Source organism: Heterodontus francisci, chromosome 14 (genome assembly GCF_036365525.1).
Source record: "Heterodontus francisci isolate sHetFra1 chromosome 14, sHetFra1.hap1, whole genome shotgun sequence".
In the NCBI taxonomy this organism is placed as follows: domain Eukaryota; kingdom Metazoa; phylum Chordata; class Chondrichthyes; order Heterodontiformes; family Heterodontidae; genus Heterodontus; species Heterodontus francisci.
The window spans coordinates 101308803-101885518 of NC_090384.1; the positions used below are offsets into that span (position 1 = coordinate 101308803).

At 44.7% G+C, this 576716-nt stretch overlaps 2 protein-coding genes across 2 annotated transcripts; one reads left to right on the plus strand and one right to left on the minus strand.

Moving 5' to 3' along the window:
* The first annotated feature begins 46897 nt into the window (after nt 1-46897).
* Nucleotides 46898-395748, plus strand: kiaa1549la (KIAA1549-like a). Its single transcript, XM_068046635.1, has 21 exons — nt 46898-47543; nt 150245-150658; nt 159755-160360; nt 169186-169301; nt 176633-176852; nt 197070-197203; nt 203031-203199; nt 226223-226282; nt 229861-230012; nt 232969-233140; nt 243865-244028; nt 278669-278856; nt 312606-312733; nt 324198-324376; nt 332766-332986; nt 338198-338330; nt 362128-362478; nt 365194-365288; nt 371982-372115; nt 382261-382406; nt 394337-395748. The coding sequence occupies exons 1-21, from the start codon at nt 47306-47308 to the stop codon at nt 394613-394615; spliced, it is 4299 nt and encodes a 1432-aa protein (XP_067902736.1). The 5' UTR covers nt 46898-47305; the 3' UTR covers nt 394616-395748.
* A 57459-nt stretch (nt 395749-453207) lies between these two features.
* Nucleotides 453208-461600, minus strand: LOC137376919 (uncharacterized protein C11orf91 homolog). Its single transcript, XM_068045874.1, has 3 exons — nt 461291-461600; nt 453451-453547; nt 453208-453283 (listed from the first exon to the last, which is right to left on the minus strand). The coding sequence occupies exons 1-3, from the start codon at nt 461598-461600 to the stop codon at nt 453208-453210; spliced, it is 483 nt and encodes a 160-aa protein (XP_067901975.1).
* Nucleotides 461601-576716: the final 115116 nt, after the last annotated feature.

Here is a 576716-nt window from a genome sequence, read left to right on the forward strand (position 1 = left end):
GTAGAAAATTCCAAAGTTTCACAACCCTTTGACTGAAGAAATTTCTCATCTCAGTCCTATATGGCTAATCCCCTATTCTAACACTGTGACTGTGACCCATAGCTCTGGACACCTCAGCCAGGAGAAATATCCTCCCAGAATCTACCCTGTAAAGTGCCTTAAGAATTTTATATGTAATCGTGTACATATATGTTACATATGCATTACATCATGACAAGGGAGGTGGTGGTGAAGTGGTAATGTCACTGAACTTGTAATCTAGAGGCCCGGGCTAATACCTGAACACTGGGTTCAAATTCCACCATGACAGCTGGTGGAATTTAAATTCAATCAATTAATAAATTCAGTTAAAGCTGATCTCAGTAATGGTACCATGACGCTATTATCAATTATCGTAAAAACCTATCTGGTTCACTACTGTCCTTTAGGAAAGGAAATCTGCTGCCCTTCCGTCTGGCCGACATGTGAATCCAGACCCACAGCAATGTGGTTGACTCTTAACTGCCCTTTCAAATGGCCTAGCGAACCATTCAGTTGTCAAGAGCAATTAGGGATGGGCAACAAATGCTAACCTTGCCAGCAACACCCACATCCCATGAAAGAAGAAGAATAATAAAACACTCCCTCTCTCTCTGCTCTATACCCCCTGCCCCATCCCAGGGTTAATAAAGGAAACAGTACTCTGGGAAATTCCTCTCTGACCCCCTCAGGTGATTGAAACCCAATCCAGGAAATCACACAGACCAACTGTTTTCAAGACACTTAGCTTCTATATGATGCAATCTCTGTTTATTATGTTTCAGTTTTCTTTTAGGCTAGTTGTCATGGAACAGAGCTGTCCTGTGTCCAAGATTTTTCATTTCCTACACTGAGGTATGTAATTGTGACTCTGCTCCTGCCTATAAGGGTAAAAGAAGGACACTTGTATTGCATATATGTAGTGCCTTATCACATCCCAAAGCGTTTTGCGTGCAATGGATTACTTTGAAGTGCAGGCACTGCTGTTGAAAAAAAAACATTTTGTGTTGCATTCATATCCGGTCCACTGTTAATTTGATGTAATTTTTCTGCTCAAAAATTTGAATTATCCAGTAGATCACATTAAACATGTTAAATAACAGCACAAGAATATGTGTTTTGTGCAGACAAAATGGAAATAACTCAATAAATATTAAGTAACTTCAGATGAAGGGTGTACACCCAAAATGCCTTAACCTTTTCCCTTTACAGATGCTGCCTGACCTGCTGTTTATTTGCAGATTTTCCTTTTTTAAATTTTCAAACTGCAGAGTAATGGACTGTACCTAGGAACATCAGAAACGAGTAGGCCATTCAGTTCCTTGAGCCTATAATGTCTTATGTTAACATAAGAAATCGGAACAGGAGTGGGGCATACGACCCCTCAAGCCTGCTGCATCATTCAGTAAGGTCAGGACTTACCTTCTACATCAACTCCACTTCCTCGCCCTATCCCTATATCCCTTGATTCTCATTGTGCCCAAAAATCTATTGATCTCAGTCTTGAATATACTCAACATCTGAGCATCCACACATCTCTAGGATAGAGAATTCCAAAGATTCACAATCCATAATTTCCAGAAGGCATTTAATAAGGTGCCACATCAAAGATTATTGCAGAAAATAAAAGCTCATGGAGTAGGGGGTAACATGTTGGCACAGGTAGAAGATTGGCGAGCTAATAGGAAACAGAGAGTAGGCATAGATGGGTCATTTTCTGGTTGGCAAGATGTAACGAGTGGTGTGCCACAGAGATCAGTGCTGAGGCCTCAAATATTTACAATTTATAAAAATGACTTAAATGAAGGGACCACAGGTATGGTTGCTAAATTTGCTGGTGACACAAAGATAGGTAGGAAAGTAAGCTGTGAAGAGGACATAAGGAGGCTACAAAGGGCTATAGGTAGGTTAAGTGAGTGGGCAAAGATCTGGCAAATAGAGTATAATGTGGGAAAATGTGAAATTGTCCATTTTGGCAGGAAGAATAGAAAAAAAGCATATTATCTAAATGGTAAGAGATTGCAGAGCTCTGAGATGCAGAGGGATCTAGGTATCCTCGTGCATGAATCGCAAAAGGTTGGTATGCAGGTACAGCACGTAATTAGGAAAGCTAATAGAATGTTATTGTTTATTGTGAGGGGAATTGAATACAAAAGTAGGGAGGTTATGCTTCAGCTATACAGGGCATTGGTGAGACTACATCTGGAGTACTGTGTACAGTACTGGTCTCCTTATTTAGGGAAGGATGTAAATGCATTGGAGGCAGTACAGAGACGGTTTACTAATATCTGGAATGGACGAGGAAAGATTGGACAGGCTAGGCTTATATCCGCTGGAATTTAGAAGAGTAAGAGGCGGCTTGATTGAAACATATAAGATCCTGAGGGCTCTTGACAGGGTGGATGTGGAAAGGATGTTTCCCCTTGTGGGAGAATCTAGAACTAGGGGTCGCCCATTTAAGACAGATGAGGAAAAACATTTTCTCTGAGGGTCGTGAGTCTTTGGAATTTTCTTCCTCAAAAGGCGGTGGAAGCAGAGTCTTTGAATATTTTTAAGGCAGAGATAGATAGATTCTTGATAAGTAAGGGGGTGGAAGATTATCGGGGTTAGGTGGAAATGTGGAGTAATTAGTTCAGCCATGAACTTACTGAATGGCGGAGCAAGCTCGGGGGCCGAGTGGCCTACTTCTCCTAATTCATATGTTCGTATGTATGTATGTTCACTTAGTGAAGAAATTTCTCCTTATCTAAGTCCTAAATGGCTGATCCCTTATCCTGAGACTATGCCACCTAATTCTAGACTCCCAGCCACGGGAAACAGCCCCTCAGCATCTGTTTTATAGGTTTCAATGAGATTTCCTCTCAGCCTTCTAAACTCCAGAGAATATAGGCCCATTCTACTCAATCTCTCCTCATAGGACAGTTCTCTGATCACAGGAATCAATATTGTGAACCTTTGTTGCACCCCCTCTAAGGTAAGTATAACCTTCCTTACGTATGCAGTATTCCAGGTGTGGTCTCACCAAAGCCCTATATAATTGTCACAAGACTTCCTTACTCTTGTACTCCAACCCCTTTGGAATAAAGGCTGATATATTATTTGTTTTCCTAATTGAATGCTGTACCTGCATTCTGTTGCTGTGATTTGCGTACAAGGACAGACAAATTCCTCTGAATATTCTGCTTTGCATACAGTGAATTGATTCAAAGTGCAGTCGCTGCTGTTATAATAGAGAGAACATGTTTGTAAACTTGATCCTTGAAGGGGAAAATCTTCATCTGTTTTGGATTGCCCAGTATCTCCCTCCATCTCTCAGTCAGTGTTCTCAGACTGGCTTCTGGTGGGGAATGAGTAATTGTTACTTGGCCTTTTTGAAAATAAGTTATTCCCTTCCCCTCCCCTCTTCCTGTCTGTGTGGGGCAAGTGTCTTTCTTGTCTCCATTCAGCAGTTCCCCTGTTATGACCAGGTGACAAAGAGGTCTAGGGTTCCCTTTCAGCCTTCGCCTGGTCTTACTGTAACAGGGTTTAATTTTAAACACACTGCTTTTCAGCTCCCCCTTGGTGAATCCTTAGAACATAGAACAGCACAGTACAGGCCCTTCGGCCCACGATGTTGTGCCGAACCTTTAACCTACTCTAAGATCAAACTAACTACCTACCCTTCATTCTACTATCATCCATGTACCGATCCAAGAGTTGCTTAAATGTCCCTAATGTATCTGCTTCTACTACCACCGCTGGCAGCGCATTCCATGCACCCACCACTCTCTGTGTAAAGAACCTACCTCTGACATCTCCCCAAAACCTTCCTCCAATCACCTTAAAATTATGCCCCCTGGTGATAGCCCTTTCCGCCCTGGGAAAAAGTCTTTGGCTATCCACTCTATCTATGCCTCTCATCATCTTGTATACCTCTATCAAGTCACCTCTCATCCTTCTTTGCTCCAATGAGAAAAGCCCTAGCTCCCTCAACCTTTCTTCATAAAACATGCCCTCCAGTCCAGGCAGATTCCTGGTAAATCTCCTATGCACCCTCTCTAAAGCTTCCACATCCTTCCTATAATGAGGCGACCAGAACTGAACACAATATTCCAAGTGTGGTCTAACCAGGGCTTTATAGAGCTGCAGCATAACCTCGCGGCTCTTAAACTCAATCCCCCTGTTAATGAAAGCCAACACCCCATACGCCTTCTTAACAACCCTATCAACTTGGGTGGCAACTTTGAGGGATCTATGGACGTGGACCCCAAGATCCCTCTGTTCCTCCACACTGCCTTGTTCACCGCTTTCCAATTACAAGGCAAAAAAAAGCACAACAGGCTTTCTCAGGTTTAAAAAAGAAAAGTTGAAATTTATTAAACTTAAACTCTAATTTGGTTTACGCCGACGGATGCACAACGCTCCCACGCTAGCACGCTTATGCAATACACACATTCAAGTAGAGACAGAAAAGAGCAGAAGAAAAATAAAGTGGAAAAGTTTGAGGCAGTATCTGGAGAGTTGTTACAGTTCTTCAAGCTCACTGTAGTGTCCTTGATTGTAGGTGGATCTTGCTTTTCGTTTGGGGCCTAGTATTCCTCTTAAACCTTGATCGCTGTAGGACACTTTTGTCTCTTGGGGTTCATGTGTCTTCAGTGGATTCAGAGGCTGGTGAGAAAGAGATGGGAGCAGACAGGAGAGATCTTCTCAGTCCAGGAGCAAACAGCTTTCACCCCAAACTGTTTGTACAAATTCAAAAAACTCAGGTTGTCCAGCAGGTTAGCCATGTGACTAGCTGGTTTGACCATGTCCGTTTGTGTATTCGGCCATCTTAGCAGTCAACCTGGAATGCGAGCTCCCCCACCTTCAATGTCTGGTGATCAAAAGTCCATTGTGGATCGAATGTCAGGGAATGGCTGCTTTATCCTTCCAAACACCATCTGTTAATATGCAAATGTCTTTTCCAGCCACAACTGATCTGTTCAACAAACCCTCCCTTCACTCCAGCAACAGTTTAAAATCAATGTTCATGACAAAATTAATGTGCCTCATTCTTGGCATGTGGGGGCCTAGCATGACACCCCACAGCAGCACAGTTGGGATCAGTAACTCAGGAGGCCAAGTGTCCATAGATTATCCTGCTGAATCTCTGCATCCAACATTCTCAGTTGCTTTTATGTATTATCTTTAACATAGTAAAATGTCCCAAAGCCCTTCACAGAAGCATTAGCAGACAAAATTTGACATCGAGCCACATGCAATATTAGGAGTGGTGGTCAAAAGCTTGATCAAAGAGGTAGGTTTTAAGGAGCTTCTTAAAGAAAGGAATAGAGAGACGGAGAGGTTTAGGGAGGGAATTCCAGAGCTAAGAGCCCAGGCAGCTGAAGACACCCCTTTCCATAAACAGTGACTGTTTACCTGGAAATTGTCCAGCTCACACCTTCAATTCTTCTCCCCATTCTTTGACAGAGCTGCTAACATAGTTAAACAAACTGGCAGCTCGAGAGGGATTTGATATCATTGTGCTAATCATTCGCACAATGATGTCACTGGCAGTCATTTCCAGGCTATTTTCTTTCATTCTCCCTGTTCTCCAAACACCACAAAACAGATGTGCACTTCATTGTTATCTGACCAAACCTTCTATGCACACAAATGGCGGGCAGGAAAAGCCCAGCTGGTCCATCAAATCTGCCCACAGTCATGATATTTGGAGCATTGTGACTAGACACTTCCCACCCAGCAGCCCCCCACCCCCAAGCAGAGTCAGTTAATCAGAGAAATAAACACCAGGGCAATAAGGTGGAGGGGGGAACCTGTGGAAAGCTCCTCTTGCGACCTGATCAGGCAATCAAAACCTAGTCCAGGAGATCACACGAACCAAAGTGTTACCTAGAAAGACACCTCTAAGATATGATCTCTGCTCCAGTCAGGAACTGGTCCATCTCCCTTTTGAAGGCAGAGTCAGCATCCATCAAAGCAGCCAGCAACACGTTTCATAGGCTCACTATTCCCTCGGAAATGAGCTGCCCAAAATCTATTCTATTCCTACTTTTATGTAATTTTCCTCCTTATTTGGAAGTCTGACTGGCAGCATTCTGCTATTGTGTATAGCAAAGGATCATTTTAATAGTATTCTTATGTTGAATAGATCCTCCAAACTTTTATCTTTAATTTGGAATTACATTAAACATCCAGCACAGAAACCAACCATTATCCCCATTATTCCGAAGAAGGGTTACTGACCCGAAACGTTAACTCTGCTTCTCTTTCCACAGATGCTGCCAGACCTGCTGAGTGAATCCAGCATTTCTTGTTTTTGTTTCATTATCCCCAACTAGTCTGTGCTGGTGTCATTATTCCACACTGCTCTCCTCCAATCTGTCCATCTCATCTCAGCCTTTCAGTATATCTTTCTATTCCCTTTTCCCTAGTTTCATTTCGAAAGTATTTTATCTATTTGCCTTAATGATTTCCTGTGATAGCGAGTTCCATGTTTTAACCCAGGGGTCTGCAACCTTTTTTACCTGAAGAGCGTTTTAAAAAATATTTGCCTAAATTAAAAACTATTGGGAGCTGCAAGATGAAAATTTGGTATTTCTAAACCATGTAGTGGTTTTGGTAGAATGTATAATTTGCATATATAATTTATGTTGTAATAATTGTGTTGAATTTATGTATCAATAGAAAAAAAATCTGAGACATAACTGAATTATCGTGTTTTTGACCTTTTACTATAATTTTGTCAGTAAAGTCATTAAAACCAACTTTAACTTAAGATGTGTAGAATTAAGACAATTTTTTCAGATATTGATTCTTGTGATTAAAAAAAGCTAATAGAACATTCAGCATAGTTTATCATCTAAGCAATATTAGAAACAATAATGATCACAGCCATAAACCCTGTTCCTCGAATCAAAGGAATTATCTATAACCATGGTGTAGCTATATGACTTGAACAGGTTTATTTAGAGCACAATGATGTTTTTCATTAAAATAATTATTTAAAACCGTAAAGTGCAGCATAATGATTATTCTTTTATCCCCACAATAAAAACACAGCTCTTACTTATCTTGACTTAATTTTTTTTTAGGCTTTTTTCATGTTAATGCAATCCAACTGGAAAAGTTTGGGAGCCACAAATGAGATGTTAAAGGTTGCAGACCCTTGTTCTAACTACTCTCTGGGCTGGATTTTACAAGCTCGTTGCCAACATCAGCTTCTAAGATGATGGTCCACACACACGGACCGCCCATCGCGGAGCCGCCATGATATTTTGTGCGGCGGTTCGCATGCATGGAGGGGGCGGACCGCCTACCACCAATGACTTAGAGGAGGTGCGGCCACCTGCCAAGTGAAAAAATTCTCCTTATTTCCCTATCGGATTTGTAAGTAAGTATCGTCTTTATGCCCGTGGTTTTGCATTCCCCACAAGTGGAAACACTGGGCTGAATTTTTCCAGCTCGCCACCGATCTTCAAAAAAGGCGGGGTGAACGTGTGAGATTTACTCTGCAGAGCCACCGCAATATTGAGCGCAGCAGCTCATTTCCATGGCCGCTGTGGACCGCCTACCCCCGATGACATCATCGGGGGCGGGCACTCCATCCCTGGCAATGGTGACACTGCAGACGCAGGTGTCATTTTTAAAGGGCTTTGAGCCCTTCAGTTTATTTTAAATTTTTTAAGTTACAGGAGAGATAAAATTAAAGTGAAAAATTTAATAAAAGTTTCAATCCCCTGTCCCATGCCCCCTTGACTAAACAATTTATTAATTGCCCTCTCCCCCAAAAAGAATTACCTTCTCCCCGCAAAGTTTAACCTTTCAGCCTCAACCCCTTCCCACTGTCCCCTCCACCAATCGCAATGGTTTTTCAATGCAATTATTACAACATAAATTATATATATTAGAACATAAATTATATATGCAAATTATACAATCTACCTAAACCACTTGGTTTGGAAATGTCAAATTTTCATCTTGCGACTCCCAATAGTTTTTAATTAAGGCACATCTTGTTAAAAACACTCTTCAGGTAAAAAAAGGTTGCAGACCCCTGGGTTAAAACATGGAACTCGCTATCACAGGAAATCATTGAGGCAAATAGATAAAATGCTTACCTGCCTTCCCCTCCCCAACCAGTGTTCCGCCTCGGCGTGGGAATTCTGGCAACCGGCTAGAATATCGCGGTGGGATGGCCGACGCAAGTATTTATACATTAATTTAAATGCATTAACACATTTTAATGATGTTCCCGTCACCCAGTGGCCGGGGTGGGGGCGGAGCCTCGCTGATAATATAGGGCAGGGCCTTTCCGGCATCGAGGCCCGTGGCGGGCCTCTCCTGGAGGTATTTTTCAGACCCACCTGGGGGTCAGTAAAATTCAGCCCATTCTCTCTATATCTGCCCTGTCCAACCCATTTTAAAGACCTTTATCAGGTTACCTCTAAGTCTTTTTCCTCAAGAAAATGTCCCAACCTGTTCGATCTTTCCTGTACCATCCTGGTAAATCTTCCTTGCATTTTCTCCGGCGTTTCTATGTTCTTTTATAGTATGGAGCGTGGAACTGTGCACCCTACTCTTTAAGTGCAGCCTGACCAGGGTCCCATACATATTAAACATAACTTCACTGCTTTTGAATTCTGTATCTCGAGCATTGAATCGCCTGTAGCAACATTCCGCAAAAATCCCTATTTGCATTTCCATCCGTTTAATTCTAGGGAAACAGGATAGTTGACCCTTTATTCGCAAAAAATTAACAGAGAATGTAAAATGAAAGACTTGCATTTATAAACGCCTTTCACGTCCTCAGGATAACCCAGAGCTCAATCTCAAACCTCTCCAAGTGTCTGTTAATATTTTCTCTGATTGTTGTTTCTAAAACCTGACTCACCACTGATATTAAACTGACCAGCCTGTTGTTACCAGAAATGTCCTTGTACCCTTTCTTGAATAATGGCAACCACATTTGCCAATGTTGAATTCTCTGGCACCTCCCCCGTATCTATGGTAGTTTATGGCAAGCCCTGCTGTTATTTCCACTGCCACTTCCTCTAGCAACCTGGAATGTAAGTCATCCAGACCAGGCAACTTATCCACTCTACGTGAAGAGGTTTGAGTTAATTAAGGAGAGCCAGCATAGATTTGTAAAAGGCAGATAATGCTTGACTGATCTAATTGAATTTTTTGATAAAGTAACAGAGAACGTTGATCAAGGGAATGCAGTGGATGTTGTCTATATGGATTTTAAGAAAGCGTTTGACAAAGTACCACATAACAGGCTGGTTAACAAATTTGAGGCTCAATGAATAGGAGGGTTAATGTTCAATTGGATAAAAAAATTGGCTCAAGGGCAGAAATCAGTGGCTTGTGGTAAATAGTTGTTTTTCAGACTGGAGGATGGTAGACAACGGTGCTCCCCAAGGGTCAGAGCTAGGATCACTGCTTTTTTTGCTGTATGTAAATGATTTGGATCTTGGAATATAGAATAGAATTTCAAAATTAGCCGATAATACCAAACCTGGAGAAGTTGCAAACAGGATGATACGGACTGCCTGCAACAGGACATAGATAGGCTAGCAGACTGGGCAAAGTGGCAAGTATGAGGTGATGCATTTTGGCAGAAGGAATAAGGTGAGGCAATATAGACATACTGACGCAGTTCCTCGGAGTGTGCTGGAACAGAGGGACCTGGGGGTGCATGTGCATCAATCTTTGAAAATGGCAGGATATATTGAAAGAGTGGTTAGCAAAACATCAGAGTTCTTGGGCTTCATAATTAGAGGCAGAGTACGAAAACAGGGAAGTTATGCTGAACCTTTATAAAGCTCTAGTTAGGCCACGACTGTTGTATTGTGTCCAGTCTGGTCACCACACTTTAGGAAGGATATGAGGGTCCTTGAGAAGATGCAGAGGAGATTTACCAGAATGGTTCCAGAATGGGCGGCGCAGTGGTTAGCTCCAGCGACCTGGGTTCAGTTCTGGGTACTGCCTGTGCGGAGTTTGCAAGTTCTACTTGTGACCGTGTGGGTTTCCGCCGGGTGCTCTGGTTTCCTATCACAGCCAAAGACCTGCAGGTTGATGGGTAAATCGGCCATTGTAAATTGCCCCTAGTGTAGGTAGGTGGTAGGAGAATAGTGGGGATGTAGTAGGGAATATGGGATTAATGTAGGATTAGTATAAATGGGTGGTTGTTGGTCGGCACAGACTTGGTGGGCCGAAGGGCCTGTTTCAGTGCTGTATCAATAAATAAATAAATAAGATGGGGGAACTTAGTTATAGGATGAGGTTGGAAAAGCTGGGGTTGTTCTCTCTGGAGCAAAAGATATTGAGGGAAGATTTGATAGAGGTGTACAAGATTAGGACAGGCTTAGATAAGTTAGACAATGAAAAACCGTTCCCATTAACGGATGGTACCAGGACTAGGGCACACAGATTTAAGATATTGGGCAAGAGATGCAGGGGAGATGTGAGGAAGAACATTTTTATGCAGCAAGTGGTAATGACTTGGAACTTGCTGCCCACGAGGGTGGTGGAAATGGAGACATTGATTTCAAAAACAAATTGGATAGGCACTTGAAGGGAGTAAACTTGCATGGTTACAGGGATTGAACGGGGCAGTGGGACTAACTGTATTGCTCCACGGAGAGCTGACATGGACTTGATGGGCTTAATGGCCTCCTTCGGTACCTTAAATGGCTCTTTGACACTAAGCGTAGCCGGCCTTTCCAGTACATTCTGCCAATCAATTTTCACCTTATCCATGACCTCTACCTTACTCACTTCTACCTATATTTTGTCACATCCTCTTCCTTGGTAAACACTGATACAAAGTACTCATTAAGTATTGTAGCCTTGCCCTGCACCTCTAAGCATATATCATCCTCTTTGTCCCCAATAGACCCCACCCCACCTCTTATGATCCACTTACTATTTACATGCCGGCAGAAGTTTTTTGGGTTCCTTTTTTGTTAACTGCTGTTCTATTCTCATATTCTCTCTTTGTCAGTCATATTTTCCTCTTCACTTCTCCTCTCAACTTGTATTTGGCTTGGTTCTCACTTGAAGAATTCACCTGACAAGCGTCATACCCTTTATTTTGTTTCATCATATTCTCTATCTCCATCATCATTCAAGGAGCCCTGGCTTTGGTTCCTTACCTTTTGCCCTTGTTAGAATCTACCTAGACTCTACCTGAAACATCTCCTCCTTAAAGATCACCCATTGCTCCCTTAACAGTTTTTCCTCTCAATTCACCTGAGAGGGCAGACAGGGCCTTGGTTCAATATAATATTCTAAAGATGGCACCTCCATTACTCCCTCAATGGGAGTGTCAAACCTAGATTTTTGTGCTCAAATCTCTGGAGTGGAACATGAACCCACAATCTTCATATTCAGGCAATGTCCCAGGCTTTGCACAAGTGCCTCATGAAACATTTCCATCTCATTTTCGTTAAGGTGCTAATTAATCAACTGTGCACTTCCACTGCTTCCAAACACATACAGACCTACTCGGCAAGGACGTTCGATACTTACTTCAAAGCCTGATTTAGCAATAGTTTGGGAATGACTCCACATTCCTTCATGTTATGTTACCAGGGCTGAGAGGTTATAACAATCAGAAAACACTAAACAAGCTGAGGGTTTTTTTCTTCAGAAAAGCGAAGGCTGAGGGGTTCCCACTGACTCTCACAGCTATCTTGACTACACTTGCTCACACCCTGCTTCCTATTCCATTCTCCTCATTTCTCTGTCTGCTTCGTATCTCTTTGGGTGTTGCAACCTTCCATCCTTGCGCTCCTGAAATGTCTTTATCCTCAACTGAGGATTCCCCCCAGCCCCCGCCCCTCCATCGTGGTTGACGGGGCCCTTGACTGTGTCTGTTTTATTTCATGCACTATTATTTAACAGAGCGGTTAATAAAGCATACAGTATCCTGGGTTTCATTAATAGGGGCTTGGAGTACAAGAGCAAGGAAGTTATGTTGAACTTGTATAAGACACTAGTTCAGACTCAGCTGGAGTATTGCGTCCAGTTCTGGGCGCCGCACTTGAGGAAAAACGTGAGGGCATTGGAAAGAGTAAAAAAAATTTCACGAGAATGGTTCCAGGGATGAGGAACTTCAGTTATGAAGATAGATTGGAGAAGTTAGGACTGTGTTCCTTGAAGAAGAGAAGGCTGAGAGGTGAGTTGATAGAGGTATTGAAAATCATGAGGGGTCTGGGCGGAGTAGATAGAAACTGTTCCCACTCGTGAAAGGATTGAGAAAGGGAGGCCACAGATTTAAAGTATTTGTTAGAAGCAAATGTGACATGAGGAAAAACTTTTTCACACAGCGAGTGGTTAAGGTCTGGAATGCACTGCCTGTGGTGGAGACAGGTTCAACTGAAGCATTCAAAAGGGAATTAGACAGTTATATGAAAAGGAAGAATGTGTAGGGTTATGGGGAATGGAACTGAGGGAGTAGCTCTTTCAGAGAGCCAGTGTGGACATGATGGGCCAAATGGCCTCCTTCTGCACTGTAACAATTCTGTGATTCTGTGACTTCTGCTCTCACCCCTTCCCCTCCCACCACGATAAGGTTCTGCTTGTCCTCACCTTCCACCCCACCAGCCTCCATATTCAACAGATCATCCTCTGCCATTTCTGCCACCTCCAGCGTGATGCCACCAGCAAACACATCGTCCCCTCCCAGCATTCCAAAGGGACCCGTTCCCTTCACGACACCCTAGTCCACCCTCAGTCATCCCCAACATACCCTCCCTCCCTTTCTTAGTGTCTTTCCATGCAAGCGCAAGAGATACAACACCTGCCCTTTTACCTTCTCAGTGTCCAAGGCCTTAAGTGAAACAGTGATTTGCTTGTATTTCTTTCAATTTAGTATACTCTATTTGCTGCTCATTATGTGGTCTCCTCAACATTAAGGCGATCAAATGTAAACGGCGTGACTGCTTTGTGGAATACCTCTGTTCAGTCCGGCAGTGTTGCCCCGAGCTTGCAGTCGCCTATCATTTTAATTCTCCAACTTGCTCCCACTCCGATCTTTCTGCCTTTGGCCTCCTACAGTGTACCAGTGAAGCTGAATGCAAGCTCGAGAAACAGCACATCATCTTTTGACTGGGCACTTTACAGCCTTCTGGACTCAATATTGAGTTCAACAATTTTAGATTGTAACCTCTGCCCCCATTTTGTTTTGTTTTCCTTTTCTGGTTTGGTTTTTGTTCTCTTGTTTCTCTCTTACCTTATTTTCTTTACTTTCAGATGGCAGCTGATCTTCATTCTGCCATTTTCGAAATACATCTTTTGTCTCTTTCTTGTCCCATTACCACTCCCTATGGCTCTGCAGCATGAAACTTTTTGTCGTTTAATCTCTCCTGCCCTCCACCCTATCATAGACCTTTCCTTTTGTTCTTCTTCCCGCCCTCCCCCATTTCACTTGCTTAAAACCTATTACAAACCTATCAGTCTGCACTGAGAGTGAAGAAGGGAGTTTGATAAATGAGTGGTTTTTAAGGGTTACTCTCACAAGACTAGATTTTGTTTTGTTTTCTAGCAATTAATTGAAGTTCCTGTTTCAGTTAAGAGGTAAGTTAGGTTTCTTGAAGTTTTAAACAGGGGTATACAAACACTCAGAGTAACTGTAGCTAGTTAATTAGGTAGCTCGTTTAAACTGGTTTCTGCACTCTAGCAGAGCTGACACAGAGGAAGAAGCTGATTGGTGAGTAACTGGTAAGTTATTTTACTTCTTATTGTAATGAAAAGTTTTTAAAGTTACGTTATGGCAGGTCAGCTCGGCCAAGTGGAATGTACGTACTGCGGTATGTGGGAAGTCATGGATACACCACATCTCCTGGACGAACACATCTGCAGGAAGTGTCACCGACTGCAGAAACTTGAGCTCAGGCTTTGGAACTCGAGCGGTGGCTGTTTTGCATCCGCGAGGCAGAGAATTACGTGGATAGCACGTTTAGGGAGATGGCCACGCCGCAGGTTAGGAGCACGCAGGCAGAGAGGGAATGAGTGACCACCAGGCAGTCTAAGAGAACCAGGCAGCCAGTGCAAGAGTCCCTTGAGTCTATCTTGCTTGCTAATTGGTTTTCCATTTTGGATACTGGTGAGAGAGATGGTTCCTCGGGGGTGTGCAGCCAGAGTCCATGGCACCACGGATGGCTTAGCTGCACAGGAGGGGAGGAAGAAGAGTGAAAGATCAATTGTGATGGGAGATTTGATAGGGGATCAGATAGACATTCCTGCAGCAGTAAACGTGACTCCAGAATGGTGTGTTGCCTCCCTGGTGCCAGGGTCAAGGATATCACGGAGCGGCTGCGGGACATCCTTCTGGAGGAGGGTGAACAGACAGAGGTCATCGTCCACATTGGTACCAATGACATAGGTAGGAAGAGGGATGATGTCCTGAAAGCAGATTTTAGGAAGTTAGGAAGGAAATTAAAAAGCAAGACCTCAAGAGCAGTAATCTCAGGATTACTCCCAGTCCCACGTGCTAGTGAGCATAGGAATAGGAGGATTGATCAATTGAACACGTGGCTGGAGAATTGGTGTAAGAGGGAGGGCATCAGATTTCTGAGGCATTGGGACCGGTTCTGGGGAAGGTGGGACCTGTACAAGATGGATGGACTACACTTTAACGGGTCCGAACTAACAACCTCACAGGAGATTTGTGAGTGCTGTTGGGGAGGGTTTAAACTAGCTTGTTGGGGGGATGGGAACCTGAGGGGTAGCTCAAATTGGAAGGAAGTAAAGCTGCTAACAGGAGGTAGAAAAGTAGCAAGTGACATTACAAGGCAGGTGAAACAAGGGCGAGCATCAACTAGGCTTAGAATGCAGAATGTCAAGAAGACCAGGTTAAGTGCATTCTACCTGAATGCACGCAGCAGTCGCAACAAGGTAGATGATTTAAAAGCCCAAATAGAGATAAATGGGTATGATCTAATTGCCATAACGGAAATGTGGCTATAGGGTGACCAAGACTGGGAACTGAATATTCAAGGGTATTTGACATTTAAGAAAGACAGGCAGAAAGGAAAAGGAGGTGGTGCAGCACTGATAATAAGAGATGGGATCAGTACATTAGTAAGGGACGATCTCAGATCGTAAGAACAAAATCTGGAATCTGGGTGGAGCTAAGAAACAAGAAGGGGCAGAAAACATTCGTAGGAGTTGTTTATAGGCCACCAAGCAGTCGTGGTAGTGTGGGGCAAGGTATTAATCAGGAGATTAGAGAAGCATGTGACATGGGTAATACAGTAATCATGGGTGACTTCAATCTGCAAATAGACTGGGTAAACCTAATGAGCACCAATGCTGTGGAGGATGAGTTTCTGGAGTGTGTTAGGGATGGTTTTCTAGAGCAATATGTTGAGGAACCAACTAGAGAACAGGCTATTTTAGATCTAGTATTATGTAGTGAGAAAGGGCTAATTAATAATCTTGTTGCAAAAGAACCTTTAGGGATGAGTGACCATAATATGATAATGTAAAATTCTATGTTTGAAAGTGAGGTTGTACAATCTGAAGCCAGGGTGTTAAATTTGAACAAAGGAAATTATGAAGGTATGAGGGGCAAATTGACTGAGGTGGATTGGGAAAATACATTAAAAGGTATGACAGTACATAAGCAATGGATAGTCTTTAAAGAAATATTGCATAGTTTACAGCAACTATACATTGCTTCAAGGCACAAAAACCCCAAAAGTAAAGGCTGTCAACCGTGGATAACAAAGGAAGTTAAGGATTGTATAAGATTAAAAGAAAAGGCCTATAAAGTTGACAGAAATAGTAATAGACCTGAGGATTGGGAGGATTTTAGAAGATAGCAAAGGAGGACCAAGAAACTGATAAAGAAAGGGAGAATAGAATATGAATGTAAGCTAGCAAAAAATATAAAAACAGACTGCAAAAGCTTCTATAGGTATGTAAAAAGGAAACGTTTGGCTAAGACAAATGTGGGTGCATTACAGGCAGAATCAGGAGAATTTATAATGGAGAATAGAGAAATGACAGAGAAGCTAAATGATTACTTTGTGTCTGTCTTCACTGAGGAAGATACAAGAAATCTCCCAGAATTAGAGATCCAAGGGATTAGGGGGAATGAGGAATTGAAGGAAATTAGTATTAGTAAGAAGGTTGTATTGGAGAAATTAATGGGGCTAAAGGTTGATAAGTCCCCAGGACCTGATATTCTGCATCCTAGATTGTTGAAAGAGGTAGCTATGGAGATACTGGATGCATTGGTGATCACCTTCCAAAATTCTATAAATTCTGGAGTGGTTCCTGCCGATTGGAAGGTCGCAAATGTCACCCCACTATTTAAGATGGGAGGGAGAGAGAAAACAGGGAATTACAAACCTGTTTGTCTTACATCAAAAAATGCTAGAATCTATTCTAAAGGATATGATAAATGGACACTTGGATAATAATGATCTGATTGGGTCTGGTCAACATGGATTTATGAATGGGACAACTTGTTGGAGTTTTTTGACGATGTTACTAACAGAATTGATAAAGGGGAGTTGGTGTATTTTCAGAAGGCTTTTGAATACTCCCCCACAGGATGTTGGTTAGCAAAATTAAAGCACATGGGATAGGAGGTGATATTCTGGCATGGATTAAGCATTGGTTAACAGGCAGAAAGCAGAGAGTAGGAATAAACGGATCATTCTCGTGTTGGCAGGCTGCGACTAGTGGGGTACCGCACGGATCAGTGCTTGGGCCCCAGCTGTTCACAATATATATCAATGATTTGGATGTGAGGACCAAATGTAGTATTTCCAAGTTCGCGGATGACACAAAACTAAGTGGGAATGTGTGTTGTGAGGAAGATGCAAAGTGGCTTCAAGGGGATTTGGACAGAGTTAATGAGTGGGCAGATGGAATCTAATGTGGAAAAATGTGAGGTTATCCACTTTGGTAGGAAGAATAGATGTGCAGAGTATTTCTTAAATGGTAAGAGATTAGAAAGTGTAAATATACAAAGGGACCTGGGTGTCCTTGTCAATAAGTCACTGAAAGCTATCTTGCAGGTACAGCAAGCAATTAAGGCGGCTAATGGTATGTTTGCCTTTATCGCAAGAGGATTTGAGTACAGGAGTAGTGAAGTCTTGCTTCAATTGTATGGAATCTTGGTTCGACCACACCTGGAGTACTGTGTACTGTTTTGGTCCCCTTACCTGAGGAAGGATATTATTGCCATAGAGGGAGTGCAGTGAAGGTTCACGAGACTTGTTCCCAGGATGGCGGGACTGTCCTATGAACAAAGATTGAGGAAACTGGGCCTGTATTCTCTAGCGTTTCGAAGAATGAGAGGTGATCTCATTGAAACCTACAAAATAGTTAGAGGGATAGAGAGGGTAGATGCAGCTAAAATGTTTCCCCTGGTTGGGGAGCCTAGAAGCAGGGGACACAATTTCAAAATACAGGGGAAGCCACTTCGGACTGAGATGAGAAGAAATGTCTTTACTCAGAGGGTTGTGAATCTTTGTAATTCTCTACCCCAGAGGGCTGTGGAAGCTCAGTCATTGAGTATGTTTAAAGCAGAGATTGACAGATTTCTAAGTACCAATGACAAAAGAGGATATGGGGATAGTGTGGGAAAAATGCATTGAAGTGGATGATCAGCCATGATCATATTGAATGGTATGGCAGGCTCAATGGGCTGAATGGCCTGCTCCTGCTCCTCTGTTCCTATGTTCCTACATTTCTAACTTTTTCCAGTTCTGATATAAGGTCACATACCTAAAATGTAAACTGTGTTTCTCTCTCCAGACCTGCTGCAGCATTTTCAGATTATATTCCTAACATATCATTTGCCTTCGATATGGGGAGGAAACCTTATGCATTTTGTGAAGATTACTTGGAATGCAGAGAAACATTACAGAAAAATATTACCGATTATGTTATATATAGACTGCAGGCAAAACAGATTACCAATAGCAGAATAAGCTGGACTATTTATATTATTTCTGTGATTACAGGTTTAAGCCATGGTCACAGCAGCAGATTGCATTTATTTCGTAAGTTTAATGTGCAAGATGTCTGAAGGAGTTTTAGATGGAAATGCTGGAAGAAATTGAAACCAGAACAGAGATCTCTGAAGAGCAAGTCAAAAAGGTTGATTTTAAACAAGTTTTTAAAGCAGATCAAAGAAGCAGAGGTGAGGAGATTTAGGGAGGGAGTTCCAAAGAGTACAGGTGACTGAAGGCTCTGCACCAGCAAAGATATTTTTCTTGGGATATGGGTATTGCTGGCATTTATTACCCATTCCTAGTTGCCCTTGAGAGGCTGGACTGAGACACCTTCTTCCACCACTGCAGTCCGTGTGATAAAGGTGCTCCCACAGTGCTGTTAAATGGGGAGATCCAGGATTATGACCCAGTGACAGTGAAGGGATGGTGATGTATTTCCAAGTCATCGTGGTGTTCCCATGCGCCTGCTGCCCTTCTCCTTCTAGGTGGTGGAGATCCCAGGTTTGGGGGGTGCTGTCGAAGGAGCCTTAGCAAGTTGCTGCAGTGCATCTTTTTAGACAGTGCACACTGCAGCCACGGTGGTAGACGGAATAAATGTTTAAGGTGGTGGATGTGGTTCTGATCAAGTGGTCTGCTTTGTCCTGGATGGTGTCAGCAACTTGAGTGTTGTTGGAGCTGCACTGATCAAGGCAAGTGGCGAGTGTTCCATTTCAGCAATCAAGATAACCTGTTTTTAGCAATGTTGGTTGAGGGAAAAGTATTGGCCAGGACACCAGGGAGAAACCTTGGAATCTTTTACATCCACCTGAGAGGACAGACGGGGCTTTAGTTTAACGTCTCAGCTGAAACAAGGCACCACTGACAATGCAGCGCTCCCTTAGTACTGCACTGGGACTGCCAGCCTAGATTATGTAATCGAGTCTCTGGAGTTACAGCAGAGATGAGATTGCTTCCAACTGAGCCAAGACTGACCTCATTTCAACTATGTACAACTTACATTTATCTTTCAGAAGGAATTCAACTAATCAAGCATACATCTTGTTGCTTGCATCTTCGGATTGTGAAGGTCACCTTCCGATATCCAGTTAGCTAGTGGCTGAAATCCTCTTCCTTTTTTCAGACACGTCCCTCTGGATTCCATTTGTCAGGCTCAAAACAGCTGAAGTATGGATTCACGCTCCAATCCAACTCATACTTGTCTTCAAACCAGGTGTTTCTGACATATCGGTTGTACAATGCCTGCAAGTGAAGAGCACAGGTTCTGGGGGCTTAACTTCAAATTCTGGATGCAGAAAATGCTTCTATTATCAGGACCAACCTGGAGTCACATGGCTCAGTGGGTAGCACTCTAGTTTCCGAATAAGAGATGAAATTGTGGGTTCACGTCTCACTTCAATTCACTTTTGCATAAAAATCTAAACTGACACTTGTTACAACCGAGGCAGGAGTAACGCATTGTAAATTCAGTCCCATTTCTCCACAGGTCACAGCATATTAGTGAAGTTTCCCACATACTGGAAATTAGCCAAATTAAACACCAAACCGGGTTTCTTTAAACAACAACAAATTAACTTTATTAATAAACCAATTTTAAATAATAATGCAATAAATCTATTTTTGAACAGATTTTAGAACTTATTCTTCCTAATCCTCATGCACACACATACAATCAAAGCCCAACGGTAAACTGGTTTTCAAATGTTGTTTTAAATTAGAACTGTTTCTTAGGAATAATAAAATAACTGAGTTGTAACTTTTGGTAGTCTTTTCCAGTTCAGTGAGGTGTTCCAGAGTCGAATAGTCAGATGCCACTCAATGTCTTTCCAGGTGAAATTAATGAACAGTCTGTGGTGGGTAGGCAATTCGTCTGCAACAAGCATCACAGAGATCTCCCAGCAAAAGGTGTAGCAATAGGTCTACTTGCATTTCTAAGTAGCAGTCCAACAGCAGAAACTTTCCTGAGGTTTCAGGATCTTCAAAACACACAAAAGGGCAACCAGACTCACTTTTGAGGCAGAGAGTCTCCAGAGACTGGAGACAACAGGAATCCTTCCACCCTTAACAATGCAAGGATTCCTATCAGCAAAGGAGCCTTTCTCCAAAGCAGTGATTCTCGACAGAGTGTTGCAACTCCTCTTACTGGGTCTCCCCTCTGTCTTCAGACATAAACAGCAACAAGGGTTTTAGCTCCCATGCTTTAGATTTTCAATTCCTTCAAAGTTTCTTTAACCTCATGAAGCAATTTGAATTTCACTTAATACAGGGATTAGTTCTCAAGAGAAAAAGTTTCTGGGCTGTATTCTTATCCAGTTTATAGCAGCAAACTGGTCTTTTACCTTCTTTCAGAGAGAGGTCTCTTTCTCTGGTTTCCAACAGGTTCCAGCCAAAACTGGTCTCTTCTTGCAAAGAGAAATTTAAAAATCCCCAGTAGCCAGTTATGTGACAGTCATTTCTCTCTGTTGAGTGACTTGGAAAAACAGATTGCCTTGCAATTACCCCACCCAGTTCAGCATTCACTGTTCTGCGAGAAATCCTTTTTCTCAGTCTTAAAGGCACACAGCCAACTTTTGTGACACACTCCAGTGAAGTACTGAGGGAGTACTGCACAGCTGGAGGTGCCATCTTTTGGCTGAGGCATTAAACTGAGACTCTGTCTGCCCACTCAGGGCTTAAAAATCCCATGGCGCTACTTTGAAGAAGAGCAGGAGAGTTCTCCCTGGTGCCCTGACCAATAATTATCTCTCAAGCAACATCACTTAAAAAAAAGATTATATATGGTCATTAACACATTGCTGTTTGTGGGAGCTTGCTGTACGCAAATTGCCTGCCACGTTTCCTACATTACAACAGTGACTACACATCAGAAGTGTGGGAGGTGATGAAAGTCGCTATATAAATGCAAATCCTTTTTTTCTTTCTTGTACTGAGTGCTGCTATTGGGCTTTGGATGGGCAATTCAATGGCGTAGTCTTCATCAGTGGAAAGTTAGGATTCCCTGTTAATTGAAGGTGCAGTTTTGGGATGATTAAAAGAAGCAGCTGAAACCCCATCACTGCTGAAGAAGAAAGCTGGGTTAAATATCAGCGCAGATTTTGCAGTATTAATGAAAGCAATCCAGTCAGCATTTGCCGTCATTACTCTATGAAACTAGCAGCAACTTCTGAAGTCCTTACACACACAGTTACACACAGAAATCGAGAAGTTTCTATCAGTGATTCTCTGTTCCTCCTCAGGGTGCTGTTGCAGTCCTTGCAGATGGAAATCCTAGAAATCACTGAATTGATGTGAACTTCCACTTTTTGCACTCTATTCACACTGTAAAAACACTTGAAGTTTAATCTTGTTGAATGAGATGTAACCGGATTTTTAACAGTGTACTAAATCTTAATTACTGCTGAACAACCCACCTGTTGCTGAAAAAATTATTTTGTTTGTGGAATGTCAAATTTCTCCATTTCATGTTAAAAATTCCGTAGATTTATTTTTTTAACATTTGCTTACAATGTTTCAGCTTCTGCCTTAATCCCATGTGTATCTCCCAATCTTTATTTCACATTCCTTAAAATTATAAAAAGTGTCTGATAAAACCAGCTTGTTAGTTCCTTATTTGCTGTCTGTGAGAATTCTTCAATGTGATTAGCTGCTTAGCTTGATTGATGACATCACTTGCTGGATGCCAGAGATCCCCTATTGCTGGCACCAGAACGAAATTAACTTTTGGCAGAGGTGAAATCTACGCCCCAGAGATAGCTAGATTTTTGTGGGCAACCTTCGGTGAGGTCAGCAATGAACACCATCACTTCAGCACTGACCGCAAAATCCAGGCGATTGTAATTTGAATCATTTGTGGTTGACAATTACACTCTAGAAACTTCCAAGAAAATTCAGATAGTTGTGACATCTTGTGAATAAATAATAAAGATCCAATACAGTAATTCCCAAACAGAACTCTGTTATCTTGTCCTCTTCTTCTGTTTGTTCTTTTATATTTTTTCTTACTTTTCCTTACAGTCTCTTTTACTCTCTCTCATTTTATATCCCCTCTTTATTCCTCTTTGTGTCTCTTTTGTTTGGCAAGGGCATCAAGGGGTAGGGATCTAAGGTGCCTAAGTGAAGTTGAGGGTACACTTATGTCATGATCCAGTTGAATGCGGAGATGGATAGAGGGGCTGAATGGCCTCTTCCTCTTTCTATGGAATTGTTGCACAGCTCATTGATGCATGCCACTTATTTGATACCTGGGCACAGCACATCTGCTGATACTGCTGTCCATCACAATGCTGGCCTGGAACTGGGAGGAGTGATGTGACTGCCACAGTCACTGGCAATGCCATGTTTATGATAAGAGTGGCCTGCAGTAGCTGGCTCTCTGTCATGAAATATTCAATCAGATACTTGGGGCTGGATTTTGTTCTCCTCCAGGCGTCGGGGTCTGTGGCGGGGGGTGGACTGAAGACGCCTCTGGGAGGGAGTTGCCACGCACCCCGACGCCAGGAGGGCCTGGACTGATACTGTCGGTGGCGGCAAGGCCTTGTGGCAGCCCCCCCACCCCACCACTCGGCGACAGGACCCCAATTTGAATATTGAAATAAATTAAAATTAATTAATTAATGGTGCGTCACTGCCCGATCTCCTGCTGCGATCTTCAGCCCGGTGGCTGGCACTGCCACGCCTTCGGATCCCCGTCCGGCGAAACGAGGCGCCACACTGGTGGGAAGTGGGGGAGGGAGGTGCAGGTAAGTTTATCAGTGCAGGAGAGGGGGGGAAATGGGGTCAAAGTAACATCGTGGGTGTAGGGGATGGTGGGAAAGGTTGCAGTTTGGGGGGGTGGGGGGAAGGTCAGATGGATGAGGCAGGTGTTTTGGGGGAAGAGAGGGAAAATAATTTAATTGTTATTGGGGGGGGGTGGGAGAGGGGCAGAAGAAATGTATTTTTATTTACTTTATCTTTAAATATTTAAATTTCCTAGTAGGGCTGACGGCCCTTTCAAAATGGTGTCAGTGCCTGTGCACAGGCAGCTGACACCATTGCTGGGGACGGACATCCTGCCCTCTCCATGTGATTGTGGGGGGGGGGGGGCAGCTCTCCCCCGCTATTTAAATGAGCTGCCGCACGGAATGTTGCGTCGGCTTCGCAACATGTGGGCTGCACGGGCGGGCCGCAGTTCTCTTCACCTGCCGCCATTGGCGGTGGGCACAAGGATTCAGCCCTAGAGGGGGGAACGTGGAGCTTTCTGGGGGTGACACAAAGGATTTTGAGACTGGTGGCAATGAATGACTTTCCGTGCTAATCTCAGCAATCCAACATTTATAAACACAAAGGTAACAGCTGCTGGTTCATCTAGCTCCATCCTCCACAATAAACATAGCATTGAGTCCATCATGTTAATTAGAATAACACGACAGACGAACTCCAGAATTTATTCATTTTAAAATCAGCCCCCGGTGAATAAAACGGATTAATTTGCAATTTGTACACAATTTAAGTCAACTCTAAAATCGATTATCACTGTGATGTCACAATGTAGGACAATGCAGAACGAAGTATACAAGAAGAAATATTGGATGCTTGTGATAAAGGGATGGCAATAATCATGGGTGATTTTAATCTATATGTAAACGAAAAAAAATCAAATTGGCAGTAGTAGCCTTTAACATCTCACACTGAAGAATGCCTGCAGAGTTTCATCGACAGGTTTGCGTCTGCCTGCAATGAATTTGGCCTAACCATCAGCCTCAAGAAAACGAACATCATGGGGCAGGATGTCAGAAATGCTCCATCCATCAATATTGGCGACCACGCTCTGGAAGTGGTTCAAGAGTTCACCTACCTAGGCTCAACTATCACCAGTAACCTGTCTCTAGATGCAGAAATCAACAAGCGCATGGGTAAGGCTTCCACTGCTATGTCCAGACTGGCCAAGAGAGTGTGGGAAAATGGCGCACTGACACGGAACACAAAAGTCCGAGTGTATCAGGCCTGTGTCCTCAGTACCTTGCTCTACGGCAGCGAGGCCTGGACAACGTATGCCAGCCAAGAGCGACGTCTCAATTCATTCCATCTTCGCTGCCTTCGGAGAATACTTGGCATCAGGTGGCAGGACTATATCTCCAACACAGAAGTCCTTGAAGCGGCCAACACCCCCAGCTTATACACACTACTGAGTCAGCGGCGCTTGAGATGGCTTGGCCATGTGAGCCGCATGGAAGATGGCAGGATCCCCAAAGACACATTGTACAGCGAGCTCGCCACTGGTATCAGACCCACCGGCCGTCCATGTCTCCGTTATAAAGACGTCTGCAAACGCGACATGAAATCGTGTGACATTGATCACAAGTCGTGGGAGTCAGTTGCCAGCATTCGCCAGAGCTGGCGGGCAGCCATAAAGACAGGGCTAAATTGTGGCGAGTCGAAGAGACTTAGTAGTTGGCAGGAAAAAAGACAGAGGCGCAAGGGGAGAGCCAACTGTGCAACAGCCCCAACAAACAAATTTCTCTGCAGCACCTGTGGAAGAGCCTGTCACTCCAGAATTGGCCTTTATAGCCACTCCAGGCGCTGCTTCACAAACCACTGACCACCTCCAGGCGCGTATCCATTGTCTCTCGAGATAAGGAGGCCCAAAAGAAAGAAGCCTGGATGAGGAGTTCATAGAATGCTTTCGAGATAGCTTCTTAGAGCAGCACATTCTGGAACCAACCAGAGAGCAGGTTATATTAGACTTGGTATTGTGTAATGTGACAGGATTAATTAATGACTTCAGAGTAAAGGCACCTCTGGGTAGCAGTGACCACAATACGATTGAATATTACATCCAGTTTGAAAGAGCAAAGAGTGGCTCTATCACTAGTATTTTAAACTTAAATAAGGGCAACTATGTGGGCATGAAAGCTGAGCTAGCTGAAGTGAACTGGGTTACTAGACTAGGTGATAGATCAATAGAGAAGCAGTGGCAGACATTTAAGGGGATATTTCAAAATAAGTATATTCCTATTATAAAGAAACATTCTAAGGGGAGGACCCACCATCCATCTTTAACTAAAGAAGTTTCGGAAAGCATCAAACTTAAGGAAAAAGCATATAACTGCGCAAAGATGAGTGGCAGGTCAGGTGATTGGTCAGAATATAAAGAACGACAGAGAATGACTAAAAGGTTAATCAGGAGAAAGAAATTAAAGTATAAGAGGACCAGGTGAGAAAGATGTCCAGGGTTCCCTTTCAGTCTTCACCGGGTCTTACTGTAACAAGGTTTTATTTTAAACACACCATATGTTTAGCTCCCCCTTGGTGAATCCTTGTTCACCGCTTTCCAATTATAAGGCAAAGAAACCAGCACAGCAGGTTTTCTTGGGGCTAAAGAAGAAAAGTGAAATTTTAATAAACTTAAACTCTAATTCAGTTAACGCCTACAGATATAGGACGCGCCCACGCTATCATGTATACGTGATATACACGTGCAGAAAGGGTCAGAAAAGAGCAGAAGAAATAAAGTGGAAAAGTTTGAGGCAATGTCTGAAGAGTTTTTGTTACGGGTCTTTGAGCTCACTGCAGAGTCCTTGCTTGATGGTAGATCTTGCTTTTCATTGGAGCCCAGTATTCTTCTTAAACCTTGTTCGCTGTAGGAGACTTTTCTCTCTTGGGGTTCGTGTATCTTCAATGGATTCAGAAGTAGGTGAGAAAGAGATGGGAGCAGGCAAACAGACAGGAGGTCTTCTTCAGTCCAGGAGCATTCTGCTTTCTCTGCAGGCTCTCAGTTCAAAATTGTACAATTCAGAAAAATAAACCCAGACTGCCAAGTAGGTTAGTCATGTGACTAACTGGTTTGACCACGTCTGTTTGTGAATTGTATTGGAGCAGGGGATACCTCCTTTGTTCCAACACTGTCTGTTAATATGCAAAAATGTCTTTCCAGCCAGGGGCCTGGCAACCCCTTGTCACAGGCCTTCTCTTCTTCCCAGCAACAATTTGAAATTTAATGTCCATGTGGCGAAATTAATGTGCCTCATTCTTGGCAGATGATGGGCCTGCATGACACTAGCTAGAAATGTGAAAATGGAAAGCAAGAGTTTCTACAGGTATTTAAAAAGGAAAAGAGTAAGTAAAGTGAGTGTCAGTCCTCTCGAGAGTGAGAATGGGGAGTTAATAGTAGATTATAAGGAAATGGCGGATGAAATGAACAAATATTTTGTTTCTGTCTTCACTATAGAGGATTAAAAAAAAAATCCAGTAATAGCTGTAAATCAGGAGGTGGAAGGAAGAGAGGAATTTGGTGAAATTACAATCACCAGGGAAGTGGTACTGAGCAAACTGATGGAGCTGCGGGCTGACAAGTCCCCGGGTCTGATGGGCTTCATCCTCGGGTCTTAAAAGAGGTGGCTAATGAGGTAGTAGATGCATTGGTGTTAATTTTTCAAAATTAGCTAGATTCTGGAAAGGTTCCATCAGACTGGAAAGTAGCAAATATAACCCCTCTATTCAAGTACTGGGGCAGGCGGAGGGGGGGAGGGGTGGGTGTGGGGGACGGGAGGCAGAAAACAGGTAACGATAGGCTAGTTAGCTCGATGTCTGTCATGGGGAAGGTGTTAGAATTGATAATTAAGGAGGCTATAGCTGGGCACTTAGAAAAGCTCAAGGTAATCAGGAATAGTCAGCATGGTTTTGTTAAAGGGAAATTATGTTTAACAAATTTATTGGAGTTCTTTGAAGGAATAACGTGCTTTGGATAAAGGGGAACCCGTTGACGTACTGTACTTGGATTTCCAGAAGGCATTTAACAAGGTGTCACATAAAAAGTTATTGTGCAAAGTAGGAGCTCATGGTGTAGTGGGTAATATATTTGCATGGGTAGAAGATTGGCTGGCTGGCAGAGAACAGAGAGTATGCATAAATGGGTCCTTTTCGGAGTGGGAGGATGTGACGAATGGAGTCCCAAAAGATTTGGGCCTCAACCTTTTACAATTTATATCAATGACTTAGATGAGGGGAGTGATGGCATGGTAGCTAAATTTGCAAATGACACAAAGATATTTAGGAAAGTATGTTGTGAAGAGGAAATAAGGTTGCAGACTGATATAGATAGGTTGAGTGAGTGGGCAAAAATCTGGCAAATGGAGTATACTGTGGGAAAATGTGAAGTTGTTCACTTTGGTGGGAAGAATAAAAAAGCGGAGTGTTACTTAAACAGAGAACGACTGCAGAATTCTGAGGTGCAGAGGGATCTCGGTGTTCTCGTGCATGAGTCACAAAAATTAGCATGCAGGTACAGCAAGTAATAAAGAAGGCTAATGGAATGTTATCCTTTATTACGAAAGGAATTGAAAATAAAAGTAAGGATGTTATGCTTCAATTGTACATTGGTGAGACCACATCTCAAATACTGTGTGCAGTGTTTGTCTCCAGTAAAGGAGAAGAAAGATTGTGGAGGATTCTTTCAGCACATAGTTCTCCCAAATCTATATTGTTATGACCAAGGTGGGAGTAATGCACTGTTAATTCAGTCCCACTACTCCACAGGTCATAGCATATCAAATAAAGTTTCCCACCTACCGGAAATTAGCGAAATTAAACGCTATATTTATTCCCTAGAATAAAGCACGCCAACCTTGGTTTCTTTAAACAACAACAAATTAACTATTTATTAATAAACCAATTTTAAACAATAATGAGATAAATCTATATGTATGACCAGATTTTATAACTTGTTTTTCTTCCTAACCCTCATGCACACACATACATTCAAAAACCAATGGTTAACTGGTTTTAAAAGATTGGTTTAAGTTAGAACTGTTTCTTAGGAATAATAAAATATCTGGATTGTAACTTCTGGTAGAATATTTCTGGAAAGGTGAGGTGTCCCAGTGTTGAATAGTCAGATGCCACTCAAAGTTTCCAGGTGAAATTAATGAACAATCTATGGTGGGTAGGTGTTCAAGGCAATTCATCTGCGGCAGGTCATCACACAGATCTCCTATCAGGGGTATAGCAACAGGTCTACTTGGATTTCTAAGTAGCAGTCCAACAGTAGAAACTTTCTTGAGATTTCAGGAGCTTCTAAAAAATACAACAATGCAACAGAACTCACACTTGAGGTGGAGATTTTTCAGAGACTGGAGACTACCTTCAGCAATGTAGGCTTCCTATCAGCGAAGGAGCCTTTCTCCAAAGCAGTGATTCTCCACAGAGTGTTGCAACTCCTCTCCCTAGGTATTTTCTCTTTCTTCAGGCTTAAACAGCAACAAGGGTTTTCACTCCCATATCTTTGATCTGCAATTCCTTCAAAGTTCTTTAAACTTCATGAAGAGATTAGAATTTCCCTTGATACAGGAATTATTTTTCAAGACAAAGAGTTTCTGGGCTGTCTTCCTACCCCTTCTAGCAGCAAACTGGTCTTTTGATTTCTTTCAGAGAGAGGTCTCTTTCTCTGGTCTCCAGTACAGTTTCCAGCCAAAACTGCTCTTTTCTTGCAAAAGAGAAACTAAAAACTCCCCAGCAGCCAGTCATGCGACAGTCATCGCTCTCTGCTGAATGGCTTGGAAAAACAGATTGCCTTGCAATTGCCCCACCCAGTTCAGCATTCACTGCCTTACCTAAGGAAAGATATACTTGCCATAGAGGAAGTGCAACAAAGGTTCACCAAACTAATTCCTGGGATGGAGGGAGTGTCCTGTGAGGAAAGATTAAGTATACTGGGTGTTTATTCTCTGGAGTTTAGATGAATGAGCTGATCTCATTCACACATACCGAATTCTTACAGGGCTTGACAGGGTAGATGCAGGAAGGATGTTTCCCCTGGCTGGGGAGTCTAGAACCAGGTGACACTCTCTCAGAATAAGGGGCAGGCCATTTAGGATTGAGATGAGGAGGAATTTCTTACCCAGAGGGTGGTGAATATTTGGAATTCTCTGCCCCAGAAGGGCGTCAAGGCTCAGTTGTTGAGTATGTTCAAGCCTGAGATCAATGGATTTCTATATATTAAAAACATAAAGGAATACAGAGATTGTGCAGAAAAATGGTGTTGAAGTAGAGATCAGCCATGATCTTATTGAATGGCGGAGAAGGCTCAAAGGGCTGAATGGCCTACTCCTGCTCTTATTTCTTATGTTCTTATGTTCCCAGAGAAATCCTTTTCTCAGTCTTAAAGGCACACACCTCTTTTTTTAAAAACAAAGCACGCAACAATATATGGACCAACTAGGAGCAATTGAGGGATGGGGGTGGGAGATTCCATCAATCCCAGTTATTACAATCTCATATTGATGTCTTGGGTGGTTTCAAGTCCTGAGTTTGGGATTTCTCTTTAGGACTGTTTCTTGAAGCCCCTAGCTTCAGCACTGTCTGTGGTGTACCTGCTTGTCCAAGCTTGTCTGGTTCTCATGTCCTAGCACCCTCCTGTTACCTGTGCCCTATCCTGTCTGATACCCATGTCCTATCCCATGTCTGGTGTCCTGGGATCATCTTCCTGGTATAAAGATACATCAGAAATAGCAACTCCTGAGACTGTTAGAAGATGACTAATGAAGAGCATCTTCTGCAGAGAAGGTTTAAACCATTATTTGGTATATGTTTGGGAAAACACTTTATATGGAAAGTCCTCTCTTCAAGTTACCTTGTAATAAATAATACCAACAGCAGGCATCTCTCGAGAAACTCCACTGGTCACATCTGTCAATTTAGATCTGTGACTGTTAACAGTCACACTCTGAATCCTATTATCTTGCCAATTAATAATTCAATCTCAAACATCATCTTGGGTCCCATGAGCTTTCTGCAACTTTATTACACCGCTGTCACTATTGTATTTTTAAAGAGCTTCAATGATTTGTTAGGTTACAACCTGCTTTTAGTAAACTTAATTGGTTTGGGTTTATTCCCCTTAGTCTTGACAGATGTTTTTGAGTTGTCCTGTGAAATAACTTTCCTGTAATGCCTCACACTATCAGTGAGAATTGAACAAGCTTTTCATTTCTAGCACTATCCTTCAGGCCTTTTCAAAGGTTTGAGTCAACCCATTTTCTCAAACAATCTGCTGTTGTCTTGGAGGATGGGAGTTTTTACATAATTTACTTCTCAAAGCAATAAGGTTTCCAAAATTAAGTGTCAGATGTCATAGATTTATTGCATAGAATTTACAGGACAAAAACAGGCCATTTGGCTCAACTGGCGTTTATGCTGCACATAAGCCTCCTCCCACCCCTCTTCATTCTAACCTTGTCAGTATATCCTTCTATTTCTTTCTCTCGCACATACTTAACTAGCTTCCCCTTAAATGCATCTATACATTTACCCTCAGTTACTCCATGTGGTAGTGAGTTCCACATTTTAGCATACAATAATTAAATGCACACTTAACAGCAGCACTTACAAGAAAACCTTATGAGTCTTGGCTGGAAAATCTAAGACGTCACAGTTCCAGACTTGGATTTTTCAGATTGAGCAGACCTTAACTGAATTCTAAAGAATCTGTTCCAACATCTGCTTTTTATAATATAATGAAAGCAAAATACTGTGGATGTTGAAAATCTGAAATAGAAACAGGAAGTGCTGGGAATACTCAGCTGCGTCTGTGGAGGGAGAAACAGACTTAACGTTTCAGGTCTGTGACATTTCATCAGATTTGAAAGGCTTACAGCCAGTGAAGGGGGTGGTGGGAGATGCGGGGAGGGGGGGGGGGGGGGGAAGAAGAACAAAAGGGAAGGTGTGTGATAGGGCAGAGGGCAGGAGAGATTGAATGACAATGGCATGGAACAAAAGGCAAAGGGAGTGGTAATAGCCGTAGGAAAAGACAAAGCATTCGTCCAGGGAGAATGTCAATGGCAGAATAATGAACAGCTCTGTCCGAAAGCAAAAACATGAAAAACAAGTTTAAGACTGGTACGTAGTTTTAAAAAAACCCCATCAAAATGGCAGTGATGCTCTAAAATTGTTGAACTCAATGTTGAGTTCAAAAGGCTGTCGAGTGCCAAATCAGAAGATGAAGTGCTGTTCCTTGAGCTTGTGTTGAACTTCATTGGAACACTGCAGCAGGCCAAGGACAGAAATGTGGGCATGAGAGCAGGGTGGTGAGTTAAAATGGCAAGCAACCGGAAGCTCGGGGTCACGCTTGTGGACTGAGTGGAGGTGTTCCACAAAACGGTCACCCAATCTGTGTTTGGTCTTCGCAGTGTACAGGAAACTTACCTGGGAGGTGGCAGACGATGGAGGAATTGCACAGGAGAGGGAACTGTAAATCAAGACTGGGGCTCGAGGCACATACTTACCTGGGAGAGCGGAGAGGCAGTGGAAATGAAAGGCTGTGGCTGCAGATCGGCGTGCGCTGGGCTTGAAGAAAGAGTGAAAAAAAACTAACACTGACATCACAGGAAAGCTGTAAGCTGATTGGTTGGTGAGTAACTGCTGTAGAGAGTGCCTGTAAAAAGCTGGAAAATCAGAAAAAATTTTTTTGTGACCCTCAAATAGCTACTGTTATGACCAAGGCAGGAGCAATGCACTGTCAATTCAGTCCCATTACTCCACAGGTTACAGCATATTATTAAAGTTTCCCACCGAATGAAAATTAGCAAAATTAAACACTTTATTAACCCCTAGAATAAAACACAGCAAACCTGGTATCTTTAAACAACAACAAATTACTATCTATTAATAAAATAAATCTTAAACAATATTGAGATAAATCTATGCCTTAAAAGACTTTATAATTTCTTATTCTTCCTAACCCTCACGCATACACCTATGCATTCAAAAACCAATGGTTAACCAGTTTTAAAAATGATGTTTTAAATTAGAGCTGTTTCTTAGGAATAAATAAATAACTGGGTTGTTAATCTTGGTGGATTATGTTCCCAGTTCGGTGAGGTGTCCCAGAGCTGAATAGTCAGATGCCACTTGAAGTCTCCAGGCGGGTTTGATGACTAGTCTGTAATAGATAGGCGTTCATGGCACTTTGGCTGCAGTAGGCATCACACAGATCTTTCAACAAGCAGTATAGCAACAGGTCTATTTAGATTTTGAATTACCAATCTATCAGTAGAAACTTGACTGAGTTTTCAGATCTTTCAGAAACATGAAAGGCAACAGAAAGTCACTCCTGAGGCAGAGACTTCTTAGAGACTGGAAGTAAAAAGGAATTTGCTCCAACAATGCAAAGATTCCTTTCCAGGGGTCTTTTTCTCTTTAGGTGAAACACAGCCTGTAGGCCAATGTAGATTTTCTGCTGAGAGAGACAAAATCCTTTCTTCAAGGACAGCACGCTTTGCTGGTCTGCTAGATCAAACCAGTTCTAGCCAGTTCTTGCACACAGTCAACCTGATACAATGCAACATATGACCTCATCTCTCTTGCTGTTGCTTAGGAACATGCTTGTAGCTCACACACACTGTTTTCAGAGAATATAAAAACTGCTTTCAGTCTTAAAGGCACACACCTCCCCTTAATTTTTAAACAGAGAGAAAAAAACACTTCCATGATACAACCTTATAAGAGGTAAGGTTAGTGTTGCCCAACTGTTTCTTTCGAATGGGGAGAGCTGCCTATGGTCCTTTGGGACTATGGCTAGAAGAACAAGTTGGTGTAATTTATTACTAATTACTAATTAGAAAGTGCTACTTGGACAGAGTGTGAAGCCATGAGTTTGGTGTGTAAGGGAGTTCAGTGACAAGGGGAAGGGGGTGTTGCTCCTTTGTCTCTTTTTCTTTTTCTGTCTTTTCAGCCTCCACTATTTGGTTCTTACTTTGGTACGGGGAAGAAGCTGATTGGCGAGTACTGGTAAGTTATTCTACTTATTACACTTAGTACACTAACAATAATTAGTTTGTAAAGTTAAGGTATGGCAGGGCAGCTTGGCCGAGTGGAATGTGGCTCCTGTGATATGTGGGAAGTCGTGGACGCACTATGTGTCCTTGACAAACACATTTGCTGGAATTGTCACCAGCTGCAGAAGCTTGAGCTCCGGATTTCAGAACTCGAGCGGCGGCTGGAGGCACCGTGGTGCATCCAAGAGGCAGCAAACTACATGGATAGCACGTTTAAGGAGGTGGTCACATTGCAGGTTAGGAGCATGCAGGCAGATAGGGAATGCATGACTTCCTGGCAGTCTAAGAGAGCCAGGCAGGGAGTGCAGGAGTCCCCTGAGTCGATCTCACTTGCTAACCGGTTTTCCATTTTGGATACTGGTGAAGGCGATGGTTCCTTAGAGGAGTGCAGCAAGAGGCAAGTCTGTGGCACCACGGGAGGTTCAGCTGCACAGGAGGGGAGGAAGAAGAGTGAAAGGGCAACAGTTAAGTTTGAAAGAGATATAGTTCATTCTGAAACTAGGGTCTTAAATCTGAACAAAGGAAACCATGAAGGTATGAGGGGCAAGTTGGCGATGGTGAATTGGAAAAATACATTAAAAGATTTGACGATAGACAGGCTATGGCTAGTATTTAAAGACATATTACACGCTTTACAACAAATATACATTCCTCGAAGACACACAAAGCTACCAGGAAAGGTGAATCAAGCATGGCTAACAAAAGAAGTTAAAGATTTCATTAGGTCAAAGGAAGTGGCTTATAAGGTTGTCAGAAAAAGTGAGAAGCTGGAGGACTGGGAGCAATTTAGAGTCCAACAAAGGAGGAGCAAGAAACTAATAAAGAAAGGGAAAAGAGATTATCGAAGTAAGCTAGCTCGAAACATAAAGATGGATTGTAAAAGCTTCTTTAGGTATGTGAAAAAGAAATGATTAGCAAGGATGAATGTGGGTCCATTGCAGGCAGAGACAGGAGAGTTTGTGATGGAGAATGAGGAAATGGCAGAGAGACTAAACAATTACTTTGTGTCTGTCTTCACGGAGGAAGACACAGAAAATCTCCCAGAAATTCTAGAGAACCAAGGGACTTGTAAAAATGAGGAACTGAAAGTACTGAAGAAATAAAGAACTGAAAACTTCCCATTATACATCTGTACTGTTTCCTGGCAAACTCCTCTTTCTAAAAAGGATGAAGTCCCTTCTGTCGAACTTGTTATCAACTAATTAAAGTCCATTGCATTGGAATGTCTATTAATTAGGTTTATTGTCTAAACTTACCATTGCTTTAAGGCCAGTCTTAATTCAACAGTTCAGTGGTCACTGCATCTGAATTGATTTGTGCTTCCTCATTGAACAGGCAAAAACTAAAGATTACTATAAAAACAATGTAAAGAGGAATCAATCGCAATGCAACATTAGCAGACTTCAAGACTGTCTAACTAACCCTTCCCTTACAGTTGTCCTTCTGTTTCACTCATTGCATATCCTATGGTGTATTCACACTACAATTTCACCAAACTTGTGGAGTGCAAATCAGGTCTGAGTGCCTGAACTGGCTCTGAAGCAAGGTGTAGTGAATCTCCCTCCTCCAGGGAGTCTCACTCCACTTTATCCCAGTAACAGGCACTGACACTAGCTTCAGTCTGCATTTACACTATGACTGTAGCATCGGTGTGGTGAAATCACCCTGCTTGAACTCTATTGTTGCAGTGTGAATTATTATTCTCTATTGCAGATTCCATCCTGCTCTGGTTCTATTTTGACGAGTTTGATGACATGCCAACTCTATCTAAGATGATAGTCACCTGTTCTCAGCTGCTGCTTCCCAGGGGGAAATGTGTCCTCGCGTGTCCCACAGAGATTCAGTGAGAGTAGGACCTAAATATTATGTGCAGAAGCAAGGATCTTAAATTGTGGTAAGTGTCAGCTTTGGCTTGGGCAATACCCTCATGCCTGAGTCAGAAAGTCTAGGGTTCAAGTCCCACTCCAGAGACCTGCGCATATAGCCTCGGCAAACACTCCAGTGCAGTACTGAGGGAGTGCTGCACTGTTGGAGGTGGGGTCTTTCAGATGAGACATGCAATGGATTGCTCTATGGAGAGCTGGCATAGACGGGCCAAATGGCCTCCTTCTGTGCCGTAAATGACTCTATAACATTGAACGGAAGACTCATCTGCCTTTTCAGGTGAATGTAAAAGATCCCTCAGCACTATGTGAAAAAGAGTAGTGAAATTTTCCCTGGTGGCCTGGACCAAAATTTGTCCAGCAGCTGATTAGGTCATTATCACATTGCTATTTGTGGGAGCTGGTTGTGTACAAATTGGCTGCTGTGTTTCCTCCATTACAACTGTGACTACACTTCACAGGTATTTAATTGGCCATTCAGTCCTTTGGGATGTCCTAAGGTGGTGAAAGGTGCTGTATAAATGCAAATTCTATGCTTATCCCAATCTAATTAATTCTCAATTTCCTTGATTCATCCTGAACATTTTTTTTTTCCTTTTTCTTTGGCTACACTGATCTGGTTTTCTCTTTATATAATTTGCTCCAGGTTTTGATTTTGCCTTCTATACTTCAGCAGAAGTTAACTTTTCTATTCATCCAATCTAGTACCTTCTTAAAACGTCACCATTTCACTTTGTATTTTAACACGGGTTTATTTTCCAATATTGTTGAAAATTATTCATCCTCAAACCTAATACAATAATTTAATGTAAACCTGACCTCTCCCCTCTGCTTCTGTGGGATCAACTCAAATGACACCAACACTCAAAGAGTCTTTCAGTTAACTTAAATGAAAATGGAAGGCAGATATTTCAAGGTTTAGCCTTTCATTGTTACAATATTAATAAAGGTTCAATTTCTCAAGATTAACTCAGTAATTAAAGTTGAGGTTGAGGGTTTTAACATAAACTGCGAGACTTGATTATTAAAATAAAGGAACCATTGACTTAAAGCTGAATTGACTGAAAAATATCACCTCAAAGTGCACTTACACCTGAAGTTAATGTTTGCGTGAAATGGTTTCTACTTTAGACAGCTAAACTTTTGGGGGGCACAGATCTTCCTGTTGTCGCATTTGGCATCGGGTGAGGGCACAGCTGAGTGCAGACCAGGGCCATCTGTGCTGAATGGATCCTGGCTCCAACTCTGCCCACTTACATCAACAGATAGTAAAAATCAAGCTGGCTCTATTGCCAGTGTGCCCTTCCTGGTGCCAGATCTGCCACTGTGCACCAAAGCTGGTGCCTGCCTGTTAAAAGATAGCACCTCCAACAGTGCAGCTGTCCCTCAGTACTGGATCACGGGCTCAAATTGCTTGAGTGAGGCTTGAACCTGTGACCTTCTGAGCCAGAGGTGAGAGTGTTACTCACTGAGTTATGGCTGGCACCTTTTGTTTCTGTTTTTCCATTCCACACACTTTTCCAACCTCTCCTGAATGAAACCACAGCTTCTGCTTTTTATGGGCTGTTTTACTCTGGCTCCACATTTACAAGGAACTGGGGGCAATTAATCTTAAATTATCTTCTCTTTTTTTTAAAGTGAGCGTTTTGAGTAAACAAATTGGTCTTTGAGTTAAGACGTCAGTGATGAAACCAGAAAAAAGGATTATTTTCACTCATTTTCTCGGTGGACGATTTCAACAAATTCTAATTTGTAAATATATCCCGACAAATGCTGAAACCACCAGAATTTCATTACAATGCTCAGACTTTCAATTGCCATAGAATTGCACCATTGAAGTACATTAGTGAATGCTGTCAGAATGAATGGGGAACACACATAGGGTTGCCAGCCCCCCAGAATTCTCCTAAAACCCTCATCCATGCCTTTGCTATCTCTAGACTTAACTATTCCAATGCACTCCTGGCCTCCCGCCTTGCATTCTTTGTAAACTTGAACTCATCCAAATCTCTGCTAACCATATTCTAGCTTGTGCCATATCCTGTTTACCCATCACCCCTCTGCTTACTGACCAAAATTGGCTCCCAGTCTGGCAACATCTCGATCTTAAAATTCTTGTCCATGTGTTAAAATCTCTCCATGGCCTTGCCCCTCCCTGTCTCTGTAACCTCCTCCAGTCCTACAACCCTCCAAGACCTCTGCATTCCTCCAATTCTGGTCCTTGGAGCCTCCCCAATTTTAATCGCTCCACTTTTGGCAGCCATGCCATCATCTGTCTAGACCCTGGAATTCTCTCTCTAAAGCTCTCCGCCTCTTTCTCCTCCTTTAAGAGGCTGCTCGAAAGCTCCCTCCTTTTTCCAAGCTTTTGGTCACCTGCTCCAATATCTCCTTATGTGCATGGTGTTAAATCTCATTTGATAACGCTCCTGTGAATCACCTTAGGATGTTTTACTACGTTAAAGGTGCTATATAAATGTAAATTATTGTTGCAGTCTCCAATTGAAAATTAATCTCCAGGACACAGCTGCAGGAAAAACTGAGAAAAATCATAGGAGGCATTGGGAAAAAAAAGTGTTTTTTCCATTTTTTTTGAGCACATTCATTTATCAGTGATAAAAATATTGGCAGTTGGAAGAGAGGCTGTTTGACTGGTCAGAGTTGAGGAAAGTCATGTGATGAAGCCTCCTGGAATACATCCAAATAGAGCTGACGACCCAAAGCACTGGCTCTTTGTTCATTATTAGATGCTGTATTACGGCCTAGTTTCCACCCTGCGCTTTGATTTTCGATTCAGCAACTGACCTAGTTAGCCACATCTCTTAAATAAGACTGCGGCATGTTTTCACTGATAATCTTATTATGACCCACGTATGAATCAAATACTACAAAGCCTGCTGGAGGGTTTCATTGCTCATTTCCGATGCTGACAAAATATCAGTAGAAGCAGAGATGATAGAGACAATGGATGGAGTGATAATTGATAGGCAGGATGTGCTGGAAAGGCTGGTTATGCTTAGAATGGATAAGTAGCCTGGTCCGGATGGCTTGCATCCCAGCTTGCTGAGGAAAGTGGGTGAGGAGATAGCAAAAGGGCTTACCATAATCTTCCAATCTTCCCGAGATGCAGGGGTAGTGCCAGAGGATTGGAGAGTGGCAAATGTGACACCCTTGTTCAAGAAAGGGTGTAAGGACAGTCCTAGTAACTACAGTTTAACATCAATGGTGGGTAAGGTTTTAAAAACAATAATCAGGGAAAAGAATTAACAGGCACTTGGAGAGATTTGAGTTAATTAAGGAGAGCCAGGACGGATTTGTAAAAGGCAAATCAAGTTTGACAAATCGAATTGAATTTTTTGATGAAGTAACAGAGAAGGTTGATGAAGGGAATGCAGTGGGTGTTGTCTATATGGATTTTCAGGAAACATTTGATACGGGACTGCAAAAATCGCTGGCTACCAAAATTGAGGCTCATGGAATAGGAGAATCAGTGTCAGCTTGGATAAAAAAATTGGCTCCAGGACAAAAAACAGAGAGTTGTGGAAAATGGTTGTTTTTCAGACTAGGGGAAGGTAGACAATGGTGTTCCCCAATGGTCAGTGCTGGGACTACTGCTGTTTTGATATCTATAAATGACTTGGATATTGGAATACAGAGTAAAATTTCAAAATTTGCCAATGATACCAAACATGGAGGTGTGGCAGACAGTGAGGATGATACCAACAGGAAGTAGATAGGCTAGCAAAATGGGCAGTCAAGTTGTAGATGGAATTTAATAGAGTTAAGTGTAAGATACATTTTGGCAGAACAGTTAGGGAGAGGCAATATATATCTAATAGTACCATTCTAAAGTGTGTGCAGGGACAGAGGGACTTGGGGGTTAATTTGTATAGATCTTTGAACTTGGCAGGGCATATTGAGAGAGTAGTTAGCAAAGCAAATGCAATCTTAGGCTTCATACATAGAGACATAGAGTACAAAAGCAGGGAAGTTATACTGAAGCTTTATAAAGTTCTGGTTAGGCCACAACTAGAGTATTGTGTCCAGTTCTGGTCATCACACTTTAGGAAAGATATACAGGTCTTTGAGAGAGCGCAGAGGAGATTTTCCAGAATGGTTTCAGGGATGAGGGAATTTGGCTACAAGGATAGGTTGGAGAAGCTGGAGTTGTTCTCCTTGGAGCAAAGGAGATTGAGGGGAGATTTGATAGAGGTGTACAAGATTATGACTGGTTTGGATGAGATAGACAATGAAAAGCTGTTTCCATTAGCTGATGGTACAAGGATTAGGGGGCACCGATTTAGGTTTTTGGGCAAGAGATATGGGGGGATATGAAGAAGCACTTTTTTATGCAGCGAGTGTTAATGACCTGGAACTCGCTGCCTACGAGGGTGGTGGAAGCCGAGATCAATGATTTCAAAAGGAAGTTGAAAAGGTTCTTTAGGGAACTAAACTTGCAGGACTATGGGGATAGATCAGGGGAATGAGACTGACTGGATCGCTCTACAGAGAGTGGGCATGGACTCGATGGGCCAAATGGCCTCCTTCGGTGCCATTATGACTCTATGAGAAGAAATAATTGAGGTGAATAGTTGCATTTAAGGGGAAGCTGGATAAACATTTGAGGGAGAAAGAAATAGAAGGATATGTTGATGAGGGGGAATGAAATAGGGCAGGAGGAGGCTTATGTGGAACATAAACGCCAGCATGGACTATTTGGGCCGAACGACCTGTTTCAGTGCTGTAGATAACTTCCTGTTTCAGGCTTAGGCCTCTACTCAAGATTTAGCATGCACTTTGGTACAATGCTTGGTTGCAGTGTAAATTGTGCAAAAAATTGAATGGCTTTGCAGTAACAAAGTGATTTGCAATATTCATGAAGCACTGTTCAGTCACATTATTTTGGTCACGTATATTTATAAATCTAATCACTGCAGAAAAGAAATTTCATTGTGACACCACAACTGTACAGAGAGTTGCACTGTTCATACTGCATCTTATTAGCATAAATGAATTGTTTAACAGTCAGTAGTTTGCTCAGCTTTTGGAAAAAGAACACAGAACTTATTATAATTGAACTTTTCATTGTGTGTTGAGTTTATTTACACAGCAGTGAATTACTCTGATTATTGAAGTTAATACTCTTCTTGGATTTAATTTCTTGTGCAGGACAGAGGCCTGTGATTTCCCCATTGGGTGAGGTGGATGTGTGGAGTGAAATTTTGATCCCTTGATGATAAACCAACACATATTATAGCTTTATGCCATCACTGTAGTTGCAGTTAATTGTAATTCACAACCCGTGCCCTCTAAATGCAGTAGATGAATTGCTTCTGTGCTGGTGACTTGACCTTATTCTCTCTTTGACCTCCTTCTAGAAGGTTTCAAAAGAGCACAGTGAACTACTGAAGATAACTTCTTTGGATTTTCCATATGGTTCTCCTATGGTATGCCACTGAAAGAAAGAACTTGCATTTGTATAGCGCCTTTCACAATCTCAGTATGTCCCAAAGCGCTTTACAGCCAAGGAGGTACTTTTGAAGCGGAGTCACTGTTGTAATGCAGACAACACAGCAGCTCATTTGCACACAAGAAGATCCCAGCAATATGATAATCAACTGTTTTAGTCATGTTTATGAGGGATAAATATTGGACGGGACACCAGGGAGAACTCCCCTGCCCTTCTTGAAATAGTGGAATCTTTTACATCCACCTGAGGGGGCAGGCAGGGCCTCAATTTAATACCTCATCTGATCAACAGTGCGGCACTCCCTCAGTACTGCACTGGGAGTATCAGCCGTGATGACATGCTCAAATCGCTGGAGTAGAACGTGAACCCACAACCTCCTGACAGAGAGACAGAAGCATTTCCCACTGAGGCACAACTGAGACCTAGTTTGAGTGCACTCAGCCTGCCTGTCCACTGCTTAAAAAAAGGCTTGGCTGCGTTGTGATCTGCTACTGTTTTCTTTCCATGGCTAAAATCATATGCAGTTCATAGATAATCCTGGAACAGATGGAAAAATACATTCTCTTCTTTTTTACTGCAGGCTAACTCCTCCAAATTCCCCCCTCGGACCCACCCAGTCCATTGCATCGTCCACTGAAAACTAGAATATCATGATCTCTTGGTGCCCGAAATCAAGATCTTCTGTTCTGCTGCTCATGATCCCCTACTCTTCTACCTGTCCTGCTCTGGACCTGCATCCCCTTACTCATTATTCTCTAGTTTTACCTGTGTTTCTCCTCCAGCCCTCGCATATCTTATCCATGAGGATCACCACCTGCTGCCTCAATTCCTGTCAGTTTGACCCTACCTTCCCTCCTTAACCCCTCATAATTTTGAACACCTCTGTTAACTCTCCCCTTAACCTTCTGTCCTGGGTCAATATTTGTCCCTCTATCAGCTTATCTGCTCATTATCCCATTGCTGTTTGTCGGAGCTTGTTGATGTTTCCTACATCACAACAGTGACTACAAGGCAAAAATACTTGACTGGTTGTAAAGCACTTTGGGACATTCTGAGGTTGTGAAAGGCCCTATATAAACGCAGGCTCTTTTTAAGTCTTTCTCTTTCTCTGCTCGAAGGAGAACAATCCCAGCTTCTGCAGTCTCTCCACATAACTGAAGTCCCTCAGCCATGGTACTATTCTGGTAAATCCCCTCCACAAGGTCTTGACATCCTTGATGGGAACCAGTTGAGTACTTGTTGAAACTCAATTGGGTTGCTTGTTCCCCTGGCTGGCTCCTATTTTCTTGTCCTTCATTTGTATGTATGACCTCTTTGTGTTAAATTCTGCTCTCAGCAGAAATTCTTACTTGGATCCAATTTGTCCAAACTTTTTAAATCCTTCCATCATATTCCTGCTTGGTGTTTAATCAGGAGAGAAAGACCCAGGGAAGGCCACCTTCCACCAGATATTGTCTAAAGTTCTGGGATCAAACTTGTAGCCTTTCTCTATAATAAAATAAGAACATAAAATGCTGGAACCACTCAGCAGGTCTGGCAGCATCTGTGAAAAGAGAAGCAGAGTTAACGTTTCGGGTCAGTGACCCTTCTTCGGAACTGACAAATTATAAGCCCACCGACTCCCACAGCTACCTCGACTACACTTCTTCACACCCTACCTCCTGTAAGAACTCCATTCCATTCTCCCAGTTTCTCCGTCTCCGACGCATCTGCTCTGATGATGCTACCTTCCATGACGGTGCTTCTGATATGACCTCCTTTTTCCTCAACCGAGGATTTCCCCCCACTGTGGTTGACAGACCCCTCAACCGTGTCCGGCCCATTCCCCGCACCTCTACCCTCACCCCTTCCCCTCCCTCCCAGAACCATGACAGGGTTCCCCTTGTCCTCACTTTCCACCCCATCAGCCTCCATATCCAAACGATCATCCTCCGCCATTTCCGCCACCTCCAGCGTGATGCCGCTACCAGTCGCATCTTCCCCTCCCTTCCCCTGTCAGCATTCCGAAGGGATCGTTCCCTCCGCAACACCCTGGTCCACTCCTCCATTACCCCCACCAACTCGCCCCCGTCCCAGGGCACCTTCCCCTGCAATCGCAGGAGGTGTAATACCTGCTCATTTACCTCCTCTCTCCTCACTATCCCAGGCCCCAAACACTCCTTTCAGGAGAAGCAGCAATTTACTTGTACTTCTTTCAATGTAGTATACTGTATTCGCTGCTCACAATATGGTCTCCTCTACATTGGGGAAACCAAGTGCAGACTGGGTGACCGCTTTGCGAAACACCTCCCCTCAGTCCGCAAGCAGGACCCCGAGCTTCCGGTTGCTTGCCATTTCAACACTCCCCCCTGCTCTCATGCTCACATCTCTGTCCTGGGATTGCTGCACTGTTCCAGTGAACATCAACGCAAGCTCAAGGAACAGCATCTCATCTACCGATTAGGCACACTACAGCCTGCCGGACTGAACATTGAGTTCAATAATTTCAGAGCATGACAGCCCCCCATTTTACTTTCATTTTTAGTTATTTTTTCTTTTTTCTTTTTTACATTTTTTACAACCTTTTTTTGCATTTATTTCATTTCATCTTAGTTTGTTCAGTTTGCTTACCCACTGTTTTCTTTCAGGTTTGCACTTGCTGCTGTTCAATATTCAGTCCGTTAACACCTTTTCTGTACTAATGCTTTGTCTTTCAACACACCATTAAGATATTGTTTGCCTTTGCTCCATGACCTTTTGGTCAGCTATGTGGCCTGGTCCAATCTCGACCTCCTTTGTTATCTCTTGCCCCACCCCCACCTCACTTGCTTATAACCTGTGACTTTTCTAATATTTGTCAGTTCTGAAGAAGGGTCACTGACCCGAAACGTTAACTCTGCTTCTCTTTTCACAGATGCTGCCAGACCTGCTGAGTGGTTCCAGCATTTCTTGTTTTTATTTCAGATTTCCAGCATCCGCAGTATTTTGCTTTTATTTTAGCCTTTCTCTATACTTCCTTCAATAAGTGGAAATCCTTTCTTGAAATAAGGAGACCAAAACTGCACAAAATACGCCAGATGTGATTTCACCAGTTTTAAAATGATCTTGCTGGATTTACGTGTTATACATCTTGCTATGCACCCCATCATTCTGCTGGTTTGTTTAAAAAAAAAACAGCCTGGGAATATTGGGCTGTTGGTTTTTGTAAACTAAAGTCGCAATATCTCTCTCCTGCTCCGATACTTCCAAGTACCTTCCTGCATTATCACTGATTCATTGAGGACATCAGTCGTCAACATGAACAGGGGCCTTGGTTAATGATCTCATCATGCCCCTCTCCCCTCTGTGAAAAAATATCACATTAACAGACTGCATATGGTGATGACATCAAAATCATTATACTGCTCTATGTATTTAATAGAGAACAGCCAGAATTGATTACTATATAACTCTTAGACAAAATTAACTGTGCTCTTGTGTGTGGTACTGTGGCTTACTTTCTCATGTTCACTCTGTTCCTGTTGGCACAACAACTTCATTTATCTAGCACCTTTAACATAGTAAAACATCCTGAGGTGTTTCACAGGAGCGATTATCAGACAAAAATTTGACACTGAGCCACATAAGGAGATATTAGGACAGGTGATCAAAAGCTTGCTAAAGAGGTAAGGCTGAAAGGGTACTTGAGGCAGAAACCCTCAACTCATTTGAAAAGAGTCTGGATATGCACCTCAAGTGCTGTAATCTGCAGGGCTACGGACCAAGTGCTGGAAGGTGCGATTAGACAGGGTGGATCATTTTTCAGCTGGCATGGACATGATGGGTAAAGTGGCCTCTTTCTGTGCCGTAAACTTTCTATGATTCTAAGGAGCATCTTAAAGTAGGAAAGAGAGTTGGAGAGGTTTAGGGAGGGAATTCCAGAGCCAAGGGCCCAGGCAGCTGAAGGCACGGCCACTAGAGGTGGAGTGATTAAAATTGGGGATGCTCAAGAGGTCAGGATCAGAAGCATGCAGAGATTTTGAAGGTTTGGAGGGCTGGAGGAGGTTACAGAGATAGATTAGATTAGATTTTTTTTTTTAGATTAGAGATACAGCACTGAAACAGGCCCTTCGGCCCACCGAGTCTGTGCCGAACATCAACCACCCATTTATACTAATCCTACACTAATCCCATATTCCTACCAAACATCCCCACCTGTCCCTATATTTCCCTACCACCGACCTATACTAGTGACAATTTATAATGGCCAATTTACCTATCAACCTGCAAGTCTTTTGGCTTGTGGGAGGAAACCGGCGCACCCGGAGAAAACCCACGCAGACACAGGGAGAACTTGCAAACTCCACACAGGCAGTACCCGGAATCGAACCCGGGTCCCTGGAGCTATGAGGCTGCGGTGCTAACCACTGCGCCACTGTGCCGCCCCTGCTGGAGGAGGTTACAGAGATAGGGAGAGGTGTAGGGGCTGGAGGAGGTTACAGAGATAGGGAGGGGTGTAGGGGCTGGAGGAGGTTACAGAGATAGGGAGGGGTGTAGGGGCTGGAGGAGGTTACAGAGATAGGGAGGGGTGTAGGGGCTGGAGGAGGTTACAGAGATAGGGAGGGGTGTAGGGGCTGGAGCAGGTTACAGAGACAGGGAGGGGTGTAGGGGCTGGAGGAGGTTACAGAGATAGGGAGGGGTGTAGGGGCTGGAGGAGGTTACAGAGATAGGAAGGGGATTAGGGTTTGGAGGAGGTTACAGCGATAGGGACGGGTGTAGGGGCTGGAGGAGGTTAGAGATAGGGGCCGGTGTAGGGGCTGGAGGAGGTTAGAGATAGGGACCGGTGTAGGGGCTGGAGGAGGTTAGAGATAGGGACCGGTGTAGGGGCTGAAGGAGGTTACAGAGATAGGGACTGGTGTAGGGGCTGAAGGGGGTTAGAGATAGGGACCGGTGTAGGGGCTGAAGGAGGTTACAGAGATAGGGACTGGTGTAGGGGCTGGAGGAGGTTAGAGATAGGGACCGGTGTAGGGGCTGAAGGGGGTTAGAGATAGGGACCGGTGTAGGGGCTGAAGGAGGTTAGAGATAGGGACGGGTGTAGGGGCTGGAGGAGGTTAGAGATAGGGACCGGTGTAGGGGCTGAAGGAGGTTAGAGATAGGGACCGGTGTAGGGGCTGAAGGAGGTTAGAGATAGGGACCGGTGTAGGGGCTGAAGGGGGTTAGAGATAGGGACTGGTGTAGGGGCTGGAGGAGGTTAGAGATAGGGACTGGTGTAGGGGCTGAAGGGGGTTAGAGATAGGGACTGGTGTAGGGGCTGGAGGAGGTTAGAGATAGGGACCGGTGTAGGGGCTGAAGGGGGTTAGAGATAGGGACCGGTGTAGGGGCTGGAGGAGGTTAGAGATAGGGACCGGTGTAGGGGCTGAAGGAGGTTAGAGATAGGGACCGGTGTAGGGGCTGGAGGAGGTTAGAGATAGGGACCGGTGTAGGGGCTGAAGGGGGTTAGAGATAGGGACGGGTGTAGGGGCTGGAGGAGGTTAGAGATAGGGACCGGTGTCGGGGTTGGAGGAGGTTACAGAGATAGGAACGGGTGTAGGGGCTGGAGGAGGTTACAGCGATAGGGACGGGTGTAGGGGCTGGAGGAGGTTAGAGATAGGGACCGGTGTAGGGGCTGGAGGAGGTTAGAGATAGGGACCGGTGTAGGGGCTGAAGGGGGTTAGAGATAGGGACTGGTGTAGGGGCTGAAGGAGGTTAGAGATAGGGACCGGTGTAGGGGCTGAAGGAGGTTAGAGATAGGGACCGGTGTAGGGGCTGGAGGAGGTTACAGAGATAGGGACCGGTGTAGGGGCTGGAGGAGGTTACAGAGATAGGGACTGGTGTAGGGGCTGGAGGAGGTTACAGAGATAGGGACCGGTGTAGGGGCTGGAGGAGGTTACAGAGATAGGGACCGGTGTAGGGGCTGGAGGAGGTTAGAGATAGGGACCGGTGTAGGGGCTGAAGGAGGTTACAGAGATAGGGACCGGTGTAGGGGCTGGAGGAGGTTACAGAGATAGGAAGGGATGAGGCTATAGAGGGATTTAAAAACAAGGATGAGAATTTTAAAATTGGTGTAATTTCAGACTGGGAGCCAATGTAGATCATTTGCAGGACACCTTTTCTACCGACTCTTTTAATATTTACAATAAACGGGTTAACTAACCCATTAACATAACAGAGGGATGAATATGTAAAGGAAGCTAACCACTCATACTGCAGTTGTTTCTGGGCTGATCTTCGCCTTTCCACAATGAAGCTGTCAACATGCTGTAAATTCCCTACTGGTTCACCTAATACCCTTTAGTGAAGAAAGCCTGCCCTCTTCAACCCAGTCTGGGTCTATATGTGACTCCAGTCCCATACCAACATGGTTGACACAACTGTCCTCTGAAGAGGCTGAGCGAGACACTCAGTTTGGGCAACTAAGGATGGTTAATATATGCCAGCCTTGCCAATGACACCTACGTCCTGAGAACGAATAAGGAGTCAAAAAAAATATTCTGTACCATATTTTCAACAGAGGTATAGGCGGATGTGTAGATTACAGTGGGGTCAGTAACAGTGTTTGCTTTCAAAGTGACTGAGATTGATTTAATATAATTCGGCAGTTAAAAAAAATTGGTACATTTTGCTGGTAACTTGACAGAATAGTATGAATTATTCATGAATACTAAATGCAATGCACACTTTGGATTGCAGTGTGGAGTTGAACAGCCCTGGGCATGCTGTGTGTTCCACCAGAGGTCGTCGTTATCACATTGTACGGTGCGTCGCTCTCCTCCTACTGCTTTTTGCATTTGGTCGGTGGAAATATACGTGAATTTTCTTCCCCCCCGAAAATAAAGCGACGTGCAGTCGCTGTAACAGTATTTGCAAGCCGGATCAATTGGGAGACGCCATCAGCCGCACCTTTTTAGCATCAAGGAGACAGGAGCCAAGACTATGGCATGGACAGAGTGCCAACCAGGGAAGGGAGCTTGAGAGAGGCATTAGATGGAATGCAAAGCCACAGCGCTGAGCTGCGATCTCAAGTGCAGAGAGGAGGTCCCAAAGGAGCATTGAGATCAGGATGCACATCTGAATGCTTTTTGTTAAGAGAAAAAGACCCTATTTCATTCACTATTCTTGAATTACTGCAAGCATGAATGTCGGGCTCATCCAGTGTGAATCCTGACACTCGAATGGATGCTGATGGCTGCAGGTATTCTGGACAGAGGCTCTGCTCCTGGTCTTTACTTGTCATTGCTGGCGATGTTCCTGGGGAATATTGGAGGCTTTCGGTCACAAGCTGGGACCTGGGTCGAGGAGACAGGAGGAGCTTTTCACCTTCATCTCTGCACTTCGCTGCTTAACGTGGGGATGGCTGCAAGGTGCGTTGGAGTGTACATGATACTGCTACTCCAACCCACTTCAGCATCAAACGGTAAGGTGATGGGGAGGGTCAGGACAGAGGGAGGGGAAGGAAAGTCAATTTAAGGACAACAGTGATCCTGTTTTGGAACGTGCAGTTAGAAGTGCCTGAAACTGACGCAGAGCCCTGGTTTCAGTGTGCAAGCAGATCGAGGAGAAATTCCTGCTTTAATTTATTTGCCTTCCTTGTTTCAGATCTGCATTGATTCTAAGTAAATGTGTGTATTTAGTGTCAGTATGTCTGCTGCTTGGAGCGAGCAGAATCGTCCAAAGCCCCGAATCTGACACTCACTTTGGTAAAAATGCCTGATTGTTGTAAAGACATCAGAACACCCTTGCGTGAGAAAAACAAAATCAGAGAGCTTGCATTCATATAGCTCCTTTTACATCCTCAGGATGCTCCAACATGCTTTACAGCCAATGAATTACTTTTCTGAGGTGTGCTCGCTGTTGTTAAGCCCATAGGAGCAGGAGGAGGCCATTCAGCCCCTCCAGCCTGTACTGCCATTCAGTTAGGTCATGGCTGATCTGTACCTGAACTCCAACTACCCAGCTTGGTTTCAAACCCTTTAATTCCCTTACCCAACAAAAATCTATCAATCTCAGTTCTGAAATTTTCAAACCTCAACAGCTTTCTGGGGGCGAGAGTTCCGAGGTTTCGCTCCCCTTTGTGTGAAAGTGCTTCCGAACATCAACCCTGAATGGCCTGGCTCTCATTTTAATGTGGTACCCCCTTATTCTGGACTCCCGTACCAGAGGAAATAGTTTTTATCTACCCGATCAACTTGTTTAGTCATCTTAATTGGATCACCGCATAATCTTCTAAATTCAAGGGAATGCAAGCTGAATCTCTGCAACCGGTTCTCATAATTTGAACCTTTTAGCCCCAGTGTCATTCTGGTGAATCTGCACAGCATGCCATTTCGGCAATGCAGCAGCTAACTAGTGCACAGCAAGGTCCCACAAATAGCAGTGAGATGAATGACCAGTTTATCCGCTCTTACTGATATTGACAGTGTGACAAATATTGGTAAGGACACTGGGGAGATCTCCTCTGCTCAGGGGGTCCTTTATAGCCACCTGAACAGACTGAAATACTTGAAGATATTTGAAAGGCAGTGCCTCGGACCATGCGGTCCTTCCTCTGTAGTTCAATGGAGTGACATCCAAGATTACACTAACCTCTGGGGAGAGGTTTAAAGTTCCATCTTAACCATTGAACGTGCATACAGTGCCGAAGACTTTTCCAATTTTCAGTGCAGTACTGAGGGAGTGCTGCAGTGTCAGAAGTGCCATCTTTCAGATGAGACGTAAATCCGAGGCCTCATCGGCTCTCTCAGGTGAACGAAAACGATCCCATGACAGTATTTGAAGAGAAGGGGAATTCTCACTGATGCAGTGGCTAATATTTATCCTTCAGCCAACAGCTCAAACAGATTATCTGGCCATTATTGCTGTTTGGATCTAACTGTGTAGAAATTTGCTGCTGCTTTTCCGATAATACAAGAGTGCCTTGACTTCAAAAGTACTTCTTTGGCTACAGAGTGTCCTGAGGTCATGAAATCTTCTTCTTCTTTGGCCTCCTTGTCTTGGGAGACAATGGGTAAGCGCCTGGAGGTGGTCAGTGGTTTGTGAAGCAGCGCCTGGAGTGGCGAAAAAGGCCAATTCTAGAGTGACAGACTCTTCCACAGGTGCTGCAGATAAAATTGGTTGTCAGGGCTGTTCACAGTTGGCTCTCCCCTTGCGCTTCAGTCTTTTTTCCAGCCAACTGCTAAGTCTCTTCGACTCGCCACACTTTAGCCCCGCCTTTATGGCTGCCCGCCAGCTCTGGCGATTGCTGGCAACTGACTCCCACGACTTGTGATCAATGTCAGGACTTCATGTCGCATTTGCAGACGTATTTAAAGCGGAGACATGGACAGCCGGTGGGTCTGATACCAGTGGCGAGCTCGCTGTACAATGTGTCCTTGGGGATCCTGCCATCTTCCATGCGGCTCACATGGCCAAGCCATCTCAAGCGCCGCTGACTCAGTAGTGTGTATAAGCTGGGGATGTTGGCCGCCTCGAGGACTTCTGTGTTGGAGATACGGTCCTGCCACCTGATGCCAAGGATTCTCTGGAGGCAGGGAAGATGGAATGAATTGAGACGTCGCTCTTGGCTGACATACGTTGTCCAGGCCTCGCTGCTGTAGAGCAAGGTACTGAGGACACAGGCCTGATACACTCGGACTTTTGTGTTCCGTGTCAGTGCGCCATTTTCCCACACTCTCTTGGCCAGTCTGGACACAGCAGTGGAAGCCTTTCCCATGCGATTATTGATTTCTGCAATGAGAGACAGGTTACTGGTGATAGTTGAGCCTAGGTAGGTGAACTCTTGAACCACTATCAGAGCGTGGTGGCCGATATTGATGGATGGAGCGTTTCTGACGTCCTGTCCCATGATCGTTTTCTTGAGGCTGATGGTGAGGCCAAATTCGTTGCAGGCAGCCGCAAACCTGTCGATGAGATTCTGCAGACACTCTTCAGTGTGAGATGTTAATTCAGCATCGTCAGCAAAGAGAAGTTCCCTGATGAGGACTTTCTGTACTTTGGTCTTCGCTCTAAGACGGGCAAGGTTGAACAACCTGCCACCTGATCTTGCGTGGAGGAAAATTCCTTCTTCTGAAGAAATGAACGCATGTGAGAGCAGCAGGGAGAACAAAATCCCAAACAGTGTAGATGCGAGAACACAGCCCTGTTTCACGCCACTCAGGATAGGAAAGGGGTCTGATGAGGCGCCACTATGCTGAATTGTGCCTTTCATATTGTCATGGAATGAGGTGATGATACTTAGTAGCTTTGGTGGACATCCGATCTTTTCTAGTAGTGTGAAGCGACCACGTTTGCTGACGAGGTCAAAGGCTTTGGTGAGATCAATGAAAGCAACGTAGAGGGGCATCTGTTGTTCACAGCATTTCTCCTGTAGCTGACGAAGGGAGAACAGCATGTCAGTCAGTGGTCGATCTCTCTGCTCGAAAGCCACACTGTGCCTCAGGGTAGACATGCTCAGCCAGCTTCTAGAGCCTGTTTAAAGCGACTCGAGCGAAGACTTTCCCCACTATGCTGAGCAAGGAGATTCCATGGTAGTTGTTGCAGTCACTGCGGTCACCTTTGTTTTTATAGAGGGTGATGATATTGGCATCGCGCATGTCCTGTGGTACTGCTCCCTCATCCCAGCACAGGCAAAGCAGTTCGTAGAGTGCTGAGAGTATAGCAGGCTTGGTAACTCTTAATTATTTCAGGGGTAATGCCGTCCTTTCCAGGGGCTTTTCTGCTGGCTAGAGAATCAATGGCATCACTGAGTTCCGATTTTGTTGGCTGTATGTCCAGCTCATCCATGACTGGTAGAGACTGGGCTGCATTGAGGGCAGTCTCAGTGACAACATTCTCCCTGGAGTACAGTTCTAGGTAGTGCTCAACCCAGCGGTCCATTTGCTTGCGTTGGTCAGTGATTGTGTCCCCTGATTTAGATTTGAGGGGGGCGATCTTCTTGATGGTTGACCCAAAAGCTCTCTTAATGCCATCATACATTCGTCTGATGTTTCCGGTGTCTGAAGCCAGCTGAATATGACTGCATAGGTGTTGCCAGTAATCATTTGCGCAGCGCCTGGCTGTTCTTTGTGCAGTGCTTCTGGCTGTTTTAAGTGCTACGGATGTTAACTCGCTGGGGGCTTTCTTGTAGTTCAGCAGTGCAATGCGCTTAGCGGCTATGACAGGTTCCAGCTCTTCAAAGTGAGATTGAAACCAGTCTGCATTCTGCTTCACACGTTTGCCATAGGTGGTCATTGCTGAGTCATAGATGGCGTCTCTGATGTGGGCCCACTTGGTCTCTGCATCTCCTATGGGAGTGTTTTGAAGGGCTTTTTTAAGTGAATTTAGAAATTTTTGTTACAGCTGTGGATAAGAAAATCTGCTCGTGTTGATGCGCGGGTGGCCCTTCTGCTTGGAGTGATGCAGCTTCTTTGGTTTGAGTCTAACCTTGCTGCACACCAGGGAGTGGTCGGTGTCACAGTCCGCACTGTGGAAGCTGAGATGATTTGAACGCTGTTTAAAGAGGCTCGCCTTGTGACGATGAGGTCAAGCTGGTGTCAACGACGTGATCTTGGGTGCCTCCAAGAAACCTGGTGACAGGGTTTAGTGTGAAAGAACGAGTTGGTGATGCAGAGGTTATGATAGGTACACAACCCAAGCTGTCTCCGTTCATTCTCATTCATCCTTCCAATGCCATAGCGCCCAAGGCAGGAGGGCCATGAGTCATGGCCGGCCCCAACCCTGGCATTAAAGTCCCCCAGCAGGAACAGATGTTCGGTATTGGGGATGCTACTAATGATATAATGGAGTTCCTCGTAGAACTGGTCTTTAGCTTCATGTGGGGAGCAGAGTGTTGGAGCATAGATGCTGAGTAGGTGTGCTGGACCAGAGGCGGTGAGCAGTCGGATGGACAGTATGCATTCCGAGCCATTTGAAGGTGACTCTATCATGCTGAGCAAAGAGTTTCTGATGGCGAAGCCCACTCCATGCTGTCTTGGTTCTTCAGGATCCCTACCCTGCCAGAAGAAGGTGCAGTCTTGCTCTCTTAGAGATCCGCTCGCAGGGAGGAGTGTCTCCTGAAGTGCTGCAATGTCGACATTGAGTCTACTGAGCTCATTGTTAATGATGGCGGTCTTCCGAGGATCGTTGATTTGTGTAAGGTCTTCCGACAGGCCAGGACACATAGTTCTGACGTTCCAGCTTGCAAAACGAAGGGCTGGTACCTTCTTTCCTTTTTTTGTTGTGCTGTTTGGTGCGCTGTTGCAGTCCGCTTTTCGGGCAATGACCCTGAGCTCCAAGCACCCATTGAAGCAGGTGGACTGTGGCAGGACAGAGCCTTATTGACCGGGGGGCTGCCCGGTTTGAGGTGGGCGGTAGCTATCCAGTGAGGTGCGATGACCTCTCCCACTGACAAAGGCAACCCGTGGCGCCCAATCTCTACGCCAATTGAGCTGGACTTATAACTCGTAACTGCTGCCTTCCGTGCTGTTTCGGTCGCTGTGAGGCGACTATGGAGTGACCTCTCCATGGTGCATGCCTGGGCGGATGTATGGAGGTTGACAATTGCCCAAGTGTCAAAGCCCCCCTCTCTGCCTTTCTGGTGGGGTCCAAAGGAGTGCAGAGCACGATGTTTGGCACCGGTATGGCTGCAGGAACTCCCAGAAACATGCCAACGGTGACACATGACCGCCTATTGGGTTCCGCTCCGGATTTTCTGTTGGGGTTTACTCCCTTAGCCTTGGACTCTCCCGAGGCGCCCACAAGGCAGTGGGGTTGTTAGGGCAGTATTCAAAGATGGCTGCTGGGCTGCAAGCTCCCTAGGATGCTCCCTTGCTGTGCAACTCTATCCATGGCTATCTGCTCCCATTCTTAGTGATTTCTCCCCCAGTCTACCCTCTTAAACTGTTTAAATTCCCCTGGCTCTTTAATCAGTACATTTTAGCCCTAACTACAAGTTAACAGCTAGTTTAATGTTACTTGGGCCCACTGCCCTCTCCCAGCCATACCTGCTCTTTGCATTCTTCATTGAGTCATGAAATATGCTATGGAAATGCTAGTGTTTCATATTATTGCCAGCTCTTTCTGCTCCTAAACTTTAATGAATTACCGACATCATGCTGCTGCAATAGCTTCTTCACTGAGTGTAAAAGATGCAGATTGCATACTTTATGAATACTTCAAAGTAAGGTCAAGTGCAGCACTCCCTCAGTACTGCACTGAAAATTGGAAAAGTCTTTGGCACTGTATGCACGTTCAATAGTTAAGATGGAACTTTAAGCCTCTCCCCAGAGGTTAGTGTAATCTTGGGTGTCACTCCATTGAACTACAGAGGAAGGACCGCATGGTCCGAGGCACTGCCTTTCAAATATCTTCAAGTATTTCAGTCTGTTCAGGTGGCTATAAAGGACCCCCTGAGCAGAGGAGATCTCCCCAGTGTCCTTACCAATATTTGTCACACTGTCAATATCAATAAGAGCAGATAAACTGTTTTTTTTGTTCACCTGCCGTGTTTGTCCATAAATATCAGTGACTGCAATTCACAAATAATTCATTGGTTACAAAGATCTGATCGAGGTGTTTAAGATGATTAAAGGAGTTGATAGGGTTGATCGAGAGAAACTATTTCAGATGAGGGGAGTCCAGAATAAGGGCATATCATCTTAAAATTAGAGCCAGGCTGTTCAGGGGTGATGTCAGGAAACACTTTTTCACCTAAAGGGAGTGTAAATCTGGAACTCTCTTCCCCAGAAAGCTTTTGAGGCTGGGGGTCAATTGAAAATTTCAAAATGGTGGTTGATGGATTTTTGTTGGGTAAGGGTATTAACGGTTAGGGAACCAAGGTGGGTAGATGGGGTTAAGATACAGATCAATCATGATCTGATTGAATGGCGGATCAGGTTGAGGGGCTGAATGGCCTTCTCCTATTACTGTGTTGTTGGTTGAGGAATGAGAGTTTCTCCATCTGCACTTACAAGACGATGAAGCAAGTTCACCCCGACACGGGCATCTCCTCCAAGGCCATGAGAATCATGAGCTGCTTTTTGATTAGTGGATTGTTGGAAAAGCCCGGGTTGAGTCTGAGAATAAGACCAGGAAACACCGAGTGCTGCTTATTCAGTGAGAGTTCTGAGGGGAATAGATATGAAACACCTGGCTCTCAAAAAGGGAACCATGGTTGGAGGATTTGTGATAGCCTCTGCATCTGATCATGTCTGTATAGCTGAGCTATAGAGGTGAGGCTGTGCAATAATACCGAAAAGCCCAAGAGAGTGTGGGCATTACCACAGGTTCAGGCTCACATCCTGATCTGTGCTAATATTGTACTGGTGTAACCTTCCAAATGCAGCCAAGATTTGCTGAAGTGCTCCTTGCTGTCATGAATCCAATTGGAATGCAGGAATTTTCTCCTACATCTTGGTGTGAACTCAGGCAAGACATATAGTCTTGTTTTTTTTCTGTGCATTCAAACTGCTGATAAATGACTGTGGCCCATGGAAGCTATTCGAGGATATTGGAAATTATACCCTGGAACAAATCCTACAAGTGATTTGACTCAAGATGTTACCAAGCACACAAAAAAACTTCTGCAATTGCTCTTCTGTTTTTTTTTCTATTGGGGCCTCCAGCTGTCATATTTCAGCCTGAGTCAGAAGGTTGTGGGTTCCAGTCCCACCCTGGAGACTTGACTATATAATCCAGGCTGACACTCCCAGTGCAGTACTGAGGGAGTGCTGCACTGTCGGAGGTTCCGTCTTTCGGATGAAATGTTAAAACCAAGGCCCCGTCTGCTCTCTCAGTTGGGCTTAAAATTTTGATGTGTCCTGGCCAACATTTTTCCCTCATCCCAACACAGATTATGTGCGGTTTTGGCCTACTTAACTATGGAAAAATATATTTGTCTTTGAGAGATTACAACAAAAGATGACAAGATTGATTCCTGAGATGAGAGGGCTCTCATAAGGAGAGATTGAGTAGAATGGGCTTAAATTCTCTGACATTTGAAAGAATGAGAGGTGATCTCATTTAAACATAAAATTCTTGGAGAGCTTGAAAGGATAGATGCTAAGAGGCTGTTTCCCTGGCTGGAGAGTCTAGAACTATGGGACATAGTCTCAGGCTATGGGCTCAGCCGTGATTGAGATGAGGAGAAGTTTCTTCACTCAGAGTTTTTTGAATCTTTGGAATTTTTTAACCCAGAGAGCTGTGGATGCTCAGTCATTGCGTATATACAAGACAGAGATTGATAGATTTTTAGGCTGTAAGGGAATCAAGGGATATGGGGATAGGCCAGATAAGTGGAGTTGAGGTAGGAGATCGGACTTGACCTCATTGAACAGCAGAGCAGGCTTGAAGGGCCAAATAGCCTACTCCAACTCCATTTCTTATGTTCTTGTGTTGTCACATCACTGTGGGACCTTGCTGTGCGAAAAATGATGAAATCTGCTGGAATATCTAAGAAGACTAGTGGTTCGCTTCATTCCTCATTCCTACTCATTCCTGGTCTGGCCTACATGTGACTCCAGTCCAAGACTGTGTGATTGATCCTGGATGCGTTGCCTCTGGGGTAGCCGAGCATGTCCTCATTTGTTCAAACTAGGTGTAGGCAATTCATATGGCCTTGTCAGTGTTGTCACCCGTTCCAGGAACAAATAAGAAAATTTAAAAGGGACATTGTTGTCCCTGGCCTCACAGAAGAATAGTTGAGGCAGGGATCACTGCATCTTTTAAGGGAAGAATAGATGAACATTTGAAGCAGGTCTATGCAGAGTCTATGGGCAGTGCAATTTTTAAAATGTATTTGTTCATGAGTTGTGTACATCGTTGGCAAGGCCAGCATTTGTTGCCCATCCCTAATTGCCCTTCAGAAGGTGCTGATTAGCTGCCTTCTTGAACCGCTGCAGTCCATGTGGTGTAGGTACACCCACAGTGCCGTTAGGAAGGGAGATCTAGGATTCTGACCCAGCGACAGTGAAGGAACAGCAATGCAGTTCCAAGTCAGGATGATGTGTGGCTTGGAGGGGAACTTGCAGGTGGTGGTATTCCCATGTGTCTGATGCCATTGTCCTTCTAGGTGGCAGAGGTCGTGGGTTTGGAAGGTGCTGTGGAAGGAGACTTGGTGAGTTGCTGCAGTATATCTTGTAGATGGTACACACTGCTACCACTGTGCATTGGTGATGGAGGGAGTGAATGTTTAAGGTGGTGGACGGGGTGCCAATCAAGCGGGCTGCTTTGTCCTGGATGGTGTTGAGCTTCTTGAGTGTTGTTGCAGCTGCACCCATCCAGAAAATTGGAGAGTATTCCATCACACTCTGGACTTGTGCCTTGTAGATGAACTTTGGGGAGTTTGGAGGTGGGTTACTCGCCACAGAATCGCTGGCCTCTGACCTGCTCTTGTAGCCACGGTATTTATATGGCTACTCCAGTTAAGTTTCTGTTCACTGGTAATCCCCTAGGATATTGATAGTGGGAGATTCAGCGATGGTAATGCCGTTGAGTGTCAAGGGGAGATGGTTAGATTCTCTCTTGTTGGAGCTGGTCATTGCCTGGCACTTGTGTGGCGCGAATGTTACTTGTCACTTATCAGCTTAAGTCTGAATGTTGTCCAGGTCTTGCTGCATGGACTGCTTCAGTATCTGAGGAGTTGTGAATGGAACTGAACACTGTGCAGTCATCAGCTAACATCCCCACTTCTGACCTTATGTTGGATGGAAGGTCATTGATGAAGCAGCTGAATGTGGTTGGGTCTAGGCACTACCTTGAGGAATCCTGCAATGATATCCTGGGGCTGAGATTTTGAATTGCTCTGACAAAGAGCCATGGGGTGAATGGTCTCCTTCTGTGGATAAAAAGATGCGAATTGCAAAAAAATTGGACTAAAAATTAATCAAAGTCCACAGTCGAAATTGACCCCAATTTGGTATGAGGTAAAATCTTGCCTGGTGGGTTGTCCTCCGTCTGTAAAATATACCACAGCTATTTCTATAACCTTCGAGTCATAGGACATCATTAATGCCCTCAACAACAGTCTGTATTTATAGCCAGTTTCCTTGTGGGAGCAATTTTCAGTCAATCTTATATGCTTTTATCCATTATATAACTGATAATGATGTATGTTATTAACATCTGACCTTCGCATGCACACATGTAAAAGGAAGGAGCAGAAAGGCCATGACATGATTACTAACATTTGCGAACTAGAAACTCAAAGCATTACATAACCATGGATTACAAATGGACTGGTTCGCTTGAAATCATGGGATGGATACTGAATAAGTATTTCAGATTCTCACAGATGTGCAGGAGATTGTTGCGCTAATGTCATGTACAAGAGATGATTTGACTGTTGGTGTGTGAGATATGCAACATATTCATAGATAACATGCATGCTGATAAACTAATGGATCTCCCGTGGCAGTGCTCATGGTAAATCAGAGATTGTGCTGCTTTATGAGCAGAGGAGACCAATACTGTGCAACTCTGAATGCGTTATTCTACTGCTAAAGTGTTCATGTAATTGCTTTACAACCTTGAAACTGAAGCTCAGGTCAAATACAGGCCATTCCCCCATGTTTAGGGCTTAAAGACGGATGGGGATGTGAATTCCCATGAGAAGTCACCTGCTCGCCTGTCGTAATTTTGGCGGAGGAGCTGCGGAAAACCTGAAAAATTGGAGGAAACGCTCCTGATGCCAATTTTCATTCAGGAATTGTACAGGAGGATAGATATTAAATGATTGAGTTTCTCCTTTCTTTTGTATCTGTATCTTATATATGATGTGTGTGTGTATTGGTAACTTCTCTGGCATCGTTCACACTGAGTTGTAGGATATGCTAAAGTTTGTTAGGTGGAGTGTAACTGGAAATAATGTTTGCAGGAAATGTATGTTATGCACTGCAGAACATGTCTGTGCTTGGTTCTTTTGTCAGCAATCCGTTCCTGATTCCTAAAACCCGTTGTAAGGAACCACGTGAGCAGGCTACACATCCCATTGTTTCCATTGGCAATGAAGGTGCCAAGTGTCATCCCATCAACTCCCCACTGTGTTTTACAGTCAAACTCTGAATAGGGAGCAGGTGGGGATTTTTTTTCTTCTATGAACATCAGTGGGGATTGGGTGGGGGGGGGGGGAGGGAGGTGGAAGTGGAGCACGGGCTTGGATTCTAATAGCACGTGGGCTGAGCGTCAATGAAACAGATAGTTGTTCCTTTGTTTCACCTGCCACATTTGCCCAGCATCCCTCTCTTTACGGTGCTGCCCGACCTACTGTGTATTTCCAGCATTTTCTATTTTGATTTTAGATTTCAAGCATTTGCAGCTTTCATTTGAACTTTGCAGTCAACATTATTTTATTTATGAATCACCAATTAAGGTCGCAGCTGGAGCATTGTTGCCAGTTCTGGGCATTGGACTTTAGGAAGGATATTAAGGCCTTGGAGAGGGTCCAGAGGTGATTTATGAGATTGGCACCAGGAATGAATGATTACAGTTAAGGGGAGAGGTTGGAGAAGCTGGGGTCATTCTCCTCAGAGCACAGGAGGTTAACTAAGAGAGGATTTAATAGAGGTGTTGAAAATTGCGAGGGGTTTTGATAAATTAGATAGGGAGAAACTAGTTTCTACTGGCAGGAGTGTTGGTAACCAGAGGACAGAGACTTAAGATAATTGGCAAAAAAACAAGAGAAGGAAGAGAATTTTTTTTGATGCAGCACATGGTTTTAATCTCAAATCTGCAGTCTGAAAGGGTGGTGAAAGCAGATTCAATAGTAACTTTCACCAAGGAAATGGACAATAAACTTTAAAAGTAGAAATTTGCAGGACTGTGGGGTAAGAGCAGGGGGAGTGGGATTAATTGGGAGATGGTGGTGTCGTGGCAATGTCACTGAATTAGTAATGCAGAGGCCCAGGCTAATGCCTCAGAGTCACAGGTTCAAATCCCACCATGGCAGCTAATGGAAGTTAAAGCCAATTAATTAAATAAAAAAATCCAGAATTGAAAGCTAGTATCAGTAATGGTGCCAAGAAACTATCATTGCTGTAAAAACCCATCAGGTTCACTAATGTTCTTCAGGGAAGGAAATCTGCCATCCTTACCTGGTCTGACCTACATGTGACTGCAATGATATTGCCTTTTACCTGCCCTCTGAAATGGCCTGGCAAGCCGCTCAGTTGTCAAGGGCAATTAGGGATGGGTGGCAAATGCTGGCCTTGCCATTGATGCCCACATCCCATGAAAGAATAAATAAAAAAATAGGATAGCTCTTTCAAAGAGCTGGCACAGGCACGATGGGCCAAATGGTCATCTCTTGTGCTGTAATATTCTATGTTATAATGTTTATCTCAAAATAAATAGCGGAGATTGCACTGCAGTGCTTTTGCTGCTTGGTGTTCAGCCTTAGGATCTAATACTATGAAACTTCCTTCTTAAACCCCTCTTGTTTCCTCTCTCCACACCCATTAATACCTCCTCAGAACCTATCCCTGAGCTGTTCTCCCTTGACTCTCTGCTTGGCATTAATATTGCTCTTCTGCCAAGCACCTTGGGGCCTTTCCAACATCAAATTCGTAATATAAATGCAAATTATTCCTTCTGATTTTGAAACTAGAAGCTGCCTTCATCCCAAACTTGACATATCACAATAACGAGCAATGGAGGACAGAATGTGAGGGCAATGACATTCTTCCGTGTCTCTTTTTTGAAAGAGTTGAAGGCAGACCAAAGTTTTTGGACCATATACATGTAGGAAGAATAACTTGCATATATATAGCACCATTCACAAAGTCAGGATATCCCAAAGCACTTTGCAGGCAACTGAACCTCTTTGAAATGTTAGATTTGTAATGTGGGAAATGTGGCAGCCAATTTGCATACAACAAGCTCTCACCAATAGCAATGTGAGGATCATCATCCATTTTAGTGAGCTAGGTATTGTTTTGGCAAAGGAGTTATACGTCAGCGGATATTGTAAGAAACTCAAGTGGTCAGTAACATACTGCATGAAGTGGCTACAGCCTTGAAATTGTGCTGTCGAAAATCTACTAATATATGACAAGGATGACCAAAGACCACTTGGTCCATCAAACCTACTCTGTCTAGACATAGTGCAACCACATACACTGTCGACCCCACCGGCCCCCAGTAATACAATCTCCTGTGAGAGGCAATGGTGGGTAAATTTAACCGAAAACACTTGGGGCGGAACTGACAAGATTGGATTTTCTGCTCATTCTGAGCCCGCGTGATTTTACTTTCCCTTGTGGAAAAGAAAAATTACGTAGTATTTACAGCTCAAAAACAGGCCATTCAGCTCAAATGGTCCATGCCAGTGTTTTTTCTCCAAACAAGTACCTTCCCACACTCAGGCCGAAATTTAACGTTGGGCGGGAGGCCCGGGCGCGATCCTGCCTCTGCCGGGCCTGGGGAACCATGCCGGGATTTTTTACTCCTCAGGTCCTTAGTATGCCTTGGGTGGGACTTCCAGCTTCTTGAGCCAGGAGGTCCCGCCTAATGGAGCTACAGGCCAATCAGCGGGCCAGCAGCTCTTAGTCCCAGCAGCGCCAGTGGGAGCGGTGGCCACTGCTGGGACTACACACAGCTTCAGCAGGAAGGACGGCCCAGGAAAGATGGTAAGTTTTTAGGGCCTCACTGGGGACAATCGGCCGGGCCGCAGCGAGGCAAGGGGGGTTGGTTAGGGGGGGATAGAGTGTTGTGCGTTGGGGACGGTTGGGGCTTCTGGGGCGGTCCTCCGTGGGGCACAGGGAGGGAACCCCCCCCCCCCCCCCCCAGCTCGCAAGTAGGCTGCCTGGTTTTAGCTGGCAGGGTTCTTGGGGCTTTTGCATCTGGCTGCCGTGGGTAAAATACCAGCGGTGGCTGGAGGAGGCCCTTAAGTGGCAGTTAATTGGCCAATTAAGGGCCTTGATTGGCCTGAGGTGGGCGGGCCGTTTTTCGTCGCCGCCGCCCCACATAAAATTGCTGCAGAGGCGGGAAGGCTTCAGGAATGCACCCTCCCCGCCTCCCATTCTATTTGTCGGCCCTCCCTCCCCCCCCCCCCCCCCCCCCGCCCCCCCCACCACCAGCCTGCTCCTTGGGAGGCTGTAAAATTCCGGCCTAAGTATCTAACCCTATCAGCATCACCTGCTGTTCTTTTCTCCCTCGTGCACTCAACCACTTCCTCTTAAATATATCTATGCTATTTGTATCAACTACTCCTTGTGCTGGCCAGTTCCACATTTTCATCACTCTCTGGGTAAAGAGTATTTCTCCTGAATTCCGTGTTGGATTTATTAGTGACTATCTCAAGTTCTCCTCCCAGTCACACACCATCCTGCCTTGGAACTATATTGCCGTTCCTTCACTGTCGCTGGGTCAAAAACCTGGAACTCCTTTCCTAACAGCACTGTGGGTGTACCTACACCCCAAGGACTGCAGTGGTTCAAGAAGGCAGCTCACCACCTCCTTCTCAAGGGCAATTAGGGATGGGCAGTAAATGCTGGATTTGATAGTGATGTCCTCATTCCATGAACGGAAAACAATTGTGGCCCCTAATTTTGGATGCGCACACAATTGGAAACATCTCCTATATGTTTACCCCGTCAAAATTTTGAAGATGTCTATCTGAGGTCACTCCTCAGCCTTCTCTTTTCTAGTGAAAAGAGACCCAGCCTGTTCAATCTTTCCTGATAGTTATAAGCTCAATAAGTCAAGGATAGGCAGTAAATACCAGCCTTGACAGCAGAGCCTACATCCTGAGAATGAATTTTTGGAATAAATACGCTGATGTTAAAGAGCTGCACTGAAATAAAATGCAGTCAGTTCTTTATGTTCATATAGTGAGCATGTCATTGATCATCATAGGCTTTCAGACTCCATTAACATCCTTATTTACCTATGCTTCCCACTGAAGCTTGTCCAGTTACAGTTGGGTGCTTAATGCAGATTTCCACATTGCTGCCTAACAGGTACCAAGGGAAAAATTACAGGGCAGTATTTCTGCTTGAGATGATGATAGCTAAATGCTGGAGTGGTTTCAAGGATATCTCAGCAACAACTTGTATTTATCTTCTTTGGCCTCCTTATCTCGAGAGACAATGGGTAAGCGCCTGGAGGTGGTCAGTGGTTTGTGAAGCAGCGCCCGGAGTGGCTATAAAGGCCAATTCTAGAGTGACAGGCTCTTCCACAGGTGCTGCAGAGAAATTTGTTTGTCGGGGCTGTTACACAGTTGGCTCTCCCCTTGCGCCTCTGTCTTTTTTCCTGCCAACTACTAAGTCTCTTCGACTCGCCACACTTTAGCCCCGTCTTTATGGCTGCCCGCCAGTGTCTTTAACATAGTTAAACATACCTAGCAGCCTCAGAGGAGTGTTATCAGATGAAGTTTGACACTGAGTTACATAAGGAGATATTAGGACAGGTGAATAAATGCCTGCTCAAAGAAGTAGGTTTTACAGAGCGTCTTAAAGCTGGAGAGAGAGAGAGAAGCGGAGAGGTTCAGGGAGGGAATTCCAGAGCGTAGAATATAAGAAAATAAGAAATAGGAATGGGAAGAAGGCCATCAAGCTTGCTCGGCCATTCAGTAAGATCATGGCTGAACTTTTACATCAACTTCACTTCTCCCCATCCCCCCCATCCTCATATCCCTCGATTCCATCAATGCCCCAAAATCTATAGATTGACAGCCTTTTGAGTGAAGTAATTTCTCCTCATCTGAGTCCTAAATGGTGGATTCCTTATCCTGAGAATATGCTCCCTAGTTCTAGACTCCCTAGGTAGGGAAAACATTTTCTCAGGATCTACCCGATCAAGCCCTCTAAGAATTTTTTACTTTTCAATGAGATCACCTCTCATTCTTCTAATTTTCAGCCCCATCCTACTCAGTTACCCCTCATAGGAAAATCCATTCCAGAAATCAATCTAGTGAACCTTCCTTGCACCTCCTCTAAGGTAAGTATATCCTTCCTTAGGTAGAGAAACCAAAGCTGCACACAGTACTCCAGCTGTGGTCTCACCAATGCCCTGTGCAATTGCAAGAAGACTTCCTTACTTTTATACTCCAACTGCCTTGCAATGAAGGCCAACATACCGTTTGCCTTCCTAATTACTTGCTGTACCTGTATGTTAACTATGAGTATTTCTGAAAATAGAGACATGTTGTCAAAGCTGTTCGTCTTTCTCTCATCTGGACAATCCACAAGAATACCAATGTAGGGGAAAACAATGACTTTATACGATATGAGAAGGGAGTGCTGATTGATTGGCAAGTGAACTCCCTTCCACTGTTCGCAACAGGCAAGGTGCAGGCCGTACCCAACCAGCCCGTGCTTACCAAACTAAAACACAGTGTCCAACATTAGATGTTATTCCCTGATTGGACAACATTTGCTAAATAATCCTCAGTGTGCTAAGAATTATGCTGACAACCAGTTTAAGATTGTCAGTAGGGATTGAAGTGTGGTGCATTTGTGTGTACTGGAAGCTACATATATTAATACACAGGGCCCTGTTCTTTGCAGACAGAAGAAACATGTACAAACATTGTGCCTGTTTCAGCTGAACAAAATAACTGACAGAAAGTCACTGTTTCATTCCTCAGGGAAATGCCTTGATCAATCAAAGTCGAGCTGCCTGGTTTAAATTTCAAACAAAGTTTGGCAGTTAACTGTCAGTCACCGTAGACTGGTGCATTCTCCATGGCAACGCCTCTACCAATCAGAGTTCACTTGCTAACCAATCAGCACTCTCTTGTCAAACAGTATAAAGCCATTGTTTTCCCAGACATTGGTTATTCTTGCGGATTGTCCTGATGAGTGCAAGACAAAAAGCTTCAACAGCATGTCTCTATTTTCAGCAATACACAAGTTCTGTATTACCTAATGACTTTATGTTAACTCCCCCTCGCACCCCCTTCCCTCCACCCCTTCCCACCGCACCCATCCCCTTCGCACCCCATCCCCTCCTGCACCCCCTTCCGCCCCCGCACCCCTTTTCCCCCCCACCTCCTCCCACCGGTATCCACCTATCCCTGAGAAGGGGCCCCAACAACCCCACTGCCTTGTGGGCATCTTGGGAGAGACCAAGGCGAAGGGAATAAACCCTAACAGAAAACCCGGAGCAGAACCCCGAAGGCGGTCATGTGTCACCTTTGGCATGTTTCCGGCAGTTCCTGCAGCCATACCGGTGCCAAATGTTGTGCTCTGCACTCCTTTGGACCCCACCAGGAAGGCCGAGAGGGGGGTTTTGATGCTTGGGCAACTCACAACCTCCATACATCCGCCCAGGCATGCACAATGGAGAGGTCACTCCATAGTCGCCTCACAGCGACCAAATCTACACGGAAGGCAGCAGTTACGGGTTATAAGTCCAGCTTAGTTGGCGTAGAGACTGGGCACCACGGGTTGCCTTTGTCGGTGGGAGAGGTCATCGCATCTCACTGGACAGCTACCGCTGGTTCTGTCCACCTGCTTCAATGGGTGCTTGGAGCTCAGAGTCATTGCCCAACAAGTGGACTGCAACACCGCACCAAACAGCACGACAAAAAAGGGAAAGAAGGTACCAGCCCTTCGTTTTGCAACCTGGAACGTCAGAACTATGTGTCCTGGCCTGTCGGAAGACCTTACACAAATCAACGATTCTCGGAAGACCGCCATCATTAACAAGGAGCTCAGTAGACTCAATGTGGACATTGCAGCACTTCAGGAGACACGCCTCCCTGCGAGCGGATCTCTAACAGAGCAAGACTACACCTTCTTCTGGCAGGGTAGGGTGCCTGAAGAACCAAGACAGCATGGAGTGGGCTTTGCCATCAGAAACTCTTTGCTCAGCCACCTTCAAATGGCTCAGAACGCATACTGTCCATCCGACTGCTCACCGCCTCTGGTCCAGCACACCTACTCAGCATCTATGCTCCAACAATCCGCTCCCCACCTGAAGCTAAAGACCAGTTCTACGAGGAACTCCATTATATCATTAGTAGCACCTCCAATACCGAACATTTGTTCCTGCTGGGGGACTTTAATGCCAGGGTTGGGGCCGACCATGACTCATGCCCTCCTGCCTTGGGCGCTATGGCATTGGAAGGATGAATGAGAATGAACGGAGACAGCTTGGGTTGTGTACCTATCACAACCTCTGTATCACAAACTCGTTCTTTCACACTAAACCCTGTCACCAGGTTTCTTGGAGGCACCCAAGATCACGTCGTTGGCACCAGCTGGACCTCATCATCACAAGGCGAGCCTCCTTAAACAGCGTTCAAATCACACGCAGCTTCCACAGTGCGGACTGCAACACCGACCACTCCCTGGTGTGCAGCAAAGTTAGACTCAAACCAAAGAAGCTACATCACTCCAAGCAGAAGGGCCACCCGCGCATCAACACTAGCAGAATTTCTTATCCACAGCTGTTACATAAGTTTCTAAATTCACTTGAAAAAGCCCTTCAAAGTTTCAATCTCACTTTGAAGAGCTGGAACCTGTCATAGCCGCTAAGTGCACTGCACTGCTGAACTACAAGAAAGCCCCCAGCGAGTTAGCATCCGTAGCACATAAAGCAGCCAGAAACGCTGCACAAAGAACAGCCAGGCGCTGCACAAATGACTACTGGCAACACCTATGCAGTCATATTCAGCTGGCCTCCGACACTGGAAACATCAGAGGAATTTTTGATGGCATTAAGAGAACTTTTGGGCCAACCATCAAGAAGATCGCCGCCCTCAAATCTAAATCAGGGGACACAATCACTGACCAATGCAAGCAAATGGACCGCTGGGTGGAGCACTACCTAGAACTGTACTCCATGGAGAATGTTGTCACTGAGACCGCCCTCAATGCAGCCCAGTCTCTGCCAGTCATGGATGAGCTGGGCACACAGCCAACAAATTCGGAACTCAGTGATGCCATTGATTCTCTAGCCAGTGGAAAAGCCCCTGGGAAGGACGGCATTACCCCTGAAATAATCAAGAGTTACCAAGCCTGCTATACTTTCAACACTCAACGAACTGCTTTGCCTGTGCTGGGATGAGGGAGCAGTACCACAGGACATGCGAGATGCCAATATCATCACCCTCTACAAGAACAAGGGAGAACGTGGTGACTGCAACAACCACCATGGAATCTCCCTGCTCAGCATAGTGGGGAAAGTCTTCGCTCGAGTCGCTTTAAACAGGCTCCAGAAGCTGGCCGAGCATGTCTACCCTGAGGCGCGGTGTGGCTTTCGAGCAGAGAGATCCACCATTGACATGCTGTTCTCCCTTCGCCAGCTACAAGAGAAATGCCGCGATCAACAGATGCCCCTCTACGTTGCTTTCATTGATCTCACCAAAGCCTTTGACCTCGTCAGCAGACGTGGTCGCTTCAGACTACTAGCAAAGATCAGATGTCCACCAAAGCTACTAAGTATCATCACCTCATTCCATGACAATATGAAAGGCACAATTCAGCATAGCGGTGCCTCATCAGACCCCTTTCCTATCCTGAGTGGCGTGAAACAGGGCTGTGTTCTCGCACCTACACTGTTTGGGATCTTCTTCTCCCTGCTGCTCTCACATGCATTCAAGTCTTCAGAAGAAGGAATTTTCCTCCACGCATGATCAGACGGCAGGTTGTTCAACCTTGCCCGTCTAAGAGCGAAGACCAAAGTACGGAAAGTCCTCATCAGGGAATTCCTCTTTGTTGACGATGCTGAATTAACATCTCACACTGAAGAGTGTCTGCAGAGACTCATCGACAGGTTTGCGTCTGCCTGCAATGAATTTGGCCTAACCATCAGCCTCAAGAAAACGAACATTCTGGGACAGGATGTCAGAAATGCTCCATCCATCAATATCGGCGACCACGCTCTGGAATTGGTTCAAGAGTTCATCTACCTCGACTCAACTATCACCAGTAACCTGTCTCTAGATGCAGAAATCAACAAGCGCATGGGAACTGCTTCCACTGCTATGTCCAGACTGGCCAAGAGAGTGTGGGAAAATGGCGCACTGACACGGAACACAAAAGTCCGAGTGTATCAAGCCTGTGTCCTCAGTACCTTGCTCTACGGCAGCGAGGCCTGGACAATGTATGTCAGCCAAGAGCGACGTCGCAATTCATTCCATCTTCGATGCCTCCAGAGAATCCTTGGCATCAGGTGGCAGGACCGTATCTCCAACACAGAAGTCCTCGAGGTGGCCAACATCCCCAGCATATACACCCTACTGAGCCAGCGGCGCTTGAGATGGCTTGGTCATGTGAGTCGCATGGAAGATGACAGGATCTCCAAGGCCACATTGTACAGCGAGCTCGCCACTGGTATCAGACCCACCAGCCGTCCATGTCTCTGCTTTAAAGACATCTGCAAACGTGACATGAAGTTCTGTGACATTGATCACAAGTCTTGGGAGTCAGTTGCCAGTGATCGCCAGAGCTGGCGGGCAGCCATAAAGGCGGTGCTAAAGTGTGGCGAGTCGAAGAGACTTAGCTGTTGGCAGGAAAAAAGACAGAAGCGCAAGGGGAGAGCCAACTGCGTAACAGCCCTGACAACCAATTTTATCTGCAGCACCTGTGGAAGAGTCTGTCACTAGAATTGACCTTTATAGTCACTCCAGGTACTGCTTCACAAACCACTGTCCACCTCCAGGCGCTTACCCATTGTCTCTCGAGACAAGGAGGCCAAAGAGGAAGAAGAAGAAGATATGTTAACAATATTTCATGTACAAGGACACTCAAAATCCTCAGAAAACCCAACATTTACCAGTCTTCTTAAAACCTTTCACATTTCTAATATCTGCTAGTTCTGAAGAAAGGTCACTGACCTGAAACGTTAACTCTGTTTCTCGCTCCACAGATGCTGCCAGACCTGCTGAGTATTTCCAGCATTTCTTGTTTTTATTTACTAGTCTTCTATCATTATTTTAAAAAGTTCTTAACTGAATGCAAGGTAAGTGTGCTGTTCCAGCCTCAGAGTGTTCAACCAGCAACCAGCGATGTTCCATGGGGTTAGGCCCTAGGCAGCTGAACGCAGGGCCGCTGATGGTGGAGCAAAGGAAATGGGGCGTACTGATGAGTTTAGTTTGTTTCAATTTACCCTCCAGTACTTTGCTCTGTTCAGTCCTTTGCTATCATTTGCTTCTTGCCTGCTAAATAGGCATGGTTCTGTTGGTTCTCTGGAATTTATTTCCTGGAGTTTCGAAGAATGAAAGTTGATCTAAGTGAAACTTCTGAAATTCTTAAGGGGCTTGACAGGGTAGAGGTTGGGAGGATCTTTCCCCCTGACTCAGACTCAGTCTCAGAATAAGGGGTCAGCCATTTAAGCTTGAGATGAGGAGAAATTTTTTCACTCAAAGGGTTCTGAATCTTTGGAACTCTCTACCCCAGAGGGCTGTGGGTGCTCTGTTGTTGTGTGCATTCAAGACTGAGATCGATAGGTTTCTGGGTAATAAGGGAATTAAGTGACGTGGGGATAGTATGGGAAGGTGGAGTTGAGGTGGAGGATTAACCAAGATCTTGTTGAATGGTGGAGCAGGCTCGAAGGGCTGAATGGCCTACTCCAGCTCCTCTTTCTTATTTTCTTATGTTCTCTGTGAGGGAGTTTAGCAGCAATATGTCTTTTGTGGTTAAGAGTGGAGATACCTATCCATTCACAATTGACTTCATACTATTTCAAGGTAATTGATATTAATGATGATGCCTGTTGGGCACTATAACCTGCTGTGGTACCTTAACGAGCTTCGAGTCACCTACACACAGCAGTAACCAAATGTTTAAAGCTTTGCATTATTATTTGAGGATGACCCAAACAAATGCCACAGGCTCCAAATGAATCTCTGGCTCGCATGATCTAGAAAAGGCCATTCCTAAAACTGTTGCCTGGTTGGTGGACTAACTGACATCAAATTGCTTGGGGTCATTTTAACCTTTGCTGATAGTTTAAGAAAAAAATGAAAAACTTGCATTTATATAGCGCCTTTCTCGACCTCAGGATGTTCTGCAGCACTTTAGAATCAATTGAGTACTTTTGAAGTGTAGTCACCATTGTATTGTTGAAAATGTGGTAGCTAGTTGCGCACAGCAAGCTCCCACAAACAGTAACGTGATAATTGACCAGATAATCTGTTTTCGGTTGTTGGGTGAGGGATAAAGTGCTGTGTAAGGACAATTCCCCTGCTCTTCTTTGAAATAGTAACCTGGATTCTTTTATATCCACCTGAGAGGGCAGACAGAGCCTTGGTTTAAAGTCACATCCACAAGACAGCACTTTTGACAGTGCAGAGCACCCTCAGTACTGCACTGGAGCCTTAGCTTGGAATTTGTGCTTAAGTCTCTGGTGTGGGATTTGAACCCACAATCTTCTGCTTCTAAGGCAAGAATGCTACCCACTGATTCACAGCTGATACTGGTGAAAGTTGGGTGTTATTGATTGCTGACCATTATAATACCCTCCCGATTTACTCTATTGTCAAGGTTAGAATTATCCCGAAGATGTGTTATTATCAGCAATTTGGAATATATGCAAAATAATAGGAGCGTGGATTTAAACTTTCTACATGGCCCCCAAGACTTCATGGACTCACTATGTAGGCCACAAAAATGGAGAGCTCGCACGCTCCTGTCCTGTGCTGTTCCCAACTTCAGTCATCTGTTGAAATGCATCCAGCACAGTGCAGACAGTCATCTTGGCATTCAACTAAACAGTTGGCCTCCAATCGATACTTAATATCCTCTGACTGCACATTACCCTTGTTTAATGAGCAGTTAGCTTCTTACACATAATTTTGTCTTTTGACTTGCTTGTTTAAGTGTTGTCAGTTCCGTTTCATGCATTAATTAATGAAAACCCTGAGACAAAATGTGCAGAAAACACATTCAATCCTTTTGAATTCAAAAGCATTTGGAACAGTTTCCCGGCTCAGGTGGGGTGAATCCTAGGTTACTGAAGGAAGTGGGGTTGGGGGAGAATTACAGAGGCTCTGGCCACAATCTCTACGATCCTCCTCAGGCACGGGAGTGGTGCCACAGAGCTGGAGGATTGCAAGTGTTACACTCCTGTTCAAAAACAGGGGGGAGAAATAAACCCGGCCATTATCGGCCCGTAAACCTGACATCGATGGTGGGGAAACTCTTAGTGGCAATAATCCAGGATACAATTAATTGACAGTTGGAAAAATTTGGGTTAATATGTGAAAGTTAGCATGGCTTTGTTAAAGCAAAACTTATTTGACGAATGTCAACAACAACAACTTGCATTTATAGAGCGCTTTTGTCGGAATAAAACATCCCAAGGCACTTCACTGGAGCCAATAGGAAGCACTCCAGCAATGACACATTGGCAGCCCTACCATCTGAGGTGGGAGCTACCACTGCATGTGAGAGAGAGAGAGAGAGGGCACTTCACGATGGAGGCACCTTCTCAAGACCAGGTAAAAAAATTTACATTTAAAAAGGCCACAGCTGCCAGGCCGTGTTCATGGACGGCCAGCAGTCGCAGCTGTGCCCCGATGGCCATGAGGGGTCCACGTAGCTCTGTTTCCAACCCCCCCCCTGCCCACGTCTCCTGCCTGGAGGCCGTCTCCTCTGTCTGTATTTTGGCTGCAGTGGCTGGGGTCCACCTGCTGACTGGAAAATTCGAATCAGTGCAGGAGAGGGGCCTTAATAAGCCCATTAATTACCTCAGTTGGCTGCCCACTGCTTGTGGGTAGGTGGCCGCTCCACCCCAAGCCGGGCTCCTCAAAAATACTTCAGGGGCGGGATGGTGCCCGCAAATTGGCACGCTGGGGGCACAAAATTCTGGGCATGCCCACCTCCATTGGCCTCTGAAAATCCTGCCCTGAGTCTCATAAGGAGATATTAGGGCCGATGCCCAAGATCTTGGTTAGAGGTATGTTTTAAGGGGACCCTTAAAGGAGGAAAAAAAGTAGAGAGGCGCTGAAGTTTAGGAGGGAAATCCAGAGCTTAGGGTCTAGGCAGTTGAAGGCACGACCGCCAGTGGTGCAGTGATTAAAATTAGGGATGCTCAAGAGGTCAAATTAAAGGAACGCAGATATTTCAGAGGGTTGTGTGGCTGGAGGAGGTTACAGAGGTAGGGAGGAACAACACCATGGAGGGATTGGATAGCAGGGTTGAGAATTTTAAACAAAGGCCAATGACCTGAAACATTAATAGTATCATACATAATCTTCTGATGAAGGGTCACTGACCTGAAACGTTAACTCTGCTTCTCTCTCCGCAGATGCTGCCAGACCTGCTGAGTATTTCCAGCACTTTCTGTGTTTATTTCAGATTTCCAGCATCCGCAGTATTTTGTTTTTCTTTATGAAAATTTTAAAATCGAGGTATTGCTTAACTGGGAGCTTGTGTAGGTCAGCGAGCGCAGTTGTTGGTTAACTTGATTGAGTTCTTTGAGCAATGAAAAGGGTTGGTGAAGGCCGTGCAGTTGATGTGTATATGGACTTTCAAATGGCATTTGATGAAGTTCTACTTGTTAGCAAAATTGAAGCCCATTGGATTAAATGGGCAATGGCTGCCTGGATACAAAATTAGCTAAGAGACAGAAAGCAGAGAGTAATGATAAATGGTTATTTTCAGACTGGAGGGAAGTATACAGTGCTGTTCCCCAGGGGTCAGTAATAGGATCACTGCTTTTTTCGATATATAATAATGACGGTTGGCAGGATTTTAAGGAGCCCTCGACGTCGGGATCCGTGGCAGGGAGGTTGGGGAGGTGGGGGGGTGCCTGAAGAAGGCCCTGGATGAGGCCCGGTGACGCAGGTAGGACCCGGCCCGATATTGCCATCAGTGGCAAGGCATCGTGGCAGCCGCCACCCCCACCCCCCCACTTCCTCCCCCCCCTGCCGCTGCTCGGCGATGGGACTGCAATTTAAATATTTAAATAAATTAAAATAATTGCATTAATGAATCTCACGTCTGCTCGATGTCCTGCCACGATCCTCAACCCGGTGGCCGGCACTCCCGCGCCTTTGGATCCCAACGAGGCGCCACACTAGTGGGGAGGGGGAACAGAGTCAAATTAGCGCCATGGGTGTAGGGGATGTTGGGAAGGGTTGAAGTTGAAAGTTTGTGCAGTTTGGGGAGGGGAAGGCCAGGTGGTAACAGTAAGTGTTTAGCAGGGGGAAAGGACAAATAATTTTTATTTGGCGGGGGGAGGGGTTTGGGAGAGGGGCAAAAGGGATGTTTTTATTTACTTACATTCAATTTCCCTTTAAATATTTAAATTTCCCGGTCGGGCTGACAGCCCTATAAGAATGGCGTCAGTGCCTACGTATAGGCAGCTGACGCCATTACCGGGGACGGACAGCCTGTCACGTGATCGTGGGGTGGGGGGGGCCCGGCCCAGCATGGCATTTAAATGAGCTGTCGCGATTCCAAGCACAGCAGTTTTTTGGCATGCAGCTTGCGTGGGCGGACCACCATTTGTTTTCCATCGGCAGCGGGCTTTATAAAATTCAGGCCCTTGACTTGGGTGTAAAGGGCATCATTTTGAAGTTTGCAGATGAAATTCAGAAACGTAGTAGCCAATGAGGAGGACAATAACAACTTTCAGGAGGACGTAGAGGGGCTGGTGAAATGGGCAGACACGTGACTGATGAAATTTAACGCGGGAAAGAGTGAAGTGATTCACTTTGATAGGAAGAATGAGGAGAGGCAATATCAGCTAAATAGTACAGTTTTAAAGGGGGTGGGGAACTGAGCGATCTGGGCGTGTTTGCACACGTGTTTGAAGGGGGCAGGACAAGTTGAGAAAGCTGTGAAAAAGGTATATGGAATCCTTGGCTTAACAAAAAAAAGGCAGAGAGTGCAAAAGCAAGGAAGTTATGCTAAACCTTTATAAAACACTGGTTAGACTGCAGCTGGATTATTGTGGCCAGATCTGGACACCACACTTTAGGAAGAATGTCAATTGCAGAGAAGAGTTGGTGATTCTCTCTTGTGCTGAGACTTGGATTTGCATTGGGGGCATCTCCTTGTTCCATTGGGATTGAGGGGTGGGTGGGAGATAGGGGAGGTTGAACTCCTCGTATTGTTAGGTGGCTTGTTATGAAGGCCTGCTACCCGACCCAAACCCGACGGGACCCGACGACATGTGTTGGGTTCGGCTCGGGTCGGGCCCCTCTTCCGGGTCTGGCTTTTGGGCTTGGATCGGGTCGGACACGGATTGGGCTAGGCTGGGTCGGGTCAGGCCAGACACACACGGTAAGTGCTCTGCTGGTAAGTATTAAAATTAAAAAACTTACCTGAGCTGGGAGTCCGGGACGAAACTGAGTCTGCGCAGCGAGCGAGTGACGTCACTATGATGTCATGACGCATGTGCTGCAGCTTCCTACAGGTCTGGTGTCAGGAAGGTAAGTAAAGGGATTGTTGGGTTGGGCTCGGATCAGGTCGAGTCGGGGTCGGGCTCAGGTCGGGTCGGGCTTGGGGCAAAATCGGAGGGACTCGGGCCGGTTCGGGCTCAGGTCCACTGTGGTTCGGTCGGGTTCTTTTTCCCAACTTGAGCAGGCCTTTAGCTTGTTACCCTTGGCAGGAGTCTTCGACTTGCCTGCACCCCCTGGGCATGGGTCTTGTGTAGGCTGCTTTGTTAATACACCCCTGATGTTAATAAAATTATTGTTAATTAACAAGGCTGATGGAAGATACATTACAGTTATATACAGCTCTGGTTCAACACATTTAGGCGTCAGCTCAGTGGCTCACTGGGTACCATTCTTCCCTGTTAGAAGGTGCTGGGTTCAAGTTCCACTCCAAACACTTGAGGTCAGATATTTAGCTAGGCTGACACTCCAGTGCAGTATTGAGGGAATGCTGCACTGTTGGAGATGCCGTCTTTGAGATGAAACATTAAATTAAAGCCCTGTCTGCCCTCCAAAGCGGACATGAAAGATCTCATGACACTATTATGAAGAAGAGCAGGGGAGTTCTCCCCAGTGTCCCGACCAATATTTATCCCCTCAATCAACATCACCAATCATAAAAAAGATAGATTATCTGGTTATTATTACATTACAGTTTTTGGGAGCTTCCTGTGCACAAATCAGCTGCTGTTTCCTACATTATGACAATGACTAGACTTCAAAAAAGTATTCGTTCACTGTAAAGCTCCTTGGGATGCCCTAAGGTCATGAAAGGTGCTATACAAATGCAAGTCATTGTTTTTGCATACTTGTCACCGCACCGCAGGAAGGATGTATTGGCCTTGGAAGGGGTGCAGCACAGATTCAGTAGAATGAGACTGGCTTAAATGATAAAGGCAGGCTGCATAGACTAGGCTTGTATTTTCTTGAGCATAGAAGATTAAGGGGTGATAATTGAGGTGTTTGGAATGGCCAAAGGAGTTTTAGGGTAGATAGAGAAAAACTATTTCCTCTGGGGAGAATCCAGAACAAATTAAAATTAGAGGCAGACCTTTCAGAGGTGATGGCAGGAACCACTTCTTGCCACAAAGGTTACTGGAAATCTGGAACTTTCTTCCCAAAAAGTTGTTAAAGCTGTGGAGGGGGTGGGGTCAATTGAAAATCTCAAATCTGAGATTGATAGATTTTGTCCGGCAAGGTCATTAACGGATCTGGAACTGACGCAGGTAAATAAAGATACAGATCAGCCACGATCTAATTGAATGGCGGAAGGGGTTTGAGGGACAGAATGACCTCCTCTTATTACCATGTTCTGAGTATTTGCTTCCTCACCTCCATTGAATCTTACCCTCAAATTCACTGCCAGCTGATCATTCTGTGTGCGTCTATATATATATATTTTAAAATTAAATAGCATTTTCATTTTCCCTTTTCACCTGTTGTCAGGCAGACATGGTAACTGAAGAGACTGCAGTGTGTGGGTGAAAGGTCGATGACACTGTGATAACAAAATGTAATATTAGATTATTTCAAAACTGCTTGATCGATTAATTACTCATTATATATAACAAACCCACCTTGCAGTAAATGTCAGTGGCTCACTGTCACTGCATTATTCTTAATTTAATTATGTATTTTGAAATGGAACAGCTTGTGAGATCGCACGAGTGGTTGAATGTTGATTTATTTGGCAGTTATTTGTTTTTAATGTAGAAATTATACATTCATAAGCAATTAAGCTACAGTGTGCCAGCCTTTGACGACCGTTCCTTCACACACACAAAGAAAGAATGAATTTGCATTTATATAGCACCTTGCACAACCCCAGGACGTCCCAAAGCACTTTACAGCCAATGAAGTACGTTTTGGAGTGTAATCACTGTTGTAATGTAGGAAATGAAGCAGCCAATTTGTGCACAGCAAGATCCCACAAACAGCAATGTGATAATGACCAGATCATCTGTTTTGGTGACATTGATTGAGGGATCAATATTGGCCTGGACACCGGGGAGAACTCCCCTGCTCTTCTTTGAAATAGTGCCATAGGACCTTTTGCATCCACCTGAGAGGGCAGACAGAAACTCGGTTTAACATCTCATATGAAAGATGAGGGTTAGTAGGCAGTGGGATGCTTAGCCACAGTTGGGGCAGAGACAATAATGTCTCATGATCAGGTCCCACATCTACAAATATTAGGAAGGATGAAGTACACTGTATTTGCATATGTTTGTGATGGTGTCTGAACTTGATGATGTTTGGTGGATCAGTGAGTGGCACTCTTGCCTCCAAGTCAGAAAGGTTGGGTTCAAGTCCAGCACCAGAGTCTGGAGTACATAGTCCAGGCTGACACTCCCAGTACAGTCCTGAGGGAACATTGCACTGTCGGAGGTACTGTCTTTCCAATGAGATGTCTGCCCTCTCAGGTGGATGTAAAAGTTCCTACGGCACTATTTCGAAGAAGAGGGGAGTTCTCCCCATTGTTCTGGCCAATATTTATCACGGCCAACATACCTAAAACAGATGATCGGGCTATTGATCTAATTGCTTGCTGTGGGACCTTGCTGTGTGTAACTTGGCAGCTGGTTTTCCTGCATTGTAACAGTGACTAAAATTGAAAAATAATTAATTAGCTGTAAAGCGCTTTGGGGTGCCCTGATGTTGTGAGTGGCGCTAAGTTCTTTCTTATTAGCCTCTCCTTTGTCCTCTGGGTATGGGAGACGTACTTCCATGGAAGACAGAAGCTTTGTTTCAATGAAATTGCATAAATCAGGGGTATCCAAATACTTCATCCCCATGTGCCATCTTGATGTGTATTATAGAGCCTAGTGTTCATCTGAAAATAAGTCTGGTTTGAAAGGATTGGGAGGGACTATTATGGGTCTTCTGGTTGATCCTGGTTATCTAGCCTGGACCACCAGACTTCTGAAATCCCACTCTCAGGTACTACCCTCTCTTGAATTTATTGATGCAATAAACCCGCATTGCATACTTTCCACTCCATACTTTCACCTGTCTCTGTGTAACGTAGTTACATTTCTTACCAACATCTGGGAGCTTGTGCCAAAGTTGGGAGAACTTTCCCACAGACTAGTCAAGCAACAGCCTGACATAGTCATACTCATGGAATCATAACTTACAATGTCCCAGACACTGCAATCACTATCCCTGGGTATGTCTTGTCCCACCGGCAGGACAGACCCAGAAGAGGTGGTGGCACAGTGGTATACAGTAGGGAGGGAGTTGCTCTGGGAGTCCTCAACATTGACTCCAGACCCCATGAAGTCTCATGGCATCAGGTCAAACGTGGGCAAGGTAACCTCCTACTGATTACCACCTACCGCCCTCCCTCAGCTGATGACTCAGCACTCCTCCATGTTGAACAGCACTTGGAGGAAGCACTGAGGGTGGCAAGGGCACAAAATGTACTCTGGGTGGGGGACTTCAATGTCCATCACCAAGAGTGGCTCAGTAGCACCACTGACCCAGCTGGCCGAGTCCTAAAGGACATAGCTGCTAGACTGGGTCTGCGGTAGGTGATGGGGGAACCAACACGAGGGAAAAACATACTTGACCTCGTCCTCACCAATCTGCCTGCTGCAGGTAAATCTGTCCATGACTGTATTCATCGGAGTGACCACCACACAGTCCTTGTGGAGACGAAGTCATGCCTTCACTTTGAGGATACCGTCCATCGTGTTGTGTGGCACTATCACCGTGCTAAATGGGATAGATTTCGAACAGATCTAGCAATGCAAAACTGGGCATCCATGAGGCGCTGTGGACCATCAGCAGCAGCAGAATTGTACTCAACCACAATCTGTAATCTCATGGCCCGGCAGATCCCCCACTCTACCATTACCATCAAGCCAGGAGACCAACCCTGGTTCAATGAAGAGTGCAGGAGGGCATGCCAGGAACAGCACCAGGCATACCTCAAAATGAGGTGTCAACCTGGTGAGGCTACAACACAGGACTATCTGCGTGCCAAACTGCGTAAGCAGCATGCGATAGACAGAGCTAAGTGATCCCATAACCAACGGATCAGTTCGAAGCTTTGCAGTCCTGCCACATCCAGCTGTAAATGGTGGTGGACAATTAAACAACTAACTGGAGGAGGTGGCTCCACAAATAACCCCATCCTCAATGATGGGGGAGCCCAGCACATCAGTGCGAAAGATAAGGCTGAAGCATTTGCAACAATCTACAGCCAGAAGTGCTGAGTTGATGATCCATCTCGGCCTCCTCCTGAAGTCCCGAGCATCACAGATGCCAGACTTCAGCCAATTCGATTCACTCCGCTGATATCAAGAAATGACTGAAGGCACTGGATACTGCAAAAGCTATGGGCCCTGACAATATTCCGGCAATAGTACTGAAGACCTGTGCTCCAGAACTTGCCGCGCCCCAAGCTATTCCAGTACAGCTAAAACACTGGCATCTACCTTGCAATGTGGAAAATTGCCCAGGTATGTCCTGTACACAAAAAGCAGGACAAATCCAACCCGGCCAATTACCGCCCCATCAGTTTACTCTTAATCATCAGTAAAGTGATGGAAGGTGTCATCAACACTGCCATCAAGCGGCACTTGCTTAGCAAGAACCTGCTCAGTGACGCTCAGTTTGGGTTCCGCCATGGCCACTCAGCTACTGACCTCATTAAAGCCTTGGTTCAAACATGGACAAAAGAGCTGAACTCCAGAGGTGAGGTGACAGTGACTGCCCTTGACATCAAGGCAGCATTTGGCCGAGTATGGCATCAAGGAGCCCTAGCAAAACTGAGGTCAATGGGAATCAGGGGGAAAACCCTCCGCTGGCTGGAGTCATACCGAGCGCAAAGGAAGATGGTTGTGGTTGTTGGAGCTCAATCATCTCAGCTCCAGGACATCACTGCAGGAGTTCCTCAGGGTAGTGTCCTAAGCCCAACCATCTTCAGCTGCTTCATCGATGACCTTCCTTCAATCATAAGGTCAGATGTGGGGATGTTCGTGGATGATTGCACAATGTTCAGCACCATTCGTGACTCCTCAGATACTGAAGCAGTCCGTGTAGAAATGCAGCAAGACCTGGACAATATCCAGGCTTGGGCTGATAAGTGGCAAATAACGTTCACGCCACACAAGTGCCAGGCAATGACCATCTCCAACAAGAGAGAATCTAACCATCTCTCCATGACATTAAACAGCATTACCATCGCTGAATCCCCCACTATCAACATCCGAGGGGCTACCATTGACCAAAAACTGAACTGGAGTAGCCATATAAATAATGTGGCTACAAGAGCAGGTCAGAGGCTAGGAATCCTGAGGCGTGTAACTCACGTCCTGACTCCCCAAAGCCTGTCCACCATCTACAAGGCACAAGTCAGGAGTGTGATGGAATACTCTCCACTTGCCTGGATCGGTGCAGCTCCAACAACACTCAAGAAGCTCGACACCATCCAGGACAAAGTAGCCCGCTTGATTGGCACCCCATCGACAAACATTCACTACCATCACCACCGACGCACAGTGGCAGCAGTGTGTGCCATCTACAAGATGCACTGCAGCAATGCACCAAGGCTCCTTCGACAGCACCTTCCAAACCTGCGACCTCGACCACCTAGAAGGACAAGGGCAGCAAATACATGGGAACACCACCAGCTGCAAGTTCCCCTCCAAGGCACACACCATCCTGACTTGGAACTATATCACCGTTCCTTCACTGTCGCTGGGTCAAAATCCTGGAACTCCCTTCCTAACAGCACTGTGGATGTACCAACCCCAAATGGACTGCAGCGGTTCAAGAAGGCAGCTCACCACCACCTTCTCAAGGGCAATTAGGGATGGGCAATAAATGCTGGCCTGGCCAGTAACGCCCACATCCCATGAATGAATAAAAAAAAAAATTGTAGTCTTTCCACCCTCTCTCTTGTTGGTTTGAGTTTCTTCTCTTTTCTGTAGTATCTGGGATTACACTAAATGCATTGACTTAGGGTATCTGCCAGTCTGTGCTGGTATTATCAGTGCAATCCAGCTGAAATTCTTATCCATGTTTTCAAATTCGTCCATGGCCTGGCCATTCCCTATCTCTGTAATCTCATTTGCTGCCCTTGTCCTTCTAGTTGGTAGAGGTTGCGGGTTTGGAAGGTGCTGTCTAAGGAGCCTTGGTGGGTTGCTGCAGTGCATCTTGTAGATGGTACTCACTGCTGCCACTCTGCGTTGGTGGTGGAGGGAGTGAATGTTTGTAGATGGGGTGCCAATCAAGCGGGCTGCTTTGTCCTGGATGGTGTTGAACTTCTTGAGTGTTGTTGGAGCTGCACCCATCCAGGCAAGTGGAGAGTATTCCATCACACTCCTGACTTGTGCTTTGTAGATGGTGGACAGGCTTTGGGGAGTCATGAGGTAAGTTACTCGCTGCAGGATTCTTCGCCTCTGACCTGCTCTTGTAGCCACGATGTTTATATGGCTACTCCAGTTCATTTTCTGGTCAATGGTAGCCCATAGGATGTTGATAGTGGGGGATTCAGCGATGGTAATGCCATTGAATGTCAAGGGGAGATGGTTAGATTCTCTCTTGTTGGAGATGTGTGGCATGAATGTTACTTGCCACTTATCAGCCCAAGCCTGGATATTGTCCAAGTCTTGCTGAATTTCTGCACGGACTGCTTCAGTATCTGAGGAGTCACGAAAGGTGCTGAACATCGTGCAATCAGCCGCGAACATCCCCACTTCTGACCTTATGATTGAAGGAAGGTCATTGATGAAGCAGCTGAAGATGGTTGGGCTTAGGACACTACCCTGAGGAACTCCTGCAGTGATGTCCTGGAGCTGAGATGATTGACCTCCTACAACCACAACCATCTTCCTTTGCGCTAAGTATGACTCCAACCAGCGGAGGGTTTTCCCCCTGATTCCCATTGACCTCAGTTTTGCTCGGGCTCCTTGATGCCATACTCGGCCAAATGCTGCCTTGATGTCAAGGGCAGTCACTGTCACCTCACCTCTGGAGTTCAGCTCTTTTGTCCATGTTTGAACCAAGGCTGTAATGAGGTCAGGAGCTGAGTGGCCCTGGCAGAACCCAAACTGAGCATCACTGAGCAGGTTCTTGCTAAGCAAGTGCCGCTTGATGGCAGTGTTGATGACACCTTCCATCACTTTACTGATTATTGAGAGTAGGCTGATGGGGCGGTAATTGGCCGGGTTGGACTTGTCCTGCTTTTTGCATACAGGACATACCTGGGCAATTTTCCACATTGCAAGGTAGATGCCAGTGTTGTAGCTGTACTGGAACAGCTTGGCTAGGGGCGCGGTACGTTCTGGAACACAGATCTTCAGTACTATTGCCGGAATATTGTCAGGGCCCATAGCCTTTGCAGTATCCAGTGCCTTCAGTCGTTTCTTGATTTCATGCAGAGTGAATCGAATTGGCTGAAGTCCGGCATCTGTGATACTGTGGATTTCAGGAGGAGGCCGAGATGGATCATCAACCTGACACTTCTGGCTGGAGATTGTTGCAAATGCTTCAGCCTTTTCTTTTGTTGGTCTCCTGGCTGGATGTAAATTTTTTTTTTATTCATTCCTAGGATGTGGGCGTCGCTGGCCATGTCAGCATTTATTGCCCATCCCTAATTGCCCTTGAGAAGGTGGTGGTGAGCTGCCTTCTTGAACCGCTGCAGTCCATGTGAGGTAGGTACACCAACAGTATTGTTAGGAAGGGAGTTCCAGGATTTTGACCCAGTGACAGTGAAGGAACGGTGATATAGTTCCAAGTCAGGATGGTGTGTGACTTGGAGGGGAACTTGCAGGTGGTGGTGTTCCCATTCATTTGCTGCCCTTGTCCTTCTAGTTGGTAGAGGTTCGCGGGAATGGTAGAGTGCGGGATATGCTGGGCCTTGAGGTTACAGATTGTGGTTGAGTACAGTTCTGCTGCTGCTGATGGCCCACAGCGCCTCATGAATGCCCAGTTTTGCATTGCTGGATCTGTTCGAATTCTATCCCATTTAGCACGGCGGTAGTGCCACACAACATGAAGGAGGGTATCCTCAATGTGAAGGCGGGACTTCAACTCCACAAGGACTGTGCGGTGGGACAGGACATACCCAGGGATGGTGATGGCAGTGTCTGGGACATTTTCTGTCAGGTATGATTCTGTGAGTATGACTATGTCAGGTGTTGTTTGACTAGTCTGTGGGACAGCTCTCCCAATGTTGGCACAAGCCCCCAGATGTTAGTAAGGAGGACTTTGCAGGGTCGAAAGGGCTGGGTTTGCTGTTGTCGTTTCCAGTGCCTAGGTCGATGCTGGGTGGTCCGTCTGGTTTCATTCCTTTTTAGTGACTTTGTAGCAGTTAGATACAACTGAGTGGCTTGCTAGGCCATTTCAGAGGGCATGTAAGAGTTAACCACATTGCTGTGGGTCTGGAGTCACATGTAGGCCAGAGCAGGTAAGGACAGCAGATTTCCTTCCCTAAAGGACATTAGTGAACCAGATGGGTTTTTACAACAATCGGCAATGGTTTCATGGCCATCATTAGACTAGCTTTTTAATTCCAGATTTATTAATTGAATTAAAATTCCACCTTCTGCTGTGGTGGGATTTGAACCCATGTCCCCAGAGCAATACCCTGGGTCAAAAACAAGAAATGCTGGAACCACTCAGCAGTTCTGGCAGCATCTGTGGAAAGAGAAGCAGAGTTAACGTTACGGGTCAGTGACCCTTCTTCGGAACTGACAAATATTAAAAATGTCACAGGTTAGAAGCAAGTGAGGTGGGGGTGGGGCAAGAGATAACAAAGGAGGAGGTGTAGATTGGACAAGGCCACATAGCTGACCAAAAGGTCATGGAGCAAAGGCAAACAATATGTTAATGGTGTGTTGAAAGACAAAGCGTTAGTACAGAAAAGGTGTTAACGGACTGAATATTGAACAGCAGCAAGTGCAAACCTGAAAAAAAACAGTGGGTAAGCAAACTGAACAAACTAAGATGAAATGAAATAAATGCAAAAAAAGGTTGTAAAAATGTAAAAAAGAAAAAAAGAAAAAAGAAAAAAAAAGAAAAAGCAACTAAAAATGAAAGTAAAATGGGGGGCTGTCATGCTCTGAAATTATTGAACTCAATGTTCAGTCTGGCAGGCTGTAATGTGCCTAATCGGTAGATGAGATGCTGTTCCTCGAGCTTGCGTTGATATTCACTGGAACACTGCAGCAATCCCAGGACAGAGATGTGAGCAGGGGGGAGTGTTGAAATGGCAAGCAACCGAAAGCTCAGGGTCCTGCTTGCGGACTGAGCAGAGATGTTCCGCAAAGCGGTCACCCAGTCTGCACTTGGTCTCCCCAATGTAGAGGAGACCACATTGTGAGCAGCGAATACAGTATACTACATTGAAAGAAGTACAAGTAAATCGCTGCTTCACCTGAAAGGAGTGTTTGGGGCCTGGGATAGTGAGGAGAGAGGAGGTAAATGGGCAGGTATTACACCTCCTGCGATTGCAAGGGAAGGTGCCATGGGGTGGGGACGAGGTGGTGGGGGTAATGGAGGAGTGGACCAGGGTGTCGCGGAGGGAACGATCCCTTCGGAATGCTGACAGGGGAAGGGAGGGGAAGATGCGACTGGTAGCGGCATCACGCTGGAGGTGGCGGAAATGGCGGAGGATGATCCTTTGGATATGGAGGCTGATGGGGTGGAAAGTGAGGACAAGGGGAACCCTGTCACGGTTCTGGGAGGGAGGGGAAGGGGTGAGGGTAGAGGTGCGGGAAATGGGCCGGACACGGTTGAGGGCCCTGTCAACAACAGTGGGGGGGAATCCTCGGTTGAGGAAAAAGGAGGTCATACCGTCATGGAAGGTAGCATCATCAGAGCAGATGCGTCGAAGACGGAGAAACTGGGAGAATGGAATGTAGTCCTTACAGGAGGTAGGGTGTGAAGAAGTGTACCCTGGGTCTCTGGGTTACTAGTCCAGTGACAATACCACGACACCACCGCCTCCCGTTGGTGGACTTGCCTTCAGCTGTCCAGTCCCTGAGCTCTGGTATTCTGTTCATAAACCTCTTTGTCTGTCTACTTCTCTCTATTCTTTAAGATGTTCTTTAAGACCAAGCTTATGACCATCTTCCCCAGTACCCCCTCATGTGGCTCAATGTGTAATTGTGCTTGATAACACTCCTGTAAAGCGTCTTGGGACGATTTACTATGTTAAAGGCGCTATATAAATTTAAGTTGTTGTTGAAATTGATGTAACCAGTGCAAAAGGTCTCAAAACTTTTAAGTGTAAATTGTGTCCAGTGTAAGTCAAGGTTACGTGATCTTTTGCACTGGTTTTAAAAGAAAAGGCATGCTGGAATTCGGCACTGGCCATGCCTCCAGATCTGATTAATCGCCACGGTGAGTTTCTGTTGATTGCACTCGTTTTCGGATGTTCCTGAGGCTCTTCAAATTGAGCTTATTTTATTAGTCATTAGTAGAAATTGCCTAATGTACGCCAATGAAAGCAGAAAAGGTTCTGAATAGTGTTTTTAAGTCAGTTTCGGTGGTTTAAAATCAGGTTACTCGCAGGTGGTAGACTCAACATTGATTGAAAATGTGTATTTTTCATGTTCAATCCATGTTCAGCTGCATTTATAAAGTTGCACCACACTACTGCTCTTAAATGCCAGGAAAATGAAATAAATAATTACATTCGATTATGCTGCCCAATTGCACTGATTCATGGAAGATTTTCCACTTGTGATTTTGCAAATGAGTTTCGGCAAAACTCGAACCATTAATTCACCTCGGAAAAGCCATGTAATTTACACTCAGATTTCTCATTGTGCGTAAAACAGAAACTCATTGACATTGATCATGTGTGTGCTGAGCTAAGTTGCTTTTTCAGAGGGGCAGTAAGGGGCTTGATAGGCTGAATGGCCATCTTCAGTGCTGATACCATTCTGTGATTCTATGCTACCCTTTAGGAGCGTTGAATACCTCGCCCCGAGCCTCCTTTTTAAAAATTCATTTACAGGATGTGAGCATCATTGGCAAGGTCAGAATCTATTGTCCTTGAGAAGGTGGCAGTGAACTGACTTCTTCAATGCGATGGACTGAATTCTGGAAGCCAGCTGCCGAAATTGGCAGCAGGCGTACAAATGGTGGCCCGCCCCTGAGCGCTGCATGTCAAAGAGCCACCGCGATTCCAAGCACGGTGGTTCATATAAATAGGTGGGCTGTCCGTCCTCGGCAATGGCGTCAGCTGCCTGTGCGCAGGTGCTGACACCCTTTTTAAAGGACTGTCAGGCCTGCCGGGACATTTAAATATTTAATTGAAGTAAAATAAATAAATACATTTCTTTTGCCCCTCTCCCATCCACACCCTCCCACACCCACCCATACCCCACCGCCCTGAGAAACTTCATTCCTTCCCCCTCCCCACCAATGTTGCACTTCGTATCCCCAGACAGGGATCTGAAGGCACGACAGTGCCGGCCGCCAGGGTGAAGATTGCGGTGGGCCTTCAAGAGGCAACGGGAGACTCATTAATTCAGATGATTTAATTTATTTGAATGGTGGTCCGGTCGACAAGCGGCGGGGGGGAGGGGGTGTGCCGCCGGCAATATTGGGCCGGGCCCTGCTGGCATCGAGGTCTGCAGTGGGCCTCACCCGGGGCTATCTTCATGCCCGCCGCCCGCCACGGATTCCGACGTCGAGGGCTCTATAGAATCCAGCCCAATGGGTATCTTACTAGGTCATATCAGAGGGTAGTTAATAGTCCACCACATTGCTGTGGGTCTGGAGGCACATCTTGGCCAGAGCAGGTGAGGACAGCAGATTTCCTTCCCTAAAGGGCATTAGTGAACCAGGTGGGTTCTTCTGACAAATCCAGTAGGCTTATGAACAAAGAACAAAGAACAGTACAGCACAGGAACAGGCCATTCGGCCATCCAAGCCTGCGCTGATCCTGATGCCTGCCTAAACTTAAACCTTCTGCACTTCCGGGGACCGTATCCCTCTATTCCCATCCTATTCATGTATTTATCAAGATGCCTCTTAAACGTCGCTATCATATCTGCTTCCACCACCTCCCCCGGCAGCAAGTTCCAGGCACTCATCACCCTCTGTGCAAAGAACTTGCCTCGCACATCCCCTCTAAACTTTGCCCCTCGCACCTTAAACCTATGTCCCCTAGTAACTGACTCTTCCACTCTGGAAAAAAGCTTCTGACTATCCACTCTGTCCATGCCGCTCATAACTTTGTAAACCTCTATCATGTCGCCCCTTCACCTCCGTCGTTCCAGTGAAAACAATCCGAGTTTATCCAACCTCTCCTCATAGCTAATGCTCTCCAGTCCAGGCAACATCCTGGTAAACCTCTTCTGTACCCTCTCCAAAGCCTCCACGTCCTTCTGGCAGTGTGGCGACCAGAATTGCATGCAATATTCTAAGTGTGGCCTAACCAAAGTTCTGTACAGCTGCAGCATGACTTGCCAATTTTTATACTCTATGCCCCGACCGATGAAGGCAAGCATGCCATATGCCTTCTTGACTACCTTATCCACCTGCGTTGCCACTTTCAGTGACCTGTGGACCTGTACGCCCAGATCTCTCTGCCTGTCAATACTCCTAAGGGTTCTGCCATTTACTGTATACTTCCCACCTGCATTAGATCTTTCAAAATGCATTACCTCACATTTGTCCGGATTAAACTCCATCTGCCATTTCTCCGCCCAAGTCTCGAACCAATCTATATCCTGCTGTATCCTCTGACAATCCTCATCACTATCCGCAACTCCACCAACCTTTGTGTCGTCCGCAAACTTACTAATCAGACCAGCTACATTTTCCTCCAAATTATTTATATATACTACAAACAGCAAAGGTCCCAGCACTGATCCCTGCGGAACACCACTAGTCACAGCCCTCCATTCAGAAAAGCACCCATACACTGATACCCTCTGTCTTCTATGACTGAGCCAGTTCTGTATTCATCTTGCCAGCTCACCTCTGATCCCGTGTGACTTCACCGTTTGTACCAGTCTGCCATGAGGGACCTTGTCAAAGGCTTTACTGAAGTCCATATAGACAACATCCACTGCCTTTCCTTCATCAATCATCTTTGTCATTCCTCAAAAAACTCAATCAAATTAATGAGACACGACCTCCCCTTCACAAAACCATGCTGCCTCTCGCTAATAAGTTCGTTTGTTTCCAAATAGGAGTAAATCCTGTCCCGAAGAATCCTCTCTAATAATTTCCCTACCACTGACGTAAGGCTCACCAGCCTATAATTTCCTGGAATCTCCTTGCTACCCTTCTTAAACAAAGGAACAACATTGGCTATTCTCCAGTCCTCTGGGACTGCATTTTAATTCTAGATTGAAATTCCCCAGTTGTTGTGGTGGAATTTGAACTCATGTCTCCAGATCATCAGCAGAGGCCTCAGAATTACTAGTCGAGTAACATAACCACCAGACCACTGGCCCCCTTCACATTGCCAGCTTCAGCAGCCCCTTCTCATCAGTCAGTTGTCTCAATTGAATCAGGGTGTCCCAAAGCACTTTACAACCCAATGAAGTACCTATGAAGCGTAGCTACTGTTGTAATGTGGGAAACACGGCAACAAATTTGGACACAGCATGCTCCCAATGTGATACATTACTTTACATATATGTCTAGTTGCTTATCAGAACAGATCAAGGTGCTTTGATTTAGGATTCATCCACCAACCAGCTAACAATGCCCTCTCCAAACCCTCCAGGCTCCCTGGGCTCATGAAATTTAAACGGGGCAAACGAGCAAATAAGAAACGTTGGGATAGATTTTCAACTCACCTGACTATCATGGAAAGTGCCCGTTGTTTCATTTGCATTGACCGGTAACACGTGGACGGCAATTAGAAAATCCACCCCATTGGTTGAGTTGTTCGGACTGACCGGGTCTGGGGAGTTTTAAGTTAGACAGTCTAATGCAGCTTATAAAGCAGGAAGATGGGTTAACTTAACCTTTTGTAATGAAAATGTAACTGTCCCTCACTGGAAGCAAAATAGAGGCCTTGAAAGGGGAATAATAGTCTTAAATGAGAGCAGTTAAACCATATACATTTGTGAAGATTTATGTACTTTCTGACTTCCAGCTAAGACAGTTAGATTTTCCTTTATCTATTAGAACACTGACATTGTCACGACAATTTAAGTACAGATCTGAACACTCTCTACAGGAGCTGTTCTTGATACCAATTTGACAGATGTTTGGAAATCAGAAATAGGCCCAAAAAAAACAAATGAAAAGGACTGTGAGTGAAGGTTGATCTGTGACTGCACGTCATGATATATTGGGACGTGCAAGATTAGGAACTTTGAAGTTCTTGTTCTGTTAATGAGCTGCCCCGGGTTTGAGATTTTCTGTAATAATATTATTCATAACTCATTTTCCACATTGAATCAATGTATAATGTATTATCATCGCCTTTCTCGGGTTTAGATAAGTGTTTCGCATCTTTTTTAACCAGTCCTTTGGACCCTGCTATCTGGCATTTTTGTCATAGAAACGTACAGCACAGAAAGAGGCCATTCAGCCCATCGTGTCTGTGCTGTCTCTTTGACAGTGCTATCCAACTAGTCCCACTCCCCTGTGCTCTTTCCCCATGGCCCTGATTTTTTTTTTTCCCATTTCAAGTATTTATCCAATTCTTCTTTTGAAAGTTATTATTGAATCTGCTTCCACTGCCTTTACAGACTGTGCGTTCCAGATCAGAACAACTCACTGCATAAGAACATTTCTCCTTGTCTCACATCCTGCCCGTTTGCCAATAATGTTAAATTTGTGTCCTCGGGTTACCGACCCTGATGACACGTACCAGAAATGAACCAGCGAATCGCCGTACCCAACCAGCCCATGCTTGCAAAACTCAAAACACAGTGTCCAACATTAGATGGGATTCCGCGATTGGACAACATTTGCTAAATAATCCACAGTGTGCTCAGAATTACGCTGACAACCAATTTAAGATTGTCAGTAGGGCTCACAGTGTGGTGCATTTGTGCGTACTGGAAGCTACATATATTAATACACAGGGCCCTGTTCTTTGCAGACAGAAAGAACATGTACAAACATAGCGCCTGTATCAGCGGAACAAAATAAGTGACAGCCATTCACTGGTTCATTCCTCAGGGCAATGCCTTGACCAATCAGAGTCAAGCTGCCTGGTTTAAATTTCAAACAAAGCTTGGCAGTTAACTGTCAGTCACTGTAAACTGGTGCATTCTCCATGGCAACACTTCCACCAATTAGAGTTCACATGCCAACCAATCAGCACTCTCTTCTCATGCAGGAGAAGTTGTTGTTTTCCCTTACATTGGTTATTCTTGTGCATTGTCCTGATGAGTGCAAGACGAAAAGCTTCAACAACATGTCTCTATTTTCAGCAATACTCAAGTTCTGTACTACCAAACGGCTGTTAATAAGTTATAAGTTAGGTTTACTGTGCATGTATGTGAACGCACGGTGTGCAGTAAATAAGGTTGGTGAGCTGCAGGCGCTGATAGCCACATGGGAAAATGATGACATGGCAATAATGGAGACCTGCCTGACTCAAAAAAGGCAGGAGTGGGTACTAAATATTCTTGGATACAAGGTGTTCAAGAAAGATAAGAAAGGGAAGAAAAGAGGACAGGTAGCAGTATTGATTAAGGATAATACTACATTATGGAGAGAGAGGATGTCCTAGAGGGGTCAAGGGCAGAATCTGTTTGGTTAGAGTTAAGAAACAGTAGAGATACCATTACACTACTGGGTGTGTTCTTTAGGGTACCAACTAGTGGGAAAATATAGAGGAACAAATTTATAAAGAAATTATGGGGAGGTGCAAAACTATAGAGTAGTTACAATGGGGGACTTCAATTATCCTAATATAGACTGGGATAGTAATAGTGTAAAGGGCAGAGAAGGGGAAGAGTTTCTGAAGCGTGTTGAGGAGAATTATCTAGATCAGTTTGTTTCCAGCCGAATGAGGAAAGAGTCATTGTTGGATCTGGTTCTGGGAAATGAGGTGGGTCAAGTGGATCAAGTGTGAGTAGGGGAACATTTAGGGACAGCGAGCATAGTATCATAAGGTTTTGTTCACTATGGAAAAGGACAAGGAGCAATCCAGATTAAAAATAATTAATTGAGGAGAGCCAATTTCAGTGGGATAAGAAGGTACCTGGCTCGGGTCAATTGGAAGTCAAGATTGGCAGGCAAAACTTAACAAAACAATGGGTGCCTTTACAAAGGAAATAGTTTGGGTACAATCGAGGTTCATCTCATGAGTGGGTAAAGTAGGACAAACAAAGCCAGAGCTCCCTGGATGATGAAAGAGATGGCGCGTAAGATGAATAAAAAAAAGGGTGTGTATGACAGATGTCAAGTCAATTCCACAAGTGAGACAGCAGACTGAATATAGAAAGTTCAGAGCGGAAGTGAAAAAGGAATGAGAAGCAAGGAGACAGTATGAGAAGAGACTGGCAGCTAACATAAAAGGGAATACAAAAGTCTTCTATAGGCGTATAAACAGTAAAAGAGTGGTAAAAGGAGGGTGGGGCTGATTAGGGACTAAAAAGGGGATTTAAACATGGAGGCAGAGGGCACAGCTGAGGTACTAAATGAATATTTTGCATCTGTCTTTACCAAAAAAGATGATGTTGCCAAAGTCATAGTGAAAGAGAAGGTAGTTGAGACACTGAATGGGCTAAAAATGGATAAAGTAAAGTGGCTACACTCCAAAAGTAATTTGTTAGCTGTGATGAGCTTCAGACCATCGTCAAGATGTAAAAGGGCCGATATAAATGCAAGTTCTTCTCAGGCCACTTGTAAGAAAGCCCAACCATAGCGCTTTAAAAGCTGCTGTGTGTGCCACATAGCCAATTGTGTCATTGATGAGAAAATAAAGAACAAGAAGGAAAGTCTCTTTCCCCGCTTATCTGCAGTTCTTCTTCTTCTTTGGCCTCCTTATCTCGAGAGACAATGGGTAAGCACCTGGAGGTAGTCAGTGATGTGTGGAGCAGCGTCTGGAGTGGCTGTAAAGGCCAATTCTGGAGTGACAGGCTCTTCCACAGGTGCTGCAGAAAAATTTGTTTGTCGGGGCTGTTACACAGTTGGCTCTCCCCTTGCGCTTTTGTCTGCTATCTGCAGTAAGACTTTATTTTTCATCAACAAAATCTACAGTTGCTGAAAGAATCAATAGCTTCCTCGCACTGGTGTTACTAAACATAGATTATCATAAACACAGATTGGTATTTTGATGAGCTTTTAACCTGAGATACACAGGAAATGATTTAGGATAATTTTTTGGGGGCATTGGGCATCGCTGGCAAGACCAGCATTTATTGCCCATCCCCACAGTGGCACAGTGGTTAGCACCGCAGCTTCACAGCCCCAGCGACCCGGGTTCAATTCTGGGTACTGCCTGCGTGGAATTTGCAAGTTCTCCCTGTGTCTGTGTGGGTTTCCTCCGGGTGCTCCGGTTTCCTCCCACATGCCAAAGACTTGCAGGTTGATAGGTAAATTGGCCATTATAAATTGCCCCTAGTATAGGTAGGTGGTAGGGAAAATATAGGGACAGGTGGGGATGTGGTAGGAATATGAAATTAGTGTAGGATTAGTATAAATGGGTGGTTGATGGTCGGCACAGACTTGGTGGGCCGAAGGGCCTGTTCAGTGCTGTATCTCTAAACTAAACTAAACCCAGTTCCTCATGTGGAGGTAGTAGTGAGCCACCTTGATGAGTACAACTGAGTGACTTGCTTGGCCATTTCAGAGAGCAGTTAAGAGTCACATAAAGGCAAGTCTGGGTAAAGATGGAAGATTTCCTTCCCTAGTGAATAAAGTGGGTTTTTACAACAATCTGGTAGTTTTATGACACTATTTAATTAATTATATTTAATTTCCCCAGCTGCCGTGGTGGGATTTTAACTCGTGTCTCTGGAGCATTAGTCCAGATCTTTGGATTACTAGTCCAGTGATATAATCACTATGCTACCATACCCACCTATCAATCTAACATCAATTTTTCCTCAGTCTCTATAAGACACTACTGGGTTAAATGTGGCTCCCTGAGATGATGGTAACTCATTTCACTCGTGTATTTTATTACTGGTGCCTCAATCTGTTCAGCTAACCTTAAGCATCATTCTTGTCATGTCAAGGTCCATAAGTAGTGTGCTGGATGACATGGGATAGAAATGGGTGTGTCTTGTACCTGTTTTTTGGACATAAAACAGGTGAAACGGTGAGAAAAATGGAGCAGCTGATGGCCTACACCCATTCGGAAAGCGTATTCAAGCTCCTGCTAAATTTGTCAGTCATTTTTTGGACAACCTCCCAAAGCAGGCTTTAGGCCCTTACCTAAGTTAATAAGGGGCCTAAATAGGGGTTGCCAACCCTCCAGGAAATTCCTGGAGTCACCAGGAATTAAAGATTAAGGACACAGCTCTGAACAGATTCTAAGAGAAAGAAAATCATAAGGTTGTTTAAAAAAAAGTGTTTATCTTACATTTTCTTCACATATTTTTGCTTGCTAGTTGTAAAAAATATTGGAGATGAGGAACAATGACTGTTTGGCTGATAGTCAAGATTAATCCAATCAGGTAATGACACAGCAGAAAGTCTGGTTCTGGTTTGTGCTTAGGAATGTAAGAAATGTGGCAGCCAATTTCTGCACAGCAAGGTCCCAGCCTAGTTATAGTGGTAAGTTTTAGGAGTATCTTAGAGGAGGAGAGAGAGATTGGGAGAAGTTTAGGCAGGGTATTCCAGAGCTTAAGGCCTCAACAGCTGAAGGCACGGCCACCATGGTGTGCTGAAGGGAATTGTCCAACACACTATGCTATGGCTAAAATATTCCGAACAGCCCCTTGGGCAGGGTATCAGGGGCCAGTTCCTTCAGGAAGAAAGTGGAGAGGACTGCAAACCGAGACAGGTTGTACATATTCTTTGAGGAGGTCTGCAGTATGGACTGCTGCCTCTCCTTTGTGCCTTTCATTGTCACAATTGCAGTTAGCCCACGTCATTCCATGTTAGTGAACTCTAATGGAAAGGTGCCGTTGAGTATGTGTCTTCCGCCAGTGTTCCCTTCTGACAGGGTCCAGTTATTTTTTTTGGCCCTGACAACATTTGCTGTCACCTTCCGGCGAGAGTTTCTGTGAAAGAGAAATTTGGGTTGTAAACAGTCAAAACTAACACTTGCTTCTTGATGACTGCTCCAAGCCTCAGAAATCTGATAGCATGCCAACAAAAATAGTCAGATCGCACAGAGTGTGGACAGATAATTTCAAGTGGTGCACTCATAATGTGGTCACCGTACTGGTAAGAGGAGAAACCTGGAAAGCGAAATTGCCTTCCCTATCCCCTCTCTGATGCCCATGCCCCCTTCCCCTCCTGTCTTCCCTCTCCCCCTCCTGTCCTTCCTCCCCATTCCCCTCCTCCTACAATGATGAATTACTGTAAACTTTAATATCCCCAATGTAATTGGACTCTTCAATATATTTTCCAAAGAGCAGTGACCCAGATTACCGCTGGTGCAGGAGCAGTAAATGGCTGTTCAGTGCTGTGCCAATATCAGGACTGATAACAGTTGAGTGATGCTGATGTTAAAGTAAATAATGGGCCACACTTTTGCTGTCAAGGTAATGGTGAGACAAATGGCCCTTGTGTTTATTTATGCGTAAATGTTACAGCAACTTCAAGCAAGGAGCAGATGCGTGGTTAAACACAGAAATCCAAAAGTTGCTTTCCAAGTTGCGCCGCTCTGACTAATTTTAGCTATTCATGGGATGTGAGTGTCGCTGGCAAAGCTGGACTCTCATCCTCCATTGCTCGTTCCCGTGGTAATATGGCATCACCCCCTGCCCTCACAGATCTACATTGGCTCCTGGTCTGGCAAGTCTTGATTTTTAAAATTTCCACCCTTGTTTTCAAATCTCTACACTCCTCCAATTCTTAAGCAGCCCCGATTTTAATCACTCCACCATTGGCGGCTGTGCCTTCAGCTGCCTAAGCCCTAAGCTCTGGAATTCCCTCCCTAAACCTCTTTGCCTCTCCATCTTCCTTTAAGGTGCTCATTAAAAGCCAGTTCTTTGACCGAGCTTCCAGTGACCTGTCTTTACAGCTCCTCGTGTGGCTCGGTGTCAAACTTTGTTTGGTAATGCTTCTAGGACTGTTTTAATATGTTAAAGGTGCTATATAAATGCATAAATAGTTGCTGTATGTCTCACATGCCAGATTAAACCAATCCCTTCAGACTGCATAATCTGTCTATCCATGAGAGTTTTCCCGATGTTACATGTTTAAACCTCTTCAGGTTTGCTTCCGTTTCAGCACACTTTCGAAAAGCTTCAAATTGAAATTACTCGTCCTTGTGACAAAATTGCATTGCGGCGTCCTAAAAAAGGGCCGATGAATGGATCACTGGGAATCTAACCTATTGTTCATCGCAACTACTGAAAGCTGTGGCAAAATGCAATCTGAATTTCAGAGGTTTAAGAAGCACTAGGGGGAAGCCAGATAAACACAGGAGGGGGGAGAATGGACCAGAAGGTTATGCTGATAGGGTGAGATGAAAAGGGGTGGGAGGAGGCTTGTGTGGAATATGGAGCAGTAGGACCAAATGGTCTGTTTCTACACTGTAATCTCGATGTATAAAGATCGCCTAAGAACTTAAACACTTGAGAAAGATATCTCGAGAGTAGCATATTCCAGTTACTGTTGCAGTTTGATAACAGCGCATTAATTTATCTTTGCTCTATTACATGATCACAAGGTGGTTACTGATAGGAAGGCTAATTGCACTTTGTTTCATCCATTTAGAAACACCGCATTCACCTATTGAAACATCCAATTATGTCTTAAATGAATCTCGGTGCATTTGCCTTCAGTACACTATCTGGAAGTCCATTTTAGGGATTGATTATTCTTTGTGCAAAGAAGTTCTAAATTTACATATTAATTTGTACTTGTGTGCCTTCTCTTGCCCTCGCAACTTAACATAAAGTAAACCTTTATTTTGTCCATTCCCTTAATTATTTTTATGACCCTTATATGATCATTTCTCGGACACCTTGGGCAGGATTTTAAGGAGCCCTCGTCATTGGGATCCGTGGCGGGTGTGAAGATGGCCCCGCAAGAGACTCACCACGGATCTCGATGCTGGCAGGGCCCGGATCCATCCTCCCAGTGGTGGCCCAGCCGCTGGGCTTCGGGACCACAATTTGAATATTTGAATCAATTAAATTAATTAATTTAAATATACTTACGCCCCCTCTTGATGGCCCACTGCGATCCTCTGTCCAGCAGCCAGCACTACCTGCCTTTGGATCCCCGTCCGGGGAAACGAGGCACAATGCTGGTGGGGAAGAGGGAGGAGGTAAGTTTCTCAGTGGTGGGGGAGTGGGGGGGGGGGTGGGGTTCAAATTAACATCATGGGTTTTGGGGATGGGGGGAAGGGTTGGAGTTTAAACTTTGTGTAGTTTGAGTGGAGGAAGGTCAGATGGACAAGGGAAGTGTTTTGGGGGGGGAAAGGGCAAATAATTAATTTTATTGTTATTAGGGGGTGGGAGAGGGGCAAAAGAAATGCATTTATTTAATTTAATTCAATCTTTCTCTAAATATTTAAATAAACCGATAGGACTAACAGCCCTTTTAAAATGACGTCAGCGTCTGTGCACAGGCAGCTGACGTCATTGCTGGGGACAGACAGCCCACCCCCTCCAAATGATTGGGGGGGAGCTGGCCCAACCTGGCTATTTACATGAGCCACTGCGCTTGAGATCATGGCGGCTCTTTGGGGAGTGGCCCACGTGGGCAGGCTGTGAGCTTATAAAATCCAGCCCCTATTTCCAAGTTGAAAAGACAAACTTTCCCCATCGAGTCCTCATTACTCAGATCCTTGGGATGAGTGCATTTATATAGTGCCTATAATGCAGTGAAATGTTCCATGGCGTAATCAGACAAAACTTGACACCAAGCCACATAAGGAGATATTAGCCAGGTGATGAAAAGCTTGGTCAAGGAGGTTGGTTTTAACCAGCATCTTAAAGGAGGGGAGAGGGAGGTAGACAGGTGGAGAGGTTTAGGGAGAGAATTTCTGGGCTTGGGACCCAGCCAGCTGAAGTCACAGCTGCCAATGGTAGAGCGATTAAAATCGGGAATGAGCAAGAGGCCAGAATTGCAGGCGTGCAGAGATCTTGGAGGGTTGTAGGACTAGAGTTTACAAAGATAGGGAGGGACGAGGCCATGGAGGGATTTGAAAACATGCCTCGCGGCTCTTCTGTGCATCAGCTCCAGTGCTTGAATGTCTCCCTTGTGTTTCAGTCACCAGAAAAGGATAAGTTATGGCCTAACCAGGGCACTGTACATGACTTACTCTGACATAACTTCCAGCTCTGAGGTTCACTGATCTGTTACCACTGTTAGTTGTTGCTCTGCAGTGGTTGCACACATGAGCTGTTGAGTCGACTAAATCTTCTAGGTTTCCTACAGATGACAAAGCTTTCCTCAGTGAAAGGGAGATAGAAGAACAAATATGGCAAATTTCTGAGTTCAAAAACTGTAGGGCAATAATAGTTGGGGATTTCAACTACCCTAATATCAACGGGGTTACAAACAGTGTGAAGGACACAGAGGGCACAAAATTCTTGAACTGCATTCAAGAGAAGTTTTTTTAGCCAGCACGTAACAAGCCCAATGAGAGGAGGCGCAATTCTAGATTTAGTCTTCGGTAATGAAGCTGGGCAAAAGTGGATGAAATAACAGTGGATGACCATTTTGAAGCGAGTGACCATAATACAGTTAGTTTTATCATAATCATGGAAAAGGAATAAGATAAAACAGGAGTAAAAGTTCTAAATTTGGGTAAGGCAAATTTTATGAAACTGAGAGGTGATCTGGCAAAATTGGACTGGATACAGCTACTTGAAGGAAAATTAGTGGCAAACCAGAGGGAGGCATTCAAAAGCGATATTCTACAGGCACAGTGTAAATATGTCTCCACAAAGATAAAGGGTGGTACGGCCAAATCTAGAGCCCCCTGTTTATCTAGAAGCATACAGGGTAAAATAATGCAGAAAAAGAAAGTTTATGAGGATCACAAAAAATTTAATGTTTTAGAAAGCCGAGAGGAGTATAGAAAGTGCAGGGGTGAAGTAATAAAGGAAATTAGGAAAGCAAAGAGAGGGCATGAAAAATTATTGGCAGGTAAAATCAAGGAAAACCCAAAGATGTTTTATCAGTACATTAAGAGCAAGAGGATAACTAAGGAACATAGGAGCAGGAGTAGGCCATTCAGCCCATCGAGCCCATTCAATACGATCATGGATGATCATCTACTTCAATTCCTTTTTCCCACACTATCCTTATATCCCTTTATGTCATTTGTATTTAGAAATCTGTCAATCTCTGCTTTAAACATACTCGATGACTGAGCTTCCACAGCCCTCTGGGTTAGAGAATTCCAAAGATTCACAACCCTCTGAGTAAAGAAATTTCTCCTCATCTCTGTCCCTAGTGGCTTCTCCGTTATTTTGAAATTATGTCCCCTGGTTCTAGACTCCCCAACCAGGGGAAACATCTTAGCTGCAACTACCCTGTCTATCCCTTTAAGTATTTTGTCGGTTTCAATGAGATCACCTCTCATTCTTCGAAACTCGAGAGAATACAGGCCCAGTTTCCCCAATCTCTCTTCATAGGACAGTCCTGCAATCTCGGAACAAGTCTGGTGAATCTTTGTTGCACTCCCTCTATGGCAGTAATATCCTTCCTAAGGTAAGGGGACCAAAACTGCACACAGTACTCCAGGTGTGGTCTAACCAAGGTTCTATATAATTGAAGCAAGACTTCACTACTCCTGTACTCAAATCCCCTTGCAATGAAGGCCAACATACCATTAGCCTTCTTAATTGCTTGCTGCACCTGCATGTTAGCTTTCAGTGACTTATTGACGAGGACACCCAGGTCCCTTTGTACATCTACACTTCCTAATCTCTTACCATTTAAGAAATACTCTGTACATCTATTCCTCCTACCAAAGTGGATAACCTCACAATTTTCCACATTATATTCCATATGCCACGTTCTCGTCCACTCACTAAATCTTTCCTAATCCCCTTGAAGCCGCTTTGCATCTTCCTCACAACCTAGTTTTGTGTCATCCGCGAACTTGGAAATACTACATTTGGTCCCCACATCCAAATCATTGATATATATTGTGAACAGCTGGGGCCCAAGCACTGATCCCTGTGGTACTCCACTAGTCACAGCCTGCCAACGCGAGAATAACCCATTTATTCCTACTGTCTGTTTTCTGCCTGTTAACGAATCCTTAATCCATGCCAGTCTTCTTCTTCTTTGGCCTCCTTGTCTCGAGAGACAATGGGTAAGTGCCTGGAGGTGGTCAGTGGTTTGTGGAGCAGCGCCTGGAGTGGCTATAAAGGCCAATTCTAAAGTGACAGACTCTTCCACAGGTGCTGCAGATAAAATTAGTTGTCGGGGCTGTTACACAGTTGGCTCTCTGCTTGCACTTCTGTCTTTTTTCCTGCCAACTGCTAAATCTCTTCGACTCGCCACTCTTTAGCCCCGTCTTTATGGCTGTCCGCCAGCTCTGGCCATCACTGGCAACTGACTCCTACATCTTGTGGCCAGTGTCACTGGACTTCATGTCACGTTTGCAGACATTTAAAGCAGAGACATGGATGGCCGGTGGGTCTGATACCAGTGACGAGCTCGCTGTACAATGTGTCCTTGGGGATCCTGCCATCTTCCATGTGGCTCACATGGCCAAGCCATCTCAAGCGCCGCTGGCTCAGTAGGGTGTATATGCTGGGGATGTTGTCTGCCTCAAGGACTTCTGCGTTGGAGATACGGTCCTGCCACCTGATGCCAAGGATTCTCCGGAGGCAGCGAAGATGGAATGAGTTGAGACGTCGCTCTTGGCTGACATATGTTGTCCAGGCCTCGCTGCCATAGAGCAAGGTACTGAGGACACAGGCTTGATACACTTGGACTTTTGTGTTCCGTGTCAGTGCGCCATTTTCCCACACTCTCTTGGCCAGTCTGGACATAGCAGCGGACGCCTTTCCCATGCGCTTATTGATTTCTGCATCGAGGGACAGGTTACTGGTGATAGTTGAGCCTAGGTAGGTGAACTCTTGAACCACTTCCAGAGTGTGTTCGCTGATATTGATGCTAATGCAGCATCGTCAGCAGAGAGGAGTTCCCTGATGAGGACCTTCCGTACTTTGGTCTTTGCTCTAAGACGGGCAAGGTTGAACAACCTGCCATCTGATCTTGTGTGGAGGAAAATTCCTTCTTCTGTAGACTTGAACACATGTGAGAGCAGCAGTGAGAAGATCCCAAACAGTGTGGGTGCGAGAACACAGCCCTGTTTCACGCCACTCAGAATAGGAAAGGGGTCTGATGAGGTACCGCTATGCTGAATTGTGCCTTTCATATTGTCATGGAATGAGGTGATGATACTTAGTAGCTTTGGTGGACATCCGATCTTTGCTAGTAGTCTGGAGAGACCACATCTGCTGACGAGTTCGAAGGCTTTGACGAGATCTATGAAAGCAACGTAGAGGGGCATCTGTTGTTCATGGCATTTCTCCTGTAGCTGGCGAAGGGAGAACAGCATGTCAATGGTGGATCTCTCTGCTCGAAGGCCGCACTGTGCCTCAGGGTAGACACGCTCAGCCAGCTTCTGGAGTCTGTTTAAAACAACATGAGCGAAGACGTTCCCCACTATGCTGAGCTGGGAGATTCCACGGTAGTTGTTGCAATCACCGCGGTCACCCTTGTTCTTATAGAGGGTGATGATATTGACATCACACATGTTCTGTGGAACTGCTCCCTCATCCCAGCACAGGCAAAGCAGTTCATGGGAGTGCTGAGAGTATAGCAGGCTTCACACTCTTGATTATTTCAGGGGTAATGCCGTCCTTTCCGGGGGCTTTTCCACTGTCTAGAGAATCAATAACATCACTGAGTTCAGATTTTGTTGGCTGTTCGTCCAGCTCATCCATGACTGGCAGAGACTGGGCTGCATTGAGGGTGGTATCAGTGACAACATTTTCCCTGGAATGCAATTCTAGGTAGTGCTGCACCCGGTGGTCCATTTGCATGCTTTGGTCAGTGATTGTTTCCCCTGATTTAGACTTGGGGGGGGGGAGGGGGGGTGCGGGCGATCTTCTTGATGGTTGGCCATCCATGCCAGTATATTACTTCCTATCCCATGTGCTTTAATTTTGATAACCAACCTCCTGTGGGGAACTTCATCAAAAGCCTTCTGAAAATCCAAGTGTACCACGTCCACTGACTCCCCTTTATCAATTCTGTTGGTAACATCCTCAAAAAACTTCAACAGGTTTGTCAAACATGATTTCCCATTCATAAATCCATGTTGACTATGCCCAATCAGATCATTATTATCCAAGTGTCCATTTATCACATCCTTTAGAATAGATTCTAGCATTTTCCCAATGGCTGATGTAAGACAAGCAGGTCTGTAATTCCCTGTTTTCTCTCTCCCTCCCTTCTTAAATAGTGGGGTGACATTTGCGATCTTCCAATCTGCAGGAACCGCTCCAGAATCTATAGAACTTTGGAAGGTGATCGCCAATGCATCCACTATCTCCATAGCTACCTCTTTCAACATTCTCGGATGTAGAAAATCAGGTCCTGGGGACTTATCAACCTTCAGCCCCATTAATTTCTCCAATATAACCTTCTTACTAATACTAATTTCCTTCAATTCTTCATTCCCCCTAACCCCATAGATCTCTCATTTTGGGAGATTTCTTGTATCTTCCTCATTGAAGACAGACACAAAGTAATAATTTAGCTTCTCTGCCATTTCTCTATTCCCCATTATAAATTCTCCTGACTCTGCTTGTAATGGGTGAAAGGGTAGGGTCTATCAGAGATGTACAAGGGAACTTATGCGTGGATGCAGAAGATGTGGGCAGGGTTCTCAATGAGTTTTTTTGTCTCTGTCTTCACAAAGGAGAGGGTTGATGCAGACATTGTAGTAAAAGAGAAGGAGTGTGAAATATTAGATACAATAAGCATAATAAGGGAATAGGTACTAGAGGGTCTGACATTCTTGAAAATGAATAAATCGCCAGGGTCATTGGATTGTATCCTAGGTTGTTAAAGGAAGCCAGGGAGGAAATAGCGGATGAGGATCATCTTCAAATCTTCACTAGATATGGGCGAGGTACCAGAGGATTGGAGGTCTGCGAACGTTGTACCATTGTTTAAAAAGGGTGCGAGGGATAGGCCAAATATTTATAGGTTGGTCAGTCTGATGTCGTTGTTGGGTAAATTATTAGAGACAGAATAAACTGCCACTTAGAAAGGCACGGATTAATCAGGGATAGTCAAGGGATTTGTTAAGGGAAGGTCATGTCTTATTAACTTGACTGAATTTTTTGAGGAAGTAACTAGGAGGATTGATGAGGGTAGTTTAGTGGATGTGGTCAACATGGATTTTAGTAAGGCATTTGAGAAGGTCCCTCGTAGCAGACTGGTCAGAAAAATGAAAGCTCATGGGATACAGGGGAATGTGGCAAGTTGGATCCAAAATTGGCTCAGTGACAGGAAACAAAGGGTAGTAGTCAATGGATGTTTTTGCGAGTGGAAAGCAGTTTCCAGTGTGTTCCACAGGGCTCAGTATTTGGCCCCTTGCAGTTTATGGTATATATTAATGATTTGGACTTAAATGTGGGAGGCATGATTGGGAAATTTGCAGATGACACAAAAATTGTCCATGTAGTCGATAGTGAAGAGGATAGCTGTAGACTCCAGAATGATATCAATGGTTTGGTTGAGTGGGCGGAAAAGTGGCAAATGGAATTCAATCCGGAGAAGTGTAAGGTAATGCATTTAGGGAGGGTAAACAAAGCAAGGGAATACACATTAAACAGGAGGATATTGTGAGGGGTAGAAGAAGTGAGAGACCTTGGAGTGCATGTCCACAGGTCCCTGATGGTGGCAGGACAGGTAGATAAAGTGGTGAAGAAGGCATAAGGAATGCATTCCTTTATTGGCCGAGGTATAGAATACAAAAGCAGGGATGTAATGCTGGAACTGTATAAAACACTGGTTAGGCCACAGCTGAAGTATTGCACAGTTCTGGTCAGCACATTACAGGAAGGACATAATTGCTCTGAAGAGAGTACAGAGGAGATTCACAAGAATATTGCCAGGACTTGAAAGTTGCAACTATGAAGAAAGATTGAATAGGCTAGGGTTGTTTTCCTTAGAACAGAGAAGGCTGAGGGGTGACTTAATTGAAGTGTACAAAATTATGAGGGGCCTAGATAGTGTTTCCCGTAGTAGAGAGGTCAATTATCAGGGGGCACAGATTTAAGGTGATTGGTAGAAGGATTAGAGGAGATTAGAGGGGGCATGAGGAAAACCTTTTTCACCCAGAGGGTGGTGGAGTCTGGAATTCAGTCCCAGAATCGGTGTTGGAGGCAGAAACCCTCAACTCATTTGAAAGGTGCCTGGACATGCACCTGAAGTGCTGTAACCTGCAAGGCTACGGACCAGGTGCTGGAAGGTGGAATTAGATTGGGAGGCTAGTTTCTTCAGCTGGCACGGACACGATGGGCTGAATGGCCTCCTTCTGTGCCGTAACTTTTCTGTGGTTCAAGTCACACACATATGCATAGGAGAAGGAATTATTTTCATATTTCTGCTTTCAGTATTAATATGTAAATATCCTGTTGTAGTTAATTATTTTTCAATTGATGCAGTGTGGTTTGAAAATTCCCAGTTGCATTGGAGATGAGAATCCAGATGTTCTCCTTTTCAACATTGTCCTTGCTGCCTCCCAGTTTGTGTTAGCTTTGGCTCAGTGGGTAGCTCTCTTGCTGCTGAGTCAGAAGATCACAGGTTCAATACCCACTCCAGAGGCCTGAGCACACAATCTAGGTTGACACTCAGAGTTCCTGTGCTGAGGGAGTGCTGCACTGTTGGAGGTGCCATCTTTCAAATTACACTTTAAACTGATGCCCCATTTGCCCCCTCAGATGGAGGTAAAAGAGCCTATGGTGCTATTCTGAAGAAGGGATAGGGAATTATCCTCAGTGTCCTGACCAAAATTTATCCCTCAATCAACATCACAAAAACAAATTATCTTCTCGTTATCACATTGCTGTTTGCGGGATCTTGCTGTGCACAAATTGGCTGCTTCATTTCCCACATTACAACAGTGTCTCCACTTCAAAAGTACTCCATTGGCTGTAGAGTGCTTTGGGGTATTCTGAGGTTGTGAAGGGTGCTATATAAATGCAATTCCTTTTTTTCCCTCCAGTGTCTATCTATTTTGCATGCTATTGATTTATAATCTTGGGCAACAGCATGACTTTTTGGTTTGAATTCTTAAATATGTTGCATATGAGATTTTGTAAATTAGATCAGTCATGTCTTAGTCTGTTGTGTCACTTCTAATTAGCACTAATGGTATGTGAGATGTCAAATTAAGGACTTGAAATTAATTCATCTCCGGTGTCTTGTGACAATGTGCTGCTGTCCGATTTTATCTACGAATATGTGAGGTTGATGGGAGGTTTGGGAGGTTTCGTTTCCCTCTCCTATTGTATTTGAGAAATTAAATTCCCCATATCAGTAATTGGTACAGACATGTGGTTGGTTTTACAGTCTCCTGCGACATAATACTGGAGGGGGGATGAAGTGCCAGAAATTGCCTGTCCACCTGTGTATATTTTTTAATTTATTAATTCATGGGATTTTGGCAGTATTGATAAGGACAGCATTCATTGCCCATCCCTAATTGCCCTTGAGAAGGTGGTGGTGAGCTGCCTTCTTGAACTGCTGCAGTTTGTGTGGTGAAGGTACACCCACAGTGCCTTGAGAGAGGGGGAGTTCCAGGATTTTGACCTAGCAACGCTGAAGGAGCAGTGATATATATTTTTATATATCATATATATATATTTCCAAGTCAGGCATAGAATATAAGAGCAGGGAGTTTACGCTAGAACTGCATAAAACACTAGTTAGGCCACAACTAGAGTACTGTGTGCAGTTCTGGTCACCACATTACAGGAAAGCTGTGATCACACTAGAGAGGGTACAGAGGAGAATTATGAGGATGTTGCCAAGAATGGAGAATTTTAGCTATGAGGAAAGATTGGAATGGCTGGGATTGGTTTCTTTGGAACAGAGGAGGCTGAGGGGAGATTTAATTGAGGTGGAATAAATAGGGACGAGCTATTTACCTTCGGAGAGGGGTAAAAAACAGGGGGCATAGATTTAAAGTAATTGATAGAAAGATTAGAGTGGAGAGGAGGAAACCCATTTTCACCCAGAGGGTGGTGAGGAACTGGAACTCACTGACTGAAAGGGTGGTAGAGGTGGAAACTGTCACCACATTTCGGAAGTATCTGGATGTTTACTTGCAGAGCCATGATCTGCAGGGCTGTGGACCTAGTGCAGGAAGGTGGGAGAAGGCTGGGTAGCTCTTCGTTGACCAGCATGGACACGGCGGGCCGAAAGGCCTCCTTCTCTGTCATAAATTTTCTATGATTTCTATCATTTTCTCTGAAAATCTCAACTATTTCAGTAATGTTCCTTCAGGGGAGATACTCTGCTGTCCTTAACCTGTCTGGGCCTATATGTAGCATCAGTCCCATACCAATGAGATTGGCTCTTAATTGCCCTCTGAAGTGGCCGAGCAAGCCACTCAGTTTGCATCAAACCACACATGACATACAAAGGTGCCACACACTGTGTGCTGTCCTACATGTTCTTTAAACTACAAAATCCAGTCTAATGCAGTTGTTACCATTTCGATTCTCTCCCAAAAGTCTTACTTTGTGCTTGTGGCAAATTATCAGCCTGCCTAGGGAGGCAAAGTCCTTACGAAGAGGGACCTGAGTCTTTCCCTGTATGATGAATGGGATAGGGTGCCCAGGAGTGAAAAGTTTCCCCTGATTGCAGTGCAGCAAGCAATTAGGAAGGTAAGTGTTATGTTAGCCTTTATTGCAAGGGGTTTGGAGTATAGGTGTAAGGAGGTCTTGCTGCAGTTGGTGAGACCACACCTGATGTACTGTGTACAGTTTTGGCCTCCTTGCCTAAGGAAGGATATAGTTGAATTGGAAGGAGTGTAATGAGGCATCACCAGATTGAGGGGACTGTCCTCTGAGGGGAAATAGAGTAGAATGGGCCCACATTCTCGAGTTTAGAATGAGAGGTGATCTCACTGAGATGTATGAAATTCTTAGAGGGCTTCACAGGTAGATGCTGAGAGGCTGTTTCCTCTGACTGGAGAGTCTAGAACTAGGGGTCATTGTCTCAGGATCAGGGTTCGGCCATTTCGGACTGAGATGAGAAATTTCATCACTCAGAGGGTGAATCTTTGTAATTCTTGTCCCCAGAAACCGTGGATGCTCCATCATGGAGTTTATGCAAATCAGAATATTTTAGGCACTGAAGGAATCAAGGGATATGGGGCTATGCCGCTGGTTCGCTGAACACTCAACAAGGGGCCCAGCGGCATGCGTGACTACTAAATGTTCCAATTAGCCTGCCCCTCTTAAAGGCAGCCTGTCTCTCTTATAGGCAGTCTGCCCTTCGCAAAGGCAGCCTGCCTCTCTTAAAGGCAGCCTGTCCCTTCTTAAAAGCAGCCTGTCCCTCTTAAAGGCAGTTTGCCCTTCTTAAAGGCAGTCTGCCCTTCTTAAAAGCAGCCTGTCCCTCTTAAAGCCAGCCTGCCCTTCTTAAAGGCAGCCTGTCCCTCTTAAAGGCAGCCTGCCCTTCTGCTCTTAAAGTGAGCTGCACTGACTGAAAGCCAGCTGCTATTGATGGTCAGTGCTGCAATTGCCTGCAAGAAGAAACAAAATAAATGGAGCATCAGAGAAGAGTGAAAGCTCCCAGGTTTGTGGATGTGGTACTGGGGGCCTTAGTGATGGAGCTCAACAGGAGGAGAGACGCCATATTTCCATGGGTGGCCAGAAGGCCCTCAAGGAATGCCCTCTGAAGGGAATGTGAACAGGTGACCAGGGAGGTCAATGCATGGTGTCTGGTCCCGAGCGTCTGGCAGCAGTGCCACAAAAGGCCTAATGACCTCCTGCAGATGGTCAGTGTCACCTGGCATTTCCTACCCACCACTCCATCAGCTTCTCACGCTGCTCAATGCATCATACCCCCATCACACCCAGCACCAGCCACTAGCACGTAGGATTCACACCTAATATCCAGATACTCCATCTCACCCTCACATACTTACCAATGGTGCCAGCCTCAAACCCCAGTAACACCAGCCCAAGGAGGAAGGGCAAGTACAACACCTCAACACTGGTGAAGAAGCAGCATCACTTGATCTAAGTTCAGATACCGGCACTGCGTGTACCTTACAGGGTAGCGTCGAGTCGGGATCTGGACATAGGCGCCACTGAGTGTGAGTGGGAGTGGGCTGCAACCAGGCCGGGGGGGAAAGGATAGTTCATGTGCCAGCTCACCAGAGGGTGAGGTCGTACAAGACTTCTGCTTAGATGAGGTCTTTGATGGGGTGGTCTACAGGAGAACATGCACATTGAGATGTTTGGTGCATGTCAGGCATGTTGTCACTATTAAGGAGTATGGAGGAGTCCGACAATGGACAGAGCTTGGAACCCATCCTTCCCAGCATGGAAATGGTGACCAACTCCAAGATGGCACTTGCAGACCCAGTTGTGGTGCAGCCTCTGGTGGCTGCTGTTTCAGCTTCCACTGCAGCAAAGGCAGAAGTTAACCAGCATCTCAGTGCTGCAGTGGAAGCTCAGATGGAGGTCCTGAGATCCATGCTAGCTGCCATGACAGTCCAGCTGGCTGTCATACCAATCCAGCCTGCCATGCCAGTCCAGCTTGCCATGCCGGCTCAGACTGCTTCCACCATGGCTGCGGATCTCAGTGCACAAAGGGCTTGCAGGCTCTCACAGCAGTTCACCAACAGATTACGATGATTGCTGAGGTACTGCCTCATGGGGTATGGCAGTGGCTCCATGGAGCATAAACCTTCCGCCCTTTCTCAGGATGACAGCATTTGTGCTCCCACCATTGCCACTCTGCCAATGCCCTTGCTGTTGCCTCTCAGCCAGCCAACCCAGTCTGCTACTGTCCATGCCAAGATGGTGCAGTCCAAAAGCTGGGCCCTCAAGGCCCTGAACTGCTCCAGAGCATCTTGCAAGGCCATCTGCAGTCTCCCCCAGTGAAGGTCAGCAGCATTCCACCAGTCATGCTGCAGCCACTGGGGTAGCACAGTGTAGGAGCACTAGGACAGACACTAAAGGAATGCCAATGTCGAATAGTTCATTCTTGTTTGTCTAAGTGTTGTTGGATAAAGATGCTATAGAAAGATTATTGCTGGTGGCTTTCATTGCAGGATCTTGACCAAGGGGATGCTGTAATGGGGAGTCCCAGATGGATGGGAAGGTGGGGAATAATGGAACCATGATGGTGAAGAGATGTGCCCCGAAGGGAAGAAGAGTCTGGACGGGTGCTCTTTGAGCAAAGGGTTTCTGGCTGCATCCTCCCTGCCTCCTCCTTCCCCTCCCATGAGGTAGTCTCTGGATTACTGGTGGCGATGGCTGTACCCTCATAATATTGAGGGTATGGAAGATACAGGAGACTATTACAATCTTGGGGACATGCTCCAGCGGGCATTGCAGGGCTCCCCCCGAGCAGTCAAAGCAGTGGAACCATTGTTTGAGATTGCCGATGGTCTGCTGCATGATGTTCCTATGGCTCTCTTTGTAGATATGTCATCCTCAAGTGGTTGGGTAGTGAAGGAGGGTCATCAGCCACCTGTAGAGGGGGGCAGACCTCGTCTCTGAGCAGCCACCTGCTGGTTCTTTCTGGAGTCCTGAAGGTGGCGGGAACGGCTAATTGACTCAGAATGAAGGCATTGTGCCTGCTGCCAGGACAGTGGGCATCCATTGACATGGTTGTTTGTACATGTTTGCACACCCAACTGCACGTTGATAGAACAGTCGCCCTTGCGGCCTCTGTACCTTTCCCAGTTGGCATGGTGGGCTCATAGGCACGTGTGTGAAGTTGATAGCTTCCTGCACCATCGGGAATCCGCCTATTCACATGCTTGCTCATCCTGCTTCTCACTGCTTAGAGAGACATAATGAAATCGTCTCTCTACATATAGGGCCTCTGTCACCTCTCGGATGCAGCAATGTACTGGTGTTCCCTGGGCTCTGTTCGGGCTAAAACTGGGCAGATGCATTTGTTGGTTGAACTAATATATAAATACAGTCAAATGCAAAAAGCTGCTGAGAGCATAATATTTTTTAAAAAAACAAAACCCGATAACAATGGATCAGTCCACGAGGGATTAAAATACCTCTTCATGAACACCCATGGAGTTCAGGCCTCCAGCTGGGAAAAAGTGCAATACTTCATCCATATTTCTGCGATAAAGTGGCCTGAGGGGCCAGTCATCCATGAACAATGTCACAATGTATTTGTTAAATACAGAGATGCATGGAGTTTCTCCAAGAACAGAAGGAGTAGTGAAAGAGGATAATTGTGTAATTGTCACAATACAGGAAGAGGAGGTGGCCATTCAGCCCCTCTGGCCTGTTCCATTCAATTAGATCATGGCAATCTCTACCTCAATTCCATGTACCCGCCTTTACTCCATGTCCCTTGATATCATTCCCGAACAAAAATCTATCTCAGTTTTGAAAGCTTCCATCGATCCATAGATTTTTGGCGGAGAAAGTTCCAAATTTCTACAACCCTTTGTGTGAAGAAAATATTTCCTGATTTCGCTTCTGAACAGCCTGGCTTTAATTTTAAGTTTGTGTTCGTTGTTCTTGACTCCTTCACCGGAGGAAATAGTTTCTCCGTATCTACCCAAATGGATACTTGAAATATTTTAAACACTTCAATTAAATCTCAACCTTCTATATTGCACACAGTACAAGCCGAGTGTCTGCAACCCCAGCATCATTTCGGTGAATCTGTTCTGGACTGCGTCCATAGCCAATAGGTGTGATACAATAATAAATAGCATTGGAAAGCCAAATATTAGAGAAGTAAAGTAAAATATATTGAGATGGATTGCAAACAGAATGGAAATAATGAGGAGATAATGCAGTGGATTATTTTAAATATTCTACTTTATATTTTAATATATATTTTGGATTTCATTGCCAACTGTTTCATTGCAAGATTTTGCATTGTGAGTGACAGCAGGAGTACAATATCTCAGCTCAGTTCGGGTCTGATATGTTGCTCAGTGGGTAGCATCCTCACTTCTAACTCAGATGATTAGGAGTTCAAGTCCCACTCCTGGACTTGAGCGCAGTGATCGAGACTGACACTCCAATGTAGTAGCTGCACTGTCAGAGGTGCAGTTGTTTGTTTGAGATGTTAAACAGAGGACCTGTCTGCACTTTAAGCTGACATAAAAGATCCCATGGCACTACTTTGGAGAAAAGGAGCAGAGTTACCCCTGAACAATATTAAAACCACAATCAACATTATCACAGTGCTGTTTGTGGGTGCTTGCTATATGCAAATTGGCTGATGTGTTTCCAACATTACAGCAATCACTACACTTCAAAAAAAAAAGTTCTTAATTGGCTGTAAGGAGCTTTGTGCCAGCCAATGGTCATTAAAGATGCTGTAGAAGTGCAAGTTCTTTTTCAAAAGGTGAGCCCCCTTCTTGAACCACTGCAGTCCATGAGTGCTGTTAGGGAGGGAGTTCCAGGATTTTGACCCAGCAACAGTGAAGGAACGGCGATATAGTTCCAAGTCAGGATGATGTGTGGCTTGGAGGGGAACTTGCAGGTGATGGTATTCCCGTGCATTTGCTGCCCTTGTCCTTCTAGGTGGTAAAGGTTGTGGGTTTGGAAGGTGCTGTTTAAGGAGGCTAGGCGAGTTGCTGCAGTGCGTCATGTAGATGGTACACACTGCTGTCACTGTGCGCGGTGGTGGAGGAAGTGAATGTTTAAGTTGATGGATGGGTTGCTAATCAAGCGGGCTGCTTTGTCCTGGATGGTGTTGAGCTTCTTGAGTGTAATTGAAGCTGCACCCATCCAGGCAAGTGGAGAGTATTCCATCACACTCCTGATTGTGCCTTATAGATGATGGACAGGCTTTGGGGATTCAGGAGGTGAGTTACTTGGTGCAGAATTCCCAGCCTTTGATCTGCTCTTGTAGCCACAGTATTTGTATGGATGGTCCAATTAAGTTTCTGGTCAATGGTAACCCCAGGATGTTGATACTGATAGGCTGTGATGAAGTAGGGTGGGCGGAGGCTTGTGTGGAGCATAGACCAGCATGCACCTGTTGGGCCAAATGGCCTGTTTCTGTGGTGTAGCCTCGATGTAATTCTATGTAGCTATGTCATTACCTCACCGTGAAGTTTTAAATTCAAGTGGGTTGAATGGAATTTGCTATAAGGAGCTGATTTAAAATGGACACAACCATGAAGCACATCAAAGTAGTATTTCTCAGGTCACCTGCAATTATAGATTGCGTGTAGCTGTTCTTGAGTTTGTACTTGAAGGACAAATGTGCACTTGAGTAAAAAGCCACCAATTGAACATGGTGTAATGATCCTCCCATAAATCTAATGCATGAGGATCTATATCCCATTTCTTCAGCAAACAATTATTTTGTTACCAGTTTGGACTGACAAAGACTAAGCCTCAAATTTCCAATCGGCACTAATGCCAGCGGTTACCCATGAGCTACCATCGGTGCTAAAATATCACCAGTCGCCGCATCCTATTGTAGAAAGTGATCTGCATTACCTTGCTTTCTCAGGTGTAAAATTGCTACAACACCGACCGATTTCTACCTCAAGCTGTTCGAACAAGCTTCAATCCAAGTTAAAATATATAGGCTACCAATAGGTTAAATGGTTTCATCTTGGCACATATCCAAGAACCCTGAAGTTAGAGCCAGGCCATTCAGGTGTGATGTCAGGAAGCAGAGGGGAGTGGAAATCTGGAACTCCCTCCCCAAAAAGCTTTTGAGGCTGGGGGTTTACTGAAAATTTCAAAACTGAGATCGATAGATTTTTGTTGAGTAACAGTTTTAAAGGTTATGGAACCAAGGCGATGGAGTTAAGATACAGATCAGCCATGATCTAAATGAGAGGCGGAGGGTTAAATGGTCAACTCTTGTTCCTATTATCCTAATAAAAGGCAATCGATTCCTCGGACTAGTATGAGAGAAAGACTGGCCTCAATTTTAACTTGGGGCGTGAGCTGGGAGGATGCGGGGGCAAGACGGAGTGTGTGATGAACCTTTTGCGCTCCTGGAGCATAATTCCTGGGAGATTTTAACAGCCGAGCCTCGTTTACGTGCTCCCATTACTGACCACTGCTCAAAGCCAGCAGGAATGGTGTCATTCCTGTTTTACTTTGCCTTCTTTGACAGCACCTTCCAAACCTGCAGCCACTACCACTAGAACAAGAGCAGCAGTTGCATGGGAACACCATCACCTGCAAGTTCCCCTCCAAGTCGCACAACATCCTGACTTGGAACTATATCGCCATTCCTTCACTGTCGCTGGATCAAAATCCTGGAATTCCCTTCCTAACAGCACTGTGGGTGTACCTACCCCACATGGACTGCAGCAGTTCAAGAAAGCAGCTCACCATCACCTTCTCAGAGGCAATTAGGGGTGGCTAATAAATGCTGGCCTAACCAGCGATGCCCACATCCCATGAACAAATTGAAAAAAATCTCAGGGTGTGCACTTCCTGTTAACCTTCAATCCCATTCCTGACAAAGTGTTCACGGGATCTTTTATATCTACCCGAGGGTCATACAGGGCTTTGGTTTAACAATTTTTTTTATTCATTGAGTGGCTTGCTAGGCCATTTCAGAGGGCAGTTCAGAGTCAACCACATTGCTGTGGGTCTGGAGTCACATGTAGGCCAGACCAGGTAAGGACAGCAGATTTCCTTCCCTAAAGAACATTCGTGAACCAGATGGGTTTTTACTACAATTGACAATGGTTTCATGACCATCGTTAGTCTAGCTTTTTAATTCCAGATTTATTAATTGAATTCAAATTCCACCTTCTGCTGTGGTGGGATTTGAACCCATGTCCCCAAAGCAATACCCTGGGTCTCTGGGTTACTGGTCCAGTGACAATATCACTTATGTTCATAAGGTGTTGGTCTAGATTTTATGGTTATGTCTCTGGAGTGGGACTTGAACCCATGGTCTTCTGACTCAGAGGCAGGAAAGGCTATCTCTGCACCAACTTGACATGGGAAAGATATGAAAGGATATGAGAAAAATGCAGGGAAATGGACTGAGAGTGACCTGTTCCTGTAGAAGTGCCCAGGCCTCTACAGGTGTGAGCATGAGAATGGCCTTCTTGTGCTGTAATTTCAGTGATTCCTATTGTAAAGATGGTATAAGCAAATTATTCACGTGTTGGAGAGTGACAGAGGGAGTAATGCATGTACAAGAAATGGGACACTCAGCAAATTGGGACCCATGTGTCTTAAACTGGCAGAAACTATTATTAGATTTACTGCTAATGATGAGAATGGCTCCATATGGCATCTTTGAATGCTAAATTCTCCGAATTGACTTGAAAAGATTGGGAGCTCTGTTTAGTCTTCAGGTTTTTTTTCCCGCTAAGTTGTATCTCTACTAATATATAGGTTTTGAGAGCGTCTGTCACACTCGTTATGTCACACTTGGAAAATGCTAATCACAACTTAACAATCTTTAAATCACTACAATGACCATTTGATGATCTGGCAAAGTTGTTGAAATAGCCTTGGGAGATTCAAACAGATCCCAATCTAGAGAAATTTTCTACACCAATAATTAATCTCCAGTTGATCTCTGGAACTATCTAGGCAGATCTTTTTAATTCTCCATCCCACACCCACTGTGACCTCTTTGTCGTCAGCCTCCAACACTGTTCATTGAAGCTTGAGGAACAGCACCTCATCTTTCGATTAGGCACTTTACAGCCTTCTGGACTCAATATCAAATTCATCCATTTCAGATCATAATCACTTCGCTCATATTTTTGGTAATGATTCTGCTGTTGCCATTTACACCTCCTCTGGGCCCATTTTTTGTTTCTCTACTTGTCCTATTCCCAACTCCTTTAGCCTTGCAGCATCATCCCTTTGCCATTTAATCATTCCTGCCTTTCCTCTAGACCCTCTCTTTTGTTCTTTCCTCCACTCCCCCCTTTTCCCTGCCTCTGTACTTGCTTAAAAATGGTTATATCTCCAATTTCTTCTGGTCCTGCTAAAAGGTCATTGACCTGAAACGTTAACTGTTTCTGTAGCTGTAACTGTTGCTGCAGCTGTACAAAACTCTGGTGCGGCCGCACCTGGAGTATTGCGTGCAGTTCTGGTCACCGCATTATAGGAAGGATGTGGAAGCTTTGGAAAGGGTGCAGAGGAGATTTACTAGGATGTTGCCTGGTATGGAGGGAAGGTCTTATGAGGAAAGGCTGAGGGACTTGAGGTTGTTTTCGTTAGAGAGAAGGAGGAGGAGAGGTGACTTAATAGAGACATATAAGATAATCAGAGGGTTAGATAGGGTGGATAGTGAGAGTCTTTTTCCTCGGATGGTGATGGCAAACACGAGGGGACATAGCTTTAAGTTGAGGGGTGATAGATATAGGACAGATGTCAGAGGTAGTTTCTTTACACAGAGAGTAGTAGGGGCGTGGAACGCCCTGCCTGCAACAGTAGTAGACTCGCCAACTTTAAGGGCATTTAAGTGGTCATTGGATAGACATATGGATGAAAATGGAATATTGTAGGTCAGATGGTTTCACAGGTCGGCGCAACATCGAGGGCCGAAGGGCCTGTACTGCACTGTAATGTTCTATGTTCTCTTTCTATGTGTGCTGCCTGATCTGAGTATTTCCAGAATTTTCTCTTCATAAAGTGGTTCCTTGTTTGCTCTCACTGGTAACAAGAACTTGCTGTAACCATGGCAACCCATATTCTCCCTATATTTATTCTGAAGCATTCTGGGGTCTAAAACAAAATAATTATTGAAGTAAAATTTTGCTGTTACTTCACAGTGGATCCTGCAAAAAAAAAAAATCTGTTTCAACAAAATTCATGCCATTCTCAGGCCATAATAAACCCGGTCTCAGATTGAAGTAGGGTTGCCAACTCTGCTTGAATAAGAACACAAGAACATAAGAAACAGGAGCAGGAATGGGCCTACTGTTCCCTCGAGCCTGCTCCGCCATTCAATAAGATCATGGCTGATCTGCTACATCAACTCCACTTTTCTGCTCCGTCCACATATTCCTTGATTCCCTCAGTGCCCAAGCATTTATCAATCTCAGTCTTTTAAAATACTCAATGACTGAGTATCCACAGCTCTCTGGTGTAGAGAGTTTCAAAGATTCACAACCCACTGCGTGCAGAAATTTCTCCTCAACTCAGTTCTAAATGGCCAACACCTTATCCTGAGCCTAGTTCTAGATTCCCCAGCCAGGGAAAACAGCCTCTCTGCATCTACCCTGTCAACTGTTCTAAGAATTTTATTTGTTCCAATGAGATAACCTCTCATTCTTTTAAATTCTAGACAGTATAGGCCCATTCTGCTCAATCTCTCCTCATAGAACAGCCCTGTCATCCCAGGAATCAATTCAGTGAGTCTGGTTGTATTCCCTCTAAGGCAAGTAGACTCTACAGCGGAGAAACAGGCTCTTTAACTATCTTTGTGCTGTATCTTAAAGGGGACCTGTGTTGCTGCTCAGCCATGCGTCATTTATTAGGAAAATTGCCCCCAGCTTTGTAACTCAGTGGAAATGTACTACCAAGTGAGCCAAGGCTGAAACCTAAGAAACAGGAAATGCGGAAATGAAGATAAACCAACAGGGATGCACAAAATAGGATCTGGAAGCAAGTGGAGGAGGGAGGGGTGCACCAGAACCTGTGCCGCATGAGGTGGGTTTGAGAAGGGTTGCCCTGTTTAGCACTCCAGGGAATGGTACTATGTCATGCCCAATAGCAAGGCACACATGATTCAGATACATTGAGCATCACTTCTGGTGACGTAATCTGCATTCCCATTGAGCGAAAATGGGCTCAATAGAATATTGCAAAAAAACCAGGGCGGAGATGGGAATTTTTTACGCAGCGAATTGTGATAATCTGGAATATGCTACCCAAAAGGATGGTGGAAGCAGTAGTAACTTTCAAAAGGGAATTGGATAAATACTTGAAGGGAAAGAAATTGCAGAGTTATGGGAAAATAATCGTGCGGTGGAACTACTGGGATAGATCTTTCAAAGAGCCAGCACATGCATGATGGGCCGAATGGCTACCTTCTATGCTGTATGATTCTAACATATCTTTCATTGCATTCGTAAAAGAATCTCAGTTGCGACTTTTGCCATTTGTGAAGCACGCAACTGCTTTAGTTCTTGGAGTCAGGTTTGAACACTTTAATGGGCAGTATTCTAAATTAACGTTCCTACTTATATGCATATTTCAACAGTTCTGAACTCCTCTGACCTACTGTTCCTTTGCAATGTTTGGCTAATACTGCTTTCTCATGGGCAAGTACCCTCCGTATGTTTGACAATTGGGACAAAATTATATTGCATTTTCTCCAGGAACAGTCAAACTTTTGGGGTTGAATGGTTGGTGACTTAGGCTTTGCATCCAATTAAACGTCAACTGCAGCATTTAGGATAATACATCTCTGCACATTGTCTGTTTTCATTTTGCTTCACGTCTCAGTTTTGTGGGTAGCTCAAAGTGTCAATTTTTTCCGTCCCACCTGGATCTGATTTGCATAATAGCAATTCAGCTAATTAGCATGGACAATATGGGCCTGCTGACTTTATTTAATTAAATGCATTTTATAATTGCAGACTTTCTACGAAAGTAAAGATGTAGGCATTTTTAAAGCTGAAGAAAATTCCTTTCAGTACCCAAAGGATTAAGCTTGATTTTTACAGAGTGTGTTTTGTCTGGAAACCCCAAAGCATATCACATCTTCACGCATAATCCACGATCATACGACAGGAGACATCAGATACAACCCAGTCCTGCCTTTCTGTTGTTTGTGTCCTAACTGAACCACGTCCCGGTCACCCCTGTGATTGCTGACCTACGTTAGTTCCCGGTCCATTTTAAAATTCTCATCCTTGTTTTCAATCCCTCCATACACTTACTCCTCCCTAACTCTGTAATCTGCTGCAGCCCTCCAACCCTCTAAGATCTCTGCGTTCCTCCATTTCTGGCCTCTTGTGCATCCCCGATTTTAATCGCTGCACAATTGGCAGCCATGCCTTCAGTTACCTGGGACCTAAGCTCTGGAAATCCCTCCCTAAATCTCTCTGCCTCTCTCTCCTGTTTTAAGGCGCTCCTTAAAACCTACCTCTTTGACCATGTTTTGAATCACCTATTCCAATAACGCCTTATCTGGTTGGGTGTCAAATTTTGTCTTGATTACGTTCCTGTGAAGTGCCTTTACCAGGTTAAAGGTGCTCTATAAATGCAAGTTGGTGTTGTTGTTTCTGGGATGTACATTAGAATTGTCTGATAATATCAGAAAAAGAGCCAATTTTATATATCAGGTTGAATGCCCAGCACTTAATGGTGGTGTCAGACATTCCTTGATGAGATACAGCACATGTTATATTTTTGTATAGCATTCCTTGCGGTCTCCAAAACATTTGATTCAGTTTTAAAAGGGCACAGAGCCACAAGAGAACTATATTTCTGTTCTCTCAATAAAGGAGCCCACAATGCTTTTTTCTCAAAGGTAAAGAGATTCTCCCTCATTCCCCAACAAATGTCACGAAAAACATATGTCATCAATAAATTCAAGAATGCAGCAGGAATCTCTTTACCCAGAGTGTGGTGAGAATGTGGAACTTGCAACCACAAGGAGCAGTTTAGTCAAATCGTATAGATGCATTTGAGGGGAAGTTAGATAACGACACAAGGGAGAAAGGAATAGAAAGATATGGTGATAGGGTGAATGGAGACTAATGTGAGCATAAATACTGGCATGGACCAGCTGGGCCTGTTTTGGTGCTGTGTATTCTATGTAATATGATCTGGTCATCCATCTCACTGCTGTTTGTGGGATCTTGCTGTGCCCAAGTTGGCAGCCATAAACAAGCAGCTTTCCTACAAAACACGTTGGTTGTTGAGCACTGTTTGGATATCCCGAGGACAAGAAAGATATTGGGCTAGATTTTGCTGGAATGGGGCATCTCCCTGCTGTGCCCTGTTCCTTCAAGTTGTCTGTGCATGTTTAGATTTTGAAAACTTTCGCTGACAAACATACTTGAAGTGTGACCTGATAATGACGCAGCAAGGACACTGGGACCTCAGTGAGCAACAGGACCAACAGTGTGTCTCCTCAACTAATGAGAGTAAAGGGTTGAGAAAGGATAAGGAAAAAGGGTGAATTAGAGTCAAATTAGTGCAGAACGAAAAATAAAGAGAGGGAAAGAAAGATTGGATTAAGAGAAAAGAGGCAGAATGGAAAAGTAAGAAAAAGATTGGCATTTAAAATTTGATATTTTTAAAATCTCTTAAAACAATTCATAACCTGAAGGAATGAGTCTCCACATTTTTATTTATTCACTTTCTGAGCCAGTGAGGTTGATTGTCAGTCATTAACAATAATCTTGTTGTTAAAAAGGTACTTACCCCTGTCAATTATTTGTCTTAACTTTATCTTGTGTGTTTAATGGGCAATTAATGTGCAAGTCCAGCGACTTCATGAAACACGTGGTGAGATTGAGGGAAAAATGTAGCATTAGCTGTTCCACTCCAGCGACAACACTGGCATCTACCCAGCAATGTGGCAAACTGCCTAGGTATGACCTGTACACACAAAAAAAAGGCAGGACAAATCCAGCCTGGCCAATTACTGCCCTATCAGTCTACTCTTGATGATCAGTAAAGTGATGGAAGTTGTCGTCGACAGTGCTATCAAGTGGTACTTGCTTAACCATAACTTGCTTAGTGACGCTCAGTTTGGGTTCAGCCAGGACCACTCAGCTCCTGACCTCATTACAGCCTTGTTCCAAACATGGATAAAAGATCTGAACTCAAGAGGTGAGGTGAGAGTGACTGCCCTTGGTACCAAGGCAGCATTTGACCAAGTATGGCATCAAGGAGCTCTAGCAAAACTGGAGTCAATGGGAATCAGGGGGAAAACTCTCCACTGGTTGGAGTCATACCAAGCACAAAGGAAGATGGTTGTGGTTGTTGGAGACCAATCATCTCAGACCCAGGACATCACTGCAGACGTTCCTCAGGATACGGGGGTTGCTGTTTACCAGAATCTGAACTGGACCAGCCACATAAATACTGTAGCTGCAAGAGCAGGTCAGAGGCTAGGAATTCTGCAGCGAGTAATTCACCTCCTGTCTCCCCAAATCCTGTCCACCATCTACAAAGCACAAGTCAGGAGTGTGTTGGAATACGGAATACTCTCCACTTGCCTGGATGGGTGCAGGTCCAACAACACTCAAGAAGCTCGACACCATCCAAGACAAGCGGGATTGGCACCCCATCCATCACCTTCAACATTCATTTGCCTCCACCACCGACGCACAGTTGCAACAGTGTGTACCATCTACAAGATGCACTGCAGCAACCCACCAAGGCTCCTTTGACAGCACCTTCCAAACCCGCGGCCTCCACCACCTAGAAGGACAAGGACAGCAGATGCAAGGGAACACCACCACCTGCAAGTTCCCCTCCAAGCCACACACCATCCTGACTTGGAACTATATCGCCGTTCCTTCACTGTTGCTGGGTCAAAATCCTGGAACTCCCTTCCTAATAACACTGTTGGCGTACCTACACCAAGGACTGCAGCAGTTCAAGAAGATAGCTCACCAGCACCTTCTCAAGGGCAATTAGGGATGGGCAATATATGCTGGCATAGCCAGCGACACCCACATACCCTGAACAAATAAAAAAAAATTTGCAAGGCTAATGGTGAAGCAGCTCAAATCATGCAGCAACTTGAAGTGGTTTACAATTCACAGCTTGTCTCTTCCTCGCTGCACATTGCTGACTGATATTTCATTAAATCATCGTTCAGACACTATTATTGTTTTAGCAGAGACTGGCTCATTGTAGCAATGCAAATTTTCCTACAGTTTTGAAATGAGGTTGGTATTTTTTTGTGGCCATGTCAGCTGTGGCTTAGTTGGTTGCACTCTTGCCTCAGAGTCACGAGGTTCTGGGTTTAAGTCCCACCTAGGACTTGAATACAAAAATCAAGGCTGATACTCCAGTGCAGTACTGAGGGAGTGCTGCACTGTCAAAGGTGCTGTCTTTTGGATGAGATGTTAAACCAAGATCTGCCTGCTTGGGTAGATGTAAATGATCCCGTAGCATTATTTTGAAGAAGAGCAGGGGAGTTCTTCCCGGTGTTCTGGCCAATATTTATCCCTCAATCAACATCACAGAATCAGATTATTTGGTCATTATCACTCTTAGTGGGAGTTTGCTGTGTGCAAATTGGCTGCCATGTTTCCTACATTACAACAGTGACTACACTTCAAAAGTACTTGGTTGGTTGTAAAGCACTTTGAGACGTCCAGTGATTGTGAAAAGTGCTCTATAAATTGTTTTTTAATTTGTTGGTGGGATGTGGGTGTCGCTGGCTAGGCCAGCATTTATTGCCCTTGAGAAGGTGGCGGTGAGCTGCCTTCCTGAACCGCTGCAGTCCATGTGGGATAGGTACACCCAAGTGCATCTTAGAAATGATACACAATGTTGCCACTTTGCGTCGGTGGTGGAGGGAGTGAATGTTGAAGGCGGTGGATGGGGTGCTTTGTCCTGGATGGTGTCGAGCCTCTTGAGTGTTGTTGGAGCTGCACCTATCCAGGCAAGTGGTGAGTATTCCATCACACTCCTGACTTGTGCCTTGTAGATGGTGGCCAGACTTTTGGGGATACAGGAGATGAGCTGCTTCAGTATCTGAGGAGTCGCAAATGGTGCTGAAAATTGTACAGTCATCAGCGAACATCCCCATTTCTGACCTTATGATGGAGGGAAGGTCATTGATGAAGCAGCTGAAGATGGTTTGGCCTGAGACACTCCCCTGAGGAAATCCTGCAGTGATGTCCTGGGACGGAGATGATTGACTTCCAACAACCACAACCTTTGTGCGAGGTATGATCCCACCAGCAGAGAGTTTTCCCCCTGATTTCCATTGACTCCAGTTTTGCTGGAGCTCCTTGATGCCATATTAGATCAAATGCTGCCTTGATGTCAAGGCCAGTCGCTCTCACCTCACCTTTGGAGTTCAGCTCTTTGTCCTTGTTTGGACCAAGGCTGTATAAATGCGTTTCTTTCTTTTCCTTGTGCCCGATTGGACAGCTTTGGTCCTGTTCAAACTCGTGGGGCCGTCAAAAACTGCGTCACGTAAACGTATCTAACACGCAGTTGATTTGTGCCTTACACAATGTACCACCTTTTTGCTATTTCTTGTGAAAGCATAGCAATATGTTATTTCTCGGATGTGGACAACACTTAGCTAGCCAGTATTTATTGCCCATCCTTAGTTGCCGTTAGCGTATTGAGGGTCGACCACACAGTATGTGATTGGTCTCACGTGTAGGTCAGACCACATTATTGCAACTGTTTTGCTTTGCTGGAGGACATTAGTTAACCAGTTGGGTTTTGATAACATATGGAGTTGTTTTCATTGTCAATTTGTGAGATAGCACCAGAAAATATCAGATTTAATAAATTCAGTTTCATACCTTGCCATGGCAGGACTTGAACTTGCGACATTTAGATTGCTTGTTCAACCAAGTAAAACAGGCTAATAGCCATACTGAAAACCCCCAGTTAAGGCAGCGAGTGATTCTGATTACTGTAGCATAAGATAACGAATGCTGTGTGGTTGACTTGAAGTTTTGTGGCCTACAAATCTACTAATTTCTGAATATAAAACGTCTTGCTTTTGAAAAATAAGTTTGTATAAATGTGTTTCTTTTGTTGGTGTGGGAAGTATTCCGCTGAAAAATACATTGTGGTTTGCCCCCTCAGGTGGCCATAGCAAGTCTCATGACACTGTCCAAATGGGACCAATTTATCAGCGTTAATGAGCAGTAAATTGTTCTCAAGCAGGAAGTATGAAGAATGTAAAATGGCCAAGAGGAAATAAAGGAGCTGTTGGTTGAGATTTTAATATCTTGTTGGTTTACTTTATTCAAAGGTGAATGCTCACTCAAGCATGCTCAATGTAGGTGGAATGTCATTGTAACATCCAATTATTATGTTTCAAAAGTAAAATTCTATTCTGAGGATGACTGAGTGTTTTCTGGAGCAGGCGCTACTACAGTAACCGATTGACGTTCAGCTTTTATTTGTTCATGGTATGTGAGCATTTCTGGCTAGGCCAGTATTTATTGTCCATCCCTAATTGCCCTTGAGAAGATTGTGGTGAGCTGCCTTCTTGAACCTCTGCAGTCTTTGGGTTGTAGGTACACAAACAGTGCTGTTAGGAAGGGAGTTCCAGGATTTTGACCCAACGACAGTGAAGGTGATATAGTTCCAAGTCAGGATGTTGTGTGGCTTGGAGGGGACCTTGCAGGTGGTGGTGTTCCTATACATCTGCTGCCCTTGTCCTTCTAGGTGGTAGAGGTCATGGGTTTGGAAGGTGCTATCGAAGGAGCTTTGGTGAGTTGCTGCAGTGCATCTTGTATATGCCACTGTGTGTCGCTGGTGGAAGGAGTGAATGTTGAAGGTGGTGGATGGGGTGCCAATCAAGTGGGCTGTTTTGTCCTGGTTGGTGTCGAGCCTCTTGGGTGTTTTTGGAGCTGCACTCATCCAGGCAAGTGGAGAGTATTCCATCACACTCCTGACTTGTGCCTTGTAGATGGTGGACAAGCATTGGGGAGACAAGAGGTGAGTTACTCGCTGCAGAATTTCCAGCCTCTGACCTGCTCTTGTAGCCACAGTATATATGTGGCTGGTTCAGTCCAGTTTCTGGTCAATGGTGACCCCGCCCCAGGATGTTGATTGTGGCAGATTCAGCAATGGTAATGCCATTGAACCTCAAGGGGAGATGGTTAGATTCTCTCTTGTTCGAGATGGTCATTGCCTGGCACTTGTGTGGTGCGAATGTTACTTACCACTTTTCAGCCCAAGCCTGGATGTTGTCCAGGTCTTGCTGCATATGGACATGGGCTGCTTCAGTATCTGAGGAGTCGCGAATGGTGCTGAATAATGTGCAATCATTAGCGAACATCCCCACTTCTGACCTTATGATGGAGGGAAGGTCATTGTTGAAGCAGCTGAAAATGGTTGGGCCTGAGACACTACCCTGAGGAACTCCTGCAGTGATGTCCTGGGACTGAGATGATTGACCTCCAACAGCCCACAACCATCTTGCTTTGCGCCCAGTATAACTCCAACCAGTAGAGAGTTTTCCCCCTGATTCCCATTGACCCCAGTTTTGCTAGAGCTCCTTGATGCCATACTCGGTCAAATGCTGCCTTGATGTCAAGGGCAGTCACTCTCACCTCACCTCTTGAGTTCAGCTCTTTTGTCCATGTTTGGACCAAGACTGTAATGAGGTCAGGAGCTGAGTGGCCCTGGCGGAACCCAAACTGAGCGTCAGTGAGCAGGTTATTGCTAAGCAAGTGCCACTTGATGGCACTGTCGATGACACCTTCCGTCACTTTACTGGCCGGGTTGGATTTGCCCTGCTTTATGTGGACAAATCTGAGTTTCAAACCACACATCCAGTCTATCATCAACACCGCTTCCTTCCACACCTGCTCTTAGCTGCCCATCCCCATCACCGCTGAAACCCTTCTCCACACTTTCTTTAGCCTCTGACTTGACTTAACCATTTTCTCCCAAGCTCCATCCTATACGAAACTCTCCTCATCTGCAAACTCCGTCCTGCTCATCCTGTTGCAAACTCCCAACTTTCTGCTTGCCTATCACTCCATGTCTTGTCATGCTCCACTGCTTCTATTAAGTTTGATGGACTCGTCCTCCTGGGTTTTGGCCCACCTGACCTCTGGTACCTGATCCTGCACCCACAGGCAGGATTTTCCCAGCTCCAGGGTGGGGCAGGTTTGGAGATGGGGAGGGTTGTGGGGGAGTGGTGGCTGGGAAAATCACGGGGGCCAAGCCGGGACAGCTCCCCGACACTGTCCAACCTCCATGAAATTTTCCCAGCAGCAGGACCAGATGTGGAGTGGCTGCTGGCCGATCAGCGGCCGTCAGCCAATTTAAATAATTAAAGGCCCTATTGAGGGTGATTTTCCTGGCCTGGCGGCATTTAGCCAGTGGCAAAATGGCCCCCTCTCCCGCAACTTGTGGGGAGGCCACCAGCCGCATGGAGGTGGCCTCCCTACTGCCGTCCGGGGGAGGGCTCTTGGAATTGGTGGCTCCATACCCCAAAGAGTGGGCCATGAGTAGGGAAGGCTTCCCCCATAACTCCAATGGGCCACCTGGCAGGGCATTGCTTGCTTGGCCCCTCTGATTTTAAATTTTTCACGCACTGTCCGAGGTTGCCTCCATTTTGAGCTGCCCTCTCGATCCCCGACCTGCCTCAGCAGTGCTCCCCTCTCTCAATGGGGCTGCCGAGGCTACCGAACTGCTGGTCCTCTGATTGGGCAAGAAGCATCTATATCCCGCCCGCCATCCTTAATTGGACGGTGAGTTCAGACTCGGCCAATTAGAAGGCTGTCTCTGGGAAAATTGCTTAGCCGCTCCCACTGACAGCAAGTACGGACTCGGGAACCCCCCCCCCATTTGGTCCTGATGTCCGGGTCCCAAAGTCCATGGGAAATTGCTGCCCCACACCCCAGCTTGTTCTCTTCGATCCTGAGTCCAGCTTCCATCCTGTCCCTCTGCCCCAGAGTTAGTGGAGGAGCCTTCAGCAATCTTGGTCCTATTTTCCTCAACTCCCTTCCTGAAGCTCTCCCTCTTGCCACCTCTCTTCCCAGCTTTGAAAGCCTCTCATATCTTTGATCATTATCTATTAACTGCACCTTAGAATCTGTATCCAATTGGTAAAGTGCCTTGAAACACTTAAAATATTAAGCATCCTATTTAAGTGGAAGTTGTTGTGCACTCCCAGTGTCCTAGCCAACATTCATCCCTCAATCTGCACCACTAAAAGCAGATTAGCTAGCCTTTCACCTAATTGCTGTTTGGGGATCTTGCTGTGTGGAAATTGGCTGCTGCATTTGCCAATTGTCAACATTTCAAAATAATTAATTGGCTGTGAGGTGCTTTGGGATATCGTGAGGATCTTAAAGATGAGCTCTTTCTTTCTTACCTTGTTAGTTACTAAACATAATTCCCTGTGGATAGAACATAGGAACCGACACAAGCCTGTCTCTTCTCCGTATATTATGGGTAAGTGGAAGAGCTAGGAAATGAGGAGTGCAAATATGCTTTTTTTATTCAAGCTACATGTCCATAACTGCTTGCTTAGGGAGTGAGCCATTGGCATTCCTGGTCTGAAGGTTTGAGGTTCGAAACCCATTCCAGACAGTCCTCGTGAGTGCAGACCAGAGCTCTGGTTGGATATCCAGTGGGATACTTGCATCTGGTGGGTGGGGTGGGATGGGGTGGAGTTGGCCCCCTTCTTCATTGAATGGGCAGGATACTTACTAACCCTTCTACCAGCTGATAAAAAGATGGTTACGGCCATGGGAGGAGTGTTTATGTTGTGTGCCTCAAGACTGTTAATCAGCCTGTGAATTGTTCCACTGCTCCACACCATTCTCCAAGGGAAGAGGTGGGAAGATGTGAATATTCGAGTGCTTGTCTATTTTTCATGTTTAACCTTAGTTTAATGATGCGATGCCCTTGCTTTAGTTCAGGACATGATTCACTGGAATTGTTGCTGCATCTCCATTTCTACAAGCTGACTGTGAAATGTGTTGCTGACAGCATTTTTACAGTTTGCTGGTATTACTTAAAGTTATTAAACAGATCTGTGCAGATAACAGTAATAGAATTTATGAAGACAATATTTCAACATAACGTGATCATTGGGGACTCCTAAGAATGGTTTGATCAAACTGGTGGATGGATTTAGTGCTTGTACTTAACGCACTGAAGGAAACGCAAGCTGGCATTTAAAATGGGTGCAAGTGGACAAGCTCTCTATGATGCCACATTAAGATCCATCACTAACCTGTCTGGCCAGTCAGGTGGGCATTCATGAATCCATGACGTTATTTGGAGAAGGGGCATGTGTCCGGACCAACATTTCCCCCACTGCATGCAACAGCAGCAAGTGAGAGATTAGCTGGAGATTCATCTAAATCTATTGATTGTGGGATCTTGCTCTGTATGCCTTGAACAAAGAACAGTACAGCACAGGAACAGGCCATTCGGCCCTCCAAGCCTGCGCCGATCCTGATGCCTGCCTAAACTAAAACCTTCTGCACTTCCGGGGACCGTATCCCTCTATTCCCATCCTATTCATGTATTTATCAAGATGCCTCTTAAACGTCGCTATCGTACCTGCTTCCACCACCTCCCCCGGCAGCAAGTTCCAGGCACTCACCACCCTCTGTGTAAAGAACTTGCCTCGCACATTCCCTCTAAACTTTGCCCCTCTCACCTTAAACCTATGGCCCCTAGTAACTGAGTCTTCCACCCTGGGAAAAAGCTTCTGACTATCCACTCTGTCCATGCCGCTCATAACTTTGTAAACCTCTATCATGTCACCCCTCCACCTCCGTCGTTCCAGTGAAAACAATCCGAGTTTATCCAACCTCTCCTCATAGCTAATGCCCTCCAGACCAGGCAACATCCTGGTAAACCTCCTCTGTACCCTCTCCAAAGCCTCCACGTCCTCTGGTAGTGTGGCGACCAGAATTGCACGCAATATTCTAAGTGTGGCCTAACTAAAGTTCTGTACAGCTGCAGCATGACTTGCCAATTTTTATACTCTATGCCCCGACCGATGAAGGCAAGCATGCCGTATGCCTTCTTGACTACCTTATCCACCTGCGTTGCCACTTTCAGTGACCTGTGGACCTGTACACCCATATCTCTCTGCCTGTCAATACTCCTAAGGGTATACTCCTTGGCTGCCATGTTTGTTCACATAACAACAGTGATAACACTTCGGAAATAATTTATTGGTTATGAAGAACTACTTGCGGTGTCTAAGATGATTAAAGGATTTGATAAGGTAGGGAATGAGAAACTATTACTTCTGGTGAGAAAGTCCAAAGCAAAGGGGCACAATCTTAAAAGATTCAAGCCAGGCCAATCCAGAGTGATATCAAGAAGCACTTCTTCACATAAAGGGCAATGGAAATCTAGAACTCTCTCCCTGCCAAAAGCTGTTTAGGCTGGGGGTTGGGGTGGGGGTATTCAATTGAAAAGTTCAGAATTTTTTCTTGTTGGGTAAGAGTATTAAGGATTATGAAATCAGGGCCAATAAATAGAGTTAATGGAGATCAGCCACGATCTAATTGAATGGTGGCACAGACTAGAGGGGCTGAACAGCCTACTGCTATTCCTGTGTTTCCATGCAAAAAGCAAAATTATGCAGCAATAAAAACAGAAGATGCTGGGATTACTCAGCAGGTCAGGCAGTATCTGTGGAGAGGGAAACAGAGTTAACATTTCAGGTCAGTGACCTTTTATCAGAGCTGGAAGATGTTAAAGATTAACAGATTTTAAACAGCGACAGAGACAAATTTGGGCTCCACCTAGATCAAACTTCATAGAATCATGGAATGATTCAGCACAGAGGAATTCGCCATTCACCCCATTGTACCTGTGCCATCTCTTTGAAAGAGCTGTCCAATTTGTCCCACTCCCCTACCCTTTTCCCAAAGCCCTAAAGATTTACCCCTTCAAGTATTTATTCAATTCCCTTTTGAAAGTTACTATTTTTAAAAAAAATTTTTAATTTAGAGATACAGCACTGAAACAGGCCCTTCGGCCCACCGAGTCTGTGCCGACCAACAACCACCCATTTATACTAATCCTACATTGACCCCATATTCTCTACTGAATCTGCTCCCGCCGACCTGTCAGGCAGTGCAGTCCAGATCACAACAATTCACTGTGTAAAAACAATTCTCCTTCATGTCACCTCTAGTTCTTTTGTCAATTGCCTTGAATCTGTGCCCGCTGATTGGCAACCTTTCTGCCACTGGAAACAGTTTCTCCTTATTTACTCTATTAAAACTCTTCATGATTTTGAACACCTCTGTTAAATCTCCCCTTCACCTTTTCTGCTCTAAGGAGAACAATCCCAGCTTCTCCAGTCTCTTCACATAACTCAAGTCGTTCATCCCTGGTACCAATCTGGTAAATCTCCTTTGCACCGTCTCCCAAGCCTGAAGCCTATTGCTATCCTCCTCACTGTTTACTACATTTCCAAGTTTTGAGGTGTCTGCAACCTTTGATAGTATGCCTCCTACACCTAATTAGGGGTTATTAAGAGCTGTGACCCCCCCCCCCCCCCCTCCAACCCTCTCCCCCTCTGGGGGTACAACTAAACACTTCCCTCCAGTCTGAAAAATAACCGTTCGCCACTACTCTCTCCTTCCTGTTCCTTAGCTAATTTTGCATCCATGCTGTCCCAGCCCCTTTAATCCATGGGCTTCCTTTTTCATTATTGATACAATAAAACTCCAAGCAATATCGGCAAATTATTGGGCCCTGGCGCACTTTATTCTGTTCATAACATCATGAGACACAAAGGTGAAATAATACTTTAATGATAACTTTTTATGACACTCGTTTCTTGTAATAAGTGTTATCTTCAACCTTCGAATGATTCATGTCTTCTGATTAACTTTCAACAAGTATGTTTTTCTCTGATGCCCGTGTTCTAACTCATACCAACTCTCGTTCACCCATCACCCATGTGCTCGCTGACCTACATTAGGTCCCGATCTGGCAACCCCTCGATTTTAAAATACCCATCCTTGTTTTCAAACCCCTCCATGCTCTCAGCCCTCCCTGTTAACGTAATCTCCTCCAGCCCAAAAACCCTCAGAGATCTTTGTGCTCCTCCAGTTCTGGCCTTTTATGCACCCCTGATTTTAATCACTCCATTATTGGCGGCTGTACCTTCAGCTGCCTTGGCCCTAAGCTCTGAAATTCTCCCCCGACACCTCTCTTATCTCTCTTTCCTCCTTTAAAGCACTCCTTAAAATGTACCTCTTTCACCAAGCTTTTGGTTATCTGACTTCCTTATGTGGCTTAGGTCAAATTCTGTCTGACAGCCGCTCCTGTGAGATGCCTTGGGACATTTTACTGTCTTAAAGGTGCTACATAAATGCACGTAGTTTTCCTTGTGATCATTTGTGTTGTTCGAGAATCAATCCTGACTCGGAACTGCAAAAATTTGAAACCTTGCAACCTTATAATTTCATCTCTCCAGAGGAGCACGCATTCTGAAATTATCCAACGATTCTTTCTATCTCACTGAGCAAAGCCGATTTGTTAAGTACAACAATGAGCGGGATGGCATGCTGCTCATGTTTCTGGTTGTTTGGCATCTCATATCACCCTCGAGAGTGGCAGATAGATGGACAGCTGCTTCACATCAACGGTGCCAACTGGCGAGGCTCCAGTAAAGGCTAGCCCTAGGTCATGCCCCATTGTTCAAATACATTCTGCGCCCGTTAAATCTGCCTGTTGCCAGCAACATTGGTTATGCCTGTCTATAAGAACAGACATTTTCTGGTGGACAGAAATAAATGTTTATACCCCATGGAAAAATAAAATAAACAACCCCTTCATATGTTATACTTAATTAATAAAAAGCAACTTTTTTATTGTCAGAATGTTGCCTATCTAATAAAGTTCTCCTTTATCACAAAATATCCAGGACTGCCTACCTTAAATGTGCCATTAGTACCAGTACTGAGGGATTGCTGCGCTGGCGGAGGTGCCGCCTTTCGGATGAGATGTCAAACCGAGGTCCTGTCTGCCCTCTCAGATGGATGTAAAAGATCTCACAGCTGCTATTCAAAGATGAGAAGGGGAGTTCTCCCCTGCAGCCTGGCCAATATTTTTCCCTCAACAGCCAACATCACTAACGCAGATTATCTGATCGTTATCACATTGCTGCTTGTGGGAGCTTGATGCACAAATTAGCTGCCGCTTTTCTATCATTAAAACAGAAACGACACTTCAGAAAAATACTTCATTGGCTGTAAAGTGATTTGGGAAATCCTGAGGACGTGATAGGCCCTGCTTATCTCTTTGCATACTTTTGCTTTCTTAGTTGCTCCACAGACAGTGACAGACACAATGTGTAAGTAAGCCTCATCTCTTGAGGTGCTAGAAGCTTTCAAGGCGTAAGGGAGCTTGAGGTAGCCCTGTCTCTCCACTGTGCTCTTTGGATCTTCTCTCTCTCTCTCTCTCTCTCTCTCTCTCTTTAGAAGGCAATGAAGCAGCTGGAGAGCAGTTGCTATTTTACACTGACAAATGGAATGAACAGGAAGATGCAGAAAAGCAGGAACAGGGGGAGAAGAACAGCATGTCTACTGTCCAAACATTCCAAGAGCCCTGTGCGTCTGCCAACACCATCTGGATGCCTGGAACACGAGGGCACCCGCTCATGTTGGGGCCTGTTACATTGAAGCAAGAATTTTATTTTTGCTTTTTTATCCGATAATTTAGAAGCTATCTTTCCCAGAACTTTTCAAGAGGATTGAAGATTAAATTTTTGTTTGTTCCTCTTGCTTGAGAAATGCTGCGTTGTGTGTTTGTATTTAGTTTGAGCCGAAGACCCTGAAGTGTTTCCAAAGAGGCAATTCACCCAATGCTGCCCTTTCTTTTTGTTGCTTTAAATTCATGCCTGGGATGTGGATAAGATCAGCATTTGTTGCCCATCTCTAATTGTCATTAACTGAGTAGCTTGTTAGGCCATTTCAGAGGGCAGTTAAGAGTCAACCACATTGCTGTGGATCTGGAGGCCAGACCAAATAAGGACAGTAGATTTCATTCCCTCAAGAACATTAGTCAACCAGATGGGGTTTTTTTTATAACAATCTATTAGTTTCATGGTCACCATTACTGAGACTAGCATTTTACTCCATATTTATTTAATTAACTGCATTTAAATTTCCCAGATACTGAGGTGGGATTTGAACTCATGGCTCTAGATCATTAACCCAGACTACTGGGTCATTAGTCCCGTAACATAACCACTATGCTACTGCTCCCCAAAGTAGGCCATTCCACTCCTCAAGCCAGTTCCACCTTTCAATTTGATTATGGCTGACCAGCATCTTAACCCCATCTGTCCCTGGTTCTGTAACCATTAATACCATTACGCAACAAAAATCCAACAATCTCAGTTCTGGCATTTTCAATTGACCCAACCCCCGCCACCATCCCCACCATCTTTTTGGAGGAGAAAGTTCCAAATTTCCATTACTCTTTGTGTGAAGAATTATTTCCACTATTTCTGTTTCCACCACCTTCTGAGGCAAAGTGTTCCCAAGTCGCACAACCCTCTGAGAGAAAATTTCTCCTCATCTCTGTCTTAAAAGGGTGAACTCCTAATTTTAAAACAGTGCCCCCTAGTTCTGGACTCAGCCACAAGAGGAAACATCCTTTCCACATCCACCTTGTCAATTCCATTCAGGATCTTATAAACTTCAATCAAGTCTCCCCTCACTCTTCTAAACTCCAGAGAAAATAAGCCCAGTCTGACCAACCTTTCCTCATAAGACAACCTGCTCATTCCATGTATCAATCTAGTAAACCTCTTCTGAGCCGCCTCCAACACACTTACATCCTTAAATAAGGAGACCAAAACTGCACACAGTATTCGAGATGTGGTCTCACCAATGCCCTGTATAACTGAAGCATAACATTCTTACTTTTATTTTCAATTCCTCTTGTAACAAAGGATAGCATTCCATTAGCCTTCTTTATGACTTGCTGTACCTGCATGCTAACTTTTTGTGACTCATGCGCTAGAACACATAGATCCCTCTGCACCTCGGAATTCTCCAGTCGTTCTCCATTTAAGTAATACTCTGCTTTTTTATTCTTCCGGCCAAAATGAACAACTTCACATTTTCCCACCATCTGCCAAATTTTTGCCCACTCACTCAACCTATGTATATTGGTCTGCAACCTCCTTATGTCCTCTTCACAACATACTTTCCTCCCTATCTTTGTGTCTTAATGAGGAGGTGGGCAGTATGGGACATGGAGGGCTGTGCGAATGATCATATGGGGATGGGGAAAGTTCAAGCCATGATTGGATGGGCAGGGGATTTGGAGGAGAGGTAGCCTGGTGCAAGGGAGGCCTGCAGGAACCTGAAATTAACTTTCAAACTTGCTTCAGCTTGAAATTGCAGATTGGTTCCTGATGACATCACTGGACCTGATGTATATATTTAAAGTAGGACCTTATTTCCTTCCTGTGTGTTGTGCTACTCGCCAGTTCGAAAGGGTAAGTTACTGCTGAAGACATGGAAGGCAGGAAGTGGGCTTGGAGATGGTAAGGGACTCCCATTATTTTAACTACCATCCCCCTCACTACTCCTGAGCTGGTTTCTGACAGGTAAGGGCAGTTAAAATCAGGGCCATAGACTTAGAAGAGATATGATTGTTTAAAATGATGAAGGGACATAGATTCTACCTGGATTAGATTGATTATTTCAGCCGGACAGGATTGAACAATCCAGGTGGTATGAGTATTAAGATGAAAACAAAGAATTAAGTTAGATGCCGGGATGTGTTGGTTTTCATAGAGGCATCAAACTCTGAAACAGAGCACAAAAGTGTGTGATCAGTAAAGGTTCACTGCTTAGGAACAGGAATAGGCTATTCATCCCCGTGAGCCTGTTCTGCCTTTCAAATAGCTTGCGAATAATCTGTACTTCAACCCCACTTTTCTTCTTTTTGTCCATCTGACCAGATTCTAACCATCTTACTTTTCCAATTCCTAGTAAGTCAATACAATATTTGTCCATTACCTGTATGCAGTTATCAAGCTTTCTCACCTGATATAAAGTTCTTATATTCCAAGTTCCAATTCTCAAGAGCTACTTCTTTCATTGAATATAACAGGCTCAGAAGCTGACCTCTCTTGTGAGTTCAGGTCAACTTTGGCATAAATTTGTTGGTTACGTCGTTGGGCAAGTGCTTCTCCTACCTTGTCAATATTTACAACAGAATAGGTTGCAAGGGGCCCAACCTCTTCTGCATCTCCTATTCTTCAACTATGTTGTGCCTAATACGCACTTACTCTTAAAGAATCCGCGGAATCTGATTGGTGAAAGGTATATTGATATTTTATTCACACTAAATCATCAAATACAAGCTCTCACTGCTTGTACAGTATACTACCCACCAAGACACGAGGTGATCAGTCTCAGACTTGCGGCTGCTCTTCTGTTCTTTGAGCCGCTGGCTCAGGGTATCTTCTCGCGTTTTCTTCCCCGGGGTTCTCGTACCTTCCTCAGTTTCAGTCAGGGGTTTATTTTGTTTCCAAGACCCTCCCCTCTTATTTACTCATAGGGGTCCGGTATAATGACATAATGATAATTCCTTGTTTGGCTCAGTGAGAACCTGTTCAAAACTTCACAGTTTCCCATTATCTACTATGAATCAAATCTTATCTGGTATCCATGATGACTCCCTTTATCTGCTACGTGCAAAGAAAGGGTCTGGTATCATCAATATGTCTTATCTATACTGTTTACAATTCCATGGCCATCTGTGTGCTGTGGCCCCTTTCTACTCCTCCTCCCTCTGCTTTAACACATTATTTATTGTTGTGTGACTAGCCCATTTGTTTCAACTAAGTTTTTATGTGTTTTTACTGGGTCTACACTATGACTTTCCATGACCAACTAAGGGACTTACATGTGTGAGGCCCCAGACTATTCTCAGGTGACTAGCCACATTGCCTTACTAAGTGTCATGACTGTGCCCATAGGTGTGTCACATTTATCCAGAGCCTATATTCGGACCAAATAGTGACTATCAGACTAGAAGATGGACAATCAAATATGTTTCAAGTGAAGAGAGGAGTACGATGAGGCTGTGTACTGTCACAAAAATTATTCAATCTGTACGCAGAACAAATATTTCGAGAATTAGATGTACTTCCAGGTGTAAAAATTGGACGTAAGAGCATCATAAACTTGCAGTACGCTGACGACACAGCACTACTTACAGAATCAGAAGAGGCCGACAAAATATCGTAGATCAAGTAAAATCTAGAAGTTTAGAATATGGATTGAGTATGAATACCAAAAAAACAAAAACAATGGTAGTTAGAAGGAATACATTAGAAGAAACCAGAGTGAAGATTGAAGTGGATTGTGCCATACTGGAACAAGTAGATAAGTTTGTCTATTTAGGACAAATGATAACAGAAGATGGTAGATGCGATGAAGTCACAAGAAGGATAGAGATAGCCAGAAGTAAGTTCGTGAAGATGAAGCATGTGTTAATAACAAGAATGCTCAAGCTTTTAACAAGGAAAAAAACTCATAAGATGCTACATTCTATCCACTTTCCTGTATGCCTCAGAAACCTGGATAATAAGTAAAGATCTCTGGAAGAAAATAGAGGCTTTTGAAATGTGGATGCTAAGATGTATGCTTAAAATTCCTTTACAGATCAGAAGACAAATGAAGAAATGCTTGAAATTGCAAGAGCAAAAAGAACTCTTAAAAAGTGACGTCCAGAAAAGAAAATGTCAGTATTTTGGCCATTTGATCAGAATTGAAAAGCTACAGAGATCTCATCCAGAGGGCAAAGTGGAGGGCAGTAGAAAGAGGGGTCGACCTAGGCATTGTTGGATGGTGGACTTCAAAGAGTGGTTGCAGATGAGCTACAGTGGATGTATGAGGATGGCGCAAGTTAGACGAGCGTGAGATACCATGGCAACAAATTTCCTGGTAGGAGAAGCTACAAGCAGTAGCAGCAGCAACACCATTTAGACATCTTTGTTTAAAGAACTGGCATTTCATAGAATCATAGAATGGTTACAGCATAGAAGGAGGCTGCTCAGCATGTTGAGCCCGTGCTGGCTCTCTGCAAGAGCTATTTAGCTAGTCCCACTCGCCTGCTCTCTCCCCATGGCTCTGCAAATGTTTCTTTTCAGGTACTAATCCAGTCCCCTTTCAAAAGCTTCAATTGAATCAGCCTCCACCACTCTTCCAGCCATTGCATTCCAGATCCTAACCACTCGCTGCGTAAAAAAGCTTTTCCTCATGTTGCCTCTGGTTCTTCCACCAATCACCTTAAATTGGTGTCCTCTGGCTCTTGACTCTTGTGCCAATGGTTACAGTTTTTCCCTATCTACTCTGTCCCTCATGAGTTTGAACACCTCTATTAATTCTCCTAACAGTCTTCTCTAAGGAGAACAATCCTGGCTTCTCCAGTCTATCCTCGTAACTGACGTCCCTATTCCCTGGAGCCATTCTCGTAAATGCTTTCCGCATCCTCTCCAAAGCCTTCCCATCCTTCCTAAAGTGTGGTGCCCAGAATTGGACACAATACTCAAGTCTTAAAAGAAAAAATCATGAATCATTCATTCTGGTGTGTGTTGTATTACAACGAGTAAATATGTGCCCTGCTTTCTGATCAGTGTTTCCATCTTTGCCCATGTCTGAGTTGAGATTCCTTAGCTGCAAGTTAACAGGCCAGAATTTCACAGACCAGAAACCTGGGGGAAAAATTACTCGAGTGTATTTTTGAAGTTCATTTTGATAAACTATACAGGACTTCTATACTGCGGTACTGGTTTGTCAGTTAAAGTATTGATTTGCTGATTTTGAGCGATCAATTATCGACAGCATGAGATATTGTTAAAAGTATAAATTGGTTTGGTGTTAATCATAAATTGATTTGTTATAACAGACTCGCTCGTAGAAAGCTGGATGTGGGAGTATGCTATGTGTTGATGGCTCTCACTAGATTTGTAGATTAAACAACAGCATTAACAACTTACATTTATATGGTACCTTTAATATAGCAAAACGTCCCGAGCCACTTTGCAGGAGGAGATAATACGACAGATGACAGAAATCTTGGTCGAAGAAGTAGGTTTTAAGGAGCATCATAAAGGTGGAGAGGTTTAGGGAGGAAATTCCGGAACTTAGGGCCCAGGCAGTTGAAGGCACTGCCGTCAATGGTTGAGTGATAAGAATTACGGTTGAGCAAAAGGCCAGAATTGCGGAGATCTATGAGGGTTGTAGGGCTGGAGGAGGTTACAGAGATAGGGAGGGCAAGGCCATGGAGGGATTTGAAATCAAGGATGAAAATTTGAAAATCGCAGCATTACTGGAGGTTAGCATTGTGGTATGTTACTGGATTTGTCGTCCAGAGGCTTGGACTAATAATCCAGTAGACCTGAGTTCAAATTCCACAAGAGCCATTGGGGAATTTCAATTCAATTTAAATAACATTCTAGAATAAAAAGCTAGCATCAGTAATGGTGACCATGAAACTACCGGGTTGTTGTAAAAACCCTTCTGGTTGACTAATGCCCTTTAGGGAAGGAAATATGCTTTGCTTAGTCAGCCTGCCCTATAGGTGACTCCAGATCCACAGCAATGTGGTTGACTCTTAACTGTGCTCTGAAATGGCCTAACAAACCACTCAGTTGGATCAGACTGCTGCAGAAAAGTTGAATAAGAATAAAAACTCCCTTCCTAACAGCACTGTGGGTGTACCTACCCCACATGGACTGCAACAGTTCAAGAAGGCGGCTCACCACCACCTTCTCAAGGGCAATTAGGGATGGGCAATAAATGCTGGCCTTGCCAGTCATGCCTACTTCCATTTAACACATTAAAAAAAAGGAGCTCGATGGTGTATAATGTGAGTGTATTAGAATTTAGTGATTGTGAAATTGTCTACTTTGCATAGAGTGTTCTTCATAACTGCTGTGGGAACATAGGAATGGGAATAGGCCATTCAGTCCTTCCAGCCTTTACTATGGTTCAGTTGCTATAACTGATCTATATCTCAACACCATTTACAATAGATACAGGAAGGATATTGATACAAACAGCTGTGTACAATGATGTGGTGCAACACAGTTGCCAATAGTCTATTAATAATCACTGGATGGAATGAGTTACAATCACCTTTGTGCTCATGTTCTATTGTGTGGTAATGGCTTTGACAGGGGCTCTATTGACATCTTACAGCAAACAGTTGCACATAACCATTCTTGCTCTGTGTATTAGCAGGGACGTGTTGTAGAATTACCTGCGCCCTAGCTTTGCTTGCAGTTTTTAGGGGCTGATTTTCCTCTTTGCTACCTCTCCTTGGTGTCAGGTGGGTGCAATTGCCTGTGCCTTACAACAGCGAGCATGCTTGAAAACTGACGGCTATGAAGTGTTTTGGGACATGCTGAGGATGTGAAAGGCACTATATAAATGCATGTTGCACTCCCACAATGGCATGTCCCCACCTCTCATACCGTCCGCACCTTTCCTGCACAGCCGCCTTCAACATATTAAACACATCGGCTATTTTGGGCAGCTCAATAAGTTCTTACCCTGCACTGGCCCATTTAAAAGGCTCTGCTGAGTTTTAGGCAATGGCAGCTATAGCTCAGTGGGTGGGACTTTGTCTCTGAGTCAGAAGTTTGTGGCTTCATGTTCTACCTCAGGGACTCGAGTGTAAAAATCACGGCTGATAATCCTGGTTTATTGCCGAGGGAGTGCTGCACTGTCTGAGGTACAATCTCTCAAATGAGATGTTAAACTGAGGTCTTATCTGCCCTCTCAGGTGAATGTAAACAATCTCTTGAAGAAGAACAGGGGGTGTCATTCCTGGTGTCCTGGCCAATATTTATCCCTCAATCAACATCACAAAAAACAGGTTGGTCATTATCACACTGCTGTTTGTGGGAGCTTGCTGTGTGGCTGCTGCATTTCCGACAACAGTGACTACACTTCAAGAAAGTACTTAATTGGCTGTAAAATGTTTTGGAATGTCCTGTGGTCATAAAAGGTGCTATAAAAATGCAAGTCTTTTTTGCCTTTGAGGAATTCCAATCTGCTGTTCAGACCATGTTAAAATGACGAGATTCTGGATGCAACTGCAATTAGCGGAGGCAGTGGCTAAGTGAGAGTTCCTGTTTTTGTTAAATATGTTGGTTGCTGAGTTTTACGGTTTCAATATTGTCCGCGTATCGAGGGTAAGATGTGTTCACACCAACGTTTCTGCTATAAGCTCCATGGGCTGTAATATCATATTGCTTTTCTGAATGTCATTGGAATGGATATCATTGTCAGAAATATTTGTGCACTACATCCTCTCAGAATGATTCACTTGATTGGAAGAGCAAAAGACTTGCACTTATAGAGCGCCTTTCATAACCTCAGGATGTCGCAAAGCACTTTGTAGCACTTTATTGAAGCATAATCACTATTGTCACACACGAAACACAGCAGCTGATTGGTGCACAGTAACTCCCTCATACAGCAAAGTGATGATGAACAGATGTTTCTAGTGATGTTGGTTGAGGATAAATATTGGTCAGAACACCAGGAAGAATTGCCCCTGCTCTTGCAATAGTGCCTTGGAATCTTTTATGTCCACTTGCGAGGGCAGGCGGGGGGCCTCAGTTTAACATCTCATCCGAAAGACGGCCCCTCTGACAGTGCAGCACTCCCTCAGTACTGCACTGGAGGGTCAGCCTGGATTGTGGACTCATGTCTCTGGAGTGGGACTCGAGCCCACGATCTAATTCAGAGGCTGATGCTTACGTTTATGAAAAAAGCTGCTGATCCCAGTGATGTCTGGTCATAGGCTGCAGTATCTCCTGCTTCATTCCGAGATAACGAGATAGCGATCAGAGAAAAATTCTCTGCAGCTTTTCTGGAACTCTTGGTGGAAAGTTGCATCCTTTAAAATCCATTCCTTCTGTTCTCATTCAGCCAGCAGTCGGTCTCCTGTCAAAAAAAAAAACAGCAGGTCCCCACCGAGCTGCCGTCAACTCAAATCTCTGTCACTGGCACGTATGCCATCTGGTGCTGTGTCACACGTTGCGAAATGGGAACAGGAGACCATTGTGCCGTGTCCTTCAGGCTGCACAAGTCCTTCGATTCAACAAGTGCTTACTGTAGGGCATTCACTGCTTCAACCTGTGCTTTGTATGTAACTTTATCTTCTTTAAGCCAAGATCAAAAGATCCCCTCCATACATTGCTCGTGGCCAGTCAGATCTTAGAATCGTACAGTGCAGAAGGAGACCATTTTCTAAAGAACTATCCAATTAGTTCCACTTCTTGCCGCCCTGCATAATTTTTTCCTTTTTAAGTATATATCCAACTTCCCATTGAAAGGTTATATAGAGAGACTAGTGAAACTCAGGTTGTTTCTTATTTTTTATTTGTTCATGGGATGTGGGTGTCGCTGGCTAGGCCGGCATTTATTGCCCATCCCTAATTGCCCTTGAGAAGGTGGGGGTGAGCTGCCTCTTTGAACCCCTGCAGGCTATGTGGTGTAGATACATCCACAGTGCTGTTAGGAATTGAGTTCCAGGATTTTGACCCAGCGACGGTGAAGGAACGGCGATATAGTTCCAAGTCAGGATGGGTGTGTGGCCTGGAGGGGAACTTGCAGGTGGTGGTGTTCCCATTGCATCTGCTGCCCTTGTCATTCTTGGTGGTAGAGGTCGTGGGTTTGGAAGGTGCTGTCTAAGGAGCCTCGGTGCATTGCTGCAGTGCATCTTGTAGATGGTACACACTGCTGCCACTGTGCATCGGTGGTGGAGGGAGTGAAAGTTGAAGGCAGTGGATGGGGTGCCGATTAAGCGGACTTCTTTGTCCTGGATGGTGTCGGGCATCTTGAGTGTTGTTGGAGCTGCATTTTGTTTGCTAATGTTCCAGTGAAGCCCCTTGGGGCATTTTTACTGTGTTAAAGATGCTACAGAAATGCAAGTTGTTGCTGTTGTGGTCCATTCAATGTAAATTTCAGTTTGCTGAGCAGCTTCACATTTAAACTGTATTTGGAAAACATTAATATTTCATCTACACAGAAAACAAACCTTTTGGGATCAATCATTTGATGTCAGTGGTCAGTTCTGCCTGTTTATATTAGATAAAAACATAGGTTTCTATTATTTATTAAATTGAGACCCTTCTTTCATCTGTATTTGTTGCCCAGCAAAATTACATTAAAACATTTAATCATCTTTGACAGGGCATCAAATCAAAACTGCAGCCCTGAAAATATTGGTTACAGAGCGATCTGGAGGCCATGAGGTGAATCAGCAGTGAAACCTGTGACAGGTGGAGGCGTGGAAATGGATTTGGTAACTGAGTACGTGTGCATCTGCAACAAATACAGACACAGGACAAGCTGTGTCGGGCCCAGTGATACCAGTATGTGCCTGTAGGTTAAACAGACACCAGCCCAAGCTTCTGATCCTGAAGATACATCCAAATTTAGTTAACAAAAATTTCCACTTTTTCTCACCTGCTATTTTTTTGAATCCCATTGCTTGATTCGATCAGAATAGAATCTCTATCAGATGCTCCTTGTTATTGTAATGTGTAGTCTGTAATATTCATGGGTGGGGGATTTTGCCTGAATTAAAGAATTTCCTGTGATAAATCGAGCAGGGTTACTATAGTGTCAGCTGTGTTTTAGTGGGTAGCTCTCTTGTCTCTGAGTCAGAAGGTTGTGGGTTGAAGCCTCATTCCAGACTTGAGCACAAAAATCAAAGCAGCCGCTTGAGTAATGTACTATCCAAGGTGTGTTTTGTTTCTGAATGAGACATTAAACCGAGACCTCAGGTACACATGAGAGATTCCATGAACATAGGAACAGGAGGAGGCTATTTAGCCCCACAAGCCTGTTCTGCTACTCAATGAGGTCATGGCTGATCTGTGACCTAACTCCACCTTTGGCTAACAAAACATTTCTGCAATAAAAGAAGTTAGCTAATAGCTAACTATTTTGATGAAGAGCAGGGGAGTTTTCCCTGGTGTCCTGGCCAATATTTATCCTTCAATCAACATCAGTAAAACAGATGATCTGGTTTGCTGTTTGTAGGGGTTTTCTGAATGAAAATTGGCTGCCGCATTTCCTACATTAAAACAGTGATCACACTTCAAAGGTACGTCTTTGACTATAAAGCACTTAGGGATGTCCTGAGGTTGTGAGAGGTGCTATATAAATGAAAGTCTGTCATCTTGATCACACAATGACTGAGCTGTGACTGCATTATATAATGCCTCAGAGACTTAGGCGTCAAGTTACACAGAGAAATCCCACTCACTTGATTACACAGAAGCTACGATGTAGAAACAGGCCATTTGGCCCAACAGCTTTATACTGGTGTTTATACTCTACTTGAGCCTCCTCACACTCCAATTAGCTCCCACCCAAAACTGCTTCCCCCATCCGCTTTCATGCTGAGTGTTTGTCTTTTAAACCCCTTGCTAATTGGCATCATAATCCTTGAGATCTAAAATATATTTATTCATTTGCGGGGTGTGGCATCAGTGACAAGGCTGGCATATATTGCCCACTCCTAGTTGCCCTTGAGAAGGTGGTGGTGGTGGTCTTCTTAGATTAATTGAGAAGCAAGACTTCTGAACATCCAATCCTTTCTTTGTGTTGAATGGGAATGCTAATGTACAGGCTTTCGCAGCACATGGAGATGGGAAGGGTTGGCAGAACATCCAATGGAAAGGTTGGCTGGTCTGAAGGTCTTTTTTCCCTGTCTTTTCATATGGGGCTGTCAGGAGCAAGACCAGAAAGCAATGCAGCATGTTCCCTTTCGTTTGTTTTCTCTCCTTTGGGTAATGGACCATCAGCACGCTCAGACGGTGGCAGAGCACAATTATTTGCCGCTAATATTCAAAAAGCTCAAAACGTCCTGTGGCAGTCTATGCGGTGAAAGTGCTCCCACAACAATGTTCCCGCTAAGCTGTGTGAGTGTGCCCAATCAGGAATGCACCGCACAGTGCAACAAGTGGGCCGTGAACAACCAGCACTCCCTTTATGATGAGCATGTGTCCAGCATGCAGCAATCCGGAATGTGTTTTTATGCATTCATGGGATGTGGACGTCGCTGGCTAGGCCAGCATTTATTGCCCATCCCTAATTTCCCTTGAGAAGGTGGTGGTGAGTTGCCTTCTTGATCTGCTGCAGTCCTTGGGGTGTAGGTACACTCACAATTTTGTTAGGAAAGGTGTTCCAGGATTTTGACCCAGCAACAGTGAAGGAATGGCGAAATAGTTCCAAGTCAGGATGGTGTGGGACTTGGAGGGGAACTTGCAGGTGGTGGTGTTCCCATGCATCTGCTTCCCTTGTCCTTCTTGGTGGTAGAGTTCGCGGGTTTGGAAGGTGCTGTCGAAGGAGCCTTGGTGAGTTGCTGCAGTGCATCTTGTAGATGGTATACACTGCTGCCAATGTGCGTCAGTGGTGGAGGGGGTAAATGTTTAAGGTGGTGTGTGGTGTGCCAGCCAAGTGGGCTGCTTTGTGCTGGATGGTGTGGAGCTTCCTGAGTGTAGTTGGAGCTGCACTCATCCAGGTAAGTGGGGGGTATTCCATCAGACACCTGACTTTGCCTTGTAGATTGTGGACAGGCTTTGGGGAGTCAGGAGGTGAGTTAGGGTTAGACAGAATTCCCAGCATCCGACCTGCTCTTATAGTTACAATATTTACATGGCTGCTTTAGTTAAGTTTCTGGTCAGTGGTAACCCCCATTGATGCAGGTTGGGCATGGGGATGGTTGAGGTTTGGGGGTGCGGGGTGATCACAATTTGCCTCCTCAGGGTGAGTTGCTGACTTCTGTTATGGGGGCGTTGCAGAGTGTAGCTCCGTAGATATCATGCAGCGCCAAGGAAGAATCAGATGGCTTGTTACCCTGTCCTTACCTCATACATCACCCAGCCAGTCACTCCAAAACGGCACCGAGGCCTTGCATCAGGATTTCTGCCATCTCTTTATAGCTGGGTGTCGGGGTGCAGGAGGGGAAAGAGGCAAAATCAAACCATTAGAAGAAATCAAAGGAAGGAAGAACTGAAAAGATTAACTGTAAAAAGGTTATTTTAATAATATGTCACAACAACAACTTTCATTTATTTAGTGCCTTTAACATAGTAAAACGTCTCAAGGTGCATCACAATCAAACACGGCACAGTGGCGCAGTGGTTAGCACTGCAGCCTCACAGCTCCAGCGACCCGGGTTCAATTCTGGGTACTGCCTGTGTGGAGTTTGCAAGTTCTCCCTGTCTCTGCGTGGGTTTCCTCCGGGTGCTCCGGTTTCCTCCCACATGCCAAAGACTTGCAGGTTGATAGGTTAATTGGCCATTATAAATTGCCCCTAGGATAGGTAGGTGGTAGGGAAATATAGGGACAGGTGGGGATGTGGTAGGAATATGGGATTAGTGTAGGATTAGTATAAATGGGTGGTTGATGGTCAGCACAGACTTGGTGGGTCGAAGGGCCTGTTTCAGTGCTGTATCTCTGGAAAAAAAACATGACATGGAGGCCCAGGAGCAGACATTAGGTCAGATGACCAAAAGCTTGGTCAAAGAGGTAGGTTTTAAGGGGTGTCTGAAAGGAGGAGAGAGAGAGAGACGGGGAGATTAGGGAGAGAATTCCAGAGCTTCAGCCCCAGGCAGCTGAAGGCACGGCTGCCAATGGTGGAGTGGTTGCAATCGGGGATGCTGAAGAGGCCAGAATTAGAAGGGCGCAGAGATCTCAGATGGCTGTGGGGCTGCAAGAGGTTGCAGAGATAGGGAGCTGCGAGACCGTGGAAGGATTTGAAAACAAAGATGAGAATTTTAAGGTCGAGGCATTGCTTAACTGGGAGCCAGTGTAGGTCAGTGAGCACAGGGATGATGGTTGGAAGGAACTTGGTGCGAGTAAGGGCATGGGTGGCAGAGTTTTGGACGACTTTAAATTTATGAAGGGTAGAATGCGAGAGGCCAGCCAGGAGTGCATTGGAATAGACAAGTCTAGGGGTAACAAAGGCATGGACGAGGGTTTTAGCAGCAGATGAGCTGAGGCAGATATGTGGTTGGAATCTCATCCCAGGATCAAATAGGACACCAAGTTTGCAAACAGTCAATAGAATGGCCTACAAACAAATATCCATCCATCCAACTCTCCAAATTACTGCCACATGGAATCAGGAGGACTCAGAAGTTTGCGAATGGTTCTCCACAGTGTGTTTCTGTCCTCTGTCGGAGGATTCACTTGGGAGCGAGAATCAGTTCGTGTGTTACCCAGTTCAGTGAAGAATCAGAGTGGCAGACAGTGAGCAAGAGAGTCACCTCTCCCAAACTCTCCAGCTTGGCTCAGTGTTCACCTTTCCTGTATAAAGTGCTGTGAGACTTTTGGAACGTTAATGGCAGGTTGTTGCAATTCACCACCATCTGAGCAAACTGATAGCCTACAGTGTCAGCTGTGGCTTTGTTGGTTGCACTCTTGTTTCTGTTTCAGAAGGTTGTAGGTTCAAGTCTCATTCCAGAGAGTTGAGTATAACTATCAGACTGTCTAGTGGAGTACAGTACTGTCACTGGTGATGTCTCTTGAAAGAGATGTTAATCTGATGCCCCTCCTGCTCTCTCAGATGGATGTAAAAGGTCCTATGGCACTATTTTGCAGAAGAGTAGGGGAGCTTTCACTGGTGTCCTGGTCAATATTTATCTTTCAATCAACATCACAAAAAGAGATAATCTGGTAATTATCACATTGCTGTTTGTGGGATCTTGCTGTGTGCAAATTGGCTGCTGCGTTTCCTACAGTTCATCAGTGACCGCACTTCAACAGTACTTCATTGGCTGCAAAGCACTTTGAGACATCTGGTGGTCATGAAAGGCGCTATAGAAGTGCAAGTTCTTCTTCTTTATCCCAAGCAATGAAAACAAATGAAAGGATAGATGTTGCATAGTTTTTTCTAGTCTCTCTCCTAACAGCCACATATAAAACGATGAGTGAGGGAAGACCACCAGCCCAGCCACCCTCTCACCTGATCCACTGGATGTTTTGCTAACCTTACCCAACCACAAGTGTTCCTAACCTCGTACAATTGGACTCCATCAATTCAGCACAAAGAAAGGATTGAATGCTCAGAGGTCCTGCTTCTCAACGAACATTACTTGTGGCTACTGTGAACATCGTTTTACTAGTAGTACTTCAATGTTACCCCAGTAACCTAACTAAAGAACATCTGCTTCTACTTTTTAATTCCATTTTGTCTTCCCCAGTTGTCTTGTATGGGACACCATCTATCAACTTCAATGTAACGGCGGGGCCTCCTCTATCCGGCATCATTGCAACTTCACCCACCCCCAGGGCTGCTCGCCGTCCGTTGGGCCTCAAAGCCTGGAGCTTGAGTTAGGAGTCAGCCAGGTCAACCCTTGAAAAAGGCCGGGGATGGGCCTGCAGCCTGGGCTCCCTCATGGGCCTCACCCGCCTGACATCCTTCATTTTCATTTGGGCGGCGCAGTGGTTAGCACCGCAGCCTCACAGCTCCAATGACCTGGGTTTGGTTCTGGGTACTGCCTGTGTGGAGTTTGCAAGTTCTCCCTGTGACTTTGTGGGTTTCCGCCGGGTGCTCTGGTTTCCTCCCACAGCCAAAGACTTTCAGGTTGATAGGAAAATTGACCGTTGTAAATTGCCCCTAGTGTAGGTAGGTGGTAGGGAATATGGGATTAATGTAGGATTAGTATAAATAGGTGGTTGTTGGTCAGCACAGACTCGGTGGGCCGAAGGGCCTGTTTCAGTGCTGTATCTCTCTATGAATTAAAAACACATGATGTATAAAGGGTTTTCTTTTTAAGCTTCTGCATCGTATAGTCTTTAAAAGATACTGCCTCTTTTTGAAAACTAGTGTTTACTTTTGCAAATGTGGTTAAATATTTGAAGACTAATTTGGAACAAAGTTTGCAATGACCATCAATTATCCAAATCTGTGTAATGGGAGATAAAGCATTAAGAGAGAATCATAAGTTAATTAACAGTTTAAATGGCTGCCAACACACTTCAGACACGTTACAAAAGATATGGGCTGTGCTATGAAAACCTTTTAATGAATGCGGTAGGGGATATAAAATTCACCATAATAATAGAATTGGGATCTCACAGTTATCACAAATGGCCAAACCATGGTCCGTAGGCCAGATACGGACCAAAGCTTCTCACCCTGGTCCTTGAAGCCTAGGATTTTCATTCCTCCATGCCTTTATGTTTCTAACTTTCCACTCGGTCATGTTTGAGTCTGTTTGGGCCTGTAGGAATGGAAAGGGCTGTCTTCAGTGTCAACCTTAGCTCAGTGGGTAGCGTCTCCACCTCTGGGTCAGGGGGTCCTGGGTTCAAATGCCATTCCAGAGACTTGAGCACATAGACATTGAGTCTGACACTCCAGTGTGATACTGATGGAAGGCTGCACTGTTTCACAATGCTGTCTTTCAGATGAGATATTAAAACAAGGCCCTGTCTGCCCTCGCAGGTGGATGGAAAAGAACCTGCAGTACTACTGGAAGGAGAGGGGGGCAGTTCTCCCCAGTATCCTGGGCCAATACTTATCCCTCAGTCAACATCACAGAAACAGTTTATCTGGTCATTATCAGATTGCTGTTTGTGGGAGCTTGCTGTGCACAAAATGGCTGCTGTTTTTCCTACCTTACAACAGTGACGACATTTCAAAAGAACTTAATTGTCTGGAAAACTCATTGGGATGACCTGTAGTTGTGAAAGGTGCAAAAATTTCAGGACGTCCCAAAGTGCTCTACAACCCGATGAAGTACTTTTCGAAGTGTAGTCACTGTTGAGGTGTAGGAAACCTGGCGGCGAATTTGTGCACAGCAAGCTCCCACAAACAGCAAGGAGATTAATGAGCGCTGTTTGGGAGATGTTAGGCGAGAGATTATTGTTGACCAAAACTCCGCCATTCTCCCTTGAAATATTGCCATGGGATCTTTTAGGCCCACCTGAGAGGGTAGATAGGGTTCCTTGATTTAGGGCTGGATTTTACCGACACCACGATGTTGGGTTTCGTGGCGGGGGAGGTCCAGAAAATGTCTCCAGGAGAGGGCTGCCATGCAGCCTGATGCTGGGAGGGCCCAGCTTGATATTGTCGGTGGCAGTGAGGCCTCATGGTGGCCCCCACCTACCGCCGCTCGGTGACGGGGCCCCAATTTGAATATTTAAATAAATTAAAATGATTGAATTAATGAAGCTCATGTCTCCGCCTCATGCCGTACTGTGATCATCTCCCCGGTGGCCGGCACTCCAGCGCCTTTGGATCCCTGTCCGGGCAGCACAGTGGCGCAGTGGTTAGCACCGCAGCCTCACAGCTCCAGGGACCCGGGTTCGATTCCGGGTACTGCCTGTGTGGAGTTTGCAAGTTCTCCCTGTGTCTGCGTGGGTTTTCTCCGGGTGCTCCGGTTTCCTCCCACAAGCCAAAAAGACTTGCAGGTTGATAGGTAAATTGGCCATGATAAATTGTCACTAGTATAGGTAGGTGGTAGGGAAATATAGGGACAGGTGGGGATGTTTGGTAGGAATATGGGATTAGTGTAGGAATAGTATAAATGGGTGGTTGATGTTCGGCACAGACTCGGTGGGCCGAAGGGCCTGTTTCAGTGCTGTATCTCTAATCTAATCTAATCTAATCTAAACGAGGTGCAACACTGGAGAGGAGTGGGGGGAGTTAAGTTTATCAATGTGGGGAGGGGAGAGAATGGGGTCAAATTAGCATCATGGGTGTAGGGGTTGGTGGAAAAGGTTGTAGTTGAAGGTTTGTGCAGTTTGTGGGGGGGGAGGGCCAAATGGTAAAGGTAAGTATTTTGGGTGGGAGAAGAGCAAATAATTGATTTAATTGTTATTGGGGAGGGGTGAGAGAGGGGCAAAAGACAGGTATTTATTTTAATTCAGTTTACCTTTAAATATTTAAATTAGCTTGTCGGGCGATAGCCCTTTAAAAATGGCATCAGCGCCTGCACACAGGCAGCTGACCCCATTGCTGGGGATGGACAGCCCCGACCACCTCCACGTGATCGGGGGGGGGACGGGACGGTGCGGGTGGTGCGGCATCCCTCCCTGGCTATTTAAATGAGCCGCCGCACAGAGTATTGCGGAAGCTCTATGGCGTGCGGCCTGCACTGGAGGGCTGCCATTGTTTCATTATAAAATCCAGGCCTTAATGTCTCGTGTAAAAGACAGGACCTCTGGCAATGCTGTACTCCCTCAGTATTGTGCTGGAGTGCTACCCGAGATGAATGCAGTCCCGCCGCCGGGAGTGGCGGTGGGCACGGAACACAGCGGCCGCCCCAACGGGACCCACGCCGCCACAATTGCGCAGCGGGCAGCCACTTTACATATTGATGGCGGCCGCCCTATCATGCGGCGGGGGCGGCCTCAGCGATGCCGTGATTGGCATCACCTGACTCGTGAGCAGGTGCTGCCACTATTTTTAAAAATCTGCCAGCCCCGCAAACAAATGCAGAGTTGCCTCCGCCATCACCCACCCCCCCACTCCCCACGCCGCCCACGTATGCACTGAATGCAGAGTTGATCCCTTCCCCCCCCCCCTCCCATCATCTATACTCAAATTGCAGCAGTAACCCATCCCCTTCCTCCGTGGCGCCGGCTTCTCCTGGGCGGGAAAGCGAAGGTGCGCGAGTGCCGCATGTCGTTCTGAAGATCGGGATCGGATGGGAAGATCGCGGCGGATGACGTGGTAATTTATGCAGAGAGGTATTTTAAATATTCTAACTAGGGTCCCGTCTCAGAGCAGCGGAGGGGTTGCCACGGAGCTTCCCCGCCACCGGGAAGATCAGGCCCAGCAATCCTGGGGTTGGTTTCCATGGCGGCCGCTGCAACTCTGATTCTCGGGCCCTCCCCACTACAAAACCCGACGTCAGGCTGAGAACAAAATCCAGCCCACACTCTACCCTCCGTAAACTTGAGGTCATCCAAAACTCTGCTGCATCTGTTTAAATTCACACCAAGTCCCGCTCACCTATTACCTCCCATGTTCGCTGACCTATTTTGGCTTCCGGTCAAGCAACATATTGATTTTAAAATTCTCATCCTTGTTTTCAAATCCCTCCATGATCTCACCCTCGCTATCTCTGTAATCTCCTCCAGCCTCACAGCCCTCCGAGATTTCTAATTCTGGCCTCTTGTGCATCCCTGATTTCAATCGCTCCACAACTGGTGACCATGCGTTCAGTTCCCCTTAGAGCCCCTAAACTCTGGAATCCCCTCCCCACACCTCTCTGCCGCTCCACCTCGCTTTCCTCCTTTAAGACATTCCTTAAAACCTACCTCTTTGACCAAGATTTTGGTCATCTGACCTAATGTCTCCTTATGTGGCTCGATGTTTGTTTTATAACACTCCTGTAAAGCGCCTTGGAACGTTTTATTATGCTAAAGGCACTATATAAATATAAGTTGTTGTTTTTGAATGGAGGTGTTCTGCAAAGTGATCTGTGTTTGGTCTCCACAATGTAGAAGAGACTGCATTGTGAACAGCAAATACATGATACTAAGTTGAAAGGAGTACAAATAAATCGGAGTGTATGGGGTGGATAATTTAATGGGGAAATGGGGAGGTAGAAAAGGGGCAACTCGGCTAAATTCAGGTTTCTGATGGCACTTGCATGAATTAGCGGCAGAAGGATGCTTACTCCTGGGCGGGTTTGTTTAACACTACTTCATCTCCCAGTCTTCCATATAAGGATTGGATTGGGTATCGGAACTAACCTTTACTTCAGCACCCAACTTCAGACAATCACCTCCAATATATAAATTGATGTTTAATTCAGCAGCAACTGCAAACATAGATCTGTCTTCTGAAGCCGGACTGCCAGCATGTCAATAAAAAAAAGATTGTGGATGTAGCGTTTGGGCTGATTTGAAGGTTTTAAGGCCTCCGGCAGAGAAGCTTCCTCAAAGTGACAATTATTTTGAAATCACAGCCATCTCATACTGCCGCTACCTGCATCAGAATGAAACGTATTGTAGAAGCAGTCCAGCAACTTCCTTTAGTGTTTTCGTGCCAAATATATATGTGTCCTTAGTTGCAGTTGTCTCTTGGGTATTTAAAAAAATTAATTCACAGGCTATGGGCATCACTGGCAAGGCCATTGTTTATTGCAGATCCCTGATTGCCCTTGAGAAGGTGGTGGTGAGCTGAATTCTTGAACATAAGAACGTAAGAAATAGGAGCAGGAGTAGGCCATTTGGCCCTTTGAGCTGGCTCTGCCATTCAATAAGATCATAACTGATCTTCTACCTCAGCTGCACTTTCCCGCCTTATTTTTATATCCCCAAAAATCTATTGATCCTGTCTTGAATATACTCAACAACTGAGCATCCGCAGCTGTCAGGTGGAGAATTCCAAAGATTCGCAACACTTTGAGTGAAGAAATTTCTCCTCATCTCAGCCCTAAATTGTCGACCCCAATTCTGAAATTGACCCCGAGTTCTGGATTCCACAACCAGAGGAAACATTTTGAACCACTGTGGTCCATGTGGTGTAGGTACACCCACCGTGCTGTTAGGGATGGAGTTCCAGGATTTTGACCCAGCAACAGTGAAGAAATGGTGGTTTGGTTCCAAGTCAGGATGGTATGTGGCTTGGAGGGGAACTTGCAGGTGGTGGTCTTCCCATGTGACTGCTACCCTTGTCCTTCTAGGTGGTAGAGGTCGCGGGTTTTGGGAGGTGCTGTCGAAGGACCCTTGGCATGTGCTATAGTGCATCCAGTGAGAACCTGGGAGGCGATGGTGTTCCCATGGGAATGCTGTCCTTCAGACTGTATGAGCTGGGTATTTTTAGCTCAGAGGTGGGGAGGGAGCGGCAGTGCCGTTTCAAGGTCAGAAACCCGGAAGTACAAGTTTCCGAAATGTCCTGCTGGGGGTGGGGGTGAGGTTCAACTTGTTTCTGTATGTTTCCCGCCCACAGCCAGCCTGATTAGCGGGCGGGATCTCCTGCAGTAGAAGGCCTGAGCCCAGCTGGACTGAGAGCAGGTAGGTATAGCCAGGGAGGGCAGTGTGGAGAAGATCGGGGGGGCATAGGGGTGAGATCTTGGTGTGGGGGTCCAATCATGGGGTACAAGGCAGATGGTGGTTGGGAGGATATTATTGCAGGGTGAGGAAGGGGGAAATGGTGGTTGGGAGGGGCAGATGTTGGCCGGGGGTGCACCTCCTGACCCACAAGCAGTGCTATAAAGGCACTTACCTCATGCATTCAGCCTTTCTTGCCTCCTTTCACCTGCTGGGTTTCCCAAGGTCTGGGGAAACCCAGCTAACTGTGGCTACAAATAAACTAGTGTTAAAATGAAGACACAACCTCATTAAATATTTAAATGACCAACCCGCCTCCTGCAAGTAGATTGGTCGTTTTCCCCTTGCCCTGTCTCCATTAAAATGCTAAGTGGATGGGTTCAAGGTGGGTTGGGCTCCTATTTCAGATTTTTAGCTTTTTTGACCTCCCACCTGAACCAAACCCATCTGTTTTTGGTTCCTCCCAATGTGTTACTGTCTATTTTGAATATTTAAAAATGATTGAATTATTGGAACCTTTATTACTAATCGGATTCAAGTAGATCAAATAGTAACTTTCAGAAAGGGAATTGGATAAATAGTTGAAGGGGAAAAATTTGCAGGGCTATTGGAAAAGAGTAGTGGGGAAGTGGAACTAATTGGATGGCTCTTTCAAAGTGCCAGCGTTGGCATGGTGGGTTGAATAGTCTCCTTTTGTGCCACATGATACTATGGTTATACACGTTTGCCAGTTCTGCCTGTGAAGCTGTGTTTGCCTGTTCAGTCGCATGTAAAAGAGCCAATGACAGAACTTGAGCAAGAGCAGTGAGTTCTGCTGAAGTCCTGGTCAACACAGTGGAAACAAAAGCAATTGTGGCACATGTTTAATCCAATGCTGCTTATTTTGCAGGACCTGGTATGATTTACCAGCTTTTAGATCTTCCTACATCACTGCCTCCTCCAGTACAGCGGTCATTAGAAACGTCTCATTTACCTCCACTATGGCCTTGGACCTCTCGACCTCTTCGCCAGCAAGCGTTGTCCTCTTACCTGCCATCTCCTTCAGACGCCGACGCACTGATAACTGAGTCAGTTGAGGAAGTTGTCACCATCAAAAGCACTCGTATTGCATTCCAGGTGGCACCAACCCATGAGACGAATAAAAATACTGTCCCAGGCACCAGAACATCGTCGAGAGTGACAGCTTCTCCCCAGCTTTCCCTTGACACTGAAGCATACAAAACTTGGCGTACCTCTGAATTTTTAACATCCACACCAGCAGATGGAGAGGTGGTGGTAATCCATCTGGCGGAATCGTCTTCAGGTTTGACTCCAAATCCCATCTTTCCCACTCCATACAGACCTCTACTAATTCCAGTAGATGGCCAGTGCAGCAGCACCTTCTGAAACATCTCCCATTGCTGCTTCAGGCTTTCCGTATTCATTCCCTTCATTGAGAATGGTAGCACCTTACAGTCTGACAATAGGTTACAAGGGTTCCCACTCCACTGTATGACTCCCAGAGTGGCTATATTGCCCACAGCCAAAAGAGAAAGTGCCTTGTTGTCAAACTTCTCTAACTTGCCTTCATCACAGACTGCAGGATTCACTTCGAGCATGACCTTAGCTTCACTCCAAAGTGGTTCAGTGTTGATCACTGTTACCTGATACTCGACAAGGGCCTTCACATCTCCTTTTCACTTCTCCTTCTATAATATTTCCAGCAGAGAGGTCAACAACCAGGGGGCAGTAAATTTAAGTAATAGGCAGAAGGATTAGCGGGGAGTTGAGGAGAAATGTTTTCACCCAGAGGGTGGTGGGGTCTGGAGTTGACTGCCTGAAAGGGTGCTAGAGGCGGAAACCCACAAGACATTTAAAAATTACTTGCATATGTACCTGAAGTGATGGAACTTCCAGGGCTATGGAGGAAAAGCTGGAAGGTGGGATTAGGCTGGATAGCTCTTCTTCAGATAGCACAAACATGATGGGTGAAATGGCCCCTTCTGTGCTGTAAATTTCTATGATTCTATGATCCCCTAAAGATCTCTATCAGGTTACCCCTCAGTCTTCCCTTTCTACTTTTCAAATTCTTCTTTAGCGTCCTTCACACAAATTCTCGGAGTAGCCTTTCTGGTTCACAGTAGAAAACATCCCATCTTCAGTCACATTTTTTCCCCCTTATTGTCGAACCCTACCTCCCCAGCAATCCCTGCGAAAAAATTGAATGCCATACAAATCACCGCCACTCTTCATCAGAGTCTGATGTTCCACACAATACAAGCTCTGCTGCTTCCTAGAGTGCACAGAAAGAGTTCATTCATCTCATCATTCCTGTGCCAGCTCTTATATAACGAACTTTCCAATGTGTCCCATTACCCACCTTTTCCCACCCTGCTCTTTCCCCATAGCCCTGTAACTTATCTTTTCCAAGTGTAGATCCCAATTTGCATATTCAAGGCATCTATTGCCTGGTTTCCTGTTTGGCAGCTGACACAAGTATGGAGGGCTGCAGGTGCGAAAGCTCACCACCTGATATCATCGTTCCCAACCATAATTTCTCAACCCAAAAACGGGGCTCAACGATGTCTGATTTCTCCCTCACAATCTTAGCGTGACTAGTACGATAATTCCCGACTCAGTATGGTTGATTTTTACTCCTTTCCCTGAGCGTACATGGCCTCAAAATGGGCTGGGTGTCCTTTGCTCCCTGTTCACACTTGAAAAATGTCGGGTGTCCAAAGCGTTTGCCTGTTTCAGACAATAACCCCCTTTGAATGTGGAAATTGGGATCCTTTGACAGAAATAGTACACCGACTGTCATTGTAGGTCGGAATCGGTCAGAGCCTACATCGTGGAAGCTGGGAGGCCTTGCCAAAGGCAAGTGTTGAGTTATTTTCATGAGCCGCTGTTGTCCCGGGACTCCTGCTCTCTGTGATTGTGACAGCCCTCCCGCGCCCACAACTTCCCCCACAGCGTACCATGCTGGTAGACACCCTGGCCCAATCTGGAGATCTACAGTGGAATGCTTGTTTGGCTCCCTGCAACTCGCTTGCCAGATTTAATGAGGCCCAAGGCCTCAAAGTCATGTGGGGTGAGTAGGATGTGGGTTGGTGGGGGTGGTTGGGTTGTGGGAGCTTGTGGTTTCGGGAGGGGTGTGGTGATGAGGGACGGGCCTCGTCGTCGCTGGAACGGGTGGCCACCCAAATGTCAAACTAGACCTCTGAGTTAACACGCAGTTATCATTCCAGTTTATCACAGAATGGGCTGAATTTTATACCACCCTGACAAGTGGGATGATGGCGGGGGGTGGGTGGTGTAAAATATAGCGGGAGGCTCTGGGAGCCTTTCCCGACTCGCTCCCGCCTCCGCCTCTACTTTACGTGGGGCGGCGGGGGCAAAAAACGGCTTGCCCACCCCAGAGCACTTCAAGGCCCTTAAGTGGCCATTTAACGGCCACTTAAGGGCCTTCACCAATTTTTACATTCAAAGAGGATTATTGTTTGAAACTTTGGACACCCGACATTTTCTAGTGTTAACGGGGAGCGAAGGACACCCACCCCATTTTGAGGCCATGTACGCTAGGGGAAATGAGTAAATATCGACCATACTGAGTCGGTAATTATTGTACCAGTCACGCTAAGGTTATGGGGGAGAAATCAGACCTCAGTGAGCATGCTTTTGGGTTGCAAAATTATGGTTGGGAACACTGATTGCAGGTGGTGAGCTTTCGCACCAGGTGGCTTCCGAGTGTCCTGGGCTGGCCCTCATGATTGAGCACCCTGTGCCAGATGGAGGGCTGCCCCCACCAACCCAGCCACCCCCAAGACCCAACACGACCCCCTTCCGCCGCCCAATCGACCACCCTTGCCTGTCCGGGGCCCGATTTGATTATCCCCGGCGAGGCAATCAAAACCTACCTGTCTTCCCGGCTCCGAGGCATCTTTCCTTCATGCTGCTGGGACTAAAAGCTGCCAGCCAATCAACGGGCCGGCAGTTCTGTTAGGTGGTACCTCCTACTTCAAGCGGGTGGAAGTCCTGTCTCACACCAATTGAAGCCCAGGAACCTGCAAAATATGGGTCGGATCTCCGGGTGAGGCAGATGCGGGTTCGCCGCCGACTTTTCAGTTGGTGGCCGGCTCCCATCCACCTATCGTAAAATTCTGGCCATTGTTACATTGGAGGCCATTCAGCCCACCGTGTCTGTGCTGGCTCTTTGAAAGAGCTATCCAATCAATCCCACCCCTGCTGCTCTTTCCCCATAGCCCTGAAAATTTTTCCATTTCAAGTATTTATCCAATTCTCTTTTGAAAGTTACCACTAAATCTGCTTCCACCGCCCTTTCAGGCAGCACATTCTAGCATTCCAGACCATAACAGCGGCTGCAAAAAAAAAAATTCTCCTGGTGTCTGCCTCAGCCACTCCCTTAACCTTCTGTATCTTCAACTACTTTAATAGACACTGACACAGGAAACTAAATGACTGGAATTAGTGATTTAGTCTGGAGTGCTGTTCCTTCATTGTCGATACCACACACAATACTGGCTATTTTATCTAGTGTATCGACAATCATTGCATCTACTAATGTTCACACTGTATCACAGTAGTAAGCCCTGCATATACAGACTCTAAACTGAATCATTCAGAAGGGAGTAACTAAGGAGCTTAATCTAAGGCTAAGTCATGGCAGGAGAGCTCAGCCCCATAGCATGCTCCTCCTGTGCTATGTGGGAAATCACGTACACTTCCAGTGTTCCTGGCGACCATGAGTGCAGGAAATGTGTCCAGCTGCAGCTACTGGCTGACCGCATTGTGCAGCTGGAGCTGCGGATGGATTCACTGTGGAGCATTCACGATGCTGAGGATGTGATGGATAGCACGTTTACTGAGGTGGTCACACCGCAGGTAACAGCTGCAGAAAAGGGATGGGTGACCACCAGGAGCAATAGTAGATGCAGGCAGGTAGTGCAGGGGTCCCCTGTGGCCATCCCTCTCTCAAACAGATATACTGCTTTAGATACTGTTGGGGGGGGATGGCCTCCCAGAGGAAAGCAGCAACAGCCAAGTTTGTGACACCACGGATGGCTCTGCTGCACAGGAGGGGGTGAAAAAGAGTGGGAGAGCCATACTGATAGAGGATTCAATCGTAAGGGGAACAGACAGGCATTTCTGTGGCTGCAAACGAGACTCCAGGATGGTATGTTGCCTCCCTGGTGCTAGGGTCAAGGATGTCTCGGAGCGGCTGCAGGACATTCTGAAGGGAGAGGGTGAACAGTCAGAGGTCGTGGGACACATTGGTACCAATGACATAGATCGAAAGAGGGATGAGGTCCAGCAAGATGAATTTAGGGAGCGAGGTAGCAGATTAAAAAGCAGGACCTCAAAGCTCTGGATTACTCCCGGTGCCACGTGCTGGTGAGTATAGGAATAGGGGGATAGAGCCGAAGAATGCGTGGCTGAGGAAGTGGTGATGGAGGGAGGGCTTTAGTTTCCTGGATCACTGGCTCTATTTCTGGCAAAGGTGGGACCTGTACAAGTTGGATGGGTTGCACCTGAACCGGAATGGGACCAACATCCTTGCTGGGAGGTTTGCTAGTGGGGGTGGTTAAACTAATTTGGCAGGGGAATGGGATACAGAGTGGAGGTACATTAGGGGGTGATGTACAGTCAAATATAGAAGAGAAGCTGAGTCAGTCTGGAAGACAGAGTAAATATAGACCTGTTAAGGCACAAGTAAAAAGTGCAAGGCTGGATTGCATCTATTTTAATGCAAGGGGTCTTACTAGTCAGGCAGATGAATTGAGGGCGTTGATTAGCACATGGCATTATGATATTATTGCTATCACAGAGACATGGTTGAGGGAGGGGCAGGACTGGCAGTTCAATATTCCAGGGTATAGAATCTTCAGGAGTGACAGGGGAGGGGGTAAAAGAGGAGGTGGCATTGCACTGTTGATCAAGGAGTCAATTACTGCTGTAGGGAGGGATGATATCTTAGAAGGCTCCTCAAATGAGGCTGTATGAGTCGAACGTAAAAACAAAAAGGGGGCAATCACTTGGCTGGGAGTGTACTACAGGCCTCCAAACAGTCAGGGAGAGATAGAGGAGTAGATATGTAGGCAAATCTCAGAGAGGTGTAAAAATAATAGGGTAATAATAGTAGGGGATTTCAACTTCCCAAATATCAACTGGGATAGTCTTAGTGTAAAAGGCTTAAAAGGGGTGGAATTCTTAAAGTGCATACAGGAGAGCTTTTTGAGCCAGTACGTAGAAAGTCCTACAAGAGAAGGGGCAGTACTGGAACTAATCCTAGGGAATGAAGTCAGACAAGTGAAAGAAGTGTCAGTGGGGGAACATTTCGGGGATAGTGACCATAACTATGAAAGATTTAAGGTAGTTATGGAAAAGGACAAAGATGGAGCGGAAATAAAGATACTGAATTGGGGGAAGGCCGATTTTAAGATAAAACAGAATCTGGCTAAAGTGGACTAGGAGCAGCTACTTGTAGGAAAGTTTAAATCAGATCAGTGGGAGTCATTCAAAGAGGAAATAGTGAGAGTTCAGAGCCAACATGTACCCGTTAAGGTGAAGGGTAGGACCAACAAGTCCAGGGAACCCTGGATGTCAAGAGATATAAAGGATTGGATCAGGAAAAAAAAGGAGGCTTATGGCAGATTCAGAGCGCTGAAAACAGCTGAGGCACTAGAGGAATATAAAAAATGTAGGGGGGTACTTAAAAAAAGTAATTAAGAGAGCGAAGAGGGGACATGAAAAAACACTGGCAGGCAAGATAAAGGAAAATCCTAAGGCGTTTGATAGTATATTAAGGGCAAGAGGATAACCAGGGAAAGAGTAGGGCCCATTAGGGACCAAAGTGGCAGTCTGTGTATGGAGCCGGAGGACATAGGTGAGGTTTTAAATGATTACTTTTCATCTGTGTTCACTATGGAGAAGGATGATGTCAGTGTAGAGATCAGATACTTGAACATATTAGTATTGAAAGGGAGGAAGTATACCCTGTTTTAGCAGGCTTAAAAGTGGATAAATCCCCAGGTCCAGATGAGATGTATCCCAGGCTGTTATGTGAGGCAAGGGAGGAGATTGCAGGGGCTCTGACACAAATTTTCAAATCCTCTCTGGCCACAGGAGACGTACCAGAGGACTGGAGGATAGCGAACGTGGTACCATTGTTTAAGAAGGGTAGCAGGGATAAACCAGGTAATTACAGGCTGGTGAGTCTAACATCAGTGGTTGGGAAACTTTTGGAAAAAAATCTGAGGAACAGGATTAATCTCTACTTGGAGAGGCAGGGATTGATCAGGGATAGTCAGCGTGGCTTCGTCAGAGGGAGATCGTGTCTAACTTGATTGAATTTTTTGAGGAGGTGACGAGATGTGTAGATGAGGGTAAAGCAGTTGATGTAGTGTGCATGGACATCAGTAAGGCTTTTGATAAGGTCCCGCATGGGAGATTGGTTAAGAAGGGGATCCAGGACAATTTGGCAAATTGGATCCAAAATTGGCTTAGTGACAGGAAAGAGGGTAATGATCGAGGGTTGTTTTTGTGAGTGGAAACCTGTTACCAGTGGTGTACCGCAGGGATTGGTGCTGGGACCCTTGCTGTTTGTAGTGTACATTAATGATTTAGACATGAATATAGGAGGTGTGATCAGTAAGTTCACAGATGACACGAAAATTGGTGGTTTCGTAAATAGTGAGGAGGAAAGCCTTAGATTACAGGACGATATAGATGGGCTGGTAAGATGGGCAGAGCAGTGACAAATGGAATTTAATCCTGAGAAGTGTGAGGTGATGCATTTTGGGAGGACTACCAAGGCAAGGGAATATACAATGGATGGTAGGACCCTAGGAGGTACAGAAGGTCAGAGGGACCTTGGTGTACTTGTCCACAGATCACTGAAGGCAGCAGCACAGGTAGATAAGGTGGTTAGGAAGGCATATGGGATACTTGCCTTTATTAGCCAAAGCATAGAATATAAGAGCAGGGAGGTTATGATGGAGCTGTATAAAACGCTAGTTAGGCCACAGCTGGAGTACTGTGTACAGTTCTGGGCACCACACTATAGGAAGGATGTGATTGCACTGGAGAGGGTGCAGAGGAGATTCACCAGGATGTTACCTGGGCTGGAGCATTTCAGCTTTGAAGAGAGACTGAAAAGGCTAGGGTTGTTTTCCTTCGAGCAGAGAAGGCTGAGGGGAGGTATGATTGAGGTATACAAAATTATGAGGGGCATTGATAGGTTAGATAGGAAGAAACTTTTTCCTTTAGCGGAGGGGTCAATAACCAGGGAGCATAGATTTAAAGTAAGGTGCAGGAGGTTTAGAGGGGATTTGAGGAAAACATTTTTCACCCAGTGGGTGGTTGGAATCTGGAACGCACTGCCTGAAAGGGTGGTAGAGACAGGAACCCTCACAACATTTAAGAAGTATTTCGATGAGCACTTGAAACGCCATAGCATACAAGGCTACGGGCCAAGTGCTGGAAAATGGGATTAGAATAGTTAGGTGCTTGATGGCCGGCACGGACATGATGGGCGGAAGGGCCTGTTTCTGCACCTTGTAACTCTATGACTGAACATGTACTGACTGTATTTTTCCAGGTGCATATAACATTTCATTGGTAACTATTGGAGCTTAAAGATTATCACCACCAGTAGTGTCAGTTGTGGTTAATTGGTCCCACTCTCAGCTCTGAGTCAAAAGCTTGTGTGTTCAAGTTCCACTGCAGAAAGTCAAGCACAAAATTTAGGCTGACACTCCAGTGCCATCCTTCAGCTGAGATGTTGAACTGAGGTCCCCGTCTGCCCTTTCAGATCCTGCGACAATATTTTGAATAAGAGCAGGGGAGTTATAGAGAGATACAGCACCGAAACAGGCCCTTCGGTCCACCGAGTCTGTGCTGACCATCAACCACCCATTTATACTAATCCTATATTAATCCCATTTTTCTCTCTCACATCCCCACCTTCCCTCAATTCTCCTACCACCTACCTACCCTAGGGGCAATTTTTTTTTACAATAGCCAATTTACCTATCAACCCGCAAGTCTTTGGCATGTGGGAGGAAACCGGAGCACCTGGAGGAAACCCACGAGCTCACAGGGAGAACTTGCAAACTCCGCAAAGGCAGTATCCAGAACCGAACCTGGGTCGCTGGAGCTGTGATGCTCTACTGTGCATCTGTGCACTGCACTACTGTGCCGCCCTCGCTGTCCTGGCCAATATTTATCCCTTGATCAGCATCACTAAAATAGATTATCTGGTCATTGTCACATTGCTGTTTGTAGGATCTTGCTGTGTGCAAATTGGCTGCTGCATTTCCTACATTACAATATTGACTACACTTCAATTGCTGCAAAGCGCTTTGGGATGTCTGGAGGTCATGAAATACACTATACACAAGTCTATTTTTCTTCATCACCTAGTTTAATGGCCACTTTAACCAACCACGACTCCTACTTAAATCCACAAATCTGACAGTGCAAACCCTTTGCAGCACAGACAAACATGCAAACCATTTAGATATCTCAAATAGCCATCCAGTTCAGCCATAGTTAGTTTTGCAGTCGTTACACAGACAACCAAAGGAGTTCAGGTGCCCACAGAAACCGTTACTGATTCTTCCATAGTTTCTGACCTCATTTACTCAGCATGGTCATAGCATTCATCAGTAACCTCAAGTTTATTCTTCCATACAGGTAATAAGATCAGCCCTCTTTCTGGTGTTCAAACCCCTTTCGCCATGATTATGGACACATTCAGATTTTTTATTCATTCTTGGGATGTGGGCATCGCTGGCAAGGCTGAATTTATTGCCCATCTCTAATTGTCCTTGAGAAGGTGGTGGTGAGGCTGAAACTTGAATTACTACAGTCTCTGTGCTGAAGGTACTCTACAGTGCTGTTGGGGAGGGAGTTTGATTTTGACCCAGCAACAATGAAGGAGCAGTAATATATTTCCAATTCGGGATGGTTTGAAACTTGGAGGGAGCTTGGAGATGGTGGTGTTCCCATGAACCTGCTGCCCTTGTTCTTGTAGGTAGCGGAGGTCCTGGGTTTGGGAGATTTATTCAAGTTCTATTTCTCAAATGCCATGTGTAACGACTAATTAATCTTCAAAATCTACAAAACGAACCACTGGGGATCCCGTCACTCAAACTGTTTGCTAAAGAGTCTGCTACAGTAGGAGCTTGGGGATCCATATTGACAGATTCATTGCAGTAAAATGCAGATGTGTCATCTTCCCAGCCTGTGAATGTTTCAGTAGTTTTCATGTCACGTCCCCACCTCCCCAACCACCAATGCTTTGCTGTCACCCCTCATGACATCTGTCAACGTCTTATCAACCACACAAATGTATGTTCATTTTGTCTCCAACAAGTCTTAACAAATTCTGTCATTACAGCTTCACCCGTGGCCAACTCAGATGGTACAAAGGCAACTCCACCTCCAGCCACAGTGAGTGCGGCTGTCAGGACTACGACTGACCCTGAAGCAGCCGAGAGCATGGCAGCAACAGTCCACTCTTGGCCGACTCCATTATCAAGCACTCTCGATGAGACAGCTACTGCAGACATCAAGACTGCAACGGCAAATGCCACCCCTCGCTCTCCACTGGTGAGCGGGCACCTCGGCACTGTGACCTTAACACCATCCCCTCAAATGCCAGCAGCGTCCAGGGTGGCAGCCCGCATACCCAACGTAACCACGGACCCACACTCAATCCGGACAACACCCGCAACGTACTCTGCGCCGCCGCTGGCGACAGTCACCACGGACATGGGTGGCTGGACAAACCCTCACGTGGAGGCAGGCAAAACACTGATAGCACCTTCACTGACGCTAACAGCAGCCTTAACTTCGATCACCACAGCAGCCCTGGCACCCAGGGGTACGCAGGCATCGGCACACGTTACAGCCTCTGCCAACGGAACAGCTGGAACTTCTGTCAATTCTGCAACGCTGCCAAGTCTGACCTGCAGGTTGTCAGACCAACTCTGGGTCAGGACAGGTACTGATATGTCTCTAAAGCATAATCATCTGTGGTTATATGAAAGTCAATTCTCTTTTCTTTTGAAAACAGTATGTCCTTCTAACTTGAGTTCCAAAAGATTGCTGCCATTTTCTAAATCTCAGGATGATCTGACTTGCGGCAAAACAAATTCTCGGCCAGTTGTTAGCAACCACCTGTTTTGTGGAGGAATGCAGCTTGTAAATTTCAATGATTAAGGATAGGGATTGTTACCCCTTCCTGCAATGTGTTCTGGGAAAGATCGCACTCTTGCCTGTTGACGTTCTCTAACTTTATCGTAACATTTTCCACAAGATAATTCCAACTCAGTTTGCTATTTCAAAATAAAATCTGTCAATGAGCCAAAATTCTCTGGAAAGCTTCATACACATTTGCAGAGGACAAGTTGTCTCCCCATTATGTCATCCTCCCAGGAATTTATTGGAAAGATAAAGCAATTGTGTCCCACAATGGAGCATTCCACACTTGGCAGGAGACTTCGAAATTGTTGAAACTTTAAATTAAAAAAAGTGTAGAATATTAAAAAAGTGTAGAATAACAGGCTGGAGCTCTTTTCCCTAGAAAAGAGAAGCCCAAGATGTAACCTGATGGAGGCCTTTCAAATTATAAAAGCATCAAATTGAAAGAAAAAGCGCACAATACTGTGAAGATTAGTGGTAGGTCAGAAGATTGGACAGATTTTAGAAAGCAGCAAAGAATGACTAAAAAAATAATGAGGGAAAAATTTGAGTATGAGAGAAAGCTAGCTAGAAATATAAAAAACAGATAGTAAGAGTTTTTACAAGTATTTGAAAAGGAGAAGAGTAACTAAATTGAGTGTTGGTCCCTTAGAGTGTGAGACTGGGGAATTAATAATGGGAAACAAGGAAATGGCAGAAGCGTTGAACAGGTATTTTGTGTCTGTTTTCACTGTAAAAGACCCCAAAAAATCCCAAGAATACTTGAAAATCAAGAGGTAAAAGGGAGGGAGGAACTTAAAACAATCACAACCACTTGGGAAAAGCTACTGGAAAAACTATTAGAACTAAAGGAAGACAAGTCCCCTGGACCTGATGGTCTGCATCCGAGGGTCTTAAAAGAAGTGGCTGCAGAGATAGTGGATGCATTGGTTGTAATCTTCCAAAATTCCCTAGATTCTGGAAAGGTCCCAGCAGGTAGGAAAATCACAAATGCAACACCTCTATTCAAGAAAGCAGGGAGACAGACAGCAGGAAACTGTAGACCAGTTAGATTTCCAAAAGCCATTCGATAAGGTGCCGCATCAAAGGTTGCTACACAAAATAAGAGCTCAAGGTGTAGAGGGTAACATATTAGCATGGATAGAGGACTAGTTAGCTAACAGGATGCAGAGAGTCAGGATAAATGGGCCATTTTAGGGTTGGCAAGCTGTTACTAGTGGATCCACAGGTCGGTGCTGGGGCTGCAACTATTTACAATCTATATCAATGACTTGGACAAAGATGAAACAAAGATAGCTAGGAAAGTAAGCTGTCAAGAGGATATAAATAGTCTACAAAGGGACTTAGGTTAGGTGAGTGGGCAACAATTTGGCAAATGGAGTATAATGTGGGAAAATGTGAACTTGTCCACAATTAGCAGGAAGAATAGAAAAGCAGTATATTATTTGAATGGAGAGTGACTGCAGAACTCGATTGTACAGAAGGATCCGGGTGTCCTGGTATATGAATCACAAAAAGTTAGTATGCAAGTACAGCAAGTGATTAGGAAGGCAAATGGAATGTTGGCATTTATTGAAAGGGGAATCGAGTATAAAAGTAGGGAAGTCTTGCTACAGCTGTACAGGACCTTAGTTAGGCTATATCCAGAGTATTGTGTACAGTTTTGGTCTCTTTACTTAAGAAGGATATAATTACATTAGAAGCAGTTCAGAGAAGGAAAGGTATGAAGAAATGTTGAGTAGGTTGGGCCTGTACTGATTGGAGTTTTGAAGAATGAGAGGTGATCTTATTGAAAGATATAAGATCCTGAGGGGGCTTGACAGGGTGGATGCTGAGAGGATGTTTCCCCTTGTGGGGGAGCCTAGAACTAGCGGACACAGTTTAAAAATGAAGGGTCTCCCATTTAAGACTGAGATGAGGAGAAATTTTTTCTCTCAGAGGGTCGTTAGTGTGTGGAATTCTTTTCCCCAGAGAGCAGTGGAGGCTGGGTCATTGAATATATTCAAGGCTGTTAGATTTTTGATCGACAAGGAAGTCAAGGATTATGGGGGGCAGACAGAAAAGTGGAGATGAAACCCCAAACAGATCAGTGTGAATAGCCTACGCCTGCTCCTAATTTTTGTATTCTTGTGCTCTTGTGTTTGAAAGGGTAGATATAGAAAAGACTTGTGATGGAATCCAAAACTCGGGCCCATAAATATAAGATGAATTTAATAGGGAATTCAGGGGAAACATCTTTACCCAGAGAGTGGTGAAAATGTGGAACTCGCTACCACAAAGAGTGGTTGAGGTGAATATTAGAGATGCATTTAAGGGGAAGCTGAAAGAGGAATAGAGGGTATGCTGATAGGGTAAGATGAAGAGGGGTCGGAGGAGGCTCATGTGGAGCATAACAGGTACTTTTCTGTAGTGTTAGTGATTATCAGCTTTGGCTTATTTTCTCTCAAGTATAGAAGATTAAAGGGGATCTGTATGAGGTGTTTAAGATGATTAAAGGAGTTGTTAGGGTAGATAGGGAGAAACCATTTCCGATAGTGGGAGTGGAGGAGAACAGAGCAAAGGGGCATTGTTTTAAAGTTAGAGCTAGGCCATTCAGGGGGAATGTCAGGAAGCACTTCTTCACAGAAAGGGTAATGGAAATCTGGAATTCTCTCACAAAAAGCATATGAGGCTGGGAGTCAACTGAAAATGTCAAAACTGAGATTGATAGATGTTTGTTATGTAAGAGTATTGAGGGTTACAGAACCATGGTGGGTAGATGAAGTTATGATACAGATCAGCCATGATCTGATTGAATGGCAGAACAGGCTCAAGGGGCTGAATGGCCTCCTTCTGTCCCTATGTTCTTCCGTACTGGTGTCTGTATGTGGATCCCACATTAAATCACTATAATTGGCCTCAGCATCCAGGTTGGGGGTATGGAGGTGTAAGCTACTGATCATTATGCTGCGACATCTGACAGAAAGCCATGGGACAGATCTGGACTTAGTGACATAGCGTAAAACAGGCAATAGAGAGTTGGCAGTGAATCAGGGAGAGATGTAGAATGGGCTTCCGACTTGCTATCACCAGTTTTACGCTACTGCACAAAGCCGAAATCTACCTCTATTCATGTTGTCTGAGCACAAAGACAGGATTGAGATACCCACAGCAAAATAGCCTGCTGACACTTGTTTCCAAGGGCTCGTGTGAATAATAGACACATGGCACTAAGGGGTACGCAATGCCCGTTTAATCGTGGCAGAGTATAGAACAGGGTTGTCCAACCTTTTCGCTTGTGGGGGGGATCACATTGCAATTTTTGTCTTGCATAGGGGCTGGTGAGACAATTTCGGAAAGATAAAGGCATTAAAATTTATCTTACTATTATTCAAAACAACAACAAATGTAAATTTTTGTGAAGAAGCTTTCAATGAGAAGATTAAATTATTGACTTATTTTCTCATCACGATGTTGGACACTGATTTAGTGAGATACCTGGCATTTTTTTGCTTGCACAAGTAGTCAATGTTTGCCCACACACTTGTCATGACGCAGTGTATTCCGGATTGATGTCCATCTGTCAGGAGTGATGTTGATCACTCTCTCTCCCTCTCTCTCTCTGTCCCTTTTCCCCCATCGCTGTGTGTTCCCCCCTCCTTTATCGTCCTCGCTGTTTGTGTCCCCGCCTCCCTCTGTCCCTCCCTTTCTCTCTCTGTCCCCCCTCTTTCTGTCCCCCTCTGTGTGTGTGTGTCCCACTATCTCTCTCCCTCTCTCTCTGTCCCCCCCCACCCCCCACTCTCTCTCTCTCTCTGACAATTGCAGAGAATGAACATACGAACATACATACGAATATACGAATTAGGAGCAGGAGTAGGCCACTTGGCCCTTCGAGCCTGCTCCGCCATTCGATAAGTTCATGGCTGAACTGATTACTCCACATTTCCACCTTCCCCAATAACCTTCCACCCCCTTGCTTATCAAGAATCTATCTACCTCTGCCTTAAAAATATTCAAAGACTCTGCTTCCACTGCCTTTTGAGGAAGAGAGTTCCAAAGACTCAGGACCCTGTGAGGGAAAAATATTCTCCTCATCTCTGTCTTAAATGGGCTAGCCCTCATTTTTAAACAGTGTCCCCTAGTTCTAGATTCTCCCACAAGGGGAAACAGCCTTTCCACGTCCACCCTGTCAAGACCCCTCAGGATCTATATGTTTCAATCAAGTCGCCTCTTACTCTTCTAAATTCCAGCAGATACAAGCCTAGCCTGTCCAATCTTTCCTTGTAAGACAGCCCACCCATTCCAGGTATTAGTCTAGTAAACCTTCTCTGTACTGCCTCCAACGCATTTACATCCTTTGTTAAGTAAGGAGACCAGTACTGTACACAGTACTCCAGATGTGGTCTCACCAATGCCCTGTATAGCTGAAGCATAACCTCCCTACTTTTGTATTCAGATCCCCTCGTGATAAGTGGTAACATTCTATTAGCTTTCCTAATTATGTGCTGTACCTGCATACTAACCTTTTGCAATTCATGCACGAGGACACCCAGATCCCTCTGCATCTCAGAGCTCTGCAATCTCTCACCATTTAGATAATATGCTTCTTTTTTATTCTTCCTGCCAAAGTGGACAATTTGACACTTTTTCACATTATACTCCATTTGCCAGGTGTTTGCCCACTCACTTAACCTATCTATATCCCTTTGTAGCCCCCCCTATGTTCTGTTCACAAATTACTTTCCTCCCTATCTTTATAATATAGGCTAAATTCATCAGCAAACTTAGCAACCATACCTTTGGTCCCTTCATCCAAGTCATTTATATAAATTGTAAAAAGTTGAGGCCCCAGCACAGATCCCTGTGGCACACAACTCGTTACATCTTGCCAACCAGAAAATGACCCATTTATTCTTACTCTATAGGACCAATGTTCACTTTGTTAACTCTTATCTTTTTAAAATATCGATAGAAACTCTTACTATCTGTCTTTATATTTCTAGCTAGCTTTCTCTCGTACTCTAATTTTACCTTCCTTATCAATCTTTTAGTCATTCTTTGCTGTTTTTTATATTCTGTCCAATCTTCTGACCTGCCTTCCCACTTTGCGCAATTATAGGCTTTTTCTTTAAATTTGGTACTATCTTAACTGTTTTAGTTAACCACGGATGGCAGGTCCCACCCTTGGAATTTTTCTCTCTCGTTGAAATGCATCTATTCTGTGTATTCTGAAATATCCCCTTAAATGTCTGCCACTGCATCTGTATTGACCTATCCCTTAATCTGATTTGCCAGTTCACTTTAGCTAGCTCTGCTTTCATGCCCTCATAATTACCCTTATTTAAGTTTAAAATACCAGTCTTGGACCCACTCTTCTCTCCCTCAAACTGAATGTAAAAGTCAATCATATTATGATCGCTGCTACCTCGGCGCACTTTAACGATGAGGTCATTAATTAATCCTATCTCGTTGCACAATACCAGGTCTAGTAAAGCCTGCTCCCTGGTTGGCTCCAGAACATATTGTTCCAAGAAACTATCCCGAAAACGTTCTCTGTACTCCTCATCTAGGCTACCTCTGTCCATCTGCTTTTTCCAGTCTATATGTAGGTTAAAATCCCCCATAAATAATTAATGACAGAAGCTGACATTGGGAAAGATTTGGGGTTTCTGCCGGGTTCTGACTTTCTTTTTGAAGCTCACCAGATGTTCCCGATGTCAGCACCTGTCAGCTGTGAAACTGACAGCGCGCGATGTTTTAAAAAAAAAGTCGGTCTGAGAGAAGACAGTGAGAAATTTCTCACCTCTGAAATACATCCCTGGGCTGGATGGAAACCTTTGACGGGCTGGATCATGGCTCGTATGTTGGACAACTCTGGTACACAGTTAATGCTTTCAGGGAAGGAGTTGGAGGGGGTGGGGGGCGGAATTAGTGAGTGAAAAACTACCTATTTGAGAAAGTCATCCAGGCAAAATAAAATTAATTAAAAATTGAAGAGGCAGATAATTAAGGAGGCTTTTAAGGAAGGGGAGAGATGTAGCAGTAAGGTTTATGGAGAGTACCTGGGAGGTCGAGGCCATAGTGATTGAAGGATGTGCAAACATTGTGGGAATGGCAATGGGGGAGAGCTATAAAGGAGCCAGAGTCAGAAGAGCACGACCTGGTGTACTGAGGCCAGCGACCGAGCAAAGCAAGAGCCGACCAAGATGGGTATAACTTGTAGATATCTTGACTAAACAATCACTGGCATGGAATTTTTGAAAGTGCATGCATTCTGATACAATTTGGAGATGGAGTGTTCCCTGCCAAAGTTGAAATTAACTTTACTGTTTCATAACTATTAACCATAAAAAATAATGTTTACATGAAGACACGCAACTCATTTTACAATTCTCATCCTTGCTTTCAAATCCCTCTATGGCCTCGCCCCTCTCTATCTCTGTAACCTCCTCCAGTCCTACAACCCTCCGAGTTATTTGTGCTCCTCCAATTCTAGCCTGTTGCCCATCCTGGATTTCATTCACTCCGTCATTAGTGGCTGTGCCTTTAGCTGCCTAGGCCCTAAGCTCTGCAATTCCCTCCCTAAGCCTCTCTGTCTCTCCATCCCTCTCTCCTTTAAGATGCTCTTTAAAACCTACCTCTTTGACTAAACTTTAGGTCACCTGTCCTAATGTCTCCTTATGTGGCTTGGTGTCATATTTGGTTGGATAACTGCTCCTGAAAAGCATTGGGACATTTTACTATGTTAAATGTGCAATTTAAAAGCAAGTTTTTGTTGATGCATTTAAAGATAACAGTTCAACACTGGTTGTGAATACATCCTGGCATTGACAATGCATTGATATTCAGGCAGAGTGCTGGCATGGACTCAAAACAATCTAATGGATACATGTTAATATGTAGTTGGGTGATATCAAGCATTCTGCTTAACTGACTGGTAATTATTAACTTCTAATCAGTTTCATTGGGAAAAAGAGTTTTAATTTCTTAAACTTAGCACATCTAGGTTAGCAAAGTAATTATCAATTAAAAATTCTTAAACAGCATGATGAAGACTGATCAATTGAATCAATATCACAGTCCCAAAATTAACAGTGTTTTGGCACCTCTGTGAATGCTAGAGGAGATTTTGTGCTGGCAGAGATAACCTCAGGCAAACTCAGTTGTTGTTGCCTCTTCCAGTGTGAAACATTGCATTTCTGTAGTGCCTTTCACAACCTCAGGACATCACAAAACGCTTTACAGCCAATTAAGTACTTTTTGAAGTGGAGTCACTGTTGTAATGTAGGAAACACAGCAGCCAATCTGCACACAGCAAGATCCCACAAACAGCAAAATGATAGTGACCTTTTTTTGGTGATGTTGATTGAGGAATAGATATTGTCCAGTGCACCAGGGATAACTGCCCTGCTCTACTCCAAATAGTGCCATGGGATCATTTACCTCCACCTGAGAGAGCAGTCAGGGCTGCAGTTTAATCTCATCTGAAAGATGGCACCTCTGGCAGTGCAGCACTCCCACAGTACTGCACTGGAGTGTCAACCTTGATTTTGTGCTCTAGTCTCTGGGGTGGGACTTTAATCCACCACCTCTGAGCCAGAAGCAAATGTGCTACTCACTGAGCCATGGTTGACACATGACCTCAACTATAATCACAATTATTTCCTTTCTACCAAACTGTATATTGTGGTTCTTCACCCCCTCCCCCCCCCCTCTTTTTCTCTGGCCTCCCTGCGGTTGTCTTTTATCTCCTCCCCAAGATAGCATGCAAATGGCCAATAGATCCCGGCCTCTGCGGGACGCAGACCTGTGACTTCCTGTGCGGAGCTTCCCAAGAACACCCAGGGTGAATTGTCACTCTGATTCCATTTCCCTTACTCTCTACAAAGACCTGGGGCAGGTTTTGGGTTGGGGCCCCGATGTCAGGGTCAATTGCGGGGGTTGGGGGAGGGCGGTGGTCAAAACCCCACACTGTGTGGGGAACAGTCACCTGGCAGTGATTTTCCCCGAATTGGCCTTTTAGTAGGGAGACTGCGGGTTTGTTGTCCTTTGCAGGCTCTCAAAGCTGAAGGGCCATTAACATGCCCCCAAGCTTGGAAGGAGATGATGCCTGCAGTTCAGGTAAGAGAGAGAAGGGGTGCCTCCATTTAAAATTCGAATCCGCAGTCAGGTCACCTCCTACTCAGGGCCACCTGTGGTTGCAGCTCTGGCCAGGCAGGTGGGGAGGGCCTCAAAGCCTACCTGGAGTGCTGGACCCCTGGTTTGTCACTGTAGGCCACCTCCAGGCAGCTGGCCTGGTTCCTACGTCTTGGGGAACCTGCAGGCCGACTGGAAAATTCCAGTAGGCCTCTGCAATAGGCCTCAGTAGGCCATTTAATTTTGCCAACTCCCATCTTGTCTCGGGGAAAATGGCCCAGGGGCAAGTTAGTGCTGGCAAACTGGCATGCCGTCTGGTGTCGTGAATTTTTGCACTCCCCCCCCAAAACCACCCCCCCCAACCTTCCTACTCGCCTCCTTTAGCAGTTGAAATCCTGCTCCTGAGGTCTCCGAGAAGTGATGAGTTTAAGACATTGTGCTGAAGCTATCTTTTCCTTGTACTGTCTTCTGTTTGGATTTAAGCTTATCCGGGTTTTCTTTAATCTGCAGTTGTGACATTGTCGTCAAGAAAAATTCGAGCAGACATGATGCTTAAACAGAACGTGACAAGAGGACTCACAGAGGCATTGAAGCGAGCTTTCTTAACTAATGGTATTCGGGCTCAGGTCAGTGCCCTGCTCGACTGTTACAAATCCCAATTGTAAGATACCGAATGCTTACGATTCGTTGGATGTTAGTTTTGTATAAGGTCGCCATTACGTTGCACAGCATTTTAAACAACTGAATATATCTGTCTTAAGAAAAGCCCTGTGATGTCTTTCTGGGAGACATTTTCCTTTGGTTTGCAATGTAACGGAGGAATAACGGTGGAGCCAATGACACTGGGATGTCTTCTCCACCCTCCCAAATGCGTTTCCCTGGGATGTCTTGGGGTTCCCTCTAGGGGGGGGGGAAGGGTAGGGGGGAGGTACGGAATGCTTGTGCATTCAGCAGGTGCAGGCATGATAATCCAATGCAAATGAGGTGTGAAGGACCTAATTTATCAGGGGTCCTTTTGCAAGTGTCCCATTTACTTCCTGTGTCACTGTTCCTTCACGTTTAGTTGATATTTTAATTGTCATAAAACAGAATATACTCCAACTCAGCATGGGCAAAATCACGGCACATCTTGTAAAAACTCATCTGGTTCATTAATATCCTTTTCGGAAGGAAGTCTGCCATTCTTACTCAGTCTGACCTGTATGTGATTCCAGACCCAGAGCAATTGTGGTTGACTCTTAACTGCCCTCTGATTTGGCCGAGCAAGCCGTTCAGTTGTATTCAAGACGGGGGCTCACCATCTCAAAAGCAATTAGGGATGAATGAGTTGCATTAAGACAAAGTCTTAAAGGTAGACATCAAGTGACATTCCTTAATTGTCACTGGGTCAAAACCATGGAATTCCCTACCTAACGGCACAGTTAAAACATCTTCGCCACATGATAGCAGTAGTTCAAGAAGGTTGGCTCACCATTACCTTCTCTGTATGCAACTTGTGATGATCAATAAATGCTGGCCTTCTCAGCGATGCTCACAACCTGAGAATTAACATTTTTTAAAATCAGTTCATTAAGAGAAGAGTATTGGGTTTTACAGAATAATACTGCTGTCCTTCTATAACAGTATATTTTCTGATTTACTAGCATCGGAACAGGACTAGGCCATTCAGCCCCTTGAGCCTGTTAAGCAACAATATAGCAGATTCTCCAATATATTCACGGATTAAACTCTTATGAGATTCCATTCAATTGAAGTTGTTGACATTGATTACTTTTGTCACGGGTGGTGGGTTGAGAAGATTTCATTTGGGAGAATGAGATTTCCTGTTGAATGATGAATAGGATGATGCCTGCTTCTCTCTGCAATTAACGACTCACTAATGAAATCGCATTCTCCAAAAAGGCACAATTTCTCTCTGTGGGGAAGAAGTTGCAGAGCTTTGTGGGAAAGAGCTTTAAACATACTCAGTGACTGAGCTTCCACAGCCCTCTCAGGTAGAGCATTTCAAAGATTCACAACCCTCTGAGTAAAGAAGTTTATCCTCATCTCTGTCCTAAGTGGCTTCCCCCTTATCTTGAAATTGTGTCCCCTGGTTCTAGACTCCCCAACCAGGGGAAACATTTTAGCTGCATCTACCCTGTCGATCCCTTTAAATATTTTGTAGGTTTCAATGAGATCACCTCTCATTCTTCGAAACTCTGGAGAATTCAGGCCCAGTTTCCCCAATCTCTCTTCATAGGACAGTCCCACCATCCCGGGAACCTTCATTGCGCTCCCTCTATGGCAATAATATCCTTCCTAAGGTAAGGGGACCAAAACTGCACACAGTACTCCAGGTGGGGTCTAACCAAGGTTCTATACAATTGAAGCAAGACTTCACTACTCCTGTACTCAAATCCTCTTGCGATAAAGGTTAACATACCATTAGCCTTCCTAATTGCTTGCTGCACCTGCATGCTAGCTTTCAATGACTTATTGACAAGGACATCCAGGTACATCTACACTTGCTAATTTCTTACTATTTAAGAAATACTCTGCACATCTGTTCCTCCCACCAAAGTGGATAACCTCACATTTTTCCATATTATATTCCATCTGCCACGTTTTTGCCCTCTCACTAAATCTGTCCAAATCCCCTTGAAGCCGCTTTGCATTTTCCTCACAACACACATTTCCACATAGTTTTGTGTCATCCGTGGACTTGGAAATACTACATTTGGTCCTCACATCCAAATCATTGGTATATATTGTGAACAGCTGGGGCCCAAGCACTGATCCGTGCGGTACCCCACTAGTCACAGCCTGCCAACACGAGAATAACCCATTTATTCCTACTCTCTGCTTTCTGCCTGTTAACCAATTCTTAATCCATGCCAGATTATTACCTCCTATTCCATGTGCTTTAATTTTGCTAATAAATCTCCTGTGGGGGACTTTATCAAAGGCCTTCTGAAAATCCAAGTATACCACGTCCACCAACTCCCCTTTATCAATTCTGTTAGTAACATCCTCAAAAAACTCCAACAGGTTCGTCAAACATGATTTCCCATTCATAAATCCATGTTGACTATGCCCAATCGGATCATTATTATCCAAGTGTTCATTTATCATATCCTTTAGAATAGATTCTAGCATTTTCCCAAAGACTGATGTAAGGCTAACAGGTCTGTAATTCTCTGTTTTCTCTCTTCCTCCCTTCTTAAATAGTGGGGTGACATTTGCTACCTTCCAATCTGCAGGAATGGCTCCAGAATCTGTAGAATTTTGGAAGGTGATCACCAATGCATCCACTATCTCCAGAGCTACCTCCTTCAAAACTCTGGGATGTAGAATATCAGGTCCTGGGGACTTTTCAACCTTCAGCCCCATTAATTTCTCCAATACAACCTTCTTACTAATACTAATTTCCTTCAATTCCTCATTTCCCCCTAATCCCTTGGATCTCTAATTCTGGGAGATTTCTTCTATCTTCTTCAGTGAAGACAGACACAAAGTAATTATGTAGCTTCTCTGCAATTTCTCCATTCCCCATTATAAATCTTCCTGACTCTGCCTGTAATGCACCCACATTTGTCTGACCCAAACGTTGCCTTTTTACGTACCCATAGAAGCTTTTACAGTCTGTTTTTATATTTTTTGCTAGCTTACATTCATATTCGATTCTCCCTTTCTTTGTCAGCTTATTGGTCCTCCTTTGCTGTATTGTAAAATCCTCCCAATCCTCAGGTTTACTACTATTTCTGGCAACTTTATTGGCCTTTTTTAATCTTATACATCTTTGTTATCCACAGTTGACTGCCTTTACTTTTGGGGTTTTTGTGCCTTGAAGGAATGTTTAGTTGCTCTAAACTATGTCATATTTCTTTAAAGACTATCCATTGCCTTTGTACTGTTATACCTTTTAATGTATTTTCCCAATCCACCCAGCCAATTTTCCCCTTATACCTTCATAATTTCCTTTGTTCAAATTTAACACCCTGGCTTCAGATTGAACGACCTCACTTTCAAACATAATGTAAAATTCTATCATATTATGGTCACTCATCCCTAAAGGATTTTTTACAAGATTATTAATTAGCCCTTTCTCATACAGAATACTAGATCTAAAATAGCCTGTTCTGTAGTCGGCTCCTCAACATACTGCTCTAGAAAACCATCCCTAACACACTCCAGAAACTTATCCTCCACAGCATTGGTGCTTATTTCATTTACCCAGTCTATATGTAGATTGAATTCACTCATGATTACTGTATTACCCATGCCACATGCTTCTCTAACCTCCTGATTAATACCATGCCCTATACGACCACTACTGTTTGGTGGCCTCTAAACAACTCCTACCAATGTTTGCTGCGCCTTGCTGTTTCTTAGCTCCACCCAAACAGATTCCAGATTTTGTTCTTCCGATCTGTGATCCTCCCTTACTAATGGTATTGATCCCATCCCTTATAACCAATGCAACACCACCTCTTTTTCCTTTTTGCCTGTCCTTCCTAAATGTCGAATATCCTTGACTATTCAGTTCCCAGTGTTGGTCACCCTGTAGCCACGCTTCCATTATAGCAATTAGATCAAACCCATTTACCTCTATTTGAGCCTTTAAATCATCGACCTTGTTGCGAATGCTGCGTGCATTCAAGTAGAGTGCCCTTAACCTTGTCTTCGTGTCATTCTGCATTCTAAGCATAGTTGATGCTCACCTTTGTTTCACCTGCCTTCTAATGTCACTTGCTACTTTTCTACCTTCTGTTAGCAGCTTTACTTCTTTCCAGTTTGAGCTACCCCTCAGGTTCCCATCCCCCTGACAAACTAGTTTAAACCCTCCCCAACAGCACTAGCAAATCTTCCATTTTGTTACAGTCCCTTTTATTCTATGGCTTCTATCTTTGTTGAGAAACCTGTTATGTGACACTTTATCAAATGCCTTTTGAAAGTCCATGTACACCACATCAATTGCATTACTCTCATCAACCCTCTCTGTTACTTTATCAAAAAACTCAAGCACGTTAGTTAAACATGATTTGCCCTTAACAAGTCCATGCTGGCTTGCCTTAATTAACCCACATTTATCCAAGGGACTATTAATTTTGTCCTGAATTATTGTTTTTATAAGCTTCCCCACTACCAAGGTTAAACTGACTGGCCTGTAGTTGCTGGGCTTATCTTTATAACCTTTTTGAACAAGGGTATTACATTTGCAATTCTGCAGGCCTCTGGCATCACCCCTGAGTCCAAGGAAGATTGGAAAATTATGGCCAGTGCCTCTGCAATTTTCACTCTCACTTCCCTCAGTATCTTTGGATGCATCTCATCTGGTCCTGGTGCCTTATCAACTTTAAGTACAGACGGCCTATCTAATACTTCCTCCTTATCAATTTTAAATCCTTCAAGTGTCTGAACTACCTCCTCTTTCACCATGACCTGTGCAGAATCTTCTTCCTAGGTAAAGATAGGTATAAAGTATTCATTTAATACCTCAGTCATGCCTCGCCTCCATGTGTCAATCCCCTTTTTGCTAAGTAATGGGTCCCACTCCTTTTACCATCCTTTTACAATTTATATGCCTATGGAAGACTTTTGGATTCCCTTTTTTGCTAGCTGCCAGTCACTTTTCATACTCTCTCTTTGCTTCTCTTACATGATTTTTCAATTCCTTTCTGTATCTTCTATATTCAGCCTGGTTCTCAGTTGTATTATCCACTTGACATCTGTCATAAGCACACTTTTTATTCACCTTAATATCTTATCTCTTTTGTCATCCAGGGAGCTCTGGATTTGTTTACCCTAACTTTCCCCTTCGTGGGAATATACCGTGACTGTACCCGAACTGTCTCTTCTTTAAAAGCAATCAGTTACCGTTTTACCTGCCAACCTTTGATTCCAAAGGTCAGATCCATTCATACACTATTGAAGTTGACTTTCCCCCAGTTAGTCATTCTTACTTTGGATTGTTCCTTGTCCTTTTCCATAGCCAACCTAAACCTTACGATACAATGATCACTGTCCCCTAAATGTTCCCCGACTGACACTTGATCCACTTGGCTCACCTCATTCCCAAGAACCAGGTCTAGCAGTCCCTCCTTTCTCGTTGGACTGGAAACATACTGCTGTAGAAGATTCTCCTGAACACACTCTAGTAACTCTTGCCCCTCTCTGCCCTTTATACTACTGCTATTCTAGTCTATATTTGAATAATTAAAGTCCTCCATTATAACTACTTTATAATTCTTGCACCTTTCTGTAATTTTCTTTAAAATTTGTTCCTCTGCATCTTTCCCAAGAGTTGGTGGCCTATCGACTACACCGAGCAATGTAATTGCACCTTTTTTGCTCAAGTCTAATAGATTGTCCTTGACCCCTCTGGGGCATCATCTCTCTCTCCAGCACTACAATGAGTGATGAGTGAACGAGCGAGTTAGGCTACAAATAGTAGAGTTTTGGATGAGCACAAGTTTACACAGAGTCCAAGGTGGGAGGCCAGCCAGGAGAGCATTGAAATAGTCAAGTCTAGAGATAACAAAGGCATGAATGCGGGTTTCAGCGGCAGATGTATCCTGTATCCTTTAATATTGTTTCTTTTTCAAACACTTCTTGAACACTTATCCAATTCCCTATGCAGTCTTGTCATAGACAATCCACTGTTCTAAATTTTCACTGCCTCTCCATTTCCGTAGTGATGATACGGGTCTCTGATCTGTTGTTACTGCTTTCCCAACGAGTGCCAACAGTGTTTCACCATTTACCGTTTCAAAACCTTCCAACATTTTGCAAGCCTCTATAAGATCCCATTTTAACTTCTGTTCCAGTGAAAAAGCCCCAATTTTTCAAGCCTTGCTTCTTAACTTTCCCGTGGTTCTGTCATCCTTCGAATAAATGCAAACAATATTTGGACTGTGGCATAATCAGTGTCTCCTACATAAGCCTTGGAGGGGGTGCAGCGCAGATTCACCAAAATGATACCAGGGCTAAAACGGTTACATGTTGAGGACAGATTGGATAACTTGGCTGTGTTTCCTTGAGCATAGAAAATTAAGGGGTAATCTGATCATTTAAAATGTGAATAAGGTTCAGTCGGATAGATTCAGAGGAACTATTTCCTCTGGTGGGGAAATCCACACGAGGGGAGATAATCTTAAAATTACAGCCGGTCTGTTTAGGCATCAGGAAGCACTCTTTCCACACAGAGTATTAACTCTCTCCTCCATAAGATTGTGGAAGCAGTTGGAGATTTCAAGACATAGATTGATAGATTTTTTATTGGGTAAAGGTATCAGTAAATTTGTAACTAAGGCAAGTGAATGGAATTAAGGTGGATAGATTTGATTGTCAGAGCAGGTTTGAGGGGCCAAATGGCCGACTCCTGTTCCTATGTTCCCATAAGCTGGCCGTTCCTTGAAAAAACACGGGTTTAATCATTCCGTGTGAAAAGGATTAAAAGATTCTTTATCTATATACATGTAAAATTGGACAAGGTTTTTTTTAAAAATTGCATTTACATAGTGCCTTTCATGATCTCAGGACCTCCCAAAGCACTTTGCAGCCAATGAAGTACTTTTGAAGTGCATTCACTGTTGTGCTGTAGGAAACATTAAAATAATGTTTTAGGGCGGCACAGTGGCGCAGTGGTTAGCACCGCAGCCTCACAGCTCCAGGGACCCGGGTTCGATTCCGGGTACTGCCTGTGTGGAGTTTGCAAGTTCTCCCTGTGTCTGCGTGGGTTTTCTCCGGGTGCTCCGGTTTCTTGCAGGTTGATAGGTAAATTGTCCATTATAAATTGTCACTAGTATAGGTAGGTGGTCGGGAAATATAGGGACAGGTGGGGATGTTTGGTAGGAATATGGGATTAGTGTAGGATTAGTATAAATGGGTGGTTGATGTTCGGCACAGACTCGGTGGGCCGAAGGGCCTGTTTCAGTGCTGTATCTCTAATCTAATCTAATCTAATGTTTTGTTCCAGATTGAAAGTCTCGAAAGACGAAATAAGGTGTTTATTGGGTTCTACGCTGTGAGTGGGAGTGAGGTGTACATTCCATCCGCTGTGACTGAAGCAATTACAACATACGGTGTTGGAAACCTCAGCCGAGATATGCAACAACATGTACCTGAACTCCAGTCTATCCTGATTGCTGCCTCTCCGTGGGCCCCACCACCAGCCCGATGGTTCCAATTAAAGACAGGTAAACATTAAGGAAGAAGCATGCACCCAATAAAAGATTGTTAAGAGTTCAGCATGTACAAACACTGACATCTACCCAGAAATGTGGAAAATTGTCCGGGTATGTCCTGTCCACAAAAAGCAGCACAAATCCAGTCGGACTATTTACCACCTTATTAGTCCACTGTCGATCATCAGCAAAGTGATGGAAGGGGTCGCGACAGTGCTATCATGTGGCACTTACTCAGCGATACCCTGCTCACTGACACTCAGTTTGTGTTCTGCCAGGGCCACTCAGCTCCTGCCCTGATTACAGCCTTGGTCCAAGCATGGACAAAAGAGCTGAACTTCAAAAGTGAGATGAGATTGAATGCTCTTGAGATTTGGACACTTGACCGAGTAGGGCATCAAGGAGCCCCAGCAAAACTGGAATCAATGGGAATCGGAGGAAAACTCTCTGTTGGTTGGAGTCATACCTAGCACAAAGGAAGATTGTTGTGGTCGCAACTTTTCACATTAGGAAGTAGCCCATGTCCATATGTAGCAAGACCTGGATGACAGGTCTTTGGGATGGCGCAGTGGTTAGCACCGCAGCCTCACAGCTCCAGCGACCCAGGTTCAGTTCTGGGTATTGCCTGTGTGGAGTTTTCAAGCTCTCCCTGTGACTGCGTGGGTTTCAGCTGGGTGCTCCGGTTTCCTCCCACAGCCAAAGACTTGCAGGTTGTCAGGTAAATTGGCCATTGTAAATTGCCCCTAGTGTAGGTAGGTTGTAGGAGAATGGTGGGGATGTGGTAGGGATTATGGGATTAGTATAAATGGGTGGTTGTTGGTCGGCACAGACTCAGTGGGCCGAAGGGCCTGTTTCAGTGCTGTATCTCTAATAAAATAAAAATAAACATCCAGGCTTGGGCTGATAAGTGACAAGTAACATTTTCACCACACAAGTGCCAGGCAATGACCATCTCAAACAGGAGAGAACTACCTAACCACCTCCCCTTGATGTTTAATGGCATTACCCTCAATGAATCCCCCACTATTTACATCCTGGGAGCTTACTGTTGACCAGAAACTGAACTGGACGAGCCACATAAATACTGTGGCTGCAAGAGCAGGTCAGTGGCTAGGAATTCTGCAGTGAATAACTCACCTTCTGACTCCCCAAAGCCTGTCCACCATCTACAAGACACAAGTCAGGAGTGTGATGGAATACTCTCCACTTGCCTGGATGGGTGCAGCTCCAGCAACACTCAAGAAGCTCGATACCATCCAAGACAAAGCAGCTCGCTTGATTGGCATCCCATCCACCACCTTCTAGAACCATAGAACAGTTACAGCACAGAAAGAGGACATTCAGCCTATCATGCTTGCGCTAGCTGAAAAATTAGCCACCTATTCTAATCCCACCTTCCAGCACCTGGTCCGTAGCCTTGCAGGTTACAGCAATTCAAGTGCAGGTCCAGGTACCTTTTGAGTGAGTTGAGGGTTTCTTCCTCCACCACTGAACCTGGCAGTGAATTCCAGATACCCACCACCCTCTGGGTGAAAATATTTTTCCTCATGTCCCCTCTAATCCTTCTACCAATCACCTTAAATCTGTGCCCCCTGGTAATTGACCTCTTCACTAGGGGAAACAGGTCCTTCCTGTCTACTCTATCTAGGCCCCTGATAATTTTGTACACCTCAATTAAGTCACCCCTCAGCCTCCTCTGTTATAAGGAAAACAACCCTAGCCAATCCAATCTTTCCTCATAGCTGCAATTTTCAAGCCCTGAAAGCATTCTTGTAAATCTTCTCCTGTTCCGACCGAGGTGGGAGGAGTGCGCTGTTTATTCTAGTTCCACTTCTCCACGGGTCACAACATATATTTACATTTTTCCCACTTACTGATACGGTCAGTCATAGGCTCTGTTTTTATCCCAGAATAAAACACACCAACCAGCTTTCTTTAATAAACAACAAAATTATCAGTTTATTATAAAACAAATCTTTACCAGTAATGAAGCAAAGCATCAACACACAGATTGAAATATCAAAGTTCCCTTTTTGCCTTCGCCCCTCACACACATACACACACACACAAAATGCTTAAGAGCCAATAATAAACCTAGGGTTTCTTTATCCGCTGTTGAATATCTTTTTTGGTGTCAATTTAGCTTTTTGGAAATGTATCCCACTGTCCTTTCTATGTCCGATTCATCGTCTTGTAACAGGACTGCACCGATCCCCAGGTCATTAGCATCAATTACTACCTTGAAGGGTTTAGTGAAATTTGGAGCAGCCAACACTGGTTCATCAATCAAAATGGCTTTCAGTCTCTCAATAAATGCTTGGCACTTCCCTGACTGCACTACCTTGGTTTTATTTTTCTGTAGCAAATCTGTCAGTGGAGCAGCTTTAGTACTAAAATGTGATACAAACCTGCCATAGAAACAACACATCTCCAAAAACCTCATGATTTCTCACTTAGTCTTAGGGGTAGGGAACTCCACCAATGTTTTTGCTGTTCTTGGCAACACCTGTCCTCACCCTACTATATGCCTGAGGTAGGTTACTCTTGCTTTCGCAAATTCACTTTTGGCAAGGTTTAGTACCAAATCAGCCAATTGTAATTTTCTAAACAGAGCTTCGAGTTGTTCCAAATGATCCTTCCAATTGTCACTGTATACCAGCACATCATCAAGGTAAACTACACAGTTAGGAACCCTGGCTACCACTTGGCTCATTAGTCTCTGAGAAGTGGCTGGGGCATTTTATAACCCGAATGGCATCACTCGATATTGGAAAAGACCATCTGGTGTGACAAAGGCCGTGATTTCTTCAGCTCGGGGGTGCTAAAGCAACCTGCCAGTACCCCTGTAACAAATCTGTTTTTGTAAGAAACCTATCACCGCCCACTCCATAAATTCAATCTTCCAAGTGAGGATTGGGTAGGGGTGTACCTTTGTTACTGCATTAACCTTTCTGTTGTCTATGCAGAGTCTAGGTTTAAGCACCTAATACCACTGAGGAACTGCAGCTGCTTTGACTGGGTTCAATTAGGTGGCTGTCCAGCATGTATTGGATTTCTGCTTTTACTTGGGCCTGTTTCTTTGCATTTAAGCAATAAGGATGCTGTTTTATAGGAAAGGATTCCCCTACATCCACATCATGGGAAGATTTTACAGACCACCCCGATGTTGGGGGTCGTGGCGGAGGGATGGGGTTTGGGGTGGTGCGGAAAATGCCTCTGGCAGAGGCCCGCCACAGGCCTGGCCCAATACTGTCGGCGGTGCGGAGTCTCGTGGTGGCCCCCACCCCCCCGCCCCCTGCTTCTCGGCAACGGAAGCCAAAGGTAAAATAATTTAAACGAACAAATAGATTACCTACCAGCTCCCGCCATCCGTTCCAGAGCGATATTGGTAACGGTGGCCAGCACTCACGCACCTTCGGAGCTCTGTCCGAGGATCCGAAGCAGAACACTAGCGGGGAGTGAGGAGCAGGTAAGTTTTTCAGTGTGGAGTGGGGGGAGCGGCGTCAGAGACATTTCATTGGTGTAGGCGATGGTGGGAAGGGGTAAAGATTAAAGTTTATGACCTTTGCAGGGGGGGGAAGGTCAGGTGCACAAAGGAACTATTGTTGTGGGGGGGGGTGGGCTAGAGTGCAAGGAATTAAATCTATGCTTATTGGGGGGTTGGGAGAGGGGCAAGATCAATTAATTAAATTTTTTACAATCCATTCTCCTTTAACTATTGAAATGTAATGATAGGGCTCGAAGCCCTTTAAAATGGCGTCTGCCTGCACAAAGGCAGCTGACGCCATTGGCGGGAATGGACTACCCATCCCCTCCACATCATTGGGTGGGGAGGGGGGGGTGGTGTCCACCCTGGATATTTAAATGAGCTGCCATGTTTAATATCGCAGTAGCTCCGTGACGTGTGGTCCACATGGGTGGACCGCCATAGTGTATGTCTGCCGCCGATTTCGGCAGCAGGAATGTAAAATGCAGCCCCATGCCTGGCTAAGGTTGTACATCCTGGCTTATCCCTACAGACTCTTTTAAATGCTGTGAGTAGCTTTGTTGGGTCTTCTCGTTCTGCATCTAAATATGAAAGCATAATGTCCAAATTCCTTAGCAATTCAGTATTAGCTAACCGGATAGTAGGAGGTTCAATTTGAGAATTGTCTAGCCCTCTTTCTGCCTCATCTTCACGAACCCTTTCATCCTTCACTGTCCCCACTATCTGATATACCTGTGCTTGCTTATCCTCCTCCCGTTGATGATATTGATCAACACATTGATATGACACAGCCGATTCTTTTCCGGCAATCTGGGGTGTTAATCAAATAATTTTCTTTACCCATTCTCTTGACCATTTTATATGGACCACTGAACTGTGCTTTCAGCTGTTCACTCTGTAAAGGCAGTAATACTAACACCTGTTTGAAATGTTTGGGTCTTGGCATGCATGTCTGCCCATTTCTTCATAGTTGTTTGGGAAGCTTTAAGGTGTTCTTGAGCCACTTTGCAGGCTCTCGTGAGCCGTTCCCGGAACACGGATACATAATCTAGCACAGAGGATTCATCCCTCTGTTTCAAAAACTTTTCTTTGATGATTAGTTTTAGAGGACCTCTTATCTCATGTCCATAAACTAATTCAAAAGGACTAATCTGGTAAACTCATTTGGTGAATCCCTAGTGGCAAACAAAGTAAATTCCTCCCCTTTATCCCAATCATGGGGATTTTCATCATAGTATGCCCTGATCATTGTTTTGAGGGTCTGATGGTACCTTTCTAGAGCTCTTTGTGTCTGTGGGTGATATACTAAGACTGTGTTATACCCAAATTACCCATAACTTCCTGAAAAGTTTTAAACATAAAATTGGAACCTTGATCCGACTGAATCTCAATCGGTAATCCATATCTAGTGAAGAACTGGGTTAACTTCTCTACCCCTACCTTAGCAGAAATTATTCTCAAGGGAATGGCCTCTAGGAACTGAGTAGCCATATCCATGATAGTGAGTATATATTGGTGTCTCGCTTTTTTCAGTAAAGGTCCTACACAGTCTACCAAAACCCTACTAAATGATTCCCCAAAAACTAGTATGGGAATGAGAGGTGCCGGCTTTATGGCAGGTTGCAGTTTTCCCACAATCTGACATGTATGGCACGTTTTACAAAACTGCACCACGTCCTTCGAAAGACCTGGTCAGTAAAAATGTCAACCTAAATGTGATTGGGTCTTCTGGATCCCCACATGTACCTCTATAGGAATTTCATGCACTATCTTTAATATTTCCCAGAAATAGTTTGGCAGTACACTAGCTGGTGAACTACTGTCCATTCTTTGTCTGTAGGTCTCAACTTCCCCATCAGAATCCCATTTTTAATATCGTAGCCTCAGCTTCATTAGCGCTGATTGTGCCACGATATTTAACTCTGGATCAGCTTGCTGAGTCTTGATCAGAGAAGACTTATTGAATATTTCCTTCAGATTATCCAAATCCCCAAAGAAAGTTTCAGAAAAATCGGTTGTCTGTGGTGCCAATTTTACCTCCGGCAATGGTACTTGTTTAGCCATTGCTCGGGTTACTACACATGAAGGAAAAATTCCTGGAACCTTTTCCTGCAACGGTTCTGTCTCTTTAACGTCACTTGGTTTTTCTGTGTCTATTGGAGAAGCTACTACCTTTGCTGCAGCTAAATCATTCCCCAGGAGTAGGTCAACTCCGTCTCCTGGAAAACTATGGACAATTCCTACTGTAACCTTTCCATATATTAGGTCACACTCTAGGTTCAGCCGATACAAAAGTACGGGTATATACTCCTCACCAATACCATTCACTAAAACCTTGGCATTCAGTTATGCCTTTCCCCAGAAAAGAGTTTGGGTGGCTCTTGTATCCCTGAGTATAACTATAGGTTTACCTACCTCACTTGAGGGATAAGCAGTTACTTTTCCTTTTGACAAGACTTCCCTGTAACTGTCAGATATCTTATTCATAACCCCTGCAGTCACAGTGATTTTTGTATTTAGCCTTACAGCTGCAGTTAGAGCGACAGCCTGATCTGCTGTACTCTCAATCAGGACCCCTTTCTCTGCATTGGCTTTGTGCACCCCAATAAGTCCCATGGGTTTACCCTGCAACATCCAGCATTCTGCACGAAGATGTCCCACCTTGTGACAATGGTAACATTTAGGCTTGCGGACCTCACTTCCACCCTCAGCATCTTCCTTTCTGGCCTGAGGAGGAGATTCCAGGGCATTCCCAGCTGTCCGTTCTTGTCCCAGGCTACTTGCCTTCCTTTCACCCTCCCACCTTCTATCCTCCTTGAGTTTGTGGGGGTGATGGACAAAAGCTTATAAACCAGCTCATAATCGTCAGCAATTTCTGCAGCCTATTGGGCAATTGTAACCGTCTGGTTCTCTACATGAGTTCTTACTGATGGATGGAGTGAATTTTTAAATTCTTCCAGGAGTATTAATTCCTTAAGGTTCTCTTACATGGCCTCTACCTTTAGTCCCGGCATCCAACAATCAAAATTAATTTGCTTTACCCTCTCAAATTCTATATAAGTCTGTTCAGACAATCTCCGGAGGTTCCGAAATTTCTGCCTGTACGCTTCAGGGATTAACGCATATGCAGCGAAAATAGCCTTTTTTGCTATCTCATAATCTGCACAAGCCTCCTCAAGAAGTATGACATAAACTTCATGAGCTCTGTCCATCAACCTGCTTTGCATAAGCAGTGCCCAGCTTTCCTTCGGCCACTTCACCTGTCTGGCCATCTTTTCAAAAGAACTGAAAAATGCCTCTATGTCCCTTTCCTCAAACTTAGGGAGGGCTTGCACAAATAGAAACAGCTCTTCCCTGGGGTCCTGAGCTGGAGTCAGCTCTTTCCTCACCAGAATTTTCTTGAGTCAAGCCCATTCCTCTGTCTTAGTTCCATCTTTTTCAATTCGAATTCCCTTCCTTCTCTTTCATTTTATCTTTAACATCTTGTTCAACTTTTTTCATTGTCAGTTCTTTTTCCTGCTCAAGATTTCTCATTTCTGTTTCTTTTCCTTTGTCAAGCTTAAGTTTTTCCATTTCCTGTTCCTGCTCAAGCTGCTTCATCTGTAACTGAATTTTAGCTAATTCAACTGCACAATCCACTTCTTCCATTTTCAGATGTGTGCTATAACTTCAATTATGTCTGCATAATTGTCTCCTGGTTTTAACTCAACATCAACAGTTCTGCCAAATCCTTTAGTCTAACCTTGGTTAAGTTTCTCAAATCATTCAGGGATACATCCTCTTTCCCCAGAAAGGCTGCAGCAACTGATAGAGACATTCTGGCAGAGTAAACTTTCATCTACTGCACAAGATACCTGTTTTTTTCTTTGTTTCCTCTTTTCAATTATTATAACCCCACTTACAATTGCATGTCATTGGCATTGGGTTATCCCGCAAACAGCCCCTGATTATATGTTACGACTGAGGTGAGGGTAGTGCACTGTTTATTCTAGTTCCACTTCTCCACAGGTCACAACGGGTGGCACAGTGGCGCAGTGATTAGCACTGCAGCCTCACAGCTCCAGCGACCCAGGTTCAGTTCTGGGTACTGCCTGTGCGGACTTTGTAAGTTCTCCCTGTGACCGCGTGGGTTTCCGCCGGGTGCTCCAGTTTCCTCCCACAGCCAAAGACTTGCAGGTTGATAGGTAAATTGGACATTGTAGATTGCCCCTAGTGTAGGTAGGTGGTAGGAGAATGGTGGGGATGTGGTAGGGAATATGGGATTAATGTAGGATTAGTATCATGGGGCAGGATGTCAGAAATGCTCCATCCATCAATATTGGCGACCACGCACTGGAAGTGGTTCAAGAGTTCACCTACCTAGGCTCAACTATCACCAGTAACCTGTCTCTAGATGCAGAAATCAACAAGCGCATGGGTAAGGCTTCCACTGCTATGTCCAGACTGGCCAAGAGAGTGTGGGAAAATGGCGCACTGACACGGAACACAAAAGTCCGAGTGTAGCAGGCCTGTGTCCTCAGTACCTTGCTCTACGGCAGCGAGGCCTGGACAACGTATGCCAGCCAAGAGCGACGTCTCAATTCATTCCATCTTCGCTGCCTTCGGAGAATACTTGGCATCAGGTGGCAGGACTATATCTCCAACACAGAAGTCCTTGAAGCGGCCAACATCCCCAGCTTATACACACTACTGAGTCAGCGGCGCTTGAGATGGCTTGGCCATGTGAGCCGCATGGAAGATGGCAGGATCCCCAAAGACACATTGTACAGTGAGCTCGCCACTGGTATCAGACCCACCGGCCGTCCATGTCTCCGTTATAAAGACGTCTGCAAACGCGACATGAAATCGTGTGACATTGATCACAAGTCGTGGGAGTCAGTTGCCAGCATTCGCCAGAGCTGGCGGGCAGCCATAAAGACAGGGCTAAATTGTGGCGAGTCGAAGAGACTTAGTAGTTGGCAGGAAAAAAGACAGAGGCGCAAGGGGAGAGCCAACTGTGCAACAGCCCCAACAAACAAATTTCTCTGCAGCACCTGTGGAAGAGCCTGTCACTCCAGAATTGGCCTTTATAGCCACTCCAGGCGCTGCTTCACAAACCACTGACCACCTCCAGGCGCGTATCCATTGTCTCTCGAGATAAGGAGGCCCAAAAGAGAAGAAGTATAAATGGGTGGTTGTTGGTTGGCACAGACTCAGTGGGCTGAAGGGTCTGTTTCAGTGCTGTATCTATAAAATATATTGAATTGTTTTCCCACTTACCCATATGGTCAATCATAGATTCTATTTTTATCCCAGAATAAAACACACCAACCAGGTTTCTTTAATAAACAACAACATTATCAGTTTATTAGAAAACAAGTCTTATCCAGTAAGGAAGCAAAGCATAAACACACAGATCGAAATATAAAACCCTTTTTACCTTAGCCCCTCACATACACACGTGCACATACCAGTTAACCGAAAAAATAGATATTTACTCTTTAGAGTTCTAGTACAAACAAACCTCAAAAAAGAATACGTTGGCCAAAATTCTTGCTAATTCTTGAAAAAATAAATTTGGCATCCCAAATACTTATAGGTGGCTGTCACTGGGATCTACCTGGAACAGTTCTTGACAGCTGACATTGAAGGTCAGTTTGGCCAGGCTTTCCCAGGAAAATGCCATAACAGGGGTTTCAGGCAGTTTCTTACACTTGCTTCTCAGCTTCTCAAGAGATGTAAAACTGGCAGGCTTTTTCAAAGAGCTGGAACAGACTGAGCTGGGTATTGCTCCCTTCGCAAGTTTTCTCGAACTGTCTTTTCAAACCATTGTCCATATGTCAACTCACTGTCCAAAGTGAAACCAAAAACAATATCCCAAGGGTCAAGCCTCCAGACCCCTATAAATTTGACTTCTCACTTCTTTGTAAACATCTTTCCACAAGTCAGAAACAACCCCTGCTGGGTAATTATTTGAAGACAGCTGCTTTCCAGTAACTGTTTACAATCCAGACTTCTCAGTGACCTTTGTTAAAAAAAAAATCTATGGACTCCTTTTCAGTTATAAACACAAATCCTCAAAATTTATCCAAAAAAATGCACTTGTAAGTCTCCTCTGTACTCAGTCCAGAGCAATTATGTCCTTCCAGTAATGTGGTGACCAGAATTGTACGCATTACTCCAGCTGTGGCCTAACCAGCATTATATACAGTTCTAGCATTACATACCTGCATTTGTATTCTATACCTCAGCCAATAAAGGAAAACATTCCATATGCCTTCTTCACCACTTTATCTACCTGTCCTGCCACCTTCAGGGACCTGTGGTCATGCACTCCAAGGTCTTCCACTTCCTCAACCCCTCTCAATATCCTCCCGTTTATTGTGTATTCCCTTGTTCTGTTTGCCTTCCATAAATGCATGACCTCACACTTCTCTGGATTGAATTCCATTTGCTATTTTTCTGTCCACTCAACCAAACCATTGATATCATTCTGTAGTCTACAGCTATTCTCTTCACTATCTACTACATGGCCAATTTTTGTGTCATCTGCAAAATTTCCCAATCATGCCTCCCACATTTAAGTCTAAGTCATTAATATATACCACAAATAGCAAGGGACCAACTTGCCAAGTAGCCCTGTGGAACGCCACTGGAAACCACTTTCCATTCACAAAAACATCCATTGACCATTGCCCTTTGTTTCCTGTCACTGAGCCAATTTTGGATCCAACTCGCCACATTTTCCTGTATCCCATGGGCTTTTACTTTTCTGACTAGTCTGCCATGTGGGACCTTGTCAAATGTCTTACTAACATCCATGTAGACAACATCAATTGCAGTACCCTCATCAATGCTCCTTTTTGCTTCCTCAAAAAATGCAATTAAGTTAGTAAGACATGAACTTCCCTTAAGAAATCCACGCTGACTATCCTTGATTAATCCGTGCCTTTCTAAGTGACAGTTTATCCTATCACTCAGAACTGATTCTAATAATTTGCCCACCACCGAGGTCAGACTGACCGGCCTATAATTTTTTTGGTCTGTCCCCCGCACCCTTTTTAAACAATAGTACAACGTTTGCAGACCTCCAATCCTCTGGTACCTCGCCTGTATCTAGGTGATCCTCAGAGCATCTGCTATTTTCTTCCTGGCTTCCTTTAACAGCCTGAGATACAATCCATCCGGCCCTGGTGATTTATCCACGTTCAAGGATGTCAGACCCTCCAGTAATTCCTCTCTCATTATGGTTATCCTATCTAATATTTCACACTCCTCTTTAACTACAATCATCCCTCTCCTTTGTGAAGACAGAGACAATGTACTCATTCAGAACCCTACCCACATCTTCTGCATCCACGTACAAGTTACCTTGTACATCTCTGATAGGCCCTACCCTTTCCTTAGTTATGACCAGACGCATGGGACCCTCCCTCCCAACAACCCCTCATGCCCCCACAGCCATGTAATCTCATGGGAGAAGCAAAACTCAAGAGGGAAAAGAAACAGGGTCAATAAGGGGGGGAAAATATTCCAGAAAATTCCTCTCTGACCTCCCTCAGGTGATCAAATCCAGTCCAAGAGATCACATTCCTGACAGGCACAGCTTTGTTGAACTTTATGAAATCAGCGGCACTTTGTCATTTTCCTGTTCAGCAATTCCAAAAAGCTTCTGTGCCTCATTGTAAACTGGTCTTGTTCCAGTCAACTATTGCATTGAAAGATTAATTTTCTAATGCAGGTCTGAGCCAGCTGAGACAGATGCATTTGACAACAGCTGCTATTAACTCTTAACTACTTCCGTCGAGACTGGACATTTAAAAACAAAGGAAGTCTACTTCTAAAGCAAAATACTAAGCCTGGCTTGGAATAATAAAAAATAAGTTACGTTTATTATGCTGCTCATTGAAGAAATGTCCCAATGTGTTGGGACTGCCCAGACGGCTGTCATAGTATTTCCTAGTCCTATACTTTGCTATGAACGTGGCACCCAAGATGAATTGGCTACTTCTTGCTGATTTTGGTTGAGGAAAAAAATTGGCGGCGATAACTCCCTGCACTCCTTTAAATATTTGAGGTTAAATGTTTAGCTGAACAGGGCAAGTGGGGCCTTTGTTTCACAACCTGACCTGAAGGACAGTATCTCTGACAGTGTAGGACACTCTCGGTATGGTACAAAATGTCAGATGACACAAAACCTGGAAAAACTGTGAGGAGGATAGTGATAGACTTCAAGAGGGTATCGACGGGCTGGTGGAATGGATGAACATATGGCAGATGACATTTAACACAGAGAAGTGTAAATCGATACACTTTGGGAGGAAGAACGAGGAAAGGCAATATAAAATAAAGGATACAACTCTAAAGGGGGTGCAGGAGCAGAGGGACCTGGGGATATATGTGCACAAATTGCTGAAGGTGCCAGGGCAGGTTGAGAAAGTGTTTAATAATGTACATGGGATCCTGGGCTTTATAAATAGCAGCATTGAGCACAAAAGCAAGGAAGTTATGGTGAACCTTTATAAAGCACTGGTTTGGTTGTAACTGAAGTATTGCATCCATAGCGGGAACAGGTTACTGAGTTGGATGATCAGCCATGATCATAATGAATGGTGGAGCAGGCTCAAAGGGCCGAATGGCCTACTCCTGCTCCTATTTTCTATGTTCCTATATTTCTAATTCTGGCATCACACTTTAGGAAGGATGTGAAGGCATTGGAGAGGGTGCAGAAAATGTTTATAAGAATAGTCCCATGGATGAGGGACTTCAGTTCCGAGAATACAATGTTTGCTTGATTGGCACCCCATCCACAAACATTCACTCCCTCCATCACCGATGCACCGTGGCAGCAGTGTGCACCATCTACAAGATGCACTGCAGCAACACACCAAGGCTCCTTAGACAGCACCTTCCAAACTCGCGACCTCTACCACCTCGAAGGACAAGGGTGGCAAATGCATGGGAACACCACCACCTGCAAGTTCCCCTCCAAGTCACACACCATCCTGACTTGGAACTATATCACCGTTCCTTCACTGTCGCTGGATCAAAATCCTGGAACTCCCTTCCTAACAGCACTGTGGGTGTGCCAGCTCACATGGACTGCAGCGGTTCAAGAAGGCAGCTCACCACCACCTTCTCAAGGGCAATTAGGGATGGGCAATAAATGCTGGCCTAGCCAGCAACACCCATACTCCATGAATGAATTAAAAAAAAATACAGTGGAAATGCTGGAGATCTCTCCTTAGAGAAGAGATGGTTGAGCGGAGATTTAATAGAAGACTTCAAAACCATGAGGGGTCTGGACAGAGGAGATAGGGAAAAATTGTTCCCATTGGTGGAAGGGTCGAAAACCATAGGACACAGATTTAAAGTGATTGACAAAAGAACCAAAGGCGACATGAGGAAAAACATTTTTTAAACAGTGAGTGGTTAGGATCTGGAATACACTGCCTGAGAGTGTGCTGGAGGCAGATTCAATCGCAGCTTTCGAAAGGGAATTGGATAATTACCTGAAGAGAAAAAATTTGCAGGGCTACGGGACAAAGGCAGAGGAGTGAGACTAGCTGAGTTGCTCTTGCAGCGAGCCGGCATAGACACGATGGGCCGAATGGCCTCCTTCTGTGCCGTAACCATTCTATGATTCTATGCCAGCCGAGGTTGCTTGCTGGTGTGGGAATTGAACACCCAAGCTTCTGATTCAAAGGTGCTCTCACTGAGAAAAGCTGACCTTTATTATAAACTAAAGCAAAATACTGCACATGCTGGAAATCTGAAATAAAAATAAAAAGTGCTGGAAAACATTCAGCAGGTCTGGCAGCACCTATGGAGAGAGAGAGAGAGGTACAAAACAAAGTTAATGGCCAGAATTTTATGCCCCCCGCAGGAACAGGCTGGTAATGGGGTTGGGGACGGGAATCGTAAAATTGAGTGAGAGGCGGGGGGCTGTTACCATTGCCTTCCCGCCCCCGCTGCAGTTTTATGAGGGGCAGTGGTGGCCAGAAACGGCCCACCTGCTCCAGGCCAATCAAGTTCCTTAATTGGCCAATTAACTGCCACTTATGGGCCTCCTGCCGTCACCTCTGGTATTTTACCAGCGGCTGGTGGGAGGCTGAGGTCCTCCAGGAGGCTGCCAAGTAAAACCCGGCAGCCTCCATGCGGGCTGGGGAGGGCCCTCCTGATCAGGCACCCTGTGTCCCACTGCCCACCTGCCCCCACTACACCACACTTCCCCCCCCCCCCACAACTGACTCCCCTTGCCTTGCCGGGGCCCGGCTGATTGTCCCCGGCGAGACCCCAGAAACTTACCTTGTTTCCGGGCCGGGGTCCCTCTTGTTGCCGAAGCTGGGTGCAATTCCAGCAGCGACCACTGCTCCCAGTGGCGCTGCTGAGACTGAGAGCTGCTGGCCCGCCATAATATCCTGGCATTGCTCCCCAGACCCGACGGAGGCGAGCTCGCCCCTGATTTTTTTGGAGCCGGTGGGTGGGGCCTCACACCCAACGTAAAATTCAGCCCAACGTTTCAGGTCGATAACCTTTCATCAGAACTGACTTCCAAGCACTTTACAGCCAAGGAGATGCTTGTGAAATGTAATCACTGATGAAGTGAAGGAAATGTGACAGTGTTTGATTGGAAGACCCCTCTACCCCCCACTCCTCACTCCCCGTGGAAATTTATCTCCTTCCTGGCCATTGTGATTCAGTTAGGCACTGAGCTGCCAACCTGGGACTTAACAGGTGACATTCAATGGCTAAATATAAAATGAGTCCATGAATGTTACCGAGGAACCAAGATGAAGGGCCAAAGCTCACAGTTTGAGGACACCAGTAAGGTTGGAAGGCAGAGAAAGGGCAAGAGTGCGGCCAAGCTTGGATTATTGAAGCCTGACAAGTGTAGGTGGAAAAGGAAAAGCGAAGGGGACTGTTTTGAGATCTGGGAAATAATAAGTTTACCCTGCGCGATAGTGCTAACTCCAATTAATTACATTAGCATTGTAAAAAGAGCAAGCATCACATCACTGCTTGACTTTGTGTTGTAAGCCCTGGGGCAAAGAGAGCGGTTGACTAATTACTGAGCTTCTCAAGATAAACCAATAAATTTATGGAAATGACATGAACAGTGATCAGTATCCACCTCCAAGTATCAGCCTTCAACTGGAAAAGTGAATGAATCAGTTGCAAGCTCTTCTGCTAATGCTGTCTCCTTGTTCAGTTGACAGGAGATGCGTCTGTCTGGTAAGATTGGAGTAATGTACTGTTACACTCCCCTAGTTCCCCCCAATGACTCCTTCAACCTTCTTGAGGTGCAGACACTGATTCAGTTGTGGGGCTAGATTTTTGTTACAGAGGCAGGAAACAGGATCCCGATCTGGTTTTGGGTCAGAAACCTGCCTCCGGTGGGAAACTCACTCAAGTTCAAATTTTTACGTGAGGAAACCCTTAATTGGTATGGAGACAGGTTTCCTGTCCACTTCGAGCCAGTGGGGCCGGGAATGGTGGTAGTTCAGATGAAAAGTGGAGCTAATATAGACACCCCACAGCAGCCTTCGTTGAAGCTGAAGGAGAGAACTGCGATTTGTGCCAAAATCTTCCACTGCACCAGAGGGAAGCGAGATGTCACAGGGGAGCCGGAGGCCAGGCACCCAGGGCTGGGCAGATTTTCGCTTCATCGATGCCCACCTGGATCTAATGCTGGAGGCCATGAGGGAGAGGAGGAAGGTCCTGTTCCTGGAGGCTGGCAGGAGGAGGCCACTTGGTTGTGCAGAAGGGGCATCTCTTCTGTTTAGTGTTATCCCCGTTAACCTCCTCTTACTCTTCCTCTCTTAACTCTTGCTCCTACTCCTCTCCCGATGTACTGTCTCCTTCTAAGTCCTCACTGTCCTCAAGGTCTACACTGCTGTGGTGGGCAATGTTGTGGAGAGTGCAGCAGACCACCACAATCAGCGAGACCCTTGCAGGAGAGTACTGGAGGATACAACCGAACCGATCCAGGCTCCTATAATCTCTACTTCGGAGGCCTGATGGCATGCTCAATGGTTGGCCTGCTGAGCAGGTGCCATTGGTTATATCGCCTCTGTCTGGGGCTACTGTAGAGGGGTGAGTGGCCATCTCTTCAAGGGATTCCCTTGCCCCTTGGATCCATCCACACGCTTTGGGGGATGGAGTGAAGATCTGAAGCAACCTGGACTGTCGGAGGATGAAGGAAAACGAGCGCACACATGAAGGACGCTCTTGTGGTCATCGACCAGTTGGACATTGAGAAGGTGGAAGCCCTTCCTGTTGATGGATCTCAGTGGCTGGTCACTAGGTGCCTTGATGGCCACACGGGCACAAACGATGCTGCCCTGCCTGGAAGAATCCAGCGATGGAAGTGAAACCCAATGCCCTCTGTGCCTGTTCAAGCCCATCTGTGCCAAAGTGGATGTAGTCTCCCTGCCTTCTGAATATGGCATCCATGACTTGCCCGATGGTGTGACGAGCGGCCGACTGTGAGATGAAACCTAGATCCACAGCTGATCCCTGAAACGACCCGGTTGTATCGAAAGTCAGGGTGATGGAGACCTTAAGAGCTGCAGATAAGGGACTGTCATGGGGGCAGTGAGGCCTCAGGCCATTGCGGATTAGAGCACAAATGTCTGAGATCGTCAGTCTGAATAGGTGCAGCCTCCTAAGGCACTGGCACTCTGTTATTTGCAAGTTGCTGATTCGTGGGCGGTAGACCTGATGTGTTGGGTAGTGCCTTCCTCCCCTTGCATCTCCTGTTGTGCTCCTCTGACCTCCTGCTGTCCAGGAGGTTGCATCTGTTGCAGCTCATCCTGGCTGTTCTGTCCAATGTCAGAGTAGCCTGTTCCCATCTGAACTCGCTCAGCTGGGCCTTGTGCATTCACCAGGCTTTCCCCTGTTAAACTCGGGTGCCCCAGTGATGCCACTGGGCTCACGTACTTCTCCAGATTCCTGCCACTCACTACTGAGAAAAGCAAGTCTTACAGCTCCAGCAGTGATGACTCTGTGGAACTTTTGGAGCAGCTGAGGTTTATTTTGGACTTCTACATTATGTAAATCAGCCCTTCCTATAGGCCTCATGGCCCTCCGCATGGTGCGCGACTTGTTTACCCTGTCGTGTTCCCCCCATGGTGTTCTCCCCGTTCCCTTCCTTTGAAAATCCCAAACAGCTGTTGACAGGCCTGTTAATGAACTCCACCATGAGCTCAACAGGCATTTAATTGGAGACATGCAGGATTGCTGTTCCCTCCCTCCTGGCATCTCTTTAAAAATGACTTTGTGTTCCGGAGGCGTTAGGATCTGGTGACGACCTCTGAGAGCGCGGTCTTCAAATCACGCATGCACCCACCCTCTCCGCCAGTGGGCTTTAAAAATTCGGCCTGTGGTCTCCAAGTTCTGATGTGTATGAGATTTATTTATTTATTTAGAGATACAGCACTGAAACAGGCCCTTCGGCCCACCGAGGCTGTGCCGACCAACAACCACCCATTTATGCTAATCCTATGTTAACCCCATATTCCCTACCACATCCCCCACTATTCTCCTACCTACACTAGGGGCAATTTATAATGGCCAATTTACCTATCAACCTGCAAGCCTTTGGCTGTGGGAGGAAACCGGAGCACCCGGCGGAAACCCACGCGGTCACAGGGAGAACTTATAAACTCCGCACAGGCAGTACCCAGAACTGAAGCCGGGTCGCTGGAGCTGTGAGGCTGCGGTGCTAACCACTTCGCCACTGTGCCACCCTAATTTGATTCTTGTCTACCATAAGAGCATGGCATAATTCATAGAAAGGCCTCAATTTCAAAGTTTTCATCTTTGTTCTCAAATCCCCCCAAGACCCGGTCCCTCCCTATCTCTTTAACCTCCTCCAGCCCCACAACATTCCGATATATATGCGCTCCTCCAATTCTTGCTTCTTGTGCATGCCCAGTTTTAATCACTCCACCATTGGTGGCTGTGCCTTCAGCTGCCTCGGCCCTAAGTGTTCTACTTCAGAAAGCCAGTTGGTGAAGGATAGAATTGGAGCCAATCTTTACACACTTTTACATTTATTTAGAGTTACACATTACAAGCATATACCTCCTCACCCAACAACAACCACAGTTTTAGTCTGTGTCTGTTTTTATAGGGACTCAAGTGAATCCCCAGTTAATGCCCCGCACCTGCATACAATTAAACACAATTAATAACCAATTAGATTAGATTAGATTAGATTTAGATTAGAGATACAGCACTGAAACAGGCCCTTCGGCCCACCGAGTCAGTGCCGACCATCAACCACCCATTTATACTAATCCTACACTAATCCCATATTCCTACCAAACATCCCCACCTGTCCCTATATTTCCCTACCACCTACCTATACTAGTGACAATTTATAATGGCCAATTTACCTACCAACCTTACCTACCAACAATTAATGCTAAGCTCTGGAATTCCCTCCCTAAAATGCTCTACCTCTCCCTCCTGCTTTAAGATGCTCCTTAAAAACTACCTCTTTGACCAACCTTTTGGCCACCTGTCCTAATATCTCCTTGTAGTGTCAAAAATGTTTTTATTGATAACACTTTTGTGAAGCCCTTTGGGGCATTTTGCTATGTTAAAGACGCTATGCAAATACAAGTTGTTGGTGTAGTGCCTCACCAAACTGACCAACTTAACACCCATCGTGCGAATGTTGTCTATGAGTGTATTATGACAAGAGGCTCTAGGACACACCTCCTGAGGTGATTTCCCAGAGGCTGTTAATGAAAATTACATTGCATCAGTTCCCGCAGTGTCAGTTATCACAAGGCATCGGGCCTGCTCTCCAGGTCTGCCTGACCTCTCCCAGATGGAACCGCATGCTTACCGCTAGAAACTTTAGGGTACATTTCCACAGAGCCGGTGTGAGTGAACCTGTTTTGAATCTAAACGCTTTGAAAGTTTAGGAGAAAGATTTGCATTGATGTAGTACCTTTCATGACCTCAGAACCTCAAAGCGCTTTACGGCCAGTGAAGTACTTTTGGGGGGTCGCTACTATTGCACTGCAGGGAACGTGGCAGCCAGTTTGCACACCATAAGATCCCACAGACAACAAGGTGATAATGGCTTGATAATCTGATTTTAGTGAATTGTTCACCGCTGCTGAAACCTGTTCCATAGGACAGAGTGGATCAGTGACCTGACAATTAAGTCTTAACTGGGTGCGACCACATTTCTATGGGGTCTGCAACTAATGATTTCTGTACAACTTAAACCGAGGTCCTGTCTAACAGCACTACTCGAACAGGCCAATATTTATTGCTCTACCATCAAGGGAATATCTTGTTGATCTCAATGCAGTTTGTGGAATCTTGCTGTGCTTCAGTTGGCTGCCGCATTTCCTACATTACAACACTGACTGCACTTTCACTAGCTGTAAAGCACTTTGGGATGTCCTGAGTTTGTGAAAAGCCCTATACAAATACAAGGCATTCTTTTTTCTTTAAAACCTCTTTCTTCCTTCATTACACTTGTGGGTGTTTGGATTTGAGAAATGCAGATAGGCTGTGCTTGGGGAAAACCATGGTGTCAAGCTGTGCCTATTTGACATGTTCCAGAATGTTGGAAAACTTTGAAGCATTTCATTCTTCCCTGTGAAATCGGGAGAGAATTATGTGAAATATCAGCAATGGAAACACATCTGGATTTGTCATTCTGTGCCTGCCGGAATGTGTAGAAGATAAATGCGCATTACTTTGGCATTGAAACTGACGCTGAAATAATTTAGGTTAGGATTGAATTTGGAACAGCTGAAGTGTACTGGTGCCAGTAAGAGAAAAAAAAAAGAATTTGCATTTCTATAGCACCTTTCATGACCTCAAGAGTGTCCCAAAGTGCTTTACAGCCAGTGAAGCATTTTTGAAATGTGGTCACTGTTGTAATGTCGGAAAAGCAGAAGCCAGTTTGTGCACAGCAAGCTCCCACAAACAGCAATGTGATCATGACCGAGTGCTGGAAATACTCAGCAGGTCTGGCAGCATCTGTGGAGAGAGAAGCAGAGTTAACATTTCAGGTCAGTATTTCCAGCATTTTCTGTTTTTGTTGCATGTTTTTAATGATGTTGGTTAAGGGATAAATGTTAGCTAGGGACACCGGCAACAAATCCCCTGTTCTTCAGAATAGTGCACTGGGATCTTTTACATTCGCCTGAGAGGGCAGATGTGAGCGTCTTGGTTTAATATCTCATCCGAAAGATGACACTCTGACAGCACAGCGCTGCCTCAGTACTGCACTGGAAGTGTCAGCCTGGACTATAAGCTCAAGTCACTGGAGTGAGTCTTGACCATATGATCTTCCGATTCAGAATATATGCACTTTTGGCCCTTTATTGGCTGTTTTTGACAGGTCCAGCAGTGTCAGATTTCTACGTGAGAGTATCTGGGTGCAGTAATGTGCCAGGTGCATTTTCATGCAGTGCTTTTTAATGAGAGCCCACCATTCCGCAATTGTTAATGTAACCATTAAAGTAAAATCTCAGTTTTCCCGAAGGCTTTGTTTGATCAGTCAAGTTTCTGTTTTGATTATATATATTGAGAAAAAAAAAGGTCAACATTGAACACGCCACTGCAGTCTAAGAAGATTGGACTAGTCACACGTCTGTTTGTTTTATCTCCCCTAGCCAGGCTGTGTGGGCAATGCAAGTGGTACAGGATTTAGCAGGGCTTGTCATCCAAAGGAGATTGCTGTGTTAGTTAATAACTCTTTCTCTGTGTTGTTGTTTCTGACCCAGTGCTCCAGTTTGTGAGTACAACGGACATCATCAAATTCTGCAGCTTTGTTCAGACCATGGAGGCGAGACTGCGGAGAGCATTCGAGGAGGCCGCTTCTCGGGCTTTCAATTTAAAAAGTGATTTAAGCGTTCAGGTAAAACCTTTTTGTTTTGAGGGGCGGGGTTTTCCTTCCCTTCCTTTGTGAGGGAGCACAGCAAAACAAATATGACTTGTGAAGTGAAGTGGTGTAGACTCTAATACTTGTGGCATTTTGTTTCAGAAGTGTGATTTGTGTTGTGTACTACATTGTGTTTAAATTACATTGCACCAGGATTGTAAAGATCAATTGTGATTCCATTATTTATTTTGCAGTACTACTTGCAGAATCAGTTTAAACTTTGCAGCATTATACACACATACTCTCAGTTTCTCTTGGACTTGCTTCTCTTCCTTTTTGTTTCTGTTTTTCTCTTGTTCTCTATCTCTCTTCAATCTTTATGATTTTCTCCACTCTATCTCTCTGTTTCTCTCCTTTCTTATTTATCTGCTTAGCTCTTTCTGTCTGTCTCCATTTATCTTTGTGTATCTCTCTGTCTTTCTCTCTTTGTCTCTGTTCTCTCTCTCTGTCTCTGCCTGTCTCTCTAACTCTCTCTCACTCTATCTTTTTTTTATTCATTTCATGGGATGTGGGCGTCTCTGACAAGGCCAGCATTTATTGCCCATCCCTAATTACCCTTGAGAAGGTGGTGGTGAGCTGCCTTCTTGAACCACTGCAGTCCTTGGAGTGTAGGTACACCCATAGTGCTGTTAGGAAAGGAGTTCCAGGATTTTGACCCAGCGACAGTGAAGGAACGGCGATATAGTTCCAAGTCAGGATGGTGTGTGGCTTGTAGGGGAACTTGTAGGCGGTGGTGTTCCCATGCATCTGCTGCCCTTGTCCTTCTAGGTGATAGAAGTTATGGGTTTGGAAGGTGCTGCCTAAGGAGCCTTGGTGCGTTGCTGTATGTGTGTTTATCACTCTTCTCCCTCTCAGTCATTCTCTCCATGTCTCTCTGTTTTCTCTGTATGTCTGTTTCTCTCCATGTCTCTCTGTTCTCTCTCTTTCTCTATCTCTCTATCTGTTTCTCTATTGCTGTCTGTCCCTCTCACTCTCTCTTTGTCCCCTCTCTCTTTTTCTCTGCGTCACTTTCTGTTTTCTTTCTCTGTTCTCTTGCTCTCTTGGTCTTTCTCTCTTGTGTGTCTCTGTTCCCTTTCTGTTTCTCTGTCTCTGTCCATCTCCCTCTCTCCGCAGTGGTTTATGCTCCGCAGCTATTACAGATTGGTCTAGCCGATAAGCAAACATTCCATCATTATTTGCTGATAGCATCTCAATAAAGTTCCTTAAGTTTCTGCTGCCTTAGCTCATCCTCCATATTTTGACCTTTATCCTTGCTGCTTTCTCTTTTGCTTTTTTTCTCTCTCTCCCTCAGTACCAGCTGTACTTTCCTGAATCCCAAATTGCTGCTCCCATTATTTTGTACCTGGGCATTACCATGAATAGCTGTACCTTCCCACAACACACACTGCGCCAACAATGGGGGAGCTTAATCATTTTCAAAATTGAAGGCGTTTAGTCAGATTTATTAATAGAGGCTTGTAGAATGAATTAGATGCGTGACTGGGAGCTGGTTTAATCGCAGCTCTTGCTTTTCTTAAATTTAATACATACACATGTTATAAAGACATGAAGATTGCTGAGAGAAATCCACTGGTGAGTCAGTCTGGAGAGTACAATTGGGCCTTTTGTGCTGCGTGACCTGTGTAATTCAAAGAATCTCTGCAGCGGACTAAGAGGTGTCTGCACAGTAAGCTAGATCCTGACACTGTATTGAAATCTGGCAGTCAGCCTGTGGGTTTACTAATCACGACAGCAACCTGTGGAGTGAAACACTTCAGTCAGCTCCCTGCAGCTGAATTTCAATAAAAGCATGAACCAAAGTACTTTTGGCTAAAATCGATTGCCTGTAGGAGCTTAGGAAATTGATGCAAAAATGGCCTTGTTGTTTAGTAAACTATCTTCAGTGGATTTCAAAATAGGAATGCACAGTGCTATGATCAGTGAGGAAATTGTTAGCACCAGTAATGCAATAGGGGCTGCGTGTTGCATTAAAACACTTTGGGCTTTAGCTTCTAGTATTACTTAGTGTTGAGGTCTGAGGTCTACTCCATACCCTGGTCCATTCTTTATCTTTCAATGGGATTATCTGCTCATTTATCGCATTGCTGTTTGTGGGGAGCTTGCTGTGTGCAAATTGGCTGCTGCGTTTCCTCCATTACAGCAGTGACTGCATTTGCAAAGTACCTCATTAGCTGCAAAGCATCTTGGGATGTCCTGAGACCGTGAAAGGCGCTATAGAAATGCAAGTCTTTCTTTCACGCAAGGTGACCCCGGCTTCCCAGTGTGGTTGGTTAGCTGTTGGAATGCACAAGGTTGGCACAAGTCTCATTAACAACTCAGTAAATATCCCCATAGCTGGAGCACCTGGAGTGGGTGCAGCAAGAGAGGATGTCGAAGGGAGGAGGGCAGTTTTGATCCAGGATGGCCCTCTTATTTATACACTCATACCTCGCCCCTGCTGTTCTTCCATTGTAACTTGGTACACACACTACCTTAAAAATAAATGATCCCGTCCACTAGCCACTGATGTCTCACATTCTACTGCCTAGAAGAACAAGGACAGCAGCTGCATGGGAACACCACCAGCTCCAAGTTTCCTTCCAAGTCACACACTACCCTGACTTGGAAATATATCGCCATTCCTTCATCTTTGCTGGGTCAGAATCCTGGAACTCATTCTCTATCAACATTGTGGGAGCACCTTCAGCACAGGGACCGCAGAATGCATGGCAAAGGTTCGGATAGATATCCCCTGGTTGCAAACAGAGAATAGGGAGGAGGCGATGCGAGAGAGTCCAAAGTTGAAGTCTCTGGTGAGATGAAGTGGTATGGTGGAGCCAGCTTGGAATACTGACAAACTAACATCCAGGTTCGGAGAGAGGTGTAAATATTTTAGTGGTGTTCTCAGAGTGCATCACACAACATGCCTGGAAACACAAAAGGGCAACAAGGGATGAGCAACAAATGCTGGTCTTGCTCACACCCATGAACGAATAAAAAAAAACCTGCCCCTTTTTGTGTTTGCAGATTGCCAGTACTCCAAGCTGGCTCCATCCTACCGACAATCCAACCACAGACTTCAACTTTTGACTCTCTTCTATTGTCTCCTCCCTACTCTCTGTTTACAACTAGGGAATATCTATCCGAACCTTTGCCACACCTCCTGAATTTCCTCTGTGCCCATTTTGGTTGCCATTCTGGAACTGCCTTCACTCTTTGTCTTTGGGTACTCCCTCTCCCACACTGCTACAACAACCCTTCACTATTTTTTCTACTCTCCTGCCACCATCCCAGATTAGATACCCTCTTGGATTAGCTCACAGCTTTTTCTGTGCCTCTCCAGCATTCCCCAAAGCTTCCATTCATTGCGTTTTGATGTAACTGAATGACATTGCCCAGCCACTTCAGTTGAGTGTTAGTTGTGTTGATGTGGAACAGGAGTCACATGTAGGCCAGACCAGACTGGATATAGAAGGCAGGATTCCTTCCCTCAAGGGCATTAGTGAACCACATTCCTGGTCACTTTTACTGATGCTAGTTTCTATTCTAAAATTTTTTTCAAGCCGAATTGAAATTCTCATACTGCTGCTGCTGGGATTTGAACTACTAGCTCTTTAGGTTATGAGCCAAGGCTGCTTTATTACTGGTCCAATATCATAACCAGTACACCATTGTACTCGATAGGAGGGAAGCTCCAGTCTGTAATTAACTTCGGAAAATGTACCCTGCAACATTCAGCACTTGGGACATTAGCACTCTCCGTGACCATGATGTCAATCAGTAAAGCCAAAAATGGTTGGTTACCACTTGGCTGCTTACCATGGCTTCATTGTGAAAGTCCTATTCCTAACGAAATGTTAGGTTTGATGCTCTGATTCATATTTTGTGACATAAAGCAGTCTGTGATTACCACAGTAAATTTATTGTTATTCTCTTTCCCCCTCAAGATAGGCTTTTCTCTGTCCATTTAATTTTCTGAGTAATTGAAATCGCCTTGACGACAGCACAGAGAGTGGCCTCCTTGACACATCTAATCATTTCCCCGTCACTCCATTCACTTTGTCTGGCAATCTGTAATTTGCCTATTACTAATTTACTACTTTTTCCCCCTCAGACCTGCACTATAATTTTATGGCATTTAATCTTCCAGCTATATATCAAAGCTCCCATTGACTAACCTTGTGTACTTCTCATTCCCAGGCCTGACCATTCTTGGATGTTCTTCCAATGATGTCTTTTGTTGATTCATCCAGTGAATCCTTTCAGTGAATTCTGTTACATTTGGTGCTTCATTGGTTGTAAATTGCACTCATTTCATTACTTCAGTATTAACACCCCATGTGTTTGCTGTGAAAACATGTTTTGTGGTTTATCATTTTTTTTTTGTCCTAATTGAGAAGGTTAAGAGGAGATTTAATAGAGGTGTTTGAAATCATGAGGGGTTTTGATAGAGGAATTAAGGAGCAATTGTTTTCTGTGGGCAGGAGGGTCAGTAACGAGAGGTCACAGATTTAAGATGATTGGCAAAAGTAGCGGAGGGGGAGATGAGGGTAATATTTTTTACACAGTGAGTTGTTGTGATCTGGGATCCACTGCCTGAAAGGGTAATGGAAGCCGATTCAATAATAACTTTCAAATTGGATAAATACTTGAAGGGGGTAAATTTGCAGGGCTATGGGGAAATGACAGGGGAGTGGGACTAATTGGATAGTTCTTTCAAAACGCTGGTACAGGCATGATGGGCCGAATGGCCCCCTTCTATGCTGTAAGATCCTATAAATATGAATTCAGTTTTAGTACGCTAAAACCTGGGTGTGCAAGCCAGAATAAATGTTCTTACTCATGTTTTCTAATTTGCACAAAAATTTAATTTAAATCCTATTAATTTAACAACCCTAACAACATTATGACTGTGGATCCTCCGGTTTTGTAAAGATAGAACTTATTTTTTTGAGTAGTGATGACTTTTTGTTTTACCTTAGTTTACTTATAGAAATTGTACCTAATCTCCTAGCTCATCCAGGGCTAAGGGTGACCTGTTCACCCATGAGAGATGAACAATGCATTGCAAAGACCTTCCCAGATCCTGAAAGATTTTTAATGAGCTCCTACTTGTATTTTAGGCACCCGTTACTCTGGATTGTCGCAGCGCCTGAGGTCGTTTTCTTTCCTTGTCACGTTCATGCTCAATTTAACTGTTTTTCCGCTGCCTCTTTCATGCGCATTTTTCTGGAAAATGCATATTGCAAATTGGTGATGCACATCATACTATTTAAACAGATTTTTACTTGTAAAGGTTGCACCTTCTTCAAAGGGAACATGGTATTAAGGGGTACATATCTTTTAAGGACATGTTTTGCTTATAGGGTTTGTGTTGTTTAAAGGGCACGCATTATTTAAAGTGTGCCATTTTAAAACGTCTGTATTGTTCAAAGGCCACATACTGTTTAAAGGGCACTTATTGTTTAAAGGACTCCTGTTATTTAAGGGGTTTCCTTTGTTTAAGGGTTTCGTGTTGTTTCAGGGCATTGATCGTGTAAAGGGTTTGTATCATTTAAAGGGTTCATATTTTTTAACGCATGCAAATTGTTTAAAGGGGTTATGTCATTTAACGGGTTTGTGTTTTTAAATGAGTTCCTGCTGTTTAAAGGGATTATGAAATTGTGTTGTTTAAAAGGTTTGTGTGGCTTAAAGGGTGCATATTGCTTCAAAGCTGCACATTGATTTAAGCTTAAATTCGTTTAAGTGTAAGTGTAAGCAAACACTTTATATACTGGAGGAGATGAAGCATTTAAATGCCTTGTGTACATTGTTTTCCTTCCAGATTTTGAACACGTCTGTGACTGATGGCTCCACAGCTGTCACAATGGTGTACATGGTGAGGAATCAGAGCACACTTCTCAATGGTACAACATCCAGCAGCCTTTTACATCAGCTGACAGCTGCTGAGCTCGGATACTACCTGGCCTACCCACCTCTGATCCTCGCTGAACGTAAGTACCCTCAATCAAGTTTCATTTTGTTCCGTAATGAAAACAAGCAAGCTGATGAGTAATTGGAGGAGGCGAATGATGGATCCTTTGGGGGTGGGGGTGAAGGTGGGGGTGGTGCAGGTTTAGGAGGAGAAGCCAATTAAAAAGGAGAAAGTACTTGCATTTATATAGCGCCTTTCAGGACCTCAGGATGTCCTAAGTGCTTTACAGCCAATGAAGTACTTTTGAAGTGGTCACTGTTGTAATGTAGGAAACATGACAGTATAGCAAGATCCCACAGATAGCAACGTGATAATGACCTGATAAACTACTTTTAGAAATGCTGGTTGAGGGATAAATATTGGCTGGGATGTCGGGAAGAATTGCCCTGCTCTTCTTCAAAATAGTGGCCACTCAAGAGGGCAGATGGGCCTCGGTTTAACATCTCATCCAAAAGACGGCACCACCAACAGTGCAGCACTCCCTCAGTACTGCGCTGGGAGTGTCAGCCTGGAACATGGGCTCAAGTCTTTGGAGTGGGACTTGAACCTTCAACCTTCTAACTTAATTGCGATTTCTACCCACTGAATCAAAGTTGATACCTTAGAGATATCTTGTCTACAATTGGACAGGTAAGAGTGGAACCACGCAAGAGCAGTCCTGCTGAGCTGGGCAGTGAAGAAGAGGTATTGGAAGAGAATGGTGTGGTTGACCACATCAAAGGTTGAAGACAGGATGAGAAGCGATGATTCCCCAAGGGTTTAGTCACAAGGAAAATGTTTTCATGACTTCAGTTAGAGTTGGTTTGGCGATGGCTGGAGTTCTGTTTGGAGGGATTCCAGGACATTTGTGAAAGAGAAAGGCAGAGATAGGGAAGATGAGAACGTGTTCATGAATTTCTTAGTTTCCCAGGGTTCATTAAATTTCCTGACCTTTTGCAAAGCTGGTTCACAGTGGGTTTTTCATCCCATTTTGGGGACTGGGATACAAAGGGGTGTTAATTATTTTACAGCTATATAAAACTCTGGTTAGACCCCATTTAGAGCACTACATTCACTTCTAGCCCCACACCTCAGGATGTCCTTGGAGGGGTTGCAGTGCACATCCACCAGAATTATATCAGGACTAAAAATGTTGACTTATGAGGACAGATGACATAGACTGGGCTTGTATTCCCATGAGTATAGAAGACTAATTGAGATGTTTAAAATGATCAAAGGATTTGATGGGGTAGATAGAGAGAAACCATTTCCTCTGGTGGGAGAGTCCAGAACAAAGGGGGAATAACCTTAAAATTGGAGCTGGGCCATTTAGGGGTGATGTCAGGAAGCACTTCTTCACACAAAAGGTAGTGAAAATCTGGAACTCTCTCCCCAAAATAGCTGTTGAGGCTGGGGGTCAATTGAGAATTTCAAAACTGAGATTGATATATTTTTGTTGGACAAGGGTATTAAGGGATTATGGAACTGAGGTGGGTTGATGGAGTTAAAATACAGATCAGTCATGATCTAATTGAATAACACAACAGGCTCGAGGGGCTGAATGGCCTCCTGTTGTTTTGGTGTCGTAGTATCGTACTGTTGGATCTCAGGCAAAGCAAGATATGCTGTCCTTTGCATGATTATGCAACAGAATTTTACAAGAACTCTTGAATTGCCACATAATTGTTTTTCAGTAGAGGTATTCAGAGTAACATAATGATTGACAATGTTACATGCAAAAAATGACACAAATAGATGATTCAAGATTGGAATTGGATGAGATTCACAGAAACAAATGCAACTTTGACTCTGTAGATCCAAAGCACTTATATAGAGCTACGTAGAAGATATAACAGAAACAAGCCATTCGGCCCAACCAGTCCCTGTTGGCGTTTTCCCTCCACACGAGGAAATAGTCCCAATTATGTTTACCTGCTCTGTTCCCATATCCCTTCAATCCCTTTTCCCTAATCCACCTATCTAATCTGATCTTGGATGCGGTCGCAGTTTCTGCCTTAACGATTAACCTTGGCAGTGAATTTCACGGTCTTACACCTCTCAGTGTAAAGTCATTCCTGCTGACCTCTGTTTGAAATCTCTTAGATTTAATCGTGTATCCACGGCTCTTCATTTTACATCCCCTCAACTACTGGCAAACATCAAGCGCTGTCCTTTTGACAAGGCTCAGACATAAACTCATGCGTTGCCCAGCACAATGGATGAGTAACTCTCAGCCTCGACCTTCAGGATTTCCTGTTGATCAATCAATGGAACTTTGATCTTTGAATCAGAAAGTATTGTCTGTTCTCTGATTGCCTGAGTAACAAGTTCTGGACTTCTGATGCCATGCTGTGCAAGTGTCTGTACAGTGATACACAAGGGGGGCTGGAGATATCTCTATGACTCTCCTGCCTCTCCTTCGAGCTTAGCTCACTGACTACCTTTGATGGTGCATCCTACATTAAGAAAGAACAAACTTGCATTTATTTGGAACCTTATCATGTCCTGAGGACATCCTAAAGAATGACATGTGTCAGAGCCTGGTGATGAAGCAATTCACCAGGATTTTGATAAACAGAAGTCTACAGCACAGAAGGAGGCCATTCAGCCCATTGTGCCTGTGCTGGCTCTTTGAAGGAGCTATCCAATTAGCACCTCCCCACCTTGCTTGTCCCCCATAGCCCTTCAAGTATTTATCCAATTCTCTTTTGGAAGATAAATAATAAATATACTTTTACCAACCTTTCAAGCAGCGCATTCCAGATCACAATGACTCGCCGAGTTAATTAAAGTCTCCTCATTTCCACTCTGATTCTTTTGCCGATTCTTTCAAATCTGCATCCTCTGTTTACCAACTCTGCTGCCAGTGGAAACCGTTTCTCTTTATTTCCTCTATCCAAATCCCTTGCAATTTTGAACACTTTTGCTAGAAAACGTTTCTTTTTATTTGCCTCTGTTGCACAGTCTCTTTTGATGGATGTGGCACTCTGTCTTCTGAATTTTGAATTTCTAAACCCCCTCTTTTGTCAGCGTTAATGAGGAAATTAGAGCAGTGGGTCCAATTGTAGAGAGAGCTGTTTTCTTAACTGTTGCAGAGATACTGAAGTGAAAGTGAGGGAATAGTAACAGCCCTTTATACCAATTTCTATAATTACTATAAGTCATTCCCTTCTACCATTACCTACTGTTTGCATAATGGGTTTTGTCAACCAGGCCCCATAATACAATGTCAAACTCTGGGATGTACTGGGTGGCAGTTCCGAGTAACATGTTATATTGATCAATTGGTTTCCTGAAGCAAGAGTGTGCTTGAAATTTGGGGAAAGAAGATTGAGTATAGTCGTTGGAGTATAGTAGGTAGAGGGGTGATCTACTCGAGGCATTTGAAATGTTAAAAGGATTCGATTTGGCAGCTACAGAGAGATTTTTTCCTCTAGAAGGCGAGTCAAAGAGAAAGAAGCACAACATTAAAATTAGAGCCAGGCCATTTAGTTGGGAAATCTAGAAGCACTTTTTCACACAAAGGGTAGTAGAAATGTGGAATACTTGTCTCCCACACAAGGCTGTGGATGCTGGGAGACAATTGAAGATTTCAAAATGGATTTCGATGGAGTTTTTTTCCATGTCCCATTACCACTCCCTTTGGCCTTGCACCACCAACCCTTTTTGTTTAATCCCTCCTGTCCTCCACCCTATCACAGACCTTCCCTTTTGTTCTTTATCCCACCCTCCCCCGCTTTCACTTGCTTTAAATCTGTTACATTTCGAACTTTTCCCAGTTCTGATGAAAGGTCATCGATCTGAAACGTTAGCTCTGTTTCTCTCTGCAGATGCTGCCTGACCTGCTGAGTATTTCTAGCACTTTCCGTTTCTATTTCAGATTTCCAGCATCCGTGGTATTTTGCTTTAGTATCGATAGATTCTTGTTGGGTAAAGGTATTAAGAGATATGGAGTTAAGTCGAATTAATAGAGTTGAGATTTAAATCAGCCCTGATCTAATTGAATAGCAGAGCAGGCTCGGGGGGCTGAATGATCTACTCCTGTTCCTACATTCCGAAGATTGTCTCTCTCTACCATTACACCCAAAGCATAAAGTCACTTTATCAGCAACAAATATATTACGAGTAAATTACATTTTCCAAACCATTTACATTATTACATTTCTTTGAATGTAATTAACAATACATTAAGTACAAATTAAAACTAAGAAAATCTGATAGTGTTGGGTTGTCGGAACCCATGTGGATTGTCAGATACTACATTGAAAATCCTGAAAGAGGCTGATTAGATTACAGTGCTAGTTTATCAACTGAATCATTAAGTCGGTGTTTCTCATGGGTGTTTCAAACTCTGATTAAACAACATGCATAAGGACGAAAATACTTCGAAATACAAATGCTTAAAGAGACAAAGGCACCTGATTTTACGAAGGAAAGTTATCTGCTCCTTGTGAAACTTTTACTTGTAGAGATAGGAAATTTACAGTGAAAAAGGAGGCCATTCGGCCCCTCGTGTCTGTGCTGGCCCAGAAAGAGCGATCCAGTCCGATCCCACTTTCCAGCTGTTGGTCTGTAGCCCTGCAGGTTACGGCACTTCAAGTGAATCTCCAACTATTTTTTAAATGCGATGAGGGTTTCCGCCTCCCTGACACAGTCAGGAAGGGAGTTCCAGTCCCCCACCACTGTCTGGATGAAAAAGAGTCACAACCTTAGGACATTCCAAAGTTCTTCACATCCAAATGTGTTATTGTTTTTATCAAGGCCAATACCACAGCTAATTTTCACACAGTATGGTCACCCAAAAACTAGAGTCGATGAATGGCCAATTGATCTGTTTTTGGTGGTAGGGAATTGCATGAAGATGGTTGGCTGCACACATTGGTATTCATCTGCCCCTTCCCATGTACCATTGATAGATGAGATGTTTATCAATGCTGTTTTTCTCTGAATATTTTCTCTCAGCTAAGATGGCAGATGACCATCATGGCTAATTATCTTTGTTCTAACTCTCTTGCTGGAAGGTCAGATGTGTATCATTGCTCCTTCCCTCTGTGCAGCATTGTTTGGATAGATAGGCTACGGAACTTTACTGCACAGCACCTGTCTTGAGCAGGAAGGGCAATAATTCATAATGGTTGCTCTTTGACACTTCCCTTGCTTTGTAGAGTCCCTGATCTTTAACGACAGAGTTGTAGACGATTCACAGACATGGAGAAAGCACCAGTAGCTTCTTGATTTGGAGCTGTTGTGGGCCTTGAAGAGAGAGGCTAAATCTAGAGCAGTGCAGAATGGCTGGCTAAACTTCCCACTCCCACACAACTTCAACAGTGACAGGACATTCAAGGTGAATTACCTGAGAAGGATGATGTGAGTCAACTGTTAAGACACGGTGAGAAAGGTCTCTAGGGGTCCCTCTCAGCTTTCACCTCGTCTTACCGTAACAGGGTTTAATTTTAAACACACCGTGTTTTTAGCTCCCCCTTGGTGAATCTTTATTCACTGCTTTCCAATTATAAGGCAAATAAATCAGCACAAACAGACTTTCTTAGGTTTAAAGAAGAAAAGTTGAAATCTCTTAAACTTGAACTCTAACGCCTAAGGATACATGACGCGCCCACGCTGGCATGCATATGCGATACATACATGCAAATAGAGACAGAACAGAACAAAAGAAAAATCAAGTGGAAAAGTTTGAGGAAATATCTGAAGAGTTTTTGTTACAGTTCTCCTTCAACTCCACTCACTTCCTTCAAGTAAAAGGTGTTGCTGTGGGTACCCACATGAGTCCTAGTTATGCCTGTCTTTTTGTGGGATATGTCAAACATTCGTTGTTCTAGTCATACCCAGGCCCCCTCCCCCAACTCTTTTTCCGGTACATTGATGACTGTATCGGTGCCATTTCCTACTCTCGCCTGAACTGGAAAACTTTATCAACTTTGCTTCTAATTTCCACCCTTCTCTCACCTTTACATGGTCCATCTCCGACAGTTCCCTTCCCTTCCTCGACTTCTCTGTCTCCATCTCTGGGGATAGGTTGTCTACTAATATCCATTATAAGCCCACCGACTCCCACAGCTACCTCGACTACACTTCTTCGCACCCTGCCTCCTGTAAGGAATCCATTCCATTCTCCCAGTTTCTCCATCTCCAACGCATCTGCTCTGATGATGCTACCTTCCATGACAGCGCTTCTGATATGTCTTCCTTTTACCTCAACCGTGCAGTCCCCCCCACTGTGGTTGACAGGGCCCTCAACTGTGTCCGGCCCATTTCCCGCACGTCTACCCTCACCCCTTCCCCTCCCTCCCAGAATCGCGACAGGGTTCCCCTTGTCCTCGCTTTCCACCCCATCAGCCTCCATATCCAAAGGATCATCCTCCGCCATTTCCGCCACTTCCAGCGTGATGCCACTACCAAACGCATCTTCCTCTCCCTTCCCTGTCAGCATTCCGAAGGGATCGTTCCCTCCGCGACACCCTGGTCCACTCCTCCATTACCCCCACCACCTCGTGCCCTTCCCATGGCACCTTCCCCTGCAATCGCAGGAGGTGTAATACCTGCCCATTTACCTCCTCTCTCCTCACTCTTAGCAAAAGTGGAGTCAATGGGAATCAGGGGGAAAACACTCTGCTGGTTGGAGTCATACCTAGTGCAAAGGAAGATGGCTGTGGTTGTCGGAGGTCAATCATCTGAGCTCCAGGACATCGCTGCAGGAGTTCCTCAGGGTAGTGTCCTAGGCCCAACCATCTTCAGCTGCTTCATCAATGACCTTCCTTCAATCGTAAGGTCAGAAGTGGGGATGTTCGCTGATGATTGCACAATGTTCAGCAGCATTCGTGACGCCTCTGATACTGAAGCAGTCCGTGTAGAAATGCAGCAAGACCTGCACAATATCCAAGCTTGGGCTGATAAATGGCAAGTAACATTTGAGCCACACAAGTGCCAGACAATGACCATCTCCAACAAGAGAGAATCTAACCATCTCCCCTTGACATTCAACGGCATGACCATCATTGAATCCCCCACTATCAACATCCTAGGGGCTACCATTGACCAGAAACTGAACTGGAGTAGCCATATAAATACCGTGGCTACAAGAGCAGGTCAGAGGCTAGGAATCCTGCAGCAAGTAACTCGCCTCCTGACTCCCCAAAGCCTGTTCGCCATCTACAAGGCACAAGTCAGGGGTGTGATGGAATACTCTCCACTTGCCTGGATGGGTACAGCTTCAACAACACTCAAGAAGCTCGACACCATCCAGGACAAAGCAGCCGTTTGATTGGCACACCATCCACTAACATTCACTCCCTCCATCACCGACGCACAGTGGCAGCAGTGTGTACCATCTACAAGATGCACTGCAGCAACGCACTAATGCTCCTTGGACAGCACCTTCCAAACCCGCCACCTCTACCACCTCGAAGGACAAGAGCAGCAGATGGATGGGAACATCACCACCTGCAAGTTCCCCTCCAAGTCACACACCATCCTGACTTGGAACTATATCGTCGTTCCTTCACTGTCGCTGAGTCAAAAGCCTGGAACTCCCTTCCTAACCGCGCTGTGGGTATACCTACCCCACATGGACTGCAGCAGTTCAAAAAGGCAGCTCACCACCACTTTCTCAAGGGCAATTAGGGATGGGCAATAAATGCTCGCCTGGCTAGTGATGCCCATATCCTATGAATGAATTTAAAAAACAAGTATCTCAGGCCCCAAATGCTCCTTTCAGGTGAAGCAGCGATTTACTTGTATTTCTTTCAATGTAGTATACTGTATTCACTGCTCACAATGTGGTCTCCTCTACATTGGGGAGACCAAACGCAGACTGGGTGACTGCTTTGTGGAACACCTCCGCTCAGACCGCAAGCAGGACCCCGAGCTTCTGGTTGCTTGCCATTTCAACACTCCCCCCTACTCTCATGCTCACATCTCTGTCCTGGGCTTGCTGCAGTGTTCCAGTGAACATCAACGCAAGCTCTAAGAACAACATCTCATTTACCAATTAGGCACACTAACAGCCTGCCGGACTGAACATTGAGTTCAATAATTTCAGAGCATGACGGGCCCCCCATTTTACTTTTATTTTTAGTTATTTTTTTTTCTTTTTTATATATTTTTTTGTGTGTTTATTTTATTTCATCTTAGTTTGTTCAGTTTGCTTACCCACAGTTTTTTTTCATGTTTGTACTTGCTGCTGTTCAATTTTCAGTCCATAAACACCCTATCTGTACCAATGCTTTGTCTTTCAACACACCATTAACATATTGTTTGCCTTTGCTCCATGACCTTCTGGTCAGCTATTCTGTGACCTTGTCTTATCTACACCTTCTCAATTGTTATCTCTTGCCCCACCCCGGCTTTACTTGCTTATAACCTTTGACATTTCTAATATTTGCCAGTTCCGAAGAAGGGTCACTGACCTGAAACGTTAACTCTGTTTCTCTCTCCACAGATGCTGCCAGACCTGCTGAGTATTTCCAGCATTTCTTGTTTTTATTTTAATATCCCCTCCCTTGGCTTGATGTCAAATTTTAATATTTTTGATGTAGGCTCCTGTGAAACGCCTGTGGATGTTCTACTATATTAAAGGTGCTATAAAAATGCAAGTTGCTGTATTAATTTATGGGACCAGCCATATTGTCTTTCCTACATTCCTGGAATCAGTGCCGTTTGTGAACAATCTTTCATAGTGTATGTCCCTGGAGAGGGTTGTGGAAAGCTCTTGATCTTAATTTCATGAGAACTCTCCGTTCTTCGGAGCTGCCTGCTAAATTATTGATGGAAAGTTGTGTGTGTGCCATTCAGAGACCCCATGGACTTGCCCATTGGATTAATTTCACATCTGGAAGCAATGTGTACACAAGGCTCTGTGGGTCACTAGTTTTTAAAAGTACATCTTACTTCATGCCTTCTTTTTAGTTCAACACCTCGTTAATCTTGCAGCAAGCACAGGAAAAAAAAACGCCTTTGCTAGCAAAACTAAAGCGACGGAGGGCATAAAACAAAGAAAGAACTTTATTATATAGAAAAGCAAAGTACTGCAGATGCTGGAAATCTGAAATAAAAATAGAAACTGCTGAAAATGCTCAGCAGGTGAGGCAGCATCTGTGGAGAGCAAAACAGAGTTAACGTTTCAGGTCAATAGCCTTTTGCCATCCAGGCTGTGGCTCAGTTCGTACAACTCTCACCACTAAGTTGCACGATTTTGGATTAATTTGCCGCTCCAGGGCTTGAGCACAAAAAATAACACTGACGCTCCATTGCAGTACTGAGTGCTGCACTGTCCAAAATGCTGGCTTTAGAGGGGAGATTATGATGTAGTGGTAATGTCACTGGATTAGTAATGCAGAGGCCCAGGCTAATGCTGTGGGGGCTTGGGTTCAAATCCTACCAAATTTTAAATTCAATTAATTAATTAATTAAAAGAAATCTGGAATTGAAAGCTCGGGTCAGTAATGGTGCCATGAAACTATTATCGATTGTTGTAAAAACCCATCTGGTTCACTAATGTCCTTTAGGGAAGGAAATCTGCTGTCCTTACCTGGTCTGGCCGATATGTGACTCCAGACCCACAGCAATGTGGTTAACTCTTAACTGTCCTCTGAAATGGCCCAGTAAGCCACTCAGTTGTCAAGGACAATTAGGGATGGACAACAAATGCTGGCCTAGCCAGTGATGCCCACATCCCATTGAAGAATAAAAAAGATGCATTTCACAGTGTAATCATTGTTGTAAAGTAGGAAACATGGCAGCTAAATTGGACTCAGCAAGATCCCACAAACAGCAATGTAATAATGACTAGATAATTTGTTTTATTGTTGTTGGTTGAGGGATAAATATTGGCTAGGACACTGGGGAGAACCCGCCTGTTCTTCTTCAGACTAATGCCATTGGATCATTTACACCCACTTGAGAGGGCAGACAGGGGATCAGTTTAACATCTCATCAGAAAGACAGGAGCTCTAACAGTGCAGTGCTTCCTCACTATGGCAGCGAGAGTGTTAGCCTAGATTTTGTCCTTCGGTTTCTGGAGTGAGACTTGAACCCACAATCCTAACTCAGAGATGTGAGAGTGTTACCCACTAAGCTGTAGCTGAAACACAAGGCAATGCGAGTGCACTAACTGGATTTTATTTTTCCCAACTTATTTCATTTGATCTGTATATTTGAGAAAATAGCCAATAAGGGCTGCCACACAAGAATGTTCTCATCTGTCCCTTGAAAGATGAGATAGATTCCACAGTGATGGGCAGAATGGCCTCTCGCAGGGAGCACAGATTGGGAGTTTGCGGACCTGAGATGCCTGGTTTCCCTCCCTGCTTAAGAGAATGGGTGAACAATCGGGTACCATGGGACTGCAATTTTCCGAGCAGTGCTACTTGTGAGAGTCATTCTGTGCTGGGAGAAGCTGACTGAAACCAATCTCAAAAGTGTAAGAGGAGTAAGTTCTGAAAACCTGCAATGAAAGCTCAGCACTGAAAATTCCAAGCAGATTTGCCAGCATCTACGCGAGAAAATAAACAAGCAAGTAGACGATTCTGGTAAGAACATGCCCTCTGACTTGACCTGGACAGATTAGTCTCTGCCGATATCCTAACCTGGATACTCTCATCCGTTGCAGGTGGTCTGTCTGCATCTAGGAACATTAGGAACAGGAGGAGGCCATTCAGCCCCTCTAGCCTGTTTCGTTATTCAGTTGCACCATGTCTGATCTGTTCCTCAACCTCATGAGCCTTAGTTCCATATCCCTTGATACCCTTACTTAACAAAAATCTAGCTCAGTCTTAAAAGCTCAAATTCACGCCCAGCATCGATAGTCTTTTGGGGGAAGAGAGTTCCATATTTCCACGACCCTTTTTTGCATGATGAAGTGCTTCCTGATTTCACTCCTGGATGATTTAGCTCTAATGTGAAGATTGTGTCCCTTTGTTCTTGATTCCACCACCAGAAGAAATACTTTCTCCATGTATACACGACTGAATTCTTTTAACCATAGAACCATAGAAAGATTATGGCACAGAAGGAGGCCATTCAGCCCATTGTGTCTGCGCCAGCACATTTTAAACACCTTCATCAGATCTACTTTTACGCTCAAGGGCGTATATTTATACCATTTTGTGTTTCCATTTTTGGAATTACACAATGTTTTTGTTTAATCCCTATCTCTGTGATTTCCTCCAGCCCCACAACCCATCGAGATATCTGCGCTTCTCTAATTCTGGCCTGTTGTGCATCCCTGATTTTAATCGCTCCACCATTGGTGGCTGCAGCTTCGGCTGCCTAGGCCCCAAGCTTTAGAATACCCCCCTTACACCTCTCCGCCTCTCCACCTCACTTTCCTCCTTGAAGACACGAATTAAAACCTAGCTCTTTGACCAAGCGTTTGGTCATCTGACCTAATATCTTCTTTTACGCCTTAATGTCATACTTTGTTTTATAATACTCCTTTGGGATGTTGTATTACGTTAAAGGCGCTATATAAATGTAAGTTGATGTTGTAATCCCTGTAGCCGGAGTAAATGTAGCTTTCCATTTTCAGAACGTTCGTGTCACTCCACGCACAGGTTCCCTTCCAGCAGCTGCCATCAGGGGTCACAGTGGCAAATAGAAGGGAAATAAAATGCTAAATAAATCTTTTACATTCGAAAAGATCATAATCACTCCAATTTCGAATTAATTTCAGTTCTTTCAGTGGTCACACATTAATAAAACAGATGAGGACATTTCAAGAAAGAGTAGACAAGAAGGACCTGTTTCCCCTAATGGAGAAGTCAATTACCAGGGGGCACAGATTTAAGGCGATTAGTAGAAGGATTAGAGGGGAGATGAGGAAAATCCTTTTCACCCAGAGGATGGTGGGTGTCTGGAATTCACTGCCAGGAACGGTGGTGGAGGCAGAAACCCTCAGTTCTTTTCAAAGGTACCTGGACATGCACCTGAAGTGCTGTAACCTGCAAGGCTACGGACCAGGTGCTGGAAGATGGGATTAGATTGGACGGCTAATTTTTTTTCCAGCTGGCATGGACACAACATGCTGAATGACCTCCTTCTGTGCCATAATTTTTCTATGGTTCTACGGTTCTAAAGGACTTACATTGATATAGAACCTTTCACAACCTCAGGACAGCCAATGGAGTTAAAGAGAATGGCACAATGATAGCCAGGGATATCCAGGCTTTTGGTCCATAGCGTGGAGCCCCCTGAGCTACAAATGAAGTTTTAATGCTGTTCCCATTCATTAACACATATCTCATATATAGTTGATTCAAATAAATCTTCAGATGATTTATGAGTTGATTTCACATATCTTTCATGTGACATTTTACCCCTGTAACTTCACACCAAAGTAGAAGCCAACCCCATCATCCAATATTTAAAGGAATAACATTTTGGGGCCCAGTATATGAGTTTTTTGAGAGTTGACGTGTGGTGAGTGTAACGTGCTTGGGAGGAGCAGGTGAGTTTGCAGCTATGGTTCCCAAAGCTCTCCATCACTGCGGGTTTTCCTCATCTCATGTCTGGGTCTGTTGTAGACTCATTGATAAAGAAAGATTGATCGCTGTGATAGGTCAACAACTCCATTATTTTTGATTCATTCATGGGATGTGGGCATCGCTGGCCAGGCCAGCATTTATTGCTCATCCCTAATTGCCCTTGAGAAGGTGGTGGTGAGCTGCCTTATTGAACCGCTGCAATCCATGTGGGGTAGGTACACCCACAGAGCTGTTAGGAAGGGAGTTCCAGGATTTTGACCCAGTGACAGTGAAGGAACAGCGAGTCAAGTCAGGATGACATGTGGCTTGGAGGGGAACTTGCAGGTGGTGGTGTTCCCATGCATTTGCTGCCCTTGTCCTTTGAGGTGGTAGAGGTCACGGGTTTGGAAGGTTCTGTCTAAGGAGCCATGATGAGTTGCTGCAGTGCATCTTGTAGATGGTACACACTGCTGCTACTATGCGTTGGTGGTGGAGGGAGTGAATGTTTGTAGATGGTGCGAATCAAGTGGGCTGCTTTGTCCTGGATGGTGTCGAGCTTCTTGAGTGTTGTTGGAGCTGCACCCATCCAGGCAAGTAGAGAGTATTCTAACACACTCCTGACTTGTGCCTTGTAGATGGTGGACAGGCTTTGGGGAGTCAGGAGGTGAGTTACTCAACGCAGGATTCCTAGCCTCTGACCTGCTCTTGCAGCCACGGTATTTATTTGGCTACTCCAGTTCAGTTTCTGGTCAATGGTAGCCCCCAGAATGTTGATAGTAGGGGATTCAGCAATGGTAATGCCATTGAATGTCAAGGGGAGATGGTTAGATTCTCTCTTGCTTGAGATGGTCATTGCCTGGCACTTGTGTGGCGCGAATGTTACTTGCCACTTATTAGCCCAAGCCTGGATATTGTCCAGGTCTTGCTGCATTTCTACACGGACTGCTTCAGTATCTGAGGAGACGTGAATGGTGTTGAACATTGTGCAATCATCAGCGAACATCCCCACTTCTGACCTTATGATTGAAGGAAGGTCATTGATGAAGTAGCTGAAGATGGTTGGGCCGAGGACACTACCCTGAGGTACTCCTGCAGTGATGTCCTGGAGCTGAGATGATTGACCTCCGACAACCACAACCATCTTCATGACTCCAACCAGCGGAGAGTTTTATCGTTGGATCGTGTGACTATCTGGAAAGGAGACGGTGAACTAGATGGACCTTGGACTTTTATCATCAAGCAATTCCTGTAACAATTATTCCCATCGCCCTTAAAACAGATGTCTAAGTTAAAGTTAGTAACCAAAGATTTGTATGGATACAGACAAGAGCTGATTTACCCAACAGATGTTCAGTTTTGCAAAGCATTGAGCTTCAGGCACTGGTATCCCAAGGTTTTGAAAGCACAGCTGAAAAATTACTGTTGGCAATATGAATGGGTGAACATTCAGCATGTCTCTGTGGCATTTCCCTGCCTGTTACATTAATGCAGGCATCGTTCTGTTTCTTTGAAATGGGTAAATGTTCCCACTGAAATAATAAACTGAAGAATGTCAACCAAATGCTTTTAGTCTCCTCTTAAAGTCAGTAATTTCCTGTCTTAATTGTGCAATGCTTACTAGCAATGTGTGGAAACTTAGCTCTGAGTTTTTCCAAGCCCTTGCTGCAAATACATTGTGGGGTGCACAACATAACAGTCAATCTTAACCTTCACTGCCTGGCGGGAATTCTGCGTGTGAGAGGTTAAGCTCATTCGAGATTACAACATCCCACGACCACACTGTGTCTTGATGTCATTAGCGCCACAATCCCATTTTAACTCATGTATTCAGGAGGCCTTCACAAGGCCGACCCTGACGACCCCTAACCTTGGTGGGAGTCCACAGAAGAGACCGAGGTAAATTTGAAAGCGTTACTGTATGTGGAATCGTTCTGGGCCCAGAGGAGCAGCAGTGTTTCCCTTCCCCCACTACACCTCCCTTCCCGTGCTCTCCGAGGGATTCCTTGGGATTTTCCAGTCCCAGCCTTTCCTCTGCCTCTCCCTGACCAGCATTGGCTCTGCAATCCCACCCCCCCCCCCCCACCACCCAAGCACTTGCCTCATACTGAGAACCGTTCCTCTGTGTTACCAGTGGCAGCCTTCTCCTGCACCAGTTCCTTCTTCAGCTCGCAAGCCCAGATGTCATTACCACTAAAATCACTTCTGCTAAAATGGGCCAGGCCCTGCTTCCCTTTTGACTTCTAGATTCAGCACCACTTCCGTTCCCCTGGAACGCCTGCCCCTCATACCACCCCCCCACCCCCGCACCCCCCACACACTGACATAGAATGTACAGTACAAAAACAGGCCATTCGGCCCAGCTGGCCCATGCCAGTTTGACATACTGTTCATAATAACAGAAAGTGCTGGAAATACTCAGCAGATCTGGCAGCACCTGTGGAGAGAGAAACAGAGTTAACGTTTCAGGTCAGTGACCTTTCATCAGAACTCTGTTCTGCAAAGCATTCTGCTTTTTCCTGATTTTGCGCTGCAGAGACTGAAGTATAACTCTGTTCTGGCACTTTTCATGGACTTAAAGCAGGTACCATAATAAGATATATAATGGTCATTTACATCTGCTGGTGATATAACATTAATGTTCCTTGAATAATTATCTTATCCTTCAAGGAGGAAAAGCTTCAGTATCGTCATGTTTCAGGGCCTTTTGACCATTTTCACTGAATGGATTTGAATAAACAATTGAGTTATATTGAATGTTTGCTAAAGCATTGTGGATGCACACTAATTAAAAATCAGGGCTCTGGGGCAGTGGGTAGTTAAGATGCCAGTGAGCTGGCTGTGATGTTGCCTCCTAATTGTCGAATACAATCAGTTTGTTGGGTTATCTCAGCAATCGATTAACAGCTCACACCCGTTATGGCGGACTGTCTCTGATTCTGCATGCTCAGCAGGAGATTGAACAAACCTTCCCTTTCTGGCTGTGAACAGTGTGAGATGAAATACACAGGCATTCGAGCTGAGACCTTTGAACAGAAAGCAGTGAGGCAGGCGGACCCAGCAAAGGCGAGACGAGGGACAAAGAATGATGTGGTTGGGGGTAATGTTTATGTCAAGCATGATGACATGCTTATGTGAAGCCATTGTACAGCAGGGAGTGTGAGTCAACTCCCATAAAAGTCAGACACTCTGATCAGAAATTGTTATATGTTTGGTTCTGTATGCTACCACGTTATAGAGTCTAGCCAGAGAGGTTAGTAGACTGTAGCTTTTAAACATTAATATTTATTTCATAATAACAATATGCACTCCACACTAGCCTGTGTGTCTCCTTCAAAAGCCACACTGTAACTGTTCTTGAGTCTCTCCCACATGATCTCTTCCATCATCATGGTAGGCGGTAATCTTTATATTCTCTCAAGATTAACCCTTTGATACCCTTATACTACAGGAATGCAGATTTATCCTTACTAGAATGATACCAGGACTGAGCAGTGATACACATCAGGAAATATTGAACAGGCTGAGGCTGTTTTCTTCGGAAGATGGAAGGCTGAGGGGTGACTTGCTAGAGGTCATTAAGATTATGAAAGGATTTTATAGGGCAGATGTAGAGAACATGTTTCCAGTTGCAGGCAAGACAGAACAGGAGGACCATAAATATAGGATAGATACTAAAAGATCCAACAGGGAATTCAGGAGAAATTTCCTTATCCAGAGAGGGTCGAGAATGTGGAACTCACGACCACAAGGAGCAGTTGAGGATGCATTTAAGGGCAATCTAGATAAACACATGAAGGAGAAAGGAACAGAAGGATATTCTGATAAGGTACAAGGAGGCTTGTGCGGAACATGAACACCGACATGGCTCAGTTGGGCCAAATGTGCTGTTTCTGTGCTCTAAATACTTTCTAATCCGACTAAAAGAATAACTCTTTCACCATGACATGATCCTCAAACACCACCCCACCCACTCTGACTAGCTGTGCTGGATTTTACCAGCCCTCTGGGGACAGGCTGGGAGGTTGGGGTCTTGTAAATGGTGAGGGGAGGTGGGTTGAAGGGGAGGGGGGGTAGAGTGCCCGTCACCTTCCCACCACTGTGGTATTTTACCAGCGGCAGGGTAGGTACAGGACAGCCCTCCTGCCAAGAGGCCAATTGAGGCATTTTACCAGTGGTGGGTGGGCCCTCTGCCGCATGGGGAGATCACCCTGGAGGTCTCCCTGCCGGCTCAGTGGGGGCGGGGACCTCCTAATCGGGTACTCTATGGCCCACGGAGGGGACCCCGGCAGCAGTGGCCGCCCCGTGGCAACACCACCCCACCACCTCACCACCCTGCTCCACACTGCCAGGGCCTAACTGACCCCGGCACCCCCAGACCATCCTAATTGGTTGGGAGGGCGGCGTCCTTCCATGGCGTCCTCTTCTTCGAGGCGCAGTCCCAGTTGTGGCCATCGCTCCCAATGGCACTGCTGAGACAGCTGAGCTGCCAGCCCTCTGATTGACCGGCAGCTCCTGGAGGCGGACTCTCATCCTTTAAAGGGATGGGAGCCCCAACAGCAACTAATTAGTTGCTGGAGGGTAGAAAATACAGACGGGGGTCCCATGAGCATCTGAGGCGGGCTTTCGGGCCCATCGTTGGTGTAACGTATGCAGATATATTGAACAAATAGGCAATTGAAAACACCTTGAATTGCTCAATTATTATATCACAAATTCACGTCCATATTTTAGCATCTGCAATGGCAGATCATAATGATATTGGCTTTGCATGCATTTTCCAAGATGTTAGATTCCTTTAGTCATTTAGATTTAATGGCAGTGAAACTATTCAATGCAAGTAGTGCAATGCAACAAAAACTTGTATTTGCATAGCACCTTTAATTTTTTTTAATTCGTTCGTGGGATGTGGGTGTCGCTAGCCAGGCCAGCATTTATTGCCCATCTCTAATTGCCCTTGAGAAGGTGGTGGTGAGCTGCCTTCCTGAACTGCTACAGTTACACCCACAGTGTTATTAGGTTATTAGGAAGGGATTTCCAGGATTTTGACCCAGTGACAGTGAAGGAAAGGTGATATAGTTCCAAGACAGGATGGTGTGTGGTTTGGAGGGGAACTTGCAGGTGGTGGTGTTCTCATGGGACTGCTGCTCTTGTCCTTCTAGGTGGTAGAGGTCGTGGGTTTGGAAGCTGCTGTCTAAGGAGCCTTGGTGAGTTGCTGCAATGCATCTTGTAGATGGTACACACTGCTGCCACTGTGCGTTGGTGGTGGAGGGAGTGATTGTTTAAGGTGGTGGATGGGGTGCCAATCAAGCAGGCTGCTTTGTCCTGGATGATGTCAAGCTTATTGAGTGTTGTTGGAGCTGCACCCATCCAGGCAAGTGGAGAGTATTCCATCACACTCCTGACTTGTGCCTTGCAGATGGTGGACAGGCTTTGGGGAGTCAAGAGGTGAGTTAAATCACCATAGGATTCTTAGCCTCTGACCTGCTCTTGTAGCCATGGTATTTATATGGCTACTCCAGTTCAGTTTCTGGTCAATGGCAACCACCAGGATGTTGATAGAGGGGGATGCAATGATTGTAATGCCATTGAATGTCAAGGGTAGATGGCTAGATTCTCTCTTGTTGGAGATAGTCATTGCCTAGCATTTGTGTTACTTGTGTTACGACACGGTGCGAAAGGGGTCTAGGGGTCCCTCTAAGCCTTCGCCTGGTCTTACTGTAACAGGGTTTAATTTTTAAAACACTATTTTTAGCTCCCCCTTTGTGAATCCTTGTTCACCATTTTCCAATTATAAGGCAAAGAAACCAGCACAAACAGGTTTTCTTAGGTTTAAAGAAGTAAAGTTGAAATTTATGAAACTTAAACTTAAACTGTAATTTGGTTGATGCCTACGGATACAAGACGCGCCCCCACTACCCTGCACAGTGGGCGGCACAGTGGCGCAGTGGTTAGCACCGCAGCCTCACAGCTCCAGCGACCCGGGTTCAATTCTGGGTACTGCCTGTGTGGAGTTTGCAAGTTCTCCCTGTGTCTGCGTGGGTTTCCTCCGGGTGCTCCGGTTTCCTCCCACAAGCCAAAAGACTTGCAGGTTGGTAGGTAAATTGGCCATTATAAATTGCCCCTAGTATAGGTAGGTGGTAGGAAAATATAGGGACAGGTGAGGATGTGGTAGGAATATGGGATTAGTGTAGGATTAGTATAAATAGGTGGTTGATGGTCGGCACAGACTCGGTGGGCCGAAGGGCCTGTTTCAGTGCTGTATCTCTAAACTAAACTACACACATGCAAATAGAGAGAATAGAGCAGAAGAAAAGTAAAGTGGAAAAGTTTAAGGCAATATCTGAAGAGTTGTTGTTACGGTTCTTCGAGCTCACTGTCGAGTCCTTGATTGTCGGTCGATCTTGTCTTTCGTTGGGGCCCAGTATTCTTCTTAAACCTTGTTCGCTGTAGGAGACTTTTCTGTCTTGGGGTTTATGTGTCTTCAGTGGATTCAGAGGCTTGTGAGAAAGAGATGGGGGCAGACAGGAGAGATCTTTTCAGTCCAGGAGCAAACAGTCTTTCTGAGTTCAAACTCTCTATGGCTAGTTCAAAAAATCCTGGAACAGCTAGTTAGCCATGTGACCAGCTGGTCCAACCAATCCTGGCCCCTGTGGATTGCATCACCCCAGCAGGCCCTGGAATGCGCTTCCCCACGCCCTCACTGTCCGGTGATCAACATCCATTGTAGGTTGAATGTATCAGGGAATGGTCCTTTGGCTACACAAGCACCATCTGTTAATATGCAAATGTTTTTTCCAGCCATGGCTGATCTGTTCAACAAATCATTTCCTTGCTCCAGTAACAGTTCAAAATCAATGTTCATATGACAAACCAATGTGCCTCATTCTTGGCAGGTGAGGGCCTGCATGAAACTTGCCACTTATCGGCCCAAGTCTGGATATTGTCCAGGTCTTGCTGCATTTCTACACGGACTGCTTCAGTATCTGAGGAGTCACGAATGGTGCTGAACATTGTGCAGTCATCAGCGAACATCCCCACCTCTGACCTTATGATTGAAGGAAGGTCATTGATGAAGCAGCTGAAGATGGTTGGGCCTAGGACACTACCCTGAGGAACTCCTGCAGTGATGTCCTGGAGCTCAGATGATTGACCTCCAACAACCACAACCATCTTCCTTTGCGCTAGGTATGACTCCAGCCAGCGAAGAGTTTTCCTCCTGCTTTCCACTGACTCTAGTTTTGCTAGGGCTCCTTGATGCCATACTCGGTCAAATGCTGCCTTGATGTCAAGGGCAGTCACTCTCACCTCACCTCTTGAGTTTAGCTCCTTTGTCCATGTTTGAACCAAGGCTGTAATGAGGTCAGGAGCTGAGAGGCCCTGGCGGAACCCAAACTGAGCATCACTGAGCATGTTATTGCTAAGCAAGTGCCACTTGATAGCACTGTTGATGAGAGACTTGGGTGTTCAGGTCCGTTGTTCCCTGAAGGTGGCAACGCAGGTCAATAGAGTGGTCAAGAAGGCATACGGCATGCTTTCCTTCATCAGACGGGGTATTGAGTACAAGGGTTGGCAGGTCATGTTACAGTTGTATAAGACTTTGGTTCGGCCACATTTGGAATACTGCGTGCAGTTCTGGTCATTACCAAAAGGATGTAGATGCTTTGGAGAGGGTGCAGAGGAGGTTCACCAGGATGTTGCCTGGTATGGAGGGCACTAGCTATGAAGAGAAGTTGAGCAGATTAGGATTATTTTCATTAGAAAGACGGAGGTTGAGGGGGGACCTGATTGAGGTGTACAAAATCATGAGAGGTATAGACAGGTTGGATAGCAAGAAGCTTTTTCCCAGAGTGGGGGATTCAATTACTAGGGGTCACGAGTTCAAAGTGAGAGGGGAAAAGTTTAGGGGGGATATGCGTGGAAAGTTCTTTACGCAGAGGGTGGTGGGTGCCTGGAACGTGTTGCCAGCGGAGGTGGTAGACGCGGGCACGATAGCGTCTTTTAAGATGTATCTAGACAGATACATGAATGGGCAGGAAGCAAAGAGATACAGACCCTTAGAAAATAGGCGACATGTTTAGATAGAGGACCTGGATCGGCGCAGGCTTGGAGGGCCGAAGGGCCTGTTCCTGTGCTGTAATTTTCTTTGTTCTTTGTTCTATGACACCTTCCATCACTTTACTGATGATTGAGAGTAGACTGATGGGGTGTTAATTGGCCGGGTTGGACTTGTCCTGATTTTTGTGTGCAGAACATACCTGGGCAATTTGCCACATTGCAGGGTAGATGCCAGTGTTTTAACTCTACTGGAACAGCTTGGCTCAAGGCGCAGCAAGCTCTGGAGCACAGGTCTTCAGTGCTATTGCCGGAATGTTGTCAGGACCCATAGCCTTTGCAGTATCCAGTGCCTTCAGTTGTTTCTTGATATCACGTGGAGTGAATCGAATTGGCTGAAGACTAGCATTTGTGATGCTGGGGACTTCAGGAGGAGCCCAAGATGATTCATCAACTCGGCACTTCTGGCTGAAGATTGTTGCAAATTGCTCCAGCCTTATCTTTTGCACTGATGTGCTGGGCTCCCCCATCATTGAGGATGGGGATATTTGTGGAACTACCTCCTCCAGTTAGTTGTTTAACTGTCCACCACCATTCATGACTGGATGTAGCAGAACTGCAGAGCATTGATCTGATCCGTTGGTTATGGGATTGCTTAGCTCTATCGCATGCTGCTTACGCTGTTTGGCACACAGATAGTCCTGGGTTGTAGCTTCACCAGGTTGACACCTCATTTTGATGTCTGCCTGGTGCTGCTCCTGACATGCCCTCCTGCACCCTTCATTGAACCAGGATTGATTCCCCGGCTTGATGGTAATAGTAGAGTGGGGGATATGTCGGGCCATGAGGTTACTGATTGTGGTTGAATACAATTCTGCTGCTGCTGCTAATGGCCCACAGCGCCTCATGGATGCCCAATTTTGCATTGCTAGATCTGTTCGAAGTCTATCCCATTTAGCATGGTGGTAGTGCCACACAACACGATCGAGGGTATCCTCAATGCAAAGATTGGACTTTGTCTCCACAAGGACTACGTGGTGGTCACTCCTACCAGTACTGTCATGGACAGAAGCATCTGCGGCAGGCAGATTGGTGAGGATGAGGTCAAGTATATTTTTCCCTCTTGTAGGTTCCCTCACCACCTGCTACAGACCCAGCCTAGCAAATATGTCCTTTTGGACTCGGCCAGCCTGGTCAGTGGTGGTGCTACCGAGCCACTCCTGGTGATGGACATTGAAGTCCCCCACCCAGAGTACATTCTGCGCCCTTGCCACACTCAGTGCTTTCTCTAAGTGCTGCTCAACATGGAGGAGTACTGATTCATCAGCTGAGGGAGGGCAGTCGGTGGTCATCCACAGGAGGTTTCCTTGCCCATGTTTGACCTGATGCCATGAGACTTCATGGGGTCTGGAGTCGATGTTGAGGACTCCCAGGGCAACTCCCTCCCGACTGTATACCACTGTACTGTCACCTATGCTGGGTCTATCCTGCCAGTGGGACAGGACATACCCAGGGATGGTGATGGCAGTATTTGGGACATTGTCTATAAGGTAAGATTCAGTAACTATGTCTATATCAGGCTGCTGCTTGACTAGTCTGCGGGACAATTCTCCCGCCTTTGGCACAAGCTCCCAGACGTTAGTGAGGAGGACTTTGCAGGGTCGACAGGGCTGGGTTTGACGTTGTCATTTCCAGTGCCTAGGTCGATGCTCGGTGGTCCATCCAGTTTCATTTCTTATTGACTCATAGTGGTTAGATACCAATGAGTGGTTTGCTCGGCCATTTCAGAGGGCATTTAAGCATCAACCACATTGCTGTGGGTCTGGAGTCGCATGTAGGCCAGACCAGGTAAGGACGGCAGATTTCCTTCCCTGAAGGACATTAGTGAACCTTTAATGTAGTAAAACGTCCAAACGTGTTTCATAGGAGAGTTATCAAACAAAATTTGCCACTGAGTCATGTCAGGAGGTATTCGGGCAGGTCACCAAAAGCTTGGTCAAAGAGTGTCTTAAAGAAGAAGAGAGAGGCAGTGAGGTGGAGTGGTTTAGGGAGGGAATTCCAGAGTTCAGGTAACTGAAGGCCCAGCTGCCAATGGTGGAGTGAAGGAAATTGGGGATGCACAAGAGGCCAGAATTGGAAGAGCGCAGATATCTCAAAGGCTTATAAAGAGAGGAGATGACAGAGTTAAGGAGGGGTGAGGCCATGGATGGCTTTGAAAAGAAAAGCATGAATTTTAAAATTGAGGCATTGCTGGAACGGGAACCAATGTAAGTCAGCAAGCAGAGAGATGGAGGATACTCATCCCCAATCCCCTTATCAAGAAGTCTGACTAGCTGTGTTCTCTCTGCCTTTTGTATTCAATTGGATGTTCTTTATTTTTGTTTAGTTTTACACTTTGGATTGAAAGATTTTCTGCACATTAGCACTTCAAAAAAAAAACTGAGCTTATTTAAAAGTAGTTCTTTGGTAAAGACTTCAAATGCACAGTTTTCACTCACGAAACAAATTTTCATTTTGCATTCATTCCTTTTCTAGCGTTGGAATATGAAAATCTTGATACCTCATTAGCGACTGAGAAATCCTGGGTTGTTACAGGTTTGTTAATCACATCACATGAAACACTTTGGTAAAAACATCTATTGTGAATGTCTAATTTACTGTTGTTACTCCATTATTGATGCCTTAATCTTAACAGAGTGAACTGCACTTTCACTAATTCTGTTCTCCGCTCAAATTGTATGCTACCTTCGTAATAATAAACAGACTGGAGGGGTTTTTGTTGCCCTGAAAACTAATGATCAATGGTTTGTGGTCAGATACAAATAATCCAGAGCTAAATTTAGAATTCCAGCAGCTGGTGTCAAAGGAGACTGCTTTTCTGTGGCATTATTTTACTTTTGTTAACAAAGAGTTCTTTTTTCACAACAAATTAGAAGGAATGTTTAGACCCAGTGTCCCTCAGGACAGCCTCTGTTGTAAAATCTGCTGAATGGGCTAATTTAGGACATGATTAGATTTTTAGATTTAGATTAGAGATACAGCACTGAAACAGGCCCTTCGGCCCACCGAGTCTGTGCCGACCATCAACCACCCATTTTATACTAATCCTACACTAATCCCATATTCCTACCAAACATCCCCACCTGTCCCTATATTTCCCTACCACCTACCTATACTAGTGACAATTTATAACGGCCAATTTACCTATCAACCTGCAAGTCTTTTGGCTTGTGGGAGGAAACCGGAGCACCCGGAGAAAACCCACGCAGACACAGGGAGAACTTGCAAACTCCACACAGGCAGTACCCAGAATCGAACCCGGGTCCCTGGAGCTGTGAGGCTGCAGTGCTAACCACTGCGCCACTGTGCCGCCCTTTTTACATATTTTAGAGCTGCTGGAAATTTATAGAGAATGATGAAAAAGATCTTTTCAATTTTTGTTTGTTTATTCATGTGGTGTGGGCGTCGCTGGTGAGGCCAGTATTTATTGCCCAACCCTAATTGTCCTTGAGAAGATAGTGGTGAGCCAACTTGTTAAATGTGGTTGAATGGCTTGCTGGGCCGTTTCAGAGGGCAGTTAAGAGTCAACCACATTGACTGTGTCTGGAGTCACATATAGACCAGACTGGGTAAGGATGGCAGATTCCCTTCCCTAAAGGGCATTTGTGAACCAGATGAATTTTTACAACAATGCCATAGTTTCGTGGCCACCATGATTAATACTAGCTTTTTATTCCAGATTTATTTAAATTCCCCAGCTGCCATTGTGGGATTTGAACTCATATCTGTAAAATCATTAATCCAGCTCTCTGGATTACAGGTCCAGTTGCATAACTATTATACTACTGTATACGTATAGGATACGAGTGATGTTGGCAAGGGCAACATTTATTACCCTTCCCTCGTTGCCATGAGAAGGTTCACCATCTTAAACATATCAATTGTTTTTAAGTGGTTTTCTGGGGCTTTTGCAAAGGGCATTCAAAGTCGAATCCACAGGGCATGACTAGAGTCAGCTGTAGGCCAGACCAGGCAGGGGGAGCAGCTTTCCTTCTGTGAACTGATTGGGTGTTTACAATAATCCAAGAGTTTTCATGGGGCCAGCCCACAAAGTACCAGGTTTAGTAAATTCAGTTTCACAATTTGCCATGGTGGGATTTGAACTCACAAACTTTGGGCAGCATCTCCAGTATCATAATCACCATGTGTTTAGCTAGGCATATTTACCGAGCACTGTCGTTTTGGTACAAATGCTTAGTGTCCTTCATAGACTCATGTGGCAGAAATTTGTTCTGCCCTTGGAGATGGTCACGGAGGCGGGGTGTGGGGGGGGGGCAACAAAATGCCATGGGGTGCCTTTCCCGATGTTGCCAGGGCTCCTGGCCATTTTGTCCAAGAAGGGAATGGCTGAGGATGGTCTTCTTGCCCCAGGCCTAATTGAGGCCCTTAAGTGGCCAATTAATGGTCACTTAAGGGTCACTTACCGCCTCCACCTCAATTTTGAGGAAGGCGAGGGGTCCGCCGCTGCAGGGAGACACCGCCAGGTAAAGCCTGGCAGCATTCTAGTGGGGTTGGGGAGGTTCCTTCCTTTGGCGGCTGTCCAGGATCCCAAGTGGGTCCCCCCACCCTGGCAACGATTGCCACTCCACCGCTAGAGAGGACACCACCCCCCCCCCCCCCCAAATCCTCACTAATTCCACTCCTCATCCCATTACCGAATCCTGCCTGAATGGCCCCAGCAACCCCAACCCGACTCACCTTTTCTGGGGTCTTCTCTATCTTCGTACTGCAGGACCTCCTGCAACAAGCCCCACTGCTCCCAGTAATGCAGAGCAGTCAGCCTTCTGATTAGCCAGCGTCTCTGGTGGCGGGTGCTCGTCCCTTAAAGGGATGGCGCCCCGACAGCGGGCAGTTAATTGCCTGCCCACCATCAAATGGCTTCGGGCATCCGACAGAGGGCTGAGGTTGGGTCTCCCTATGTCTGCCAGCCTGTTGCTGGGACCCCCGTCGCCATAATAAAATGCAGCCCGTAGAATCTCACAGCACAGAAGGAGGCCATTTAGCCCATCCATGCTGGCTCTTTGAAAGAGCTATCCAATTTAATCCCATATCCCAGCCTTCTCCCCATTATCCTACAAATTAGTCCTCTTCAACTACATTCCCAGTTGTCTTTTGAAAGTTCCTGTGGAATCCAGTTTCACCACCCTTTCAGGTATTGCTTTCCAGATCTTAACAACCCTCTGTGTGAAAATGTTTCTCCTCATTTTCTCTCTCATTCTTTTGCCAATTATTTTCAATCTATGATCTCTGGTTATTGACCCACTCACCAGAGGAAACAGCTTCTCTCTACTTGCTCTGTCAAAACCCCTGATAATTTTCAATATCTCTATTAGCTCTGCCCTTAACCTCTGCTGTAAAGAGAACAGTACCACCTTCTCCAATATATTCACATGACTGAAGTCCCTCATAGTCTTATAGCCCTGAGTTCCTGAGTTTGCGAGCAGCAATTTATACCAAAGGATCTGTTAAGCTACAGTTAGAATATTGTGTTCAGTCTTGGACAAATGACTTTATGTACAGTGTCCAGATAGGCCATAAAGAGAGTCACTAAGTTGGTAGCAAGATAAGAATCTTTTAGTTATGAGAAGAGACTAGAGCAACTGGAGTTTCTGGAGAGTAACTCGAGGTAGAGGTCAGGAGGATGTTCGTTTTTGAGTGTTGAAATGGCCTTCCAGAAACACTGCCAGATGCAGAATCCACAATAGCTTTTGAAAGGGAACTAGATGATTATATAAATGTATATGGGGAAAGCATGTGAAAATGGGACTAAGAGGATAGCTCTTTCAGAGAGCTGGTACAGACTGAATGGCATGGATGTCTCCTCCTGTCCCATAACGTTTATGGGACCAGCTTGCTTAGTGTACCAGAACTGTACTGATCAGAAAATATTCTCTCGCACACATTACAACCTGTGATTAATACACTTAAAAGGAGGTTGGGGCATTGTGTTGTGCCGGCAAAATAAATGGAGAAACTCAGCATTCCGACTGTGCGGTCCATTCGGAATCCCTTCAGCCTTTGCCACATGTGCTCGGAGAAGGAAAATAATGGTGACTGTTGGATAATAACATAATTGCTGCTTCGTAATATGCTCTGCCTCCTGTTTTGAACAGTTATCCTCGGCGTTGCCAACACGTCACTGGGTGAGCAGTATCAACGTTTTGCGAGCCTGATGGAACAGCGGTTAGCGAACCTGTTCATGGCAGCTCAGCAACAAGGACGAAGGTTTAAACGTGCATCTACAATCGGCACCTACACCGTACAGGTCAGGTGAAATCAATAAAATATATCCCATTCTCTCAGATCAATTCCTTTTGGTGATATTTATTGGTGACTGATTCCCCAGAATTGAAAGATAGCAAAAGGACCTTTCTTGACCCAAAAAAGTCTCTCAACCAATGAATTGCTTTGAAAGTGCTGTCACTGTTGTTCTGTGCACAGGTGTAGTAGCCAGTTTGCACATAACAAGGCCACATAAAGAGAAAGAAAAACTTGTATTTATATAGTGCCTTTCACAACCTCCGAACATCCCAAAGTGTTTTACAGCTAATGAAGTACCTTTGCAGGATAGTCACTGTTTGAATGTAGGAAACATGGCTGCCAATTGGTGCACAGCAAGATCCCACAGACAGCGATGTGATAATGACGAGCTAATCTGTTTCAGTGATGTTGGTTGAGGGATAAATGTTGATCAGAACACTGCAGAGAACTTTGAAATAGCGGAGTGAGATCTTGCACTTCCACCTCAGAGGGCAAACCCTGTCTTGGTTTAATGTCGAATCCGAAAGCCGACACCTCCAACAGTACAGCTCTCCCTCGGTACTGCACTAGAGTGTCAGCCTAGACTTTGTGCTCAAGTCTCTGGAGTGGAACTTGAACCCACAAACCTTCAGACTCAGAGGTGAGAATGCGACTCGCTGAGACATGGCTGAGACCTTGCTTAGGCAGACACAGCAGCCAGTTTGCACACAGCCAAGCCTCATCAAGATCAATGAGATAAATGATTAGTTAACCTGTTGTGGTGGTGCTGGCCGAGGAATATGTGCTGGGACACAGAAAGAACGCTTCCAAATAGTGCCAGGGGATCTTTTGCATCCACCAGAACAATCAGACGGGGCCTTGGTTTCACAGCACCTTAGACAATGCAACAATGTGTTCTGTATTATAAAAGAGTGTTAGCTAAGTGCATGGGCTCAAAATCCTGGACTGGGGCTTGAACACATGATCTTCAGATTCAGAGGTGAGAGTGATACCAACTGAACTGGACTGACTCTTGTAGTGCCTGAGAAGTTAATATGGCACAGTTGCTATTTGACAATTGAGGAACTGAAACAAGAGTCTGATACATGCAGTTTATGGACACAATTTTAACTCTGCCTTGCCACCCCAGCTTGGTGGAGACTGGGCTCGGGGACATTTAACAAAAAGACAGTAACTTGCCCCCCTGTGATCTCACTTCCTTCCCACTTGGTCCTGATGTTGATCACTGAAAGTATTTAAAGAGGAGGTAGATAGATTTTTGAAATATCAGAGAGTTGAGGGCTGTGAGGAGCTGGCACGGAAGAGGAGTTGAGGTCTGGGGCAGATTAGCCATGATCTTATTGAATGGTGGGGCAGGCTTGAGGGGCCAAATGGCCTACTCCTGCTCCTATTTCTTATGTTCTTATGTTCAGTTGAGCAGGTGGGTAGGCCACCGACAGGATGGCAGTGTGGTCCTTCTTAAGGTAGCATTCTCACCTCTGAACCAGACGACCATGGGTTATCAGTCCAGGACTTGAGTACATACCTGAGGCTGATACTCTCTTCTAGTCTACAAAAACAATGTGTGCCACTCACCATTTAACTAACTGCTGAGGTGACTGACCACACAGGTACCAGACTGCGACCTTCCGCTGCTCAAATTCTCACTCACGCATACTGGGGCCAGGCAGTGGATCTGGCTTGGTTCAGACGCAAGCCACTTCCCCCGGCCTGTCAATGATTTATTTTTATTGGGGAAAATTTCTGTTGCTTTACCTCCACGTACTAGTGTGAAGAGGGCAATCAAATTTATGGTTTAGTTTAAGACTGGAAACGTATTTCACTTCTTCTGTTCTCACTCCTTACAGAATCGTCAATCACCAACATTGAGAGCTTTCAGCATCCATTATAACAATAAACAAGCCCATTCTTGTCAATCTTCCATCCTGCTGAGAGAAACTTGGCCACTCCTTCTGGCGGAATGCCAAAGCTTAGGATTTTCTTTTGTATCTGTTTTCCAAGCTTAGTCCTCTTCAAGCATGTGTCCAATTGCCTCCTGATATTTCCGATGGAAACCGCTTCCACCATCCTTTCAAGCAGCTCTGAGTGTTGCAGAACTGTGTGAAAAACATTTCTCCTCATCTCCCCTCTCCTTTTGACTGTTATTTTAAGTCTATGACCTCTGGTTACCCAGTTGACAGAGGAAACAGTTCCTCCCGACTTGCTCTATAAAAACACATCATGATATTGAACATCTCTATTAAATCTCCCCTTAACTTTCTCTGCTCCAAGGAAAACAATCCCAGCTTCTCCAGTCTGTCCGCATTACTGAAGTCCCTGATCCCTGGGACTATTCTAGTAAGTACACCCTTTCCAAGGCCTTGACATCCTTCCTAAAATGTGGTTCCCAGAATCAGGAACAATAGTGCAGCTGAGGCTGAAACAGTGTTTTGTGAAGGTTTAGCATAACGTCCTTGCTTTTGTACTCCACGCCTCTATGCATAAAGTCCAGGATCCCGTATGCCTTTTTAACAAACTTATTGATTTGTTCTGCCATCTTCAAAGTTATGTGTGTAGAGAAATTAGTAATTGTTATAATGAGGAAAAACACACATAATATAGAGCATCATTAATTGTTTTCTCCCTACATGATCAGTATAGTTTGCAAAATATTATACAGTATTTGCAGCACAGAAACAGGCCCCGCAGCCCAGCCGCTCTCTGCTGGTGTTTATGCTCCACTCGAAACTCCTCCCCACCCCTTCATCTCAACCTTTCAACATATTCTTCTATTTCATTCTCCGTCATGTGTTTATCTAGCTTTCCCTTGAGTACATCTGTGCTGTTCACCTCAACTACTCCCTGTGGTAGCAAGTCCCATATTCTCACCACTCACAGGGTGAAGGAATACCTCCTGTATTCCTTATTGCATTTATCTGTGATCATCTTATATTGATGGCTTCTTTTTAATTTTTCTGCAGCTGGTCAGCATTAAACGTCTTCCTGGCCCTAAGAATCCAGCTGAGTTGACATACTATGCCTTGGAGAATGGTGGGGCCTTGCTAGGGACAACCGCAGCCAAGATACTGAATACAGTTGACTCACAGACAATGGCCTTGGAGTTAGGCTATCGCGTGCAACTCCAAGCAGAACGTAAGTGGGCCTGTTATTTCCTGTTTCTATGAGGGGAGTGCGGAAGAGAGGTTTTGTCTAGGTCTAGGGAATGTAGACTAATAGTTTGAGCCATGCTTTTCAGGAATAAAGTTAAGAAACACTTCTACATGCAAAAGATGACAGAAATTTGGTCCTCTCTTCCACAAACAACAGCTGATATTCGATCAATTGTTAATTTTAAATCTGAGATTGATAGGTTTTTGTTAACCAAGGATATTAATGGATATGGGGCAAAGGTGCATATATGGAGTTAGGTTGCTAATCAGCCAAGATCTAATTGAATGGTGGAACAGGCTTGAGGGGCTAAATGGCCTCCTCCTATGTTCATAAACCATGCAAAGAGTTAACAGAAGCTGCAAACCCCTGTGAAGGCTGACTGAATTTTTCTTCCAGTCGCTGTACAGAGGCTCCCCAGCCATTGGGAGAAGGTCAGTGCCAACCTGCAAGGTTCAGCCTTTGTGCCACTTCCTGATTTGAATGTTTGGAGAGCATGAGACCTTTTGGCGAGCTAATTTCTCTCGACCAGCAATGTACCTGGGATTGAAGGAGGATATCCTCCAAGGGCAAGAAGTGAAATTGATTTGTCTGAATGTTGCGAAGTTATTTGGCGTGCTGATAGTGGGTGTAGAATTGAGAGAGATTCGACTCTATATTGCTGAGATAAAAGAAAGGGTGTCACATTTCTTTTGGTCTGGTAAGAATCACTTATTGTTCAATTGTTGTAAAGCCTTTGTGTACTTCTATGATTGTGGATAATAAAGTTTGATCTTTGACGATCTCTGTATTCAAAGAGGTAGAGCCATCATTATATCAATGGAGATAACTCTAGGGAGGCAAAAAATTTTACATTATCTCCACATTTATTTGTCATTTAAATATATCACCATAATTTAAATAGGCCATAATAAAATTTAAGTAGACCCTATTGTTAATAAAATACACTGTATTATCGAAGGGGTGATGGTGGTGTAGTGGTAACATTGCTGAAGTATTAAGCTAGGGCTAATGCCCTGGGGGCAGGGGTTTAAATCTCATCATGGTGGCTGGTGAAATTTAAATTCAATTAATTAATGAGAAACATCTGGAATTGAAAGCTAGCCTTAGTAATGATGCCATGAAATGATCATCAATTGTTGTAAAAATCTATCTGTTTCATGGATGTTCTTTGGGGAAGGAAATCTGCCATCCTTACCTGGTCTGGCCTACATGTGACTCCAGACCCACAGCAATGTGGTTGGTTCTGAAATGCCCTCAGTTGTCGAGGGCAATTAGGAATGGGCAACAAATGCTGGCCTTACCAATGATTCCCACATCCCATGAAAGAGTATAAAATGTATGTTATTGCCTGCTGAGTGTCCCAGATTCTATCAGCAATTTCTCCATCTTTCGGCAGTGTGAAATAAGGAATACCATGCCTCCAGAAGATACATGTGAACATACAAAGTCATGATAGGAGAAAACCCACTGGCTCATCCAGCCTGTCCCACACAGTGACGATGCCTCATACATCACAATACGTACACTCCCTCCCCACACAACTGCAGCCAGGTAATCTCCCGGGAGAGGATAAAAAGTCAGGCCACTTGGACAAAAAAAAGACCACAACGTCCCTGTCTTACTACCATAGGCGATCACAACTCATCCAGGAGATCATATTCACTCTGAGTTATGTTAGCTGACTCTATTTGGAGCTATTTGTGTAGAGGCTGATGTTCTGTTCGTTGCTGGTCTTCTCAGAACTTGCTCACTCATCGGCTAAAATTGTAGTGGCCAGAAACACTCACAAATTGGTGACAGATGAGGATAAATATTGGCCAGGACACCAGGGAGAACTCCACTGCTCTTCTTCGAAATAGTGCCATGGGATCTTTTATATCTATTTGAGAGGACAGAGAGGGCCTTGATTTAATATCTCATCTGAGAAGCAATACCTGTGACAGTACTGGAGTGTCAGTCCAGATTTTTGTGCTCAAGCCTGGAGTGGGATTTGAATGCACATTGTTCAAAGTCAGAAGTAAGAGTGTTACCAAGAGCCACAGCTGACACCGACTGAAGAAGTCAGATGAGGTTGTTGAGAGAAGGCAGTGCCTGTAATGGCACCGTCAATCTCTCATCCTATTCTGTGGCACTGATGTGTCAATCAATCAGCCAGACACAGTTGTGGCTGATATGGTTTATGATCTCAGTGAAACTGGATGCAGCTTAGTTGTACAGTGATCCATCAACAAGTTCATCGAAGCAGCAAAAAAACCTTGAAACAAGGGCAAAGATATTACCAAGGAGGAAAGAATAAGAACATAGGAAATAGGAGCAGGAATAGGCTATACGACCCTTGAGCATTCTCTGACATTTAATTAGAATATAAGAGCAGAGAGGTTATGTTGGAACTGTATAAATCATTGATTAGGCCACAACTTGAGTACTGTAGAAACATAGAAAATAGGAGCAGGAGTAGGCCATTCATTATGATCATGGCTGATCATCCAACTCAGTAACCTGTTCCCGCTTTTGCCCCATATCCTTTGATCCCTTTAAACCCAAGAGCTATATCTAACTCCTTCTTGAAAACATACAATGTTTTGGCCTCAAGTGCTTTCTGTGGTAGCGAATTCCACAGGCCCACCACTCTCTGGCTGAAGTAATTTCTCCTCATCTCAGTCCTGAATGGTTTACCCTGTATCCTTAGAATATGACCCCTGGTTCTGGACTCTCACACCATCGGGAACATCCTTCCTGCATCTACCCTGTCAAGCCCTGTTAGAATTTTATAGGTTTCTATGAGATCTCCCCCTCACTCTTCTGAACTCCAACGAATATAATCCTAACCGACTCATTCTCTCCTCATACGAATCGGTCTGGTAAACCTTCGCTGCACTCCCTCTATAGCAAGAACATCCTTCCTCAGAAAAGGAGACCAAAACTGCACACAATATTTCAGGTGTGGCCTCACCAAGGCCCTGTATAATTGCAGCAAGACATCCCTGCTCCTGTACTAAAATCTCTCACTATGAAGGCCAACATACCATTTGCCTTTTTTACCGCCTGTTGCACCTGCATGCTTACCTTCAACGACTGCTGTACGAGAACACCCAGGTCTCATTGCATAGTCCCCTCTCTCAGTTTATAACTGTTCAGATAATAATCTGCTTTCCTGTTTTTGCGACCTAATTGGATAACCTCACATTTATCCACATTATACTGCATCCGCCATGCATTAGCCCACTCACTCAACTTGTCCAAATCACCCTGAAGCGCCTCTGCATCCTCCTCACAACTCACCTTCCCACCCAGTTTTGTGTCATCTACAAATTTAGAGATATTACATTTATTTCCCTCATCTAAATCATTAATGTATATTGTGAATAGTTGGGGTCCTAGCACCAATCCCTGCGGTACCCCACTAGTCACTGCCTGCCATTCGGAAAAGACACATTTATCTCTACTCTTTGTTTCCTGTCTGCCAGCCAATTTTCTATCCATCACAATACACTGCCCCCAATCCCATGCACTTTACTTTTACCTGCTAATCTCTTCTGTGGGACTTTGTCGAAAGCCTTCTGAAAGTCCAAATACACCACATCCACTGGCTACCCCTCATCAACTGTACTAGTTACATCATCGAAGAATTCTAGTAGATTTGTCAAGCATGATTTCCCTTTTGAAAATCCATGCTGACTCTGTCTGATTCTACCACAGTTCTCCAAGTGCTCTGCTATAAAATCTAGCATTTTACCCACTACCGACATCAAGCTGACTGGTTTATAATTCTCTGCTTTCTCTCTACCTCCCTTTTTAAGTAGTGGGGTTACATTCGCTACCCTTCAATCTGTAAGAACTGTTCCAGGGTCTATAGAATCTCGGAAGATGACCACCAATGCATCCACTATTTCTAGGGCCACTTCTTTAAGTACTCTGGGATGCATACCATCAGGCCCTGGGGATTTATCGGCCTTCAATCCCATCAATTTCCCCAACACCATTTCTCTACTAATACTGATTTCTTTTAGTTCCTCTCTCTCACTAAACCCTGTGTTCCTCAACATTTCTGGTATGATATTTGTGTCCTCCTTTGTGAAGACAGAACCAAAATATGCATTTAGTTGGTCAGCCATTTCTTTGTTCCCCATAATAAATTCCCCTGTTTCTGACTGTAAGGGACCTACATTTGTCTTCACTAATCTTTTTCTCTTCACTTACCTATAGAAGCTTTTACAGTCAGTTTTTATGTTCCCTGCAAGCTTGCTCTCGTACTCTATTTTCTCCTTCTTAATCAATCCCTTGGTCCTCCTTTGCTGAATTCTAAACTGCTCCCAATCCTCAGGTCTGTTATTTTTTCTGGTGAATTTGTATGCCTCTTCCTTGGATCTATTGCTATCTCTAATTTCCCTTGTAAGCCATGGTTTGGCTACCTTTCCCGTTTTACTTTTGCACCAGACAGGAATAAACAACAGTTGCAATTCAGCCATGTGCTGTTTGAATGTTTGCCATTGCCTTTCCACCGTTGTCCCTTTAAGTAACGTTTCCCCAACTATGTCACTCTCCATCTTGATGAAGAATTCTATCATATTATGGTCGCTCATCCCCAAGGGGTCTCGCACAGCTAGATTGTCAATTATTCTTCTCTCATTACACAATACCCAGTCTAGGATGGCCTGTTCTCTAGTTGGTTCCTCAACGAATTGGTCTGGAAAACCATCCCATATACACTCCAAGAATTCCTCCTCTACGGTATTGTAACTAATTTGATTTGCCCAATCTATGTACAGGTTAAAGTCACCCATAATTACAGATGTTTCTTTATCACATGCGTCTTTAATTTCCTCTTTAATGCCATTCCCAACATCACCAGTACATTTTGGGGGTCGATATACAACCCCCATTAGCAATTTTGCCCCTAGTGTTTCTCTGCTCTACCCATACAGATTCCACATCGTCAGAGCTCATATCTTTCCTCACTATTGCGTTAATTTCCTCTTTAACCAGCAATGCAACTCCACCATCTTTTGCTTTTTGTCTGGTCACCTCATTACAGAAAGGATGTAATTGCGCTTGAGAGGGTACAGAGGAGATTTCCGAGGATGTTGTTGGGACTGGAAAAATGCAGCAATGAGGAAAGATTGGCTAGTCTGAGGTTGTTCTCCTTGGGACAGAGAAGGCTGAGGGGAGATCTTATTGAAATGTGCAAAATTTTGAGGGGGCTGGATGAGTGGAGGTGAAGGGTCTATTCACCTTAGTAGAGAGGTCAGTGACTAGGGGCATAGATTTAAAGTGATTGGTAGAAAGATTAGAGGGGAGATGAGGAAAAGCTTTTTTTACCCAGAGGATGATGGGGGTTTGGAACACACCGCCTGAAAGGGTAGTAGAAGCAGAGACCCTCAACTCATTTAAAAGGTGTCTGGATATGCACCTCAAGTGCCCTAACCTGCAGGGCTACGGACCAAATGCTGGAAAGTGGGATTAGGCTGCGTGGCTCGTTTATTAGTCGGCGCAGACATGATGGGCCAAGTACCCTCTTTTTGTGTCGTAAACTTTCTATGATTCTATGATCATGGCTGATCTTCTACTTCAACTCCTCTTTCCCACCCTGTCTCCACTGCATGCTGCTTGAGTGCACAGAGTGTGAAGAAGGGAGTTTGGTAAGTGATAGGATTTTAAGGGTTAATCTCACTCTAAGGTCTAGTTTTTGTTTACATTTAGCAATTAACTAAAATTGCTGTTTAAGTTAAGAGGCAAGATAAGTTTCTTCCAGTTTTAAACAGGGATATGCAAGCTCTCTAAGAGTAGCTATAGCTAGTTAATTAGACAGGTAGCTTAAACTGGTTTCTGAGCTCTAGCAAAGCTGACACATCATTGTTTTATAGGGAGTATAAATTCAGGGGCCTCTGAGTGCTACTTGAGTGCACAGTGCGTGAAGTAAGGAGTTTGGTGAAGAGGGAACTATAAATTAATTCAGAAAAATAAATTCAGTTTTATTAACACAATAAAGGTGGCCGGACAGGTGATGTGTTGTGGCTGCAGTATGTGGGAGCTCCTGGATGCCACAGCTATACATGTCAACCACATTTATAGTAAGTGTCTATGGCTTGAGGATCATCGGCTCCGTTTAGATAAGCTGGAGGCCGAGCTGCAGATATTGCAATACATCAGGACGGGGGAAAGTTACTTGGACACTTTGTTCTAGAAGGCAGTCACACCTCTTAGGATAGGGTCTCTGATTTGGTCAATGGTCAGAGACAGGAGGGTGCGACTGCAAGTCAGGCAGGTAAGGGGATTGCACAGGTGGGACTGGAGCAGCCTCGATGTACAGGTTCAAGGTTCTTGCAACTTGTGTGGACAAGAGTGAGGGCTCTAGTCTGGATGAGCAGACAGATCATGGCACCATGGTACAGGAAGCTATTCAAGTGCGGGGAGTTAAAAGAAATGTAGTGGTAGTAGGGGACAGTGTAGTTAGGAGGATAGACACTGTTCTCTGCAGCAAAGCGCGACAGCCCAGAAGGCTGTGTTGCCTGCTCAGTGCCAGGGTTTGGAACATCTGTTCAGGGCTGGAGTGGAACTTGCATTGGGAGTGGTTGTGGTCCACGAAGGTACCAAAGACATAGATAGGATGAGGAACGAGGTTCTGCATATGGAGTATGAGGAGCTAAGCGCTAAATTGTAAAGCAAAGCCTCAAAGGTAATAATCTCTGAATTATTGCCTGAGCCACGTGCAAATTGTCATAGGGTAAATAAAATTAGAGAGATGAATGCATAGCTCAAAGACTGGTGTGGGAGAAGTGGGTTCCGGTTTGTGGGGCACCAGCACCAGTACTGGGGAAAGTGGGGGCTGTACCATTGGGACAGACTTCACCCAAACTGTGCTGGGACCAGTGTTCTAGCAAGTCGTCTAACTAGGGAAGTAGAGAGGGCTTTCAACTAAATAGAGGGGGGAAGGGATCATGTAGGGGAAGATTGACTTAATTAAAGGGAAATGACAAGGCAATTGATCAAGGTAGCTATAAAGGGTAATGATGATCAGAGTGTGGCAGGAAGAGACAGTGATTGCAAACTTGAGTGTGCCAGGAGATAGGGCCAGAATTTACAAAAAACAGTAAAAAACTGAATTAAGGGCTCTGTATCTGAATGCTGGCAGCATTTGCAATAAAACAGATGAATTGTCAGCTCAAGTGCAAATTCATATGACCTGATAGCGATTACACAGACGTGGCTACAAGGAAACCAAAGCTGGGACCTGAATATCCAAGGGTACGTGACATTCAGGAAGGACTGGAAGCTGGGAAAAGATGGTAGGGTAGCTCTGTTAATTAAAGAGGGCATTAGTACTGTTGTGAGACTTGACATTAGTTCTAAAGATCTAGACGTAGAATCAGTTTGGGTGGAACTAAGAAACAGCAAGGGGCAGAAAACATTGGTCGGAGTTGTTATAGGTCAAACAGCAGTGGTAATGTAAATTACAGTATAAGTCAGGAAATTAGAGGTACTAACAAGATTAGTACAGTAATCATGGGGGATTTCAATCTACATATAGACTGGGCAAACTTTATTAGTACTAATGTTGTGGAGGACGAATTCTTGGAATGCATGCGAGATAGTTTTCTAGAGCAGTTCATTGAGGAACTACCTAGGGAACAGGCTATTTTAGATCTAGTATTGTGCAATGAAAAAGGACTAATTAATAATCTTGTTGTAAAGAAGCCTTTAGGCAAGAGTGACCATAATATGATAGAATTTTACATTAGGTTTGAAAGTGATATAGTAATCAGAAACTGGGCTCTTAAATCTAATCCCTAGATATATGACTCACTAGAACACTGGTTCCAGCACAGTTCAGATGAGGTCTATCCCAATGGTACAGCTTCCACTTTCCCCATCCGGTGCCGGTGCCCCATGAACCGGAATCCACTTCTCGTACACCAGTCTTTGAGCCATGCATTTATCTGTCTAATCTTATTTACCCTATGCCAATTTGCATGCAGTTTAGGTAATAACCTGTAGACTATTTTTCTGTTTTTTATGAAGGAATGACGAGAAAATTGGCTATGGTGGATTGCCCTTGACAACTTGGGTGTCTTGCTTGGCCATTTCAAAGGTCAGTTAAGAGTTAACCACATTGCTGTGAGTCTGGAGTCACATGTAGGCCAGACCAGGTAAGGACAGCAGATTTCCTTCCCTGAAGAGCATTAGTGAACCAGGTGGATTTTTACAACAATCGATTATAGTTTTATGGCACCATTACTGAGACTAGCTTTCAATTCCAGATTTTCTTTTACTTATTAATAGAATTTAAGTCCCACAAACTGCCACAGTGGGGTTTGAAGCCATGTCCACAAGGCATTAACCTCAGCCTTTGGATTAGTGCTGCAGTGACATTAGCACACTGCCACCATCCCCACTATATATGGCTGTCTCCCCTTTATGCTCAGTGAGAGTCAATATGTGTGGAAATGTACTCCAGTGAGAGTCAGTGTCTGGGGAACTGTATCTCACTGAGAGTCAGTGTCTGTGGAACTGTACCCAGTGAGAGTCAGTGTGTGTGGGACCTATGCCCCGGTGAGCGTTAGTGTTTGTGGAACCCGTCCCCCAATGAGAATCAGTGTCTGTGGACCTGTACCCCAGTGAGAGTCAGTGTCTGTGGACCAATACCCCAGTGAGAATCAGTATCTGTGGAACCCGTACTCCAGTGAGAGTCAATGTCTGTGGAACAATATGCCATTGAGAGTCAGTGTGCGTGGGACCCATACCCCTGTGTGCACAGTGTCTGTGGAACCTATACCCCAGTGAGAGTCAGTGTGTGTGGGACCCATACCCCTGTGTGCACAGTGTCTGTGGAACCTATACCCCAGTGATCGTCAATGAGTGTGGGACCCATACCCCTGTGTGCACAGTCTCTTTGGAACCTATACCCCAGTGAGAGTCAGTGTGTGTAGATCTCTACCCCACTGAGAGTCAGTGTCTGTGGACCTCTACCCCAGTGAGTGTCAGTGTCTGGGCAACTGTACCCCAGTGAGAATCAGTATCTGTGGAACCCATACTCCAGTGAGAGTCAATGTCTGTGGAACCCCTACCCCAGTGAGCGTCAATGTCTGTGGAACAATATGCCAGTGAGAGTCTGTGTGTGGGACCCGTACCCCAGTGAGCGTCAGTGGGTGTGGGACCCATACCCCTGTGTGCACAGTCTCTTTGGAACCTATACCCCAGTGAGAGTCAGTGTGTGTAGATCTCTACCCCACTGAGAGTCAGTGTCTGTGGACCTCTACCCCAGTGAGCGTCAGTGGCTGGGCAACTGTACCCCAGTGAGAATCAGTATCTGTGGAACCCATACTCCAGTGAGAGTCAATGTCTGTGGAACCCCTACCCCAGTGAGCGTCAATGTCTGTGGAACAATATGCCAGTGAGAGTCAGTGTGTGTGGGACCCATACCCCTGTGTGCACAGTGTCTGTGGAACCTACACCCCGTTGAGAGTCAATGTGTGTGGAACCCGTAATCCATGAGAATCAGTGTCTGTGGAACTTTATCGCGGCAATGCAACAATTTCTATAGCGAGGGAGGGTAAACCATAGCTGGGGTAATTAGATAAAAAATTGTGAACGTTTATTCATGACAGCATTATTGCTTTTGGGATATTGTCAGTCAGTGATAATTGACTGGTTTTGATGAATTGTCTAATTTTCTAGTTTTTTTATGAAGTGACTAGAAAGCAAGAAATTGCTCTTATGTGCCATAGTGTTCAAGATGTAAATGCTGTGAGAATTGAAATTATTGAATTTTCTTGTTGGTAATATATTAAGTCTTCAGCTTTTATAACTTGGTTGACAACTTCACTACAGTTGTAAACTTTGAATTTATAGAGAGTGCTAAATGTTTTACTGAGCTGTTGCTCTAAAAGCAAGTCCAGTCCTTGAAAACAGTTTGGAGCGTCATAGAGATTTGACCTCTCAACCTCTTAAAGCATAGTATGCTCTTGCAGAGAGCCAGCACGGACATGGTGGGCTGAATGGCCTCCATCTATTGGAGGTAGACCCTGCTCTGTGGTGAGTTAGGTGATCTTTGGGAACAATAAATTAGCCAGGGTATCTCGCCCATAAAATAATGACAACATGGATCAGGTATCGGGAAGTAAAGGGTACTTATGGAACTGTCTCCAAGCAAGGAGGTTGGTGAGAGTATTAGAAAGATCCCATGGCACTATTTGAAGAAAAGCAGGGGAGCTGTCCCCAGCAATCTGGCCAATATTCAACCCTCAACCAACATCACTAAAACTGATCTAAAACCTTAACACTAGTCATTTATCACCATGCTATTTGTGGGAGCTTGCTGTGCACAAATTGGCTGCCAATTTTCTCACTTTAAATAGTGACTGCTCTTTATTGGCTGTAAAGCGCTTTGGGATGCCCCGAGGTTGTGAAAAGCAACATACAAATGCACAATCTATCTTGTTTTCTTTCCTGCGGATCAGTCAGTGTCACGGTGCAATTGAGGACAAAACGGAGAAGTTCATCCCGGAATGTACAGAGAATTAACCGAGCACAATATTGTGTGGGTGTAAAATTGGTTTTCCGCCTGATTTCCTCAGCTTTCCTACCCAGCGAGTTCAGTAAAGATTACACCGATCGCCTCAAAAGGAGCGGCGAATGTTGTTAGAAATATTGGTGAAGGTTTGTGTTGTTGGAGGTGTTAGTCTCTAATTCTTTTGTTCTTCTTGCAGCTGTTGTGAAAAGCCCACCAAACAACTTGTGGATCATTGCCGCTGTGCTGGCTCCCGTCGGTGTGGTAACCATTATCATCATCATCATTTCTGCTGTGCTGTGTCGGAAAAACAAGGGCGAGTTTAAATCTGAGACCATGTCCAACCTTCACCAGAGAGCAAAGGTGAGCAGCAGTGAGGGCCCTCATCCCCTTGGACTGACGTCAACTAACACGTTCCACTTAAACTCATTAACTGGCATCACCTGTTGGAGTGAGTTTGCCACTGTTCGGTAATTTGAATATAAAAGCAGAAAGAAATGCTGAAAAATGCTCAGCAGGTTTGGCAGCATCTGCGGAGAGAAAAACAGAGTTAACGTTTCAGGTTGACCATTTATCAGAACTGGGAAAGAGTCAGAGATTTAAGAGTTTTAATCAAGTACAGGGGTGAGGATGGAAGAACAAAAGGGAAGGTCTGTGATAGGGTGAGGAGAGATTAAATGACAAAAGGGATGAAGGTGCGAGATGAAAGGAGATGGTAACGGGACAAGTAAAGAAACAAAAGATGGATCCAGAGGTGGTGTAAATAGCAGCAGAAGAATAGCAGAACGGGAGAGAAGCATGGCAAAGAGGAGACGGCTCCTGTAACCTGGGAATGTGTTGTAGAAAGATGGGGAAACTCTGGGGTGTGAACCACCCTGGCCATGCACCTACAGGAGACTCCCCAACATGGGCACTGGCCCACATCTCCCCACTCCAAGTGTCTCTGGTGCAGCCATCCTCCATCACCAGCACCTGCTGTACAAGAAAATGAGAGCAGTGGTTAAGGTGCAAAGTAAAACACGATGGTAAGGCCGGAAGGCTGTAAAGTAAAAAGATGAGATGATATTCCTCGAGCTTGCATTGATCTTCATTGGCAGTGTAGGCGGCTGAGGACAGAGGACAACAGCAAAGTCTTGCATTATACGGCACATTTAATATAGTAGAATGCCCCAGGCCCTTCACAACAGCATTATCAAACAAAATATGACACCAGGCCATAGAAAGAGATATTAGGACAGATAACCAAAAGCTTGGTCAAAGAGGTCGGTTTTAAGGAGCATCTTCCTGGAGGGGAGAGAGCTAGAGAGGCAGAGAGGTTAATGGAGGGAATTCCAGGGTTTAGGGCCTCAGGAGCTGAAGGCACAGCCACCAAAGGTGGAGCGATTAAATTCAAGGATGTGCAAGTGTTCGGAATTGGAAGAGTGCAGAGATCTCAGAGAGTTGTGGGGGTTGGAGGAGGTTGCAGAGGTAAGAAAGGGACGAGGCCATGAAGGGATTTGAAAACAATGGTGAGAATTTTAAAATTGAGGCGTGCTGCACCGGGAGCCAATGTAGGTCAGTGAGCACAGCGACGATGAGTGACCGAGATTTGGTGTGAGTTAGGATGCGGCCAGCAGAGATTTGGATGAGCTCAGGTTTACTGAGGGTGGAAGATGGGAGGCTGGCTAGGAGAGTATTGGAATGGTGAAGTCTGGAGCTAACAAAGGCATTTGTGAGGATTGAAACAGCAGATGAGCTGAGGCAGAGGCAGACTTGAGCAATGTTACGGAAGTGAAAATAAGCAATCATAGTGATGGCGCAGATAGATGCTCAGAAGGTCATCGTGGGGTCAAGGTTGCGAACAGCTTGGTTCCCCGTCAGACCTTTGCCATGGATAGAGAAATTCAACCCTAGTCATACATTATTGTTAGATTACAGCATCATAATTAGTTGACCTTGCATTATGTTGCAAGTTTGGCCTCTTACCCCTGCTGTGCCTATTACCACATTGTGACTGTATTATTGGCGTTTGAACTCGGATAGATTACAGCATTGTAATTTACTGCCAGTCACCCTTATTGTCCCTGTTTAAGGGCTGTATTTTAAACAATTAACTACCAAGTATCAGTTGAATTCCTGGAGTAAACAACTTATGGGATTATTAAAACTTTGAGGGAAAACAGTACATTGTACTGATTTTAATATTGATTTTTATTTTGGTATTACAACACTGGCATCTACCCAACAAAATTGCCCAGGTATGTCCTGTCCGCAAAAAGCAGGAAAAAACCATCCCACCAATTACCGCCCCATTGGTCTACTCTCAATCATCAGTGATGGAAGGTGTCATTTACAGTGCTATCAAGTGGCACTTACTCAGCAATAACCTGCTTATGGATGTTCAGTTTGGGTTAGGCCAGGGGCACATGGCTCCAGACCTCATTACAGCCTTGATCCAAACATGGACAAAAGAGCTGAATTCCAGAGGTGAGGTGAGAGTGACTGCCCTTGACATCAAGGCAGCATTTGGCTGACTATGGCATCAAGGAGTCCTAGAAAAATTGGAGTCAATGGGAATCAGAAAGAAACCTCTCCACTGGTTGGAGTCATACTTAGCACAAAAGAAGATGGTTGTGACTGTTGGAGGGCAATAATCTCAGCCCCAGGACAACACTGCGGGAGTTCCTCAGGATAGTGTCCTAGGTCCAACCATCTTCAACTGCTTCATCAATGACCTTCCCTCCATCATAAGGTCAGAAGTGGGGATGCTCGCTGATGATTGCGCAGTGTTCAGTCCCATCTCCTCAGATACTGAAGCAGTCTGTGCCCACATGCATCAAGACCTGGACAACATTCAGGCTTGGGCTGATAAGTGGCAAGTAACATTTGCGCTACAAAAGTGCCAGGCAATGACGATCTCCAGCAAGAGAGAATCCAGACATCTCCCCATGACATTCCATGGCATTACCATTGCTGAATCCCCCACCACCAACATCCAGGGGTTACCCTTGACCAGGAACTTAACTGTACTAGCCACATAAATGCTGTGGCTACAAGAGTAGGTCAGAGGCTGGGAAGTGTGGAGTATGGCATTGTGTAACTCACCTCCTGACTTCCTAAAGCCTGTCCACCATCTACAAGGCACAGATAGGGAGTGTGATGAAATACTCTCCACTTGCCTGGGTGAGTGCAGCTCCAACACTCAAGAAGCTTGACACTATCCAGGACAAAGCAGCCTGCTTGATTGGCACCCCATCTACCACCTCAAACATTCAATCCCTCCACCAGCGGCGCACAGTGGCAGCAGTGTGTACCAGCTACAAGATGCACTGCAGCACTTTCCCAACCCACAATCTCTACCACCTAGAAGGACAAGGGAACACCACCACCTGCTATTTCCCCTGCAAGCCACACAGCATCCTGACTTGGACCTATATCAACATTCCTTCACTGTCGCTGGGTCAAAATCCTGGAACTCCCTTCCTAACGGCACTGTGGATGTATCTTTACTACCCGGATAGTGCTTCAAGAAGGCGGCTCACCACCACCTTCTCAAGGACAATAAGGATGGGTAATAAATGCTAGCTTTGCCAGCGATGCTCACATCTGTGAAAGAATTTTAAAAAAACTATCTGGTGATATCTTTCCTTTTTTGGGAAGGTGTTATTTTTCTATGTAACAATAGAAAATAAAGAAAAGCTTGCATTTATATTGAACCTTTCACATCCTCAGGCTGCCCTAAAGCATTTCACAGTCCATGAATTACTTTTTGAAGTGTAATCATTATTATAACATAGGGAAACGCAGCAGCCACATAAACTTCAATGTGATAATGATCAGATAATTTGTTTTTAGTAATGTGCATTGAGGGATAAACATTGGACCAGGACACAGGTGGCTGTCGGGGAGGAGGATCTCTCTGCTTTCCTTTGAAAATGTGCCATGGGATCTTTTATTGATGTTGGTTGAGCGAAGTGTAGTTACTGCTATAATGTAGGGCATGTGGTGCCCACACAATAATACACTAATAGGGCGAGAATTTTCCATGGGAATTTCCTGATCTCCTGCCTTCTCTTTGTAACAGCGTAAATGGCTGATTCTCTGAAAATTATGCACAAATCACGGCGAGTCATTCCTGAAATTCTTGGTCATAATTTTAGCTGCGGCCACTATCAGAATTAATAAAAATGTGAAATAGCTGTCGTTTGGTCAGGTAGCTTTGCATAGCCGAATAAAAGAATAAACAGCATCCACGTATAAGACTTTCGAATGCACTGCATGTTTAGTCTCCATGAAAATGGAAGTTAGATGTTTTTAGACTATGGCAAGTGCCCTCAGGGTCAACTATTGTGGGAGTTGCAGTCTATTAATTTTGCCGAGACAGCGAGCGATTAATGGAGGTCAGTGACTAAGGTAGCAATTTTGATATTTCTTCGTTTGAACAAATGAAAATTTAATGTAACCATGGCAATCTACCCCTTCATGAATGTTTTTTTGAAATAAAAATCACCAAGAATAAAAACTCATTCATTAGAGAAAGAAATCCATAGACTTTTAATGTAGCGAAACCTCCCCAGTCACTTCAGATCAGTGTTAATAACAAAATTTGGCAACGAGTCACATATGGAGATATTTGAACAGGTGACCAAGGGATTGGTCAAAGAGGTAGATTGTAAGGAGCATCTCAAAAAAGGAGGAGGTAGAGCGGTTTAGGGAGGGTTTTCCAGCACTTAGGGCTTAACATAGCTAAGACACAACCGCCAGTGGTGAAGCGATGAAAAGCTGGGATGCCCAAGAGGCCAGAATTGGAGGAACGCAGAGATCTCAGAGGGTCGTAGTGCTGGAAAAGATTACAGAGATAGGCTGAGGTGAAGCAATGAAGGAATTTGAAAACAAGGATGAGAATCCTAAATTCGAGGCATTGCTAGAGTGGGAGCCAATGTAGGCGAGCATGCACACTAAGGGGAATTGGTGTGAGTTAGGAAAGGTGTTTTGGCCAATGGTTTATAGAGGGTGCAACTTGTTTGGTAAACATATGACAGCACATATCTCTTTCTGCTCTAAAGTTTCGAGGGCAGAAATCATGAGGTTCCTCTGCCGGTGTGAAACAAGGATTGCAGAACTAGGTATCATGTTCTAACTCTATTTCCAGCACCCATTGCTGTCTGCTGAGGCTTTGTGTTCATCCGTGGTGAAGGACATTTGTGAAGTCTAGGAACAGGAGAAGGCCATTCAGCCTCTCAAGTCTGTTCCTCTATTCAATGAGATCATAGCTGATCTGTAACATAACACCATCTACCTTCCTTGGTTCCATATCCATTAATACCATGACCTAACAAAAATCTACCAAACTCAGTTTTGAAATTTTCAATTGACCACCAGCCTCAACAGCTTTTTTGGGGAGGGAGTTCCAGATTTCCACTACCCTTTGTATGAAGAAGTGCTTCCTAACATTACCCTTGAATGGCCTAACCTAATTTTGTACTGGACTCCCTCACCAGAGAAAATGGTTTCTCTCTATTTACCCTTCCAAATCCTTGAAATATCTTAAAACATCTTAGTTATCTCACCCTTTAATCTTCTACACTGGAGGAATACGAGCCTAGTCAATGCAACCTGAAAGAGAGATCATGTATGCATATTTTCTTGTTAAGGGTAGGTCATGACTGACGAATCAGATTGGATTTTTTTCAAGAGCTGACTAAAGTAGTGAACAGAGATATGTCAGCAGAGACTCATAGCTTAATGCAAAGATTCATCAGAGACCTGAGGCAACAGTAATCTGCCACACCTGAAACACAATGCTTCCTCTCTCCAGGCAGACACAGCAACCAGGATTTAGCTTCCATACTTGTACTTGTACTTCTTTCAATGTAGTATACTGTATTCGCTGCTCACAGTGTGGTTTCCTCTACATTGGGGAGACCAAGCGCAGACTGGGTGACCGCTTTGCGGAACATCTCCGCTCAGTCCGCAAGCAGGACCCTGAGCTTCCGGTTGCTTGCCATTTCAACACTCCCCCCTGCTCTCATGCTCACATCTCTGTCCTGGGATTGCTGCAGTGTTCCAGTGAACATCAACGCAAGCTCGAGGAACAGCATCTCATTTACCGATTAGGCACACTACAGCCTGCCGGACTGAACATTGAGTTCAATAATTTCAGAGCATGACAGCCCCCCATTTTACTTTCAATTTTAGTTATTTTTTCTTCCTTTTTTTTTACACTCTTTTTTGCATTTTTTGCCATCTTTTTTTTGCATTTATTTCATTTCATCTTAGTTTGTTCAGTTTGCTTACCCACTGTTTTTTTTCAGGTTTGCACTTGCTGCTGTTCAATATTCAGTGTATTAACACCTAATCTGTACTAATGCTTTGTCTTTCAACACACCATTAACATATTGTTTGCCTTTGCTCCGTGACCTTTTGGTCAGCTATGTGGCCTGGTCCAATCTAGACCTCCTTTGTTATCTCTTGCCCCACCCCCACCTCACTTGCTTATAACCTGTGACTTTTCTAATATTTGTCAGTTCCGAAGAAGGGTCACTGACCCGAAACGTTAACTCTGCTTCTCTTTTCACAGATGCTGCCAGAACTGCTGAGTGGTTCCAGCATTTCTTGTTTTTATTTTAGCTTCCATACACTTGATTTGTAACTCCTTCAAAGTTCTTCTAACTTCATGAGAAAATTAGAATTTCACTCGACACAGGAATTGTTTTCAAGAGAAAGTTTCTGGGCTGTCATCCTGCCAAGTTTCTAGCAGCAACTGAACTCAACCCAAAAGTGAAACCACCTTTTTCAACAGTGAAGTCATAAGACAGTCATAAATTTTCCTGGTTCCTTGGAAACAGGTCTTGCAGTCTGCACTCTTCAAACACCAAGTATCCGCATTCAGTGTTCACAGAAAATCCCTTTTCCCAGCTTTCAAAAACAAACAGAATTCCCAGCTTTCAACAAAAAAACTACACTTTTGTGACGATATGGACTTCTGGAAGGCATTACAGTCTCTCATAAGAGACTGTTAGCTAAAGTTGAAGCTCATGGAATTGAAGGCATATTATTGACCTGATTAGGAGGTTGGCTGAGCGGAAGGAGACAGAGAATTAGGATAATGAGCAGGTACTCTAATTGGCAAGATGTGACTATTGGTGTCCCGCAAAGATCTGTGTTAGGACCTCAACTATTCCCTGCACCTGTCAATGAGATAGAAAGCCACATATCCAAATTTGACGATGACACAAAGCTAGGCAGTAACAGAAGCATAAAATTACAGAGATAGATTCAGTGAATGGGCAAAACTTGGAGAAATGAATTCAACATAGGTCATCCACTTCAGACCTAAAAAGGGTAGAACAGGGTACTTTCTAAAAGGTGAAAAGCTAGAAACAGTGGCGGTCCAAAGACACTTGAGCGTCCAGGTACAGAGATCGTTAAAATGTCATGAACAGGCACAGAGAATAATCCAAAAGGTAATGGAATGCTGGCCTTTATATCCAGAAAACAGGAGTACAAGGGGTTAGAAGTCATGCTTCAGCTATACAAAGCCCTCATTCGACCACACCTAGAGTACTGTGAGCAATTCTGGGTACCACACCTTAGGAAGGTGTGGCCTTGGAGTGAGTGCAGCATAGATTTACCAGAATGATACCTGGACTCCAAGGATTACATTATGGGGAGAAATTACACAAATCAGGGTAGTATTCCCTGGAATTTAGAACGTTAGGGGGCGATTTTCAGAAGAGGCCAGAATTGGAGGAGTGCAGATTTTCCAGAGGGTAGAAGGGATGGAGGAGGCTCCAGAGATAGGGAGGGGCAAGGCCATGGAGGACCTTGAAAACAAGGATGAGAAATTTAAAATTGAGGCATTGCTTAACTGGGTGCCAATGTCGGTCAGTAAGCACAGGGTGATGGATGAATGGGACTTGATGCGAGTTAGGACACGACTGCAGAGTTTTGGATGAGCTTGTTCATGGAAGGCTAGCCAGGAGAGCATTGGAATTGTCAAGTCTAGAGGTAACGAAGGTGTGGAAAGGGTTTCAGCTGCAGATGGATTGAGGCAAGGGTGAATTAAGTGATGTGGCGAAGATGGACACGGAGATGGCAGTCTTGGTTATCATGGATATGTAGTTGGCAGCTCAACTAGGGGTCAAACACAACACCAAGGTTGCAAATAGTCTGCTTATCCTCTGATAGGTGTCAGGAAGAAGGTGGGAGTCTGTGGCTAGGGAACAGAGTTTGTGGCGGGAACCAAAGACAATGGCTTCAGTCTTCCCAATATTTAGTTAGAGGAAATTTCTGCTCATCCAGTACAGGATGTCAGACAAGCAATGTGACAATTTAGAGATCGTGGAGGGGTCGAGAGAGGTGGTGGTGAAGTAGAGCCAGGTGGCGTCAGTGTACATGTGGAATGCAGTGTTGCAGTTTCAGAAGATGTCACTGAGGGGCAGCATGTAGATGACAAATAGAAGGGGGTAAAGGATAGATCCTTGGGGGACTCTAGGGTAATAGTGCAGGAGTGACAAGAGAAGCTATTGTAGGTGATTCTCTGGCTACATCTTTGAAAATGACAGGTGTTGATGAGGCTGTTAAATAGGTATATAGGGGCTTTAAAAACAAAAACATTGAGTACAGAAGCAAGGAACTTATGTTAAACCTTTATAAACCACTGGTTAAATACTCAATTGGAATATTCTGTTCAATTTTGGGCACTATACTTTAAGAAAGATGTCAAGGCCTTGGAGAGGGTGAAGAGGAGATTTATTAGATTGGTAGCAGGAATGAGGGTCTTCCGTTATGTAGTGAGATTGCAGATGCTGGGACTGTTCTCCTTAGAATAGAGAATGTTAAGAGGAGATAGAGATATGGAGATGCTCAAAGCTTGGAAGGATTTTGATAGAGTAAATAAGGAAAAACTGTTCCCACTGGCAGGAGGGTCAGGAGAGACATTGCTGCAGGAGTTCCTCAAGATAATGTCCTAAATCCAACCATCTTCAGCTGCTTCATCAATGACCTTCCCTCCATCATAAGGTCAGATGTTGGGATGTTCACTGATGATTGCACAGTGTTCAGTTCCATTATCAACTCCTCAGATAATGAAGCAGTCTGTGCCTGCATGCAGTAAGACCTAGACAAAATTCCAGCTTGGACTAATAAGTGGCAAGTAACATTAGCATTACACAATTGCCAGGCATTGACCATCTCCAACAAGAGGCAATCTAAACATCTCCCTTTGACATTCAATGGCATTACCATTGCTGAAGCCTCCACTATCAACATCCTGGGGGTGACCATTGCCCAAAAACTGAACTGGACCAGCCATATAAATACTGTGGCTGCAAGAGCAGGTCAGAGGCTGGGAATTCTGCAGTGAGTAACTCACCTCCTGTCTCCCCAAAGCTTGTCCACCATCTACAAAGCACAAGTCCGGAGTGTGATGAAATACTCTCCACTTGCCTGGATGGGTGCAGCTCCAATTCAAGAAGCTTGACACCATCCAGGACAAAGTAATCATCTTGATCGGCACCCCATCCACCACCTTCAACATTCACTCCCTCCACCGTTGACGCAGTGTGTACCATCTACAAGATGCACTGGAGATACTCACCAAATCTTCTCGACAACACCATCCAAACTCACAAACTCTACCACTGCGAAGGACAAGGACAGCAGACACATGGGAACATCACCTGCAAGTTCCCTTCCAACCATCCTGACTTGGAACTATATCGCCATTCCTTCACTGTAGCTGGGTCAAAATCCTGGAACTCCCTTCCTAACAGCATACACTCACGCACACATGCACTCATACACTCACTCACACACACAAACTCACACTCATTCACATGCACTCACTCACACATACGCACGCATGCACACTTAGTCACACACAACTTAAGTAGGTTGCCAACCCTGCAGGATTGTCCTCGAGTGAGCAGTAATCGAAGCTTAATCTCCTGGATATTGCAGCAAGAAATCAAGGAGAAAAATTATAGGGCCATTTGAAAAATAAGTGTTTTCTTTTCATTTTCTTTGAAAATTTTCATTATTAATTATTAAAAAATACAGGGGAAGGAGTAAAGAGGCCGTTCGACAAGGCGGGTTCATTGGCGATGGGAAGTCATGTTATGAAACCTCTCTCATTAGGTCCAACCATAGTCTTTAATTGTCTGGCCCATTGTTTTGTGCAAAATGAGGTTCATTGACACTAAGATCACAGGAGACGCCCATAACACATTTATTGAGGGTTGGAAAGCTTCAGTTGAAATGTGATTCCTACTCAGTTCCAGACTTGGCTTACATTTCTTAAAGATGAGGAATGCGGGGGAATGCTGAATAGATGGCACTGATCCTGGGAATAGAGAGAAATATCACTGAAAGAGATGGTGAGCATGATCAGAAAGGAAGAAGAGCCATGCCAAAAGTAGCAAGGATAATATTTACACTCAAGCAAAATGTTGCAGATGTTGGTAATCTGAAATAAAAACAGAAAAATGCTGGAAGGCACTCAGCGGGCCTGGCAGCATCGCTGGAGAGCGAGAAACAGAATTAATAGCTTTGATATTAATGCAACCCTTCTCCTCACCACATGCCATGATAGGTGGGAAAGGTTCAAGTTCTTCGGCCATTTTCTGTATTCCACTCCCCCTCCCCACCTCCCCTCGCTATTGTTCCTGCCTCCCTATAAATAGTGAGGTCAGCATTTCAATCTCTCTCTCTCTCTCCCTCTCCCTCTCCCTCTCTCCCTCTCCCCCTCTCCCTCTCCCTCTCTCCAGAGCTGCTACCGCATCTGTAGATAGGAAAATCAAAATGTGCCTAAGAACATAACAAGTAGGAGCAGGAATAGCCCATTCGGCCTATCGGGCCTGCTCTGTCATTCAATAAGATCATGGCTGATTTCTGCCTCAATTCCACCTTCTCACCTGCCCCCCATATCCCTTGATTCGCTGAGAGACCAAGGGGCAGAATTTTCCCCCGGGCTTCGGGACCCTAATGTTGGGACAAGATGAGGGTCCAAAGCCTACACTTGCTGGCAGCAAGTCCAGCGTTGCTGTCTTCCAGGAGGCGGCCTCCTAATTGCCTGCCTCTGCGCCCGCCGTCCTATTAAGGACAGTGCGCAAGTTCTGGATGTTGCTGGCCCAGATACAGGGTGGCAGCTCCAGAGCTTTGGCCACGCCACCAGGAGAGGTGGAGCAGATCGGAGATTGCAAGGGTGCTTCAACATGGAGGTGCCTTCACTGGCCTGTACATCAAAACTTAAATAGTTGGGATATAGACTAGTTGGTAATACAGAGAGGAGGGGAAACTCCTCTGCTGGATCGGTCTTGGCCGTGATCGCTGCCTTTCGTTAATTCAGCCCCCTTTTTTGCAGCATGGAGTCTTCAGTTCTGATGGCCACAGGCTGATTCCATTGAGCTGGCAGCCTCCACATGAGGTTGGGTGAGAGGCGTGCACCACTGCAGGCAAAATGGCGGCGAGGCCGTAAATTCGCCCCTAATAGGGGCGTTGACTATGCAAATTAGCTTCCCATTCCGCTACTGGGAAAGTTCCCCGGTGGCAGGAATGCGTTTTGAAGCTGTCTCAACACGGCTTCCCGCTGTTTTCCCAGCCCCCACTCCCCTTTCCCCACCTCCAGGCCCACCGTCACAGGACTGGGAAAATTCAGAACTGATGAAAGCTCACTGACCTGAAACGCTAACTTTGCTTCTCTCGTCACAGATACTGCCAGACCTGCTGAGTATTTCCAGCACTTTTTGGTTTTATTTCAGATTTCCAGCATCTACATTATTTTGCTTTTATTTATTATAACTATCTATCTCACCCTTGAGTGTGCTCAACAATGAAACACCCACAACCCTCTGGCTGCAAAGATTCACAACCCTATGAGTAAATACATTTCTTCTCATCTCTGTCCTAAATGGCCAACCCTTTATCCTGAGGCTGTGTCCTGTGTTCTAGATTCTGCATCCAGGGAAACAGCCTCTCAGTGTCTACCATGTAAAGTTCTTTCAGAATCTTGTATGTTTCAATGAGATCACCTCTCATTCTTCTAAACTCCAGACAGTAGAGCTTTCAATGGTCATCTGAAATGTGTGTTTGGTTGTCACTCAAACGTGGCTGAATTGACTGTCAAAAATGAGTGAATTTTGATATTTCCAAGCCAGCCTTTTAGATGGAGAACCTCATATTTGTGTTGCATTAAATATCGGGTATAAGGCAAACAATTCTTAATCAATAGAATTAAATCTCTCTCGAGTCTTCAGCAGCTAAGTGACTAACTTTAGAACCTCTATCAATGTAATGTATCTTGCAATCACTGAGATACTACTGAATAATGCATTTTTAATATAAAAATTCAAAAGAAAAACACATTCCGTGCAATTACAAAGGAAAATATTTCTCATGCCATGGCAGTGATTTGTTACACTTCTGTTTAATGGTTTTCATATTTCATGTGAACCTATGTTTTCTCTTAATTCATTGCATAGATACTTGCAAGTTGCTGTGCCTCTTATAGTGCTGAGTCAAATAGTCTTTTAAGCAGCATACAAGCATTTTTTCACCACATAATCAGTAATGTTTAGATTAGAGATACAGCACTGAAACAGGCCCTTCGGCCCATCGAGTCTGTGCCGAACATCAACCACCCATTTATACTAATCCTACACTAATCCCATATTCCTACCAAACATCCCCACCTGTCCCTATATTTCCCTACCAGCTACCTATACTAGTGACAATTTATAATGGCCAATTTACCTATCAACCTGCAAGTCTTTTGGCTTGTGGGAGGAAACCGGAGCACCCGGAGAAAACCCACGCAGACACAGGGAGAACTTGCAAACTCCACACAGGCTGTACCCGGAATCGAACCCGGGTCCCTGGAGCTGTGAGGCTGCGGTGCTAACCACTGCGCCACTGTGCCGTAGTTTAAAGGAAGAAGGAACGTACATTCCTCCGGGTGCTCCGGTTTCCTCCCACATGCCAAAGACTTGCAGGTTGATAGGTAAATTGGCCATTAGCAATTGCCCCTAGTATAGGTAGGTGGTAGGGAAATATAGGGTGGGGGATGTGGTAGGAATATGGAATTAGTGTAGGATTAGTATAAATGGGTGGTTGATGGTCGGCACAGACTCGGTGGGCCGAAGGGCCTGTTTCAGTGCTGTATCTCTAAACAAACTAAACCTCAAGATGTCCCAAAGTGCTTTCCAGCCAATGAAGTACTTTATTTTGAAGTGTAATGATAAATATGCTTTCCTCCCAATTGTTGTAATATAGGGAGATGCGACGGCCAATTTGTGCACCAGAAGGTCCCAAAAACAGCAATGATCTGATAACTTGTTTTTCCACTGAAGTCGGTTGAGGGATAAATATTGGCTGGAAGACCAGGAAGAACGTCCCTTCTGTCTGCCAATGGTGCAAGGAGACCTTTTTATGTCTATCTGAGAGAGCCTAGGTTGACGTAAGATGGCATCTCCAAGAGTGCAGCAGTTCCTCAGGATTACACTAGAGTTTCAGCCTAGAAAGTTAACATGCAAGCATTTAAGGAGGGAAGTGGTATGTTATCCTTTATTGGAAGTATAAAAGTAAGGGAGTCAGTACTGCAGTTGAACAGGGCTTTGGTGAGACCACAACTGGAGTAGTGTGTAAAGTTTTGGTCACCTTATCTAAGAAGGATATACTTGTCATGGGGGCTTTGGGGGGGGGTGTGGGTAAATGAAGGTTCACTAGGCTGAACCCTGGGATGAGGGGACTGTCCAATGAGGAGGTATTGCATAGAATGGGCCTATATGCTCTGGAGTTTAGAAGAATAAGAGGCGATCTTATTGAAATATGGTAGCACCACTACTGACCGAGCTGGCCGAATCCTAAAGGACATATCTGCTAGACTGGGTATGCGGCAGGTGGTGAGGGAACCAACAAGAGGGAAAAACATACTTGACCTCATCCTCACCAATCAGCCTGCCATAGATGCATCTGTCCATGATAGTATTGGTCGGAGTGACCACCACACAGTCCTTGTGGAGACAAAGTCACGCCTTCACATTGAGGATACCCTTCATCGTGTTGTGTGGTACTACCACCGCGCTAAATGGAATAGATTTCGAACAGATCCAACTGGGCATCCATGAGGCGCTGTGGGCCATCAGCAGCAGCAGAATTGTACTCAACCACAATCTGTAACCTCATGGCCTGGCATACCCCCCACTCGACCATTACCATCAAACCAGGAGACCAACCCTGGTTCAATGAAGAGTGCATAGGGGCATGCCAGGAGCATAACCAGGCATACCTCAAAATGAGGTGTCAACCTGGTGAAGCTACAACCCAGGACTATCTGCGTGCCAAACTGCGTAAGCAGCATACGATAGACAGAGCTAAGCAATCCCATAACCAATGGATCAGATCTAAGCTCTGCAGTCCTGCCACATCCAGCCGTGAATGGTGGTGGACAATTAAACAATGAACTGGAGGAGGTAGCTCCACAAATATCCCTATCCTTAATGATGGGGGAGCCCAGCACATCAGTGCGAAAGATAAGGCTGAAGCATTTGCAACAATCTTCAGCCAGAAGTGCCGAGTTGATGATCCATCTCGGCCTCCTCCTGAAGTCCCCAGCATCAAAGATGCCAGACTTCAGCCAATTCGATTCACTCCGCATGATATCAAGAAACGACTGAAGGCACTGGATACTGCAAAAGCTATGGGCCCTGACAATATTCCGGCAATAGTACTGAAGACCTGTGCTGCAGAACATGCCGCGCCCCTAGCCAAGCTGTTCCAAACAGCTACAATATTGGCATCTACTCTGCAATGTGGAAAATTGCCCAGGTATGTCCTGTGCACAAAAAGCAGGACAAATCCAACCCGGCCAATTACCGCCCCATCAGTCTACTCTCAATCATCAGTAAAGTGATGGAAGGTGTCATCAACAGTGCCATCAAGCGGCACTTGCTTAGCAATAACCTGCTCAGTGATGCTCAGTTTGGGTTCCACCAGGGCCACTCAGCTCCTGACCTCATTACAGCCTTGGTTCAAACATGGACAAAAGAACTAAACTCAAGAAGTGAGGTGAGAGTGACTGCCCTTGATATGAAGGCAGCACTTGACCGAGTATGGCATCAAGGAGCCCTAGCAAAACTGAGGTCAATGGGAATCGGGGGAAAACCCTCCGCTGGCTGGAGTTATACCTAGCACTAAGGAAGATGGTTGTGGTTGTTTGAGGTCAGTCATCTGAGCTCCAGGATATCACTGCAGGAGTTCCTCAGGGTAGTGTCCTAGGCCCAACCATCTTCAGCTGCTTCTTCAATGACCTTCCTTCAGTCATTATGTCAGAAGTGGGGATGTTTGCTGATGATTGCACAATGTTCAGCACCATTCGCAACTCCTCAGATACTGAAGCAGTCTGTGTAGTAATGCAGCAAGACCTGGACAACATCCAGGCTTGGGCTGATAAGTGGCAAGTAACATACGCGCCACACAAGTGCTAGGCAATGACCGTCTCCAACAAGAGAGAATCTAACCATCTCCCCTTGAGGTTCAATGGCATTACCATTGCTGAATCTGCCACTATCAACATCCTAGGGGCTACCATTGACCAGAAATTGAATTGGAGTAGCCATATAAATACCATGGCTACAAGAGCAGGTCAGAGGCTCGGAATCCTGAGGCGAGTAACTCACCTGACTCCCCAAAGCCAGTCCACCATCTACAAGACACGTCAGGAGTGTGATGGAATACTCTCCACTTGCCTGGATCGGTGCAGCTCCAACAGCACTCAACACCATCCAGGACAAAGCAGCCCGCTTGATTGGCACCCCATCTACAAACATTCACTCCCTCCACCACCGACGCACAGTGGCAGCAGTGTGTACCATCTACAAGATGCACTGCAGCAATGCACCAAGGCTCCTTAGACAGCACCTTCCAAACCCGCAACCTCTACCAACTAGAAGGACAAGGGCAGCAAATGCATGGGAACATCACCACCTGCAAGTTCCCCTCCAAGTCACACACCATCCTGACTTGGAATTATATCGCCGTTACTTCACTGTCGCTGGGTCAAAATCCTGGAACTCCCTTCCTAACAGCACTGTGGGTGTACCTACCCCAAATGGACTGCAGCGGTTCAAGAAGGCAGCTCACCACCACCTTCTCAAGGGCAGTTAGGGATGGGCAATAAATGCTGGCCTGGCCAGCGACGCCCACATCCCATGAATGAATTAAAAAAAAAATACATAAAATTCTCAGAGGGCTTGACAGGGTAGATGCAGAGGGACTGTTTCCCCTGGCTGGAGAGTGCAGGACTTTGGTCAACCATTTAGGACTAGGATGAGGAGAAATTTCTGGAATTCTGTACTGATGCTCATTTATTGTGTATATTCAAGTCAGAGATTGATAGATTTTTGGACACTAAGGGAATCGGGGAAAGTGTGGGGGAGTGGAGGTAGAATTCAAGCATTTTATTCAATGGTTTAGCAGGATCGAGGGACCATATGGTCTACTCCTGCTCCTATTTCTTATTATGTGCTGAAGTCTCTGGAGTGGGATTGAACCCATGACCTCCTGACCCAGAGGTGTGAGTGTTACCCACTGAGTCAAGACTGACACTTTAAAAAAAATTTTCTTCGTTTCATGGGATGTGGGCGTCACCCTAATTGCCCTTGAGAGGGTGAGCTGCCTTCTTGAACCGTTGCAGTCCATGTCGGGTATGTACACCTATTACGAAGGGAGTTGCAGGATTTTGACCCAGCGATAGTGAAGGAACGGCGATATAGTTCCAAGTGAGGATGGTGTGTGACTATGGCATAAAGTTACTATTTTCCCTTTAATCTGATTACTTTCCTATCTTCAAGTTTCTTGAATGTTGGGGGTGTTGAAATCACACATGTGGGAGTAAAGCATATCTTTACTCACACAGTGATATTAAAAGATTGATGAGAGAGAAAAGAGGAACCATTCCTAGACATGAACATAGTTGTAAACACAAAACATGACAGAAAAATATAACTTCAATGTTAAGGGAACAGGCAGAATAAAGGTGAGATACTAAAGAGTGAAGCTGAAAATAAACATCTGTAGTTAACTTTTTAAATGATTATTTCCTGCAGCTTACAACAACAATCCCTTACGTTTATAAAGCACATTTAGCATAGTAAAACATCCCAAGGCGATTCACAAGAGCGATATCAAATGAAGTTTGACACTAAACCACAAAAAAAGACATTAGGGCAGGTGACCAAAAGCTTGTTCAAAGAGGTAGCTTTCAAGAAGCGTCTTACAGGAGGTAAGTGAGGTGGCGAGGCAGAGAGGTTTAGGAAGGGAACTCCAGAGCTTAGGATCAAGGCAGCTGAAGGCACGGCCACCAATGGTGAGTGAAGGAAATAGAGGATGTACAACAGGCCAGAATTGGAATCGAGCAGTGATCTTGGAGGGCCATCGGGCTGTCGAAGGTTACAGAGATAGGGAATGGCAAGGCCATAACTACAACATGATCAGAATTAAAATAATAGGAATGAAATTTTGCTGGAATCAGTGATTGCAGGAAAACACAACATTAATTGGGCAGAGACGTAAAGAATATCAGGGTGCAGTGAGGCAAATTTAAGACCATTATGGTGGCGGTACTGTGGGCAAAATGACTATCACAGCATATGTCGCTTTATTTAAGATGATCACCAAGAAAAGTTTCTCTAGATTCTTATGTGTTGCTTATTCGGATGTTCAGTTAGAATTTCGCCAGGACTACTCAGCTCCGGAACTCATTACAACCTTGATCCAAACATGGACAAAAGAGTAGAATTCCAGAAGTGACTGAGAGTGACTGCCCTTGGCATCAGGGCAGCATTTGACCGAGTACAGCATCAAGGAGCCCTAACAAAACTGAAGTCAGTGGGAAATGGGACAAAACTCTCCACAGGTTGGAGTCATACCTAGCACAAAGGTTGTGGTTGTTGGAGGTCAAACATCTCAGCCCCAGGACATCACTGCAGGTGTTCCTGAGGGTAGTGTCCTGGACCCAACCACCTTCAGCTGTTTCATCAATAACCTTCCCTCCATCATAAGGTCAGAAGTGGGGATGTTCGCTGATGATTGCACAGTGTTCAGTTCCATCTGCAACTCCTCAGATATTGAAGCAGTCCTTGTCTGCATGCAGCAAGACCTGGACAACATTCAGGCTTGGAATGATAAGTGGCAAATAACATTCGCTCCACACAAGTGCCAGGCAATGACCAGAAAGAATCTAACCATCTCCCCTTGAGGTTCAACGGCATTACCATTGCTGAATCCCCCACCATCAGCATCCTGGGGGTTATCATTGAGCAGAAATTTAACTGAACCAGCCACATAAATACTGTGACTACAAGAGCAGGTCAGAGTCTGGGAATTCTGCATTGTGTAACTCACCTCCTGACTCCCCAAAGCCTGTCCACCATCTACAAGGCACAAGTCAGGAGTGTGATGGAATACTCTCCATTTCCCTGGATGAGTGCAGCTCATTCACGGAGCTCGACACTATCCAGGACAAAGCAGCCCGCTTGATCGACACCCCATCCATCACCTTAAACATTCACTCCCTCCACCACTGGCGCACAGTGGTAGCAGTGTGTACCATCTACAAGATGCACTGCAGCAACCCGCAAAGGCTCCATCGACAGCACCTTCCAAATCCATGACCTCTATCACCAAGAAGGACAATGGCAGCAAACTCATGGGAACACCACCACCTGCGAGTTTCCTCCAGGAAATATATCGTCGTTGGATTAAAATCCTGGAAGTCGCTACCTAACAGCACTGTGGGAGTACCTTTCCCACATGAACTGCAGCGGTTCAAGAAGATGGCACACCCCCATCTTCTCAAGGGCAGTTAGGGATGGGCAATAAAATACTGGCCTGGCCAGTGACGCCCACATCCCATGAATGAAAAATCAGGTTCTGACTCGAACTTATAGCTCACTAACAGACTTTAAAATCAAATATTGCCTGCTCAAGTGTTATTAATCATTGTAACCCACATATGTCTCCTCAGTGCCCTACTTAAGGACTCTAAAACACCATCAGATACGCATTCATGCAGCAACCAATATATGCCCAGAGGGGCTTTCGTAATTAGTGAGTTGTGGCATTGATCAAAAGCAAATAATTTAGATTCAATAATCCTTTCTGCATTTGTCTGATATCGATCCCTGTGCAGTAACACGGTGGGTCAATATTAACTAATAGTGTCTTAAACCACATTACCCAATTATAGCAGCCTATGCTGCAATGTATTTCAACCAAAAACAGCCTCGACATTACTTCTAGCAATATTAGGGAGCAAATGATTCACATGTGCATCAACATTCCTTTGTTTGCCCCAGCCCCCACAATTTTAACAAATGCATTAATGCATTTAAAATAAGTTAGTTAACAGCAGCGTTAAAATGGTGGAGAGTGGGATGTCATGTGAACATGTTTACACATTCTTTCACTGTATCAATTAGCCCCCCCAGGCTGCACTCTGTTGAATTGAAGAGTACTTCCACTGTAATGCTGTTAATCTCACTGTAAAAACCATTGAAAAAGTTACATGTTGTTGAATGAGATGTAACTGGATTTTTAGCAGCATGCTAACTTCATAAATACCGCTAAACACCCTCATCTGTCATGTGCCTCCCCATTCCACCAGCCTATCTATGTCCTCCTGAGGTCTCTCACTAGCCTCCTCATTGTTGGCTACAGTTCTGAGTTGTGTATCATCTGCAGATTTTTAAATTTTGGTCTATACACCCAAGTTCAGGTCATTGATATATATCAAAAAGGGCATTGGTCCTAATACTGACCGGGGTGGGAACAGCACTGTATACCTCCCTCCAGTCTGAAAAACAACCATTCAACACTACTCTCTGATTTCTGTCCCTTGACCGTTATTGTATCTACCCTACTATTGTCCCATTAATGCTATGGATTTTCATTCTGTTAACAAGTTACCATCTGGTACATTATCAAAGGCCTTTCGAAAGTCGATGCACACAACATCAACCACATTACTTTCATCGATCCTCTCCCTTACTTCATCAAAGAACTCGATCAGGCTTTGCCTTTGACAAATCCATGCTGACATTCATTTATTAACCCATACTTTTCCAAATGCCAATTCATTTTGTCCTGTATTATTGTCTGTAAAAGTTCATCAACCCCAATGTTAGGCTGACTGTTCTGGAGTTGCCAGATTTATCCCACTCCTTTTTTTGAAATTGGGGTTTAACATTTGCAATCATCCAGTCCTCTGGCACCATCTCCATGTCCAGGGGGGATTGGGAAGATTGTGGCCAGAGTGTCTGCAATTTCCACCATTACTTCCCTCAGTAACATAGGGTGCGTTCCATCTGGGCCGGATGACTTTTTGTCATCAGGAGTCAATCTGTGAGGATTTAACCCCTTACTTACAATGGGATCAGACTTGACAAAAGTTCAGTTGTGAAGCTACTTATCGAGACAAAGTCAGAACAAATTTATTAAGTTTCATGCAAACCATGGCAATAAACTCAGGCAGCGATTTACAGTCTCGCCCGGGCTATATACTTTCCATATTAGACCTGGATGGGGAGCGCACATCTTCTCTTGAAGCTTTTGGTCTCCGAACTTCTCTTCTTTTGTCTTTGTTTCTCTCTTTCTCTTGTCCTTTCTCTTTGTTTTCTTGTTTCTGGCTCTCTCCACCATACGGAACTGATTGGTAGGCTCACTTTTATACTGGCTGTCATCCAATTAACCCCTCCCCATCCCCAATCATGTTCATTCCCTTGGCTATCATGTCCTGTGGGTGCCTTTCTTGACCAATCAGGTGGCTGTGACTAACCTTACATAATTACAATATGCCTTTCATTGCAACACTGTCATTCTCTCCTTATCTCAAGGTCTTTACATCCTGTGCCTACACATCAACTTGAGAAAGGCCTGCTAGAAATTTCTCAGCCAGCTCTTTAAGGATTTTTAGCTACAGCTGCATTGGGCTTCTTTCAGTTTGACACGATTTCCCACAGTTCCTCTAACTTGGCATCTTGTATATTATGCCCCATTTTTCTATATTATATTACAAGAGTCCTTTGTTAGGGTTAAATATTTAATAATATTACAAAATTCACCCCTTTGAGGGGAAGACCCTGACCACGCAGAGCATGTGCAAAACGGTCATCGATGTCATCAGTGCGTCCGTACATTTGCCAGCTTGCCAGTATGAATCTGCACATGCGCGCACCAACATTAACACGCAATGACATAATGATGTCTGAGTGATGCCCCACGCCTCAATGACTGCAATCACTGCCTCCATTCCCCCACCAACATTACCCTGCTTCGGCCGCTCACTTTTCACCCCACTGCTTCCCCCCCTCGGCCACTTGCTCCCCGCCTCGCCACTTCCCCACATTGCCACTTCCCCACATTGCCACTTCCCCACATTGCCGCGTCCCCACCTCGGCTGATCGCTCCCCGCTGTGCCACCTGGAGAAGCGGTGGGGGTGGGCTGACGGGGAATGAGCTGCCGAGGGTGGAGCGAGCGGACGAGGGGTGATGGGGCGACACGGGAAGCGAACGGCCGAGAGAGGGGGAAGCAGCGAGGCCGGGAGCGAGTGGCTGGGGGGTGGGGGATGCAGGGAGCAAGCGGCCGAACAGGCGAGGTGGCAAGCGAGTGGCTGAGGGAGGGAAATGGCGAGGCGGGCAGCGAGTGGCCGAGGGGGGAAGTGGCGAGGCAGGGAGCAAGCGGCGAGCAGATGGGCATGGGAGTGGGTGAAGGGAAGCGCAATGGCAGGAGGGAGGGGGGACTGTTGGGGGTGGGATGGAGAAGACGATCGCAGCCATTGAGGGGAATTGGGTTTAATTTGTTTTTGTGTCAAATTGAGCAGCGCCACCTTTACTACTGGCAGCTGCCTGAGATGTCGCTGACTGTGATGTTTCAGTAGATGAGGCTGCATTTGCACATGTACCAGTACTGCGCCACCTAGTGGTTGCATTGTCAGCAAACACAGCCTTAATTCTAAGCAAAGCTGCGAACTCTAAACTATATGTTTTGTGACTCACTTTTCACACTAGTCAACTCAAATAGCAAAGCATGATTATATCCATAAAGACAATAGAGGATTAGGCTAGTAGCAAAAGTGTAGAAAGCATTTGAAGTCTTAGGTGCTGACTAACATTATACGCAGCCTCCCACCAAGAATGTTCCCCTAACTTCTGTATTGTCATCTGGGTCCTCTTATTTTGTTTCATTCTCATGGTGTTCCTGTGAAGTTGTAGTTTTTGCTATTATAGATTGGATACTCAGAGACAATGGGGGTTTAAGATGCCTGAACTGTGCCATGCCTTTGTGGGCCTCGTTCTGCATGGACAGATTGACCCTCAGTTCCGTAATGTTGTGTACTCCTATGGGGAGTAGGGCATAATTGCCTATTGTTGTTGTCTGTATGGGCTTAAAACAGAAGGTTGACCATGGACTGGACCACAGTTTACCCCCATGCGACATGACTCAGGCATTCGTTGTTACCCAATAGGTCCACATCTGGAGATACACATAGTTTCTTCAACACTGTTTTCAGGGTTCTATTGCCCCTTTTCCACAACTCGCGAAGATGAGTAAAAACCTTCCCTGTAAAGGGTGACTGTTACGACTAGGTGAAAAAGGGGTCTAGGGGTTCCCTCTCAGCCTTTGCCTGGTTTAACCCTAACAGGGTTTAATTTTAAAAACCCCTTGTTTTTATCTCCCCCTCAGTGAATCCTTATTCACTGCTTTCCAATTGTAAGGCAAAGAAATCAATCAGACAGATTTTCTTAGATTTAAACAAGAAAGATGGAAGCTTATTAATCTTAAACTCTAATTCGGTTAACGACTACGAATACGCAACCTGACCATGCTAGCATGCGTACGCGATAAATACAAATGCAGATAGAGACAGAAAAAGTAGACAGAATAAAGAGGAAGAGTTTGAGGCAATAGCTGGCGGGGTGGGGGGGTGGTGGTGTAGTGCTGTCTCTTACCCCGACAAGATGTGGATCACCATTGCCCAGCTCTCTCTTGATTGAATCAGTGAGCATTTCTTTTGTCTCTCCAAGCACTGTCTCTTAGTATGCAAATGTTTTTCCAGCCACTGCTGATCTCTTTAAACAAGTCATCTCTCCACTACAGCAACAGTTTAAAATTAATGTTCATGTGACGAAATTAATATGCCTCATTCTTGGCAGGTGGGGGTCTTCATGACAGTAATGCCTATTGACCTGCACTGGTACTCCCCACCTCTTTTGATCACCTCATTCAATAGTGTTCTAAACTATTAGCACATAAATACTTATAATTCAAGCAACCAGTCATCCATGGACTTAAATGATTCTCTAGTTCTCTTTTCACATGTATCCACCTTTGGATATGTCTTATTAAATACTCAACCCAGCCCTCAATTGTCTTAATCCTGATTCCATATCCCTCTTTATGTTAAGTGCTCAACAATTTTGCTGCCTCTGACAGGTCCCATTCTATCCCGATTATTTTAAAGTCAGTTTCTCTATGGATAGGTGTCAATGGCTTGATGATTTAAAATATTGCCTCACTCTACTGACCATATTAACCATTTCACGTTATCCTATTGCCCAGTAGCTGAGCATGTCTGAGACCCATTCTTCAGTGCAGGGTCGCCATACATTCCTGCAAGTTAGTTACTTCACAGGTGACAAATCACATCTGCACAATCAAACCAGTATCCCAACATCATGCCACAGTGAGTGTATCTGTCTGAAGACATTTGCTTATCTCCCCCTTTCATGGTCCCAATGAATCGGGTAGTGGACAGACTATCAAATATTGTTTTCTTTAAAAATTCATCTCCAGACATCTCCAAGAGAAAGCTATCAATTACACAATTCTTAACTACACTTCCCTAACTCTTACTAAAATATTTTCCATTTAGCAGTGTAATTTTTTCTGTCTCTGTCTCTTACCCTCAATCACTTACTCTCATCCAGTTTTACACATCCCATTACCTACCATTTTATCTCATTCATGAGTCCTGGAGGAACTTTACAGTCCAATACAATATTCTCATAATATCTTTAAAACTGAAATCAAACATTCCCATTGGATTCCAGGCATGAACGTGCTCTGATGGTCTTGCATCTGATGTTTTATCATTTTACAATTATCCCAAATTCAAATAGTGTTTTTGGGGTGACAGGTTTTGTCATTGTTCAATTAATTTCTCCCCAAAAGAAACTTTATTTCTTGATACTCAGGGACCACCTGGACTGCTTTTCCATCAGTTTTTTTTTTGTTAATTGAAAATTTGATTTTTCCCTTAAATTTTGGGTATATTTTCCTTTTGAGTGCTTGAAATAACTGCACATATCAATTTATTTTATCTTTTTTTTATTCATACATGGGATGTGGGCGTCGATGGCTCGGCCAGCATTTATTGCCCATCCTTAATTGCCCTTGAGAAGGTGGTGGTGAGCTGCCTTCTTGAACCGCTGCAGTTCATTTGGGGTAGGTATACCCACAGTGCTGTTAAGGAGGGAGTTCCAGGATTTTGACCCAGCGACAATGAAGGAACGGCGATATTGTTCCAAGTCAGGATGGTGTGTGACTTGGATGGGAACTTGCAAGTGGTGGTGTTCCCATGTACTTGCTGCCCTTGTCCTTCTAGTTGGTGGAGGTCGCAGGTTTGGAAGGTGCTGTCGAAGGAGCCTTGGTGCATTGCTGCAGTGCATCTATTCAAATCTCAGAAATAATGATGCCCAGGCTTGGTGGTTTTGCATGGTGTTTCACATAAATGACAGAAGTGCTTGCAAATAGTTTAGAGGTAACTTCTATATCTCTCCTTCTCAAGCGCTTTGTTTCAGAACATAACAAACGTCCTGAATGTGTTAAGGCCTAGTCTTTGAAAGGCAAAGCCTTTTCTCTAAATCATCACCATGCTGTGACATTTCAGGTCTGCAGATAAGTTCTTAAAATCTTTAAAAAGTCTGCTAGATCTCTTGCTGTGGCTTTGTGTGCCCCTGGAAATCATCGGCACCTGTTTAAAAAAAAAAGCACAAAGAATCCACTCTGGGCACTCTGCCCAAGTGCCCAATTGGTTAATTGTCCAAACATACTCGTCAATTTAGAAACTTAAAATTTAATAATGTCCAATATATAAATTTACACTGAGCAATACAAAAGTTGTGGTGGGAATTAAAAATACACTGCTGTCAGCAGAAGGGTTAACTTCTCTGTTTGTTTTCAAGGGGGCGGAGCAAAAAATTCTCAGATGCACGCAATTGTGTCACTTTATGTAACTTTTTTCCAATCAAAGGTGAACGAAACACCATTTTAAAATGTTTTCCCAAGTCTTGGAGGCCTTTTTAAACTTGCTCAAATTTTTTTATCCTTCGGAATTACATCATCTTTTTTTGTGTCCTTTCCAAATGACTGTAATCAAACTGAAGAAAAATAAAACTAAAGAAAAAGTCAGTTCTTTACAGTTAAATAAAACCTTCAATATTCTTACAGCAAAGAGTTAAAGACAACACCTGCAACCTTGCAGCCCTTTAACAGTAGAAAATGGGACATTTTCAATTCCTGATGTTTGCTACTTTACCTCATTTGGACAAACAATCAGTAAGACAGGCCTTTAATAGCAGTTTTTTAAAAAAAAAATCCCTCGTCCAATTAAAGCAAAGTGTTTTAAAAACTTCAAATTGGGTTTCTGCCAGATATCTTCAAGCCTTCAAGGCTGAAGCTTATCTCTTGCAAAACAAATTGTTCTGTACCTTTTAGTTGCAAAACTAAATTTTAAACTAAAAATAGAATCCTACACCAGCATCTTTAGTTTAAGATGTAGGGCATTGGTGGCGAGCTTCAAAAACGGCGCGGCGCATGCGCGAGATGTGTGCCGCGGGGCTGCCGCCATATTTAGCGCGGTGGCTCATTTACATGACGTGGATGACATGGAGGGGGCGGGTGCTCCGTCCCTGGCAATGGCGTCCAGTATCACTGCGCGAGTGCCGGTGCCATTTTTAAAGGTTTTACAGTTAATTTACATGTTTAAGGGAACAGTCACTGTAAATTTAATTTTCTAAATGTAATAAATGATTACAGCCCCTCTCCTACCCCCCCCAATGACTAAAGACTTTATTGACTGCCCTCTTCCCCCCAAAAAAACCTATCCTTCGATCTCGACCGTCCCCCCTGAACTTTATTCACTTTCACCTTCGACCCCTTCCCACCATCCCCTCCACCAATCGCAAGAGTTTTCCCACTCCCTCCCCTGCCCTGAAAACTTAACCTCCCCCCCCCCCCACTCCCCCCTCACCAGTGTTCCGCCTCGGATCCCCAGATCCGAAGGCGTAGGAGTTCCGGCAACCGGCCAGAATCTCAGAGTGGGACGGCCGCAATGACAAAAGTAAGTATTAATTCATTCATTAACATTTATTTCCATATTGAAATGAGGTTTTCGTCACCGTGCGGCGGGGGGGGGGGGGGGGAGGGTGGGGCCGCCACGAGGCCTTGCCGCCACCGGTAATATGGGGCGGGGCCTTACCAGCGTCGACGCCCGTAGTGAGCCTCTCCCGCCATGACCCTCAACATCAGGGGGCTGGTATAATCCAGCCCATAGTTCAGATTTTGTATCCCATCACATTCTTAAATTGAAATGAACACACTCAACAATCACTCTTTCATACTTGTCATGCAACTTAGAATCCTTTTAAAACAAACCTTAAAACAAAAGAAATACTGTCATTCGCAAAGCAAGTTCAACTTTTGCTCTGGGCCCTTTTATCATAAGTTCACATTTCTGAACATCCCCAGAGAGCCTGCCGAGAATACACTCGTAATCCCCATCTCACACTTCTAAAACTCTCAGGATATTTTTTGTCCCAGGCAGGCCTGCCTTCTCTGTCAGACTATCCATCAACTGTTCCCTGTGAAATGCCAATGCCATTGCACTTCTGTCTTTACCTAATCAAACTCTCTCCGAGTTTTTCTACCTGTCCCTGCAGTACTCATATACATTTAACTAAGCTGTTGCTTCTCACAACTCAAGCCTATGATTCTGAACACCCTGAATCCCACTTCTGACACCACTGTAAGATTTAGTTTTGGGAGTCACAGATACCTGAAGAAGGGGGATCGAAGTAGTAGATGGTTTTTAAAGTAGTTTATTAAGAAGCAGCAGTTTAAGTATGATGCTGCGTAAACTGAATCGACAGAAAAGACATATGGCCCACGACAGATTGAACAGATTACCGATCCCAGATCATACAGTGGGGCAGAACGGTTTTGGAGTCTCCACAATGGATGAGGCAGGCGAGGTGTTGGCGGTCTCTTCCGCCCTCGGGGTCCTCAGTCTTCTTGAGCTAACCAAAGTGTTCAGCCGAAGCCCAAGCCTCGGCCGAAGCTCAGTTTTGGGAAACTCCTTCTGTCTGAAGAAGACTATTTGTCTCCCAAGCCCTGTCTGTATACTTTATTTCTCGGGGCTGGTTTACCCTATGCCAATCACTTGTTCGATTCCAATTGCCCAACCATCAAGGAACAGGTGCTCAATGTAAACCCCTCCCCTACCCATCACACTGCCCCCCCCACCCCTCCCCCCTGCCCGAAGTCACCTTTCACCATATCTCATGCTTGGTATTGTTCGCAAATTTCTGCCAGCCACTTGTCTAGAGAGGGTACAAGGCTCCATCTTATCAGCTTTAGGAATGTCTTGTTTCAGAGCCTGCGCTAAAGTCATGTCCTTGGCAAAGATAACAGGCATATTCTTTCCTAGCTGTCTGCTATGGAGTCTTCCTTAATAAGAGAGAGAGAGAGAGAGCTATTTCTATAAGATGTAATTAATTTCTTAAGGTTTTATAAGACTATTAGACAGCCATTTCTTACATTTTCTACTTTGAAGACTGTCAACATTTAAGTACCTCCTCTATTTGTTTTTATCTTATCCAATATTCTCCTTTACTGCTACATCGACAGCATTCCCTTCTCTAGTAAAGGCAGATGAAAAGTACTCAGTTTATACCTCAGCGGTGGTCTCTGTTTCCAAAGAAGATCTCCTTTTTGGTCCTAATCCCACAGTTCCTTTGATTACCCTTTGACTATATGTTTATAGAAGAACTTTTGGGTCCCTTTTATATTAACCACTAATCTATTCTCTCTTTGCCCCTGTTATTTCCTCTTTTAGATCTCTCTACTTTCTGGGGGAATAATTCAGGTGGCGCCACTGAAACAAATTTCCCCCCTCTATATTCAGCTTGGTTCTCTCCTCTATTATGAACCTCATTCTTCTGTCTTATTTTAATCTCTATTTCTTTAGACATCCAGGGAGCTCTAGCTTTGAATGCCCTTCCTTTCCCCTCATGGAATGTCTGTATTCTGTAAGTGAACCATCTCCTCTTTGAAGGCCTCCTGTTGTTCAATAACTGTTTTGTCGACCAATGCTTGATTCCATTCCACCTGGGCCAGACCCCTTTCCAACTCATTGAAGTTAGCACTTGTCCAGGTAAGTATATTTATGCTTGATTGTCCCTTGCTTGAGACTAGCAATGAATGGTTGTTTTTCAGATTGGAGGGTGGGTGACAGTGCTATTCCCTAGAGGGCATGTACTTACCTTACTTCCCCTTAAATGCATCCATACTATTTGTTTCAGCTACTCCATGTAGTAGCGAGTTCCACATTCCCATCACTCTCTAAACTTCTAAAGAAGTTTCACCTGAATACCCTATTGGATTTATTAGTGACTATCTTATATTTATGACCCCTAGTTTCAGAGTGGTTAAGTATCTTTATATGAATTTTCTGTTCATCCATTAACACTGGGTTGAATTTTATTCGGGTCCCGCGCTCTGCGGAGGCACCCTTTCAACTTGGCGGGGTGTCCGCATTCAGCGTTGGTCGCTGGGCCCCCGTGATATTACATGCGGGGACTCATTAACATCACTGCACTGAGCCGCCACCCCCCCACCCCCCACCTCCAAAATTACGTGGGGAGAGGCGGGACATCCGGTGCAGTGAGGAACCTTTTGGCAGCTGCCCAATTTAAAGTGACCCACCACCTGCTTCCTGACAGCTGTCAAAGAAATACTTACCTGGCTGTTGAAGATTGGGGCTCCTGTCAATCTGGCAGCAAAGCAGAGAACGTGCTGGAAAAACTCAGCAGGTCAGGCAGCATCTGTGGAGAGAGAAGCAGAGTTAACTTGACCAAGTTCAAAGACCTGAAAGTTAACTCTGCTTCTCTCTCCACAGATGCTGCCTGACCTGCTGAGTTTCCCCAGCACTTTCTGCTTTGCTGTCACATATTTACCCTGCTGTGTCCCAGTGTCCTGTGAAGTTGCGATCCTCTTCTTCCACTCGAGTGCAACATTGCTTCTTGTAGGTGTGCCGCACCTGGGTGAATAATCTTAATTTTGCACATTCCAGGACGTGAGACTTAAATGTACCATAAAAGGCAAATACGCAGCAGAAATAAAACCATAATTGAAGAATATTTACATACTATAGGCTTCTAATCATCTGACTGTGAAAAGTCGCAGACTAATATGCATTTGAAATCTGTATTCGTTTCTCTGCTAACTGTTATGTGAAAATCCATGTAACTTCAATTGAACGATCTTTGCAACAAAACAGGAAAACATGATCTTATTCTAGCTGCATTGCCAACTAGAAATATTACATCAATAACTATGATCAGCTGCTGCAGAAGCAAAATGTTAGTGAACATGTGTCGCTGTGTAATAGTTGAAAAACCATGACAACAGCACAGATTTCCTCATTAGTCCTGCATTGGTTTTCAAACATGGTGTTGACGGGTACATCAGCTGCTTTCATGGATCAACTATGTGGTGTGCCATGGCATTTCCCATCTTGGCCAACACTCAGAGTGGCACAGCATGACCACATCAAGATCCTACCAGCTGAATCGATTGCCCCCACCATCCGTATAACCTTAATGCTCCTGCCCTTTCTGGCACCCTCCCCACACAGGGTGACTAGAGTGCCATTGCTCCTTCACAAACACAAACAAATGCAGAGTGTACACTGTTTACAGAGGAAGGGTACACAGTACCTCTCTTCATGCCTACAGAACTTTCCCTTCAGTAATCCCAGACCCGCTCCCTCCTTCCTTCCTGTATGCAGAGTGAGACCCCTGACTTACCTTCCGGAGCGGAACCTTCTGCTTCTGAGGACCCGCCGGCTTTTCTGATTGTGAGCGGGACGTCACGTGACGGCTGCCCGTTCCACATAAAGTCCGGAAGTGTGCGGGACCGCAGAGGTAATCTGCAGAGGTAAGTACTGTTTTACGTATTCTAATTGGGGTGCTGCTGTTGAGTGACCGGGGGGTGGGGGCTGCACCGAGGTCCCCCCTCCGCCAGTAATTTGCGGCGGGCCCTTCTCGACATCACGGGTCGAGGTGGGCCTCCCCCCACAGAATTTTACCGGCCCCCACGCTGTGACTCACGGCATCGAGGGGCCAGTAAAATTCAGCTCCATGTTTCTAAATCTCCTTCATCTTGGTTTCTGACAGATGACGCCAGGCTACATGTGGGGAGCTAATATATCTGTTATCTGACATTGATTGTTATCAGGGGATTCATTCTGACTCACGGGAAGATCAAAAAATAAATCACTGACTTCAAGCAAGGCAACAAGATAAGAGAATAGGATAATTGGACATGAGGAATCATTTCTATAATCTGGCAGGTCCCTGGCAACTATTTTGAAAGGGAGATAATGTTGAGCTTTGCTGACTGAATTAACAAATGTTATTAGAAGCTCTCAATATCAGAATCTTACAGCACAAATGGAGGCCATTCAGCCCATCGTGCCTATGCTGGCTCTTTGAAAGAGCTGTTCAATTTAGTCCCATACCCCAGTTTTTTCCTCATAACCCTTAAAGGCTCTTCAATTACCTGTCTAATTCCCTTTTGAGAGTTTCTATTGAATCTGCTTCCACTATCCTTTTCAGGCAGTGTGTTCCAGATCACAACAACCCTCTGTGTGAAAAAAACCTCTCTTCATTTCCCCTCTAGTTTTTTTTGCCAGCTATTTTAATTCCGTGACTCCTGGTCACTGACCCACTTGTCAAAGGGAGACGTCTTTCCCCACTTGTTCTATTAAAGCCCCTCATCTTGTTTAAAGGTCTCTCCTTACCCTTCTGTGTTCTAAGCGAGCAATCCCAGCTTCTCCTTCCTCTGCACATAACTAAAGTCCTTCATCCCTGGTATCATCCTGGTCATCCTCCTCCATACCCTCTCCAAGATGTTGACATCATTCCTAAAGTGTGATGACCTAACTTATACATTCTACACGTCTAGAAATCTATACTAAATCTCTAATGGAGGAATTGAGAAGTGTATTATCACCAAGATGTCTCAGAACTCGGGGGGGGGGGGGGTGGGGGGGGAAAGAGAGTAACTTGTTTCTTAAACCCTCCTTTGTCTCACCATATTAGCACGTATTAATGATTGGCTATTGTAGTGGGTTAAAATAATCTCCTTGGTAGCTTTGGGACTGGGATTCAAATCTATTCTGGGCTAATAGAATGGAAAATGTCTTCTCTCCAATATAAAATGATTTGAGCAGTAAACTTTCCACATCTCTATTAACACACTGGGCTGAATTTTCCGGACGTAGGATATTCTCGGCTGTCGGGACCATTTAGGGGTCCATAACCGGGTCAACAGAGCAGCCCGCCTTCCGGATGGTGATCAATTAGCAGGGTGTCTGTGAATCTGTCATCCAATTAGGGACGGTGGGCAGGTTGAGGAGGAAGGAGGGCCAGTCAGCATGCCAGCAGCGTTCACAGGGGCTGGAGTGTTCGTGTGCTGCTGAAGCGAAAGCCTTGAAGGAGGGTGGAGTCAAATGGCTGTGAGAAAAGGATGCGGGAACAGGTAGCCATATCTGCACCCCGAGCACTGTCTGTGAGAGCAGTCTGCAGGAGCTGCTCTTGCAGTGGTGGGCCTCTGACTGGGGATGCCCTTAGGATTGCCGTTTGTACCTTAAAATGGACAGATTGCATCGTTTTCTCAGGCCACTCCGACCTCCTGCTGTGCAGCCGCCTCCACTGAGTAGGTGAGGTTCTGACGCAGTGTGGGACCCGTGCGATGATATCAAAGTGGCATTGCCCTCGGAAAATTGCCGCTAATTTCCCATTTAACAAGCTTAATTGGCTTCCTGCTGTTGCTGGGCGGGTTGCCTTCACCACACAGAAGCCGCCTCGGGGAAAAGCGGAAGGATGTGGGGACATGTCAGGGAACTGGCACGATACATTTTCTCTGATTTTTGCCACCTCCAAACCCACCTCCAAGTGCCTGTAAAATTTCCTTCATTGAGTCTACGGGCTGGATTTTACCAGGCCTTCGACACCAGGCTCCTTGGCGGTGGTGGGGGGGGGTGGTGGTGGGGGTGCCGGAAGATTGTTCCGGCAGAGGCCCACCATGGAGCCCGGCGCCGGGAGGGCCTGGCCCAATCTTCCCGGTGCTGGCAAGGCTCTGGGGCAGACCCCTGTATTTAAATATGTTAATGAATAAAATGCATGCATTAAAATACACTTACCTGCCATCTTACAGGTCCGCCACGATCTTCAGAGTGGCATCCAGCATTCCAGTGCCTTCACTTCCCCGTCTGGGGAAAGCAGGCATGACACTGGTGGGGAAGTGGGAGGGGGGGGGGGAACCGTAAGATTTTTAGTATGGGGGCTGGGGGGGAACGGGGTCAAATTATCGTCATCAGTGTAGGGGATGGTGGGAAGGGGTGAACGTCGTACAGTTGGGGGTGGGGGAAGGTCATATTTGTAAGGGAAGTATTTTTGGGGGAAGGGTAGATACTTTATTGTTATTGTGGGGTGGGAAAGGGGTTTTAGAATTTTATTCTGTATATTTTAATGAACTGGCATGGCTGGCTGCCCTTTAAAAATGGCACCAGTGCCTGTGCACAGGCAGCTGATGCCATTGCTGGTGTCAGAGAGCCCGCAGCCTCCACATGATTGGGGGTATGGGTTGACCGGGGTATTTAAATGAGCTACCACGCGGTAGATCTTGGCAGCGTGAGGCTCGCACATGTGCGGGCCGCCATTTTAACAGTGGCCACTTAAAATCCAGCCTACACGTACAGTCCAGAAACTTCCACACAAAAATTTGGGTTGACACTTCAGTGCAGTACTGAGGGAATGTTGCTCCATCTGAGGGGCTATCTTTTGGATAAAACATTAAATCGAGGACCTGCCTGTCCTCTCGGGTGAATGTAAAAGATCCCAGGGCACTATTTCGAAGAACAGCAGAGGTATTCTCCCCGGTGTCATTGGCTAATATTTATCCCTCAATCAACATCACTAAAAAACAGATCACCTGGTCATTTATGGGAGCTTGCTGTGTGTTTCCCATATTACAACAGTGACTACACTCCAAAAGTACTTCATTGGTTGTAAAGTGTTTTGGGACATCCTGAAGTTGTGAAAGATGCTATAGAAATGCAAGTTTTTTCTTTCTTTCCATCTTCAAGTATATGGTCACGGTTTTTCACTGTGAACTCTTCTGAGATTTGTAATAAAGAATCTTGTTGGGATAGTATCGATGGAGCTTTACACTACTCTGTTCTAGTTACCTTGAAATGCTTTTTTTTTTAGTTTTATTCTGTATCTAACCCCGTGCTGTACCTGTCCTGGGTGTGTTTGATGGGGACAGTGTAGAGGGAGCTTTACTCTGTATCTAACCCCGTGCTGTACCTGTCCTGGGTGTGTTTGATGGGGACAGTGTAGTGGGAGCTTTACTCTGTATCTAACCCCGTGCTGTACCTGTCCTGGGTGTGTTTGATGGGGACAGTGTAGAGGGAGCTTTACTCTGTATCTAACCCCGTGCTGTACCTGTCCTGGGTGTGTTTGATGGGGACAGTGTAGTGGGAGCTATACTCTGTATCTAACCCCGTGCTGTACCTGTCCTGGGTGTGTTTGATGGGGACAGTGTAGTGGGAGCTATACTCTGTATCTAACCCCGTGCTGTACCTGTCCTGGGTGTGTTTGATGGGGACAGTGTAGTGGGAGCTATACTCTGTATCTAACCCCGTGCTGTACCTGTCCTGGGTGTGTTTGATGGGGACAGTGTAGCGGGAGCTTTACTCTGTATCTAACCCTGTTTTTTTTTATGTTGCTGGCTTTGAGTGCAAAATGCAATAAAAGGTTTAATTCCCCAGCAGTGAGCTCCCTCCTCTGCATGACCATAAAAATAATTCCCCTCAGAAATATATATGTATTCTTAAAAAGCTGAAAGGTTAGTATAACCCTGGTCCCATTGGACTGCTGGTCATCCTTTCAAGAGATCTGTAATGGTTTAGATGTGCGAGAGTCAGTCGGAAGGCCTCAAGTTTCCACAACCAACCAAATATTTTGCTGTCAGGCCAGGAACCATGTCCACATTCCTCAGATGTTTACGTTCTTGTTTAGAAGCTGAGTAAATTCCTTATTCGGGAGCCAAAGGCTCCTAGAGGCTGTGAGCTGCCCAGAACAACATGAAGCTATGATTCTGGGAAACTTGGAATTGCCAGGCTGGAATTAAGGAAGGTGGGATAGATTATTTTCTTTTACTATGTTCTTCTCACTTAGTAATTATGTGAGGGTGAGAAAAGAAGTATTTTTTTCTTGTGAAGGTTTTAGCACTATCTAAAACCTGTCCTTCATGCAAAGAGGTAAGACTGCCATATCTACATGATTGCAATCTGGATGAGAAGAAAGAGGGGTTGAGTTTCTACTCTTGAGAGGAGATGAAAATGTCTGAGGAATGCATAGTCCAACTGGCGAAAGATGCCTGGTGCTCTTGAACATTTTAACTTGCCCTTATAGAAACATAACAGGAGTAGACCATATGACTATCAAGTCAGCTCCACCCGACCTTTGACCTCAACTCTACTTTCCCACCTGATCCCCATATCCCTTGATTCCCTTAGAGTCCCTCATAACAAAAAGCAAATGCTTTAAAAGGTTATTCTTCTGGTTTTAGTATTAACCCTGTTTTTTTGTTGTTTTGAATGGATTTTGTTGTCTAGCCAGTTCAAGGGTTTGATTACGCAAAGCAACACATTGGTCAACAGGGCGGAGAAGATGAAGTCACCATTACTCAGGAGACTGTGGTCTTGCCACTGCCCGGCCGAGATGCACTCGTACCTCAAGAAAGAGAAAGCTCACAGGACGGAGTTAACACCAAACCATCAAAAACCATCGACATTCGAAGAAGGTAAGCATATTAATTAGTACCAGACTGTGCATCACAGCTTGTAGACAGTAAGAATGTGTGGCACGTATTATGCCAATGTAAGGCTATGGTTAGTATTTGCTTTTGTGATCAGATAAGCTTTTATCTTATTAGTCAGGAACTTGGCAATAGCAACTTTGAACGCAGTTAATTCTTTGCGTCTTTACGGAACATGTGCAGATTCTACTGTTACACAATCAAAATTCAGGGGATAGTCTTTCATTTTCTATTGAGTTTGTGTGCAAATGTATTGAGTGTGGCATTGGAAATTTCAGACAGAAAGGGTGATTCTTATGAGACCTGCAGAGACAGGACCAGGAGGGAAATCTGAAAGGTCGCCATTGGGTCAGCAGGCCTAGACGTTCCGCCTCTGAGTGATCTTGCTGGAGCTGGGTGAGCAACAGAAGTGGCGACCCACGAGGCAGTGGCAGGTAGTCAATTAGTGCCAATTCACTGGCCACTTGGATCCCATTGTGGACACCGCTGGGATCTTACACTGCGGGCGAAAACTGGTAGGTCCCTGGAGGTGGCCTCCCGGCGGTAGGCAGGGGAAGCAAATCCTCCTTTATTTATCCCTCCTTCCCCCCCCCCCACAAGAGGCGCTTCTGCCACAGGGCTATATCTGTGGCTGCAGACTGTCCTGTGGAGAGGTTCCGCTGCACAATGATGGCCTGGCAGCTGTGACCATAAGTATTTTTAAAAAATTTCTACACCTTTAGAGGACGCCAAGGCACCCTGCGTTCTCCTGCCTGTCACAGCAGTGCCCCCCCCCCCCCCCACCCCATCCCGTCCCAGTGGGGCTGCCAGCAGGACAACTCTGCGGCCTCTCCCATTGGCTCAGACGGGTGCATTTCCCGCACGCCGTCCTTAATTGGATGGTGCTCCTGGAGGCAACCTCTTAACTGGCCGCCTCCAGTAAGATCGTGCAGGCAGTCGGCTCGGCCTGACCCACTTTTGGTCCCAACCTCAGAAAATCTTCTAAGGTGGTCAGATTCCACCCCAAAGTCTCTCAATGGTAAGAGTCGAAGTATATTTGTTTTATCACAAACTTTGTTGACGAGCAATTGGGGTAACATTCATCATTGGAGGGTATGGTGGCATGGTGGTTATGTTAGTAGACTAGTAAAGCAGAATCCAAACTAATGACCTGGCAATATATTCAAATCCCAGCATAGCAGCTGGGAAATTTAAATTGAGTTAATTAAATAAATCTGAAAAAAAATTGCTGGTCTCAGTAATGATGACCACAAAACTATCAGGTTGTCATAAAAACCAGGTCCAAGGAAAGAAATCTGCTGTCCTTACCCAGTCTGACCTACATATGACTCCAGACCCACAGCAATGTGATTCACCCTTCACTGCCCTCAGAAATAGCCCTCAAGGCACTCAATTGTATTTAAGATCAAGACTTCAAGCTCACTACCACCTTCTGAAAGGTAATTAGGAATGGGTAATAAATGCTGTGTGCAATGCTTGCATCCCATGAATGAATGAAAATAACCCAACTTTTTGGGTGGGAAAGCCACAGGATTGGGTGACCACTGGTTTTAACACCCTGCCCAATATTACACTCTGACCTGAACAGAGAGTAAGATGATTACGAGTGTACATCGCACCTGATCCCGTCAGTTTCCAACAGGAGGGTTAGTTTAAAATTGCGGCAGTGCCGTCTGTTGACACACTCGGTTCCCTCTTTGGCCGCAAGTCATGTATTGGCCGTTGGGAGATTAACAGTTTAGTACAACTCTGCTGAGGAGAGAGGCTAGAAGATGTCAGCAATTTTTGTATTTTCAGTCCTTGTTGGGTGCACCCTGAGGAATGCATTGTTTGATAAGGTGGTGGAAACAGATTCAGTTATGACTTTCAAAAAAGGAAAAAAAATTGCTGGGATATAGGAAAGAACAGTGGTGGGGTGTGCGGGGGTCGGGGGGGAGGGTATGGGGTGCTAACTGGATTACATTTCAAAAAAGTGCAGACTCAATGGGCCAAATGGCCTCCTATGCTGTACTATTCTATGATTCTAAAAATATGGTTCCTGCAGCTACATGTGGGAGCTTGCAATGCCTGCTCCTGAAATAATGATGTCTCTTGTGAGGCCCTTTCAGTTCGCAGATACATGTTTCAGTACAAGCCTGCGCATTTTACAATGCTGGCTTCAGTTCTTTGATCCTAAGTTTTATCGCATTGCAGATCCAGAGCTGGGAGAGGGAATGGGGGAAGGGTGGGGGGTGGGGGGTGAAGAAAAGAAACTGGACGTCATCGTGTGTGAGTGAAGTGATGAGGGTAATAAGATGGGGTTTTCCCTAAAATCTTTAAATCATTTAAACATTGACACTGAGGAAGCTTGTTTTTTCACGTGTTCCTTTGTCAGGCAGTGGTTGGCTATTTTTCCGGCCGTAATTGTTGCAACAAAGTCTATGTAAACATTTCTGGTCAGTTAATCCACTGAACTTCCTCTCTGTCCAATCAGTCGATGTTTCTGTGTGTCTGTTGGGTAAACACTCTTCATTACATTACAGTCAAACATGGGTGTTCCATACTAAGTAATTTCATGGTCTTCCCTAAAGTTTGCTTGTGAACATATATGCAAAACTGGAGAGGTATTGTCCCGGTGGACTATCAAGCTGGTCCTATACTAGCGTGGTGTAACTTCTGCAAACTGTCACCTCTTCTCACACACCCCCATCTCCCCTATTGTACCCTGTAAGCAGCTGTACAATCTCTTGGGGAGAGGTAGCATCAAATTTTGAGGGTAATTTGGGAAGGAAATCAGGGAACTTCCTCTTGAGGTGATCAAATAAGTTTGAGAAGACTGCGGTGATCAGGGGACACATCCTGAGTGTCTGCCAAAAATGTCAGCATTTTTTTGGTTTGTTCTTGTTAGAGAGCCTCACAGAATGTTACCAGCTAGGAATGAGATAAAGCACTAAGACGACCCAAATTATACACCTGAGGCTAGGCTAGGCCAACATGTTCCAGGTTAGCTGTAGCTCAGTGGGTAGTAATCTCACCTCTGAGTTGGAAGATTGTGAGTTTAAGTTCCTCTCCAGGACTAAAGCACAAAATTAAGCCTGGCAGACCTGAGGGAGTACTGCACTGCCAGAGGTGCTGCCTTTTAGCTGAGATGCTAAACCAAGGCCTCATCTGCCCTGTCAGGTGGGTTTAAAAGACATTATTTCAAAGAAGAGCAGAGGAGTTCTCCCTGGTGTCATGGCCAATATTTATCTCTCACTCAAGATCAACAAAGCAGATTATCCGGTCATTATCGCATTGCTGTGTGTGAGAACTTGCTGTCTGCAAATTGGTTGCTGCTTTTCTTATCTTACAACGGTGATTACACCTGATTGGCTGTAAAACACTTTGGGATGTCCTGTGCTCATGAAAGACACGATAAAAATGCAAGTCTTTCTTCTTGTGCAGGTTTTTGATTTTCTGGACTCTCAGTCCTTTGATGCGAATGGACTTTGAGCATCGATGTGGGAATATGTTGGTCACTCTCGGGAACTCATCCAGCTTCCTTATGAATATTTGCATGCTTCTGCATTCACTGCACGCGATGGGAACTTGTTCCAGAGAACATCACTGCTTTGTGAAGTGAAGCACCTCCTTGCATCTCACCTGGGCCTATGTTTCCACAACTTGTATTTATGAGCTCAGAGCCTCCTTAACCTAGTTAGCTCAATTAAATCATCCACTTGGTCTGAGTCAATAAAAACCGAAAATGCCGGAAATACAAAGCAGGTCAGGCAGCATCTGTGGAGAGAGAAACAGAGTTAACGTTTCGGGTCGATATCCTTTTAGCAGAGCAGGTGATGAAGCTGAGGCCTTTGCTAAGGTCAGAGAGGAGAAGGTCAGAGGGTATTGTGAAGAAACGGCAAGGGGTGAGATTAGAAGATGGGATGAGGTCAGGGGAAGTGAAGGGGAAGAAAGATCCAAGGGCCATTGGTACCCATGAGTTGTTGAAGCTTGCGATCCTGAAAGAAAGAAAATAAGTTTTTTGTGAAAGGGCAGGATGAGGCAGATGATGAAATGAAACTGCAGAGCAGGACGGCTTTGAGATAGAGTGAGTCGGCGCTGCTGAAGAGAGAGGGCGAGAGTGTGAACGTGGCGGTGAATGACACTGAATGTGGATTTCAGGATGTGATGAGAGCAGTGGTTTGAGGAATGATAAATGTCTGGGAGATATCTGTGGTCGTGGGTGGTTCCAAAACATGAAGGGTGTAATTTCAGTTGGAATCCATGTGGAATAAGTTGAAACCGGAGACAGTTGCTGAGGAAGGAGATGTGGCTGTTGAAAGTGAGTTCTGGGGGATACCTGTTCAAACATGAGAAGGGAAATAGGAAGCAATGAAGGTGAACAAGGTTAAAAAAAACAAACAGAAATCCTGTCAGAGGGAACAGAACTTCTTCAAGGGGGAAATTCCTGGAAGAAGAGACAGTGAATTAAGCATTAATACTAAAGCAAAATACTGCAGATGCTGGAAGTCTGAAATTAAAACAGAAAATGCTGGAAACACTCAAGCAGGCGAGACAGGATCTGTGGAGAGGGAAATAGAGCTAACATTTCAGGTCAACGACCTTTCATCAGAACTGAGTCTTGCCCTTCCATTGCTCATAGTTTCCTTGAGTGACATAACAGGAGAGCGGTGAGTTACATCAAAATGTAAATTACGCTGTAAATTCTGCTGGTCTTGCCGCAGCTTCTCCCTCCTGAGAATCTCATTAGCCTACGCAAGAACGCGAAAACAGGCATACAGAAATCAGGGTAAATAATTGAGGCCGTCAAGCTAAAACATGAAGTGTTGGTCTCAATGAGGAGAATATTTTTCATAAAATGCCTGATAAGCACAGCATAAAACACCACGGCTGGAGTTTCTGCTCTTTCAATGGTGCAATTCGCCCGAAATTGGTCAAACCTGCGTGAAATATCACAGAAATTTAAGCGCAAATTATATTTGGAGCGAATCGAGGCTCTGCATTACACTAGAATATGGCCCCTCCCATAAAACTGGCCACACCCCGGACTGAATTAATCTCCATTGGGCATTTCTGTTAATTGTGCTTATTTGCAGGACTTTGAGGCTATAAAAATTAGGGTGCTGTATTTTAAGCATTAAGGGCACTAATAGACACCTTCTAAAAGCTTTTCGATATACATATAAAAATAGAGATTTTAATTGACTAAGAAACAGAATGCTGTACCCCACTGTAACTAGTAGCTGGTTTGGAACAGCTTTTTAAAGTCATTTTCAGTGATTTAAAATCAGGATAGTCACGGGTGCTGAATTGACACTAATTAAAAATGCTTATTCTTTTGTGATAAACCCATTTTCAGCTGTATTGCTCAACTGCACCAAGTTATCATTTTTAAATGTATCGAGCAATACTTTTTAAAGCAAACTTTTAAACAAAATTATGTTTTAAGATGCTGCCCGATTGTGCTGGGTCACAGCAGATTTGCACTTAGCGCTATGCAAATGAGTGTGAGCGGAAATTCGAGAAATAAACACCTTTCAAAATGGGCACAGTTTTGGGCGCAATTTATGTCAGAATCGCTAATTGCGGCCAAAAATGGAGCTGTGCCCATCAGATATGTGATGTCAATGAGCAATTCATCATTTTAAGTTTGAGATCGATAGACTCCTGCTAGCCAAGGGTATAAAAGGATATGGAACCAAGGTGGGTGAATGTAGTTAGGATGCAGATCAGCCATGATCTCATGGAATGGCAGAACAGGCCCGAGGGGCTGAATGGCTGACTCCTGCTCCTGTGTTACTCCTAAATTTTATGTGTGAACTTACAGCCTTTCAGAACAGTCATGAGGGCTGGAAAGCCATGTTTCCTGGTCTTTTACCTGGGATGCGGTGAATGTTGCAATGAATTGGCTTGTTGAATACAAGCGTAAGTTGATCTCTCTCATGTGAAAATCGACATTACACCATTGAAGACTTGGATTAAATTTCCTCAAATTCTGCGCTTTGCTAGAGTAGGACCTCCCTGCCCATCAGCCCTGTCAACTTCTGTTAGATAGTTTCTTGGTAACTGTAAAGCAGGTTCCTTTAAAAAGCTTTCATACTTGTGATTGAAACATCAGTCAAAATTTACTGCTTCAGCACTTAGCTTTTCCTTCTCGTTGATAATGAGCTTTGTGGTAGAACAATTAATCATCAGTTTAAAAGGCATCATCTCATGGACATTAAACCCATTGTAATTTAAAGAACGTTACTTTTTTGAGTAACAACAACTTGCATTTATATAGCTTCTTTAATGTAGTAAAATTTCCCGCCCCACTTCAATACTGAACAAAAATCTACACGTCGCATTTTCATGTTTGGATCTGAGTCAATGCGAGAAGCCACAATTCATTCACGGAATGTCAGTAGTGCTGGCAAGGCCTTGACAGCCATCCTTGACTGACTTTGAGAAGGTGGTGTTGAATCACCCTCTTAACAACTGAGTAGCTTGCTAGGTCATTTCAGAGGGCAGTTAGAATCAACCACATTACTGTGGGTCTGGAGTCAGATATAAGCCAGACTGGGTAAGGACGGCAGATTTCCTCCCCTGAAGGACGTTAGTGAACTGGATGGGTTTTTACAACAATCCAGATGTTTCATGGTCATCATTACTGAGACCAGCCTTTTATTCCAAATTTATTTAATGAACTGAATTTAGATACCCCAGCTGCCATGGTGGGATTGGAATTGATGGGCTGGATTTTACCTTAGGCGGACGGGAATTCGCCACTGATGTAAAGGTCGGTGGCGAACCTGCTTCCACCTAGCCCGGGATCTGTCCCATATTTTAAGGGTCCCCGGGCTTTAATTGTCCCGAGGCGGGACCTCCACCCATTTGAGGGTCACCCACTTCAGGCCGGCAGCTCTTAGTCCCAATAGCGCCACCAGGAGCGGTGGCCACTGCTGGGACTGCAGCCCAGCCAACGCAATGGAGCCTGGAGATGAGTTAAGTTGGGCTTGCCTCACCGGGGGATCAGTCCTTCCCTGGTGAGGCTGGAATGGTCGTTTGGGGGGAGGGGGCCGTATTGGGTCCCGGGGATGGGTTGGGAGGAGGGGGCGGCCCTCAATCGGGCACCCTGTGCCTGACTGCTATGCCCCCTCCCCCACCCCCCGGGGCGCAAAAAGGCCGGCAGCTATTGCTGGGTGGCTTTTCACGTCCCCAGCATGCCCGCTTGCCATGGGTAAAATACCCATCGAGACGGGCGAAGGCCCTTAAGTGGCCACTTAAGGGCCTTGATTGGCCTCGGGCGGACAGGCCGTTTCCCCCCCCACCCCCGCCCGACTGCCGTAAAGCTCACCGGAGGCAGGAGTGGGGCGGGTAGACTTCCTGAGCCTCCCGCTCAATTTTACACCGCCACCATCCGACCCACTGGGGCGGCGTAAAATTTAGCCCGATGTATCTGGATCATTAGTCCAGGTCTCTGGATTACCAGTAACATAATCACTATGCGACCATTCTGGTTTTGTACCCACCTCTTGTCTAACCGTTGTTTCTCCAATACAGAGTTAAAGAAAAAGGAAATAACTTGCATTTGTATAGCGCCTTTCACAACCACTAGAAGACGTCCCAAAGCACTTTACAGCCAATGAAGTATTTTTGGAGTACAGTCACTGTTATAATGTAGGGAACGCAGCAGACAATTTGCACACAGCAAGATCCCATAAAAAGCAATGACTTGATAAACTGGTTTTGGCAAAAGTTGAAGGATAAATTTGGCCAGAACACTGCTGGGCTCTGCTGTAAGTTTTGCCATGGAATCTCTAACGTCCACCTGAGAGGGCAGAGGGGGCTGCGGTTTTACGTCTCATCCAAAAGTCAGCACTTCTTCTCAGTCCTAGCACTAACCAAGATTTTGTTCTTAACTCCCTAGAGTGGCCCTTGAACTCACAGCCCTCTAATTTACAGGAAAAGGGTCTACCAATAGCCAAAGGTGAGTTACATTAGGGGGAATACAACAGGCCTCAATAGCACCATTGGTCCTATTAACGAAACCCAAAGGAACTTAGGATGAATATTTTGCCCTGTCTAATAAACTTTCATCTTTTAAGACAATATTTTAGCTATTGAGAACATTAGTGGAATTTATAATCTTATTTCTAAGGCCTTATTTTGGGTTAATATGATAAAGAACATTTTTCCTTTAAGACACAAGTTAGTCTCTGCTGAATCTTAAGATATTTTAGTCATACTGAAATAATCAAGAGTGCCAAGCCTGCTATACTCTCAGCACTACATGAACTGCTTTGCCTGTGCTGGGACGAGGGAGCAGTACCCCAGGACATGCGCGATGCCAACATCATCACCCTCTATAAAAACAAAGGTGACCGCGGTGACTGCAACAACTACCGTGGAATCTCCCTGCTCAGCATAGTGGGGAAAGTCTTTGCTCGAGTCGCTCTGAACAGGCTCCAGAAGCTGGCCGAGCGCGTCTACCCTGAGGCACAGTGTGGCTTTCGTGCAGAGAGATCGACTATTGACATGCTGTTCTCCCTTCGTCAGGTACAGGAGAAATGCCGTGAACAACAGATGCCCCTCTACATTGCTTTCATTGATCTCACCAAAGCCTTTGACCTCGTCAGCAGACGTGGTCTCTTCAGACTACTAGAAAAGATCGGATGTCCACCAAAGCTACTAAGTATCATCACCTCATTCCATGACAATATGAAAGGCACAATTCAACATGGTGGCTCCTCATCAGAGCCCTTTCCTATCCTGAGTGGTGTGAAACAGGGCTGTGTTCTCGCACCCACACTTTTTGGGATTTTCTTCTCCCTGCTGCTTTCACATGCGTTCAAATCCTCTGAAGAAGGAATTTTCCTCCACACAAGATCAGGGGGCAGGTTGTTCAACCTTGCCCGTCTAAGAGCGAAGTCCAAAGTACGGAAAGTCCTCATCAGAGAACTCCTCTTTGCTGACGATGCTGCTTTAACATCTCACACTGAAGAATGCCTGCAGAGTCTCATCGACAGGTTTGCGTCTGCCTGCAATGAATTTGGCCTAACCATCAGCCTCAAGAAAACGAACATCATGGGGCAGGATGTCAGAAATGCTCCATCCATCAATATTGGCGACCACGCTCTGGAAGTGGTTCAAGAGTTCACCTACCTAGGCTCAACTATCACCAGTAACCTGTCTCTAGATGCAGAAATCAACAAGCGCATGGGTAAGGCTTCCACTGCTATGTTCAGACTGGCCAAGAGAGTGTGGGAAAATGGCGCACTGACACGGAACACAAAAGTCCGAGTGTATCAGGCCTGTGTCCTCAGTACCTTGCTCTACGGCAGCGAGGCCTGGACAACGTATGCCAGCCAAGAGCGACGTCTCAATTCATTCCATCTTCGCTGCCTTCGGAGAATACTTGGCATCAGGTGGCAGGACTATATCTCCAATACAGAAGTCCTTGAAGCGGCCAACATCCCCAGCTTATACACACTACTGAGTCAGCGGCGCTTGAGATGGCTTGGCCATGTGAGCCGCATGGAAGATGGCAGGATCCCCAAAGACACATTGCACAGCGAGCTCGCCACTGGTATCAGACCCACCGGCCGTCCATGTCTCCGTTATAAAGACGTCTGCAAACGCGACATGAAATCGTGTGACATTGATCACAAGTCGTGGGAGTCAGTTGCCAGCATTCGCCAGAGCTGGCGGGCAGCCATAAAGACAGGGCTAAATTGTGGCGAGTCGAAGAGACTTAGTAGTTGGCAGGAAAAAAGACAGAGGCGCAAGGGGAGAGCCAACTGTGCAACAGCCCCAACAAACAAATTTCTCTGCAGCACCTGTGGAAGAGCCTGTCACTCCAGAATTGGCCTTTATAGCCACTCCAGGCGCTGCTTCACAAACCACTGACCACCTCCAGGCGCGTATCCATTGTCTCTCGAGATAAGGAGGCCCAAAAGAAAGACTATACTAATCAATTCTTCCTTTAAAGACTTCGTTTAGATACTGTGAGAAAGTGGAGTTGAGGAAGATCAGCCATGATCTGATTGAATGGCGGAGGAGACTCAAGGGGCCGAATGGCCTCTTCCTGCTCCTATTTCTTATTACGTCTTATATCAAGACATAGGAACATAGTAATGTTTGTTAAATTGTTCAGCAAAGCTCAACAGCGTTTCTCTTTAAAAATGGTTGCCAGAGATTTGCCAGCTCCTAGAAATGGTGGGCTGGATTGATCGGCGGTGAGCTCAAAAAATGAACACCAAAGAGCCGCCAGGCCTCATTTAAATAGCGGGGATGGCCCGCCCACCCCTAATCACGTAGAGAGGGCGGGCAGTCCGTCCCTGGCAATGGAATGCAGGCGCTGTCGCCATTTCTAAAGGGCAGCCATCCCTGCCAGTCAGTTTGAATTTTTAAAGATTACACCCCCACCAAAATTTATTCAATAAATGTCTAACATCCCTTTCCCACCCCCGGTAACAATTACATGAACTATTTGCCCTTCCTTGCCCAAAACACTAACCTTTCACATCTGACCTTCACCCTCCTCAGAGTGCACAAAGCTTGAAGTTCACCCCTTCCCACGATCTCCTACATCCATTACGTTTATTAGACCCCGTCGCCACCCCTCCTGCACTGAAAATCTTAACCCCTCCCCACCAGTGTCATGCCGGCTTTCCCCAGACGGGGAATTGAAGGCGCGGGATTGTCAGCCGCCGCGCCGAAGGTCGCGGCGCGCCCAGGCAATTGAAGGTAGGTCCGTTTAAATTTATGCATGTAATTAATTTAAATATTAAAATCCAGATCCTGTTGTCCACTGGCAGGGGGGCCGCCACAGAGCCTCGTCGCCGCTGGGAGAATCGGGCCGGGCCCTCTCGACGTCGGCCTCCGTGGCGGACCGCTGCCAGCCCTATCTTTTGGCCCCCCCCCCCACCATGGAGCCTGATGTTGAGGGCTTGGTAAAATCCAGCCCAGTACCTCATGTCCTCTAATCCTGCTACCTTACCTCGTTGCCTTGCTCAAAGTCAGTGATTTATGGTCTAATCTTCTCATAGATCTGTTTCTGATCTTCCCCTGAGTCAGAATGAATACCCTGATAACAAACAATGAGGCTACAACAGGAAATCGTTGATGCAGTCAAATAACAGACCTATTAGTTCCCCACATGCATCCCAGCATCATGTCAGAAAGCAAGATGAAGATTTAGAAACATTGTTAATGGATGCTTAATTAAATCTTACAGCACAGAGGAGGCCACTCAGCCCACTGTGCCTGTACTGGCTCTTTGAAAGAAATGTCCAATTTAGTCCCACACTCTAGCTTTGTCCCAATCACCCTACAAATTAGCCTCTTCAATTTCACTTATCTTTTGAATTATGGAATCTGCTTCCACACTTTCAGTTAGTGCATTCCAGATCTTAGCAACCTGTCGAACACAAAATTCACAAAAATTGCATAAGTAGTCCAAAACTACGGGTAAGATGAATCCAATAAAGAATTCAGAAGGAACTTCTTTACTCAGAGAGTGTTGAACTTATTTTTAAATTATTTGTTCATGGGATGTGGGCATTGCCCATCCCTAAATGCCCTTGGTGTTAGGAAGGGAATTCCAGGATTTTGATCCAGCGACAGTGAAGAAACAGTGATATAGTTCCAAGTCGGGATGGTGTGTGGCTTGGAGGGGAACTTGCAGGTGGTGATGTTCCCATGCATCTGCTGCCGTCGTCCTTCTAGTTGGTAGAGGTTGGGTGTTTGGAAACTGCTGTTTTGGGAGTCTTGGTGAGTTGCTGCAGTGCATCTTGTAGGTGGTACACACTGCTGCCAAGGTGCATCAGTGGTAGAGGAAGTGGATATTTAAGATAGTGGATGAGGTGATGATCAAGTGAGCTGTTTTGTCCTGGATGATGTTGAGCTTCTGGAATGTTGTTGGATCTGCACCCATCCAGGCAATTCCCAGCCTCTGACCTGCTCTTGTAGCTACAGTATTTATACAGTTGGTCCAGTTAAGTTTCTGGTCAATAGTGACCCCCTGGATGTTGATGGTGGGGGATTCAGTGATGGTAATGCCATTGAACAGAGAGAAGATGGTTAGATTCTCACTTGTAGCTGGTTATTGCCTGGTACTTGTGAGGCATGAATGTTACTTGCCACTTATCAGCCCAAGTCTGAATGTTGTCCAGATCTTGCTGCATGCGTGCATGGATTGATTCAGTATCTGAGGAATCATCAGCGAACATCCCCACTTCTGACCTTATGTTGGAGGGAAGGTCATTGATGAAGCAGCTGAAGGTGGTTGGGCCTAGGACACTGCCCTGAGGAACTCCTGCAGTGATGTCCTGGGTCTGAGATGATTGACTTGCAACAACCACAACGATCTTCCTTTGTCCACATCCCTCGAACAAATAAAAACAAATCTGTAGGCTTGGATGGTCCACAATTGCAGACTGTTTTCAAACTTGCAATGGTATCTGGGGGGAGAGAGAGGGAGAGACAGCCCCACTGGTTTTCTGCTTAGTTAGCACATGAAGCCTGTCTGCTCAAAGTCTCAGGAACTTGTCTCCTGTGTGTAACAAAACTCCCAGTTTTACACAGCCTGGGGAGACTGTCACATGGTCCTCTCAGACCCCTTTGTTTTGAATGAGGTCCGAAGTCTAAAACCCAAACCTCTCTCATGTGGTATTGCCAGTGTTCATCCCCTGGAGGGACATCTCCACTCATGAATGCCTCAAGTTGGCTTTTGAATGTCCCACTGACGAGCGTGATATGGATAATCTACTCAGTTAGCCAGAGCATTGTCCTGGATGGGATTCTTGTTAGACATGTGCCTCCATTTTGATGTCCTGTAATGTGAGGTATTTCAGATGCAAATTGTGCTGGCCATCTTGGCTGCCAATTTTAAAAAAAGTTATCTGGAGGATCCCAGCTACTTTTTTTCATCAAAAGTTGAATGTAGATTTCCAACTGATGAATTAAAAATCCTCAATTGGTATAGCATGTTTTCTTGACAGCTGTAAGATACCATGATATGAAATATAAATTGCATAAAGTTGTTCTTGTATCATATCCCTTTTGTAGAGCCTTCTGGTTTCACTGTCATTTTGTCATGAAAGCCTTGATTGAGTTGACACTGGCTAATTAATTTTTTTTAAGTCCTCCGCATATCTGTAAATTGCTTTCTGATAATAACCATAAACGAAAAGTTTATTGTCAGCAGTGTGAGGGAAACTGATCGCAGCCAAGTGGAGATCAACACAAATGACTGACTGGCTTTATTTGGCTCCAGCAAACTGTGACTGCTCCCGCTCCTATTTCTTATGTTCTTAGATTCTCATAATGGCTCAGCGAAGAGACACTGGGCATCTGACACCTGAGTGAACAGGGCATCAACAGGGTATCTCCTGAACCAATCAGGGTGAAGGACTGAGAAGGAAATGTAAATTAGATTAAGTGAATTCAACTTCAAATCAGGTGCAGAAAGAGAAAGAAAGGGAGGGAAAGAAAGATCGAATTAAGAAGAGAAATAAAAAGATACAGAAAGGAAAAGTAAGATTTAAAATTTTTTTTGTTGTCATATTTTAAGTTTGCCCCAAAAGATTCAAAACCTGAAGGAATGAGACTCCTGGCTTATAATAGTTAATTTTCAGTGCTAAAGAGGTTGCCTGGCAGTAATAAGCACTTATCACCCTCTTAGATGGGTACTTAGATTTGTCATTACCAGCCCTAAATATCTGCAGTGAGTTTGATTTGCATCCATCACACAAATACAGCAACTTCAACTTCATGCCATTTAATGGATTTCAGTAGTGAGACCAGCAGTGAGGTGGCTATTTCGGCGACGAATGGCAGAGTGATGAAACTTGGATAGTAACTTGTGGATTTCCATATCTGACCGTGACTCAGTCCCTTGCCTGCAGTTGTTGTACCATCTACACATCAATAACAGCGAGCGCCATTCGCCTGACTGTTATTTTGACTGCAAAATCTGGCCCAATAATCCTGTATCTGGTTATCTTTACTAGAGAGGCCAGTGTCTATCTTGGATTATTTCCCCCCCAGTGGATAAAAGGCATTTCTTAAATACATTTCTTGAAACACCAAAAATTCATTACCATAAATCAGGAGCAGCTGCGGCTTTCTCCACTGCCGGTCAATTTTCTCCCATTTCTCAGAGTTTCTGCCAAGAGCCTTGGAATGAGGGCTGCTGCATAACAGATGATCATCAGGAATGCTGTGACAGCTTAAATCATTGAAGTGATCTGGGAAGTATAAGAGAAAGAGCTGTTATGATCTGGAATGCGCTGCCTAAAAGGGCGATGGAAGCAGATTCAATTGTAACTTTCAAAAGGAAATTGGATAAATAATTGAAGGGGAAACATTGCAGGGCTATGGGGAAAGAGCAGGGGGGAGTGGGACTAATTGGATAGCTTTTCAAAGAGCTGGCACAGGCACAATGGGCCGAATGGACTCCTTCTGTGCTGTTATATGCTGTGGCTGCACCATCTCAGCATGAGTGGCAGCAGTCTGAGTTGGCAGGCTAACAGGCCACAGCAAGGGCACCGGTGGAGTGGCAGGGCGAATGCTGTCAGCTTGACAGAGGGCAATAGGTTCATGCTCCATGGGGCTGCTGTCACTCCCTCAGAGTGGCACCTCAGCAAACTTAACAAGTGTTGAAGGGCAGCTTGCTGGAGTGCTGTGAGAGCCTGCAAGCCCCTTTGAACACAGATCCGCAGCCATGGTGACAGCACACTGCACCTACACGGCAACTAGCAGAGATTTCATGACCTCAGTCTGAGCTTAAACAGGTGGCTTCTGCTTGTGCTGCAACGGGAATTGAGACATCAACCATTGGACACTGCATCACGGATAGGTCCGCAAGTACAGTCATAGGCTTAACCCCCACTTTCACGCTGGAACGAATGAGCTGTGAGCTCTGCATGAAGCCCTGTGCCAAGTTGCTGCTGGACTCCTCTATGCTCCGTGACAGTGACAGCAGACTGTCTGGCAGGCCTGCCAATGCACCTTTTTCTGTACGTGTTTGAGTCCTCTGCAGCAGAACTCATCTGCGACCTCGCCCTCTGGGGAGCTGGCACATGAGCTGTCCTTTCCCCCTGCCCTGACTGCAGGCCAGTGGTGCCCATCATGTCCAGATCTTGCCTCTTTGTTATCCTGTAAGGTAAACGCAATGCCATTATCAGCTGGTGGCTGTGAGCGTGAGATTGAGTTAGGATGTTTCTTCATCATCAATGTCCTGTTCCTCTAGAACAGCACAAGGGTAGTGTTGCAGGGTGTTATGTTTTTGCCAATTTTGCTGAATATTTTCTATATATGATTTATCTCAGAACAATGCAGATATGACACTACTTCTAAATCAACAACAGATTTATTTACAGTATTTTAAAATATCTCAGCACTTACAAGATTTCAGTGCAATGTTTTTCAGAAAACTTTTGTATTTACGAGAACTTTCCAGCCACCCTTTTAGTTTTAGTTTCAAACTAGGCTTAAGCAATCAAGCACAGCGAACTCTGATCAGTGAACGTACTCATTGAGTCAAACCCAGATCAATCAAACCATTGAACACTACAGAGGGAGGGTAGCAGGGGACAATATGAGGCACATGCTTACACGACAGCTTGTAAATCAGAAGAGATTGTGGGATGAGGAGGAAATGGGATGCAAGAAGGTAGAGTAGGTCGGAATATACCATCATTATCAGTGGCTTCAGCCCTGCTGGAGGCCATGGCCTCAGTCGTGGCCACTCCAGTGATGCTGAGCATTGTTTCCTCCAAGTGTGTGAGGGTGTACAGACATGCCTGACTCCTGTCAGTTAGGTGTTGCTGCCTTCAGTTATAGACCACCCAGTCCTACCAGAGAGAGGGAAGTGTGTCACTGTGTGGTACAGTGTGTTCGAGGATGTGGCTGTCATGGTTGAATAGCTGGCAGTGTGTGAGAGTGGGTTTGAGGCTTGCAGTAGTGCTAGTGTGTAAGGGTGAGATTAGGCTCATTAACAACGAGCTCAGTAGACTCAATGTGGACATTGCAGCACTTCAGGAGACTCGCCTCCCCGCGAGTGGCTCTCTAGCAGAGCAAGACTACACCTTCTTCTGGCAGGGCAGGGATCCTGAAGAACCAAGACAGCATGGAGTGGGCTTCGCCATCAGAAACTCCTTGCTCAGCATGATAGAGCCTCCCTCAAATGGCTCGGAACGCATACTGTCCATCCGACTGCTCACCACCTCTGGTCCAGTACACCTACTCAGCATCTATGCTCCAACACTCTGCTCCCCACCTGAAGCTAACGACCAGTTCTATGAACAACTCCATAACATCATTAGCAGCATCCCCAACACCGAACACCTATTTCTGCTGGGGGACTTTAATGCCAGGGTTGGGGCCGACCATGACTCATGGCCCTCCTGCCTTGGGCGCTATGGCGTTGGAAGGATGAATGAGAACGGGCAGAGACTGCTTGAGTTGTGTACCTATCATAACCTCTGTATCACCAACTCGTTCTTTCACACTAAACCCTGTCACCAGGTTTCATGGAGGCACCCAAGATCACGTCGTTGGCACCAGCTAGACCTCATTGTCACAAGGCGAGCCGCCTTAAACAGTGTTCAAATCACACGCAGCTTCCACAGTGCGGACTGCGACACCGACCACTCCCTGGTGTGCAGCAAGGTTAGACTCAGACCAAAGAAGTTGCATCATTCCAAGCAGAAGGGCCACCCGCGCATCAACACGAGCAGAATTTCTCACCCACAGCTGCTACAAAAATTTCTAAATTCACTTGTAACAGCCCTTCAAAACACTCCCACAGGGGATGCTGAGACCAAGTGGGCCCACATCAGAGACGCCATCTATGAGTCAGCTTTGACCACCTACGGCAAAAGTGCGAAGAGAAATGCAGACTGGTTTCAATCTCATAATGAAGAGCTGGAACCTGTCATAGCCGCTAAGCGCATTGCACTTTTGAACTACAAGAAAGCCCCCAGCGATTTAACATCCGCAGCACTTAAAGCAGCCAGAAGTACTGCACAAAGAACAGCTAGGCGTTGCGCAAACGACTACTGGCAACACCTATGCAGTCATATTCAGCTGGCCTCAGACACTGGAAACATCAGAGGAATGTATGATGGCATGAAGAGAGCTCTTGGGCCAACCATCAAGAAGATCACCCCCCTCAAATCTAAATCGGGGGACATAATCACTGACCAACGCAAACAGATGGACCGCTGGGTTGAGCACTACCTAGAACTGTACTCCAGGGAGAATGCTGTCACTGAGACTGCCCTCAATGCAGCCCAGCCTCTACCAGTCATGGATGAGCTGGACATACAGCCAACCAAATCGGAACTCAGTGATGCCATTGATTCCCTAGCCAGCGGAAAAGCCCCTGGGAAGGACAGCATTACCCCTGAAATAATCAAGAGTGCCAAGCCTGCTATACTCTCAGCACTACATGAACTGCTATGCCTATGCTGGGACGAGGGAGCAGTACCCCAGGACATGCGCGATGCCAACATCATCACCCTCTATAAAAACAAAGGTGACCGCGGTGACTGCAACAACTACCGTGGAATCTCCCTGCTCAGCATAGTGGGGAAAGTCTTTGCTCGAGTCGCTCTGAACAGGCTCCAGAAGCTGGCCGAGCGCGTCTACCCTGAGGCACAGTGTGGCTTTCGTGCAGAGAGATCGACTATTGACATGCTGTTCTCCCTTCGTCAGATACAGGAGAAATGCCGTGAACAACAGATGCCCCTCTACATTGCTTTCATTGATCTCACCAAAGCCTTTGACCTCGTCAGCAGACGTGGTCTCTTCAGACTACTAGAAAAGATCGGATGTCCACCAAAGCTACTAAGTATCATCACCTCATTCCATGACAATATGAAAGGCACAATTCAACATGGTGGCTCCTCATCAGAGCCCTTTCCTATCCTGAGTGGTGTGAAACAGGGCTGTGTTCTCGCACCCACACTTTTTGGGATTTTCTTCTCCCTGCTGCTTTCACATGCGTTCAAATCCTCTGAAGAAGGAATTTTCCTCCACACAAGATCAGGGGGCAGGTTGTTCAACCTTGCCCGTCTAAGAGCGAAGTCCAAAGTACGGAAAGTCCTCATCAGAGAACTCCTCTTTGCTGACGATGCTGCTTTAACATCTCACACTGAAGAATGCCTGCAGAGTCTCATCGACAGGTTTGCGTCTGCCTGCAATGAATTTGGCCTAACCATCAGCCTCAAGAAAACGAACATCATGGGGCAGGATGTCAGAAATGCTCCATCCATCAATATTGGCGACCACGCTCTGGAAGTGGTTCAAGAGTTCACCTACCTAGGCTCAACTATCACCAGTAACCTGTCTCTAGATGCAGAAATCAACAAGCGCATGGGTAAGGCTTCCACTGCTATGTCCAGACTGGCCAAGAGAGTGTGGGAAAATGGCGCACTGACACGGAACACAAAAGTCCGAGTGTATCAGGCCTGTGTCCTCAGTACCTTGCTCTACGGCAGCGAGGCCTGGACAACGTATGCCAGCCAAGAGCGACGCCTCAATTCATTCCATCTTCGCTGCCTTCGGAGAATACTTGGCATCAGGTGGCAGGACTATATCTCCAACACAGAAGTCCTTGAAGCGGCCAACACCCCCAGCTTATACACACTACTGAGTCAGCGGCGCTTGAGATGGCTTGGCCATGTGAGCCGCATGGAAGATGGCAGGATCCCCAAAGACACATTGTACAGCGAGCTCGCCACTGGTATCAGACCCACCGGCCGTCCATGTCTCCGTTATAAAGACGTCTGCAAACGTGACATGAAATCGTGTGACATTGATCACAAGTCGTGGGAGTCAGTTGCCAGCATTCGCCAGAGCTGGCGGGCAGCCATAAAGACAGGGCTAAATTGTGGCGAGTCGAAGAGACTTAGTAGTTGGCAGGAAAAAAGACAGAGGCGCAAGGGGAGAGCCAACTGTGCAACAGCCCCAACAAACAAATTTCTCTGCAGCACCTGTGGAAGAGCCTGTCACTCCAGAATTGGCCTTTATAGCCACTCCAGTCGCTGCTTCACAAACCACTGACCACCTCCAGGCGCGTATCCATTGTCTCTCGAGATAAGGAGGCCCAAAAGAAAGAAAGAAAGAAAGAAGGCTCTGAATGTTAGGTATGTCATGGTTGATAGAGAGTGTTGGTAGCTGAGTGAAGGGTGTGAGGTGTGTGAGGCTAGTGGTCCATATGTAAGGATACGGCATGCCAAGATGTATTCACTGACCATGATCACTCGAGCAAGTAATTAAACTTCTTCCTGCATTGCATCGAGTTCCTTGGGGCTAGACTGCGTGCATTGATAGTAATGGCTGCCTTCTCCTACTGCCTTCTCGGTGTTTGTCTGGAGGGCCTCCTGGTCCCCTGTGGATAGAGGACTTGGTTAACACCATGACTCTTGTCCACCTCCAGCACCAAGGCCTCCAGTGCTGAGTCTGAGAACCTCAAGCACACTCTCTGCCCTGTCTTGCCCATTTCACTCTTCTTCCTACTCAGCGACTCTTCCCCAGCCACAGTAGCATAGTGGCAATGTTATTGAACAAGTAATCCAGAGGCCTAGATGAATGCTTAGAAGACAAGAGATCAAATCCCACCACAGCAGCTGGGGAATTCAAATTTAATTAATTAAATAAATCTGGTATAAAAAGCTAGTATCAGTGACCATGAAACTCCCGGATTGTTGTAAAAACTCATCTGGTTCACTAATGCCCTTTAGGGATGGAAATTTGCCATCCTTACTGGTCTGGTCTCCAAATCCATAGTAATGTGGTTGACTCTTAAATGCCCCGTGAAATGGTCTAGCAAGCCACACAGCTGTCGGTGGCTCACCACCACCTGCTCAAAGGCAGTTAGGGATGGGCAATAAATGCTGGCCTTACCAGTGATGCTCACATCTCAAGGATGTATAAAAAATTCTTCCAGAACCTGCTGCAGCCAAAATGCACCTCACCTTTAAGCGGTGCAGACTGGCTTTAAGTGATGGAGGCTGGCTTTAAGTGGTGCAGCCTGGCTTTAAGTGAATAAAAGCAAAATACTGTGGATGCTGGAAATCTGAAACAAAAACAAGAAATGCTGGAATCACTCAGCAGGTCTGGCAGCATCTGTGGAAAGAGAAGCAGAGTTAACGTTTCGGGTCAGTGACCCTTCTTCGGCACTGAAGAAGGGTCACTGACCCGAAACGTTAACTCTGCTTCTCTTTCCACAGATGCTGCCAGACCTGCTGAGTAATTCCAGCATTTCTTGTTTTTGTTTCTGGCTTTAAGTGATGCAGGCTGGATTTAAGTGATGCAGGCTGGCTTTAGGTGGTGCAGGCTGGCTTTAAGTGGTGCAGGCTGGCTTTAAGTGATGCAGGTTGGCTTTAGGTGATGCAGACTGGCTTTAAGTGATGCAGGCTGGCTTCAAGTGATGCAGGCTGGCTTCAAGTGATGCAGGCTGGCTTCAAGTGGTGCAGGCTGGCTTCAAGTGATGCAGGCTGGCTTCAAGTGATGCAGGCTGGCTTTAAGTGGTGCAGGCTGGCTTTAAGTGGTGCAGGTTGGCTTTAAGTGGTGCAGGCTGGCTTTAAGTGATGCAGGTTGGCTTTAAGTGATGCAGGCTGGCTTCAAGTGGTGCAGGCTGGCTTTAAGTGGTGCTCGCCTCCCACAAACTTGGCCCTCCTGCTGAGGCATACAGCCACTCAGCAGCCTGTTTAGCATTGGACTACATGCTACTATTCTTTAAATTAGCAGGCAGCACAAAGTTTAAAAATGTCTAACATTGCCTGCAAACTGAGGAAGGTATTAGTTACTGTTGGTCAGGAAACCATGTACAGGCTGCCACATTGAATGAATTGATAAAGACTAAATCATACAGTAACTTTCCTTCTCCCTCTCAGGTACATGACTGGGTGTTATTTACACTTATCTGTGGAAACCATATAAATCTAAATTTGCAGATAGATGCAGTATTATGGACAGAGAACCTTATTCCTCAGCAGCAGAAACCTGATTAAATTTGTGCAGGGGTTTTTCCTGGTTTTATTTCCTCTTCTCAGCTTTGGTTTTAAAAGCACAGTCTCCAACTGGAGTACTTTTCTCAGTAAGCCTTATTGTTGGGACACAAAGCAAAGGCAGAAAAAATAGAATTGAGGTACAAATCAGCCATGATCTATTTGAATAGTGGAGCAGGCTTGAGGGGCTGAATGGTCTCCTCCTGTTCCTGTGCAACCAAATGGCCATCACCATGTGACAGGTTTGGCAAGCTATTCCACTGTGGAGGGAGGAAGCTGAACTTGAAATTGCCGTCCACTGTCCAATTTATATCTCACTCTTCCTTTTCACATGAACACACATAAATGCATGAACACACAAACACAAGCACACACACAAACATGCAGTCTCACACACACAAACACGGACACACAGACACGCGCAAACACACACAAATTCAGACACTCACACGCAGTCACACATAAACATAAACTCAAGTGCAGACACAAACACAGTCACACGCAAACACAAACACAAATGCAACACACACAATTGCAGCCACACACAAACTGAGGCACAGACACAAATGCAGGCACATAAATGCAGGCACACACACATACAAATTCAGGCACACAGACACAAATGCAGACACACACACAACCAAATACACAAATGCAGACACATGCACATGCAGACTCTAACACACGCATGTACACACAAATGTAGAAACAAACGCAAACAGACACTCACATGTGATGAAGATCAATAGCATAATTTCTAGGTGTCCTTTTTTCCTGCACCTTCCTTAACTTGGAACACAGAGACCAATTGAATCCCATCTGTCTGCTCTGTGTGCCACAATCCCAGTCAAGGTTCACCAACTCAGCACAGGGCACTCTTGGGATCTCCCCGTTCTGCATGCTCGTACTGAAAAAAAAAATCGCAATAGCCACGAACTGCAGCAGAACTACAACGGTGAAAGCATTGTTTACTCTGAATCACCGGCCTTGAACTGGGTGTGATGGTTGAGTGTGCAGAATAAAAGGGGTTCCAAATATCAGGAAAGTTTGAACTGTCTGGGTCTCGTATCTAGAAAAGAGAAGGCTGAGGTGGTGACCTGATGGAGTCTTTAAGATTATGAAGGTGCTCGATAGAATAAATGTGGAGAAGCTGTTTCCACTTGTGGGGGAGCCCAAAACTACAGGCCATAAATATAAAATAGTCTCTAATAAATCCAATCGAGAATTCAGGAGAAACTTAAAAGCAATATACTGTGGGTGCTGGAAATCTGAAATAAAAACAAATAGGATTACCTAGGATATATGGTACAGAAACAGGCCATTCGGCCTAACTAGTCCATGCTAGCATTTATGCACCACTTGAGCCTCCTCCGATCTTTCCTCATCTAAATCTATCAGTATAACCCTCTATTCCCTACTCCCTCATATACATAGTAACCTCCCCTTAAATGCATCTATACTATTCGCTTCAGCCACTCCCTGTGATCGCGAGTTCCACATTCTCACCACTCTTTGGGTAAAGAAGTTTCTTCTGAATTCCCTACTGGATTTCTCGGTGACTATCGGTATATTGATGGCCTCTAGGTATGATCTTCCCCACAAGAGGATACATTCTGTCTCCACTCTATTAAAACCTTTCATAATTTTAAAGACCTCTATTAGGTCACCCCTCAGCCTTCTTTTTTCAAGAGTAAAGAGACCCAGCCTGTCAATCCTTTCCTGAAATGAATACCCATGCATTTCTGGTATCATCCTTGTAAATTTTCTCTGCCCCCTCTCTAGTGTCTCTATATCCTTTTTATAAATATGGCGACCAGAACTACTTGCAGTTACTCTCATTGCGGTCTAACCAAGGTTCAACATGGGTTTAGCTTAACTTCCCAACTTTTCAATTCTATCCCTCTATAAATAAAGCCGAGTGCTTGGTTTGCTTTTTTTTTATGGCCATGCTAACCTGTGGCACAACTTTTAGTAACTCGTGTATTTTGTATTCCGAGGTCCCTTTGTTCCTCTACCCCACTTAGACTTGCACCTTTCAAGTAATAAGTGACCTCCCTATTCTTCCTACCAAAATTTATCCGTGTTGAACTTCATTTGCCAATTATTTGCCTATTTTGAAAGTTTATTAGTGTTCTCCTGTAATTTGTTGCAGTCCTGCTTGGTATTGCCTATCCTTCCCAATTTGATGTCGTTCACAAATTTAGAAATAGTGTTTTTGATTCCAAAGTCCAAATTGTTAATGTAAATTGTGAACAGCAGTGGTCTCAGCACTGATCCTTGTGGAACATCACTTCCCACCTTCTGCCACTCTGAATAACTACCCTTTACTCCCACTCTCTGCTTTCTGTCTTGAAACCAGCCAACAAGCAATCCATTCTGCCAGTTTTCCCCTGACTCCACATTCTCTGACCTTATTCATTAGTCTATAATGGGGCACCTTATCAGAGACCTTTTGAAAATCCGCATCTACAGCATTACCATTATCTACTCTTTCTGTTATCTCCTCAAAAAATTCAATCTGGTTGGTTAAGCAAGATATTTCGTTTTGAAATCCATGCTGACAATTCATTGCTGTTTTCATTTCTTGATGTTCTTTTGTTCTCTCCTTTAGTAGGGATTCCATTATGTTTCCTGCCATTGATTTAAACTGACAGGTCTGTAATTCTCTGAGCATGTTTTTTTTTATTTATTCGTTCAAGGGATGTTGGGGCCGCTGGCCAGGCCAACATTTATTTCCCATCCCTAATTGCCCTTGAGAAGGTGATGGTGAGCTGCCTTCTGAAACATCTACCTGTTAGGAAGGGAGTTCCAGGATTTTGACCCAGGAACAGTGAAGGAACGGCGATATAGATCCAAGTCAGGATGGTGTGTGGCTTGGAGGGAAACTTGCAGGTAGTGGTATTCCCATGCGTCTGCTGCCCTTGTCCTTCTAAGTGGTAGAGGTCGCAGGTTTGGAAGGTGCTGTCGAAGGAACATTGGTGAGTTGCTGCAGTGCATCTTGCAGATGGTACACACTGCTGCCGCTGTGCGTCGGTGGTGGAGGGAGTGAATGTTTGTAGATCTGGTGCCAACCAAGTGGGCTGCTTTGTCCTGGATGGTTTCGAGCTTCTTGAGTGTTGTTGGAGCTGCACCCATTCAGGCAAGTGGATTGTATTCCATCACACTCCTGCCTTGTAGATGGCGGACAGGCATTGGGGAATAAGGAGGTGAGTTACTCGCCACAGAATTCCCAGCCTCTGACCTACTCTTGTAGCCACAGCATTTATGTGGCTGGTCCAGTTCAGTTTCTGGTCAATGGTAACTCCCAGGATGTTGATAGTGGAGGATTCAGCGATCATAATGCCATTGAATGTCAAGAGGAGATGGTTAGATTCTCTCTTGTTTGAGATGGTCATTGCCTGGCACTTGTGTCGGGCGACTGTTACTTGCCACTTATCAGCGTAAGCCTGGATGTTGTCCAGATCTTGCTGCATATGGACATGGGCTGCTTCAGTATCTGAGGAGTCGCGAATGGTGCATCATGAAATCATCAGCAAACATCCCCACTTCTGACCTTATGATGGAGGGAAGATCTTTGATGAAGCAGCTGAAGATGGTTGGGCCTAGGAAACTACCCTGACGAACTCCTGCAGTGATGTCCTGGGACTGAGATGATTGACTTCCAACAACCACAGTCATCTTCCTTTGTGCTAGGTATGACTCCAACCAGCAGAGATCTTTCCCACTGATTCCAGTTTTGCGAGGGATCCTTGATGCCATACTCAGTTAAATGCTGCCTTGATGTCAAGGGCAGTCACTCTCACCTCACCTCTTGAGTTCAGTTCTTTTGTCCATGTTTGGACCAAGGCTGTAATGACGTCAGGAGCTGACTGGCCCTCGCGGAACCCAAACTGAGCGTCACTGAGCAGGTTATTGCTAAGCAAGTGCTGCTTGATAGCACTATCGACGACCCCTTCCATCACTTTGCTGATGATTGGAAGTAGACTGATGGGGCGGTAATTGGCTGGGTCGGATTTGCCCTGCTTTTTATGCACAGGACATACTTGGGCAATTTTCCATATTGCCAGGTAGATACCAGTCTGGTAGCTATACTGGAACAGCTTGGCTAGGGGTATGGTTGGTTGTGGAGCACAAGTCTTCAGTGCTGTTGCTCGTACTACTCTTCTGTCTCCCCTTCTTAAATATAGGAATTATCTTATCTATCCACCAGTCCTCTGGCACTACATCTTTTCCTTAGTAAATTTGCAGAGTAATGCCTCTGCTAACTCTTCCCTAGATTCTTTTAAAATACATGGATGCAATCCAGCCAGACCAGGGGTTATATCCTCTTTGAGTTTGATTAGTTTATTCAATACATCCCCTTTTCAATGCACTCATTCCTCATCTCATCTCAATGTCATGTTTACCAGTTCTATCTCCCTGGTAACAACAAAACAAAATAATTATTTAATATTTTTGCCATCTCTCTGCTATTACTTGTGGTATTATCTTGTCTATCCCTTAATGGTCCTATTCCCATCCCAGCCTTCCATTTTTATTGATGTGCCTATAAAATATATTACTGTTTTGTTTTACGTTCCTTGATAATTTAGTTTCATAGTTCCTCTTTGCCTTCTGAGTTGTGTTTTTGACTTCTCTCCTAATCTCATTGTATTCTGTCTAAACATGCATTCCTTTGTTGTCTGTGTTTTTAATGTACGCCTGGTTCCTAACCATTGATTGCTCCCTTATGTCTTTATTCATCCATAGAGTCTCACTAGTGTTTAGTTTGTTCTTTCCTTTTAGCGGATGAGTTGATGGGAGTGGGAGGATGTTCATGTGAAGCATAAACCAGTTGGGCCGAATGGCCTGTTTCTGTGATGTAAATACTTTGTAAGCAGCTGATAGGTTCAGCAAGGTGAATTTTCAGGTCTGCATAGTTCGGAGGAGAAGAAGATCATCCATTGTTAAAATCAAAATTGTCATTTGGATGCAATTCCAGTGTTTTATGGGAGGAAATCTAATGCCATTACAACTTGAAACTAGATGGGAAATCATGGCTGGTTAAACATTTTTAAATGTACTTTCATTACAGCAGGATGCCTTGTTTTTTATTACCATGGCTATTTAACTTGTTGGTTATAAAAGATAAAATATCGAGATTTCACAGCTTGCATTCCTCCTAATTAATCAATGTGGAAAAAGCAGATGAGATTCCACAGCTTCAGAAGCAAAATATTAAAGATTAAATTCAACCCCATATTTTCCCCATCATCAAGACTGCCTGTTTCCCCATCTGTAGCATCATCTGTCTCTGCCCCGCTTCAACCCATCTGCTGCTGAAACCCACATGTCTTTGTTACCTCTGGACTCAATTATTTCAATGCTCTCCTGGTCGGCCTCCCCTCTTCCGCCCTCCATAAACTTGTGCTTATCTAAAATTCTGCTGCCCGTATTTTAATTCACACCAAGTCCCGTTCGCCCATTGCCCCCTGTTCTCTCTGACCGACACTGACTCCTGGTCTGGCAACACCTCGAATTAAAAATTCTCATCCTCATTTTCAAATCCCTCCATGGCCTCGTCCCTCCCTATTTCTGTAACCTCCTCCAGCCCTTCAACCTTCTGAAATGTCTATGCTCCTCCAATTCTGATCCCTTTCAAATCTCCAATTTTCATTGCCCTACCATTGGCGACCGTACCTTCAGCTACCTAAGCTCTGGAGTTCCCTCCCTAAATCTCTCCGCCTCTCTACCTCTCTCTCCTTCTTTAACACACTCCTTAAAACATACTTCTTTGACCATGCTTTTATTCACTTGACCTAATATCTCATAATGTGTCTTGGTGTCAAATCTTGTTTGATAATTACTCCTGTGAAGTGCATTGGGATGTTTTACTGTATTAAAAGCACTATATAAATGCAAGTCATTGCTGTTGTGATAAAAGATAAGATAACTGGATTTCACAGCTTGTATTCCTTCTAATTAATCAAAGTAGAAATAGCAGATGAGGTTCCACAGAGATTGATTAGGAATAGTAAAGGTCTTGCCTCTTGTTAAAGTCGCTGTCATATCTTCTCATTTGCCTCAGTTGTGTTTGCAGTGAATATTTTTAGATGTTACTGTGATAAAGTGGGCAGTGGAAGTTGCTGTTTCTCCAGGAAGTCAGCTGTGTTTTCTTGGTTCTGTTGGCTATTTCACCAAGTCGCCAAGCCACACGGAAAATCAGAGAGAAAAGACTTGCATTTATACCATAGAATAACCCAGCACAGAAGGAGCCCATTCAGCACGTTGAGTCTGCACTGGCTCTTTTGAAGAGCAATCCGATCAGTCCCACTCCCCCACTCTTTCCCCATATCCCTGCCATTATTTTTCTCCTTCAAGTATTTATCCAATTCCCTTTTGAAGGCTACTATTGAATCTGAACCCACCGCCCAATCAGGCAGTGCATTCCAAATCCTAATCACTCGTGCATACAAAGGTTTTTTCCTTCTGTAGCCTCTAGTTCTTCTTCCAGTCATTTGTGCCCTCTAATTATCGACATTTCACCCTTTAAAAAATATTGTGTTTTTCCAGTGCCTTTCACAACCTCATGATATCCCAAAGTGCTTTACAGCCAATGAGGTATTTTTGTATGTAGTCACTGTTGTAATGTGGGAAACGCAGCAGCCATTTTACACACAGCAAGCTCCCACAAACAGCAATGGATAATGACTGGATAATGACCAGATAATGTGTTTTAGTGATGCTGATTAAAGGATAAATGCTGTCCAGGACACCAGGGAAAACTTCTCTGCTCATCTTCGGATCGTACTGTTTACTGTCTCAACTGAAAGACAGCACCTAAAACAGTGCATCACCCCCTCAGTACTGCACTGAAGTGTCAGCCTGGATTATGTGGGGTAAGTGGGGAGCGGGCGGGGGGAGGGGGGAAGCAGGGAGTGGGCGGTGGGGAGGAAGCAGGGAGCAGGCGGGGGGAAGCAGGGAGCGTGGGGGGTGGTAAGTGGGCATGGAGGACGCAGGGAGCAGTTGGGGAGAAGCGGGGAGTAGGTGGGGGGAGAAGTGGGGAGCGGGCTGGTGGGGAAGCGGGGAGCAGGCGGGGGAGGAGTGGGTGGGGAAGCGGGGAGTGAGCAGACGGGGTGGGGGGGAAGCAGGGAGTGAGCGGGCGGGGTGGGGGGAGCGGGCGGCCTGCATTCAGTGGGGGGGGGGAGGGGTAGGGAGGAACCCATCGCTTACTCCCCCCTTCACCACCCCCCCCCCCCCGCTCTCTCCCCCTTTCCCCTCCCCGCTCTCTCCCCTCTTCTCCGCATTACGCAATGATGTCATCTGCACATGCCCTGACCAGTCCTGACAATGCGGAACACTGCGCGCATGCAGAGAGCAGGAGCCTGTTTGCGCATGTGCGCAGCTTGGCACAGTCTGATGACGTCAGCGGCCGGCTACATTGTCAGGACTGGTGTATATATATATATATATATATATATATAGATATATAGTTACTGCATGAGCCACATCTAAACATTCTCATTGTGTTGGGATACACCCACAACTCTTGGTCATGTGTGACGTGACATCACTTCCTCCAGTGACTTTCACTTACAGTTCTTGAAGGCAATCTGCTTTTAAAATCGTCCCACAACAGGTTGTAATATCAGGTGTTACAGTACTGTGTCCCTACCTCTAAGTTCAGAATGCCTGCTAGGTATATATTGGGAGCATTGACTTACCCAAGAGAATCCTAGCACTCACAACACAGAAGATGACCAATCAGCCCGTTACACCTAGCATTTCTACAGCAGCTATCAGTTCCCTCCCATTTCCCTGTGAACACATATCGTATATCTCTGTACTAACGCTAAAGGTCTAATGGCCTATTTTCATATTTATGGTTCTGCCACACATCAGATAGTATACGCAAGATAATAGAAAGGTTTTTGACGTCAGCATCAAATATCTCTTTCATCAGAGAGCAATATATAATTCCAATTGGCTTGATTCATATTTCTAGCATTTTTTAAACTTTCTGTTGCCGAATATGTGTTCAGGCCAGAGTATGATATTAGAAAGGCTTTTCATTTGATTTGTTCCCTTGAGTCAATATCTTTAACATGACTTTTTTGCCCACTCTGTAAACAATTTGTTTTAGAACTACATACAGATGTTGCTTGTAGCTAGTGAAGTATAAGTAATGTGCCTTCATCCAATGTTGGGTTGTCCTCAAATAAGGAAAGCAAGTATATAACCCATAATGAAAAGTGAGTGCTTTGTTTTATCAATTTAAAAGAAAATCCTGCTCCATGATTGGTCGACTCTGAATCATTCCTCTCTAAATTATATAGTGCCTTTAACGTCATAACACACCCCAAAGAACCTCGCAGGAGAGCTTATCAGACAACATTTGACACTGAGCTCCAAAAGAAAACATTAGGACAGGTGACCAAAGGTTTGGTCAAAGATGTAGGTTTTAAGGAGCAGCTTGAAGGAGGAGAGAGACAGATAGAGCAGCGGAGAGGTTTTGGGAGGGAATTCCAGAGCTTGGGGTCCAGGCAACTGAAGGCACGGCCGCCAATGGTGGAGTGATTAAACAATGGAGATGTGCAAGAGGCCAGAACTGGAGAAATGCAAGGATCTTGGAGGGTTGAACAGCTGCAGGAGATTACAGAGGTAGGGAGGGAGGATGTCATGAAACAAGGATGAAAATTTTAAAATTAAACGTTGTCGGATTGGGAGTCAATGTATGTCAGCAAGCACAGGGGTGATGGTTGTATGGGAAACAGTGATTTACATATACTTTCAATTTAGTATACTGTATTCACTGCTCACAATTTGGTCTCCTTTACACTGGAGAGACTAAATGCAGATTGGGTGACCACTTTGCGGCGCACCTCCATTCTGTCTGCAAGTATGACCCTGAGTTCCGATCACCTGTCATTTTAATTCTGCACCTTGCTCTCACGCTGACCTCGGCCTCCTGAAGTGCTCCAGTGAGGCTCAGCGTAAGCTCGGGGAACAGCACCTCATCTTTCGATTAGGCAGTTTACAGCCTTCCAGACTCAACATTGAGTTCAACAATTTCAGACGGTAATCTCTGCCGCCATTATGTTTTCTTTTCTTTGTCTGTTTCAGTCTTGGTCTTGTTTTTCTCTTGTTTTTGCTTTCCAATAGCAGCTGTTTATCATTCTGCCATTCACACCTCCTCTAGACGCATCTTTCGTTTCTTTATGTCCCATTACCACTCCCTTTGTCCCTGCACCACCAACTCCTTTGTCATTTAATCTCCCCTGCCTTCCACCCTATCACAGACCTTCCCTTTTGATCTTCTTCCCACCCTCCCCTCTTTCACTTGCTTAAAACCTATTACATCTCTAATTTTTCCCAGTTATGATGAAAGGTCACAGACCTGAAATGTTAACCCTGTTTCTCTCTCCACAGATGCTACCGTATCTGCTGTGTATTTCCAGCATTCTCTGTTCTTATTTCAGATTTCCAGCATCCGCAGTGTTTCGCTTTTGTGTTGAGATGTTTGTGTGTGACTTGGAGCATATTAGGATACAAGCAGCAGAGCCAGGATGATTTTGTATAAACCATCAATTAGGCTGCAGCTGGGATACTGTGTGCAGTTTTTTGACCTCCTCACTATAAGAGGGATATATAACAGTGATGAATGTGAGACAAGCATTGGCGTGTTGAACAGAACAAAGGATGAGCATGGATTTCAATCACACAGCAGGCTAATGCGAATCTCGCCATTTGTACCAGCTTTGAAGGCTGTGCTGAATCTGAACCATCGATTCATAGAATGCAGAAATCTTTAAAAGTGGAAGGACAGGTTGATAAAGCTGTGCAAAGGAAGGTTACATAAATAGAGCATGTGATGATTCTGGATTTTGCCCAGGTTGCACGTGCTGGATTTTTTTTTTAACTCACAATATTTCTGTAATGCTGATAACATTTTTTCAGAGTGATAAGCCAGTGATCTGAAACCTGTTTGGTCGCTATGGTGATTTGAAGAGTTAATTCATAGCCTGTTTAAAGCAGCAGGAATTACTCTTTGTGGCATTTGTGAAACCAGATTTTATTTATTCATTCACACAATGTGAGCAGTGCTGGTAAGGCCAGTATTTATCACCCATCCCTAATTGTCCATGAGAAAGTGGTAGTGAGCTGCCTACCTGAACTCCTTCAGTCCATCGTAGCAGTTTTGATACAACTCAGTGGCTTGTTAAGCCATTTCAGAGGACAAATGAGAGTCAACCACATTGCTGTGGGTCTAGACTCACATGTAGGCCAGACCAGCAGATTTCTTTCCCTAAAGGACATTTGTGAACGAGGTGGGTTTTTACAACAATGTGGTAGGTTCTATTCCAGATTATTTCCCAGTTGTTATGGGGGAGGGTGTGGTGGATTTGAGCTCACCTCTCTAGACTATGGCCTCTGCATTACTAGTCCATTAATATAACCACTATGATACCATACACAACAGCTACTGAAAGAGGAAGGTAATGATAATAGCCCAGTGGAGGAGAATGGTACGTACAAGGCCGATTGTACTTTCGTCCCCATTTGCACAGCTCAACTACAACTTGCAACTCAGGAAGATGCTGAGAAATCCCATAAGCATACATCAAAGGGTGGTAACTTTGATTGACAGCTTGGTGGGCTGAAACCCTTCCCCCACACCCCCATCGTACCTTTATTGTCTTCTGTAACTGTGGATCATAGAGAATTGATCATACTGCATACTGCTCAGAAATCCACTTCATGCAAAATGAACCAGGTACTGCTTTGATGATGGGTTTAGAGTCATAGAGTTATACAGCACAGAAACAGGCCCTTCGGCCCATCATGTTCGTGCCGGCCAGTTTCTTCTCAAAAGCTTACTTTGTGTTCCACCATCTCCAAAGACATGATAGCACATTGCGTGCACGTGCAAGATTTCAGTAGCCGGTACATGGAGTAAGGGCTCCCTGTTCAAATCCCTGGGCCGTGCTATTATTTACTTGGATATTGAGCAGAAAAGAAGGTGTACTCCAGATCGTAAGGGATACAAGATCCACTTAACAGAAGAGATCGGTGAGATTACACTGGATGGAATAGCTGTCACTGAACTCGAAGAAGAATATCAAGAAGTAAATCTGTAAATCGCGCACAGCAAGGTCCCACGAACAGCAATGAGATAATGAGCAGATTACCTGTTTTTGTAATATTGGTTGAAATATACATACTGGCCAGGACAGCAGGAAAAACTCCCCTGCTTTTCTTAGAATAGTGGCCATGACATATTTTACATCCACCTGAGAGGGCAAACGGATCTCATCCAAAAGACATCACCTCCATCAGTCCCATACTCCCTAGGTACCAATTATAAGACTAGCTTATGTGCTCAAGTCTCTGGAATGCAGCTTGAACCCACAACCTTCAGACTCAGAGACAAGAGTGTTACCCATTGAGCCACGGCTAACTGAAGGCTGTAGTGTTGGTGTCTTTCCAGTCCTCTGAATGCATCACAACCACTTCAAGTTTATCTAAAAGCACCCTAGCACTATCTAATTGGGGTTAAGAGAATATAACAAATGGTTTGATGTGTTAAATTATCAATGGAAAACAGCACACCAAGAACAACCACTTGAATTTATATAGCGCCATTAGTATAGTGAAATGTCACAAGGCACTTCACAAGAACATTTCCAGCCAAAAGCATTAACAGCAAGCCAACGAGCGAGACATTAGGACAGGTGACCAAAAGCTTGATCAAAAAGGTCAACTGTTTTTAATTCTTTCATGGGATGTGAGCGTCACTGGCAAGGCCAGCATTTGTTGCCCATCCTTAATTGCCCTTGACAACTGAATGGCTTGCAAGGCCACTTCAGAGGGCAGTTCAGAGTCAACCACATTGCTGTGGGTCTGGAGTCACATGTAGGCCAGACCAGGTAAGGACAGCAGATTTCCTTCCCTAAAGGACATTAGTGAACCTGATGGGTTTTTACAATAATCTCTGATAGTTTCCTGGTACCATGACTGAGAGTAGCTTTCAATTCCAGATTTTTATTAATTAATTGAAAACATTCATTCATTGAAATTAAATGCCGCTAACTGCTGTGGTGCAATATGAACCCTTGTTCCCAGGATATTAGCCTGAGGTAAAGGAAGAGAGAGAGGGAGAGAGGTTTAAGGAGGTAATTCCAGGGGTTGGACTCCAGCCAAAGCTGTGGTAAAGGAAGCAGGGGGCTGCATAAGAGTCCAGAATTGGAGGAACTCATAAATATTGGAGGATGGCAGGAGGTTACAGAGATAGGGAGGGGCTATCAAGAGGTGCTTTGAAATTCCAGCCAGAGTGATAATACAATTATTAAGTTAACTATTATTATAGAGAAGTGAGCATGAAATATTGAACAGTTTGAGTGGAGGAAGCTACGGGTGTGGAAGAGACTTGACTATGATACAGCAAAGATGATGAAATAGTTAATCTCTCAGAATTCGGTAAAAGAAATTAGGCTGAAGCCAAGGTTAGGAAAACACTTAACATTTTGAGGGATGGAAGTTTTACAGTCTAAAGTGCATAAAGTAAAAGCTACATCCACAATCATATTAATACCAAGTTAGAATGTGTTATTTAATGTTTCTTTTCACGCACTGCTTTTATGTTGTAAGAAATTTACTGACGGGATCAGGAAAAATAAAAAGCAAAGGGTATCAGTCAAACTAACCTTGAAAACATATAAGGGTGAGAGAGAGATGAAAATATGACAGTTCTCTTGTTGCCATGGTGATTTGTAGCAGGTTACACAGCGAACAGGATTCTGTCATCAGTGAGCAATCAGGAAATCTGGACTTGGATACAGACACTCCAGAGAAGGCAACAGCACAGCAGAAAACTACCAAAGAGGGAACGAGGAAGAAAAATGGTGAGATGAGTTTTTTTTTTACTTTTCTGCTCCTGTGGCAGAAACTTTGCAATAAATCACAAACACGCAGAAAATAAAACTCCTGCAGCATGAGATATGATTTTGACCTGAACATAAATTTCCATGCCTCACAAGCTGACGCGTAAGCAGATAAGGTGATGTGATCTATTCAGAGGCTGTCTCGCTAAGACATAAAACTTATGTATTATTTTTTGATAAAGCTCTTGTCTTTCATTCAATCACCACCCCACCCCTAAGCACTTAATACCCAGCGCAGAATTACAACGCCAACTAAGGAAGTTCTGTTCGGGTCAGACTGATCTGGTTTGGACTGAAATTTGGAACAAGTTAAAGCTATATTTTAACTGTCCACCCCTACACCCTTTCATTTCTTTCACCTGAGTTCTGATCTCCATATGGAAGCGATAGATATAGAAGCACTAGAGAAAATGCAACAAAGATTTACAAGAATGATCTCAGAACTGAGAAGTTAAAGTTATCAGGAATGACTGAATAGGCTGGGGCTCTTTCCTCTAGAAAAGAGAAGGCTGAAGGATAACCAGATAGTGGGTCATTAAGATTATGAAAGGGCTTGATCGGGTAGACAAAAACAATTTATATTTATGTAGCACCTTTACTGTAATAAAATGTCTGACACGCTTTACAGGAGCATTATAAAACAAAATTTGACACCGAGCCACATGAGGAGATATTAGATCAGATGACCAAAAGCTTGGTCAAATAGGTAGGCTTTAAGAAGTGTCTTAAAGGAAGAATGCGAGGCACAGAGGTGGAGGGAGGGAATTCCACAGCTTAGGGCCTAGGCAACTGAAGCACGGCCACCAATGGTGGAGCAATTACAATTGGAGATGCTCCAGAGGCCAGAATTAGATGAGTGCAGATATCTCGGAGGGTTGTGAGGCTGGAGGAAATTATAGAGATGGGGAGGGGTGAGACCATGGATGGATTTGAAAACAAAGGTGAGAATTTTAAAATCAAGATGTTGCTCGACGAATGCAGGTTGTCTCACCTTTGCAAGCACCTCAAGCTTTTTTTATAACTGGGTTTCCTGTACCGACAGCACACTGACTCACAGTGTATAATTTGCGGCCTGTCGTTCAGCTCTGTCTTCTACAGCTGGAGGTGAGTTTTATTTTTCTTTACACTGTTTGGCCCAGTGTTTCTTTTAACTTTCTCTCTACAAGTGGTAGGTAGTTTTTCAAGCTGTTTTCCTGCAGTCTTCAATCTTGGATTCTGTCTTCTCACCACTGCTGCCACCATGTAATGAGAAGCTTTTGATGTTGTCTGATGCAATGTAGATGAGATGCGTGGAGTTCAGTTGACTGAAGATCTCAAACAGGTTTATTAAACATCTAAACTAATATACAGTGCAGAGCTAACTATTTACAGGACTTGCCTCTTGGTGTTACAGTTACAGAGTGAATCTGGCAAGTAGTCACATCTTGGTGCTTAGCTCATTAGAATACTAAAATCTTAAAGGGACATCACTCTAAAAGGCAATTAGGGAAAGGGCAATAAATGCTGGCCTGGCCAACGATGCCCACATCCCATGAATGAATTTAAAATAATTATATAATCTCTTCAACGTAATAAGACGTCCCAAGACATTTCACAAGAGGGCAATCAGACAAGAGTTGACAACAAGGCACAGAAGGAGATATTAGGGTAGGCAACCAAAAGTTTGGTCGAAGAAGTAGGTTTTAAGGAGAGTTACAAAGGAGGAGAGGCAGAGAGGTTTAGGGAGGGAATTCCAGAGCTTAGGGCCTTGACAGCTGAAGACATGGCCAGTAATGATGGAGCGAATGAAGTGGGCGATGCACAAAAGTCAGAACTGGAGAAATGCTAAGTTCTTGCAGGGTTGTTGGGCTGGAGGAGATTACCCTGTTAATTCAGTTTATATTTTGGTTCCTGTAAATATTTTTCAGTAACAGATTAGGTGAATGAATCGGATAAGTTTACCAAAGGCTGCCACAACAGAAAGTACCAACAACTTCTCCATATTGTATGCTGAGAGTTGATTTGACAGCCATTGCCCTGCTGAGTCCGAGTATCGCTTACATGCTGAGCCGAGTCCTTTTCATGAATCCTGAAGGACGTAGCTTATATCTTTAAATAAAGGACAAGGGAGAAATCTTAAAGTTACATGTAGAATCATACAGAAAATAGGCCATTCACCCCATCATGCTTGTGCCAGCTCTTTGAAAGAGCTGTTTAATTTTTTTTTATTCATTTGTGGGATGTGGGCATCTCTGGCTAGGCCAGCATTTATTGCCCATCCCTAATTGCCCTTGAATTAAGTAGCTTGGTAGACCATTTCAGACAACATTTTAAGAGTCAACCACGTTGCTGTGAGTCACAGGTAGGCCAGACCAGGGAGATTTCCTAAAGGGCATTAGCAAACCCGATGGGTTTTTACAACAATCATTTCATAGTCATCATGAGACTAGCTGTTGAATTCTAGATTTATTAATTGAAATTAAACTTCACCATCTGCCATGGTGGGATTCAAACCCCATATCCCCAGAGCACTAGCCTGGTCTGTGGATTACTATTCCAGTGACATTACCACTACACCACTACCTTCCCCGTTGGCAATGTCTTGCTTTCCCAATAGTCTTGATTTTTTTTTCAAGTGCTTATCCAGTTCCTCTTTTGAGACTTGCTATTGAATCTGCTTCCACTACTTTTCGAATGCATCTGTGACAATATGTGAGCAAAGTCTTTGAGACTTTGATGCGGGATGAAGTAAAAGATCACCAAGAGAAACAGGAGGAGAGTTTTATGCAGACGGTAGGGCTACCAACACAGGGCTAGAGAGGCGAGGGAACCCCGTTTTGGCTGTTCTGGGGACCCCCGGCTGGAATTAACGGCACTCAGGCAGTTAAAGATGGGGACCCAGTCTCCAAGAGCTACCGGCCAATCAGAGGGCTGGCAGCTCAGCAGTTCCAGCAGCGTCGCCAAGAGTGGTGGCCACTGCTGGAACTGCAGGAGGCCTGGGACCAGGAGCAGCCATGGAGCCCCGGAGAGGAGGTAAGTGGGGGCAGACTCACTGGGGCCAGTCAGGCAGGCCGCAGTGAGCGGTGGGAGTCTGGGGGGTGGTAGTGGTTGTTGAGGGCACGGATGGGGCCTTTGCCATAGTGGGCTCTCCGTGGGCCTTAGATTGCCCAAGCAGGAGGGCTCCCCCACCCCAGCAGCCCAAATGGAAGCCACCTGGTGTTACTAGGTGACATCCCCACATGGCGGAGGCCCCTGCAGTCGCTGCTGGTAAAATGCCAGTGGAGGTGGGATGAGGCCCTTAAGTGGCCATTAATTGGGCCTCTGTGTTGGGAATGCCATCCTCGGCCTTCCTGGCCCCTGAGTAAATTGAATAGCATCGGGATGGTGATGAGCATTCCACCTGTCAGCTTCCCTCGCAGTTTTATGGCCGCCCATGCCACAAGGCCACTCCCTGGAGGGCTGATAAAAGTCAGCCCAGGTTGATTGATAAGCGAAAGTTCAGAAGGGGCGGGTTGCGTTTGATCAGTTGACTGAAGAATTACATATCTAGTGAACAAGTCTGAGGCAGTAAATGTTATCTACTTGGACTTCAGGAAGTTTATACCCATCAGAAAAGGATGAACAGGCTGGGTCTCTTTTCTGTTAAAAAATGAAGGCTGAGGGGTGACATAATACAAAATTTCAAAACCATGAAAGGTTTTGATGGAGTGGAAAAGGTGTTTTCATTTGTGGGGAAGAGCAAAATTTGAGGCCATCAATATAAGATGGATACCAAGAAATGCAATAGGGAATTCAGAAGAAACTTTTTCAGGTAGAAAGTGGTGAGAATGTGGAACTCATTACCACAGGGAGCAGTTGAGGCATTATTTAGATGCAATTAAGGGGAAGCTAGCAAAGCACATGAGGGAGAAAGGTTATGATACTGATAGATGACTGGTTCGGCTGAATGGCCTATTTCTGTGCTATATATTCTATGTAATTTGATATTGTCCCACAATACAGATAGATTCACAAGATGGATGTCCATGAGATAGGCAGCCAAGTGTTACTCTGGGTTAATGCATGGCTGAAAGGTAAGCAGCAGTACAGGTAAATGGCGTGTGGGAAGGTTTCATCAGAACTTCAATGGCCCTGGAGTCCTGAGGGGGTCATCGTTCATACTGCTGTTGTCCTAAATGATTTGGACAAAGTAATGTCATCCAAGTTGTCTCATTTTATGTGTGACACTAAATTAGATGTAGTGAAAGAAAGATTGCATTTATATAGTGCCTTTCACGTCCTCTGGTTGTCACAAATCACTTTACAGCCAAATAAATACTTTTGAAGTGTAGTCACTAGGAAATTTATGCACAGCAAGATACCACAAACATCAATAAAATAAATGACCAGATCATCTGTTTTAGTGAGAGCAAAATACTGCGGATGCTGGAATTCTGAAATGAGAAAAGAAAGTGCTGGAAATACTTAGCAGGTCTGGCAGCATCTGTGGAGCGAGAAACAGAGTTAATGAATTCAGGTCTATGACCCTTCATCAGAACTGGCAAAATTTAGAAATGTAATAGTCTTTGAGCAAGTGAAAGTGGGGAGGGAGCGGGAAGAAGAACATGAAGGAAGGACTGTGATTGGACGGAGGGGGGGAAGAGATTAAATGGCAGATTGGAGTGCTAAGTAGTTGTAGCGAAAAACAAGGCATGAGTCCAGAGAGAGTGCTAATGGCAGAATAATGAACAGCTCTGTCCGAAAGCAAAAACATGAAAAATAAGTTTAAGACTAGCATATGGTTAAAAAATAAATAATTAATAAATTAAGAACATATATTTAAAAAAAATTTTAAAAAAAGTAATGGGGCTCATGGTCTGAAATTGTTGAACTCAATATTGAGTCCAGAAAGCTGTAGAGTGCCCAATCGGAAGATGAGGTGCTGTTCCTCAAGCATGGGATGATGTTCACGGGAACACTGCAGCAGGCCGAGGACAGAAATGTGGGCATGAGAACAAGGTGGTGACAAGGTGGCAACCGGAAGCTCGGGACCTTGCTTGCGGACCGAGCAGAGGTGTTCTGCAAAGTGGTCACCCAATCTGTGTTTGGTCTCCCCAGTGTAGGAGAGACTGCGTTGTGAGCAGTGAATACAGTATACTAAATTGAATGAAGTACAAGTAAATCACTGCTTCACCTGGAAGGAGTGTTTGGAGCCTTGGATGGTGAGGAGAGAGGAGGTAAAAGGGCAGGTATTACATCTCCTGCAATTGCATGGGAAGATGCTGTGGGAAAGAGACGAGGTGTTGGGGTTGATGGAGGAGGGAACGGTCCCTTCGGAATGCTGATAGGGGAGGCGAGGGGAAGATGTGTTTGGTGGTGGCATCATGCTGGAGATGACGGAAATGGTGGAGGATGATCCTTTGCATGTGGAGGCTGGTGGCATGGAAAGTGAGGACAAGGGGAACCCTGTCGCAGTTCTGGGAGGGAGGGGAAGGGGGTGAGGGCAGAAGTACAGGAACTGGGTGAGACACGGTCAAGGGCCCTTTCAACCACAGTGCAGGGGAATCCTGGGTTGAGGAATCAATCAATTAATCATTCCATTCCATTCTCCCAGTTTCTCCGTCTCCAACGCATCTGTTCTGATGATGCAACCTTCCATAACAGCACCTCTGATATGTCTTCCTTTTCCTCAACTGAGTATTTCTGGCACTTTCTGTTCTCATTTCATCTGTTTTAGTGACGTTGGTTGAGGGATAAATATTCACCAGAACACTGGGAGAGCTCCCCTGCACTTCTTTGAATACTGCTGTGGGATCTTTTACAGCCATCTGAGTGGGGTAGATGGGCTTTGGTTTAATGTCTCATCTGAAAGACAGCACCTCTGGCAGTGCAGCACTCATTCAGTACTGCACTGGGAACTGTTAACCTGGATAATGCATTCAGGTCTCAAGAATAGGGCTTGAACCCACAACCTTCTCAGGCGGTGTGCCACTCACTGAGCCACAGCTGACATCAAAACAGGAAGTTCTGGAAAACAGGACAGGCAGCATCTGTGGGGAGAAAAACAGAGTTAACGTTTCAGGTCCATGACCTTTCATCAGAATCACCTGTAATGGTTCCTCTTCCTACTCCCACAGAGTTTCCTCTGGTGTTCCCAAGGATCTATCCCTCCTATTTCCCATTTACATGTTCCCCTTGGCAACATTATCCAAAAGCACCTTAGTTTCCACATGTACTCTGACGACACCCAGCTCTACCTCACCACCACCTCTCCTGACCCCTTTATTGTCTCTAACTTATCAGACTGTTTCTTCAACATTCAGTACTGGATGAGCAGAAATTTCCTCCAACTAAATATTGGGAAGACCAATCTGCGGTCCCCGGCACAAACTCTGTTCCCAAGCTACTGACTCCAGCCCTCTCCCTGACCACTGTCTGAGACTGAACCAGACTGTTCGAAACCTTTGCCCCCAAGATGCGCATCCAACCACATATCCATTCCATTACCAAGGCCGCCTATAGACCTGCTTCCCTTTGTTCTTCTAGATCAGGGTTGTCTAACCTTTCTGCGTATGGGGCCACATTACAATTTTTGTCTCACATAGGGGGCTGTTGAGACAATTTTGGAAAGATAAAGGCATTAAAATTAAACAACAAATGTGTAGTTTTGTGAAGAAGCTTTAAATGCGAAGACTACTTTAATGACTTACTTTCTCATCACTATTTTGGAAACTGATTTAATGAGATGCCTGGCATTTTTTTGCTTGCGCAAGTAGTCAGTGTCTGCCCACACACTTCATGTAGCGATGCGGAGTATTCCAGATAGATGTCCATCTGTCAAGAGTGAGCTTGATCCCTGTTTATCTCTGTCTCAGTCTCTTTCTCTCACTGTGTTCCCCCTTCTCTGTGTTCCCCCCTCTCTGTGTTTCTGCCTCTCTGTGTTGCTCCCCCCTCTCTCTGTCCCCTTCTCTCTGCTCCCTCTCTCTCTGTCTTCCCCTCTCTCTGTCCCTCCTTTCTGTCACCCCTCTCTGTCACCCCTCTCTGTCTTACCCTCTCTCTGTCCCTCCCACTTTCTGTCCCTCCCTCTCCTTCTGTCCCTCCTCTCTGTCTTCCCCCTCTCTTCCCCCTCTCTCTCTGTGTCTTCCCTCTCCCTGTCACCCTCTCTCTGTCACCCCTTTTTCTGTCGCCCCTTTTTCTCTCTCGCTCTCTGCCCTCCCCTCTCTCTGCCCTCCCCTCTCTCTTTCTCTCTCTGTCCCACCCCCTTCTCTCACTGACAGTTGCAGAGAGCAGGAATTCTCAGTAGAGCAACTTCATGGTTGGATAGCTTTTTTAAAAAAAAAATCGCACTGTCAGTTTCACAGCTGACAGGTGCTGGGAGCGGGAACAGCAGTTTCTGAATTTCAGGCAGCTTCAGGGTGTTCTGGTCTGCTTTTAAAAAAAAGTTGGAACCCACCGGAAAACTCTGAATCTGTCTGAAGTTCGGAAACCGCTGTTCCTGCTCCAGCACCTGTCAGCTGTGAAACTGATATTGCGAGTTTTTAAAAAGCCAGTCTGGAAGAAGAAGCCAATGGGAAATCTCTCATATCTGAAATTACCAATCATAGACCTCAAAACTTTTTACCACGGATACTAGTGTCTGTGTACGGATACGTTACCAACCCCTGGCAAGGATGAGGAATGACTCGGTACAGTTTACATCCGTGTGCTGGATGGAAACCTTTAGCGGGCCGGATCTTGGCTCAGGGGCCGTATGTTGGAGAACCCTAATCTAGATGGTAGAGGTTGCAGGTTTGGGAGATGCTTTCAGAGAAGCCTTGGCAAATTGCTGTAGTGCATCTTGTAGATGGTACACACTGCAGCCACAGTGCGTTGGTGGTGGAGGGAGTGAATGTTTAAGGTGGTGGTTGGGGTGCCAATCAAGTGGACTGCTTTGCCCTGGATTGTGTCGGGCTTCCTGAGTGTTGTTGGAGCTGCACCCATCCAGGAAAGTGGAGAGTATTCCATCACACTCCTGAATTTTGCCTTGTGGATGGGGGACAGCATTTATATGGCTGATCCAGTTGTGTTTCTGGCCAATTGTGATGTTGATGGTGGGAGGATTTGGCAATGGTAATAGCAAGGGGTGGTTAGACACTTTCGCATTGGAGAGGCCTAGCAAGCTGCTCAGTTGCATCAAAATGCTACAAAGAATAGTGATTTAAGATGAAGGCCCACCACCTACACATTCTCGATGGGCAGTAAATTCCAGCCTTGCCAGAAACGCTCACATCCCAAAAATGAAAATGCACAAGTCACCAAATTGAGCTGGCTAAGGCAAAATAAAGGGTTAATGGAATATACCAAAATATAATCTACTGGAATCCCATTTAGTAACAGCAGTGACCTATTTCATTATAATCTCCATTCTTTTCTTTCCAATTTCCTGTTAACCTAAATTGGAATCTCATACCCCTCGTGGTTATGTGGCCTCTCAATATCTTTTCTGACTTATGTTCCTAGGACTGAACTCTTTATTAAAATTTTATTACCAATCCTTGTGCTAGTGCTCCTACCACCTTCAAAGCTTCAGAGGAGCAGAAAAGCTCCAAAGATATATTGGAGAGATACCTTACATTACTGAGTCCTAACAGAATGGAGCAGCCTTTGGAGAATGAAAGAAAAATCTCCCAACAGTATTTTATTTTAATCACTATGTAACCCAAATCTGTTTGGATGAATTTTGCCACTTGATTTTTTGCTGTTAATGTCATTCTGGCTGTGAATAAATTGCGTAGTGGGGGATTTAATCTAATATTGAATTGCCAAGTACGATCAGGAAAATTAAGGTAAGCTGCAATTGTCATTCTTTACAATATTGCTTAATACTTGGGACTGAGATAGAGAAATTGAGACACACTACCTCCCCGAGGTTACATTGTCGTGGATTTGTGTAGCAAAAAAGAAGGTAAGATCTTGTAATTCATGAGCTCAGAACTTGCCACATTGTTTTACAGTCAATTAAGTTTTGTTTTTGAAGTCGAGTCACTGTTGTAACTTAGGAAATGTGACACCAATTGGCTAACAGCAAAGTCCCACAAACAGCAATGAGATGATCTGTTTTTTAGTGAAGCTGGTTGAGGGATAAATATTGGCTTGAAAAACTGGGGGACATCCCTTCCTCTTCTTTGAATAGTGCTATGGGATCTTTTTTTATTCGTTCATGGGATGTGGGCATCGCTGGCCAGGCCAGCATTTATTGCCCATCCCTAGTTGCCCTTGAGAAGGTGGTGGTGCAGTCCATGTGGTGTAGGTACACCCACAGTGCTATTAGGGAGGGAGTTCCAGGATTTTGACCTAGCGACAGTGAAGGTACAGTAATATATTTCCAAGTCAGGATGGTATGGGATATTTGCAGGTGTTCCCAGACATCTGCTGCTCTTTTTCTTCTAGGTGGTAGAGGACGCGGGTTTGGAAGGTGCTGTCTAAGGAGCCTTGGTGAGTTGCTGCAGTGCATCTTGTAGATGGTACATACTGCTGCCACAGTGCTTCGGTGGTGCAGGGAATGAATGTTTAAGGTGGTGAATGGGGTGCCCATCAAGTCCCCATGCACCTGACAGGGCAGAGGGGGCCTTGGCTTAATGTCTCATCTGAAAACAGCACCTTCGACAGTGCAGCGTTCCCTCAGTACTGCATTGGGAGGTGCCAGCCTAGATTTTGGGTGCAAGTCCCTGAGCAGGACTTGAACCCAAAATCTTCTGCCGCAGAGAGTGCTATGCACTGAGCTATGCCTAACACTTGATAAGATGCTGAATTAATGCATGTTTCTGCTAACGGCACAAGCATGAACAGCAGTATAGGCTTGAATCCACAACGTCCTGCCTCAGAGGGGAAAGTGCTAACACTGAGCCATGATTGCCACTTGGTAGATGATAGATAGCAGTAAATGGGACATCTAGGACATGCATGGCAGGGCTTTTGTTGAGCTCCATTATACAAGTAGCAATGAAAATATTTCACTGCATTGTTATAAGATGCCCCAAATGGTCTCTGGGCTTTGTGGTGTTAGATTACTGATGAGTGTGGGATATGGAACTCCCTCCCCAAGTGTGGGTGTACTTACATCACAAGGACTGCAGCGGTTCAAGAAAGCAGCTCACTACCACCTTCTCAAGGGCAATTAGGGATGGGCAATAAATGCTGACCTTGCCAGTGACACCCAGTTCCCATGAAAGAATTAAAACAAAAATAAAGGCAGTACAAGTGGGGACCTAGCTCAAATCATCTTTGCAAATCTTCTTAATGGTTGATAATGTTTTATGGTGCACTCTCTGTGATATTTGTTAATTCTTGTTTAAAATTGGAAGCGTGTCGGGTTTTTCATTCGAAGCAGAAATGTTTCTTATAGTTAAGAAGTTTGATCGGGTGGCATTGATTGTAAGTCTGACAGTCAGTCAATATGGATGCGGAGTTATTGATTACTTTTTGGCTTGCAGTGCTGTTGATGAGACAGGTAGCTCAGGAATGTGTCAAATGGGAGATCCTTACAGAATGCAGCAATTCAAGCTGTCAGTCAACTGCCTTACCATTAACGCAGTCATCACTGAGTCCCTGTGCATTCTTCAGTGTTTAAACACGCAGTCTCTGGTTTTCCACCCTCCCCCGCACAGATAATCACTTGTCCCAGGAAATGTCCAGGGTAGACGTTAGCCTCAGTGATGTTACTCAATGAATGCTTAATGCAGTCAGATCAGATTCCTCCCGCCATTATTAAACTCGCTTGAAGCAAAATATTTGTACAATAACTTCACTGACATAAATTTCTGCCATGCAGTACACTTCCATCATAGTAGGACAGTGACAACAGACCATGTAGTCATCGCATATGTACAGCAATTGATTTGCATTAAAAAAAAAAGTCGTTTCCTTTTCCTGTCATAAATGAACAGGCATGTTACACAGAATTTACAGCACAGAAACTGGCCATTCGGCCCATCAAGTTCATGCTGGTGTTCATGTTCCACATGAGCCTCCTCCCATGTGACTTTATCTCACCTTATCAACATATGTTGAATTATTTTCTTGAATGAGTAAATGAAACACAATTTCTCTAATGTTAACAGTGGATTTTTTTTCATTCGTGGGTTGTGGGTGTCATTGGCTAGGCCAGCATTTATTGCACATCCCTAATTACTCCTGAAGAAGGTGGTGGTGAGCTGCCTTCTTGAACTGCTACAGTCTATGTGGTGTTCGTACACCCACAGTGCTGTTAGGAAGGGAGTTTCAGGATTTTGACCCAGCAACAGTGATGGAGTGGTGATATAGTTCCAAGTCACAAGAACATTTGGATGTGTTTCCTTTGCTTATTCTTTTTTAGAAGGGGAGAAATCCTGAGTGAGTGACTTATTGGGGAGTCTCGTCTCCTGCCCTCATAAATATTTTTGTATTTCGCTGTGCTATGACCTGACATTCATTATGCAATGTGCTTCAGCACCCGTCAGCGATGAGGAGGAGAGTGTCACGCTGTTCGAGCATGTCTCCAAGACGTCAGATGATCCATTCGACACGTCCTCGGGGTCCGTTCAACTTCTCTCGATCAAGCCTCTGACGGCACATCCTGGTTACCCTGGCTCCCAAAGGAGTCCAGAGACAATGGCGGTCAATGGAGAGGTAAGCACGATGGTCTTTTTTGCCTTTGAGAAAGGTGCTTGACAAGAATTCACTCTGCAAGAGACATTTCAAATATCCTTTCCCCTAATAAGATAACCAAGGAACAAAGCGTCAGTGTAACAGAAGAATCTAGAACATGCAGGTGTATTCTGAGAATTTGAGTTAGGCCAGTTGAAAGTCTTTCCAGAAAATCTCTACACGCAAAGGAATTGTGAGAATAGGGAATGCCCTATCCCAGCAGGCCATGGATACAGGAGGTGTTTGAAAAGGAGATGGATAGTTACTTGAGAAGGTCATCAAAGATATGGGGAAAGGACAGGAATTGAAATAAAGAGACAGAGCTACCACAGCTAACAAAATGGTGGAGCAGCCCTCAGTTTAATGTCTCATCCAGAAGACCATTACTTCAGATAGTGTGGCACTCCTTCAGTAGCACAATGGAAGTGTCAGCCTAGATTTTGTGCTGAAGTTTCTAGGATAGGACTTCAAGCCATGTCCTTCAGACTCTGAGGTGAGAGTGCTATCCAATGAGCCAAGGCTAACACACGATAGGGTGCTATATAAATGCACATTCTTGCTGACACAGCAAGTACGAAGAACAGGATGGGCACTTGAACCCATAACCTGCCTACCTTGTTGCGCCCCTAGCCAAGCTATTCCAGTATAGCTACAACACTGGCATCTACCCGACAATGTGGAAAATTGCCCAGGTGTGTCATGTACACAAAAAGCAGGACAAGTCCAACCTGGCCAATCACCGCCCCATCAGTCTACACTCAATCATCAGTGAAGTGATGAAAGGTGTCATCAACAGTGCTATCAAGTGGCACTTACTTAGCAACAACCTGCTTAATGACGCTTAGCTTGGGTTCCGCCAGGGCCATTCAGCTCCTGACCTCATTACAGCCTTGGTTCAAACATGGACAAAAGAGCTAAACTCAAGAGGTGAGGTGAGTGTAACTGTCCTTGACATCAAGGCAGCATTTGACCAAGTATGGCATCAAGGAGCCCTGGCAAAACTGGTGTCAATGGGAATCGGGGAAAACTCTCCACTGGTTGGAGTCATACCTAGCACAAAGGAAGATGGTTGTGGTTGTTGGAGGTCAATCATCTGAGCTCCAGGACATCGCTGCAGGAGTTCCTCAGGGTAGTGTCCTAGGCCCAAACATCTTCAGCTGCTTCATCAATGACCTTCCTTCAATCATAAGGTCAGAAATGGAGATGTTTGCTGATGATTGCACAATGTTCAGCACCATTCGCGACTCCTCAGAGACTGAAGCAGTCTGTGTAGAAATGCAGCAAGTCCTGGACAATATCCAGGCTTGGGCTGATAAGTGGTAAGAAACATTCATGCCACACAAGGGCCAAGCAATGACCATCTCCACCAAGAGAGAATCTAACCATCTCCCCTTGCCATTCAACGGCATTACCATCGCTGAATCTCCCAATATCAACATCCTGGGAGTTACCATTGACTAGAAGTTGAACTGGAGTAGCCATATAAACACTGTGGCTACAAGAGCAGGTCAGAGGCTAGGAATCTTGCGGTGAGTAACTCACCTCCTGTCTCCCCAAAGCCTGTCCAGCATCTACAAGGCACAAGTCAGGAGTGTGATGGAACTCACTTGCCTGGATGGGTGCAGCTCTACCAACACACAAGATGCTCAACACTATCCAGGACAAAGCAGCCCGTTTGATAGGCACCCCATCTACAAACATTCACTCCCTCCACCACCGATGCACAGTGGCAGCTGTGTGTACCATCTACAAGATGCGCTGCAGCAATGCACCAAGGCTCCTTCGACAGCACCTTCCAAACCTGTAACCTCTACCACCTCAAAGGACAAGGGCAGCAAATGCATGGGAACACCACCATCTGCAAGTTCCCCTCCAAGCCACACACCATCCTGACTTGGAACTATATCAACGTTCCTTCACTGTCGGTGGGTCAAAATTCTGGAACTCCCTCCCTAACAGCACTCTGGGTGTACCTACCCCACATGGACTGCAGCAGTTCAAGAAGGCAGCTCACCACCACCTTCTCAAGGGCAATTAGGGATGGGCAATAAATGCTGGCCTGGCCAGTGACACCCATATCTCATGAATGAATAAAAAAAACTCCTAACTTTGATCAAACGTGCTACCCAATAAGCCATGGCTGACATCAAATGGATGTGTAAGGGGATAGAGAAAGTGATAGAAGTAGACAGAGTCAGTGCAAGATGCTCACATCCCATGAACAATTTAAAAAGACTAAGAATTTATGTCAATGAATGAATTACCAGGTGTTTCCAGAAATATTATTTTGACTATGCGCTCACTTGATAGGCTGTTCCAGCATGCATGAGTCACGATTGCTTCAAGCGTAGTTACTGAGAGATGTGAATTTCTTTTGTTGTCCTTAGGTGCTGGCAAACTGTGCATTGGAGCAATGAGTCACTGGCTTTTTATCTGCTGTGAAATGCTATTTTGGACTGCTAGTTAAATATTAAGTAGAAATATTGGCTCTTTCTGACTGCCATTTTCTGTCCGTCTGTTTTTTTCGTCTGTCTCTGTCTCTCTCTCTCTCTGTCACGGTCTCTCTCCTCTTTCTAAATGTGTGTGTGTCTCTAGTGTCTTTCCCTCACTTTTTATCTATTGCTATCTCTTTCTTGGTTTGTTTGTGTTCTCCTGCTGTTTCTTTGCCTCACTCTATCTCTCTCCATTGCTGTCTCCTTTTTCTAAGTTTGTGTGCATCTCTCTGCTCTTTCTCGCTCCCCTAGGTTTTCTCTGTTTCTATCTCTGTATGGCTCTTCTCTCTGTCTGTCTGTCTGCTTTCATTTCTCTATCTGTCTCTCAGGAGTGGTCCCTCTGGATTGAAAAGTTGCACATGTCACTCTGCTTTTTAAGAAGGGGGAACCAAGGGAATTACAGACCAGTTAGCCTGACATCTGTGGTGGGCAAGTTGCTGGAGTCTGTAATCAAGGATAGGGTGACTGAATACCTAGAAACATTTCAGTTAATCAGGGACAGCCAGCATGGATTCATGATGGGAAGGTCATGCCTGACAAATCTCATTGAATTTTTTGAAGAGATGACTAAGGTAGTGGACAGGGGAATGTCTATGGATGTTATTTATATGGACTTCCAGAAGGCATTTGATAAAGTCCCACATAAGAGACTGTTAACTAAGGTAGAAGCCCATGGAGTTGAGGGCAAATTATTGACATGGTTAGGAAGTTGGTTGAGTGGTAGGTGACAGAGAGTGGGGATAATGGGTAAGTACTCTGATTGGCAGGATGTGACTAGTGGTGTCCCGCAGGGATCTGTGTTGGGGCCTCAATTATTCACATTATTCATTAACGACTTGGATGATGGCATAGTAAGTCATATATCCAAATTTGCTGATGATACAAAGTTAGGCGGCATTGCAGACAGTCTAGATGATAGAATAAAATTGCAAAGAGATATTGACAGACTAGGTGAGTGGGAAAAACTGTGGCAGATGGATTTCAATGTGGGCAAGTGTGAGGTTATCCATTTTGGACCAAAAAAGGATCGAGCAGGGTACTTTCTAAATGGGAAGAGGTTAAGTACAGTGGATGTCCAAAGAGACTTGGGGGTTCAGGTGCATAGATCTTTAAAATGCCACGAGCAAGTGCAGAAAATAATCAAAAAGGCTAATGGAATGCTAGCCTTTATATCTAGAAGATTGGAGTACAAAGACACAGAGGTTATGCTGCAGCTGTACAAAACCCTGGTTAGACCCCACTTGGAGTACTGTGAGCAGTTCTGGGCACCACACCTTAGGAAGGATATATTGACCTTGGAGGGAGTGCAATGTAGGTTTATAAGAATGATACCTGGACTACAGGGGTTAAGTTACGAGGAGAGATTACACAAATTAGGCCTGTTTTCGCTGGAATTTAGAAGGTTAAGGGGTGATCTTATTGAAATCTTCAAGATATTAACAGGAAAAGACAGGCTAGATAAAGATAAACTATTTCTACTGGTTGGAGATTCTAAAACTAGGGGGCATAGTGTAAACATTAGGACCAGACCGTTCAGGAGAGATGTTAGGAAGCACTTCTTCATGCAAAGGGTGGTAGAGGTTTGCAACTCTCTCCCACAAACAGCAGTTGAAGCTAGAACAGTTGTTAATTTTAAATCTGAGATCGATAGATTTTTGTTAAGCAAAGATATTAAGGGATATGGGCCAAAGGCAGGTATATGGAGTTAGGCCGCGGATCTGCCATGATCTCATTGAATGGCGGGACAGGCTTGAGGGGCTGAATGGCCTACTCCTGTTCCTATCTTCCTATGTTCCTCTGTCTCTCCGGCCCTGGCTGTCTTTCTTTCCTGAAGTGAATTGTGTTTGAATGGCAGATTTCTTTGGCCATCAGCCAGGTCTTTCACTCCTTTACCGCCCTGTCTCAATAGGTTTGGAAGAGTTGGAACTTTACTGAATTTAAAATAACACCCTGTTGCTCTGGAGCACACTCTTCTCATTGTGGCTAAAATATATATTAGCAAGGACAAGCTAAATTCTGCATTAATACTTTGTCTCCATCCCTCTGCTTTAACAGGGCACCAGAGTTAACAGGTGCTGCAGCAAATGGGGAAGGGCAAGGGTGTTGGAATTTAACAATGGATGTTGGTGTTAAATATGTTTTTATTGTCCTTTTGACTCTTTAAGGGTCTTTTTAAATCATGGAAGTAATGGAAAATGGGCAGTATCAAATCGACTGACCGTTGCACACCAATGGGAAGGAAGACGGGACAATAGGCAGTTGATCCATTACTGCTCATTTTTCACTTTCACTGTGTGTTATATTGACTACTTTATTGTCACGGAACTGGATTGAGAAAGAAAGAAAAAGCTTGCTGTGCTCGAATATTTTGTATCCACCCGAGAGGGTAGACAGGCCCTCAGTGTCATCCGAAGGACAGCACCTGTGACAGTGTAGCGCTCCCTCATCACTGCACTGGGAGTGTCAGACTGCAAATCTTCAACGTGGGGCTTGAACCCACAACGTTTTGACTCAGAATAAAGACTACAGCAGCTGAGCCATGGCTGACACATCTATGTGAGGTGAAAGATGTCTCCTATGACGGTGCAGCATAGGATAACCCCCTCAACCCAGGGACCAATTTAGTGAACCTTTGCTGTACCACCTCCAATGCAAGTACTGCACCAGTGCAGGCACAGCTTTGGACATTTGCAGCACCCGACTGGGTGAAAAATGTCTGCCACACTTGCCAGCATGAAACAGTGACTGCATTGGAGGAACTTTGTAAAATCTTGAGGATGAAGAAAGAACTTACGTTCCTACACACAACCTTAGGACAACCCAAAATTCTTCACAGCCAATGAAGTACTTTTGAAGTGTAGTCATTGTCGTAATGTAGGAACCGTGGCAGCCAATTTGTGCACAGCAAGCTCCCACAAGCAGCAATGAGATAATGGTCAGATAATCGTCTATTAGTGGTGTTGCTGGAATGATAAGTATTGATCAGGACATTTGGGAGAATTCCCCAGCTCTTCTTCAAAATAGCACTGTAGCATCTTTTATATCCGCCTGAGAGGGCAGCTAGGGCCTCAATTTGATGTCTCAACAAAAAGATGGCACCTTTGCCACTGCTGCACTCCCCTGGAAATGCCAGTTTAAACTGAACCCACAGACTTCTGACTCAGGTGAGAGTGCTATCCACTGAGCCACAGCTGCCACATGATAAAGTGCTGTATAAATACAAGTTCTTGCTGACAGTGCAAGCATGAACAGCCATGTGTTCTGGCAGTAAATTTGCAGGATTTCTCATTGGAGTGAAAATTAGTCAGCAAGTACCTTCTTTAAAAGAGAATTACGGTGCAGCTGTGCTAATGTGACTGGTGCTTACAGCAAAACGCTTTATAAATTTTAAAGCCTTCAGTTATCAGGCAGAATAACAGCAACATTGATTTGAATTATTGCTGGCAGCTTTCTTCCCCCAGTTCAGGCAGAGCTGATCGTAAAGTGAAGGGGACGAAATATATTCAATACCACTCGCAATCTCTTCTGCAGAATTTTCCACCTGAGCCTTTTGGAATTGTTGTAGATTCATTATTTATTATGTGGGGAAGAAGCATCAATCCACTGTGTGAAGAAACTAAGAATGTTTCGGTTGGAGCTTAATCAGCAGCTTTCTCTTTTTTTAATAAAAAGCAGAATCTTATTTGGGCAGTTGCTTTCATTTAAGTCCTCGCTGGGTGCTGGCGAAATACAGATGTTGTTTGGACGAGTCTCGGTTGATTGTCATTGGAGTCACTTTGTGTATTACTGGTTGCCAGATGTTTTTCATTTCTTTTAGCATTGTTATTCCTAAAACCTAACAGGCTTTTGTTACAGTCTGTGAGCAGTGGGGCAGTCTTCTAATTGTGCCATCGTAAATCTGTGTTACATGATGCACAGGATTTATAAAAGGCAAACTGACCCCTCTGTGATAGTTAATCAAACCCAGTCATTTAAGAGTCTGCACTCCATTCCATGTATGAACTATTGCTGGTTGTCCTTCCGTGGTATTGCTGCCAGGTAGCCTGATGTTGACAGCATAGTTGCAGTGTTTTAACTACTTACCTGACCTGTCCTTTCAAGGTTAATTCTTAAGTACATGCTGTGTGAATCCAAGCCATTTCAATTTCCAGAGATCAGTCAATTGCTTGTAAGCTTCAGGCTCCAAATTGAAAGAAGCTAGATTTTTATGAAGTTGTTTTGTATTTATAACAACACATGATACGCTGTGTGTAACAGCTGTATGTTGTTGGATACAGTAGCATTGTGGCTATGTTAGTGAGCTAGTAATCCCGAAGTCTGGCCTAATAACCCGACAACATGTGTTTCTGTGCAGCTGTGAAATTTAAATTCAGTTTGTTCAATAAGTCTTTCAGTTTTGTGAAAACTGCTATGATGGACTGCAGCAGTTCAAGATGGCAACTCACAAGGGCAATTAGGGATGGTTAATAATTGCCAGCAAGGTCCTCATCTCATCAATGAATTAAAAAAAAATGCAAGCCAATTTTTTGTTATGTGAACACTCACACATTACAGTGCCAACTTGGGCTCAGTTGGGAGCACTCTTCTCTGGGATTGAAGTCCTACTCTTCTGATGTCAGGTCATAATCTAGCCCTGACAATTCCAGAGCAGTACTGAGGAAGTGCTTTTTAAAAATTCTTTCTTGGGATGTGAGCATCATTGGCAAGGACGGCATTTATTGAGAAGGTAATAAAAGGTGATGAAAGGTCAGTGACCTGAAACGTTAACTCTGCTTCTCTCTCCACAGAAGCTACCTGACCTGCTGAGCATTTCCAGAACTTTCTGTTTTTATTTATTGAGAAGGTAGTGAGCCACCTTCTTGAACTGCTTCATGTGGTGTAAGTGCACCCACGGTGTTTTTTTTCTGCAGTGGTTTGATACAACTGAGTGACTTGCTGGGCCATTTCAGAGAGCAGCTGAGAGTCAACTACATTGCTGTGGGTCTGGAGTCAGTTGGTCATGAATAGTGGTCAACATTGAGGCTTGGCATCTGGTCTACTGCTAATGTATGTAGGATGGTGATATAATGGGCTAAATCTTGCATGATCAGGCATCTTGGAGGGTACAACATTAGTTAGAAATTTTCCTGCACCCTTCAGCTGGAATATAATTTGCCCTGTAAGGACAATGGGGCATCTGGGACCTCAGTGAACGACAGCACCAACAGTCTATCTCCGTAACCAATGAGAATTAAGGATGGAGAAAGACGGAGAGGAAAGACAAAGAAGAAAATTGGATGAATTAGAGTCAAATCAAGTCTAGAAAGAGAAATAAAGTGAGAAGAAAGATTGAATAAGGAGAAAGAGGAAAAAGAGACAGTAAGGAAAAGTAAGAATATTTTTAGATTTAAAAATCTCTAACAATAATTTGCTATCTGTATGAATGAGATTCGAAAGTTTAAATCGTTCCCTTTCTGGGCTGAGAGGTTGATTGACATTGCATTAACAATGATCACACCATTAAAAGGCTACTTCATTAATTATGAACCTTAACTTTTTGCAGTGAGTTTAATGGACGATTAATGTGCAAAACAGAAGTTGTACAGTCACAGGGAGACTAAGGGCGAGATGCTGATTCTGCAAAACAAACAGTGGAACAATGTAAATAAGCCAGCAGGTTTTGCATCTCATGCCATATCTCTTCAACCCCTGAAATGACAGGTCGATTCACCCGTTAATAATGGTGCAGATCATTAACACACCGTTATTTTCCCAGCACGATTGGGTCCAGTAGATTTTATACCACACACACAGGTTGTGTTTTACTGCAGCAACTAAGCACAGGGAACCTGGGAAAAAGCTGATTGCTTTGAACGAATGCGTGTCTCTCTCTCCAACAGGTAAACAAGGCCCTGAAACAGAAATCCGATATTGAGCATTATCGGAACAAACTACGCCTGAAAGCAAAGAGGAAAGGTTATTACGATTTCCCTGAAGTGGAAAATAATCAGTCTATGATGGAGAAGCAGAGGAAAATGTATGAGAAAGGACAAATGGAAATCAGTCGTGTTTTGGAAGCTGAAACCCAGGTGCCCTCCACATTCACTGAATCTAGAAACAGGTAAGAACAATGTAGTACTCGATAAGAGCTTGGGAGGGTGGCAAATCTAATGAGTTGTCCAATCATTTGAACCATTAACATTAACCCTTTTAAATCTGGAAGTGCGGTGGAAGCAGATGCAGGAATAACATTTGAAAGAGAAGTGGATAAAAGCTTGAAGGGAAAACGATTCACAGCTATGGAGATAAAGCAAGGGAGTGGACTAACTTGATAGCTCTTTCAAAGGGCTGGCACAGGCATAGTGGGCTAAATGGCCTCCTCTGCACTGTATCATTATATGATTCTATATATTGCTTGACACACTGACAAGAAATTCCTTTGTATTCAATTTTAAAGAAGTTATCAACCTACTTAAAACAAGTTTACCATTGTATTAAAATAGTCAACAGCACAATGTTAGACCAGCAAAATAAGTAGTTGCTCAAATCACTGATAGTAATTTCTAGCCTTTAGTCCAATGAACTTCAGGATGTTCTTGAAATCACACACAGCGATCCTTCAGCGGAAGAACTGATGAAGAAAGAAAGAAAGAGCCTGCATTTATATAGCACTTTTCATGATCTCAGCATGCCCAAAAGTGCTTTTTGACCAATAAAGTATTTCTGAAGTGTAGTCACCGTTGCAATGTTGGAAACGTACCCTCCCATTTGTGCACAGAAAGCTCCCACGAACAGCAGTGCGATAATGATCAGATCGTCTGTTTTTCGGTGATGTTGATTGAGAGATAATTATGGGACAGGACACCGGGGATAACTATCCTTCTTCAGAATAGTGCCCTGGTATCTTTTATGTTCTCCTGAGGGGGTAAACAGGGCCTCAATTTAATATCTCATCTGAAAGATGGCATAGACGACAGTGCAGCACTGAAAATGTTGCCTAGATTTTGTGCTCAAGTCTCTGGAATGGAACTTGACCTTGTTGACTCAGAGGCAAGAGTACCACCCACTGAACCACAGCTTACATCTGACATAATGGGTCCTAGTTATCTTGTCCATAAAATACTCCTCTTTTTTCCTAAATGAAAGTTATTTGAAATCAGTTTTTTTTGGGCAATCGGGTGGTTTGGGAAGACTAGTGAACAGCTTGCATTACCTAACATATAGACATAGTGTTCACGATATTCCAACTCTGTGAGATAAGATGTTGACAGAAGTATCTCTGCCTCCAACTGTAATAGCAGAAATTCATGACATTAGCTAGACTGACATCTTATAAATCGCTTTGACAGGAGTGGAGAATTAAAAGCTGCCTCGAGTCAAAGTAGAACATCTGTAAATCAGTGAACTGAGATGAGGTTTAGCTGAAATGACACAATCTAAGGATGAGAAGATTGGAAAAACTTTCGAGACTCATCTTTGAGATATTGAAAGTACTTTTAATCGCATACAGCCAACAGACTTCAATTTCAAAAGTATTTCAAGTTTCTTCCTCTTTACATGGATAACACAAGTTTCATCCCAGTATCTTGATGCAATCTGTTCTGCCTTGACCTGAGATAGCCCAAGTATTTCATTGCTTTTTTTTTTACTAGAATGGTGTCAGGGATGAAGGACTTCAGTTACATGGAGAATGGAGAAGCTGGGGCTGTTCTCAGAGCAGACAGGGTTAAGAGGTGAATGGTTTAAATAGAGTAAATAAAGGGAAACTGTCTCCAGTCTCAATGTTAAGGGGTGCCAGCTGTGGCTCAGTGGGTAGAACTCTCGTTTCGGAGTCAGCAGGTTGTGGGTAAAAGTTCCACTCCAGTGACTTGATCACATGGCTGATGCTGCAGTGCAATTCTGTGGGAGTGCCACACCGTCAGCGGTGCCACCTTTACATCCAGTTACATCGAGTCGACAGCACAGAAACAGACCATTTGGCCCAAGTGCTCCGTGCCAGTATTTATGCTCCAAATATATGTATCAGTAAAATTAGCATTGCAGGTTAGTAAGGCCATAAAATAACAGATCAAACAGCAGGGGAATAGAATTCAAAAGAAGGAATAAAGAGGTCACATACTGCTCCTCTGAGCCTCCTTCCACCTTATCAGAAAATTCGCCTATGTCTTTCTCCCGAATGTGTTTATTGAGCTTCTTCTCAAATGCATCTATAGTATTCTCCTTAACTACTCCTTGTGGTAGTGAGTTCGACATTCTAACCACTCTCTGGGTAAAGAAGTTTTCCCTAAATTACCTATTGGATTTATTATTGACTATGTCAATTTTATAACCTCCAGTTCTGTCCTCTCCCACAAGTGGAACCTTTTCTCTACATCTATCCTTTCAAACCCTTTCATTATCTTAAGGATCTTTATCAGGACACCCCTCAGCCTTTTCTAGAGCAAAGAGTCCCAGCCTGTTCAGCCTTACTTGATAACCAGATCCTCTCAGTTCTGATAACATTCTTGTGAATCTTTTTTGCAACCTCTCCAGTGCCTCCATATCCTTTTCATTTAAGATCACAGATTTAAGGTGATTGGTAGAAGGATTAGAGGGGAAATGGGGAAAACCTTTTCACCCAAAGGGTGGTGGGTGTCTGGAATTCACTGCCAGGAATGGTGGTGGAGGCAGAAACCTTCAGTTCTTTTAAAAGGTACCTGGACATGCACCTGAAGTGCTGTAACCTGCAAAGCTATGGTCCAGGTTCTGGAAGGTGGGCTTAGATTGGGAGGCTAGTTATTTCGGCTGGCACAGACACGATGGGCTGAATGGCCTCCTTCTGTGCCGTAATCTTTTTATGGTTCTATGGAGACTAGAATTGTGCACAACACTCTAACTGTGGTCTAACCAAGGTTCAATACAACTTTAACCTAACTTCTCTGTTTTTGAATTTGATTTTCCGACTGTTTGATCTGCTATTTTATAGCATTATTAACCTGTGTCATTAATTATAGTGATATGTATATTTGTTCTCCGAAATCTCTTTGCTCCTCTGCCCATTCAGACTCTTAGGGTCCAATTTTAACTCTACCGAGGTGAATGGGTTTTGAGTGAGTTAAAATCTCCCCCCTAGTATCCAAGCAGTATGTGGCCTCCTTATTCCTCTTATCAAAATACACCACTTCACACTCATCTATATTGAAATTATTTGCCAATTAAACATTAAAATTTAATAATGCATTTCTGAATTTTGTTGCATTCTTCCTTTGTATTAACTGCAGCAAATTTGATTTCATCTGCAAATTAAAAAATTGTACTCCCAATTCCCAAGTCCAAATCATTAATTTAAGTTGGGAACAGTTGTGGTCCCACCGATGCCTGTGGGACACCATTTCCCACTTTTAGCCAATCTGAGTTCCTACTTTTAACCCTCACTCTCTATTTTGTCGCTAGTTTGCTATCCATTTAACTTCCTGTCGCCTGACTCCACATGTTCTTAGTCATAAGTCTACTATTTGATAACTTATCAAAGACCTTTTGAAAATCCACTCAGATGAGATGTCAAACTAAGGCCATGTCTCCTTCTCAGGCGGCTGTAAAAGATCTCATGGCACTATTTGGAAGAAGAGCATTGGAGTTCTCCCCGGTGCCCTGGCCAGTATTTATCCCTCAACCAATACAAATTATCTGGTCATTATCACTTGCTGTTTGTGGGATCTTGCTGTGCACAGATTGGTTGCTGCATTTCCGACATTTCAACGGTGACTGAACTTCAAAAAAGCTGTGCTGATGCTGTAAAAGGCACAATTTCTTCCTTTCTCCCTTACGTTAACTCCACCCCCTTGGCTCTGATACCGTTAATACCTTTACCTAACAAAAAGCTAACATCTCAGTTTTTAAATTTTCAATTGATCCTCCCCCTCCCCTCCACCCACCCATTGAGCATCAAAACCTTTTTGGGGGAGAGAATTCCAGATTTCCACTACCCTTTGTATGAAGAAGGGCTTCCTGGGCGGCACAGTGGCGCAGTGGTTAGCACTGCAGCCTCACAGCTCCAGTGACCCGGATTCGATTCTGGGTACTGCCTGTGCGGAGTTTGCACGTTCTCCCTGTGACCGCGTGGGTTTTCGCCGGGTGCTCCGGTTTCCTCCCACAAGACTTGCAGGTTGATAGGTAAATTGGCCATTATAAATTGCCCCTAGTGTAGGTAGGTGGTAGGGAATATGGGATTACTGTAGGGTTAGTATAAATGGGTGGTTGTTGGTTGGCACAGACTTGGTGGGCCAAAGGGCCTGTTTCAGTGCTGTATCTCTATGACATCGCCCCTGAATGGCCTGGCTCTAATTTAAAGTTTATGTCCCTTTGTTCTGAACTCCCCCCACCATGGTGGGCTTGATTTTTAGCCACCCTGGGGCCGGGACCGGAGGTGTGTGGGAGCTAAAAACAACCCCGCTGGCTGGTGCGTCGGTTCCCTGACTGGGATTTTCCATTTGGCCTCCCCGTTTCCGCAGGTAGCGGGAGCGAGTTTAGGTGCGTGGAGGAGGCCTCTCGGTGGCAGACCAGGGCCTAGAGGCCCTTCCTGCCTGCCTGGGTTCAACTACAGCCTTGGGCCACCCTATAGAGGCCCCCCCCATCCCTGACAGTGGTAGCCCAGGCTGCAAAACCCATTTTTTAATTTAAACTTTAAATACGTTGGAGAGAGGGTGCCCCCATTTTGAAACATTTTCTCCCTTACTTAACTTTCGTTACAGTTTGCTGCCCCTTTCAAGCGGAAAGGCCTCTGATTGGCCCTCCAGCTTCAAGAGCCCACCTGATGTCCTCAATTTGACGGCAAGCCCGCCCTCTGGCCGTTAATTGGCCGCCCCGGGGAAAATTACAATGGCCGACTGTTTCTCACAGTGCGGCTTCCGACTCCTATTTGAGCCTGATGGTGGTGTTCAGAATCCCACAGGAAAAATCCTGCCCAGTTTCCCTCTGTCTACCATATCAAATCCTGTAATTATCTTAAACACCTCAGTTGGATCACCCCCTTTATCTTCTTGCTGCCCAAGTAAAGAGTTTAAAGTAGATTTAGTTATTCTGATATCGGAGAAGGAAGTTAGGCTAACAAAGAGCGCAGGCAAAGAAAGGGGATACAAGATCATCAATACTGTGGCACTTGCTCTAAGTGTAGAACTCCACCTGTCAATTTACCCTCGTGTGGAAATAATTTGCTACACATTTCACTTGATTTCAACAATACGGAAGCAAATGGCAAAGTGATTCGGTCTGTTGCAGCTATCAATGCTCCTCCTTCGAGTGTTTGCTACAATTCAAATAATTCTTTTTTGAATGTATCTCGGACTCCATGCAGGCAGTCCCAGGCGAAGGACACTGTTTATAGGAGCAGGCAGTCTTTGAGCAGCCCGGGTCCGGGAGGAACAGAGATGGATCTTCTTGTCAGGAGAGAGAGATCGCGCCGAGGCATTCGCAACAGTGGATATGATGTAAGTCTGATTTTTTTTTTTGACAGCATTGTTTTTAGTTGTTGTACCATAATCTCTGCTCTTTCGCAATGAATTCGGGCACATTTTAATTTGTTGAATGCAGAAATATTGGGCCTGACCTCAGATAATCAGAGACGCATTTAGAGAGAGAGACGATGGGGCCCTCTCATTTTGTGTGCTTCCTCCCTCTGTATAGTCCACCAAGTGTGCAAAGAGTGGTATTGATGCATGCTCTTTTTCATGGCTGTCTTGCAACCTCAGTGGATCATCAGCTATCATGTGTGATTGGATCTCAGAGCATGGGATCTGGAGAAGGCTATTCAATCCCTCAAGCCTATTCCGTCATTCCGTTAGATCACGGCTGGTCTGTATCTTAAATCCTTGGTTCTATATCCCTTAATACTCCTGCCGTACAAAAGTCACTCTCAAAAATCAATCAATCTGTATAAATCATTGGTTAGGCCACAACTTGAGTATTGTGTGCAGTTCTGGTCACCTCATTACTGAAAGGATGTAATTGCACTAGAGAGGGTACAGAGGAAATTTTTGGGGATGTTGCCAGGACTGGAAAGATGCAGCTGTGAGGAAAGATTGAATAGGCTGGGGTTGTTCTCCTTGGAACAGAGAAGGCTGAGGGGGGATCTGATTGAAATGTACAAAGTTTTGAGGGGCCTGGATAGAGTGGAGGTGAAGAGCTTATTTATCTTAGCAGAGAGGTTCGTGACCAGGGGGCGTAGATTTAAAGTGATTGGTAGAAAAATTAGAGGGGAGATGAAGAAAGGTTTTTTCACCCAGAGGGTGATGGGGTCTGGAACCCACTACCTGAAAGGGTGGTTCAGGCAGAAACCCTCAACTCATTCGAAAGGAGTCTGTATATACACCTCAAGTGCCATAATCTGCAGGGCTATGGACCAAATGCTGGAAGGTGGGATTAGAATGGGTTTTTCGGCTGGCTCCAACATGATGGGCTAAGTGGCCTCTTTCTGTGCTGTAAACATTCTAGATTATAAAATTTTCAATTGATTGGGCCTTGCGGCGACAAAAAGTGGTAAATAATCTGAGCACGATAGGGATGTGGGTAAAGGCAGATAAATGGAGTTACACTGTAGATTAGCCATGATCTAATTGGATGGTCCAGAGCCATGGGTTCAGATCCCACCATGGCAGCTGGGGAATCTAAATTCAATTAATTAATAATTCTGGAATTGAAAGTTGGTCTCACTAATGGTGACTGTGAAACTATCATCGATTGTCATAAAAACCCATCTGGTTCAACAATGTCTTTTAGGGAAGGAAATCTGCTGTTCTTATCTGGTCTGGCCTACATGTGACTCTAGACCCACACCAATGTGGTTGCTTAACTGCTTTCTGAAGTGGCCTACCAAGCCACTCAATTTCTATCAAACCACTACAGCAAAGTTGAATAAGAATAAAACCCGATGGACCACCCAGCATCGACTTAGGTACCGGAAGCAACACCCGGACTGGTCGGCCCTGCAAAGTCCTTCTCACTAACATCTGGGGACATATGCCAAAACATGGAGAGCTGTCCTATAGACTAGTCAAGCAAAAACCTGACATAGTCACATTCACTGAATCATACTTTACAACCAATGTCCCAGACTCCTCCATCACTATCCCTGGGTATGTCCCGTCCCACCTGCAGGACAGACACACCAGAGGGGGTGGCACAGTGATATACAGTCGGGAGGGAGTAGCCCTGGGAGTTCTGAACATTGACTCCAGACCCCATAAAATCTCATGGCATCAGGTCAAACATAGACAAGGAAACCTCCTGCTGATTACTACCTACTGCTCTCCCTCAGCTGATGAATCAGTGCTCCTCTGTGTTGCACACCACTTGGAAGGAGCAATAAGGGTAGCAAGGACACAAACCGTACTCTAACTGGGTGACTTCAATACCCATTACTAAGAGCGGCTCGGTGGCATCACGACTTTCCAAATGCTGAGGACATATCTGCCAGACTGGGCCTGCAGCAGGTAGTGAGGGAACCAACAAAGGCGAAAAACCTACTTGACCTCATCCTCACAAATCTACCTGTCGAAGATGCATCTGCCCATGACAGTATTGGTCAGAGTCACCACTGCACCATCCTTGTGAAGATGTTTTCACGCTGAGGACGACCTCCATTGTGTTGAGTGGCGCTACCACCCTGCTAAATGGGATAGATTCAAGAACAGATTTGTGAGCTCAAAACTGGGCATCCATGAGGCATGTTCAACCATCAGCAGCAGAATTGTATTCAACCACAATCTGTAACTTCATGACCCGGCATATCCCTCACTCTACCATTACTATCAAGCCAGGGGACCAACCCTGGTTCCTTGAGGAGTGTAGCACAGCATGCCAGGAGCAAAACCAAACCAAGCATACCTAAAATGAGGTGCCAGTCTGGTGAAGCTACAACACAGGACTACTTGCATGCCAAACAGCAGAAGCAGCATGCAATAGACAGGGCTAAACGATCCCATAAGCAATGGATCAGATCAAAGCTGTCACATCCAGTGGTAATTTGGTCCTGGACAATTAAATAACTAACAGGAGGAGGAGGCTCCACAAACATCCCCATCCTCAATGATGGGGGAGCCCAGCATGTCAGTGCCAAAGACAAGGCTGAAGCATTTGTAACCATTTTCAGCCAGAAGTGCCAAGTGGATGATCCATCTTGGCCTCCTCCTGAGGTCCCCAGCATCAGATAACAGTCTACAGCCAATTCCATTTTCTCCACGTGATATCAAGAAACAGCTGAAGGCACTCGATACTGCAAAGACCAAGGGCCTGGCAACATCCCAACTGTAGTACTGAAGACGTGCTCCAGAACTAGCCATGCCCCTTGCCAAGCTGTGCCAGTACTGCTACAGCACTGGCATCCACCTAACAATGTGGAAAATTGCCCAGGTATGTCCTGTCCATAAAAAGCAGGACAAAATCCAATCCAGCCATTTACCGCCCTATCAGTCTACTCTCAATCATCAACAAAATGTTGGAAGATGTCATTGACAGTGCTATCAAGCGGCACTTACTGAGCAATAACCTGAATACCGATGCTCAGTTTGGATTCCGCCATGGCTGCGGAACCAGAACTTGGTGTTAGCCCAAACACAGACAAAAGAGCTGAATTCCAGAGGTGAGGTGAGAGTGACTGCCCTTGACATCAAGGCAGCTTTTGACTGAGTGTGGCATCAAGGAACTTAACAAAATTGAAGTCAATGGGAATCCGTAGAAAAACTCTCCACTGGTTGAAGTCATAGCTAGCACAAAGGAAGATGGTTGTTTTTGTTGGGGTCAATCATCTCTGCCCCAGGACATCACTGCCAGAGTTCCTCAGGGTAGTGCCCTCGGCCCAAACATCTTCAGCTGCTTTCTCAATGAACTTCCCTCTATCATAAGATCAAAAGTGGGGATGCTCGCTGATGATTGCACAATCTTCAGCATTATTCGCAACTCCTCAGATACCGAAGCAGTCCGTGTCCACAGGCAGCAAGGCCTGGACAACATTCAGGCTTGGGCTGATAAGTGGGAACTAACATTCATGCCGCACAAGAGAGAATCTAACCACCTCCACTTAATGTCAATGGCATTGCCATCGTTGAATCCCCCATTGGTCACCATTGACCAGAAACTGAACTGGACCAACCATATAAATACAGTGGCTACAAGAGCAGGTCAGAAACTGGGAATTCTGCGGTGAGTAACTCACCTCCTGACTTTCCAAAGCCTGTCAACCATCTACAAAGCACAAGTCAGGAGTGCGATGGAATACTGTCCACTTGCCTGGATGAGTGCAGCTTCAACAAAACTCAGGAAGCTCAACACCATCCAGGACAAAGCAGCCCTCTTGGTCGGCACCCCATCCACCACCTTAAACATTTACTTCCTCCACTACCAACGTACAGTGGCAGCAGTGTGTACCATCTACAAGATGCATTGCAGCAACTCGCCAAGCCCCCTTCGACAGTACTTTCCAAACCCATGACCTCTGCCACCTAGAAGGAGGGCAGCAAATGCATGGGAACACCAACACCTGCAAGTTCCCCTCCAAGTCACACACCATCCTGACTTGGAACTATATCACCGTTCCTTCACTGTCGCTGGGTCAAAATCCTGGAACTCCCTCCCTAACAGCACTGTTGACGTACCTACACCACACAGACTGCAGTGCTTTAAGAAGGGCAATTAGGGATGGGCAATTAGGGATGGGCAATAAATCCTAGCTGGCCTAGCCAGCAACGCCCACATCTCATGAACGAACAAAAAAACACACTAACATGTCACATGTAACAAAGAGAGCAAGACTTGAATTTATAGCAGGCCTTTCAAAACTTCAGGACACCCCAAAATGATTTACAGACAATAAATTACTTTTGAAGCTTAGTTATTGTTGTAAATTAGGGAAATGCAGCCAATTTGCACACAGCAAGCTCGCACAAGCAGCAATGTGATATTGAGCAGGAAATCTGCCTTTATCGATGTAGATTATTGGATAAATATTGGCTGGGACCCCTCGCTTCTTCAAATAGTGCTGAAGGATTTTTTGAGTTCACCTGAGAGGGCAGACGGTTTAACGTCTCATCTGAAAGACGGCACCTTCATACAGTACGGGGAGCATCATGCTCAAGTCTTTAGAATGGGACTTGAACCCACTCAAGGGAATCAAGGGGTACGGGAATAGGGCGTGAAAGTGGAATTGACCTAGAAAATCAGCCCTGATCTTACTGAGTGGCAGAGCAGGTTCGAGGGGCTGTATGGCCAACTCCTGCTCCTATCTCTTATGCTCTTATGAATCCATGACCTTCTGACTCGGGGCAAGGGAGCTGTGCCCACTGAGCAAGCCTGGCACCTCACAGCATAAAACAGCACCGCCCTATCAGGAACCTACCCCATGGTGCACTGTGCCTGTTAGTTGAATACCACAGCTCTTTGTGACATAGCACATAGTTTATCGTTACCACTACCAAGCATTTGAAAGGAGCGAAATATTTCAGATTGAGGCAAGCAGGCTTATGATAACTATCCATTGCTGCAAGTGTACAGTGGCACAGTCTCATGAGCAAATCTAGCTTACAAAGTTGATTTATGTCAATAAATCGATTAAGTGATGTGACATTGTGATGGATGGTGACCTGAGTGTTTTATATTGTGTTTAATAAAAGCCTTCAGCAGCTGCCTCTAATTCGCAGAATACGTTTGAAATTCCCGTTGTGTTTTCTGAGGAACAACATGAGTGTTTGGCTTATATATTCCACATGAAATACATTCTCCTTACCCAAGGGGTAAAGCTTATGCCAATGTATTGGCACAAAGGGATTGAAGAGGAGTGAAAAAATTAACATTCATTGTGCCATACCTCGACTTTGCTTCACAAGAAATTCTTCTTAACTGCTGAGGAAAGGCTGGTGAATGCTGTGCCAAACATTTATGCTGCAAACCATTACTCCCCTATGTTAAAGAAAGGGAGAATTTGGCATGATTGAGCACTTTATTATATTCCAAAATGGTTTGCAAACGATTAATTACTTTGAAAGTACAGTCACTCTTGGCAAACATGACATCTAATTTGTTCACACCAGATACCACAGAAAAGCAAATAAGATGACTGACCAGTTAATTTGTTTTTCTGGTGGGTACGAGTCGAGGGGTTTGTGCCAGCCGGCAACACACCAGGAAAATCCCCCGCTTCAAGTAGTGCCATGGACTCTTTTACATCCAAACGAGTGGCTGGACAAGACTTTGAATCAATGTCTCACCCAAAAATAAGGAAGCCTGCAGAAAATGCAGCACCCTCTCAAAACTGCACTGAAGTCCTTAATGAGTGCAGTCCTGTGCAGTTTTTAATAAGGATATAAGGAAAAAGTGTGGGGAATGGGACTATCTGGATTCCTCTTTGAAAGAGCTGGTGCAGACTTGATGGGCCGAATTGCCGCCTTCAGTACAGTACTATTCTATAACTCTATCTCTCTGCCTGTTTGGGTCTAGTGTTCAAATTGCTGGCCTGTAAGTAACTCTTCTGCCTATCAGAAGCAAAGCTGGACAATGTTAAACTTAATCCAGTTACCATACTTTAATTGCGATGATATACTAATCCCAGCTGTAGTCATTCAGCGGGCAAAAGCAACAATTTTAAGATCCAGAGGAATATTTTTTGCCGACGTAAGCTGTAATTGACCATTACCTAAGTACACAAAACTGAAACAAGAATGAATAAAGAGTGAGCATTTATATAGTGCCTTTCACGACCTCAGGATTGCCCCGAGAGTTCATAGCCAATGAAGTACTTTTGAAGTGTGGTCACTATTGTAATGTAGGGAAACACAGCAGCCAATCTTCGCATAGCAAGCTTCCACAAACAACAATGAAATAATGATCAACAACAACAACTTATATTTACATAGCACCTTTAACATAATAAAAATGTTCCAAGGCGCTTTACAGAAGGATTGTAAAACAAAGTATGATGCCGGGTCATAAATGGAGATATTAGGTCAGATGGCCAAAGCTTGGTCAAAGAGGTAGGTTTTGAGAAGTGTCTTAAAGAAGGAAAGTGATGGTGGAGAGGCAGAGATGTGTAGGGAGGGTATTCCGGAGCTTAGGGTCCAGGTAGCTAAAGGTGCGGCCACCAATGTGAAGCGATTAAAATCAGAGATGCACAAGAGGCCAGAATTAGAGGAGCGCGGATATCTCAGTGAGTTGTGGGGCTGGTGGAGATTACAGAGACAGGGAGGGGTGAGGCTATGGATGAATTTGAAAACAAACATGAGAATTTTAAAATCAAGACTAGGAGCCAATGTAGGTCAGCGAGCACAGGGGTGATAGGGGAACGAGACTAGGTTTTTAAAAAATTCATCATGGGATGTGGGCATTGCTGGGCCAGCATTTGTTGCCCATCCCTAATTGCCCTTGAACTTGTGAGGCTATTTCAGAGGGCATTTAAGAGTCAACCACATGTAGGTCAGACCAAGTAAGGATGTAAGATTTCCTTCCCTAAAGGACATTAGTGAACAGATGGGTTTTTATAACAATCGACAGTGGTTTCATGGCCACCATTAGACCAGCTTTTTAATTCCAGATTTATTAATTGAATTCAAATTTCACCATCTGCCATGGGGGGAATTGAACCCATGTCCCCAAAGCATTAGCCTGAGCCTCTGGATTACCAGTCTAGTGACATTACCGCCTCCTCTGAGTTGCGAGTTAAGACAGAGGCAGCAGAGTTCTAGATGACCTCAAGTTTACGGAGAGTAGAATGTGGGAGACCAGCCAGGACTGCATTGGAATAGTTAAGTCTAGAGGTAGAGTTTCAGCTGCAGATGAGTTGAGACAGGGGAGATGTCAGATGATGTTACGGAGGTGGAAATAGGGAGTCTTAGTGATGGCACAAATATGAGGTCAGAAGCTCAACTCGGGCTCAAATGTGACACCAAGGCTGTGAACAGTCTGGCTTAATCTCAGACTGTTGCCAGGGAGAGGAATGGAATCGGTAGATGGGGAATGGAGTTTGGAGTGGGGACTGAAAACAATGGCTTCAGTCTTCCCAGTATTTAACTGAAGGAAATGTCTGCTCATCCAGTACTGGATCTCAGATATGCAGTAAGTCTGATAATGTAGCAACAGTGGAGGAGTCAAGAGAGGTGGTGGTCGAGCTGGGTGTTGTTAGCGTACATGTGAAAACTAATGCCATGCTTTCAGATGATGTCACCGAGAGGCAGCATTTGGATGAGAAATAGGAGGGGCCATGGATAGATCCTTGGAGGACACCAGAGGTAACAATGCAGGAGCAGGAAGAGAAGCCATTGCAAATTATTCTCTGGCTATGATTAGATAGCTAAGAATGGAACCAGGTGAGAGCAGCCCCACCGAGCTGGACAACAGTGGAGAGGCGTTGGAGGAGGATGTTGTGGTCAACCATATCAAAGGGTGCAGACAAGTCGAGAAGGATGAGGAGGGAAAGTTTATCTTTGTCACAGTCACATAGGATGGCATTTGTGACTTTGGTAAGAGCTGTTTCAGTACTGTGATCAGATCTGATTTTAGTGATGGTGGTTGAGTGATAAATATTGGTCAGAACTTTCGTACTCTTCTTTGAAATAGTGCTATTTATTTTGTCTGCCTTAGTGGGCAGACAGGGGGCCTCAAGTTAACATCTTGTCCAAAAGACCTCTGATATTGCAGTACTCCTCTCGAATTGCACTAACAGTTTCACACTAGATCTTGGAGTGGAATTTGAAACAACAAGATTCTGACTGGTAGACCTGAGTGCTACACACTGAGCCAAGACAGCTGAAAGTACCACTTTCAGTTGTCAGGTACTCATTGGCTTATTGAAGAGCCTGGGCAACAGTAACTGACCAAACATTATGCCATCTGGTGGAACAGGTTCTTTGTCTACAGAATGGAGAAATCCCCAAGGACAATCACATGGTCACAGGGCTAGTCAACAGCTCGATACTGTCAGAGAGGCAATTAAAACGTATTCCCGAGTCTTGCCAGGAGTGTAATACAGGACAAAGCATCTGGTGTCATCTTGTCTCTGAATCTACTGTTTTCATTTCAATGAATGCATAGAATAAATTAAATGGTAATTGCAGATTTCAGTGTGCTCTCAAACTGCATTTGTTTCAAGTATTTTTGTTAATCAAAGCTTGTGCGCTCTGATGGGTATTTAATCTTGTTCCGTATTGTAGCGTGCATTGTAAAGAGAATTTTGAAAAGTCAATGCAGCCTTTTCTTGAGATAAAGGGCACACAACAGTAATAGCCTGCATTCAGATGCAGCATTCAACATAGCCCATTAGATAGAATAGGTAGACGCTCTTGAAAGCAAAAGATCAATATTGTTACGGCAAGCGTTATCAGCCAATCCCAGATCCCTTGGAAAAGTGGGTAGAGATGGTGACAAGTAGGTACACAAGAGTGGACCACAAGACATAGAAGAAAGCATTCCGTTTAGAAACAGCAAGTGGCTATTTAGCTCCTTGAGTCTATTCCACTATTTAATGAGATCGTGGCTGATCCGTGGCCTAACTGCATATACCTGCTGTTACAATCAGGTGAGGAGGGGTCGCAGGGCTCGTCCCTCTTGCTCTTCCTTTTGTTTGATGATAACAGGTTTTATTCTTTTATTCAAAAGAGCGGATGTGCTTACCACTTCAGTGAGTATTTTACCTTTTACCTTTGTTGTCATCGTAAAGAACCAATTGGACAGGTTTTCTTGAGTTTAAACAAGAAAGAGGTGAGTTTATTGTACTTAAAAAATCTAAACTTGATATAGATAAAAATAATAAAACTACACTACATTTCACTCACACATGCACACGAGAATCACACACACAAACAAGTTACAGAGTAATAAGGGACAGTTGGGTGGATTAGAGTCCAGAACAAGTAAAAACAATATACAGTCTATGGGGTCGGTAATTCCCTTGTCTTCCGGCTGAAGTTGTGATCTTGAAGTCTTTGGCTGGTAGAACTGCACTTTGTGGCTGGCCCACCTCGCTCAGGGTTTTCTTGGAGGCTGAATTGTAGGTGGCTTTCTTCCCCTGGGGTCTCTGTTTGTAGCAATCTGTAGGCTTAGATCATCGCAGACCATTTTCAAACTTGCGATGTTATCTGGAGAGAGAGAGACACACACACAGCCCCACTGGGGCTCTGCTTGGTTAGCACTCAAAGCCTGTCTGCTTCAAAGTCTCAGGAGCTTGTCTCCTGTGTGTAACAAAACTCCCAGTTTTACACAGCCTGGGGAGACTGTCACATGGTCCTCTTAGCCCCCTTTGTTTTTAATGAGGTCCAAAACCTAAAACCCAAACTACTCTGAGGTGGTTTTGTCAGTGTTTAACCCCTGGCGGGATGTCTCCACTCATGAATGCCTCAAAATGGCTTTGAATGTCCTGCTAACAAGGGTGATATAGATAATCTACTCTGTTAGCCAAAGCATTGTCCTGGATAAGATTCTTTTTTGACATGTGTCTCCAACTTGATGTTCTGGAATGTGAGGTATTTCAGATGCAAATTGCAATGGCCATCTTGGCTGCCAGTTTTTAAAAAAATTAACTGTAGGATTCCAACTCTATTTTTTAAAAAATAAGTTTGATGTAGATTTCCAACCAATAAATTAAAAATCCTCATTTGGTATTGCATGTTTTCTTGACACTGCCTTTGCCCCATATCCCTTTGGTTAAAAAAACTATCAATCTCAGATTTAAAATTTACAATTGATCTAGCGACAGTTGCCATTTGCAGAAGAGAGTTCCAAATGTCTACCACCCTTTGTCTGGAGAATTGTTTCCAAACTTCACTTGTGAAAGTCTGGCTCTAGTTTTTAGGCTGTGTCCCTAGTCCGAGACTCCCCAACCTGCAGAGTAGTTTCTCCCTATCTACCCCATCATTTGCCCTTAATATCTTGAAAGCTGTGACCAAACCACCCTTTAACCTTCTAAATTCCAGGGTATAAGACCCTAATTTGTTTAATCTCTCCTTGTAGGGTAATCCCTGAAGTTCCAGTATCATCTGTCGTTAATGAACTGCAGAGTCCAATGGAAGCTCCAAATTCCGGCAGCAGATGTAACATATGAAACCAGCATGTCATGCTCTCCTAACAGTTGTGACTGAAATTGGCAGAATGAAGGAGAAAAACCATCATTTAAAATTGCAGCATTCATGTAACAGTGGGAGATGCACGCTCGAGAATGATGAGAAAAAAAATAGCGTGAAATGTAATTACAGGCAAACTTTTTTATGTATAGGCAACAGTTTTCCCACAAAGCGGGCTTGAAGCTTCAGCAAGGATGAAAAGGTAGCAGAATTGACCGACTGTTATAAACCCTGCCCAATGCAAAGGGAAGCTGGCTGGGACATATAATGGTTGGAACGTTTAACGGGTGCGCATGTAAAAGGCAGCGTACATAATTGGCAGCATGTTAACAGATGGGGTATATAATGGGCCACTGATCCGCTAGAAGCAATTTCACACTCCTGTCAGTGGTGACAATTGCTCCCAGCGTCTTTTCAAGTATAAGAATGTGAGAAATAAGATAAGACCATTTGACCTATCCATGCATGCAAATCATCACCATCTTAGCTAGTCACATTCCAACTTATAGTTCATGAGAAAAATCAGCAGTTGTTTCCACCGGAAATGGAGAATTTCAAGCCGTCAGCAAATCAGATTGATTGGAGGGCTGGACTGCAGCCTATGCAATCCAATTATTGAAATGATACTTTATCCCAAAGTTGGTTGGATATAGACTTCAGGCAGAAAGAGTTTCAGATGAATTGATAGTTTTTCATTGTCATAGCTACAAGGAGTATTTCTTTTCTATTTGCTCCCAAAGTAGTCAATGAGTAGTAAAATGCATCTTTTGAAAAATTGACTTTATGAAATTCCAAGCTACACCCGGCCATTGCCTGATATGATGATTTACTTTCTTGCAGCCAGTTTGTGGCCATTTCTGAGATGCCTCTGGGATATATTAACTGGCTTTATTTGAGCATTCCAGTTACTCCAAAATTGCCCGGGTTTGGAAATGAAATCGGAAGTGGAGTTGGAGTAGTGATGAGTTTTACTTCATTTTAAAACGAAGGAACTGAGTTTCCCATAATTTCAGTTAATCGAAAACTCTGCTTCCCCTATCCTAACTCGTACCAAGTCCCAATCACACATCCGCCCCTGTGCTGTCTGACCTACCTTGGCTCCCAGTCTGGCAACGCTGCAGTTTTATCATTCTTATTGTGCTGTTCAGATCCCTCCATGTCCTCACCACTCTCTATCTCTGTGACCTCCTTCGGCCCCACAACCCTCCGAGTTCCCCTCCAAGCCACACACCATCCTGACTAGGAACTATATCACCGTTCCTTCACTGTCGCTGGATCAAAATCCTGGAACTCCCTAACAGCACTGTGCGTGTTCCCACAGCAGATGGACTGCAACGGTTCAAGAAGGCAGCTCACCACCACCTTCTCAAGTGCAATTCGGGATGAGCAACAAATGCTGGCCTTGCCAGCGATGCTCACTTCCCATGAAACAAATAAAAAAAAGAACTCTGAATTCCTTCGAATCTGATCATTGTGTCTTCAGCTCCCTAAACCCTAAACTCTCTAATTCCCTTCCTAAATATCTCCTCATCTTCACCTCTTTCTGCTCTTTGACCAAGTTTTTAATCACCCCCATTTGAATATCTTGGGGTGGTGCAGTGGTTAGCACCGCAGCCTCACAGCTCCAGCGACCCGAGTTCAGTTCTGGGTACTGCCTGTGTGGAGTTTGCAAGTTCTCATTGTGAGCATGTGGGTTTCTGCCGGGCGCTCTGGTTTACTCCCACAGCCAAAGACTTGCAGGTTGATAGGTAAATTGTCCTTAGTGTAGGTAGGTGGTAGGAGAATTGAGGGAAGGTGGGAATGTGGTAGGGAATATGGGATTAATGTAGGATTAGCATAAATGGCAGAGAGAGGGTGAATGGCTGGCAATCCGGGAAAGAAATGCTGATGAAGACCCTGCCAGTGGTTGCCAAGCTTGGCCAACTGGACAGGAAGGCCACATGGCTATGTTCGGGGAGCCCGTCCACGGCGGCGATCAGGAGGAAGAGCGGCCACATGGACCCGGCAGTGGCTCACTCGGCGACTCTGTGCTGTTTCCACACAAACTTTCCCCACAACTCCGGCTCGGCTCCCGGATCCCAATCCCAGTAGCAGTTCATCATTGTAAAAGGGACAATGGTGGGAGCTGATGCAATGTTTTTTTACCTGCACCCCCTCCCCCCCAACCCCCGCTCCCAGATCACCCCCTCGCACCCCCTTCCCAGCTCCCCCCTCGCTCCATCTTCCCCTTGCACCCCCTTCCCCTGCACCCCTCTCCCCTACCCCCTGCAGCCCCCTTCCCAGTTCCCCCTCACACCCCCTTCCCTCCACACCCCTCCTCCTCGCACCCCCTCCCCCCCGCATACCCTTCCCCCCACCTCCTCCCACCGGCATCCACCTACCCCTGGGTAGGGGCCCTAACAACCCCACTGCCTTGTGGGCGTCTTGGGAGAGACCAAGGCTAAGGCAATAAACCCTAACAGAAAATCCGGAGCGGAACCCCGAAGGCGGTCATATGTCACCTTTGGCATGTTTCCGGCAGTTCCTGCAGCCATACCGGTGCCAAACGTCGTGCTCTGCACTCCTTTGGACCCCACCAGGAAGGCTGAGAGGGGGGTTTTGATGCTTGGGCAACTCACAACCTGCATACATCTGCCCAGGCATGCGCCATGGAGAGGTCACTCCATAGTCGCCTCACAGTGACCAAATCAACACGGAAGGCAGCAGTTACGGGTTACAAGTCCAGCTCAATTGGCGTAGAGATTGGGCACCATGGATTGCCTTTGTCAGTGGGAGAGGTCATCGCATCTCACTGGACAGCTGCCATCCGCCTCAAATTGGGCAGCCCCCGGTCAGTAAAGTTCTGTCCCGCCACAGTCCACCTGCTTCAATGGGTGCTTGGAGCTCAGGGTCATTGCCCGACAAGTGGACTGTAACACCACACCAAACAGCACTACCAAAAAAGGAAAGAAGGTACCAGCCCTTCGTTTTGCAAGCTGGAACGTCAGAACTATGTGTCCTGGCCTGTCGGAAGACCTTACACAAATCAACGATTCTCGGACGACCGCCATCATTAACAACGAGCTCAGTAGACTCAATGTGGACATTGCAGCACTTCAGGAGACACTCCTCCCTGCGAGCGGATCTCTAAGAGAGCAAGACTGCACCTTCTACTGGCAGGGTAGGGATCCTGAAGAACCAAGACAGCATGGAGTGGGCTTCGCCATCAGAAACTCTTTGCTCAGCATGATAGAGCCACCCTCAAATGGCTCTGAACGCATACTGTCCATCCGACTGTTCGCCGCCTCTGGTCTAGTACACCTACTCAGCATCTATGCTCCAACACTCTGCTCCCCACATGAAGCTAAAGATCAGTTCTGCGAGGAGCTCCATAATATCATTAGTAGAATCCCCAATACCGAACACCTGTTCCTGCTGGGGGATTTTAATGCCAGGGTTGGGGTCGACCATAAGTCATGACCCTCCTGCCTTGGGCGCTATGGCATTGGTAGGATGAATGAGAATGGACAGAGACTGCTTGAGTTGTGTACCTATCATAACCTCTGCATCACCAACTCATTCTTTCACACTAAAGCCCGTCACCAGGTTTCTTGGAGGCACCCAAGATCACGTTGTTGGCACCAGCTGGACCTCATCATCACAAGGCGAGCCTCTTTAAACAGTGTTCAAATCACATGCAGCTTCCACAGTGCGGACTGTGACACCGACCACTCCCTTGGTTAGCCTCAAACCGAAGAAGCTGCATCACTCCAAGCAGAAGGGCAGCCCGTGCATCAACACTAGCAGAATTTCTCATCCACAGCTGTTACGTAAGTTTCTAAATTCACTTGAAAAAGCCCTTCAAAACACTCCCACAGGGGATGCAGAGACCAAGTGGGCCCACATCAGAGACGCCATCTATGAGTCAGCTATGACCACCTATGGCAAACGTGTGAAGCAGAATGCAGACTGTTTTCAATCTCACTTTGAAGAGCTGGAACCTGTCATAGCCGCTAAGCGCATTGCACTGCTGAACTACAAGAAAGCCCCCAGCGAGTTAACATCCGTAGCACTTAAAGCAGCCAGAAGCACTGCACAAAGAACAGCCAGGTGCTGCGCAAATGACTACTGGCAATACCTATGCAGTTATATTCAGCTGTCCTCTGACACCGGAAATCTCAGAGGAATGTATGATGGCATTAAGAGAGCTTTTGGGCCAACCATCAAGAAGATCGCCCCCCTCAAATCTAAATCAGGGGACACAATCACTGACCAACGCAAGCAAATGGACCGCTGGGTGGAACACTGCCTAGAACTGTACTCCAGGGAAAATGTTGTCACTGAGACCACCCTCAATGCAGCCCAGTCTCTGCCAGTCATGGATGAGCTGGACGTACAGCCAACAAAATCGGAACTCAATGATGCCATTGATTCTCTAGCCAGGGGAAAAGCCCCTGGGAAGGACGGCATTACCCCTGAAATAATCAAGAATGCCAAGCCTGCTATACTTTCAGCACTGTACGAACTGCTTTGCCTGTGCTGGGAGGAGGGAGCAGTACCACAGGACATGCGCGATGCCAATATCATCACCCTCTATAAGAACAAGGGTGACTGCGGTGACTGCAACAACTGCTGTGGAATCTCCCTGCTCAGCATAGTGGGGAAAGTCTTCGCTCGAGTCACTTTAAACAGGCTCCAGAAGCTGGCCGAGCGTGTCTACCCTGAGGCACAGTGAGATGGACCATTGACATGCTGTTCTCCCTTCGCCAGCTACAGGAGAAATGCAGCGAACAACAGATGCCCCTCTACATTGCTTTCATTGATCTCACTAAAGCCTTTGACCTCGTAAGCAGACGTGGTCTCTTCAGACTACTAGAAAAGATCGGATGTCCACCAAAGCTACTAAGTATCATCACCTCATTCCATGACAATATGAAAGGCACAATTCAGCATCGTGGCGCCTCATCAGACCCCTTTCCTATCCTAAGTGGCTTGAAACAGGGCTATGTTCTTGCACCTACACTGTTTGGGAGCTTCTTCTCCCTGCTGCTCTCACATGCGTTCAAGTCTTCAGAAGAAGGAATTTTCCTCCACGCAAGATCAGATGGCAGGTTGTTCAACCTTGCCCATCTGAGAGCGAAGACCAAAGTACGGAAAGTCCTCATCAGGGAACTCCTCTTTGCTGACGATGCTGCATTAACATCTCACACTGAAGAGTGTCTGCAGAGACTCATCGACAGGATTGCGGCTGCCTGCACCGAATTTGGCCTAACCATCAGCCTCAAGAAAATGAACATCATGGGACAGGACGTCAGAAATGCCCCATCCATAAATATCGGTGACCACACTCTGGAAGTGGTTCAAGAGTTCACCTACCTAGGCTCAACTATCACCAGTAACCTGTCTCTCGAGCAGAAATCAACAAGTGCATGGGAAAGGCTTCCTCTGCTATGTCCAGATTGGCCAAGAGAGTATGGGAAAATGGCGCACTGACACAGAACACAAAAGTCTGCATGTATCAAGCCTGTGTCCTCAGTACCTTGCTCGACGGCAGCGAGGCCTGGACAACATACGTCAGCCAAGAGCGACGTCTCAATTCATTCCATCTTCGCTGCCTCCGGAGAATCTTTGGCAACAGGTGGCAGGACCGTATCTCCAACACAGAAGTCCTCGAGGCGGCCAACATCCCCAGCATATACACCCTACTAAGCCAGCGGCGCCTGAGATAGCTTGGCCATGTGAGCCGCATGGAAGATGGCACGATCCCCAAGGACACATTGTACAGCGAGCTCGTCACTGGTATCAGACCCACCGGTCGTCCTTGTCTCCGCTTTAAAGACATCTGCAAACGCGACATGAAGTCCTGTGACATTGACCACAAGTCGTGGGAGTCAGTTGCCAGCGATCGCCAGAGCTGGCGGGCAACCATAAAGGCAGGGCTAAAGTGTGGCGAGTCGAAGAGACTTAGCAGTTGGCAGGAAAAAAGACAGAAGCGCAAGGAGAGAGCCAACTGTGTAACAGCCCCGACAACCAATTTTATCTGCAGCATCTGTGGAAGAGTCTGTCACTCTAGAATTGCCCTTTATAGCCACTCCAGGTGCTGCTTCACAAACCACTGACCACCTCCAGGCGCTTACCCATTGTCTCTTGAGACAAGGAGGCCAAAGAAGAAGAAGAAGTATAAATGGGTGGTTGATGGTTGGCACAGACTCGGTGGGCCGAAGGGCCTGTTTCATTGCTGTGTCTCCCTATGACTCTATCTCAATCTTTGGCTGGGTATCAAAGTTTGTTTGATAGTCGCTCGCGAAATGCTTTGGGACGTTTTCCTGCATTAAAGGCACTATATAAATGTAAGTTGTTGCTGCTTGTGGGAGCGTTGCAGCACCCAGTTATAATCCGTACCTTTGTAACCTGTTTTCAACATGTTTATGCACCCATCATGGATTTTGTTTTGTTGCCATGGAGTAACTCGGGAGACAATCCACTCTCTGTATTAGAACAGTCAGACATCCGTGGAGAAATGTGAGGACTGACATTAATGAATAAGAATATAATAGATTGCAAACCATCGACTAGAATTTGTCAGTCACGCCCACCTGAGCACTCCAAATCCAGCTCGTTGGTTCTGTTTCTATAAACCTTCCCCTTCAGTTTGCTTTCACTGATTGCAGTGTGTAAAGAATTTTCATTCCCGTACAGGAAAGTTAAGCTGTTTTTGACAGCGTCAAAATTGAAGTGTGGACTTGAATTATTAATTGCCATAATTGTGGTGAAACCTTGGTGCCATTTCCCTCTAAATATTTCAATCGGGTTACATGGAATTCTCAATACACGAACAGGCCATTCAATCCAACTGGTCCATGCTTGTATTGATGGTCCACAGGAGCCTGTTTACGTGTTAATTTTAATGCATTAATAACTCTCTTAAAATAATAGCTAGAAGGATGTGTTACTAATGTGTTCAACATTGATCCATTGTTATTCTCAACAATGGTTGCTATGGCCTCAAGTTTAAAAGGTTAAACAAACAGGGAATGTTTCAAACACACAGCAAGATGATTGACATTCAAAAGAGGAAACGATAGATAATTGTTTGTGCTCAAATCTTTAGTAGGATTTCAGAACAAATTTGACAGTACATTATTGGGTCATTTACCCTTTGGGTCTGTGCTGACTCTTTGCAGGACCGGTCCACAACTAATTCCATTGCCTTGCTTTCTACCCATAGACCTGAATCTCCCTCTGCTTCAAATATTTATTGCCTCTTCCCAAAAATGCGCAATTATCTCTGCCTCATCAGAGCAAAGCATTTCATTAAAGACATTTCTCCTGACCTTTCCTCATTTTTTGTGACAATTTGGAACTGCCCCACCAGGGATATTTGCCTACCCCAGTCACTCCATTAAAACCCTTCATAATTTAAAAAATCTCGATTCAATTTCCTCTTGGCCTGTTTGGCTCTAAGAATCGAATTCATCGATATTAATTCATTCTTACCCTATTTGGAAAATAAAAGTTGTCTATTTAGAGCAGTTAAATCGGCATTCCCTCAATCCAGGTAACCCCACATTCCCTCCAATTGGTCCCTTGGGTTCAGGGCAGATTCAGATACAATGGTCACCCAATTAAATCATGCTGATCATTGTCAATTGAGCTTATTGTCGAGTTGTGTTAGGAAAGGTTACAGTTCTTTAGTTCACAGGCTATGTCTGGAGTTACATTGGCTTTTGGTACCTCAGTGCTTCAAATTAAACATTTTCATCATTGTGTTTATGCCTCTCATGCTCTAAACACTCCTTTCCATCTCTGCAACCTCCTCCAGCCATATAACCTAGCCCCCTGCACCCCAAAACTGCATTCCTCTGACTCTGGACACTTGTGCGTCCCCTCCCCTTTCACCCCACTATTGGCAGCTGTACCTTTTTCCCATGTAGTTCTCATGTTTTGGAATTCCCTCCCTTAACATCTCTGTCCCTCCTTCCTCCTTTAAGATTCTCCTTAAATCCTGTGATCAAGCTTTTGCTCACCTGTCCTCTGTGGCTTGATGTCAATTTTTGTCTGATAACACTTCTGTGAAGCACCTTGGAAATTTTACTATGTTAAAGATGCTATATAAATGCAAGTAGTTGTTAGATTTACAATGGAAGGTATTGTAAATCTTGACTCAAGGATATAGCTCCTGATGTTTAAAATAACTGTCATCTTTCTGCATGAAGTTCAATTAAGAGGGAGCCTTAGAGCAGGCTGCAATAAGCTGGATAAATTGTCAAAAAAATCAGAATTATTTGGGGCCGAGATGGGGTTAAACAGTATCCTACACCCACAAACATAAAATCTCATGCCTTCAGCTCTCTCAGTAATTTCTTAACCCATCACTGCTGCAAACTGTACTGTGTATTTTAGTTTTTGTTTTCCACCACAATAAATATAATTGAACAGCAGATATACTGTACCGTAAGTTATAACTTACCTATGACCCACATCGCTCTCAGTTTAACATCTTGCTTTCACATACCGTAAATACATTTGTTCAGAGCTGTTCTTGAGTTCATTCAACAACGCGTACATTAGAGAAAGCCGGCAACGTAGAAACGTGTCCTAAAACATTCAGCCTATGTATATGTTTGTGCCCTCTATTCCCCTTCTTTTCATCTTCACTTCTCATCCTCTGTTTATGGCCACTGTATCATCAGTCATTTCAGCCGCACTTTCTTCCTAAACCCCTCTGCTTTGCTGCTCCTCTTCCTACCTTCAAAATCCTCTTCAAAACCTATACTTCAGTCTGGTTTTCAGTTACCATGCTTTGTCCTCCTTCCACTTCTCAGTCTCCTGTTATGTCCACCAATGTGAAGCGGTTTGGGATGTCAATGTGTATATGTGGAGTTGGTGGTGGTGTTCCATTACCCACATTTTGGTTTGATATTAAACACATTTTGGATTAGTATTAATCTATGCTGGCCACAATCCTTTTATATGATGACGGGAAGCTTGGAACAAAACAAGCAACACAGAGAGTTCAGGCATATAGGTGTAGACATCAGTTTCTTGCTTAGAGTGTTAAATGTGCAACAAATGCCATTACAACCTTGGTGTCATATTTGACCCCAGGTTAAGCTTCCGACCACAGGTCCACCCCATCACCAAAACGGTCTATTTCCATCTCTATAGCATCATCCCTGCCTCAGCGCATCTGCTCTCCTGGCTGGACTCCCGTGTTCCACCCTCCATAAACTTGAGGTCATTCAAAGCTTTGTATCCTAACTGGCACCAAGCCCCGTTCCCCTATCACCCCTGCGCTCGCTGACCGAGACTGGCTCCCAGTCCAGCAATGCCTCGGTTTTAAAATTCTCATCCTTGTTTTCAAATCCCTCCATGGGCTTTGCACTCCCTATCTCTGTAATCTCCTCCATCCCCACAACCCATTTGAGATATCTATACTCCTCCAAATCCGATTTTAATTGCTCCACCATTGGCAGCGTGCCTTCAGCTGCCTGGGCCCTAAGCTCTGGAATTCCCTCCCTAAACCTTACTGACTTCTCTATCCTCTCTATCCTCCTTAAAACCTACCTCTTTGATCAAGTGTTTGGTCATCTGTCCTAATATCTCTTTATGTGGCTCAGTGACAAAATTTTGTTTGATAGTCGCTCCTGTGACCTGCCTTGGGAACTTTTACTATGTCAAAGGCGCTATATAAATGCAAGTTGTTGTTGTTTGTAGGTGAGTTGCAGCATCCAGTTATAGTCTGTACCTTTGTAAGTTGTTGTTGTGCTGTTTCTAAGACAAAGATATTGGCGTGATACCCTTCTCGGCTATGAATAGCTCTTAAAGGGCCTAATAGCGTAATGGGTATGTTACTGGACTCATAATCCAGAGCATGAGAGTTCAGATGCTACCCTAGCAGTGGCAGAAGGTTGCAATTAGTTTTTAAAACTCTGGAAATAAAAAGCTGGATTGAGTAAAAGCGACCATGAAGCTATCGGATTGTCCCAAGTGACACAATACAGTGCAAAACGGCAGCAAGGGCCTCGTCACTGTGAAACCGTGGTGGTGGAATTATATAATATTCACAGCAAGCCAGCACTTCATGAAGTGTGAAATATGAACTAGCTCTGTGACCAATTATTAAAATATTATCCAGAATCATTCAGGTTGTGGAGGCAGAGACTACGTGGATAGATTTTCAATTGGTTTGAGATGGTTTCAATTATTACTTGCGAAAGTATGAAAGGAATGTTCTGTTGAAAGACAGATCTATTTCTCTTACAGGTATGTATATACTAAGTTGTCTTACACGACCTCAAACTCCTCACCTGCGATGGAATACTTTGAAGGGCAATCAGATCTTGCTAAGTCAACTAAGGTGATAGCTATCTTGAGCAGAGCAAAATCTCAGAAAAAGGAATGGAAATGAACGATCAATTAAGCTATTCATTGGAGGGGGCATGTCAGCCAAGACTTTGGGAGAATTCCCTATTATACTTCAAATTGTGCTGTCAGATCTTTAACATGTGACTGAAACAGGAATGGGGTATCAGTTGAACTTCCCATCTCATCCCTCATCCCAACTTGAAGTTGTTTTCTTCCTATTCCTCTTCATTCGAATATTTACCCCTCAATCACCTCAATGAAACAGATTATCTGCTTAATATTGCATTGCCTCTGACTGTGCACAAATTAACTGCTGCATTTCCTACAAGTAACACGGAACACAAAAGTCCGAGTGTATCAGGCCTGTGTCCTCAGTACCTTGCTCTACGGCAGCGAGGCCTGGACAACGTATGCCAGCCAAGAGCGACGTCTCAATTCATTCCATCTTCGCTGCCTTCGGAGAATACTTGGCATCAGGTGGCAGGACTATATCTCCAACACAGAAGTCCTTGAAGCGGCCAACACCCCCAGCTTATACACACTACTGAGTCAGCGGCGCTTGAGATGGCTTGGCCATGTGAGCCGCATGGAAGATGGCAGGATCCCCAAAGACACATTGTACAGCGAGCTCGCCACTGGTATCAGACCCACCGGCCGTCCATGTCTCCGTTATAAAGACGTCTGCAAACGCGACATGAAATTGTGTGACATTGATCACAAGTCGTGGGAGTCAGTTGCCAGCATTCGCCAGAGCTGGCGGGCAGCCATAAAGACAGGGCTAAATTGTGGCGAGTCGAAGAGACTTAGTAGTTGGCAGGAAAAAAGACAGAGGCGCAAGGGGAGAGCCAACTGTGCAACAGCCCCAACAAACAAATTTCTCTGCAGCACCTGTGGAAGAGCCTGTCACTCCAGAATTGGCCTTTATAGCCACTCCAGGCGCTGCTTCACAAACCACTGACCACCTCCAGGCGCGTATCCATTGTCTCTCGAGATAAGGAGGCCCAAAAGAAATTGACTACCCTTCAAAAAAAAAGTACTTTAGCTACCTAAAATTGGTTGTACGGTTGATGTTCTTCTTAATTACAAGTTGTTTTTTTTTATTTATTTAGAGATACAGCACTGAAACAGGCCCTTCGGCCCACCGAGTCTGTGCCGACCATCAACCACCCACAATCCTACACTAATTCCATATTCCTACCACATCCCCACCTGTCCCTATATTTCCCTACCACCTACCTATACTAGGGGCAATTTATAATGGCCAATTTACTTATCAACGTGCAAGTCTTTGGCATGTGGGAGGAAACCGGAGCACCCGGAGGAAACCCACGCAGATACAGGGAGAACTTGCAAACTCCACACAGGCAGTACCCAGAATTGAACCCAGGTTGCTGGAGCTGTGAGGCTATGGTGCTAACCACTGCGCCACTGTGCTGCCCTATCTATTTCTTATACAGACATATATATATATATATCTCAAATATACTCCAGGCGCTGCTTCACAAACCACTGACCACCTCCAGGCGCGTATCCATTGTCTCTCGAGATAAGGAGGCCCAAAGAAAGAAATATATTATGTAATACATATAAAATAAATTCTTGTGCCTGTCAACTTTTTACATTCCAAATCCCTATGTCAGCATTTATCATGGACTCTACCCCGTCTCAAGCCGAGAGTAGGGCAGGCATCGAGCTTTCTCTTTTAACTCCCTGATCTAAAGAAAGATATGAAGCATTTCATCGCAGTCAAACGAAAACCCAAACAGACTGTGCTGCACATGAATTAGAATAACAACACATAAAAACACCAGCAATGAAAAATTACAGCAAGATAATAAAATGAAACAAAATCAGAAGTCCACAATTGTGTTAGAACTTTTAACTGCTCCCTAAGTAACAGTGGGTACTTTTATATGAGCTTTTCTATTACTGGGAGCAGAGGGAAACTATAAACAGTTAACTAAAGCCTATGAACAGAAACTATAAATTGTTGGAATGTTAGCCGTAGGCGGCTCAGTGGGTAGCCCTTTCACCCCTGAGCTGGAAGATCATGGATTTATGTCCCACTCCACAGACTTAAGAACAAAATCAAGGCTGACATGCCCAGTGCAGTACTGATAGAGTGCTGCACTGTCAGAGGTGTTGTATTTTAGAGGCCCTGTCTGTCCACGTAAACAATCCCATGGTACTATTTCGAAGGAGAGCAGGCAAGTTCTCCCCAGTGTCCCAGTCAATATTTATTTAGTTTTACTAGTTTTTTTTTATGGGATGTGGGTGTGACTGGCTAGGCCAGCACTTATTGCCCATCCCTAATTGCCCTTGAACTGAGTGGCTTGTGAGGCCATTTCAGAGGGTATTTTAAGAGTCAACCATATTGCTGAGGGTCTGGAGTCACATGCAGGTCAGACCAGGTAAGGACGGCAGATTTCCTTCCCGAAAGGACATTAGTGAACCAGATGGGTTTTTACAACAATCGACAATGGTTTCATGGTCACCATTAGCTTTTTTTTTAAATTCCCAGATTAATTGAATTCAGATTTTATCATCTTCCATGGAGGGATTTGAACCCACGTCCCCAAAGCAGTAGCCTGGGTCTCTGGGTTACTTATCCCTCAAACAACATCGCAAAAACAAATTATACGGTCATTAGCACATTGCTGTTTGTGGGAGCTTGCTCTGTGCTACAATTCCTACGTTACAACAGTGACTCCACTTTGAAAAAATGCTTCATTGGCTATACAACACTTTGAGATGTCCAGTGGCCGTGAAAGGCACTGTATAAATGCAAGTTTATCTTTAACCAAGTCACTTTTTCTCTCCCTCTCTCTTTTTCTTTCTAAAGACGGAGCCGGAATTGACAGAAGAAACGAACGTAGACCGGATCGCTGAACCTCGGACTGCCACCCGAGCGAGACAGGCCAAAGGTCACTCGGAATCGTCCACCCTCAGCTCTCAGCCGTCAATCGACGAGGTCAGGCAGCATATGCACCAGCTCCTGGAAGAAGCGTTTAGCCTGGCATCTGCTGGACGGGTTGCTCATGGCCGTCCCCAGGTGCACTACACCACGAGTCAGCCATTACCCTACACGGAGCTAGTGACCAGTGCCCCAGGAACCATGAGCAGATCGCGGGCTGGAGTCCAGTGGGTTCCTGCGTACGGGCAGGATATGTGCCAGTACAGTTTGCCCAGACCCGTGAGTACTACACCTTCCCATTCATGCACACATTAGGGAACATAGCAACAAAGGAATACAAGGAGTCCATTCAGCCCCTCAAGCTTGTTCCACCATTCAGTGAGATCATAGCTGACCTGTATCTTAACTACATTGACCCACTTTGGCCATTGCCTAGCAAAACCCTATCGATCTCAGATTTAAATTCATTAACTGAGCTAGCCTTTTATGGGAGAGAGTTCCACATTCCTACCCCTCTTTGTTTGAAGAAGTATTCTCCCCTGAATTGCGTGGCTCTGATTTTAAGATTATGTCCCCTTGTTCTAAACTCCCCCCGGCGCAAAAGGTTTCTCTCAACCTACCCTACCAATTCCTTTCAAAATCTGAAAAACCTCAATCAAAGCACCCCTTAACCTTCTGAGGAAAGAATTAATACCGGCTCGAAAAGGGTTAAATTATGAGGACAGGTTTCACAGACTAGGCTTTTGTTCCCCTGAATTTAGAAGGTTAAAGGGTGATCGAATTGAAGTGTCTAAGTTGATTAAAGGAATCGATAGGGTAGATAGAGTGAAACTATGGTGGGGGATGGAAGGGAGTCCAGAACAAGGAAGCATAACCTTTAACTTAGAGCCCGGCCATTTAGGGGTGATATCAAGAGGCCCTTCTTCACACAAAGGGGAATGGAAATCTGGAACTGTCTCCCCCCAAAAAAGATGTTGAGGCTGGGGGAGCGGTGGGTGGTGGTGGAGTTGGGGGGGGTTCAATTAGAAATTTCAAAACTGAGATTAATAGACTTTGTTGGGTAAGGGTATTAAAGGTTACAGAACCAAGGTGGATAAATGGAGTTATGAAACAGATCAGCCATGATTTAATTGAATCGTGGAACAGGTTCAAGGGGCTGTGTGGCCTCCTCCCGTTCCTGTGAAGGTTATTGATTTCAGAAGACTGCAGGACTTGAGTTCTGAATCACAACAGTGTGTTAATGAAAGGGCTGAAAAATAATCATTAAACCAGCTCTTAGTTTCATTGATTTCCACAGTGTAAATGAGCAAAAGAAAAATGTTATGGCTTTTACTCCCATGGGAATTGCTGAATAATTTTTTTTTCAATAATCCAGCGTTAACACTAGTTAACAGGTGTCAATGAAACACCTCGGACTGGGCTCCTTAGATCCTAAGGGTGTTTGTGAGGCCGGCAGATCTCCATTTGCCTGTCAACAACAACTTCCATTAATATAGCACCTTTAAAATAATAACATGCCCCAAGGTGCTTCGCAGGAGCTTTATAAAGCAAAATTAGCCACCGAGCCACATAAAGTGATATGAGGACAGATGGCCTAAAGCTTGGTCAACGAGGTGGGCTTTAAGGAGAGTCTTAAAGGAAGAAAGAGAGAGGCAGAGAGGTTTAGGGAGGGGATTCCAGAGCTTAGGGGCTCGGTAGTTGAGGGCACGGCCACCAATGGTGGAGCGATTAAAATCGGAGATGCTCAAGATGCCTGAATTGGAAGAGTGCAGATGTCTCGGAAGTTTGGGAAGATGGAGGAGATTACAGAGATAGGGAGGGGCAAGGCCATGGAGGGATTTGAAAACAAGGATGAGAATTCATATTTGGTCTTTGTTGACTTATTCACGCTTGCTTTTAGTTGCCATACATTTAAATAATACTTGTTGGAATAATAAAAACACTGCTTTTCTTTCGATAAGTAACTCTTTCAGAAATTGGGGCAGAGAAGTCCCAAAAGGTTTTATGATTTTTGGAGGTACCCAACATAGAAAGTTTTGGAAAACCCCTGCTCAAAACTCTTTTAGATCGATTATTTAGATGTATTATTGCCAGATCTACATAATACATCAAAGATCTTACACCAACATGCATTTCCATTATAAATCTCTACACCCTTCCGCCACTGTGGTGCTATAACACCTCCCGGTACCTCAGCATTGCAGTGCAGAGAAACATCAAGACTCTAACCTCCAAATCCAACATCATTGACCTAGGATCTGCAATTAACTGTCATATACCCTGAATAGAAAAGCCCCTCGTCAACCAACTGTGTTTTAAGAGGGACGTTGGTTGTAGATCTGCTTGACCATACATACCACAACACAAATCACTTTTTCATACTGATCTGTGCAGAGTGAAGCTTTTGTCTTCAGTTATGAGGACAGGTTACCTAATCTTGGCTTTTATTCCCCTTGACTTTAAAAGATTGAGGGATGATCAAATTGAGCACTTTAAAATGTTAACTGTATTAATTAGGGTAGCAGACAGAGAAGCTATTTGCTCTGGTGGGGATTCCAGAATAAGGGAGCATATAAATATTGGAGCTAGTCTGTTAAGGAGTAAAAGCAGATCGAACTTTTTCACAAAAAGGTTGGAGGAAACGTGGAATTCTGTTCCCAAAAGACTGTTGATGCTGGGGATTAGTTGAAATTTTCAAAGCTTAGATTGACAGATTTTTGTTAGGTAAGAGTATCAAAGGATATGGATCAAAGGCGGCTAAATGAAGTTGAGGTGCTGATCAGTCATGTTCTAATTGAATGGGGAACAGGCTCGAGGGGCTGAATAGTCTCCTCCTGTTCCTATGTTCCAGCCAAAGAGGATGTGAATGGACAAGAGGAATTGATGATATGAATTTAGCGAATATATGTTAAAAGAAGTGAGAAGGTGTTTAGGGCTTGTGTGGGTCAAGTGCCAAAATGGCTAACTGGTTATCTTATTCTCAACTCTTTCTAGGCATACAGATATTCTCAGCTCCCGGAAATGTCTGTTGGATCCCCACCGCCTGTTCCTCCCAGAAATGCTCCAGTAGCAGTTACATCCCTCAGACGGTAATGTATTGAGTCATTTATTAACACACAATAACTTACAATTATATAGCGCCTTTAACATAGTAAAAAGTACTAAGGTGCTCCACAGGAGCTTTATCCAACAAAATTTGACACCAATCAACGTAAGGAGATATTAGGGCAGATCACCAAAAGCTTGGTCAAAGAGGTAGGTTTTAAGGAGTGTCTTAAAAGAGAAAGGAGAGCTGGAGAGGCGGAGAGGGTTAGGGAGGGAATTCCAGAGCTTAGGGCCCAGTCAACAGAAGGCACGGCCTCTGTGCAATGTGGGAAGTCAGGGACACTTCCAGTGACCAGGGCGAACACGTATGCAGGAAGTGTCTCCAGCTGCAGCTACTCAAAATCCGCATTTCGGATCTGGAGTGGCGGCTGGGGACACTGTGGAGCATCCGCGAGGCTGAGATCATTGTGGATAGCACGTACAGGGAGGTGATCACAACGCAGGTAAAGACTGCTCGGGCAGAACGGGAATAGGTGACCGCCAGGTAGAGTAGAAGAACTAGGCAGGTAGTGCTAGAATCCCCTGGGTCCATCTCCCTCTCACAGATTTTCCACTTTGGATACTGTTGGAGGAGATAGCTTTTCAGGGGAATGCAGTAAGAGCCAAGTCTGTAACACCACGGGTGGCTCAGCTGCACAAGAGGGAATGAAAAAGAGTGGGAATGCTATAGTGATAGGGGATTCTATTGTAAGGGGTACAGATAGGCGTTTCTGTGGCCACAAACATAACTCCAGGATGGTATGTCGCCTCCCTGGTGCTAGGGTCAAGGATATTACCGAGTGGCTGCAGGACATTCTGAAGGGGGAGGGTGAACAGTCAGAGGTCATGGTTTACATTGGTACCAACGACATAGGTAGAAAGAGGGATGAGGTACTGCAACAAGAATTTAGGGAGTTAGGTAACAGATTAAAAAGCAGGACCTCAAAGGTTGTAATCTCTGGAATATTCCCGGTGCCACGTGCTGGTGAGTATAAGAATAGGAGGATAGAGCAAATGAATGCGTGGCTGAAGAGATGGTGCAGGAGGGAGAGCTTTAGTTTCTTGGATCACTGGGTCTGTTTCTGGCGACGGTGGGACCTGTACAAGTCGGACGGGTCGAACCGGAATGGGACCAACATTCTTGCAGGGAGGTTTGCTAGTGCTGTTGGGGGTGGGGGGGTGAAACTAATTTGGCAGGGGGATGGGATACAGAGTGGAGGTGCTTTAGGGGGTGATGCATTGCCAAATATAGAAGAGAAACTGAGTCAGTCTGGAAGGCAGAGCAAATATAGACCTGTTAAGGCATAAGCGAATAATGCAAGGCTGGATTGCATCTACTTTAACGCAAGGAGTCTTACAAGTAAGGCGGATGAATTGAGGGTGTTGATTAACACACAAGAATATGATATTATTGCTATCACAGAAACATGGTTGAGGGAGGGGCAGGACTGGCAGCTCAATATTCCAGGGTATAGAATCTTTAGGCATGACAGGGAGGGGGCGGGGTGTAAAAGAGGAGGTGTCATTGCACTATTGATCGAGGACTCAATTACTGCAGTAAGGAGGAATGATATCTTAGAAGGTTCCTCAAATGGGGAGAACTTAAAAACAAAAAGGGAGTAGTCACTTGGCTGGGAGTGTACTACAGGCCTCCAAACAGCCAGGGAGAGATAGAGGAGCAGATATGTAGGCAAATCATAGAGAGGTGTGAAATAATAGTAGGGGATTTCAACTTCCCCAATATTAACTGGGATAGTCTTAATTCAAAAGGCTTAAAGGGGTCGTAATTCTTAAAGTGCATCCAGCAGAGCTTTTTGAGACAGCACGTAGAAGGTCCGAGAAAAGAAGGGGCAGTACTGGACTTAATCTTAGGGAATGAAGCTGGACAAGTGGTAGAGGTATCAATGAGGGAACATTTTGGGGATAGTGACCATAACTCTGTAAGATTTAAGGTAATTATGGAAAAGGACAAAGTTGGAGTGGAAATAAAGCTACTGAATTGGGGGAAGGCTGTTTTCAATATGATAAAACAGGATCTGGCCAAAGTGGACTGGGAAAAGCTACTTGTAGGAAAGTCTACATCAGACCAGTGGGAGTCATTCAAAAAGGAAATAGTGAGAGTACAGGGCCAACATGTTCCCGTAAAGGTGAAGGGTAGGACCAATAAGTCCAGGGAACTCTGGATGTCAAGGGATATAGAGGATTGGATAAGGACAAAAAAGGAGGCTTATGGCAGATTCAGAGTGCTGAAAACACCAGAGGCCCTAAAGGAGTATAGAAAGTGTAAGGGGGTACTTTAAAAACTAATTAGAAGAGCGAAGAGGGTGCATGAAAAAACACTGGCAGGCAAGATAAAGGAAAATCCCAAGGCGTTTTCTAAGTATATTAAGGGCAAGAGGATAACCAGGGAAAGTGTAGGGCCCATTAGGGACCAAAGTGGTAATCTGTGTGTGGAGCCGGAGGACGTCGGTGAGGTCTTAAATGATTACTTTTCATCTGTGTTCACTTTGGATGTAGGTGTAGAGATCAGGGAGGGGGATTGTGATATACTCAAACAAATTAGCATTGAAAGGGAGGAAGTATTACTAGTTTTAGCGGGCTTAAAAGTGGATAAATCCCCAGTCCCAGATGAGATGTATCCCAGGCTGCTATGTGAGGGAAGGGAGGAGATTGCAGGGGCTCTGACACAAATTTTGAAATCCTCTCTGGCCATAGGAGAAGTGCCAGAGGACTAGAGGGCAACGAATGTGGTAGCATTATTCAAGAAGGGTAGCAGGGATAAACCAGGTAATTACAGGCCAGTGAGTCTAACATCAGTGGTAGGGAAACTATTGGAAAGAATTCTGAGGGACAGGATTAATCTCCACTGGGAGAGGCAGGGATTAATCAAGGATAGTCATCATGGCTTTGTCAGGGGGAGTTCATGTCTAACAACTTTGATCGAATTTTTCAAGGAGGTGGCAAGGTGTGTCGATGAGGGTAAAGCAGTTGATGTAGTCTACATGGACATCAGTAAGGCTTTTGATAAGGTCCTGCATGGGAGATTAGTCAAGAAGGTAAAAGCCCATGGGATCCATGGCAATTTGGCAAGTTGGATCCAAAATTGGTTTAGTGGCAGGAGGCAGAGGGTGATGGTCGAAGGTTGTTTTTGCGATCGGAAGCCTGTGACCAGTTGTGTGCGGCAGGGATCGGTGCTGGGACCCTTGCTGTTTGTAGTGTACATTAATGATTTAGACTGAATATAAGAGGTATGATCATTAAGTTTGCAGATGACACGAAAATTGGTGTTGTAAATAGTGAGGAGGACGATATAGATGGGCTGGTAAGATGGGCAGAGCAGTGGCAATTGGAATTTAATCCTGAGAAGTGTGAGGTGATGCACTTTGGGAGGATTAACATGGCAAGGGAATATACAATGGATGGTAGGACCCTAGGAAGTACAGAGGGACAAAGAAGAACAAAGAACAAAGAAAATTACAGCACAGGAACAGGCCCTTCGGCCCTCCAAGCCTGCGCCGATCCAGATCCTCTATCTAAACATGACGCCTATTTTCTAAGGGTCTGTATCTCTTTACTTCCTGCCCATTCATGTATCTGTCTAGATACATCTTGAAAGACGCTATCATGCCCGCGTCTACCACCTCCGCTGGCAACGCGTTCCAGGCACCCACCACCCTCTGCGTAAAGAACTTTCCACGCATATCCCCCCTAAACTTTTCCCCTCTCACTTTGAACTCGTGACCCCTAGTAATTGAATCCCCCACTCTGGGAAAAAGCTTCTTGCTAGCCAACCTGTCTATACCTCTCATGATTTTGTACACCTCAATCAGGTCCCCCCTCAACCTCTGTCTTTCTAATGAAAATCATCCTAATCTACTCAACCTCTCTTCATAGCTAGCGCCCTCCATACCAGGCAACATCCTGGTGAACCTCCTCTGCACCCTCTCCAAAGCATCTACATCCTTTTGGTAATGTGGCGACCAGAACTGCACGCAGTATTCCAAATGTGGCCGAACCAAAGTCCTATACAACTGTAACATGACCTGCCAACTCTTGTACTCAATACCCCGTCCGATGAAGGAAAGCATGCCATATGCCTTCTTGACCACTCTATTGACCTGCATTGCCACCTTCAGGGAACAATGGACTTGAACATCCAAATCTCTCTGCACATCAATTTTCCCCAGGAATTTTCCATTTACTGTATAGTTCACTCTTGAATTGGATCTTCCAAAATGCATCACCTCGCATTTGCCCTGATTGAACTCCATCTGCCATTTCTCTGACCAACTCTCCAATCTATTTATATTCTGCTGTATTCTCTGACAGTCCCCTTCACTATCTGCTACTCCACCAATCTTAGTGTCGTCTGCAAACTTGCTAATCAGACCACCTATACTTTCCTCCAAATCATTTATGTATATCACAAACAACAGTGGTCCCAGCACGGATCCCTGTGGAACACCACTGGTCACACGTCTCCATTTTGAGAAACTGCCTTCCACTGCTACTCTCTGTCTCCTGTTGCCCAGCCAGTTCTTTATCCATCTATGGACCTTGGTGTACTTGTCCATAGATCACTGAAGGCAGCAGCACAGGTCGATAAGGTGGTTAGGAAGGCATATGGGCTACTTGCCTTTATTAGCCGAGGCATAGAATATAAGAGCAGGGAGGTTATGATGGAGCTGTATAAAACACTAGTTCGGCCACAGCTGAAGTACTGTGTACAGTTCTGGGCACCACACTATAGGAAGGATGTGATTGCACTGGAGAGAGGATGCAGTGGAGATTCACCAGTATGTTGCCTGGGCTGGAGCGTTTCAGCTATGAAGAGGGACTGGATAGGCTAGGGTGTTTTTCTTAGAGCAGAGAAGGCTGAGGGGGGACCTGATTGAGGTATACAAAATTATGAGGAGCATTGATCGGGTAGATAGGAAGAAACTTTTTCCCTTAGTGGAAGTGTCAATAACCAGGGCGCACAGATTTAAGGTAAGGGTAAGGAGGTTTAGAGGGGTTTTGAGGAAAAAAAGTTTCACCCAGAGGTTGGTTGGAATCTGGAATGCACTGCCTGAGAGGGTGGTAGAGGCAGGAACCCTCACAACAATTAAGAAGTACTTAGATGAGCACTTGAAACGCCATAGCATACAAGGCTATGGGCCAAGTGCTGGAAAATGGGATTAGAATAGATAGGTGCTTGATGGCCAGTACGGACACGATGGGCCGAAGGGCCTGTTTTTGTGCTGTATAACTCTATGGCCAAAATTTTGGAGTGATGAAAATTGGGGATGCGCAAGAGGCCATAATTGGAGGAGTGCAGAGATCTCGGAGGGTTGTGGGGCTGGAGGATGTCACAGGGATAGGGTGAAGGCCAAGGTTATGGGCAGATTTAAAAACAAGGATGAGAATTTTAAATATGTGGCATTCCCGGAGCCATTGTATGTCAGTGAGTACAGGGAGTGATGGGTGAATCGAAATTCGTGCAAGTTAGCACACAGGCAACAGAACTTTGGATGAACTCAAGCTTCCGTAGTTTGCAAGGTGGGAGTCCAGCCAGGAGAACATTGGAACAGTTAAACCTCAGTATTTAATGATGGATATTAAATGTAATCATCAAAAATAAAATACAGCAGATTTCCCCATGTAGGTAGCTACTCAGCCAGAGTAGTCTGGTTTTACCTGATCTGAAATGGATAGCAATGCAGGTTGTGTGGGGCGCGAGCATGCAGTTTGACTCAGTACCGCACGGTGAAGAAGAAAAAAATCAGCCAGGGTTCCTGTTCCTGATTGCAGTCCAGTAATCCAATCTGTAAAAACTCAACTCATCGCCATCCATCCTTCCATTGGCTTGGGCTTCCTTAGGCCTTTGTAAAATACGATTTTTCCAACACAAATGCTTGTTGTTCTTACTGTTTTGCCTCAAAGGGACACGTCTTTCCCACCACGCCCCCCACCCCCAGTACGCTCCCCAGATACCTCAGTGCAGATGTAAAACTGCAGTCGGCAGGCAGTCAGGCTAGATAAGTCATTTATATTTGATAGAACAAAACTGCAGTCGATCTTTGACCCAAGGTTTAGCACCATTATAGGATAAGATGTGACCCCCATTTACAGATAATTAAAAACTATCTTTAGTGCAGCAGAAATTGGAATGCAGCTCTGCATGTTTTGATTCTTCTATTATCGTCCCAAAGAGGCCCCCACTGTGTTAATCTGACCTCAAAGTGAGAAAGATATATTACTACTTTATAAAAACAACGGATCTAACTGAATTCAATTCACAGCTGTAAACCTGCTTATGTTCCTTTCTCTCAAAATTGCTTTTGTTAAAATTCATTCTCGGGAAATAAGAGAAATAATAATTGAATCTTACAGCGGAAAACAAGGCCATTCGCCCCATCACACCTGTGCTAGCTCTTCAAAACTGCCATCAAATCTGTGTCCTCTGGTTACTGACCCTCCCGCCAGTGGAAGCAGACCCTCCTTATTTATTCGATCAAAACCCTTCACATTAATTGAATCAGAAAAAGGTGGGTGGTTGGGGGAGGAGAAATAAACACAGAGCAAGTATCAGCTGACTAATTATTAATAGATTGTTTACTTTGGAAATGTATCTGCCCAGGTTTGACTAGTATTGTATCATTTAAAAAAGGCAATCAAGCATTTTTTAGTCTGTCTGACTTGTTCCCCTTCTGACGCAGTTGGACATCAGAAAATAACAATAACACAAGAACAGTCGACAGTCACAGCGCCGACCAATCACAACACGAAACTCCCTATGTGCCAGTGTCCAGATGCACTGTCTCTACGGAACAGCCAATCACAAATTACTCAGGTGAGGCCTTTGAAAGCCAGTTTGAGGTGATGTCTGGTTAGCTTCCTGAGGGATGGCATCGAGCTTCTTGAATGTTGTTGGAGCTGCACCCATCCAGGCAAGTGGAGAGTATTCAGTTGCTGACTAGTGTTTAAAGAATTAATTTGCATTTAGGTAGCGTTTTTTTCACAGCGTCCCAAAGAACCTCACAGCCAACCAAGTGCAGTCACTCTTGTGATGTAGGAAACGTGACAGCCAGTTTGTGCACAGCAAGATCCCACAAACAGGAGTGAGATAATGACCAGATTACCCTTTTTTAAGTAATGTGGATTGAGGAATAAATATTGGCCAGGACACCAGGGAGAACTCCCCTGCTGTTCTTCAAAATAGGGCCATGGGATCTTTTACATCCACCTGAGAGGGCAGAATGAGCCTCCGTTTAATATCCAATCCAAAACATTGCACCTGTAACAGTGCAGCACTCCCTCAATACTGCAGTGGGAGCTTCAACCCTAGCTTTCTATGCTCGGTTCTCTGGAGTGGGGTTTGAAGAGTGCTACCCACTGAGCTAACGCTGACACCAACAACATGCTACTCTGTCTGAGGTACCATTTGTGAAGAGGGATAAAATGTCTTATTGACCTCTGTGACTCCTCTTGCAATTGTGCTGTGAGATAGCAGGCACGTGATACTTTCCCCTGGCTGCTGTTTTAGTGACAGTGCTTGCCTGTTAACAGAAAACGGGTTGACTTCTCTGCTCAAGTTGCTCGTGAACTTTTAGACTGCATTCCCACTAAGTCTTTACACCTTGGTATTATGAGGGCAGGTTGCATTGATTAGGCTTGTATTAAGGGCTGATCTAATTGAGGTGTTTAAGATGATAAAATAATTCGATAGGGTAGATGGAGAGAAACTATTTCCTCTGGTGGGGGAGTCCAGAACAAGGGGGCATAACCTTAAAATTAGAGCTAAGACTTTCAGGGGTGACATGTGGAAGCCCTTTTTTACAAAAATCGAAATCATGAACTATCTCCCCTTCCCGCAACGCGCCCCCCCCCGCCACCAAGCTGTTGAGGCTGAGGGTGAATTAAAAATTTCAAATATGAGATTAATAACTTTTTGTTATGCAAGCTTATTAAGGGATACGGAATCAAGGTGGGTAAATGGAATTAAGATACAGAGCAGTCATGATCCAATTCAATGTTGGAACAGGCTAGAGGGGCTGAATGGCCTCCTCCTGTTCCTGTGATCCTATCTCATGCTGCTTTTTCAGGCGCCAGCTTTTGAAGAAAGCTGGAATTTATTTTATTCGTTCTTGGGATGTGGGCATCACTGGCTAGGCCAGCATTTATTCCCCATCCCTGATTGCCCTTGAGAGGGTGGTGGTGAGCCGCCTTCTTGAACCGCTGCACTCTTTGGGGTGTGGGTACACCCACAGTGCTGTTAGGGCAGTCACTCTGTCCTCACCTCGGGAGTTCAGCTCTTTTGTCCATGTTTGGACCAAGGCTGTAATGAGGTCTGGAGCTGCAGGACCCTGGCGAAACCCAAACTGAGCATCAGTGAGCAGGTTATTACTGAGTAACTGCTGCTTGATAGCACTATCGACAACACCATCCATCACTTTGCTGATGATTGAGAGTAGACTGATGGAGTGGTAATTGGTCGGATTTAATTTGTTTTGCTTTTTGTGGACAGGACATACCTGGGCAATTTTCCACATTGCTGGATAGTTGCCAGCATTATAGCTGTACTGGAACAGCTTGGCTAGGGCTGCAGCTAGTTCTGGAGCACAAATCTTCAGTACTATTGCCGGGATATTGTCAGGACCCATAGTCTTTGCTGTATCCAGAGCCTTCAGCCATTTCTTGATATCACATGGAGTGAATCAAATTGGCTGAAGACTGGCATCTGTGATCAGAAGGAGGCCAAGATGGATCATCCACCTGGCACTTCTGGCTGAAGATGGTTGCAAATGCTTCAGCCTTGTCTTTTGCACTGACGTACATTGAAGATGGGGATGTTTGTGGAGCCTCCTCCTTCAGTTAGTTCTTTAACTGTCCACCACCATTGCTATAATCTTTCTTCTCTCCACCAGCCCTTTTCTCTATCTGGGGAATTCCTCATTTCTATTTTATTATGTGATCTGTCGAAGTGTGACGAACAGATTGGGAGGTGGCTGTGGAATCTACTGGTAATGCAGGACAACCTACCACGACACTTTACAGAGGCAAAGACAGACTCTAACCAGCTTGTTGATCTCTGTGCCTGAGTCATTTTTTTTGGCTATTCAGTCACAGGATGTGGGTGTCGTTGGCAAGACCAGCATTTATTCCCTATCTCTAATTGCCCTTGAGAAGGTGGTGGTGAGAAGGCCTTCTTGAACCGCTGCAGTCCATGTGGGGTAGGTACACCCACAGTGCTGTTAGGGAGGGAGTTCCAGGAGCAACAGTGAAGGAACAGCGATATATTTCCAAGTCAGGATGGTGTGTGACATGAAAGGGCATTTGCAGGTGGTGGTGTTCCCATTCGTCTGCTGCCCTTATCCTTCTAGCTAGTTGAGGTCATGGGTTTGAGAGGTGCTGTCAGAGAAAATGCAGAGATTTATAAACAGTGATAGGGATTTGGAATATTGTGCCCTGGGGAATGAGAAACTAAATCATTTGCTTAAAGAACAGTCATGATATTCATCCCTATAAACAAAAGTGCTCAATCAATATCTGATTTGGAATAGGATTGGAGGTTATCGGGATGTGCACTGAGATACGCAGTTACACAGTCCCTCCTGAATAGCTCTACATACAATAGCTATGTCACTTGTGGAAACCAATGTACAGGTTTAAATAATAGGTGATTGAACATAGTTACAATTTTGAGAATTTGCTTGTCTCTGGTGCCAGCTATGGCTCAGTGGGTAAAACTCTCCCCTCTAAGTCACAGTCCAGAGCCTTGAGCACATAATGTAGGCTGACCCTCCCAGTGCAGTACTGAGGGAGTGCTGTACTGTCAGAGGTGCCGATGGGACATTAAACCAAGGCCCCGTTTGCCTTCTCAGGTGGACGTCAAAGATTCCGCGGCAGGGGAGTTCTCCCCGGTGTCCTGGCCAATATTTATCCCTCAACTAACATCACTAAAAACAGTTTATGTGAAAATTATCACATCGCTGTGTGTGAGAGCTTGCTATGTGCAGAGTTGCTGCTGTGTTTCCGACATCACAACAGTGACTACACGTCATTGGCTGTGAAGTTTATTGTGATGTCATGAAAAATGCTACATAAATGGAAGATCCCGTGGTCACTATTTAGGGGTGTTTCTCTGCGGTGTCCTGGCCAACATTTATCCCTCAATCAACAAAGATTATCTGATCATTGGACTCATTGCTGTTTGTGCGGGCTCACTGCCACACTTCCAACATTACAACAGTGACCATCCTTCAAACAAGAACTGCTTCATTGGCAGTAAAAATGTTTTCGGATGCCCTGAGGCTGTGGAAGATATCCTTCGCTCTTTTAATTATTAATGAAATGTAATGAACCATTTACATTGGCATATTAGTGCAGTGTTAAACACTAACTCATTTCCAACAGACAGTGATTGTGAATTTTTGATGAACGCTCCAACTGACGTTACTGGTTTGTAACTCGCTACAGTCGCTATTTCTGTTTGCTTCTGTCATGAAACGGAAAGATGTGCAATCCTTCTTTCGACTCAGAAATACTTCACAAAGTAAAACTTGGGAAGAAATCTGCATCTGGTCTCTTCATAAGTGAGGCGGAGGCCATGATAGTGTAGAGTGTACACAATCTGTAGAAGAGCAGAGTGGAAGTCACTCGTGCTTTCTTATATCTTTATAACAAGACTGCCGACACAATAAAATTCTCCACTGTGATTTGTAAGCCGCAACTTTGCAATCCCAGTGGAAGTGGTCAGCCGACCTGATGCCTAGAGCAGGAGAAGGCGAGGGACATGTTTGGGCGACAACAAGATTTTCAATCAAAGACCTGCCCCTTTCCTACCCGTCCCCTCTCACTTGATTGGCTTGAAGCAAAGAAAGAGCCTGACTTATAGCATATATAATATATAATAATATAGCATACTTGGTTGGTGATCACAAAAATCCAGTGAAGGAACAACTCCTAAAGGGCTTCAGCTCCCTTAGAAAAGGAGGGAAGTAGTTTTTGTGACAGAAAGCTGCTAATCATTCAGACTGGGTGGACTGCACTTCTCGTGCTGAGTTGCAAGATATATCTTTCCCAACATGGACCCTTAGTGAGGGTGACATTTTTAAAAAATCATTCTTCGGATGTGAGCATCGCTGGCCAGGCCAGCATTTATTGCCCATCACTAATTGCCCTTGAGAAGGTTGTGGTGAGCTGCCTTCTTGAACCGCTGCAGTCCATGTGGGGTAGGTACATCCACAGTGCTATTATGGAGAGTGTTCCAAAATTCTGATCCAGTGACAGTGAAGGATCGGCGAAATAGTTCCAAGTCATGATGGTGTGTGGCTTGGAGGGGAACTTGCAGGTGGTGGCCTTCCAATGCGTTGGCTTCCCCCCCTTTCGAGGTGGTAGAGGTCGTGGGTTTGGAAGGTGCTGTTGAGGGAGCCTTGGTGAGTTCCTGCAGAGCATCTTGTAGATGGTACACACTGCTAAAACTATGCATCGGTGGTGGAGGGAGTGAATGTTTAAGGTGGTGGATGGGGTGTCAATCAAGCGGGCTGCTTTGTCCAGGATGGTGTTCTTGAATGCTGTTGGAGCTGCACCCATCCTACTCCTGACTTGTGCCTTGTAGATGGTAAACAGGCTTTGGGGAGTCAGGAGGTTAACTACTTCTGATACTGAACATTTATATTATGTGTGAGTAAAATCTGGATGGGCCCCATTACATAGGAATTTCTAGATGAAAATAACCCACAGTCCATCTAGTTCACCTGCTACTATCCTGTTGGTCACATGATCCAATGATAATGAAGTTATTAACTAATTACAGTGATTAATCTCTATCAATGAGTCTACAACAGACACAGACATGAGGTGAAGAAAACCCCCAGTGATGGAGAGCTTTGAGAACAATAGGTCCAAAGTCACCTGTTCCTCCCGAGCAATACTATGTTTTAAAAATATAAGTCTTGCATTTTTATAGTGCTTTTCATAACCTCAGGATGTTCCAAAGCGCTTTACAGCCAATGAAGTACTTTTGAAGTATATTCACTGTTGTAACATAGGAAATGCAGCAACCAATTTGGACACAGCAAGATCCAACAAACAACCTTGTGACAATGACCAGAGAATCTGTTTTTAGTGCTGTTGGTTGAGGGATAAATATTAGGCCAGGACCTACCACTAAGTCATGTCTCAGATTATTCATATAATTCCCATTTAATTGTGGCCCCACTGATTATTTACCAATCTGGGAGCAAATTTTAAAATGTGTAAGTGTTGGTTGAAGATAAGGCTGAAAATGTTAACTGGTGGAGTAGACTACCACCTAGTGTAAAGCATGCAGACTGCAACCAAATATTCAACAAAAGTTCAAAAAAACGATTAATTCCTGAGTTAACTTGGGTCAGAGGGGTGTGGGTTTCGTGTCCAGGACAAGGATAATGTGTTCTTGGCAGCCCTTGTAGTCAAAGCAGACTAATCTCCTCAGCTGCCAAATTTCCTTAAAGCTTTTTGCTGGGATCAGTGTGAGAATTAGCATAGATAGAAGATTTGATTTTTGTTTTCATATTTTCTTTAACTCCAGCATAATGTTCACGAAGAAACATATGGGCAGTTCGAGGCCATTCAGCCCTTCGTGTCTGTTCCCATATTCAGTTAGATCATGGTTGATCGGTACCTCAACTCAATCCTCACGTCTTCGCTTCACCGCCCTTGATACCCTCACTTATCAACAATCTATTGACCTCATCCTGAAAGCTCCAATTGACCCGCAGCATCCGTAGCCTTTTGCAAGAAAGAGTTCCAGATTCCCAATATCCTTTGTGTGAAAAAATGTTTCTTGAGTTCACTTCTGAAGCCTCTAGCTCAGCTTTTATGGTTATATCCCCACTGGTTTCTCTGTATCTAAGCTACAAAATCCTTTTAACATTTTAAATGTCTCAATCAGATCACTCCTTTAGCTTGAAAGGCCCACAATATGTGGGGACTGTACAACAAGCAATCGTTGGTTTCCCTTCTATCTTGTCACATGTGTAGGTGGCAGTTAGAATACAAAAACAAAATGGTTTGATGATATGTTGTGTATTCTGCAAAGTGCGATGAAGTGCGTCTGGATGATCAGTTGCTTGGAGGGCATTTGGGAGCAAAAGATTAGTGGTTATTGCATTGAACTAGCATCCCATTGGTCATGGACTTAAATCCGACTGTGACAAGTTGGGAAATTGAATTCAGTAAATCTGCTCATTTGTATGTGTCTAGGAAATATCTGGGAAAAATCTACCCAATTATAAAAGCAACCCAAATGTTGCTCAGTAGGGTTGCGCTGTCACTGCTTAAGGCACAAGTTTGTGGGTTCAAATCCCACTCCAGGGAGTTAAGCACATAATCTCAGCTGACACTCCAGCATGGTACTGAGGGAGTGCTGCACTATAGGAGGTATGATTTTTCATGTGAGATGTTAAAATGAGGCCCTGTCTTCCCTCTCAGAGGAGCTTGAAGAATCTCATGGCACTATTTTGATGAAGAGCAGGCGCGTTTTTTTTAGAGATACAGCACTGAAATAGGCCCTTCAGCCCACCGAGTCTGTGCCGACCAACAACCACCCATTTATACTAATCCTGCAGTAGTCCCATATTACCTACCTACACTAGGAGCAATTTACAATGGCCAATTTACCTATCAGCCTGCAAATCTTTGGCTGTGGGAGGAAACCGGAGCACCCGGCGAAAACCCACGTGGTCACAGGGAGAACTTGCAAACTCCGCACAGACAGTACCCAGAATCGAACCCGGGTCCCTGGAGCTGTGAGGCTGCAGTGCTAACCACTGCGCCACTGTGCTGCTCCAGGCGGTCTCCCTGGTATCCGGGCCAATGTTTGTGCTTCAACCAACATCACTGAAATACGGATTAGAATAACAATTTGTATTTATCTAAGACCTTTAATGTAATAAAAGATTCCAAGGCACTTCACAGGGGCCTTATCAAACAAAATATGATACCAAGCTGCATAAGGAAATATTAGTATAAAAGCAAAATACTGCGGATGCTGGAAATCTGAAATAAAAACAAGAAATGCTGGAACCACTCAGCAGGTCTGGCAGCATCTGTGGAAAGAGAAGCAGAGTTAACGTTTCGGGTCAGTGACCCTTCTTCGGAACACGGAAATATTAGGGCAGATGACCAAAAGTTTGGTTAAACAGGTAGGTTTTGAGGAGTTTCTTAAAGGAGGAGAGAGAAAGAGGTAGAGAGTTGGAAAGGTGTAGGGAGGGTATTCCAGAGCTTAACCCTAACCCTTATTCAGGAAAGGGTGTAAGGACAGTCCTAGCAACTACAGGCCAGTCAGTTTAACATCAGTGGTGGATAAGGTTTTAGAAACAATAATCAAGGAAAAAAATCAACAGGCATGTAGAGAGGTTTCAGTTAATTAAGGGTAGGCAGCACGGATTTGTAAAAGGCAGATCATGCTTGAATAATTTCATTGAATTTTTTGTTGTTTATATGGATTTTAAGAAAGTGTTTGATAAAATACCACATAAATTGAGGCTTTCCACCAGGGTCAATGCTTGGACACTGCTTTTTTTTGCTATATATAAATGACTTGGTTCTTGGAATACAGAGTAGAATTTCAAAATTTGCCGATGAAACTTGGAGGAGTGGCAAAAAGTGAGGATGATACAAAACGCATGCAGCAGGATATAAATAGGCTAGCAGAATAGGCAGTCAAGTGGCAGATGGAATTTAATACTGGCAAGTGTGAGATGATGCATTAATGGTGCAGTTCTAAAGAGTGTGCAGGATCAGAGGGACCTGGGGTGCATATGCATCGATCTTTGAAGATGGCAGGACATATTGAGAGAGTGGTTAGTAAAGCATGAGATCTTGGGCTTCATAAATAGAGGCATAGAGTATAAAAGCAGGGAAGTTATGCTGAACTTCATAAAGCTTTGGTTAGGCTCTAACTAGAGTATTGCGTCCAGTTTTGGTCACCACACTTTAGGAAGGATGTGAGGGTCCTTAAGAGGGTGCAGAGGAGAATTACCAGACTAGTTCCAGGGATGGAGGATTTTAGTGACAAGATTAGGTTGGAAAATCTGGGGTTGTTCTCCCTGGAGCAAAGGAGATTGAGGGGAGATTTAATGGAGGTGGACAAGATCATGACAGACTTAGATGAGTTAGACAAGGAAAAACTGTTCCCATTAACTGGTGGTACAAGGACTTGGGGGCACAGATTGAAGGTTTTGGCAAGAGATGCAGGGGGGATGTGAGGAAGAACGTTTTTATGCAGCGAGTGGTAATGACCTGGAACTCGCTATCGAAGAGGGCGGTGGAAGCAGAGACGATCAAAAGGAAATTGAATGGGCACTTGAAGGAAATAAACTTGCAGGACTACGGGGATAGAGCGCGGGAGTGGGACTAACTGGATTGCTGCACGGAGAGCTGGCATGGACTCGATGAGCTGAATGGCCTCCTATGCCATAAATGACTATGATTCTATAACCGGAGCCAGTGTAGGTCAGCGAGCACAGGGGTATTGGGTGAACAGGATTTAATGCGGTTAAAGACCCAGGCAGCAGAGTTTTGGATGGTACAAAGTTCACAATGGGTGGAACACCAAAGACTGGCCAGGTGTGCATTGGAATAGTCAAGTCTCGCGGCACAGTGGCGCAGTGGTTAGCACCGCAGCCTCACAGCTCCAGCGACCCGGGTTCAATTCTGGGTACTGCCTGTGTGGAGTTTGCAAGTTCTCCCTGTGTCTGCGTGGGTTTTCTCCGGGTGCTCCGGTTTCCTCCCACAAGCCAAAAGACTTGCAGGTTGGTAGGTAAATTGGCCATTATAAATTGCCACTAGTGTAGGTAGGTGGTAAGGAAATATAGTGACAGGTGGGGATGTGGTAGGAATATGGGATTAGTGTAGGATTAGTATATATGGGTGGTTGATGGTCGGCACAGACTCGGTGGGCTGAAGGGCCTGTTTCAGTGCTGTATCTCTAAAATAAAAAAATAAATAAAAAAGGCGTGGATGAGGGTTTCAGCAGTAGATGAGCTGAGGCAGGGGCAGAGGGAAATGATATTTAGGAGGTGTAAATAGGTGGTCTTAGTAATGGCGTGATACTTGATCAGAAGCTTATCTCAGGGTCAAATATTCACACCAAGTTTGCGAACAGTCTGGTTCATCCTCAGACTGTTGCCAGGAAGAGGGATGGAGTCAGTGGCGAGGCAATGGAGTTTGTGACAACGGCTTCAGTCTTCCCAATATTTAATTGGAGGAAATTTCTGCTCATCCAGTACCGGATGTCAGACAAGCAGTCTGACAATTTAAAGACAGGGGTGCAGTTGAGAGAGGTATTGGAGAGGTAGAGCTGGGTATTGTCAGCATCCATCTGTTGCCGAGGGGTAGCATGTAGATGGGAAAAAGGAGGGGGCCAAGGATAGACCCTTGGAGGAAACCAGAGGTAACATTGCTAGCTAGAAGAGAAGCCATTGCAGGTGACTCTCTGGCTACGATTAGATAGATAACAATGAAATCTGGCACATGTGCAGTCCCACCAATTATCAGTATCTGATTGCTGTATATGGGATCTTGCTGTCTACAAATTGGCTGCCATGTTTCCTACATTCCAACAGTGACTACAAAGGTACTTCATTGGGACGTCATGAAAGATGCTGCAGTAAATGCAAGCTCTTTCCTTCTTTAACTGTTCACTAATTCTTATCGCGAAGGCAACCAGCTCTTCCTAATAGGTCTGGCCTACATATGACTCCAGTCCCACTCTAAATCATTGACAATTACTGCTCTCTGAAGTGGCCTTAGTTGTACAAACCAGTGCTATTTGAAGGCTCACCACAGCCTTCTCAAGGCCGGTAGAGATGTGCCTTGCCAGCGTTACCAAATTCTGAGGAGACGTATCAGAACAAGTCTAACCCTGTGGCCATGTGCTGACTGTATGGATTTCCACACTTATTCTGAATATCTGAAATGCTGAATGTTTTATTCCACTTGTACTTGCAGGTAGCTCAGTCCCAGCAGTTTATGCCATACCAGCCAACAGACCTGGATTCCCAAACTATTTCATTCCTGCTCCTTCTCCCTACCGCAATCATGCATGGACACCGTACATGGGAGATGGAGAAGCACAGGCCCAGTGGGCAGAGAACGTATGTATGCTAAATCTTTTTAAATCACTGGCTAGGCTTCAGCTGGAGTATTGTGTCCAGTTCTGGGCACCAGCCTTTAGGAAGGATGTCAAGGCCTTAGAGCGGGCACAGGGGAGATTTACCAGAGTGGGACCAAGGATGAGGGATTTCAAAAACTGGAGAAACTGGGATTGTTCTCCTTACAGCAGAAAAGGTTAAGGGAAGGGTTAATAGAGATGTTCAAAACCAGGAGGAATTTGATAGAGTAAATAAGAAGAAAAGAACAGAATCAGAGCTGAAGCTGAAAAGGTGAAGAAAGAGACAGAGTGTAGTTTTCTAGTGCAGTACTCAGCTGAACCAATTCCTGCCTCAACTCATCTGCTGCTGAAGCCTTTATCCTTGCCTTTGTTACATGCAGGCTTGATTATTCCAGTGCTTACCTAGCCAGCCTCCCATGTTCCACCCTCCAGAAATTTAGGCCGGAATTTTCCATTGGGCGGGAGGCCCCATCCACCAGCGAACCCGCCTCTGCCAGGCCTGGGGAGCCAGACTGTGATTTTTCGCTCCCCAGGCCTTTAATTGGTCTTAGGCAGGACTTCCACCACCTTGAGGCAGGAAGTCCCGCCTAATGGAGCTGCCGGCAGCTCTTAGTTCCAGCAGCGCCACCGGGAGCAATGGCCACTGCTGGGACTACACCCAGCCAAGAGAAGCAAGAGGGGCGACGGCCCCGGAACGAAGGTAAGTTTTTAGGGCCTCGCCGGGGACAATCGGTCAGGGTCCTGTGAAGCAAAGGGGGTTGGTTAAGGGAGCGGGGGAAGTGTTGTGCATTGGGGGCAGTTGGGGCTTCGGGGGTGGCCCTCCATGGAGCACAGGGTGCCCGATCAGGAGGGACCCCCACCAGCCTACAACAAGGCTGCCTGGTTTTACCAGGCGGGGTTTTGGAGACCTCACCTGCCCGCCAGCCAAGGGTAAAATGCCCAGGCAGTGGGTGGAGGCCCTTAAGTACCAGTTAATTGGCCAATTATTGCTGCTGCTGCCCCGCGTAAAGTTTCAGCCGGGGCAGGAGGGGGATGGGAATGGCCCCCTCCTCCCACTCAATATTACGCCCCCCCCACCCCCACCCCGCCACCAGCCCGCTCATTTAGGGGAGCGTACAATTCCGGCCTTAAGCTCATCTAAAACTGCTGCCTCTGTCCTAACTCTCACGAAGTTCCGGTCACCCATCACCCCTGTGCTCAATGACCTACAATGGCTCCCAGTTCACCAAAGCAATGATGGAAGTAACCAAGATCCATTAGATTGCAAATTGCATTAATCTTGACCGGGGTGGTAGTGTGTAGGTAGTTAGTGTTGAGAAGGGCATAAAAGCGGAGGCTATGTTTTGAGGATTTGGGCCTTGTTTCCTGAATAAACCTTTCACAGTTGGTTAGTTGTCTCCGCCCAGCAGGTGAGCATTAACCTGTGAGTGAGGAGTCTAACCAAGTTTAATCCATTAACAAACAAAGAACAGTACAGCACAGGAACAGGCCATTCGGCCCTCCAAGCCTGCGCCGATCTGGATGCCTGCCGAAACTAACACCTTCTGCACTTCCGGGGCCCATATCTCTCTATTCCCTTCCTATTCATATATTTGTCAAGATGTCTCTTAAACGTCGCTATCGTATCTGCTTCCACCATCTCCCCTGGCAGCAAATTCCAGGCACTCACCACCCTCTGCGTAAAAAACTTGCCTCGCACATCCCCTCTAAAATTTGCCCCTCACACCTTAAACCTATGTCCCCTAGTAACTAACTCTTCCACCCTGGGAAAAAGCTTCTGACTATCCACTCTGTCCATGCCGCTCATAACTTTGTAAACCTCTATCATGTCGCCCCTCCACATCCGTCGTTCCAGTGAAAACAATCCGAGTTTTTCCAATCTCTCCTCATAGCTAATGCCCTCCAGACCAGGCAACATCCTGGTAAACCTCTTCTGTACCCTCTCCAAAGCCTCCACGGCCTTCTGGTAGTGTGGCGACCAGAATTGCACGCACTATTCTAAGTGTGGCCTAACTAAGGTTCTGTACAGCTGCAACATGACTTGCCAATTTTTATACTCTATGCCCCGACCAATGAAGGCAAGCATGCCATATGCCTTCTTGACTACCTTATCCACCTGCGTTGCCACTTTCAGTGACCTATGGACCTGTACGCCCAGATCTCTCTGCCTGTCAATACTCCTAAGGGTTCTGCCATTTACTGTATACCTCCCACCTGCATTAGACCTTCCAAAATGCATTACCTCACATTTGTCCGGATTAAACTCCATCTGCCATTTCTCCGCCCAAGTCTCCAACCGATCTATATCCTGCTGTATCCTCTGACAATCCTCATTATTATCCGCAACTCCACCAACCTTTGTGTCGTCCGCAAACTTACTAATCAGACCAGCTACATTTTCCTCCAAATCATTGATATATACTACAAAGAGCAAAGGTCCCAGCACTGATCCCTGCGGAACACCACTAGTCACATCCCTCCATTCAGAAAAACACCCTTCCACTGTTACCCTCTGTCTTCTGTGACTGAGCCAGTTCTGTATCCATCTTGCCAGCTCACCTCCGATCCCGTGTGACTTCACCTTTTGCACCAGTCTGCCATGCGGGGCCTTGTCAAAGGCTTTACTAAAGTCCATATAGACAACATCCACCGCCCTTCCCTCATCAATCATCTTTGTCACTTCCTCAAAAAACTCAATCAAATTAGTAAGACACGACCTTCCCTTCACAAAACCATGCTGTCTCTCGCTAATAAGTTTGTTTGTTTCCAAATGGGAGTAAATCCTGTCCCGAAGAATCCTCTCTGATAGTTTCCCGGCCTATAATTTCCTGGATTATCCTTACCACCCTTCTTAAACAAAGGAACAACATTGGCTATTCTCCAGTCCTCTGGGACCTCACCTGTAGCCAATGAGGATGCAAAGATTTCTGTCAAGGCCCCAGCAATTTCTTCCCTTGCCTCCCTCAGTATTCTAGGGTAGATCCCATCAGGCCCTGGGGACTTATCTACCTTAATGCTTTGCAAGACACCCAACACCTCCTACTTTTTGATAATGAGATGACTGAGACTATCCGCACTCCCTTCCCTAGGCTCATCATCCACCAAGTCCTTCTCCTTGGTGAATACTGATGCAAAGTACTCATTTAGCACCTCACCCATTTCCTCTGGCTCCACACATAGATTCCCATCTCTGTCCTTGAGTGGGCCAACCCTTTCCCTTGTTCCCCTCTTGCTCTTTATATATGTATAGAAAGCCTTGGGATTTTCCTTAATCCTGTTTGCCAATGACTTTTCATGACCCCTTTTAGCCCTCCTAACTCCTTGCTTAAGTTCCTTCCTACTGTCTTTATATTCCTCAAGTGCTTCATCTGTTCCTAGTCTTCCAGCCCTTACAAATGCTTCCTTTTTCTTTTTGACTCGGCTCACAATATCCCGTGTTATCCAAGCTTCCCGAAACTTGCCAAACTTGTCTTTCTTCCTCACAGGAACATGCTGGTCCTGGATTCTAATCAGCTGACGTTTGAAAGACTCCCACATGTCAGATGTTGATATACCCTCAAACAGCCGCCCCCAATCTAAATTCTTCAGTTCCTGCCTAATATTGTTATAATTAGCCTTCCCCCAATTTAGCACCTTCACCTGAGGACTACTCTTATCCTTATCCACAAGTACCTTAAAACATATGGAATTATGGTCACTGTTCCCGAAATGCTCCCCCACTGAAACTTTGACCACCTGGCTGGGCTCATTCCCCAATACCAGGTCCAGAATGGCCCCATCCCTACTTGGACTATCTCCATACTGTTTCAAGAAGCCCTCCTGGATGCTCCTCACAAATTCTGCCCCATCCAAGCCCCTAGCACTAAATGAATCCCAGTCAATATTGGGGAAGTTAAAATCACCCACCACTACAACCCTGTTACATAGAAAATGGAACATTACAGCGCAGTACAGGCCCTTCGGCCCTCGATGTTGCGCTGACCTGTGAAACCATCTGACCTACACTATTCCATTTTCATCCATATGTCTATCCAATGACCACTTAAATGCCCTTAAAGTTGGCGAGTCCACTACAGTTGCAGGCAGGGCGTTCCACGCCCCTACTACTCTCTGAGTAAAGAAACTACCTCTAACATCTGTCCTATATCTATCACCCCTCAACTTAAAGCTATGTCCCCTCGTGTTTGTCATCACCATCCGGGGAAATAGACTCTCACTATCCACCCTATCTAACCCTCTGATTATCTTATATGTCTCTATTAAGTCACCTCTCCTCCTCCTCCTCTCTAACGAAAACAACCTCAAGTCCCTCAGCCTTTCCTCGTAAGACCTTCCCTCCATACCAGGCAACGTCCTAGTAAATCTCCTCTGCACCCTTTCCAAAGCTTCCACATCCTTCCTATAATGCGGTGACCAGAACTGCACGCAATACTCCAGGTGCGGCCGCACCAGAGTTTTGTACAGCTGCAGCATGACCTCGTGGCTCCGAAACTCGATCCCCCTACTAATAAAAGCTAACACACCATATGCCTTCTTAACAGCCCTATTAACCTGCGTGGCAACTTTCAGGGATTTATGTACCTGGACACCAAGATCTCTCTGCTCATCTACACTACCAAGAATCTTCCCATTAGCCCAGTACTCTGCATTCCTGTTACTCCTTCCAAAGTGAATCACCTCACACTTTTCCGCATTAAACTCCATTTGCCATCTCTCAGCCCAGCTCTGCAGCCTATCTATGTCCCTCTGTAACCTGCAACATCCTTCGGCACTATCCACAACTCCACCGACTTTAGTGTCATCCGCAAATTTACTAACCCACCCTTCTACACCCTCATCCAGGTCATTTATAAAAATGACAAACAGCAGTGGCCCCAAAACAGATCCTTGCGGTACACCACTAGTAACTAAACTCCAGGATGAACATTTGCCATCAACCACCACCCTCTGTCTTCTTTCAGCTAGCCAATTTCTGATCCAAGCTCAAAATCACCTTCAATCCCATACTTCAGTATTTTCTGCAATAGCCTACCGTGGGGAACCTTATTAAACGCCTTACTGAAATCCATGTACACCACATCCACGGCTTTACCCTCATCCACCTGTTTGGTCACCTTCTCGAAAAACTCAATAAGGTTTGTGAGGCACGACCTACCCTTTACAAAACCGTGCTGACTATCGCTAATGACCTTATTCTTTTCAAGATGATTATAAATCCTGTCTTTTATAACCTTTTCCAACATTTTACCCACAACCGAAGTAAGGCTCACAGGTCTATAATTACCAGGGCTGTCTCTACTCCCCTTCTTGAACAAGGGGACAACATTTGCTATCCTCCAGTCTTCCGGCACTATTCCTGTCGACAATGACGACATAAAGATCATGACGACATAAAGATTACCTTTACATCTTTCCAAATTCTGTCTACATATCTGCTCCTCTACCTCCCACTGGCTGTTGGAAGGCCTGTAGTAAACCCCCAACATCATGACTGCACCCTTCCTATTCCTGAGCTCCACCCATATTGCCTCGCTGCATGACCTCTCTGAGGTGTCCTCCCGCAGTACAGCTGTGATATTCTCCTTAACCAGTAATGCAACTCCCCCACCCCTTTTACATTCCCCTCTATCGCTCCTGAAGCTTCTAAAGCCTGGAACATTTAGCTGCCAATCCTGCCCTTCCCTCAACCAAGTCTCTGTAACAGCAACAACATCATATTTCCAAGTACTAATCCAAGCTCTAAGTTCATCTGCCTTACCTGTTATACTTCTCGCATTGAAACAAATGCACTTCAGACCACCAGTTCCACTGTGCTCAGCAACATCTCCCTGCCTGCTCTTCCTCTTAGTCCTACTGGCCTTATTTACTATGTCCTCCTCATTTACTTCACTGGCTCTCCTACTGCTCTGGTTCCCACCCCCACTGCCACACGAGTTTAAACCCTCCCGAGTGACGCTAGCAAACCTTGCAGCCGGGATATTAGTGCCCTTCCAGTTTAGATGCAACCCATCCTTCTTGTACAGGTCCCATCTGTCCCTGAAGAGAGCCCAATGGTCCAGATATCTGAAACCCTCCCTTCTACACCAGCTGCTCAGCCACGTGTTTAGCTGCACTATCTTCCTATTTCCAGCCTCACTGGCACGTGGCACAGGGAGTAATCCCGAGATTACAACCCTAGTGTATAATTTGATAGCAATAATCTGGTTTGCTCATGCCTTTAACATTAGAAGCCACAAGAAGGGATAAAGCCTCACCCAGTAGGCACCTGCCCCATTACAGCCTGGGATTGGGTCATTTTCATTATAGGACAAGTGCCTGTAACGATGGTGGAACTGCAGGGCTGCCCACACAGTGGAGCTGCCAGGATGTCGGAGCAGCACGTTGTGACTTGGAGGTGCGGCCTGCCAAAGACGTGAAGATTTTCTCATTTCCAGAGGGACAGAATTGAAAAGTGGAGAAGTTATGTTAAACTTGTATAGAAGCTTGGTTAGATCACACTTGGAGGACGATGAACGGTTCTGGTCTCCATTACATGCAAAGGATACAAAGGCACTGGAGAAGGTTTAAAAAGATTTGTAAGGATGATACCAGAACTGAGAGTTTATAACTTTTAGGAAAGACTGAACAGACTGGAGCTCTTTTCTCTAGGAAAGTCAAGACTGAGAGGTGTCCTGATAGAGGTCTTTATGATTAAGAATAGGTTTGATAGGGTAAACAGTGGCGCAGTGGTTAGCACCGCAGCCTCACAGCTCCAGCGACCCGGGTTCAATTCTGGGTACTGCCTGTGTGGAGTTTGCAAGTTCTCCCTGTGTCTGCGTGGGTTTCCTCCGGGTGCTCCGGTTTCCTCCCACATGCCAAAGACTTGCAGGTTGATAGGTAAATTGGTCATTAGCAATTGCCCCTAGTATAGGTAGGTGGTAGGGAAATATAGGGACAGGTGGGGATGTGGTAGGAATATGGAATTAGTGTTCTTTCTTTTTCTCTTTTGGGCCTCCTTATCTCGAGAGACAATGGATACGCGCCTGGAGGTGGTCAGTGGTTTGTGAAGCAGCGCCTGGAGTGGCTATAAAGGCCAATTCTGGAGTGACAGGCTCTTCCACAGGTGCTGCAGAGAAATTTGTTTGTTGGGGCTGTTGCACAGTTGGCTCTCCCCTTGCGCCTCTGTCTTTTTTCCTGCCAACTACTAAGTCTCTTCGACTCGCCACAATTTAGCCCTGTCTTTATGGCTGCCCGCCAGCTCTGGCGAATGCTGGCAACTGACTCCCACGACTTGTGATCAATGTCACACGATTTCATGTCGCGTTTGCAGACGTCTTTATAACGGAGACATGGACGGCCGGTGGGTCTGATACCAGTGGCGAGCTCGCTGTACAATGTGTCTTTGGGGATCCTGCCATCTTCCATGCGGCTCACATGGCCAAGCCATCTCAAGCGCCGCTGACTCAGTAGTGTGTATAAGCTGGGGGTGTTGGCCGCTTCAAGGACTTCTGTGTTGGAGATATAGTCCTGCCACCTGATGCCAAGTATTCTCCGAAGGCAGCGAAGATGGAATGAATTGAGACGTCGCTCTTGGCTGGCATACGTTGTCCAGGCCTCGCTGCCGTAGAGCAAGGTACTGAGGACACAGGCCTGATACACTCGGACTTTTGTGTTCCGTGTCAGTGCGCCATTTTCCCACACTCTCTTGGCCAGTCTGGACATAGCAGTGGAAGCCTTACCCATGCGCTTGTTGATTTCTGCATCGAGAGACAGGTTACTGGTGATAGTTGAGCCTAGGTAGGTGAACTCTTGAACCACTTCCAGAGCGTGGTCGCCAATATTGATGGATGGAGCATTTCTGACATCCTGCCCCATGATGTTCGTTTTCTTGAGGCTGATGGTTAGGCCAAATTCATTGCAGGCAGACGCAAACCTGTCGATGAGACTCTGCAGGCATTCTTCAGTGTGAGATGTTAAAGCAGCATCGTCAGCAAAGAGGAGTTCTCTGATGAGGACTTTCCGTACTTTGGACTTCGCTCTTAGACGGGCAAGGTTGAACAACCTGCCCCCTGATCTTGTGTGGAGGAAAATTCCTTCTTCAGAGGATTTGAACGCATGTGAAAGCAGCAGGGAGAAGAAAATCCCAAAAAGTGTGGGTGCGAGAACACAGCCCTGTTTCACACCACTCAGGATAGGAAAGGGCTCTGATGAGGAGCCACCATGTTGAATTGTGCCTTTCATATTGTCATGGAATGAGGTGATGATACTTAGTAGCTTTGGTGGACATCCGATCTTTTCTAGTAGTCTGAAGAGACCACGTCTGCTGACGAGGTCAAAGGCTTTGGTGAGATCAATGAAAGCAATGTAGAGGGGCATCTGTTGTTCACGGCATTTCTCCTGTATCTGACGAAGGGAGAACAGCATGTCAATAGTCGATCTCTCTGCACGAAAGCCACACTGTGCCTCAGGGTAGACGCGCTCGGCCAGCTTCTGGAGCCTGTTCAGAGCGACTCGAGCAAAGACTTTCCCCACTATGCTGAGCAGGGAGATTCCACGGTAGTTGTTGCAGTCACCGCGGTCACCTTTGTTTTTATAGAGGGTGATGATGTTGGCATCGCGCATGTCCTGGGGTACTGCTCCCTCGTCCCAGCACAGGCATAGCAGTTCATGTAGTGCTGAATTAGTGTAGGATTAGTATAAATGGGTGGTTGATGGTCGGCACAGACTCGGTGGGCCGAAGGGCCTGTTTCAGTGCTGTATCTCCAAACTAAACTAAATTAAAACGAAGAGCCAAGTGGCAGATGGAATTTAATACAAACAAGCGTGAGGTGATGCATTTTGACAGAAGGAATAAAGAGAAGCAGTATCGTCTTAATGACACAGTTCTAAAGAGTGTGCAGGGACTGAGGGACCTGAGAGTTCATATGCATTATTGAGAGGGTGGTCAGCAAAGCATATGGGATCTTGGGCTTCATAAATAGAGGCATTGAGTACAAAAGTGGGGAAGTTATGCTGAATCTTTATAAAGCTCTGGTTAGGCCCCAACTGGAGTATTGCATCCAGTTCTGGTCTCCACGCTTTAGGAAGGGTGTGAGGGTCATTGAGAGGGTGCAAAGGAGATTTACCAGATTGGTTCCAGGAATGAGAGATTTTAGTTACAAGGTTAGGTTGGAGAAGTTGGGGTTGTTCTCCTTGGAACAAAGCAGATTGAGGGGAGATTTGGTGGAGGTGTACAAGATTATGATAGGTTTGGATAGGGTAAACAAAGAAAAGCTGTTCCCACTAACTGATGGTACATGGACCGGAGGACACAGATTTAAGGTTTTGGACAGGGGGGATGTGAGGAAGAACACTTCTACGCAGCGCATGGTAATGACATGGAACTTTCTGCCTATGAGGGTGGTGGAAGCAGAGACAATCAATGATTTAAAAAGGAAATTGGATGGGCAATTGAGGGAAATAAACTTGCAGGATTATGAGGATAAAGTGGGGGAATGGGACTGATTGGATTGTTCTAAAGAGAGCTGACATGTTCTTGATGGGCTGAATGGCCTTCTTCTGTGCTTTAGTCACCTTATTGGGGGACTTTTATGCTCTCCCATGCAGCGGGTTTGGAGACAGGGTGAGCATATAATCGGCTGGGGTGATGGCGGGGAGGGACCTTGCCTCTGCCAAAATTGTCCGGGGCAGGAAGGCCTGCCGCCAATAGAAGCCTTTGACTGGGGATATAATCCCCAATTCAGGGCCTCACCCTGCCGCCGGCACAATTAGCTGTGCAATAGGCCTGTTGCTGCACGGGAAACACGGCAGGAAAAACCACGCGGGCTGCTTGCTGGCTCTGGGCGTGGTGAGGGTCCCATCGTTAAAAGGCACATAGTGCCTGATATCGGGAAGGGAGGGGGCCCACTGGGAGCTACCCCCTGCCTTTGCTACCGACCCCCCTACAGCTGCCTCCCCTGCGACCCCCACCCCATGAGATCCCTCCCACCCTGACCTACCTGTGGCTTCGGCTGGGTGCTCCACAGATAGCTGACACAGTGCCACTGCCCAGTTAAAGAGCTGCTGGCCTTTGACTGATCAACAGCTCTCAGAGGACGGGACTTCCATCACCGAGATCCTTGATCCCATGGAAAGCACACTGCAGTCCAGTTAACTGCCGAATTGGCACTTGGTTCAGCAGGTCTCCCACCGAAGAGGTGACGCGGGGTTCTTGACGTAGCTATTTCCAGACATTGAGACCCCTGTCGCCTGGATAAAATCCCGGCCAAGGCCTCTATAAAACGTTTCCACTTATGGGGGAGAGCAAAACTAGGGGCCATAAATATTTTTAAAATCACTAATAAATCCAATAGGGAATTCAGGAGAAACTTCTTTACCCAGAGAATGGTGAGAATGTGGAACCTGCTACCTCAGGAATGTTTGAGCTGAATGGCAGAGATGCATTTAAGGGGAATCTAGATAAGCAAATGAGGGAGAAAGGAATAGAAAGTTCTGCTGATAGGGTGAGATGAAGTAGTGTGAGAGGAGGCTCATGTGGAGCATAAACACCAGCATGGACCAGTTGGGCTGAATGGCCTGTTTCTGTGTTGTAAATACTTTGCAATTTCCAACACCCTCTGCTGATCCGTGGGTGGTATGTCCTGGCTTCAAGAAGCAATGGACCCCCCCCCCCCCCCCCCCCCACCCCAGTGATTGATTACTGTTTGAATTCCGTCCAGTGGGCCCCAGGTTCCGGCTCAGCACAGCATAAGCTCCTGCGAGCGGAGTTCGGCGGGAGACCCCCAGACACGGCTGCAAATCTGACACGCCCCCTCCCCTCCCCGCCAGAGGTTGCCGTGTGTCCATGGAAGGGATGGAAGCCCAGCTGCGATTCAACCCAAATTTCGAGCGCCTCCAATCCCAGGAGTGGAGCCCCCACATCACCACGCCCTGTCACTCCCTCCCCCCCCCCCCCCAAAAAACAGAGTAGATTTTTAGGTTCCTTTTTATTGGTTTGACCGTGAGATGTTTAATATTTGTTTCTGTATCTTATATAGGAAATAGGAGCAGGAGTAGGCCATTCGGCCCCTCAAGCCTGCTCTGCCATTCAATAAGATCAGGGCTGATTTTCTACCTCAACTCCACTTTTCTGCTCTGTCCCCATATCCCTCGATTCCATTAGTGACTAAAAATCTATCGATCTCAGTCTTGAATATACTTAATGACTAAGATCCACAGCTCTCTGAGGTAGAGAATTCTAAAGATTCACAACCCTCTGAGTGAAGAAATATCTCCTCATCTCAATCCTAAATAGCTGAACTATTCTGAGACTGTGACCTGTAGTTCTCGACTCTCCAGACAAGAGAAGCAGCCTCACAGATCTACCCTGTCAAGCCCTCTCAGAATTTTATACCTTTCAATGTGATCTCATCTCATTCTTCTAAACTGGAGGGAATACAGGCCCATTCTACACAATCTCTCCTCATAGGGACAGCCCTCTCCTCCCAGGAAACAATTTAGTGAACCTTTGTTGCACCTCCTCTAAGGCTTGGTGATTACAGTATTACACCTGTCGAACCATTTGGAGCTAATCTAGAATGCGGGGGCACAGTCTCAGGATGGGGCCGATCATTTAGGACTGAGATGAGAAGAAATGTCTTCATCAAAGGGTTTGAATCTTTGGAATTCTCTACCTCAGAGGATGCTCCATTATTGAATATATTTAAGGCTGGGATAGACAGATTTTTGGTCTCTCAAGGAATCAAGGGATATGGGGAGCGGGCGGGAAAGTGAAGACGAAGCCAGAGATCCGTCATGACCATATTGAGTGGTGGACCAGGCTGGAGGGGCCATATGGTCTACTCCTGCTCCTATTTCTTATGTTCTTATGTTCTTAAATTGTGTTGCCTTTGGTCCCCAATTGGCTTTTGACTAATCAACTCCGTTACGGTACAGGTAACTCTCCCCGGTTACGTCGAGGCCTTTTCGCACACTCGGTATCCACAGAGTTCCCCGCTTCGGCAGTACAGTCAGACGCAGCCTTCGAATCCACCTCGGTGTATTGAGCAAGCTCAGACTCCATCCACGGCAGCCTCACAGCAGAGCCTGACCGAGAACGAGTCCTCCGAAACCTCCTACACCAACATCTCCACCGCTACTTTGGTAAAGGCCATCAGAGAGGAGGTCGCAAAGCTGGCCAAGAAGCAGACAGGCATGTTTGAATTCCAGGTTTAGCAGTGCCCTGCTATGTTCCCCATGAAAAGCCTTTACAAAATTTCTTCCCACGGGAGCCAAAGCAGTGATAGAAATTTGGACTTCAGATTGGATTCATCTTGGCCTGTGTGTCGGTTCACTTTGAGATGGAAATGAAAAAAATTATTTTGAGGATTTGGGCCATTGTATCAAGCCATGAAAAGCCAAACTATCGAATCATTGGGCTTCTTCACCAGTGGAATTAGTCTGAAAACACATCGCCAAACATTGTGTCTCATCCTAGTAATGTCATTTAGTATGATATTTAGCATAAGACCATTACATTCATGGAGGCAGGAGGACTTTGACTGACCCCTGTGCATTTCCTCCAAGGTACATATATCAAAAACAGATGTGCAAAAAAAAAATGACAAGTTAACGTACCAGAGAAAAGTGACAATAAATGAGGAAACTCAGCTGCGGATTACACCCTGCCACAGCCCCCCACTCCCTCAAGAAATTCAGGCGTCAGGTGAAAAGGAAAGCAGGACTGACTAGGGAATTACGGGATCTTAGCGACTTACGGTAGCCAATGGTTTTGCGAGGCTCCTGTTCTGTTCACTTGAAAACCTGGCGGTCACCGATTTTCAGTCGCGGATCAGAACGGTCTCTCTTCAACTCAGCACAAGGCGAAGAAAAGAAATTCCTGCCTTTAGCCAAGCCAACAATCGTCCTGATGATCGACAAACTTTTCATTGCAGAACCGCTCGTTGAATTGTGATTTTCAGTCCACTCACTACTCTTGACAGTCAAGATACAAACTGTCCCCTATTATCAAAAGGAATCTGTATTTCCCACGAGCAGATGGCCTGATTTGAAGATATAACACTGAGTTCCATTTGTGAATTGATCAGTATTATTCACTGTGTGATGTGTGCCCCCGCAAATCTTTGGAAAATAATTGCCTTTAATGAGGGACTCATCACTCACCGTATCACTCAAATCCCGGATGTTTCTCTTCTGTAAATGATTAAACGCCAACCATGCAGGTTTTGAAATCGCACCCAGGTTTAATCCCTTCCATTAAAACAGCAGAGTGGAATTTCAGATTGTTGGCTGGAGTTTTACAGCCCCACCCAACGAGCAGGTTGGGGGCTTAATAATTGAGTGGGAGGCAAGGGGTGGTGGGGGTGGGGGGCCATACCCAATGCCTTCCCGCCTCCGCTACAGTTTTACGCAGAGTGGTGGCAGCAAGCAACAGCCTGCCTGCCCCAGGCCAATCAAGGCCCTTAGGTAGCCAATTAACTGCCACTTAAGGGCCTCCTCCTGCGGTGAGCAGGTGGCTCAGGTCCCCAGAATGCTTCCAGATAAAACCTGGCGGCCTCCTTGCGGGCTGGGGGGAGGGTGCCCTCCTGATCAGGCACACTGTGGCCCCCGGAGGGCTGCACCCGAAGCCTCAGCTGCCCCTACTGAAAGCAAGTTCCCGCCCCTACCAATCCCTCTTGCCTCACCAGGGCCTGGCCAGTTGTCCCCAGTGAGGCTCCAAAAACTTATTGTTGTTCTGGGGCCGTCCTTCCTCTACCTTCCGATGGCTGTGTGTAGTTCCAGCAGCGGCCAGCACTCCAGGTGGCGTTGCTGGGACCAAGAGCTGCTGGCCCACTGATTGGCTGGCAGCGCTATTAGGCGGGACTTCCTGCCTCAATGGAGCTGCTGGTCAATCAGCGCGCCGGCAGCTCTTCGTCTCAGCAGCACCACTGGGAGCAGTGGCCACTGCTGTGACTGGTACTCAGCCATCGGAAGAGGAAGGAAGGATTGCCCCGGAACGATGGTAAGTTGTTGGGGCCTCGCCGGGAACAATCGGCTGGGCCCAGCAAGGCAAGAGGGGTTGACTAGGGGTTGAGTGGGGGTGGGGGGTTGCTGGTGATGGTGGAGTGTTGTGCAGTGGGTGCGGTTGGGGCTTATGGCCCTCTGTGGGGCACAGGGTGTCCGATCAGGAGGGCAACCCCCCCCCCCCCCCCCCCCCTCGCCCCGCAAGAAGGCCACCAGGTTTTACCTGGCGGTGTTCTTGGGGCTTTTGTCGTCCGCCTGCCGCGGATAAAATACCCGCGGCGATGGGAGGAGGCCCTTATGTGGCAGTTAATTGGCCACTTACGGGCCTTGACTGGCCTGGGATCGGCAGGCTGTTTCCCCGTTGCTGTCGACCCACGTAAAATTACAGCGGGGGCAGGAGGGCATTGGGGACGGCCTCCCCTGCCTCCCACTCAATTTTATGCCCCTCTCCCCCCACCACCAGCCCGCCCGTTGGGGGGGGAGGGTGTAAAATTCCAGCCATATTGTTGTTTGAAGGCCACAGGGAATATCGAATGCTTGGAAAGTAGTTTGACCTTGCTGCCCTTTTGATAAGGGAATTAAGGGATATGGAACCAAGGCAAGGAAATAGAAATAAGAGAATGATCAGACATGGTCTGTTCAAATGCTGGAGCAGGCCTGAAGGGCTGAGAGTCCTCCTCTGGCTCTTATGTTGCTAAAGGGTTCTGGTATATCAACTACAAGAGTGAACTTCGAGCAGTTTATGTGGATAGAAGTCAAAGATTGAATTACAGCCTTTAAATTCTCTCGCTGGTAAGTTGTACTGAATATGTTTTATAAGGAAAGACTGCAGTGTGCGAATTACGTCAGCCTCTGCTCCCAGTGAGGAGCCACCCCTGCAGGTCATGCAGGGTCAAAGGAGATCTCTGACCTCTACTTGCTGTGAGGGTGAGTCTTTGCTGTGCTCGTTGGAGAGTTGAGGGCGGAGGGCTGTGTGGGAGGGTCAAGGAATGACCCCCTTCTGCCTAACACTCTTGAGTGTTATTTAACCCATTCAGCTCCTCTGCAGCAACCAATGTTTCACCGCTAGGGATTGATTAATCTCCTCAAGACGTGAAAGAACAACTCGGGTTTGAGAGTGTTAGGTGTGAATTCCCTGTCATGTGCCCTCTCCTCAAAACAGGAACTGTTAAAGGCTGTTAACCCCATGCAATCCTGTTAGACACTGTGGTTAAGCAACTAGCAGTGATGGGAATTTCCATTGATACATCTTTGCCTTTAAGTAAACTTTGAACAATTTAACCTGAGGCAGGTAATTACGGGGACCTCTATGCTACTGTTTGACTGTCAGGAGAATGGTGCTGAAATGGACACTTTCTCGTGTTGCTCCATCCAGTTGACCTCCTGCTCCTCCGATGCTATCAGTAGAGCCAGCTTTGAGCTGTAGCTCAGGCCATCGCGTGTATCCGCAGTCATTGAGGCTGTACACGTGTTATAGCGCACAGTAACATACAGTGCTCCACGATGCACGACGCACACTCAGCAACCAGACCTGGAAAGCACTCTTATGGTGAGTGGACTCTGACATTTGGAGGCAATACTAGCCTCTCTGACTGGATGGGACATTCACAGGAATGGGTTGAACCCAAGTTTACCCCATCCCCCCGGCCACCCAAATCCGCCCCGCCAAATATTATGACTTCAATAGAGAGTATAATGGTGAAGTGTGTAAGACCAGTCTTGTGCCTGAACCCGTCAGTCTCCCCGGGGGCAGGGTTAAGGTAAAATTGCACCCCCCCACCCGCCCCCTCCCTCACCCAACCACCTCACCCCTAGCCATGAAAATAGTTCTGCATGTTATTAAGGCCAGATTAGGGAGGCATGGAATCCATTGGCAGTTTCCAGGACGCTGGAAAATGTACATTTCTGATGCCGTCAGACGTCGAGGCATTTGGTGCTTTATATTTAAGAGCACCATCAATGCTGGGGGTACAACACTGTCCCCTCAACAATATCTTGCACCATATTGAAAATGAGCAAAGAGTAGTATCAGGCAAACCACACAGATGTTGGATGAATATCGCCAAGTCTTTGAGTTGTTACAGTAAATTGTTGTAAAGTGACACATTCAGTACAATTTATCAACAATTTCCTCTCCCGGGCTTTTGTACAGAAGTTTGCACAGTGTCAGCATAATCCAAGGACATAAAAAGCGAAGGTGATCATCCTCTGTTCATGTTCTCTCACCAAGCCAAGATTATCATTTGACTTATACAAGTTATGTGTCATAATTCAATATGACCCAGTACTCTCGTGATGTGCTGTTGGATTTTTCTTTTTTTACTTGGATTTGAATAATGTGAACTGTACAGCAAGTGCTAAGTGCACAAGCAGTAATTGTGTAAACATGCCAGGTTAATCTGGTCAATACAAAGGGGTTAAATCGTTACCCTTACGGGATAACATGCATTCCATTGTTCAGTGAATGCCCCTTTCGCTACCTGCCCTGTAACTTTTGTCATTCTGATTATTGTAGACGCTCTATATTTTTGGAGTGAATCTTTTTCCCCATCAGGAACTACATGGGTGACCAGGTATTTGGCAAAATCCAAGAAAGCAACGTGTTCAGTTTCAGTAACTCCCCAGGTGTTTGGCGGATACTGTTGCCTTCTGGACATCAATTAGAAGAATAATTGGAAAAGAAAACTCGCCCTCAGCATTGTTTCTGTATTAAATTGACTGAAATTGTATTAAGCGCATCTCATAAAAAGAATTGTGATGCCGAAACTGCTTCCTGCTGATGGTCTGGAGTGAAGGCTGTTAAAAAGAAATGCAATTGAAAAGAATTATCAGCGCTGAAGTTTTAAATTCCCAACACTAGAGGGAGCAGTTTGCTTATTGGCCCATGTATTCTATTTCTCCCTATGTGTCAAACAGTGAAAGGTTCACAGTTAACAGTCAATACTTTTATTATTAATAGCTATTGGGTGTTAGCCATGAATCAGTTGGTAACACTCTTGCCTGAGGCTTGAGCACATAATCCAGACTGAGGGCAGTGGGGCTTTGTGCACAACAAGGTCCTGACACGCTGACATTTTGTCCAGGGCAGGGAAGACCGAGGACAGCCTTCCCGACCCAGGCCAATTGAGGCCCTTCAGTGGCCAATTACAGGCCCCTTCCCACCACCACTCCAATTTTATGCGAAACGGAGGGGCCCGTCTCTGTGTGCAGGCACTGTCAGGTGAGACCAGGCGCTTCCTAGCAGGCTCCGGGGTCCCACCTTTGAGCCCAGTCCATGGCTCCGGAAGGCCCCCCACCCAGCGGCAATGGCTGTGCCTCCGGCATGACCCACCCACCCTCAACAACCTCCCCGCCCCCACCCCAATGCAGGGCCTGCCTGACTGACTCCAGTGACCCCCGACCCCACTTACCTGTGTCCCAGGGTCTCCTCCATCTTTGGCACTGCAGGCCTCCTGCAATACTGGCAGTGGCCCACGCTCCTGGTGGTGCAGGTACTGCAGAGCTGCCAGCCCTCCAGTTAGCTGCCATATCTGGAGGCGGGAGCTCATCCCATAAAAGGACGGCGTCCCCGACAGCGGGCAATTACTGGGCGGAGAGCCAAGGTTTTTCTCTGCCTTCCGGCCTGCCGCTGGGACCCCCGTTGCCGGTATATAATCCGCCCTGACACTCCCAATACAGTACTGCGAGAGTGCTGCACTGTCGGAGGTGCTGTCTTTCAAGGCCTCATCTGCCCTCTCAGGTGGTTGTTCCATGGCACTATTTCAAAGAAGAGCAGGGGAGTTATCCCCAGTGTCCTGGCCAATGTTAATCTATCAACCAACATGCACTAAAACAGATTATCTGGCCATTATCGTATTGCTGTTTGTGGGAGCTTCCTGTGTGCAAATTGGCTGCTGCCTTTCCTACATTACAATAGTGACCATACTTCAGAAGTACTTCATTGGCTGTAAAGTGCTTTGGAATGTCTTGGACTTGTGAAAAGCACTATATAAATGTAAGTCTTAAATTGATGATGATTAGATGCTAAATTAATTTAAATTATTGAATTATTTTCATTGTAAGCAATGTTTGGCTATAACCTAACAATGCCTATTTGCAATATTGGCAGCCAAACATGTCACAGATTTCTCTGCCTGATGATTTCAAGCGGACACTAGCCCATCTATTTGAACTGTTACAACAGTAGGCAGAGCACTGGAATATCAGTGCATTCAGCAGTCACCCACCAAGTTTATACACGGTAACATCCAGGTGCGGACAGCAGTTCATCAGAAGCTGAGAAAGATAATCCTGCTTTAAACTGTGGCTGTTTCCCCTTCTGTGAATTTTGAAGTGCATGTTTGCAGAATTACAGTGAAAAGAATCAGCAGATTTGCAACACGGAAGATAATCCACTTGTGCCACTCTGATCTTGTGAAGCTGACAAAAACGTCAAAGGGACATTAGAGCTATTGGAAGAGAATTTAAATTTAATGTTAAAAGACGCGTTGGCAGTGATTTAGGAGAACGTTCGGGTTATTCTTCCGCCCATTTCCCTAATCTCTAATTCATTACATTGGGCCAGATCTTGCTGGAGTTGCCATCTCGTGGTGTGCCCCGTTAATTAAACCTTATCCTGCATCCATCAGCTCAAAAATATTTAACACAAAGGAGGTCAGGATTGGAGCAAAGTGTATCAGCAAAAAATAAGCCAGAATCAGAGCATAGCAACATAAAGGAGGCAGAGAATGGAGCGGAGAAGCCTGTGATCAAGTGATCAGACTGTGAGTCTTGAATCGAACAGGAAGAAAAAAATGCGGGGTGATGTCAAAGGACAAGGAGTCATGTGGAGTGAGTATACTAGTAAGCTTCTAATTTAAATTAAATTAATCAACTATAAAGTAAGGCTTGATCAATTAATTACTATAAGAACTAAAGCCAATTAAATAATTAATCATAGTTACAATCAGTTTTCAAATAATTAATCAAAACTCAGGATAAAGTTACAATGGAATCGAAAGGGGCAGCGACTCTAAAGGGTTCTAAGAGTTAAGAAAAGCTTTTAAGTTAACTCACTACAAAATAAAGTGATGTCAGCGTAAGGGAAGCAACTGATTGGTGAGAACTGGTGAGTCTTCATTTATTTGAGACTAAATTTTATTTCTGTTAAGTCAGTTAATAGTCTAATAAATTGAAGCATGACAGGGCATCTCAGTCTTGTGGAGTGCACATCCTGTTTCACGTGGGAACTCCAGGACTCTTCTCGTGTCCTGGACAGCCATATGTTCAGTAAGTGTCGTTAGCTTCAGCAGGTCGAACTCCAGGTTTCAGAGCTTGAGTAACAGCTGGCATCACTGTGGTGCATCTGCTTGAGAGTTACATTGATAGCGTGTTTCTGGATGTGTTCACAGCTTAAGAGTGTGCAGGCAGAGAGAGAATGGGTAACTTTCAGGCAGTCGAGGAAGACAAGGCAGGTAATGCAGAGTTTCCTGAGTGCATCTCACTGTCCAACTGGTGGTGAGAGTGATGGTTCCTCTGGGGAGTGCAGCCAGAGCCAAGTCCACAGCACCATGGCTGGCTCAGCTGCACAGGGGGTGGGGGGAGCGGGGGAGCAGGATGAAGATTGGGAAAGCAATAGTGTTAGGGGACCAGACAGGCATTTCTGCGCTGCAGACATAAATCTAGGATGGTATGTTGCCTCCCTGGTGCCAGGGTCAAGAATGTCACTGAGCTGCTGCAGAGCACTCTGAGGGGGGCAGGTGAACAGCCAGCAGTCATGGTCCATATCAGCACCAACAACATAGGTAGAAAGAGGGATGAGGTCCTGTAAGCAGAGTTTAGGGAGCTAGGACAGACACTAGCAAGCTGGACCTCAGAGAAAGTAATCTCCAAATTACTCCTGGTACCATGTGCTAGCGAGTATAGAAATAGTAGGATAGAGCAGATGAATGTGTGGCTGAAGAGATGGCGCAAGAGGGAAAGCTTTAGATTACTGGAACTGGTTCTGGGGGAGATGGGATCTGCACTGGCCTGATGGGTTGCATTTGAACAGAGCTGGGACCAATATTCTTGTGGGGTGATTTGTTAATACAATTGGGGAGAGTTTAAAGTAAATTAGCAAGGAGATGGGGACCAGGAGGTAACATAAGTGAGGAAAAGCAAGGTGAATAATGAATTGGGAGAGACAGATATCATTAGAGTAAGAAATAGGTGTTAAGTGGAGTCAGAGTAAGGGAATGCAGTGAGGTCTAAATTAGGTTTACAGCGCATGCATGTTGTTATGACCAAGGCGGGAGGAGTGCGTTGTTTATTCTAGTTCCATTTCTTCACATATATTTAAATTTTTTCCCACTCACCGATACGGTCAATCGGGGCTTGAAAGTTGCAGCTATGAGGAAAGATTGGATCGGCTAGGGTTGTTTTCCTTAGAACAGAGGAGGCTGAGGGGTGACTTAATTGAGGTGTACAAAATTATGAGGGGCCTAGATAGAGTAGACAGGAAGGACCTGTTTCCCCTTGCGGAGAGGTCAATTACCAGGGGGCACAGATTAAAGGATTAGAGGGGACATGAGGAAAAACTGCCCGGATGGGTGGTGGAGGCAGAAACCCTCAACTCTTTTAAAAGGTACATGGACATGCACGTGAAGTGCTGTAACCTGTAAGGCTATGGACCAGGTACTGGAAAGTTGGATTAGATTGGGTGGCTAGTTTTTTCAGCCAGCACAGATACGATGGGCTGAATGGCCTTCTTCTGTGCCATAACTTTTCTCTGATTCTATTTTTATCACAGAATAAAACACCAACCAGGTTTCTTTAATAACAAAATTATCAGTTTATTATAAAATGAGTCTTAACCAGTAATGAAGTAAAGCATAAGCACAAAGATTGAAATATTAAAGTTCCCTTATTACCTTAGCCCCTCACACTCACATACATACACCAGTTAACTGGAAAAATAAAGGGATTTTCATTTTAGAGCTCTATTACAAAAAAAAAACACTTGGGTTAAATACTTGCTAATTCTTGAAGAAGAAAGAAAAGATATGGAAACATGTCCTTTGTTTTGGTTTGGCGTCCCAAATACATATAGATGCCTGTCACTGGGATCTTCCTAGAACAGTTCTTTTCAGGAAATGTTGATGATCAGTTAGGGTAGGCTTCCAGGAAATGCAGCAACAGAGGTTTCAGACACAGGCCTTACAGGAGAAATGCGGCCACAGTTTAGTCTGCTTATACTTGCTTCTCAGCTTCCCGAGAAATGGAAAACTGTCAGGATTCTTTTCAAAGACCTGCAATAGACTGAGTTGGGGTGGTTTGTTCTCTTGGCAAGCTGATTCTTTACTCCTTTTCAAACCACTGTTCATCCCCTTTTGCGTTTTGTAACAATTCAAAGTGAAACCAAAAACATTCCAGAAGTCATCCTCCAGACCTCTATAAATCTTGTCTGTGAACATCTTCCCCAAATCAAAAAAAAAACACTGCTGGGTGAAAACAGGTGCCTTCCAGTAACTGTTTTCAAAGCCAGACCTCGCAATGACCCTGATAAAACCCATCCATGGAGTCTGTTCAGTTCTCCCAAAATAAACCAATGTCCAGTTCTAAAATACATGAATCTTCAAAAATAAAATTGAAAAGATAGAAGGACTTGTAATAATGTGAATGCACTGAGTGATAAATGAAGTGAGTGAGCTGCAGACACAGGCAGCTATATGGGAGTATGATGTGGCAATAACAGAGACCCGGCTCAAAAAAGAGCAGGTCTGGGTACTACATATTCCTGGATACATGGTGTTCAGCAAAGATAGGGAAGGAAAGAGAGGAGAAGGGGTGGTAATATAGATTAAGGATGATATTAGGGAGAGTGGATGTCCTAGAGGAGTCAAGGACAGAATCTATTTGGCTAGAGCTAAGAAACAATGAGATACCATTGCACTACTGGATGTATTCTATTGGCCACCAATTAGTGGGAAAGATACAGAATAGACTGGGATAGTAATCGTGTAGAGGGCAGAGAGGGGGAAGAGTTTCTTGAGTATGTTCAGGAGAATTTTTCACGTCAGTATATTTCCAGTCCAATGAGGAAGGGAGCATTGCTAGATCTGATGTTATGAATGCTGGCCTTTGTAACATGATTATGTTTTAACAACTGTGATTTTTACAAGTTTACGACAGAATCAGAGAAGTCCAGTGACCTGACATGAACTCTGCTTAAGGATGGGACAGAAATCTTGGTTATCAGGATAACAGAGAACACAGATCAAAGACTTTATCGAAAAGCAGAGACTTCATGGGTATGACACCTGAAGAACAATGGGGTTTCCCCCTCCCAGAATTTCAGATCGTAAATAAGGGATCAGTGATTCTGAGAATGCAAATGTGCATGGCAGCTGTTAACACCCGGAAATAATAAAATGCCTGGGTGGCTCTGCTGAAGCCAGACTTGTGGACTGAATATTAGACAAGGACAATAGGGTACTGACTTTTGGTTCCAGATACATTTAACATGTTTTCTGAAGGGAGACAGGCTGTAAGAAAGGTGACCAGTGGTTGCAGCCTCAGAGCAGGCTGTAAGGAAGACAATCAGTGGGGCAGCCTCAAGGGAGAAAGCGAGAGAGGGAATGAATACCTACTCTCAGAGGATAAACAGTGAAAGGCTGTGAAAATGGGAACCTGTTCTGAGAGTTGAAATTTGCAGAGACGTAAAAGACCAACAGGATCACCTTATTCACGGGCATCCAGGTTGAAAGTGCTCGGAGAAGTGAGCAAAGAGGACATTAACTTTGGGAAAGGTCTGGGAGATACAACCCATTGCAACTGGGAGGAGTTTGGGACTTTTAACAGCAAAGATTTCGCCATCAAGGAGGACTGTGTAATATCTTAGTGTCGTCTGAAGTTTTCATGTTTTTTAATAAATAACTTTTTTGTAATTTGAGGTATGAGCTACTTACAAAGTACTATTTACTTAATGGGCATTTCTTTTACTTCAGTTGTTATAATAAAAATCTAAAAACGATATATCTTATCGAGTAAGTCTTTAAATTGGTCAGTGGGCGGGAGTTCATAGCTCATATATTTTAATGTTAATGGTCTCACTGAGGTCATAACGAATTGGGGTTTCAGGTCCAGGCTGCGAATTCAGAGGCTGTACAACGGGTTCACTGGAATTTTCCAGGGTTTTAAATAAACAAGATTTCACATGTACTTTGGCTGGGTTCCGTGGGAAATCATTATGAGTACCATTAGTGTAGAAGAGTTTAAGAGAAAAGATTTGACTCTCAGTATATTGTAGACGTTGAGAAAGATCGATTTGATTATGATAGCAGCACACATGGGGATTAGATAATCCAGGGATTGGTTCCTTGCTTGAAACTGGTAAAAGAAGAGAATGTTTCGGCTAGTGTTCATGTGGAACTAGCCAAAATCGAGTTAGAGATGCTGAGCTTGGAAAGAGAAAAGGAAGGAGAGGAGGAAGAAAGAGAGAGACAGGACAGGGAAAGAGAAGGAAACAGACAATTACAATTTGACATGAGAAAACCTGAATTCAAGAGAAAGGGAACAGAAAGAAAAAGAAAACAAGAAATGCAAAAATTGACTTTAGACTGCAAAGTGGGAATGGAAAAGCTTAGATTACATGAACAGAGAGTGGCAGGAAGGTTTGAGAATTAATCCGATTTAACTCCTGGTTTTGATTTGCAAGGAATATTCACTTAGAGCCTAAATTCAGTGAGGAAGGAGTTGAAATGTATTTTGTGTCCTTTGAAAAAATTGCTATGAAGTTGCAATCGTCAAAAGGAAGTTGGACAATATTATTGCGAGGTGTGTTCATGGGAAAAATGTGAGAGGTATATTCAACACTTCCGGAGGAACAGAAAAGTGATTATGAAGTGGTTAAAACTGCAGTTATCAATGCTTATGAATTGGTACCAGAGACTTACAGGCAAAAATTAAGGAATTTAAAGAAGAAACAGAGCTAGATATTTATGGAATTTGTTAGAGAGAAGGCAATGATATTTGATCGTTGTTATAGGTCCATGAAGATTGTACAAGATTTTGAAAGCCTTAGGAAAGTACTCATAATGGAGGAATTTAAAAATCGTATCCCTTCAGGAATAAAGATCCACTTGGAAGAACATAAAGTTAGTAAAATAAGGAATGCTGCAGAAATGGTAGATGATTATGAATTGACCCATAAAACAGTAGTTCCAGGCCTCCGTTTGGAAACTTTCAAAGAAGTTGGAAAGATAAGATGGTGGAGAATGAGAAGAGATTCAGTTTTCGCGAGAGGAAAGGTAAAGCAGAGGATACAGGCAGCCATCAGAGTGGTAAAAAAGATAGTCAGGAGACTAAGGTTGAATCAAAAGGACCAACATGCTATTTTTGTAATACAAGAGGGCATATAAAGTCAGAATGCTGGAAGTTGAAAGGCAAACCAGTAGCTATGGTAGGTTTACTGAAAGCCTGTCCTGAAAAGGATGCCCCCCCCCCCCAAAAAAAAAGATACAAGCCAGTGGCTTTGGCAATGTTGGATAGAGAGCAGAAATGTGCTCCCCTGTGTGCTAATGAATTAAGTCAGGTCTCTGTAGGTTATAGAAGTTTTGTGTTCAGGGGTATGGTGTCCCCATATTTGTCAGATAAGGTAGGCTAGCTGATTGTGCTGCTTAGAGATACAGGGGCAACTCACTCATTAATGGTAGCAAAGGATGTAGATTTTCCCCCAAGTAATGCTATGAATGTGAAAGTCGTAGTGCAGGCATTGAGGGGTTTATTTATCAGTTCCATTGCATAAGGTTAATTTGCAATGTGACGTTGTCACTGGTCCAGTAACAGTGGGAATAATTCTTGATTTGGAACAAAGGAGGCTGAGGGTAGATTTGATTGAGATTAACAAAATTGTGAGGAATCTGAATAGAGTGGATGGGCAGGGCCTATTTACCTTAGCAGTGAGGTCAGTGACTGGGGGGCATAGATTTAAAGTGATTGGTAGAAGGATTAGAGGGGAGATGAGGAAAAGGTTTTTCACCCAGAGGGTGTTGGGGATCTGGAACTCACTGCCTGAAAGGGAATTGCATAGCCGGGATAAGATATTGGCTTCTCCAGTAGTTTCAGAAAAGCCAGTTGAGGTTGCTGAAACTGAGGTTTTTGCAGGAGGAATTTCCTGGAATAGTCCCAGATTGTGTGGTAACAAGATCCCAGGCTCATAAGATTAAACAAGATGAGAAGGATTCAGTTGTTGTGGAGGACAATTTGGGTGTTTGGTTGGCTGAAACTTTTTTCAAAGAATTGGATGGGGATGTAGGTGGAAAAGGCTTCAAGGCCAGTAATGTTTAGCAGATTTTCTTTTATTGAGGCACAACTTAAGAAGTTTGTCTCAAACGGCGTGTTCTGAGGCAGAAGCTAGAAAGGTCTCTGAGTGTTGTATTGAGAGTGATATTCTAATGGGAAAGTGGAGACCTCCCCTGAAGCCCGCTGATGCGGATTGGGCTATGGTTCCCCGGGGTACCGTTGTGAAATTTTGAGAATTGCCCATGAGATCCCAGTGGCAGGCATGTGGATATTTGAAAGACTCAGGCCAGGACAAGGCAGCATTTTTATTGGCCAGGCTTGCAAAAAGATGTGGTTGAATTTTGCAGAACTTGCCATACATATCAGCTACTCAGGAAGGCATAGCCTTTGATTAAACCAGCCCCATTGATACCAATATCTGCTTTGGACAAACTGTTTAGTAGGGTTCTTGTGGATTGTATTGGACCCTTACCTGCAACTAAGTAAGGTCACAAGTTTCTAGTAATTGTCCATGAGGTTTCCAGAGGCAATACTTTTGGAAAACGGTCAGGTGTTAATACAGTTTTTCACTAGATGCGGATTGCCAAAAGAAATTCAGTCGGACTGGGATCAGATTTCATGTCAGGCATATTTCAAGATGTCATGAGTAATTTGGCAGTGAAACAGTTCAAGTCATCCGCTAACCACCCGCAGTCAGAGAGTGCTTTCGAAAGGTATCAGTAAACCTTAAGAAGGTCACTGAGCAGAAATGTTAACTCTGCTTCTCTCCCCACAGATGCTGCCAGACTTGCTGAGTATTTCCAGCATTTCTTGTTTTTATTATGACAAAGACTTATTGTTTTGAGTATCATCATGATTGGGACAAGGGAATATCAATTTTATTATTTGCCACCAGGGACTCACCAAATTAGTCCACTGGTTTCTGTCTGTTTGAATTGGTCTGTGGGCGTGAGGTTAGGGGTTTCCTTAAACTCATTAAGGTGAGATTTTTAGCACAGGAAGAGGAAACTACCCTCTGAGATTATGTGTCAGGGTTTTGAGAGACTCACAAAAACTTGAGAGATGGGCAGAAAACATCTCAAGATTTCTCAGCAAGTGATGAAACCCCAAGTGGGTGGAACAGCTAAGGCAAGCAGTTTGGACTCTGGAGACAAGGTGTTGATGTTGTTGCCTTTGCCTGGGGAACCATTGAAAATTAGGTTCAGTGGACTTTATTTCATTGAGGGGAAACTTAGTGAAGTAAGCTATCTGTTTAGTACCCTTGACAGATGGAAAAGTCAAAGGGTGTGTCACGTGAATATGTTGAAAAGATACTTTTACTGTGAACCTTGTTAGCCAGTAAATGTATGTCAGATGATAAAAGAGGAGGTTAAAGATACTGTTACAATAATGAACTGGATGAAGGGACAGAGACTGGGAACTCTCAGATTGAACCCTTGTGGTGAAACTGGCAAATTCAGGAGTGTTAGAAAGTTTAGAAACAGCTCTACACTATTTTTCTGAACAGCATAAAAGGGATATAACTGAGCTGTTAAAATAGTTTAAAGCTATATGTGCGGATAAGCCAGGTCAAACTCCTCTGGCTATTCATGGGGTTGATGTAGGAACAGCTTCGCCCATTAAACAGAACCCTGATTGGCTCAAACCTGATAAATTGGCTCAGGTCAGAGAAGAGGTTCAATATTTATGCGAAAGAACGATATAAATGAACCTAGTCAAAGTAGCTGGAGCTCTCCCTTGGTGCTATGACCAAAACCAGATGGTACCAAAAGATTTTGTATTGATGATCAGAAAGTCAATGCAGTAACTAGAACAGACTCCTTTCCAATCCCGTGATTTGAGGATTGTATTGACAGAGTGGGGAATTCAGTCTTTATTCGCAAAATTGATCTGCTGAAAGGATATTAGCAAGTCCCCTTGACCGGCCAAACTAAAGAAATTTAGTGCAGTGGTGATGTTGGGAATGGCATCAAACAGGAAATTAGAGACATATGTGAGAAAGGAACATCTGTAATTATGGGTGATTTTAATCTGCATATAGATTGGGCAAATTAAATAAGTCACAATACCGTCGAGGAAGAATTCTTAGAGTGTATACGGGATGGTTTTCTAGACCAATACGTTGAGGAACCAACTTGAGAATAGGTCACTCTAGACTGGGTATTGTGTAATGAGAGAGGAATAATTGACAATCTAGTTGTGCCAGACCACTTGGGGATGAGCGACCATAATATGATAGAATTCTTCATCAAGATGGAGAGTGACATAGTTGATTCTGAGACTAGGGTCCTGAATCTTAATAAAAGAAACTCCAAAAGTATGAGGCACGAGTTGGCAATGATGGATTGGGAAACGTTATTCAAAGGGATGACGGTGGATAGACAATGCCAAACATTAAAAGAGTGCATGGATGAACTGCAACAATTGTTTATTCCTGTCTGGCATAAAAGTAAAATGGGAAAGGTAGCCAAACCATGGCTTACAAGGGAAATTGGAGATAGCATTAGATCCATGGAAGAGGCATACAAATTTGCCAGAAAAAACAACAGACCTGAGGATTGGGAGCAGTTTAGAATTCAGCAAAGGAGGACCAGGGGATTGATTAAGAAGGGGAAAATAGAGTACGAGAGTAAGCTTGCGGGGAACATAAAAACCGACTGTAAAGGTTTCTATAGGTATGTGAAGAGAAAAAGATTGGTGAAGACAAATGTAGGTCCCTTACAGTCAGAAACAGGGGGTTTTATTATGGGGAACAAAGAAATGGCTGACCAACTAAATGCATACTTTGGTTCTGTCTTCGCAAAATATCATACCAGAAATGTTGGGGAATACAGGGTTTAGTGAGAGGGAGGAACTGAAGGAAATCAGTATTAGTAGAGAAGTGGTGTTGGGGAAATTGATGGGATTGAAGACTGATAAATCCCCAGGGTCTGATAATCTACATCGCAGAGTACTTAAGGAAGTGGCCCTAGATATAGTGAAGGCATTGGTGGTCATCTTTCAAGATTCTATAGACTCTGGAATAGTTCCTACAGATTGGAGGGTAGCTAATGTAACCGCACTATTTAAAAAGGGAGTTAGAGAGAAAGCAGGGAATTATAGACCAGTCAGCATGACGTCGGTAGTGGGGAAAATTCTAGAGTCCATTATCAAAGATTTTATAGCAGAGCACTTAGAGAACAGTGGTAGAATCGGGTAGAGTCAGCATGGATTTACGAAAGGGAAATCATGCTTGACAAATGTACTAGAATTCTTTGACGATGTAATTAGTAGAGTTGATGAGGGGGAGCCAGTGGATGTGGTTTATTTGGACTTTCAGAAGGCTTTCGACAAAGTCCCACATAAGAGATTAGCGTGTAAAATTAAAGCGCATGGGATTGGGGGTAGTGTATTGCGATGGATAGAAAATTGGTTGGCAGACAGGAAACAAAGAGTAGGGATAAATGGGTCTTTTTCCAAATGGCAGGCAGTGACTAGTGGGGTACCGCAAGGATCGATGCTAGGATCCCAGCTATTCACAATATATATTAATGATTTAGATGAGGGAACTAAATGTAATATCTCCAAATTTGCAGATGCAACAAAACTGGGTGGGAGGGTGAGTTGTGAGGAGGATGCAGAGAGGCTTCAGAGTGATTTGGACACATTGAGTGAGTGGGCAAATACATGGCAGATGCAGTATAATGTGGATAAATGTGAGGTTATCCACTTTGGTAGCAAAAATAGGAAGGCAGATTATTATCTGAACGGCTATAAACTGAGAGAGGGGAATATACGAGACCTGGGTGTTGTCGTACACCAGTCGCTGAAGGTAAGCATGCAGGTGCAACAGGCGGTAAAAAAGGCAAATGGTATGTTGGCCTTCATAGTGAGAAGATTCGAGTACAGGAGCAGGGATGTCCTGCTGCAATTATACAAGGCCTTGATGAGGCCACACCTGGAATATTGTGTGCAGTTTTGGTCTCCTTATCTGAGGAAGGATGTTCTTGCTATAGAGGGAGTGCAGTGAAGGTTTACCAGACTGATTCCTGGGATGGCGGGACTGACGTATGAGGAGAGATTGATTCGGTTAGGATTATATTTGCTGGAGTTCAGAAGAGTGAGGGGGGATCTCATAGAAACCTATAAAATTCTAACAGGACTTGACAGGGGAGATGCAGGAAGGATGTTCCCGATGGTGGGGGATTCCAGAACCAGGGGTCATAGTCTCAGGATACGGTGTAAACCTTTCAGGACTGAGATGAGGAGAAATTTCTTCACCCAGAGAGTGGTGAGCCTGTGGAATTAGCCACCACAGAAAGCAGTTGAGGCCAAAACATTGTATGTTTTCAAGAAGGGGTTAGATATAGTTGTTGGGGCGAAAAGGATCAAAGGATATGGGGGAAAGCGGGAACAGGTCACAGAGTTGGATCATCAGCCATGATCATAATGAATGGTGGAGCAGGCTCGAAGGGCCATATGGCCTACTCCTGCTCTTATTTTCTATGTTTACCAGAAGAAATGCTCCACTAGGCTTTAGGAGGCTTTCGGTTTTGTACTTGCCCTTCAGCATATGGAAGTATACATCAATAAATGGCCAAGAGGAATCAATCGTTTACACCAATCATAATCCATTCAGGTTTTTAGAAAAGTTCAAAATCAAGAACGCTACATTATTTCAGTGAAGTTTAATGTTACAACCATTTACCCTACATGTTGCAGGAAAGAGCAATGTAATCACCCAGAAAGGATGTAATAGAGGAAAACAACTCCAAAATATAAAATATTGTGTCACCTGGGTAAAGTGTAAAATGTTAATAATGGAAATATTTACAGTGTTATCTGTGATTATGTTGTAAGAAAAATCATTGCTCTAGCAGTAAATTTTCTGTTTTTGGGGGACGTGTTATGAACACTGGACTTTGTAATATGATTATATTTTTTTCAAAATGTGATTTTGGAAAGTTTAGGATGGAGTCAGAGAAGTCAGGTGACCTCACATCAACTCTGCTTAAGGATAAGACAGAAATCTTAGTTACCAGGACAACAGAGAACAAAGATCAAATGCTTTTTTGGAAAAGTAGAGACTGCAGGAGTATAACACTCAAATAGCTACCTTGTTAGTGATAAGGTTAGTGCTACTAAGGTTTGGTTTTAATTAGTTTATTATTATTAATTTATTAATAATTACTAATTGGAATAGTGGTGTTTGGACTCAGTGAGGCTGTGAGTTGTGTGTGAGAGATTTCACTGCCTCGGGGAAGCAGGGCACAGGGAAGCAGCTGATTGGTTCAGGTGGGTTTTTCTACTTTTTCTATTATTTATACGACTGCAGTCCATTAGCTTCAAAAGTAAAGGTAAGGACTTTAGATTTTAGTGGGTAGTGTTCAGAGAACAAGACCCCTAGCGTAATTAGTATTTTTTAATTAAAGGGTGTAAGGCAGGAGAGCTCGCACCCGTGATATGCTCCTCCTGCGCTCTGTGGGAAATCAGGGATGCTTCCAGGGTCCCTGATGACAATGTGTACAGGAAGTGTATCCATCTGCAGCTACTGGTTACCCGCATTATGGAGCTGGAGCTGCGAGTGGATTCACTGTGGAACATCCGCGATGCTGAGAAAATCGTGGATAGCACGTTTAGCGAGGTGGTCACACCGCAGGCAAATGCTGCAGAGGCAGAAAGGGAATGGGTGACCACCAGGCTGAATAGAGGTAGTGCAGGAGTCCCCTGCGGCCATTCCCCTCTCTAACAGATATACCGCTTTGGATATTGTTGGGGGAGATGGCTAAGGGAAAAGCAGCAAGAGCCAGGTTCATGGCACCATGGGTGGCTCTGCTGCACAGGAGGGGAGGAAGAAGAGTGGCAGGGCTATAGTGATAGGGGTTTCAATCATAAGGGGAACAGACAGGCATTTCTGGGGCTGCAAAAGAGACTCCAGGATGGTATGTTGCCTCCTTGGTGCTAGGGTGAAGGATGTCTCTGAGCGTCTGCACCACATTCTGAGGGGGAAGGGCGAGCAGCCAGTTGTCGTGGTACATATCAGTACCAACGACATAGGTAAAAAAAGGGATGAGGTCCTACGAGCTGAATATAGGGAGTTAGGACGTAAATTAAAAACTAAGACCTCAAAGGTAGTAATCTCAGGATTACTACCAGTGCCACATGCTAGTGAGAGCAGAAATAGCAGGATATATCAGATGAATACGTGGCTGGAGAAATGTTGTAGGGGGGGCGGATTCAGATTCCTGGGACATTGGGACTGGTTCTGGGGAAGGTGGGACCAGTGCAAGCTGGGCGGGTTGCACCTGCACAGGACTGGGACCAATTTCCTCGGGGTGGGGGGATGTTTGCTTGTGCTGTTGGGGAGGGTTTATACTAGAATGGCAGGGGGATGGGAATCTGAGCAGGAAGACAGAGGAGGGAGAAACAAGGATAGAAATGAAAGCCAGAAAGGTAAGACGCAAAAGTGGAAGGCAGAGAAAACAAGGGTGGGAAACAAATGGGGCCATAGTGCAAAATAAAGCTAAGATGACTAACAATGTTAAAAAGACAAGTCTAAAGGCATTGTGTCTTAATGCGCAGAGCATTCGCAATAAGCTAGATGAATTAACAGCGCAAATCGATGTACACAGTTATGATATAGTTGCGATTATTGAGACATGGCTGCAGGATGACCAAGGATGGGAACTGAACATCCAGGGATATTCGGTATTTAGGAAGGACAGGCAAAAAGGGAAAGGAAGTGGGGTAGCATTGTTAGTAAAGGAGGAAATCAATGCAATAGCGAAGAAGGATATTAGCTCAGAAAATCAAGATGTGGAATCTGTATGGGTGGAGTTAAGAAACACCAAGGGGCAGAAAACATTGGTGGGGGTTGTCTATAGACCCCCAAATAGTAGTGGAGATGTAAGGGACGTTGAACAGGAAATTAGTGACGCATGCAATAAGAATACAACTGTAATCATGGGTGATTTTAATCTACATATAGATTGGTCAAACCAAATTAGCAATAATACTGTGGAGGAAGATTTCCTGGAGTGTGTATGTGACGGTTTTTTAGACCAATATGTTCAGGAACATACTTGAGAACAGGCCGTCCTAGACTGGGTATTGTTCAATGAGAAAGGATTAATTAACAATCTTGTTGTGTGGGATCCCCTGGGGACGAGCGCCAATAACATGATAGAATTCTTCATTAAGATGGGGAGTGAAGTAGTTGAATTTGAAACTAGGGTCCTGAATCTAAATAAAGGAAACTATGAAGGTATGAGGCGCGAGTTGGCTATGGTAGATTGGGGAACTTTACTAAAAGGGTTGACGGTGGATAGGCAATGGATAATATTTAAAGAACGTGTGCATGAATTACAACAATTATTCCTGTCTGGCGCAAAAATAAAACCGGAAAGGTAACTCAGTCATGGCTTACAAAAGAAATTAGGAATAATATTAGATCCAAGGAGGAGGCATATAAAATTACCAGAAAAAACAGCAAGTCTGAGGATTGGGAGCAGTTCAGAATTAAGCAAAGGTGGACAAAGAGGTTGATTAAGTGGGGGGACAAAGAGTATGAGAGTAAACTTGCAGGGAACATAAAAACTGACTGTAAAAGCTCCTATAAATATGTGAAGAGAAAAAGATTAGTGAAGAAAAATGTAGGTCCTTTACAGTTGGAAACGAGGGAAATTATAATGGGGAACAAAGAAATGGCAGAAAAATTAAACACATACTTTTGTTCTGTCTTCATAAAGGAGGAGAGAAATTACCTCCCAGAAATGTTAGGGAATCAAGGGTCAAATGAGAGGGAGGAACTGAAGGAAATCATTATTAGTAAAACAATAGTGCCAGGGAAATTGATGGGGTTAAAGGCTGACAAATCCCCAGGGCCTGATAATCTACATCCCAGAGTACTAAAGGAAGTGACCCTGGAAATAGTGGATGCATTGGTGGTCATCTTCCAAAATTCTATAGACTCTGGAGCAGTTCCTACAGATTGGAGGGTGGCAAATGTAACCCCACTATTTAAAAAAGGAAGGAGAGAAAAAACAGGGAATTACAGACCAGTTAGCCTTACATCAGTAGTGGGCAAAATGCTAGAGTCTATTATAAAGGATGTGATAGCAGAACACCTGGAAAGCATAAATGGGATTGGGCAAAGTCAGCACGGGTTTACGAAAGGAAAATCATGCTTAACAAATCTACTGGAGTTTTTTGAGGATGTGACTAGGAGAATAAATAAGGGAGAACCAGTGGATATAATGTATTTGGATTTGCAGAAGGCTTTTGATAAGGTCCCACATAAGTGGTTAGTATGCAAAATTAAAGCACATGGGATTGGAGATAATATACTAGCATGGATTGAGAATTGGTTGACAGACTGGAAACAGAGAGTAGGAATAAACAAGTCTTTTTCTGGGTGGCAGGCAGTGACTAGTTGGGTGCTGCAGGGATCAGTAATTGGGCCCCAGCTGTTCACAATATATATGAATGACTTGGATGAGGGAACTAAATGTAACATTTCCAAGTTTTCAGATGACATAAAGCTGGGAGGGAGCAGAATGTGAGCTGTGAGGAGGATGCAAAGAGGCTGAATGTTATTTGGACAAGTTGGGTGAGTGGGCAAATGAATGGCAGATCCAGTGCAACGTGGATAAATGAGAGGTTGTCCACTTTGGTTGTAAAAGCAGAAGGGAAATTATTACCTGAATGGTGTTAGATTGGGAAAGGAGGAGGCGCAACGAGACCTGGGTGTCCTTGTACACCACACGTTGAAAACAAGAATTCAGGTGCAGCAAGCAGTTAGGAAGGTGAATGGTATGTTGGTCTTCATTGCAAGAGGATTTGAGTACAGGAGCAAGGATGTCTTACTGCAGTTATACAGGGCCTTGGTGAGACCACATCTGTAGTATTGTGTGCAGTTTTGGTCTCCTTATCTGAGGATGGATGTTCTTGCCATGGAGGGAGTGCCAAGAAGATTTATTAGAATGATTCCTGGGATGGCAGGATTGACGTATGAGGAGAGATTGGGTCGACTCGGCCTGTATTCACTAGAGTTTAGAAGAATCAGAGGGGATCTCTTTTTTTTTTGATTCATTCAGGGATGTGGGCATCGCTGGCTAGGCCGGCATTTATTGCCCATCCCTAATTGCCCTTGAGAAGGTGGTGAGCTGCCTTCTTGAACTGCTGCAGTCCATTTGGGGTAGGTACACCCACAGTGCTGTTAGGAAGGGAGTTCCAGGATTTTGACCCAGCAACAGTGAAGGAACGACGATATAGTTCCAAGTCAGGGTGGTGTGTGACTTGGAGGGGAACTTGCAGGTGTTGGTGTTCCCATGTATTTGCTGCCCTTGTCCTTCTAGTTGGTAGAGGTCGCGAGTTTGGAAGGTGCTGTCTAAGGAGCCTTGGTGCATTGCTGTAGTGCATCTTGTAGATGGTACACACTGCTGCCACTGTGCTTCGGTGGTGGAGGGAGTGAATGTTTGTAGATGGGGTGCCAATCAAGCGGGCTGCTTTGTCCTGGATGGTGTCGAGTGTTGTTGGAGCTGCACCCATCCAGGCAAGTGGAGAGTATTCCATCACACTCCTGACTTGTGCCTTGTAGATGGTGGACTGGCTTTGGGGAGTCAGGAGGTGAGTTACTCGCCGCAGGATTCCCAGCCTCTGACCTGCTCTTGTAGCCACGGTATTCATATGGCTATTTCAGTTCAGTTTCTGGTCAATGGTGGCCCCTAGGATGTTGATAGTGGGGGATTCAGCAATGGAAATGCTGTTGAATGTCAAGGGGAGATGGTTAGATTCTCTCTTGTTGGAGATGGTCATTGCCTGGCACTTGTGTGGCGCGAACGTTACTTGCCACTTATTAGCCCAAGCCTGGATATTGTCCAGGTCTTGCTGCATTTCTACACGGACTGCTTCAGTGTCTGAGGAGTCACGAATGGTGCTGAACATTGTGCAATCATCAGTGAACATCCCCACTTCTGACCTTAATATTGAAGGTAGGTCATTGATGAAGCAGCTGAAGATGGTTGGGCCTGGGACACTACCCTGAGGAACCCCTGCAGTGATGTCCTGGAGCTCAGATGATTGACCTCCGACAACGACAACCATCTTCCTTTGCGCTAGGTGTGACTGCAGCCAGCGGAGGGTTTCCCCCCTGATTCCCATTGACCTCAGTTTTGCTAGGGCTCCTTGATGCCATACTCGGTCAAATGCTGCCTTGATGTCAAGGGCAGTCACTCCCACCTCACCTCTTGAGTTCAGCTCTTTTGTCCATGTTTGAACCAAGGCTGTAATGAGGTCAGGAGCTGAGTGGCCCTGGCGGAACCCAAACTGAGCGTCACGGAGCAGGTTATTGCTAAGCAAGTGCCGCTTGATGGCACTGTTGATGACACCTTCCATAACTTTACTGATGATTGAGACTAGGCTGATGGGGCGGTAATTGGCCGGGTTGGGCTTGTCCTGTTTTTTGTGTACAGGACATACCAGGGCAATTTTCTACATTGCAGGGTAGATGCCAGTGTTGTCGCTGTACTGGAACAGCTTGGCTAGGGGCGCGGTACGTTCTGGAGCACAGGTCTTCAGTACTATTGCCGGAATATTGCCAAGGCCCATAGCTTTTGCAGTATCCAGTGCCTTCAGTCATTTCTTGATATCACGCGGAGTGAATTGAATTGGCTGAAGTCTGGCATCAGTGATGCTGGGGACTTCAGGAGGAGGCTGAGATGGATCATCAACTCGGCACTTCTGGCTGAAGATTGTTGCAAATGCTTCAGCCTTATCTTTCGCACTGATGTGCTGGGCTCCCCCATCATTGAGAATGGGGATATTTGTGGAGCCACCTCCTCCAGTTAGTTATTTAATTGTCCACCACCATTCATGGCTGGATGTGGCAGGACTGCAGAGCTTAGATCTGATCCGTTGGTTATGGGATCGCTTAGCTATGTCTATTGCATGCTGCTTACACAGTTTGGCACGCAGATAGTGCTGTGTTGTAACTTCACCAAGTTGACACCCCATTTTGAGGTATGCCTGGTGCTGCTCCTGGCATGCCCTCCTGCACTCTTCATTGAACCAGGGTTGGTCTCCTGGCTTGATGGTAATGGTAGAGTGGGGGATATGCCAGGCCATGAGGTTACAGATTGTGGTTGAGTACAATTCTGCTGCCGCTGATGGCCCACAGCGCCTCATGGACGTCCAGTTTTGAATTGCTAGATCTGTTCGAAATCTATCCCATTTAGCACGGTGGTAGTGCCACACAACACGATGGAGGGTATCCTCAATGTGAAGGCGGGACTTGGTCTCCACAAGGACTGTGCGGTGGTCACTCCTACCAATACTGTCATGGACAGAAGCATCTGCGGCAGGCAGATTGGTGAGGACGAGGTCAAATATGTTTTTCCCTCGTGTTGGTTCCCTCACCACCTACCGCAGGCCCAGTCTAGCAGCTATGTCCTTTAGGACTCGGCCAGCTCGGTCAGTAGTGGTGCTACCGAGTCACTCTTGGTGATGAACATTGAAGTCCCCCACCCAGTGTACATTTTGTGCCCTTGCCACCCTCAGTGCTTCCTCCAAGTGGTGTTCAACATGGAGGAGTACTGAGTCATCAGCTGAGGGAAGGCGGTAGGTGGTAATCAGTAGGAGGTTACCTTGCCCATGTTTGACCTGATGCCATGAGATTCATGGGGTCCGGAGTCAATGTTGAGGACTCCTAGGGCAACTCCCTCCCTACTGTCTACTACTGTGCCACCACCTCTGGTGGGTCTGTCCTGCCGGTGGGACAGGACATATCCAGGGATGGTGATGGCAGTGTCTGGGACATTGTCTGTAAGGTATGATTCTGTGAGTATGACTATGTCAGGCTGTTGCTTGACTAGTCTGTGGGACAGCTCCCCCAACTTTGGCACAAGCCTCCAGATATTAGTAAAGAGGACTTTGCAAGGTGGACTGGGCTGGGTTTGCCGTTGTCGTTTCTGGTGCCTAGGTCGATGCCGGGTGGTCGGTCCGGTTTCATTCCTTTTTATTGACTTTGTAGCGGTTAGGTGCAACTGAGTGGCTTGCTAGGCCATTTTAGAGGGCATGTAAGAGTTAACCGCATTGCTGTGGGTCTGGAGTCACATGTCGGCCAGACCAGGTAAGGACAGCAGATTTCCTTCCCTAAAGGACATTAGTGAACCAGATGGGTTTTTACAACAATCGACAATGGTTTCATGGCCATCATTGGACTAGCTTTTAATTCCAGATTTATTAATTAAATTCAAATTCCACCTTCTGCTGTGGTGGGATTCAAACCCATGTCCCCAGAGAAATACTCTGGGTCTCTGGGTTACTAGTCCAGTGATAATACCACTACAGCACTGCCTACCCTAGAAACCTGTAAAATTCCAACAGGACTAGACAGGCTAGAAGCAGGAAAGATGTTCCCGATGGCTGGGGAGTCCAGAACCAGGGGTCACAGTCTCAGGATATGGGGTATGCCTTTTAGAACCGAGATGAGGAGAAATTTCTTCACTCAGAGGGTGGTGAACCTGTGGAATTCTCACCACAGATGGCAGTGGGACCAAGTCATTAAATACATTGAAGAAGGAGATAGATATATTTCTTAATGCCAAAGGGATCAAGGGATATGGGGAGAAAGCGGGAACAGGGTATGAATTAGATGATCAGGCAAATGGCCTACTCCTGCTCCTATTTTGAATGTATCTATGTTTCTATGTAACACTGAGGAAAAATGGGTTTCACCCTGCCAGACTTCCAGATCATAAACAAGGAGTCAGTGATTCTGAGAATGCAAATGTGCATGGCAGCTACTAACACCTGGAAATAATAGAAAGCCCAGGTGGCTCTGCTGAAGCCAGACTTGTGGACTGTATATTCGAAAAGGATTCTGACTTTTGATTCCAGATTCATTTAACATGTTTTCTGAAAGGAGACAGGGCTGTAAGAAAGGAGACCAGTGGTTGCAGCCTCAGAGCAGGCTGTAAGGAAGACAAGCAGTGAGGGCAGTCTCAAGGGAGAGAGAGAGTGAGAGGGACATCTGTTGTCAGAAGGTATACAGTGAAACGCTATGAGCACTTGAACCTGTTTTGAGAGTTGTAGTTTGCAGAGAAGAAAAAGACCAACAGGATTGCCAGGGATCACCTTTTTGACGGTTGAAAGTACTCGGGGAAGTGAGCAAAGAGGACATTGACTTTCAGAAAGGTCTGGGAGATCCTACTCATTGCAACTGGGAGGAGTTTGGGACTTTTAAAACACAAAGATTTCACTGTCAAGGGGGACTGTATAATCTATAAGTGTGGTGTGAGGTTTTCATGTGTTTTAATAAGTAAAGAAAATACCTTTTTTGCAATTTGGGGTATCAGCTACTTACAAAGTACTGTTTACTTAATGGGGATTTTTTTTAGTTGTTAAACAAAAAGTCTTAAAACGTGAAATTTTGTTGAGCAATTCTTCGAATTGGTCTGTGGGGGTTCATATCATGTATTTTCATGTTAACAATCTCACTGAGGTCATAACATTCTGGGGAATGAGGTGGGACAAGTGGTTTAACTATCAGTAGGGGAACATATAGGGGACGGTGATCATAGTATCATAAGGTTTAGGTTAACCATGGAAAAGAACAAAGAGCAATCCACAGTAAAAAATAGTTAATTGAGAGAGGGCCAATTTAAATGGAGTGAGAATGGATCTGGCCCAGGTAAATTACAATCAAAGATTGGCTGGCAAAACTGTAATGGAGTGATGGTCTGCCTTCAAAGAGGAGATGGTGTGGGTACAGTCAAGGTACATTCCCATGAGGGGGAAAGGTAGGACAAGCAAAGCCAAAGTGCCTGGATGACAAAAGAGATAGAGAGTAAGATGAAGCAGAAAAAAGGTGTACTTGACAGATATTAAGTTAATAATACAAGTGAGAACCAGGCTGAATATGGAAAGTTCAGAGGGGAAGTGAAGAAAAAATAAGAGCAGCACAGCGAGTATGAGAAGAGACTAGCAGCCAATATCAAAGAGAATTCAAAAGTCTTCTATAGGCATATAAACAGTAAAAGGGTGATAAAAGGATGAGTAGGGCTGATTAGGGACCAAAAAGGGGATATACACATGAAGGCAGAGGGTATAGTGGAAATACTAAATGAGTACTTTGTCTTTACCAAGAAAGAAGTTGCTGCAAAGTCATAGTGATAGAAGAGGTAGTTGTGACACTGAATGGATTAAAAATTGATTCGGAGGTATAGAGAGAGATAAAGAAAGATATAGAGAAGTATTAGAAAGGCTGGCTGTACTTAAAGTTGATCAGTCACCAGGACCGGATCAGATGTATGCCAGGATACTGAAGGAAGTTAGGATAGAAATTGTGGAGGCACTTGTCATAATCTTCCAATCCTCCTTAAATACAGGGGTGGTGCCAGAGGACTGGAGAATTGCAAATATTACAACCTTATTCAAAAAAAAAAGGTGTAAGGATAAACCCAGCAACTGCAGGCCAGTTAGTTTAACCTCCGTGGTGGGAAAGCTTTAGGAAGTGATGGGATAAATTTTATTTATAGGCTGCAGGTCCCAACATCAGGACCAGCAGCGGGTGTGACATCCGTTGGAGCAATCAGTGGCTAACTGAAGGCAGTAGAGCAGTGGCCAAATCAGGAATCATGGGGGTCATCCAGTGAGAGCACAGAGGTGGCAGTGGAGGTGGCGAATGCAGCATCAGGTGATGCCGCAGAAGCTCCAGGTGCCATACTTAAAAGGCTGACAGCTCCTACCTGACTGTTCAGAGTCTCAACTGAGCCCCTTCATTCAGGAGTGCCAGGCATTAGCTTGGAAGCTTGCAGGCAGATTGGCAGATGAAAGACCCCAGGTGGCCCGATGGTTCAGTGATGGCCCCCTCAAGACACTACAGGCTGCAAGGGAAAGACGGGAGGTCTTCTTTCCCAGGGATGAGAGGAGGAGACCAGCCCACCTGACCAAGCAAGCCTGGATGGAGATAATGGTAGAGATCACCAGCTCTGGAGTCTATCCAAGGACCTGGATCCAGTGCCAGACAAAGTTCAATGACCTGATCTGGTCTGCCAAGGTGAATGTTCATCCCATTCTAACCCTTTGCATCCAGCTTGTGTCAGAACGAGAGAATGAGTTTGTCGGAGAGGGAGGAACCACCCAGTCATGACAATGAGGTTCTGGAGTCGCCAATGGGGTCTGTGGCATGGCCGGTCCTCAGTTAGAGGTGCCAGTCTGTCAATACATTCTCTTGCATAATCTCTCGTGAGTGGCTGCGTGCAGGAGGTATATGTGATTGTTCATCATGGCTCGATGGACTGTCATTGTCCAAGATCTGGGGCTTTCCTCTGCTGGCAGACTAACCTTATCCATCATTATGTTTGCAGGAGAAAACTGCCTGCAACAGGATGGAGCGTGCCAAGACCACTGGCGGAGTGTTTTATCTGCATGTCCTTATGCCTGTGGAGGAGGGGGCCATGGAACTAGCAGGGCAACAAGGCAGCTGTGCCATATTTGATGGCCAAACAGGGGCACCTAACCGGCCTGCCCCCTCCACCCCCAGAGACAGTGAATGAGCATCTCCCGGGGAACAAGGGTGTCTCTGGTGGCAAAGAGCCTTGTAGCGCATGTGATCCCCATTGCATGAATGGATAGGTACATTTGGGGTGATATGAATGAGATAATGGGCAGACACTAATCCTTCAATTTCAATGAATTCTCATTCAGGCCAAGTTGACGAAGGGAGAGAGGAGCTTTAGAGGCTGAGGGACAGTCGGCATGCTCTGAGGAGGAGGGGCAACCCCAGAGGATTCACCATTACATTATTCTCCCACACCCTCCACCAGCACAGATACTCTCACATCAGTGGGTAGTTATGCATGTTTAGATATGGACACACAACCTAGTGAGTGCAATGCAGACACGACAGGGCAGCTTGCAGAGGCTGTGATAGGCCAGGCCACTGGCTGTCAGAGGACTGTGGGAAGCCAGGCGCACGCTGAGTACTAGACTGACAGTGTGTCTCTGGTGTCGGCGTCCTCTTTGGAAATACTGCAGTGGCAGCAAGAGGTAAGGCAACATCTGTCAGAGATGCCTGAGGCATCACATAACCAATCGCGGATGATGGAGTAGACTATCCAGGCCTTGGGTGCTGCACTGTCTCTGCCGCTTGCACGTCTGGCTTCCTCTGTTGAGAGATTGACGACTCTCATGGAGAGCCACATTCAGCAGACCAATCAATGGCTGCCGGAGATGTACCACACTTTGCCCATGAGTGCGATGCAACAGTTGCAAGGTGAGAGGGGGACGAGGCAGCTGGAGCCTCCACCAGGTCCACATCCCTCTCAGGTCAGCAGGGAGGTATAAGTGAGCTTTATAAGGGGGGAGGAATGGCTGGTCGCCGCATCTGGGGTTCCTCTCAGGGTGCTCCAGGTGCGGACAGCGGCTCCAAAGCCCCTCTGCCAGTGACACCAGCATCTCAGTGTTCCAGGGCCCTCTAGGCCTCAGGCAGCCAGAGAACGACCAAGGTCATCCCAAGCCGGAGGGCAGCAAGGACAGCACCCTGACTCTGCCTCAGCTAACAGTGCAGGGGGATCACTATGTAGGAGCACCCGCAAACGAGTTAGAAAGGCACACAGATGCACATCTAGGATCACTGGTGATAATTCTGCAGAAATGGGACTTGTTGCGATGGTTGTTACATGTCATTAAACTATGTTGTTCACTCACGATGTCTCCTTTCTGTTGTGGATTGCTGTTGGGAGATCCTTGCAAACTTTCCTCCTAAGGGGCTGGTAGTGGGGGAGCAAGACCTGAACACTCAAAGCTTCAGCTTTGCTACTTTGTAAACTGCACCTGGGAGAAGGATGGTTGCCGCAATTAAAGCCTGGCTACCCGATCCAAACCCGACTAGACCCGACTACGTGTGTCGGGTTCGGGTCGGGTCGGGTTGAAATTCCGAGTCCAGCATTCCGTCTCAGGTCGGGTTGGGCTGGACACTGCCTCCGGGAAGTCACGGGATCAGGCTTACCCTTGATTCCCCACAACTCCAGCTTCAGGAATAACCTGCTGCCGGAACAGATGAAGGAGATTTGTGTCGGGTCGGGTTTGGGTTGGCTATGGTCGGGTCGGACCCGGGTCGGGTTTTAATTTTATACCCGAGCCAGGCTTTAGCGACAATACGCGAGACCCTTGCCGGGGCATACAGCAGGACTCCACCTGATTGATCTTTACATCTAAATCTCATCTTGAGTAGACTTGTGGTCTGTCTGGCCTATGGCAAGTGTTGTACTTATCCTCTGCATCCGTGCGTGGGTTCCTCACAGGCGTCAGCTGCCATGTCCTCAGTGGGTAGCCCTTGTTTCCAAGGATCTAGCCCTCAAGGTGTGCGAGGGCACAGAAAAGATCGGGCACCTGGGACTGGCTTAGTATGTATGCGTCGTGGTTGGCTGTTTTGCTGGTCCTCCTGAACATGGCATTGGTGACTTCCTCGATATAGCAATGTGCCGCAGACTGGGAGATTCCCCAGTGGATCCCTGGAATGATCCGGTGGTGTAGAAGTTCACTGCCATGGTGACGTTTAGTGCAACTGGCATCGAGTGCCCACAAAGTCCCATGGGCCTCAGCTCATCCTGCATCATGGCACATAGGTCATGGACGGCCTATCTGGAGAGGCACAGTCTTCGGAGACACTGCCGCTCGGACATCTGCAGGCAGTCGAGAAACAGCCAATACACCCTCTCCAGAGGGTAGCTTCTTCTGCATGCCAGAAGTTGTTGCCTTGCCCCTCTACAACCTTCTCCAACCTCCTGTGACTAGAGCTGGCCCTCCTATGGGCCCTCCCTGCCTGTCCCTGAAGCTCCCTCCCTATCTGCTCCACCTCTTCCTTGGGGGCTTTGAAGCTGGGGTGAATAAGGTCTATGAGAGGTTGCCTCTCCTTGAGCGCAAGGCTACTGGTCCAAATAGCACTTCCATCCACCCCTCTACTTGTGCTCTTCAATGAGGTGGCACTGCTCCACAGTGCTGACATCATAGCCCCCACTCCTGACAGTCCTTCATGATGCCAACCTCGTCCTTCTCGCCAAGTGACTCTGCCTCACCCAGTAGATTCCAGTGAAGCTCCTTGTTGTTTCTTTGCACCAGGTGAGGCTTTGAAACCCCGTAGTTCCCGTACACCACCAGGAAGATTCAAACCTGAGAACAACATTGCTGTCATTTGGGTTCTTAAATACCTTAATTGGCTTCGCACCTCATGACTGTGCGAAACACGCCCTCCATGTCGGATGCCAATGGGAAAATCTGGAAAGGACGTCACGATATCAGACTTCCTGACTGATGTCTTACATCCCAATTTTATGCACCCTGCCCCCCTCCCCCTGGTCTCCTTTGCCATCTCAAACGGCCTCATAAAATTCAGCCTGATAATTTGGGACAAAATTAACAGTCACTTGGACAAATGTGGAGTAATTACGGAAAGCTAGCATGGATTTGTTAATGGCAAATTGCGTTTAACTAATTTAATTGCATTTTTTGATGAGGTTACAGAGAGGGTTGATGAGGGTAATGTGGTTGATGTGGTGTATATGGACTTCGAAAAAGCATTTGATAAAGTGCCACATAATAGACTTGCCAGCAAAGTTGAAGCTCATGGTAAAAAAGGGACAGTAGCAGCATGGATGCGAAGTTGGCAGAGTGCCAGTAAACAGAGAGTAATGGTGAAGGGTTGTTCAGACAGGAGGAAGATATATCGTGGGATTTTGCAGGGGTCAATATTTGGACCCCTGCTTTTCTTGATCTGTATTAATCTAAACTAGGGTGTGCAGAGCAGAATTTCAAAATTTACAGATGACACAAAACTTGGAAGTATTGTGAACTATGAGGAGGATAGTAATAGACTGCTAGTGATAGGCTGGTAGAATGGGCAGGCACGTGACAGATGAAATTTAATGCAGAGAAGTGTGAAGTGATTCATTTTGGTAGGAAGAATGAGGAGAGACAATAAAAAATAAAGGATACAATTATATCGGGGATGCAGGAGCAGAGGGATCTGGGGTATATGTGCACAAATCATTAAAGGTGACTATATGGGATACTGGACTTTATAAATAAAGGCGTAGAATACAAAATCCAGGAAGTTATGGTGAACCTTTTTAAAACACTGGTTTGGCCTCAACTGGAGTATTGTGTCCAATTCTGGGGACCACACTTTAGGAAGGATGTGACGGCATTAGAGAGGATGCAGAAAAGATTTATGAGAATGATTGCAGGGATGAGGATCTTCAGTTACGTCGATAAATTAGAGAAGCTGCGTTGTTCCCCTTACAGAAGAGAAAGTTGCGAGAAGTTTTGATGGAGGTGTTCAAAATCATGAGGTGTCTGGACAGAGTAGATCGGGAGAAACTGTTCCCATTGGCAGAAGGGTCAAGAACCAGAGGACACTGATTTAAGGTGATTGGCAAAAACACCAATGGCGACATGAGGAAAAATGTTTTTATGCAGTGAGTGGTTAGGATCTGGAATACACGGCCTGAGAGTGTGATGGAGACAGGTTCAATTATGGCTTTCAAAAGGAAATTGGATAATTATCTGAAGAGAAAAGAATTGCAAGGTTATGGGGAAAGGGTAGGGAGTGGGACTAGCTGAGTAGTTCTTAGAGAGAGCCAGCATGAACACAATGGACACAATGGCCGCCTTCTGTGCTGTAACCATTCTATGATTCTATGATTCTATCTTGCTGGCAGTGTCAGCTGATAATGGTGCAGCGATCACACTGGGGCATCTGGGACCTCAGTGAACGATGGGACCAACAGTCTATCTCCTTAACCAATGAGATTTAAGAATTGAGAAAGAAACAGAAGAATGACAGAGAAAGGAAAGTGGGTGAAGTAAAGTCAAATCAGGTCCAGAAAGAGAAATAAAGAGAGGGAAAGAAAGATTTGATTGAGAGAGAAAGAAGAGACAGAAAGGAAAAGTAAGAAAAACATTAAAAATGTAAAATTTGACACCTTTAGAATCTCTATCAACAATTTACTATGTGAAAGAATGAGATTGAACAATTTAAATTGTTCACTTTCTAGGACAGAGCAGTTGATTGACATCATATCATCAATTGAAACGTTGTTAAAAAGATATTTATACTGTTAAGTTCCAGCCGATTTTCTGTAAGGTCTTTGGGATATCTCTTGTATTTTTGTTATGCTGTGAGGCATTTGTTAATATCTCCTGTATTTCTGTTCATAAGTACAATGTAACCAGTTGTGGTGTGGACCAGTGTGTGAAGCTCACCCAGTTCGTGAAGACATGGAGGCGAAGGACATTGGGATGAAGGGAGAAGAATTCTGACCGAAGACATCATTGCTGGGGTTCATATTGGGCTTCTTAAAAATAAAAGACAATGTAAGTGAACTAGGACCCCCACATATACACACACAGATAGATGAATCAGGACCACTCGGTGGTGTGTAGATAAGGTAAGGCTTTTTCTATTTCTCTTTTTCTTTATCGTGTGATTGGTAAAAACTTTTCGTTCCTTTTTCATTTAACTAAGTTAAGCTTAAGATTAAAAATGGCAGGAGATCTCAGACCCGTGTTCTGCTCCTCTTGCTCAATGTGGGAGCTCAGGGACACGGCTGATGTCCCTGACTCCTTCACGTGCAGGAAGTGTGTCCAGCTGCAGCTCTTGTTAGACCGCATGACGGCTCTGGAGCTGCGGATGGACTCACTTTGGAGCATGCGCGATGCTGAGGAGGTCGTGGATAGCACGTTTAGCAAATTGGTCACACTGCAGATTAGGATTGCAGAGGGAGAAAGGAAATGGGTGACCAAAAGGCAGAGAAAGAGCAGGAAGGCAGCGCAGGAGTCCCCTGCTGTCATCTCCCTCCCAAACAAGTATACCATTTTGGATACTGTTGAGGGAGATGGCTCACCAGGGGAAGGCAGCAGTAGCCAGGTTCATGGCACCGTGGCTGGCTCTGCTGTTCGGAAGGGCGGGAAAAAGAGTGGAAGGGCTATAGTCATCGGGGATTCGATTGTAAGGGGAGTAGATAGGCGGTTCTGTGGTCAAAAACGAGACTCCCGAATGGTATGTTGCCTCCCAGGTGCACGGGTCAGGGATGTCTCAGATCGGCTGCAGAACATTCTGAAGGGGGAGGGTGAACAGCCAGTTGTCATTGTGCACATAGGCACCAATGATATTGGTAAAAAATGGGATGAGGTCCTACAAGCAGAATTTAGAGAGTTAGGAGCCAAGTTAAAAAGTAGGACCTCAGAGGTAGTAATCTCAGGATTGCTACCAGTGCCACGTGATAGAGTAGAAATGAAAGAATAGTCAGGATGAATGTGTGGCTTGAGAGATGGTGCAGGAAGGAGGGGTTCAGATTTTTGGGACATTGGGACCGGTTCTGGGGGAGATGGGACTATTACAAATTGGACTGTCTACACCTGGGCCGGACTGGAACCAATGTCCTTGGGAGTGCTTTTGCTAACGCTGTTGGGGAGGGTTTAAACTAATGTGGCAGGGGGATGGGAACCAAATGAGGAGGTCAGTGGACAGTAAGGAGGTAGGAACGAAAGCCTGTAAGGAACTAGATAATGAAGTCAGCGTGACTAAGGGGAAGAGTAGGCAGGGAGCAGATGATGAACGCAAAGGGAGTGGTGGTCTGAGGTGCATTTGTTTTAATGCAAGAAGTGTAGTAGGTAAGGCAAATGAACTTAGGGCTTGGATTAGTACCTGGGAGTATGATGTTATTGCTATTACTGAGACTTGGTTGAGGGAAGGGCATGATTGGCAACTAAATATCCCAAGATATCGATGCTTCAGGCGGGATAGAGAGGGAGGTAAAAGGGGTGGAGGAGTTGCATTACTGGTCAAAGAGGATATCACAGCTGTGCTGAAGGAGGGCACTATGGAGGACTCGAGCAGTGAGGCAATATGGGCAGAACTCAGAAATAGGAAGAGTGCGGTAACAATGTTGGGGTTGTACTACAGGCCTCCCAACAGTGAGCGTGAGATAGAGGTACAAATATGTAAACAGATTATGGAAAGATGTAGGAGCAACAGGGTGGTGGTGATAGGAGATTTTAATTTTCCCAACATTGACTGGGATTCACTTAGTGTTAGAGGTCTAGATGGAGCAGAATTTGTAAGGAGCATCCAGGAGGGTTTTCTAGAGCAGTATGTAAATAGTCCAACTCGGGAAGGGGCCATACTGGACCTGGTGTTGGGGAATGAGCCCGGCCAGGTGGTTGAAGTTTCAGTAGGGGACTACTTTGGGAATAGTGATCACAATTCCGTAAGCTTTAAAATACTCATGGACAAAGACGAGAGTGGTCCTAAAGGAAGAGTGCTAAATTGGGGGAAGGCCAACTATACCAAAATTCGGCAGGAGCTGGGGAATGTAGATTGGGAGCAGCTGTTTGAAGGTAAATCCACATGTGATATGTGGGAGGCTTTTAAAGAGAGGTTGATTAGCGTGCAGGAGAGACATGTTCCTGTGAAAATGAGAGGTAAAAATGGCAAGATTAGGGAACCATGGATGACAGATGAAATTGTGAGACTAGCTAAGAGGAAAAAGGAAGCAAACATAAGGTCTCGGTGGCTGAAGAAAGACGAAGCTTTGAAAGAATATCGGGAATGTAGGACCAATCTGAAATGAGGAATTAAGAGGGCTAAAAGGGGTCATGAAATATCTTTAGCAAACAGGGTTAAGGAAAATCCCAAAGCCTTTTATTCATATATAAGGAGCAAGAGGGTAACTAGAGAAAGGATTGGCCCACTCAAGGACAAAGGAGGAAAGTTATGTGTGGAGTGAGAGAAAATGGGTGAGATTCTAAACGAGTACTTTGCATCGGTATTCACCGAGGAGAGGGAAATGAAGGATGTTGAGGTTAGGAACAGATGTTTGATTACTCTAGGTCAAGTCGGCATAAGGAGGGAGGAAGTGTTGGGTATTCTAAAAGGCATTAAGGTGGACAAGTCCCCAGGTCCGGATGGGATCTATCCCAGGTTACTGAGGGAAGCGTGAGAGGAAATAGCTGGGGCCTTAACAGATATCTTTGCAGCATCCTTAAACACGGGTGAGGTCCCGGAGGACTGGAGAATTGCTAATGTTGTCCCCTTGTTTAAGAAGGGTAGCAGGGATAATCCAGGTAATTATAGACCGGTGAGCCTGACGTCAGTGGTAGGGAAGCTGCTGGAGAAGTTACTGAGGGATAGGATCTATTCCCATTTGGAAGAAAATGGGCTTATCAGTGATAGGCAACATGGTTTTATGCAGGGAAGGTCATGTCTTACCAACTTAATAGAATTCTTTGAGGAAGTGACAAAGTTGATTGATGAGGGAAGGGCTGTAGATGTCATATACATGGACTTCAATAAGGCGTTTGATAAGGTTCCCCATGGTAGGATGATGGAGAAAGTGAAGGCGCATGGGGTCCAAGGTGTACTAGCTAGATGGATAAAGAACTGGCTGGGCAACAGGAGACAGAGAGTAGCAGTGGAAGGCAGTTTCTCAAAATGGAGACATGTGACCAGTGGTGTTCCACAGGGATCCGTGCCGGGACCACTGTTGTTTGTGATATACATAAATGATTTGGAGGAAAGTATAGGTGGTCTGATTAGCAAGTTTGCAGACGACACTAAGATTGGTGGAGTGGCAGATAGTGAAGGGGACTGTCAGAGAATACAGCAGAATATAGATCGACTGGAGAGTTGGGCAGAGAAATGGCAGATGGAGTTCAATCAGGGCAAATGCGAGGTGATGCATTTTGGAAGATCCAATTCAAGAGTGAACTATACAGTAAATGGAAAATTCCTGGGGAAAATTGATGTACAGAGAGATTTGGGTGTTCAGGTCCATTGTTCACTGATGGTGGCAACGCAGGTCAATAGAGTGGTCAAGAAGGCATACGGCATGCTTTCCTTAATTGGACGGGGTATTGAGTGCAAGAGTTGGCAGGTCATGTTACAGTTGTATAGGACTTTGGTTCGGCCACATTTGGAATGCTGTGTGCAGTTCTGGTCGCCACATTACCAAAAGGATGTGGATGCTTTGGAGAGGGTGCAGAGGAGGTTCACCAGGATGTTGCCTGGTATGGACGGCGCTAGCTATGAAGAGAGGTTGAGTAGATTAGGATTATTTTCATTAGAAAGACGGAGGTTGAGGGGGGACCTGATTGAGGTGCACAAAATCATGAGAGGTATAGACAGGGTGGATAGCAAGAGGCTCTTTCCCAGAGTGGGGGATTCAAATACTAGGGGTCACGAGTTCAAAGTGAAAGGGGAAAAGTTTAGGGGGGATATGCGTGGAAAGTTCTTTACGCAGAGGGTGGTGGGTGCCTGGAACGCGTTGCCAGCGGAGGTGGTAGACGCAGGCACGATAGCGTCTTTTAAGATGTATCTAGACAGATACATGAATGGGCAGGAAGTAAAGAGATACAGACCCTTAGAAAATAGGCGTCATGTTTAGATAGAGGATCTGGATCGGCGCAGGCTTGGAGGGCCGAAGGGCCTGTTCCTGTGCTGTAATTTTCTTTGTTCTTTGTTCTTTGACATGTCACTGATGTGGTAGCCAGGGCTGTTTGAACATCAAACAGTCTGACTACAACCACACTTAGGGTCAATGGCCTTTTGAAGATGCAGATATCACATCCAAGGATGGTATGTACCTAAGACCACCCCCGCTCCCCCACTGCTGACAGCAGGATATGACCACATGCAGGTGGCCTTACATGGCCAGGGCGGGATTGATAAGGCACTGAAACCCAATTGGACGACCCAATTCAAAGCATTGCCTCATATGTCGAGGGGCCAAGGTCAGAAAGGGGTATAAAGACACAGCTCACAAGGACATTGTTGCTGCAGCCAGGAAGTGTGACTTGGTCAGTCACAGGAAGTCGTGCGGAAGACATCATTCCGCGGACCTGACAAGCGAGGAGCGAGTTTCTGTACACGCATCTACTAAACAACTGGTGTTGTAAGTATATATTATTGCTTGGTGAGATAATAAAGATGTTCCGCAGAAAGTGGGAATTTGATAGAAAGTCTCTTTCATGTGATTGATGCTCAGTACGGTGTCAGGACCTTAGGGGGAAGTGAGACCCTCTTTTTAAGAGTCTTACACTTCCTGTGGCGGGTTTAATGGGAATTTAATGTGAAAATCCAGCAAGTTCTTAAAAATTGGGGGCGGTTAAGAGTGAGATGTTGTTTGTGTGAAATTACTGGCGTAATTTGTCCAGCAAGTTCTGGAAACACGAAACCCATGGTGAATTTTTTTACCCCCTGAATTCAGGGGTCGATTTCTGCATTAATAACAGTGTGCGTCATTAATATACTATTATTTTTCCAGCCCATAGTATTTTCCAAGCAATTTCTCCAGCAACTACTCTTAGGGCAGAATCCTGCTTTGCCCTGTGCCAGCATTAGCGCCTGTGCGCTTCATCACAAATGACCAACATTTATTTAGCTATGTCTTCGGTGGGATTTGAGTTGCTATCCCAACTGGAATCAATACATCACTCTGATGTGCACTTGGCTGTTGACATTGAAGTATAGATAGATGGCTGTCCCTCTCTCCTCCAAGAAGTTACTGGCTCAGTACCTCTTTCCATCTCCAATCCGGATTGCAAAAGCAAAATTCCACAAAAACCATTTGAAATCCTTGTCATTTTCTTGAAGGGCACATTGAGTACATTGTATGACTGTACTCCCATCACCAGAATTTCTCTGCCATTTATCCAGACCTGTGTCAGCTTTGGCTCAGTGGGTAGAACTCTTTCTTCTGAGTTTGTGGGTTCAAGTCTGCACTCCCAATGCAGTACTCAGGGAGTGCTGCCTTGTTGAAGGTGCTGTCTTTTTGGATGAAATGTTAAACCAAGGCCCCATTTGCTCTCTCAGGTGGACATAGCTATATTTTGAAGAAGAGTAAGGGTGTTCTCCCTGGTGTCCCAGCCAATATGTATCCCTCATCCAACATCACTATAAAAGGGAGATTATCTGGTGATTGTCGCATTGCTGTTTGTGGGAGCTTGCTGTGCACAAATTGTTGTCATGTTTCCAGCATTACAACAGAGACTAGACTTCAAAAGTACATAATTTGCTGTAAAGTGCTTCAGGAAATCCTGAGGCTGTAAAAGGCATGTTATATTTTTTCTTAAAGCATTAATGGAGTGCCATGAAACATTTGTTTCAAACACATCTGCAGGAAGTGTCACCGGCTGCAGAAGCTTGAGCTCTGGGTTTCTGAACTCGAGCGGCGGCTGGAGTCATTGTTGTGCATCAATGAGGCAGAGGACTACATGGATAGCACGTTTAGGGAGGTGGTCACACCACAGGTTAGGAGCACACAGGCAGATAGGGAATGGGTGTCCGCCAGGCAGCCTAAGAGAACCAGGCAGGTAGTGCAGGAGTTCCCTGCATGATCTCACTCGCTAATTGGTTTTCCATTTTGGATACTGGTGAGGGTGATGGTTCCTCAGAGGAGTGCAGTCAGAGCCAAATTTGTGGCACTACAGGTAGCTCAGCTGCACAGGAGGGGAGGAAGAGGAATGGAAGAGCAATAGTGACAGGGGATTCGTTAGGTAGGGGAACAGACAGGCGTTTCTGCGGCAGTAAACGTGACTCCAGGATGGTGTGTTGCCTCCCATGTGCCAGGGTCAAGGATGTCATGGAGAGGCAGCAGGACATTCTTCTGGGGGAGGGTGAACAGCCAGAGGTTGTGGCCCACATTGGTACCAATGACATAGCTAAGAAGGGGGATGAGGTCCTGAAAGCAGATTTTAAGGAGTTAGGAAGGAAATTAAAAAGCAGGACCTCAAATGCAGTAATCTCAGGATTACTCCCAGTCCCACGTGCGAGTGAGCATAGGAATAGGAGAACTGAACAATTGAACATGTGGCTGGAGAACTGGTGTAGGAGGGAAGGCATCAGATTTCTAAGACATTGGGATCCGTTCTGAGGCAGGTGGGACCTGTACAAGATGGGCAGGTTGCATCTTAGCTGGACTGGGATGAATATCCTCACTGGGAGATTTGCTAGTGCTTTTGGGAGGGTTTAAACTAAATTTCCAGGGGGATGGGAACTTGAGAGGGAGCTCAGATTGGAGGGAAACAAAACTGGTAACTTGCCTGGGATGTGGGAACCAGCAGCAAGTATTAGAGAGGATTCCCAAGGTGCACAGAATACTGGGGGAGATAGATCACAAGAGTAGGGAATAGTAAGTTATTAGGTGGGGTTGGTGTAAGGGAGATAGTAATAGAGTCTGAATCAGGGTAAATGTGCATATATGTGAATGCACAGAGTGTGGTTAATAAGACTGGTGAGATACAGGCGCAGATTGCCATGTGGAAATATGATGTTGTGGCTATAACAGAGACCTGGCTCAAAGAAGGGCAGGACTGGGTGTTAAATATTCCTGGATACAAGGTGTTCAGGAAAGTAGGAAAGGGAAAAAGGGGGAGGGGTGGCAGTATCGATTATGGAGAGCATTGCATTGCTGGAAAAAAAGGATGTCCCAGAGGGTTGAGGACGGAATCAATTTGGCTACAGCTAATGAACAAAAAAGGTGCAGTTACATTGCTCGGTGTTGTCTATAGGCCACCAACTAGTGGGAAGGACATGGAGGAACAAATTTGCAAGGAAATTACAGAGAGGTACAAAAATTATAGGGGGACTTTAATTATCCAAACATAGACTGGGATAATAGTAGTGTAAAGGGCATTGAGGGGCAATGGTTCCGAGAGTGTGTTCAGGAAAAAATTCTACAACAGTATGTTGCTAATTCAACAAGAAAGGAGGCACTGCTAGACCTGGTTCTTAGGAATGAGATGGGCCAAGTGGATCAAGTATCAGTAGGAGAGTATTTAGGGGATAGTGTTCATTGTATCATAAGGTTTAGGCTGACTATGGAAAAGGACAAAGAGCAATCCAGGGTAAGAATAATTAACTGGGGGAAAGCCAACTTCAATGGGGTGAGAATGGAGCTGAGGCAAATAAATTGGAGACAAAATCTGGCAGGAAAATTGGTAGTTGAACAATGGGCTACCTTCAAAGAAGAGATAGTTTGGGCACAAAGTATGTTGCCTCGAAGGGGAAACGTAGAGCAAACAAATCCAAAGCTCTCTGGATGACAAAAGAGGTAAAGATTAAGATAAAGAAGAAAAGGTGTGTTTATGACAGATGCAAGTTAGAAAATACTGTTAAGAACCAGGCTGAATGTAGAAGGTCCAGAGGGGAAGTGAAAAAGCAAATAAGAGAAGCAAAGAAAGAGCATGAAAAGAGACCCAACCACCGAACATCAAGCTACTGTCCATCGAACTGTCACTAACCTCATCTCCTCTGGAGATCTTCCCTCTACAGCTTCCAACCTCATAGTCCCGCAACCCCGGACAGTCCGCTTCTACCTCCTTCCTAAAATCCACAAACAGGACTGTCCTGGCAGACCCATTGTTTCAGCCTGTTCCTGCCCCACTGAACTTATTTCTTCCTATCTTGACTCTATCTTTTCTCCCCTGGTCCAATCTCTTCCCAACTACATTCATGACTCTTCTGACGCCCTATGTCATTTTGACAATTTCCAGTTTCCTGGCCCTAACCGCCTCCTCTTCACTATGGACGCCCAATCTCTCCACACCTCCATCCCCCACCAGGACGGTTTGTGGGTTCTTCATTGAACAAAGGCCCAACCAGTCCCCATCCACCACCACCCTCCTCGGCCTGGCTGAACTTGTTCTCACATTGAACAACTTCTCCTTCAACTCCACTCACTTCCTTTAAGTAAAAGGTGTTGCAATGGGTACCTGCATGGGTCCTAGTTATGCCTGTCTTTTTGTGGGATATGTCGAACATTCCTTGTTCCAGTTCTACTCAGGCCCCCTCCCCCAACTCTTTTTCCGGTACATTGATGACTGTATCGGTGCCGTTTCCTGCTCCCGCCCTGAACTGGAAAACTTTATCAACTTTGCTTCCAATTTCCACCCTTCTGTCACCTGTACATGGTCCATCTCTGACACTTCCCTTCCCTTCCTCGACTTCTCTGTCTCCATTTCTGGGGATAAGCTGTCTACTAATATTCATTATAAGCCCACGGACCCCCACAGCTACCTCGACTACGAGACTTCACACCCTGACTCCTGTAAGGACTCCATTCAATTCTCCCAGTTTCTCCGTCTCTTACACATCTGCTCTGATGATGCAAACTTCCACGACAGCGCTTCTGATGTGTCTTCCTTTTTCCTCAATTGAGGATTCACCCCCACTATGGCTGACAGGGCCCTCAATCATGATCGGCCCATTTCCTGCACCTCAACCCTCACCTCTTGCCCTCCCTCCCAGAACCGTGACAGGGTTCCCCTTGTCCCCACTTTCCAGCCCACCAGCCTCCAGATCCAAAGGATCATCCTCCGCCATTTCCGCCACGTCAAGCGCGATGCCACTACCAAACGCATCTTCCCCTCCCCTCCCCTGTCAGCATTCTGAAGGGATCGTTCCCACCGTGACACCCTGGTCCACTCCTCCATTACCCCCAACACCTCGTCCCCTTCCCACGGCACCTTCCCTCGCAATCGTGGGAGGTGTAACCTGCCCTTTTAGTTCCTCTTTCCTCGCTCTCCAATGCTCCAGGCACTCCTTTCAGGTGAATCAGTGATTTACTTGTACTTCTTTCAATTTAGTATTTTGTATTTGCTGCTCACAATGTGGTCTTCTGTACATTGGAGAGACCAAATGCAGGCTGGGTGACCCCTTTGCGGAACACCTCCACTCAGTCCGAAAGCATGACGCTGAGCTTCCGGTTGCTTGACATTTTAACACAACCCCCTGCTCTCATGCCCCCATATCTGTCCAGGGCTTGCTGCAGTGTTGCAGTGAACATCAACGCAAGGTCGCGGAACAGCATCTCATTTACCAATTAGGCACACTACAGCCTGCCGGACTGAACATTGAGTTCAATAATTTCAGAGCAAGAAATTATTTGTACTTATTTTTTTTTCTTTTTGTTTTATTTCAGTTCATTTCACCATTCATTTATTTTTACCATGTACCTATCCACTGTGTTTTTTTCTCACATTTGTGCTTTGGGCCAGGGCTGTTCATTTTTCTGTCAATTAACACCCTCTCTGCACTAACACTTTGTCTTTCATCACACTATTAACATACTGTTTACCTTTGCTCCATGACCTTCTGGTCAGTTAATCTCTGTGACCCTGTTCTATCAACACCTTCCTTTTTGTTATCTCTTGCCCCAGCCTCATTTATTTGCTTAAAACCTACGACATTTCGAACTTTTGCCAGTTCTGATGAAAGTTCACTGACCTGAAACATTAACTCTGTTTCTCTCTCCACAGATGCTGCCAGACCTGCTGAGTATTTCCAACATTTCTTGTTTTTATTTCAGATTTCCAGCATCTGCAGTATTGTGCTTTTATGAAAAGAGACTGGCAGTTGGCAATAAAGGAAATCCCAAAGTTTTCTATAGACATATAAATAGTAAAAGGATTGTAAAAGGAGGAATGGGGCCGATTAGGGACCAGAAAGGGGATTTACACATGGAGGCAGAGGGCATAGCTGAGGTATTAAATGAATACTTTGCATCTGTCTTTACCAAGGAAGAAGATGCAACTGAGGCAATGTTGAAAGAGGCGGTAAGTCAGACATTAGAGGGGTTTAAAATTGATTAAGAGGAAGTATTAGATAGGCTGCCTGTACTTAAAGTGGATAAAGCACCAGGGCTGGATGAGACACATCCAAGGCTACTGAGGGAAGTGAGGGTGGAATTCACAGAGGTGGTGCCAGAGGACTGGAGAATTGCAAACCTTACATCCTTGTTCAAAAAAGGGTGTAAAGATAAGTCCAGCAACTACAGGCCAGTCAGTTTAACTTCGGTGGTGGGAAAACGTCTAGAAAAAATAATTCAGGACAAAATCAATAGTCACATGGACAAATGTGAGTTAATTAAGGAAAGCCAGCATGGATTTATTAAGGGAAAGTCATGTTTCACTAACTTGCTGGAGGTCTTTGAGGAGGTAACAGAGAGGGTTGTTGAGGGCAATGCTGTTGATGTGTACATGGACTTTCACAAGGCATTTGATACAGCGCCACATAACAGACTTGTGAGCAAACTTGTAGCTCATGGAATAAATGGGATGGGAGCAACATGGATATGAAATTGGCTGAGTGACAGGAAACAAAGCGTAGTGGTTAATGGATGTTTTTTGAACTGGAGGAAGGTTTATATTGGAGCACCCCAGGAGTCAGTGTTGGGACCCTTTTCCTGACATAGACCTTGGTGTACAGGGCACAATTTCAAAGTTTGCAGATGATACAAAACTTGGAAGCATTGTGAACTGTGAGGAGGATAGTGTAGAACTTCAAAAGGACATAGACAAGTTGGTGGAATGGGCAGACAGGTGGCAGATAAAGTTCAATGCAGAACAATGTGAAGTGATTCATTTTAGTGGGAAGAACATGAAGAGCCAATATAGAATAAAGGGTACAATTCTAAAGTGGCTGCAGGAGCAGAGGGACCTAGGTGTATAAGTGCCTAAGTCATTGAAGGTGGCAGGACAGGGTGAGAGAGCAGTTAATTAAGCATACAGATTCCTGGGCTTTATTAATAGGGCATAGAGTACAAGAGCAAGGAAGTTATGTTGAACTTGTATAAGACACTAGTTCGGCCTCAGCTGGAGTATTGCATCCAATTCTGAGTACCACACTTGAGGGAAGACATGAAGCCATTGGAGAGAGTACAGAAAAGATTCATGAGATTTATTCCAGGGATGAGGAATTTCAGTTATGAAATTAGATTGGAGAAGTTAGGACTGTTTTTCTTGGAGAAGAGAAGGCTGAGAGGTAATTTGATAGAGGTATTCAAAATCATGAGGGGTCTGGACAGAGTAAATCAAGAGAAACTGTTCTCACTCACAAAAGGATCGAGAATGAGAGGGCACAGATTTAAAGTATTTGGTGGAAGCAAATGTGACATGAGGAAAAACTTTTTCACACAGCGAGTGGTTAAGGTCTGGAATGTGCTGCCTGAGAATGTGGTGGAGACAGGTTCACTTGAAGCATTCAAAAGGGAATTAGACAGTTATATGAAAAGGAAGAATGTGCAGTGTTATGGGAAGAAGGCGGGGGAATGGAACTGAGGGAGTTGCTCTTTCAGAGAGCCAGTGCGGACATGATGGGCTGAATAGCCTCCTTCTGCGCTGTAACAATTCTGTGATTCTGTGATTTGCATTGGGATATTGGTGCAATGTTAAATGTTAGTGCATTTCCAGCAGAGAATGAATGTGAATTGTTGGGGTTACTTTTTGATGGACGCTGCAACTGCCGTTTACTGGTACGTAACTTGCTGCCGTCGCTATTTCTGTTTGCTTCTGTCATGAAACAGAAAGATGCACGATCTTCCTTTTGACTCAAAAATACTTCACAAAGTAAAACCTGAGAAGTTATCAGCAGCGCAGATCCTGTGGCGCTCTCTTTGTAATGTCATGCAGACTTCCACCCGCCAAGTATGAGGCATATTAATTTCATCATATGAACATTAATTTTAAACTGTTGTTGGAGTGAAGAAATGACTTGTTAAAGAGATCACCAGACATTTGGGCTGGAAGTACATTTGCATACTAAGAGATGCTGCTTGTGGAGACAAAGGACTATTCTCTGATCCAATTAATCCAAATAGACTTTGATCACCAGACATTGAAGGTGTAAGGAAGCGCATTCCAGGAACTGCGAAGATGATACAATCCACAAAGACAGGAGAGGTTAAACCAGCTGGCCACATGACTAACTGGCTGGTCCAGGTCTTTTGAACTAACCATCGGACAGTTTGAATTCAGAAGGCAGTTGGAAACTGGAACAAAAAAGCCTCTCTCTACTGGCTGGCTCTCTTTCACTTTCTCCCAATCCACCGGACCCACGGAAGACATGTAAACCTCAAGAGAGAAAAGACTCCGACATCGAAACAAGTTGAAGCATGAACTGGGCCTCAACGAATTGCAGGATTTACTGGCAATCAAAGACTCCACATTGAACTCAAAGGACTGTAATTACAATCCCGATATTGCTTCAAACTTTTTCCCTCTATTCTTTTCTACTTTTTCTGTCACTTTCTGTGTGTGTGTTTATCACATATGCATGCTAGTGTGGACGTGTCGCATATTTGTAGTCGTTAACCGGATTAGAGTTTAAGATTAATAAACTTCCACCTTTCTTGTTTAAATCTAAGAAAACCTGTCTGATTTGATTTTTTTGTCTTACAATTTGGAAAACGGTGAGCAAGGATTCACTAAGGGAAGCTAAAATAAAGTATAAATTGGGCAAACCAAATTAGCAGTAATACTGTAGAAGAGGAATTCCTGCAGTGCGTACCTGATGGTTTTTTGGACCAATGCATTGAGGAACCAACTAGAGAACAGGCCATCCTAGATGGGGTATTGTGTAATGAGAAAGGATTAGTTAACAATCTTGTTGTGCGGGGCCCCTTGGGGAAGAGCGATCATAACATGAAGAATTCTTCATTAAGATGGAGAGTGAAGAGTTGATTCGAGACTAGGGTGCTGAATCTAAATAAAGGAAATTATGAAAGTATGAGGCGCGAGTTGGCTATAATAGATTGGGGAACATTACTTAAAGAGTTGACAGTGGATAGGCAATAGCTAGCATTTAAAGAGTGCATGGATGAATTACAACAATTGTTCATTCCTGTCTTGGGCAAAAATAAAACAGGAAGGGTGGCTCAACTGTGGCTTACAAAATAAATTAGGGATAGTATTAGATCTAGGAGGAGAAATATAAAATGGCCAGAACAAGCAGCAAACCTGAGGATTAGGAGCAGTTTGGAATTCAGCAAAGGAGGACAAACGGATTGATTAAGAAGGGGAAAATAAAGTATGAGAGGAAGCTTGCAGGGAACATAAAAACTGACTGTAAAAGCTTCTATAGATATCTGAAGAGAATAAGATTGGTGAAGACAAATGTGGGCCCCTTACAGTCAGAAATGGGGGAATTTATAATAGGGAACAAAGAAATGGCAGACCAATTAAATACATATTTTGGTTCTGTCTTCACAAAGGAGGACACAAATTACCTCCTAGAAATGTTGGGGAACATAGGGTCTAGTGAGAAGGAGGAACTGTATGAAATCAGTATTAGTAGGGAAATGGCGTTAGGGAAATTGATGAGAGTGAAGGCCGATAAATCCCCAGGGCCTGATAATCTACATCCCAGAGTACTTAAGGAAGTGGCCCTAATAGTGGATGCATTACTGGTCATTTTTCAAAATGCTTTAGACTCTGGAACAGTTCCAATGGATTGGAGGGTAGCTAATGTAACCCCACTATTTAAAAAAGGAGGTAGACAGAAAACAGGGAATTATAGACCGGTTAGCCTGACATCAGTAGTAGGGAAAATGCTAGAGTCCATTATAAAAGATGTGATAGCAGAGCACTTGGAAAACAGTGACAGGATCGGACAAAGTCAACATGGATTTACAAAAGGGAAATCATGCTTGACAAATCTACTGGAATTTTTTGAGGATGTAACGAGTAGATTAATAAAGGAGAACAAGTGGATGTGGTGTATTTGGACTTTCAGAAGGCTTTCGATAAGGTCCCACGTAAGAGATTAGTGTGCAAAGTTAAAGCACATGAGATTGGGGGTAAGGTACTGACATGGATAGAGAACTGGTTGGCAGACAGGAAACAAAGCTGTGGAATAAACGGGTCATTTTCCGAGTGGCAGGCAATGACTACTGGGGTACTACAGGGATCAGTGCTCGGACCCCAGATATTCACAATATATATTAATGATATAGATGAGGGAATTAAATGTAATATGTCCAAGTTTGCAGACGACACAAAGCTGGGTGGGAGTGTGAACTGTGAAGAGGATGCAGAGAAGCTCCAGTGTGATTTGGACAGGTTGAGTGAGTGGGCAAATACATGGCAGATGCAGTATAATGTAGATAACTGTGAGGTTATCCATTTTGGTGGCAAAAACAGGAACGCAGATTATTATCTGAAAGGCGATAGATTGGGAAAGTGGGAGGTGCAGCGAGACCTGGGTATCCTTGTGTACCAGTCGCTGAAAGTAAGCATGCAGGTGCAGCAGGCAGTTAAGAAGGCAAATGGTATGTTGGCCTTCATAGCGAGAAGATTTGCGTACAGGAGCAAGGATGTCTTGCTGCAATTATACAAGGCCTTGGTGAGACCACATCTGGAGTATTGTGTGCATTTTGGTCTCCTTATCTGAGGAAGGATGTTCTTGCTATGGAGGAAATGCAGCGAAGGTTTACCAGACTGATTCCTGGGATGGCAGGACTGACGTATGAAGAGAGATTGAGTCGATTAGGCTTGTATTCGCTGGAGTTTAGAAGAATGAGAGGGGATCTCATAGAAACCTACAAAATTCTCACAGGACTGGACAGACTAGATGCAGGAAGGATGTTCCCCATGGCGGGGGAGTCCAGGACCAGGGGTCACAGTCTAAGGATAAGGGGTAAGCCATTTAGGACTGAGATGAGGAGAGATTTCTTCACCTAGAGACTGGTGAACCTGTGGAAAGCAGTTGAGGCCAAATCATTAAATATATTCAGGAAAGAGTTAGATATAGCTCTTCGGGCTAAAGGGATCAAGGGATGTGGGGAGAAAGCATGAACAGGGTACTGAGTTTGGCTGATCAGCCATGATTTTATTGAATGGCAGAGCCGGCTCGAAGGGCCGAATGGCCTACTCCTGCTCCTGTTTTTCTATGTTTCTATATTTAAAAAAATTAAACCCTGGTACAGTTAAACCAGGCAAAGGCTGAGAAGAAACCCCTAGACCCCTTCTCACCTGGTCGTCACAGTAATGTGAAATTGATTACAAGGTGATTCTTTTCAGAGCTCTCATTCTGCATTTTGGAATAATTTACCTCAAAGGTCCATACTTAATTTTCCATTCCACCACTAAAATAACGGGCAAAGGAATTTCTTACGAATCTTTATATTGGCAATAGTCATTTTTAGCTGAATGAGTTTCTAATGTAGCACTTAAGGCCTGGCATTTTTAAATATATGAATGCCTGGTCTCATAGGTAGGATTACCTGACTATGTCGGCTGAATGTTTCTGAGCTCCTTCCAGTATCAATTTATTGATGTGACGGAGATCAGATGACTTGATTTCCATTTGTTTTCCTTCCGGATTTTGAAAACCCAAAATACTGATAGATTCCTGCTCCTGTCAGTCTCAAAATGGACACGACTGTTCGTCACAATGCGGCATGTGATAATCGGGATCACCCACTGCCTGAAAATGGAAATCCAGATCACCCCGTAAGCAGGAAATGGTTTCTTTCGCTGTCTCTGCACTTGGTAAGAGAATTATGATCAATAATCTCTGTAATTGGTTCTCCGAGTTTGCAAAGAATGCAAAGAGAAAGACAGTTTGTGCATGGGGCCGACTGTTCTATTTTTTCTTTCAGGGGATATGGGTATCGCTGGTGAGGCTAGTATTTGTTGCTCATCCCTAATTGCCCTTGACAACTGAGTGGTTTGCTAAGCCATTTCAGAGGGTAGTTCAGAGTCAACCACATTGCTGTGGGTCTGGAGTCACACGTAGGCCAGACCAGGTAAGGATGGCAGATTTCCTTCCCTAAAGAACATCAGTGAACCAAATGGGGTTTTATGACAATCGATGATAGTAGTTTCATAGCAGCATTACTGAGACTAGCTTTCAATTCCAGATTTTTTTAATTAATTAAATTCCACCAGCTGCCATGATGAGATTTGAACCCATGCCCCCAGGGCATTAGGCTGGGCCTCTAGAATACTATTTCAGTGAAGTACCACGGCGTCACCATTTCCATCATGTACATAACTTTTGTCCTGAACTAATAATTTTAAGAATCTATTTTATCATTAAGGAAACTTTGTTTGAATTGAAGGGGAATCCATGTATGAGAAAAGTCGCTCGACAAAAAAGGGTGTAAGTCATGGTGAATGATGTTGTTTGTGTAAAATTAAATCAGTCCTTGTTTTGCAAAACAAAAATGGGATTGATCAGACATGTAATAAAGAGTTGGCAATTATTGCAGATAGACTTCCCACTTTTTTACATGGCAGTGATTTCAAACCCTGTGTTGTGGTCAATTTTTGATTTCCCTTCAGGATCCAGCCCTGTGAATTGCAACTTGGTTTGTGACATTCTTTGCGCATTTTACGATGTCATATTTTTCCCCTCAAAAAGCAGTGTTTCCCTCGCGCAGAAAGTTTAGTTTCTGATTATGGAAGTGTGTCGTGTAATGTTTGGAATGTTTACTTCACACCGTGGGAAGAGATGAACATTTGGAGCCCAGGTTGAACAAACACAGCTATCAGGAGAGAGAGAACAATGCAATGGGATCAGCTCTTTGATTGCTCTAATTAAGAGCCAGCATGGACATGATGGGCTGAATGTCCTCCTTCTATGCTGCAAACACTGATGGTGCATCTGAAATACTGCCCCTGCTTTTTATAGTGGAGGCCTTCAGGGTTAAAACTGTTGCTAATAACTAGGAGAGGAGAATTTCAGGCAAATGCAGTAAGGATTTATATGTTAATATCCCGTTGTGTAATTTCAGTGTCTATTTTGCAGTAATAATTGAACTTTCCCTATTGATGGAACTTGTATGATGAATATTTCAATGTTGATGGATAAGTAAGGCATAAACAGACTGTTCTTTATGTCAGTGGTGAGTTTGGGCTTCAGGAAGCAAGGTAGATCTCCAGGGGCACTGTTGTTATATAGGCAATGGCCGAACACTCAGATGAATGAGGCGAACAAAAACAGCAAGTGCTGGAACTACTCAGCAGGTCAGGCAGCATCTGTGGAGAGAGAAACAGAGTTAAGGTTTCAGGTCTGTGACCTTTCATCGGAACTGTTCTGCTCCAGTTCAGTTTCTGGTCAATGGTAACCACCAGGATGTTGATAGTGGGGGATTTAGCAATGGTAATGCCATTGAACATTAAGGGGAGATGGCTAGATTCTCTCTTGATTGAGATGGTCTTTGCCTGGCACTTGTGTGGCGCAAATGTTACTTGCCACTTATCAGTCCAAGCCTGGATGTTGTCCAGGTCTTGCTGCATCAGGACAAGGCTGCTTCAGTATCTGAGGAATGGTGCTGAACATTGTGCAATCATCAGCGAACATCCCCACTTCTGACCTTATGACGGAGGGGAGTTCATTGGTGAAGCAGCTGAAGATGGTTGGGCCAAGGACACTACCTGCAGTGATATCCTGGGACTGAGATGTTTGACCTCAACAACCACAACCATCTTCCTTTGTCCTAGGTATGACTCCAGCCAGTGAAGGGTTTTCCCCCTGATTCCCAATTGACTCCAGTTTTGCTGGGGCTCCTTGATGCCATACCTGGTCAAATGATGCCTTGATGTCAAGGGCAGTCACTCTCACCTCACCTCTGGAGTTCAGCTGTTTTGTCCAAGTTTGGACCAAGGCTGTAATGAGGTCAGGAGCTGAGTGGCCCTGGTGTAACCCAAACTGAGTGTCAGTGAACAGGTGATTGCTGAGCAAGTGCCACATGATAGTACTGTTGACGATCTTTTCCATCACTTTCCTGATGATCGAGAGTAGACTGATGGGGCGGTACTTGGCAGGGTTGGATTTGTCCTGCTTTTTGTGTACAGGACAAACCTGGACAATTTTTCACATTGCCTGCTAGATGCCAGTGTTGCTGCTGTACTGGAACAGCTTGGCTAGGGGCGCGGCAAGTTCTGGAGCACAGGTCTTCAGTACTACTGCTGGAATATTGTCAGGGCCCATAGCTTTTGCAGTATCCAGTGCCTTCAGCCATTTCTTGATATTACGTGGGGTGAATTGGATTGGCTGAAGACTGGCATCTGTGATGCTGGGGACTTCAGGAGGGAGGCCTGATGATAATCAGCCCACTATCACATTATTGAGATTTTGAGACTTGTCGAATACTAAACCATTCGGATGTGATCACGGTTGCCGGTAGGAAGTGCAACATTCGGAATGAATGTTGATGACGATTTAGTACACTTTCTACTGTCATGCTTGGTAATTAACTATTGGTGGGTTTACCAGAATTCTCTAAATTCTGTCAGATGTTTGAAGCTTTGTGAGTTCTTTCTAGTAATTTTGGGTTGCCGTGCAATAAACAATATCTACTGCACCTATTCAGAACTGTGCCCAAAACACTGCAGAGTCAAAAAAAACCCTCCTTACAACAAAGAGGACATGACTTTAAAATTAGAGCTCGACCATTTAGGGAATGATGACAGAAAGCACTTCTTCACACAAAGGGTAGTGGAAGTCTGAAACTCTTTCCTCCCAAACGCTGTTGTAGCTGGGGGTCAATTGAAATCCATTGAGATTGATAGATTTTTGTTTGGCAAGGGTATTAAAGGGTATAAAACCAAAGGAGGTGAATGGAATTATGATACAGATCATCTATGATTACATAGCATCATAGGCCCAACTAGCCTATGCCGGTGTTTATGCTCCACACGAGCTTCCTCCCACCATCTTTATCTAACCCATCAGATTAAATGGTGGACCAGGCTCAAGGGGCTGAATGGCCTCCTCCTCTTCCTATGTTCCTACATTTGAAAGTGGGAACCATTTTGAAACAGTAGGTAAAATGGGCTCTATATTATGCAAAAGAATATCTTGCCCTGGGATTTTGGTATTAAACCCTAACTATCTAACAGCACTTCTGATTAAAGCCTTTCACAGAGTCATAGTCATACAGCATTGAAACAGGCCCTTCGGCCCACCGCGTCCATGCCGACCATAATGCCTATCTATATAAATCCCACCTGCCTGCATTAATTCCATATCCCTCTATGCTTTGCTCATTCAAGTACCTGTCCAGATGCCTCTTAAATGTCACTACTGTTCCTGCCTCCAGCACCTCCTCTGGCAGCTCATTCCAGATACCCACTATTCTTTGTGTGAAAAATTCACCCCTTTGATCCCCTTTAAACCTCCTCCCTCTCACCTTAAATCTATGCCCTCTAGTTTTAGTCACCCATACCATGGGAAACAGACTCTGGCTATCTACCCTATCTATGCCTCTCATAATTTTATATACCTCTATCATGTCACCTCTCAGCCTCCTTTACCCCAGGGCAAACAGACCCAGCCTATCCAATCTCTCAATATAAATCAAGCCCTCCAAACCAGGCAACATCCTTGTGAATCTTTTCTGCACCCTCTCTAGCTTAATCACATCTTTCCTGTAGTGCGGTGACCAGAACTGCACACAGTACTCCAAAAGCAGCTTAACCAATGTTATGTACAACTGTAACATGACATCCCAACTCTTGTACTTTCCTCTAACCAGGACACAATACACAGGCTCACCATAGCTCTGCTGATCTGTACTCAATATGGGAGGATTAATTCTGGATTAATTTTAAACTCTGCGATAATTTAACACTGTTATTTGTTAGTTTTTGCATTCTATAAGGAAATGTTGATCCATTAATAATGAAAATTTAATTACTGCAATATTTTATTTCTGTTGTTTACCAAAAGAAAAATACGAGCTAAATAAATAATGTTGACTAAAGATTACATTGTGTGTGTGTCTGGTGATCGTGTAGGCTGACTCCCCCATTGCAGTATTGAGGGAGTGCTGCACTGTCAGAGGGGCTGTCTTTCAGATGAGACATTAAACTGAGGCCTCATCTGCCCTCTCAGATGATGTATAAGCTCCCATGGCACTATGTTGAAGAGCAGGGGAGTCCTGGTCGATATTTATCCCTCAACCGCCATTACAAAAACAGATTATCTGGTAATTTGCATATTGCTGTTTTTTGGAGCTTGCTGTGCGCAAGTTTCCTCCAATACAACAATGACTACACTTCAAACAGTACTTCATTGGCTGTACAGTGCTTCGGGATGTCCTGAGGTCGATAAAAGCTATAGAAATGTAAGTCTTTTATTTCTTTACCTCCTACCCTATCTCCCCTCATGCCCTCTCTGAGCTCAGCTTGTCCATGAGACCCACCTCCTTCTCCCTTGATCCTATTCCTACTAAACTACTGACCACCCAACTTCCCCTCCTGGTCCCCATGTTAGCTGATACTGTTAACAGTTCTCTCCCTTCAGGTGTTGTCCCTCCTTTCAATCTGCTGTCATCACCCCCTCCTCAAAAAACCACTTTATCCTTACAAACTGCCGTCCCATCTCCAACCTTCCTTTCCTCTCCAAAGTCTTTGAACATGTTCTCGCCCCTTGCCCCCAAATCCATGCTCATCTTTCCTGGAACTCCATGTTTAAATCCCTCCAATCCGGTTTCTGCCCCTGCCACAGTACTGAAACAGCTCTTATCAAAGTCAAACGACACCCCATGTGACTGTGACAAAGGTAAACTTTCCCTCCTCGTCCTTCTTGACCTGTTTGCCGTCTTTAACGTGGTTGACCACACCATCCTCCTCCAATGCCTTTCCACTGTCATCCAGCTGGGTGGGACTGTTCTCACCTGGTTCCATTCTTACCTATCTAATCATAACCAGAGAATCACCTGCAATGGCTTCTCTTCCTACTCTTGTACCGTTACCTCTGGTGTCCTCCAAGAATGGACTTCTCCTATTTCTCATCCACAGGCTGCCCCTCGGTGACATCATCCAAAAACATTTCTTTTTCTACATATACGCTGAAGACAGCAAGTTGTACCTGGACTCCTCCACTGTCTCTAAATTATCAGACAGCTTATCTGACCTCTAGAACTGGATGAACAGAAATCTGCTCCAGTTAAATATAAAGAAGACTGAAACCATTGTCTTCAGTCCCTGCTCCAAATTCCATTCCCTAGCCACCAATTCTGTCCCTCTCCTGGTCTGAGACTGAGCCAGACTGTTCGCAACTTTGGTATCACGTTTGACCCCCGAGATGAACTTCTGACTACATTTCTATGCTGTCATTAAGACCGCCTGTTTCGACATCCAATGCTCTCTTGGCTGGTCTCCCAGATTCTACTGTCTGTAAACTTGAGGTCATCCAAAACAGTGCTGCCCCTACCTTAATTTACACTAAGCCTTGTTCACCCATCACTCCTGTACTTTTTGACCTACATTGGCTCCTGGTTAAGCAATGCCTCGATTTTAAAATTCTCATCTTTGTTTCCAAATCCATCTATGGCCTTGCACTTCCCTATCTCTGTAATCTCCTCCAGCCCCAAAACCCTCAGACATATTGGCACTCATCTAATTCTGGCCTCTTGAGCATCCCCGATTTTAATTGCTCCACCATTGGCGCCCATTGTTAAGCTGTTGTTATTCTTTATGTTAAATGTTAAATCGAACCAGTTGGTCTCCAAATGGCATTGCACAGAGTGGAGGGTGTGTCGACTTTTAGGCAACTGACCTGTGGAGGGCAATGATCCCCTGCTAGATGGAAGGGGCCCGCACCTCTGCTACCCTGCCCCGCTACCTGCACCCCCCCAACCCCCTTGGTTCTGAGATCCTCACTTAAGTTTAGCAGTCGAGCTGCAGGGAACCAAACAAGCGTCCTGAAACAGCTAGCCAGATTGAGGTCTTTTGTAGGGTTGCCAACTCTCCAGGATTGCCCTGGAGTCTCCTGGAATTGAAGATGACATTCCTGCCAGCAAACACCTGGCAGAAGAATCATAGACTCAGCATTAGAAAGTGGTGTGCTTTGTTGGTTTTTTTGGACATAATTACAATTATTAATTAGGACAAATTGGAGTTGGGGGATAAAAAAGGCTTTTGTCCGGGCAGGGCAACTGCAGGTGAGAGGTAGATAAAGGAGAACCAGTGGGCAAAGTATATTTGGATTTTCAGATAAGGTGCCACGCAAGAGATTGTTACACAAGATTAGGGCTCATGGGATTAGAGGTAATCTGTTAACATAGATTAAGGATTGGATAAAAGACAAGAAAAAGAGAATAGGACTAAACAGGTCATATTTGGGACAGCAGGATGTATGTGTTCTGATGAAGGGTCACTGACCTGAAACGTTAACTCTGTTTCTCTCTCCACAGATGCTGCCAGACCTGCTGAGTATTTCCAGCACTTTCTGTTTTTATTTCAGATTTCCAGCATCTGCAGTGTTGTGCTTTTATAATAACTGGACCAGGGTGTGCAGACATGATTCAGTCCCCATTTTTAAGTAAGGCAATAGGTCCTTATTTTTATGTCATATTTTGATTTTATATTATTATTTATAGAAAACCTTAGGGAAGCAGGCAAGTACAATTGAGTATAACTAAGGAGTTTGTCTGCAAGACAGACGTGAGGAGTTACAGCACCACCAGTGCTGGGAGGGTATAATTACAGTGTGACTTTATAATGGGGGATCAAATGACACAAAAGTGCAATAATTGTAAGTAAGTTTCTGCAGAAAAGAAGTGGACACAGATATGAGATATTAAGTGCATAAACTTGAGACAGATTTTCTAATGTTGCCCTGGCAGTATCAGACAGCTTCACATTTCTTTTTTCCTATATACTTTTATTTATCTATGTATTTATTTTACATTGCTTACACTATTTTATCCATGGGCTGTTCAGAAATTAACCACATAAATTTCCAAATTGTAAAATCATTAATGCTGTACATTATTTTTTACATCATATACCCCAATGCTATACAATTTCAATGTTTATTCTTCCATTGGGTTTCTTCTACAGAAACATTTAACAATTCCTTTTCGGCATATTCCAATTCCGAGTGAAGAATTAGCTTCACTGCCAATCATTTCCCCCACCCCAACACTTTAAAGCAGAATTAACATCGGATGATAATTGTTCTCCACAAATCTAATGCCAGAATGCTTTACGTCTTAAGCAAGGTTACCACATTCCTTTGTATAGTCTATTCAAGTTTTGGCTACCAATAAAAAGATGTAAAGTTAATTCTAACTCAAACCCAGCATTTTTACCTCTGTGTAGATTCTTGTGCTTAAAGTTCACACGTTATCATTCATAGTTAACTATAGACTTATTTATTATACCTGTTACATTTCATCGTGACCCCACCCCTCTGAATACACCATAGCCGCCCACTAAATACATTAAATCACTTTTGATAAACAGAGCTGTGTTGGAAGCAAGCCAGTTATTAATAGCATCAGGTGAGTTACTGTCCAGTCCTTAAGATTGTGTCCTTTTTGGGGAAATCCTCTTCTTGTGTCAAACTTCCAGAAAGGTACAGATGTGCGTGGCTGTGCTCAGTCGTAACCTCCTCTGGGCAGATGTTGCCATCAGATCAACACGTTTATCGCTGCCTGAACAAGGCTCATATTAAAAACCAATGTGGTCAGCACATTTCTGGAGATGTCCCATCAAGAGGACCCCACACTGATGCTGCTAAACATCTGCTTGATTGAATACTGTGTCTCAGGGTGTGGTGGTGGGGGAGGAAACCAGTGGAAGATTTAAGTAATTTGACTTTAAGGACATTTAAAGTGCTTACATTAATTAAGTAACTGTTGGGGAAAACAGTTATGAAATCCTTTGACATCAGGAGTGCCTCAACTAGTAGAGCTTCTCCAGAATGGCAAAGGATGGGATCTTTCAGCAGGAACTCTGAGAAAAATGTGCACAAATGTATCCTTTCAGCTCCAAAAAATTGGATTTAGGTAGTGACAAATAGATGGCACAAGTAGTCACAATCTCATAATGTGGCTTGATTTTTAAATGACGATACTCTTGAAGTACAGAACATAAATATATGTTATCGAGCAGTAAAGGAGTTAAGGCCTTTATCTAATTGAGATAAACAAAAGACAAGATGAAAATGTAATGGAGTGAAGAGGATGAATGGTTCATTGTAACATAAGTCTGTGAAGAACTATTAAAAATCATCTGATAATTGTGTTAAAGATACACATGTTGAAATATTTTACTGTCATTTTTCTATCAACTTTTCATATGGGCTTTCAATTCAGGGGCTATCAAATAGTCTATGATGGGGGAAGGAAAGATGAGCAGTTTAAAACATCACACACATAATGGGGAAAGGGTGGAGTTGCTGAAGTTACAGGAATTTCCGCGGCTTGGCCCTATCTCCAAGGTTCCTTACGTAGCAGAATAAGTTGTTCTGCAGGATAATTAACCCCAGACTTAGCATTGTCAACCCATCAGGACTGTCCTGCAGTCTCCTGGAATTAAAGATTAATCTCCCCCACACTGGTGCATGCAAACGCCCAGGAGAAAAATCATAGGGGCAATTAATAAAAATATTGTGTTTTTTTCTTTTCATTTTTTGACAAATTTTCCTTAATTATTTATCAAAAATATAAATTGGAGAGGGGGGAGGGGGAAAAGGCCATTTGGTGGTTGGAGGCAGGAGGTCACCTGATGAAAGCTCCAGGAATAAGTCCAACAAGAGTTGGCAACCCTACCCTTATTGGATGTCAAGAGAACAAGATGACAGTAGGGCAGATCACCCAATATTTTGACCTTAACACACGTTGACTGTAGTAAAACCCCTTTGTTATAACACTTCCTACAGGAGCTGTTAGAAACAGTGACTTAGACTCCCATTGTGCTACAACCATGGTGTATCATCCTTCTTGTTAAAAACAGGGCAGCTTAAATGATGTGTAAATTACCTCATTCTATGGCCCATCATTGTTATTGGGCAGAATATCCACATTGAAATGTGCTTTTTTTAAGAGAATTTGAGAGTTCAAACTGAAATGAGGTACATCGTTACAAATCAGAAAAGTAAAACGCTATGAATAATTCAGTCCATGTTAGTGTTTTGTGTGTCAGCCTCCGATATTAAATATCTTTGTACATTGGTGGTCGCTCCCAAAGGCTGTTCACCTTCCCTTATCACCAAACAATCGGACAGCTACCATTTCTTTGCTTTGTCCCTTAGCATCTGTTTCTTCTTCTCCTTAGCTGCCTTGATGTCTTGCATCTTTTCATCCTTTAACATCTTCAAAAATTTATCTGTAGAGAAGCAGACTCATTTGTTTTACGTAAGAGTTTTAACAGTTGCAATAAAGCCTTCACTATTGTACTTTGTAACAACGCATCAAAGAAAGCATAATATCAAAATAATGGTAGCAGGTTTCTATGAACAGTGAGAACATGGAACTCATTACCACGTTGGGTAATTGAGGCGAATAGTATAAATGCATTTAAAGGGAAGCTAGATAAGCACATGAGGGAGAAAGGAATAGAAGGATATGCTGATGGGGTGAGTTAAAATAGGGCACAAGGAGACTCATGTGGAGCATAAACACTGGCATAGACCAGTTGGGCCGAATGGCCTGTTTTTGTGCTGTAACCTCTATGTAATTATATGTAATGTGCATGAGTTACAAGTTAATTGTCTTTCATACCCACTGGTTTAATATCTTGTATGTGTTCTTTTTCATTGGTGCTTCCAGTTCATATGATACTATCTTTCCAATGTGTTGGCCGTGACTCTGTGGGTTGCAGTCTCACCTCTTGTTTCAGAAGGTCGTGGGTTCAAGCCCCACACCAGACACTTGAGCACATAACCTAGGTCGACACTTCAGTCGAGAACTGAGGGAGCCTTGCATTATTAGAGGTGTTGACCTGAATTTAGAAAGCTCACCGCCGATCTTGGCAGCGAACTTCCAGACAGGCGCGGTGTATGCGCGAGTTGTGTGCCGCTGAGCCACCGCCATATTTCGCACAGTGGCTCGTTTACATGGAGGAGCGGACCACCCACCCCCGATGACGCAGAGGCAGGTGTTGGGGGCATTTTTAAAGGGCTTCAGGCCCTTTGAACACATTAAAAATTTTTAAGTGACAGAATGCTGAAAAATAAAGATAGACTTCAAGGACAGTCAGAATGGATTTGTTAAGGGAAGATCTTATTGAACCAACTTGATCAAATTTTTTGAAATAACAAAGAAGGCAGATGAGGGTAGTGCAGTTGATGTGGTCTACATAGATTTTAGCAAGACTTTTGACAAGGTTGTGCACGGCAGACTGGTTAAAAAAAATTTCCGTGGGATCCAGGGAAATGCAGCAAGGTGGATACAAATTTGGCTCAGTGGCAGGAAACAAAGGGTAATTGTTGACAGGCCCTGGGCGCAGTGGCTAGCACCGCAGCCTCACAGCAACAGGGACCTGGGTTCGATTCTGGGTACAGCCTGTGTGGAGTTTGCAAGTTCTCCCTGTGACCGCATGGGTTTTCACCAGGTGCTCCAGTTTCCTCCCACAGCCAAAGACTTGCAGGTTGATAGGTAAATTGGCCATTATAAATTGCCCCTAGTATAGGTAGGTGGTAGGGGAATATAGGGAAGGTGGGTATGTGGTAGGAATATGGTATTAGTGTAAGATTAGTATAAATGGGTGGTTGATGGTCGGCACAGACTCAGTGGGCCAAAGGGCCTGTTTCAGAGCTGTATCTATAAATAGATTATCGTGGGCCTTGATTGCTGATTTTTTAATTTGAAATTAATACATTGATGTTCTTGTTTTGCAATGTATTCAATGTCCATCTTACAAAATGGCACAGCAGATTGATGAACTAACGTGGTTTTCTAATTGATGGGATGGTGGGTGTCCAATCTTACTGAGCTGTGCTTGAGGGACAACCAGTTGCCTAGACACACCCTTTCACAGCTTCTGAAGAGCAAGATCATAAAGCTTTTCAAAAAACATTTGATAAGATGCCACACAAGAGATTATTCCACAAAATTAGAGCTCATGAGGTTGGGGTAATATATTAGCATGGATTGAGGATTGGTTAATGAACAAATAACAGAGAGTAGTTGTAAACAGGTTATTTTCAGATTGGCAGGCTCGAACTAATGGGGTACCACAAGGATCAGTGCTTGGGACTCAGCTGTTTACAATCTATATTAATGACTTACATGAGCCGATTTGTTGATGATGCAAACTTAGGTGGGAAAGTAAGCTGTGACGAGGACACAAAGAGACTGCAAAGGGATAGCTTAAGTGAGTGAGCAAAAACGTGGCAAATGGAATATCGAGCAGTGAGCTCAAAAATCCGCCAAAGAGCTGCGGCAATCTCCCACGTGGTGGCTCATTTAAATTGCCGGGAGGCCCACCCCTCCCCTCCCCAATCACGTGGAGGAGGCGGGCTGTCTGTCCCCAGCAATGGCGCCAGCTGCTTAGCGCAGGTGCTAGTACCATTTTTAAAGGGCAGCCATGCCCTGCTGGCACATTAACATTTTTAAAGAGAAATTCCCCCCAAAGTTAAATAAATAAATTCACAATGCCCCTTTCCCACCCCCCCCCAATAAAAATTACATTATCCATTTGCCCTTCCCCCCTCAAAACACTTACCTTTCACATCTGACCTTTCCCTCCCAAACTGCACAAAGTTTAATGTTCAACCCATCCCACCATCCCCTACTCCCATTATGTATATTTGACCCCGCCCCCTCCCCCTCCCCCCAGCACTGACCAACATACCTCCTCCCCCCTCCCCACCAGTGTGCCGCTGTATTTCCCTGGATTGGGATCTGAATGCTCAGGAGTGCCAGCGCCATGTCGAAGATCACAGCGGGCTCTCCAGGTCACTGGTAAGTCGATGTTGCTTTATTGATTTTATTCATTTGCATATTTAAAGTGTGGTCCAGTTGCCCTGGGCAGGGGCCTGCCACAGAGCCTTGTCGCCGCCCGGAGGATCGGGCTGGGCCCTCCCGGCGTCGAGGCCTGTGGCAGGCCTCCTCTGGAGCCATCTTCAGGCCCTTCCCCGCCATGGAACCTGAAGCCTGGGAGAATAAAATCCAGCCCAGAATGTGGGGAATTGTGAAGTTATTTTGCAATAAAAAGTAGAAAAGCAGAATTTTTTTTAAATAGTCAGGGACTGGGAAATATTGATATTGGGAGGGATTTGGGTATCATTGTACACAAATCACAGAAAGTTAACATGCAGATACAGCAAGCAATTAGGGAAGCAAGGGCCTTGAGGAGACTACATCTGGCGTATTGTGTATAGTTTTGGTCTCCTCATGTAAGGAAAGGGATATTTTCCTTAAAGGGAGTGAAATGAAGGTCCCTGGAATGAGGAGGTTGTCCTATGAGGGGAGATTGAATAGGATGGGCTGATATTCCCTAGAGTTTAGGAGAATGAGAGGTGATCTCATTGAAATACATAAAATGCGTAGAGGGCTTAACAGGGTAGATGCTGGGAAGATATTTCCCCTGGCTGGAGAGTCTAGAACTAGGGGTCACAGTCTCAGAATAGGGGGTCATTTAGGATGATCAAAAACTTGGTTGTAGTGGTAGTTTCAAAGAGTGTCTTAATGGAGGCGAGAGAGGGAAGAGATGTGTTACGTTCGGGTGCGGAATGTGTCTAGGGGTCTTTTGCTGTCTTCACCAGGTCTTATTGTTACAGGGTTTAATTTTAAACACACTGTGTTTTGAGCTCCCCCTTTGTGAATGCTTGTTCACAGCTTTCCAATTATTAGGCAAAGAAATGAGCACAAAGAGGCTTCCTTAGGTTTAAAGAAGAAAGAGAAATTTATTAAACCTTAAACTTAAACTCTAATGGAGTTAACGCCTACGGATATATGACGTGCCCATACTAGCATGCACACACGATACACACATGCAAATAGGGACAGAAAAGAGGGGAGGAAAATATAGTAGAGAGGGGTTTGAGGCAATATCAAAAGAGTTTCTTGTTTACTGTGCTTTGAGCTCACTTGATTGTAGGTTGTCTTGCTGTTCATTGGGGCCCAGTGTTCTTCTTAAACCTTGTTCAGTGTAGACTTTTTTCTCTTTGAGGTTCACATGTTTTCACAAGATTCAGTTCCGTGGGAAAGAGATGGAGGCAGGCAGGACTGGAGAGGAGGTTCTGTTCCAACTGGGAGCACATGACTTTCTGAGTTCAAATTCTGTTTTTCCAATTTAAAACTCCCCTAGTTGGCCAGCAGTTGGTCACATGACCGACTGGTTTGACCAGGTCCCTTCTGTGTACTGGGGCGGGGACTGGTTCCTTTGTTCCAACACAGTCTGTTACTGTGCAAATGTCTTTCCAGTCAGGGGCGTGCAATTTTAAGTTTTACTGTTCATGTGGCGAAATAATGTGTGCCTCAGTCTTGGTAGGTGGGGGAGCTTGCCTGACAGATTCAAAGAGGTCTACTGAGAGTATTAAAGAGCTTAGGGCCCAGGCAGCAGAAGGCACAGCCACCAATGATGGAGAAATTAAAATTGGATGAGCACAGTTTCTAAGATGGTTGTAGGTCTGGAGGAGATTACAGAGATGGGGAGGGACAGACCTTGGAGGGATTTGAAAACAAGAATGAGAATTTTTAAGTTTAGATGCTGCTGACCAAGAGTCAATGTAGGTCAGTGAGCACAGGGCTGATGGGTGAATGGGGTTTTGTGTAAGTTAAGACACTGGCACTAGAGTTTTGGATATTCTCAATTTTATGGAAATATAAAAAAAGAAAAATTTTGGAAATCTATGTGGAAGCACCAGGGGGTGTCCTTGTGATTCTGAGCATGTGGCCCTAAAATAACCTTTCTCTATCCAGGGGAACTGCAGCAACAGAAATGAAATTCTAATAAAGAATGAAAAATAGGAACTAATTATCAATGTGGATTTAAGAAACAAACAAGAAATGAAAGAATGTAAAGAGAAATATAAATAGTACTCCTGTGAACTAGAAAATATAGCAAATTACATCAAAAAATATTGCACTTTCCATTAAAATTTAGGCCAGGATTTTATCCCGGTGACAGGGGTCTGGGCAGAAGGCCGAAATTTTGGGGGGTTGGTGGGGGGGGATCTCCACCTCAGCCCTCTGTTGGACGCCCGCAACAATTTCACAGGAGGCAACCAATTAACTGCCCGCCGTCCGTGACGCTGTCCCTTTAAGGGACGAACTCCTGTCTCCAGAGATGGCGACCAGTTGAAGGGACATCAGCTCTGCAGTACCAGCAGCGCCACCAGGAAAGGTGGCCACTGCAGGTATTGCAGGAGGCCTGAAGTAGACAAGATGTCGGAGACCCCAGGACGCAGGTAAGTCGGGTTGGGGTTGCTAGGGCCAGTCAGCAGACCCCGGTGAGGGTGTGAGAGTGGGGGTTGGTGAGGATGGGGGGGCGGGGTCTTGCCACTGGTGTGGACATCACTCCTCCCCCCCCCCTTGGGAGACCCTATGGGGGGCCTTCTGGGGTCATGGATTACCCCCCTGAGCCCGCTAGGAGGCTGCCAGAGCTCACCTGGCAGTGTCTCCACGCGGTGGACCACTCCAACTTCAGTAAAGTTGGAGCGGAGGTGGGAAGCTGCCCTGAAGTGGCCACTAATTGGCCACTTAAGGACCTCAATTGGCATGGGATGGGAAGAACGTCCTTGGCCTTCTATGCTCTGGAAGAAATGGTGGGGGGAGCCACCTCTTGCCATTTTGTGTGCCCCCTCTCCTGCCCCTTAGAAAATGTATCTATGGCCTTTTAAAAAGTATTTCCCTGCAACTGTAAGTTCTACAATTTTAAGTTACCTCATTGCAAATTTTCAGCAATCAGGAATCAAGATTTTTTTTTAAAGTATTGCTTTTGGGATATATGATGTTGAAGGAATAACCATCATTTAAAGATCTGTTTGTTTCTCTGTAAAGATGAATGAATTTAACCACCCACAATGGTTGGTTCGTTGACATCCTTCCTTCTACCAAAGATGATGCAGCAAATAATTAATTTAGGTCGGGATGTCTTCTCTTGGTGCACCTTTGCTGATGGCAGTGAAGGCCAATCCTTGAGAGGCAGGTTCTGTCACAAGTGCCTCGCGTGAAGCTGCCAAGTGACGCTGTGAGTTGTTGTTTTTGACGTTGGTGCCTGCTGCCAAGTTGCTGTAGCCACTGGTCATCGTGGTAGCACATGCCACTCCACAGGATGTGTCACCATTTCCCTCTTTCACCAGCTAGTGACTCCCAGGTGTGATAGTCAACATTTAGGGCCTTCATGTCATGCTTGCAAGCATCCTCGAAGCAGAGCTTTGGACGCCCCACTGGCCGTCTGGCCCCGGCTACCTCACCACACAGAAGGTCCTTGGGTATGCAACTGTCTTCCATCCTGCGGACATGTCTGATTCACTGTTTGATTAGTGCCAACACATTTGGGAGCTCTGCTTTTGGGAAGACTGCCGCGTTTGTGATTTTGTTCTGCCAGGATAGACTCATAATGCACTTCAGACAGTGAAATTGGAAATTATTGAGCTTCTTTTCCTGGTAGCTGCAAGTCGCTCATGTTTTACAGCCATACAGAAAGGTGCTGAGAACACAGGCCTTATAAACCATCAGTTTGGTCGTAAGGGTCAGCTTGGTGTTATCCCATGCACGTTTCGCAAGTCAGCCAAAGGTGGTAGCTGCTTTCATCATGAGTGTATGGAGCGCTGCATCAAGGGACAGATTGTCTGTCACTGTGGACCCAAGGTAACAGAATTTTCTGACCAATTCCAGTGGGGTGTTATTTAGAGTGATTGGGGCAGAGATGCATTATATTTTCCCATGAGCACAGTTTTCTTGACACTTACAGTCAAGGAGAGCAAGTTACAGGCCTGGGAGAGAGAGTCCATGAGTCTTTGTAACTGAGTTTCTGTGTGAATGACTCGCACAACATCATCAGCATAGAGTTCTCTGATCAGGATGTGATGTGTTATTGTCTTTGTTTTCAGCCTTGATAGATTGTAGAGCTTGCTGTCTGACCTAGTGTGTAAGTAGACTCCTGCCATATCTGCAGGGAAGGCGAAGGTTAGGAGCATGGAGAAGAAGATGCCAAACAGAGTGGGAGCTAGGACACAGCCCTGTTTCACTCCATTCTTCACTCTGAAACTGTCAGAAGTGGAGCCATCAAGACACCAACAATAATGCGCAAAATTTAAATTGAAAGAAAAAGCATGTTTGATTTTGAAGATTTAATGTTCGTGTACTGTTGGAGAAAGGTATGTATGAGTCCCAGTTGAACAGTATTCAGGCCAAATGACCTTGCACAAGGACATGTTTAGTTGCTGTTCACTAGCCTGTCAACATTCATTGTTGAGGTTCACATGTAAATAATATAGACTCTCTGATAAGGTGCCACAGGACATTTTGAGCTCCAGTGAGGAATTACCACCTCTGGAGAAAAGTAAAGAACAGAAAATGGACAAGAATACAAGAAATATCAAGTTTAAAGAGAGGACTTGCATTTTTATAGCGCCTTTCATGACCTCAGGATGTCCCAAAGCACTTTACAACCAATGAATTACTTTTGAACTGTGACCACTGTTGGTATTGTTGGGAAACGTGGCAGCCATTTTGTACACAGCAAGCTCCCACAAAGAGCAATTAAATAAATGACCAGATTTTCTGATTTTACTGATGTTGGTTGAGGGATAAGTATTGGCCCAGGGCACCTGGGAGAAATCCCTGCCCTTCTTCAAAAAGTGATGTCGGATCTTCGGCGCCCACATGAAAGGCAGATGGGGTCTCAGTTTAGTACCTCTGACCTGGAAGTTTGACAAAATACCCAGGTAACACTGACTTCACACTGGACAACAGTTATACTGCAGCATGAGGAGCCCAAGTGATGGGAGAATCGCTCCTGGAGGTGATCCCAAGCTCATAGCCCTGGTGTAATTTGCAATCAGATCGCACGCCCTCCAAATGTGAAACTGCCTCGACTCTGATAAGAGAGTAGGTGTGAAATTAAAAACCAGGAAGACAGCAACTTCAAAATGAAATGGTTAACTCCAGAACTCACATCGTCTCAGATCGAACCCATCCCCAGTTAACGTGAGAAGCTCCATTTCCTTCAATCGGATGTCAAGCTCACAGATCTCATCCAGCTCACTCCAGGCAGAGTCCCCTCCCGCTGGAGGGGAGAAGAATTTCAGGGGTTCGTAGGGGTTGTCCGCCAGTCCGCGTGGCCACAGAGAAGCCTTTGCGCTCTTGTTTTCCGTGATCTCCTGCGTCGGGAACAGGTTCTTCCAGATGTTGAAGCTGTTCAGGGATGAAGTACTGCTGTTAGTGTCATAAAGTGATGGAAAATACTTGGGCGCCTTTTTGCTCATTCTTTCTGTGCGGCTCGAAGTTGCTCTGCACTGATCTCCAGCACCCCTATTCTACTCGCTCCATTAGTGTAATTATCTTTTTTTGCATCACTGCATTCCATTTGAAGTTACCTTTAAATTAAAAAGATGCACCTGGAGACTTTAGAATTCAGCGATGGATCACTGACCCAGCATTCCAGGAAACAATCACACCTCCTGCAGGAGCTGGGCCCTGATTGGCTGGAGAGCTTCAATGCTATCACCTTGATTGTGTCATAAACTTGTTGCACTGTTAGTGGATGAATATTGAGCCAGTGGGGGAGGGGAAGGGTCCAGACCAAACATAGGCATTGCATTCTAGATGGGGTACCTGCCACAGGCACATTGGAGCGGCAGACCTGAGTGAAACAATTTGGAAAATGGAGTGTAATGTGGGAAAATGTGAACTTATCCACTTGGCAGGAAGAGCAGTGGAGCAATGTATTATTTAAATGGAGAAAGATTGCAGAATTCTGAAGGACAGAGGGATCTGGGTGTCCTGGTACAGAAATCACAAAAGATTGGTATGCAGATGCAGCAAGTGATTAGGAAGGCAAATGCAATGTTGTTGTTTATTGCAAGGGGAATGGAATATAAAGGTTAGGATTTTTTGCTACAGTTGTATAGGGTATTGACGAGACCACACCTGGAGTGCGGTGTACAGTTTTGGTCCCCTTATTTAAGAAAGGATATAAATGCGTTAGAGGCAGTGCAGAAAAGGTTCACTTGACTGATACCTGGGATGGGGGGGGTGGGGGGGGAATGTTGCGAGGGTGGTGGGGAGTTATCATCTGAATAAAGGTTGGACAGGTTGGGTCTGTATCCATCGGAGCTGAGAAGAATGAGAGGTGATCTTATTGAAAAGTATAAGATCCTCAGGGGACTTGACAGGATGGACGCTGAAAGGATGTTTCCTCTTCTGGGAGAGACTATAACTAGGGGACACAGTTTAAAGATAAGGGGTCTCCCATTTAAGACAGAGAAGAGGAGAATATTTTTCTCTCAAAGGTTTGTTATGACAGATGCCAGGTAGAAAATACTATTGAGAACCAGGCTGAATATAGAAGGTCCAGAAGGGGAAGTGAAAAAGCAAATAAGAAAAGCAAAGAGAGAGCATGAAAAGAGACTGGCAGCTAGCGTTAAAGGAAATCCCAAAGTTTTCTATAGGTATATTAATAGTAAAAGGGTGGTAAAAGGAGGAGTGGGGCCGATAAGGGCCAGAAAGGGGATTTACAGATGGAGGGAGAGGGCATAGTTGAGGTAGTAAATGAATACTTTGCATCTGTCTTTACCAAGGAAGAAGATGCAACCCAGGCAATATTGAAGGAGGAGGTAAGTCAGGCATTAGAGGGGTTTAAAATTGATAAAGACCAAGTATTAGATAGGCTGTCTGTGCTTAAAGAGGATAAAGCACCAGGGCTGGATGAGATGTATCCAAGGATACTGAGGGAAGTGAGGGTGGAAATCGCAGAGGCACTGGCCATAATTTTTCAGTCTTCCTTAGACTCGGGGGTGGTGCCAGAGGACTGGAGAATTGCAAACGTTACACCCTTGTTCAACAAAGGGTGTAAAGATAAGCCCAGCAACTACAGGCCAGTCAGTTTAACTTCGGTGGTGGGAAAACGTCTAGAAAAAATAATACAGGACAAAATCAACAGTCACATGGACAAGTGCGAGTTAATTAAGGAAAGCCAGCATGGATTTCTTAAGGGAAAATCATGTTTCACTAACTTGCTGGAGGTCTTTGAGGAGGTAACAGAGAGGTTTGTTGAGGGCAATGCTGTTGATGTGGTGTACATGGACTTTCAAAAGGCATTTGATACAGCACCACACAACAGACTTGTGAGCAAACTTGTAGCTCATGGAATAAAAGGGATGGGAGCAACATGGATATGAAATTGGCTGAGTGACAGGAAACAAAGAGTAGTGGTTAATGATGTTTTTTGGGCTGAAGGAAGGTTTCTATTGGAGCGCCCCAGGGGTCAGTGTTGGGATCCTTTTCCTGATATATAGTAATGACCTAGACCTTGGTGTACAGGGCACAATTTCAAAGTTTGCAGACGATACAAAACTTGGGAGCATTGTGAACTGTGAGGAGGATAGTGTAGAACTTCAAAAGGACATAGACAAGTTGGTGGAATGGGAAGACAGGTGGCAAATGAAGTTCAATGCAGAACAATGTGAAGTGATTCATTTTGGTAGGAAGAACATGGAGAGACAATATAAAATAAAGGGTGCAATTCTAAAGGGGGTGCAGGAGCAGAGGGACCTGGGTGTATATGTGCATAAGTCATTGAAGGTGGCAGGACAGGTTGAGAGATCAGTTAATAAAGCATACAGATTCCTGGGCTTTATTAATAGGGGCACTGAGTACAAGAGCAAGGAGGTTATGTTGAACTTGTATAAGACACTAGTTCAACCTCAGCTGGGGAATTGCGTCTGCGGTTGAGGAATGACGTGAGGGCATTGGAGATAGCACAGAAAAGATTCACGAGAATGATTCCAGGGATAAGGAATTTCAATTATGAAGTTAGATTGGAGAAATTAGGATTGTTTTCCTTGGAGAAGAGAAGGCTGAGAGGTGATTTGATAGAGGTATTCAAAATCATGAGGGGTCTGGACAGAGTAGATAGAGAGAAATTGTTCACACTCATGAAAGGATCGAGAACGAGAGGGCACAGATTTAAAGTATTTGGTAAGAGAAGCAAAAGTGACATGAGGAAAAACTTTTTCGCACAGCGAGTGGTTAAGGTCTGGAATGCGTTGCCTGAGAATGTGGTGGAAGCAGGTTCAATTGAAGCATTCAAAAGGGAACTAGACAGTTATATGAAGAGGAAGAATGTGCAGGATTGCAGGGAGGAGGCAGGGGAATGGAACTGAGGGAGTTGCTCTTTCAGAGAGCCAGTGCAGACATGATGGGCCGAATGGCCTCCTTCTCCGCTGTAACAACTCTGTGATTCTGTGAGTCTTTGGAACGCTCTTTCCGAAGAGAGTGGTGGAGGCACAGCCATTGAATATTTTTAAGGCAGAGGTAGATAAATTTTTGACTGGCAAGGGAGTCAAAGGGTATTAACGGGAGGCAGGAAAGTGGAGTTGAGGCCACAATCAGATCAGCCATGATCTTATTAAATTGCGGAGCATGCTCGAAGGGCTGAATGGCCTACTCCTGCTCCGAATTCGTACGTTCATATGTTATACTGTGCTTACTGAATGCTGAAATTTGTATAAAGTCTTTAGTCAGACTCTTAAGTAGTGCATTCAGTTTTGAACCCTACAGCCTAAATTTACCAGCCCATTGGAGTCGAGCTGGGAGGCAGGAGAGGTGGTAAAATGGCGGTGAAAGGTAGTGAGAGGGAAGCCTGATGTGTCCCTGCCGCCAGGGGATATTCTCAGAAGCGGGAATGGTGGCAGCTCGGCTGGCAGATGGCTAGAGGTAGGTGGCCAATTAAGCCAATTAATTGGCCTATTGATGGCAGGACACTGGGATTTTACTGGCATTGAAACAGCCCCACACCCCCACCACGAGGGGAGACCACCAGCTACATCAAGGCGGCCTCCCCCGGGGGTGAGGTCTTCCTTTCTGGAGGCTCCATGGCCCATGGAGGGGCTCCCCGGCCGCAATGTCCACCCCCGCAGCACCGGCGCTGCTGGAGGGTTCACCCCTCCGATCGCTGGGGTCTGACTGCCTGGTCCCAGCACATCAGTAACACTTTTACCGGTCCTTCGTGGGTGCCTCAAGATGGCTGCACCCTCTCCTTCTCCCTCCAGCCTCAGCAGCGACCACCTCTATCGATGGTGCTGCCAAGGCTGCAATGCTGCTGGCCTTCTGATTGGGCCGGCAGGGCGGAGAGACGGGCCATTGTCCTTAATTGGGTGGCAGTCCCAGCGGCAGCCTCTTGATTGGCAGCTGGCGGTGAAATTGCCGCCATGCTCCTCCCGCTCGCCCGTGCGGGCTCAGGACCGGCAATCGGTTCTGACGTTGGAACTCATGGCATGCCGGTAAGATCCCAACCTCAAAAGGATATACTGTCCTCTGTCCTTGGTAGGGGAGAGCACAGCCCGGATTCACCAGATTGCCACTTGGGCTTAGAGGCTTAAATTATAAGGACGGTTTGCATAAACCTGGCTTGCATTCCCTTGTGATTGAGCAGTGACCTGCTGGAGCCGTTTGAAATGTGAAGAAGACTCGATCGGGGGGATACTGAGAAACTAGACAGGGTTTTAACCTGGGCTTCGGGACCCCAAAGATGGGACCAAATGGGGATCCAGAGCCCACACTTACCGGCAGCGGGAACAGTCAGTAATCTCCCTTCTAATTGGCCGCCTCGGTGTTCACCATCCAATGAAGGACGGCGGGTAGGATATAGATACTGCAGGCCCAATGAGAGGGCCAGCAGCTCTAGAGCCTCAGCAGCCTCACTGGGAGACGTGGGCGCTGCTGAGGCAGTTCGGGAATCGAGAGGGCGCCTCAACATGGAGATGCCCTGGGAGAGGTAAGTAAAATATCTAAAATCAGAGGGGCCAAGTAGGCAGGCCCCTCTGGATGGCCCATTGGGGCCACGAGAATGGCCATCCCTGCCTGCGGCCCTCTCTTTGGGGCATGGAGCCTGCAATACCAATGACTGCCCTCGGATGGCCTTAGGGAGGCTGCCTGCAAGAAGCTGGTGGCCTCCCCATGCAGCTGGGGCAACTGATGCTGGAGTCCCAGGAAAATCACCCTCACTAGGGCCTTTAATTACTTAAATTGGCTGCCTGCCCCCATTTGGCTGGTCCACAGCTGGTCCCACTGCTGGGCAACTTCCTCAGAGGCGGGACTGCATCAGGGAACAGTTCCACAGGGACTCACCACTATTTTCTCGGGCCTCCGCCCACGTCCCAGCCCGCCTCCCCGGGGGCAAGAAAATCCTGCCCACTATCTCTCCTGATGGGCAGGTTAAGAACGAAGGGACATATTTTTAAAATTAGAGCTCGGCCATTTAGGAGTGAAATCAGGAAGCACCTTTTCACATAAAGGGCAGTGGAAATCTGCTTTCCTCTTCCCCCCCAAAAAAAACTATGGGCACTAAAGAACAATTGAAGGTTTCAAGACTGAGATTGATTGATTTTTGTTTGGCAAGGTTATCAAGGAATGTGGAACCAAGGTGGGTAAACGGAGATGAGATGCAGGATCTAATTGAATGACAGAATAGGATTGAGGGGCTGAATGGCCTATTATTCCGATGCTCCTATCTGCCCAAATACAAACCAAAGTTCAAGTGTAGAGTATACAATTTAGTACCCATATCCTTTAATTGATTTTCTAAATATATACAAGTGAACTAGTCAATGTAGATGGACAAAGAGACAGAGAGCTTCAAACCATCCATCCATTCTATCTAACTCTCCCTCTCTCTTACTCTCTTTCTATCGTAACTCTCCCACAAAAAGCTGTTGAGACTGGAGGTCAATTAAAAATGTCAATTATAAATAGCAAGGCTATTAAAGGTTATGGACCCAAGGTGGAAAAACAGAGAAAAGACACAGATCAGCCAAGATCTAATTGAATGGCAGAACAGACTTGAGGGGCTGAATGGCCTCCTGTTCTTATATTCTTACGAACCAATGTCTGGTAAGTTAACCATGATGTTTGCCTCAAATATTCTATTACCTAAAAGACAATGAACCTAAAATTATCATTACTGACTAAATAGCTGGGTAAAGCTACCAAAGAACAGCCAACAACCACTGTAGAACCAAGCAATGCTCAAAAACTGTTTTAAAACTCATTTCAGTGGCCAGATTGATTTAATCGCCACGCCAATAAAACATTAAGAACATAGGAATTCCAGGTCGGATAAACTCCAAGGTCCATCTAGTTCACCTTCTACCATCCTGGTAGTCACATGATCCAACATTAATAGAGTTGTTGACTAATCACAGCGATCAATTTATTTCAATGAGTCTCCAACATGAGGTGAGGAAAACCCCTAGTGATGGAGAGCTTTGGGAACCGTAGGCCCAAAGTCACCTGTTCCTCCCAAGCACGTTACAATCACCACACGTCAAGTCTCACATTACTCATAGACTGTGATATAATTTACTTAGCCATAAATTTGCCTGCATCGTTTTGAAAATGTCCCACATTGAGTTTCTCTTGCATAAGTCTCCTTTCTATCAGGGGCTTTGGGTTCGTATATACTCCACTCCCAGAGCTGAGATATTTTACTTGGGGCTCCCTTCATTTGCTCAGTGCCTTCCTTATGTGTTTTTCTCTTGTTATACAGATCTGCAAGTCCTCTGGCACTTGATGGAAGCCTTTTCAGGATTTGTGAATGCCTGCAACACCGAGTCCCTCGGTGCCAAGTCTTTTGCAGCTGTCCCGTACACCAACCTAATTTACACGTTTTGTTTTCTGCGTGGTGAATCTGCCTGTGAGTGTGGGAAGCATGGCTAAACTCACTCTGAGATTACCTGTATCAGGCCTTGAGGGTAGCACATCATTGACATATCTGCAGGAGCACCTGAGGTATTGGCAGGACTTGCGGTAACGGACTATTCATCAGATGGTAGTGCTGCGAGTGACAATTCTGTGTGGAGGAAGAGCCAGGTGATAAATAAGTGTCAACTGTTGCTCAGTTGGTAAAGCTCTCACCTTGGAGTCAGAGCACTGTGTGTTCAACCTCTATTCCAGGACATAAACACATGATATTGGCTGATACTTCACTGCAATACCGCCACATTGTTGCTTCATCTTTTACATGATATGTTAAACCTTTGCCCTTGCTCTCTGTTCAGGTAAGTGTAAAAGATCCCATGGCACTATTGGAAAAACAGGGGCGTTCTCCCAATGCCCCAACCCTCAGTTAACACTAGGTGCTCGGTTAATTTCGGTCTGTGGACATTGCTCTACAAAAATTGGCAGCGGTGTTTGCCAATATAACAAATAATTCATTGGCTGTAAACTGCTTTGAGATATCCTGAGGATGGGCCAGACTCTATTTAAATGCAAATAGGTGTGTCTGTTGGACATTATTACAGTTAGTGCCAGTGAAAGATGCGTAGATGCTTCATATCGATGTTCAGAATGCTGTTCTTCAGCCTGTTCTTTCCATGCACTAAATCTATTCCCCTTTTTTTCACCATAGCTCAACCCCCCTCAATTTGTCTCCCACCTGTTTATTGCAGTAGTTTCAGAAGACTCTGTTCACAACCCCAATTTCACTGCCCCAACCCAAACCAATACACCTCGACAGCCACCTTGCTGCGTAGCAGGGATGTTAATAAAGGTAAGATGTAATGGTATTGACAGAGGAACATATAACCGACACACTTGATATTAGTGCTGGCCGTGGCTCAGTGAATAGCACTCTTGCCTCTGAGTCAGAAATGTGCGTGTTCCACTCCAGAAACTTCAGCACACAAATCTAGGTTGACACTCGTAGTGCACTGCTGGAAGTGTCATCTTGCAAATGAGATATTAAATCTAGGCACTCTGTGCCCTCTCAGTTGCCCCCGAGCCAAGCTGTTCCAGTACAACTACAGCACTGGTATTGACCTGACGTTGTGGAAAATTGCCCAGGTATGTCCTGTGCACAAAAAACAGGACAAATTCAACCCGGCCAATTTCCGCCCTATCAGTTTACTCCCGATCGTCAGCAAAGTGATGGAAGGGGTTGTTGACAGTGCTATCAAGCGGCACTTGCTCAGCAGTAACTTGTTCACTGACGCTCAGTTTGGGTTCTGCAAGGACCACTCAGCTCCTGACCTCATTGCAGCTTTTGTCTAAACGTGGACGAAAGAGCTGAAGTCTAGAGGTGAGGTGAGAGTGACTGCCCTTGACATCAAGGCAGCATTTGACCGAGTGTGGCATCAAGGAGCCCGAGCAAAACTGGAGTCAATGGGAATCAGCGGGAAAACTCTCTGCTGGTTGGAGTCATACCTAGGACAAAGAAAGATGATTATGGTTGTTGGAGGTCAATCATCTCAGTCCCAGGATATCACTGCAGGAATTCCTCAGGGTAGTGCCCTTATCCCAACCATCTTCAGCTGCTTCATCAATGACCTTCCCTCCATCATAAGATCAGAAAGGGGGATGTTCGCTGATGATTGCACAATGTTCAGCACCATTTGCGACTCCTCAGATACTGAAGCAGTCCATGTCCTGATGCAGCAAGACCTGGACAACATCCAGACTTGGACTGATAAGTGGCAAGTAGCATTTGTGCCACAAAAGTGCCAGGCAATGACCATCTCAAACAAGAGAGAATCTAACCATCTCCCCATGATGTTCAATGGTATTACCATCGCTGATTCCCCCACTATCAACATCCTTGGGATTACCATTGACCAGGAACTGAACAGGAGCAGCCATATAAATACTGTGGCTACAACAGCATGCCAAAGACTAGGAATTCTATGGCGAGTAATTCACCTCCTGTCTCCCCAGTGCCTGTCTACCATCTGCAAGACACAAGCCAGGAGTGTGATGGAATACTCTCCACTTGCCTGGGTGGGTGCAGCTCCAACAACACTCAAGAAACTCGATACCGTCCAGGACAAAGCAGCCCACTTGATTGTCACACCATTTACCACCTTCAACATTCAGTCCCTTCACCACTGACACACAGTAGCAGCAGTGTGTACCATCTACAAGATGCACTGCAGCAACTCAGCAAGGCTCCTTCAACAGCACCTTCCAAACCTGTGACCTCTACCACAGAGAAGGACATGACATGGGAATGCCACCATCTGCAAATTCCCCTCCAAGTCACACACCACCCTGACTTGGAACTATATCGACGTTACTTCACTGTCGCTTGGTAAAATCCTGGAACTCCCTTCCTAACAGCACTGTGAGTGTCCCTACACCCCAAGGACTGCAGTGGTTCAAGAAGGCAGCTCACCACCACCTGCTTAAGGGCAATTAGGAATGAGCAATAAATACTTATAAAGTACTTCATTGGCTGTAAAGTACTTTGGGATGTCCTGAAGATAACCTCCTCGCTTTCTACCACACAGCCAATCTTTGTGTCGTCTACAAACTTCTTGATTATATTAACGATTTGGACATAAATGGAAGGGGCATGATCAAGAAGTTTGCACATGACACAAAGATTGGCTGTGTGGTAGATAGCGAGGAGGATAGCTGTAGGCTGAAGGAAGATATTGATGGTCTGGTCAGATGAGCAATTGAAAAGTGGCAAATGGAATTCAACCTGGAGAAGTGTGAGGTGATGCATTTGGGGAGGTCAAGCAAGGCAAAGAAATACACAATTAATGGGAAAATACTGAGAAGTGTAGAGGAAGTAAGGGACCTTGGAGTGAATGTCCGCAGATCCCTGATGGTAGCAGAACAGGTCAATAAGGTAGTCAAGAAGGCAGATGGAATACTTTATTTTATTAGCCGAGGTATAGAATATAAGAGCAGGGAGGTTATGCCGGAACTGTATAAATCATTGGTTAGGCCACAACTTGAGTACTGTGTGCATTTTTGGTCACCTCATTACAGAAAAGACGTAATTGCATTAGAGAGGGTACAGTGGAGATTTACGAGGATGTTGCCGGGACTGGAAAAATGCAGCGAGGAAAGATTGGATAGGCTCGGGTTGTTCTCCTTTTAACAGAGAAGGCTGAGGGGAGAAATGATTGAAATGTACAAAATTTTGAGGGACCTGGATGGAGTGGAAGTGAAGGGCCTATTTACCTTAGCAGAGTGTTAGTAACTAGGGGGCATAGATTTAAAGTGATTAGTAGAAAGATTAGAGGGGAGATGAGGAAAACATTTTTCAGGATGGTGGGGGTCTGGAACTCACTGCAGAAACCCTCAACTCATTCAAAAGAAGTCTGGATATGCACCTCAACATATGCCGTAACTTGCAGGGCTACGGACCAAATGCTGGAAGGTGGGATTAGAATAGGTGGATCGTTTTTTGGCCGGCACAGACATGATGGGCCAAGTGGCCTCTTTCTGTGCCATAAACTTTCTATGATTCTATGAGGTCGTGAAAAGTGCTACATAAATGCAAACCTTTATGTGAGAGAGGCGTACAGAGACACTTGGAATGATTTCCACCTTCACCCTTCTCAATGTTAATCTGGCAGAGCGGATTGGCCAAGCGTTGTAGAATGGTCCCAATTTTCATCCCATTGAAACCTACAGGATAAAGATTGGACATGTTATCCAACAGATGTGTGAAAGGACCGTGGCACAAATTCTGAGGAACAGAGTAAATAGTCATTGAGAAAGGAACAGATAAATTTCAAGAACTGTCAGCATGAAATAAAAACAAGAAATGCTGGAACCACTCAGCAGGTCTGGCAGCATCTGTGGAAAGAGAAGCAGAGTTAACGTTTCGGGTCAGTGACCCTTCTTCGGAACTTATTCTTATTTCAGATTTCCAGCATCCGCAGTATTTTGCTTTTATATTACTGTCAGCATGGATTTATTTAAGGAAAATTATGTCTAACTAATTTTTTGAGGTGATAACAAGGTGAGTCTATTAAGGTGGTGATGGAGTCTACATGGATTTTGGCAAGGTTTTTGATAAGATCCCACATGGCAGACTGGTCAGAAAATTAAAAGCTCATGGGATCCAAGGGAACATGGCAAGTTGGATCTAAAATTGTGTTACAACCGAGGCGGAAGAAGTGCACTGTTTATTTTAGTTCCACTTCCCCACAGGCCACAACATATATTTAAAATTTTCCCACTTACCAATACAGTCAATCATAGACTCTATTTTTATCCCAGAATAAAACACACCAAAGCAGGTTTCTTTAATAAACAACAAAATTATCAGTGCATTATGAAACAAGTCTTAACCAGTAATGAAGCAAAGCATAAACACACAGATTGAAATATAAAAGTTCCCTTTTTACCTTAGCCCCCCCCACACACACACATATACTGGTTAACTGAAAAAAATAGATATTTACTCTCTAGAGCTCTAGTACAAAATAAAAGAATACATTGGCCAAAATACTTGCTAACTCTTGAAGAAAAAAATAGAAGATATCCAATGATGTCAGATGTCCTTTTTAGTTTGTCGTCCAAAATACATATAGACGGCAGTCACTGGGACCTTCCTAGAACAGTTCTTGTCAGGCGACATTGAAGGTCAGTTTCGCCAGGCTTTCCCGTGAAAATGCCATAGCGGGTTTCAGGCAGTTTCTTACACTTGCTTCTCACCTTCTCAAGAGATGGAAAACTGGCGGGCTTTTTCAAAGAGCTGGAACAGACTGAGCTGGGTGTTCGTCTCTTGGCAAGTTTTCTCCAACTGTCTTTTCAAACCATTGTCCATATCCCAACTGCCTATCCAAAGCAAAATCAAAAACATCTCAGGGGTCAAGCCTCCTGACCTCTATAAATCTTGACCTTTCATTTCTCTGTAAACATCTCCCCCAAGTCAAAAACAACCCCTGCTGGGTAATTATTGAAGCCAGGTGGCTTCCAGTAACTATTTAAAATTCAAATCTCTCAGTGACCCTTGTAAAAATCCATGGATTCCTTATCAGTTTTTAAACACAAATCTTCCAAATGTAACAAAATAATGGAAGCATTCATAACAATTGGCTCAGTGGCAGGAAGCAAAGGGTTATGGTTGACCGTGTTTTTGTAACTGGAAGGCTGTTTCCAGTGAGTTTCCACAGGGTTCAGTACTTGATCCCTTGCTGTTCATGTTATATATCCATGATTTAGACGTAAATATAGGTGGCATGATTAAGAAGTTTGATATAAAAGTTGGTCGTGTGATTTACAGTGAGGAGCAAATCTGTAGACTGCAGGAGGATACCAATGGATTGGTCAGGTGGACAGAAAAATGTCAGATATAATTCAGTCTGGAGAAGTGTGAGGCAATGCATTTGGGAAGGGCAAACAAGACACAATAATTGAAAGGATATTGAGAAGTGTAGAGGAATAGAGGAACCTTGGAGTACATGTCCACAGATCCCTGAAGGTAGCAGGGCAGCTGGATAAGGTGGTTAAGAAGGCATATGGGATACTTTTCTTTATTGGCAGAGACACAGTGTATAAGAGCAGGGAAGTTATGCTAAAACTGTAAACAACGTTAGTTAGGCCACAGCGAGAGTACTGCATACAGCTCTGGTCACCACATTACAGGGACGAGCTGATCACACAAGAGAGGGTACAGGGATGTTGCAAGGAATAGAGAATTTGAGCTGTGAGGAAAGATTAGATATGCTGGTGTTGTTTCCTTTGGAACCCAGGAAGCTGAGGGGAGATTTAATTGAGGTGTCTAAAATTGTGAGGGGCCTAGACCTAGTGGAGAGGAAGAACCTATTTCCCTTAGCACATAGGTCAATAACCAGGGCCATAGATTGAAAGTAATTGGTTAAGGGATTAGAGGGAGGTTGAGGAGTAATTTTTTCAGCCAGAGATTAGAAGGGGCCTGGAGTTCACTGCCTGAAAGGGTGGTAGAGGTAGAAACTCTCAATGCAATTAAAAACACTTTGATTTGCACCTGAAATGCCATAACCTTCAGGGCCACGGACCAAGAGCTGGAAAGGTATTAGGCTGGATATCTTTTAGAGCCATAGAGTTATACAGCACAGAAACAGGTCCTTCGGCCCATCGTGTCCGTACTGGCCATCAAGCAGCTATCCATTCTAATCCCATTTTTCAGCACTTGGCCCGTAGACTTGCATGCAATGGAGTTTCAAGTGCTCATTTAAATACTTCTTAATTGTTGTGAGGGTTCCTGCCTCTATCACCCCTTCAGGCAGTGTGTTCCAGTTTCCAACCACCCTCTGGGTGAAAACAAATTTCCTCAAATCCCCTCAACCTCCTGCCCCTTACATTAAGTCTATACCCCCTGGTTATTGACTCCTCCGCTAAGGGAAAAAGTTTCTTCCTATCTACCCTATTTATGTCCCTCATAATTTTGTATACCTCAATCATATCCCCCCTCAGCCTTCTCTGATCTAAGGAAAACAACCCTAGCCTATCCAGTCTCTCTTCAGAGCTGAAATGCTCCAGCCCAGGCAACATCCTGGTGAATCTCCTCTGAAACCCCCTCTCCAGTGCAATCACATCCTTCCTATAGTGTGGTGCCCAGAACTGTACACAGTACTCCAGCTGTGGCCTAACTAACGTTTTGTACAGCTCCATCATAACCTCCCTGCTCTTATATTCTATGCCTAGGCTAATAAAGGCAAGTATCCCATATGCCTTCCTAACCACCTTACCTACCAGTGCTGCTGCCTTCAGTGATCTATGGACAAGTACACCAAGGTCCCTCTGACCCTCTATACTTTCTAGGGTCCTACCATCCATTGTATATTCCCTTGCCTTGTTAGGCCTCCCAAAATGCATCACCTCACATTTTTCAGGATTAAATTTCATTTGTCACTGCTCTGTCCATCTTACCAGCCCGTCTATATTGTCCTGTAATCTAAGGTTTTCCTCCTCACCATTTACGACACCACCAATTTTCGTGTCATCTGCGAACTTACTGATCATACCTCCAATATTCACGTCTAAATCATTAATGTGCACTACAAACAGCAAGGGTCCCAGCACCAAACCCTGTGGTACAGCACTGGTCATAGGCTTCCGATCGCCAAAACAACCCACGACCAATGCCCTTTGCCTCCTGCCATGAAGCCAATTTTGGATTCAATTTGCCAAATTGCCCTGGATCCCATGGGCTCTTACCTTCTTGACCAATCTCCCATGTGGGACCTTATCAAAAGCCTTACTGAAGTCCATGTAGACTACATCAACTGCTTTACCCTCATCTACACACCTAGTCACCGCCTCAAAAAATTCAATCAAAGTTGTTCGACATAATCTTCCCCCGACAAAGCCATGCTGACACTCCTTGATTAATCCCTGCCTCACCAAGTGGAGATTAATCCTGTCCCTCAGAATTTTTCCTAATAGTTTCCCTACCGCTGATGTTAGACTCACTGGCCTGTAATTACCTGGTTTATCCCTGCTACCCTTCTTGAATAACGGTACCACATTCACTGTCCTCCAATCCTCTGGTATCTCTCATGTGACCAGAGAGGATTTGAAAATTTGTGTCAGAGCTCCTGCAATCTCCTCCCTTGCCTCACATAGCAGCCTGGGATACATCTCATCTGGGCCTGGGGATTTATCCACTTTTAAGCCTGCTAAAACCGCTTACCTCCCTTTCAATGCTAATTTGTTCAAGTATATCGCAATCCCCCTCCCTGACTTCCAAGCCTACATCGTCCTTCTCCATAGTGAATGCTGATAAAAAGTAATCATTTAAAACCTCACCTACATCCTCCATCCCCACACACAGATTGCCATTTTGGCCTCTAATGGGCCCTACTCTTTCCCTGGTTATCCTCTTGCCCTTAATATAATTATAAAACGCCTTAGGATTTTCCATTATCTTGCCCAAAAATGTTTTTTCATGCCCCCTCTTCGCTCTCCTAATTACTTTTTAAAATACCCCCCTGCACTTTCTATACTCCTCTAGGGCCTCTGCTATTTTCAGCCCTCTGAATCTACCATAAGCTTCCTTTTTTTTCCTTATCCAATCCTCTATATCCCTTGACATCCAGGGTTTCCTGGACTTGTTGGTCTTACCCTTCACCTTTACAGGAACATGTTGACCCTGCACTCTCACTATTTCCTTTTTGTATGACTCCCACTGCTCTTATGTAGACTTTCCTACAAGTAGTTGCTCCCAGTTTCTTCTGCAGGTGGCACAGCTGTGATGGGCTGAATGGTCTCCTGTGTTAATTTTCAATGTTTCTATCTTTCTACAAGGCAAGTGACTGTGATGGAGAATCCCAGTCGGGGATGGTGGTGAGGGTGATACCCTTGGAAGGTCCAGGGTTTTCTTGTACTGCTCCTGCCCCTTCTAGCCCACATGGAAACTAAGACTATGTTAAAAGTGTACCCACAGGCTGTGCAAGCTCTATTTTAACAATTCCGCTGCACCCCCAAACTCCAATATTGGCCAATTTCTGCTGATGGGGTGGTGGAGAGGATTAATATTCACCCCCCTTAGACTGTGAAAAAGACAGAGACACTAACAACACAATGGGGAAAAAAGTGTACAACAGGCATACAGAAAGCAAGAGAGGAATGCAACTGGAAATATAGGAAAGGGGAGCACAAAAAGAATTAGAAAGCAGAGAATCAAATGCAGGAGGGGAGTCAATACTTTATTACCCAGGAGAAATTGCTCACTTGTGAATTAAATGATTTGCTGTTTTATAATGGCAGGAGTGTTATACCATGTAATTCAGGCTGCTCTATGTATAAGACACTAAGCCAAATAGCTTTCAATAGGTCAACTAGAGATTGATTGGTGTTGATCGGAGAATCTGTAGATTTGCAGATGCTTGAACACTCATAGTGCCAGGTCACAAAAAAGTAGAATCGACTGCAATTCTCTCATTGAATGTCAGCTGTGGCTCAGTGGGTAGCACTTACTCTGAGTCAGAAGATTGTAAGTTCAGGTCCCACTCCAGAGACATGAGCACATAATGTAACCTGACACGCGTGGTGCTGCACTGTCAGAGGTGCCATCTTTTGGATGAGACATTAAATTGAGCCCCCATCTGCCCTCATAGGTGGACGTAAACGATCCTATGGCTGCTATTTCAAAGATGAGTAGGAACGTTATCCCCAGTGTCCTGGGGCAACAGATTAGTTGACCATTATTGCTGTTTGTTGGACCTTGCTATGCAAAAAATGGCTGCCGCATTTCCTACATTACAACAATTCATTGGCTGTAAAGCGCTTTGGGACATCCTGAGGATGTGAAAAGTGCTATATAAATGCAAATCTTTTCTTGATACTCCTACATGTGAGATTCCCTCTCAAATGTTTATATGTACTAGCTGGCCCACCCTGGAGGGTAGTCTGCAGTGTGGGTGTGACGTTTAGCTTCCAACCTCTTAGTTTAGTTTAGAGATACAGCACTGAAACAGGCCCTTCGGCCCACCGAGTCTGTGCCGACCATCAACCACCCATTTATACTAATCCTACACTAATTCCATATTCCTACCACACCTGTCCCTATATTTCCCTACCACCTACCTATACTAGGGGCAATTTATAATGGCCAATTAACCTATCAACCTGCAAGTCTTTGGCATGTGGGAGGAAACCGGAGCACCCAGAGGAAACCCACGCAGACACAGGGAGAACTTGCAAACTCCACACAGACAGTGCCCAGAATTGAACCCGGGTCACGGGAGCTGTGAGGCTGCGGTGCTAACCACTGCGCCACTGTGCCGCCATTAAGAGTTACCCGTTAGAAAGTGATCTATACGAGTCCTAAAGTCAGTCAGATCACTTGTCAGTTGTCAACTATTTCCTTTGATGGGGAATCCAGAACTAGGGGCCAATCACTTCATGTTCGACCCAGGCCATTCAAGACTGAAATCAGAAAGAACTTTTTTACACAAAGGTTAATGAATATCAGGAATTCTCTGCTCCAAAAGGCTATGGATGCCAAAGGACAATTAACATTTTCCAGACTGAGATTGACGGAATTTTATTTGATGAGTGGGGCAAATGGAACTGAGATACAGATTTGCCATGATCTAATTGAATAGCGGACATGTCTCGAGGGGCTGAATGGCCTCCTTCTATTCCGATGTGCTTGTAGATTTCACACTACTGCTTAGAAAAACCAACATGAAATAACTGGCTTTTAAAAAAAATGGAATTCCTCAGAATTGCTCATTTTTTTGTGTTAAATTTGTAGCTTTCAAGCATTTTATTCCTATTGCATAAAATTCCATCTGTTTAATTGGTTGGTGTTTGCTTTTAACTGTGTCCCATTTTCTAAATTACCCATTAAGACCGGCTGTTAATCACTGCATTGTGAGCGTGTGTTCGCGGTTTGTCTATCAAGAACTAAACTGTGGCAAGATCCCACTGCGTGTGGCAGGAGCGTTGAATTGCCTGGGGCTAGCGGGGCTGTTCATTCGGAGAATAATCACCCACAACGACAGTTTACCAAGGCAATGGATGAGTAGCACACAGTGAAGGTAGACTGTGTTATTCCACCTCTTTAATAGATTTTCATTGGAATCTGATTGGAAAAGTACACTCAAAAAAAAAGTGCCAATCACTTCCCATTTGAATGTCCTTCGTATCTAACCATCTCCACCCTGAGTGTGGAGAATTAGCTGAAAGTGATTGGCTTCATTCTGTAAAACTGTCAGTTTTGTTTACTAGTGTTAATAGATGAATGCAGTGAAATAATTCCTGGTCTATTGAGCGTTCCAAAGAGTGATGGACTCAACTCAGGACAGGTGTCCCAAAGTCTACAGTAGATGCTTGTTTGCTGGAATTGCAAATACTTTAATGTATCTTTCTTGTGTGTTTTAACAGATCCACCCTATTGGATTGAAGTTGGGATGGCATCCTATGTAGATTTCCTTTCGGTGGATTGTTTGGAACACTTTGGGGAGGGTAGTTCTGGTTTGTAAGTGAAGACAGACACTCGGAACGCTGTGGGTGTCTCAGTGAAAGGATTAGTGAGAATAATGTTAATGCCGAGACTCCTGCTGTTTTTGTTCTCGCTTGTTTTCCGCAACTGTGAGCAAATCCTCCCAAGGTGAGGTAGATATCTATTTCTAAAAGGTTTGAATGATTAAATGTTGTTTTTAAATTTAAGTGAGATTCAGGACAGATTGCAATGGTTAAGGGGCCCTTTCTATCTCCATGTGTTTAGAATGAGAGGACAGGTTGATATTGTGTCTTTATTGTCGTGGAATGTCCCACGGAGTTTCACAGAAGTTGATACAGCCAAAAGAGATATTGGATACAATTAAAAGTTTAGGCCAAGAAGGTAAGGGAAGGACTTGCATTCATATAGTGACTTCAGGATGTCCCAGAGTGTATTACAACAAGGAATTCATTTTAAAATGTAGTCACTTTTGCAGAAAACTCAACAGCCAATTTTTGCATAGCAAGCTCCCACAAACCGTAACGTGGTAATGACCAGATAATCTGTTGCCTGTGGAACTCTTTTTGACATGTGCCATGGGAAGTTTTTTATGCCGGCCTGAGAGAGCAGATGGGACCTCAGTTTAATGTCTCATCTGAATGTTGGCACCTCCGACAGTGCAGCACTCCCTCAGGACTGCACTGGAGTGTCAGCCTAGATTATGTATTGAAGTTCCGACCGCTCGTTGTGTAGGTGTTTTATTTAATGCTGTTGGAGGTAAAAAGGAACTAAAGTTTAGAACTTTTCTAACATAGTTTTGTTAACATTAAACCTTGCAACCTTAGTGCATAGCATCTTACAGCACAGAAGGAGGCCATTCAGCCCATCATGCCTTTGATCCCCTTACTTGAGGAGGGACACAGTTGCATTGGAGGCTGTTCAGAGGAGGTTCACTGGATAGATTCCAGAGATGAGGGGTTTTTTTTATGAAGAGAGATTGAGCAGTTTTGGCCTTTACTCTCTAGAATTTAGAAGAATGAGGGGAGGTGTGTAAGATGATTAAGGGGATTGACAAAGTAGACGTAGAGAGGATGTTTCCTCTTGTGGGGCAATCTAGGTCATAGTTTTAGGTTAAGGGGTAGCAGATTTAAAACAGAGATGAGGAGAAATTACTTCTCTCAAAGGGTCGTGAGTCTGTGGAATTCACTACCCCAGAGTGCGGTGGATGCCGGGACATTGAGTAAATTTAAGGAGATAGACAGATTTTTAATTAGTAAAGGGTTGAAGGGTTATGGAGAATGGGCAGGAAAGTGGAGTTGAGGCCGAGATGAGATCAGCCATGATCGTATTGAATGGCGGAGCAGGCTCGAGGGGCTGAATTGCCTACTCCTGCTCCTAGTTCTTATGACCTTATGCGTGTGCTGCCTCTTTGAAAGAGAAATTTCAGTCTTCTCAAAAGTGTAATTTTTATTAAATAGCTGAAAGTTGCTGTTACATCAGCCATTATTGTCCGAACAGTATCTGAAGAGCAGCAGGGAATTCTCAACCAGTATACTGGGCCAATATTTGTCCCACAACCAACATCACTCACAGATTATCTGTTTTTTTTTTATCAGATTGCTGTTTGTGGGATTTTGCTGTGTGAAAACTTGCTGCTGTTTACTACATCACAACAGTGTCAGCATTTCAAAAAAGTACATAATTGGCTGCAAAGCACTTCATGATGTTGAGGCCATGCAAAATGCTAGAATAAGTGCAAGTTCTTGCTTCCTTTCTTTGGCCCCCACCGCAAATGAATTATGTATCGATTTATAAAGAGCAGCATTGATTGGTCTTTTTATCTTTGTTCCATACTCAAATCTGACAGGAGGAATCTGCTACCACTGTGAACATTTTTCCAAGACTGCATATCTTCAATCCCAGATGTCTCCCAAAGAAAGGTTCAGCCACTATGTGCTGCAGAGATACAAATATTTGTTACATCTCCATAAGTTACCAAGGCATCAATGCGGGTAAGGAATCCCATTGGATGAGATAGAACAATGCACGCCTGACTACTGCCCTTGTGTAAAACATGTCAAGTGCAGGATGGTGATTAAGTATGTTTGCCCTTCAAATTCCTTGAGGAAACAGAGCGTTAATAAAATTACCAGTGACAAAAGGAAAGGAAGTAATTTAATACAGGTTGGGTACATTGTTGATTATCCACAGCCACCTCTTCTATCCCTACAACCCTCCGGGAATTCTGCATCCCTCTAACTCTGGCCTCTTGTGCATGCCCCACTTCTTTTGCCCCACTATTGGTGGCTGTGCCTTCAGCTACCTAGGCCCTAAGCTCTGAATTCCCTCCCTAAACTTCCCTAATAAAGAGAGCAGTCATGCCATGTAAACTGCCATCCTCAGAAAAAGACAAGGGCTTTCCAATTTGCTAATTTGGCTCGGCAATTACTCTTGATAGACCTTGTTCTTTTTTTTTTAAAACTTCCAGTTCCGAAGAAGGGTCACTGACCCGAAACGTTAACTCTGCTTCTCTTTCCACAAATGCTGCCAGACCTGCTGAGTGGTTCCAGCATTTCTTGTTTTTATTTCAGATTTCCAGCATCCGCAGTATTTTGCTTTTATTATTGAGAGTGTGTCAGTTTGAGACAGGTGGCATCTTACCTTTTTTGTGTGTTGCAGCAAATAGATTGAGCGTCCTGGCCAATATCATCATCTCACATCTTCGGAGGGTTATAGGGCTAGAGGAGATTAGAGATAGGGAAGGATGAGGCCACGGAGGAATTTGAAAACAAGGTTGAGAATTTTAAAATTGAGGCTTTACTTAACCAGGCGCCAGTGTAGGTCAGCGAGCAGAGGGGTGATAGGTGAACAGGACCTGGTGCAAATAAAGACATGGGCAGCAGAGTTTTGGATAACCTCATGCTTCTGGTGGGTGGAAGATGGGAGGGTGACCAGTACAGCATTGGAGGAATCAAGTCTAGAGATAAAGGCATGACTCAGGCTTTCGTCAACAGATAAGCTGAGGTAGAGTTGAACAATTTTAGAGATGGAAATAGGTGGTTGTAGTCATGGCACGAATATATGGTCAGCTTACTTAAGGGTGAGGAAGCAAGGATCAGACAGGGCTCTAGAGGGTTACAAGGTAGCCAGGAAGAAACTGAAGAATGGACTTAGGAGAGCTAGAAGGGGACATGAAAAAGTCTTGGCGGGTAGGATTAAGGAAAATCCCAAGGCGTTCTGCACTTATGTGAGGAACATGAGGATGGCCAGAGTGAGGGTAGGGCCGATCAGGGATAGTGGAGGGAACTTGTGCCTGGAGTCGGAGGAGGTAGGGGAGGTCCTAAATGAATACTTTGCTTCAGTATTCACTAGTGAGAGGGACCTGGTCGTTTGTGAGGACAGCGTGGAACAGGCTGATATGCTCGAACAGGTTAAGGTTAAGAGGGAGGATGTGCTGGAAATTTTGAATGATATGAGGCCAGATGGGATATACCCAAGGATATTACGGGAAGCGAGGGAAGAGATTGCTGCGCCTTTGGCGATGATCTTTGCGTCCTCACTGTCCACTGGAGTAGTACCGGATGATTGGAGGGTGGCAAATGTTGTTCCCTTGTTCAAGAAAGGTAATAGGGATAACCCTGGGAATTATAGACCAGTCAGTCTTACGTCGGTAGTGGGCAAATTATTGGAGAGGATTCTGAGAGACAGGATTTATGATTATTTGGAAAAGCATGGTTTGATTAGAGACAGTGAGCATGGCTTTGTGAGGGGCAGGTCATGCCTCACAAGCCTTATTGAATTCTTTGAAGATGTGACAAAACACATTGATGAAGGAAGAGCAGTGGATGTGGTGTATATGGATTTTAGCAAGGCGTTTGATAAGGTTCCCCATGGTAGGCTCATTCAGAAAGTGAGGAGGCTTGGGATACAGGGGAAGTTGGCTGTCTGGATACAAAATTGGCTGGCCCCTAGAAGACAGAGGGTGGTAGTAGATGGAAAGTATTCAGCATGGAGCTCAGTGACCAGTGGTGTTCCGTAGGGATCTGTTCTGGGACCTCTGCTCTTTGTGATTTTTATAAATGACTTGGATGAGGAAGTGGAAGGCTGGGTTAGCAAGTTTGCCGATGACACGAAGGTTGCTGGAGTTGTGGATAGTGTGGAAGGCTGTTGTAGGTTGCAACGGGACATTGACAGGATGCAGAGCTGGGCTGAGAAGTGGCAGATGGAGTTCAACCTGGAAAAGTGTGAAGTGATTCATTTTGGAAGGTCGAATTTGAATGCAGAATACAGGCTGAAAGAGAGGATTCTTGGTAGTGTGGAGGAACAGAGGGATCTTGGGGTCCATGTCCATAGATCGCTCAAAGTTGCCACCCAAGTTGATAGGGTTGTTAAGAATGCGTATGGTGTGTTGGCTTTCATTAACAGGGGGGATTGAGTTTAAGAGCCGCGAGGCTATGCTGCAGCTCTATAAGGCCCTGGTTCGACCACACTTGGAATATTGTGTTCAGTTCTGGTCGCCTCATTTTAGGAAGGATGTGGAAGCTTTAGAGAGGGTGCAGAGGAGATTTACCAGGATGCTGCCTGGACTGGAGGGCATGTCTTACGAAGAAAGATTGAGGGAGCTAGGGCTTTTCTCATTGGAGTGAAGAAGGATGAGAGGTGACTTGATAGAGGGGTACAAGATGATGAGAGGCATAGATAGAGTGGATAGTCAGAGACTTTTTCCCAGGGTGGAAAGGGCTATCACCAGGGGGGCATAATTTTAAGGTGATTGGAGGAAGGTTTTGGGGAGATGTCAGAGGTAGGTTCTTTACACAGAGGGTGGTGGGTGCGTGGAATGCGCTGCCAGCGGTGGTAGTAGAAGCAGATACATTAGGGACATTTAAGCAACTCTTGGATCGGTACATGGATGATAGTAGAATGAAGGGTAGGTAGGTAGTTTGATCTTAGAGTAGGTTAAAGGTTCGGCACAACATCGTGGGCCGAAGGGCCTGTACTGTGCTGTGCTATACTGTTCTATGTTCTTTAGAGCAGAAGAAATATCAGAAAAAAAAATATTAGAAGCTCATTTCCATGTCAAATATGACACCAAGGTTGCAAACAGTCTGGTTCGGCCTTACAGTTGCCAGGTAAAGGGATCGAGTTGGTAGCTAGGGAACGGAGTTTGTGGTGGGGACCAAAGACAATGGCTTTGGTTTTCCTAATAGTTAATTGGAGGAAATTTCTGCTCATCCAGTACTGGATGCCGGACAAGTGGTCTGGTAATTTAACAGTGGCGATGTAGAGCTGGGGATATCAGCATACATGTGAAAATTAACCGTTATCAGATGACCTCATCAAGGAGCAGCATGTAGATGAGAAATTGGGTGGGCTGTGGGTGGTACGGGGGAAAAGACAGATCCTTGGAGGATACCAGAGGTAAGTGGGAAGTGAAGCTATTGAAAGTGATTCTCTGGGTATGGTTATATATGGTGAGGGACCATGGGGAGATGATGGTGTAGTGGTAATGTCATTGTCCATCATTAAGGATGCAGGTTCAAATCCTACCATGGCAGCTGGTGGAATTTAAATTAAATGGCGCAGTGGTTAGCAGGGGCCGTGCAGTGATTAGCACTGCAGCCTCAAAGCTCCAGCGACCCGGGTTCAATTCTGAGTACTGTCTGTGTGGAGTTTGCAAGTTCTCCCTGTGACTGCATGGGTTTCTGCCGGGTGCTCTGGTTTCCTCCCACAGCCAAAGACTTGCAGGTTGATAGGTAAATTGGCCATTGTAAATTGCCTCTAGTGTAGGTAGGTGGTAGGAGAATGGTAGGGATGTGGTAGGGAATATGGGATAAATGTAGGATTAGTATGAATGGGTGGTTGTTGGTCAGCACAGACTTGGTGGGCTGAAGGGCCTGTTTCAGTGCTGTATCTCTTAAAATAAGTAAATAAAAGTCTGGAATTAAAAGCTAGTCTCAGTAATGGTAGTGTGAAATTATCATTGATTGTCATAAAAAAACCCAACCGGTTTACTAATGTCCTTTAGGGAAATAAGTCTGGCTCCAGACCCACAACAATGTGGTTGACTCTTGACTGCTCTCTGAAATGGCCTAGCAAGGCACTCAGTTGTCAAGGGCAATTAGGGATGGGCAGCAAATGCTGGCCTTGCCAGTGGTGCTCACATCCCATGCAGTAATTAAAAAAGATAGATAAGATTGGAATTGGGCAAGTGTGGTCCCACCCAGCTGGATGATACCGGAGAGGTGTTGGAGGAGGATGGTGTGGTCAAAGGGTGTAGATAAGTCCAGAAGAATGCAGAGTGGTATTTTATCTCCTCCAGTCCTCCAAACTATCTGCATTCCTCCCATTCTGGCCTCCAGCGCATCCCTAACTTTCAGCTCTGTATCATTGGTAGCTGTAGTTTCAGCTGCCTGGACCCCAGGCACTGGAAATCCCTCCCTAAACACCTCCACCTATCTTTCTTTTTTTAGATGCTCATTAAGACCTACCTCTTTGATCAAACTTTTGATCATGTCATGCAGACTCCCACCTGCCAAGAATGAGGCACCTTAATTTCACCACATGGACATTAAAACTTAAAATTGTTGCTGGGAAGAAAAGAGTGCCTAGCACAAAGAATTGTCAGGCCACTTGCCGGAAAGATCGTTTCTGCATACTTGCAGACAGTGATGGAACAAAGTCCCTGCTTCCCCCCAGTACACAAACAGACGTAGTCAGACCAGTTTAGTCACATGACTAACTGGCTGTTAGAGTTTTTTTGAATTTGAACTTGCCACAGAGAATTTGAACTCAAAGCTGTTTGCTCCTGAACTGAAAAGACCTACCTCCTGTCTGTTCCCATCTCTTTCTCACGGAACTGAAGACTCATTGAAGACAGATGAACTACAAGAGAGGAAATAAAAGCAAAATACTGTGGATGCTGGAAATCTGAAAGAGAGAAAAGTCTCCTACATTGAACAAGGTTTAAGAAGAATATGGGGCCCCAACGAAAAGCAATAATTGCCCCCAAGTGGACTACAGTGAGCTCGCACTGTAACAAGAAACTCTATTATATTGCCTCAAATCTCTCCACTTTATTTTTCTTCTCTTTTCTGTCTCTATTTGCATGTTGTGTATCTCATATGTATGCTAGTGTGAGGCATGGGGCGTATTCATAGGCTTTAACCAAATTAGAGTTTAAGTTTAAATTTAATAAAATTTCACTTTTCTGCTTTAAACCTAAGAAAGCCTGTTTATGCTCATTTCTTTGCCTTATAATTGGAAAGTGGTGAACAAAGATTCACCAGGGGGAGCTCCAAACACAGTGTGTTTAAAAAAAACAAACCCTGTTACAATAAGAACGGGTGAAGGCTAAAAGGTACTCGAGACACCTTTCTCACCTGGTCGTAACAATCATCTGCCTTAATATAGCTTGGTTGAAACTCTACCTCAGATCTATATCTTGCATCTGTTAGATCAGCATTGCCCATCAGACAAAAAAATGGTTGCATGAAATATTAAAAAAATTAAAATTTGCTGTCTCTGTGTTCACTGTTTTCAATGACATAACATACTTCAATCATCCTGTTACTGGACATGCAATCTAGAGGCCTGTGCTGATGATCCAGATAATAAGAGTTCAAATCTCATCATGGGCAGTGTTACGACCAGTTGAGCAATGTGTCTATGGGTCTTTGGCTGTCTTTACCTGGTCTTATTGTAACAGAGTTTAATTTTAAACAGTGATTTGAGCTCCCCTTTTTGTGAGTCCGTGTTCACAGTTTCCAATTATAAGGCAAAGAACTGAGCACACACAGGCTTTCTTTGGTTTAAAGCAAAAAGAGAAAATTTATTAAAACCTTCAACTTAAACTATAATACGTTCCACGCCTACAGTTATATGACGCGCTCATGCTATCTTGCACAAGCGATATAAACATGCAGATAGGAATTTTAAAAAGAGCAGAAGAAAAGATAAGTAGAACAGTTTGAGGCAATATCTTGTTACTGTTTCTCGAGCTCGCTGTAATCCTTGATTGAAGCTCTGGTCTTGCAATTCGTTGGGACCAGTAATCTTAAAACTTTGTCCACGTGGCAAACCCTTCTCTCTGAGTTTCACATGTTTTCACAAGATTCAGTTCCATGGGAAGAGATGAAGGCAGGCAGACAGACAGGCAGGAGAAGAGATGTTCTCAGTCCCAGGCGAAGGTCTTTCCTCCATGAGCATACAGCTTTGTCTGAGTTCAAATTCCTTTGATGGGAGCTCAAATTCAAAAAAGACTCCCAGGTTGCCCCGTAGGTTAGTCATGTGGCTAGTTCCTTATATGGAACAGTCTTTTCAACATCCTTTGTTGGAGGTTCAAATCCAAAAGTTCCAGCCAGCTAGACATGTGACTAGAATTGGTCTGACCACTGCTGGATCCCCATTGTTTCAACATTGTCTGTTACCATGGAAATATCTTTCCGGTCAGGGCTTGCAAGTTTAAGTTTTAATGTTCATGTGGTGAAATAATTTGTGCCTCAGTCTTGGCAAGTGGGTTTTACCTGACAGCAGTTTGAGAATTCAAATTTGAGTTTCCTGTTTTCAGTAAAAATGACTTTGAAGCTGTTGGATTGCTGTCACAACTCAACTCTTTCACTTATACCCCTTTTTAGCAAGGGAACCTGCCACCCTCACTCAGGCTGGGCCTATATGTGACTCCAGTCCCACACCACATGTGGTTGACTCTTAACTGCCTTCTGAAGTATCCTACCAAGAGACACGTTTGTATTAACAGGAAAATCCCTACCAGCACTTCGGGGGAACTAGGGTTGGGTAATAAATGCTGGTCTTACTGCTGAGATGCACACCTTAAGCATGATTTTTTTTTTAAATTCAATATTGCACACTATAGCACTCCTTCATAAAGCAACATATCCTTCAACTCTGAGCAATGCTTTGGGAGGTACAGAAATGTCTTCTTATATATTTATAACTTCAATGCTGCAATTTAAAACATCTTCTAAACCCCTTAATTAAATCATTGTATGTAATTGATCCCAGATATCCATCACTGGGGACAAAAACCCTTCTCTATCCAGGATAATCACCATGCCGCTTGGGAGATTATTCCAATGCTCCCCTGGCCGTCCGCCCTCCTTGACCTCGTCCAAAGCTCTGCTGCCTGTATCCTAAAGCACCAAGTCCTGCTCACCTACCACCTATGTTTGTCAATCTATAGCGGCTGCTGGTCTGACAACACTTCTAAGATTTTTAGAAAAATAATTCTCCTCGTTGTCAAATCGCTCCACGGCCCTCTCCCCTTCTTAGCTCTAACTTCCAGCCCTACAGACTGAGTGCCTTCAATTCTGGCTTCTTGTGCATGCCCAATTTCCATCATGCCACAATTGTCAGCTATACTTTCAGCTGCTAAGCTTCGAAGCTCTGGAATTCCAGCCTTAAATGTCTCCACCTCTCTCGGATGTTCCTTAAAACCTACCTAGTTGACCTGGCTTTTATCTCCTAATGTGGCTCGGTGTCAAATTTTGTTTGATTGATACTGTGAAGTGCCTTGAGATGTTTTTCAATGTTAGGTGTGATGTATAAATGCTAGTTGTTGGAGATCCATAAGCAATCTTACATTTTCTGATTTTCACACATGCAAGCTGTTAAATTTGAACTCTAATGATTTTTGGGTAACTGACTGTTAATATGCAATGGTAACCAGTTTAGTAGGGAGTAAAGGGATAGACTGAGCATGTTTTAAATTAGTGGTACCCTTTTGAAAAGAGGTAAATCCCCATTCAAAGACCAAATAACTATCCATTTGCATTGAGTATCACAAAGCTCTTAATAGACAGAAATTATAAATTATTTTAATCTACAGAATGCCAGCCAGACCAGTATGTGAAACAGCAATGCAAATACATGGAACAGTTACTGAAGGTGTTTGTGAACTGGAAGGTGACGATTGCAAGTTTTTGACCATCCAACAATGTCTTGTTCTGTCTGGTCCCCATAGAAATTGGATTTTAGAGATTAAGTGTTACTGACTGTCTTATGAATAGCTTCTGCTGTATGGTTCCTCTTGCTGATATGTGATGTCTGAGAGTGTTAGCTCTGCACAGCCTGTGAACCTGACATCAGCACTGAATGCAGGTTGAAAACATTAGGTTTTCAAGCACTAATGGGTAATTTTTCAATTTTTCTTTCTGAAAATCAAATCCGTCGAGGCCTCGAGTGAGACTAGGGTCGCCAATTCTGGACGTATTCCTGCCAGTTTCGCCACAAGATCTCCTACCTCCATGTTTGTGCCATTGGTCATGTGATGCTTCGATCCCTGCAGTGTCTGCTTTCCCACAGCCAATCGGAAAGCGATCAGAGGCACCCTTACCCATTTGGCCAATCCTTGACTCAGTCAAACAGCCTTTTTTCTACTGGTAAGGGGCAAGTGAGGAGGGGTCGAAGAGCTTCCCTCTTTTCCCTCTCCTTGTTTGACCACAACAGGTTTAATTTCCTTTTTCTTAAAGTACGTGTACTGGCCAATTCAGTAGGTTGTTTGATTACTTGCTACGATCCTAACAACAGGAACCAACTGGACAGGTTTTCTTGAGTTAACAAAGAAAAAGGTTAACTTCATTGTACCTAAACCAAACTACTGAAAATAAACTAAGTGCCAACTTTTACTCACGCGCACACACAAATAGGTTACAGAGTTGGGAAAAGTAGATTGGTTGAGTTAGTCCATAAAAAAGAGATGTACAGTCTGGGGCTTGGTGATTCAGCTGGCTTCCAGCTGAATTCAGTGGTCCTGAGGCTTTTGATTTGAAGAGGTAGTTGACTGGTTCGGTGGGTCTCTTGGATACAGTGATGTGGTTGATTTCCTCCAATGGGGTTTTGGATTGTATCCAGTGTATGCAAAGCTGGTCATTCAACTAGCATGATTTGAAAGCTTTCGTAAAAGCACAATACTGCGGCTACTGGAAATCTGAAATAAAAACAAAGTACTGGAAAAACTCAGCAGGCCCCCTTAGGCATTACTTTGACTTCCAGCAGTTAACGATGGAAATTAAAGTAAGAGAATTCCTTTCCAATCCAGTACTCTGTTCCTTTGGAAAGCACCATCTTCATTTACTTTTGATGACTTTGGACATAAAGGACAACTGGAATCTGACATTTTTCCACTGAGTGTCTCTGGCTCATTAACACTATCAACAGATATTGGGCATGTGACTGCTTTTCCTGGAGTCTCCTTGGAACTCGACGTAACTGCCCCATTGTTGCATGTCCCGAGTACAATTGGACATATCTTACCAGATGACAAAAATACAACAACGCACTTTGGATTTAGAACATTTTTCTGCAGATGGGCCTGCATCCCTGCTGCATCCAACAGACCTGGTGAAAACCAATGTGGTCTCATTAAAGCCCAAAAATGTTTACAGTGGAGATAAATTCACCCATACATCCAGCATATATTTCAGCAACTGAAGAGGATACAAAACCTTTACCACAAACTAGCATGGTGTTCTCCAGTTTAGATATGGCTGATCAGCCAGTGGGACTCTTGTTCCAAACTGGTAATAAATGACTGTCTACAGCCCTATTGGAATCTCACTCTATGCTTTCCTTATTTGGTTCTGGCACTCCTGCACCACAGCTTTCACTTTTTGTGCAGGATGCGAAAAATCCACTCAGTTTCTGCTTTCTCTGTCTTTTGGTGACTTAGCTAGCTCGGGCGATCTGAGGATTGAAGGCAGTAGGACAGTACTGCAGGGTACGTTCCACATGAGCAGTGATCTATATACTGCAGGTTCTTCGGAGCGAGAATTCTTTCCACTGAGTGTTCTTAGTTCAGCAAATCATTTTTCCTATGGGAGAGATTGTGGTGAGTTTAGAGAAATAGCCTCAAAGTTGAAGACTATATTCAGTTTCCGAGAAGTGACTGTGCCTCCAGCATATCTATCATCTCATCGTGGAGCCAGCACACTGCCGAGAGTTCCTATTAAATCAGAATTTGTGTTTCCTTCAAAAGACATTACTCGCTTGTCACTGGTATCTTCAGTTCTTCTGTCTCCCCAGAGTGAAACATTGTGCATTGAACCTCCATGTGTTTCTTCTTAATTAATGCACATGAATCAACAATGCAGCATTCACACTTGGGGTTCGATAACTTCAACTTTGTTGTCTGAATCTGTCTCTCTTCTTCAGATGTATTTCACTTGGACAATGAGGAGTTGACTAAAGTATCAGAAGAAGTCATCAGTTCTACTCCATTGTCCTCCAGTGATCTGAATGCTGGTGGGGATTTGAGCATTACTGTGGGTTCAGAAGCCGCTTTCCTTTCAACAGATGAGTTAGGGTCTCGATCAACAAATAAGCTGAGGAGCGGATGGTTCTTTTATTGAAGGAATACCTGGATGTGACTGGCTTAGAGCACTTCTCAAGCAGCATTTCAATCTTGGCACTACATTCAATGAGCTCTTTGGGAGCGCATAGCACAGCGATCATAAACATGTCCCTGTGATGTATCCAATACATTAAAGGAAACTGCGAAAATTCCTTCATCTTTAGTTGAATCAAATTCCTTTATGCAATCCCCAGTTGTCATAAAATCAGAAGTAATTTTGTCAGAATATTTTATACTTGGGAAAGCAAATGCTTCCTGGTTTAGACATTTCCAACTTGGTTAAGCACTCTGTCCATCTTCTAACTCCTGAGTTATTCAGTGTATTAGTCTCTAGTTCTGGGACGTACTCCCCACTGCCAATGATGACTGTCTCGTTAAGTAACACGGTTACTCTGCCACATAGGAACGTAAATGTAGACAGCATCAAACTTAAAACTTTACCAAAGCTGTATCCTCAGGCCCTGCGGCTTCCAGAAGCAAGTAGTTTAAAATGGGCATCCCAACAATCTGAATTAGATTCTCTTCCACTCAACACTCCAATCATCAGTGCCGAGTGGTAGTAACTGTGTCCTCTGGCACGCCCACCTATTTTTCGTCGAATATATTTCTCAGTAACAGACACACTTGCATCAGGCAGCAGTGCTCTTGTTTCAAGCTCAGCATGGCTTTGCCTTTCCCAACTTCATGTAACTCAGAAGTAAAGACAATTTCAGCCACCGACAGTGACTCAGTTTCCAGTGAGTCAAAGTTGACGGAGATTTTTTTTACAGGGTTCTCAATAGGGTTGGTGTCAAAGTGTGTCACAGGGGATTGTGCATTCAGTTTTAGCAGATCTTTGCACGAGAATCTACCATCGACTAAGTTTGTCAATGTTGTAAAGACAATCGTTATCCTTCCAGATGATGTGGTCATGACTCCTACCCCAGAGTTGTCCTTGCCTGAGGAAAATTCAATAACAATTGCAATTGTTCCTACACTCAGAATCACGTTTACTGCCAATATCAGCTCCAGATACAGAGTTTTTAAAAAAATTTGCTCAAGATCCACACAGCTATCAGCAGAAACTTCTGCCTTATCAAACTCCACATTACTACTTCATCCCAAAGGCTGAAACAGTCTGTAGAGTTTTGAATTGATTTCCCCTCCCTTGCAGCAAGTACTGATTCACCACTGGAAGGCAGTTCCTGTGCAAATGGCTTATCGAAGGTCACCAGAACAGCATCTGAAGTGATACTTTCTGAAGATCCATCCTTCGTGCCAAGGGCCGCACTTTCACCTTCCTTCGCATCACTTTTGACTTCAAATATTGAGCCGTCTCTTCCAGTGGAGACTTCTGCAGCTCGACTTAAAACCATGTCGCCATCCACAGATGGGGCATGATCTTCCGCTAGGTGAGAGACACTGAAACCCATGATGCAGGTCACCAGCTGCCCAACGCATGTAGCCCCTCAGAATTCCACAGTCCTGATCCCCTCTCTGCACCCAACATCCAGCTCAGGATTGCTTTGATAAAGGAGGAAAATTTGTTGGAAGTGACGCTGCAAGTCAACGGATCTGCCCCAATTTTTGAGGACTCTTTGGGGGTCAGTGAAGGTTTCCTTTATCCCTATCTTCAGGCATTACAGGAGAATCCAATAAGATTGGCAGAAGAGAAGTGGCTTCTGAAAATATTCAGGTGAGTATATTTGTACAGCCCCTGCCTTTTGTGCTATCACAGCTTTCCCATTATATGGTCAGGCCAGTGTATCATGGTATTGTGCTAGCTAGTGTATGGCAGTGCAATATGTTGCTTATCCATCTTAATTTTTTATTAAGTGTTTAATTGTACTCTGGTGCTGGGCATTAACTGCAGATTCACTTGAGCTCCTATAATTAGGAGCGGGCAGATTGGGGAACCTCCTTGTGGGACTGCTTCTGGGCCTGACCAAGGTGGATCAACAGGTCCAGGCAGTGGGCGGTCATGGGGGTTGTTTAACCCAACTGCCTACCTCTCTTCCATGGCTACACCTGTGCCCATGTGTCTATGGAGAGGGAACACAGTGTCAGCCGGTACGCCTCAGGCCCTCTGTGACCATGGGCACTGAGGGGAACTGGATTGTGTCATCACTACTGGGAATGTCAATTTAGTCTGATTAGCTATATTCCCTTTAAGGTTTTGGGATTTTTTGTTGCAGTGTATTAGTGGGGCCGTTTTCAGAAAGGGCACTTAGTTCCTTTTGATTAACAGCCTTTTGGATCTAAAGAGGTGTAAATAGGAGCAGACTGAAAGTGTGGTTGTTGGGTTTGGAGTTGCATGTTTGTAATGGATGTCTCTGTAAATAAAAGCTTAGAAGTGTGTAAAGATTAAGGTCCAGTTCTATCCTTCACTGCCTGGCTGTCTGGATTAGAACAATCAGCCTCCGCAGTTCCCTGAATGAGCCTCCTTAGTACCAGACCTTCGACCCCTGACCTCTGCAGTGCCATCCTCACCCTGGCTGAGGTCACCAGGAGGCTGGAGGTGCAGGTCAACCACTTAATGTATACGCCTCCACTCGGGCCCTAAATGTTGGCTGTGGGGATTAGTGTACTTGATGTGTTCTTGCTGCATGCTTTTTTAAATGTTTATGTTTATCAGTTTTGCATGTCTACTCATTCAATATCACAGGTGATTAAGCATAACTGTTTCTGCCTGAAATAAATGGAGCATTTAAAACACTATGATCGGCAACTTTTAACGTGTTAATGTAAATGGTTAACGATTATCGCTTATTGTCCACTTTTAAACAGGGGTCATAAAAGGCGCTTTTTAAATGCGATGCAAGGCATCAGTGAGGCCACACCTGGAGTACTGTGCAGTTTTGATCTCCTTATCGAAGGAAGGATAAATCGCCCTAGAGGGTGTGCAACATGGGTTCACTGGACTGGAGAGATTGAGTAGACTAGACCCATATTCTCTGGAATTTAGAAGGAGGAGAAATGATTTCATTGAAATATTATAAAATTCAAAGGGTTTTGACAGGCTAGCTATTGACTGGGGCATCTAGAGTATGGGGTGACAGTCTCAGAATAAGGGATCATTCATTTCGGACTGAGTTGGGTCATCTCTTCACTCAAAGTGCTGTGCAATTGTCTATGCCAGAGAGCTGTGGATACTCAGTCATTGAGCATATTCAAAACAGAGGCCAATTAGATTTTTGGGTACTAAGGGAATTAGAGATATGGGATAGTGCAGAAAGGTGGGATTGAGGTAGATCAGTCATGATCTTGTTGAATGGTGAAGCAGGCTTGAAGGGCCAAATGACCACCTCCAGCTTCTATTTCTGAGGTTCTTAAGTCTCTTCTCCCTCCTGCCCACCCAGGCACCAAAGAGAAAATGTTCCCCCACTGCTTCCTAGTTGCTGTAGTGCGTGCATGATCTGTTGGATTTTTTTCTGCCTTTTATTGGAACCTGCGCTAGCCTTTTTCATCAGTTTATCTCCGGTAAAATATGTGCGTTCACAGTTTGCTCTCCATTTTGCAGGTGGCGGTAGAGTCCGTGAGCCAGTGGAACCCTAATGATCAGTTTGTCATATTAAGCACCGGCCAACTTTTGAAGGCTTCAGATGTCAACATGACCTTTAAAAGACTTGCAAATCTTACTGACTTTCTCAGTGAAAAGCTCCCTTGCTAAGTATGACCTGATCGCTCCCTCGAGTATATTGAGCCACTTGTCCAGGATGTTGTGCCATCTAATCCTGTAAGACTGTAATTTGTTGTGCAATTATTTGTAGTTTGATATGGTAGGCTTTCCGTGGGAATACAACTGTGCAATTCACAGCGTTTGATCAATATTTCTGCCACATTTATTAGTAACCCTTGAATGTGCTGGGTTTATCCAGTAACAACGAAATTAAATTTCAATGCCAGTTATATTGTTACAGTTTTCTGCTAGATGTTCTTATGGGTTCAGCATCTTTGGTTAGTTTAATAAATGAAGCTTACGCCTTCTACAATCTAGTGTGCAGCTCTTAGTACCAAGTATCTAGTTAAATAATGTAACCTATGAATCATAACATAGAATTGTTGCCATGTACACGGTGACTAATTGCATGCCCATTCTCCCATCCATCTTTTGGAAGATAGACTGAACAGAAATGTTATCAAGGCAAGGCATTGCTGTAAACCAATACATTGATTCCTCTTCCATAAAGTACATGAATAAACAGAATAATGTTTTGCAAGTAAGAGCAGTCAATCATCAATAATCCTCTGTCTCATGAAAAAGAGCAAAGTTTCAGCAGATGCTCAATGCATGAGCCCACTTTCAAGCTAGTTATTCCAAAGCTAACAGCTCCTGCCTTCCAGTCACGGGCGATAAGGTTCACTGATCCATTTTTTTGTTTCTGAGAGAAGTCAGTCTCTCAAGAGCATAAGTTTGAGGAGATTTGGACCAACAATCTATCAGTTACCACCCTCATTGGAACAACTACTATTGGATGTGGGAGTGCCTCAATATCTACTAGAGTTAAGCTGGGGCATATAGCATAAAGCAATTCCTAGCCAACCTGGGAGTCATAAGGGAACAATTGTATTACGGGAGGAGGGGAAGGAGTGGCACAGTGTCAGCTGTGGCTCAGTGGGTAGCGCTCTCACTGCTAAGTCAGAAATTTTGGGTTCACGCCCTACTCCAGAGGCTTAAGCGCAAAAATCTGTGATAGCTCCTTCAAAGGGCTGGTACAGACACAATGCGCTGAATGATATCCTTGTGTGGTTTGATTCCATGTTCTTTATCCCAGCACAAGGGGGGAATTCAAAAATTCTGAATTCAAAAGTTGTGAGCTCTGGTCTCATGCAGAATTTGAATATCTAACCTCCATTGACATTGGAGTGCTGCACTGTTGGCAGCACCATCCTGCAGATACAGTGAGGCTCCTTCTGCCTGATCCACTGGTTCCGATGGACATTAAAGCTCCCAAGGGGAAAAAAGACCTGGGCGTTCTCCTGGGTTCCCAGTTAATATTTCATGCTGAACGAATGCCACCAAAAAGCAGAATAACCAGTCATTCTCAAGATCCCACTGCGTGTGGCAGGAGCGTTGAATTGCCTGGGGCTAGCGGGGCTGTTCATTCGGAGAATAATCACCCACAACGACAGTTTACCAAGGCAATGGATGAGTAGCACACAGTGAAGGTAGACTGTGTTATTCCACCTCTTTAATAGATTTTCATTGGAATCTGATTGGAAAAGTACACTCAAAAAAAAAGTGCCAATCACTTCCCACTTGAATGTCCTTCGTATCTAACCATCTCCACCCTGAGTGTGGAGAATTAGCTGAAAGTGATTGGCTTCATTCTGCAAAACTGTCAGTTTTGTTTACTAGTGTTAATAGATGAATGCAGTGAAATAATTCCTGGTCTATTGAGCGTTCCAAAGAGTGATGGACTCAACTCAGGACAGGTGTCCCAAAGTCTACAGTAGATGCTTGTTTGCTGGAATTGCAAATACTTTAATGTATCTTTCTTGTGTGTTTTAACAGATCCACCCTATTGGATTGAAGTTGGGATGGCATCCTATGTAGATTTCCTTTCGGTGGATTGTTTGGAACACTTTGGGGAGGGTAGTTCTGGTTTGTAAGTGAAGACAGACACTCGGAACGCTGTGGGTGTCTCAGTGAAAGGATTAGTGAGAATAATGTTAATGCCGAGACTCCTGCTGTTTTTGTTCTCGCTTGTTTTCCGCAACTGTGAGCAAATCCTCCCAAGGTGAGGTAGATATCTATTTCTAAAAGGTTTGAATGATTAAATGTTGTTTTTAAATTTAAGTGAGATTCAGGACAGATTGCAATGGTTAAGGGGCCCTTTCTATCTCCATGTGTTTAGAATGAGAGGACAGGTTGATATTGTGTCTTTATTGTCGTGGAATGTCCCACGGAGTTTCACAGAAGTTGATACAGCCAAAAGAGATATTGGATACAATTAAAAGTTTAGGCCAAGAAGGTAAGGGAAGGACTTGCATTCATATAGTGACTTCAGGATGTCCCAGAGTGTATTACAACAAGGAATTCATTTTAAAATGTAGTCACTTTTGCAGAAAACTCAACAGCCAATTTTTGCATAGCAAGCTCCCACAAACCGTAACGTGGTAATGACCAGATAATCTGTTGCCTGTGGAACTCTTTTTGACATGTGCCATGGGAAGTTTTTTATGCCGGCCTGAGAGAGCAGATGGGACCTCAGTTTAATGTCTCATCTGAATGTTGGCACCTCCGACAGTGCAGCACTCCCTCAGGACTGCACTGGAGTGTCAGCCTAGATTATGTATTGAAGTTCCGACCGCTCGTTGTGTAGGTGTTTTATTTAATGCTGTTGGAGGTAAAAAGGAACTAAAGTTTAGAACTTTTCTAACATAGTTTTGTTAACATTAAACCTTGCAACCTTAGTGCATAGCATCTTACAGCACAGAAGGAGGCCATTCAGCCCATCATGCCTTTGATCCCCTTACTTGAGGAGGGACACAGTTGCATTGGAGGCTGTTCAGAGGAGGTTCACTGGATAGATTCCAGAGATGAGGGTTTTTTTTTATGAAGAGAGATTGAGCAGTTTTGGCCTTTACTCTCTAGAATTTAGAAGAATGAGGGGAGGTGTGTAAGATGATTAAGGGGATTGACAAAGTAGACGTAGAGAGGATGTTTCCTCTTGTGGGGCAATCTAGGTCATAGTTTTAGGTTAAGGGGTAGCAGATTTAAAACAGAGATGAGGAGAAATTACTTCTCTCAAAGGGTCGTGAGTCTGTGGAATTCACTACCCCAGAGTGCGGTGGATGCCGGGACATTGAGTAAATTTAAGGAGATAGACAGATTTTTAATTAGTAAAGGGTTGAAGGGTTATGGAGAATGGGCAGGAAAGTGGAGTTGAGGCCGAGATGAGATCAGCCATGATCGTATTGAATGGCGGAGCAGGCTCGAGGGGCTGAATTGCCTACTCCTGCTCCTAGTTCTTATGACCTTATGCATGTGCTGCCTCTTTGAAAGAGAAATTTCAGTCTTCTCAAAAGTGTAATTTTTATTAAATAGCTGAAAGTTGCTGTTACATCAGCCATTATTGTTCGAACAGTATCTGAAGAGCAGCAGGGAATTCTCAACCAGTATACTGGGCCAATATTTGTCCCACAACCAACATCACTCACAGATTATCTGTTTTTTTTTATCAGATTGCTGTTTGTGGGATTTTGCTGTGTGAAAACTTGCTGCTGTTTACTACATCACAACAGTGTCGGCATTTCAAAAAAGTACATAATTGGCTGCAAAGCACTTCATGATGTTGAGGCCATGCAAAATGCTAGAATAAGTGCAAGTTCTTGCTTCCTTTCTTTGGCCCCCACCGCAAATGAATTATGTATCGATTTATAAAGAGCAGCATTGATTGGTCTTTTTATCTTTGTTCCATACTCAAATCTGACAGGAGGAATCTGCTACCACTGTGAACATTTTTCCAAGACTGCATATCTTCAATCCCAGATGTCTCCCAAAGAAAGGTTCAGCCACTATGTGCTGCAGAGATACAAATATTTGTTACATCTCCATAAGTTACCAAGGCATCAATGCGAGTAAGGAATCCCATTGGATGAGATAGAACAATGCACGCCTGACTACTGCCCTTGTGTAAAACATGTCAAGTGCAGGATGGTGATTAAGTATGTTTGCCCTTCAAATTCCTTGAGGAAACAGAGCGTTAATAAAATTACCAGTGACAAAAGGAAAGGAAGTAATTTAATACAGGTTGGGTACATTGTTGATTATCCACAGCCACCTCTTCTATCCCTACAACCCTCCGGGAATTCTGCATCCCTCTAACTCTGGCCTCTTGTGCATGCCCCACTTCTTTTGCCCCACTATTGGTGGCTGTGCCTTCAGCTACCTAGGCCCTAAGCTCTGAATTCCCTCCCTAAACTTCCCTAATAAAGAGAGCAGTCATGCCATGTAAACTGCCATCCTCAGAAAAAGACAAGGGCTTTCCAATTTGCTAATTTGGCTCTGCAATTACTCTTGATAGACCTTGTTCTTTTTTTTTTTAAACTTCCAGTTCCGAAGAAGGGTCACTGACCCGAAACGTTAACTCTGCTTCTCTTTCCACAAATACTGCCAGACCTGCTGAGTGGTTCCAGCATTTCTTGTTTTTATTTCAGATTTCCAGCATCTGCAGTATTTTGCTTTTATTATTGAGAGTGTGTCAGTTTGAGACAGGTGGCATCTTACCTTTTTTGTGTGTTGCAGCAAATAGATTGAGCGTCCTGGCCAATATCATCATCTCACATCTTCGGAGGGTTATAGGGCTAGAGGAGATTAGAGATAGGGAAGGATGAGGCCACGGAGGAATTTGAAAACAAGGTTGAGAATTTTAAAATTGAGGCTTTACTTAACCAGGCGCCAGTGTAGGTCAGCGAGCAGAGGGGTGATAGGTGAACAGGACCTGGTGCAAGTAAAGACATGGGCAGCAGAGTTTTGGATAACCTCATGCTTCTGGTGGGTGGAAGATGGGAGGGTGACCAGTACAGCATTGGAGGAATCAAGTCTAGAGATAAAGGCATGACTCAGGCTTTCGTCAACAGATAAACTGAGGTAGAGTTGAACAATTTTAGAGATGGAAATAGGTGGTTGTAGTCATGGCACGAATATATGGTCAGCTTACTTAAGGGTGAGGAAGCAAGGATCAGACAGGGCTCTAGAGGGTTACAAGGTAGCCAGGAAGAAACTGAAGAATGGACTTAGGAGAGCTAGAAGGGGACATGAAAAAGTCTTGGCGGGTAGGATTAAGGAAAATCCCAAGGCGTTCTGCACTTATGTGAGGAACAAGAGGATGGCCAGAGTGAGGGTAGGGCCGATCAGGGATAGTGGAGGGAACTTGTGCCTGGAGTTGGAGGAGGTAGGGGAGGTCCTAAATGAATACTTTGCTTCAGTATTCACTAGTGAGAGGGACCTGGTCGTTTGTGAGGACAGCGTGGAACAGGCTGATATGCTCGAACAGGTTGAGGTTAAGAGGGAGGATGTGCTGGAAATTTTGAATGATATGAGGTCAGATAAGTCCCCGGGGCCAGATGGGATATACCCTAGGATATTACGGGAAGCGAGGGAAGAGATTGCTGCGCCTTTGGCGATGATCTTTGCGTCCTCACTGTCCACTGGAGTAGTACCGGATGATTGGAGGGTGGCAAATGTTGTTCCCTTGTTCAAGAAAGGTAATAGGGATAACCCTGGGAATTATAGACCAGTCAGTCTTACGTCAGTAGTGGGCAAATTATTGGAGAGGATTCTGAGAGACAGGATTTATGATTATTTGAAAAAGCATGGTTTGATTAGAGACAGTCAGCATGGCTTTGTGAGGGGCAGGTCATGCCTCACAAGCCTTATTGAATTCTTTGAAGATGTGACAAAACACATTGATGAAGGAAGAGCAGTGGATGTGGTGTATATGGATTTTAGCAAGGCGTTTGATAAGGTTCCCCATGGTAGGCTCATTCAGAGAGTGAGGAGGCATGGGATACAGGGGAAGTTGGCTGTCTGGATACAAAATTGGCTGGCCCCTAGAAGACAGAGGGTGTTAGTAGATGGAAAGTATTCAGCATGGAGCTCAGTGACCAGTGGTGTTCCGCAGGGATCTGTTCTGGGACCTCTGCTCTTTGTGATTTTTATAAATGACTTGGATGAGGAAGTGGAAGGCTGGGTTAGCAAGTTTGCCGATGACACGAAGGTTGCTGGAGTTGTGGATAGTGTGGAAGGCTGTTGTAGGTTGCAACGGGACATTGACAGGATGCAGAGCTGGGCTGAGAAGTGGCAGATGGAGTTCAACCTGGAAAAGTGTGAAGTGATTCATTTTGGAAGGTCGAATTTGAATGCAGAATACAGGCTTAAAGACAGGATTCTTGGTAGTGTGGAGGAACAGAGGGATCTTGAGGTCCATGTCCATAGATCGCTCAAAGTTGCCACCCAAGTTGATAGGGTTGTTAAGAATGCGTATGGTGTGTTGGCTTTCATGAACAGGGGGATTGAGTTTAAGAGCCGCGAGGTTATGCTGCAGCTCTATAAGGCCCTGGTTCGACCACACTTGGAATATTGTGTTCAGTTCTGGTCGCCTCATTATAGGAAGGATGTGGAAGCTTTAGAGAGGGTGCAGAGGAGATTTACCAGGATGCTGCCTGGACTGGAGGGCATGTCTTACGAAGAAAGATTGAGGGAGCTAGGGCTTTTCTCATTGGAGCGAAGAAGGATGAGAGGTGACTTGATAGAGGGGTACAAGATGATGAGAGGCATAGATAGAGTGGATAACCAGAGACCTTTTCCCAGGGTGGAAAGGGCTATCACCAGGGGGCATAATTTTAAGGTGATTGGAGGAAGGTTTTGGGGAGATGTCAGAGGTAGGTTCTTTACACAGAGAGTGGTGGGTGCGTGGAATGCGCTGCCAGCGGTGGTAGTAGAAGCAGATACATTAGGGACATTTAAGCAACTCTTGGATCGGTACATGGATGATAGTAGAATGAAGGGTAGATAGTTAGTTTGATCTTAGAGTAGGTTAAAGGTTCGGCACAACATCGTGGGCCAAAGGGCCTGTACTGTGCTGTGCTGTGCTGTACTGTTCTATGTTCTATGTTCTTTAGAGCAGAAGAAATATCAGAAAAAAAAATATCAGAAGCTCATTTCCATGTCAAATATGACACCAAGGTTGCAAACAGTCTGGTTCGGCCTCACAGTTGCCAGGTAAAGGGATCGAGTTGGTAGCTAGGGAACGGAGTTTGTGGTGGGGACCAAAGACAATGGCTTTGGTTTTCCTAATAGTTAATTGGAGGAAATTTCTGCTCATCCTGTACTGGATGCCGGACAAGTGGTCTGGTAATTTAACAGTGGCGATGTAGAGCTGGGGATATCAGCATACATGTGAAAATTAACCGTTATCAGATGACCTCATCAAGGAGCAGCATGTAGATGAGAAATTGGGTGGGCTGTGGGTGGTACGGGGGAAACAGATCCTTGGAGGATACCAGAGGTAAGTGGGAAGTGAAGCTATTGAAAGTGATTCTCTGGGTATGGTTATATATGGTGAGGGACCATGGGGAGATGATGGTGTAGTGGTATTGTCATTGTCCATCAGCCTAAGGATGCAGGTTCAAATCCTACCATGGCAGCTGGTGGAATTTAAATTAAATGGCACAGTGGTTAGCAGGGGCCGTGCAGTGATTAGCACTGCAGCCTCAAAGCTCCAGCGACCCGGGTTCAATTCTGAGTACTGTCTGTGTGGAGTTTGCAAGTTCTCCCTGTGACTGCATGGGTTTCTGCCGGGTGCTCTGGTTTCCTCCCACAGCCAAAGACTTGCAGGTTGATAGGTAAATTGACCATTGTAAATTGCCCCTAGTGTAGGTAGGTGGTAGGAGAATGGTGGGGATGTGGTAGGGAATATGGGATTAATGTAGGATTAGTATGAATGGGTGGTTGTTGGTCAGCACAGACTTGGTGGGCTGAAGGGCCTGTTTCAGTGCTGTATCTCTTAAAATAAGTAAATAAAAGTCTGGAATTAAAAGCTAGTCTCAGTAATGGTAGTGTGAAATTATCATTGATTGTCATAAAAAAACCCAACCGGTTTACTAATGTCCTTTAGGGAAATAAGTCTGGCTCCAGACCCACAACAATGTGGTTGACTCTTGACTGCTCTCTGAAATGGCCTAGCAAGGCACTCAGTTGTCAAGGGCAATTAGGGATGGGCAGCAAATGCTGGCCTTGCCAGTGGTGCTCACATCCCATGCAGTAATTAAAAAAGATAGATAAGATTGGAATTGGGCAAGTGTGGTCCCACCCAGTTGGATGATACCGGAGAGGTGTTGGAGGAGGATGGTGTGGTCAAAGGGTGTAGATAAGTCCAGAAGAATGCAGAGTGGTATTTTATCTCCTCCAGTCCTCCAAACTATCTGCATTCCTCCCATTCTGGCCTCCAGCGCATCCCTAACTTTCAGCTCTGTATCATTGGTAGCTGTAGTTTCAGCTGCCTGGACCCCAGGCACTGGAAATCCCTCCCTAAACACCTCCACCTATCTTTCTTTTTTTAGATGCTCATTAAGACCTACCTCTTTGATCAAACTTTTGATCATGTCATGCAGGCTCCCACCTGCCAAGAATGAGGCACCTTAATTTCACCACATGGACATTAAAACTTAAAATTGTTGCTGGGAAGAAAAGAGTGCCTAGCACAAAGAATTGTCAGGCCACTTGCCGGAAAGATCGTTTCTGCATACTAGCAGACAGTGATGGAACAAAGTCCCTGCTTCCCCCCAGTACACAAACAGACGTAGTCAGACCAGTTTAGTCACATGACTAACTGGCTGTTAGAGTTTTTTTGAATTTGAACTTGCCACAGAGAATTTGAACTCAAAGCTGTTTGCTCCTGAACTGAAAAGACATACCTCCTGTCTGTTCCCATCTCTTTCTCACGGAAATGAAGACTCATTGAAGACAGATGAACTACAAGAGAGAAAATAAAAGCAAAATACTGTGGATGCTGGAAATCTGAAAGAGAGAAAAGTCTCCTACATTGAACAAGGTTTAAGAAGAATATGGGGCCCCAACGAAAAGCAATAATTGCCCCCAAGTGGACTACAGTGAGCTCGCACTGTAACAAGAAACTCTATTATATTGCCTCAAATCTCTCCACTTTATTTTTCTTCTCTTTTCTGTCTCTATTTGCATGTTGTGTATCTCATATGTATGCTAGTGTGAGGCATGGGGCGTATTCATAGGCTTTAACCAAATTAGAGTTTAAGTTTAAATTTAATAAAATTTCACTTTTCTGCTTTAAACCTAAGAAAGCCTGTTTATGCTCATTTCTTTGCCTTATAATTGGAAAGTGGTGAACAAAGATTCACCAGGGGGAGCTCCAAACACAGTGTGTTTAAAAAAAACAAACCCTGTTACAATAAGAACGGGTGAAGGCTAAAAGGTACTCGAGACACCTTTCTCACCTGGTCGTAACAATCATCTGCCTTAATATAGCTTGGTTGAAACTCTACCTCAGATCTATATCTTGCATCTGTTAGATCAGCATTGCCCATCAGACAAAAAAATGGTTGCATGAAATATTAAAAAAATTAAAATTTGCTGTCTCTGTGTTCACTGTTTTCAATGACATAACATACTTCAATCATCCTGTTACTGGACATGCAATCTAGAGGCCTGTGCTGATGATCCAGATAATAAGAGTTCAGATCTCATCATGGGCAGTGTTACGACCAGTTGAGCAATGTGTCTATGGGTCTTTGGCTGTCTTTACCTGGTCTTATTGTAACAGAGTTTAATTTTAAACAGTGATTTGAGCTCCCCTTTTTGTGAGTCCGTGTTCACAGTTTCCAATTATAAGGCAAAGAACTGAGCACACACAGGCTTTCTTTGGTTTAAAGCAAAAAGAGAAAATTTATTAAAACCTTCAACTTAATCTATAATACGTTCCACGCCTACAGTTATATGACGCGCTCATGCTATCTTGCACAAGCGATATAAACATGCAGATAGGAATTTTAAAAAGAGCAGAAGAAAAGATAAGTAGAACAGTTTGAGGCAATATCTTGTTACTGTTTCTCGAGCTCGCTGTAATCCTTGATTGAAGCTCTGGTCTTGCAATTCGTTGGGACCAGTAATCTTAAAACTTTGTCCACGTGGCAAACCCTTCTCTCTGAGTTTCACATGTTTTCACAAGATTCAGTTCCATGGGAAGAGATGAAGGCAGGCAGACAGACAGGCAGGAGAAGAGATGTTCTCAGTCCCAGGCGAAGGTCTTTCCTCCATGAGCATACAGCTTTGTCTGAGTTCAAATTCCTTTGATGGGAGCTCAAATTCAAAAAAGACTCCCAGGTTGCCCCGTAGGTTAGTCATGTGGCTAGTTCCTTATATGGAACAGTCTTTTCAACATCCTTTGTTGGAGGTTCAAATCCAAAAGTTCCAGCCAGCTAGACGTGTGACTAGAATTGGTCTGACCACTGCTGGATCCCCATTGTTTCAACATTGTCTGTTACCATGGAAATATCTTTCCGGTCAGGGCTTGCAAGTTTAAGTTTTAATGTTCATGTGGTGAAATAATTTGTGCCTCAGTCTTGGCAAGTGGGTTTTACCTGACAGCAGTTTGAGAATTCAAATTTGAGTTTTCTGTTTTCAGTAAAAATGACTTTGAAGCTGTTGGATTGCTGTCACAACTCAACTCTTTCACTTATACCCCTTTTTAGCAAGGGAACCTGCCACCCTCACTCAGGCTGGGCCTATATGTGACTCCAGTCCCACACCACATGTGGTTGACTCTTAACTGCCTTCTGAAGTATCCTACCAAGAGACACGTTTGTATTAACAGGAAAATCCCTACCAGCACTTCGGGGGAACTAGGGTTGGGTAATAAATGCTGGTCTTACTGCTGAGATGCACACCTTAAGCATGAATTTTTTTTTAAATTCAATATTGCACACTATAGCACTCCTTCATAAAGCAACATATCCTTCAACTCTGAGCAATGCTTTGGGAGGTACAGAAATGTCTTCTTATATATTTATAACTTCAATGCTGCAATTTAAAACATCTTCTAAACCCCTTAATTAAATCATTGTACGTAATTGATCCCAGATATCCATCACTGGGGACAAAAACCCTTCTCTATCCAGGATAATCACCATGCCGCTTGGGAGATTATTCCAATGCTCCCCTGGCCGTCCGCCCTCCTTGACCTCGTCCAAAGCTCTGCTGCCTGTATCCTAAAGCACCAAGTCCTGCTCACCTACCACCTATGTTTGTCAATCTATAGCGGCTGCTGGTCTGACAACACTTCTAAGATTTTTAGAAAAATAATTCTCCTCGTTGTCAAATCGCTCCACGGCCCTCTCCCCTTCTTAGCTCTAACTTCCAGCCCTACAGACTGAGTGCCTTCAATTCTGGCTTCTTGTGCATGCCCAATTTCCATCATGCCACAATTGTCAGCTATACTTTCAGCTGCTAAGCTTCGAAGCTCTGGAATTCCAGCCTTAAATGTCTCCACCTCTCTCGGATGTTCCTTAAAACCTACCTAGTTGACCTGGCTTTTATCTCCTAATGTGGCTCGGTGTCAAATTTTGTTTGATTGATACTGTGAAGTGCCTTGAGATGTTTTTCAATGTTAGGTGTGATGTATAAATGCTAGTTGTTGGAGATCCATAAGCAATCTTACATTTTCTGATTTTCACACATGCAAGCTGTTAAATTTGAACTCTAATGATTTTTGGGTAACTGACTGTTAATATGCAATGGTAACCAGTTTAGTAGGGAGTAAAGGGATAGACTGAGCATGTTTTAAATTAGTGGTACCCTTTTGAAAAGAGGTAAATCCCCATTCAAAGACCAAATAACTATCCATTTGCATTGAGTATCACAAAGCTCTTAATAGACAGAAATTATAAATTATTTTAATCTACAGAATGCCAGCCAGACCAGTATGTGAAACAGCAATGCAAATACATGGAACAGTTACTGAAGGTGTTTGTGAACTGGAAGGTGACGATTGCAAGTTTTTGACCATCCAACAATGTCTTGTTCTGTCTGGTTCCCATAGAAATTGGATTTTAGAGATTAAGTGTTACTGACTGTCTTATGAATAGCTTCTGCTGTATGGTTCCTCTTGCTGATATGTGATGTCTGAGAGTGTTAGCTCTGCACAGCCTGTGAACCTGACATCAGCACTGAATGCAGGTTGAAAACATTAGGTTTTCAAGCACTAATGGGTAATTTTTCAATTTTTCTTTCTGAAAATCAAATCCGTCGAGGCCTCGAGTGAGACTAGGGTCGCCAATTCTGGACGTATTCCTGCCAGTTTCGCCACAAGATCTCCTACCTCCATGTTTGTGCCATTGGTCATGTGATGCTTCGATCCCTGCAGTGTCTGCTTTCCCACAGCCAATCGGAAAGCGATCAGAGGCACCCTTACCCATTTGGCCAATCCTTGACTCAGTCAAACAGCCTTTTTTCTACTGGTAAGGGGCAAGTGAGGAGGGGTCGAAGAGCTTCCCTCTTTTCCCTCTCCTTGTTTGACCACAACAGGTTTAATTTCCTTTTTCTTAAAGTACGTGTACTGGCCAATTCAGTAGGTTGTTTGATTACTTGCTACGATCCTAACAACAGGAACCAACTGGACAGGTTTTCTTGAGTTAACAAAGAAAAAGGTTAACTTCATTGTACCTAAACCAAACTACTGAAAATAAACTAAGTGCCAACTTTTACTCACGCGCACACACAAATAGGTTACAGAGTTGGGAAAAGTAGATTGGTTGAGTTAGTCCATAAAAAAGAGATGTACAGTCTGGGGCTTGGTGATTCAGCTGGCTTCCAGCTGAATTCAGTGGTCCTGAGGCTTTTGATTTGAAGAGGTAGTTGACTGGTTCGGTGGGTCTCTTGGATACAGTGATGTGGTTGATTTCCTCCAATGGGGTTTTGGATTGTATCCAGTGTATGCAAAGCTGGTCATTCAACTAGCATGATTTGAAAGCTTTCGTAAAAGCACAATACTGCGGCTACTGGAAATCTGAAATAAAAACAAAGTACTGGAAAAACTCAGCAGGCCCCCTTAGGCATTACTTTGACTTCCAGCAGTTAACGATGGAAATTAAAGTAAGAGAATTCCTTTCCAATCCAGTACTCTGTTCCTTTGGAAAGCACCATCTTCATTTACTTTTGATGACTTTGGACATAAAGGACAACTGGAATCTGACATTTTTCCACTGAGTGTCTCTGGCTCGTTAACACTATCAACAGATATTGGGCATGTGACTGCTTTTCCTGGAGTCTCCTTGGAACTCGACGTAACTGCCCCATTGTTGCATGTCCCGAGTACAATTGGACATCTCTTACTAGATGACAAAAATACAACAACGCACTTTGGATTTAGAACATTTTTCTGCAGATGGGCCTGCATCCCTGCTGCATCCAACAGACCTGGTGAAAACCAATGTGGTCTCATTAAAGCCCAAAAATGTTTACAGTGGAGATAAATTCACCCATACATCCAGCATATATTTCAGCAACTGAAGAGGATACAAAACCTTTACCACAAACTAGCATGGTGTTCTCCAGTTTAGATATGGCTGATCAGCCAGTGGGACTCTTGTTCCAAACTGATAATAAATGACTGTCTACAGCCCTATTGGAATCTCACTCTATGCTTTCCTTATTTGGTTCTGGCACTCCTGCACCACAGCTTTCACTTTTTGTGCAGGATGCGAAAAATCTACTCAGTTTCTGCTTTCTCTGTCTTTTGGTGACTTAGCTAGCTCGGGCGATCTGAGGATTGAAGGCAGTAGGACAGTACTGCAGGGTACGTTCCACATGAGCAGTGATCTATATACTGCAGGTTCTTCGGAGCGAGAATTCTTTCCACTGAGTGTTCTTAGTTCAGCAAATCATTTTTCCTATGGGAGAGATTGTGGTGAGTTTAGAGAAATAGCCTCAAAGTTGAAGACTATATTCAGTTTCCGAGAAGTGACTGTGCCTCCAGCATATCTATCATCTCATCGTGGAGCCAGCACACTGCCGAGAGTTCCTATTAAATCAGAATTTGTGTTTCCTTCAAAAGACATTACTCGCTTGTCACTGGTATCTTCAGTTCTTCTGTCTCCCCAGAGTGAAACATTGTGCATCGAACCTCCATGTGTTTCTTCTTAATTAATGCACATGAATCAACAATGCAGCATTCACACTTGGGGTTCAATAACTTCAACCTTGTTGTCTGAATCTGTCTCTCTTCTTCAGATGTATTTCACTTGGACAATGAGGAGTTGACTAAAGTATCAGAAAAAGTCATCAGTTCTACTCCATTGTCCTCCAGTGATCTGAATGCTGGTGGGGATTTGAGCATTACTGTGGGTTCAGAAGCCGCTTTCCTTTCAACAGATGAGTTAGGGTCTCGATCAACAAATAAGCTGAGGAGCGGATGGTTCTTTTATTGAAGGAATACCTGGATGTGACTGGCTTAGAGCACTTCTCAAGCAGCATTTCAATCTTGGCACTACATTCAATGAGCTCTTTGGGAGCGCATAGCACAGCGATCATAAACATGTCCCTGTGATGTATCCAATACATTAATGGAAACTGCGAAAATTCCTTCATCTTTAGTTGAATCAAATTCCTTTATGCAATCCCCAGTTGTCATAAAATCAGAAGTAATTTTGTCAGAATATTTTATACTTGGGAAAGCAAATGCTTCCTGGTTTAGACATTTCCAACTTGGTTAAGCACTCTGTCCATCTTCTAACTCCTGAGTTATTCAGTGTATTAGTCTCTAGTTCTGGGACGTACTCCCCACTGCCAATGATGACTGTCTCGTTAAGTAACACGGTTACTCTGCCACATAGGAACGTAAATGTAGACAGCATCAAACTTAAAACTTTACCAAAGCTGTATCCTCAGGCCCTGCGGCTTCCAGAAGCAAGTAGTTTAAAATGGGCATCCCAACAATCTGAATTAGATTCTCTTCCACTCAACACTCCAATCATCAGTGCTGAGTGGTAGTAACTGTGTCCTCTGGCACGCCCACCTATTTTTCGTCGAATATATTTCTCAGTAACAGACACACTTGCATCAGGCAGCAGTGCTCTTGTTTCAAGCTCAGCATGGCTTTGCCTTTCCCAATTTCATGTAACTCAGAAGTAAAGACAATTTCAGCCACCGACAGTGACTCAGTTTCCAGTGAGTCAAAGTTGACGGAGGTTTTTTTTACAGGGTTCTCAATAGGGTTGGTGTCAAAGTGTGTCACAGGGGATTGTGCATTCAGTTTTAGCAGAACTTTGCACGAGAATCTACCATCGACTAAGGTTGTCAATGTTGTAAAGACAATCGTTATCCTTCCAGATGATGTGGTCATGACTCCTACCCCAGAGTTGTCCTTGCCTGAGGAAAATTCAATAACAATTGCAATTGTTCCTACACTCAGAATCACGTTTACTGCCAATATCAGCTCCAGATACAGAGTTTTAAAAAGAATTTGCTCAAGATCCACACAGCTATCAGCAGAAACTTCTGCCTTATCAAACTCCACATTACTACTTCATCCCAAAGGCTGAAACAGTCTGTAGAGTTTTGAATTGATTTCCCCTCCCTTGCAGCAAGTACTGATTCACCACTGGAAGGCAGTTCCTGTGCAAATGGCTTATCGAAGGTCACCAGAACAGCATCTGAAGTGATACTTTCTGAAGATCCATCCTTCGTGCCAAGGGCCGCACTTTCACCTTCCTTCGCATCACTTTTGACTTCAAATATTGAGCCGTCTCTTCCAGTGGAGACTTCTGCAGCTCGACTTAAAACCATGTCGCCATCCACAGATGGGGCATGATCTTCCGCTAGGTGAGAGACACTGAAACCCATGATGCAGGTCACCAGCTGCCCAACGCATGTAGCCCCTCAGAATTCCACGGTCCTGATCCCCTCTCTGCACCCAACATCCAGCTCAGGATTGCTTTGATAAAGGAGGAAAATTTGTTGGAAGTGACGCTGCAAGTCAACGGATCTGCCCCAATTTTTGAGGACTCTTTGGGGGTCAGTGAAGGTTTCCTTTATCCCTATCTTCAGGCATTACAGGGGAATCCAATAAGATTGGCAGAAGAGAAGTGGCTTCTGAAAATATTCAGGTGAGTATATTTGTACAGCCCCTGCCTTTTGTGCTATCACAGCTTTCCCATTATATGGTCAGGCCAGTGTATCATGGTATTGTGCTAGCTAGTGTATGGCAGTGCAATATGTTGCTTATCCATCTTAATTTTTTATTAAGTGTTTAATTGTACTCTGGTGCTGGGCATTAACTGCAGATTCACTTGAGCTCCTATAATTAGGAGCGGGCAGATTGGGGAACCTCCTTGTGGGACTGCTCCTGGGCCTGACCAAGGTGGATCAACAGGTCCAGGCAGTGGGCGGTCATGGGAATTGTTTGACCCAACTGCCTACCTCTCTTCCATGGCTACACCTGTGCCCATGTGTCCATGGAGAGGGAACACAGTGTCAGCCGGTACGCCTCAGGCCCTCTGTGACCATGGGCACTGAGGGGAACTGGATTGTGTCATCACTACTGGGAATGTCAATTTAGTCTGATTAGCTATATTCCCTTTAAGGTTTTGGGATTTTTTGTTGCAGTGTATTAGTGGGGCCGTTTTCAGAAAGGGCACTTAGTTCCTTTTGATGAACAGCCTTTTGGATCTAAAGAGGTGTAAATAGGAGCAGACTGAAAGTGTGGTTGTTGGGTTTGGAGTTGCATGTTTGTAATGGATGTCTCTGTAAATAAAAGCTTAGAAGTGTGTAAAGATTAAGGTCCAGTTCTATCCTTCACTGCCTGGCTGTCTGGATTAGAACAATCAGCCTCCGCAGTTCCCTGAATGAGCCTCCTTAGTACCAGACCTTCGACCCCTGACCTCTGCAGTGCCATCCTCACCCTGGCTGAGGTCACCAGGAGGCTGGAGGTGCAGGTCAACCACTTAATGTATACGCCTCCACTCGGGCCCTAAATGTTGGCTGTGGGGATTAGTGTACTTGATGTGTTCTTGCTGCATGCTTTTTTAAATGTTTATGTTTATCAGTTTTGCATGTCTACTCATTCAATATCACAGGTGATTAAGCATAACTGTTTCTGCCTGAAATAAATGGAGCATTTAAAACACTATGATCGGCAACTTTTAACGTGTTAATGTAAATGGTTAACGATTATCGCTTATTGTCCACTTTTAAACAGGGGTCATAAAAGGCGCTTTTTAAATGCGATGCAAGGCATCAGTGAGGCCACACCTGGAGTACTGTGCAGTTTTGATCTCCTTATCGAAGGAAGGATAAATTGCCCTAGAGGGTGTGCAACATGGGTTCACTGGACTGGAGAGATTGAGTAGACTAGACCCATATTCTCTGGAATTTAGAAGGAGGAGAAATGATTTCATTGAAATATTATAAAATTCAAAGGGTTTTGACAGGCTAGCTATTGACTGGGGCATCTAGAGTATGGGGTGACAGTCTCAGAATAAGGGATCATTCATTTCGGACTGAGTTGGGTCATCTCTTCACTCAAAGTGCTGTGCAATTGTCTATGCCAGAGAGCTGTGGATACTCAGTCATTGAGCATATTCAAAACAGAGGCCAATTAGATTTTTGGGTACTAAGGGAATTAGAGATATGGGATAGTGCAGAAAGGTGGGATTGAGGTAGATCAGTCATGATCTTGTTGAATGGTGAAGCAGGCTTGAAGGGCCAAATGACCACCTCCAGCTTCTATTTCTGAGGTTCTTAAGTCTCTTCTCCCTCCTGCCCACCCAGGCACCAAAGAGAAAATGTTCCCCCACTGCTTCCTAGTTGCTGTAGTGCGTGCATGATCTGTTGGATTTTTTTCTGCCTTTTATTGGAACCTGCGCTAGCCTTTTTCATCAATTTATCTCCGGTAAAATATGTGCGTTCACAGTTTGCTCTCCATTTTGCAGGTGGCGGTAGAGTCCGTGAGCCAGTGGAACCCTAATGATCAGTTTGTCATATTAAGCACCGGCCAACTTTTGAAGGCTTCAGATGTCAACATGACCTTTAAAAGACTTGCAAATCTTACTGACTTTCTCAGTGAAAAGCTCCCTTGCTAAGTATGACCTGATCGCTCCCTCGAGTATATTGAGCCACTTGTCCAGGATGTTGTGCCATCTAATCCTGTAAGACTGTAATTTGTTGTGCAATTATTTGTAGTTTGATATGGTAGGCTTTCCGTGGGAATACAACTGTGCAATTCACAGCGTTTGATCAATATTTCTGCCACATTTATTAGTAACCCTTGAATGTGCTGGGTTTATCCAGTAACAACGAAATTAAATTTCAATGCCAGTTATATTGTTACAGTTTTCTGCTAGATGTTCTTATGGGTTCAGCATCTTTGGTTAGTTTAATAAATGAACCTTACGCCTTCTACAATCTAGTGTGCAGCTCTTAGTACCAAGTATCTAGTTAAATAATGTAACCTATGAATCATAACATAGAATTGTTGCCATGTACACGGTGACTAATTGCATGCCCATTCTCCCATCCATCTTTTGGAAGATAGACTGAACAGAAATGTTATCAAGGCAAGGCATTGCTGTAAACCAATACATTGATTCCTCTTCCATAAAGTACATGAATAAACAGAATAATGTTTTGCAAGTAAGAGCAGTCAATCATCAATAATCCTCTGTCTCATGAAAAAGAGCAAAGTTTCAGCAGATGCTCAATGCATGAGCCCACTTTCAAGCTAGTTATTCCAAAGCTAACAGCTCCTGCCTTCCAGTCACGGGCGATAAGGTTCACTGATCCATTTTTTTGTTTCTGAGAGAAGTCAGTCTCTCAAGAGCATAAGTTTGAGGAGATTTAGACCAACAATCTATCAGTTACCACCCTCATTGGAACAACTACTCTTGGATGTGGGAGTGCCTCAATATCTACTAGAGTTAAGCTGGGGCATATAGCATAAAGCAATTCCTAGCCAACCTGGGAGTCATAAGGGAACAATTGTATTACGGGAGGAGGGGAAGGAGTGGCACAGTGTCAGCTGTGGCTCAGTGGGTAGTGCTCTCACTGCTAAGTCAGAAATTTTGGGTTCACGCCCTACTCCAGAGGCTTAAGCGCAAAAATCTGTGATAGCTCCTTCAAAGGGCTGGTACAGACACAATGCGCTGAATGATATCCTTGTGTGGTTTGATTCCATGTTCTTTATCCCAGCACAAGGGGGGAATTCAAAAATTCTGAATTCAAAAGTTGTGAGCTCTGGTCTCATGCAGAATTTGAATATCTAACCTCCATTGACATTGGAGTGCTGCACTGTTGGCAGCACCATCCTGCAGATACAGTGAGGCTCCTTCTGCCTGATCCACTGGTTCCGATGGACATTAAAGCTCCCAAGGGGAAAAAAGACCTGGGCGTTCTCCTGGGTTCCCAGTTAATATTTCATGCTGAACGAATGCCACCAAAAAGCAGAATAACCAGTCATTCATCCTGTTCCCAACTTTGGGATTTTCCTTTGTGCAAAATAACTGCCACCTTTACCCATTTACCGATGGGGTGCACAATTTAATGAATTTTACTTGAAATGCTTCATGACACTTGAGAGATAATTAACACTAAAAAGATTCCTTCTTTATAATCTTTAATTCCTAATTTAAACAAGCCAATCAGGTGAAGCTAATTCTGTTTGGATGTAACCACAATTGAGATTAGACTCCTGCCTGTGAGTGGGGGGGGGGAGGTGGGGGCCATGGGGGCGGTGCGGGTGTGGTGTTAGATCTTGAACTTTGCACTATCGTGTAAACTGGGTGATGGTGAGTCAGTCGCCTGTTTTACATCTCTCCCCATTTCTTTCATTTCTATTGACTTCAATGGAAATTTACCCCATCGCACAAACTCCAAGATCTACCCTGAAGTGTCCAATAATTGATTTCTGATTACATATTATTTAGTAACTGCAGTGGCCTGTTTAAGCCGGATGGATCACAGATTTATTGAAGGCAACTGGTTATAGAATCATAGCATGATGCAGCACAGAAGGAGGCCATTCAGCCCATCATGCCTGTTTCAGCTCTTTGAACGAGCTATCCAATTAATGTCACTCCCCTGCTCTCCATAATCTTGCAAGTTTTTCCCTTTCCCGTATTTATCTAGCTCCCTGGAAAGTTGTTGTTGTTTCTGCTTCCACCGCCTTTCCAGGCACTGCATTCTAAATCATGACAACTTGATATGTGTAAAATAAAAGCTACGTTATCTTTCTCCTGGTTCTTTTGCCAATCACCTTAAATCTGTGCCATCTGGTTACCAACCCTTCTGCCAGTGGAAACTGTTGCTCCCTATTTAATCTGTCAAAAACTTCTATCAAGTTTCTACTTAACCTCTGCTCATCTGGAAAAATAATACAAAGCTTGTTATGAGCTACTTTATCTGGAATTACAATATTTGTCAGCATTTATTACTTTGCTTTTGTTACAAATTTCTCTCTTTGCACTCCAATATTTGGAAGAATCATGGTCATTACTGGAGATACATCTATACATGTGTATAAAATTTACTAGCATTGAATTGCATAGGTTTTGAAGGTTCCATCTCCAGTAGCTGCTCCCCTCCCACAGTCACTGACACACAGCAGGACTGGCTGAATGGATGCAGTATACATGCTGGCATCTTTCTGTCTGACGTGATTGGTCCTTCTCATTTTAAAAAAAACTTATTTAGAGATATAGCACTGAAACAGGCCCTTCAGCCCACCAAGTCTGTGCTGACCATCAACCACCCATTTATACTAATCCTACATTAATCCCATTATCCTCTCATATCCCCTACCACCTACCTATACTAGGGGCAATTTATAATGGCCAATTTACCTATCAACCCGCAAGTCTTTGGCTGTGGGAGGAAACCAGAGCACCCGGCGAAAACCCACATGGTCACAGGGAGAACTTGCAAACTCAACACAGGTAGTACCCAGAATCGAACCTGGGCTGCTGGAGCTGTGAGGCTGCGGTGCTAGCCACTACGCCACCCTCATTTATTGCATAAAGCATGGAGAAGTGGAGAAGACATCACAGTCAGTCAACAAGGAACTTCCAGGAGGCTGACAATTTTTACCAAATTTCTTTTGGGGGTCACGTGGAGGGAACGTAACTAAAACTAGAGCAAAACAACTGCTGGAAATCTGAACTCAACAGGGACAATGCTGGAAAACTGTCAACAGGAGAGGCAGCATCTGTGAAGGCCTCCAATTCTGGCCTCCTGCGCATTCCTGATTTTCATTACCTCACCAATGGCGGCCGTGCCTTGAGCTGCCGAGGCCACAATCTCTGGAAGTCCCTCCCTAAACCACCTCCGCCTCTCTACCTGACTTTCCTCCTTGAAGTGCTCCTCAAAGCCTCCCTTTTTGACCAAACCTTTGGTCATCCGCCCAGTATCTCCATATGTGGCTCAGTGTCAAATTCTGTTTTGTTATGCTCCTAAAAGTGCCTTGAGACATTTTACAAAGTTAAAGTTGCTATATAAATGCAAGTTGTAAATAAGGCCAGAATTCTGTCAAATGCTCTGTTTCCACTATTCTTTAATTTAGACATCCAGGGCTGGATATTATCTTAGACGGACGGGAATTCGCCACCGATGTATCGCTTCCACCTAGCCCGGGATTCTGTCCCATATTTTATGGGTCCTCGGGCTTTAATTGTCCCGAGGCCGGACTTCCACCCGCTTGAGGGAGGAGGTCCTGCCTCAGTGAGCTGTCGGCCCGCTGATTGGCCAACAGCTCACTGAGGCACAGCAGCGCCACCAGGAATGGTGGCCACTGCTTGGACTGCAACCCAGCCAATGCCATGGAGCCAGAGCGAAGGTAAGTTGGGCATGCCTCACCAATGAGATTGGTTGTGCCCTGGTGAGGCTGGAGTGGTCATTTGGGGGGAGGGAGGGGGGTGTCTTGGGTCCCAGTTGGGAGGCGGGGGTGGCTCTCAATCAAGCACCTTGGGCTCAACTGCCATGGCCCCCCACCCCTGGCGCACAGAAAGGCTGGCAGCTATCACTGGGTAGCCTTTCACGTCCCCAGCACGCCTGCTTGCCGCTGGTAAAATACCCGCAGAGGCAGGCGAGGGCCGTTAAGTGGCCACTTAAGGGTCTTGATTGGCCTCGGGTGGGCGGGCCGTTCCCCCCCCCCCCCACCCCCCCCTCTCCGTCTGAGCGCTGTAAAGTTGACCAGAGGTGGGATCGGGGCGGGTAGGCCTCCTAGAGCCTCCTGCTCAATTTTACGCCACCCCCATCCTCCCCCACACCACCATCTGACCTGCTGGGGTGGCGTAAAATTCATCCCCCGGTGTTTTTTGTTTAGTTTTCTTTGTATTCATTAAAAAACAGCTACTTGTTGAGATCAAAAGTTGTTGTAACTCGGCTGATGTTTTGAGTGGTTGAACATAGAATTTACAGCACAGAAACAGGCCATTCAGCCCAACAAGTCCATGCTGGTGTTTATGCTCTACACGAGCCTCCTCCCACCTCTCTTCATCTCCCCCTATCAGCATATACTTCTTTCCTTTCTCCTTCCTGTGTTTATCTATTTTCCCCTTAAATGTATCTATAATATTCACTTCAACCACTCCCTGTGGTAGCGAGTTCCACATTCTCATCCCTCTCTGGGCAAAGAAATTTCTTTTGAATTCCCTATTGGATTTATTGGTGACTATCTTATATTGATGCCCCCCCTAGTTAAGGGCGGCACAGTGGTGCAGTGGTTAGCACCGCAGCCTCACAGCTCCAGCGACCTTGGTTCGATTCTGGGTACTGTCTGTGTGGAGTTTGCAAGTTCTCCCTGTGTCTGCGTGGGTTTCCTCCGGGTGCTCTGGTTTCCTCCCACAAGCCAAAGACTTGCAGGTTGATAGGTAAATTGGCCATTAGGAATTGCCCCTAGTATAGGTAGGTGGTAGGGAAATATAGGGACAGGTGGGGATGTGGTTGGAATATGGAATTAGTGTAGGATTAGTATAAATGGGTGGTTGATGGTCGGCACAGACTTGGTGGGCCGAAGGGCCTGTTTCAGTGCTGTATCTCTAAAACGAAAACTTAAAAAAACTAAAAACTAGTTCTGGTCTCCTCCCCACAAATGGAAACATTTTCGCTACATCTACCCTATAAACCCCTTCATTATTTTAATGACCTCTATCGGGTCACACTTGGATCTTCTAAAATAAGGAGCCCCAGCCTGTCCAATCTTTCCTGATGGATATAACCTCTCAGTTCTGGCTTTGCTCTTGGAAATCTCTTTTGTACTTTTCCTAGTGCCTCTATCACAGAGCAACAGCCCCAAGAATGGAATTCAACCAAACAGATCAATTAAAGCCATATCTTTACCAAAAAAGCCAGTGCTGCAGATAAGCAGGTTAATCCCCTCCAATAACAATGCAGCTAAAATTCATGGGTCAGAATGGGAAAAGAAAGGCCTATTTTACATCTCATGACCAGCAGGTGGTGGCATTGAACCATCCTGAAATTAAATTCAAGTTTGAAGGCTATTCCACTGAATGGCGATTATTTGCTTGATCATCTCAATCCTTTCCTTTCCCTTTCTTGCTGGTACAACTCTCCATGGGGAACCTAGGGGCCGCTGAACTTGGCTTAGTTCTTTATAAACAAGTTGCTGAGATTTATTTCTTTTGATAATCCGAGTTATTGGACCACATGGGTGCAAAATGTGGAAGAAAGCAGAGCAGGAGGGATTACAAGCCATTATAATTTTCCATCCATCTATTTAAATGTGCAGATGAACTCCATTAGCAGCGTGCAATCCTCTCTGCTTGACTTTCCTTCTTGCATTGCACTAAATGCAAAAAGAGAGGAATCTGTCTTTCAGAAGTTAAATGGAGGTCCCGTCTACCTCCTCAGGTGGGCATAAAAGTTCTGTGATGGTATTTTGAAGGAAAGCAGGAGAGTTCTCCCCAGTGTCCTGGCCAATATTTACCCCTCAACCAACATCACTAAATGGATCATCTAGATTATCACTTTGCTGTTTGTGGGAGCTTGCTGTGCACAAATTGTCTGCTGCATTTCCTATATTAAAACAGTGAACACAGTTCAAAAGTACCTCATTGGCTGTAAAGTACTTTGGAATGTCTGGTGGTTGTGAAAGGCGCTACATAAATGCAAGTTCCTTTTTTTTCCCTTTCCACCCTTCCCAGGAGATCTGGGAGCAATGCTTTAGTATCAACAGGGAATTAATTTTGTACTAGGTTTTTTTTTACGATGCCAAAATATTTTTTATTTTAAATAGAAAGTACCTCTGCCTCTCAAAAGGACTAGCAGTGCACACATGCTGCACTTCAGCGGGCAAAACCAAATTTCCACGTTAACAAAGCGCACTCGAGAATTTCTCTCTCATTTATATAGTAGCTTTCACAACCACTGGACATCCCAAAGGGTTCTACAGCCAATGAACTTCTTTGAAGTGCAGTCACTGTTACAATGTCTGAACCGCAGCAGCCAATATGTGCACAGCAAACTCCTGCAAGCAGTAGTGTGCCAATGATCTGCAGTCAAGTGCTTGTATTTCAAACTAACGTCGAACTAAACAACCGCAGCATGAGTTCACTTTTGCAGGAAATGAATTGAACTATTGCGACAAGCTAAACATGACACAAGTACTCCAGCGCTACCTATGGTCATCTCAGTGAAAATGGGTCATCTACAAATGTTACAGGGTAGGTGTGAGCTCATAGAATGTGACAAATGTCCATAACGAACACCTACTAGTCAGCTACCCCAGTTGTCAGCTCAGTTGGTAGCACTCTTGCCCCTGAGTCAGAAGGTTGAGTACAATATCTAGGCTAGCACTCCACTGCAGCACTGAAGGAGTCAATGATCCCATGGCATTGGAGTCAGAATCATTTATGGTATAGAAGGAGGCCATTTGGCCCATCGAGTCCATGCCAGCTCTTCACAGAGCATTCCAGTCAGTCCCACTTCCCCACTCAATCTCCATAGCCCTGCAAGTTTATTTCTTTCAAGTGTGCATTTAATTTTCTTTTGAAATCATCGATTGTCTCTGCTTCCTCCACCCTCGTGGGCAGCGAGTTCCAGGTCGTTATCACTCGCTGCGTTAAAAAAAAAGTTCTTCCTCACGGTCCCCCCCCTGCATCTCTTGCCCAAAACCTTCATATTGTTTCAAACAGCAGGGGAGTTCTCCCCGGTGTCCTGGGCCAATATTTATTCCTCAACAAATCACTCTAAACAGATTATCTGGCCATTGTCACATTACTCTGTGGGATCTTGCTGTGTGCAAAATGGCTGAAGCACTTCCTACATTACAACAATGGCTACACTTCAAAAGTACTTCATTGGTTGTAAAGCATTTTGGGATGTCCTGAGAGGTGCTATATAAATGCAAGTCTTTTCTTTATGTGGGAGGTTTTAATGAGGGGTTATGTTATGTCAGGCTTGCTAATTTTAATACAATAGAGTTCTCAGTGTTGTAGCCTTGTGCTTTACTCAGGTCAGCTGTTCACACACATGCACATAGACTGAAAATTAAAGCACTTTCTGATTGGGTTTCTGATTAATTATATGAATATAAAGTGGAGTGCAATTTTTTGTTTATTTTCATAGGATATGGGCGCCACTGGCAAGGTCAGTATTTGTTGTCCATCCCTAATTGATCTTGGCAACTGAGGGCAGTCAAGAGTCAACCATATTGCTGTGGATCCAGAATCACATGTAGGCCAGACCAGGTAAGGATGGCAGATTTCCTTCCCTAAAGGAGATTCATGAACCAGTTGGGTTTTTATGATAATCACTAGTTCCATGGCACCATAACTGAGACTAGTTTTAAATTCCAGATTTTTTAATTGATTGAATTTAAATTCCACCTGCTGCCATGGTGGGATTTGAACCCGTGTCCCCACAAAGAAACAAATGAGTCTGTCACTGGTACATTTTCAAATATTGGGCGTGTTTTTCCAATGAACATTGAGTTCAATAATTTCAGAGCATGACGGGCCCCCCCATTTTACTTTTATTTTTAGTTATTTTATCTTTTTTCTTTTTTTAGATTTTTTTGTGTTGATTTTATTTTATTTTAGTTTGTTCAGTTTGCCTACCCACTGTTTTTTTTTTCGTGTTTGTACTTGTGGTAAAAAAAATTAACCAGCATTTCTTGTTTTTATTTCAGATTTCCAGCATCTGCAGTATTTTGATTTTATTTTAGAGGTTATGATGGAGCTGTATAAAACGCTAGTTAGGCTACAGCTGGAGTACTGTGTACAGTTCTGGTCGCCGCACTATATGAAGGATATGATTGCACTGGAGAGGGTGCAGAGGAGATTCACCAGGATGTTGCCTGGGCTGGAGTATTTCAGCTATGAAGAGAGACTGGATCGGCTAGGGTTGTTTTCCTTAGAGCAGAGAAGGCTGAGGGGGACATGATTGAGGTACACAAAATTATGAGGAGCATAGATAGGGTAGATAGGAAGAAACTTTTTCCGTTAGCAGAGGTGTCAATAACCAGGGGGCATAGATTTAAGGTAAGGGACAGTAGGTTTAGAGGGGATTTGAGGAAATTTCTTTACTGAAACACACTGCCTGAAGGGGTGGTAGAGGCAGGAACCCTCACAATATTTAAGAAGTATTTAGATGAGCACTTGAAATGCCATAGCATACAAGGCTACAGGCCAGGTGCCGGAAAATGGGATTAGAATAGATAGGTGCTTGATGGCTGGCACGGACACGATGGGCCGAAAGGGCCTGTTTCTGTGCTGTATAACTCTGACTCTATGACATGGGGGGGGGAGACCAAAAGTAATGATCATAAATATAAGACAATCACTGATCAATTCAGGAGAAACTTCTTTACCCAGAGAGTGGTGAGAATGTGGAGCTCGCTACCACAGGGATCGATTGATGTGCGTCGCATAGCTGCATTTAAGGGGAAGCTGGATAAACACATGAGGGAGAAAGGAATAGAAGGATATTCTGATAGGGTGAGATGAAAAGAGGTGGGAAGAAGCTCGTGTTGAACGTGGACCTATTGGGCCAAATAGCCTATTTCTGTGCTGGACATTTAATGTTTTTCTCTCCTTATTGACAGAGGAATGAGCAGAGGCCTCGAATGTTATACACCTCCAAGAAAGAAAACCGACAGAAGGTGATATGGAGAAGGGGCGCCCGGAGGCAAAGTCGCCCCCAAAAGCCTTTGCTACCTTGGTTGTCTGAACAGGGCACCTCAGAACAGAACCTGTCTCTGCCAGCACCCGCACCACCCCCCCCCCCCCCCCAAAGGATGATGGGCATCCAGTTGAGCAGGGACGTTCTAACAGTTCCCAAAGATGCCAACAGGTGAGGGTCTGATCAACTCAACAAACGGTCTGCCCGACTCCGCCACATGTCAGTCAGTTGCTTAGTATCTGACCAGTTCATGCAATTGCATAGATCGGAGTTTGATTATTGCCTTTTCGTAGGGAATTGTAAAGGCTTGTGTCTATTTTCTTGCATAGAATTACCTAGAATACGCAGCACAGAAACAGACTATTCAGCCCCACAGGCCAATGCTGAGCCTCCTCCCACTCTACTTCATCTCACCCCATCAGTGTATCCTATTCCTTTCTCCCTCATGTGTTCCCCTTAAATGCATCTATGCTGTTTGCCTCAACTACTCCATGTGGTAGCAAGTTCCACATTTTAGCTATTTGGGCAGCAATGCTCTCTGACGAGCATATTTGTTGTGATATTCTGGCTTAGGGAGAAATGTGTTGAGTAGTGGCAGTGAGCAGAGCGTGTGTGCGACTTGGATTGGAGTCTGGGGTACAATTTACCATCTACATCTGAGATCTCACTATTGAGACAACTCCAAATGATTTTTTTTCTGACATATCAACAATTTTTCTTCATCACTTATCAAATACCCTATGGGATATGGTGGTGTAATGCTTATGTTGCTGGTCTAATAATCCAGAGGCTCTGACTAATAGTCAAAGGAATGTGTGAGAATCCTGGATTGGTTTTAATCAGCTGAGGGTGGGGGGGCAGAGAGGAATTGTGCAGAGCATTTCTGTGCTTTATTCGTTTTCCTCCTGGTTTTTAAGCCTCTCCTGGGAGATTACATGGAAGATGGTGAGAGGGAGGATGAGGGAGCAACATGGACCCGGTCTGGGGCTACGTTACTCCAGTCACACCCAACGTGATTGGCTCTTGACTGCCCTCTGAAGCATCTCGATCAGTGGTTCAAGAAGAGGACCCAGCACCTCAGGGCAACTAGAGAATGAACAATAAATGCCAGCAATGTCAACAAATGAGGATGAATTAAGAATGAGCTGTGGTTTGAGAAAGGAGTCTGTGGGGAGTAGTATGATAAGCACGGAAGTACTGACAGTACAAGACCTGTTAGTATGGTGAAATGGCACAAAGGCTGACTGATCTTCACTCCTTTTGAGCCAAATTTTCTTTTTATACAGCTGCCTCCCTCTTAACTTTCTGAAATATCAGAAAAGCCTATCTTAGCATTTTTATACCTTGAGAGCAGTGCCAAGCGATTCCAAATTAAGAAGCATAAAATTTTATCAGAGGGAAAGCATCTAGCCCATTGCACCTATTCTGGATCTCAAAGAGCAGTCTGCTTATTCGATTTTACCTAGACAGCCCCTAGAGCCTGCTCCATCATTCAATCAGATCATGGTTGATCTCAACTCCTCTTTCCCGCCATAGCCCCATATCCCTCAATTCCCTGAGAGTCCAAAAATCTGTTATCAGCCTTGAATATACTCGACATATAAATTCTGTGGCTACAAGAGCAGGTCAGAGACTGGGGATTCTGCAGCGAGTAACTCACCTCCTGACTCCCCAAAGCCTGTCCACCATCTACAAGGCACAAGTCAGGGGTGTGATGGAATACTCTCCACTTGCCTGAATGGGTGCAGCTCCAACGACACTCAAGAAGCTCGATACCATCCAGGAGAAAGCAGCCTGCTTGATCAGTACCCCATCCACTACCTTCAACATTCACTCCCTCCACCACTGACGCACAGTGGCAGCAGTGCGTACCATCTACAAGATACCCTGCAGCAACGCACCAAGCCTCCTTTAACAGCACCTTCCAAACCTGTGATCTCTTCCACCTAGAAGGACAAGGGCAGCAGTCACATGGGAACATCGCTACCTGTGTGCTTCCCTCCAAGTCACACACCATCCTGACTTGGAACTATATTGTTGTTCCATCACTGTCACTGGGTCAAAACCTGAAACACCCTCCCTAACAGCACTGAGGGTGTACCTACATCAGATGGGCTGCAGCAGTTCAAGAAGGTGGCTCACCACCACCTTATCAAGGGCAATTAGGGATGGGCAATAAATGCTGGCCTTGCCAATGATGCTCACATTCTCTGAACAAGTTGGAAAACAAGTCTGAGCACCCAGAACCTTCTGGAATTGAGGATCCCACAGATCAAAACCCACCCGAGTGAAGAAACTTCTCATCTTAGTCCTAAATGATCGACCCCTTATCCTGAGACTGACACCTAGATCCCCCCAGTCAGGGGGAAACAGCCTCTCGGCATCTACTCTGTCAAACCATGTAAGAATTTTGTTATTGAATATTTAATCAGTTACGTTTTAATCACTTCCCTTTTTCTACATGCTTCTTGAACTGCTTGTGCTGGTAACCTTCCTGCATTGCTGTTTTGGTGATCTTAAATCGGTAACTGGAGGATATATATTTAACGACAAGTGTAAATTGTTTTCCCCTATTGACCCAGTCCCCGCCTCTCGATGTTCAACAGCTCTATCACATCTCCACGTTCTTTGTTATTGAAAAATAATCCCAGTTTCTTGAGTCTGCCCTTAGAACTGAAGTCTCCATCCCTGCTGCCATCTTAATGAATCTCTTCCACATCCTCTTCATAGCCTGGAGATTCTTCCCAAAGTAAACTGTGTCCAAAACTGGACTCACTAGTCTGTCTGTGGTCCTGCCTGTGGTTGTTAGCAGTGTAGCATTATTAGAAAGACCAGGGTGTACTGACTAAAGAAATGGCTCGTAAAATCAAACACGAGGAGGCTTATGAACGTCAGATTCCTATTCCGTATAGAACCAAGCTTAATACAGTAGACGGGAGATGTGAAAAAGGAAATAAGGATAAAGAGAGTGTATGAGAATAGATTAGAAGCTAACATAAAAGGGAGGCTAAAAGTCTCTAATAAACATACGAAGTAATCAAAGAGTGAGGCAGATTAGGGACAAAAAAGGAGAACGTGAGGCAGAGGGCATGACTGAGGAGCTAAGTGTACTTTGCGTCTGTCTTCAATGTAACAGTAAAAGAGGAGGCAGTAGCAATTTTGGATGGGATAAAAATTAATAGAGCAGATAATTAAAAGGTTAGCAGAGCTCAGTAGAAAAGTCACCCATCCTGAAGGGGATGCGCCCTAGGCCGCAGAGGGAAGTAAGAGTGGAACTAATGCATCCTCTACTCATAAACTAGGGCCCTACTGACTTCACTGTCAAATTTTTACAATCTTCACTGTCAGAAAATTTTAAGAATCGTGAATTTCACAATTTCATGTATTTATGTCACAAATTTCACCTGTCTCAACAAACCATGAAAATGATCTATTTAAAACAAAAAAGACAAGGGAGTTTTATGGTTTTAATTTGTATTTCTTCGATACCCAAACTGTTGTAAGAAGCTATTGGAGTCTGGATATGCAACACAAGTGCTGTAATCTGCAGGGCTATGGACCAAATGCTGGAAGGTGGGATTAGAGTAGGTGGATCGTTTTTCGGCCAGCACAGACATGATGGGCCAAGTGGCCTCTTTCAGTGCTTTAAACTTTCTATGATTCTAAGCTGACTATAAACAGGTCACCTTCTTTACTCACTGAAGTCAATATTCCACCATCGGCATGTAAAATTTGGCTTTTGAATTCTTTCACTAAATGTGCTACAGTAATGGTTGTGGCCGTTTTTGATTTGCTGATTCAGGCATTCTCACCCGTCTGCTAATACTTGAGACTGTTTTCTCAAAACTGCACTGAAAGCCCTCCCTTATCCACCTAACAGTGAGGTGAGCCTTGTGTCAATGAATAAAATGCGCAAAGTTCGCAAAATAGCTGATTTCATGGAACTGCGATTTCACGGTCTGTGACACATTTTTCATGACCGTGAATTTGGTAGGGCCCAAGTCATTAGCATGGGGATGGTGTCAGAGAACAGGAGGACTCTAAATGTTACACCCCTGTTCATCATAGCTAGAGGGAAAAGCCCAGCAACTACAGGCCAGTGAGCTGAATGGTGGTGGGGAAAGATTTGGAGAACATATTCCAGGATAAAATTAATTGGCACTTGGGAAAATGGGTTAATAAATGAAAGTCGGCATATATTTGTTAAAGGCAAAGAGTGTTTGACCAACTTGGTTGAGTTCTTTGGAGCAATGGAAGGTTTGATGAGGGGAGTGCAGTTGGTGTTGGACTTTTCAAAAGGCAGTTGACAAAGTACCACTTGTAAGCAAAAAGCCTATTGGAGTAAATGGGCAATGGCTGTATGGACACTGAATTGGCTAAGGGACACACAGCAGGGAGTCGTGGTGAATGATTATTTTCAGACTGTTGGGAAGTGTACAGTGCTGTCCCCCAGGGGTCAGTAATAGGACCACTGCTTTTTTTTGATGTGTATTAATAACCTGGACTTGGGTATAAAGGGCATCATTTTGAAGTTTGCAGATAGTTGAAACTGTAAAATAGTGTAACAGCGAGGAGGATAATTAGAGTTCAGGAGGACATAGACTGGTTAAATGAGCAGAGACATGGCAGAAGAAATTTAAAGCTGAGAAGTGTGGTTTCTCATTTCATAAATGAAAAGACACAATATAAACTAAATGCTACAATTTTGAAGGGGGTGTGGGAACAGAGACCTGGAGTCTTGGGTTGGGAAACCAGGCAGTGAAAGGGAGGTGGGAGCAGCTGACTGCATAAAATGTATAGCTTTTCCAGCACTCCTTGTGGGCCAGGAGAAGGGGTGATTCCCCAGGCCCCTCAAGGAAGCTTTTGGTCTCCTGTCTACTAAACGCGACCTCTTTTGCTTTCCTTCCTCCCTCCTGAGCACAGCCTTCCCCATTTCACCTCCGATGCCCTTTCTCTCCCCGATGTTCAATTTTACCCCCTCTCCCGATTGCCTGGGACAGTCCCTGGCTGCAGCCTCCTGCTGTTGATTTTCCCACCAGTCGGCTGTCAATTTGAAAAGCTGCCGGGGGAAACAGAACAAGGTTGAATGAGAACTTGGTCTGGCCACCAGTTTCGACAGGGCATCCGCGTCCCCAATCTTGCTGGATTCTTGCCTGTACTTCTCTCCCTACCTCCAAATGAATGTTTGGTTATCTCCCCACCCACCCTCACCCATTCCACTCTGCCTTGCTTCTCTCCCCCACCTCCAGCCCAATGCTACCTGACCTGCTAAGTGTTCTCCTTCATTTTGTATTGTTGGAGAGACAAACAGCTTATCACTGGAGCTGCAAAAGTTACGGTGTGATTGGACAGAGGGTTTGAAATTCTGGCAGGATTATGATGAGACAAACTACTGGTCGGCCCATCAGAGCGATAGTTAACGAGGGCACAAGTTTAATATAATCACAAAAGAAATTAAGAGGTGAGAAATAAAATTATGTATTTCAACAGTGGGTAAAGTTCTTCACTGCAAACAATTATTGAAACGGAGTGCGTAAGTTGCTTTAAGACATTAAACATAGGCCCTGTAGAAACATAGAAACATAGAAAATAGGAGCAGGAGTAGGCCATTCGGCCCTTCGAGCCTGCTCCGCCATTCATTATGATCATGGCTGATCATCCAACTCAGCAGCCTGTTCCCGCCTCCCCCCCATATCCTTTGATCCCTTTCGCCCCAAGAGCTATATCTAACACATTCTTGAAAACATACAATGTTTTGGCCTCAACTGCTTTCTTTGGGAGCGAATTCCGCAGGCCCACCACTCTCTGGGTGAAGTAATTTCTCCTCATCTCAGTCCTGAAAGGTTTACCCCGTATCCTTAGACTATGACCCCTCGTTCTGGACTCCCCCACCATCGGGAACATCCTTCCTGCATTAACCCTGTCAAGTCCTGTTAGACATTTATAGGTTTCTATGAGATCCCCCCTCACTCTTCTGAACTCCAGCAAATATAATCCTAACCAACTCAATCTCTCCTCATACGTCAGTCCCGCCATCCCAGGAATCAGTCTGGTAAACCTTCGCTGCGCTCCCTCTATAGCAAGAACACCCTTCCTCAGATAAGGAGACCAAAACTGCACACAGTATTCCAGGTATGGCCTCACTAAGGCCCTGCATAATTGCAGCAAGACATCCCTGCTCCTGTACTCAAATCTCTCGCTATGAAGGCCAACATACCATTTGCCTTTTTTATTGCCTGTTGACCTGCATGCTTACCTTCAGCAACTGTTGTACGAGAACACCCAGGTCTCATTGTATATTCCCCTCTCTCTGTTTATAGCCGTTCAGATAATAATCTGCCTTCCTGTTTTTGCTACCAAAGTGGATAACCTCACATTTATCCACATTATACTGCATCTGCCATGCATTAGCCCACTCGCTCAACTTGTCCAAATCACCCTGAAGCCTCTCTGCATCCTCCTCACAACTCACCCTCCCACCCAGTTTTGTGTCATCTGCAAATTTGGAGATATTGCATTTAGTTCCCTCATCTAAATCATTAATGTATATTGTGAATAGCTGGGGTCCTAGCACCGATCCCTGCGGTACCCCACTAGGCACTGTCTATCGTCTTGCGTGGATGTGAAAACTCCCATGGCACTACTTTGATGGAAGAGCAGGGGAGTTCTCCCTGGTGTTCAGGCCAATATTTATCCCTCCATCAACATCACAAAAACAGATACTTTGGTCAATATCACATTGCTATTTGTGGAATCTTGCTGTGCACAAATTGGCTGCCGCATTTCCTGCAATTCAACAGTACTGTAAAGCGCTTTGGGAAATCCTGAGGTCCCAAAAGGTGCTACAGAAATACAAATTCATTCGTTCTTTAATTCAGTAATTCCAACTATAGAAATGAGCTGCCACAAGAGGGGGCTCCAATACTGTTCATTGGTCGATTTCGTGCATTGTATTGTGAGGTCTGCTTGTCAGAAATGAGATGCTTCATTGGATGAATGCTCCAACGTTGAGTATCCCCGCCATAAATTTTCTTTAGGACCGTTACGGTAGCTCATAAACTTGTTTTTACAAGTTCTTTATTTTAGTCATTTTTCTATTTTTTTATTAAAGAGCCATGTGTTACAATGGGGAGACTCAATGCAGTCATTGCCCCTACTTCACTTTGTTCAGAACAGTAGCAGCAGAGGACAGGACTGGGGAAGATGGTGGCATAGAGGTAATGTCACTAAAATAGTAATTCAGTTATCCAGGCTAATGTCCTTGGGGCAGAAGTTCCAATCCCACAATGCCAGTTGCTGGAATTTAAATTCAATTAATTAATGATAAAAACTGGAATTGAGAGGTGAGAAATAAAATTATGTATTTCAACAGTGGGTAAAGTTCTTCACTGCAAACAATTATTGAAACGGAGTGCGTAAGTTGCTTTAAGACATTAAACATAGGCCCTGTAGAAACATAGAAACATAGAAAATAGGAGCAGGAGTAGGCCATTCGGCCCTTCGAGCCTGCTCCGCCATTCATTATGATCATGGCTGATCATCCAACTCTGAAGGCTTGTCTCACTAATGGTGCCATGAAACTGTTGTTGTAAAAACCCATCTGGTTCACTAACCCCCTTTCAGAGAAGGGAATCTGCCATCCTGACATGGTCTGGTCTACATGTGACTCCAGACCCACAGCAATGTGGTTGACTCTTAACTGCTCTCTGAAATGGCCGAGGAAGCCACTCAGTTCAAGGGCAATTGGGGATGGGGAACAAATGCTGGCCTAGCCAGTGACGCCCACACCTGTGAAAGAATAAAAAAAACTCCGCTCAAAATGGGTGGATTCAAAATTAATCTGTTGAAACAATATTTCAGGAAACAAGTGGTCACTCTATGAACCAAGATCACTCGGAAGACTATGGAAGCAGTTACTTTAGATTTAGTCATTTATTTCTACCAGAAAATAATATTTGGGACCCAGTCTGAGTAACGTGAGCCATGTGCAAATTGGCATATGGCAAATCAGATTAGAGAAATTAATGCGTGACTCAAAGACTGGTGTGGTAGAAGTGGGTTCCGGTTTGTGGGGCACTGGCACCAGTACTGGGGAAAGTGGCTGTACTGTTGGGACGGTCTACATCTGAACCGTGCTGGGGCCAGTGTTCTAGTGAGCCGCATAACTGGAGAGGTAGAGAGGGTTTTAAACTGAATAGTGGGGGCAAGGGATCAAATTTGGGAAGATATGGTAAATCAAGGAGTAGCGACAAGGCAAGAGAGAAAGGTACTAATATGGGAAATGATAAACAGACCGTGACAGGAAGGGACAGAGCATACAAATCTAACAATAAATCAACAGATAAGGCTAGAGGTTACAAAAATAATAAAAGGACTAAACTAAAGGCTCTGTATTTGAATGCACGTAGCATTCGAAACAAAACAGATGAACTGAGAGCGCAAATAGAAATAAATAAGCACAATCTGATAGCCATTACAGAGATTTGGTTGCAGGATGACATAGATTGGGACCTGAATATTGAAAGGTACTTGGCATTTATGAAGGACAGGAAGCTACGAAAAGGTGGATGGGTAGCTCTGTTAATTAATGACGGTATTAGTGCAATAGAGAGGGATGACCTAAGTTCAGGAGACCAGGACGTACAAGCAGTTTCGGTAGAGATGAGAAATCATAAAGGCAAGAATTCACTTGTGGGAGGGGTGTACAGGCCACCTAACATTAACCACACTGTAGGATGGGGTATATAGGAAGAAATAATGGCAGCTTGTCAGAAAGGAACAGCGATAATTATGGGGGATTTTAATCTACATATAGACTGGAAAAATCAGATGGGCAGAGGTAGCCTAGATGAAGAGTACACGGAATGTTTTTGGAATAATTTCTTGGAACAGTATGTTCTGGAGCCAACCAGAGAGCAGGCTATACTAGACCAGGTATTATATAACGAGGTAAGATTAATTAATGACCTCATAGTTAAGGCACCCCTAGGTAGTAGCGATCATAATATGATTGAATTTTACATTCAGTTTGAGGGAGAGAAGAGTGGGTCTAAGACTAGTATTTTAAAGTTAAATAATGGCAATTATGAGGGCATGAAAAAAGAGCTAAAATGAAAGGGCAAATTAGGTTAAGGGATAGGTCAGTAGAGATGCAGTGGCAGACATTTAAGGGGATATTTCAGAATACACAGAATAGATACATTTCAACGAGAAAGAAAAATTCCGAAGGTGAGACCGGCCATCCGTGGTTAACTAAAACAGTTAAAGATAGTATCAAACTTAAAGAAAAAGCTTATAATTGCACAAGATGGGTGGCAGGTCAGAAGATTGGACAGAATATAAAAAAACAGCAAGGATTGAAAAAAAGATTGATAAGGAAGGTAAAATTAGCGTATGAGAGAAAGCTATCTAGAAATATCAAGACAGTAAGAGTTTCTATAGATATTTTAAAAAGAAAAGAGTTAACAAAGTGAGCGTTGGTCCTATAGAAAGTGAGTCTGGGGAATTAATAATGGATAATACGAAGATGGTAGATGAATTGAACGGATATTTTGCATTGGTCTTCACTATAGAGGATACAAGTAACATCCCAGTATTAGCTGTAAGTCAGGAAATGCAAAGGAGGGAGGAACTCCAGAAAATTACAATTGTCAGGGAAATGGTGCTGAACAAATTGTTGGAGCTGCAGGCTGACAAGTCCCCGGGTCCTGATGGACTTCATCCTAGGGTGTTAGAAGAAGTGGCTAGTGAGATAGTTGATGCGCTAGTTTTAATTTTCCAAAATTCCCTATATTGGGGGAAGGTTCCGTTAGATTGGAAAATAACAAATGTAACTCCTTTATTCAAAAAGGGAGACAGAAAGCAGGAAATTACAGGCCAGTTAGCTTAACATCTGTATTAGGGAAAATGTTAGAAGCTATTATTAAAGACGTTATAGCAGGGCACTTAGAAAAAAAGCCAGGTAATCAGGAAAAATCAACATGGTTTTGGGAAAAGGAAATCATGTTTAACATAGAAACATAGAAAATAGGAGCAGGAGTAGGCCATTCGGCCCTTCGAGCCTGCTCCGCCATTCATTATGATCATGGCTGATCATCCAACTTAGTAGTCTATTCCTGTTTTTGCCCCATACCCTTTGATCCCTTTAGACCCAAGAGCTATATCTAACTCCTTTTTGAAAACATACAATGTTTTGGCCTCAACTGCTTTCTGTGGTAGCGAATTCCACAGGCTCACCACTCTCTGGGTGAAGAAATTTCTCCTCATCTCAGTCCTGAAAGGTTTACCCCGTACCCTTAGACTATGACCCCTGATTCTGGACTCCCCCACCATCGGGAACATCCTTCCTGCATCTACCCTGTTAAGTCCTGTTAGAATTTTATAGAATTTTATTAACCAATTTATTGGAGTTCCTTGAGGGAATTACATGTCCTGTGGATACAGGGGAACTGGTGGATATATTGTACTTGGATTTCCAGAAGGCATTTGATAAGGAGCCACGTCAAAGGTTATTGCGGAAAATGGAGGCTCATGGTGTTGGGGGTAACATATTGGCATGGATAGAAGATTGGCTAGCTAACAGGAAACAGAATAGGCATAAATGGGTCATTTTCCAGTTGGCAAGATGTAACAAGTGGTGTGCCACAGGGATCTGTGCTGGGGCCTCCACTTTTTCAATTTATATAAATGACTTGGATGAAGGGACCGAAGGTATGATTGCTAAATTTGCTGATAACACAAAGATAGGTAGAAAAGTAACTTGTGAAGAGGAAATAAGGGGGCTGCAAAGGGATATAGATAGGTTAAGTGAGGGCAAAGGCCTGGCAAATGGAGTATATGTTGGAAAGTGTGAAATTGACCACTTTGGCAGGAAGAATAAAAAAGAAGCATATCATCTAAGTGGTGCGAGATTGCTGAGGTCTGAGATGCAGAGGGATCTGGGTGTCCTGATGCATGAATCGCAAAAGGTTAGTATGTAGGAACAGCACGTAATTAGGAAAGCTAATAGAATGCTATCGTTTATCACGAGGGGTATTAAATATAAAAGTAGGAAAGTTATGCTTCAGCAATACAGGGCATTGCTGAGACCACATCTGGAGTACTGTGTACAGTACTGGTCTCCTTATTTAAGGAAGGATGTAAATGCATTGGAGGCAGTACAGAGAATGTTTACTAGATTAATACCTAGAATGGACAGGCTAGGCTTTTACCTGCTGGAATTTCGAAGAGTAAGAGGCGACTTGATTGAAACATATAAGATCCTGATTGTTCTTGACAGGGTGGCTGTCGAAAGGATGTTTCCCCTTGTGGGAGAATCTAGAACTAGGGGTCACTGTTTTTAAAAATAAGGGGTCTCCCATTTAAGACAGACAGGAGGAGAATTTTTTTCTCTGAGGGTCCTGAGTCTTTGGAATTCTCTTCCTCAAAAGGTGGTGGAAGCAGAGTCTTTGAACATTTTTAAGACAGAGGTGAATAGATTCTTGATAAGTAAGGGGCTGAAAGGTTATCGGAAGTAGGTGGAAATGTGGAGTAATCAGTTCAGCCATGAACTTATTGAATGGCGGAGCAGGCTCGAAGGGTCAATGGACCACTCCTGCTCCTAATTCGTATGTTCATATGTTGTGTAGTGAGTGTAATGTGTGTGGGAGGAACAGGTGAGTTTGCATCTATGGTTGCCAAAGCTCTCTATCACTGGGGGTTTTCCTCACCTCATGTCTGGGTCTGTTGTAGACTCATTGATAGAGATTGATCGCTATGATTAGTCAATAAGTCCAATATCATTGGATCATGCGACTACCAGGATGGTAGAAAATGAGCAAGATGGACCTTGGTCTTCATTCATCCAAGAATTCCCTTGTTGCATATTTGGGTGTCGCTGACAAGGCTGTCATTTATTGTCCATCCATGGCTGCCTTGAGAATGCGGTGGTGAGCTGCTGCCTTTGTAATGGTTTGGCCCAACTGAGTGTCTTGGCCCAGTCGACGAGAAACCGACGAGGAAATCGAGTCTAAGGTTCACAAAGAAGTGCCGCCTCAGAGTCATTTACGTGGTTTCAGGCAACTAAATAAATGAAATCCCTGCATGAAATGCCTTGTTCATTCAAAATTCTGTTGTGATACTGGGTTTAGAAATTGACAGATTAAAGCTAATGCCTATGGCAAAGAAAATCACTGGCTTCTTTGGGAACATCACTTTGCAAAGGCCGTGCATTTTTCAAGAATTGGTCTCTAGTTTTGGGAGTTGATTGGCATTACAGCCTCAAGGGCTGAATGTTCCTATAGTCTTGCTGAGAATGTAAGATGCTGTTGGGGAGAGGTGTCATTCTGTCACATTTTTGCCTCACACTATTCCTGTTGTTTCTGATTTAAACTTATACCACTTTTCACTTCCAGCTCCTGAGCTGTGCCTCCACATTGGATCTGCCACTGGCCTGTCTTCCAAATGCTTACTAAAACTGACGCCTCTCATCTCCTAGCAGCTTCCAGAGTCTTTCCCGCCCATCTCATTGACTCTTTCAATTTTGAGGTAATACCAAATATCGTTTGTCCTTCTAAATGTTTCAAATGATTTCCCCTTTCTGTTTTCTCTCTCGCTCTTTTCTCCCGCACTCCTCTCTCATGCCCGTGCCCCCTCTCCAATCTGAAGTTGCTTACTGCGCCCACTCCTGAATCATATAACCTGCTCCCAGTGTGGTTCCCTCCACTTCACCCCGTCACCTCTCCATTTTACCTTCATCTTTTTCCTTGCTTTATTCTCATTTATTTGTTTGTGATTACCTCGCTCTCCAATTATGTCTTTATTTCCATCCAACTCTACTGCTGCCCATTTATATTCAATTCACTACTCTCTGCCAGCTCAGATAACCAGTCTTTCTAGGTGCTCCTTCCTATCTTTTAAACTATTCAGTTTCTCCAAAAATGGTTGCATAAACTTGGCTTGTATTCACTTGAGTATCGACAACTGTTGAGTGTTCTGCTTGAGGTGTTTAAAACAGTTCAACAGGGTTGTTACGATCAGATGAGAAAAGTGTCTAGGGTTCCCTTTCAGCCTTCACCTGGTCTTGCTGTAATAGGATTTAATTTTAAACACACTGTGTTTTGAGCTCCCCCTTGGTGAATCCTTGTTTACCGCTTTCCAGTTGTAAGGCAAAGAAATGAGCACAAACAGGCTTTCTTAGGTTTAAAGAAGAAAAGTGAAATTTATTAAAACTTAAAATAAAAAATCTAATTTGGTTAACGCCACGCCCCACGCTAGCATGCATACGCGATACACACGTGCAAATAGAGACTGAAAAGAGCAGAAGAAAAATAAAGTGTTTTGTGTTCTTTGTTCTTTGTTCTAGAGGTTTGAGGCAATCTCTGAAGAAGGATTTTTGTTACTGTGCTTCAAGCTCGCTGTAGTCCTTGCTTGTAGGTAGATCTTGCTTTTCGTTAGGGCCCAGTACTTTTCTTAAACCTTGTTCACTGTAGGAGACTTTTCTCTCTTATGAGTTCATATATCTTCAATGGATTCCAAAACTGGTGAGAGGGATGAGAGCAGACAGGAGAGAGGTGTTGTCAATCTAGGAGCGAGGAGCTTTAAGTTCAAATTCTCTGTGGCACGTTTTTTAAAAAAATGTGCAACAGCCAGTTAGTCATGTGACTAAACTGGTCAGACCATGTCTGTTTGTTTATTCGCCCATCTTAGCAGTCAACCTGGAATGCGAGCTCCTCCACCCTCAATGTCTGGTAATCAAAAGTCCATTGTAGATTGAATGTGTCAGGGCATGGTCTTTTGTCCCTTTAAGCACTGTCTGTAAATATGCAAATATCTTTCCAGTCAAGGGTCTGGTGTTTTTTTTTTAAAAGAGAGTTCTTTCTTTACTCCAGTAACAGTTTAAAAATCAATGCTCATGTGGCAAAATTAATGTGCCTCATTCTTGGCAGGTGGGGGCCTGCAGGACAAGGCTAATTAGAGAGTAACTATTTCCTCTGGTGGTGGAAATCAAGGGGGCATAATATTAAAATTGGAGCAAGGCCATTCAGGAGGGAAACCGCCAGTTGAATGGTGGCCCCCAGCCACTCCCACCATCTCTCCACCCCTGGCTAAGGATTAGTACCTTTAGGAGAGAAGTCTGGAACCTTTAACCTAGAATCGTAGCTGGTTAGTTCACAAGTACATTAATTTGTGCTGAAGCTGTGAGACACGGCAATTGGATTGATTATTGGAATGTTGCCAGTAAATTAGCTGAATATTCTCTCAGCTCCTGTATCCAAAGTTCAAATGTGTTTTTGCTGATATTGCACTCCAGTAAATGGCGCTATAATGATCAATAAATGGAAACAATTATTCAGGGCTTCGAAACATCCCTGCTTGCAATGTGGCTTTTTCTACATACAATTAATATGGCACAGTCAGAATGAAGTAATTATATAGAGTGTGCAGTGTTGTATCCAGTCAAACATCCTTTCATATGTTACTGACGAGCTTCTAACTGATGTATACAGCGCTGTCAGATTGCTTGTTGTTTAGCTGTGTCAGCAGAGCCTGGTCGAAGGAGGGTGTCATAGCGTCATAGAATTATACAGCACAGAAACAGGCCCTTCGGCCCATTGTGTCCGTGCCGGAGCAAGAGATGACTAGTATTGCACCGAAGTTCCGCTTGCCCCCGAAAAGGTGTGTTCATGTTTCAGATGTGGGCCCTTTGTGAGAACTGGTCTGTTCTACACCTGGAATGTTGATTTGTCTGAAGAAAGAGAGATTTGCATTTATATAGTGCCATTCACCACCTTTAGACATCCAAAAGCACTTTACAGTAAACTGTCACTGTTGTAACGTAGGGAAACGTGATGGCTAATTTGAACACAGCAAGCTCCCACAAACAACAATGTGATAAATGATCGGCTTGTTTGTTTGCTTTTAAAGTGGTGTTGGCTCAGGGATAAATATTGGCCCCAGGACACGGGAGAATTTCCCTCCTGCTCTTAGTATTCCCAGTGTTTTGGCTAAAATTCCCCCCTTGACCAACGCCACCAAAAACAATGATTTATCTGGTCTTCCATCACTGTGGGACCGTACAGTGAGCAATTGGCTGCCAATCTAAAGCAGTGAATGAACGTCAAATCAGTAATTCCTTGACTGAAGTGCTTCAGGACACCCTGAGGACATACGAGCATATGAATTAGGAGCAGGAGTAGGCCACTCGGCCCTTCGAACCTGCTCCGCCATTCAATAAATTCATGGCTGAACTGATTACTCCACATTTCCACCTACTCCCGATAACCTTCCACCCCGTTGCTGCTGATAAAGCACCATGTAAATGCATGTTTGTTTGTCCATCTCCGGTGTATGCATGATGGATAGAGTAAAAATCACTCAGTAATTTGCATTCCGAGTTCTTCCTTTACTTCGAAATGTGAAATGAAACAACAGCTACTTGTATCTATAGAATGAATTTCACATAAAACATCCCCAGGCACGCCCTACAGGAGTGTTATCAAACAAAATTTGATAGAGCCCTATGAGATATTAGGGCAGATGACCAAAAGCTTGGGCAAAGGGATAGGTTTAAGGAGCGTCTTAAAGGAAGAGGAAAGTGGCTGAGAGATTTAGGGAGGGAATTCCAGAGCTTAGGGCCCAGGCATCTGAAGGTAAGGCTGCCAATGATGGAGTGATTAAAATTGAGAATGCAGAAAGAGGCCAGAATTAGAGGATTGGAGCAGATTCGAGTTCGGGAAGGGTGAGGCCAGGGAGAGATTCGAAAACAAGGGTGAGAATTTTAAGATCAGGATGTTGCTTGAGCGGGAGTCAATAGAGGTCAGTGAGCACAGGGGTGAACAAGAGTTGAGGTTGGTGCGAGTTGAGGAGTGACCTGATACAGATCTCCAAGATAATAGGATTTGAAAGGGTAGAGGTAGAAAAAATGTTTCTGCTTGTGGGGAAATGAAAACTGTGATTAATAAATATACGATAATCACTAATAAATCCAATAGGGAATTCAAGGGAAGTTTCCATCCCGAGCGAGTGGTGGGAATGTGGAACTCGCTACCACAGGGAGTGGTTGAGGTGAAACATAGAAACATAGAGAATAGGAGCAGGAGTAGGCCATTCGGCCCTTCGAGCCTGCTCCGCCATTCATTATGATCATGGCTGATCATCCAACTCAGTAGCCTGTTCCCGCATAGCATAGATACATAGAAACCATAGAAAAATTATGGCACAGAAGGAGACCATTCAGCCCATTGTTTCTGTGCCAACCGGAAAAAAAAACTAGCTGCCCAATCTAATCCCACTTTCCAGCACTTGGTCCGTAGCCTTGCCGGTTACAACACTTCAGGTGCAGGTCCAGGTACCTTTTAAAAGAATTGAGGGTTTCTGCCTCCACCACCATTCCTGGCAGTGAATTCCAGACACCCACTACCATCTGGGTGAAAAAAGTTTTCCTCATGTGCCCTCTAATCCTTCTACCAATCACATTAAATCTGTGCCCCCTGATAATTGACCTCTCCACAGGGGGAAACAGGTCCTTCCTGTCTACTCTATCTAGGCTCCTCATAATTTTGTACACCTCAATTAAGTCACCCCTCAGTCTCCTCTGTTCTAAGGAAAACAACCCTAGCCTATCCAATCTTTCTTCATAGCTGCAACTTTCAAGCCTGGCAACATTCTTGTAAATCTCCTCTGTACTCTCTCTAGTTCAGTTATGTCCTTTCTGTAATGTGGTGACCAGAACTGTACGCTATACTCCAGCTGTGGCCTAACCAGCATTTTATCCCTGCTTTTGTATTCTATACAATTGGAGCAGACTCGGAGGGCGGAGTTCCAGAGTGGTGAGTATACTGAGTAAGTTACCTCGGGTGGGAAAAAAAACTGAAAATGTGACGTCACAGGAAAGCTGTGACCTGATTGGCTGGTAGGGAATCTGTATTGAATTTGAAAATAAAACTGATAAAAATTGATTAAAACACTAATTAACTAATTAATAAGTAGAGTAACTAAACCAGTGGGAGGAGGTTACTGTATTTAGACAGCATTTAATATTTATTGTAGAAATAACAGTGGCGCAGTAGTTAGCACCGCAGCCTCACAGCTCCAGCGACCCAGGTTCAATTAGAACATAGAACATAGAACATACAGCACAGAACAGGCCCTTCGGCCCACAATGTTGTGCCGATCCTTTGTCCTCTGTCAAGGACAATTTAATCTATACCCCATCATTCTCCTTTATCCATATACCTATCCAAAAGCCTTTTGAAAGTCCCTAAAGTTTCTGACTCAACAACTTCCCCGGGCAAGGCATTCCATGCCTCGACCACTCTCTGGGTAAAGAACCTTCCCCTGACATCCCCCTTATATCTCCCACCCTTCACCTTAAATTTATGACCCCTTGTAACGCTTTGCTCCACCCGGGGAAAAAGTTTCTGACTGTCTACCCTATCTATTCCCCTGATCATCTTATAAACCTCTATCATGTCACCCCTCATCCTTCTCCGTTCTAATGAGAAGAGGCCTAGAATGTTCAGCCTTTCCTCGTAAGACTTATTCTCCATTCCAGGCAACATCCTGGTAAATCTCCTCTGCACCCTCTCCAAGGCTTCCACATCCTTCCTAAAATGAGGCGACCAGAACTGCACACAGTACTCCAAATGAGGCCTTACCAAGGTCCTGTACAGCTGCATCATCACCTCACGGCTCTTAAATTCAATCCCTCTGCTAATGAACGCTAACACCCCATATGCCTTCTTCACAGCCCTATCCACTTGAGTTGCAACTTTCAATGATCTATGCACATAGACCCCAAGGTCTCTCTGCTCCTCCACATGCCCAAGAACCCTACCGTTAACCCAGTATTTTGCATTTATGTTTGTCCTTCCAAAATGGACGACCTCACACTTTTCAGGGTTAAACTCCATCTGCCACTTTTCAGCCCAGCACTGCAACCTATCCAAGTCCCTTTGCAGACGACAATAGCCCTCCTCGGTATCCACAACTCCACCAACCTTTGTATCATCTGCAAATTTACTGACCCACCCTTCGACTTCCTCATCCAAGTCGTTAATAAAAATCACAAACAGGAGAGGACCCAGAACTGATCCCTGCGGCACGCCACTGGTAACTGGGCTCCAGGCTGAGTATTTACCATCTAAGACCACTCTCTGCCTTCTATCAGTTAGCCAATTCTTAATCCAACTGGCCACATTCCCCACTATCCCATGCCTCCTGACTTTCTCCATAAGTCTACCATGGGGGACCTTATCAAATGCCTTACTAAAATCCATGTACACCACATCCACTGGTTTACCCTCATCCACTTGCTTGGTCACCTGCTCAAAGAATTCAATCAGGCTTGTGAGGCAAGACCTACCCCTCACAAAACCGTGCTGACTGTCCCGAATCAAGCAGTGTCTTTCCAGATGCTCAGAAATCCTATCCCTCAGCACCTTTTCCATCAACTTGCCTACCACCGAAGTAAGACTAACTGGCCTGTAATTCCCAGGGTTGTTCCTATTCCCTTTCTTGAACAGGGGCACAACATTTGCCACCCTCCAATCACCTGGTACCACCCCCGTCAGCAGAGAAGATGAAAAGATCATTGCCAGCGGCTCTGCAATTTCATCCCTTGCTTCCCATAACATCCTTGGATATACCCCGTCAGGCCCGGGAGACTTGTCTATCTTCAAGTTATTCAAAAACCCCAACACATCTTCCCTCCTAACGAGCACTTCCTCGAGCTTACCAGTCTGCTTCCCACCGTCCTCTTCAGTAATACACCCCTTCTCATTCGTAAATACCGAAGAGAAGTACTCATTCAAAACCTCACTTATCTCTTCCGGCTCAACACACAGTCTCCCGCTATTGTCCTTGACCGGACCTACGGTCCCCCTAGTCATCCTCATATTTCTGACATACGCGTAAAAGGCCTTGGGGTTTTCTTTTATCCTACCCGCCAAGCATTTTTCATGCCCTCTCTTAGCTCTCCTAATCCCGGGATAAAAACAAGAAATGCTGGAACCACTCAGCAGGTCTGGCAGCATCTGTGGAAAGAGCAGCAGAGTTAACGTTTCGGGTCAGTGACCCTTAATTGCTGGGGCCTTGACAGAAATCTTTGCATCCTCATTGGCTACAGGTGAGGTCCCAGAGGACTGGAGAATAACCAATGTTGTTCCTTTGTTTAATAAGGGTGGTAAGGATAATCCAGGAAATTATAGGCCGGTGAGCCTTAAGTCAGTGGTAGGGAAACTATTAGAGAGGATTCTTCGGGACAGGATTTACTCCCATTTGGAAACAAACAAACTTATTAGCGAGAGACAGCATGGTTTTGTGAAGGGGAGGTCGTGTCTTACTAATTTGATTGAGTTTTTTGAGGAAGTGACGAAGATGATTGATGAGGGAAGGGCGGTGGATGTTGTCTATATGGACTTTAGTAAAGCCTTTGACAAGGTCCCGCATGGCAGACTGGTGCAAAAGGTGAAGTCACACGGGATCAGAGGTGAGCTGGCAAGATGGATACAGAACTGGCTCAGTCACAGAAGACAGAGGGTAACAGTGGATGGGTGTTTTTCTGAATGGAGGGATGTGACTAGTGGTGTTCTGCAGGGATCAGTGCTGGGACCTTTGCTCTTTGTAGTAAAAATAAATGATTTGGAGGAAAATGTAGCTGGTCTGATTAGTAAGTTTGCGGATGACACAAAGGTTGGTGGAGTTGCGGATAATGATGAGGATTGTCAGAGGATACAGCAGGATATAGATCGGTTGGAGACTTGGGCGGAGAAATGGCAGATGGAGTTTAATCCGGACAAATGTGAGGTAATGCATTTTGGAAGGTCTAATGCAGGTGGGAGGTATACAGTAAATGGCAGAACCCTTAGGAGTATTGACAGGCAGAGAGATCTGGGCATACAGGTCCACAGGTCACTGAAAGTGGCAACGCAGGTGGATAAGGTAGTCAAGAAGTCATACGGCATGCTTGCCTTCATCGGTCGGGGCATAGAGTATAAAAATTGGCAAGTCATGTTGCAACTGTACAGAACCTTAGTTAGGCCACACTTAGAATATTGCGTGCAATTCTGGTCGCCACACTACCAGAAGGACGTGGAGGCATTGGAGAGGGTACAGAGGAGGTTTACCAGGATGTTGCCTGGTCTGGAGGGCATTAGCTATGAGGAGAGGTTGGAAAAACTCGGATTGTTTTCACTGGAACGACGGAGGTGGTGGGGCGACATGATAGAGGTTTACAAAGTTATGAGCGGCATGGACAGAGTGGATAGTCAGAAGCTTTTTCCCAGGGTGGAAGAGTCAGTTACTAGGGGACATAGTTTTAAGGGGCGAGGGGCAAAGTTTAGAGGGGATGTGCGAGGCAAGTTTTTTTACACAGAGGGTGGTGAGTGCCTGGAACTTGCTGCCAGGGGAGGTGGTGGAAGCAGATACGATAGCGACGTTTAAGAGACATCTTGACAAATATATGAATAGGAAGGGAATAGAGGGATATGGGCCCCGGAAGTGCAGAAGGTGTTAGTTTCGGCAGGCATCACTGTAGCCCAGCTACAGTGAAGGAACGGTGAGAGAGTTCCAAGTCAGTATGGTGTGTGGCTTGGAGGGGAACTTGCAAGTGGTGGTTTTCCCATGCATCTGCTGCCCTTGTCCTTCTAGGTGGTCGAGGCCGCTGGTTTGGAAGGTGCTGTCTAAGGAGCCTTGGTGAGTTGCCGCAATGCTTCTTGCAGATGGTATGCACTGTGCGTCGATGGTGCAGAGACTGAATGTTGAAGGTGGTGGATGGGGTGCCAAACAAGCGGCTGCTGTGTCCTGGATGGTGTGGAGCTTCTGGAGTGATGTTGGAGCTGCACCCATCCAGAAAAGTGGAGAGTATTCCATCACACTCCTGACTTGTGCCTTGTAGATGGTGGACAGGCTTTGGGGAGTCAGGAGGTGAGTTACTCGCAACAGAATGCCTAGCCTCTGACCTGCTCTTGTAGCCACGGTATTTATGTGGCTGCTCCAATTCAGTACCTGGTCAATGGTGATCCCTGCCTAGGATGTTGATAGTGGGGAATTCAGTGATGGTAATGCTATTAAACGTCAAGCGGAGATGGTTAGATTCTCTCTTATTTGAGATGGTCATTGTCTGGCACTTGTGTGGCACAAATGTTACTTGCCACTTAACAGCCCAAGCCTGGATGTTGTCCAGGTCTTTCTTCATATGGACATGAGCTGGTTCAGTATCCGAGGAGTCGCAAATGGTGAACATTGTGCAATCATCAGCGAATATCCCCACTTTTGACCTTATGATTGAAGGAAGGTCATTGATGAAGCAGCTGAAGATGGTTGGGCTGAGGACACTACCCTGAGGAACTCCTGCAGTGATGTCCTGAGACTAATTGAAGTGTCCGTGCAGTGATGAGATGTGAACGTGCGAACATAGGGTGAGAATGGGATTTGGGCAAATAGTTCTCGATTACTTGCCACATGGAAGATGGCAGGATCCCCAAAGAACATTGTACAGCGAGCTCGCCACTGGTATCAGACCCACCGGCCGTCCACGTCTCCGCTTTAAAGACGTCTGCAAACGCGACATGAAATCCTGTGACATTGATCACAAGTCGTGGGAGTCAGTTGCCAGCGTTCGCCAGAGCTGGCGGGCAGCCATAAAGACAGGGCTAAAATGTGGCGAGTCGAAGAGACTTAGTAGTTGGCAGGAAAAAAGACAGAGGCGCAAGGGGAGAGCCAACTGTGCAACAGCACCGACAAACAAATTTCTCTGCAGCACCTGTGGAAGAGCCTGTCACTCTAGAATTGGCCTTTATAGCCACTCCAGGCACTGCTTCACAAACCACTGACCACCTCCAGGCGCGTATCCATTGTTTCTCGAGATAAGGAGGCCCAAAAGAACTTGCAATTGAAACTTGTACATGTGAGAATGGCCATCATAGGACAAGACATAGTGCACTCCGGAAATATTCTTCAGCCTTCGCAAAAAATATTTGCATTAATATAGCCCCTTTCATAACCCTGATGTCCCAAGGCATTTTACAGTCCATGAAGTACATTTTGAAATGTCACTGTTGTAATGTAGGAAACACAGTAGCCAATTTGTGCACAGTAAGGTCCAACAAATAGCAAAGAGAATGACTAGAAAATCTGTTAGTGATGTTGGTTGAGGGTTAAATATTGGCTCAGGAACTCCCTTACTTTTAGAAGTAGATCTTTTGCATCTACCTGAGAGTGGATGAGGTTTGTTTTATCATCTCATCTGAAAGACGGCAGCTCTGACAGTGCAGCGTTCCCTCAGTACTGCACTGGAAGCGTCAGTTTGTGTTATGTGCTCAAGTCTCTGGAGTGGGACTTGAACCCACAAACTTCTGACGCTGAGGTGAGTTTGCTAAAAGAGGGTTCTCTGTGCATTGTACAAATTTGTGCCTACGGCAACATTGTTGGGACATGAGCTGGGACCTGCTCGCAAGATTAATCTGGAAGAAGCTTTTTAAAAAAAATAAATCTCTGGGCCACGAGTTTGCATTTTGCTCCAATGGGTGATCACAAAACAAATTGTGCTCGGTTTTTCTTGAATAGTTTCTGATGAAATGTATTTGCATATCACTGAATTTAATATCTACTGAAAGCCAGCGCAAGCAGCTATATTCAAGAGTGCTAACTTAATGCACTTTGATAAGGCAGCTGAAAATAGATATTTCACAAAAAATAAGCATTTTCAATGAGTGTCTAGTCGACCACGAATGTGGAACCCGAATCTAAATAACTGAAAATGACTTAAAAAATACACAACCTCCCACAACAATACTAGTTAGATTGGTGTACAGTAATCAGTTCTTCAGTAAAGTTAGGGAGGTGGGGCTGAAATCCCATTCCAGGACTTGAGCACACAAATCCTGGCAGTCACTCCTTGCAGTACTGAGGGAGTGCTGCTCTGTCGGAGGTGCCATCTTTCGGATGATTCATTAAATTAAGGCCCTGTCTGTTCCCTCAGGTGGAGGTAAAAGATCCCATGATCACTATTTTGAAGAGCAAGGGAGTTTTCCCTGGTGTCCTGGCCAATATTTATCCCTCAATCAACATCACAAATACAGATTATCTGGTTATCACATTGCTGTTTTGTGGGAACTTGCTTTCTGCAAATTGGCTGCCACATTTCCTACATTACAACAGTGACTACACTTCAAAAGTACTTCATTGGCCGTAAAGCAGTTTGAGACTTCCAGTGGCCATGAAAGGTGCTATATAAATGCAAGCCTTTTTTTTCCTTAAAAGGTGCCTATTCATGTTCTTGCACCGAAAAAGCTTAATTTTTAGGGCCCCCTTGAAGGCCAGCAAATAAGCACAAATAGCAGAAACTCTCCATAATGATTAGTTGAATCTGGGACGTGGCCAGTTTTGTGCAGAGCCTGCATCATGATGACTGAGCTGTATAAAACGCTGGTTAGGCCACAGCTGGAATGCTGTGTACAGTTCTGGGCACCACACTATAGGATGGATGTTATTGCACTGGAAAGGGTGCAGAGGAGATTCACCAGGATGTTCCCTGGGCTGGAGCATTTCAGCTGTGAAGAGAGACTGAAAAGGTTCAGGCTGTTTTTCTTAGAGTAGAGAAGGCTGAGGGAGGACCTGATTGAGGTATACAAAATTATGAGGGGCATTGATAGGATAGATAGGAACAAACTTTTTCCCTTAGCAGAGGGATCAATAACTAGGGGGCATAGATTTAAGGTAAGGGGCAGGAGGTTTAGAGGGAATTTGAGAAAATTGTTTTTCACCCAGAGGGTGGTTGGAATCTGGAACGCACTGCCTGAAGGGGTGGTAGAGGCAGGAACCCTCACAACATTTAAAAAGTATTTAGATGAGCACTTGAAACGCCATAACATACAAGGCTACGGGCCGGGTGCGGGGAAGTGGGATTAGTTTTGGACGTGTGTTTGATGGTCAGCGCAAGCGCGTTGAGCCAAAGGGCCTGTTTCTGTGCTGTAAAACTCTATGACTCTATCTAACAATGTTTTCTAAACTCGCACAAAGGATCGCTGAAGCTTGATTTGCGCTGGACGTTCTGTGATCGTTTGTGCTGCTGTGGCTGATCTCTAGCGAATAGCACGACTTAAAAAAAAACTGAACTGAAACTCCCGGCCTCAATGTTAAAGCAATGAACAAAGAAACTCCAAAAATCTAACAGTTTACCAGCAATGAAAGCTCATTCCCACATCAAGCAGTAGGCTAAATGTGAAGAGAAAAAAATTGCTTTTCATTTGCTCGTTGTCTCTCTGCTTAATAATTCAGGCCGTCAGATCAATAGTAAGGTCCAAAAGATTTTCATCAAGACACATTAAATATTTTACTGATGTGATTTTAGGAACTGTTACAGTTTTAACATTGCCACCTATAAAGAATTTGAAACAAGGAAAGAAAACCTTGTAAATTCAAATGTGGAATCATTTTTCTTTGTAGGACAGCAGAGCTTGTTCTTGTAACACAAAAGTCTTTTATATACGAGTCACAGACTGGATGTACAAAGCGTTCTTTTCATTTCCCAAAATACTTACTAAATAATTTTTTACCACTGACAGCATACATCTTTGTTCTAATCCTTCACTAGGATGGTAGCAGGAGTGAGTATTGATTTGTTCAAGTGTAAATTAGAAGATTTCTTTCAGAAAATAACTTTTTGGGGACCTAGACCGGCATTTAAAGTTGGGGGCAAGCCAGCCTCTGCCGGGCCTGGGAACCACGCTGCAATTTTACGTGGCCTAGGCCCTTAATTGGCCTCGGGTGGGTCTTCAGCCCCTCTGAGGCAGGAAGTCCTGCCTCTAAGAACTGCTGGTCAACAGCAGGCCAGCAGCTCAGTCGCAGCAGCGCCACCGGAAGTGGTGGCCACTGTTAGGACTGCAGCCAGGGATGCTGGACCTGGGGAAAAAAGGTAATTTTGTGCGGCCTCGCCGGGGACAATCAGCCGGGCGCCGGCGAGGCAAGGGGGGGTGGGTGGGGGCAGAATGTATTTCAACTGGGGCAGTTGGGCCATGGGAGATGGGGGAGGGCCTCAGTGGGGCACAGGGTGCCCAATCAGGAGAGTCCCACACAGCCCATAAGGAGACTCCCTGGTTTTACTGGGCAGCCTCCTGGTAGGTCGAGCCACCCGTCGGCCATTGGTAAAATACCAGCAATGGCTGGAGGAGGCCCTTAAGTGGCAGTTAATTGGCTACTTAATGGCCTTGATTGACTTGGGGCAGGTGGGCTGTTTCTCGCCTCTGCTTCTCATAAAATTGCCTCCCACTCAATTTTATGACCACACCCCTCCCCTCTCACCCACAGCCTGCTGCTGCGGGTGGGGGGGGGCGGGTGTGGTGGGAGCATAAAATTCCAGCCCTTGTCTGAATTATTTCAGACATGACATGTGGTGAGTGTAAAGTGCTTGGGAGGACAATATCCAGGTTTGGGCTGATGAGTGGCAAATAACATTTGCGCCACACAAGTGCCAGGCAATGACCATCTACAAGAGAGAATCTAACCATTTTCCCTTGACATTCAATGATATTACAATTGCTGAATCCCCCATTATCAACATCTTGGGGGTTACCATTGACTAGGACCACTGACCAACTGAACTGGAGTAGCTGTATAAATACCATGGCTACAGGAGCAGGTTAGAGGCTAGGACTCCAGTGGCGAGTAACTCAATTCCTGACTCTCCAAAGCCTGTCCACCATCTATAAGGCACGAGTTAGGAGTGTGAAGGAATAATCTCCATTTACCTGGATGGGTGCAGTTCCAACAACATTCAAGAAGCTCGATACAATCCAGGACAAAGCAGCCCACTTGACTGGGACCCCATCCACAAACATTCACACTCTCCACCACCGATGCACAGTGGCAGCAGTGTGTCCCATCTATAAGATGCACTGCAGCGACGCACCAAGGCTCCTTAGACAGCACCTTCCAAACCTGCGACCTCTACCACATAGAAGGACAAGAGCAGCAGATACATGGGAACACCACCACCTGCAAGTTCTCCTCCAAGCCACCCACCATCCTGACATGGAACTATATCGCCGTTCCTTCACTGTCGCTGGGTCAAAATCCTGGAACTCCCTTCATAACAGCACTGTGGGTATACCTACACCACATGGACTGCAGCAGTTCAAGAAGGCACACCTTCTCAAGGGCAATTAGGGATGGGCAATAAATGCTGTCCAGCCAGTGACGTCCATATCCTATGAATTAAAAAAAAAGACACACACTTCAAATACAGAACATCTGCTTGTTTAAAACTGCCACCATTTGCGATTTCTAGTTTTCTGGGGGGAAAGAAGAAATATTCTCTTTTTTTACAGAGTTCAGTCCTTGTTTTATAAAACTTTTAATCTATGGCAAAGTTCAATGAGAATCTAAAGTGTGAAGGGCACTGAAGGTGTTATCAACACAGCCTCAAACAAGAAGTGACTGTACGGTATGTTATGGCATGACTGCTCAAGACAAAGCCCCAAATCAGTATAATTCTGACTGGAGTGGGAGCAACACACTGTCAATTCAGTCCCGCTGCTCCACAGGTTGCATCATATATATCCTTCAAGCTTTCCAAATCAAAGAAAACCACAGCCGAATTGAAATAATCTAGTAACCCTCGAATGAAGCGAACCAAACCAGGTATCTTTAGATATCAACAAATTAACTGTTTATTAAAAAACTAAAATCTTAAACACTAAGATAAACCAATATCTTAAGATGTTATAATTTATTTAAAGAATCTAACGCATGCATTCGCATACATATCCTCAAACTAAGAGTATTTGTTTTGTTTAGTTAGCTGCCCGAGAAAATGGAAATAATAATAACATATTTTCAGATTACACTCCTGACGAAATGGAATCTTCAATGTAGAAGCAGTCCAAGGTTGCTTAAAGTCTTCACGGTTGACCGATTGGAAAAAGCAAGTTCTCAACAATAGGAAATTTAGTATTCCAGTTCAGCAACTGAAGTGTTACTCTTTTTCCAGCAATGAACACAGATTAATTTTTTTTTAAGAATTAATCTGGCCTAACTTTTCAGAATTTTGAGGGATAAATAAATCGACTAAATTCTCTTCCTTCAGTTTAAATGGTCTGAGAGTTTCCTTTCAGGTGCTAACACACAGCTGTGTCAACTGTCTCTGCAAAGCCAGTTTTCAAAGTCAAATGGCAACATGGTATGTCCTGTTGTCCCTCTCTGTATGGTTGTATCCAGGCAACCAAGTTCACTCGATAACTTCTGAAGCTGGCTGCCTTGAAGTACTGATCTGTTACAGCCTTAAAGGCACACTGCTTATTTCCAGAGGGAACAAACAAAACAGGATCATGACAAGTGTTATGTGAGTGCTTCTGTTTTATTCTGTTTTAAGGAATTATAATTGAATTTTGGACATTGAATCATCTGGAGATTGCTGAACTTTGTGGGTGTTTTTCTTAAAAGGAAGGTCAACAGAAGGTTGACCAGTAAACAAATTTTTACTGGAGGGCATATGATTTCAAGTGAACACAGCAGGGGGTTTGACTTGAAGATCTATTTGCTTATTGACAAATCAGGATTTATGGCTGTCATTGGACTTGCCTCTGGAAAAAGTTGGTTTCATTTTGAACTTTTTAAAAAAAAAAGCCAGTTGTTTGTCTGAAAACAGGCAGTTGGAGTTTGCTTATTGACCTGCCAGGAGAAGAAGACCCTACCTATCTTGTTCTTGAAAAGCAAATCTTGTATCAAGTTGTACTATTGCCTCCTGTATTTGAAGAAATTCTGAATGTTTGCAGAAACCTTGCATCTTTAAAAGAACTTTGCATCAAATATGTGAGAATTGAAACTGCTGTTGCTCCATACTTGATGTAAGACCTACGTGAAGCCTCCTGTGGCAGCATTTCTTGAAAGCCTATCCAGACTGTTCATCAGCATTGCCTGGAAAGAACTGTTCTAGGAAGACTCCTAGTGGAGGCTACCTATTCCCCTTTGGGACACCTCGCCAAAACAAAGGATTTCCATGTCTCTATTTAGCCTTGTTTTTTAAAATTGTTTCTGTTTCTTTGTAACAGCTGTAAACAAAAATCCCTTTTTTCTCAGTTAACTGGTTATGTGGTGTGTGTGTGTGGGCTAGTGCTATGACCAGGTGAGAAAAGTGTTTAGGGGTCTTTTGCTGTTTTCACCTGGTCTTATTGTAACAGGGTTTAATTTTAAACACACTGTCTTTTGAGCTCCCCCTTTAGTGAATCCTTGCTCATCACTTTCCAATTATAAAGCAAATAAATTAGCATAAACGGGCTTTCTTAGGTTTAAAGAAGAAAAGTGAAATTTATTAAACCTTAAACTTAAACTCTAATACGGTTAACGCCTATGGATATACAACACAACCACACTAGCATGCGCACGTGATACACACGTGCAAATAGGAACAGAAAAGAGCCGAATAAAAATAAAATGGAGAGGTTTGAGGCAATCTCTGAAGAGTTTCTTGTTTACTGTGCTTCGAGCTCACTGTAGTCCTTTTGTAAGTAGTCTTGCTTTTTGTTGGGGCCTAGTATTCTTCTTAAACCTTGTTCACTGTAGCAGCCTTTTCTCTCTTGGGGTTTATATGTCTTCAATGGTTTCCGAAGCAGGAGAGAGCAAGATGAGAGCAGAAAGGCGAGAGATGTTCTCAGTCCAGGAGAAAACAGCTTTCTGAGTTTAAATTCCCTGTTGGAAGTTAAAATTCAAAAAATCTCCAACAATCGTGTGACTACACTGGCCTGACCATGTCTGTTAGTGTATTTGGCCATTTTAGTAGTTAACCTGGAATGCTTCAACAACTGGTAATCAAAGGTCCATTGTGGATTAAATTGGAACAGGGAATAGTCCCTTTGTCCTTTGAATTACTGTCTGTTGATATTCTAATGTCTCTCTCCAGCCAAAGTCTCCAATTGTTTTTTAAAGCAAGTTCTTTCTTCAATGACCATTTAAAATCAATGTTCATGTGGCAAAATTAATTTTCCTCATTCTTGGCAGGTGGGGTGGGGGTGGGGGTCGTGGCTTGCCTGACAGCTAGGATAAAACATTAGGGGCTTTAACATTTTAATTCGTGTATATGTTTACTTCATGATTGGTTATGGCTTGATTTATAATCTGATAATTTTCTTGTATATTAAAGAAACCTGGTTGCTGTGCTTTATTCTGAGGAAAAGTAGAGTTTCTGATTGTTCCGGTAAGTGGGAACATTTAAAAATATGCTCTGACCTGTGGGGAAGTGGGACTGAATTAACAGTGCACTCCTCCTGCCTTGGTCATAACAACAGCACCAGCTGTACTTTTGTGCCATTTGCTAATCGATGACACTTGAATTACTTTCCTCCATGGAAGGCGTTTGGTGATTTCAATATGTGGACAAACCCATCCAAAAATAGAAAACAGGAACATTGCTGGGTGATAAAAAAGCAAACCTACCTCATCCAGGTTTTGGCTTTGTTTTGTTGCTATCTCTTAGCACAAAAAAACAAGCTGTCTCTATATTAGAGGTAATTTATTATGAATTAGGCAATCAATTTATATTAATGACCCCTTAAATCAAATGTTTTCCAGTACTGCTACAGTAGGCTGTAAGGCAAAACTTGCTTATCTTACTTCTGCACTAATATTTAATAAGGGTGAGCTCTGAATTACAGCTTTCTGCTTATATTATGCCATTGGAAATCTCCCCCCCCAAAACTAATTAAGCAGCAATGACTGACGAGTGCAAATGCTTTCTTGGTGGGGAAAAGAACTGTGGGTCTTTGTGCTGAGAAATTAGGTTGTTGAAATGATTGTGCTGTTTGTCAACTGGCGTGGTCTAGCTTTGACAGTGCCATTGAAATGCTAATAGACAAGAGAACAATTGTTTCTATTCAGTAGCATGTTGGAACTCTTTTCAGTCAATATGCAAAGTCTGGGCCAATGGATTTAGGCACTTATGCAGCACCGGCATCAAGGAGCAATATGTTTTGAGGTGATTGTAAAGGAGACTTGCATTTATATAGCACCTTTCATGAGCACAGGACGCTCTGGTGCACTTTACAGCCAATGAAGTACTTTTGAAGTGTAGTCATTGTTGTAATGTGGGAAATGGGACAGTCAATTTGTGCACAGCAAGCTCCCACAAAACAGCAACGTGATAATTGAGCTGATCTACTTTTGTGATGTTGATTGAGGGATAAATAATAGCCCACAGCACTGGGGAGAACTCACCTGCTCTTAGAAGTAGTGTCATGAGATCTTTTACATCTATCCGAGAGGCTTAATGTCTCATACTGAAATACTGCACCTCTGACAGTGCAGTACTCTATCAGTTCTGCACTAGAGTGTCAGCCTAGATTTTTGTGCTCAAGTTCTGGAATGGGGCTTGACTTGAACCTACAGCCTTTAGGTTCTAGAGGTGAGAGGGCTATCTACTGAGCCATGATACTGTCACAGTAATCATTTGCAGAACTGTGGAGGTTTACAGCACAAATCGAGGCCATTCAGTCCATCATATCTGCCCCAGTCCTTTGCTGGAGTGATCCACAAGTCTTTCCCATTGCCCTGTGCTCTCTCCTTAGCTCTACTTCTTCCAGGACATCATCTTGATGTAAGCTGTTCTGATATTTGATATTTTACAATATCCAGTTTATTAAGGTTAATATAATTTTCAGCATGTTGTATTTTGATGAACTGCTTCACTGGAACCAGCATCTGAAATGACAAGTATTTAGTACTTTTGTTCATATGTCCTTGTGTTGTACAGGCTGGTGATGAGGGATAGGGTGAAGCGAGCTAATTCTGCGGCCTTAAGTATTTACAAGTGCCCTCTTCCCACACCCTCCCCCACACTCCCCACTGACACCACTAATGGAACAGACTTTCTAGGAACAGAAAGAGGCCATTTAGTCCCTCGAGCCTGTCCCTCCATTCAGTGAGATAATGGCTGATTTGTGACCTAACTCCATTTTTTCTTTGGCCTCCTTATCTCGAGAGACAATGGGTAAGCGCCTGGAGGTGGTCAGTGGTTTGTGAAGCAGCGCCTGGAGTGGCTATAAAGGCCAATTCTAGAGTGACAGGCTCTTCCACAGGTGCTGCAGAAGAGTTTGTTTGTCGGGGCTGTTACACAGTTGGCTCTCCCCTTGCGCCTCTGTCTTTTTTCCTGCCAACTATTAAGTCTCTTCGACTCGCCACATTTTAGCCCCGCCTTTATGGCTGTCCGCCAGCTCTGGCGAACGCTGGCAACTGACTCCCACGACTTGTGATCAATGTCACAGGATTTCATGTCGCGTTTGCAGACGTCTTTAAAGCGGAGACATGGACGGCCGGTGGGTCTGATACCAATGGCGAGCTCACTGTACAATGTGTCTTTGGGGATCCTGCCATCTTCCATGCGGCTCACATGGCCAAGCCATCTCAAGCGCCGCTGACTCAGTAGTGTGTACAAGCTGGGGATGTTGGCCGCCTCGAGGACTTCTGTGTTGGAGATACGGTCCTGCCACCTGATGCCAAGTATTCTCCGGAGGCAGCGAAGATGGAATGAATTGAGACGTTGCTCTTGGCTGACATATGTTGTCCAGGCCTCGCTGCCATAGAGCAAGGTACTGAGGACACGGGCCTGATACACTCGGACTTTTGTGTTCCGTGTCAGTGCGCCATTTTCCCACACTCTCTTGGCTAGTCTGGACATAGCAGTGGAAGCCTTTCCCATGCGCTTGTTGATTTCTGCATCTAGAGACAGGTTACTGGTGATAGTTGAGCCTAGGTAGGTGAACACTTGAACCACTTCCAGAGCGTGGTCGCCAATATTGATGGATGGAGCATTTCTGAAGTCCTGCCCCATGATGTTCGTTTTCTTGAGGCTGATGGTTAGGCCAAATTCATTGCAGGCAGCAGCAAACCTGTCCTAACTCCATATAACCTGCCTTTTCCCCATTTCCCTTTGAAGAACAAAAATCTAACAATTTATCAAGCATCAATTGCTATTTGCGAAAGAGAGTTCCAAACTTCTACTACCCTTTGCATTTAGAAATGTTTCCTAATTTCACTCCTGCATGGTCTGGCTTTAATTTTTAGACTATGTCCTAGACTCCCTACCATCTACATTATCTGTTCTCTTTAATATCTTGAAAAATTAGACCAAAATATCTTTTAACCTTTTAAATTCCAGGGAATACAACCCTAGTCTGTGCAATCTCTCCTTGTAATATAACTCTTGGAGTCCAGGTATCATTCTGGTGAATCTGTGCTGCACTCCAAGGCCAACAGCTCACAATACTCCAGGTGTGGTCTAACCAAGACTGACCAGTAGCATAACTTTTACCCCCTTCTATTCTAGTCCTCTAAACATAAAGGCGGGCATTCCATTTGCCTTTTTGACAGATCATTAAAATGTTTTGAACAGGTACAGAAAATAATCAATGTACCTGGACCCTTAAGTCTCTTTGGACTTCCACTGTTTCGAGCTTTTCACCATTTAGAAAGTACCCTGTTCTGTCTATTTCAGTTCCAAAGTAGATGACCTCTCAATTGCCTACAATGAAATCCATTTGCCACACTTTTGCCCATTCACTTAATCTATCAATATCACTTTGTAAATGTTATGCTTATTCTGTCCAAACTAATATTCTGCAGTAAATACACAGTAAAGTACAAATCAGTAGAGATTGAAAGACGTGGAGACTACAAGGAACAGGTAGTGGCCATTAAGCCCCTCACTACTGTTCAGTAAGATCCTGACTGATTTGTATCTTAGCTCCATATACTCTCCATTTCTCCATTTCAAAAGAGGTGGGGGTCAGAGTGGCTCAGTGGAGACATGCCAAAAGGAAGGAAAGACCTGCGTTTATATAGAGCCTTTCACAACCTCAGGACATCCCTACGTGCTTTGGAAGTGTAGTCGCTGTTGTAATATGGAAAAGTTGGCAGCCAAATTTGTGCACATGGAGCTCCCACAAACTGCCAGATGCAGCCCTCCCTCATTTCTGTGCTCGAATCCCTGGAATGAAACTTGAACCAGAACCTTTTGACCCAGTGGTGAGAGAGCGCAACCCACTGAGATGCGACTAGCTCCAATGTGGTAAGAGTTTCCCTTCACTTACACTGGCTGCCTAGTTATTTTTGGAGTTTGGTAGAGCAGAATGTGCAGGAGGTCCTGACCCCTCATTCAATCAGGGAGAATAATTTTACACAGATACCCACATGTTTCAAGCATAGAATAATTTGCTTGAAGCTCCCCTTTAATGGGCCAGGGACCTGGTGTTGGGTGAGACAATCAATGGGTACCAGAACATTTTAAAAGATGAGTATTTGATTTGAAATGCTCCTCCTCCTTTCCAAATCCCTCCATGGCCTCACCCTTCCCTCTCTAACTCCCTCCAGCCCCACAGCCCTCTGTGATTGCTGCACTCTTCTAATTCTGGCGTCTTTTGGTCACCTATTCTAATATCTCCTTATGTGGCTCAGTGTTGAATTTTGTTTAATAATGCTCCTGTATAGCACCTTGGGTTGTTTTACTGCATTAAAGGTGCTATATAAATGTGATCTGTTGTTGATAGAATATCTAGTTATGACTGGTTGGTTAATTCCATTTCCCTCGCTGGAGCAATGCTTGGTTGAGATAGGTGAGCCACTTGCGTTTCCTTTTGCAGTCTGAGCCAAATCCTGGAGATGCCACGACTGCTGCTGTGGTGTCTTCAACCATAAACATAGCCTGACATTTGGTGGACAAAAAATAAAACCCTTAAAATAATCCAATGGTGGAAAGAATTATAAAATAAAAGAAACTGAAGAATTAGATGTATTGAGGAAACAGGAAGTGGAGTAAGAGGGAGCGAGGAAGAGATCGTCACAGGGGTACCGCATAGGATGGTATTTAATAGTCTGTTTATTTTGAGGTTTTTCCTGCATTTGAAAGGTAGCAGAAGTAATTGCAACATTTACATAATATTTATAGTATGTAACAGGCTATTCAGCTCAACTGCTCTCCATCACTAAAATATACCACTATTCAAAGAACATCCAGGAAGACAAAGATAACCCCCAGCTTCTCTTCACCAAAAACTATCCCCTGCCTCCTCCACCCTTATCTACAAAGATAAGTGCAAGGAGCTCATGGACTCTTGCTGTTAGAAAGATAGAGACCATCTGATCAGCTGTATCTGCTGCTTCCCTCCCTTCCCCGAGTCCACCAGGCCAAACCTCCCCTCATTCTCCCCCCTGCTCTAGCCTTGAATTTGCATCTTTATTTAGTTTCTCTCCTATCTCCCCTCATGCCTTCTCTGAGCTCAAATTGTCCATGAGCCCCATCTCCTGGCTCCCTTGAAATCTGATATTAACGGCGCTCTCCCCTCTGGACTGGACTGTCCCCCTTTCCTTAAAATCTGTTGTCATCACCCCTCCCCTCAAAAAAAAAAATGCTTGAGCTCTCCGTCCTTGCAAACTACTACCCTATCTTGAAGCTTTGTTTCTCCCAGAGTCCTTGAATGGGTTGTCGCCTCCCAAATTTCTGCCCGTCTTTCTCTGAACTCCATGTTTGAATCCCTCAAATCAGGATTCTGCCCCCATCATTGTAACAAAACCATTCTAATAAAAATCACATATGACATCCTATGTGACTGTGACAAAGGTAAACTATCTCTTCTCATCCTTCTTGACCTGTCTGCAGCCTTTACCGTGGTTGATCACACCATCCTCTATAAATGCCTCTCTGCTGTCGTCCAGCTGGATGGAACTGCTCTGGTCTGGTTCCATTCTTATAGATGTAGTTGTAGCCAGAGTATCACTTCCAGTGGCTTCTCTTCCTGTTCCTGCACTATTACCTCTGGCGTTCCCCAACGATTTAACATTGGTCCCCTCCTATTTCTCATTTACATGCTGCTCCTTGGTGACACCATTGAAAAGATGTTTCCACATATATGCTGATGATTTCATCTTGTTATGATGGTGCTTCCAGTATTCATATTTTTGAGGACTTGTGTTTCATTTTTGGCTATTGTTTGGAGTTCTGTTGAGATTGCAGCCGACTGAGAGAGAGAGGCAACCAACTCATCCTGTTCCACCTCTTTGAGAAACTGAGAAGCCAGTGTGAGAGCAAGAGAAACTGACGCAGCATTTCTCCTGAGAAGCTTCTGCAAGACTTCCGCTCGCTGTCTCCTGAATGAACTGCGTCTGAAAAGATCCCAGTGACAACCGCATGTGCCTAGTGACACCCGTCTACGTGTACCCGGGCGCCAGACCAAACTCTATCTGGAACATTCCATATCTCATCCTTTTTTTTCCAACAATTTGGCTAAAGTATTTTTGTATTTGTAAAGTTAATCTCTGAGGAGAAATCTTCTTTATTTTTCGTTTAACCAGTATGTGTGCAAGTTTCTTGAGTTATTTAGAAGGGAATATATTTATACTTCCATATTTCAACCAGTGTTAATAAGCTCTGCATCTTTATTGAATGAGTCTTGTTTTATCATTTATTTTTTTGTTTATTAAAGAAACCTGGTTGGTGGATTTGTATTTTGAATGGAATAGATAAAAGTACATAAGTGGCCATATCCATAACTGGTTAAAATATTTTTAACAATATATTGTGACCGGTGGAATAGTGGGACTAGAGGGAGACAATGCATTCCTCCAGCCTTGGTCATAACAAACTCCACTGTCTATAAGCTATCAGACTGCTTGTCTGACATCCAGTCCTGCGTGAGTGGAAATTTCTTCCAACTAAATGTTGGGAAGACACGAACCATTTTCTTTGGTCCCCATCATAAACTCTGTTCCCTAGATACTGAATCCATCCCTCTCTCTGGCAATTTTCTGAGGCTGAAACAGCCTGTTCACAACTTTAGTGTTATATTTGACCCTGAGATGAACATCCTACCCAACATTCGTACCATCATTGAGACCACCTATTTCCACCTCTGTAAAACGGCTCGGTTCCTCCGCTGCTTCAGATCATCTGCTGAAATCTCATCTATGCCTTCGTTACCTTTAGACTTGACTATTATACTGCACTTCTGGCCAGCTGCCCACATTCTACCCTCTGCAAACTCAAAGTCATTCAAAACTCTGCCAACCATGTCCTAACTCACACCAAGTCCTGCTCACCCATTTCCCCCACATCTCATGCTCGCTGACCTACGTTGGTTCCCAGTTAAGCAATGGTTGCATTTTAAAATTCTCATCCTTGTCTTCAAATCCTTCCATGGCCTCGCCCCTCCCTATCTCTGTAATCCCTTCTGGCCCTACAACCCTGCTAAATCACTGTGCTCTGCCAATTCTGGCCTCTTGAGCTTTCCCAATTTTAATTGCTCCACCATTGGCCATACTTTAAGCTGCCTAGGCCCTAAGCTCGGAATTCCCTACCTACACCTCCACCTCTCTTTCTCCTTTAAGATATTCCTTAAAGCCTATCTCCTTGACCAAGCTTTTGGTCATCTGCCCTAATATCTCCTTATATTGCTCGGTATTAAATTTTGTTCTTTAACACTTGTAAAGCACCTTGGGACCTTTTATATTATAGGTGCTTTATAAAGACATGTTAACACTATATATGATCCACACGAGACTTCTCACCCTATTTCATCGAACTCTATTAGCTTGTCCTTCTTCTCATGTACTTATCTAGATTCCCTTAAATGCATTTTTCACCACAACTATTACTTGTGTTCGTGAGTTCCACATTCTCACCACTCTCTGGGTAAAGAAGTTTCTCCTGAATTCCCTATTTGATTTATTAGTGACTATCTTATATTTATGAAATCTAGTTTTCGATTTGTTTGAGTGAATCATAGAAATTTGCAGCACAGAAGACTAGTACAGTGGTTAGCACCACAGCCTCACCAGCGATCCAGGTTCAGTTCTGGGTACTGCCTGTGTGGAGTTTGCAAGTTCTCCTTATGACCGCGTGGGTTTCCGCCGGTGCTCTGGTTTCCTCCCACAGCCAAAGATTTGCAGGTTGATAGGTAAATTGACCATTGTAAATTGCCCCGAGTGTAGGTAGGTGGTAGGAGAATTGAGAGAAGGTGGGGATGTGATCGTGATTAATGTAGGATTAGTATAAATGGGTGGTTGGCGGTCGGCACAGACTCGGTGGGCCGAAGGGCCTGTTTCAGTGCTGTATCATTTTAAGAAGGAGGCTTTTTTTGTTCGCTCCTGGGATGTTCTCCTCGCTGGCTGGGCCAGCATTTATTGCCCATCCCTAATTGCCCTTGCGAAGGTGGTGGTGAGCTGCTTTCTTGAACCGCTGCAGTCCATGTGGAGTAGGTACACCCACAGTGCTGTTAGGAAGGGAGATCCAGGATTCTGACCCAGTGACTGTGAAGGAACAGCAATATAGTTCCAAGTCAGGATGATGTGTGGCTTGGAGGGGAACTTTCAGGTGGTGTTCCCATGCATCTGCTGCCCTTGTCCTTCTAGGTGGTAGAGATCGCGGGTTTGGAAGGTGCTGTCTAAGAAGCTTGGGTGCGTTGCTGCAGTGCATCTTGTAGATGGTACACACTGATGCCACTGTGCGTTGGTGGTGGAGGGAGTGAATGTTTGTTGATGGGGTGCCTATCAAGTGGGCTGCTTTGTCCTGGATGGTGTCGAGCTTCTTGAGTGTTGTTGGAGCTGCACCCATCCAGGCAAGTGGAGAGTATTCCATCACACTCCTGACTTGTGCCTTGTAGACGGTAGACAGGCTTTGGGGAGTCAGGAAGTGAGATACTCACGCAGGATTCCTAGCCTCTGACCTGCTCTTGTAGCCATGGTATTTCTATGGCTACTCCAGTTCAGTTTCTGGTCAGTGGTAACCCTCATGTTGATAGTGGGGGATTCAGCGATCGTAATGCCATTGAAGGTCAAGGGGAGATGGTTAGATTCTCTCTTGTTGGAGATGGTCATTGCCTGGCACTTTTGTGGCGCGAATGTTACTTGCCACTTATCAGCCCAAGCCTGGATATTGTCCAGGTCTTGCCGCATTTCTACATGGACTGCTTGAGTATCTGAGGAGCCGCGAATGGTGCTGAACATTGTGCAATCATCAGCGAACATCCCCACTTCTGACCTTATGATAGAAGGAAGGTCATTAATGAAGCAGCTGAAGATGGTTGGGCCTAGGCTATTTGGCCCATCACATCTGTACTGGCTATTTGCAAGCACAAACCAACACTAGCTACATGTCCCATCCCCGATTTCTCATTGTTGCCTTTTACCTTCCTCCTTTTAATATTTATCCAAACTTCCCTTAAAAGGTGCAATGGTCTCTACCATAACTATTTCCTGCGATAATATGTTCCATGCTCCAGTAACCCTGTGTAGAGAAAAATTCTGCTCATCGTTCCTCGATCTGTGTGATCATTTTAAATTAACAGCGCTTTATTGCTGATTGCCCAACCTAAGGAAATAGTGCTCAGTATCCACTCTATCCTAATACATCATTTAAAAAAATTCTATTAAATCTCTTGGCCTTTTCTGCTCCAGTGGGAACTGTTCAGTATCTCTTGCCTCGTAACTTGAGTTTCCCATCTCTGGTATCATCCTGGTGAATCTATATCTGCTCTTTATATCTTTGGTGTCCTTTCCTAACATGAACTGCCGAAAACAGCGCACAGTACCCCGAATGAGGCCCAACCAATGTTTTTATATAAATTCATTGTTGCATCATTACAGTTTATCAAATCCAAAAGTTAATAAGCCTTTTTCATGATTTTACTTATGTGCATTCGCACTCTGAGAAAATTATATCTGTGTTTCTATTCGATCACACCCTTCAATGTCATTCCATGCAGTGTATTCTCTCATTTCATGTTTCTATCTCAATGCAGTACCTCACTCTTAAAATTCATCTGTCAACTGTCTTGAATTCCTGCCCTAAACCTCTCCATCTCTCTCTCCTCCTTTAACACACTCTTAAAACCTAGCACTTTGACCAAGCTTTTGGTCACCTGTCCTAAAATCTCTCTCCCTCCATGTCAAATGCTGTCTGATTACACTCCTGTGAAGTGCCTTGGGATGTTTTACAATGTTAAAGGTGCTGCAGAAGTGCAAGTTGTTGTTTCCCCATCCGTTAACTTCCTGACATCCTTTGTATCAGCTAACCTCTATCCCAATTGTACTTCTGAGCCATTTATAAGCAAGGGCACTTGGTCTGAGCTTATATCCTGTGCTCTCTCCGACCTGTTTGTACTGGTTCACTCAGCTCTTATGTTCGCCTGTCATCTCTGGTTCTTTTGTCAATCAGCATAAATCTGTGTCCTCTAGTTACCAACTGGAAGCAGTTTCTCCTTATTTACTATATCAAAACCATTCATGACTTTGAATATCTTTGTCAAATCTCCTCTTAACCTCCTCTGCTCGAAGGAGAACAATCCCAGCTTCTCCAATCTCGCCACATAACTGAAGTCCCTCATCCCTGGTACTATTCTGGGAAATCTCCGCGACACCCTCTTGCCTTTCTAAAGTGTAGTGCCCAGAACTGAACACAATCCTGGGCGAGCCCCGGGTTTACCCCCGATTTTCAAAAGGAAATTGGATAGCCACTTGAAGGAAATAGATTTACAGGGCTATGGGGAAAGAGTGGGACTGACTGAATAGCTCCGTGGAGAGCTAGCATGGACCTGATGGGCTGAATGGCCTCTTCCTGTGTTGTAAATGACTCTGACTCCAGCTGAGGCCGAACCAATGTTTTATCAAGGATTAGCATAACTTATTTGTTGTTGTACTCTTTCACCATATTTTGCACTAATTTCTCGACGACCCATATGAGTCATAGAATCATAGAGTTATACAGCACAGAAACAGGCCCTTCAGCCCATCGTGTCCATGCTGGCCATCAAGCACCTGCTATTCTAATCCCAATTTCCAGAACTTGCCCGTAGCCTTGTATGCTATGGTGTTTCAAGTGCTCATCTAAATACTTCTTCAATGTTGTGAGGGTTCCTGCCTCCACCACCCTCTCAAGTAGTGCGTTCCTGATTCCAACCACCCTCCGGGTAAAAAATTTTTTCCTCAAATCCCCTCTAAGCCCCTGCCCCTTATCTTAAATCTATGCCCCCGGTCATTGACACCTCCGCTAAGGGAAAAAGTTTCTTCCTATCTACCCTATCTATGCCCCTCATAATTTTGTATACCTCAATCAGGTCCCCCCTCAGCCTTCTCTGCTCTAAGGAAAACAACCCTAGCCTATCCAGTCTCTCTTCATAGCCGAAATGCTCCAGCCCAGGCAACATCCTGGTGAATCTCCTCTGCACCCTCTCCAGTGCAATCACATCCTTCCTATAGTGTGGCGACCAGAATTGTACACAGTACTCCAGCTGTGGCCTAACTAGCATTTTATACAGCTCCATCATAACCTCCCTGCTCTTATATTCTGTGCCTCGGCTAATAAAGACAAGTATCCCATATGCCTTCCTAACCACCTTATCTACCTGTTCTGCTGCCTTCAGTGATCTATGGACAAGAACACCAAGGACCCTCAGACCCTCTGTACTTCCTAGAGTCCTACCATCCATTGTATATTCCCTTGCCTTGTTAGTCCTCCAAAAATGCATCACTTCAGGATTAAATTCCATTTGCCACTGCTCCGCCCATTTTACTAGCCCATCAATATCGTCCTGTAATCTAAGGCTTTCCTCCTCACTATTTACGACACCACCAATTTTCATGTCATCTGCGAACTTACTGATCATACCTCCTATATTCACATATAAATCATTAATGTACACTACAAAGAGCAAGGGTTCCAGCACTGATCCCTGTGGTACACCCACTGGTCACAGGCTTCCAATTACAAAACAACCCTCGACCATCAACCTCTGCGTCCTGCCACTAAGCCAGTTTTGGATCCAATTTGCCAAATTGCCCTGGATCCCATGAGCTCTTAGCTTCTTAATCAATCTCCCATGCGGGACCTGATCAAAAGATTTACTGAAGTCCATGTAGACTACATCAACTGCTTTACCCTCATCTACACACTTAGTCACCTCCTTGAAAAATTCAATCAGCAGCTTTCTCAATTTGTCTTGCCACCTTCAAAATTGTTCCATTTAGTTTATATTACCTCTCCTCATTCTTCCTCCCAAAATGTTTCACTCCACACTTCTCTGTGTTAAATTTCATCTGCCATGAGTTTGCCCCTTTCACCAGTCTTGTCTATGCCCTCCTGACATCTGTTACTAACTCATTGTTTACTACATTTCCAAGTTTCATGTCTTCAGCAAATTTTGGAATTCTGCCCTGAATACCCAAGTCCAGGTCATGAATGTATATCAAAAAGATCAGTGATCCTAACATTGACCCCTGGGGAACACCACTGTATACTTCCCTCCAATCTGAAAAACAACACTTCACCACATGGTCTTTCTCTGACATTTTCCTTCCCTTCCTCGACTTCTCTGTCTCCGTCTCTGGGGATAGGCTGCCCACTAATATTCATTATAAGCCCACCGACTCTCACAGCTACCTCGACTACATTTCTTCACACCCTGCTTCATGTAAGGACTCCATTCCATTTTCCCAGTTTTTCTGTCTCCGACGCATCTACTCTGATGATGCAACCTTCCAAAAACAGTGCTTCTGATATGTCTTTTTTTTTCCTCAACCAATGATTCCCCCCCCTTCCCCCTACTGTGGTTGACAGGGCCCTCAACCGTGTCCGGCCCATTTCCTGTACTTCTGCCCTCAGCCCTTCCCCTCCCTCCCAGTACCGCGACAGGGTTCCCCTTGTCCTCACTTTCCACCCCACCAGCCTCCACATCCAGAGGATCATCCTCCGCCATTTCTGCCATTTCTGCATAATGCCTCCATGAAATTCCTCTTCCCTTTCCTCCCCTGTCAGTATTCCAAAGGGATCATTCCCTCCTGACACCCTGGTCCACTCCTCCATTACCCCCGACACCTCGTCCCTTCCCACGGCACCATCCCATGCAATCACAGGAGGTGTACTATCTGCTCATTTACCTCCTCTCTCCTCACTATCCAAGGCCCCAAACACTCCTTTCAGGTGAAGCAGTGATTTACTTGTTGTACTTTCAATGTAGTATACTGTATTCGCTGCTCACTGTGTGGTCTCCTCTATACTGAGGAGACCAAACGCAGATTGGGTGACCACTTTGCCGAACACCTCCACTCAGTCCGAAAGCATGACCCCAAGCTTCCAATTGCTTGCCATTTCAACAGCCCCTCTGCCCTCATGCCATTTCTGTCTTTGGCCTGCTCCAGTGTTCCAGTGAACATCAACACAAGCTGGAGGAGCAGCACCTGATCTTTCGATTAGGCACTCTACACCCTTGCGGACTGAACATTGAGTTCAATAACTTCAGAGCATGACTGGCCTTTTAAAAATATTTTATTTTTTAACCATGTGATTGCTTTTCCTGCAGTCAGAGCTGCTCATTATTCCACTATTAACAGTCTCTCTGGATTAATGATGTGTCTTTCACCACAAACATTAACACACGCTTTGCCTTTGTCCCAGAACAGCTTTGTTGTTTAATCTCCCTCTGCCCTATCAAACACCTTCCCCTTTGTTCTCTCCCCCACCCCCTCCCCTTCACTTGCTTAAAACCTAATTCTTTTCTAACCTTTGCCAGTTCTGATGAAAGGTCAACTTTGCTTCTCTCTCCACAGATGCTGCCAGACCTGCTGAGTGTTTATAGCACTTTTTGTTGTGTTTCAGATTTCCAGCATCTGCAGTATTTTGCTTTTATTTTGCTTCACCACTCCTCTCTGCTTTCTGTCAATTAGTTATCTTTGTGGCCAGGCTGCCACTGTCTCTTTAATCCCATGGGATTTAATTTTGCTGACGTGTCTATTATATGGTCCTTTCTCAAATGCCTTTTGTTAATCCATATACACATCAACCACACTACCTTTATCAACCCTTTCCATTATGTCATCAAAGAACATGATCGAGTTAGTCAAACATGATTTGCCTTTAACAAATCCTCACTGGCTTTAATTTATTAGCCCATATTTTTCTAAATTCCAATGAATTTTGTTCTAGATTATTGTTTCCAACATCCGATGTTAGGCTGACTGGTCAGGTTTATCCCTCCCTTTTTTTAATACAGTAGTAAACCTCTAGTTTTCTGGCATTACTGCTATATCCAAGGATGCGGCATTCTGTCTGTCTGCTTGCCCTTTCCCGTGGCTGTAAAAGATTGGGTGTCACTATTTTGAAGAAGCATAGGGGAGTCCCCCTAGGCTGCCCTTGCCCTCAACCAACACCAACTAAACACATTATCGGGTCTTTATAACATTGTTGTTTGTGCGAGCTTTCTGTGTGTAAATTGGCTGTTGTGTTTCAACAGTGAGTACACTTCAAAAGTACTTCATTAGCTGTAAAGAACTTTGAGAAGTCCTGAGGTCTGGAAAAGTGCTACATCTTTCTTTCTGGAACTGTTTGGGAAACTCCTCTGCCTTGTCACTTTTCCTCCAAAGACCCTCCTCTTTGACTTTGTTTTTGATCCTCTTCCTGCCCTTCCCCCATGTCACTGTTTGTTTTGTGATGTGCTCTAGGACACTTCTTTTGTACATAACAAGCGCTTCAAAATGTCAGGGGAGAGAATCACTGTGAAGATAGAAGTGCATAGTTACTTCATTAAAGAGCATCCTTTCAGAGACCATCTGAAATATGAGCCTAGTTACTAATAATACACACAAACTTTTATAAATTCGAGTCCCGCACTTTAAAAGGTTGTCCAAGCCTTTGAGAGTGCAGAGGAGATCTACCACTATTCGCCAGGGATGTTATGTGAAGGATGATATGGACAGACTAGAGCAACTGGGATTGTTCTCCTTAGAGTGGAGGAGGTTAAGGGGAGATTTAATAGAGGTGTTCAAAATTATGGACGGTTTAGATAGAGTAAATGGGGAGAACCTGATTCCAGTTTCAGAAAGGTTGCTAACCAGAGGACAGAGATTTCCGATAATTGACAAAAGAAGTAAAGGTTTAAAGAAGAATTTTTTATACAGAGATTTGTGATCTGGAAAGCACTGCCTGAAAGATAGGGTTAGTAAATTTAATTGTAATTCAAAAGGGAATTGGATATATACCTGAAGGAAAAAATTTGCAGGGCTATGGGGAAGGAGCACGGTGAAGTGGGACAAGTTGGATTGCCCTTTCAAAGAGCTGTCACAGGCACAATGGGCCAAATGGCCACCTTTTGAATGATATGATTTGATGAACTGTCATTAGAACGTCTAAAAGAAACATTTAAAAATTATTGAGCAGAGAAAAAGCACGTTTCATCCCCAATTTCTGGTCTGCATTCTGTATCTTTCTGAAATTTCCCAGTGTGACAGCTCTGACTTTATTTGACATCTAATATGCAACACCATTGGAACATTCAGAATTCCGATTCATCACCTCGCTTTTCCCCCTCCCCCTTCCCAAACATGTTAGTTGTATAACCTTCTGAACATGGATAGATACTGTTTTAAGAATCTTGGAAAGTCAAAGCATGCATGCCGGAGATCATTGATTTTTTTTTGACACTGCCTCTGGGTTTCAGCAGGAAGATTGCTTTTGGTAGAAGAGTCTGAAGATAAAAATCATTAAACTTCTGGGGCAAGGATTTCATTTCAAAGTGATTTGTGTCGAAGGAAATGTTACATGAAGAGATTAAATATAATGATTCCTTTTATTATTTTTTGCATTGTAGAAGTCAGTCTATGTCGCCAATTTGTTGAAAAGTTCAATTTGTGCTGCAAGGCAATTTCAAAACCGTACAAAATTGCACATTCTCTAATTTTCCGCATCTTATTCACTATTTTCTCAATGTCACAAATGTACAGCATGGCAATATTTGAATGGGTATTTCATTGTATGAAAGGTGCAATTGTGCACACAAGTGCTTTCTCGCTCTTTCGGTATGCATGTAACTGTTTAACTCCCCATGCACGTTCATGGCACTCCCACCTCGAATAAAGAGGTCGTGGATGCTTGAGATGCACCTGAGTCTTGAGCGCATAACCTTGGCTAACACTGCAGTGCAGTAGTGAGGGAGTGCTGCGCTCAGAGTGCCTTATTTTGGATGAGATGTCGAACCAAGTGTTCCCACTTAAGTGGAGATAAGACCAACACAGTCAATCAAGTAATTAAAAAAAAAAGATTAATGTCATTGATATGGCATGGGCTTGATGGGTTGAATAGCTGCCTCCTGTGCCATAATGACTCTGATATAGTGGAGGGAAATGCAGCAAGCAATTGAACACAGCAAGTTCCCACAAACAGCAATGTGATAGATGCACAGTTAATCTGTTTGGATGGTGTTGGTTTCTGGATAAATATTGGCCTGGACAGCAGGAGAACTCCCCAGCTTTTCATGAATAGTGCTGTGGGATCTTTCACATTCATTTCACAGAGACTTGGTTTAATGTCTTATTTCAAAAATCGCACTTCCTAAAGGTCAGCACGCTTTCAGTGTTGGCTTGGATGATGGACTCAAGTCTATGAAGTGTAGCTTGAACCTATGACCTTCTGACGCATCAGTGAGTGCTACCACTGAGCAAAAGCTGACAGCTCAATACAAACCATGTAAAAGGAAAAGACTATCCTTATTGGTTTGGCTCCAGCCAATGGCCCAGCTGCCAGTTACCATGATGATGAGGTACAGTTAAGTGTCTTTCCACATCCCTAACACATGGTGTCTATCCTTTATGTCACCTTAATTGAAGCCAGCAGTGCCCTGTCAACTACTGTAGGAAGTCAGTAGCTGACTTTGTTCAACATGTAAAATGCTGCAGAGTCTTGTAACCTGGAGAGCTTAAAGCAAGCCATATTTTGTTGTCACATCATTTTGTAGAAGAGGGTGTCAGGGGTTGGGGATGGATGTCCCTTACAATGCGCTCACTGCCAACTTGTGATACAAATCTGATTATCGTCTTCCTGTCGAACTCACCCTTCTTGCTGCTGACCCAGTGCACTCTGCCATTAGATCAACTGTCACCTCCCGTCTACGCATCTCATCCAGAGGGCTGGATTCTATGTTGCCGCCGCCGTAAAAGAGGGCGACCCGCACGCGTGGGTTTCACTCCGCAGAGCCACCGCGATCTTATATGCGGTGGCTCATTAACACGGCTGGCTCAGAACCTCACCCGATGACGTGGAGGGGGCTGGCGAGCCGTCCCCGGCAATGGCGTCCGGCGCCACTGCACATCTTTAAAGGGCTTTCAGCCCTTATATTTACTTTCAATTTTTAAATAGTGTCAAGCAAACCCCTGACCTGCCGAGACTGAGACACACATGATTTCGCCACATGAACATTAAAACTTCAAATTGCAAGCCCCTGACTGGAAATGCATTTGCATAGTAACAGACAGTGTTGGATCAAGGGACAAAGGACCATGTCCTGACACATTCAACCAAAAATGGACTTTTGATTACCAGATGTTGAAGATGGGGGAGCTAGCATTCCAGGTTGACTGCCAGGATAGCAGAATCCACAAACACAGAAGAAGTGGTCAGACCAGTTTTAGTCACATGACTGACTGACTTGGAGTTTTGAATTTGAACTTCCAACAAGGAATTTGAAATCGGAAAGCTCCTGGCTTGAGAACATCTCTCTCCTTTCCGCTCTCATCTCGCTCACACCAGCTTCGGAAGCCATTGAAGACACAAGAACCTCAAAGAGAGAAATATCTCCTACGTTGAACAAAGTTCAAGAAGAATACCAGGCCCCAACAAAAAGTAAGAACTGCCTACAATCAAAGACTCTGCAGCGAGCTGGAACCACAGAAACAGTAACCAGAAACCCCCTTAAGAAACTGCTTCAAACCTTTCACCTTATATTTTTCTCTCCTCATTTCTGTCCCTATCTGCATGTGTGTATCATGTGCGCATGCTAGCGTGGGCACATCGTATATTCGTAGGCGTTTATCGTATTCGAGTTTAAATTTAAGGTTTAATAAAATTTCATCTTCTTTAAACCTCAGAAAACCTGTGTGAATTGGTTTCTTGGTCTTATAATTGGAAAGCTTCAAAGATTCTCAAAAGGGGGAGCTCAAAACACAGTGTGTTTAAAAATAAAACCCTGTTACAGTAAGACCAGATAAAGACAGCAAAAGACCCCTAGACACACTTCTAACCTGGTCGTAACAAGAGACATTACTTTAAAAGTTATTACAAATAATGAAATAAATGTTCCCAGACCCTCTCCGACCTCCCCAATAAATTTACATTTCATCCCTTGTCCTCTTCCCCCTCCCCCCCCAAAATACTCACCTTCTCTACCTGACTTTTCCCCTCTCAAAGGTTAGAAACTTTTAACTTTACCTCTTCTAGTCACCCCCTAGACCAATCAAGTAGGTTTGACTCCACTCCCCACACCACCCCCCCTCGCACTGATAAACTTACTTCCTCCCCCTCCCCACAGGTGTCGCGCCTCATTTCCCAGGATGGGGATCCAAAGGTGCGTCGGTGCTGGCTGCCAGGACGAAGATCATGGCGGCACTTCAGGAGACGATGGGAGCTTCATTAATGCAGGTAAGTTAATTGATTTACATATTTAAATTAAGGTCCCGTTGCCAAGTGGCGGATGGGCCGCAACGAGGCCTCGCCGCTGTCAGCAAGATTGGGACGGGCCCTGCAGGTGTCGAGGTCTGTGGCGGGCCTCATCTGGGACAATCTTCATGCCCCCTCGGTCATGGATCCTGAGGTCGAGGACCCTATAAAATCTAGCCCAGAATGCCTGTTCATTTGTGAACAAAGCTCTTGCCATCCATGAACTTATTATGGATGATTTAATCGACATCATGGCCTTAGCAGAAACCTGGCAGAGGGGTGATAACACCTTTCCCTTTAATGAAGCCTCCCTGCTGGCTACATCTTCCACCACTTGCCCTGTCAAGACTGTCGTGGTGTCAGTGTGGTGCTTATTACCAGATCACACCTTGGTTTCACTCCCTACTCCTCTGGCATTTCTCCTCCTTTAAGCATCTTACTTTGTTCCATTCCTCTCACCTCGCACTCAAATCCTCATTCCCTCGCGCCCTCCCAAGTACGATAAAAGTTTTCTCACTGAGATATCTTCACTTCTTCCCTCCCGCAGCCTCGACAGCGACCAACTTCTCATCCTTGGTGATTTCAGCCTCCATCTCAGCTCATCATGTTCTCTCTCCTCCGAGTTCACTGCCCTTTTTTCCTCCCTAAATCTCTCCCTCCATGTAAACTCCCCAACCCATATTTACAGCCACTCCTTTGACCTTGCCATCTCATGTGGTCTTGCTAGTCACAATGCGTCAATTACACATCTGATCACTTCCTTGTATCACTCACCACCCACATCTCCTCTCTATGCCCTGACCCTACCTCCTTCCGTATTTGTCCCTGGGAAAAACTAACCCCCCTATTTACTTACAACTGTAATTTCAAAATCTCAACTGTCCAGCCTTCAACCTTCTGTATGCCACAACCTTTCTGCATCCACTGATTTGCTCAACTGCAGCCTCACCTCCATCTTTGATGCCCTAGTCCCCAATAAAGCCATGACTCTCTCTCACCCTGGCTGTTCCCCCCATTATGGCCCTTATCTTTGCCCTCTTAAGCCCAATGGGTGCAGACCTGAAAGGATATGGTGGACAACTGGTTTAACCATACACCGCCAGATCTGGCTGGACCACTTCAAACACCATTGGGTCCTGCTTTCATCTACTAAAACTGCCCACTATTCCAGGATCATCTTGGAATGCAAAGATAACCCCTGGCTTTTTTTCTCTACTGCAAGCTGTCTTCTTAAACCCCTCTCCCCTGTCCCCTCCACCCTCACCACTACAACAATACATGCGAGGAGCTCGTGGAGCTCTTTGTCACTAAGATTGAGACCATCTGCTTAGCTGTTTCTGCCGTGTTCCTCCTTTCGACTAGCCCACCTGGCCAAACTTCATATAGTGTTCTCCCTTGTCCTAGCCCTAAACTCATATCTTTCTCTATTTTCTCTCCTATCTCCCCTCATGTCCTCTCTGAGCTTATCTTGTCCAAGAGACCCACTTCCTGTTCCCTCGATCCTATTCCCACTGAACTGCTGACCACTCAACTTCCTCTCCAGGTCCCCATGTTAACAGATATTGTTAACGGTTCCCTCTCTTCAGGTGTTGTCCCTCTCTCCTTTAAATCTGCCATCATCCCCCCCCTTCAAAGAAAACACACATTGATCCCATCGTCCTAGCAAACTACCATCCGATCTCCAACCTACCTTTCCTGTCCTTGAATGTGTTATCCTTCCAAATGGGTTCCTATCTTTTCCGCAACTCCCTGTTTGAATCCTTCCAATCAGGTTTCCGCTCCTGCCACAGTACCGAAACAGCTCTTAAAGTCACAAATGACATCCTTTGTGACTGTGACAAAGGTAAACTTTCCTTCCTCATCCTTCTTGACCTGTTTGTAGTCTTGACATGGTTGACCACACCATCCTCCTCCAACGCCTCTCCACTGTCGGCCAGCTGGGTGGGATTGCTCTCACCTGGTTCCATTCTTATCTATCTAATCGTAGCCTGAGAATCACGTGCAATGGTGTCTCTTCCAGCTTCTGCACCGTTCAATGATCTATCCTTGGCTTTCTCCTATTTCTCGTCTACATGCTGCCCCTCAGTGACATCATCCAGAAGCACAGCATTAACTTTCAAATGTATGCTGATGACACCCAACTCTACTTCACCACCAGTTCTATTTACTCCTCCATTGTTGCTATAACACCAGATGGCTTATCCAACATCCGGTACTAGATGTGCAGAAATTTCCTCCAGTTAAATTACTGGGAAGACTGAAGCCATTGTTTTCGGTCTGCGCTCCAAACTCAATTCCCTACCTACTGACTCTTCCTTTCCCTGGTCACAGTCTGAGATTAATTCTGTCCGTTTACAACCTTGGGGTCACATTTTGACCCCGAGATGAGTTTCCAACCTCATATTTCTGCCATCACTAAGACCGCCTATTTCCACCGCCATAAAATCCACCTCTGTCTCAACTCACCTGCCTCTGAAACCCTCATCCATGCCCTCATTACCTCTAGACTTGACTATTCCAACATACTCCTGGCTGATCTCCCATATTCTACTTTCTAAACTTGAGGTCATCCAAAACTCTGCTGCCCATGTCTTAACTCACACCAAATCCCGTTCCCCATCATCCCTTTTTTTTTTCCAATTTGATTATATTTAACACAGCTTACAATTCAGTATATAATCTTGTAAACAAGCGTACATCTTGGCTTCAGTTCCAAGCTTCGCCATTTTCTTGTTGGTTTTAAAACTGAGACAATGACCAACCTCAGTACCACTTGGGAGACGTATCAAAAATATCAATGTACTTTTAAGCCTCAGCACAGATTTCAGACAAAGAACAAAAAATCAGCACACTGAAAATACTGTATTTTCCAAATCCTCTTACTGACCCCAAAAAACACTTCTTTGCATGTCCCCATCACCCCTGTGGTCACTGACCTACATTGGCTCCTGGCCAAGCAACGCCTATATAATACGTTAATATTGCAATGTAAATATAAGCTGTATTAGTATTACAGTAGAGACCTCATGCATAGGAACGTCTCTTCTGTGATGGGGGCCTATCTATTTAATGTGGCGTTCCTATGCTTTTTCATCTATTAACCTGGATCATTCTTAATTTGTTCGTACCATGTGGGTGGTGTGGGGAGGAGGAGGATGGATGGGTGAGGTAGTGCTGGATTGGTCATTAATATTAATGCAGTCATTGAATCAGCTCGAGCTGTAGATCTGTTCAGGGGAACTGAAAAGAAACCGCATGTCACTCAAAGTATTTTGCTCCACCTTGAAACCTTTAATAGTTAATTAGCTTCTAAATATATTCTACGCAACCCTCAACTAGGGTGGTGAGAAAGTAAAGGAAAGGAACATCGAGGTGTCATGACAGAATCAGGCAAAATAAAATAGGTCAAATGCTAAAGTATTCAAAAACTGTAGCTTAACTTTATAAGACTGAATTTCCATAACCAGGAACTCTGTCCATTTTCTTTTTATCTATATCTGCTTTATGTGCTTCAATCCTATGAGGGACCATTAATATTTAAAAAGAGAAAGTCATACTTCCAGTTACTACTGAAAGAAGGATGCCACAAGATTTCATGTTTTAAACAAAAATCTTTACTGTACAGGAGTCAAACAAAGCAAAACACTACTAACTGAACACTACAACTTGAGACATTTATATTCTGAACTTAAAAATCTCATAGAACACTTCTATTTGACTTTTATTCCATCCTAAAAATTTCCCGCGACGTTACAGGATTTTGGCTGTTTGTTCACTTCTCCTGGAACCAATTCATGGTGTACCACAGCTCTTTAGATTTCACTTCAATTTCCTACTTTCTCAGCTATCTACCGAGGTATGATATCACCTCCCAAATTTAGACTTCCCAGCTTGAGCACAGACCTGCCTCAAAACAGAAACACCCCTGGTTCCCGATGGCCTCTTTGCTCCTGACTTCCAAAAGCCAATCGCTTGTCTGTGTCAGCAAGCACACACATCAAAAAACTTTCAGGCACCTCCAGCATCATCTATCTCCATAGCAATGTGGTACATATGGAATGCCCCAGATAGCAATTTAAACAAATTATTTCCAATTCCAAATCTTCTCTCTGATTCCTGATACCTACATGAATAATTGATATTACTAACAATGACAGAACAAATTCCCCAAGACTATCTGGTTCCAACTGCAACTAAACGAGGACGCCTGTGGTGTTGTGGCTCTCACCTCTCTAACTCTATCTCTGTAAGCACTCATGGAGAGATTACGAACTTTAAATCTTTGTTCTGGGAAATCATATGAATAATTTAAACCCCTGACTATGGTAGCTGCAGACACACCATCTCCATCAACAAGTTAATAGAGGCTCCCATTGTTTACAGTCTCTACACTTCCCTATATGATCTTAATAAATAAACATGGGCTACTCTTTTATTTGTAACCACCCTAGGTTTGTTGGCCAGCTCTCAAATCAAGTGTTTTAATTTGTCCAACAATTAATGAATTCCCAAATTAAAAGTTACCTCTAGAAAATCAATACAAACCATGAACCAGGTGATTGTAACACCTCCTGCCCGTTTGCCTTTTCTAATCTCGAGAGGGAAATGGAGAAAGGGTGTTGGTTTCTTTGACCTAGGAGGCAGACCTGCTCTGTGACCTCAGCTAATTGGCATGTGGAAGTTCATGAAAGTGGTGGAAATTATGAAAGGAGTTTGATAAGATTGATGCAGAAAAGATATTTCCATTTGTGGGGGTGGGGGGGTTGGAGAACAAAACTAGGGGCATAAGTATAATATAATCAAAAATAAATCCAATAGGAAATTCAGGACGAAACCTCTTTAACCAGAGAGTGTTTAGAATGTGGAACTCACTACCAGAGGGAGTGGTTGAGGGGTTTAGTGTTGATGCATTTAAGGGGTACCTAGTTAAGCACATGAGGGAGAAAGGAATAGAAGGTCATACTGATAGGGCAAGATGACGAAGGGCGAGAGGAGGCTCGTGTGGAGCATAAACACTGGCATTGAGCAGTTGGGCTGAATGGCGTTTCTGTACTGTAGACTTGATGTAATTCTACATAAGCTAGGGTACCTAATGTGTTTGCCAATGGAGAATTAGTGGCTGTCTTTTCATTCATCCCCCCCTCAACAGGCCCAGCTATCTTCAGGTCCTATGTTTGGCTCAGTTTGTAGCACTTTGGCCTCTGGTTCAGAGGATTGTGGATGAATCCCACTCCAGAGACCAGAGTGCATAATCCAGGCTCAGCATTGTTCTGAGCAAGTGCTTCCTTGTGGGGCTTGGGGGAGGGTCTACTCTGTTAGTGAGATTAGTGGGTGAAGACTTAGAACATGGACCCGCCCTTCTTGCTGAGGTGATAGTTCAACATCGAGAAAGTGGATAGACTGCCACAGGCTTACTAAAAAATGGCTAAACTAAGCACATGAGGGAAAAGAAAAGGGAAGGTTGCACTGATGGCGTGAGAGGAAGAAGCTTGGGTGAGGTTAGTGTGTAACAGAAAACTGAGAGTGGTGCCGTTGTTTGGATTGAATGGACAATCCTTTGTTGCTGACACAAAGAAGGCGAGCAGTGCATCTCGCTATCAATTCCACTGGCAGGTCATCTCCTCTCTTGTGTTATCTTGGAGTCTTTTATCGGTAACGTTTCAGAAAGAAATTTTTTTTTTGAGTTGTGAAAGGATTTGCTGCAACTGGCTGATTAGTTGAGGAATAAAAGCAATGCCTTAAACCACGGCTGATCTTTGAAGCTGATATGTGCGCTGTCTATCAGTGTATCAGGCCTGTGTCCTCAGTACCTTGCTCTACGGCAGCGAGGCCTGGACAACGTATGCCAGCCAAGAGCGACGTCTCAATTCATTCCATCTTCGCTGCCTTCGGAGAATACTTGGCATCAGGTGGCAGGACTATATCTCCAACACAGAAGTCCTTGAAGCGGCCAACATCCCCAGCTTATACACACTACTGAGTCAGCGGCGCTTGAGATGGCTTGGCCATGTGAGCCGCATGGAAGATGGCAGGATCCCCAAAGACACATTGTACAGCGAGCTCGCCACTGGTATCAGACCCACCGGCCGTCCATGTCTCCGTTATAAAGACGTCTGCAAACGCGACATGAAATCGTGTGACATTGATCACAAGTCGTGGGAGTCAGTTGCCAGCATTCGCCAGAGCTGGCGGGCAGCCATAAAGACAGGGCTAAATTGTGGCGAGTCGAAGAGACTTAGTAGTTGGCAGGAAAAAAGACAGAGGCGCAAGGGGAGAGCCAACTGTGCAACAGCCCCAACAAACAAATTTCTCTGCAGCACCTGTGGAAGAGCCTGTCACTCCAGAATTGGCCTTTATAGCCACTCCAGGCGCTGCTTCACAAACCACTGACCACCTCCAGGCGCGTATCCATTGTCTCTCGAGATAAGGAGGCCCAAAAGAAAGAAATGTGCGCTGTCTGATAGTTGTTGTGTAGCTTGTCAGGTGCATGTGATCAGACATAGATTTTTAACTTTGTTTAGATTGTGTTTGGGAAGCACTGGGATAATTTATTTAATAATGCAGTTTGGTTCCAAAACGCGCACTCTACTGAATATAGCTGCCGTATTCCTGATTAATTCGGCAAAACTTTTAACCCTTCAAGAGTCTTTAGTGACAGGCCACACCAGGCTAATTTCTGTTTATTCCCACTTCGATCTCTCCAACTTGTGCCCTGCTGTGTAGTCTAATTGAGAGTGAATTTCGGTCTGTAAGATTGAGATCATCTACTCCACTGCCTTTGGTGCTAATGTTCTACTTTCCCTTGACCCCCAAATCAATCCTATCTCCCCTCATGCCCTCTCTGAGCTCATAAGAACATAAGAAATAGGAGCAGGAGTAGGCCATTCAGCCCTTTGAGCCCACTCTGCAATTCAATGAGATCATGGCTTATCTTCTACTTCAACACCATTTTCCTGCGCTATCCCCGTATCCCTTGATTTTTTTTAATATGTAGAAATCTATCGATCTCTGCCTTGAACATACTCAATGACTGAGCCTCCACAGCCCTCTGGGGCAGAGAATTCCAAAGATTCACTGCCCTCTGAGTGAAGAAATTCCTCCTCTTCTTAGTCCTAAATGGCCTGTCATTTATTCTGAAACTGTGTCCCCTGGTCTGGACTCCCCAGCCAGGGGAAACATCCTTCCTGCATCAACCCTGTCAAGCCCTGTAAGAATTTTGTAAGCTTGAATGAAATCACCTCTCATTCTTCTAAACCCCAGAGGATAA

Excerpts from the sequence above, each read along its gene's own strand:
- kiaa1549la (XM_068046635.1), top strand. The coding sequence starts at position 47,306 with ATGCTGATGGCTGCAGGTATTCTGGACAGAGGCTCTGCTCCTGGTCTT. Across the intron at positions 176,853-197,069 it reads ATGGTTCCAATTAAAGACAG|TGCTCCAGTTTGTGAGTACA; the intron begins GTAAACATTAAG and ends TTTCTGACCCAG. Across the intron at positions 244,029-278,668 it reads ACCTTCACCAGAGAGCAAAG|CCAGTTCAAGGGTTTGATTA; the intron begins GTGAGCAGCAGT and ends TTTGTTGTCTAG.
- LOC137376919 (XM_068045874.1), bottom strand. The coding sequence starts at position 461,600 with ATGAGCAAAAAGGCGCCCAAGTATTTTCCATCACTTTATGACACTAAC. Across the intron at positions 453,548-461,290 it reads TGGGTTCGATCTGAGACGAT|ATAAATTTTTGAAGATGTTA; the intron begins GTGAGTTCTGGA and ends GCTTCTCTACAG. Across the intron at positions 453,284-453,450 it reads AGGGACAAAGCAAAGAAATG|TTTGAACTCTCAAATTCTCT; the intron begins GTAGCTGTCCGA and ends ACCTCATTTCAG.